Genomic DNA, 492,238 nt, shown 5'->3' on the forward strand with positions numbered 1-492,238 from the left:
TACGTCACTGACTGCCTCTCAAATTTTTATAGTTACATTCTCCTCTACCTGATCTCTAAATGCTGGAGTACACTAAAGGTCAGTTCTGGGTTCTCTTCTCTTCCCTAGTCACAGAATCTAAGTGATTACATTTATGATCACGCTTTTACATATAGGTTTGTCACCACTTACACAAGGATTGGGTTGTAAAGTCAGCTCATAAAGAAAAAACTCATTAAGTGTAACTATTCTTGGAAATTTCTTGAATCACACATAAACTACAGCAGTTGTGGTTTCATACAACTTGATTTTACATATGATTGTGGCCATATTTATGTGCCAAATTGAAGACCAATACTCCATTTCCTAAAAACTCAGTCAATTTGTTTCCCCTCCTGTGCTGAGATAAATTGTTTTCATTGAGCAACAGATGAAAAAAATACTTGAACTTTCACATTTCACGAAAAATACTTATTTTTAAAGAGCAGACACAACTGGAACAACAAGCTGCTCCTGCTATGAGAGAATTAGGGACCAACTCCATCAGAGGGTACAGCAGACTCTCAGCCCTCATCTCCTCCTTACTCCACATTTGCTTTTCTTGAATGTAAAGGAGCCACACAATTTAAAATATTTCTCACACTCTATGGTTGAATATGTATACCTCAATTAATAAGTTAAATGCTTGTTTGATATGATCCCATTGTACCATTTACATTTTGATGACTCCTAAATTTATTGTTCTACCCTGACCTTTTCCCCTGAGCTTCAGACTCATGGAATCAACTACCCACTTGGACTTAACCGCCACTTGAAATCTATGAGGCATCTTAACATACCCAAAACATAACAATTAATTTCCACCTTCCAGGCCTCATCCTCACACAAAATAGCTGTTCTTTCTTCAGTCCTTCCTAGCTCAGTAATCGGCATGTCACTTACCCCAGATTTTAAAACAAAAACCTAGGAGTGATTCCTTCCTTTCACTCACATGAAATTCATCAGGTGCACTTAGATCTGCCTCCAAAACATATCTCAAATTTACCCATTTACTTCCATCAGCTCAGATACCACCCTAGTCCAAGCCACCACTATCATTTCTACTTTGACTGACCTCCCTGTTTCCATTCTTACCCTTGTCTCACATCATTCTTCTGATTCAGGAATTATTTTGCTTGTTTGTTAACATCTTCTATCTCCACCAAAATGTAAGTTTCCTGAGGTGAGATTCGTGGAGTGTTGTTTACCAAACTATCCCTAAAAGTCTAGAACAGTGAGTGCCTGGCATAAGAAGATGTGGATAAATATTTTTTTAATCAAACAAATAACATCACACCGTAAGTCAGTAAACCCTCCCGACTTCTCACAGCCAGGAGGCCCCGCCCTCTCCCCGAGCCACTTCCGCTCGCCCTAGGCCTTCTGGGAGAGGAAGTCCTCTGCGCAGGCGCTGTGAGACCGCGGAGCTTTCTGGGTAAAGATGGATGCTCACGATCTGTTTCGCCGGCTCGGCGCGGGTGCCAAATTCGACTTGAGACGCTTCTCGGCGGACGCAGCTCGATTCCAGGTATTGTGGGCAGAAGCGCGAGTAACTGAGTAAGGAGTGGGAGCCGGAGAAATTGCCGAATGCTGGGGGAGTCCGCACTCGGAGACCCCGAGGCCTGGTTGCGGGGCATTTCCCCTCCTTTGGCGTTCAGCTTACCGCAGCCTTCTGAATGAACCGTTTACCTGTCCTAGACTTGGTTGGGTCTAGTCGGGAAACGTTTCACCTCCACTCTACCGCCCTGGCTGTTCTTCTGAGTTTATTCAAAGCACCGTTTAGAATCTTACTCTCAAAAGTTATCTTTTTCCAAAACTTATGGAAAAGAATTTGAAAAACAGCAACAACCCCAAACGGAGAGAACAGATTATTTCTTGGTGATCTTCCCGTTTGCTTTGGCTTGCGTGGGCATGGTTCTTTTTATTCCCGCTACTCCACGGCGTATTAAGTAATGAGACGAACGATTTGAAATGGGCGCTCTTACAGAGGGAAGTAGTGAGTGATAAATCGAGAGAAGTTGGGGCCCAGTTGTGGAAAATCTTGTATATCAACTTTGGTATTGGGACTAGAGACATTTTTGTGTGTGTGCCTCACCTGTGTTTCTTCTTTCTCTGACGGTATAGTGTAGTTGTTAAGAGTTTGAACTCTGGAACCAGATGATTCAAGTTCAAATCCTGGGCCTTCCAGTTACCAGTTTTGAGACCGTGGTGAAGTTACTTAACGTGTTAATGCCTCGATTTTTCTCATCTGTTTTGCTGTTTACCTTGTTAGGGTTGTTGAAGGAAGGAGGAATTTAATATATCTAAACATGCTTAGAAATCTGTCTGATTATGCAGTGTTATGATTATGCAGATTAAGCATAAGTGTTATGCTTATCAGTGTTAGTTGCTGTTATGATTATTATTATTACTGTTAGAAGGTCAGAAAAGGTATCATCTTGGATTCCATTTGCCCGAACTCTTGTCAGCTCAACAGATATTTGGTGAAAGACAAAAAAGATTGGGAGTCATTGTACCCACATCCTTACTGTCAATGCTGCTAGAGTGATAACAATGCCAAATCTGTCCATAGATTTCATTTAAAATTTTTTGGGTTTTAGATAGGAAAAAGGAAATATGACTTTGATTCCTCGGAGGTGCTGCAGGGACTGGACTTTTTTGGAAACAAAAAGTCTGTCCCAGGTGATTGTGGAGCATTAAGAACTCATCAGGAGCTACAAGATGAAGAGAAAAAAGAAGAGAGCCAAATTGAAAGGAAGAGGGAGCAAAACAGGAAAAAGAAGAAGAAGATGACTTCAGGTTAGGGCTTGATTTATGGTTTTTGTCTCTAATTTTTTTTTCATTTACAGAAATAGTAGAAGCTTATGGTTATATGTCAGACAATATATTGCTGTTTGTCATTTGATAGCATTTAAGTTGTTTCAAGGTATTTGTGATTACAAATATTGTTACAGTAAAGATACTTGTAAGCATATCTTTTTATACAGGTGCTGTAACTTCTGTAATTAGCATCCCCAAAGTGGATTCAGTGGGTCAAAGGGCACACACACTTCTTCCTTTGAACAGATAACTGCAAAATGACTTCCCACAGCCGTGACAATGCTGAATACTGTTGGTCTTTTTTTTTCCTCCCCATTCTAATGAGTGAAACGTTTTTATTTATATTTTCTTGATAACTGGTGAGATTGAGCATCTTCTCATAGGCTTTTCTGGATGTTTACCTTTCACGTTTTGTGGCTTGTTTGTACTCTCTGGCTATTTTTCACAAGGTGGTCTTTTTTTCTTGTACTCAACTGTGGGAATATTTGTCTTTTTCCTTGTTCATCTATTAAGTTTCCCAGCCATTTTACCTTTTTGGTAAAATAAATACTTACACATGATTTTTAAAAGTTATTCAATCAGTTTATGTTAGATGTTTTTGTAGAGATAGTCTATTGATATGTATTTATACCTCACTTAAAAAGCATGAATGATTGCATACTCTAGATGCTGTTTTGTTCTGAACCTTCCTTCCCTCTACCCCCTTTATAACAAGATATAACAGTATTATCTTGGAATTTGTTATGAATGAGTAGGAAATGTGCTGCCTTGTTTGTTTTAATATAGCATCTTATCCCATTATACATTCCATTATTGATTTAACAAGTTCCTGAGTGGTGGGCCTTTAACTTGTTTCTCCGCTTTTGCTTTTACAGTGTTGCAGTAAATGTTATTCTACTTTGGGTGTATGTGTGGGTATATCTGTCTGATAAATTCTTAAAAGTGGGATTTCGCAGTTAACAGATTTTAAATTCAGATATTTGGGAATTGTCCACCAGAAATGTGGTATCATTAGGAAGTCTACTGCTTTGTTCATTGAACCATAGCATAGTATCCCGTTATATGTTGTAGGGATGTTCCATAATTGATTTGACAAGTTTCTGTCTTAGGAACATTTACTTTGTTTCCACACTTTTGGTGACAGTGTTGCAGTAAAAGTCATTTTACTTTCCTGGCTACAAGCAAGTTTAATAAAGCTTTCCATCAAGATGAATTCTAAAAAGACCTGACACCAGCTTAGGAAAAAGATTCAAATATTTGGCAACCAGAGACACACAGATATGTCCTGTAAGCATTTAGTAGCAAGTGTGGATAGACATAAAGAGTTTTAATTGGACAATTCAAGGTCTTGTGGATTAGTAATAATTCAGGTCTGTTAATGCCAACTGTCTCCTCATAAAAGTGAGCATAATTTTTTATATTTTTTAAAAATCATTCCAATTGGTGATGCCCACCAGCAGTGTATGAGTTTTCTTTTTCTATTTTTATAGTTTACCTCCTCATGTAGTATTGCACTTTTTTCTATTATACTGTTCATCTGTTTCTTCTTAATTTGTTAGAGAAATTAGCTCTAGTCTAGCATACTGTGTTTACACTTATTTTTTAGTTTATCCTGTCATAATCTTATTTATTTTTGCCATTTTATGTGTTAACTGTATCTTTTCCTTTGTAATTTGCTTTTGCTTTTGTGTCCTAAGCATTAAACTTAATTTTTTTTTTTAATTCTCCCATACTTTCTTATTTGTAGTTTCATTTTGTTATATTGAAATCTCTGGCCCTCTGGGATTTTATTTGGTGTAAGGAGTGAATAAGGAACAAATTTAATTTTTTTTTCAGATGTCTAGCCGATTGTCTTAATATATTGATAATCCATCTTCTCCCCATTGGATTTAGATACAGCTTTTATTGTAACTTATTTCCCATATATATTTGGGTCTTTGGGTTCTGTTCTATTTCATTTACTTCTGATTCTGTATTCATAGACCAGTACAAGCTTGTTTCAATTAACGTGGCCTTATGTTATAAATGGGCTTCCCTGGTGGCTTAGACAGTAAAGAATCTGCCTGCAAATTCAGGAGACCCGGGTTCAATCCCTGGGTTGAGAAGATCCCCTGGAGAAGGGAATGGCAACCCACACCAGTATTCTTGCCTGGAAAGTCCCATGGACAAAGGAGCCTGGGGGACCAGAGTCGTACACAGCTGAGCGACTAATACTGTGTTATAAATCCCAACAGAGTAGTGCGGCATACCATGTTTATTGATTGAGCAACTGGATACTTTCTCCCTAAAGTGAGCTATAGGATCAGTGCAAATCCAATTAAAATTCTAGTAGGCTTTTTTGGTAGAAATGGAAAAGAATTAAAAATAATAATAATAAACATACACTTACCATGTGATCCACCTGTTCTGCTCCTAGAATTTACCCAACAGAAAGGAAAACCTGTGTTCTCACAAAGACTTGTATACTTGTGTTCATAGCAGCTTTGTTTGTAATAGCCAAAACTATGAAATGACCCAAATGTCCTTGGACAGTGGAGGATAGACAGATTGCATATCCAATACAGTAGGATACTCCCTGTAAATAAAAGGTTTAAAATTATCGACACATGCTCCAACATAGATTGGATGGATGAATCTCAGGATAACTATACTAAGTGAAAGAAGCCAGACTAAATTTAGTACGTACTATATGATTCCATTTATATAAGATTCCAGGAAAAAAATTAATCAACGAGAGAAAAAGGTAGTTGCCTAGGAATGGAGTAATGCACTATAAGGGGCTACAAGGAATTTTGGGAACTGATGAAAATGGCCTTAAATGTGTTGATGGTTTAACAGGTGTATTGTTGCTGTTTAGCCACTCAGTTGTGTCCAGCTCTTTTGCAACCGCATGGACTGTAGTCCGCCAGGCTCCTCTTGTCCAGGGGATTTCCCAGGCAAGAATACTGGAGTGGTTGCCATTTCCTTTGCCAGGGGATCTTTGCAGGTCAGGGACCAAACCCATGTCTACTGCATTGCAGGTGGATTCTTTACCACTGAGCCACCAGGGAAGTATGCAAATTGCATACTTTAAATATATGCAGTTTATTGTGTCTGTTGTGCCTCAGTGAAGTTGAAAAAATTTTCAAAAAATTCCAGAAGTAGTCTTTACTAATTAATATTCTTAGAATTTTTTAGCTATTCTTACATATTTATTTTCCCAGGTAAACTTCAAAGTCAGCTAGGCCAGTTACCAAAACTGTCTAGTTGTATCAACTGTTACATTTTCTTTCAGTGTGAAGGTGTGGCCTATTTGTGCCACCTAAGAATGTTGCAGTTAAAATCTTTTAATTTTTTAAAAAAATATATTTTAGAAATTACTTCTCAGGAAGAAGTTTCTACTATACAGTGGATATCATCTGTGGAAGCAAAGATTGAAGATAAAAATGTTAAAAGAGAAAATAAACTAACTTCAAGAAAGTTAGAGCAGCTAAGAAAAGAAAAGGTGAGAAAAATATTTTTGCCCTAATAGTTTTTCTGGCCTTGTGCCTTTTTCACTGTGCTTGGGTTTTTCTGTTCATCAAAGTGAGTATGATTTTGTTAAGATAGAAGGTTATTTATAGTAGTCTAGATTTCACTTTAATGAAAATTTAAAGTAGCCTTTGTGCTGTGGCTGAAATTTTTAAAGTTTAAAATTCTTGAAAGTATCTTGAAATCTTGAAACTTAAACAGGGTCAAATTTGATAATGTGTTTAGAATTAAGTTTTTTAAATTTCTCATTTCCCTTTGATAAACATAAAATTGGCCCACTTTATCCTTTATGTTAAACTCCCTGGTTTTGAAGAATTTCACGTGACAGGGATTTGAGAGTTGGAATTCTTAAGAAACCTGTTTGGTAACTTGGGATCAGGAGGAGGGGAATTCAGAAGGGACAACAAATACGCCGTTGTTGAGTTTGCTGCACTCCCACCGTATTGCAGATGGAGTACCGTTCAGCTCCTTTGGTAATCCCGCATCCAGAATTTGGCTGTCTGGATCAGAGAGTGGGAAAAACCAAAAAAATAAAAAAATCAACATCACTTGACTTTTTTAGTGGCATTCAGTCTTAATAAATAGAGTTTAGGGTAGATTGTTAAAAAGCATTGGCTCTTGTGCCAAGTGCCATATAAAGCAAATAGATTGATTCAGTGCCTGTCTTCTAGCAGTTTCTATAAGATTGTGACTGTGACAGTAGCACATGTATATGAATAATGTTATTCATGGCATTGACACATTAAGTGTGGAAAGTGTGGATAGATAGGTTTCATCGTTAGGAAGGTCATCCTTCTGTGAAAGGGTGGAAATTGTTCGTAGTATCTGTCTCTTTTAGGGCCTGGAATTTAACTAGATGGCTTCATATGCTACTAAAGCTTATTTGAGAAACTTATTACTGCTTTACAACTTCTGACAATGTATTTTACCAAATCCCTTTGTTTTACTTTTCAGCTAAACTTCTTCCGGAATAAACATAAAATTCATGTCCAAGGAACTGATCTTCCTGACCCAATTGCTACATTTCAGCAACTTGACCAGGAATATAAAATCAATTCTCGACTGCTTCAGAACATTCTGGATGCAGGCTTCCAGATCCCTACACCAATCCAAATGCAAGCCATTCCAGTTATGCTGCATGTGAGTGTGAAGGCCTTGAAGTGTGTGTGTGTGTGTGTGTGTATTCATTCTCTTTCCTCTGTCTTTGAGATCTTCCCATCTGCCTTATTTCCCCTTGTTGAAATCCTTGCCATCCTCTAAACTCCATCTCTAATGCCTGTGCCTCCATACAGTTTGTCTTGATCACTACTGCTTTATGTGATCTTTTTCATTTACCAACAAACACTCTTTCCCCTAACACCCAATTCTCCATGTGTTTTCTTTTTCTTGCAACATTTATCTTACACTTTATACTACTGTGTCTTTGCACTAACTAACATTTTCCATTTAACGAAAAGCATTCATCTTCTGAGGATAGGGACTATGTTCTGTTTATTCATCAGTGATTTGGTTTATAATATCTAAGAAGTATTTCAGAGGTACTGAATTATTGTATATAACTTGACTTTGTTTTTAATCCCAGTGCTTTAAAAGTTTTTTGTCACGCCATGCAGCTTGTGGGATCTTAGTTCCCCAACCAGGTATTGAACCCAGGCCCTCAGCAGTGAAAGCAGAGAGTCCTAACCACTGAACTGCCAGGGAATTCCCATATCCCAGTACTTTTTATTATTGAACTATATTTAAATACTAAAAAAATACATAGATGTCAAGTGCACAGTTTAGTGAATTTCAGCAATTTCATACCCTTTCCCTTCGGTCCCCACCCGACCCTCACCCAGAGGTGAGCACTCTTCTGCTTCCTTGTGTTGTTTAATCTCTCAGTCCTGTCCAACTCTTTGCAGCCCCATGGACTGTAGCCCACCAGGCCCCTCTGTCCGTGGGATTTCTCAGACAAGAATACTGGATTGGGTTGCCATTTCCTTCTCCAGGGGATCTTCTCGACTTAGGGATCAAACCCACGTCTCCTACATTCCAGGTGGATTCTTTACCGCTAGCCACCAGGGAAGCCCTGTTCTGGTTCTTACCGCCATGTATTATAGAATTATTATATAAGTGGAATCATTCATTATGTATTCTTTTATCTCTGGTTTCTTTCTTTCACTCTATGTACCTTTTTTGAGATCCTCCATGTTGCATATATCAATTTGTTACTGATATATGATAGGCTGAGTAGTATTTTCTTATATGAGTATACCATTATTTGTTTATGCAGTGTTGACAGAAGTATGAGTTAACTTAGATTTTTGAAATTAAGTTTTTCTGAGTTTCTTTTTGTAGTGGTGAGAGCTGCTTTTTTGTCACCACATAACCAAGACGGCCTCCCAGTTCTAGTAGCCAAAGGGTATGAGTTACCTCCTATCTCATCCATATTAATCCTTTTCATTTTCTTTGGGAACTGAAATAAGAATATATTTGAAGGATGTTTTTGACTGACGTTATAGCAAATTTGCTTTTAATTTTCATTAAAATGTTGTATGTGTAGTGATCTTAGCTGAAAGCTTTAAAAAGCACAGTGACTTTTTGAAGATTGTCACCTATAAATGATTGTCATTGGTGTTATCACCACTTTTTATTTTACTTTTAGTTCTTTAGTTATTTATTAAAATTTTCCATGAGGATGGAGCAATGCAGATGTCAGGACCAAAAGTTGGTTTTCTGATTTTGTTTTGATAAAGAGGTTTAGGGAAAAGGAAAATAGAAATAATGGGAATATGGTTGTGAATTACCTGGATTTTAGTTATCTGTTTTCTTTACCCAGTTCAAATTAACTTTAGTGATAATGCTCAGAAACTCCATTGGGGTGGTGGTAGCAGAGGTGGGTGATGTTAGAAAAGCAAATACGTGCAAAACAGAAAAAGAGACACAGATGTACAGAACAGACTTTGGGACTCTGTGGGAGAAGGCGAGGGTGGGATGTTCAGAGAGAATAGCACTGAAACAAGTAAACTATCAAGGGTGAAACAGATCACCAGCCCAGGTTGGATGCATGAGACAAGTGCTCAGGGCTGGTGCACTGGGAAGACCCAGAGGGATCGGATGGGGAGGGAGGTGGGAGGGGGGATCGGGATGGGGAACACATGTAAATCCATGGCTGATTCATGTCAATGTATGGCAAAAACCACTACAATACTGTAAAGTAATTAGCCTCCAACTAAAAAAATAAAATGAAAAAAAAAAAAACTAAAAAGAAAAGAAAAACAAATATTGGAGAAGTTAGAGGAATGATGGGAATGTGAGTGTCTGGACTTATTATATATGATTTTATTTTTATGGCTGGTAGCGTTATTTGACTGGCACTGAAAAATGTATGTACTCTTCCTTGTACTTAATATACTCTGTTTTTAGGGTCGAGAACTGCTGGCTTCTGCTCCTACTGGATCTGGAAAGACTTTGGCTTTTAGCATTCCTATTTTAATGCACCTGAAACAACCCACAAATAAAGGCTTCAGAGCCCTGGTTATATCACCAACACGAGAACTTGCCAGCCAGGTATAACCTGTAGTTTCTGAAGAGAATATGTTTGTGTTTGCCAGTCATCTTTCTTATTAGAGGGTAATAGAAAGGTCCAGAAGAGTAAGGCCCGTGTCTTTATCATGGTCAAGTATTGTGTACAAAGCACACTTCTTGGTATCTTACTGCATAAAGTCTTACAGTTTCCTAAAATATGATGATCTTAGCATTTATACTTTGGTATATGCTCTAAGATCCTTGTAGTTGGAAGGCTACTGTAACATATGTGTGTTAGTCACTTAGTTAAGTCCAACTCGGCAAGTCCGTGGTCTGTAGTCCACCAGGCTCCCCTGTCCATGGATTCTCCAGGCAAGAATCCTGGAGTGGGTTGCCATTCCCTTTTCCAGGGGGTCTTCCCGATCCAGGGATCGAACCTGGGTCATATACATTGCAGGCAGATTCTTCACTGTCTGAACCGCCAGGGAAGTGGTCTGTAATATACAGTTCCTCTTTAAAACTTTTTCTTCTCACCTATAAAAAGGAAACCTCATCTCAGTTTTTGAGAAAGTAAAACTATACTGTGATCCATTCGACTCTCTCAGTGTGAGAGTGGGATGTAAATACATGTAAATACATGCCATGTATGAAACTGTTTTGAAACTGTACTCTATTCTTAAAAATAATACAGAGTTCAAGAGTTTTGATTTTTTTCTCTTGGAACTGGTTTACTAGATCTGAAGAAACTATGAATCTTATTTGGCATTGGAGTTCCAAAATGCCAAGATTCCAGGTTACTTTCAGGTATTCATGGATTGATACTAGATTTATTTTATAAATACTAAAAAAGTGAGTATACATCTTATCCAAGTATTTCAGCAGCTGATGTTTTTATCATTTCTGTTTTAGATTCACCGAGAGTTAGTAAAACTATCCGAGGGAACAGGATTCAGGATACACATGATCCACAAAGCAGCAGTTGCAGCCAAGAAATTTGGACCTAAATCATCTAAGAAATTTGGTAAGGGATTACCAGGTGGCACCAATTGTAAAGAATCCACCTGCCAGTGCAGGAGACTCGGGCTCGATCCCTGGGTTGGGAAGATCCCCTGGAGGAGGAAATGGCAACTGACTCTAGTATTCTTGTCTGGAAAATTCCATGGACAAGTCCCTGGGGTCAGCGAGCCTGACACAACTGAGCATGCATGCCAGAGGATGGAAGTTGTAAATTCAGTTCAGTTCATGCTTGAAATGTAAGGGATTTGGAAATTACAAATATCCGAATTGCCACCTAAAAATTCTTAAAAGTGTAGTTAGTTTGATTTTTAGAAAAGCTGAAAGAGATCTCCTCTCACTCAGTAGTTACATAAATAGATACCAGGGGTTCTCTACCTCACCCTCCACCCCAAGGATATTTGGCAGTATATGGAGATACTTTGTCACAGCTGGGGAGAGGTGCTACTGTTAGAGGGATAGAAGCCAGTGACGCTGTTACACGTGCTGCGATGCACAGAATAGCCTCCTACAGCGAGGAGTTGTCTGAATCAAATGTAGTACTGAGGCTGAGAATCCCTGCTTTATTCTATTGATGGTTAACCTGCCATGGGAATATTCTGCAGATCAGACTGGCTTACATCTCTACTCTTAATGTCCACCAGAGAAACTTTTACTTGGCTTTTATCTTGAGCTTCTGAATAAAGTTCCATTTAAGGAAAGTATTTTCCTGAAAAACAAATGAATGTTTGAAAAGCAGAGTGTTGGATTATTGTATTCCTGCCTCTTAGAGACCAAGAAGGCAGGTCAAATAAACGGAGAGTAAGGACTTAGTAGTTTGTGCTATGATGTATTAAAAAAATATGTACATTAGTTTGTTGTGTTATTGGTATAGTGCATATCAGCACTTCTCCCCACTTGAGGTTATTAACTGAAATACAGGGGGCTTAATCCTCTAGTTTAAGACGGATGAATGTTGTTTTGCAATTTGTACCATTTGTTTTTCCTTACAGATATCCTTGTGACTACTCCAAATCGACTAATCTATTTATTAAAACAAGATCCTCCAGGAATAGACTTAACAAAGTATGTTACTTTAATAATGTCTTTTATGTGTGTTTTTCATTAACTTGATTATATTTTGTCTTCAACTATAATATAATACTTGTATTATTGCCCTTTGGAGCTTGCTATCTGCCAGCTTTCAGTCAGTGTTGGTGCTGAGAAAAAAGTAACTATCTGGTCTGGAATAAAGTTAACAGATTGTGATAAGCAATTAGTACAGAGTTCCCCTAGAAATTGTCACATCTTTCAGCAGTGGTGATGGAACTCCATCACCAATGCCAGTGGAACTTCTGTCATTGTCAGTGGAACTTCATATCCTTTGGGGTAATGGAATAGGTACATTAATTTATGTTGATCTTCTTTTACCTTTTTATTGCTTATTTTTCTTGTACCTTTTTCTGGTACAGTATGTGGATCTGAGAAGCATCATTGTGGTTTGACTTCTTCATGTGTCCCCGCAGTTTAGTGACATGTCCTGGATCTTTCAGTTCAATAAACCACAAATTTTTGTTGTTATTTCTTAGTGTTGAATGGCTGGTAGTAGATGAATCAGATAAACTGTTTGAAGATGGCAAAACTGGGTTCAGAGACCAGCTGGCTTCCATTTTCTTGGCCTGTACATCCCACAAGGTGAAGAGAGCTATGTTCAGTGCAACTTTTGCCTATGATGTTGAACAGTGGTGCAAACTGAACTTGGACAACGTCATTACTGTATCCATTGGAGCAAGGTAATTCCTCTTCCATTATCACACTGATTAAAAAAAAGTCATTATTTTACACTAAAGGAGACAGGTTGTGTGGCCTAAGATTAATAAAAAGAGTTTTACTGAAAGAAACATATTCTTTAAAGTCAAGTTTGATTAAGGATATTCTATGTTAGAATAATCTAAAGGGACATTCTCATATCGTCATGCGGATATTACTATCATCATGCATTTAGTTGATTTTTCCCTTCCATAAAGTATTACCATGAGTTCTGTGGCCACCCAGAGGATTTAATCTCTTTGATGGCTTAACTCAGTTGGGCTGAGAGAAGGAAGCTGATGTTACTGAGCCACTTGATTTGTAATTCCTTTTTAAAAATATTTTGGGGTGCATTTATGCTAAATGATAGAAAAAAAGTTTTATGAAATTATAATACTGCCCCTTGATATACTGTAGTGCAACCCATGAAATGGAATGGAGCTTCCCTGGTGCCTCAGCAGTAAGGCAGGAGACCTGTGTTCAGTTGCTGGGTTGGGAAGATTCCCTGGAGAAGGGAGTAGCAACCCAGTATTGTTGCCAGGAGAATAGAAATAGTAAAAGTGAAGATAATAGCTATAGAAGAAGTGCTTATAATACCATGTTAAGTAAAAAGCCAAATGAAGTGATAAAGAATATCCTATCTACTTCCAACTTAAAACTCCTGTGTATAAAAAGAAAAATAGAACAGGTTCACCATAAATATAATTTTGAAGGAAGATAACAGAACGGAAAAAGTATTTATACATAGTGTAGTATATTACACTGGCTTATACAGTGTTAATAAAACCTTTAGATACCTCACTCCCAACTGTCTGTCTATAAATAAGCCTTTGCTAACATTATGAAAAAAATTTAGCCATATGAAGCAACCTTTAAAATGTTCTCATTTTACCCAGTAATTTTACTTTTAGAAAGATTTTGTAAGGAATTGGAAACATGAAAATATATGACTGGAACACAATAAAATATCAAAGTTTATTGTAAAATGGTAGAATTGTGGGCAGCTTATTGTTTATGTCCTTATTTTTTAAATTGAAATAACATTTTAATAATCGGAACAGAACATTTAAAGACTTAAATAGACATTTCTCTGAAGAAGGCATCCAGATATCCAGTAGGCACATGAGAAGATGCTCAACATTACTAATTATTAGAGAAATGCAAATGAAAGCTACAATGAGGTACCACCTCACACCAGTCAGAATGGCCATCATCAAAAAGGCTACAAAGAATAAGTGCTGGAGAGGGTGTGGAGAAAAGGGAGCCCTCCTGCACTGTTGGTGGGAATGCAGATTGGTACAGCCACTACTGAGAACAGTGTGGAGTTCCTTAAAAACTAAAATTAGAGTTGCCATATGATACATCAGTCTTACTCCTGGGCATATATCCAGAGGAAACTAATTTGAAAAGATACATGCACCCCAGTGTTCATAGCAGCACTATTTATAAAAGCCAAGATGTGGAAATAGCCTAAATGTCCACTGACAGAGAAACGGATAGAGATGTGATGTGTGTGTGTGTATATACACACACATGGAATGCTACTCAGCCATAAAAAAGAATGAAATAATGCCATTTGCAGCAACATGGATGGACCTAGAGATTATACTAAGTGAAGTAAGTCAGAGTAATAAATATGATATCGCTTATGTGTAGAATCTAAAAATGATACAAGTGAACTTATTTACAAAACAGAAACAGACTTATGGACATAGAAAACAAAGTTACGAATACCAAAGAGGAAATTAGGGGGGAGGGATAAAGTAGGAGTTTGGGATTAGCAGATGCAAACTTCTAAAGGGAAAATACATAAACCACATATAATTACCTATAATGGAAAAGAATTTGAAAAAGTGTGTGTGTGTGTATGTGTATATGTATATATATATGAAACTGAATCACCAGAGACTTTGGCTTAAAGCTCAACATTCAGAAAACTAAGATCATGGCATCTGGTCCCATCACTTCATGGAAAATAGATGGGGAGACAGTGGAAACAGTGTCAGACTTTATTTTTTTGGGCTCCAAAATCACTGCAGATGGTGATTGCAGCCATGAAATTAAAAGATGCTTACTCCTTGGAAGGAAAGTTACGACCAACCTAGATAGCATATTAAAAAGCAGAGACATTACTTTGCCAACAAAGGTCCATCTGGTCAAGGTTATGGTTTTTCCAGTGGTCATGTATGGATGTGAGAGTTGGACTGTGAGGAAAGCTGAGTGCCGAAAAATTGATGCCTTTGAACCATCGTGTTGGAGAATACTCTTGAGAGTCCCTTGGACCGCAGGGAGATCCAACCAGTCCATCCTGAAGGAGATCAGTCCTGGGTGTTCATTGGAAGGACTGATGCCGAAGCTGAAACTCCAGTACTTTGGCCACCTCATGTGAAGAGCTGACTCATTGGAAAAGACCCTGATGCTGGGAGGGATTGGGGGCAGGATGAGAAGGGGACGACAGAGGATGAGATGGCTGGATGGCATCACCGACTCAATGGGCATAAGTTTGAGTAAACTCTGGGAGTTGGTGATGGACAGGGAGGCCTGGCGTGCTACGATTCATGGGGTCGCAAAGAGTTGGACACGAATGAGCGACTGAACTGAACCGAACTGAACTAAAATTTAAAAACTTTGGTATAACACAGGGAGTTCTATGACAACCAAGAGGGGTAGGATAGGGAGGGAGGGGACATATGTATACTTGAGTGATTCACGTTGTTAAATGGCCGAAACCAACACAACATTGTAAAGCAATTATTCTCTAGATAAAAGTAAATTTCAAAAAACTTTGTCTTTATAAATAATTAGGTACTTATATTGACAATGGAAAAAGTCATTCTGTTGGAGTTATGTGTAAATTTTTTCATTTATTTAAAATTTATGGGGAAAAACAAAGATTGGCTCTCACAAACTGCAAGGTATGTTTTTTTCCTCAGGAATTCTGCAGTAGAGACGGTAGAACAAGAGCTTCTCTTTGTTGGTTCAGAGACTGGAAAACTACTGGCCATGAGAGAACTTGTTAAAAAGGTATATTTGGGCTGCATTTTCAAATTTTGATGAAGTTCACCAAGCCTTCTATTACTAACGGGAGGCTGAGCACGTTTTCCTGCATCGTGTTTAGTAATCCAGTGGCAAATCAGTAAGAAGCACGTTGGAGCAACTCATCCCAAGTGGGAGAGGCTCACCTCTTAGAATAAAATTAAGTTTCTGTTCCCAGCTCAGGGTAGGCTAGGAAAAGACCTAACTGATGTCCTGAAAGCCTCCTTTTTCCACATCTGTGAACTGGCAGACCTTAAAGATACTGGGCATTCAGTTCCAGACCAACACAGTAAAGCCAATATCATAATTAAGTGAGTCACAGGAATTTGGGGGACTTCCCAGTGCATAGGAAAGTTGCATTTACACTATGCTGTAGTCAAGTGTGCAGTGGCATTGTCTGGAAAAAAGTAAACAATGTACACACCTTAATTAAAAATACTTCATTGCTAAACCTACTAACCATCACCTTCATTGTGCCATATTAGTAACATCAAAGAGGACTGATCACAGCTCACCAGGGCAAATATAATAATTATGAAAAAGTTGGAAATATTGCAAGAATTACCAAAATGTGCTGCAGAGACAAGAAGTAGGCAAATGGTGTTGGGGAAAAAATGGTGTCGATAGACTTGCTTGAACATAGGGTTAGCCACACACCTTTGATTTATGAAAAACCCATTATCTGCAAAGTGCAATAAAGTAAGAGTATGCCTACATATTGAAATCTCCCCCCACCACTCTGCTGCTTTCATGTAGAACTGGGGCCTTACATGAGTAGGACACTAGAGTGGGGTTTTTTGTTTAATTACTGAATTAATACAAATATAGTACTTAGAGTAGTGCTTGGCACATTGTGCTGTATTTGTTAGTTTTGCTAATAATGATATCACTTGGCAATAGGAAATGGAAGGTTTTCACAGATACTTACGTAAGATTATACTCCAGGGATTTTTAGCCGTGTATGAACTTGAGTTTTGTGAACCTTCTGAAATTGTGTGAATGTCTGGTTGCCTATTAGACAGCTTCATATCTTTCATTAGATTCTGAAAGGATGTGTGGACCATAATAACAAGGTCAAGTCCTAATGCTGACAGTTGAAAATATAGAAAGCTGGTTTGAGAGAGAAACAGGGTTTGATGATACAAAATGTAAAAATCATTTGCTTAGAGCTGGTAGTTATAACTTAAATTTTGTCTAACTTGATAAGATTATTTTGAGAGAACTGAGAACCAGGGACTAGGCTTTGGGGAATACCCACAGTCAGGATAAATAATGGATTAAAGTGACAATTATTATATTTTAAGAAGGAACAAAAATGTTCTGAGGCACAGAAGCAAACATGATTATTTCAAGGAGTGGACATCCATTGCTGTAGAAAGGTGAAGGAGGATTAATTAGACAGTGAACAAAATGGAGAGTACTGCTCACATTGAGTAGGAAAAGCCCATTGTAGAGAATGGATGCTGAGGAAGATGGAGGCAGACTTAGACCACAGGTCTGAGAAATCTGGCAATTTCTAAATTGAAATGAATTAAAATCTTATGAAATGATGCAGTTATACTCTTAGTTATGGGTTATGTGTGCTTTCTTTTAGGGTTTCAATCCACCTGTTCTTGTTTTTGTTCAGTCCATTGAAAGGGCTAAAGAACTTTTTCATGAGCTCATATATGAAGGTATTAACGTGGATGTTATTCATGCAGACAGAACACAGCAACAGGTAAAGTCAAATGTAAACTTTCAAAGCAACAAAGAACAACTAAGCACTGGCATTTATGAAGCACTTGTTTTTCATTCCCAGACTGGTACTAAAACATTTGTTGTATGTTCTGTTGACCAGAGAGATAACACAGTCCACAGCTTCAGAGCAGGAAAAATCTGGGTTCTTATTTGTACAGCCTTGCTGGCCAGAGGGATCGATTTTAAAGGTGTGAACTTGGTTATCAACTATGACTTTCCAACCAGCTCAGTGGAATATATTCACAGGATAGGTGAGTCATGTGTCCCCACCCCCACGCCCCACTCATCTGTCTTAGCACGTCTACCAGAGTCCCTTCAGCATGTTCATTTTCAGTACTGTAAAAGTCCAGTGACTTGTATATTTGAATCTTGAAAGTCCCATTCCCCTCAAAAATGAGTTTTTTTGTTTGTTTTTTAATGGTCTGATTTCTCTTAGGTCGAACTGGGAGAGCTGGGCATAAAGGAAAAGCTGTTACATTTTTCACTGAAGATGATAAACCATTATTAAGAAGGTAAATTAGGAGAAATAGCTTAGCATTAAGCTGGCAAAATTGGTTCATTATTCTTATACACAATTAATAGATAATTACAAAATGGCTGTGTCCCAAATTCTGTTATTTACATAATGGCTGTGTCCCAAATTCTGTTATGGTATTAGTCAACCAAATGTTAGCCATGAAAGAAAAATGATCAAAAGGCTTCGTTTTTGTCCTTCCATTGTTAGATTTTGGAAGTATTCACAAGAGAATATTCGTTTAAGTTTCAGACTCACAGAATTGTCCCAATAACATCACTTTATATTAATCACAAGGTTATATTAAGGTTTTTGGATTAGTGAATAGTTAAAGTTAATCCCTGAATCTCTTCCGTTACAGCCTAATCAAAATGATCTCTTAGCATGGTGCATTCTCCCATTACTCTTAGGAGCAGATGGAGTTTTATCTTTAGTCCCAGGTCACCTGTTGTAGAGGAAAAACTGTTTTAGTAACACACTCCAATATTATTCAGTTGTAGCCCCTTGAAGCTGGGTAACCTATGATAGATGCATTTTTAGAATCTCATCTTAATATAGCCCATCATCATAGATGTTAATGTAAAGGCTGAGTTATATTTCCTACACTTGGGCTGCCTACAGAAATGTTAGGCTGATGATAACTGACAGCAGTTCATATTTCTAACAGATGAAATCAAGCTGTGGATGGAGGTGGTTTGTACATTGACCTGTTTCTCGGTTGTGACAGATTTTGATTTGTGCCTTCTGAGCCTTGGCTCTGTCAACCTTGGTTTTGTTGTGAGCAGACTCTGATGTGATACATAGGGGACTATTCCAGCAGCCTTGATTCACCTGAGTTTCCTCAGCAACTCTAAGCATGTGACTCTGATGACCCGCCATGTCAGTGTGTGCACTTCAGTTTTCTTTTCCATCTGGGAAATGTGGATAATGATGATATTTACTACAAAAGCTTGTAAGGATTGAATAAGTGACTGTACATGAGAAGTTCAAGTCAGCCAAGCCCTGTGATTTAATAAATTAAAGTGTGACTCTGACTTCAATGTTTCCTCCAAGACTGGGCTGTGCTGGCTAGGGCTTGGGGCATGTTGCGTAGAAGCAGCTGCTATTAAAATTATTCAGCAGTATGTTGGTTTCAGTCCAGCAGACTGTTCTCTCAGTAGTCTGATATGATTGCTCCTGGTAATAATTGGTAATAATTTACCAGAATACTTCACTGGATTACTTTCTTGTTTGTGTACTCTTAGTTCCTCTTCTGTTGTGCAGAGGGTTTAAGTACATAAACAACAGTTTGACAAGATACAAATTTATGTTTACTGGTACCTTTTTCAGTGTTGCCAATGTCATCCAGCAGGCTGGATGTCCTGTCCCAGAATACATAAAAGGTTTCCAGAAACTACTAAGGTACAGTCTTAAATTTACTTGGGAGTTTTTCTCTCTTTGCATGTACATTCTTACTTTCACACTCGTACATTATAGTTCTATCAATGCTACTATTTTAGAACATTTTAAAGTAAAAACTTTCCTCTTAAATATTTGTGAATACGGTGTGTTCTTTCCCTGTCAGTTTTTCATCCTTGAAATTTTAAGTACTCAGATTTTTAAAATATTATTAAATGTGAGTGAAATATGCTTAGATTTTAATTCATAAAGCTAGTAAAAAGTAGTTAATTGGCCAGAATGAGACTCTAGTGCTTATTGGCAGAGACAATATGAGAGTGACACATATTTTAATCATAATCAGTGCCTTTTTAAAAATTGGTTGAATTATCATCTCTCTGGATTAATGCTCTGGATACTATTAGGTAAACTAGTATATTAAAGTGGATACAGTGTTGTCACTGTAAACCAGTAAATAGTTAAACAAATTTTGTGACCAAGAACCAAAACGAGTTTTAGTTTTAGCTCTCTAAAGTAAGTTGCACTTAATCAGTTCTTTCTTCTCTTTGTAACTTCCAGTAAACAAAAGAAAAAGATGATTAAGAAGCCCTTGGAAAGGGAGAGCATTAGTACAACTCCAAAATATTTTTTAGAAAAAGCTAAGGATAAACGGTAAGTATATGGTAAAAGTTAGTTTGACTCTGTCATATTCATATAACTTGGGCATTATTTTTCCTTAGGATAGATTTTTAGAAATAAAATTTGATAGGTCTACAGTCCATTATGGAGAAGGAAATGGCAACCCACTCCAGTATTCTTGCCTGGAAAATTCCATGGACAGAGGAGCCTGAGGGGCTACAGTCCATGGGATCACAAAGAGTCGGACATGACTGAAGTGACTTAAGACACATGCATGCACTGTCTCCACACAGCCTGCATCTGGACACACTACTGAGGCCACTTGTTAGGACTGTCAGCTCACATCAATGGAATCTTTCTTGAAGCTTTGTATTCTGGGCAGGATTTCAGTAGGATTTACACTGAAGCATGTTGAAACATCTCTGAAAAGTATGATTTGGGTAAATTATAAATTTATTTATATGTAAATTATAAACTTATGATTTACATATTTATATGAAATTATATGCAGATTTATTTATATTTCTTTTTTTTACAATGTACACAGGACTACCCTTTTTGCCTGTCACTACTGGGAAACCATGATCTCATAGGGGTAGACTGAAATATTCTCCATAGTACTATTCTTTCCACTGTTTAAGGAAAAATGACACTTTAAATTCTGTCAGTACCAGTTAAGATATAACATACATAAAATATGGGAATTTACCAAGTACTTACTGTCCATCTTTAGCCTTACTGCATATATCTGTATTATATATGTACTGCATACATAATATGTAGTAAGGTGTACAAAGGATGCAAAATGAGACCCCTTTCCTGAAGTTGGTGGCTCAGAGGATAAAGCATCTGCCTGCAATGCGGGAGACCTGGGTTCGATCCCTGGGTTGGGAAGATCCCCTGGAGAAGGAAATGACAACCCACTCCAGTATTCTTGCCTGGAGAATCCCATGGACAGAGGAGCCTGGCGGGCTACAGTTCATGGGGTCGCAAAGAGTCGGACACGACTGGGCGACTTCACTTTCACTTTCCTGAAGTTAGGGAAAGGAGATTAATATACATGAAAAAAATAGAAAATATTTTTAAGTAAAATAGAAGCTAGAGAAGGGAAAAATCATTATGAATTGGTCGTTTACAAAAAAATTTTACAGAAGCAGAATTATCTTCAGGGATAGGTAAAATTTAGGCACGTAGAAGGAACAAGGTGAACCCAGGTGAGAAGACTGGCCTGCACTTTCCTTCTGAGTGAAAGAGTCAGCCTGACATTTTGTATTAATTATGGGAAGTCATGTTCAACCCCAGTACATGGCATGTAAAGAGTGTCCCAAGGGTTTAGTGGTTTTAAGCTTTAGTAACTTGGGAGGAATAAATGTTACAACCTTACGAAAATACATCACTGGAAAGATTAATTTGTACCTAGTCAGTTTTGTGCCTTCTTGATGCATTTTTTATTTTTCGTCTTTGTGGCAACAGTTCCTGGGTGGATTGGTAGAGGATTAATAGACCAGTGCATTGCTACAGGAGGTTGCCCTGCTTTGTCACCTTATCTGTCTGACTAGACTTTTTCTTGCAATGAGCTGCTTCTGAATTGTTACATGTACATCAGAACCTCATTCGTGGGTGATCGTAAAGCTAGGATTGAAAGTGCAATCCTTTCAGGTACTGACTAGCAGCTGAGGAAAGTTTTTACAAAGACGGAAAATCAACTAGAACATAAGATTGTGGCTCTGTTGAACTGTAATAAATATTGATATTTTAAATTATATTTTAATTGTTAATTTTTTTATGCCTCAAAGTTATTAAAACTTATGGCTGCACTAAGACTTTGAGGACACTTGGTATAAATCTGTCCCTAGCCCCTGCTTAAGATGCTTTGGTTGTCTTATTTTCTTCACATTTAAAAACCATACTTCTTAACATAGCATACACACAAGAGCTGATCTGACACCAGCTTACCTTTCCACTACAGATGTTGCAATAATGATCCTACCCACACCTGTGGCCTCAGCTCTATGCTGATTACTCTTAAGTCCATATCGTCAGACCCTGCTTCCCAACTGAGTAATAAACCTAAATCCTGTTGCCTAGTGGACCTCACTTCAGGCACTGCAAACTCACCCTGGTGTAGTAGAGGGTGGAGGAGACTGGATTTGGAGCAAGAAGAACTGGCTCTAATATCACCTCTTCCTGTGTGAGTTTAAACAAATCACATCTTTAAGCCTCTTTCCTCCTATATATAATGGAAATGGGTATATAAATAATAACTCTGCCACTCACTGTTGGTGAAGGATTAAGTGAGTTGATTTGCATTACTCTTCTGTAGTATGCAAATGTTGTTTCTCAAAAGTTTTTTTGTTTTTCTCAAAAGTTTTTTCTTGTGTTAAGAGTTAGTTGATGGCATTCACCATTCGCCAAGCTCTAAAATCAGAATATCAGAGTTCAGTCCTAATATTATCAGTGTGTGATGATCTGCAAGTTACTCAACCACTCTACCTCATTTTCCACATCTGTATAATGAGGATACTAATAGAATCTTCTTCATAAGTTAGAAGATCTGAGTTGATACATATAAAGTATTTGTAACAATGTCTAGCACTTAATCAATGTGAACTCTTTATTGGGTCAGAATCTGTCTTTTATGCCATGTTGTAATGTAGTTTATTGTGGTATTTCTGTCTCACTTAGGCGGATATGTTTTTCTAAAGGGCAGACACAATTTTGTGTTCCTAATGTCTCACATACTTGATCGTGAAGGTTTCAGTAAATGTTTATTAAACTGGTAGAGTTTTGGAAAGTACATATATCTAAAATTTCTAATTCAGCTTTCCTTTCATTGTCACAGGAAAAAGGTCACTGGTCAGAACAGCAAGAAGAAAGAAGCTCCTGAGGACAAAAGTTAAAAACAGACTTTTAAAAGAACTGTATCACAAATGTGATTTTATAATTTCAGCATGAATTTTTTTTTCATGGAATATATTGTCTTATAATCACCCATACCAAACATTTGAAGTCAACCATAAGAACGTGGGACTAATGAAAAATGATCCTAAATTCTCAGTGTATCATGTCAAGTTTTAATTCATAGGTGATTTTTAAATGATTATACAATGGAAAAAACATTCATTGACATCTGTGTGGTTTGAATCCAGAGTGATACTTCTTATAGAAGAACCAAAGCTTATACTAAAAGTAACAACACCCAAATGTGGTGAGCTGGATTTTTCCCTTCAAGTATGAAGGAACGTGTTGCATATGCTGTGGAGAGGCATTTGGAACCACATTGCGAAGTAAAGTCTTGAGATTGAATTCCCCTTCCTACCCACTTTTTTTGGGGTGTGGTGGGAGGGAAATGGACAAGAGGCAACACAAGCTGTCTACCAAGAATAAACCTACTCATCTCTCTATTTCGCTGTTTCTAAATTTGTTGATGGCTTTTTGTAGTAGGAGCCATAACAACGAGATTCCTTTTTTCCTCCCATAAAGCAAATTCCCACTGGCTATCTATTTTACATGTGGTAATATAAATTTCCATGATACTCTCTCTGTACATCTCACAAGCTCCTCCCCTCTCCTCATGTCTGTAAGTCTATTCTCTATGTCTGTTTCTCCATTGCTGCCCTGCAAATAAATTCTTCAGTACCATTTTTCTAGATTCTGTATATGTGTTGATATATGATATTTATGTTTCTCTTTCTGACTTACTTTACTCTGTATGATAGGCTCTAGGTTCATCCACCTCATTAGAACTGACTCAAATGTGTGCCTTCTTATGGCTGAGTAATATTCCATTACTCAGAACTGGACATGGAACAAAAGGCTAGTTCCAAATAGGGAAAGGAGTATGTCAAGACTGTATATTGTCACCCTGCTTATTTAACTTATGCAGAGTACATCATGAGAAATGCTGGACTGGATGAAGCAGAGCTGGAATCAAGATTGCCGGGAGAAACATCAATAACCTCAGATACGCAGGTGACACCACCCTTATGGCAGAAAGTGAAGAACTAAAGAGTCTGTTGATGAAAGTGAAAGAGGAGAGTGAAAAAGTTGGCTTAAAGCTCAACATTCAGGAAACTAAGATCATGGCAACTGGTCCCATCACCTCATGGCAAATAGATGAGGAAACAATGGAAACAGTGTCAGACTTTATTTTTCTGGGCCCCAAAATCACTGCAGATGGTGATTGCAGCCATGAAATTAAAAGACTCCTTGGAAGGAAAGTTATGACCAACCTAGACAGCATATTAAAACGCAAAGACATTGCCAACAAAGGTCCGTCTAGTCAAAGCTATGGTTTTTCCAGTAGTCATGTATGGATGTGAGAGTTGGACTATAAAGAAAGCTGAGCACCAAAGAATTGATGGTTTTGAACTGTGGTGTTGGAGAAGACTCTTGAGGGTCCCTTGGACCACAAGGAGATCCAACCCATCCATCCTAAAGGAAATCAGTCCTGAATATTCATTGGAAGGACTGATGTTGAAGCTGAAACTCCAGTACTTTGGCCACCTGCTGTGAAGAACTGACTCATTTGAAAAGACCCATTGCTGGGAAAGATTGAGGGCAGGAGGGAATGACAGAGGATGAGATGGTTGGATGGCATCACCAACTCAATGGACACGAGTTTGAGTAAACTCTGGGAGCTGATGATGGACAGGGAGGCCTGGTGTGCTGCAGTCCATGGGGTTGCAGAGTTGGACACAACTGAGCGACTGAACTGAATATTCCATTATGTATATGTACCACAACTTTATCCGTTCACCTGTCGATGGACATTTAGGTTGCTTCCTTGTTCTAGCTATTGTAAATAGTGTTGCAGTGAACAACAGGATACGTGTCTTTTTCAATTTTGGTTTTCTCAGGGTATATGCCTAGGAGTGGGACTGCTGGGTCATATGGTGGTTTTATTCCTAGTTGTTTTTTTTTTTTAAGGAATCTCCATACTGTCTTCCATAGTGGCTGTATCAATTTATATTTCCACCAACAGTGCAAGAGCATTCCCTTTTCTCCACACGAGATTCCTTTTATGTGGCTGGTTATTCAAGTTCCCTAGGGTTTTAAATTCTTTGGTCTGTTAAATATCTTTTTACTTCATCAGTAACATAGCTCAGACCTTACCTGTCACAACGTTGTAGCTACCAGAATATGGTCAACTTCTACTTTTGTTACTTTGTTTTCTGTCATTTAACCATGTTCTTCGCTGTCTCTTTCCATTCAAGATGACTTTGCTAGAAAACTGATAAACATTTTATCCTGGTAAGGTAGAATGTCCCTGTCGCTTGATAACACCACTGCTACAATTCTCCTACAGCTTATCTTTCCTGAGGCTTTATGGTCCTTCATTCCAGTTGGTATGCAAGTCTATGCCAAGGGTAAAGGATTATGATTATAAAGTGCTACAGACTGTTGACTTATGCAGATTTTTTTCAATTGCCAGTTTTGTACAAGTGGGCCTTAGGAAGCATCACTGTGAACAAAGCTAGTGGAGGTAATGGAATTCCAGTTGAGCTATTTCAAATCCTAAAAGATGATGCTGTGAAAGTGCTGCACTCAATGTGCCAGCAAATTTGGAAAACTCAGCAGTGACCACAGGACTGGAAAAGGTCAGTTTTCATTCCAATCCCAAGGAATGCTCAAACTACCACACAATTGCACTCATCTCAGACGTTAGCAAAGTAGATGCTCAAAATTCTCCAAGTCAGGCTTCAACAGTATGTGAACCGTGAACTTCCAGATGTTCAAGCTAGATTTAGAAAAGGCAGAGGAACCAGATATCAAATTGCCAACATCTGTTGGATCATCAAAAAAGCAAGAGAGTTCCAGAAAACATCTGCTTTATTGACTATGCCAAAGCCTTTGACTGTTCATCACAACTAACTGTGGAAAATTGTTCAAGAGATAGGAATACCAGACCACCTGACCTGCCTCCTGAGAAATCTGTGCAGGTCAAGAAGCAACAGTTAGAACTGGACATGGAACAAGACTGGTTCCAAATCAGGAAAGGAGCACGTCAAGGCTGTATATTGTCACCCTGCTTATTTATATGCAGAGTACATGATGAGAAATGCTGGGCTGGAGGAAGCACAAGCTGGAATCAAGATTGCCAGGAGAAATATCAATAACCTCAGATATGCAGATGACACCACACTTACGGTAGAAACCAAAGAACTAAAGAGCCTCTTGATGAAAGTGAAAGAGGAGAGTGAAAAACTTGGCTTAAGACTCAACATTCAGAAAACTAAGATCATGGCATCTGGTCCCATCACTTCATGGCAAGTATATGAGAAAACAGTGACAGACTATTTTGGAGGGGCTTCAGAATCACTGCAGATGGTGACTGCAGCCATGAAATTAAAATACGCTTACTCCTTGGAAGGAAAGTTATGACCAACCTAGACAGCATATTAAAGAGCAGAGACATTACCGTGCTAACAAAGGTCCAGCTAGTCAAAGCTATGGTTTTTCCAGCAGTCATGTATGGATGTGACAGTTGGACTATAAAGAAAGCTGAGTGCTGAAGAATTGATGCTTTTGAACTGTGGTGTTGGAGAAGACTCTTGAGAGAGTCCCTTGGACTGCGAGGAGATCCAACCCGTCCATCCTAAAGGAAATCAGTCCTGAGTGTTCATTGGAAGGACTGATGCTGAAGCTGAAACTTCAATACTTTGGCCACCTGCTGTGAAGAACTGACTCATTTGAAAAGACCCTGATGCTGGGAAAGATTGATGGCGGGAGGAGAAGGGGACGACAGAGGATGAGATGGTTGGATGGCATCACCGACTCAATGAACACGAGTCTGAGTAAGCTCCGGGAGTTGGTGATGGACGGGGAGGCCTGGCGTGCTGCAGTCCATGGGGTCGCAAAGAGTTGGACACGACTGAGTGACTGAACTGAGTTTTGTACAGTGGAATAAAAAATTGACTTCATACATATGAGGTACTTGGAATGGCATCTGACATGAATGTTGGTTATTGTCATCAATACTATAATAAACTTTGCTCGGCAACATTTGAATTAAACATTTATTTCCTTTATTCAGTCGGACAAAAATTGTTCATCTTCAGAATTTATGTAAGTGGAGACCTATTGCTGCAAGGTCAAGAAATACTTCAACAAGCCTATGATGTTTTTGTTTGTTCTTGCAAACAGATCCTTGACTCACAATATATTCTGGAAGTGGATGTACTGGTGCCACCTACTTGCCAATTTTTTTTTTTTTATTACTGAAATCGAGGGTAATACCAACTATGTCTCAAGATTAGAAACATTTAGCACTGTGCCTGACATGTCATCATGTCACAAAAAAGTATTCTTTAAATAAACATTATGTGTTTGGTTAGGAATACAAAGCTTCATAACACAGTCCCTGCCCTAACAGTGTAGTGGTGGGGATAAAGTAAAGAAACAGTGTGGTAAATGCCATGTTAGATATAAGGCCACAGTGCTGAAGCATCACATGAGAGCACCTAACCTGAACTGGAAATGTCAGGCGAGGCTGACAGCCAGAGTCTTGTAGCACCCAGCATGCAAAAGAGAACAAAGTGTTCCCAGAAGAAACAGAAATTATGTCTTGTATGATCCTTGAAATACTCCCTTCATTTGACTTTCTTTTAAGTAGTTTCTCCTGTGTAATCACCCATCTTTTAAAGTGGCTACATAAGCCTACATCAACTTGATTTGTCAATGGATTTATATGGAGTTCGGTTGTATGTATCAGTTTATATCAAATGGACCATCTGCTACACAGTTCCATCTAAAGAAGGGGAGGAATGAAATTTGTGGACATGCGGGAAGAAACAAATAGCACACTGTAGTTGAAATGAGCAAGGACTTTGAGGTTAAACACTTGACTTGGATCCTGGTCCTGGTGTTTTGCAGCTGTGTGGTCTGAATTACAACTTCTTTTAACCTTGGTTTTCTTACCTGTGAAATGCCAATAGTAACTCTTAGGGACACTGAGGATTTGAAACAATACAGTAACGTTTCTAACCAGTGGTTTGTGCCCAATAAACGATAACTATTATTACAAACTGTTTCCCTGTAAAAGCCCTGAGGCAAGAATAAAAGATAAAGCTAACTATAATGTTACTTGTTCAGTGGCTAAGTGCCTCTGACTCTGCATTCCCAAGGACTGCAGCATGCCAGGCTCCCCTGTCCTCCAGTGTTTCCCAGAGTGTGCTCAGATTCATGTCCATTGAGTGGGTGATGCTGTCTAACGATCTCATCCTTGGCTGCCCCCGTCTCCCTTCGCCTTTACTCTTTCCCAGCACCAGAGCCTTTGGCAATGACTCAGCTCTTCACATCAGGGAGCCAAAGTATTGGAGCTTCAGCATCAGTCTTTCCAATGAATATTCAGGATTGATTTTCTTGGGGATTGGCTAGTTTGATCTCCTTACAGCCCAAGGGACTCTAAAGAGTCTTCTCCAGCACCACAATTCCAACTAATTACTTCCGTGCTCAGCCTTTATGGTCCAACTCTCACACCCATACATGACTATTGGAAAAACCATAGCTTTGACTACACGAACCTTTGTCAGCAAAGTGAATGAAGTCTCTGCTTTTTAATACACTGCCTAGGTTTGTCATAGATTTCCTTTCAAGGAGCAAGCGTCCTTTAGTTTCACGGCTGCCACCACCTTCTGCACTGTCTGCGGTGATTTTGGAGTCCAAGAAAATAAAATGTGGCGCTTTCCCCTTTTTCCCTTTCTATTTGCCATGAAGTGATGGGGCTGGATGTCCTGACTTTAATTGTTTTCATGTTGAGTTTTAAGCCAGCTTTTTCACTCCTCTTTCACCCTCATCAAGAGGCTCTTTAGTTTTTCTTCACTTTCTGTCAATCATTTGCGTTTCTGAGGTTGTCGATATTCCCCCCAACCCCCGCAATCTTGATTCCAACTTGTGATTCCTTCAACCCAACAAACCAGTTACTTGCTAATAAGCAAACGCTACCTCAAGGCTTCAAAAAGTTTACATTCAACTTTTACAGTAGTTTGACTAGGAAAAAAATCACAGTAAAAATATGCCCAGATAGGTTAGGTGCGATAAACCTTCCCATGCACCACCGTTTTGGCCCTGATGGTAAGTAAAAGAAAAACGCGGATTACCAGGTGACTAAACAGCTTCTGCTTTTAGGACAGGTACCAAAAAAAAATCTTCCAAGTTCCAGGGAAAAGGTAGAGCTCATCACTAATGGACGTTGTGATGCTATCAAAGGGGCATTCAGGCTCCATCTATCCTTTGTGTAAAAAGTAGCTATAAAAGAACACCGTGTACCCACCATCCAGTTTTTCAAACTGGACTCGCTCTATTCTTTCCATTAACCAAGATGATGGTTTTTCAAACGCAGGAACGACGACGACTCCCTGCCGCTCGGCCAGCTGTGCCTTACACAAAGCCTTCCCAAAGAACGAATCAGCTCCCCTGGAACCGCGCCCAGACCGCCCCGCCCATCTCCCCGAACCAGAATTACACCCGGAGTCCCCTCTTCGGCGGCCGGGTCACGTGACGGGGTGGCGCGGCCCCTCCCCCAGGCGCTGAGGGTCACGTGGGCCCGCGGCCCCGCCCCGTCGCCCCTGGCCGCGGCAAGGTGGGGCCCGGCGCTCGCCCCGGAAGTGGCTGTCGGGAGCTGACAGTTGCTGGGAAGGTGGCGGCGGCGGGCCCGGAGCAAGATGGCGCTGCGGCCGGGAAGCGGAGCTGGCGGCGGCGGGGCCGCGGGAGCCGGCGCGGGGGCCGCCGGGGGAGGCAGGTGGGTGTGAGGAGCTGGGCCAGGACGCGCCCCGCCGACGCAGGGGCCCCGTACCGGCCACGGGTGGTCGGCGGTTATGGCGGTTTTCGCCCGCGCCGACCCCTGTTCCCTCGAAATTAGGGCTGCGGGAGAAGGGTCGTCCTCCGGTAACCTAGGCCGGAGGGGCGGATGGAGCCTGGGCGCCGGACTCCTGTCCTCTACGCTCGGGGGCTCTGGCAGGAGGCTAGGGTCCCTTTGGCGCGGCTGGCAGCCGGCCGGGTGGGTCAAGGAGGGACCCCGACGCCTCGCTTCTAGCCCGGCTGGATCTGAAGCTGCCAGACTTCCCTTTCCCAGGGCTTCACCAGGGGCCCGGAAAGATCTTTTTCACAGAGCTGGACAGGTGTTTCCAAGATATATGTGTGTATGTGTCCGCACACTGTTCGCCTTTCACCGTCTCGTCCTTCCTTAACATACCAGAAACAGGAAAACCTGAAGACCTTTGCATTTGTTAAAGAGCTCTTGTAGAGGTAATTCTTAACACCTGTCTCCTCAATAAACACCAATTCACTGTTGAACAGCACGTAGGCAGTTATAAGGACAAAGCTTCCAGACTTTTACTTAATCCTTAAACAAATTTGCTTTCTCTGTCATATTTCAGCTGCTAATCGCCAGTGTTTCTTATATCCAGAACGATAAAAGAAATGAATGAGTGCAACCTGGCAAGTTTACCGTTTAAGGAAATGCTTGATTCTGGGACGTTTTCATCCCATTTCTGTTAATGACCTAGTCTGACTTTGTTTTGCTAGCCAACCCGAGGTTCATACACATTTGGAGATAAATTTAGTTTTTTATCTTCAGCATCCCAAATTATTTTTGGAAAACCAAGTGTTAGTTTTTTGATATGCAGGGTTTTAATTTTGGAGTCATGAATACCACAGTGTGAAGCCTTTAAAGTCATCACCTCCTGCAGGTGCTTGTAATATATATATATATATGTATATATATATATGCCAGGAAAAAAAAAAAGCAGTTGCTGTTAAATAAACCACCTGTGTGCGACTCCATCTTTCATTTTCTCTACACGTCTTTAGATTTAAGACTGCTTTTCCCCCCCTTCTGTTTTCAGATTTTCACTGTTGCATTAGTTTTTCAGCATATTTGTTAATTTTTTTTAGCATAATTCATTACTGGCTGGAGAAGACAAATATGTAAATCTCTTTTCTGAACGTCAGGACTGTTTCTAAAATGTTTGTGAGTGGCATTAATTTAATCAAGTATATGATAAATCATGGCACCAAGTTCTAGGGAAATAAAAAAGAATTTGGCATTTTACACACAGATTTGGGGTTTTTTTGTTGTCATTTTGTTTTTCATTTGGGATTTTTGTTTTTTTCAGAGAAGATGAAGGCATCTTCGGTGTAGAAAGTTGAGTGGATCATTTCCTTTAGTCGGTAGTTTAACATGAGTACAATTCTTTTTTCCTAAATATGGCCTGAATTGTGATAGAAGTTAGAACTTTAAAATTTTTGTTTCCTATTTAAAATTTGGTTGTAGTAATGTTGTGTTATTAAACTAGAGACTATATGAGAGAGTAACTCAATTTTATATTGAAAAATGTGTGGTAAGTATTACTGTATTGGAGATTTTCTGAGGCTGAGAAACTATGCTTAATTTTAAAAGTGTACGGCTTTTAGAGACCAGTGGTGAGGGCTGAAGAAGCTAATGTTATGGTTGCAACCTAAGTATATTTTAGGGAAAAAGAAAAAGAACCAGGCAGTCTCTGTCAGCTTTTAATAGAGGAAATCCATTAACCATAATTTACTATATTTCTTAGGTACTTGTCTGTTTGCTAAGAGGCTAAGCAAAAAGCACTGGTATTTTCCAACTTTATTGATGTTATCCTACTTTTGACTGGTATCCTGAATGGGCTACTTGGAATAAATTGTAGAGTTGTATAAAGGGCAAAATTTACCCAAGAGATGAGAAGTAAAAGAGCATTTTTAAAGTCAAGTATATTAGGGGAAAAAAAGTTGAAAAATCTTGGTTAGTCTGTATGCTTCTGGGATATCATTTGTAAGCCTATCCATTTCCTGCTTTTGTAAGCTCCTTAAGGGCCCCCTCATCTTATCTTCAACTGCTGTAGCACATTCTACACACAGAAAACATTCTATAAATATTTGTGGATTCAAGCATCATTGGAGGCAAAGAAGAGCTGTTTCAGCTGGGCCTCATTTTGAGGAAGAGGAAAGGGTCAAGAGATTGTCACGGCGATGGGAAGGCCTAGTGAACAGAGAGTCTTATGAGTAGTACATAGGTCAGTAGGTAGTTTGGGTTGTTGTATAATTATTGGAGTAAGTCATGTTTGTCAGTAATACTCTTATTTTTATTAATTTTTGTTAAAATGTAGTTGCTTTACAGTGTTATGTCAGTTTCTACTTGTACAGCAAAGTGAATCAGCTATACGTATACATGTGTCCCCTCTTTCTTGGATTTCTTTCCTATTTAGGTCACCACAGAGCACTGAATAGGGTTCCCTGAATCATACAGTAGGTTCTATAGTTATATATATAGTATCAGTAGTGTATATATGTCAATCCCTGTCTCTCAGTTCCTCCCACCCCTTCCCTTCTCCCCCTTGGTGTTCATACCTGTGTTCTCTATGCCAGGATCTCTATTTCTGTTTTGCAGATAAGTTCATCTGTATCATTTTTCTAGATTCCACATGTATGCATTAATATATGGTATTTGTTTTTCTCTTTTTGACTTACTTTATGCTGTGTGACAGTCTCTGGGTCCATCCCAGGTCTCTATAAATGACCCAGTTCTCTTCCTTTTTATTGCTGAGTGATAGTCCATTGTATGTATGTACTACATCTTCTTTATCTAGTAATAGCCTTCATTTAGTTTTTGTAGATGTTTTCAAAGTAACCTTTATAGGTCTATAATCTTTGTAATCTTTAAAACTGATTTGAAGTCTCAACATGTTGACTTCTTAAATGCATTGCTCATCAGTTTATAAATCTTAGTGTATGATTAACTTTAAAAAAAAAAACAGTCCTACCAACTTTCAACTTGCAGTTTAAACATTTTATCCAGTTAACACATTACTTAGCTAATACATTTTGTGTGCCGTTCAGAAGAGCTGTTCACTCTTCGTTCAAGCCTCTCTTTGGGTGCAGGCCCACTTGTCAGCAGAATTTGTGGGTGTTCCAGATCCTCTACAAGGCTGTAAATGACACGTAACCAGGTAGATGTCCAACTAGAAATTTGTAAACCACCTTACCAAAAAAGTTGTTGATCAAAGTATTTTAAAGTTAGAAGACTCTGCAGTTTGGGTTTTAGCCCTTCTCCTGGGTCGAGGGGGGTGTCATGCAATAAAAAAATGCAAAGACACCTAAATTTGGCATACTATTCCTGGATCTCACTATGTGCCTATAAAGACTCTCAGAAATCCCCTTCAGATTCTTATCTTCCAGATTTAAGGACTTTTCCCACTCGGATTTTTTCTTCCTCTGTATTTGTCCCATTTTCTTTCTGGTCTCAGAGAAAGAAGTCCTTCATCCTTTTGCTGTGTTAATCCTTTCCTCTCAAAGACCTTGTTTCTCAGTCTCTTTATCTTTTGTGTCCTAAATCTTTATCTCTGAAGGTCCTGTCTCCTGTAATGAAACTGTTCACTCAAAGATCATCATTTTTTAAAACAGTATTATTTATTTATTAACCCCCATTCTTATCAACTTCTCGATAGCATTAGACACTGGTGACTCCTTCCTTAAATGTGGTTCTACCCCAGTTATAACTTTCAGTTATAGTCAGTTTCCTTCGTTGTCAGTGACCATTCCCTACACAGTTTTCACTAAGAATTCTCCAAGGTTGTCTTTTGTTGTCTTCTCACTATGTATATACATCCCTTTGACTCCTTCATCCACAACCAGACCTTAATTTTTTTTCTCTTTTTACCTTTATTTAAAGGAGCCTAGGGGACTTCCTACTTAATCACTCGTGGCCCAGTGATTAAGACTATGTACTTACACTTCAGGGGGCCTGGATTTGATCCCTAGTCAGAGAACTAAGATCCCACATGCCACAAAGTGTGGCCAAAGAATAAATAAATAAAAGAGCCTAGCTAGGTTGATGCAGACCCTTCTCTTGATCCGGATCTCTGGTGGCCTGTTAGATTGCTCCTCTTGGACACCTTCCTAGCACCTTACTCCTCACACCGCTGACATTGGGTTCCTGTCTGCAGTGAACAGCATCTTCGTCCTTGTAGTCACTCAGGCCCCGAATTTCAGAGGCATCTTCAGTTCTTTCAGCTTCTTCAATACTGTTGTCCACCCAGGTAGTTGCTAAGTCCTGTTGATTCTTCCTTTTAAATAACTTTCATTCACCTCTTCTTTTCCATTCCTACTACGCTGGTTATTGCCCTTTTCTTATTAAGATTATTTTAAGTTTCTTTAGCTGATTCTTGTTACTTCAAGTCTTCCTCTGCATGCCTCATTGCCAGAGAAACGTACAGCACATTTCTGATCATTTCCCTGCTGAGAACCTCTGACATCAGGGAAATGTACATCCAAATCACAGTGAGGTAGTCCTTCACACTCATTAGGATAGCTATCATTATAAACAAACAAAAATCCAGAAAATAAGTGTTGGTGGAGGATGTGGAAAAATTGGAACTCTGGTCCTTTGGGAATGTAAAATGGCACAGCTTCTGTGGATAACAGGCAGTTTTTCAAAAAGTAACCAGAGAATTACTATATGACCCAGCAACTCCACTTCTAGGTAGAGACCCAAAAGAATTGAAAGAGGGACTCTCAAGAAATACTTGTACATCAATGTTCATAACAGCATTATTCACAACAGCCAACCCAGCTGTCCATCAACAGATGAGTTGGATAAGCAAAATGTGGTAAGTACGAACAATGGAATATTATCCAGCCATAAAAGGGAATGAAATTCTGACACATATCACAACTTGATGAACCTTGAAAATGTTATGCTAAGTGAAACAAGCCAGATGCAGAAGGACCAATATTGTATGATTCTATCTAAGGTAGCTAGAATAGACATACTCATCAAACCAAAAAGTAGAATAGTGGTTACCAGGGGTTGAGAGGGGAGAAAGTAATGGGGAGTTATTGTTTAATGACTACAGAATTTCTGTTTATGATGGTGAAAAAGTTGTGGAAATGGATCTTGGTGGTGGTTGTACAACATCATAATGCCACTGAACTTCACACTTAATGGTTAAAATGGTAAAATTTTATATTATGTATATTTTACCACAATTTTTAAAAATCTGACTTTATGTACTATTCAGAATCAAACATTTTAAAGGCCTTCTCCAGTCTGCTTTCTTTTCCAATCCTGTGTCTTGTGTTGAGCCTAAATCATTTTGCTGAACACGCCTAGAGCTTCAGCCTCTGAGCTTCTGTTCAAACTATTGCTGTATAGCGTGCCTTTCTTTTAAGATACAGCTCAAGAGGTACCTCCAGAAACCTTCTGAAGGTTTCACCCATCAAATTAGTCTGTTTTCTTCTCATTTCTGTTAGTATTCTGGCCCTCTCACAGCCCTTAGTACGGTCTGTCCTATGTTAAAATTTACTTGCCTGCGTCTGTGTCTTCAGCAAGCCTGAGCTCATTCAGGCCTTTCACGTAATTGGCACCCAATAAGTGTTCACTGAATTGAATCTAAGCCAGCCCTCTCATTTTATGGATGGAGGGATCGGAATCCAGGGGAGTCGCACAGTGACGGAACCAGGGTCAGTTTCAAAGTCTTCCCTCTTCTGGTTCAAAATTCTCCCCCTTGGCTGACCTGCTGACTGTCATGCATACTGTGGATGCTCAACCTGTTTTGATGGTGGATAATTCAATATTTTATTATACCATGGAACAGATACCAGGGCCCTGGCTACAGTTTTACTTATGTAAAATATTATATGTTTTATCTGAAATCTTTGCACTTTGAAGATCCTCATATATTTTTTAAAAATATTATTCATTTAGCTGCATCGGGTCTCGGTTGCGACATGCTGCTTCAGTAGTTGGGACAGACAGGCTTAGTTGCCCCTAGGCATGTGGGGTCTCGGTTCTGCAGCAGGGATCAAACCCGCATCCCCTGCATTGCAAGGCAGGTTCTCAGCCACTGGGCCTCCAGGGAAGTCCCAGTTCTGATGTATCTTTGTTCTGTTTTCAGCTTCATGTTTCCGGTTGCCAGTGGATTAAGACCCCCTCAAGGTATGTGAAAGTGTGTGTTGTGAGCTTTCATTTTTCACTATTTGTTTCTGAACCTGGGCACCAAATGAGTAAAAAAAAGTTCTGTTGCTGCCAAAGAGAGTAAAACTTTCTTGTTGTCTTGAACCTGATAGCTTACTCCTAAAATTTCTCAAAAATTGGGTAATCTGGGAAATAAGAAAAGTTATTCCTCATTTCTCCCAAACTTACTTAGTTATCAAATCAACAGGTTGTTATTTAACCTCAGAGATGAAGGAGACTTTTAAGACAAGAGTATTAAACAAGGGACAAAAATGAAATGAATTGTAGTTCTCTGAATGCCAACTTTCTCCTGTCTTCTAGATTGTTAGCTCTGTGGGGCAAGGGCTGTGTCTGCCTTATGCTCATGAGTATCTCCAGCACCCACATGCTGATAGAAAATAGTCAGGCCTTTATAGATGCTTATGGAATGAATAAATGAACCTCTTTAGTTGTTTTATCCCATGTTTTCTGTACATGAATTTGATCTTACTATAATCATGTACATAAGTGATCACATATTCTGCTTCTGTTTAAACTATTTTAAGTCTCAGTTGTGTTTCTAGCAGTTTGTCTGCTAGGTATACTCCTTCCGTTTTAGTTTCAGACACGGGCCCACCAGTATCTATTCTAGCTTTGTCTTCAAGCATACAGTAGTGAAGGGGTATAATCTCAGCTCATGTTGCTGTACCACTGGGACAGAACATTGACAGAAGAATATGGTTGTCTGTCTTCTCACTTCTCCCACTCCTGTATACCCACTTCCTCTCCACAGTCCAAGCCTCTCTGGAAACTGGCCCTTCTCACAAAGCCAGTGTTGACCGGTTATGGTAGGCCTGCTACAGAAACAGAGACTCCCAGGTCACCAGTAGAGATCAGTGATAAAGAGCAGCTCAGTAGCAGGTAGTCAGTGTCTCCATTCATAATCAGTGATAGAGGCTGAGTTTCAGGTAAATTTTTCCAAGGGTCAGTTGTATTCTTTTCACTGGACTCACGCTTATTCATTATTTAAGCTCTCTGTAATTAGATGTGTCCTAGATTTGGATCAAGTGGTAGGAGGTATGCTGTTGTTTAGGAAGACATCACAGCATTTTGTGTTTATTTTTGTGGCTCATTTTGCATTTTTATAAACTTTCAAGTAAAAATCTACATATGAAGCAGAGGAACAGGACAAGGATAGAGCCCAGAAGGTTGCCTGATATTTTTTTCTTCTAGAATTTGCAGCTGTTTTCGAGGTTTTTTTTTTTTTTTACAGAGTGTGTTAGAGTGGACTTTTTGATCTTTTGAAGACTTTAAATTACACATGGGTTATTTCTGAAAGTCTGTACAAGGAACTGACAAGAAGAGTGGCCACCAAGGTGAATGGGAGACAGGAGAGAAATAAGACTTGTTTTTCAACTGTATGTACTTCTGTGCCTTTAAATGTTATGCCATATCTTTGACTTACCTGTTCAGGACTTAAATAAAATTATGAAAATAAAACTGTAGGTCCAAAGGCATCAGAGGGGTAACATCCTCCTGTGCTATATCCAGTCTCTGCATTCTCATTGTCTGTGATGCCTCAAGGCCTTCGCATTTGGCGTTCCTTGTCTAGAATGCTCCTCCCTGGTAACCGTGTGGCTCACTCCCTACTCTTCCAAGTCTTTGCTTAAATGCCATCCATTTGGTGAAACTTTTCTGACTGTGAAATAGCAACCACTTTTCTCCCTGACTTTCTTACCCCTTACCCTCACCTGATGTCCACTTATTTTTTTTTTTTTTTATCTACCCCAGTTACATGAGAGTAAAGACCTGGCTTTGTCCAATGCTACATAGCTAGAATGGTATCTGACATGGAGTAGGGCTTCAAATATTTGAATAAATGATTAATATAAATGAATAATGCCACTGATCAGTGTTACCTCAAATGTAATATGCATGCTTCTGATATTAAACTAAATATCCTTGAAGGTACACACAACCCACTAGATAAACATGGTAGACTTTACCAGACCTTTAATTTGTTTTAATCAAAATTTGATTCTTTTAATCTTTATACTAGAACTAGCATGGATGTGATCTGTAGTACAGTGTAAAATTAGGATGAAATCTGTGTTCAGGTTATGTAGGGATTTTGTTTTATTCTCTGTTGCATACCAAGTATTTAGAACGGTGCCTAAAATATAGTAGACATTTAGTATTTATTAAATCCCTGGAGGAATGTACTTTTCATTCTCCTTTTGGGATTATTACTTTGGAAAAATTTGGGAGGTACTATACTATAAATCATATTTTCATCCATTATATACTTTGCATGCCGATAGCTGTTTTGTGGTATTAACTATGTAAGGAAAGAAAAGAGAAGTACCATTTCTTTAAGCATATTAGGTATTAAACAGTCTTGTGAATGTGAAATCAAGGTACAGAAAGAAGTTAAGCAAGTTTGCCCAAGGTCCCAAACCTAGCAAGTGATATTTTTAGTCGGCTTCAAGAGTTCATGCTCTTAACCTACTTTTGTATTAAAAGTGGCTTAATTAGTGTTAACTCTTAACTAGTTATTTGCTGCTGCATGGAAAACTACCCCAAAACTTAAACAGTTTACTATTAAAATAGTAAACCACACTGTGTCTGGGAGTCAGGTATCTGGGAGTAAGCTCCCTGGGTGGTTTTGGCTCAGGACCAAGGAGATTGCAGTAAAGATGTCAGCTAGGACTGTAGTCATCTAAAGGTTTGATGGGGCTGGAAGATCTATTTCTGAGATGGCTCATTCACATAGATGGCAAATTTGTGCTGCCTTTTGGCAGTAGGTTTCAGTTCTTGCCACATGGATTCTCCATCCTCCCAAGGACTGCTTGAGTATTCTCGTGATGTGGCAGTGGCTTTCCCAACAGCTGATCCTAGAGAACAAGGATGAAGCTGTACAGTTACTGAGAACAAGCCTGGTTTCCACAGTGTCCCATTGGTTATACTGGTCAACCCTATTCAGTGTGGGAGGGAAGGACAAGGACATGAATGCCAAGAGACAGAGATCCCGGGGGGTCATCTTGAAGGCCAGATAGGTCATATTGTGTGTTTTTTAAGTATGCGCAAAAATTCTGTACAACAAGTATTATTATCTTCATTTTACAGATGAAGTTTTGTTAGCTTGCCCAAGACCACAAAGCTAAGTAATTCAAAGCAAGTCTGTCTCACGCCAGAGCCTGTGCCTCTTCCTCTTTACTCTGCCACCTCTCAACAAACAAGTCCATTAGGTACTTAGGGTTTTAAGAAAGTAGACTAAAAAAACAAAGAAAGTAAACTGTAAATAAAACACATTGACCTTAACGATACCTTTGTTTTTCAGCAGGGCTGATGCCGATGCAGCAGCAAGGATTTCCTATGGTCTCGGTCATGCAGCCTAACATGCAAGGCATGATAGGGATGAATTACAGCTCTCAGATGTCCCAGGGACCTATTGCTATGCAGGTACTTGCCTCTTTTTAGCCAGTGTTTACAAAATTATTGTCAATTGTCTACATACCAAGCTACATACTCAGAGCTTAATGTTATATTTAGAAATAAGTGTGGTCTGCATCTTAGGTGGCTTCCTTGAAATAAAGTGAGTATATGCCCCTGCCAGCCCACGCCTCCACGGGAGACCCTCGCTGGCTCCCAGGCAGGTCTGGCTCAGCCTGTGGGTCACTGCTCCTTTCCCCTGGGTCCTGGTGTGCACAAGGTTTTGTTCGTGCCCTCCAAGAACCTCTGTTTCGCCGAGTCCTGTGGAGGTTCTGTAATCAAATCCCACTGTCCAGAGTCAGATTCCTTGGGGGTTCCCTGTCCCTTTGCTGGATCCTCAGGTTGGAAAGTCTGATGTGGGGCCTAGAAGCTTTGCAACAGTACGGTACCTTCTTTGGCATCATTGTTCTCCAGTTTGTGGGTCGCCCACCTGGCAGGTATGGGATTTGATTTTCACGTGATTGCACCCCTCCTACTTGCGGCTTTTCCTTTGTCCTCGGCCACGGGGTGTTCTTTTTTGGTGGGTTACAACATCCTCCTGTCAACGGTGGTTCAGCAGCTAGGTGTGTTTTTGGTGCTCTTGCAGGAGAAGATGAGCACATGTCCTTCTACTCTATTGTTTTGATTACAGGAGAGGGCTTTTTTTTTTGTCATGTGTTATTTAATTAACATTTTTAATTGATTATGTTTTTAAACAATTCTTAAAGGAGTCTTTTCTTGTTAAGTAAATAGAAAACCTCATTTGTTATAAACAGAGGATAACCAAAAAATAAATATGGTGAATCAAGACAGTATTACCAAATTCTAGCTAGATGCTATTACTCATTGGAGTTGATAAACTTCATGTTTACTTTCTCTTCATTTAGAAAAAAAGGAAATTATGTCTACAATTTACCTGTAAATGGCTCGACCAAAAAAAAAGTAAAGATGTATAGAAACAGAGCAAAATGTTAATTTTATACTGTTCTTTCAAATTTTCTGTTTTCAATTTAAAAAAAACGAAGTGTTAGGTGAAAGTAACACTTAAGATGAGACATAAATGGGAATCTGATTGAGAGTTGCGACGGAATTAAAGAGAATTTTCCTGCTGTCATGCTGAACATGTGTTCCTGTATAAACTGGTCATGATCACAGATAGTGTAGATTAAAGGAAATAATTCTGGTTTGTAAATGATTCTGTTTTGTTTTGGTTTAGAATCGGTGAGTGGAATTGATAATATCATGATATAATTAGTGCACCCTAAGAAATGGGCTTTATCCATATCCATTTAGATTTCCATATCTTTGTAAATTATCTTCTTCAGCCATGGTATCCATTTAAACCAAGGAAACTGAATCCGGAAGTCAAATCTTTGGTGAAGTTCAAAGTGTTAATATTATTTTTTAAAAAGGGAGAAGGAGAAAGAAAAAAGGGGGAAAAAATCATTCACAAATAAACCAGAGTGAAAGAATTTTGTATTACTAATATTTTAAGTGCCATATATATCATTTTTACCTAATATTTTCTATTTCTGCATGTTTTATATATATATTTGTACAAGAGCACATGTATATAACTTATAAATAATGTTGAGTTAATCAGAATTTAAGTTTAAACCATTGTCACATTGAAGTCATTTAAGCAAATAAAGTTTCTATGTTTGTAAAGATTTAGGAAAACTTTCAAATCATTTTTTTTTTAAATTTTATTTGCTTTTGTAAAATTTTTGTCTGTGCTGGGTTTTCGTTGCTGCGTGCGGGCTTTTCCCAGTTACGTCTGGTGGGGGCTCTTCTCCAGTTGCGGTGCATGGGCTTCTCACTACAGTGGCTTCTCTTGTTGCAGAGCACGGGCTCTACACACGTGTGCTCAGTAGTTGGGGCACAGGGGCTTAGTTGCCCCATGGCATGTGGGATCTTCTTGGACCATGGATTAAATCTGTGTCCTCTGCATTGGCAGGTGTAGTCTTAACCTCTGCACCATCTGGGGAAATCCCCAAATCATTCTTTATTCATCTCCAGTAGGAAGAAAATAGGAATAAATTAAGCTTTTGTAGGGTTTAAGTTCAAGTTACTCAGCTTTCACTAGGTTATGCTGCAGAAACAAAAATCCCTAAGTCTCAGTGACTTACAGAAACAGATGTCTCATTTGAGATACATGTCCGTTGATGAGTTGGCTCTGACTCAGCTCCGTGTTCTTTATCATGAGACCTTTACCTAGGACATCCCTGACTCCTGGCATAAATGAAGAGATGACCAAACCCTGTGATGTCTTTTAAAGCTTTCTCTCAAAGGTAGGAGTTACCAGTCACTTCTGCTTACAAAGGTAACGTGGCCCAAACAAGAATCAGTGGGGACTCTACCAGGAGGAATGCACACCACATAGGGATGTGCCAACTTCTTATAGTAAGGGCAGCAAGTCATTGTAAACAGTCCACCCAAGAATACCGTGTGTTTCTCATTAAGATTTTGTAAGCTTCCTGTTGAAATCTTAACAATTGATACAATTTTAAAATCAATTTCACACTAAATATTGTTTTCTGACTTGCCTGTGTGTGCTCAGTTGTGACCCCATGACTATGGCTCTCCATTCTTTCTGTCCATGAAATTTCTCCAGGCAAGAATACTGGAGTAGGCTGCCATTTCCTTCTCCAGGGGATCTTCATGTGTCCAGGAATTGAACATGCACCTCCTGAATTGGCAGGTGGATTCTTTACCAGTGCACCACCTGGGAAGCCCCTTCTGACTTATGTAATTATCTGAAAAATGTGTTAAAGAGTTTGAAATAACCAAAAACAGTAAGGATCTCTAATACACAGAGCAACAGTAAATAAGTGAACTACTAGGTTTGATACCACTGAAATAATTTCCCTCAGTATCAGGAGCTTCTAAATGATTCTAAAGTAGAGAGACTTCCCTGGTGGTCCAGTGGTTAAGAATCCACCTGCCAATACAGGGAACATGGGTTTAATCCCTGCTCCAGGAATATCCCGCAAAGAGGAGTGGACCTTACTTGCTGCAACTAGAGACAGCCCGCGTGCAACAAAGACGACCCAATGTGGCCTAAGTAAATAAATGTAAAAAATTAATGAAGAATCCAAAATCTTTTTCCTTAACCTTTAGTCTTGTTGGCAGGTATTATGTGCTACTTGGAAGCTGTTCACTATTCTTAAAGGAGAAACTCACAGAAATCTTACCTTTTCCCTCCAAACTTCATAGCCTTAACCAACCACAGATGTGTATGAAGAATACCTCTTATTCTTTGCTGCTGCTAAGTCGCTTCAGTCGTGTCCTACTCTGTACGACCCCATAGACGGCAGCCCACCAGGCTCCCCTGTCCGTGGGATTCTCCAGGCCAGAACACTGGAGTGGGTTGCCATTTCCTTCTCCAATGCATGAAAGTGAAAAGTGAAATTGAAGTCGCTCAGTTGTGTCCTACTCCTAGCGACCCCATGGACTGCAGCCTACCAGTCTCCTCCATCCATGGGATTTTCCAGGCAAGAGGACTGGAGTAGGTTGCCATTGCCTTCTCCGTCTTATTCTTTAGTCATCCCTTAAATCTTTGAAGGATACACAGGTAAAAGTCAAAGATGAAAATTAGTCTTGGTTGCCTCATAGCCCTCTACTCCCCAGGACTCATAAAAAGAACACACTTAACAAGATTTTGAATACGTTTTGAGGTTAATATTCAAATTATTTCCAGTGTAGAGGTAAGAATGAAATATATGATGAACAATTTGTGAGCCAGTAAACCATTTTTAGTTAAATTTTAATTTTGAGGTAAAATATGTACATGTGTATATAAGAAATAATACAGAGTCCCCCAGTGGTAACTACTTGGAGAATGACAGTATACTATCACAGCTGGGTGTTGGCATTGATAGTATCAAGATGTAGAACATTCCCAGCACCCCAGGGATCGCCTCATGTTGCCATTTTGTAACCAAATTCATCTCCCTCCCACTTCATGCACCCCAGCCCTGGTCGATCACTAATATATATGTTCCCCATTTCTGTAATTATATGATTTCAGCTTTACCTAAATTGAATCCGTAATCTTTTGAGATTGGCTTTTTTTGCTCTGCATAATTCTCTTTAAATTCATCCAAGTTGCTATATGCATCAGTATTTCCCTTCATTTTTATTATTGAGTAATATTCCATTATTGGATATACTATTGTCTGCTTAACCATTCACCCACTGAAGGACATCTGGACTCTTTTTACTTTTTAGCTGTGATAGAGATTTTTGAACATAAGGCTTCATTTCTCTGGGATTAATGCCCAGATGGCATGGTATTTGGAAGTTTAGTTTTTAAAGAAATTGTTAAACTATTTTCTAGAGTGGTTGTACTCTTTTACATTCTCACAGGCAATATAGGAGTGATCCAGTTTCTCTGCATCCTTGCTAGCATTTGGTGTTATTTTGTGTTTTAGCCATTTGATAGGTGTGTTGTGATATCTCATGATTTTAATTTGCATTTACCTTGTGACTAATGTCAAAAGAAAATTCAGGGAGCTTTACTTGATATGGATATTTTATTGGGCAAGGAACAAATTATTTCTGAACAGGGAGACCTCAAACCACAAGTGATTCCAGCAGTTCGTTATAAACATGAATGAATTCATTGTTTTCTACTGTGATTAGTTTCTAGAAATTTACTTTCCTTTTCATTGCTAAGCTTACTTTTTTGTAGCTTATTAGCTAGAATACTGTGAGGTCACATTGACATGAAGAAAGGTTTTGTTTAAGGTCAGGCAGCATTTCAGGGAAATCAGAACAGTGTTACAATTTAGTTATGTGACTGTGAGCCTGTGGTCTAGAGATACATTCAGAGTGCAGCCTCCATTATTGGTTTTTCTTTAATGATGCTAGACATATTTTCATGTGCTTACTTGCTGTCCTTATATTCTCTTCAAAGAAGTGTCTGTTCCTATCCGGTCCATTTTCTTGTTGGATTTTTGTTGTTGTTGTTGTTTTACTGTGAGAAGTTAAAGCTTACGCAGTCCAGGGCCCTTTAAGGAGGAGGTGAACTTTCTCCCTCTTGGTTTCCTTAAGCCTTGTGCAGCTGTGTATCTTGCCTAAGAGCTGGCCTTTCTTTAGGAGCTAAGGATCACACAGCACAATGTCTTATTGGTGGAAATGCTTTTCTTAGACTCTATGTTAATAATTAAAATTGTAACAAATCTTGCCTGGGAGCCTATTTCTCAGCAACAATATGTCTCGCCCAGAAACACCTTGCCTGGAACAGGTTCCTTCTGGCTAAACTGGTACTGAAGTTATCTCAAGGATGTATGCCTTGGGAAAGGGTCTAATGGAACTTGTACAGCCTTGAAGTCTTGTTTTCATCTATTCTCAGCAGCCAGTTGAAAAGTATGTAAAGCACTGTTTCAACTAGTGAGGCAGGTACTCTGCTACCCGCTTCTAGTGTCTTTTGGTGGAGGCTTACTGTATCCTTTCACTATAATAAAACTTTGTTACACAAAGCTCTTGAGTGACTGAGACTGTGTCTTTTGGGTCCCAGAGTGTAATTTTCTCCTTCACAGATCACAAATACTGACACCATTCACCATAAGCTATCAACTGTTGAGTGTCAAGAGACCTTTATATATTCTGCATAACTAGTCCTTTGTTGGATGTGTGGTTTGCAGATATTTTCTGTCAGTTTTTGTCTTGTTTTTTAGTCTGTTCAGGCTACTGTAGCAAAATATGAGAGATTGGATAGCTTATAAACAACAGAAATTTATTTTTCCCAGTTCTAGAGGCTGGAAGTCTGAGGTCAGAGTGGCAGCATAGCCGACCATGGCACTTAGGCATATTTATCTGGGTGTTTTTCTAGGTTCTCTGTTCCAGTCCATTGATGATAGCTGTGTAATATGCTTCCTCCCATGTTTTCTCCAACATTGTTACAGTAAAATACACATAAAGTTTACCATGTTAACTATTTTTAAGTGTACAGTTTAGTGGTATTAAATATATTCACATTGTTATGCAGCCATTACCACCATCCATTCTTGTAACTCTTTTCATTTTGTAAATCTAAAACTATACTTATTGTACGATAACTCCCCATTCTTCCCTCCCTCCAACCCCATGCATCCACCCTTATACTTTAGGTCTTTGTGATTTTGACTACTCTAAGTACCTCATGTAAGTAGAAGCATACAGTCTTTGTCTTTTTGTGACTGGTTTATTTTCACTAATATAATGCTTCAGCAATACGTGAACGAAGAACTTCCAGATGTTCAAGCTGGTTTTAGAAAAGGCGCAGGAACCAGAGATCAAATTGCCAATATCCGCTGGATCATCGAAAAAGCAAGAGAGTTCCAGAAAAACATCTATTTCTGCTTTATTGACTACGCCAAAGCCTTCGACTGTGTGGCTCGCAATAAACTGTGGATAATTCTGAAAGAGATGGGAATACCAGACCACCTGACCTGCCTCTTAAGAAACCTGTATGCAGGTCAGGAAGCAACAGTTAGAACTGGACATGGAACAACAGACTGGTTCCAAATAGGAAAAGGAGTACGTCAAGGCAGTATATTGTCACCCTGCTTATTTAACTTATATGCAGAGTACATCGTGAGAAAAGTTGGGCTGGAAGAAGCACAAGCTGGAGTCAAGATTGCCGGGAGAAATATCAATAACCTCAGAGATGCAGATGACACCACCCTTATGGCAGAAAGTGAAGAGGAACTAAAAAGCTTCTTGATGAAAGTGAAAGAGGAGAGTGAAAAAGCTGGCTTAAAGCTCAACATTCAGAAAACTAAGATCATGGCATCCGGTCCCATCACTTCATGGGAAATAGCTGGGGAGACAGTGGAAACAGTGTCAGACTTTATTATTTTGGGCTCCAAAATCACTGCAGATGGTGATTACAGCTATGAAATTAAAAGACGCTTACTCCTTGGAAGGAAAGTTGTGACCAACCTGGACAGCATATTAAAAAGCAGAGACTTTACTTTGTCAACAAAGGTCTGTCTGGTCAAGGCTATGGTTTTTCCAGTGGTCATGTGTGGATGTGAGAGTTGGACTGTGAAGAAAGCTGAGCGCCGAAAAATTGCAGCTTTTGAACTGTGGTGTTGGAGAAGACGCCTGACAGTCCCTTGGACAGCAAGGAGATCCAACCAGTCCATCCTAAAGGAGATCAGTCCTGGGTGATCATTGGAAGGACTGATGCTGAAGCTGAAACTCCAGTACTTTGGCCACCTCATGTGAAGAGCTGACTCATTGGAAAAGACCCTGATGCTGGGAAAGATTGAGGGCAGGAGGAGGAGGGGACGACAGAGGATGAGATGGCTGGATGGCATCACCGACTCGATGGGCATGAGTTTGAGTCAACTCCGGGAGTTGATGATGGACAGGGAGGCCTGGCGTGCTGCAATTCATGGGGTCGCAAAGAGTCAGACATGACTGAGCAACTGAACTGAATGCTCAAGGTTTATCTGTGTTGTAACATATTGCAGAATTTGCTTCGTTTTTAAGGCTAACGTCCATTGTGTACACATACCACATTTTGCTTATCCTTTCATTGGTCTGTGGACACTTGGGTTGCTTCTATGTTTTAGCTATTGTGAATGAAGTTGCTATGAATATGGATGTACCAGTATCTCTTCTAGACTCTGTTCTCAATTCTTTGGGGTATATACTCAGAAATGGAATTGCTGAGTCATATGGTAATTCTATTTTGATTTTTTGAGGAACCTCCATACTATTTTCCACAGAAGCCATACCATTTTATTCCCACCAACAATACAAAAGAGTTTCAGTTTTTCCACATCCTTGCAACACTTGTTTTTTGTTGTTGTTTTTAATTATTTGACTGTGGAGTTTTATAAAAAAGTTGACTGGAAAGCACAGAAATTTCCAATATACCTCCTTCCCTCCTCCAGTATACAGTTTCCTCAACATCCTATATTAGCGTGGTACATTTGTTGTAATTAGTGAAGTTGGTGAGCCAATATTGATACATTTTGATGAACTAAAGTTCATAGTCTACATTAGGATTCAATCTTTTAAGTTGCATATCCTGTGTTTTTCCATAGGATCCATGGTAATGAGTGTGAGGTGAAATCTCATAGTTTTGACTTGCATTTCCCATGATTAGTGATGTTGAGTATCTTTTCATGGGCTTCTTGGCCGTTTGAAAATCTTTGGAGAAATGTCTGTTCAAATTCTTTGCCCATTTTTGAATTGAGTTTTTTGTTGTTGAGTTTTAGGAGTTTTCTGTTTATTTTGGACATGAATCCCTTATCATATATGTGATTTGCAAATATTAACTCCCATTCTGTGGGTTACCTTTTTACTGTGTGGGTTGTGTCTCTTAATGTACACATTTTAAAAATTTTCTTGAAGTCCAAGTTGTCTATTCATTCTTTTGTTAACTGTGCCTGAAATCAAGAAATCATTGTGAAATCCAGTGTTATGAAGTTTCTGTTCTATGTTTTCTACTAAGAGTTTTATTGTTATCCCATCCTCGTTGCCCCCCCCCCCCAAAAAAAGTTTTATTGTTGTAGGTCTTACATTTTGGTTCTTGATCCATTTGGAGTTAATTTTTGTATATGGTGTTGGCTAAGGGCCCAGTTTTGTTGATGACCACCATTTGTTGGGAAAGACTGTCGTTTACCCAGAGAATGGTCATAGCACCTTAATCAAAAATCATTTGACCCATATGTACAAGAGTTTATTTCTGACTTTCTGTTCTTTTCCACTGGTCTATATGCCTTACTTTATGCCAGTGAAAGTGGAGTGCAAGCCGCTCAGTTGTGTCTGACTCTTCGCGAGCCCATGGATTCTACAGACCATGGAATTTTCCAGGTAGAATACTGGAGTGGGTAGTTCTGCAGGGGGTTTTCCCATCCCAGGGATCAAACCCAGGTCTGCATTGCAGGCGGATTCTTCACCAGCTGAGCCGCCAGGGAAGCCCGCTTTATGGCAGTGCCATTACTGTTTTGAAGCTGTAGCTTGGCAGGAGGTTTCCAAATCAGGAAGCTTGAGTCCTCCAGGTTTGTTGTTCTTTTCCAAGATTGTTTGGCTATTCGGGGTCCCTTGAGATTGTGTATGAATTTTAGGATGGGTTTTTTATTGCTGCAAAAATCTCATTGGAATTTTTATCGGGATTTCTTTTGTAGATTGCTTTGGGCAATATTAACATTTTAACAATATTAAGTCTTCCAATCCATGAAATATGGATTATGTTTCTATTTATTTATGACTTCTTTAATTTCTTTCAGCACCATTTTGTATTTTTCATCAGTATCATTCCATAACTGGGATAAATCTTTGGAGAAAACCATTGTTAAATGAAAAAAGTCAAATATAGAAGGACATAAAATCTTAAAACCTAGAGAATAGAGATTATGACATTCATGAATTGTATAAACATATACAGAAATAAAAGGAAACAAGTGAATTTGTGACAGTGATAATCTCTGGGGAAATAGAGGAAGAAAATTATAACTGTATTATTAAAGTTTTTTTTTTCAAGTGTTCACATAGCTGCTGGGGCTTCCCAGGTGGCATAGTGGTAAAGAATCTGCCTGCCAGTGCAGGAAACATAAGAGACATGAATTTGATCCCTAGGTTGGAAAGATCCCCTAGAGAAAGAAATGGCAACCAACTCCAGTATTCTTGCCTGGAAAATTCCAGAGGAGCTGGCGGGCTACTGTCTGTGGGGTCGCAGAGAGTCAGACATGACCGAGTGCACACACACACACACAGCTGCTATGTAGTATTATGTTGCATGAAAATATGTATATATTCTTCTGTTGATGGACATTTAAGTTGCTCCCAATTTTTTCCTGTTTTGAGTTTATTGATTTTTTTTTAATTTATTTATTTTAATTGGAGGCTAATTACTTTACAGTATTGTAGTGGTTTTGCCATACATTGACATGAATCAGCCATGGGTGTACATGTGTTCCCCATCCTGAACCCCCCTCCCACCTCACTCCCCATCCCATCCCTCAGGGTCATCCCAGTGCACCAGCCCGGAGCACCCTGTCTCATGCATCGAACCTGGACTGGCGATCTATTCCTTATATGATAATACACATGTTGCAATGCTATTCTCTCAAATCATCCCACCCTCACCTTCTCCCACAGAGTCCAAAAGACTGTTCTATACATCTGTGTCTTTTCTGCTGTCTCACATATAGGGTCATCGTTACCATCTTTCTAAATTCCATGTATATGCGTTAGTATACTGTATTGATGTTTTTCTTTCTGACTTAACTTCACTCTGTATAAGTGTTCATTATGTATTCTGGATTCTAACCTTTGTGGTTATTTGTGCTGTCAGTATGTCCTTCTAGACTTTGGCTTGTTTATTAACTTTGTTAATGGTGTCATGTTTTGTAGAAGTTAAGTCTGATGGATAAATCATTTATTTTATGGTTTGAGCTTTTTGTGTCTCATCTAAGACATAATCCAACCCAGAGGTAATACTGATTTTCTCCTGTATTTTCTAATTAAAAAATTAAAAATTTTAAATATAGGTCTTTAACCTACCTGGAACTGTTCTTTGGGTATCAGTATGATGCTGAAGGGCCTAATTTTATTATTTTCTATTTGAATAGATGGTTGTCCCCCAAATCATTTATCAGTAGCCCATTCTGCACCTGTTGATTTCTAAGATTACTCCTGTAATGCCTAATTTCTTCATATGCTTTGATTTAGTTTTTAAACTCTTTCGTTTGTCTCATTACTATATGTGTCTATACCTGCATCAGTAAATGTCTTACTGTCTTAAGTGTTCTAACCCAAGATAAGCCTTTATCTGGTGGAGTGGAGCCTCTGTTGTTGTTTTAAAGAATTATGGCTATTCATGGCCACACCACATCCCCTTCAGTATGAATTTTTGAGGTCAGTTGGTCAAATTCCATGTAAAACCTGTAGGGATTTTGATCGAAATTAACATTTTCACTCATTTAGTCTTGCTGTCGCATCTCTCCACTTGCTCAGGTCTTCAGTAGCCTTGAGTATCTTTCAACTTGGGGGTTAACTTATTTATGTTTTAGTCTTTTTAATAGTTTATTGAACGTATCTCAGATTTCTAAGTGGGTTTTTTTTTTCTTTTTGCTGTGTTATTCATTCACTGTATAGATAAGGATGGTATCTCTTAACCTTTCAGTTTATCTAGATTTCAAAATAAAGCATAAAATTAGGCTGTATGACATGTATAAAGTTACTTTTAAGGAGTAGGAGAAACACACAATGCCATTTAGGAAGTTTGAATTTTCTCGAAGAACAGAATTGTGTAACTAGAAAGGCAATGCGGATAATAACATCTTTTTTCATTCTTTATTATTATTGTGGAATATCTCATTTTGTCTTTCAGCCTGTTTGATTTGAGTGATTTCTTCTGTGGTCTATGTTATTGAACATAACTAAGAACAAGTTTTGATTTGGGTAAACTAAGTCAAAATTTAAAAAGAAATTTTAATCCCTTACCACAAAAAAGAAATGGTAATGATGTGACATGACAGAGGTGTTAGTTAATGCTATGGTGGTAATCATTTTGCGATACATAAACAAGTGTATCAAATAAGCATGTTACCCACCTTAAACTTATACAATATTACATGTCAGATTATCTCAGTGAAACTGGAAAAAAACCAAGGAACTGATTACATTACACTGAGAGAAGGAGACATATAATACTAGGACCATGGCACTAATTTTTAACAGCGAGAGAACCACACTGTTATTAAAAACGAGTGTGCCTGGCCGCCACCATCCAGAACTTAGAGAGTGTTAACTTGTAACACAAGTTACAGTGTCACTTGTAACTTCAGTTGTAAAGTGCTGGAAACCATAAACTTGCCAGGTTGCTAGTATTCATTGAACAGGTATGTGTCTGAGCATATGAATAGACAGAAAAAAACATTTAAAACAATTTTAAGTCTGAATTTGGTTTTGGTTGTTGGTAACTGGACAGGCAGCATAGCATAGTAATGGAGAAAATGGATTTTGGAACCAGAAGCTGCCTGGTTCTAATCCTGGCTCTGTCATTGCCAGTAATGAGTTAGATACTTAACTATTTTCTACTTCAGTTTCCTCATCTGTAAAATGATAATAATAGGAGCACCTACTGCATAGGTTTATTGTAAGGGTTCAATTAATTGATACATGTAAAGCACTTAGAAAAGTCCCTGGAACTGAGTACAGACTTCATAAGTATTTGTTCTTATTGAGGTCATCTTAGTAATCATTATTAGAATTATCTCTAATTCTGATGATCTTACATATATTGAGAATTATGTATACAAATGACTAGTTCTATGGCTGACATACAGCAGGAACACAATAAAGTGATATCTGTATTACAACTATTGTGTTTTTTTTCTTATCTAGTTGTTTAATTCTGTATTTGAAGAATCTTGTTTCAGAAAAAAATGAAATCATTACTGTTTTTGAAAGTATTCTATTCTGTCATCAGTATTACTTCTAATGTTAAAGATAATTATTTTATAATAGCTGCTGTTTGTTTACTCATAATGTGCTAAACAGTGTTCCAGGTACTTTACACATATTGTATTACTTCTGGACCTTAAAACAGTCTTCCACGGTCTCAGTAAAGGTTCAGAACAAGAAGGTATTTTGGAAAAGTTCAAAAGAAATACTTTTTTTTTTTTTTAATTTGAGGGAAATACATGATTTCTATTAAAGGAAAATCAGACAAAATATACTTTTAAGGCAAAAAGCCTTACAAACCTGGAGGTAAAGAGGGCATTTCATTTTGATAGATTTAATTCGTCAGAAAGATATTAGTTTGTATGCACCTAATAACCTGGCCCCAAAATGTGTAAGATAGAAACTAATGGAAAAATAAGGAGAAACAGACAAGTTCACAATCAGTAAAGATACACATTTAAACAAGGTTCTTAACAAACTTGATTAGTGGATAATAGGATACTGTGTCCAACAATTGCAAGACACTTTTTTTGGCCACACAGTGTGGCATGCAGGACCCTAGTTCCCTGACCAGGGATCGAACTCATGCCCCTGCTTTGGGAGCATGGAGCGTTAATCACTGGACCACCAAGGAAGTCCGCAAAACTACCTTCTTTTTAAGCAAACATGGAATATTGAAATTGAAATATGCTGGGCCATAGCAAATCTCAAGCAACTCAAACGATTGAAATCTTACAAGGTAGGAGTCTCTAAGACTCCTGTGTTGGGAAACCATTTGAGATTTGTAGGCAGAAATTTAAGATGGGGCTTTCCTGGCGGCTCAGCAGCAAAGAATCCACCTACCAGTGCAGGCGATGTGGATTCAGTCCCTAGTCTGGGAAGACCCCACATGCCTCGGAGCACCCAGGTCCAGGTGCCACAGCTACTGCGCCTTGCTCTGGAGCCTGGGAGCTGCAGATACTGTGCTCCACAACGGGAGAAGCCACCTCGGCGAGAAGTGTGTGCACTGCCTCTAGAGAGTAGCCCCTGCTCGCCACAACTAGAGAAAAGCCCTCACAGCAGCAAAGACCCAGCACAGCCAAAAATAAACATTTTTTAAAAAGACTTTAAGGTGACTCTTCAAGGTTTTTCTCTCCAGTAAGATTAAGTGGTTTGGGTATAAGGATAAGAGAAAGTGATTAGTTGACTAACAAGAATGAAGTCCCAGGTGACCATACCAAGGAAGCCAGAGGTAGGGGAGCTAAAGAAGTTTACAGGGATGTTTAATATTGAATCCTGGAGTCTAAGCTGAGCAGGAAGAGAAGTGAGGATATGATGAGCATGATGGGGATGGTGGGAAAGTGGAAAGATTAATGGATGGGAGGGAAGTATTAATGAAATGAATTGCTGGAGAGCGTGAACTGGAAGAGTAGAAAGTGGTGGTCAATTATTGGCATGCTTAAAATCAAGATTTTGGAGATGATGCAGCTGCTGGGCCAGATGAGCAGAGCAGTGACCACGGAATGGGAAACTAGAGTGGTATGTTGAACATGATTGTGACGAGAGACCTGAAACGCCAATGTTAGAGTCACCCACATGATTACTGACTGTAACCAGGAGCAGCTTGAGAGTAGAATGGACCATAGCAAGGTTTTGAAGTTGAAGAGTGAGGGAGTAGATGGCATAAACAGGGTAGGAGAGTAAATGATGAAGTCTGATTGCAAGAAATTAGAATATGTTCAGGTTTTTGAAGGAAAAGAGAAAAGGGGCTTAGAACCAAGGAGAATATTGTCCATTTACAGGAAATGTTGGAAGAAAAGTAGCAATCTCCAAGTGAGAGGGCTTCCAGGGACAGCCAAGTTTCAAGTTAGGGAACTGAAGGGGAACCTTTCAGGGAGAAGGTTGAAGAATAGAGACATTTTCACTCGGTAAAAATTAGCCGTTACCGTCATTTACATCGTCACCATCATCACTATTCATATTAAGTTTTGTGTTTAGCTCTTGTGCAGTGCTGTTCTTCTAGACACTTCAGTAAACTTTATACTATTATATTGATATGTCATTTAGTATTCATTAAATTTATTTTTTTCTGTAAGAGTTTGGATACCAAGGGTATAAAATGAATATCAAAATATTCATTATCCTATCACACATATTGGAAATACGTGTTTAATTTCATTTGTGGAATAACTGCCATATGCCAGCTCTTACCTATTGCTAGAAATAAAAAGACATGTAAGATATGACACCTCAAAGATTATGGATCAGTGAGCTCACCAGATATAACGTGTGTGTGTGTGCGCTCTTTCTTAGACATCCAGTCTGAAAGATTTTATACACACATCCTCAGACTGTTAGCAGTGATGGTCGTCTCGAAGACAAGAAGGCAGTGGAAGAGGCAAGATATTAAGGGGAGCTTTTCATTTCTAGCCTGTGTCCTTTGACTCTTCTTTTAAAATTAATCGATGCAGGACTTCCCTTGTGGTCCAGTGGTTAAGAATCTGCCTGCCAAAGCGGGGGACACAGGTTCCATCTTCCCTGGTCCAGGAAGATTCCGTGTGGCGCTGGGCAGTTGAGCCCGTCGGCATGACTGCTGAGGCCCAAGCACCCTAGAGCCTGTGCTCTGCGAGGGAAGCTCCCACGGTGAGGAGCGCACGCACCACCGACTGAAGGAGCCCTGCTTGCCTCAACTCGAGAAAGTCCTCACACAGCAATGAAGACCCAGAGCAATCACAAATAAATAAGATTTAAAAACAGAAGAAGCTGTGCTTTATTAAAAATGCATTTATATAGTTTGTTAATTAAAAATAAGAAGAGTTATAGAAGCTACAGTTTTTCTTTGTAGTAGTTAAAAGAAAAAGTTGTGGGGACTTCCCTGGCGATCCAGTGGTTAAGACACCATGCTTCCACTGCAGGGGGCACAGGTTCCATCCCTGGCCAGGGAACTGATCCCACATGCTGTGTAGCACAGCCAAAAAAAAAAAAGCGGAGAAATTGTATTTTTTAAGCCTAAGTCTTTGTCTGTTGTTTCTAGGCAGGGATCCCAATGGGACCAATACCAGCAGGAGGAATGCCTTACCTGGGGCAAGCACCATTCCTGGGAATGCGTCCTCCAGGCCCACAGTACACTCCAGACATGCAGAAGCAGTTTGCCGAGGAGCAGCAGTAAGAAACCTCAGGATGCAAGGATAAAGATGCATGATAGCAATTAAGTTTAAAATGGTCAAATAATGTGTAGTGCAGATTTGAAGAGGAAACAATCACAGTGCCCTTAAAGCTCTTTAAAATGCTCTTATTATGTAAAAGTTGAAAGCCAGAAGGGACCTTAGAGATCCTAGAATTCAATCCACTGACGTTACATATGGGGAAGATGAAGTCCAAAGAAATAAGCAACTTGTCAGCCCAGGCTACACAGTTACTGGAAAAATCTGGACCCAAGTGCAGGCCTCCTGATTGCCAGAGCCATTGCTCTTTCTCATGTACGATACTGCCTCCCCAAGTAGAAGTTCCTTTTTTGTATGCAGAGCAAGGAGTGTGTTTACTTTGTCTACCTCCCTGCTTGTTTATATATACTTTGAATGTAGAATGTTGTCTCCTACCGTTGCAAATTAGACAAGAAATAAGTTCACGTCTATAATTTAGACTTATTTCATATATTTGGAAATTAATATAGTGGAGACAGGATTATCTTTAGAAAATTAGATATCAATCATCAGTGAAGTTTTTAGTTCTAGAAATGCAAGATGACATTGCTGAAACTGTTAGTATAAGAAGCGTGAATCTAAAAAAAAAAAAAAAAAAAGAAGCGTGAATCTAACAATAATCCCCGAAGCTGGCTCTTTACTGGTGGTTTTTCCTTCAGAAAACGATTTGAACAGCAGCAAAAGCTCTTAGAAGAAGAAAGAAAAAGACGCCAGTTTGAAGAGCAGAAGCAAAAGCTCAGACTTCTGAGTAGCGTGAAACCCAAGGTAACGTACTCCACCCCACAGCACAGCCCCTGCGCGCGCCCCTTCTCACTCATTCAGTGGGTTTTGTCACCGGGACACCAGCCCAGGCTGTAGGTGTGTTTGATTGATTTTCCTTTTGTCTTAAGCCCAAAAGTGAAGGACTTTTCTTTTTCTGTGAAGAAACTTTATTGTTGAAGGGAATGAGATGTCAGTCATTATCTTCTCCACCCGTGTGTACTCCCTTTGGAGTGCTTATAACCTTTTCTTGGGAAGCATTAACACTGGAGACTTAATGTCGAACACCTATACCCTAAAGCAGGGGTCCCCAGCCTTTGGGATCTAATTCCTGATGATCTGAAGTGGAGCTGATGTACTAGAAATAAATTGCATAATAAGTGTCACTTGCTTGAATTATCTTAAAACAATCTCCGCCTTCCCCATCACCCCACCCCTCACACCTCCCGTCCCCTTCCCCGTCTGTGGAGAAATTGTCTTCCACAAACCGGCCCCTGGTGCCAAAAAGGTTGGGGACCCCTGCCCTAAAGTATTTTTAAATGGACCTCTTAATAATATTCTATGGAATATTGTTTTATTTTGCTGTGTGTCAATGTCTTTCTGACTTGGAGAATTCACTGCCTGACGTATGTGGTAAAAGTATTGGAAATAGTTGAATATCCACAGTTCTCTTTCAGCTTGTGTGGATTTAGGACAAAGTGTGGGGGTAAGTGAAGAAATACATATACATTTATTGTCTCTCAGACAGGAGAGAAGAGTAGAGATGATGCTTTGGAAGCCATAAAAGGAAACTTAGATGGGTTTTCCAGAGATGCTAAAATGCACCCTACTCCAGCATCACACCCTAAGAAACCAGGTAGTTTTAATTTTAATTTTCTTTTGATGGAAGATGATTGAAGTCCCTGTGGTTTTGATTGACCGGTGTGTGTGTGTGGAGAGTGAGTGTTAAATTCTTCCTTCAAGCTAAGTACAGATTTAGATGTTTTAAAATTTATAGTGGATTAAGAGCTCTGGTCTCGATGAATGTCTTGGGAGGGAAAAATCTCTTGTTTTCTAGTAAATGTCAGTATGTCAATTTTACTTGTAAATCTTCTGTATGAATGAGTATGTTAACATTAGTAAAGTTCATTCAGTCAAAACAAATGTAGTAAATGAGTTTACTATTGCATTCTTATTATTTTAAACTAATTTTACTTTTTATGAACTAGTGAACTAGTTTAGGTTTTACTCAATGTGATTAAACTTAGAAATTTTATCAATGATTCTTTTAAAAAGTCATGGATTTAATAATTTTCTTGTGAAATTTTAGTTTTTTCTTTGTAGAAATGAAAATACATTTCTTTGTAGTTTTTATTTTTATTTCATTATGTTTTCTATTCCTTTGATTTTGTCATCCTCAAACAAGCAAAGGAAAAGTGCCTGATAAAGCAGAGTGAAGGAAATTCGCGGAGGGCGGGATTGCACGGGTGTTAAACATGTAGCAGTTGAAATGAATCTTATCTTCACATAGCTGTTACCACATCCTTTTTTAAAATTTGATATTTTGACATTTTATTCTCAGCTAATTTCAAGATTAACATACCATTAATGGGTGAATAGTTTTCATAAATAATTCAGCTAAATACTATTTTTTCCTAGCATATATCACATTGACAAATTTTATCTTAAACCTTTATAGTGTCTTTTATAGGTGATATCAGGAAGAAATAATCTAATGTTGGCACAGTAATGAGTTCTTGACTTTCTGGGACAGCTTTGCCTCTCTCCATTAATTTCACTTGTTAGATTATATACTCAGGTTATCATTACAAAAAATGTGCCCCAAAGTAAAATATATACTGAGATTGAAAAGGGAATGGATATTAGTGATGAGAATGAGTTCAGAAAGGAAAAGCATACCTCAAGGTGAAAATTATAAGCTGAATAAGCTAGTCAGTAAATCACTGAAGTCTAGTCATTGGAATGGTAAAACTGGACCCAGCGTGGAGCGTAGAAAAAGGAGAAGAAAGCAGAGAAGGGATGGTCATTGTCAGGTCACATACTGTTCTAGCCATATAGAATGCCTCATTTGGGCAACCAAGTATAGTTTAACAACCTCACAGGTTAAATAATAAATTGGGGTTTGGATGTTCAGTTAATCTCTTGAGTTCATTCAGCATGCATGCAGTTAGCTGTTTCTAGTTAACTGCTTCATGCTTAGCTAGAAAAATATTTTTTTCTGAAGCAAACCCAAGGAATTACCAGAGCTTCTCCAGCTAGAATCTTAAACCTAGGCCTAAAGCACCTAAAGAGTTTCTGGCCTTTTTCCACCAAAGACATCTTTTAATTTTCACCATAGACTGTTTATCTTAAAGTAGTGGATATACAAACTGTATCACATAATTTTTATACTTATTAATCATATATATATATATATATATATATAGATAGCTATGAGTTTTTAAGCCAAAATATATACCACATAGAATTAAAATAATTCCAGTCAAATGCAAAGAAATATTGGTATAGCCTAAAAAAAAAAATTGGTTTAGCCCAAATAGGATCCATCTAAAAATATTCATAGTAGCTCTCAGTTTTCCATTATTGCTGTTTTCTACTAGTAATGGTCAGAGAACCGAAACTGAGAACTGAAGTACACACTCTCAGACATTCTCAGTAACCATTATTGGGAGGGTTGGGATTCATTATGACATGCCTTTTTTTCTTTTTTATTCATTTTTTTATAGTTATGTTGCATTTTTCATAGAACTTTAAGGCTTCCAAGTTTTATTTCATGGATCCAAAAGAGAAACACATAGTGTCCCCATTTTTCAAATGAGGGCTTTATTAAAAAAAAAAGACTGCTCTTTGTGACATTAGACTTTAGTATTAATAAATTTTATAGCAATTCAAAGTTTGCAGTGTGAAGAAGCAACAGTAATAGTATTGTGAATGAGCCTTGCATTAAACCTAATCCCTGTAGAGAGGTTTATTACATAAGTGAATCTCATATTTGACAGTAAAAAGCCATGGTGGCGTTTGTATCTTTTAGAGGCAGAGTTCTTTTGAACATAGCTCTTAGCTAGGGTTTATTTTTTTAAATTGGCTGCTAAGTTGTTTGACTTAACGCTTGATGGTGTCTTAATTTTGGTGCTTCTCACAAGAAAGTATCACTTTGGTAATGTGTTTGATGTTCTTGTTGCCCCTGTAATTTTCATTCCCTGTTCATTCCCTATATAGTAGCTTTCATCCTCATATGAAATATGAACTATGCTAACTCTATCAATTAGGCATGATTTATCAAAAATTATAAGTATGTGTCATGCATTGTTTTTTACTGGCCTAATGAAGTTTAGTCATCAACATATACCTCTAAAATGTATTCAGCAGCATATAGGTAGATTTTCTTATCTCTATTAGTTTGAGAAAATATTATCCAGATAAACAGATGAGTTGAGTTTCAAAAGTAATCACCACTTTGATGTAAATTACTCGTGGTCTCAAGGAAAAAAAATTAGTGCTAATCTAATGAAGGAAAGAAACTTTGAATTTTACAGTTTTCTGCTTTTGAACCAAGTGCAAAATAGTTATAAAACCTCATTTTTAAAAAGACCAAAAAGTTTTTTATAGATAGACATCAAAGTGTTTTGCGTTCATTGTATGATTCCGTTTGACAGTTGTTACATGTTATTTCTTAGTCACCGCCACTGTTCATGTTTCAGTATATTCTTTTGGAGCTGTACTGCATCTCAGTTTCTTTTCCCCTGTTAATTTTCATTTCTGTGTGTTTCATTGCCATTTTCCGTTTTGCAGATTATCCCACATCATCTCATTCTACTAAAACTGTCTCCCCGTCACCTGCCTTTCTTGATGAAGAAGAGTTCAGTGACTTTATGCAGGGGCCTGTAGAAGTTCCCTCATGTGGGCCTCCGTCCACTCCCCAGCCTTTCCAGTCTTTCCATCCCACCACCCCATCTGGCCAGGTGCATGCACAGAAGGCTGGCGCACGGCCTCTCCCTCCAGCTCAGAGTCCGCTGTCTGGTGCCTTACACGGCGTCCCTGGGCAAATCCCTTGTCTCTTTACTGCTTCGGCCTCACACAGTGTGCAGGAAACAGGTAACTCCTAAGCTCTTAATGAGAGTATTTTGAAAAATCTAGGAAAATTTATTTCACTTACATAAGTAGAATAATACAGTGATGTTGGCAAAGAAACATGGGCCTGAATATGTGAGTACTATTGAAATTCACCAAAATAAGACTCTAGATAAGAATCTAGTTTTTTTTTTTTTAAATCTGGGGACCTCACATTCTGAAAAAGTGATTTGAAACTTCTATTGCTAAATTTGGGACCTATTTTTTATTATTATTTTTTAAATTACGATAGTAAGCTAACAGATTTACAGGAGACTTGGAAGTATAGAAAAAAGTTACATACATTTCCGCTAAATATTACAATTATTTTTAAGTAAATTTTTTGTTAAAGTTTTAGTATCAAGCTCTCAAAAATTAATAGAATGAATAGACAGAAAAATAGAGGTATATAGTAGACCTGAAAAGCACTGTGAACCAATTCAACAATTAAGATTTATACGGTTTTCATACAACAGCAGGATACAAACTCTGCTCGTATTTCCTGAACTGTAAATCAGGAGACATTGGAACATATCCAGGAATATAAAGCAAGGTGAAAAAAAACAAGGTGCAAAAATTTCATGGTCTAAAGGTATTGAAAGGATACAGAGTCTGTTCTCTTATCACTGTGAAATTATATTAGAAATCGATATCAAAAGTTATTTGAAAATAACCCACGTATTTTCAAGTGCACTGTGACATTTACCAAAACTTAGCCTTTGAAAGCCTCAATCAAGTTAAAGACTGAAAAAACACAGAGACTGATTGCGGAGAAGAAACATTTAAATGAGAAATTAATATCAAAATGAGAATATCAAAGATTACTTAAAAAACCCCATGGGCCTTAGGAAACATCACTACGAACAAAGCTAGTGGAGGTGATGGAATTCCAGTTGAGCTATTTCAAATCCTGAAAGATGATGCTGTGAAAGTGCTGCACTCAATATGCCAGCAAATTTGGAAAACTCAGCAGTGGCCACAGGACTGGAAAAGGTCAGTTTTCATTCCAATCCCAAAGAAAGGCAATGCCTAAGAATGCTCAAACTACCTCCATTGCACTTATCTTACACACTTATAAAGTAATGCTTAAAATTCTCCAAGCCAGGCTTCAGCAATACGTGAACTGTGAACTTCCAGATGTTCAAGCTGGTTTTAGAAAAGGCAGAGGAACCAAATTGCCAACATCTGCTGGATCATCGAAAAAGCAAGAGAGTTCCAGAAAAACATCTATTTCTGCTTTATTGACTATGCCAAAGCCTTTGACTGTGTGGATCACAATAAACTGTAGATAATTCTGAAAGAGATGGGCATACCAGGCCACTGACCTGCCTCTTGAGAAACCTGTATGCAGGTCAGGAAGCAACAGTTAGAACTGGACATGGCAGGATGGCTGCTATCCAAAAGTCTACAAACAATAAATGCTGGAGAGGGTGTGGAGAAAAGGGAACCCTCTTACACTGTTGGTGGGAATGCAAACTAGTACAGCCACTATGGAGAACAGTGTGGAGATTCCTTAAAAAACTGGAAATAGAACTGCCATATGACCCAGCAATCCCACTTCTGGGCATACACACTGAGGAAACCAGATCTGAAAGAGACACGTGCATCCCAATGTTCATCGCAGCACTGTTTATAATAGCCAGGACATGGAAGCAACCTAGATGCCCATCAGCAGATGAATGGATAAGGAAGCTGTGGTACATATACACCATGGAATATTACTCAGCCATTAAAAAAATTCATTTGAATCAGTTCTAATGAGGTGGATGAAACTGGAGCCCATTATACAGAGTGAAGTAAGCCAGAAAGATAAAGAACATTACAGCATACTAACACATATATATGGAATTTAGAAAGATGGTAATGATAACCCAATATGCAAAACAGAAAAAGAGACACAGATGTACAGAACAGACTTTTGGACTCTGTGGGAGAAGGCGAGAGTGGGATGTTCTGAGAGAATAGCGTTGAAACAAGTATACTATCAAGGGTGAAACAGATCGCCAGCCCAGGTTGGATGCATGAGACAAGTGCTCAGGGCTGGTGCACTGGGAAGACCCAAGGGTGGGATGGGGAGGGAGGTGGAGGGGGATGGGTATGGGGAACCATGTAAATCCATGGCTGATTCAATAGTCAATATATGAGCAAAAACCACTAACATATTGTAAAGTAATTAGCCTCCAACTAATAAAAATAAATGGAAAAAAAAAAAAAAAGAACTGGACATGGAACAATAGCCTGGTTCCAAATAGGAAAAGGAGTACGTCAAGGCTATATATTGTCACGCTGCTTTTTTAACTTATATGCAGAGTACATCATGAGAAACGCTGGGCTGGAGGAAGCACAAGCTGGAATCAAGATTGCTGGGAGAAATATCAATAACCTCAGATATGCAGATGACACCACCCTTATGGCAGAAAGTGAAGAAGAACTAAAGAGCCTCTTGATGAAAGTGAAAGAGGAGAGTGAAAAAGTTGGCTTAAAGCTCAACGTTCAGAAAACTAAAATCATGGCATCTGGTCCCATCACTTCATGGAAAATAGATGGGAGAAGAGTGGCTGACTTTATTTTTCTGGGCTCCAAAATCACTGCAGATGGTGATTGCAGCCATGAAATTAAAAGACACTTACTCCTTGGAAGGAAAGTTATGACCAACCTAGACAGCACATTAAAAAGCAGAGACATTACTTTGCCAGCAAAGATCCGTCTAGTCAAGGTTTTGGTTTTTCCAGTGGTCATGTATGGATGTGAGAGTTGGACTATAAAGAAAGCTGAGCACCAAAGAATTGATGCTTTTGAACTGTGGTGTTGGAGAAGACTCTTTGAGAGTCCCTTGGACTGCAAGGAGATCCAACCAGTCCATCCTGAAGGAGATCAGTCCTGGGTGTTCATTGGAAGGACTGATGTTGAAGCTGAAACTCCATTACTTTGGCCACCTGATGCGAAGAGCTGACTCATTGGAAAAGACCCTGATGCTGGGAAAGATTGAGGGCAGGAGGAGAAGGGGACGACAGAGGATGAAATGGTTGGATGGCATCACCAACTCGATGGACATGGGTTTGGGTGAACTCCGGGAGTCGGTGATGGACAGGGAGGCCTGGTGTACTGTGGTTCATGGGGTCACAGAGTCGGACACGACTGAGTAACTGAACTATATTTAGAAATTAAATGCCCACTTTTAAATGATAGGTTTATCTAAGAAGTTAGAATCCATTTAAGCCACCTTAGAATTTTAAGAACAAACTGATTTCTTCAGAAGGTGACTCTTGTTTGGGGAAGTACCTACGATCATTTTCTTAAGAGTGATGAGCCAGGAAAAGCTGCTTTAGAAAGTGCTCTCTGGTTCAGTGATAAAGCCCATGGGGGTTCAGAAGCCCAGGGTCTCCATTTACTATCAGTTTGTCCTTGGACAAATCTTGGAACGTTTCTGTACCTCGGTTTTAATAACATGTGTGGACGAGGGGTGAAGTGGGCAGTTACTCTGTCTTGAGATTTAGAATAGTGCTGAGAGGGCTCTTAGCTGACATGTTCTTGTCCACACTTTCTCAATTGACAGATGCAGAAATAGGCAATAGTCTATAGAAGTGTCTGTATCTTGCGTAGGTCACCAAATTTCTAAAGTAATACATCTTCCACTATGCTATTCTACCTACTGTCTCACAGAATTCCTGAGAATCGAAGAAGGTAATGATGGTAAAGTTCTCTAAAATCACTGAAGTATCTCAGGTCCTGGACAAACGTGTGGGCTTGAAATATTTCAAAATTTACATTATATGTGGCAGGGCCTTCCCTTTAGAATCTGGGGGTGGAAATAGATGGTTGAAAAATTAGAAGCTTGCAATAATATACAAATAATCCTTCATGCTGTTTGTTTAGGCTCTTCCTTGGAGGAGAAGCTCCTAGTATCTTGTGATTTAAGTACATCTGGGCAGGAACAAATTAAATTAAATACCTCTGAAGTTGGGCACAAAGCCCTAGGCCGAGGTTCCAGAAAGAACCGTCCCAGTTTAATGGCCAATAATGGGGGTGCTGTAGATGGACGTGTAAGTGGTACCACTACCGCAGAGGCAGAAAAGACTTCAGACCAAAACCTGTCCATTGAAGAGAGTGGTGAGCTCATGAAATTTTCAGCAAAAAGTTCATTTAACCAAATGTCGCTCAAACGCTAACACCTTAAGCCTTAATCTTAAAATGAATGCTGCTTGATTTTGCTAATTGAAATTTTGCTTAAAATATATGTAATGCATTCTTTTCTGTAATTAACCCCTACGATTTTGCTCTGAATTCTTTCAAGACACTGTTAACTCCTTTTGAAAAAATTTTTGATAACCAGTTTTTTAATCAAAAGCATTCCTGGTTTAAAATTTCTTCTTTTACTTTATAAAAACTTTTTCCCCTCCTAACCTTTCTGTTCTTCCTTAAGGTTGAAAAGTTAAAATTTAACTGGAAAAGTCACCAATGAAAATATAGTTTTGCTTCTTTGAAATAAACCATACACACTGCTGCCTGAAGATCCACATTTTTGTAAACTCAACTTGCAGAGATGAATGTGGACAACCCGGGAGGCAAACATTTGGAGGCTGTTTAAAGGACAAAGTGAAAAACAAAAAATTTAAATAAAAATGTTTTACATCTGAGGCAGCAGTGTCATATTCGAGATTTTAAAACATAAGACTTTGCAAAGAAACGTTATTAAAAGCTGCAAGTGAAGCTTGGGCGATTTTTTTCTTGTACACGTAATTTTTAAACCATTGCCTGTCATGTTTTTGCCTTTAATTTGTAATATATGTGAATGGCACAAGCCTCATATGATCCAGAGTATTGATTTGGTACATTTAGGGTTTTTTGTTTTGTTTGTTTTATGTTTTTAGTTTATGCCTTAGGACATGGTTAATGTACAAGAGTTGCTTAGAAACCAAATTTTAGTTGAATTGGTGACTTTTTTTTAGTGTCTCCAGCCAGCGCTCTTCTCATAAAAAGCCATGACTCAGTGTGATTTCCGCTTTTGTTGCATGGACCATTACATACATTAGGTGATGTTCTTTATCTCCTAGGTGTAGGGGTATTTCCGTCACAGGATCCTGTTCAGCCCAGAATGCCTCCTTGGATTTACAATGAGAGTTTGGTTCCAGGTAAAAAGAGCTTTTTTGCCCAAGATTCCTATCTAGATATTTTACTTCAAATGTTGTAATGTAGTTGTAAGTGTTTACTATTTAGTGGCTATAGAATATGCAGAAGAAATTACAACTATTTTTTCTGAAAGAGTACAGAAAATTAAATACAGCTAGTGTTTATGACTGCCTCATATATGAAATAACTACATAAATGAAGGAAAAGTCTTTTGCTGTAAGGTTTTAATGACCATCATATAACTTTTGTTTCTAAAAGGTTGTCTTAGATTTACTATGTCTTAAAAGACACTATCAAAATATAGCATCACCAACTCAGTGGACATGGATTAGAGCAAACTCTGGGAGATAGTGAAGAACAGGGAATCCTGGCGTGCTGCAGTCCACAAGGTCGCAAAGAGTCAGACATGACTTAGCAACTGAAGCTTTTAAACACATGCATAATTTCCTAGCCAAAATATGTGTTCGTGGACTTCCCTGGTGATCCAGGGGTTAAGAATCTGCCTGCCAATGCAGGGGACATGGGTTCCATCCCTGGTCTGGGAGGATCCCACATGCCGCGGAGCAGCTAAGCCTGTGAGCCACAGCTGCTGAAGCCCGCATGCCCTAGAGCCCATGTTCCTCAGCAGCAGCAGCCACCGCAGTAAGAAACCCGCATGCAGGAGTGAAAACCTGGCAGAGCCAAATAAATCAAATTTAAAAAGCATATGTTCATGTGGTACGCCTGCTGACCTTTAATCCGTATGTAATGCTATATGTAAAATTTCTTTTTAAACATTTTTCTCTGTCTACCTTAACCCTACTTTCATCCATCAACTCCTCTAACTAGGGTCGCCAGATTCAGCAAATTTGCATACAGAACATCCAGTTAAATTTGAATTTTATATAAACAGCAAATGATTGTTTAGAATAAGTATACCCCATGCAATATTGGCATCCTGTATTTTATACAGCAACCCTACCCCTAACAGCTTCTCCCATTTTGTCTTTTGGAAAGTCCGTTTTATTGTGAAAGCCTCCCCAGTGAACCCTTCCTTTTTTCAAACACTTACTCTCCTCTCTCACTTCAACTGTAACTGTGTCTTCCTCTGAAGGCTCTTTTCCCAAACACCTTACCCAATGATGTTTTCTCTAATAGCCTCTGATTCACTGGGACAAAAGAAAGGTGATATGGGTATAATTTGTGCTTCCCAGTGCTATTAATATTTGCAGATTAGTTCCACCATCATTACAACTTCTTTTTTAAAATCCAAAGCATCTGCTTATACCACCTCTGTCTTACTGCTGTTACTGTCTCCTAGTGAGAAGACTCCCTCTTACCTTTAACCCAACATCTTCATCTGTAGAACCAAGCTCCAGCCTCTCTTCTAAGCTCCAGACCCTAATTGTCTGCTGGACATTTCCACTTGAATATCTTTATAGCAACTCAAGCCCTTGATGTGGCTTCAGTTCTGTTAAAGCAGTTTGACTTAGGATTATTCATGTATAAGCATCAATGACAACAAAAAAGGTGAATTATTTGCAATATGTTTACATTTGTAATCTGGTCTTTCCTTTAATAGATGCCTATAAGAAAATTTTAGAAACCACAATGACTCCAACTGGAATAGACACTGCTAAACTTTATCCCATCCTGATGTCATCTGGACTTCCCAGGGAAACTCTTGGACAGATATGGGCCTTAGCTAATCGAACCACACCTGGAAAACTGACTAAAGAAGAACTTTATACCGTTCTTGCCATGATAGCAGTAACACAGGTAGACATTCTTTTGAAGGTTAGGTTTATACTTTCAATATAAACTGAGAGAATATAAATCCTTTTTTCTACAACTTATAGAACTCTTTGGACATTAAAATTTAGGTTATTTTCAGGATGGAGTTCTTCAGAATGTACAGTTTATATGATATGCATGCTAGCACAATACTCTCTTGTTTAAAGACTTTAATATATTAAAATTCTCTGACCTAACTGTAATCCTTTTGAGATTGAAAGTTAGTAATAGATGAAGTTACTCTCTCTGTCCTTTGAAGTCCTTGTCTAAAATTCCTTAAAGTGTATTCAGTCTGGCAGCCGTTTTTCTCATATTACAAAATCATTGTAAAGGATTTGATTAGAGTGAATTAACCAAACTTGTCAGAGAGTGAAAATGTCAGAATGAGTGTGTGTTGGCCATTTCTTTGCTAAATATTAGATTTACATTAACCTTATAACTTATTTTCTTGTGTCAAATTCCTGAGTTTGGGGAGAGTCAAGAGTAGAACACCCCAGGCCACAGATTTTACATTTAGGTCTCTGTGTCAGATTTGAGCTGTATGTCATTTGCAGTTTCCTGAATTGTTCCCATTTTCCTCGTGTTCTGTGTAGAGGGGTGTTCCTGCCATGAGTCCCGATGCTTTAAATCAGTTTCCAGCGGCTCCTGTTCCAACGTTAAGTGGCTTTCCTGTGACTTTGCCAGCTGCTGTGAGTCAGCCCACAGGGATGCCATCCGGCCCTGGAGGCTCCATGCCCCTCACCCTCGGGCAGCCAGTCATGGGCATTAACCTTGTTGGGCCAGTCGGGGGAGCTGCAGCCCAGACTTCCAGCGGCTTCATGTCAGCTTACCCTGCAAATCAGGTAGATGCAGAGGCTGTGTGTATTCCAAGTTATCTCTGAAAGTGAATCTGAGCAAGTGTGTTTTCCAAGAAATGTAGAAAAGATTGCTGGATTATGATGGACACTGGCAGTGGAAATTAAGCATTGTTAAAATTGTTAAAACAATACAACATTGAATTTTTCATTATTTAAAAAGCAAAAGAATTTCTGAAGCCTTCAGATACTTGAATTTTGGCTAAAAATGTGTAGTTCTTTATCATATATATTTTAAACATCAAGTTTAATAAAGCTAGTTAAATCCTTAAGCTGTTTTTTTGAAAAAGCTGCTAAGCCTGATTAAGATGTTTCAGTTTATTTTTCATTTCTCAGTTTAGCAAAAAAAATTTTTAAACATATATTTAGTGTTAGTAAAAATGTGGGATAAAGGATTTTTTGGTACAGCCTTTTTGGAAGGCACGTTTGGCAATAGCTATCAAAATTCTAAATATTCATGTCTTCTGACCCAGCAGTCATGCTATTAGGAATCCATCTCATAGAGCTAGTAACTCAAATGAGCAAAAATATATAAGAATACTTGTTGTAGCATTGTTTGTTAGAGTGAAAATTACGAATAGCTGCATATCTATCAATCAGAAGAAAAATGTTAAATAAGTTTTGGCTTATCTATACAGTGGTAAACTATTGGATTATTCAGATAAATGTGGTGGATGCACATATACTGCATGAAAAAGATGTCCATGTTAAATAATTTCATTTACGTGCAAAACAACATAGTACAAGCTTGTTTTTCAATAAAACAAATGAACTGTTAACAGTGTTCACTTCCTAGAGCATGGGATTACGAGTCAGTGTTCACAGTTTATACGTGTATGTGATAGATTAAAACAGGCTTGTATCACTGTATCATATACAAATGTGATTAAACTGTTTCGTAAAGATGGCAGTTTCTCGATCTATTAAATGTGATTCAGCTATTTAAAAATTATATAAATTAAGTTTAAACCAGCCTTTTACCATTTTTACAAGAGTGTTTATAAGTACTAAGCAGCATTCCTGCCTTAAGCAGTTGAGCAGATGTTATGTCTAAAGGGTATTTTTCTGAAATTAGATATTTGTACTGAAATGGGAGCATTTTAAAAGGTTGTCTTTGAGGTTGATGGTTAAAGATTTGTTATTTAGCTTTTTATTATTGGATGTTTTCTGTTTCAATGTCCTCTGTAAACCTAGGTGGTCAAACCAGAAGATGACGACTTTCAGGATTTTCAAGATGCTTCCAAGTCGGGGTCACTTGATGACTCATTCAGTGATTTCCAAGAGTTGCCAGCTTCTTCAAAATCAAGTAATTCTCAGCATGGAAGCAGGTAGAAAAGAGTTGCATATCGCTAATATACTATTTAATAATTGAGAAAGAGGCAGTCCACAATAAGAAGCCTAAGTATAAATAAAAGAATTAAGACTCCTTAGTCTCATGATTCCTAGATGATCCCCACTTTTATTCATACTTTTGTTCTCCAAACTTCTCTCCCCCTCGTCCACCTCCAAGTTCTCCCGTTCCTCCCAGTATAACACCTACTTGACAGTATTTCTTTTTACTTGTGCTAAACCTGATTTATTACAACTGAGTGTATTTGTGCAAGGATGACTTTGTATTCTTATATTAGATTCAGGTCTTCAGCTGCTGAAATGCTTTATAGACAGGGTACATATTTTAACATGTTGCAATGTAGTATATATTATTGCTAATCTATACTATATACTAATACAGTATTGCATACTATCCACAGAAATCATTTAGAAATTGAAATGAATATATATTTCAAAATGAAATATGAGTAGACATGAAATATAAAAATTCATGTCTCTCTTATGTTTAAGTTGAAATCAATGGCTTTTAGGCCTTGAGACTTCTGTTTGCATGAAAATGTTAGTTGCTCAATTGTGTCTGACTCTTTGTGACCCCGTAGACTGTAGCCTGCCATGCTCCAGGCAAGAATACTGGAGTGGGTAGCCATTCACTTCTTCAGGGGATCTTTCTGACCCAGGGATCGAACCCAGGTCTCCTGCATTGTAGGCAGATTCTTTACCATCTGAGCCACAGTTGCGTAAATGTTTTTCTGATGTTTTACGTACTAGTTTAACTTTTAGGCATAGTAACTGATTCAGGATGTGGTCGACACCTTTCCATCTTTTTTTAAGACTTTTTTTGTTTGTTTGTTATAGACCATTCTTAAAGTCTTTATTCCGTTTGTTAAAACATTTCTTCTGTTTTATGCCTTTGTTTTTCGGCCACAAGGCACATAGGATCTTGGCTCCCTGACCAGGAATTGAGCCCCACCTCCTGCATTGGAGGGCAAAGTCTTAAACCACTGACAGGCCAAGGAGGTCCCTCCATTATTTTTTAAAAATTCATTTACTTATTTTTGGCTTTGCTGGATCTTCATTGCTTCATGTGGGCTTTCTCTAGTTGCAGTGCTTGAGCTTCTTGTGGTGGTGGCTTCTCTTGTGGAGCACGGGCTCTCGGGCACATGGGCTTCAGTAGTTGTGATGCATGGGCTTAGTTGCCCAGAGACATAGGGTCTTGGTTTCCTGACAAGGGATCGAACCCATGTCCTCTGCATTGGCAGGCAGATTCTTAACCACTGGACCACCAGGGAAGTCCCTCCATCATCTTTTAAAAGTATTCATTAATAAATACTTCTTCCACCGAGTAGCACATATGAGGCTTTGAGTAAGCAGTGTGAATTTCTTTGGTTGTTTGGGAACTTGTTTTTGTCAGGATACATATTCCCTTTCTCTTATATTCCTGTTTGTGCAATTTCACTTATCTTTTCTGTTTTAACCAATTGATTATCTCTTAGCACTTCCTGCAGACACTAAAAGAAGAACTTAGGGATAGGCATTGTAGAGAATTACAAATTAGGGAAAGAATTATTTTCCTAATTTTAAAACTACATCAAACACTTGTAAATGACACGTAGAAGAAACATATGAGTGATGTGACTGTAAAGTACTGGGAGTTCCAAGCCACACACGTATTATTAACGTGGTAAACACATAATCCTTCTTTCTCAGGTCTCTTCCTGTGCACAAATTGATATATATATATATATATATATATATATATATATATATATATATTTAATATATATGTATTTGGCTCTGCCAGATCTTAGTTGTGACACGTGGAATCTTTAGTTGTAACTTTTGGGATCTAGTTCCCTGACCAGGGATCAAACCCGGGCCCTCTGCATTGGGAACTTGGAATCCTAGCCACTGGACCACCAGAGAAATCCCACAGATTTGATCTGTTCTGCTCTTGTCTAACATGTCTGAACACCCAAGGCATCTCAAATTACCTGCATAAAACAATTCATTATAAAGCTAAATAAAAATGTGTTAAATCACATATCCAGTCACCTCATCAGAAACATGTTGTTTTTGACCCCCTCCTCGCTCCTGCTCAGTGTGGGAAAGGCCCTGTGTGATCTGGCTTCTGCCAGCCGTCTTGACTGTTGCTGTTTCCCCACAGCGTATCTCCAGCCACACCTGAACCGCCGAACTAACCATGCTCTCTCAAGCTTCTGGCCTCTTACATCCTGTTTTCTTCCATCTGAAGCTCCCTCTAAAGTTAATTCTAGTTCCATGTCAAAAATCGGTTTAATACAGGAAGGTTTTACAAACCCTTCTTCGTCAGTCCCCACCTCCAAGATGAGTTCAGGGTGTCTCCTCCTCTATTGCCATGGCAGCTTGTGAATATCTGTTCCCTAACTGCCATTACTGGTTTACCTGACTGTTCCCCCTCCCTCAGCTGTAGGTGCCTGACGACAGGATTTCATGTGTCTGTGTGTATTACTTAGCCCACTATATGTAGTTCATAAAGGTTTGTTGGATGAATATATTGTAGTATGGAGGTTACAAACTGAATTTATCTAATTGATGATTCATTCCTCTGGGAGAAAACTCTTCAGCAGATGAAATTTGAGCATAGAAAGTTTTAAGATGGTACCCTGACTTGAACTGTTTAGTAGGGTATTAGCAGTTTTGTGTGGCATTATCTCCATGTAATAGTTTACTGTCATGTATAGTCATACTTTGCAGGTTTTTCTTCTTCAATTCTGGCTTGACTACTACTATGCTTTTCTTGCATGAAAACATTTGTTTATGTCTAAGAATTCACACTCAGTGTTTGTTTATTCATTCAGACACATTTACATAGCATCTGCTGTGTGCCAGACATTGGGATAGTCACTGGAAATACCGAAGCAAAAGGCACAGTTCCTGCTCTAAAGATGCTTAGCTTTATCTGGGTATTTATATTGTCTAATAAAACTCTCTTAGAATTGCTCCTTCAGTCGTGTGTATGTTCATGTGTAATGAATTCCCTATCTTAACGATGATCTGTATTCCATATTGTGAATTATTTTAAAAGGATATTTGTTAAGTAATGAATAAATAGTTAAGCCTAGGTAAGACCACTTTGGGCAGTATTTATAACCAAAAAATAGGCATTGTTGGTCTGAGCAGATGAAAAGGCAAATAGTGTTAGAAATAGGCTGGAGCGGAGAGTATCGTTAGTCTGTGGGGGAAAAAATGACATTAGTTAAGAGCAGGCACTGGTTATGGACTGCCTTATGATCTGTGACATAATCTGTAAAGCGTTTTAGAAATAAGTGGCATGGTGAAAGTGATTCTTGCTACTGTGTATGGGATAAATGCAGCTTCCATGGTAATCCTGTTGTGAGATGATGAGAGATGCTCTCAGTTTAGAGTTACAGGTTTTGAGAAGGGTTTATCTGAGAAATTGGTTGGACTCAATGTTGAACTGGATGTCAGAGTCCTGGAGAGCTGGCACGAAAGGGCATCTGGAAGGGAAAAACATCATTCATTTATCCATTTGGAAAATACTTGCCGTGTGCCAGGCACTGGGGAACCCACATATGGTAAAACAAAGCAGACATGAGGTGCTGATGCTAGAATAGTTCAGAAGGATTAAGGCACATTGGGGTTTTCAGTTGGCTTATTTTCTTTTGCTTTTAATTTTTATTTATTTTAAAAATGTATATATCTTTGGCTGCGATGGGTCTTGGTTGCTGTGCATGGCCTTCTCTGTTTGTGGCGAGTGGGGTCTACTCACTGGGTTCGGAGTGCAGCCTTCTTACTGCTATGGCTTCTCGTTGAGGAGCACAGACTCAGTAATTGTGGTGCAGAGGCTTAGTTGCCTGATGGCATGTGGGGTCTTCCCAGATCAGGAACTGAACCCGTGTCCCCTGCATTGGCAGGGGCAGGCAGATTCTTAACCCCTGGACCACCAGGGAAGTCCTTCTTTTGCTTTTGAAATGGGTTTATTTAGCATGGTGAGCACCTAGGTAAAATCATCTACCACAGCTGCCTGGAGTAACTGTAAAACCTAAATGATAACTAGAGAAAAAGCAGAAAACTGTGGCGACTAAATCATTTAAAGTCTCATCTTTCAATAGAATGCAGGTTCTTAAATTTTAAAAAAATAGGCTGCTCTCACTGAGTGCCTTTTGTTAGTATTAAACAATACTAATAACCATTTCCATGTTTGGAACATGAAACATGTTACATGACTGGCATAAACACTTTCATGATGATTACAGATTTGGCTGGATCAAATATGTAGCAGGTGTCTGGTAGTGGAATGAAATGACAGTATTTGGTAGCACTAACTCCTCCAGCACTGTGGGTGCCCATTAGCACACCTGTGTATGAGCTGGGTTTTCACCTTGCTTGTAGGCCACTGATAAGAAGATTTAAATGACTGTGGAAAGATTTTTGCTCCAGGGCAAAGAACTCAATAGAAATCCATTTATATAACTTGCCATGTATGGTGGTATTGAATGACACAAAATAGTAGTGGAATGTAGTCATTCATATGTAAAGGTGGTTCTTCCAGGGAGCTGCCAGGGTCTGATAAGGAAAATAAAAAAAGCAAAGCTTTTGTAGTCTGTCTTTAAGCCATCCAAGAATTACCCACACAGATACTACTCATTATACTGTTTTTCCATTCAGCAGGGAAATGTGTCCACAGGCAAAAGTATCTTTATCTAATTTTGAAGTGATTGTTGTTTTGCTGCAAAGATAGCTTCTGGAACTTCTTGATGTGATCCTTGTAATAATGCAGATTGAATTTATTAACTCTTACTGCTGCTTATCAGAGGTGGGAACTCCTGCCAGTAAGCTATGTAGTGTGATCAAGAGGGACAGTTTGCATCTTGGTTGAACAGCATTTCAGAAATAGATTTTTATCTTAACTATTCCGCCTCTGCATTCTGAACCCATTTGAGAGAATAATTTACATGAAGGTTAACATAATTTAAACTACTGGGTTTACATACTTGGAGCAGTTCACTTTCTCAGATTTATGGATCTAAATCTAAAATTGCAGGTGGTCATTGTTGTATAATAATTATTTCTAATGCCACTCCAGTGGGTTTTTTCTTTAATTAATTAATTACTTTTTGGGCTATGCTGGGTCTTCCTTGCTGCACACGGGCTTTGTCTAGTAGCGGAGAGCGGAGGGGACCCTTGGTCGCAGCGCACAGGCTTCTTACCGCGGTGGCGTCTCGTTGCAGAGCGCAGGCTCCAGGAGTGCGGGCTTCAGCAGTTGCAGCACTCAGGCTCTAGAGCGCGGGCCCAGGAGTTGAGGCACACAAGCTTTGCTGCCTTGCGGCATGTGTGGAACCTGTGTCCCCTGCATTGGCAGGCGGATTCTTAACCACTGGACCACCAGAGAGTCCCATTCCAGTGGATCTGATGGCTTAAAGATGATTTAGATGGTCAGCATGGATCTGACCCCTCTTCACATAATCAAGGAAAGAATTACTGCTTGAATGCTGTTTCAGTCTATTTTTTTCAAGGAAAAAAAAAAGTCTTTGGTCATATGTGGTGTACATATATAGTTTCTTTAAAGCAGGGAGCCACAAGTTCTTACTAGGTATCTGTGTACCATTTTAACTCTAAGTTCTTCCTTGATGACATGATAGGGAGACAATGTTCTAGTCATTAAGAAATATTTCTTTTTCCCTTTTAGTGCCCCTTCTTTGTTGATGCCTCTTCCTGGAACTAAAGCATCAGCTTCAACAGATAAATATGCTGTGTTTAAAGGAATTGCAGCTGACAAGTCCTCTGAAAATACTGTTCCCTTTGGAGGTAAAAGCAGTTCACAGATTCATGAACCTGTGAATGTAAATCTTAGTTTTTAGTGGTGACCTTTTATGATAAATGTCCTTGAGTTGTGATCTCAAGGTTCCTAACCTTAATTGAGCTTCTGTCTTTTCATCATAGAGCCTGGTGATAAATATAGTGCTTTCAGAGAGCTCGAACAGACAGCAGAGAGTAAATCTTTGGGTAAGTTTTTGATTCCTTAAATGGATGAATTATTTCATTGTTTAATATGAGATTTTTACGACTCTTTCAGTAACATCCCAAACGTTCTTTTATTTTACTGTTTGTGGCTGTGTTTTTGTTTTGTTTTGTGGCTCTGGAAATTACAAGAAAGCAAAATGTGGTTCAGTTATTGGAAATCATTTTCTAAAAATTAGGGCAGACCCCAAATTGATGCAATTTCCTTTGAAGACAGTGCATTCCCTTTCACTGGAAGCCTTCAAGTCATGTTAGGCTCCTGTGGCCACTTTCAGTTATTTTAACATTCGATAAGACTGGAGCTGTTGGCAGTGCGGCAATCTGTGGACTGTGCAAAAGACAGCAGCAACCAGTCTATATGTCTCAAGGTTTTCAAAATTAGCTGTCATTTAATGAAAAGAGTGAGAGGGGTTTGTGTGCCTATGTGGTTCCCATCTCTAATAGAAGGACTTAAATAGAGTGGAAGGGAATTTAGAGTGATAATTTGAGAGCCATATATGTAAAGACTGAAAGTTTTATTTGTGGCAAAATGATAGAAACTTCATGTGTAGGATTTAGATAATCTATAGGTCAAATGATATCCTTCAAAGCTTAACCCACGCATGCTGTGAAATTCATATCCTCTACTGAGGAGTTCTTCCTGGGGACAGTACCACATTCTACCGTTTTGTATTGGACACTCAAACTTGGAACATCTTTCCACAGTCGTTTGTCCTAATTATCTCTCCAAGTAACGGGGTGGGTTCGGGGAGGTGAAGGGAATTACAAGAAGGATAAGGTGTACATGTGAAATTTAAACTATCGATAGAAAGTATACTGCTTAAATATCTCAAAAATTTTCAATATTTTACAGCTCTTAGGTTCTAGAACTGTTTCCTTGGGTTTCATTCAAGCCTTTAGAATGTAATAGCTTTCTTCCTCGGTGCTAGTATTAGGTACTAGGAGTCCAAAGATAAACCCCAGAGGAACCGTAGGTTTGTTGATGTGGCATTTACTCCTAGTGTTGCTGTCATCAACTCATGGGCCAAGGCAAGTTTGGAGTACAGAGCCGTGGGTTAACATCACGGTTCTCTCTATACTGTGGTGTTAGGGTTGTGTGATGTCTGTCGTTCCTGGGGAACGCCGCGGGCCCCACTGCTTTCTCAGTACCTTCCTGACAGACTCCCAGACGGCTGTCGTCATGCTTGCGTTCCCGTCTTATCTTTAAGGCTCTCCATGTAGTGGTGCCAACTTTGTTCATTTTGGGAGAATATATTTTAATTCTACTCTTGTTAAGAATACATTGGACTGCAAAAATTTGAAGTAAAACAGGAAGATGATTGTGTGACGTTTAATTAACCCTCCTTGAAGGTCATCTGACTCTCATGGAATGAAACTTTGTTGGCTTATAATACTTTTGCAGTTGACTAGGGCTCTTGTGTTAAAGGCGAACTTTGTAGAAAACTGATTAGGTGGATTGATTTTTTAAAATACTTAATACAGAAGGTAGTAACACAAAGGGTTGAAGGTAGTAACACAAAGGGTTAAAATATTATTATCAGTCAGGTAATCAGTTTTGTGTAGAATTTAGCAATTTTATGTCAGTAGTTCTTTGTCATTCGATTATATAACCACTAAAAAAAAAGTTGGACTGGCTTCATTACTGCAGAGGTGTAGTTTCTTAAGGCCAAATGACTGAGTTTAATAATATTTCCTTTTTACCACCCCTATAGTTTAAACCATAAACTTAAAGTAGGTGCAGAAAATACACTATATAGAGAAGTGACACTTTTTGTTTAAATTTTAGCAAAAAATGATATCTTTTGAAATGTCTTTAGCGCCTAGAAAGTAGTGGTTAGGGAAACTTAATGAGGATTCAGAAGTGGACTGAAAAGGTAGCCACGAAGTCATATGCTTTATGCACCTCCTGATAAGTAGGCGTCCAATGACTGTGACTGATTCATTTGCCCAAAAATCTCCTGTGTTTTTGAACATGTAAACCCACCCATGTTTATTTCTTTTTAACCCTTTCACCCAGCTTACATTTCTAGTGGAAACATTTACAATTCATCAGTAAGTTTAGTTTGCTGTGGTGATTTCTTTTACAAAATAACCAAGCAAAACTTGTCAGTTTCACAAATATTTTAAAGCAGCACGTCAAAAATTTAGGCTGTGACAAAACTGGCTGCTTGTTACCTTTTTATTTTACAGAAATAAATATTATCAGTGATACACTTGCCTAAAATTGTAGGGCAGTTTTTTAAGTTTTATATCTGCTGCTCCTGTCAGTTTGTGAAATTGACTTTAGTTTTATTAATGGTATGTATGAAAACATAAACTACAGAAACTCTGAATGCTCTTCCTCTCTTTCTAAAATTTCCCTAGTAATAGTAAACAGATTTCTCTGTGTTGATAAATTATGCTGGTGGATTGGTTAAGTATCTCAGATTAGGAGAAAAAATAAGCTTCCATTATTTTCCATGCTTTTTTTCATATGATATATCAAAGTATATATCATGTTACAAGCACAGAATATTTAAAGCCTGTATTATTTTCATGATAATTTTCAGAACTATATTTTGATTTTATATACATTTTTCTAGTTTATATGCTTCTTTATCTCATTTTTAGGGAAAAATATGATTTTAAAAAACAAGTGATGTTACTATAGCTATATTTATAATTGGTTTACCTCTGGTTTTCATTACCTGGTATAACCTGATGGATGTTACGGGAGATCTTCAGGTGCTATTAGAAAATGGAAATTGTTTGAACGTCCTGATGTCACGCCTGAGTGATTACATGCTCTCCTGTGCTTTATTGCTCAGTCGTGTCCGACTCTTTGTGACCCCAGGGACTGTAGCCCACCAGGCTCCTCTGTCCATGAGGATTCTTCAGGCAAGCATACTGGAGTGGGTTGCCATGTCCTCCTCCAGGGGATCTTCCCAACCCAGGGATTGAACCCAGGTCTCCTGCACTGCAGGTGGAGTCTTTACCATCTGAGCCACCAGGGAAGCCCGAGTGATAACATGACTGTGATAATAAAGAATAGAAACCCTACTAAGAACCATGACCCAGATTTTTACCAGTATCTTAACTGTATCTGTTTAATTATTTCTGAGAAATACCTTAGTACCTATTTTCTCTAACTAAAAAAATAAATTCTGTCAGTAACTCTATCTCCAGAGTAGCCCAGTATAAAATAAAGTTTAAATCCAACCCTCAAAATTTTTAATAACAGAATTGGTGTTCAGATCCCTTTGAATTTTAATAAGAACAAGAGCTGATTGGTACCGTGAGATGGCTGATTTCAAGAAAAGCCCAAGTACTCATAGATTTTTTTTTTTTGTAAGATTCAGTTTATTTGTTGCATGGCGTGGGGAGAAGCTATCAATACCTTATAATATGCCCTGAGAAAAAATGCTTTGCAAGTAAATAGATGCCTTTTCAACCTTTTCGGGGAATATTCTAGTCCAGTCACCAAATTTCCTTCAAATTAATGCCTCTGTATACTTCAGCAAAACCACATAGTTATCTAACCATAAGCTTTATGTGCCTAACTGAGTAGAGTCTTGTACATCCTAAATATTTGACGCAAGATTCTTTGTAATATTTCATAGGTACCGTGATTTTTTTCCCCCTGATTGATCACTGTGTTACACATTTTATCTTTGAAGGGCCATGATTTTAATATACCCCTCTTCAGTAACCTCCAGCTCCCATTTCTTATTCTCCTGGAGGCTTGGCTGGGTAGCCATAGTGAGGAAACATCCTGAGAGCAATGCTTTTGGCCAGTTGAAGGCCCTGGTACAGACTTAACACACTGAAATGAGAAAATGAAAATGATATGATACGTGTGTTCAGTTTGATTTTTATTTATTTCTCTATCACTAGCCTTCAGTGTGGATACAAAAGGGATACATGGTGTAGGGTACTATCAAACTAATGATTAAATAATGTGAAGCCCGTGAGACAAACATCTGTAATGTGCTTGTTCTTAACATATTTTGCATCGTGTGCCTTTCAGCTCGGCATTCTTCTGTATTTGATTGTTTTTTCTTTCAGGAGAAAACTTTGCAGAATTCAGATCTGCAGGGGCTGACGATGGCTTCACTGATTTTAAAACCGCCGATAGTATCTCACCACTAGAGCCACCAGCAAAAGACAAGCCTTTTCCAGCCACCTTCCCCTCAGGAGCTACCCAACAGAAACCACAAACACAAGTGAAAAATCCTCTGAACTTAGCAGATCTAGATATGTTTTCCTCAGTTACTTGCAGCAGTGAGAAACCATTGCCCTTTTCAGCTGCATTCAGCGTATCCAAATCCGTTTCCACACGACCCCAGCCAGCAGGGTCTGCGGCACCCAGTACAGCATTGGTGTCAACTAAGACTGCTAGTTTGGCTGATGATTTTGGAGAATTCAACCTTTTCGGGGAATATTCTAGTCCAGCCTCTGTTGGGGAACAGGATGACTTTGCAGATTTTATGGCCTTCAGTAATAGTTCTGTTTCGTCAGAGCAAAAGGCAGATGACAAATATGAGGCCCTTAAAGAGGAAGCTAGTCCTGGTCCTCTGACCAGCAGCACAGGCATCGCAGGGAAGAGTGGACAAAACTCTGCTGCCTCATCCACGAAATACGACGTCTTCAAACAGCTCTCTCTGGAGGGATCTGGACTAGGTGGTGAAGAGCTGAAAGACAGCACTTCTTCGGGCAAGAGCGATGATGATTTTGCTGACTTCCACTCCAGTAAATTTTCCTCCATGAACTCGGACAAATCCCTGGGAGAGAAAGCGGTGGCTTTCAGACACACCAAAGAAGACTCTGCTTCGGTGAAGTCCCTCGATCTCCCTTCCATCGGGGGCAGCAGTGTCGGCAAGGAGGACTCAGAAGACGCACTCTCTGTTCAGTTTGACATGAAACTGGCTGATGTGGGAGGAGAGCTTAAGCATGTCATGTCTGATAGCTCTTTGGATTTACCGACAGTTAGTGGCCAGCATCCTCCTGCCGCAGGTGAGGAATTGGTGAGATTGCTCTGGTGATGGTGACGCAGATGTCAGAGGTGGTTCTGTGGGTGTTCATTTACAGAAGAGGAAGGCTCTGGCTCTTAACCTTTATGAATGTCTGATAATTAACCTCTTCATTGCCGGTCCCCTTAAAGCAGTGTTGCTTTTGATTCTCTGGCTACTCGGATATGTGGTTACCGTGAATACAGTGAAACTTGGATAGCTAAAATAGTTTGACGTTTGAAACCTGACACCAGCTTGGTGTTCGAGGCACATCAAAATCCACTGCTAAACGAGCCACACATTGCCAGAAATGTTATAAAGACGTTGGCGGTGTCAGTCATGTCCCTCTGTTTCTGTGAGTGAGGTCAGGGTTTCCTCCTTTTTTCTTCTCCGGGGTATGTTTGTCAGCTGCCCATAGAGTATCCTTTTTGGTTTGCAGAAACCAACTCGTGTTAGGCCAAGTAAGTAAAAATGTCTAGCCAGTGATCCTGCAGTTTGCCACATCCCTACCAGAGAAGAAGAGGGCAAGAACTTGTTTGTGGGCACCCTGCGTGCCAGGGCCTGGCAAGGAGAAGGGCACCAGGTGTTAGTGGAATTCAGGTAAGGTTTTCAGTGCTAATGCTGTGACTATAAGTATTAAATTGTAACAGACCTTAGACGGTAGGATGGGGTAACTACTAACTTCCTCAGAAAACGTTTGAGAACATCTTAGAAGGGAACCCTGTTTAAATTCCATGTGGATTTACGTGTAGCAGTTGATTCTCTAGTCCAACTTCCTGTCAGAAAAGCTAGATTCCCAAGTGTCCTAGTCTTTATTTTGTTTTGTTCTTTGATGTATATATAGAAAGATACACCTATTTTGTGGCCTTTAATAATGAGAAATATCTCAGCATTACTGTATTATTCCAGAAAAATGCATACATGTGTGAAGGGTTCATTGTTGTTTAACCAGAGAGAGACACACAAGACACTTCCAAGTTTACAGATTCAGGCAGAAGTTGTAAAGTATGACGGCTTTTGCATACATCAAATTGGTCAAGTCAGAAAACAAAATTACATCCATCCTTTGGCTATTGAGAGGTTGGAAATGGTCTTAAACAGGGTGCTGAATCGGGAGCAAGGTATTGGAGGAGTGCTGTGTTCCACGGGCTCTTTGCTGAGGCCTTTGCCAAGTGCAGTGGGCTGTCTGCAGGGCAACTTGTGCCCCTGCCTGTCTACTTGTTTTTTTAATGTACTTTTCTTCAGATGTTTTTCTTTTCTTTTTTCTTTTTTGCTGCTCTTTGTTTGCTGGAGAGATTCTGTTTCTCTTTTTTGTATGAGCTGCTTAAGTTACAGCAGTCGGTTGCAAAGCGCTTTGTTTTCTGAACAATAATAGTGACTTTTTATTTTAAAATCTCATAACATGTACACTAGCCTTTTGGACTCTGAAGTTATGAATTAGAAGCTATTTTTCTGAAAGTGAGTCTCTATTCTTTCACAGTGCCAAACTAGATGTCGTTATGAGATGAGTCTAATCTGGGCTTGGGATGTCTTTTTTTTTTTTATTTCCCATTTTGGGAGGGGAGATTGGTTTCGTGACTGAGCTTGTTCTGATTGACCTGTTAAAATAATCTTCTGTGCTCATGTCCTTTTATGTATGTTTGGAACATTCCCAGCTTGGAACCTGTAATGTTCAAGCCAAGTTTCTTCAATTTGAGGATATTCTTAAAAGCGGATTGTTCTCTCCTTTTGATCTGTAAACCTCCTGTCCAAAAGGAGCAGTATCCCTTTAGAGTGGTTGTAAAAGGGGTTGATGTCTGACCAATGAGCTGTATTGTTCTTGACCAGAACTGCTGCGTGAATGTATTGGAGAAGGTAAATGACAGACTTCTCCAGTGCAGTTTGGTTTTACATTATCCTCATCTTGACCACAGTAGCTCTTGCTCTCTCAGATTGTGGATTAAAAGGTACATTTTGTTGGAGAAATAAGAAGTGAGCGGACGAAGAGAGAATGAGACCTAGTAGTTTATCTCTGGACCTTAATCCTGTTTGGAAACCCTAACTTAACTCTGAAGGGGATACTGTCTCTTTTAACTCCTGCTATGATTCTTTGTATGGAAGGTAGATAATACTAATAACATTGCCTGATTTCTCTGCGTATTATTACATTTAACCCTTTGAGCCCTTGCTGCATATAATTTCAACTAGGCTGCTTTTGTCCCCACCCCCCACCCCACCCCCAACTAAATTGAATCTCTCAGCACTAAAGCAGCTTGATGTGCAGTCATTGAGATCATCTGGTTTCTCTGGCAGCAAGAGCTGACCCTCTTTATGACACTGTCAAAGGGTTAGCAAGATTTCTGTAGCTCCCTACTTACCTACCTGTAAAGTAGCTCTTCTTTGACATTGAAAATCTTTGTATTTTAATCAGCGCCTTATTATTATTTTTTGGCTGCTTTTCTGATGTCTTTTTTTTTCAATTGGGACATTTTCTGTGTGAATGTGCCTTTTTGAACTTGCTTTGGTATATTCCTCTGCAAATACTGATCTGCATGCTTATTCTGATGACTTTTTTTCCAGCTCCTCTGTATCACTCTCTTTTGTGATCTGTAAGTCCTACGTTAATAAATAATTCTTTGGCATATTTTGAAAGTGTGGGGATGTGTGTAATTTATACTTCTCCAGGGTTAGACCAAAGTAAAATACCTGGTCCATGTCAAATTTAAACCCTCCTGTGGTTAGAGGGTTTTTTCCTTTTTGTTTATTTTGTTTCCTCAAACACCTTTTTCCTAAGAAAGTATTGGTACATTTTAGCCTTCTCTTATTATAATTCCACTGATATAACTATTTAACATGGCACTGGATTAAAATATAACTTAAAACATTTAAAAAGTATAAACCTTACATTATTACATGTTAGAAATTTTATTCCTTACCTCTAGTGACAAAACTGAGTAGATTTATTGCTTTGTAAACATCTTGGTGGCTGCCTCAACTAGGAGTTAAACTGAGAAGAGAAAGGAAAGACCTCAGTTTAGTGTTGGGGAAAGAGGGCCACATCTGTCAATAACTGCTGCTGCAGCTGCTAAGTACTTCAGTCGTGTCTGACTCTGTGCGACCCCATAGACGGCAGCCCACCAGGGTCCTCCGTCCCTGGGATTCTCCAGGCAAGAACACTGGAGGGGGTTGCCATTTCCTTCTCCAGTGAATGAAAGTGAAAAGGGAAAGTGAAGTCGCTCAGTCATGTCTGACTCTTCGTGACCCCATGGACTGCAGCCTACCAGGCTCCTCCGTCCATGGGATTTTCCAGGCAAGAGTACTGGAGTGGTTTGCCATTGCCTTCTCTGAGTATCTATAAATTAAATTATCAAATGATATTGAGATGGACTTCTGAACAGAGTATATGTGAACCAAATTTAGATTGATGATCTCTGCAACAGAAAGTGTTCTTGTTAATACTAGGGAGTCTCCAGGACTGGATTTGATTTGAGTTTGAAGTTGGGTACTTCATCCTCTAACTGTAGAGTGCATTACCTTTCCAGCTTCAGAATGTATTATGAAGCCACCTTCCTTTGGTCTTTTTTAACTTAGTCCATGAGGCGAGTTCTTAGCTCTTTGCATTTTTAAGAAAAGAATTTCTTTTTTTGGAAAGACCCATGAAAGTCAGCCACAAGAGTAAGCCAAATTTGGTTGTTTTCTTTTTTTTACCATTTTGGAGTATAATAGTAGGGAAAAACTTTGGGGAAAACGAGTTATTTGCATGGTTTTATTTTTTTTTTCTTATGTTTTGACTCTTCCTTTTAAAAAATTGAGTCAGAAAGGAAATTAAACCATTGAAGATGAAGATTTTGAATAGAATCTCTGAGATTACTTTCAGTACCTGAAGTATGCCATGTGGGGGGGGAGGCACGGAGATTGCATATTGAGACTAAGAAAATGTGGGTCTACACTTCAAAATATCATGTTTTCCAGAGCATAATGCTTTAGCAAGTTGAATAATACTTGGTTTGCAAAACCTTGTGTAATCATATTATGTTTTAATTATAATATGTGCTAACTAATTTGGAAGAAAGATTTTGGTGTAGTTTCTATCTAGCAATATCTGTTGCCTTTTGTTTAGAATTTTCTTGTGCCGGTCTTTTGGCTTTGGTGAAGGAATTCTTTTGTCAGTGGAGTTTAGTGGTATAATGGTCCATCTGGGGCTGCTTTAACTCCTTTCTCCTTTAAATCAGGCTGTAGAAAATGAACATAACTGTGCATAAAACATAATCACATTCATAAATGGAGCCAATTAATAAAAGTAACACTACTTTTTAGGGAGAAAGTTTTTATAATACATATAACAATATAAACTCACAAAGATTTGAAGGACTGTATTCTCTTCTGTAAGTTCCAGCAAACCAAAAAATACTATTTTGTTTACCCCCATGCCAGGTAAAGTGAGATATGATTAGTGCTTGACTTCACACCTCGGTATCTGAGAAATTATTCAGGTGTATTTATATTTTACAATTGCTCTGTTTTTCTCATTAAAATCCCTACTGATTTTTTTAAAAGTAGCTGATGAACATGGTGATAATTTTGTCAATATCAAAGAAGCTGGGCTAAATCCTAAAGTAACTGAAAAAAATCAAGCCATTTTATTTTTAAAGAGCTTCCAGCTTCGTTTTTCCATCAGTTGAATGAATGCTATTCGTAAGTTGTTTTGGAAAATGTTGGCCCATTGGCTGTATAGGGTCACTGTATATGGGGTGATATACTTAAGAGGTTCTCCTGGGTGCTGCTCTCTCCCTTGCGTGGCCAAAAGGCTCCAGTTGTAATTGCCATCTTCTGTGCTCATTTAATGTTTTTTTAATGATGACCATGTTCCACTGTTTGTCTTGGCACTGTTCCATGGACTTCTGCCTCCTCCAACTGAAAATATCCATAGGATTACCTTTTTTTTTTTTTTAATTGAACTTAAAACACCGACCCAGAAGCCTGCAGGTGCTTACTGATAGCCTGACAGCGCTTGAACCTTAGATTTACATGGGTCCGTACAGATGAAGAATGGTAGGTTTCTATGCAGGTTAGAAAATACTGGAAGGCGATTATACAGCAGCATTTTATGGATCACTTTCATTCCTGTTTTCTTTAACAACACCATCTGGGTGTGTGATACTTAAGACAATACAGTCAGACCAGGTTCTACAAGTAACAGAGAATGTGAATATGACTGATCTCAGAAGGAAGAGTAAGACCAGAAATGGACAGAAGTTTAAGTGTATAAATATTTCATGATTTGCTTTGGTAAAATGGAGTTTGGACTAAATCAGTATTGGAAATTCCTTACTCCAATCAATGAACATTTTTATTGCTGGTTAAACACTGAGGAGTGGCGGAATTTGCACATATCTCTCTCTTTTTTTTTTTTTTCTTTTTCTAAATGCTTTTCTCAGAAGCTAATAACTCTTAATCACCTGGGCACATGCTTACAGCTTTAGAAAAGATCCATGGAAAACAGTGAGGCCTTCTGCATTCTATAGTGGCAGCTCACATTCTTTGTTCCAGGAAATACCTTGTTCTCATGTACAACATCCGTTCAGATGGGATTTGAATAGAGGTTATGGGAGAGACTGATGGGGTTACTTGCCAACATAAGCAGGAAATCCATGTCTTGATTTGAGACCCATGATGGAAAGCAGATTGTGTAGTTTATTCCTCTGGCTTGGTAATAGGACATTGCTGGTTGCAAACAAATACGTATATTAAAGCACACAATTTGGTGCATTATCTGTGTGCAGTTGCAGTTCAATCCAGCACAGCCGAAGAGTTTTCCAGTAGAATTGAAAATACAGTAGTGATTCTCTATTCCTTTTATTGCATCCATTCTGTTTTCTTTTCCTTTTTCTCTTGCAGTTTTCAGAATTCAGCTGTCAAATTGAAAACTCACCTACAGTAACTTCAGTGGTTACAATATCACTCATGTTGTAGGTTTTGCAGAATCTTTAATGTTTTTAAGACCAACATACAGTAATACATATCATTTGATTGCTTAGAAAACAGAACTGTTAATGTGGGAAACGAAGAATTTTCTTGGTTTAACCTATGCTTAGTGAACTGATTTACCACATTTAAAAAAAATGGTTTACTAATATTCACCATGCCAGGAAATACAACTCATTTTTATATTGCTTATAAAGTGCTATGGTTTAGGAATTCAGTGTTCTCATGTTCCTTATGTAATAGCAGCACTTCCTTTTGTGTCCAAATGAATTACACTTTAGTAACTTATTTTTTTTTTACACTGTCTAGCCAGTAAATAAGCAAAAGTAAAATTTAAAAATCAGCCTTGAGGTTTAACTTTCATATATCCTGTATAATTACTCTTCATTATTTTTTAGAATACAAAATATTTCCATTTTAGTCTTTTGTTTGGTCATTTCTGTGAGTTGTTCCAAAAGGCAAAATGTTGTGTTTATCATTCATAATAAAAATAAGATTTGTTGAAGACCTTAAGTATTACACAAAATACTTGAAAGCTCTTCAACTAAGGTATTCCCTTAGTGTTTATAATGCCTTTTACCTGATTATATTACAATAATTTCTGTTTTTTTTTTTTAACTTTTTTTTTCTTGTTGCATAATTACACAAAAGGATCTTTTTTATTACCATAGCAACTTAGTTGTGGTTGAACAAGAGCTTAACTTTTTATTAAATGTATCTTTGGTCTCTATGAAAATAGCTACCAATTTAGTAGATGAGATTCTAGGAGTAGTTCATAACATAGCTTCTTCAAAGAGCTTTCTGGTAGGATCTAATAAAATTTTATGTTGTGACACATTCTTCTGAATGAACCCTTTGCAGACTCACTCATCTTGTGTTTAACTGCATCTGCCTTCTGATTGAATTTCACTTAATTTGAGTCAGGGAACCCTCTGATCCCTTTCAGTAGTGGGCAAAACAAACACTACAGCCAGAGACTAAGAAGGCATTCTGTCTAAAGTCTTGTTTCATTCATTCTGAACTGTACGTTTTCACCTAAATCTTTCTTCCCCCTCCTGTTTATATTAAGTTAGTGCCCTTTTCCTAATAGGACTGAGAGAGAAACTTGGGGTGCACTGTTAGAGGAGCAATGTCAGGAATCCCTTCCCTCTCATACACCAGGCAGCATCACTGTGTAAGAGAAACGAAGAGGCCCAGTGTTGGCTCACCTGTTAACTGAGCTATTAGAATCTGGGTCACAGAACTTTTCAAGCGTTTTCCTCATAAGCCCTGCTTTTGGTTGTTGGAGAGGGAGTCTTGCATTTGGCCTTCTCACCTGGTAGACAGTGACCAAAATGAGACCAAATGCATCTTAGACAGATTGAATGGACCCTAGTGCTGGAAAGGTGGCTTCTCCACACCAATGTGACTCAGCCCCAGCTGGTTTGGCTTCAAGAAAATGGGCAAGAAATTTTCCCTACTAAGACAACCAAAGTGATGGGTTGACTTGTCGCATTTTACTTTGAAACGATTCTATTTAAGCCCTAAGGCAGGCAGCTAAATTTCACATTGAGGCTGGTGGCAACTGTGCTGTATCATAATTGCTATTCTGCTCACTAGGCTCTGTGAGACTGCCCTGGTGGCTCAGACAGTAAAGCGTCTGCCTACCATGCAGGAGACCCGGGTTCAATCCCCGGGTCGGGAAGATCCCCTGGAGAAGGAAATGGCAACCCACTCCACTATTCTCGCCTGGTGAATTCCATGCCGGAGGAGCCTGGTGGGCTACAAGTCCAAGGGGTCGCAAAGAGTTGGACATGACTGAGCGACTTCACTTTCACTAGGCTCTGGGCTGGTCCCTTTACACACGCCATCATTAATGTCACAGCACAGCCCTGCCACGTGCCTGGTCTTTTTCTTTTTTTGCATATAAACAAGCCAAAGTTGAGATATTAAATAGCTCGCCTAGGGTCACACAAGTGGTAGGTGGCGCAGCTGAGAGTTGAATGCAGGTCTGTCTGAACTAAAAACCTATATTCTTTTTGCTGTTTGGTGCCACCTCTTAAATTATTTAAATATATATTAAGCATGTAAAATGAGTCTTCTGCCCCAGCGTTTCTTTCTTTTCCTTTTTTAATGAGGCGGTTACACATAGCTGAAAGAGAAACAAGAGCCCAAGAGGACCCAGACCTTTGATTCTGTTTGTTTAGAGACAAAAGTTAGCTTAGATTGATTTTTTTTTTCCCCTCATACTCCATAGCTTAGATTGATTTTTTTCCCCTCATACTCCATCACAGCAGTATGACGTCCATAGTGACCAAAATAACAACTGGGTAAGTAACTACTTAATTAAAATCTCATATTTGGCCTTGCCTAGACAGAAACCCCTAGTAATTGATTAAAAGTTAGCTATAACATTTTTTTTTAACTTTAGTTTCAAGATAGTCAATTTTTAATTAGTGTGTCATATACATGTCATGTGAGCATGTTATAAATGAACATGTTCTGGTGAAGTCAAAATGTAAGAGACTTGTTTGGGTAGGGAGTATTGTAAATACATTTTCAAGTTTACAAGTGAATGGACATTTTGTTAAATGACCCTATCCTTCTATCAAACAGTATATACATTGGTGGACGAACCTCCTGTCTTTTTTTTTTTAGAAACTGTCGTATCGGAGGAAAAGGACTCCTTATTACTAAATATAAGTGCCAGCTCGAGGCTAATGTGGGTTTTTAAAGATCAGATTTTACAGCCCAGCTCCTTTAATTTTAGTACAAGCTCTAAATTTAGTCAATTCCAATATCACATGAAACTAATCAAAGACTCTAGATATTTTGCTTCGGCAGAGTTTAGGGCATTTTGCCTACATGGTGAGCTTGCCTCTAATTGTGGGGTCTTATTTCCCTTTCAGATATAGAGGACTTAAAATATGCTGCTTTTGGAACCTACAGTAGCAATTTTGCAGTGAGCACACTTACGAGCTATGACTGGTCAGACAGGGATGATGCCTCTCAGGGCAGAAAACTGTCCCCATTTGTCCTCTCAGCAGGAAGCGGAGCCTCGTCAGCCGCCTCAGTTCTTCAAAAGAAAGAGACTTCATTCGGCAGTTCCGAAAACCTCACCGTGACATCTCTCTCCAAAGTCACAACCTTCGCCAGCGAGGATCCCCTTCCAGAGACCACCTTTCCAGCTTTCGCCAATTTTAAGGACGTGATCCCACAGGCCAGCGAGCCAAAGGAATATGAAAGCGGGGACTTCAGGGATTTCGCCAGACAGGACCTGCCTGTAGGCGAGCGGAGCCAAGAGGCCGCATGCCTGAGCCCGGCCTCCACCAGCACTTCTCACGACACCCCCAAGGAATGCGCAGATGACTTCGGAGAGTTTCAGAGTGAGAAGCCCAAAATCAGCAAATTTGACTTTTTAGTGGCCAATTCACAAGGCAAAATGAAATCCAGCGAAGAAATGATCAAAAGTGAGCTAGCAACCTTTGACCTTTCTGTTCAAGGTGAGTAGCTTTCAACACAGATTTTACATCATGGTTTCTTCCACTGCGTTTAAGTGTTAGTTCTTTCTTAGAATAAGAAGTTGGTCCCTAGGTTAGCAGGAAATCTGTTTTCCAGTGTTTAAAATGAGAGTCTGTGACAAAGGACTATTAAAGGGTTTCCCTGAGACTGAACTGAAACCAGTATTCATCAGATGACAGCTTTGGGGGTTAAAATTAAGTGCAGCACATGGTCAGTTTGTTGGCTTGTTTTGGGGAGAAGTGTGCTGTGTTAGAAGAGCCAGAGAAATGGTTTGACGCCGTGTGGGCCAGTGAGTTCTGCTCTTGATCCCTGGGTCCAGTTTGCAGACCTGTTTTGATTGACCCACACTGAAGGATTTCTAATGTGTGAAGCAATTGCCGGTGCATAAAAACCGTGACACTTCACAACCTGGATTTCTGGCTTTTCTTGGAAAGGCATAATATCTGACAGTCCTAGGCCTGCTTTCCCACGTCTTGATGACCAGCAGGAGCTGAGTCACATCATCCCCTCCAGCAGACGATGTGATTCCTACCACGTTTCCCTCCAGCTAACCTGCTTCAGTCACTTCCTCTGCCCGCCTGCCCTTTGAAGGCATTTGAGTTTGCCCCTTTGGTTTTAATCTCACCCTGACAGAAGGGCTCATTGATTTCTGTTCATTGAGAAGGATGGAGGAAGTCAGTACCAATCCACAGGTGATGATTGGAAAAGCAGCCACACTCTTGCACACTGATAGTTAGAAAGACCCTAGTCCTCCAGACTCCAGTGATCCCACACTCAGAATTATGGAAGTATTGTGACAGATTAAAGAAGCGTAATGGAGAAAATTAAAGGCAGGGGACTCAGGCATGAGAGAACAAGGGAAAGGGTTCAACGTGTCGCTTGCCGGACAGGCCAGATGAGAAGTGATTCTGACCCCCTCCTGACACCAGGATCTAGAGAGGAGCGTTGTGTTAGCAGGAAGAGCCTCTGCTTGGATTAAGCTGAGTAATCAGCACCTTTGTGCCATCCATCTCCCCCAGGATCACACAAGAGGAGCCTAAGCCTTGGTGATAAAGAAATAAGCCGCTCTTCTCCTTCTCCGGCTTTGGAGCAGCCTTTCAGGGACCGCTCCAACACGCTGAGTGAGAAGCCTGCCCTGCCCGTCATCCGTGACAAGTACAAAGACCTGACGGGAGAGGTGGAGGTGAGCGGGCTCCTTGTCCCCGGGGGCTGAGCACCCAGGGCCCCGAGAGAAATCCTTGCCTCAGTCACCTGGGGGAACGCAGGGCAGACCATCCCAAGGCCTCGGGCATGAGATGTGTCACTAAAGCGAGAGCACAGTGATCTTAGCCCTGGGTGAAGATTCCTCCTAGATGTGACATCACTGCGAGTAGTTAGTGACCCTAAAAGTGGAATTATTCCTGAGACCTCACAAGGAGGGAAGTGTTTCTTCAGGGAATTCTTTTTGAGCATGTGGACTTTATCATCTTAGTGGTAAAACCTCAAAAGGCGGTGCTGGGGGTGGGGGCATGGAGGACTTCCTGGAAGCCCAGTGGTTAAGACTTTACCATTCAGCGCAGGGGATATGGATTCAGTTGCTGGTCAGGGAGCTAAGATTGCACATGACTCATGGCCAAAAAACCAAGACATTAAAAAAAAAAAAGAAAAAATCAGAAGCAATATTGTAGGTAATTTAAAAATTGGCCCACATTAAAAAAAAAGAGAGGGCAGATGTGCTGGATCCTCTCACGGTTAACGTTCGTCCCATGCTGCTTCCTCCTCCAGCCAACACTCTTAGCATCCTCCTCCCCATCCTTGTCAGACCCGCGCTCACTCACACATATAGCTTCCTGACTGTGGAGCAGGAAGCTGTGGTTTGATACTGGCTCTCGTGTGAGACTCCTATGTGGTACATACCTTTAAAGAAGCTTTCACTGTTAATGGAACGAATGAGGCAGCGTTTACGAAGGGAATCCACTAAAAACCATTTCCCTCTGATTTACAAGAAGTGTGTTTAGAAGTTATAGTTATCAGGAACTATCAATAAAAATCATCATTAGTGGGTTCAGAAGATCAACTGCACTTGGATTAGTGGTTTTCATAGACACGGAAGTAAGTCTTCAGGACTCTGACCTGACAGAAGTCACAAGTAGGACTCCAGGCTTGCCCGCTTGACGCAGTTCTTTTTATAAATTTCACAGGAGAATGAGAGGTATGCCTATGAATGGCAGCGGTGTCTGGGGAGTGCTCTGGAGGTGAGTCTGTCTCTTCCATGTGTTCACACGTCCGCATATGCCTCTTGTGTCATCTTGCCTTCTGGGTTCCTTTGGATGGACTCGGGGCGAGCTCTGCCTCAATGGCCTTGCTCTCGGGGGACCTGTGTGGAAAGTCACACGTCTTCAGTGAGGCTTCTTTCCCACCTATTGTGGCAGACACCGCTCACTTGACTTACGGTGCCCTCTCTGTCACTGAGTTAAAGATGTAACAAAATGATACCATTATCTCTGCCCAAGTTAAAATAATATTTAAGCTTAAGAACCTTTGTCTTTCCACTTCCAAAAAAACGGAGGCTTGGTTCGTCAATGTCAGAATTAAATTCTCAGATCTGTTTCAGCATAGTCATCTACATACATCAATCAGTCATGTGTTTTCACACTTCCCAGCTTTCCGTTGGGTTTTCTACTAATAGTAAGCTGCTTTGTAATGACTTTTCCTGGTTATGTAAGGTGATGTGATTTCATTTCTTTGTAGGTCATTAAGAAGGCCAATGATACCTTAAATGGAATCAGTAGTAGCTCTGTATGCACAGAAGTAATTCAGTCAGCTCAAGGCATGGAATACTTATTAGGTATGTGCTTTCGTATTTTACTTCTTCAAAATCATGACACTTTGGAGGCTTTTCAGTTGTCCCTATGTCAAGTAGGTTAATCTAGATCTCTCAAGCCTCATAGGACTTCACTAAGTAGCTTCTGCTTTTATAGATAAGACACTTAAATCCTACCCAGGAACAACTATTTGACTTAAGGTCTCTGTGGCCAGGTTTCCCAGTCCTTGTTATATACAATGTAAAGTCACATGTTAATGGTTTATCAAAGAGTCTGAACTAGACGAGGCATTAAAATTAAATCATTGGTTTAAAAAAGAAAATTGAATTATTGGGGCCCCAATCAGTTCTACCATGCTCTGTTGAATTCTGCCTTTCTACCCCTTACCAGCCTCACAGATTCCTTAACTTCCTGGCCGGCTTCAGCTCTCACACATCCCAGTCCAACGTGAAATCTCAGTCCCTGTCCTCCTCAGTGGTCGTCTCCTGCTCAGGGTTTGCCTGTAGCCAGAACCACAGGCACTAGACTGTCCCTAACCTTCAGACCTTTGCTCAGATGTCACCTTCTAAGGTCTTATTGCCCCTCTTACTCAAAACCGTGTTCCCTCTCCCCACCCTGTCACTTGCTGTCCGTCTCCCCACTTGGTTTTCTCCCTAGTCCTGTTACATTTACTATCTTAAATGTTTTACTTTCTATTATTTGTGTCTATTATCTGTCTGTCTCCACTAAAATCCACCTCCACGAAGGGGGAGATTTGGGTGTGTTTTGCTGCCAGCTGGGTTTCCGGCACCTCACCTAGTGCTGGGCACACAGTGGTCACTCGCGTACACTCTCTGGGTGAGTGCCTCTGAAGGGCTGTGAGCTCTCCTTATTCCTGCCTCCTGGTCTTGTTCCTCTTTCCTGCTCAGACAGGCATAATTCTGCTTCATAAACAAATGCTCATCAGCTCATGGGGTGCCTGTCTTTCCCTCTAGTAGTTTCCTGGTATGAAAGATTGACTCAGAAGCCCCCTCACTTGGCTCAGAGTGGGCCGCAATTCCTAACCTTCCCCTGGGGAAGGAAAGAAGGAAGGACAAGCTGCAGTGGTGTGTATAGGCTGAGCGCGTACCACTGAAGACCCCCTGGCATTCTTCTAGTTCTCTCTGGAACAGGCTGGGGGAGGGGTTTGGTTATGCCTGGCAGCTGTCCTTAGTCTTTGGAGACCTTGGCATCTCTCATCCTTGCTGGAAGAATTCAGCCGTAATTCAGAGACCACAGGAAAAGAAACATCCTGTGTCGTTAAGTGTATAAAAGATACACATGAAGCCACAAACTTTGTAAATCTTTGGGCATTCAGAAGAGTGAAGTATTTCCTAATTACAGGCAGACCTGGGAGATATTGGGGCTTCCCTGATAGCTCAGTTGGTAAAGAATCGGCCTGCAATGCAGGAGACGCCAGTTCGATTCCTGGGTCAGGAAGATTCCCTGGAGAAGGGACAGGCTACACACTCCAGTATTCTTGAGCTTCCCTTGTGGCTCAGCTGGTAAAGAATCCACCTGCAGTGTGGGAGACCTGGGTTTGATCCCTAGGTTGGGAAGATTCCCCTGGAGAAGGGAACGGCTACCCACTCCAGCATTCTGGCCTGGAGAATTCCACGGACTGTAAAGTCCATGGGGTCGCAAAGAGTTGGACACAACTGAGCGACTTTCACTTTCACTTCACTGGGAGATATTGCAGGTTTGATTCCAGACCACTGCAGTAAAGCTTATAGCTCAGTGAAGCGAGTTGCATGAATATTTTGGTTCCCCAGTTCATAGAAAAGTTACATTTACCTTATGACTGTAGTCCATTAAGTGTGCAGTAGCATTATGTCTGAAAAACCTTAAATTAAAAATATTGATAAAAAAAGGCTAGCCATCACCTATCTGAGTCTTTAGCAAGCCATAATTTTTGCTGGTAGAGGCTCTTGCCTTGAAGTTGATGGCTGCTGGCAGATCAGGGTGGTAGTTGCTGAAAGTTGAGGTGGCTGTGGCCATTTCTTAAAATAAGGCAATGAAGTTTGCTTCACCAATGGACTCTCTCATTGATGAACAATTTCTCTATATAGTATGCAATACTGTTTGATAGCATTTTACCCACAGGAGAACTTTTTTCAGAATTGGTGTCAATCTTCTTGAAATCTGCGTTGCTTTATCAGCTAAGTTTATATAATATTCTAAGTTCTTTGCTGTCATTTTAACAGTCATCACCAGGAGTGGATTCCACCCCAAGAAACCACTTTCTTTGCTCATTGTTAAAGATTTATCATGAGATTGTAGCAAATTAGTCACATCTAAAGGGTCCACTTCTAATTCTAATTCCCTTGCTACTCCCATCATGTCTGTGGTTACTTCCTCCACTGAAGTCTTGGAGGAAGACTTCATGAGGATTAGAATCAAATTCTTCCAAATTCCTCTTGTTGATATTGTGACCTCTTCCCATGAATCCTAGATGTTCTTAATGACATCTAGAATGGTGAATCCTTTCCAAGAGGTTTTCAATTTACTTTCCCCAGATCTACCAGAGGAATTACTATCTGTGGCAGCTATAACCTCTCAAAATGTATTTCCTAAAGACTAAGACTTGAAAATCGAAATTATTACTTGACCCATGAGCTGCAGGATGGATGTTCTATTACTAGCAGGCATGAAAACATTAATCTTGTTGTATGTCTTTATCAGAGATCTTGGGTGACCAGATGTATTGTCACTGAGCAGTCATATTTTAATCTTTTTCTTTTTTTCTTTTTCCTGAGCAGTAGGCCTCAACAGTGAGCTTACAATATTCTGTAAACCATGTTGTGAACAGATGTGTTATCATCCAGGCTTTGTTGTTCCACTTATAAAGAGATCACAGGCAAAGTAGATGTAGCGTAATTCTTCAGGCCCCTAAGGATTTCTGAAATAGTAAATGAGCATTGGCTTCAGCTTAAAGTCCCCAACTGCATTAGCTCCTAACAGGAAAGTCAGCCTGTTCTTGAAAGCTTTGAAGGCAGGCATTGACTTCTCCTCTCTAGCTATGAAGGTTTCTGGATGGCATCTTCTTCCAATAAGAAAGTGATTTCGTCTACATTGAAAATCTGTTGGTTAGTATAGCCACCTTCGTTAATTATCTGAGCTAGATCTTCTGGGTAACTTGCTGCAGCTTCTGTATCAACACTTGCTGCTTTACCTTGCCCCTTTATGTTATGGAGATGGCTTCTTTCCTTAAGCTTCATGAGCAACCTCTGCTGGCTTTAAACTTTTCTTCTGCAGGTTCCTTACGTCTCAGCCCTCATAGAACTGAAGAGTCAGGGCCTTGTTTGGGATGAGGCTTTGGCTTAAGGGAATGTTGTAGCTGGTGTGATCATCTCTCGAGAGCACTCAGACTTTCTGCGTATCAGCAACATAAGGCTGTTTTCCTTTCTTATCATTTGTGTGTTCCCTAGAGTAGCCCTTTTGATTTCTTTCAAGAACTTTTCCTTTCTTTCGAAAGTTGGTTAGGTGGCACAAGAGACCTAGCTTCTGGCCTATCTTGGCTTTCAACATGCCTTCCTCACTAAGCTTAATCATTTCTAGTTTTTGGTTTGAAGTGAGAGACATAAGACTCCTCTTGGCCTTGAACACTTAGAGGCTATCATTGGGTTGTTAATTGACCTAATTTCAATGTTGTTGTGTCTCAGGGAATAGGGAGGCCGGAGGAGGAGATGGGTGGGTGGAGCAGGTCAGTGGAGCAGTCAGAACATCTGCTGCGTGTTTCATGGTGCCCCCAGACAACTACAGCAGTGACATCATAGATCACAGATCACCATAGCGAATATGATGATAATGGGAACGTTTGAACTACTGTGAGAATTACCAAATGTGACAGAGAAGCAAAGTGAACAGATGCTGTCAGGAAAATGGTGCTTATCGACCTGCTTGATGCACAGTTACCACAAACTTTCAGTTTGTAAAAAAAAAATTCATGTATTTGTATCTAGAAGCCACAACAGAGGGAAGTGCAGTAAAGCAAGGTGTGCCTTTGCGTTATAGTGATCCTGACATTGTGATTCTTTGAAACTGTTAATGTCCCCATTTTCAGTGAGTATAACTGTATTTCCCGAATTCAAACAGATGGACTCCTAAAGAAGCCAGAAAAAAAATAGCTAACATTTGGTTAATGTCTGCTGTTCTAAGCCTTTTACAGTTTTAACCAGTTTAACCTCTTCAACCACCCTTTGAGGAGGTACTGTTATCCCAGTGTTACAGATGAGGAAACTGCAGTCCTGAGAGGTTTGCTTTCTGCCTGAGGTTACACAGCTAGTAAGTGGCAGAGCTTGGGCTTGAATCCACGAGGTGTAGTCTAGAGTCTGTGCTCTTACCAGGGAGTTTGTCCTGCAGCGTTAACAGCTGATGGTTCCTGGGCTTCCCTGGAGATCCAGTGGTTAAGACGCCACGCTTCCCAACCTAGATGTCTGTCGGCAGATGAATGCATAAGAAAGCTGTGGTACATATACACAGTGGAATATTCAGCAATTAAAAAGAATGCATTTGAATCAGTTCTAATGAGGTGAATGAAACTGGAGCCTACTATACAGAGTGAAGTAAGTCAGAAAGAAAAACACCAATACAGTATATTAATGCATATATGTGGAATTTAGAAAGATGGTAATGATGACCCTATATGTGAGATAGCAAAAGAGACACAGGTATAAAGAACAGACTTTTGGACTCTGTGGGAGAAGGCGAGGGTGGGATGATCTGAGAGAATAGCATTGAAACATGTATGTTACCATGTGTGAAACAGATCACCAGTCCAGTCGATGCATGAGACAGGGTGCACGGGGCTGGTGCACTGGGATGACCCTGAGGGGTGGGATGGGGAGGGAGGTGAGAGGGGGGTTCAGGATGTACACCCATGTACACACATGTACACCCATGGCTGATTCATGTCAATGTATGGCAAAAACCACTATAATATTGTAAAGTAATTAGCCGCCAATTAAATAAATTAATTTTTTAAAAAATAAATAAATGAATACAAAGACTCCACGCTTCCAATGCAGGGGGCGCAGGTTCAATCCCTGGTAAAGGAAGTAAGATCCCACATGCCGGGGGTTGTGGGCCAAAAAAAAGTTGATTGATCCCAAGGAATAATAAGCTCACATCTGTCCCGATGCAGCCCCTTCTCACCTAGGATGTCAGCCAGCAAGAAGGCCACTGTGTCTTGTCGATCTCTTTCTCTTGACTCCAGCACCTAACCCTGTCCTCTCTCACCCTGTCAGGTGTTGTGGAGGTGTACAGGGTGACGAAACGTGTGGAGCTGGGGATAAAAGCCACTGCGGTGTGCAGCGAGAAACTCCAGCAGTTGCTAAAGGACATTGATAAAGTATGGAATAACCTAATTGGCTTCATGTCACTTGCCACACTCACGGTAAGCCCACGAGACAATTCAGCAGTTGCTTTCCTTGCAAAAACCTAAACCATAAAGCTGACTGTATGTTCCTTTGATTGGAGGATTACAGTCCCTACTGGACCCGGTTATGTTATAAAGGAAGGAGATCTTAATGACATTTGTGCTGTTAGTTGAATAGCACCAGGTTGGTTTCCAGGCCCGTTGTACCTAAATGAGAGTGTAGGAAAATATTCTCTATCTATATCCTTAAGTCACTGTTTTGCAAAGCATTGATTTGAGTTTCTCCCTTTGTGTTTCTAGTTTTTTCCCCATTAGTGTCCTTTTAAAAAAAATGTTAATATTAATTCAAAAAGGTACATGCACCTCAATGTTCCTACCAGCACTATTTACAGCAGCTAAGACACAGAAGCAACCTAAGTGTCCATCAACAGATAAATGGATGAAGAAGATGGAATACTACTTAGCTGTGAAATTTAACCATCTGCAGCAATGTGGGTGGACTGAAAGGGCATTATGCTAAGTGAAAGAAGTCAGAGAAAGACTGAGACAGAATAACGTCACTTATATGTGGAATCAAAAAAAAAAATACAATGAACTAGTGAATATCCCACAAAAGAAGCAGACTCACAGATATAGAGAACAAACTAGTGGTTACCAGTGAGGAGAGGGAAGCAGGGAGGGGCAACATAGGAGTAGGGGATTAATAGGTACAAACTACTATGTATAAAATAAATAAGCTCCTAGGATATATGGTACAGCATAGGGAATATAGGCAATATTTTATAGTAACTATAACTGGAATATAACCTTTAAAATTGTGAATCACTGTTATATAGATGAAACTAATATAATATTCTACATCAGCTATACTGCAAAAAAAATTTTTTTTAGACCAAGTAAAACAGAAGACTGTATGAGACATCTTGTTGCTATCCTGTGGTTCATTGAGCCATTTTACTTTCTTAAGGTCTTAATTTGTTTTCATTTTTTCCCACTGTGAATAGTTTTACTCTGAATATCGTTAAACAAATGACTGTTTCCCCTTTTGATGGTACAGTTTCTGCCAGTGGACTTAAGAAATCAGAGTGCATGGTTGCACATGCATGCCTGCCTGCGTATAGCCGTTGTTCCGTGTGTTATATGGATTTCCAGGTAGCTTAGAGGCCAGTTGACAGCAGTACATAAAAGTATACATTTCCTTACATTGTATTCTAGCTTTGTCCATTTCTTAGTTTAAAAAGTGTGTAAGCAGTTCCCTGAAAGTGCTTTTTAAATTTCTTTCATTTCCCAAGGGACCATCCAAGTGTCTCAAATGATTATTTACTATTTTTATTTCCATTGTGTGTAAGCTGATCATCTCTCTCTTTTGACCATTTGGCCATATATTCAGTGAAATATTGTTATTGACCATACACATTTCATATTTGTAATAGATTTTTTTTTTATTATTATTTTTTTCCAGTGGGTTTTGTCATACATTGATATGAATCAGCCATGGATTTACATGTATTCCCAATCCCTATCCCCCCTCCCACCTCCCTCTCCACCCGATTCCTCTGGGTCTTCCCAGTGCACCAGGCCTGAGCGCTTGTCTCATGCATCCCATCTGGGCTGGGGATCTGTTTCACCATAGATAGTATACATGTTGTTCTTTTGAAATATCCCACCCTCACATTCTCCCACAGAGTTCAAAAGTCTGTTCTGTATTTCTGTGTCTCTTTTTCTGTTTTGCATATAGGGTTATCGTTATCACCTTTCTAAATTCCATATATATGTTTTAGTATGCTGTAATGTTCTTTATCTTTCTGGCTTACTTCACTCTGTATAATGGGCTCCAGCTTCATCCATCTCATTAGGACTGGTTCAAATGAATTCTTTTCAATGGCTGAGTAATATTCCATGGTGTATATGTACCACAGCTTCCTTATCCATTCATCTGCTGCTGGGCATCTAGGTTGCTTCCATGTCCTGGCTATTATAAACAGTGCTGCGATGAACATTGGGGTGCACGTGTCTCTTTCAGATCTGGTTTCCTCAGTGTGTATGCCCAGAAGTGGGATTGCTGGGTCATATGGCAGTTCTATTTCCAGTTTTTTAAGAAATCTCCACACTGTTTTCCATATCGGCTGTACTAGTTTGCATTCCCACCAACAGTGTAAGAGGGTTCCCTTTTCTCCACACCCTCTCCAGCATTTATTGCTTGTAGACTTTTGGATAGCAGCCATCCTGACTGGCGTGTAATGGTACCTCATTGTGGTTTTGATTTGCATTTCTCTGATAATGAGTGATGTTGAGCATCTTTCATGTGTTTGTTAGCCATCTGTATGTCTTCTTTGGAGAAATGTCTGTTTAGTTCTTTGGCCCATTTTTTGATTGGGTCATTTATTTTTCTGGAATTGAGCTGCAGGAGTTGCTTGTATATTTTTGAGATTAATCCTTTGTCTGTTTCTTCATTTGCTATTATTTTCTCCCAATCTGAGGGCTGTCTTTTCACCTTACTTATAGTTTCCTTTGTAGTGCAAAAGCTTTTAAGTTTCATTAGGTCCCATTTGTTTAGTTTTGCTTTTATTTCCAATATTCTGGGAGGTGGGTCATAGAGGATCTTGCTGTGATTTATGTCGGAGAGTGTTTTGCCTATGTTCTCCTCTAGGAGTTTTATAGTTTCTGGTCTTACATTTAGATCTTTAATCCATTTTGAGTTTATTTTTGTGTATGGTGTTAGAAAGTGTTCTAGTTTCATTCTTTTACAAGTGGTTGACCAGTTTTCCCAGCACCACTTGTTAAAGAGGTTGTCTTTTTTCCATTGTATATCCTTGCCTCCTTTGTCAAAGATAAGGTGTCCATAGGTTCGTGGATTTATCTCTGGGCTTTCTATTGTTCCATTGATCTATATTTCTGTCTTTGTGCCAGTACCATACTGTCTTGATGACTGTGGCTTTGTAGTAGAGTCTGAAGTCAGGCAGGTTGATTCCTCCAGTTCCATTCTTCTTTCCAAGATTATTTTTGGCTATTCGAGGTTTTTTGTATTCCATACAAATTGTGAAATTCTTTGGTCTAGTTCTGTGAAAAATACCGTTGGTAGCTTGATAGGGATTGCATTGAATCTATAGACTGCTTTGGGTAGAATAGCCATTTTGACAATATTGATTCTTCCAATCCATGAACACGGTATGTTTCTCCATCTATTTGTGTCCTCTTTGATTTCTTTCATCAGTGTTTTATAGTTTTCTATGTATAGGTCTTTTGTTTCTTTAGGTAGATATACTCCTAAGTATTTTATTCTTTTTGTTGCAATGGTGAATGGTATTGTTTCCTTAATTTCTCTTTCTGTTTTTTCATTGTTAGTATATAGGAAAGCAAGGGATTTCTGTGTGTTAATTTTATATCCTGCAACTTTACTATATTCATTGATTAGCTCTAGTAATTTTCTGGTAGAGTCTTTAGGGTTTTCTATATAGAGGATCATGTCATCTGCAAACAGTGAGAGTTTTACTTCTTTTCCTATCTGGATTCCTTTTACTTCATATTTGTAATAGATTTATTCACACATACGCATATGTGCATAAGATGATATCAGTTAATTTTTGCCTCTTCTGTTTCTTCCACCTTTTTTTTTTTAATATTTCACTGGGCAAAGCTATTTTATTTTTATATATTCATGCAAATTCAGTTTGTCTCAGATAATATCCTTTATTTCACAATAGTCAAATTTATCTTCCTTCCACAGCTGGAATAAATGCGTAATTCCATTTTCTTTCCTTCTTTCCTCACACTGAACCAGGTGCCCCATTTCTAGGAGCAACCAGCTCTCTTTGTGCCGCGCTGCTGGGCGGGAGGACTCCACGTAGCCCAGCAGCCCGTCTGTCATCAGCGGCACATCCTCGCCATTGTTACGTTGCTTCTGGTTTGTAATATTAAGTTCCAAAAGCATTTGAATCATTTCGGAAATCTCTCATTTTATTCCCTTGGGCCATTTTTTGATTTATAACTTAAAATCATACTGTTTGGATAATTATTTTTTAAAAATACTATTGTGGCCAATACAATAAGAATTGAAGTATGCATATTTGAAAAGAAGAGATAGAATTGTTTATTTGATGATAAGAAATGCCTCCAGAAAACTGAATTCAAGAGGTTAAATTTAATGAGTTTGGCAAAACTTCACCACATTCTCATATGTTAACAATAGGAATAAAATATAATAAAAATGGAAACCTCTTTTTTTTAATGTGGTAAATCATTCAGGCCCTTACCACTTCTGACTGCATAGCTGCAGTTACCGGCTCATTTTTTAATCCACAGTCAGTGTGTTCTAGACACCACTATCAGACAGGTCTTTCTAAAATGCTAATCTGATTGTGGCATTTATATCCCATTTGAAATCCTGCAGTGACTCTCCGTGGTCTTCAGGGTCAAGTTTAAACTCCTTAGCTCAGTGTGTAAGGTCTTTTCCATCACTTGGGCTGCCCTGGCCTGTCTTTCTCTGTTAGGTCGCTTTTCCCTCGGGACTCTGCGTCATCTCCCCAGCAGTCATCCCAAGAGGCCTTCAGTCTGCGCTGGATGCCCCCTTCCTGTGTGTCCATGGCACCTTCTGGTCAGGGAGGCACTTCCCATGCTTCTTGGTAATTGTGTCTCCTTATTTCTTGTCCACTAGCTTCTCAGCTCCTTAAGATCAGGACTGTGTCCCTTTTTTCTTCCTGTTGGCTTAACTGAGATGTAGTTGATCTGGGGCTTCCCTGGCACTTCCAGTGCAGTGGACGTGGGTTCAATCCCTTGTCAGGGAACCGAGATCCCGTATGCACAGTTCAGCCAGAAATGAAAAATATAGTTGATTTTACAGTATTGTGTTAGTTTCAGGTATGTAGCATAGTGATTCGTTTTGTTTTTGTTTTTTTTTACACTTTATATTCCATTTTAGGTTATTACCCAACATTGGGTATCCTTCCCTGTGCTATACAGTAAATCCTGTCACTTAACTATTTTATGTAGCTCTCAGTGGTTTGTGTCTGTTAGTTTCCTGTTCCTCTGATTTGTCCATCCCCCCTCCCTCTTTCCTCTGGTAACCATAAGTTTGTTTTCTATGTCTTTGGGTCCATTTTGTGTGTACATTCATTCATATTTTTTAGATTCCATATGTAAGTGATATCATGTATAAAGTATATGTCCTTATGTAGCGATTAGTGGGACTTCATATCTTTTGTTTTATATTTTGAACCTTACCTTTATTTTCAAACAAGATAAGCATTTTAAACCTCATTATTTTAATAACTGGTTTAAATTTTTTTAATAGATGGGTAAGGAAAATAAAGGGAAAATGAAGGCAGGAAATGTTAAATAAAGCCAGGGATGAAGTTGTGTGCAAAAATGTGTGCTTTTAAAGTGTTGGCGTTTGCTAGTGGTGAGCTGTACCATTGACCCTTTCCAGGCACTGATGTACAGAAGACATGATCAGTTCCGTGACTCACTGTGTTCATAACAGAAAAATAAACCCGCTACTCAGGAAGCGTAACTATTCCTGGTACTCATACCTGAAAGAAACTTCTTTTGTGGGTTCTCGTAGAGAGGAAACTAACATCATCTACATTATCTTCAAAAATCATCCTTTCAGTAAAGGAAATAATAGGTTTCATTGAGTAGTTGCTTAGGAAATCTTTCCTTTTAGATCAAATGGCTTAGCTGCAGTAAGTGAAAGTCATTCCAAGTGGGGAGCAAAATAGATGAAATGGTAAAGGAGAAAAAAAAAGTGTGGCAGTCCTTACTGACAGTGGCCTCAAGTCTTTGTTCAGTAAAGAAAATATATAAATCAGTGCGAAATACACCAGCTTCCAGTAAAGTCAGAGCAAAAACATGAAGTGATTCATAAAAGAGGAGCCACAGCTAATCAGTAGACAATAATTCAAGTTAAAACAAGGTGTGTGTTTTTTTACCTCCTAATAAACCCAGTTTGGGATTCAGTTTATTTATTTGAGCCATAAGCATGTTGATGTGGTAAAATTGGACTGCTTCTTAGAGAATTTATTAGGAATTAATTCATTAAGAAGTTGGTGCCACCCAATGGGAAAGGTGTCTGGCAGCGCGCTTTCCCTCCCACCTGGGGATGCATGGAGGACAAGGACCAGGACCACATGTTCTCATCTGTCTGCCCTGAGCACGTGCCAGGCACTGTGTCAATACCCAGTAAACGCTGAATGAATGAAAAGATTTACACACCTCCAGAGCAGTTGATTAAGTAATTCCACTTTTTGGAAAACTCCCTAAGGTAGAGGGTTCTACATACAAACTCACAAAAAGAAACAGCTCAAATGTACAAGTTGTTCTTTGTAAAAGTGAAAAATTGAAAATAACCTAAAAATCCAAGTCTGGAGAATGTAATTGTGTGAATCTTCATAGTAGGATGTTACATAGCCATTTTTTACAGGATTGCAAAGTTTGAAATAACACAGAACTATTATTACAGTGCTGGAAGGGAATATGCCAGAATGGTAATAGGTTTGTGTGTGGGTCATAAAACCCTGGCGGTTTTTGTTTGTTTTTTTTTTTGCTGTGCTGGGTTATATTTGTGGCACCCGGAATCTTTGATCTTTGTTGCAGCATGCGAGATCCAGTTCCCTGACAGGGATCAAACCCTGGCCCCCTGAATTAGTAGCTCAGAGTCTTAGCCCTTGGACCACCAGGAAGTCCCAACCCTGGCGTTTTAAAAAAGTATTTCCAAACTCCAGTCACAAATGAAGTTGATTGGCTAGTGATGCACGTGGGTGCCCGTGAGGCTGTGAGATGGAGAGGGATGTCATAAAATCCAGTGTGTCTCCTTTGCGCTGTTAGCATCAAAGTTCATCAGAGCCACTGTATTCAGTCTCACAAAGGTCTCACCTCAACACCCATTTGTTCCATGTTTTTATAACAGCAAGATCTACAGCCACACATTAGGAATGTGTGGGTCTGGGTGTCTCCTAATTCACCCATCTTCTGCTCCTAACTCTCTACTCCTGTGGACCATAATAAGTCTAAACATCGTCAGCATCATTAGCCAACATTTACTGAGTGCTTACTGTGTACCAGACCCTATTCATGACTCTTTACATGGATATAATGAATACAGCAGTCTTGAGGGTAGATGATAATATTCTCCCCTGATTAAATGAAGATACTGAAGCACAGAGATATTGATGAGACCTGGACTCAGTTTGAAAGAGTCCTAAGCCTGCTTTTTCAACCACAGTGCTCTCTTGCCTCCTTGAAATGGGCAAATTGGACGGGTGAAAGCAGAAAGGCAAAAGCCTTCTTGTGGAAGATGAGTTGTTCCTTAGCTTCGGGGTTAAAGAGATGAAACACCAGAAGTCTGTTTTGGCAGTGACTTGATGTAAACAGTCAAGTTATTTCCTGTGTACTTTTTCCCCGGTTAATATCTCAGGACTGCAGAGGAGCTTAAAGGAGTGCCCCTGCCACTTAGATTTTAAGCTTCTTTGTTTTGATGGCAGTTGGTTTCTCATTGTAAGTGACGCTGAAGACCAGACTGCCGTACAAATCTCTCTTCTGGTACTGCTGGAAAAAGGTGGCTGCGATTGCAGGACTTGTTTTTTGTTTTTTTGCTGTGAATTCTTTAAAGAAAGATATCACAAAAGACCAAGTGTGTTAAGCAGGTTCATTATGTATTAGCCCTTTTCCGTTTGTAGCAAAGGATATTTGGGGAGAATCTTAGCCTTGATTACCGCTCTGAGGGAGCTGCTGTCGGGGTGACTTGGAAGCCAGTTTCATCCTTGTACATCTTGCTCATGAGAAAGGCTTGCCTTCAAGATTCTGATTGCCCCTCCTGGGTTTCTTTAATTTTTTTCTTTTTTCCTTCTTTAATAAAATATATACTTAGTAAAATGCAAAATCTTAGTTATACCACTCAGTGGTTTTGACAGATGCATGGCACACATAACCCATGCCTGGTCGAGATCCAAGATAGCCCATCTTCCCAGAAGCTTTCCTTACGCTCCGTTGTTGTCTTCGCCCCACTCAGAGATAAGCCATGTTCTGATTTTTTACATGAAGGATGAGTTTTGCCCAGACCTATTTGAAGGAGCCATAGACTTTGGTTTTGTGATTTTGTGAATTAGTCACCCGCCTAGCCCGGGAGTGTTGCCTTCTCACTTACGGTGGCTCTAAATCCCTCCACATGGCGAAAGAGGAGGTGAAGGGGAAGAGTGGCCAGGCATTCATGCCCTCGCCTTCAGACTCCCACTAGGAACATCCGTTTCTAGCATCCATGTCTGGATCTGGATGCGTGAGTGAGTTTACCTGGCTTTATTTTAGGCCCCAGGAGGATGGCTGTCTGCCACCAGACGGCACAGAAGTACACGCACATCGTGGCTGTGCTGAGTATGTTTCCACAGTCAGCCGTGCTCTTCCAGTTACAATTGCTTTTTCCACTAGGTTAGCTGTGAAAAGTAATCATTCCCCACTCATATTTCTCCTGACTATATACACCATGTCATTTGCTCTTGATAACTGGTAGGTCTTTGGTCCTTAAAACTTCCCTGAGAGACTTCCCTGGAGGTCCCAGTGCTCTGTGCTTTATTTAATGAGCTGAATCACTACAGCCAGGTTCTTTGGTTCCAATAACACTGATACAGTAGTTACTATTTCTTTTGCACCTAGAACCTGCTGGACATTGTGCTGTATTCCTTCTCATTCAATCCTGGTAATAATCCCATCAAGTCAGCATAATCTCCAGTTTTCCAAGTGCAGAAATGGGAGCTCAGAAAAGATGAAACTTGCCTGAAACTCACAAACCTGGGATTTGAATGTAAATCATTGCCTAAAACCACTTTTCCTACTGTGTTAGTCCCAGCTTCCAAAGTATTAAAAAATGACTCGTTTCTTCCCACAAAGACTCTATGGGACTCTCTGCATCAAAAGGAAACTGCATTACTTTTGCCAGGTGAAAAAGTTCTGGGTGCAGCAGTGATGCTTGGGCTAAGGGAAGCAGAGCACAAGTCTCAACCTCCAAATTGCGGCTCCTTGTTATTTCTTTAAGCGGGAAGTTACGCTAGCGGCAGAGTTTTACATGTCCCTTTCTGTTTAATGCTCCCGTAATCCATGGACTAAAACTCCCTCTTGTGGCGAAAGCGTACTTCTGAGCACTGATTGAAGAAACTTTTCTCAGAGAAAAATCCTCTATTGTAGTGAGGTGACCACTTTCTTTTTTTTTGGTTGCTGTGGCTCTTTGTGCTGCACGAGGGCTTTTCTCTAGTTGCTGAGAGCGGGGGCTCCGCTCTAGTTGTGGTGCGTGGGCTTCTCAGTATGCTGGCGGAGAAGCCCACCATTCTCTTGCTGCTGAGCACAGGCTCTGAAACGCTCGGGCTTCAGTAGTTGCAGCACGCAGCTTGGTAGTTGTGACACATGGGCTTATTTGCTCTGCAGCATGTGGAGTCTTCCTGGATCAGGGATCGAACCCATGTCCCCTGCACTGGCAGGTGGATTCCTATCCACTGTGCCACGGGGACGTCTGATGAGTGAATTATTGAGGTTTTATCTCATGGTTGTGGATTGAAGTTCAGTAGGTTTGTAACCAAGACTTCAGTCCTGGAAAACAAAACTAATCTATTTTGCCATATGAAATCTATGAGAAGAGACAGGACTGTTAGTCTCCTGACCTCTAGTCAACTGAAAGTCACCCAGTCTCTGTGATTCCACTGTTACCCTCAGTCTAATAAAATTCTTGCCTGCTTCCTTTTAATGTGAAATAAGCAATGAATTTCAGAGTACTTCCTGTTGCTGTGGTAGGTCAGGCGAACAGTTTATTTTTTTTTCAATAATGATAGCATTTTTATCATCTTGCCAATCTGCATAGTGTTTTATTTTTTTATTTTTTTTTTTTGCATAGTGTTTTAGAGACAGAATTTTCATCATGTCTCCACAAGATTATCTTTATTTGACTGAAGGTGGACATGGTAGACAGGTTAACGCCTCCCCACACCCAAGATGTTCATGTTCTAAGCCCTAGAACCTGTGAATGTTTTACCTTAGGTGGTAGAAGGGACTTTGCAGATGTGATTACATTAAGGGTCTTTGAATGGGAAACTTAGCCTGGATTATCTCGGCAGGCCCAGAGGCATGACAAGGATCCTTATAAGAGGAAGACAAGAGGACTTTGCTGGTGGTCCCCTTCTCCTCCTGCCTTCAGTCTTTCCTAGCATCAGGGTCTTTTCCAATGAGTTAACTCTTTGCATCAGGTGGCCAAAGTATTGGAGTTTCAGAATCAGTCCTTCCAGTGAATATTCATGGTTGATTTTCTTTAGGATTGACTTGTTTGTTCTCCTTGCTGTCCAAGGGACTCTGAAGAGTCTTCTCTAACACCACAGTTTGAAAACATCAGTTCTTCAGCACTCAGCCTTCTTTATGATCCAACTCTCACATCCATACATGACCACTGGAAAAACCTTGCTTTGACTATACGGACCTTACTGGCAAAATGGTATCTCTCCATTTTAATATGCTGTCTAGGCTTGTCATAGCTTTTCTTCCATTAACAAGCATCTTTTGATTTTGTGGCTGTAAATCTATGTCACAATCAAAAGAGAGACTGGCGGATGCTGCACTCTTGGCTTTGCAGGTGGAACGGTGATCCACAGAGTGTGCAGGCAGTCTCTAGACACTGGAAAAGACGAAGATGTGTGTCCTCCCCTAGAATTCCCATAAGAAAGGCAGTCTTGCCAACTCATTTTAGACTTCTGACCTCCAGAACTATAAGAGAATAGATTTTATTTCAGTCAGATTAAGTTTGGTGGTAACAAACACCACCACCACCCTCTCTAGCAGTGTGAAGCAACAGAGCTTCATTCCCGGCTCCTGTCCCATCTCTGTCCCAGGTTGGAGGGGCTCTATGCCATGTCCTCCTCACTCCAGCATCTGGGCTGAGAGAGCTTCACCAAGTGGAACATAGCTGGTCGCCAGGAGAGGATCAAGGGAACAGGACAAATAGGACATTGGTCTTAAAGACTTCCTTCCAAAAGTGAGCATATTACTTATCCTCAGCCTCTTAACACCATGACAAGTCACACAGCCGTGTCTAATTCAGTGGGACAGAGAAGGAGAATAAGGCTGTTGGTAAGGAATGCTAATTGCTACCAAACTCTTCTTCCTTAATAGTGATTTTCTTGGATACCGTTTTAGTAGTTTATTATTGGCTAAAGATTCAGGATTATATCAATGTATCCCAACCTGCCTCTGGGACTTGTCAGTGCATACAGGTCAAGTATAATATCGCTGGTTTTTAATCTTTGCTAAATACACGACACTCTTGCCAATTAAAGTAGATGACACGCAATTCAAGGTGGCCTGTAGAGGGCTTGCCTCCTTTCAGAATTAGAGCTTTTGATTGCTGTCACACTGTTACTGCAGACTACAGTAATCCCCTTGCTAACAGATGTGTATTTATAAAGGTTAATTTTGTCATTTGAAAGATTAATTTGACTACAAAGTAATTTATGCAGAGCCTTATGATTTTCGCTAGAGTTTACAATATGGCCTTTTCATTTGCTTCTTTTATTCCTTTGGTAAACATATATTAAAGGGCTTTTATTAACTTTTTTTTTTTTTTTTTCAGGATTTAGTTTCCTTCGGTTCTAATTATTTCTCAAACAGGCCTTCTTCAGTAACATGATAAATGTCTATAATGTAGATTACAGACATGCCACTGTGTTTTCAACCAGTTCAAAGAGCATGTTAGATTTTATTTATCAAAGTGAATAATTGTGATAATCATTTAGAGTATTCGATCCTTTCCAACGCCCTTTTTGTGTATCTGTGAGGATCCTTACACCAGTGGAAGGAGAGAGGGAGGGCATGTGAAATTGTTGCCGTCTTACAAAGGACAGAATTGGACGACAGACAAGGGACAGTGCCACCTGCTTCTCGGTTTGACCAAATAGGTCATGATCGCACTAAGAAAGAAAAAGAGTTATCCTCTGACTTGGCCAAAGTGGAGTAGGTTCATACAGTTGAACCTTCCACCTCCCTTTCTCTTCTTTGAGACCTGTCTATCATACTTCCCTCCCTAAGTGTGATCTGAATGGATTTAACTCAGGTTAGTTTGAGATGTTTGTGGAACCTGGCACATTCGAAAGGAATGGGGAACTATCATATATAATCTACACATTTTCCTGGTGAGAGAAGCCCTTTTTTTTCTCCTGGGAAAAAATAATATAGTTATGCAAATACAAAGACAGTATGGTGACTCCTCCGTGGTTCAGCCTAAAGAAACTATGGAACATGTAGCCATTACTTTATCATCAAATTTGCCGTTATCCTGGTCATCTCAGTATTCTTGAAGAAAAACCAAAGCCAACTCGCCAGGCTCCAGATCCATCACTACCTGGACTAAGCCCTTGTCTCTCTTTCACTGAAGCCACCCCTTGCATGATCACTCCGGACTGTTATCAAGCATCCAGCTGCAGAGCCTGGGCAGTCTAAACTCAGACGTGTTTCTGAGCCCAGCTTGGTGACTTAAGACCTTTCTCACTCTTGATTTGTTTCTGGTTCTCAAGACAGGACAGATGACCCTTTTACTTTGTTCCTATTGCCTCGCTTCATCCTCACTTCCTTTCCCATGTGACAAAGCATGTTCCTTAGCATTTGAGATTATTCCTGTCTGTCCAAGGACAATCAACTGTCCTGGTTTGCTCAGGACCAAGGGATTTCCTCAGAGCTAAGATGGGAACAGTCATTTTTTAGAAGTCATTTATTTATTTTTGGCTGTGCTGGGTCTTCGTTGCAGCGAGTGGGGGCTACTCTCTCTTGTCTGGGTGGCGTCTCTTGTCGCGGAGCACGGGCTCCGCGGGGTGCAGGCCTCAGTAGTTGTGGCACATGGGCCTCATTGCCTTTTGGCCTGTGGGATCTTCCCAGACCAGGAATTGAATCCATGTCCCCCGCGTTGCAGGTGGATTCTTATCCACTGGACCACCAGGAAGTCCATACAATGGGGAGAGTCTTGCACAGACCAGGAAGTTGGTCACCCTAGCCCACCGTTTTCTTACGTGGAAATACTATATGATGGTGCTGCACACGTCTCTTCCCACCCCTGTGTTCAGTGACACTGCACTGGTAGCTCAGAATCAGCTGTGGAGGAGTACTTATACCATGGAAATCCACAGATGCTTCAAACCAGGGCTTGACATGTTGATTTTCTAGATTTAAAGTGATAACAGAGAAAATATTAATGTAGGTTAAACTTTACAAGTATGCTCTTTGTGTAGCCCTTATGTTGTGAGTAGAACCAAAAGTTGGGTAAAGATTCTGCAGCATTCAAAAACTATTATCTGATTCAGCAAAGAAGTCACTCACGTATTTGACAGACACGTGAAGTTCCAAAGTGTGTCTGAGTGGTGACACTCTAGCTCCTGTCCTTCACATCAGACATGACCATTTACATCAGAGGTAACACTCTTCCAGGAGAGCAGGCAGAGATTGACTGTTGCTCTAAGAGTTGGGCAAAAACCCAAGAACGCATTTTGTGAGAATAAGATAGTAAGGGGGCGGGCGGGTGGGGGAAGAACTTCCCTGGCAGTCCAGTGGTTAAGACTCTACTCTTTCACTGTCAGGGCAACTAAGAGCCCACGTGCTGTGTGGTGCAGTTAAAAAAAAAAAAAGATACTATATGAAATTTGCAATAAAAGGATGGTATATTTTATTATTTGTAAAATGTGTGCTACACATTCTTCATATCAGTAGAGTTTATAATAAGCTTACATACGTGTGTGGGTTTGTGTGTATGTATATATTTACGTGCATGCATACCTCTTCCTCTTTGGAAAGACAGTTCTTAATTGAGCAGGGAAGGAGGCAGTTTTGTCCCCAAATTAGCCAGGGATTCTGCTAAACATCCTGCCTGCAGAGGACAGGCCCCGCAGCAAAGATTTAACCAGCTTAAAATGTCAGTAGTGCCAAGTTTCTGCTCTAGGGCATATATAAGAAATATAAATTAGTTCAGGTATACCTAACTTTCACCCATTAACAATCCAAAATCTTGTTTTCTTGATTAGATTTTTATATTGAAATATAATTGATTTATAATATATTGATTTCTGCTGTACAGCAGAGTGGCTCACTTATATATATATATACATTCTTGTTTAATATTCTTTTCCATTATGGTTTCTCATAGGATATTGAATATAGTTCTCTGGGCTGTACAGAAAGACCCTGTTTATCCGTTCTAGGTATAAAAACTTACGTCTGCTAACCTCAGCCTCCCACTCTGTCACTTCCTCAGTCCCCCCTCTCCTGGCAACCGCCAGACTATTCTGTCTGTGTTTCTGTTTCATAGAGAGGCTCATCTGTGTCATATTTTAGATTCCACATGTAAGTGATATCATATGGTATTTGTCTCTTTCCTTTATGATTTCACTGAGTACAATAGTCTCTAGGTCCATCCATGTTGCTACAGTGGGCATTATTTTGTTTTTTTAGTGTTCTTTTTTATTGCCTTGTATATATGTGCCACATCTTCTTTACCCATTCATCTGTCAGTGGGGGTTTCCATGTCTTGGCTATTCCACATAGCGCTGCTATGAACGTAGGGGTGCATGTATCTTCCAGTTATAGTTTTGTCTGGGTGTAAGGCCAGGAGTGGGATTGCTGGGTCATATGGCAGCTCTCTTTTCAGCTTTTTGAGGAACACCCACACTGTTCTCCATAGTGGCCACACCAGTTTACATTCCTGCCAATGGCGCAGGAAGCTTCACTTCTCTTCACAGTGTCTCCAGTGTTTGTTATTTGTAGACTTTTTAATAATGGGCATTCTGACTGGTGGGAGGTGGGACTTCACTGTGGTTTTGATTTGCATTTATCTAATAACTAGTGATGTTGAGCATCTTTTCATGTGCCTGCTGGCCATCTGTATATCTTGTTTAAAGAAGTGTCTATTTAGGTCCTCTGCCCATTTTTTGATTTGGTTGATTTGTTGTTGAGTTGTGTGAGCTGTTGATATATTTTGGATATTAAGCCCCTGTCAGTCACATTGTTTGCAAATATTTTCTCCCATTCTGGCTTTTTGTTTCATTTTTCTGCTTTGTCTTTTTGGTTGTTTTTGTCTTGTTTTATTATTCAGTGTATTTCATAATTGCAGAATAACTTAGACACAATGAAATGCTCCTATCTTAAATGTATGGTTGGGTCAGGTTTGACAAATGCACATGACCATGTAGCCCACACCCGATCGATACATGGAGTGCTTTGTCACCCGCTGAAGTTCCCTTTGCCCCTTCCCAGTCCTCTGATCTGAGTCCCAAAACAATCATCTATTTTCTATAACTTTCCATTATCCTAGATTTGCCTGTTCTGGAACCTAATATAAATGAAATTATGCACTGTATATGTTCTTACTGTATATGTTCAGCTTCTTTTACATTGCGTGTTGTAAAAATTCATCTGTGTTGTGTGTATCAGTTTGATCCCCTTTTATCATTGTATTTCATTGTATTAATATGCTGTGTTCTTTTAAAATCCATTTTCTTGTTTATCAATACAAGCTGTTTCCAGTTTGGGCTAATATGAATAGAGCTGCTATGAACATTTGTCATACAAGATTTTTGTTAACGTGTTTGCATTTCTCTTAAATAAATAGGAATTAAAAGCTTCATATGATAGATATGTATTATAACTTCTAAGATATTAACAGCTTTAATCTTTAGTCTACACATTCCATATTTCATACTTTTTTTTGGTAAGGAATAAAAATAACGCATATAAAGAGCCTAGCTTCCTACTTAGGATAGGTAGGGGCTTGACTTATTAGCTGTTATTATCTTGGGTTGGCATACGAGGTCGTTCGGGTTTTCCTATAACATTTTATGGAAAAACTCTTAATGAACTTTTTTGGCCAGGGCAATATTTACTCTCTCTAGCCAGTAATGTCCAGTTCCCTCTTTCTGGAGCGCTAGACCTGTACATCCATCTGCCTGCTCATGTAGCGTCAGAGCTCCGCTGTCCCGCAGGCAGCTTTGGCTTGGCTTGTACCAACCTGGACTCTTCTCCCCCATCTCCACCCCCGAACTCGTTCTCCTCTCACACGCCTCGTTAGGGTGGATCCTATCAGATGCCCAGTCCTCCAGGCCTGTTGATTCTGTGGCCTTAACAGCTCCCCGTGTGTCCATTTCTCTCCACTGCTGCTCCCTCCGTTCTGACCTTCAGGACCTGTCTCCCCGTTCTGACCTTCAGGACCTGTCTCCTGGCTCACTACAGCAGCCTCGGAATGAGACCCAGTCCCCCAGCTCATCGCCTGCACTGCAGCCAGAGGGGTCTGTCCCGAGCGCAGACCGCATCCTGTCAGCATCCAGTGACAACCCTTAAGGCTTTCAAGGATGAAGTCTCAGCCCCTCATATTCCTTTCAAGGCCTTCGTGCTTCAGCTTCCTCTCCTCCCTCTGTCCACAAGCTCGGCTCCCACCCCTAGGTTTCTCCTCCTACCCTCTCTGCTTAGAGGCCTTAGAGGCCCATGCTGCTTATTCTACATAAATACCGCCCCCCATCCTGCCCCACCCCTCCCCCAGCAGACCCCCCTCAGGACTCAGCCCCGATGACTCTAAGTTCTCGGACGTGTTCTCTGCCACCCCACTCCTTTCCCCTTGAGTTGGGTCAGTGCCCCAGCCCCTCCACGCTCTGCTCTGGCCCTCAGTTCTTACCCCTAGTCTGGCTCTCATCACACAGTGTTGCCCAATACCCACCTCGCCCCAACCCTGAACTGAGCTCTGAGGGTAGGGACTGTTTTTCACGCATCCTGACATCCCCAGGGAAATGGAATGATCGTGCTGGCGGAGGTAGAGCGCTCACTGAACTTGCTGCTGGACCTGCTGGGAGGCGGGGTCAGAGAGCCGAGCAGAGCAGCGTGGGAAACTGCTGTCTCCTTACCCGTTTGTCTTGTCCTCGCAGCCTGATGAAAATTCACTGGATTTTTCCTCTTGTATGCTCCGGCCTGGGATTAAAAACGCTCAGGAGCTGGCTTGCGGGGTGTGCCTCTTGAACGTGGACTCCAGGAGCCGGGTAAGTCACCACCTCCCCCCACACCACTTCCAAGGCAGAGCACGTCCCCGACAGGACCCGGGGCACAACCCCACCTGGCCCAGTTCTCCACGTGGTCTGTGACCAGAGGCGGGGAGCTGATCAGGTCCCGAAGTGGGACCACAGAAGCAGAGACTTCCTCCCAGGGGCGGTGCGGGGAGCTGTTGCAGGAGTGGATCAGGTCTTGCCTCTCTGTGGAGCGGGCTCGTTTGCCTTCTGCCTGCAGCCCCGTGTGCATGCAAGGTGGCACGGGGGAAAGGGTCGACCTGTAAGGACTTGTCTGCAGGCCAGAGGCCCTGTGCTGGGAATGTTGTTGACCTTATGGTTTCAACATTATTTCAGAAAGAAGAGAAGCCTGCAGAAGAGCGTCCTAAAAAAGTATGAACCACTTACTCGTTACCTTAGTGTCTCCCATCTTAATTTTGAATGTGGAGGGCAAATTCAATGATTCCACTGTCATCCTGAGCTGTTCCAATCACGGATGCTTTGCTGAGTCCTTTCCATTCCCACAGTGTCTGATTCAGTCAACTAACGTGTCCACACGGGTCACTTCCGTCTTGTGTGCATGCTTTGTGGCTCAGTATCGGCTTCTGGTGTGGGGGTTATTTTCCTCTGGGAAGAACAGGGTAACAGAAAGGGCAGCTTCTGGAAGACCAGGTCATCGTGACGCAGGAGGAGGTTAGAGAGCTTCAGCACTTGGCTGTTAGCAGACGGAAACAAATTTGGGGAGCCAGGGAGGTTAGAGTTTTGTTTATTTGTAGACGTTTAGAAAACACCCCAGGTGTAAAGTAATTAGCCTCCAACTAATAAAAATAAATGGGGAAAAAAAAAAAAAGAAAACACCCCAGGAAGTGGTTGAGGTTAGGCCTGCCTGGCTGTAATTTACCTGCAAGCATTATTCATTTGGAAAGCATTCTTCGGTGTTTGGTATCTTTTTTACAAGACCTGTACCTATTTGGACATTCTAATGATGTCAGTTCTGCTCTCAGCTCCCAGTGACATTAGACCCATTTTAATCTGAGTTTTCTCTATGATAGGGCTATATGAGCCTCCAAGACCTCAGGGATGGCATGTAACAGTCAAATGCCAGCCTCAGGGAAGGGCTTCCTTCTTCACAAAGAGATCAAAATGATCGGCGCTTGGCTATTTTCGTTCCCGTTTCATGACCCCTGCCAACCCCCCACAGCCTCTGTGTGCCTTTTCTAGGAAAGATTTGGCCTCCTTTTGCTGAAACTGGGTTTAACAGTAAAGATTTTTTTTTTTATGCCTTTAATTAGCAGCACAAAACTTTTCTCGCTTGAATTCCTGTAGCCACCTGCTCAGCTTTCGTGTGTGTGCCAGTCTGGCCTCAGCCTCTGTGTCCTGGAGCTGGGTCCCTGCCGGCTGCCGGTCAGCACCCGGGCGTGGAGGGAGCCTCACCACTCCCCCTCCGTGTCTGTTTCTTCCTGGCAGGCGTTCAACTCGGAAACCGACAGCTTCAAGCTGGCGTACGGGGGACACCAGTATCACGCCAGCTGTGCCAACTTCTGGATCAACTGTGTGGAGCCGAAACCTCCCGGCCTGATCCTGCCTGATTTGCTCTGAGAGCTCCTGACAGCGCCTCTGTGACGGACCCAGCTGGGTTGGTTTTTTCCACCACACCCCCCAGGGTGACCGGGACCAATAAAGGGAATGTGAGTGCTGTGGAGCCCCACCCCCCCATCAGGAGGAAAGCCTCAAGAGGTGGGGGGAGGGCTGTGCAGCGTCTGTCTTTCCCACAGACGACCTTTGCCCCCAAGTTCCCAGGGCCAGTCTTTGGAATTTCAGGCCAAACCGCCCTACCCAAACTGCACGTGGCACTGGAAGTTTGCTAATTTATCTCTAGTTCTCTTAAGATGTTTTAAAATATGGACCACAATTGCCTTTATCTAAGGAATAATTTGCTGCTGCAGCATTGAAACTGTGAAGAATTGACATTTGAAGAAAAATAAATTCTTGCTCTAGGACTGGAGTCAGAAGGATTTTGAGCCAGTGTTTGTGTATCTGGAACACTTTCTGTTCTGTGAAGTAGAATGCATTTAGCCACATTTTGAGTGTTAATATCTAGGATGAATAGAAAGGGAGAAATTGTGATTAAACAGATGTTCTTTTATAGAAAAATTTCTGCTCTCCAGTGGACAACAAAAATTTCTGCTTCAGCCTCCACTGGGTGAGGGCTGATTTACCAACTTTAGTGTCGCGACAGAACCAGTTCTCCACTCTGTTGGTGCATTTGTAAGCCTATCAGCTTTCAAGAAAACTTTCAAAGCACACCTGGGGACTTTGCCGTGGAGAACGTTCATTTGGACCAAGACCTGAATCTTGGTCTCTCTGGATGAATATCATTGCCCTTGGGGGTCTTCACTGAAAGCCTTGTGTCCCTCACACACAGACTGTGAACGTGGTATTTTTTTTCAAACAAGGTTTGGAAAGGCAGCTGAATGAAATCTCTTTGCAAAGGCCTCTGTCCAGATTTCCAAAAACGCCTGCACAGGGACCAGTCCGTTTCTCTGTGAGAGACCTAGAAATTGGACTGTGAGAGACCGGGGTTGGACAGTGGAGCTCATGGCCCAGCAAGGAGAAGAGTAAGGTGTGTCTTTGTGGTGGAGGCACGTGACTTAGAAGCAATGGCAGGAAATTGTTCAGAACCAGCACTGAATTTTAGGAGGAAAAGGCTCATGCTGTCTGTTGTGTGGTGTGTTTTTTTTTTTGCCTCACTGTGTAGCTTGTGGGATCGCAGCTTCCCTACCAGGGATTGAACATGAGTCTTCAGCAGTGAAAGCATGGAGTCCACACCACTGGGTCACCGGGAACTCCGTCATGCTCTCTGGTATAGGGAATTTTCTTTGCCACTTAAACTGAATGCATAAAATCAGGGGGGAAAAAGTCAAGTAGTAAGGACTGTGTTGTTCCTGGGAAGAACACATCAATCTAGGACACACATTTTGGTTGTGAATTACATGCTTATGAAGCAATTTTGAACCTTGTGTGGTTCACTTTGTGTGGCTTAAGCTCTCTGACATAGACTTAGTTTTTGTTTGTAAACTGGAAAAGTTGGTTTTGTCTGTATAATTGCTGCTTCACATAATTAATTAGATCATTTTTCCTGCCACAGGACAAAACTTGGGGCAATTCGATTTTGCTCCATCTTACATCTTTTACTTCCACCCTCCCCAAGAAAGGTAGAGAACGTTTTCATTCCCGAGCTGTTGAGGCTTCTGCTTTGCCTGGCTGCATGCCAGGATGCACAGACAAGTGTTGATGAGGTAAATCTGTTTTTTCTCATCTGTTGCGGATGATACCGTCTCCAGCTGCAAATAACCAGAACAGCTGTCTGAGTTGTGACCTTTGCCCGCCACAGGGCCAGTGGGTGTTAGTGACGACACTAGTGGGCCGGTTTCTAGTAAACTTTGCCTGGGGCCCCCGGGCTCCGCTTCAGCCTGAGCAGCGCCTCGCGTCTCGACATGGCACCACAATTCAAGCAGCCTTCTCGTTGGTCTTATACATTCCATGATAGACCATGGTCACCAAGCTACCTTTGCAACAAGAAACGTCTCCCAGTTTGACAGAATTTCCATGGCAGAGACATTTTTGGAAATGCTATGTGGACTATTATTCTGTCACAGTGGTCCATATTGATGACAGTGCTCACCTGTTAACTAGATAGGTTTCCATTTCTAGATGTATTCCAGAACGCCTCAGATAAAACTCGTAAGTATAGTTACTGCTGACCTTAGCAAGTACGATAGGTTTAGTCACTTCATGGGAGGTGCCAGAGGAAAAATACAGCAGGCATCAACGAAAAGCCTTTGCTGCAAAGAGTATTCACTACTTTCAGTATCTTGTTTAGTATTGGAAATGCTTTATTAGATCTGCCAATAAAGATGTGGGGAGTGTGGAATACTGTCGCGTTGATTTTCTTTACGCAGGTTTATTAAAATGAGTCAACACTGCATTCAGCTTCACCTCAATGCTTGTTAGCCGAGAGCCCAGTGTCCTTGGAAACAGTAACCAAGGTTACTCACTTCCATACAATGCACTGTGCAGGCCGCTGCTCCCCCTGCTTGAGTGGCAATTAGCAAGCTCTGTTCTGGTGGTTTGTTTTGCCTTTAAATGTCTAAGGCTCACTGTGCGGTTTTTGTCTGGACATGCTTGAGACAGCAGCAGCAGAGGGTGTACCAGGGTATTATCTATGCTTTGTTTTTCCTGCGGCTCCTGGTTAGCAGTTCATACAGGTTGCTTATTTTCAATTATCTGAACATATTTGGTGTGCATCTACGTAATTTATTTACAGGTGCCTTCTAGTTGCTTTTTATTTAATGACTAGTGTGTTCTTAAGCTTAGAAAAAATGATAGGGCCTTTATAAGGATCACTACAAAAATTCCCCTCACACCTTGGAGGCCGCACACCTTCCTTTGTGACTTTTAGCTAATAAACTCTGACATTTAGATTAGAAAGGTGTTAGACTGCCTAAGTGTTAAGAATTCTCTGAGCTGCGTCCCAGCATTGGTGTTTGCCAGGATTTCTGCAGAGAAATTTTCTTAATTATAAAGAACATCTGTCACCAGGTGTATTCCTCCTATGTACAGAGGTAATTTTTGGATGTTTCTCCAGAGACCACCAGACCTAGAGTGCCTTCATATTGTCGGAGCCCAGCCTCCACAACCGCAGATTGTTTTGTCTTCTGATTGATTTTTGATCATCTGCTGCCAAGGCATTTATGGGTTGCTCTGATTTCCTACAGAAACTATTAATTTCATTTTAATTTTCCCATGCAGACAATAATGGCACATGTTTTTAAAGTGGGCAAATTTTAAAATTAGAATGCAGAGGGAGACCACTGCCACAAACCAGGTAAAATCTGAAGAATATGATTTATATAAATATGCAGCTACTGGCATTATATGTAGGGCTTCTTGCCACACAAACCCAAAAGCTAGGAAATTTTTCTATGGATAAGCAGGCTACAGCCTACCTGGCAAATGAAGTAAAAGCAAGCTGTTGCTGGGACAAGTGGCTCTCCTAGAAAAGGAAGGGGCAACCTGGGAACTCCCAGCGGCTTCCCGGGGGCATGGAATAGAGACACTAGCAGAAACATGTACCTATTCCCTGTTGTCTTGTCAGACTTAACGAGGAGCAGTGACATTTCCAAGTTTCAACAAAGGAAGCCATTGTGTTAGTTTATCATTGTGCTGAGGTTTGGTTTAGGGCATTTTTGTGTAAGTCAGTAGGCAGGCAAAGGGGCATACCTTTTGTTAAAAAACACTTTCTTTCATGGAGGACTCACCGCATTGGTGCCCTCCGGTTACCAAGAGATGCTGTTTCTCTACTGTCCCAGCATGGTGAATGATGTTAATATCCGCCCATCTGCAAGGATGGGAAATGCTGACATGACTCAAGGGGATGTCTGTTTTAAGTAGCGTTCATAATTATCACAGGAGCCATACCCTTAATGGTTACTCAAGAGCTGTCTTTTGTCCATCAACACACACACACACACACACACACACACACCCTGAAATTCTCATTAGTAAAAATTCCAATATGTTAAGCAGATGTATTTATTAAAAATAATGCTAATATACTCCTGGGGCACATTGATTCCAAGAGGGTGTTTGCAGCAGATTGCATTATAATTATTTAACAGCTAAATAATAAAGGCTCTTTTTTTTTTTTAAACTTACAGAGTCACTAAAGAATAGAAGGAAAGGAAAGAGTAGGGCTGACCCAGTGGAGACTGACGCTGGTATCAGTGTTCCCTAAGCATTTGTTTGGTCGGCAGCCTGGGCAAAGCCTGTATCTAAAGGGTTAATGGGGGTCCAAAGTGATTTTTGCACTGAGCTCCTCCCATGATGCCAAGAGGCAGGGGGTTGAGAGCACAGCAGAACCAAACAGTTTATTAAACTGTTGAAACTGTTAAAAATGATTAAAAGCCGGTTCAAGATTTTCATAAACGCTATTCCAAAATGTTAGTTTTAAAAATGTTAGTAGCAATGTGAGCATTCCCCGTGTCTTCCTCCCCTCCGCTCCCTCTCTCAGAATAAAACATGAACACCCAGTGTAAAAAAAAACACTTCAGGGAGGAGCATTTGTCCACCACTTGGAAAGAAAGGGGAGGAGGGGAGCAGACGGCGTGCAGCAGGTGCTGGTACTGCTCGAGGGGCGGCTGCTGCGGGCTCTGGTGGCTCAGATCCCCCAGTAAGGCATCAGGTGTCGGGACTCCTTCTCGTAAACGTCTGGCACTATGCCGTAAGGTGTCTGTACCATTTTAACTGTCGACTTTCCAAAGAGCTGGCGCTCGTAGTCTATCAGCTGCCTCCAGAAGCCAACGTTGGGCCTGATGACGGGCCTCCGGGCTTTGACCCAGCTGTAGGCCTCCAGCAGGCACACGTTGTGAAATTTCATCAGGTACGCGATGCAGAGCGTGGCCGAGCGGCTGACCCCCGCAGCACAGTGCACCAGGGTGGCCCCGTGTTTCCGGCTCACGCTGTGGATCTTGTCGGCCACGGTGTCAAAGTACAGTCCAATGGGGGCGTGAGGCATGTCAGCCAGAGGCACTTTAACGTATTCAAACTGGGGCCAGTTGAAATTGGGGATCTCGATGGTAGCGTTCACAATGCAGGTGATGCCGCGCGCCTGGAGGAGGTGCCGGTTGGAGGCTACGCTGCCTCTGCCCAGGAAGAGCGAGGAGGTGATCTGCGCGATGCCTCCTAGGTCTCCCTCGGAAATCATCCGGGGGGCCATGAGAGTCCGGGGGAGCGTGCTGTGACCTCTGGAGCTCATGAAGACGCCAGCAATCACACTTGCATCATTGGAAGCAAGACCGGAGTGTGTTGTTTTCCTCCACCAAGGAATCGGAAGTTACAGTCGCCTTCCTGCAAGATACAGGTATCCATCAGTACTCTAAATGCTACTGATTCATCGCAGCCTTCTACAGTGTCTGCGGAATGGGATGGTGAGAGGATTGGAGATGGTCATTTTCTATAATAGCATGTTCTTCCCAGGATGGAGACAAATCATTTTCATTGATTAACAGGAAAGGTAGTCAAAGATGCCAACGTGCAAAATCAATGTAAAATTCAGTACACTGGTGATTTTTTTTTTTAAAGGCACTAAAGAGAAAGTCTTTCTATTTTAGGGAATGTTAAAGACAGAAACAAGTGCAGCTAATCCCTGAATAACAGCTTTGTGGGGTCCTGCTCTTTACTGAGGGGAGTGGTGTTAGGTGGTAATTAGGAAGAGATCAGAATTTCCGATCCCACCTAAGGCTGTGCTCTATCATATATTCCTGCCTACCTCCCACGGCTATGATGGCCATATTTTCATAAGCCTAACTCTAGACATAGAGATCTTACAAAGGTGTAAAAATGATACTGCTTTAGGTATTATATTCCAATGAATGGGCTTTGTGGACTAAAGAGATACTGAATTGGATCAGTTATAGAAAAGCCCGGAACATTGATCACCTTAGCTCTTTATAATTTAAAAGAGCTAACTCTATCATATTTATTATTTGTGACATCTGAATACCTGTACTATGACATTTCCATGGAAACAATCACAGGTAACTTCAAGGCCATGGTAGCAAAAATTCACTCATCTAAGTTAATGAACATTTTAGCTGACCTGACCCTGGATGTGGCCAAATACACTTTCCTCAGCCCAAGATTTTTCTAATCTCCGAGATGTATCGCCTCCCCCTGGCTTAAGATGTGTGTTGGAAATAAAGTTTAACAGAATGTCTATGCAGTCTTTCACACCACTTTAGTCTGTGCCCTGAGAAGTGTGCGTATCCCCCACCCAGGGACCCGTAGGGCTGCCCAGCGTGATTCCAGTCAGAAGAGCATCCCCGGTCCACAGACAGAGGTGGTGCTGGGGCTACTCACTTGTGAGGTGTCTGGTTCCTCTGGAGTCCTGGGTCTGGAAAGTCTTAAGTGAGGGAGTGCTGATCACACTGGATACAAATCAGATCTGTAGAAAGACAAGGAGGTGGGAATGTGGTCAATCAGGAACATCAAAAGAAATCCTCCAGGTTTTTTTTTTACTATGAAACTGGGTTTGACTGGAATAAAGCTAGGAAGTGGAAAGCATGTTAAATACATCTCCATGTGTATTTAAAGAATGTGCCAGTGAGCCCTATCAACCTGGGACTTCCCTGGTGGTCCAGTGTCTCAGACGCTGTGATCCCAATGCAGGGGACCTGGGTTCGATCCCCAGTCAGGGAACTTGATCCCACATGCTGCAACTTAAAGAATTGAGTTCATATGCTCATGTGCCGCAGCTGAGACCCAACACAGCCAGGTAAACATTTTGAAGAAGAAAAACTATCAACCCAAGTCTCAGCTTTTTGTTGATATTTTTCACACCACGGGTTATGTGTCGTTAAGTGCACTTTTGGCCATGGTAAAGATGAAGTTTTGAGAGGAGGATTCAGAGACAGCACATTGAAACGTAAGGCTCTGCTCACGGGGCCTGCAAGAAATGCACACGAAGCTCAAGTCTCTTCCCTGTGCCAGCAGCCAAGCCGGCAGTGTGGGGCTGGGTGCAGCAGCCAAGCCGGGTGCCAGGAGCCAGCCAGCTCCACAAGGAGCAGTGCTGCAGAGGTGGCCTCAGCCGTGAACGTCAGCCCCAGAGGTGCTGGTGCTGGAGAGCGATCTGAAATTGCTTTCATTTTGTTTTCTTGTCCATGTTGGCCCTCTGACTTACTCATTTATGCAACCATCTGAACACCAATCAGCATTATTAAAAATGTAATCCTCCCCGAGTCACATGCAAATCAATGAAGTGAGAACACCACACACAAAAATAAACTCAAAATGGCTTAAAGACCTAAATAGAAGACATGACACCATAAAACTCCTAGAACACAGGGAAAACAGTCTCTGACATAAACAGTACCAATGTTTTCTTAGGTCAGTCTCCCAAGGCAATAGAAATAAAAGCAAAAATAAACAAATGGGACCTAATCAAACTTACAAGCTTTTGCACAGCAAGGGAAACCATAAAACGAGAAGACAGCCTACAGACTGGGAGAAAACATTTGCAAATGATGCAACAGACAAGGGCTTAATTTTCAAAATATATAAACAGCTCATACAACTCGTAACAAAACAAACCCAACCCAAAAATGGGCAGAAGACTTTAATACCAGATACCACACGGCATACGGATGACCAACAGGCACATGAAGAGATGCTTATTGCTAATTATTAGAGAAATGCAAATCAAAACTACAATGAGGTACCACCTCACACCAGTCAGAATGTACATAATTTAAAAGTTTACAAATAAATGCAGAAGGGGGTGTGGAGAAAAGGGAGCCCTCCTACACTGCTGGGGGGATGTAAACTGGTATGGTCCCGACGGAGAACAGTAGGGAGGTTCCTCAAAGCACTAGGCTGAGTTACCGTGTGCGCTTAGTCACTCAGTCCTGTCCGACTCTGTGACCCCACAGACTGTAGCCCGCCAGGCGCCTCTGTCCATGGGGTTTTTCAGGCAAGAATACGGGAGTGGGTTGCCGTTTCCTCCTCCGGGGGATCTTCCCCACCCAGGGATCAAATCCAGGTCTCCTGTGTATCTTCTTTACCTGCTGAGCTATCAGGGAAGCCCAAGAGTTACCACCTGGTGTGTGGTTCAGTCACTAAGGCATGTCTGACTCCAGCAATCCCACTCCTGGACATATATCCAGACAAAACTAATTTGAAAAGATACGTACACCCCAGTGTTCACAGCACTGTTAACAATAGCCAAAACATGGGAGACAACCAAGGCTGTTGAATGGATAAAGATGTGGTAAACACGCTATGGAATATTACTCAACCATAAAAAAGAAATAACAAAATAATGCCATTTGCAGCCATGTGGATGGACCTAGATATCATCACATTAAGTGAAGTCAGAAAAACAGATACCATATGGTATAACTCATATGTGGAATCTAAAATAGGACACAAATATATCTACAAAACAGAAACAGACTCAGATACAGAGAACAGACTTGTCACAAAGGCCGGGGTGTGGGGGAGGGAAGGACTGAGAGTTTAGGATTAGCAGATGCAAGCTATCAATATTATATATAGGCTGGATAAACAACGTGGTGCTACTGCATATGCACAAGGAACTATATTCCTGTGATAAACCATAATGGAGAAGAATATGCGTATAATGGAAAAGAGTTTGTTCCCCTCCTATTTGTCCCTCTGCCTTTCCCAGGTAACCATCACATGATTTTTTTTTTTTTTATAGCTCTGTGGAGCTATAACTGACATACAATTTGATGTAAAATGATGAGTTTTGACACACGTACTCAAGACACCATGACCTCAAAATAATAAACATACCCATCACCCCCCAGAATGTCCTCATGCTCCTTTATAATTCCTCCCTCCCTCACCCTCCAGCCCCAGTCCCAAGCAACCACTGATGCACTTTCTGTCACTATAGTTTACATTTTCTAGACTTATACAGTGGACTCATTCCATATAGGGATTTTCTGTTTGGCCTGGCTTTCACTCAGCATAATTATTTTCACATTCACCCATGAAACTGTCTATTAATAGGTCATTCCTTTCTTTTTATTGCTGAGTAGTATTCCATTGTGCAGACATAGTTCTTTCATCTATTGACACTAATTTTAGACTAGCACAAGTGAAGTTGATGTCAGCATTAACAAACAGGTATTTGTGTGGATATACACCTTCCTTTCTCCTGGTTAACTACCTAGGAATGGAAAGAGAAAGTCTCTCAGTTGTGTCCGAGGCTTTTTGCGACCCCATGGACGGTATAGCCCACGGAATTCTCCATGCCAGAATACTGGAGTGGGTAGCCTTTCCCTTCTCCAGGGGATATTCCCAACCCGGGGATTGAACCCAGGTCTCCCGCGTTGCAGGCGGATTCTTTACCAGCTGAGGCACCAGGGAGTGGAAGGGCTGAGTCATATGACATGTGCATATTTTACATTTTAAAACAGTTTCTAAACAATAATTATAGCTTGCAACCTGTCGGGCAGGCTACCGTAATCCACCCCAAAGACCTCAGAGGGTGAGCACCATCTTCGCCATTCCCCTCTGCTGCGTGCCAGAGCACCCGTGTGTGCGCTGCCCTGGACGCTGCGGCTGCCACCCACCCAGGGGACACTCCTTGCCCACCTACTCTGAGGGCAAACACGACTAGGCCGGCTCCAGCCCCGGGCACTGCTCAGCTATCAACACACCCAGTCTCTCTGTGAGGCCTGTCTGCTTGTCTGGGAGCTTCGACCTAAGGGGCGCTTCTGCTTCGGCACGCACTGGGGACGGGAGCAGAGGTCGGCAGACACCGTCTTTTGTTCTCCCTCGGTCTCACTCCAACTCTCTGGTATCTTCTAGAAAGAGACTTGTATACTCATCTGGTACCCCAATTTCTGTGACTGTGGCCCAGGGAACACCTCTAGATCGCCTGGCTCTGGTGGACAGTGGGACTTAATGCCAGTGGTCACACAAGCCTGTGAATTTACTCACTTTAAAAGCTGGTGACTGAGACCTTTCCTGATAGAACTCTTGACAGTTTGGGGCCCACCTGCAACTACTGAGAGTCACTAAAAATAGGCTACTCAGACAATCACAAAGATTTTAGAGACAACCAAAACGTCACTCCTCCAAAACTGGGAGAGGTGGCTGTTTTATCCAATGGCCAGAAAGGAAGGGCTACGTAGCAGAGGGCTACGTTCCAAATGAAAGAACAAGATAAAACCTCAGAAAATGTGCTTACAGAAATGGAGATAAATGATTTACCTCTTAAAGAGTTCAAAATCATGGTCATAATGATGCTCACTTGAGAAAAGAATGAATGAACTTCAACAAAGAGAAAATATAAGAAAGTACCAAGAAGAAATCACAGTTGAAGGATACAATAATTTAACTGAAAAATACACTCGAGGAGTTCAACAGCAGACTAGATGACATTAAAAAGGATTAATGAACTCAAACACAGGGCAGTGAAACTCAAGCCAACAGAGCAGTAAAAAGAAAAGAGAATGGAAAAAGTGAAGACTGCTTAAGGGACTTGTGCGATAACATCAAGCAGACAAACATTGACATTACGGGAGTCCCGGGCTTCCCTGGCGGCTCAGACAGTTAAGAATCTGCCTGCAATGTGGGAGACCTGGGTTCAATCCCTGGGCTGCAAAGATCCCCTGGAGGAGGGCATAGCAACCCACTCCAGTATTCTGGCCTGGAGAATCCCCACGGACAGAGGAGCCTGGTGGGCCATAGTCCATGGGGTAGCAAGGAGCTGGACACGACAGGGCAAATAAGCACAGCATGAGAAGAAAGAAAAAGTGCTGAAAAATTCCCTAACCTAGGAACAAAAACACATTCAGATCCAGGAAGCTTGGAAAGTTCCAAACAAACCTCAAAGGGACCCATACCAAGACATATTATAATTAAACTGTTAAAAGTGAAAACACAAGAAAACCTTAATAAAAGCAGAAGAAAACAACGAGGTACATACAAGGGAACCACCAGAAGACTACCAGCAAGTTTTTCAGCAGAAACTTTCCAGGTCAGAAGGGAGTGGCATGATACATTCAAGATGTTGAAAGAAAACACTTCCAGACAAGAACACTCAGCAAAATTGTCATTCAGAATTTAAAGAACAAGCTTTCCAGACTAGCAAAAACTAAACCGGCCTTACAAGAATTAAGGCAACTTTCTTAAGCTGAAAAATAAAGGCCACTAAGCAGTAGTGGGGAAATATATGAAAATATAAATCTCACTGGTAGAGGTTAATATAGTACAATTTAGAAAAATAAAACATAAAGGTAGTATGGATGAGTTACTCATGAAGCCAGTATGAAGAATAAAAAAATACACTAGCAAAAATATAATAGTTAAGGGATATACAAGATAAAATGGTTTAAAACGTAACAAAAAAAAAATGGGGGGAATGGAGTAAAATGTAGAGTTTTAGAATGACTGAAACTTAGACTGTTAATAAGTTATGTGTAACCCTCACGGTAATCATAAAGCAAAAACCTGTTCATGGGAGATTCACAAAAGATCTGAGAAATAAAGAATCTAAACATACCCCTAAAGAAAATCATCAGGACTTCCCTGGTGGTCCAGGGGTTAAGAATCCACCTGCCAACGCAGGAGACATGGCTTCAAGCCTGCTCCAGGAAGATCCCACACGCCACGGGCCAGCTATGCCCGTGGGCCACAACTACTGAGCCCACCCAGCAACTACTGACGCCTGAGCGCCAGAGAGCTGGTGCTCCACACGAAGAGCCGCCACAACGAGAAGCCGCACGCTCAACTGAGAGCAGCCCCTGCTCCACAGCCAGAGAGAGCCCTCCGGCAGCAATGGAGGCCCAGTGCAGCCATAAATAAATAGATAAAATCATCAAACCACAAAGAAGGACAGCAAGAGAACAGAGAAACTACAGAACAGTCAGAAAACAATTAACCAAATAGCAGTAAGAACATACTTATCAATAATTACTTTAAATGTAAATGGACTAAATTCTACAATCAAAAGATAGAAAGTGGCTGAATGGATTTTTTTTTTTTTTAAACAGACACGCTGCCTACCTCTGATGTAAGGATACACACTGAAAGTGAGGCTGGGAAAAGATATTCCACACAAATGGAAACCAAAAGAAAGCTGGGGTAGCTATACTTAGACAAAACAAGACTTTAAAATAAAGAGATAACGAAGAGCATTACATAATGATAAAGGGGGGGTGTCAACAAAAGGATAAAACATTTGTAAATATTTCTGCACTCAGTATAGGAGTATCTAAATATATAAAGCAATATTAACAGACCTCAAGGGAGAAATAGACAGTAATGTAATAATACGGGACTTTATACTCCATTTTCATCAATAAACAGATCATCCAGACAGAATATCAGTAAGGACACATCAGCTTTAAACAAACCCATTAGACCAGGTAACCTTAACACATATATACAGAACATTTCATCCAAAAGCAGCAGAATACATATTTTTGTCAAGTGCACATGCAACAATCTCCAAGACAGATCATGTATTTAGGCCACAAAACAACTCTTAATAAACTTAAGACTGAAATCACATCAAGCATCTTTTCCAGTCTGAAACTAGAAATCATCACAAGAAGAAAACTGGAAAATTCACAAATAAGTGGAGAATACACAACATGTTACTGAACAACCAATGGGTCATAGAAGAAAACAAAAGAGAAATAAAAGCATACCCGTGACAAGTGAAAGTGGAAATACAGCATACTAAAACTTAGGGGAGACAGCAAAAGCAGTCCTAAGAAGTTCGTAACGATAAATGCCTGCACGTCAAGAAACAAGATCTCAGAGAGTCGAACTTGACACTTCAAGGGACTAGAAAAAGAACAAAGTCCCAAGTTTGTAAAAGGAAAGAAGTAACAAAGACCAGAGTGGAAATAAACAGAGACTATGGAAGATAAGAGGGACTTCCTTGGTGGCTGAGTGACTAAGACTCCGAGCTCCCTCCTGCTGCAGGGGGCTTGGCTGTGATCCCTGGTCAGGGAACTTGATCCCACATGCGATCCCACAGGCAGCAACAGGGGTCCAGATGCTGCCACGAAGACCAAAGATCGGGTGCTGCAACTAAGCCCCAAAGCAACCAAATACACATTTTTAAAAAGACAATAGAAAAGATCAAAAAAAAAAAAAAACAAAACCAAAAAAGACAATAGAAAAGATCAATGAAACTAAGAGGCCACTCCTTGAATAGAAAAACAAAATTGGCAAATCTTTAGCTAGACTCACACAAAGGACTCAAAATCAGACATGAAGGAATAAGTTTCACAACTGATACACAACAGAAATACAGAGGATCATTAAGAGACTACTAGTCATTATACACTAAGGCTGAGTCATGAAGAAATAAAAAAGCTGAACAGAGCAGTAACGAGGAAGAAGACTGAATCCCTAATCGACACCCCCCCCCACACACACACAACCCCGTGCCACCAATGAACAAAAGTTTAAGATACAGACAGCTTTTCCGGTAAATTCTACCAAACATCTACAGAATATGTACCAATCCTCAAACGCTTCTAAAACACAGAAGAGGAGCAAACACTTCCAAACTCATCCTACAAGGCCAGCATAACATTAAGACCAAAACCAAATAAGGACACCACAAGAAAGTTACAGACCAGTATCTCTGATAAACCTAATATGAAAACTCCTCAACAAAATATCAGCAAACTATATGGCTGAATACATTAAAAGGATCATACACAATGATCTGGTGGAATTTATCCCAGGAATTCAAGGATGGTACAACATCTGCAAATCGATCAGTGTGACACACAATAGTAAAAGGATAGAACCATAAAACTCTGAGAAGAAAACCTCGGAGGTAAGCTCCTTGACGTTGGTCTTCGTAGTTATTTTTTGGATTTGGCAACAAAAGCAAAAATAAACAAGGCGGACAACAAAGTAAAAAGCTCTTGCACAGCACAGGAAACTAAACAAACAAAAATGCAGCATATGGAATGGGAGAAAACCTTTGCAAATGATATGACCAATAAGGGGTTACGATCCAAATTATAAAAAGTGCATGCAGTGCTCGCTTCGGCAGCACATATACTAAAAATTGGAACGATGCAGAGAAGATTAGCATGGCCCCTGCGCAAGGATGACACGCAAATTCGTGAAGCGTTCCATATTTTTAAAAAAAAAAAAGTGCATGCAATTCAACAGAAAAAAAAAATCAAATTTTAAAATGGGCAGAGGGTTGAGTAGACATTTTCCCACAGAAGAAATACAGATGCTCAGCAGGTACATGAAAAGGTTCAACATCACTAATTATCAGGGAAATACAAACCAAAATCTCACTTCACACTTTTTATAATGGCTGTTATCAAAAAGACAAGAAATAACAAGTATTGGCAAGGATGTGGAGAAAAAGAAACCCCTGTGCACTATTTATGCAAATGTAAGTTGGTGCAACCACTACAGAAAACCATATGGAGGGTCCCTAGAAAGTTAAAAACAGGATTACCACATGAACTAGCAATTCCATTTCTGGGTATTTATCCAACAAAAATAAAAACACTAACTCAAGAAGATAGATGCATCCCCATGTTCACTGCCAAGACATGGAAACAATCTGATGTGTCCATGCATGGCTGAATGGATAAAGAAAACGCGGTATTATATACAAATACCATGGAATATTAATGAACCATAAAGAAAGAGGAGATCTTGCCATTTACAACAACATAGATGGATCTTGGGGGCATTATGCTAAGTGAAGTCAGTCAAATTTATTGCAGAGCAGCAGTTACACATGGAATCTTAGAAAAAAAGAGCTCAAAGCCACAGAGAACAGATTGCTGGTTCTCAGAAGTGGGGATTAAATGGATGAAGAGGGTGAAGAGAGACAAACTTCCGGTTTTACAGTCAGTCTTGGGGATGTGACATATAGCATGGTGACCATCATCAGGGTGTACTACATATTTGAAAGCTGCTAAAAGAATAATCTTAGAAGTTCTTGCCACAAGGAAACTTTGTTCCCTATGGTGACAGACTTACCGTGGTGACCCCTGTGCAGTATGTACAGACATGGAATCGTTACGTGGTCTACCTGAAGCTGACGTGACGTTCTGCAGAGGTTCTCACACGTGGCGAGCATCAGAATCACCTGGAGGGCTTGCTGAAACAGCCTGCCAAGCCCCGGCCCCAGAGTCCCTGACCTAGTGGTTCTGGACAGGGGGCCCGAGAGCTGGCATTTACTTCCCAGGTGAGGCCACAGCTGCTGCTCGGGGACACTGGGCACCCCCGCAGAGGTGATGCGGCGGTGCGCTGCCCCGACTCCCCTTCCAGACTGCGGCACTCAGAGTGCCGCTGCTGACCCCTCAGCATCTCCCCAGAAACGGCCCTTGCTCGCTCCAAGGGAGTGCCTCCCCCAAGCTAACCAGCCCTCGTGTGGGGCCCACATCGGCCAACCAGCGACACAGGGGTCGTGTGTAGGTGAAATCACATCAAGAAGACAAACAAGGAAGCAGTTGTGTGAGGAAACGAGTGTGGACGTGAGTCTTAGATGTACATGGAAACGGGCAGAACTTGGGGAGAACAGCCCGTCCTGCAGCAGAGCGCAGTCTCATGCAGCTTCCAAGTCTCTCCCTGGCAGAATCCTAATAGTTTAAAAAGCAAAGTCACCACGTGACTATAAACACACCAAGGAAGGCTTCTGAACTGCCGGTGATAACTCCATCCTCAATGTGGAAGATGCTGATCAAATTTCCAACCAGGTCATCCAGTTACTGTCTGATTAAGAGGGACTCATGTCCTGCTGTCTCCCAAATAATCACCCTGTTTGGGAAGCCACTTGCCCTCCTGAGGCTGGGGTCCCAGGCTCACTGGCCCTTTCAGCAGAAAGGTCTTCATCAAGGGCCGTGGGTAAGGGATGGGTGGGCTGAAAGCCTAGCTCACTCAGTTAGCTCCTCCTTCGCTGGGCAGTGAGAGGGTAGTTGGTGCTGCAGGGAAAAGCAAGCAGATTGTGAATCCTCAGGGCAGAATCCAAGCGAGACAGACAGGATGCTCCCTCCCCGCTGCTGCGAGTCAGCCTCATGCCAAAAACCTGCTTAAAATGCCAAAGCTGAGTCCAAGGTTCAGAAAAACAACTTCTGCCAGAGATCACTCAGAGGGCACGGGTATTCAGATGCTCCCCCGACCGAGCCTCCCAAGCCCTTCTCGCTGAAGAGCCCAAGGTTCGGAAACGGTGAGGTGATTTCAGCTGGGAGGGCACAAGGCGCAGGGCTCTTCACAAGAAAAGACCCCAGGTGTCTGGGCTCCTGGCTCAAGCCCACAGACCGCTTCCCGGTGCCCGCGGGGGTGGCTGCGGTCTCCTCGCCTGCCCTTCCAGCGCCCCACACCACCAGTGCCTTCGGGGCATGAGAGGGGCCTCAGCTCAGCCTAAGCAGACCAAAGGCTCCATGCAGAAAAGACTGACCCAGACAGGCAGAGCTGCTCCAGCTTCTCCTCCTGCCCAGGAGACGGAAACAGGGCCACAGACAGCGCACCCTCCAGGTCCCAGAGAGCCCTCCTGATGGCAGAGGCGGGGACCCCCGCAAGGAGCAGGCCCTGGGAAGGCAGAGCAAGAAGCCCTGGTCTGCTTCATGTCTAAGATGAGCAGATTCTGATCAAAATGAATAAAAGAAAACATGGGTGTGACATCACAGGTGTGTCAAAATCAACTCAGTGAATGTGTGCAGGGAGAACAGGATATCTACTGGGAGAGTACCAGACTGACCACGTTTGCAGGATCAGGGAGTCCAAGGTGCCCGCTGAGGGGCAGCACCGCTCCCACTGCAGCGCCCGGGTCTCTGGGACAAGGATGACCAGAGAGAACGCCGAAGAATGTCCACGTCGCTGTCCATGGTGTTCAACTCATTCACTGATGTTCACAGCGCTCAGCTAGCTGCATCTACTTCTGAGAGGGAACAATGCTTTCTGGGCCAGGAGAGTGGGGGTGAGGGGAAGGACAAAAAGGAGGAGCTGCCCTAAACCAACCCCAGAGAGTTGTTTTTTCTTAACAAGTTATAAGAAATGTCAGGGATGATGCTGCTCTCTGAATAATGAACATCAAAGGGCTAAGTGCTAAACAAAATGCAGAATTAGTGTCTGCCTAGGGGGCCGGTAATCTCAGTAAAGCATAAGCTGGTAACAACTGCCTGGTCCCTGTACTGGAGCACTCCTGGAGGTGGACGCCAGGATCTAAACCTGGAGCGGGTGCAGACTGGCGACCTGGAGTCAGTATTCACAGTACCCATCCCACTGCCACAGAGCTACCTTTAAAAAAAAATCAGGACAAGAAGACCTCTAGAATCAGGATCTATCTACAGCTTTTTCTTCTTCTTTTGAACAAACAGAAAAAAATGGCCACAATAGTGCCAGTGGTGACCCTTTAAAATGATCTAAGATATTTTTAGCTTTAGGAATTTCAGAGGTTTGTAATATATACTGGAGGCCTATACTTTTTATTTTTTTAATACATGAAAAGCCTCTGTAATCACATTTTCTTCTCCCATTAAATGTCTACTTTCAAAAAAAACAAACAAACCCTTAAAGTCATCAACCCCTGGAGAAGGAAATGGCAACCCACTCCAGTATTCTTGCCTGGGAAATCCCATGGATGGAGGAGCTTGGTGACCTACAATCCACAGGTTCGCAAAGAGTCGGACACGACCGAGCTACTTCACTTCACTTCAAAGTCATCAAAATAGAGGCATTAGCCTACATTGCTGTAAGTAAATAAATACTACTTTTCTCATTATATTTCATTATTAAATCAGAAATGTGTTCCATTGGGGGGACTTCCCTAGTGGTCCAGGGGCTAAGACTCTGTGCTCTGATGCAGGGGGCCTGGGTTTGATCCCTGGTCGGAGATCTAGATCCCCCTTGCCACAGCTGAGAGTTCGCATGCCACAACTAAAGATCCCATGTGTGATAACGAAGACCTGGTGGAGCCAAATAAATATAAATATTCAAAAAACATTAAATAAAAGAAGTGTGTTCCACTGGGGCGGGGGGGAGGGGAGTGAACTCTTACAAATAAAAATCACAGTGTGGCAAAATTTAAGGGGAAAAAATTTTTTCTGATAAAACATTGAGAATAAAATTCAAATAAATACTGAGCTGCATTCATGTTAAAATGAAATAAAAGATATTCACAAATTGTTCTCACTTATCTGGAGAGCTAAATTTGGAAAGCTAATTTGCCAAAACATCTTAGATTGGGAAGAGGGGTTGTTTTTGCTTTTCCTGCCATATAATTTAACTGATGCGATGGCTGGGAAGAGGACAGATATACATAACACACAGAGAAGTAAGGAATCTGAGGATCAGCATTTTGATAGTTTGGCCACAGATATTCCCCTAGAGTGTAGCTATAGGGCAACTGCCTGTGTAGTCGTGGCCTGGCTGACATCTCGATATCCTCCAGTGGACCACCAACCAGCCCGTGAACCGAGCCTAACAAAAGCTTATCATTTTAAGACACTAGCCAGCTGCTGGGTAAGGAACAGACCACAGTCCAAAGGAAGACATAAGCAGTCCACTCAATGAGAGCAGGGAAAAAGCATGCCGATGGTGACAGAGACACACAGACTTAAGAAGTTTAGCTCCACCGATTAACTCACAGATTCTCATGTTGGAAACAGAATAAGAAGAGACTATAAATACCTACCTATAAAAGGTGAAAGTATGCATGTATGTGGACCAGGGACAACCTGTTCCCATTTGGAACTGAGTTTTTTAATCTGGTCCTCATCCCCCTGGATGTTTAAGCTATTTGTCACTCATTCACACAACAGTATTTACTGAGTTCATGCCACGTGTTCCACACTATTCCAAGTGCTGTTGGGGACTGTGGCAGAATGCATTTGCCAAAAATGGCCACATAACACCCTGCATCCCATGTGACCAACTCAACCAAAATAGTACAGTGGAAATGACGCTTCTGAGGCTAGATCGTGAACAAGCCACACACGTCTCCTCGGTCTCCTAAGACGTGCTCTGGGAACCCAGCTGCCATGCTGTGAGGCAGCGCAAAGAAGCCAGAGTCACCATGTGGAGAGGTCACTTGTGGGAGTTCCAGCCAGCGGCCGAGCGGACATTCCAGCTGACAGCCAGGATCGACTACTAAAGATGTGAGTCAAGACACTTCAGTGATTCTCGGGACTTTCCTGGAGGTCTAGTGGCCAAGACTTCACACTCCCAATGCACGGGGCCTGGGTTCCATCTCTGGTCAGGAAACTAGATCCCACATGCTACAGCCAAGACCCAGCAAAGCCAAAGAAATAAATAAAAAAAAATTTTTTTTAAAAGACACCCCAGTGAATCTAGCTCCCAATCATCAAGTCACCTCCAGACACTGTGGAGCAAAGACAAGTTGTCCTCACTACATGAGGTTCAAATTCTTGACCTACATGAATCTGTGAGCAAAATAAAAATGACTTTTACACCAGAGTTTTGGAAAGGTGTGTTATGCACCAAGAGTCACCAGACCAGGGATATAAGGGAACAAGAGACATCACCCTGTGCAAGGATTTTATCATCTTCAAGAGCTGACACAAGATACACACATAAAACAGGTGAGTATCAATAAGAGATAGGCTAACATTAAGTGAATTTAATGAGTGGTGCAAACAGTGGATGCTGCAGCAATGCAGAGAAGGCACAGGGTCAAGACAAAGTAAAACAGTCAGTGGTGCTGAAAGCCTGAGCTGTTTCTCGGGCAAGTGTCTCAGAGATTACACCATCAGGCTTTTTCTCCAACCCATTTAAAGCAGGCGCCGTTCCGTTCTTGCTTTGCAAGAAGTCTCCGTATTTGGAGATTCCAAATGAAGAACACCAGCCCTTTTCTATAGCCCATCAGTGCTCACAAAATGTGGTCCAGGGCCCAGGAGCCATCAACCTGGAGCGTGAATGCAGAATCTCGGGCCCCATCCCACACCTGCGGAATCCGATTCTGCAGCTTAACAAGATCCCAGGTAAGCTGTACACACACTCAAGGGCCAGAAGCACAGGTCTCATCAACCTGACTCCATGGACTTGCTGAGGCAAACTCGAGCGCGTTTTGTGGAAGCCACATGCGCACGCTCAGCCTCTCGGGATCAGTATCACTGTGCTGCCACGGTTCCCAGATGAGGAATCAGAGGTGAACGGACGCCAAGAGGCTTCCCCAGACTCTGCACAGAGAGTGAGTACCCCCACTGGAACCAGAGCCCCTTCTCCATGAGTGGTTCATCTGTTGATGAGTCATACAATCTGACCACAACAGACTGACTGACCTAAAGATTACCAAAATGTACATCTCACCAGGGAAGAAAGCAAAAACTACAGAAAGACAGAAATTATGGGATGTAAGGTCGGTCTGATTGTGCTTTATCTATAACATGGATATTCATCTAAAATATCCCAAACCGCTAAGTGGTATGAGACGGTCTTTGGGTGTGAAAAATCTGATCAACTTGAACCAAGAAAATGGGTGCAATATTTCCACAATCACATTTAAGCTTGCTTGGTAATAACTGGAAACCAATTTATGCCACAGCCTATACAAATAATACTTTTAAATCTTCAAAGAGTAAGGGGTAAAAAGTAAACATGAATCATAGATTCCTGGTTAACTGGTAAACTCTGATTTCCAAAGGTTAGAACATCTGCACCCACAGTGTTCAGCTAGGCTGTTCAGTGGCTGAGTTGTGTCCAACTCTTTGCCTGTCAGGCTCCTCTGTCCACAGGGATTCTCCAGGCAAGAATGTTGGAGTGGGTTGCCATGCCCTCCTCCAGGGGATCTTCCAGGTCTCCCAGATTGTAGGTGGATTCTTTACTGTCTGAGCCACCAGGAAAGCCTGACCCACAGTATTGAAAAGAGAAAAACCACAACCAGCAACTACACCCAAGGTAAGTATAAGTTTGCCTCAAAATTCCTTGAAAAGCAGAATCATGAAATCTCAGGTCCATTCACAAATACGATTTCAGCACTTAGAAGTTCATTATTAATTTAAAGAAGACAAAAATGAATTTAAAAATTAGAACAAAGTTCATAGGACTAAGAGCTCAAGAGGGAAGAGTTGAGCACTCTGATCATCTCACCATTTGACGTCTCACTGGATATATCAACATCTTTAAAACTCAGGCTGTGAGCCTCAACTTTCTCCCCACAGGGAGTTCTTTTTCATACTCCTGGCCAAATTCCACATTTTTAGTACTTTTTTTTTTTTTTGCTGTATTTTTAAAATTTATTCATTCAACAATTATATTTTTTAATATATGCCAAGAACTATTACCATGTTATCCTTACCCAAAGGCTTTCACAAACATTTACTGAGCAGCTACTTTGTGATATTGGTGTTTGTTAACCACCAAACCCTTTGATAGCCTATACAGTTCTCCAGAGCCAAGGACTGGTTCCAAAACTCCCCATAGACACCAAAATTCCTTAGGCACCTAGTACCTAAGCCATCAACTCCATAATAAATTACTGATATTTGAACTCTTATAACTTAAGTTTTTAAGATTCATGGATAAAAAAGTAAAATTTTTAAAGAAAATTAATTTTCAATTGTTTATTTTACTGCTGTTTTCCTTGATACTCCTGCCACAAAATAAAAAGCATTGTTGACTTGATTGGGTTACCAGTTTACCTTGAAAAGTGATTTCTAAACTCAAGGCAGTATCTTCGCTCCTTCTCATGAGTATCAAAACGGCTAACGTTAATCATGAAGTATTAGCCTTTTAGCTAGGTTTTCGGATCTGAGATAATTTCCCCCTCAAATGAATAACCAAGCAAGCTTTCTACTTTGGTTTTTAAAAATAATAAAGGGGAGAAGGAGATAATTCCTGCCTCCATCCTCCCATCTCAAAGAGCTTGGGAGTTAAAAATGTTTTCTTTTACACAAACCTCTGCCTACCCAGGACAAAGCCACCAAGCATGCCAAGGCAAACCCTGAGATTCCCAAATCTTCAGCAGATCGTAATCAGGAAAACCAAGATTTGACAAAATTCTTCCTTCGCTTCCACTGTTTCTGCAAAGGCCATCCACGTTCTAGCTTTTAAACAAACAAAAAAAAACCCGCTGCAGGAGTACCGGCTGTTCACTAATGAATGAAACTGCCCTAACGCAGAACCTGGGGCTCACGGCTTCCAAAGGATGGTCTTAGAGGTTAAGCAAAACACATGAGTAGTCACTCCCTCGCAAACGACAGAAAACGAAGACGTCTCTTTCGACTTGTAAAGATAGTCGTATCTCCCTCTCTCCTCTTCCATTACCAGTCTTGTTCCTTTCTCCATCAGACAACCCTCCTTGTCAGTATAGAGGGATGATGGTCAGAATCTTTCGCAGACAACGATTACTAGACTAGTTCCCTGGAACCCAAGGGATCACCGTTAAAGCATCAGAGTCCACGCCAAGCCCTGACAATAACAAACCAAAGCCTGTGTGTGATCCTAATCACCTCCATCATTTCTCTCTCTTTCCAGCCAGGGCTGAGACTCAGACCAGAAAAACTTTTCCCTTTCAGGGAGGTAAGAAGCTTCCAGGTCTGTTTCCTCAGGCCCCTTCTTTCCTCCACTGCTTCTTCAGGACATCTCTATAGCTTGAGTCGCTAAGGAAGGTTCCAAAGGCCCAGCGGCCCAGTCCCAGCCACACACAAGATGGCAGCCAAGCACCTACCACATTTTTAGTACTTTTATACCAAATTAACTTCATTTGTAAACTACTGATGAATTAACCTCCCATTTTTCTTTATAAACCAAAAGTGAAAGTCGCTCAGTAGTGTCCGACTCTTTGCGACTATACAGTCCATGGGATTCTCCAGGCCAGATGACTGGAGTGGGTAGCCTTTCCCTTCTCCAGGGAATCTTCCCAACCCAGGGATCAAACCCAGGTCTCCTGCCTTGCAGACGGATTCTTTACCAGCTGAGCCACTAGGGAAGCTGCATCTATGAGAGTTCCTGAGCTGAACAAGATAACCAGGTTAGGTCTCTCGCATTAGCTGGAGGGAGGGAACCTGATAATGCCACATACACCCCTATATCCCTGCCAAAGGACAGCAGGCTTCCCGAATTCTGAGAGTAACTGTGTGTCTGAGCCTTTCTGGAGCAAAGGGAGAAATCAAATGTTTAGTTAAACAGGAGTCAAAGAACACAGTGTCCTGAAGTTATTCCCTTGGCTTATCCTGTCTCCTAAAGAAATAATCTTGGGCTTCCCTTCTGGCTCCATGATAAAGAATCCTCCTGCCAGTGCAGGAGACATGGGTTCAATCCCTGGTCCAGGAAGATGCCACATGACGCAGAGCAACAAAGCCCAAGCGCCACAACCACGGAGCCTGTGCCCCCTGGAGCCCGTGCTCTGCCACCGAAACAGAGGAAGCCCACGCACAGCAACCAAGACCCTGTGCAGCCAGAGCTAAACAAAAAATAGTCTTATACAAAAAGATAATACACACAGTTCTTTGCAGATTATACTACTAACTACTAGTCACATGCTAAATGAGAATCCAATGGCCTATGAGCCTCATTCTGTGTGCATGCTCAGTCGTGTCTGATTCTTGGTGACCCCATGAACTGTAGCCTGCCAGGCTCCTCTGTCCATGGGATTATCCCAGCAATACTGGAGTGGGTTGCCGTCTCCTTCTCCAGGGCATCTTCCCAACCCAGGGATCGAACCTGCGTCTCTTGCATTGCCAGGCTGATTCTTTACCACTAGCGCCACCTGGGAAGCCCCCCGAACCTAAACTCTACTCTTGTTCAAATCAGGGGCCAGCAAACTGTAGCAGGCGGGCCATGTCTGGTCAGCCATCTCTTTCTCTACCGCCCATGAGCTAAGAATGGTTAATACATTTCTAAACCGTGAACAGAGAACTCAAAAGAACCGCATTCCATGGCCCACAAAAACTGTATGAGATTAAAACTTCAGTGTTCATGAGTCAAGTTTTTACTGGAGCACAGCCACACTCATTCGTTACCTATTAACTACGGCTTTTTTGCATCACAAGGTAAGTTTAAAACAGCAAGTTAAATAGTTGCAACAGAAACTGTATGACCCGCAAGCCTAAAATACGTACTATCTGACCCTTCATAGAAAAAAAAAAACTGCCTACCCCTGAAATTATGTTATAAAGCCATCACAGTAGATGGCAAAGAAATCTTTTTCCAAGTGGCCCTAAGGAGCCTGCATGAGAATCCTGCAGGAGACTCATGGGCTGCTGGCTGGAAGGCTCCTGTGGTGCTCTATCCGCTAGGTCACTGTTTACTAGTCAACAGAAGCAACACCCTCTTGTTATAGAGTTTTTTCCTACCACTCCACAAACTCGAAGACCTAAGGAGTCAAAAAGACCTGCCACGGTCCACTGACGATGGAACTGTTCTGGGACAAGGCACCAGTGGGCCCATCAGCTGCATGTGAATTTCAAAAGGGCCCTTCTGTCCACGGAGGCCTCCAGATGGTAGCGGAAAGCTGACCAAACTGGATGGGAGGTCACTCTCTTAAACATAAGGGCAGGAATGGGAAGTGATGAGGTGAGCGGGGAGGGCCCTGACCTCAGCACCAGAGTTCCTCCTCCTCCCTGCAACAGGGGAACACGCAGTTCCTCTGTAAATTACATCCTTTGGAAAAGGGTATCAAAAAACACAAATAAGATATCTCCTCCATCACTAAAGACTAAGAGGTTCTGACTCTACTTTTCATCTTCCCCCTATGGTATCTTTTCTTAAAAAATTCTAATTTATATATAAGTAGTTTTTTAAAATTATGGTTATTTTAGAGAATCTCCGGGGGGAGGGAAACCCTTTATTTAGTATATGAGTGAAAAAGTATGCATGATTTGTAAAGACTGAAAATGGACCAACTTAGCCATTTCCCAAGATGCCTTACAGAAGAAATAAAAAAGTACTACAAATCTTACATTCTTGTGTGTGTGTGTGCTTAGTCACTCAGTTGTGTCTGACTCTTTGTGATCCCATGGACTGGGATACTTTCCCAGGAAAATACTGGAGTGGGTTGCCATTTCCTCCTCCAGGGGATCTTCCTGACCCAGGGATCAAACCCAGGTCTCCTGCACGGCAGGCGGAGTCTTTACTGCTGAGCCATCGGGGAAGCCCTGTTTTCTTTCTTTTTTTTCCAGATGCTAGTTTATCAGTTAATTTCATGGTGACAGTTGAAGGGTGTTTTCTAAACCCACAAAACTGTAAGTCTGCCCCTAGGGCAGAAACAGACTGTTAGCAGATAATACCAGGTAAGCTAGATGCTCCACACACACCTGGACTTAATAATTTAATAACTGTCCTGCCATGACCTCCCTATCCTTCCTCTTTCTCTCCCCTCCTCTCTCTCTCACACACACACCAGTTTTAAATCCAGCTAGCAACACCAAACACAAGTGATCCAAGTTAACCCAGCAACTGGTTACTCAGAGAGCAGGAACTATCAAACCCAGCTGTGAACTACCACTACCGTCCAGTACAAAGGGAGACCTCGAGAAACGGACGTTTCAAAGATGGTAAAAGCATCTCTTCTCGTAGCAAAGCAGCTGTGGTTCCTTTGGTATTGCCAGGGCACTCCCGCATTGGTGCCTCTCCGCACGTGTACACAAGCATGTGAGTACCAAGCCTCCCTCAGACGGTATTTTCACAAGGACTAGCCTGGGCTCCTGCGCACGTCACACGCTAAGCCTGCAGGTTCAGGGCCGGGCGCCAAGCAAGTCCTCTCCAGCACGACGCACCTCACCACCGCAAGGCATCTCGTGGCCCAAGCGCTAAGTCTTCCAAAACCTTTAGAAGACTACTAGACACCTCAATTTCTAATGCTTCCTTTTGCAATATTTAAATTGCCCTATAACTACACATCTATCTGAGAAAAAAAGATCTTTAGAAGGATTCTATTGTGTATTTCTCAGCCACACAGAGTGGAAAACCATCTCTGGCACTGGGTGTTATGTGAGTTCAAATCATACAATTAAACGCAAGTATATAAAAATACAGTGGTGCAGGAAGGGCCAGGGATCAAATCAAACCACCTCTGTGACACTTATTCATTCAATCAGGAAATATCCAAACATACTGTGGTTAAACAGCAAGCACAGTGGGTTATAAATTCAAGGCTGACACCACTGGAGGAATGTAAATTGGTACAACCACTTTGGAAAATTGGCCTCACCTAGTAAAGCTGAGGATGCACGCGTCTGACACAGCAGTACTCAAACTGCCCTGCACAGAAATAACCCAGATGTCCATCAACAGCAGATGACAAACAGATACCTATGGGGGAGTTATACAAACATGAACCAATTACAGTCACAGGTGACAACACGGACGAATCTTAAAAAACTGTAATGCAGCAAGAATTTAAACCAAAAAATCATATATGTGTGTACATACATATATGAATGTATATATACACACACTTACATATATACATATATACGACATTGACTGCCACCCCCAACAAAAGGATTTACAAGAATACCTACTTTGAGTCTACTTGCATAAAGATGACAACCAGGCAAAATGAAACTGTATTGTCTAGAGATGAATATTTAGGTGATAGGACCTCCCTAGCAATACAGTGGATAAGAATATCCACCTGCCAACACACAGGACCCAGTTCAAACCCTGGTCTGGAAGATTCTACATGCCTCAGGGCAACTAAGCTCGTGTGCCATAACTACCAAAGCCTGCGTACCGTGAGTCCAAGTTCTGAAACGAGAAGCCGCAACAAGAAGCTTGCACAACGCAACGAAGAAGGCAGCCCCTGCTGGCTGCAGCTAAGGAAAGACTACACAGGGACAAAGGCCCAGAGCAGCCAAAAATGAAATAAACTAATTAAAATACACATATATTCAGGTGATAAAAACTATACAAAAGAAAGGAAATGATTCTCACAAAAATGAAGCTAGTTACTGGCTAGGTTACCTCTAGAGCGAGGAGAGAGGTAGTCACTGGAAGAGTGTAGTTCCTGACCTGCAAGATGGTTACAGCTGTGTTTTCCTTAAAATAATTAAGTTATCCATTTATGTTTTATACCCTTTTGTGTGTTACTATTCACAACTTAAGAAAGGTTGAATAAATACAGTGTTGGTTTTCAGGAATTCAGAAGCCTTACAATTCTGGCCAATCTGGGGACAGACTCCTTCTGCTTGGAATATCACTACTGCCCTGTCAGTTTCATGAGGTCAGCGACCTTATTTGCCTTCTACCCCAGTATTCAGCACTTAACTTTTCATATAGCAGAAGTCTCAATAAATGTCTAACACATAAACCCATAAACTCTTTTTTTTTTTTTTTTGGCCATGCCCAACAACTTGTGAAATCTTAGTTCCTTGATCAGGGACTGGACCCAGGACTCGGCAGGAAAATTGCAGGGTCCTAACTACTGGACCACCAGGAAGCCATAGACTCTGACATGAATTTTGTTTTAGTTCAAATATCTTCTGAAATTACTGATTTGAACGGTTTTCACGGAAAACATTAACGTTTTCCTTTCTCTGTCTTCACCCCAGTGAGGCTTTCATAAATAACTAAAGCTATCATCTTAAACACTCGCTAAGTTTACACCCAGGACTGTTGCTTCAGCAACTCCCTTCGCCTTCCACTCCCTTTTACGCCTCCTCATAAGCAAAGACAAATACATGAAGTTTTTTTTTTTAATGGCAAAGTTTTCCTTTGCAACCAAGAGTAGCACCAAGGATCTTAATGATTTAACTGTTTTGAAGTTCATTTGCCTATTGTCTGGAGAAAATACTACCAGTGCTATCAGGGTTAGTAAAACTTAACAACCAGCTGGACTAAAAACACATAGCTACCTGTTCTAGACAGAAACCAAGTATCTATAAACAGGACAGTTTTAAAGTTAATACTTACAAATAATAAAATAAAATAGTTAAAAATGTCACTCAGAAAAAAAAAATAGAAAAGCTAGAAGCTTTCATACTATGCAAACCAGAAAAAAGAATCATTCTGTACAAACATTCAAGAAAATGCTTAGCAAAGTCTGAAAGAACACACATAAACCAATAAAAATATACACAGCGATTACTTTGGGGACAGATGCTGGAAAGAAAGTTTTAATCTTATCTGTAAAGTTTTAATTTTTTAGAACAGAATGTTTAATTCTTGTGGTATTGGGAAAAAGTCTTTGTAACCCACCTTGCCTTAAGATAAAATCCCAATCGCAAAAGAATCTAGCACAGATTCCTCCTTAAGAACCAATATTTTAAAATGCTAAAGTTTTAAAGGATTTCTTGGACTTACACACCTGGCCAGTTGTTTTTTGGTTTTTTTTGTTTTTTAAATAATAAGAATATACATTTATACCATTGTATTAAAGAATATTGCAGTAATCATACGTACATTCAACCACTGTGAGAGTTCAACTGAGACCTCAGCATAGACACGTTGGACACTGACGTTTAAAAACCTTGGAATGAAGGAAACTGTCTCCCGTTTTATGGGGGGAAAGCCAAAAATATCAAGCATCTACCTCTCCTCCCCCAAGCGTCAGAAGATGAGTCAGAGCTGGAGGCAGGAATAGGGCCCATGTGTCAAGCCACCGGTGCAGGGCGCCTTCCTGCCTCCACCAGGCAACCCTCTGCCCCCACCCAGGTCAGGGTCCCTGCCTCAGCCTGCACCTGGTGTGAAGGCTCAGGGGTCCCTAGTGAAGAAGAGGCAGCTATTCCTTCTGAGGGGTGCCTCCTTCCCTGCATTTGTAAAGGCAACCCGAGAATGGCGGCCTTTAGGAGTCCACAACAAGGAACAATCACGGAACACCAAATGCAGCTCAAGAAAAGCGGAGCTTCTAGACACGTTCAGGTAACTTTGGAAAGAATACAGCACCTTTGTTCCTCTGGCTGTAAAGAGCAGGAAACACGGAGAGCAGCTATGACTTGTCTGGTATCACTTCACTTTGTGACACCGCTGAGTCCCAAGCCTGGAGATGCTGACAGTTCCAGCCTCTGTGGCTTTTAACTGCTCTGTACAATCTCAGGGAGTCTGTTCCAACATTCCATGACACTTCTGACTAAGAATCCCTCATGGACTAGGAATTCCAGGAACTCTGGTCTATATTCCTTTCAGATGAGTAAAGAATCAGGACTTGACTTTTTGCCTCCATGTTCACATCTGTAAAATAGGATGGTACTGCTTTTTACCTACCTCCCTCATAAAACTACACAGAACAGCTAGTTCACACATGCTAAATGCCCTGAGGTCTTCCTGGATGAAAAGAACAAGGTACTTAAAAAAAAAAAAAATTCCTACACAGTAGAACTGCATTTTAAAGTCCCACCTCCTTCCCTTGCCTCTGGGATGCCCAGTTACCATAACACTAGCTGGTACCATAGGCAACATCCACCTAAATAAAATATAGTTATACAATCCAGCGAAGGCAGCTACATACAACATGCAACTAACTCCTCTCCCACACAAACAAGAACTCAACTTCGCTTTGGAGCAAGGGTACTTAAGAGAAATAAAAAGATAACGCTTTAACGCTGGCACTGCGCACACCAATCCACCACCGTAGAGAAACCCTCAAGTTGAATACTCGGCATTGCTCAAAGTCAAGTTGCTTCTATCACTGCACCAGAAACCTTCGGAAGAGGCAAGAAGCCGCTGACGCTCCCGAGGCTCGGAGCGGGCGAACGGTGGCGGCGGGGCGAGGAGGCAGAGAGAGGCCATGGCTGGACCGGGGAGCAGAGGGGTCAGGGAGGGGGAGGGGAGCAGAGAGGATGCTCGCGAGGAGCCGAGGGCCGGGACCCGGGCCCAGGCGCCGCCGCAGCAGGAGAGCAGCCCGGGTGGGCGGCCGGGGTGGGGGGTGCTCCGAGCGCCCGCGAGGCGGGGCCGGGCGGGGAGAAGGGGTCGCGGCGGAGGGCGCCGGGCCTCTCCTCTCCCCGCCGACCAGAAGATGCGAGAAGCGCCCAGGAGCAGGTGGGGTACGCAGGCACAAAGTTTCTGGAGAACCGGCTCGCGCGGGCCCATGGCCGTCCGCTCCGGCCAGGGCCCCCGGGGCCCGCTCGGCGCCAAGTCCCGCCCGCCCGCTGTCCCCCGCCCGAGCCCGCGGGCCCCGTACCGGCTCGCCCAGGCTCGCGGCCAGCGCTCTTCTCTGCTGCGCGGCTCCCGGCGTCTGCGGGCTGGCCGCCGCGCGCCCCTCCTTCTCTCCTCCGCCCGCGCCTGGGGCGGGCCGCGCGCACGCTCGCTGCGCCCCACCGCCCTCTCCCGGGGGCGGGGCGGGCGCTCGGGGCGGGGGCGGGGCCTCGGCGCTCGGGGCGGGGCCTCGGCGCTCGGGGCGGGAGCGGGGCCTCCGCGCGAGAGGCGCGCGGCGGGCGCCGGGCCCGCAGACCCCGGGGCGCGCGGAGCCTCAGGCGGCGCGCGTGCGCACTGTGCGCTCCGCCGCGGAGTCTGGCATCCCGCGCGCGCATCCCTGGTACCCTGGCAGACCTCTGCTCAGAGGACCCCAGCGGTGTCCCCGTCTGTGTCACAACATACGACCCTGCTGTTTCCCCACTTGAGCGTCTTCCTCAAACTAGGTTTCGGCGAGGGCCCAGGGATGGCGAACTAGGGTACTTTGTGGATGTGAGAGAGTTAAAGGCAAGAAAACGATACAAATATAAAAGGTGTTAAGATTGCAGTTAGTGACTAATCTCCTACCCCCACATTCCATCCTGCAAGGGGGAGCCCGGAGTTGGGACCAAAGAGTGAAGAGAAAATAAATCTCATGGCAACTGTTGGCTGAATTTTGCTTGGGCAGGTATGGGCAGTTTCCAGCGACTGTGGGAGGCTATGTTGTCAGAGACTCAGGGGCTATGTGCTGTGCTGAGCTTAGCCGCTCAGTCGTGTCCGACTCTTTGCGACCCCGTGGACTGTAGCCCGCCAGGCTCCTCTGTCCATGGGGATTCTCTAGGCGAGAATACTGGAGTGGGTTGCCTTGCCCTCCTCCAGGGGATCTTCCCAACCCAGGGATCCAATCCTGGTCTCCCGCATTGCAGGCGATTCTTTGCCGTCTGACCCACCAGGGAAGCCCAGAAGTGGCTATAGATGTGGCCACCTTCTGCCTGCCCCAAGACCACCAACCCACTGTCATGAACCACAGGTACCACCTGAGTTTCAAAAGACCAAGTCCACAAGTTGTGCCTCCAAGGCAGGGCTGAGGGTCTCTGGAGCGCAGGCTGAATGCATTAATTCATTGAGGGCTTATTTTACTGTGTCACTCTTGAGGGTCTTTTTTTTTTTTTTTTTAATGTAGGTTTGTCCATCTATAACTTGAGTAGATGCAAAGCGGATATTCAATACAACCCTGCCCTGGCAGGTGAGGGGAGTTATAAAAAACTTCCTCGAGGCTGGGCAGTGAGTCAGGCTCCTAAGAGTCCCGACTCCACACCCAGCCCTTTACTCACCAGCTCCAGCTCCTCACGGGTGTAAATCGTTGGCATCAGAGTTGCTGAACAGTCAAACGAGTAATCATAGTTTTGGGAGGAGGGATGGGTGAGGGAAGTGAACACAGCGCTTTGGGTTTACATCCCACTCTCCTAACCTCCTGCCTCTTCAACCACAAGCTCTGAGGCTTTTTGGTGCTCTTTCTGATCTCCAACCAGATTCCGAGTCATTCCGTGGGTGCAGGAATATCCAAAAGTTCTGTCTGCTTTCCAGACAAAAATACAACGTCAAAGCCATTTTAGTGATCATCTTAAGGGAGCTAAAAAGGCCTAGAATGGAAAGATGTCTAGTTTTCCCGTCATAAAGAGAGAAAGCCTTAAAATTAAGCAAAATTAATCTTTCCAAGAGAGAACAATGCAGAATCTGATTCAGGATAACACATTAGGAGTTCAAATCTTGCCTGGGGAAGGCATCTTCCCAGTACCAAATTGTGCCACCATCAACTCATCTAGTGATTTATTTTTGACATGCCAATACCAAAATAGCATAATCTCTAATAGAAGCGATTGTATGCTGCTTTCCTCTGTTTCTCCCCCCCCCCCACCCCCCCCAGTCTTTCCTTCAGTCAATTCGGTGACTCAGCAGCATGGATGGATACATCCCTCTTCAGATTCAAGCTTGTTTATTACACAGAAGGCAGGCTTCCAGAACAACTCCTTGGTGACAAGGAGCTGGGCATTTTCACACATTGTAGAACTAAGCCTGCCATGAAGAATCAAATCCTCATCAGGGAAGAGGAGGGAGGAGGGCTAAAATAAAGTTTGTGCTGAGTGTAATGTATGTGTAAAGATCTAGAGATTAAGGAAAGTAGGAAGAAGTGCTAAACTCAGAAAGATCATTTAGTGACTGTACATATATGCCTGTGGGTAGGGAGGTGCTTTAGCCCTTTACAGAACGTGGAAATGTGGGCTTACAGAGGCCTCGACAAAAAAATGCAGTTGAAGGTGTTGTCTTCCGGACCAGCACTGTCGGATAGAACTTTGGGGGCTGGAGATGACCCATACTGCACTGTCCATCATGGCAGCTGCTAGCCTCACGTGGCTTTTGAGCTCTTGAAATATGCCTAGTGTGACTGAAGAACAGAATTTTAAATTGTAATTAATTTTAATCAATTTAAATGTAAATAGCCTCACGAGGCCAGTGGCTTCCTTACTGGGCAGCGCTTTACTAGACTATATATAGGTACATTTATAGGTGTCAATTATTTTAGATGTAGGAACGTCTTAGAGATCGTCTGCTGTAAAAATCTGACCTGTCTGTGCCCAGGGAAGGGGTGGATGCTCCTGACTACATCTAAATAAGCAGTGCTTTAGAGCAGTGTAGCTTCTGTGCAAAATAAGAGCTGATCTGATTAGACCCAGTAAATAGAGGGTGGAAACTTCTACTCTGCTTGGCTTCTGATGTCTGCCTTTCCAAAAATATTCTCCTTAATTGCTTGGGCAATGACTGCTCCTAAGACTAATCAGACCTTTATGAGTCCCTCAAATAGTTGCATCTTCCATTTGAATTGCTTCTTCTGGTTAACAAATTGGCAACAGATTTGACGTATCTGTCACAATTGGAAGATAGCTGTGTTCAGGGCTTCCCAGTCTATAGAATCTTGATTTCAGGGTATCATCAGGTCCCAGGGCTCTGGCATGCCAGCTTACTAATGCCTGTAATTCCAGAGTCTATGCCATTAATAGCTATAAAAATGCAAATCCCCCAGGGAAGTAAAGCTTGATGTTATTGTCCTTTCACACATTTAAGAGGTACAGTGGACACCTGGTATCTGGGAGAAAACTGTATAAATGTGGAAAATATTTAAAAACAAAAAAAACCCAAAAACTAGAGGGATAGAAATAAAAAAACATATTTCATTTACTATAGAAACTTGCCTAATGCTTGTGCTATTTTGTAAGATGTAAGATAGTGCCTTATATGGCTATCATAAGGATTAACTAGATATTATTCATTGCAAAATACTATAAACTTCTATTTGTAGAGTCTTACTAGTTCTCATGTAATTTGTTTTTCCATCGATAAAAAAAAGTCACATTACAAAAACCAAAATACCCAGGAGAGATAGAGAGGAAGAAAGCATCACCTCTAATTTTACTACTTAACGAAACAACTATTAGCATCTTTTTCTGATTTTTTTTTCTTCCATGCCTCATTTTTTAGTTTTCTTACAGTGTACCTACAATTTTGTAACCTGAGTTCAAGTTTCTTGAGCTAGGCATTATATAAGGAAATATTATTGCAACATGTCTAGGATAACTAGGTCATTTAGTATCTGTCTGTCTCTGAAACGTTCTGCCCTTAATTCAACCCTAGGGCTGGGGCAATGATGCACTGTGATGAAGATTCCAATATAAACAACATCCATGAAAAAAATGCATCTGTGCCTATTTTAACATTTGATCTGTGTCCTTCAGATCTTAGTGTCCCTCTGTGAGACTTTATTGTGGTGTGAATTTACCATTTACCATGGAAAATCAAAGGCTTGTTCATACCTGGCTGGAGTTAAATGAAAATATTAAAAGCTCAATGGGAAGGGAAGGGAGGTGTCAGGTGTATTATATACTTTATCTAATTTATCTTCATCAAACACAGTTGGGTAGGTTTTATCAACCATAGTTCAGAAATGAGGGGTTAAAAAAGGTTGCCCAAGGTTGTATTATTATTAAGTAGCAGTACAAAGATTAGCACTTTATGCCAGACAGGTAAACAAGAAAGCATATGCACCCTTCATTTAAAAAGGAAAATAGAGGGATTTGATTTTTTTTTTTTTTAACTAGAACATATTCATGTCTTTCTTGAGGGGAAAAAATTGTTTCAAAGGAAACCTTCAAAGAAAAGGGAAATGAAAAAATAAAATACCTTCTCCCCCACCAAAAGTTAGTAACCTCTGGTAGTAACAATACCAGAAATGGTAAGAGATAACTTTAAGGACTTACTAGGTAATTAATGCCACTTTGCATAATCTCCTACAACACCAAAGAGAAAAAACCTGATCCTACTGAAAGGGAGTTAATGACCATATCAGCCCAGCAGTGGAAGGCCAGCCCCTTCTAGTTATAAATTGTGACAATATTCTGATGTCAAACCTGACTATGCAAATTAAAAAAAGGGAAACTGAAGGGGTGGGGGTGTAGCAGAGGTTCCCAGATTGGTTAGAAGGCAACATCTAACCTACTGTGTTGCTCATCTGCTCTCTGCTTTGCCAAATAGTAGCAAATCTGTGTTACAGGAAATTGTAAGCCTCAAATAAGACTTCACCCTCCCAAAATGTATACATTGTTGCAAACATAACCTCTGCAGTTCTGTCTCCAGAACCCTGGAGCAATGTCTGACTACAATCTGGATGCTAATCAGGGATATCTTCCTTCACCAGAGGGCTTCTAAACTCCCAGCCCCTGCATCCGCCCCCTCTTGCCACATCTGCTGGCAATCCAAGGCTCGGCTTCCCCCCACCCCCCTCCTTGTTTCCATGGAGATGAAACAGTTTACTTTCCCCCCCAACCCTAAGCCATGGTTATTTTTAACTGTAAAACTCTGAGCCAGGTCACAGCTGGGATCTGGAAGATGCAATGACGTCTATAGCCACCCTTCTCTCCCACCAACGCCTTCTTTTCTGCAGTTGCTGGGGGTGGAGACACTCCTGGGAGATTTTGCTCTCAAAAGCGTTTTGCTTTACATCATTGAAGCTAAACCTGTGCTCACTGAGATCTGACAGGTGTCTTGAATCTGAAACTATGCACACCCAGAACAAGGCAAAGATCTTAGCGGGGGGTGGGGGCAGCCAGGTAAGATGGACATTGCTGTCACCTACCTGTGGCTAGAGCTTAGATAAATGCCCTCTGGTTAAAAAAAAAAAAAAAAATTTATATATATATTTATATATATAAATATATATATCTCAAGATGTCATCCTCTAGGCAAAAAAATAAAGTAGGGCTCTGGCTCCTGCCCCCAGTCCAGTGGCTTTTCTGCTGCAGCTTGACTTTGCTTAAAAAGAGGCTCCCAACAGGATACTGTGTGGGAAAACTGTTCCACCTCTCAAAGGCAAATCAAATTCCCATGGGGTAAAGGTTGGCCCACTGCGGTGCTCTCTTCCTCTCCTGAAAGTTCCTATCAGTTCACCCATCTCCGAGGCCCCTGGTACTTGGGAGCTGGTGTCTTCATGGCACTTCTGAACTTTTCACCCCTTTGCAATGATTTTGGGGAAAAGCAATCAAATTACCCTGAAAATGGCCTTTTTCATCTTAGACAACATCCTAAGGTTTGAAACTGAAAGAAGAACATCAGATACTTAGTCCCAACTCAGTTTTCTGATAGGGTATATTGTTTGGGAACATTAAACTCCACAGTGCAGGTCCCAGTATTTATTTCTTAAAATAACGTTTTATGTTGTGATAATGGGGGGCGGGTGGGGAATTCAAATATTTATCTATTGTTTAATGAGAAAAGTGGATTAGGTTAGCCAATAATACAGATACGGGGAGTGTACTTGGAAGAAAAGCTCTCTGGGGAGGAGAGAGGTACCTTGGAAGTGTTATGAGTTGGCACTTAGCTGTCAGTTCACAATGGTGATGACAGAATTTCAGCATTTTTTGCTTTAATAAAATGCCAGTTTCTTAAAACAATTGTGAGGCCTTCTCCGTTCCACACTTCCTGAGATGTTACTTCTGATCAACATAACTCTGGACCAAGGCAAGATTAATCACCAACTACCTGAAAGCTGTCATGTAAGACCTCCAGGGAGACCAGAGAAAGCTGAAAAACAGTGTGGCTTGATTAAGAACATGAGACTAATTCAATCAAATGGTTTATCTGCTGCCACAGAAATCCATCCCCTGTGTGCGATAGTAGAATATAAGTGCTTCGGACTTAATTACCCAGCCCAGAAAGACAAAAAACAAATCTGGGCTGGTATAGGTTAACTACAGCTTTCAAAGACAAGGGGACATGGTGATAGTCAGGACTGTATCTATTAAATCAAAATTTTTGTAGCTTTCAGTTTGGGGTATTAAACATTTTAATGGTCATTTTCTACATTCTTAACTTCCTTATTCCTACTCTTAACAGGGAAGGGGGCCCAGTACACAATGCATACCAAGCAAGTAACTCATAGTGACAAAGGAATTTTAATGTCAGATGCAAGACATTTATCCTTCAAGTACCTGTGTCTCTTGCCTTGTAAGTCTGGTCAGTCGAATCCAAGGGCAGTTTATCTCTGTGCATCTCAACTGGTAGAAGCCAAAGCAACAAGGCAAACAATGAATAGACAAAGAACTCCCTCTATTAGATTAAAAAACCGGCTTTCCAAGTTTCAGGGAAATGATTTACCTGTCCCCACCCTCTAGCCCTCAGAAGCAGCATACAACGCCAATAAGGACTCCGTGGATAGGAGACTTAGGTTCCAAGATACTTCCAAGCTACTCTTCACTACCATTCCCTCTCCCAAAACAGGTGTCCGTGTCAGCACGACCACTGCTATCCTGTCCAGGGTGCTCTGGCTCTCCTTGCACCCCGAGATCATTATCACTTACATTTCATGCAGAGGGCTGGTTATTGTGTCCGATTGAAGGGAAATTATTACAGCTGGGCTACCTCTTCTGCACAGGCCACAGACGTGGTAGTATCCCACTGTAACAGAGGCGGTCCTTTCTCGCCGGTCTGGGAGAGGTTACTCACATCCAGCTGAACACACTGGAAAGGAAAGGAAAGCTTCTTCTTGAATGGAACTAACCTTCAGAAATTCAGATTAAAAAGCCAGGTACATGTTAAGGTACAGGAAAGCTTTTTGTGTTAGTAACAGTGTAATACGGTTATCTACAAAGTGTTAGTCGCTCAGTCGTGTACAACTCTTTGCGACCCCATGGACTGTAGCCTGCCAGGCTTCTCTGTCCATGGGATTCTCCAGACAAGAATACTGGAGTGGGTTGCCATTCCCTTCTCCAGGGAGGCATCTACAAAGACATTCTTAAAAATGAATGGGCGAGGGACTTCCCTGATGGTCCAATGGCTAAGATTCCATGCTCTCAGGGCAAGGGGTCTGGGTTCAACCCCTGGTCAGGGAATTAGATCCCAAGTGCTGCAACTGAAGACCCTATCTATGTGCCACAAGCAAGATCTGGCACAGCCAAATTAATAAATTTTAAAAAAAGAATGGGCAATATTCCAGAATGCTGTTTAGAACACAGTACAGCTCTCTTGCTTGGAAACCAGTCAAGGTGTTTCAGTTACAAACAAGTTAGCTTTCCAAAGCTTCTCTTTGTCTAAGTTTGGTTTTCTGACTCATCATGCTGGAAACTTTAGTTATTATGTATCTACATTTTTTCCTAAAGTTTGAATGACTTATCAAGTAGAACTTTGTTATTGATGAATGTCACTGGTCTTCCCTTTCCCATAACCACAAGCTGATAATCTCATTACTCAAAACTGGGAAGTTTGTTCTTATCATTTAGCAGTGACTGGTTAACCAAGTCCAGATTTAAAACGGGGGCTTGGGGTTAGGGGAGTTGTAAACAATAAAAGGATGAAAACTGGAACCCAAGAAGAGATAAATCAGTTGGTTTCAGTAGAGACTGTTAAGGTCTCTGAGCACAAGAAGGGGTCACTGAACAGAAAGAAAAAGTTTCAACAGAAATCCTTTAAATTGTAATAAAAATCCCTCACAGTTAAAAGGTCTTTATTCATTGTTCACTGCTGTTGTTTTAAACTTTCCTTCTTCTGAGATGATCTGGACCAAGAAAGACCTATATCAATGTAGTTGGCTTATGGCCAATCCCATCTAGCAGATAAGGGGAAGGATGGAATATTCTTTGAAAAATTCTTGCTAGCTCTGGATTTTTAGTAAGAAGGGCCTTCCTTTGGTGACAAGAAGGAAAGAAGGAAATAATGTAGTAAGCTAGTTAGTGACATCTAATATCAGCAAATGCTTTTCTATTATAAATGCAAAAGGATAGTGACTCCTTTCAAGTACTCCTCACCCAAAATTATGGCTTGATTTGAGAAACCCCCTAGAATTCTAAGTCTTAAATTCTGCAAAACTGGGTTTACCAAAACCATAATAATCCAGTCTTTTGAAATTACAGCCTTATTTTTGTCACTATTTTCAACCATGCCATTTTCATCAAATCTGATTCCCTCATCAGTTTTTCAGACTTCAACTGGATCCAAGGTTTCCGTCAGACTGTCCCGCCATCCTCCCACTCCTAGCCACCACAGCTGCCCCTTGTGTCTCTGCCAACTAAATCTCTGGGCACCATTCTCCTTACTCCCATGGCTGCCTCCACATCCCCATCCACCCACGATGTCTGCAACAGTCTCCCTCTTCCATCTGCCATTTTATTACTCTCATCTCCATCTTACTGCCTCAAAAACTCACCTCTCCCAGGAAGCCTTCCTTAATCAAGAATAAGGACCTTAGACTACAGTGGACATCACCCGATACTGATATCTAATGCACTTTTACAACAATACTTAAAAGAAGCTGGACTTCCCTGGGGGTCCAGTCGTTAGGAATCTGCCTGCCAATGCAGGGGACACGAGTTCGATCCCTGCTCTGGAAGGACTCCACATGTCAAAGGGCAACTAAGCCCGTGAGCCACAACTCCTGAGCCTACATGTTCTAGAGCCCATATGCCACAAGAGAAGTCACAGAAATGAGAAGCCCAAGCACCACAACTAGAGAAAGCCCATGTGCAGCAACGAAGACCCGGTGCAGCCAAAAATAATAAATATATATTTTTAAAGTCTTAGCATTAAAAAAAAAAAAGAGGCAATCCCTTTATAATCAACTTTCGGTGATGGTGGTGATATACTATGTTTTCTAATGATAGGACTATTTCAAGAAAACAAAAAAATAAAAAAAGAAAACCACAAGCCACCCTTTTTAAATACTTAAGTCCTTTATTCTAATTGCCTCAGATGCTAAGAGTTTCCTTTTCATTTGTAAACCCTAAATGAAGTCTATTAGCAAACCACATGCATATATACATCAGCCAAGAAGTTTGTGCTGGTATTTCCAACCAAGTATATGATACTTGAATTAGGTATTTTGAATGATGAAAGAACTGAAGATCAGTCAGCTATCGGAGGTAATCTGTGATGATTCTGTTTGCTTCCAATAGAATAGGGACAACCCTCCGAGTTTGGCTTCCTACTGTGCAGACGTATTTAAGGACCAACTTTCAGATGTGGCAGTCACTCACCCTCATATCTAGTGAGTTCCACACATGAAAAGGCTTTCCTTTTATTTTAAAAGTAGCTCTTCTTGTAGGCTAGCCTTTCACCGTTGAGAAACTAGGGTTCAGGTCTCATCCAAGCAATGCTGAAATTAACTGCATCATCTCCATCCTCGGGGACCTGGTATCCTGGGAAGCCCCCGGTGACAACAAGGGTGAGCCCAGGACACACGTGTTAGCACAGACAGCTCAGCGTGATGAGGTGGGCATCCAACACCCTAAGTGTGCTTTAGTTACCAGAATATTTGACACACCCACAAATTAAGTAGCAAAACATTTTAATCAATTCTAAAAATAACAGAGACATTTTATATCCATTGCTACCTCCTCAAAAGTCTTCTGCAGATTAGACAGTCAGACTGCAGATTACAGAGCCAGACATTCAAGTTCCAAGTACAGTTTGGGACAAGATCATCATGGGGAGGTTTTCCTCCTTTCTACTCAAAAACATAAGTTGTCAGCTTAAAAAGAAACCCTCAAACAGAAAGAGAAAACTTTCTCTCACTATAACCTCTTTATTTTAAATCTGTCTGTAATGTTTGAAGGCAAAACATAATCAGAAAACCAACCTCCCAAGCAGGTACAAGAATCTGAGCTGCACTCCTGGGATTACAGACTGGTTTAGTTCTATTTCTACTAACACTGTGATGTGAGGTACTATGGTTCTTGTTTTAGTTATAAGAGGTGTTAGGAATGAATGCCCACACACAATTAACAATAGCTTATCTAGCACATAATTCTGCAGCACAATACCAACAACAAGAGTATTTTAAAGCAGGGTGGAGAAGAAAGTAGACATTAATAAAACTGAAGATTTCCTTTGTTCTTCCCCTCTTTTCACAACGACACTTCAGTTCAAAAACAAGGCTCCAGAAAGGCCGTGAGGTCCTTTGGCCCGCCCACACTCCTGGGGAGCCTCAGGCTTTGGTGATGTATCCTTCTCGGATGAGGAAATCATAGATTTTCCGGGTTTTGTTCACGTCTATCTTGATGAGTGCTCTTGCCTGTGCCAGTCTTAAGCCTCCTTGCTTGTTACATTCGTTCAATAAAGCAGATTTGTATTCTAAATAGGCTCCCGGGACCAACCTCACCATCTGACAGAGCTGCAAGACATGGCAAATTTAATCAACATTAACATCTGTCAGTCTTAAATTTTAATCCAGTAGGTATAGCCATAATAAAGTGTAAAGAGTGACATCAACCTCCAACTATTTACAGGAGCTGCTGGTGGCTAGACCACATTCCATTCTGTCTTTTCTTTGGTGAGAATAGTCTCAAGAGACAGAAAAAGGCTGAGGGTGATGCCGGGAGAGCTGCGGCACCTGTCAGCCGGCTCCCCGGGGTTGTCACGGGTACAAATCTGTGTCCTGAGGACTGGCCTGGGGCAGAGTCCCGGCACCGTCCGGCTCAGCCTGTCAGGGAAGAGTTGCAGGGCCCGGGGTAGGGGTGCTGACACTTGGGTTCCCAAGTGTGAATCACATTATTTCTGGTACCAGCATAAGCCCGTAGTCTCTACTTTTGTGATTACACTTCCTACTTTGGAAGGAAAGGAGATCTAGAGATCTTGCTAAGAGGTTACTGCTAAAGATGCAAAAAGGTGGTTTAATTCTAGTTCACCTACCATTTATCCAGCAATGAACAGTCTGAGGTCACCATTTTGTGGGTAAGGATAAAAAACTGCTTGAAACTCTGGGTCATTCCATACTTGAATCAGAATGGCAATCCTTCCTCAGCAATACCTGGACATAACATACACTCCCTTCTCCTCCCACGCTCATCTTCACTGTTCCTACTGGGTAAAGTCAAAGTCTAATACTAGCCTCTATTCCATTCTGTCTGACCTGAATTTCTGATATGGAGTGGCAGATGAGGACGCCGATCTTGGGAACTATAAAAAGAGCACACAGGAACAAAGGAGGAATTCCTCTTTGGAATGGACTTAAGAGTTGTCGCACATTCTTTAGAAAATGCTTGATGATGACTCATTTGAGGCTGGACTTAAAAGTTTAGAAACAGCTAACAGTCATAAGAAGTCACATCCAGTGATTAAGTGATTACGGTGGAAAAGAAAAGTAGGTCATGGCTTTTTTAATCAAAGTTAATGTGTGACTACAGATGATGATGGATTCCTCTTTTGTGCTTATACACATACCACGGAGACAATTCAAAAATCTTTTTAAGTAATGGTCATATTGTTGGAATAAGAGTAGAACTTCTGAAAGTGTCCACTCTTATAGGAAATAACCACTTCCATATACAAGTTATTTTAAGTTTGTAAAAAATTAAATTCAGTAAATAAAGTACTTAGTACAGTATCTGGTACATGATAAATGCTCAATAAATGATAGTTGGTATTATTTAGATTTATGTATCATATGCTCTTCTGTCAGCAGATGAACGGTGGCAGGGTGATGAGGAAATGAGTCCCTGAGACCTGCTAAGTCCACCGAGACCTTGAGGATGACTAGAGCTGTGTATGCACATGTGTGATGTGAGCAGAGCCAGAGGGGCTTGATCCTGTAATGTGTTTTTCACGACAACTCAGTGAATAACTGGCCCCTACTCTCTCCTCTAACCAGTTCCCCTTCTTTTTGTTACCTCCTTTTCTTTCTCATTCAACTTCTCTGTGCCAGGGAGGCCAGTGAGGTTCAAGGGCGGTGCACTTCGTCTACCTATAGATACAGACAGAAGAAGGCATGTATTTTGTAAGAGACAGTACCTCAGGAGTAAAAAGTGTAACAAGTTCACCATGGTCAGGCCATGGTTAGGTACAAAACTACTACACATCAGGTACCCCAAAGTTCACTTGAAAATAAAAACAGTAAGTCAAGGACTTCCCTAGTGGTGCCATGGATAATGATGTGCCTGCCAATGCAGGGGACACAGGTTCGCTCCCTGGCTGGGCAAGATTCCATGTGCTGCAGAGCAACTAAGCCCATGTCCTTGACAACTACTGAGTCTGTATGCTGCAACTACTGAAGCCCTTGCGCCTAAAGCCTGTGCTCTGCAACAAGAGACGCCACCATGAGGAGAAGCCCACGCACTGCAATGAAGAGTAGCCCCTACTTGCTGCAACTAGGAAAGCAAGCCCACACAAGAGCAACAAAGACCCAGCACAGCCAAAGATAAAGAAAGATTAAAGAAAAGAATTTAAAAAAAAAAAAGGTAAATCAAGTGCCCTTTGCCTTGATAAAATGCACATATAATCACACACACCTCACAGTCAAATAAGATTATTCTTCCTAACCCAGCAGAAGATTCTAAAATCTACAGTCCAGATGTCATCCAGTTAAGAAAGGTCACATGCTGCCTGTCTTGACAGCTGATGAATGGAAATAACAACTCTGCAGGAGAGACATTCCCTAACACTGGCCATTCTGCCAGCAGTGCAGGCAAACATGGTAATTACCCAGGTACCATTCACCTTGAGATCAAAGACAGAGAGTCAGGCCAGCAGAAGGCCCTTCATTATGTATTATTTGAGGGAATATCTGTTCCTCCCAAAGTAGCCCTGTTTACCTGAAAGACCCACAGAGAGGAACAATGAGCCAGTATATGGCAAAGCAGAGACTGAGGTGAACTCACATACCTTGCGAAAGAGACCCAAGCAGGAGGTCACTGCCCAGGATGGGAAGCCTGATGTGCACAACTCTGGGGATTTGTTTTGAATGTACACTTGAGTGAATGGGCTGTGTTAAGCAAAAGAAAATGTAGAATACTACGTTACACTTCATGGGGGCAGGGTGCTGCTTAGGTGGTGGAGAGCAGGGGGAGAGGCTGTCACAGGCTTCCCTTTAACATTAACAGAGGGAATGGGAGCTGCTCCACAGTCCCAGGCTGAGCTTGACCCTAAATGACCTGAAATGGAGATTACGATCACTCAATGCCTCACCAGTTCCGAGAGGCTACATTATGATCAGTGATTCAGGTTTCCAGCTCTGCACTGCCTTAGGAGCAACTCAGAGTGTGAAAAGGAGCAAAGGGTCATCTCAACCTAAAGACTGGGGCTGAGGGGGACTGATGCCCGCCAAAGAAGCAATCAACAGTGAGCGCAAATGGTTCAGAAAACACAAATACCAAAGAAGCCAGGTCAAGTACGTTCATTCACTTTAATTAGTCAACATTAAATTTTCTTATTTCTTATTTAGACTGGGGGAGGATTTGGATGTGAGAAACTTATAAAACTTAACTTGTCTTGGCTATTCCCTAAAAGACTCTTTTCTCCTCTAAATATTAAAAAATAATTACTTGAAACACAGGAATAAATGGAAAAAAAAAAATCACCCCTGCAGTGGCCTTCTCTGAGCCCTTGTCTGGGTCTTGAATCAGAGATTTTTTGAATGGGATCACAAGGTCTATTTTTCCCAGTTTCAAAAAATGGTAAAACTACAAATGGGTTACCTTTTTGCCAAATCCAGTCTGTAAACAGTGGAGTGGTCTGTATGTTCTGATCAGGGCAAGTGGCTAATCTACATATGGAGCAGGGATGAATGATAACCAAGAAAATAGGCAAACGAACACCATGATCTCAGATCAGCGTTCTACAACTAATACCACCCCACACCACCATTTATTAATTACCAAGCAGCAAGGATTATCAGATATCATATGGCTTAATCTTGCCCTGTAAACTGACCTCAAAATAGGACATGCTGGAAGAGATAAGAAACAGAAATACTTTTAACTCTCCAACTTATAAAGAAAGTCTTACTTTTCTGGCAAGTAACATACCTCCTTGCTCATATAGGATACAAAGCCTTTAATTTATCCCCTATGAGACAATCTTGAAGTCTGTGGTATATAAAATCATAGTAAACGAACTGCCTGTGAACACTGGTAAAATAGAAAAAACACCTGTCTGAGGTCCTTTCCTCCCCTGTCTTTGTAATGTAAACCCGAGGAAAGCTCCTGTTTGGCCATGAAGATTCTAACAACTTGCTGATGTTTATGAATCTGTATAACAATCACCATTCCCCTGCCTAAGCACCTGGCTCCCACAAAGGCGGGAGGGTTTGTTGGGTCACTGTAATTCCCAGGATGAAAACGCCACAATTGTGACTTGCTCCAGCCTGAAAAATAGTTACCTGAATTCGAAGTCATGGGAACAGAAGGACTCAGGCCAGAATCACTACAAAAAAGAAGAGGAATTTAAACTTATGTCACATCAAGAAAGCAATTTCCAAAAGCCCATGAGAGACTGGGTAACATTTATCAGGTCAGCTACTTTGAAGAGAAGTAATGAGACAGACTAGACTATGCTTTTACAGGCTATCCCCACTGTACACAACTCAAGAAAGGAAATCTGTTCCAGGGAAGGAAACTGCCTCGATTTGTTAAGAAGAGGTCCTGGTGTGGCACATCACAGAGACCATTCATGAGCAAAAAGCAGGAAATTTGATCCTCCAATGAAAATCACACTAGTAGATACAGAAGAAGAAAGAAGGTGTGGCAAGAGAATACACTAATCTTAAAAAATAAGGTCAAAGTAGCAAAGTAGGATTCTAGGAGGCCAATTACATTTCTCAAAACTGTTGGTACTGTACTGTTTGAGACAGCCTGCTGAAGTTTTCTGAATTCTTCTAGCTACCTAATTATTACAGCTCTGCCATTTAGGGTAGGGCACCCACAGGGCTATCTGAAAATACAGGTAAAGGCCAAAAGCCCCATGAGGTTGTCCCCCAGACTAATTCCTCACATGTCAGCCTGCCGGCGGAGCCACTGCTGGCAGGCACTGCTGTCCTGGATGTACTGGAGGACCTCAGAGAGCATGGTGCGTTTGAGGCGTTCCTCTTCTCGAGTCTTCTTGAGGTGATCATAGGTTCTGGCACCTGTAGATGTTAAAAAAGTGACAACAATGACAAGGTAGCAGAACTAACCAAAGGGCTTCCTAACTCATCAACAAACAGTTCATCTTTTTTAACTTTTAATTTCTGTGGCCTTGCTGTGAGGCTTGGGGGATCTTAGTTCCCCAACCAAGGATCAAACCTAGGCCCAGAGCAGTGAAATCGCAGAGCCCTAACCACTGGACCCCAGGGGATTCCCAGTCATTTTTTAATTTCCTTTGAAAAACTGCTTCCATTATTTTTCTAAGAGCAAAGTGATTTCCCCTAGTTTGAAATCTCTTTTTTGATAAGAAATGAAAATGTGTTTATTCCTTTTCTACCTTTAAGAAATTTGAGAGAGGGAATTCCCAAAACAGAAAAGTACAAAGAAAGTTGGAGTTGCTCATATTTCCATCCCCTAAAAGTAACTTCTAATACTGTCATATTTACTTCCTGCTTTATTTTTCTCTATCCATATATTTTTCCAAGTCACACAAATTCTATACACATACACTGTTCCTTAAAAACCAGTTAGGATTACAAATAAAAATAAATCCTCATTGACTATTACTATTCTTTTCACCTCTTTCCTGGAGACAACCAACATCAGGCAACCCAAATCTGGTATCAGAGTCTTCATATGCATCTTGCTAACAGCTGCATAGTGTTTTCTACACTATTAATGTATGTAAGATCCAAAATATCAAACCAGTGGGTTTCAAGCCAAGTTCCACAGAGGCCTAGGTTACTATGAAAATATCTCAGGGATTACTGTGAACATACCGGTGGTCCTGAGCTCCACACATGGTCTGAATCATCAGACTTCAACCTAAGGAGTTCCACTTTTCCTTATGGATTAGTGCTCCACATAAAATTTCATTTTGTAAACAGTTTCCAATGTTAGAAATAAAGAGCCATTTTACTAGGCTAAACTTGAGCAAAGGGTGAACGGGTGATAGCTTTCAACCAAACAGGAAGGCGGGAATGCTGAAGACCATCACCAAAACAACAACAAAATGACAGAAACTGCCATTTATTGAGGACTTGGTGCGTCAGGTACTATACTATGTTTTCACACATTATCTCTCATTTGATCTTCACATGAACTCTAAAAGACTTGGAAAATTGAAACAAATAGAATTACAGATTTGGTAAAAGAGCCAGAATCCAAACCCAAGCTGTCCAAGCCTAGACTTCAGCTCTTAACTGCCAACACAACTGCCTTCTCTTACAACCTGGCTCTACTACAACTAGTTACTTAATCACTTTCATCCTTAGTTTCTCTATTAAATGAGAATAACAATACCCATCTCTTAAGTTGAAAGTGAAAGTGAAGTTGCTCAGTCGTGTCCGACTCTTTTCGACCCCATGGACTGTAGCCTACCAGGCTCCTCCGTCCATGGGATTTTCCAGGCAAGAGTACTGCAGTGGGATGCCATTCCTTTCTCCAGGGGATCTTCCCAACCCAGGGATCGAACCCAGGTCTCCAACATTGTAGGCAGACGCTTTACCATCTGAGCCACCAGAGAAGTCCCTCTCTTAAGCTGGTGAAGTATAAAGGGTACAGTCCAACGCATGGTGAATGGTTAGGTGCCATGAATATAATCATCTCTACCTCAAGTAACTGGGATGCAAGTGCCTAGAACCAACTGAAGTGTGCTTCATGGGAATGATCATATGATGCATCACTAAATTTAAAAAGGCTGAGGCTAAACGTTGGAATACAAAATATTTTTTTTTTAGAGGCCACAATAGAATCCTAAATCTAAAGTAGCAACTCTGTCATACTTTTTATTTCACCTCAGATAATCCATATAATGGTATTTAGAAGGATTAAATAGATGAAACTTTTGGGAAAGATCAAAAACTCATTCTGAAATGTGGAAGCTTATTTATATGTTTGGAAGGCACATGCCCTGATTTAGTGTGGAGCATAAGCATACTTACTACAAAAATTGGTAATGCCTGCCGTCCTGTATTCCTGGAGCCTTTTGATTTCCCTTCGGAGTTCAAATTCCACTGTTTATCCCCCCAAAAAAGACAGAGAAAAATCGGAAAAACAAAATCAACATCAATGAGCACTTTTACTGCTAAATATTTTCAGTAATCCTGCCTTCTATAAAAGACTGGGCAATTCCATCTGGGGAATCCTAATTGTTGCTAATATCTCATTAGAAATTTTACTTAAGAGCTGACAAAAATGTACTCCAGTGGTCTTTTGGCTTCTGTCTCCAATTGCAGAAAGCAGCTGGAATTGTTTCTTAGAAAACTTCATAGTGACCTGGCTGAATTCATTTAGCTACAGTAGTAATGAATATAATTTCTCAAACCACCAAGTTTCCCTGCTCTATTTATTCCTTGTTAAAAGTTCTAGCCACAAAGCCAAATTTTGGCATGAAACCTGTCTCTGGTATTACATGACACAGACCTTTTTGCAAGGGAAGGACAAAATTCTGTGCTCAAGTTCCCGATGGTTTCTTTACAGCTTTTCTCTTACAGGGACAAAAGAGCAGTGTGTTTTCCATAAACCAAGATTTCTGCCTCCTCTGAGCACACAGATCAGGTTGCACTGCTCGGATTATTATGTGATGGAATGTTCAAATCTGGGTGCTTTGCAAAAGCGGATGACAGAAGAACCTGGACAATCCACGGGGTGTAGTCCCCTGGAGTGACACATAAACCAGCGATGGTACAAACTGGGACAGGAAGTAAAGATCAGACACCCAGGATAAATCACACAAAGAATGCCAACTAAACAGGGTGTCTGTGAGGACAACCAACCCAGTTCAGATAAATGCCTGCAATGTCATGCAAGAAATATCTGCACAAAGAGAACAGGATACAAACCTTCATGAAGTACCTTCCTGAACTAAATTTGGGAGTCAAAATCAAATACCTGAATCTCATGATGAAAGGCATAGACTCAGCCCCTCAGTTCAGACTTTTATAGTCCAGGCCTTACTGCGTTAACAACTTCAATTTTTTATAGTGAGAAATCAAATGATAACTATATAGATCTCTCTCAGAGAAAAAAGGCAGGAAAATTATGTAAGTGCTATATATTATTTCCATGAGTCACCCAACTCTGTCCCCACCTAGAAACTAGTTTTAATACTAAAATAATTATGAACAAAATAATGTGATTTGCCTCAAAATAATCCAGTTGAGGATGGGAAAGGAATGGGTGATAAAGATGACACTGGATCAGCCACTGGATGGTTAACTGCTAAAGCTGGGTGATGGATACATGTATATCATAGTATAATGAACCCCCATGTATTTGCAAACTCCCATATTAAAAATGGGGGAAAAAGCTACTAAACTACTGTTTATCTAAAGGGGGGTGGAGAGCCACTACTATTTTTAAGCTTTCTTCTCCATTCCCAAAGTTTCAAATTTATCTCATAGCAATAAAGGGGAAGAAACAATTAAAAAAAAATCCACTTATTTGTTTACAGAATTTCACATAAAACACCATTATCATTCCTATTTATATAAACACACACACACAGAGAAACATACAGTCAAGGTTAAAAAACCACCTACATGCATGGCTTTCAATGAACTTGTCATGCTCCACCGGCCCCACTATCCTTGCAAATCGCCTCATTGTTTCATAAAGATCTTGGACTTCCTTGGGATATCGTCGTTCCATTACTACAGAGAAAGTAAAGAATATAAAGGTCTCTTAAGTTTTCTGTATTTTTTTTTAACAAGTAGTAAAATGGAAGAATATTATTCCTAACCTCACATGATTAATTTACCCATGACAGGAAGCAAACCAGAAAGCTAGGGAATGCAGCACACTAATCATGATGCTAACAGAACCAGAGGGACTATGTCTCAGGGACGCTGTCATGGCCGGAGAGCACCTGCACTCTGGTGACCCCCACACCTCGCTCTCAATCTGCACAGGGGCAGGAAGTTCTGGCAGTAACAGGAAGGACGATTAAAGGCAGATCATACATTCTTAGGAACAATACAGGGCAAAATCTCCGGTACTGACTTCTGCAGAACAAGGGACATGTAGACATGCTAATTCATCTAGAAGAGGTAGATCAGTCTGGCAAAAGTGTGTGATCTCTCCCATGTCCCACTAAAAATCCTCTCTGTAACTCCATATCCTCAAGTGAGGCATTTATTTCTTCACTCTCTACATGGGTCATTTTGCCTTTCTCTAAACTTAATTAAGTACCACAACTTAATATACTGTGAATGAAGTTATATTTTAATAACTATCATGGAAGCAAATGGTCATATATGCCACCTGGGATACCGTTCCAGGTAGCCAGAATCAGCCCCTTTGAGGATCACTACAGACCAAATCTCTAATAAAAAGAGCTATCAGCAAAAAGAGGGGTAGGAGAACCCACCAACAATAATTGGTAGGTTGGAATGATCAGGAATTCTCGAATTGCTACTCAGTCATTTCAATAAGAGTAACTAGGCTAGCTCTGTCCACTCTCAGGCTAAAAATACAGGCTGTTACTTATGATAGTTACTTAAATTGTCGTATTTTCAGATGAATCTCTTCCTTAGCAGGAAAATTCTTGGCCACAAATTCTAGGGGCTGATTTGATGGGCAGCCACAGATTCATTTTATTCACCACCAAAAAACCCTACTTCTACAGGGATAATACAAAAATTTGGAGCAATTTCATTTGATGAAAAAAAACTGCTATGCCTACGATATTAAGGTCACACGTACAGTCAGTACAAAGGCAACTGAAAACCTCTCAGACCACATTGCACATGCCATGCCTTTCTTGGAAGCACAGAGCTTCCCCTCAGCTCTATCTGTAAAAATACAGTTAAAGAATAAAGAGGCTAAGCTGACCTCTGTCCACCAGCTGGGAAGAGAATTTATGCAAGAGTCAAGGTCTACTACATAGAGGTTAAAATCCAAAAGCCCAGCAATTGCAGACATAGGAACACACTACCAGAACATGACCAATTATTGTCGACAGAAAGGGCAAGGGAGAGCGGACCTGGAGTTATTTTTGCAAACCCACAGCTCTCGATTAGGACGAGGCTAAACAAGCAATAATGTACACTGGCAGAAGGAATGTAAATTGATATAACTATCTTTCAGGAAACAATCTAGCAGCATGTGTTAAGCATTTTTAATAATCATATTCTTTGACCTAGTAATTCCGCTTCTCGGAATCTATCTTAAAAAAATTCTAAATGCAGACAAAGCTTTATTCACAAACAAGTTTACCTTTGTGCTATTTGTAATGATTTTTTTTTAACTTTTTATTTTTTTCCATTTATTTTTATTAGTTGGAGGAGTAATGATTTTTAAAAAACTGAAAATAAGCTAAATATTCAATAATAAAGACAGGTTAAGCACATCATTATATATTTACAACTTATATTATATGTAATAGGACCCAGATAATCACGATGGTGTGATCACTCATCTAGAGTCAGACATCCTGGAATGTGAAGTCAAGTGGGCCTTAAAAGCATCACTACGAACAAAGCTAGTGGAGGTGATGGGATTCCAGTTGAGCTATTTCAAATCCTGAAAGATGATGCTGTGAAAGTGCTGAACTCAATATGCCAGCAAATTTCGAAAACTCAGCAGTGGCCACAGGACTGGAAAAGGTCAGTTTTCATTCCAATCCCAAAGAATGCTCAAACTACCGCACAATTGCACTCATCTCACACGCTAGTAAAGTTAATGCTTAAAATTCCCTAAGCGAGACTTCAGCAATATGTGAACCGTGAACTTCCAGATGTTCAAGCTGGTTTTAGAAAAGGCAGAGGAACCAGAGATCAAATTGCCAACATCTACTGGATCATCGAAAAAGCAAGAGAGTTCCAGAAAAACATCTATTTCTGCTTTATTGACTATGCCAAAGCCTTTGTGTGGATCACAATAAACTGTGGAAAATTCTGAAAGAGATGGGAATACCAGACCACCTGACCCACCTCTTGAGAAATCTATATGCAGGTCAGGAAGCAACAGTTAGAACTGGACATGGAACAACAGACTGGTTCCAAATAGAAAAAAGGAGTACGTCAAGGCTGTATATTGTCACCCTGCTTATTTAACATATATGCAGAGTACATCATGAGAAACGCTGGGCTGGAAGAAGCACAAGCTGGAATCAAGACTGCCGGGAGAAATATCAATAACCTCAGATATGCAGATGACATCACCCTTATGGCAGAAAGTGAAGAGGAACTAAAAGCCTCTTGATGAAAGTGAAAGAGGAGAGTGAAAAAGTTGGTTTAAAGCTCAACATTCAGAAAACTAAGATCATGGCATCTGGTCCCATCACTTCATGGGAAATAGGTGGGCAAACAGTGGAAACAGTGTCAGACTTTATTTTTTTGGGCTCCGAAATCACTGCAGATGGTGATTGCAGTCATGAAATTAAAATACGCTTACTCCTTGGAAGGAAATTTATGAACAACCTAGAGAGCATATTAAAAAGCAGAGACATTACTTTGCCAACAAAGGTCCATCTAGTCAAGGCTATGGTTTTTCCAGTGGTCATGTGTGGATGTGAGAGCTGGACTGTGAAGAAAGCTGAGCGCCAAAGAATTGATGCTTTTGAACTGTGGTGTTGGAGAAGACTCTTGAGAGTCCCTTGCACTGCAAGGGACCAGTCCATCCTGAAGGAGATCAGTCCTGGGTGTTCACTGGAAGGACTGATGCTGAAGCTGAAACTCCAATACTCTGGCCACCTCATGCGAAGAGTTGACTCATTGGAAAAGACCCTGATGCTGGGAGGGATTGGGGGTAGGAGGAGAAAGGGATGACAGAGGATGAGATGGCTGAATGGCATCACCGACTCGACTGACATGAGTTTGGGTGAACTCCGGGAGCTGGTGATGGACAGGGAGGCCTGGCGTGCTGCGATTCATGGGGTTGCAAAGAGTCGGACACGACTGAGCAACTTAACTGAACTGAACTGCTGGACATCAAAAATTTTTAAAGCTTCCTAGTGATGCTAATATGCAACTTGGATTAAGAACTACTGCCATAAATGATTTAAAACTATTCAATAATGATGGGAAAAATTTTAAATTAAAGAAAAATGCTAATACTTACACTGAAACTTCCTAAGGTTGATTAATCCATGGTCTCTTATAATTCTAGAATGAAAAACATAATTATCTATGATAATTAATTTCACATTTAACTATGTCTTCCACAAGCAGCTTTCATGAGACAGCATGAACACTACGTGGGGGAATATCAATGTCCAAAGGAGCCACTCCCCTCAAAGATCTGCAGCTCAGTGAGGCACTAGCACAGTTTTAGGCTCTCAAGTACCATGTATCTTTCCTCTCCTTGGGCAATGAAGAATCTCAATAACTATTTGCTGGATGAATCAATGAGCACCCACAAATACTGAAAAACACGTGTCTAACACGTGTCTGTAACTTAGATGAAACAGAAGGGAACCTGTGTCCATGGTCTAAAAATTATCTATTCAGCTTTAGGGAAATGATAAGTGAGAATAACCATTTAAGGGAAATCTGTTAACCATGAAGGGTGCCATGATCACACACTCAATGTTTACAACTGTACATTCACAGAATGCCTTGAAGCTATTTGAAATAAATCTTGTGAATGTTTAATGGAAGGGCATCATAAAACACAAGATCTAATAGAGACCTCGACAACTGAGTTTTACAATACTGTCTAGTTCTAATTGCATGTTTTAAGAAGAACAAAATCTAGGTAAACCATGCAGAGTTCCATGTCTGGAACCTTCGATTTCTATTGCCTAGCAATGAACCTTCTCTCAAGAATAGCTGAATAATCTTCAGCGCTCACTGGAAGCTAACTCCAGATATGCAGAGAGTAAGTTTTATTTCAGATCATGTCTCGGTCCCTCCAGAGTGTCTCATAAGTCCTATTTCTTTTTCTCATTGTGATGCCGCCGTGTCTCTGGTTAGTAACATGCCTACACATATATACACAGACACCTGTGAGTACCCTTCTCTGAACTGTTAAAAGTCTCTGTAATCCAACAGAGATCTGGGATCCATAACTTCTCAGTCTGAATGTAAGGTTTTTGTTCTGTTGCAAAGAGAAGGAATAATCAAGAGTGCCTAAAACTTGCTCATGATTCCTTTGAAATCCTTTTAGATAAAAGATTTCTCATAAAAATTCAGCAGTCAGAATGGAGCGTTAGAAAAAGCATAACAACTTAATAATACCTTGAATTTTTCTTGTTGGTTTTCTCCTTAAAAGAACATACCCATATTATTCATTGGTCATAATATTAAGGAAGGGGTAAAGAAGGAGGAGGTAAAAAAGCAAAAAAAAGGAGAGGTAATATTAACTTTTAACAGATGGAAAAGTTGAGAATCAAGGAAGTTAAGGGTATTCCTCAAGGTCATAAGATAAGCCACAAGTGGAACTTGTTTTTATGGGCTATATGTGGTCAAAAGTCCAAAGGCAAAAGAAGGCAGGATGGTCTCCCAGACTTACTTTTTTCGTCTTTGTCGCTCCTTTAACCTGGAATGATAGATATCCACTACAGCCATCTTCAGAGCTATAAACAAACAAACACTTACATATAAATATAGCCAAGGCAAGAAGAAATCTATTGCCCAAACTGTTCTAAACTTTTAACCTCGTATTGCTAACTACTTCATATTCACTGGTGTAAGAAATCTGTCTCTTGGAAACAAAAAAATATCCTAGAATACTGAATTTCTGAACCAGTAAATTACAGTGAAATTATTTTTCCTAAGTATATGTTTACAAGGGATGACCCTATGGATAACAAATTCTGCTTTCTTCTAAACATCTACTTTGACCATGCCTTGCTATGTATATTAACTTTCACATAACAGTTCAACAAGGAGTCTGAACTTTGGTAAAACATGGGCTAGAAATTACGCATATTAGAGTTTCACATTAGGAGAAAGAAATACTGAAATCTAACAAGCTGGGCTATAAGCTGATGCACTATAGCTGTATACAACTTCAGTCACCAGAAAGTGACCAGGAATACTTTATCCAGGCCATCCTCCCTTGGGTCTGAGATAAAAATAACAAATTCTAGCTGGATGATCTGAAGAGATAACTGAATGCAGTATTTTTTAAACTTCAGTTATTAAAAAAAAATAGAAAAGTATTAGGTATCCCAGATTTGTTGTCATTCGTTTCTAACAAGTTCAAAAATTTAAACAACATTGCTTCATTTTTCCTCCTCACCACCCACAAACTAAAAATAATTCAATAATATCAGGTCCAAGATTTAAGGCAATGGATTTCAAATCTTTTTTTTTAGGTTGCAGAACTCTTTCTCTATGTGAATTCTTTCTTGGTTTATACGTGTTCCTTATAGAAGCATAGATATCACAGAATGCCCAGACCCTGCCAGTGTTTCCTAATATACCTGGTATTAGGTGTAATGACAGGTCCTAGAACGCTGTTCTGGGGGAGACAGGCCTTACGTAAGTCTGTGGTGGAAGTGGCAAGAGGAATGGGGAGGAGACGATCTGCTTTTGACATGCACCACAACCAAGTACAAGCTTTAGCGTGGACTCTACCTTCCTTCTTAGGAGAAAGAGAATTAGGAAGTCAACAGTTCAAGGCAGGAGAAGCAAATAGAACAAATAAGAAGCAAACAGGTAAAGAGCTAACATACACTGAGTATTTATCACATTCCAGGCTCTTTAGGTGCCTCATCTCATTTATCCACTGAATAACAAGATGAGTTCAGTAGGAAACAAACTACCAGAAAATCCAGTGGGGAGGTTAGTGCTAATTTTGACAAAACAGTTCTGTAATTTTTCTAATATACTAACATATCATGTTGTTTCCTAAGATTTGTGTGGGAAAGAATTAAAACAGAAAAAAAAAAAACAACAACTGAAGAGACTGTGTTACAAAAACCTCTATAAATAAATCCTGCTGATAAACGGTTCTGGTGCCTGATCAATTCAGTAGTGGAAGCTTGTACAACCAGCTCTGGAGAACAAAGCGAGAGAGGGAACACAGAGCAAAATGCGAGGAGAACTGGAATTCTCCCAGGGAAAAAATTTCACAGTTGAAGCTCTCTCTTGTCTTGATGAAGCACACTCGCATCGCAACAACTGATTATAAGGTCTTAACTGCATGAAAAACCCAGGGAGGACACAGCACAGCAGGCAGAACAGAAGTGAGAGGGAGACACTGAATGAAGGACAGTCGCAGGTTCACACCCTTCTTAAAGTGACTGGAGAGTTGAGTAAAGCAGGCACACAAAGACCCAGAGCTCCTTAAAAACAACCAACCCAAACCACCCATCACCTCTCCACTGCTGCCAGGCCTCTGAAATCCCAGTCTGGGGGGATGACTAGTCTCCGTGTGATTACACTGGGGACTGATAGCAAAGTCTCCAAATGGCTGCCTTAAAATACTGCAAGAAGTGGGCAGAAGTCAGAGGCAGCTCCTTCCCACTGCAGTGTATTTCTAACATTGTTCAAAATAGCTGGCAACATGTTTCTGTTTTCCTGACAGAAGGCACTTACTGCTTTCTTGGCAAGAAAAGCAACTCAGAGGCCTTAACTGTGAGGAAACCAATCAAAACCCCTACTGCAAGCACACAAGCACAAACCTGGGAATCAGGTATTCCCAGAATGAAGCTCCTTAAAAGTCACTCCCCTGCCCCTGAAGCTTTTGGCCGAGATGGACACAATCAGGGCTATGAAAAAAGGATGGCTATGTGACCTCATAGTCAAAGTCAGCATCCAGGAAGCCTTAGGCAAGTTGCTTCACTCCTTTGTGCATTTCTCTGAAGGTAGAATGGGAAAATGACTATTTCTACTTCTCAGGAATGTGATTAAGTCATAATTATAAAAAATGTGAAATCTAAAAAGAAAAAAAAAGGTTGAAGGTGGTAGATACAGTAAGTCTAGTAGTATTAAGAGCACAGATGTATTAAGCACAGTAGTATTAAGAGCTTGAGATGGCTCTGCCACTTGCAGGTTATAACTTGACCTTGATATTTCCACTCCTCAATTTCCCCACCTATAAAATGGGCAGAGTAACGCCCAACCCAAAGAGTTTTGTGAGGATTAAATGAGTTCACACGTGTTAAGAACTTAAACGGTACCTGGCAAACAGAGAGTGCTGTATGTATTAATTATTATTATTTACAGCCTTTAACAGTTAGAAGATCAGAGGTCCAGCCTGGTCACTGTGCCTACTCACCTACCTACTGGCAGTTTCTTTCCCTTGATGGTGATTTGGCTGCTTTGTGCTTAGGACTGTTTAGACATAAATACCATTAAGACTGAAAATTGCTGTTTAGTTGCTCCGTCATGTCCAACTCTTTTGCGACCCCATGGACAGTCAGCCCACTAGCCTCCTCTGTCCATGGGATTTCCCAGGCAAGAATACTGGAGCAGGTTGCCATTTATTGCTCCAGGGGATCTTCCCGATCCAAGGATTGAACCCGCATCCTCTGCACTGGCAGGTGGATTCTTTCCCACTGAGCCACCTGGGAGGACCAAAGGCTGACAACACGGACCAAAGAAAGAAAGTCGGGGGCATGGGGGGGGAACACACCCATATCTGACCAAGACATTTTGCTGAAATTAGCTTTCCAAATAAAGGGAGAGTAAACTTCTCTGGTGTGCAACCCTGAGAAGTGCTGAGAACACAGACCCAACACAGAGAAAGGCGCTCATGACAGACAACTCCTGCTTGCCCGGCTAGCAATGATTAGAAGATGCTGTGCTAAGGCTTACCACCTGGAAAACTCTGAGAAAGACACCAGTCTACAAATTTAGGAGAGATTTTCCCAATAAAAGCAGATGGGAAGCAACGCTCCCTGAGGAAAAGGGAAATGCGCTGGGTGTCAGCACTGACGTCTCACAACATACCGTGACACAGGGGGCACTGATATGGGTCTTCTGCATCTCCCTCTCTAGACCAATAATTTCAATTAAGTATGAGGAGGTTTCATTTAGCGATCCCAAAACTTCCTTATTGTCTTCCTCAGACATTACTTCACATGCAGTATCTTTTGGGGGCCCATTCTGAAAGATGTTTGGTATGGCTGGAATGTAATCATCTATTCCTCCATTGTGTCCTAGGCCTCTACAATGGACCATTTAAACCTCCTTTATTAGACAAATTCCATGAATCATAGCAAAAGCCTTGGGAAAGAAAAAGAGCTTGGTGGCATGACCCAACCTTCTAGATGCCTGGGAACAGGATACAAAACCCAGCCAAACAATTTACTTCCGTCTAGTAGTTGTGAGTAAGGAAACGTAAAAGGAATGTTATAAATGCTCAGTAATATTAAGAGTGTAATAGTATAATGGGATGGTAATAACATCAATCTGAATTACGAACCCTCTTCCATTGGAGACATTCACCCTGACTAGTCAGTGTCATCCTTCTTTGTTGGCCTGGGACAAAGAAATAGCAAGCAGGATTCCAAGTGACTTAGAAGAAAGCCCGAGGTTGAATCACTGTCCTGATCTGCAGAAAACCGGTGCCCCCCTCTCTGCTTTGGGTGTGCATAAAAAGCTCCTTCTCATTTCTCCCTACTCTCCTTAGGCTCCTAGTCCCCCTCACTTGAGTGTTCTGGGAGAAACCGCTCAGCTCAAGGGCAACATGCCCCACTGGACAGTGGGGTCGCACTGCCAGAGGAGGAATATGAGAATTTAGAGCCATCGACAAAGCATCCCTTTGATTTCCAGTCCTGCCAACCCTCTCGATGGCGTCATCACCTTTCAAAAAGCACCCATCTAAACATCTTATAGTTCACTACTAGACAGGAAGGGAAAGTGGAGGCAGAGATTATTATAATTTTAATTAAAACTACTTATGTATAACAATAACTGAAGCTTCAGTTGTAGTTCCAATGAATTAGAATCAAGTAACTTAAAAGGTTGCAGAATCTAGACAAAGAACACAAATAACTAAAGTATGCTATAGGTTTGAAATGCTAACTAAAATAAAACTTGCTAATCAATTTCTTCTTTATTTTTTTTCCCTTTTGCCCCACTTAATTATAGAAAGGACCATAACTGCATCAGAAGAAACTGCAAATCCTGCTTTCACAAAGAATGCAGAGTAAAATGAAATACCAACTATCACTATAGTTTTCTTAATAATGTTGAGGCTTAAGAATGAAGACCTTGGACTAAGACCTAGAGACATGATTCAGCAAGTCCTTTATATAGTTGAGACATTACTGACATTAGAGATTTTGACTTTCAGAAGTTCAGTACCTCTGAATAATATCTTGAAAAATACTTATAAACTGCTTTTTTGCATTCTGGATAAGAATGATACAAGCCAGGAAATAATCCCATTTTAATTAAAGCTGGCATATATGAGGAGAAATCCTGAATGGCAGTCTGCACACTACCTTCAAAGGGGACCCCACCACGAGGTGAGAACAGACAGTAACGCGAGTGACCAGGGCTGACAAGCGGAGACTGATACGGACGACGGATTAAGCACAATGGCTCTAGTGAACCTAAAGTAGTCTGCCTTCAAGCTTTCCTCTTTTAGTTCAATCTGCGTCACTTTGACTTTTCCTTAAAGTTGTGTGGGAGAAAAGGAGAGAAATGAAATTTTGCAAAGAAAACTGTTCAAGAAGTATGTACAGAAAAAATTCTAAAGGTAAAATTTTTATGAGGACTCTTTCTTGGTCTCAGATCTGGTGTAACAAATACCTAGACAGCTCTTCTATGGAGGGAAGGGTAAAATTTCCCCTTCAAGGGACAAAGGACCAGTTAATGCAACCTGAAAACTCCATTTATAAATCAACAAGGAGTCTAACTTGTCATTCCTACCTGGCATATACAGTTAAGAGAAATAACAAAGATGTTGTTTAGGAAATATAGAATCCAAGGGTTTACCTACTACATACATCACCCTTAATTCTGGACTGAAATGAAAGAGAAGATTTGAGATTATTTTAAATACACAATTCACTGAAAATGGAAAGAAAGGAAAAAAAAGAAATTCCAGTAAAAGTTTAACCATCCACTTTCAAGAGCCTTACTGACATTAACCATTTACTTATAATGAAAGAGTTAGTAAATCAGGCTAATCTTAAGAATTCAGAAGTGCTAAAAATCCAACAGTTCTGAGAAAGAAGAAATTTTCAGTCTTGGTCTAAAAACTCTTGAACTTCCATTCTTTTCCCCTGCTATGGGAAATCTGGGGTAACAAATTACAATGAACGTTTAGTATCAGTAGTTGCTGTTGAAGTCCCAGGTTTTCACCCTGATTCCTTTTCTTTTAAGGACGCAGTGAGGACCATTTAAACAATTACCTCAGCATAGGCTTGTCTCAATTAAAAGCAAGCTCATATAGTCCAAGGGATGGGATATTCCCAACTACCATTATATGATCAACATTCTCACCATCGTCACAAATGATCTTCTCATTATGGTCAAATCCCGGCAACAGGATACGTTCAGCATCTTAACCACTATACTTTCAGTCTCATAAGGGGCAGGAGACTATCTTATTCATTCTTACATTCCTAGCAGCCAGCACAGTCTCATTACAGGTTGCAATCAATAGAAACACTTATTGAAATGAAATGTTACCGTGTAAAATGTCCGAGTCATCTTCAACAAAATCAATATCTCTCAAGTCCCACTCTGCATAATTGTCAAACTCCTGTTTGGGGAAAAAAATTCCCACCTCAGATCCATCAGCTTTGAATAATGCCTTTATAGGAGCCATGCTTTAAAAGCAAACAGCAAATATACAAACACCTGTTAAAAAGCACTGAATGGGGTACAAGGCCAGGATAACTGCCATTAAGTCATAAACCATGGGAAAAATCTGAGAGGTCTTCAGGCAATATTGACAGCAAAAAAATGAGAAAGCTATGAGTCTAGGAATAAATATTTGGTTCTAAAAGTAGTCTGTTCATAAAGTGTAAATCAAGAAAATCTCACTCTGACTAGCCCTTCAAGTATTTAGGTAAGAAAATTGTGTGCATCAATTCATCTGCCTCACTAACCTTCTGAGGGCTCTATTTATTCCAGAATATTGGTTATACAGCTCAGTGGGTAGATATGTTCACATTCTGTTCAAGGAGTACATCTGCAGGGGTAGTGTCTGTGAGGGAGTTCTACAACAGCAGCTGCCAAGAACAAAATGCTGACCTGGGTGTGGCCAGCAAAATTGTTTGTAGTTTGCTAAACTTTAATTACCTCCAGGAGTGCAATAATTATGGATGAGGCAATAAACCAAGAGACGTGTGACTACACTCACATGGCTTTACGGCTGCAAGAACATGTAGCTTTCTACACACTTATCATTCTTTATACACTTGTGAATATAGTACAGAAGACTGCAATCTACAGCCTACAGGCCAAATTCAGCCCACTGCCTATTTTTGTAAATAAAGTTTTACTGGTGCACCAGCATGCTCATTTGCTTGCTATTATCTATGCTGCTTTTTGTATAATTATGGCAAAGTTTAGTTTCAACAGAGACTTTATGGTCTACAAAATCTAAAATATTTACTATCTGGATCTTAATAGAAAGTTTCCCAATCCCCTGATATAATACAACCTTGGAACTCTCTAGGTGTGGAATGAGAATCAGACTATAGAAACCCTATTCTTAGAAAGGAAATGGTACTTAAGAAATAAGTTCTTGGTCTGAAGAACTTCTACCTTTCTAAAAAAAAAAAGTTTACAAATGAGAAGAGGCACTCAGATGGAGAAAATGGCACTGCTTAAGCCCCTACAAATTACAGTGTTCTGAAAAGCTTTTTAGTGGTATGGAACCTACAGGTAACAGACATGGCCTCATTCGAAACAAAAGGAAGTCTCTCCTACCTCGATGAAATCTGCTCGAGCTGGCATGTATCCTGCCATGTCCCGAGAAAGCAAGGAGTCAAAGGCAGGTCGGGGAGGGTCATCTGCAGCTGAAAGAATGTTGAGTTTTTCTTAATAACTTAATAAAATACTGGCATAAAAAAAGCAACACAAAAAAAGTTCTCATTTAGATTCTGAAATATTTTTATTTGGAGAAAGACAGTGTCTGAGAAAATAAATAAAATTCAAAAGATTTTTATAAAGTAAAGTAAAAAAGTAAAGTTTTATGGAAACAAACTGATTTCTTAAAAAAGAAATTAAGGGGACTTCCCTGGTGGTCTAGTGGTTAAGACTGCACTTCCACTGCAAGGGACATGAGTTTGATTCCTGGTTGGGGAACTAAGACCCCACATGCTACAAAGGGCAGGGAAAAGAAAAAAAAAAAATGAAACTAAGACTTAAGGAATCCTCTAAGTAAATATGGAAAATTCCCTCTGCTTTTTACTTCCCTAATATAAAAGAAAATCAAAGATCTTTTCTTTAGCATTATAGAACTTAAGTATTTACCCTGTCTGCTTCAGCTCCCTTCTCAATCTCAATTTACAAATCCCATCCAATTGACAGGCAAAAATCCCACTGGATTTGGAGTGAGCTGGAATTGAGTCACCAGTCCTGTGATATTCCTGTGATCTTGCACAAATTATTTAACCTCTCTGAATTTCAGGTTCCTTGTATGCAAGACCAAAGCACTTGCTCTTCCTGTCTCACTGCGTTGCCATGAGGAAGAAATGGTCTCAGGCATTTGAGAACAAAGTGCTAGCATCCAAAGAGCTACACAAACAGGAGATAGCCCCAGGTTTTGAGTTAGTCAGCTATGAAACTGTCTCCAGAAAGTATGAGGAAAGAGCCACGGGAAAGAAAAATAATCATATCTCATTATTTGTGCCCTGGGAGTCATTCAGAAAAGATGTCCATTTATAATTCATCATGGGTTTGGTTATGTTTTGTTAGACCCATGAGTCCCTAAGTCACATGAGATTAAAAAAAAAAAAAAGTTTGCTATAACTGCCACAACCAAGTGAACAAAAATAACAAATTACTTCTTGGACTTAATACTGGGATGGTTAATTATAATGAGTTCAATACTGGACTCTCTTACTGATACAGGGAGGTACTTACAGTGAAATGGAATGGCTGTGTCAGCAGTTTTTGCCTCCTCTGCTTGCTTCAGGTTCAGGAGGGTAGATGCAAACAGAGGGTTATTGATGAAATGCTTCATATAGTGCTTCTCACACTCCTCCTTGGTCTTGGTGCACATCTGATTGGCTACATCCTGCCTAGAGTGTGGAAAGTGAGAAAAGGAAGAGTTTTCATTTATACATAATGGTCAACGTATGGTTTGTTCTTTCCATATTTTAAGTCCCACTGATATAATGTGTGGAACATGATACCTCCAAACTGATATCAGTGGGACTTAAAATATGGAAAGAATTTCCCTGTGAGCTAGGCTCTATCGAAAGAATTGCTATAATTAATAATAAGCCACTTCAGAACATTTATATTTGCATATTTTATAGTTTAAAAAACACTTCATGTGAACAAACATTTCTTTACTAGAGCTCTCATGACAGACCAAGCTCTAAGCTGGAAATATGTACAACATAATTTAAATCAATGCTAGTATTAACTGCGTAGTGTATTTACTATCTCAGTTTCACAGATGAAAAAAATGAGGCCCAAAAAGGTTAACAAACTTGCTTAAGAACACAAAGCACGGAAGTGTCAAAGCCACTTAATCTGTACTGAAGAGCCCTGACTCCCGGCCAAGATGATGCAGAGGCGAGATCTCTCAAAGGCCCCTCTCAGCCTCTCTCTTCCACGACGCTTCACTTGCATCATGCCTCCTAAGGCACGTGTCTCCACTTCACATGCCTCCTAAGGCATCACTATGCTCTGATTTATGTACTTCAACCAACTGTACATATATGCTGATTCCCTACCAGACTACAAGCTTCCTGAAGGCAGGATATATGTCATAATTCTTGGCTCCAGCAACCTCACCACCAAGCATAGTGCCTTACCCATACAGGAGAGAGAAACAATGGTCTTTTTGTGGTCTTTGCTAAGGAAGGGGTACAAAGAGGAATAGCCCCTTTTAGACAAAAAGTGAAAAACTAGGCCAAAGAAGACTAGCAAGAAAATGATCACTTTTTCTATCTTCTTTGGTATTCCCATAGTAAACAAAATTTTATGATGCTTAATAAATATAAGCAAAATGTGAATGGAATTCAAATCTCATTCTTCAAGGCCCTGGACATAGGGAGGCAGCATAGGATATTTTATCAACATCTGATAGAGGATATACTCTAGGAAATTAGGGCAGGGAAGAGCTATTTAAGGGTCCTCCGGTAACATTAATAAACTATGTGGTCATAAGAAGTCATTTTTTAACTCCCTCAGCTTCAGATTCTTCATGAACAAATATATTTAAGAATGCCTCTGTTATCTAGTTCATAAAAAGAAATCATCAGTTTGAAAGTACTCCAAAAAGGTAAAAATGAAAGCAGCAGTGTCACCTCATAAGGCAACTGAACGCTGTTCAATTCTGCCATGCTAGGACTGAGCAAGTATCTACAAGCTAAAACCAGAAAATGCAAATAGGTAGCCTATCAGATCTGAATCTCAGGCGAGCTATGGCCATTTATCTAAAGTCTGACTCACTTAAATGACAAGGCCATCTACAGCCAAGAAAAGTTCATAAAATCAGAAAGGAAGAATAACTAACATAGTCTACACTTCCCCACTATTCAGAGAGGAATAATCAACCTTCCGTGGTGTTGATATGTCCAAAGTGGTCTTTTAGAGCTGGCCAGTCACAGATCACTAAACATCCTGTAGCCCTGTGAGGCATTTCAGCCTTGGAAAAACACATGTAGAAGGGAAAAGGATTTGTCTCTAAGTCATGGGTCAAGAGAAAAGCAACATATGGCCCCTAACTCCTTTTTCTGAGGTTCCTCCTTTTAATTCAACAGCACTGTCTTTTTGGAGACTGCTACAGCAGGACAACCCTTCCTCACAAGCTCTTACCAATTTCCAAAGCCACAGTCCATCACAGCTTCTAAAAGAGCCATTTCTTCTTGAGCAGTCCAGCTGGGATCAAGAACAGGAAAATCTGAGGTCTGAGGAAGAAAAAGTTCTGCCTAAGAACAGATAGAGAAATAGAGAACCCAGCAATCCCAAATGTAATCCTAGTTAAGTCCAATGCTGTCATTCTCATGGTGTTTGAGAGACGCCCGAAGAACGTTATCATTAGTTGTTCGCAATCCCCACCTCTAGTTCTACCATTAGGATCTCCAATAAATATTATCAACCACAAATGCCATTTAGCTCATGTAGAAATATGTTTCTTAAACTTAGCACAAAGGTAGATATAAGTATAATAGTGTGTTCCCATTTAGCTAAGAGAGGAATAAAAATGTGTGTATTTTTATCTATTAAAATGCAAGATTAAATCATAAATAAATCATATTTATTATCATATAAATCATAAATAATAATAGAACCAAAGCTACCTATTGGGGAGGGAGGGAGAAGACGGGAGGGATAGGACAAGGATAAAAGCTGGTCCTCTCTGGATATTCCTTTTCTGTAGACCTGACTTTGAAAACATAAATACTGTACACTAAGTATTAAATTTTAATATCACAAAAATCAAAAGTAAAATGTAACAAATTAACCTATGGATTAATTTTAAGGCATAATCACACAGAAAGAAGCAATCCCAGGTGACTTTAAAACATAATAATTTGACTATATATTTATCGTAGAATATACTTTATAAAGTAAAACGAACTGCCAAAAAAAATTAAGTAGTGATTGACAACTATTGTTTTCACGTAGTGTTGGTAGAGCTATTCTGAGATTATTATATGTTGATGTAGTGTGGGATAAAGCTGTTAAGTAACTGTACTGGTGTCACTGGACAGTGGGATTTGGGGCTTGGGGGAAAGAAAAGATAGGCGATCTATGAGGTTATATAAAACCATGTGGTCCTGTATTTGAAATGAAAGTTTTAGTATGAACTCATGATGTATTTTGTCTTAAAATAAAAATTTCCAATATAGAGCACAAACTAGTGATTACCAGTATGTATGTGGGGGGTAAAATATAGGGATGAAGGAGTGGGAGGTACAAACTATTGGGTGTAAGATAGGCTACAAGGATGTATTGTACAACACAGGGAACATAGCCAATATTTTGTAATAACTGTAAATGAAGTGTAACCTTTAAAAACTGTATAAGACATTAAAAAAAAAAAAAACCTATTCAATAAAAAAATCTAGAAAAAATGACTAATCCAACAACAATGAATACTTCTAGTGCCCTGTGTGTGGTCTCTAAGGACAATTTTCCACTAAAGGAACCAGGGCTCTTTCAAGAAAAGGCTCATTTTAGTTTTGGGGAGGAAATGTACAAGATGAGATTGGAACATTTTATTATACTGGAAAGCAAAGAAACTCTCAAAGAATATGAGGGTCATGTCAAAAGGATTCAGAGGTCAACTTGTAGAGGCTCCCACTAACTAAAAATGGAACATTTTGAACATTAAAAAGAATAACAATTGCAAAGGTTTATAACATGCCAAACATCCTCAATGTCTAGAGGATTCCAGAGAAGGAACTCATACTTTCAAAACTGGTAAACAAAGGGAAATAATTTATCCTGCCTTTCTGTACGAACTTTACCTTAGTGTGATTACATAGATAATGCAAGGATGTTTCTTTTTATAGAATTATTTTAACTAAATTAAAAGAAGTGATAGAATTAAAAGATAACTATGCATTTTGCAATCCTAGATGAACAAATCTAGACAATGATCGTGAATGAATCTGATATATCCAATATATGTTACTACTAATTTGTAGGAAACACAGAAGTCAGAGGAACATGTTAACTGGCAAAATCTAGACTGTGCTAACATCTATAAGACAAACAACTCAGGTTTTTAAACAATCAAACTGTATGAAACAAGAGAAAGAGTGAGGGAGGGGTAGGAAGGAGAGAAAGAACCCATAGGACAAATACATGAGGTAACCAACCTAGAACAGTTAGGAAAAAAAAAAAAACAACAACAAACGTCACACAAGAGCCTGGGCTTCCCTGGTGGCTCAGGGTGAAGGATCTGACTACAGTGCAGGAGACGCACAGGAGACATGGGTTCACTCCCTGGGTGGGGAAGACCCCCAGGAGAAGAAAATGGTAGTATTCTTATCTGGGAAATCCTACAGACAGAGGAGCCTGGCAGGCTATAGTCCATGGGGTTGCAAAGAGTTGAACTGAGTAGTTCCTATACACGCGCGCACACGCAGGCACGCACACGTGCACACACACACACAAAGATCTTTAGGAATTCTCCTAGTGGTCCAGTGGCTAGGACTCTGCTCTCAACATAGGGGGTGCAATTTTGAACTCTGGTCAAGGAGCTGGCAGGCTGCAACTAAGAGTTCGCATGCCACAATGAGAGAAGATCCCCACAACTAAGACCCGGCACGGCCAAATAAATAAATAAATAGAAGAGCGATCCTTCAATCACACAGGTGTTTAGAAATTGTTCTATCTTCTGTTAATGACACACACACACAAAAAACCCTCTGTGATCTGTCAAATTATATTACTAATAAGCAATACATTTTATCTGAGCACTTACTAGGAATATGCCTCACGTGAGTACTATGAGATCCAAACGAGAAACTTCAGAGCCTGTATCTGTATTAAATTCAAAATAATCACTCAATCTGGAAAGTACCATGCTGTTGCTGCTGCTGCTAAGTCGCTTCAGTCATGTCCAACTCAGACGGCAGCCCACCAGACTCCCCCGTCCCTGGGATTCTCCAGGCAAGTACATGGAGTGGGTTGCTATTTCCTTCTCCGATGCATGAAAGTGAAAAGGGAAAGTGAAGTCGCCCAGTCATGTCCGACTCCTAGTGACCCCATGGACTGCAGCCTACCAGGCTCCTCTGTCCACGGGGAAGTACCATGCTGCTAAGTCACTTCAGTCGTGTCTGACTCTGTGCAACCCCATAGACGGCAGCCCACCAGGGTCCCCCGTCCCTGGGATTCTCCAGGCAAGAACACTGGAGTGGGTTGCCACTGCCTTCTCCAATGTGTGAAAGTGAAAAGTGAAAGTGAAATTGCTCAGTCGTGTCCGACTCTTAGCGACCCCATGGACCGATGCCTACCAGGCTCCTCCATCCGTGGGATTTTCCAGGCAAGAATACTGGAGTGGGGTGCCATTGCCTTCTCCGGGAAAGTACCATAAATACAGGCAAATAGAACAACTCATAGTTGGAAAGCCTGTATTTCTGAAAGTGCGTTTTCTAATATTAATTAGCCCTCACCAACCTTACTATAAGATAAACCAGAAAGACTTTCTACACCAAAACTAAATGGGCATATAAGGCAGTTTTTCTTAAAGTTGAAACAGTGTTTTTCAATCTCTGAACCCAATCTTGGCCCTACTGAACAAGAATCTCTAATAGCAAGGTCTAGGAATCTATAATATTAAGAAGCCCCCAGGTGATTCTTATGCACTGAAGTTTAAGAATCACTGGTATAAAGGGTGTGGCAAAACACGGTGCCTCGACTTGCGCAAGGTTCTAAGAATTATAAGACAAAAACAGGCAAAGTGCTCAGAAATCCTGATTAATGCACCACCCACCACAGCATGAGTAACTTCCAAAAATACAGCACTGTGAGATGGCAAAAGTACTGAAAGCCATTTAAAGTTTTTTGAGGCTTCATATAAGGGGAAAAAAAAAAAATCAAGGTTTTAGTGACTTCATGTAGAGAAAACCAAAACGTGGTCATCATTCCTATGGAAGGAGATTCATCTTTTCCTTATCTGGGAGTAAAGACTAGAAGAACAAAAAGAGCATTAGTAATCTCCAAAAGCGCTATAAAGAACAGAATTCTGAAATGTGTTTGTATGGGTGTAGAATATGTGAGAAAAGAATGATGTAATCTGAAGAGTTAGAGGGACTTGGAGCGAAACTTCGTGCCGTCAGCATTAGGCAGAAGGCATGGTGCCCAGGATAGTTAAAGCGAGTTCATGGTCAGTCTTCCTGCAGAGGATAATCTCAATCTACTCAAAGTACACTGAATCACAATTCAAATAAATAAATACGCATTCTGCTTCTTAGCATTCTTGTGTGAATTTGGGATGAATAAAGGTAACTTTTGAAGATGGGATAACCTTAGTGAAATGAACTCAGAGCCACAGCACCACATTCTTCCTCCAACCCTGCATTCATTTTGCAATTAACAGAAGGGAAACAAAAGAGAAAAGAATTCATATTTCATATATTCCATATCATATGTTGTCAGAGAAATGCAGGTTAAAATGAGACAGCACCATATACCTATCAGAATGGCCAAAACCCAGAACACTGACAACACCAAATGCTGACAAGGGTGTGGAGCAACAGGAACTCTCTTCCACTGGTGGTGGGAACGCAAAATGGCACAGCCACTTTGGGCAGTTTGACAGTTTCTTACAAAACGAAACATACTCATACCATATGATCCAGCAACCATTTTCTTGGTATTTACCCAAAGGAACTGAAAACTCAGGTCAGAAGAAAAACCTGTATGTGGGTATCTATAGTTGCTTTATTCTTAATTGCCAAAAACTGGAAGCAACCAAGATATCCTTCAGTAGGTGGATGAATAAATAAACTGTGGTACATCTAGACAACAGACTATTATTCAGGGCTAAAAAAGAAACAAGCTATCAAGCCATGAAAAGACATGCAGGAAACTTATACATGTATTACTTAGTGAAAGAAGCCAATCTGAAAAGGGTACACTCTATGACATTTTGGATCCCAACTCTATGACATTTTGGAAAAGGCAAAACCATGGAGGTCATCAAAAGATCCATGGTTGCCAGGAGTTAGGGGGAGGGGTGGATGACGAGGCAGAACACAGAAGACTTTTAGGACCATGAAACTACTCTGTACTATACTCTATACTATAATGGTAGATATATGTCATTCTGTATTTCCACAAATCTACAGAATGTGTTAACATGCAGTGAACCCTAATATAAACTATGGACTTTGGGTGATAATGAGGATCAATGTAGGTTCCTCAGTGATAATTTATGTACAATTCTGGTGGGGGATGCTGATAATAGGGGAGGCTATGCATTTGTGGGGGCAGAGGATACAGGTGAAATTTCTGTACTTTGTACTCAATTTTGCTGTGAACTGATCTAAAAATCAAAGCCTAATATTAAAAAATATATTCCAAACCTTATAATTAGTGAAGAAACTAGTTAGAAGACTGAAGGTGTTGAGAGAGAGGTAGGGGAAGGCCGGACAGTTAGCTGCCAAGAACTCTTACTAAGGAGAATTTCTTTGACTAATTCATTATGGACCAGGACCTGACTCTCAGCATTATGGGCCCAGAAATTCACTCAAGGCTTCACAAATAAGAGTTGGAGATGCTGAGTTACCCTTTTCAAACTGCTAAAAGACAGAAGTAGACAGGCTACAGCACTGTGGCAGACAGAATTCTCAAGGTGGCCCCCACTCCCCAAAGATTCTTATCCCCTGATTAGTCAAACACTAACTAAATATTCCTGTGAAGGGACTATGCTGACCAGGTACTAATTAACTGACTGGAAAATAGGCGATTAAGCAGGTGAATCCACTGTAATCACATAGGTCTTAAGAGACAGAGAAGAGTCAGAGAGATCCAGCACAGAAGTCATGAACCAGGAGAGGTCAGAGAGGCCAAGTGTTTCATCAATAACCTTCAAGGCCTCCCTGCTGTTGGTGGCTTTGAATATGTACAAAGGGGGTCAGGAAACTCTAAAGGCTGAGAGCAAGTCCCGGCCAACAATCAAGAAGGAAACAATATCATATCTCATACAACCTCCAGGCAGTGAATTCTGTCAACAACTTGAATGAGAATGGGAAGGGACTGAAAGTGGATTCTCCCCTAGGGTCTCCAGACAAAAATCCAGACAGACCAACACTTTAATTTCAGCCTTACGGAATCTGGAGCAAACCAATGAACATAATTGGTGTTTTGACCAACAGAACTGTGAGATGATAAATTCCTGTTGTCTTAAGCTGTTTCATTTTTGATAAGTTGTTATGACAGCAAGAGAAAACTACACAAGTATCAATCGATTAATCCATGATGTGAAACTACTGTCAAGAAGATGCCCAACCAGCATTCCTTCCTTTAAGAAAAACCAACAAAGGAGGCCAAATGTAAGAAAACTACTTGGTGAACCAGGAGATAGGCTCTGATAACAGACAAAGGTACTGTATACATGCCTGCCAAGCATACCAGATATTTACTTTGGCTTAGTAAAGTGCCCACTCCTCCAGCTAGATACTGGAATGAATGTTGTCACTTCAGTCGTGTCTGACTCTATGCGACCCTGCCAGCTGTCCATGGGATTCTCTAAGCAAGAATACTGGAGTGGGTTCCCATTTCCTTCTCCAAGATACTGGAAGGACACTACTAATATCCATCCGTCCCTCATTCCTTCTTTACAGGTGTCAAAAAAATCAATCAAATTATAGCCAAGTCTTACTCTGGCCTATGAGTCAATCTATCTCTTCAAAGTGATTTTATGTATTACTATATCATTGATCCTATATTCAATTTACAACTTAACTCTCCGAGGGTAACTAATTTCTCCAAAGCTGAGAAGGTGGAGCGCCAGACATAAATCTCACCACTGACCACACGAACCACATAAAAATACCATTAGCCAAACACAGCAACAATACATTTACTATGTTTATAAACAAACCTAGAAAGCAGCACACCTCTGATCCTTACATAGTAAATCTCAAAGAATACTTCCTTTAAATTCCTTCTAAATTAAACCAAAAATCTAAGTATGTAAAATGATTTTCAGACTTGAATGCTTTAGTAGATCCATAAAATCCTAAAAAGCTTATTGGGCAATGATTACCTAATTCAGACGTGGGGAAAAGAAAAGGCAGATACTTGCAGATGAAGAAAGAATAATATCCAGTATAAAATTTGAAAATGAAGGGAAATTCATACAACTTCATTACCATTATTTCATAAGTATGATCACTTTGATGTTTCTTGTACTCAAATCCTCGCGTGAAACACTGCAAAAGAAACGAAAATTAAGTTACCAAAAAGTTACATTTTGAAATGCTTTCTTAAAGGATAGATGATGACTGGTGGGTATTTTACTCTTCAATGAGTTTTTAAGAATTCATTTACTCTTGTTTGCAGCCACAACTCAAAGGTTAGGTTCATGATCACAGCTTTTCAAAGGCCCTCATAGAGAAAAAACAACAATCTGGGAAAAAAGACTTATTCCTAGGACAACTCCTCCTTTTAGAAAAGCATAAGCCCTGGAAGCAGACTGTCTAAATTTGAATCCTTGCTCTTAGTGTATTTCAGCAATTCTAAGATATATTTTGTCATATTTTAAAACTCTGAAATGTGGATTCATCTTACAGTGAAAAGTATATTACAACTTCCATCAGCCATTTTTACACTTTAACATCTCTGAAACTGGGATGTTTCTTTTAATCAATAGCATTCTGGATCTGATAAAATATGGTATTTGCTGTGTGACCCTGAAGCAATTATTTAACCTCTCTTTGGCCGAGTTTCCTTTGTAAAATAGGAGTACTAATCATTACTTACTTCCTAGGGCTGCAGTGATGATTTAAAAGTTAATTCATGCAAAGTACTCAAAACAGAGCCTGGCACAGAGTAAGCACTTATCAGTACTGCTATTACTATCATCAGCGACAGAACACTCTGTTCCTTTGTCACCTGCCCAAACATCACTCTTTAATAAGATAAAAAACAGTGTCACAGGGGCTATCAAAAGGAATAATCCTCCAATTCTACTTCCTGTAGTCCCAATACTTGAAATCTACTGGCAAAAACAGCATTAGGTTGATAAGGAGGAAGTGGAATATTCAACAGACTATCTCATCCATCGTGCTCTGTTCTCCAATTTTTCACTGGTAAAATGTGTAATTAAAGACTGACGGAAAAAATAGATTTAACAGGGTACGGTCCTTCTGAGCAACTGAAAGTCATCACTGAATTTACTATGCCTATAAAACTAGGCAAGCCTCCCCCTGAGTTACCTGTAAGCAGAGGAAAAAAGGAGGTGGACCACATTCTGCACACTTGATATAAGGCTCCATGAGGTAGGAGGAGCAGCCTCGGCAAGGTGGCTTATCAGAGGGATCATCTAGAACATAAAGAAAAATTACTAGCTTTAAAACACCATATGACTATCTTCAGCACTAGAAGCTAGAAATCTGCAAATGATTACACAAGGTAATACACTGTGCTGAAAAGTTCATGGAGACAAGATGAGCTCATTCCAAATAAGAAAACACAAAAATGCTCTGGAGAAGGAAATGGCAACCCACTCCAGTACTCTTGCCCGGAAAATCCCATGGACGGAGGAGCAAGGTAAGCTACAGTCCATGGGGTTGCGAAGAATCAGACAAGACTGAGTGACTTCACTTTCACGTCACCATTGAGGAAGGCTTTCTTATCTCTCCTTACTATTCTTGGGAACTCTGTATTCAAATGGGTATATCCTTCCTTTTCTCCTTTGTTTTTCGCTTATCTTCTTTACACATCTAATTGTAAGGTCTCATCAACCATTTTGCCTTTTTGCATTTCTTTTCCTTGGGGATGGTCTTGATCCCTGTCTCCTCTACTATGTCAGGAACCTCCATCCATAGTTCTTCAGGCACTTTGTCTATCAGATCTAGTCCCTTAAATCTATTTCCCACTTCCACTGTGTAATTGTAAGGGATTTGATTTAGGTCATACCTGAATGGTATAGTTTTCAATTTTTTTTCTGTTTTACATATAATACAAGCATACGTTTTGTTCTACCTGAGTTTTCTTCAAATTTTAAAATTTTACTGATTAAATAAACTGATTATACACCTATATAATGTTTTCAATTATGAAAATATACCTTTTTATTCAACTAAATTGAATAGTTGTTCTAAAACTTTTGATTTCAAAAGTAGTTATACTTTGTAGTGTCAACTTGAAGATAATTTCCAAATTATCTTAAGGTAGCTTAAACCAAGGATTCAATTAATTAATGGATAATCATTGGATCCCTAATTAATTTGTTAGAATACTGAAACATCCAAACCATTGATTAATACTTGTAACTTAAAGTTTATGTATTTTTACCTATTTTCCTATGTTACAGAAAAGCTATATCTTTGGGTGATGTTATTGAGTGTTCATTTTTGCCACTCTAAGGAAGTGTAAAAGGGATGTGTAGTTATCAAAAACTTCATTTTGCATTTATTTTCACAAACTGTGCTAATCTGTTAAATGCTTGCATAAGAGGACAGCTCTCCCTATTATTCACTCTGCAGTCCACTGTTTTCTATGCAAAATAGAAATTACTTTTGTTAAAAATGTTTAATTAATGTATAATGTACATTTTTTGTTAAAATGTATAATGCGAAATAGAAGTTATTTACTTTTGTTAAAAATGTATAATAAATGTATACTTAAGACAAAAAAAAAAAAAAAAGAAAACACAAAAATGATGTTCCTTTTTATTTCAGGCAGCTTTGTTCCTTCCTACAGTACCTACTATTTCAAGCATTTAAGCAGATATGGCACCTGCAGAGAAACAAACACAAGTTTTAACTGGAAGTCTCATAATGCCCACAATTTATTTTCCCATGGGAAAATAATGTCACATACCTACCTAACACATATACAGTTACAGATAAAGCCCATCTGACAAAAATGTTAATAACTGCTGTATCTGGGTAATGGGCTACAAGTAATCACTGTACTATTGTTTCACGTTCTTTACAAGTTTGAAATTTTTCATAATAAAAAGCTGGGGGCAAAAACTCTAATTATACATCTTGAGATGTACTAATTTATACTTGAGTTGGGAGTTAAACCTAGGACAGCTCCTTCCCTTTCTCCCACAGTAAGCAGAGAACAGAGCAGACTTCCTCCAGTTCCAATGACAGTACTGTCTCTGAAATACCAAGGCAAGGAGTACAACCCAAACTCTCTAAAGTTATAAAAACCCATACATGTGTGTCCCTGGCTGCCCCAAACTGCCACTCTCCAGTCAGGGCAATATAGCACAGTTGTTCTCTTGTGATCCACAGGAATCTAAGAACACAGGCTTTGAAGGTAGAGAAGGGATTTAATCTGTTTGGCCTGGGGCAAACGTTTCTCACATTCTGTAATATAATGTTTCTTCCTAAAATCCAAGAAACACTCTTCAAGGCACCTTTCCCTCCTTTAAGTGGTGATTATTATTCTTTTCTTTTGTTTCTAAATGTAGACCTGTAGAAAGGTGACAGAGGAAAGAAAGGTAATCTTTCTGGCCATAGATAGCTTCAAAGTAAATATTTGGAACAGAAACTACCCCATTTCTCCCATTTAAAACAAAAATAATTTTATATTAAATGTCAATTTTTATCAAATTACCTTCTTCCTCACATCCTTTTAATGATACATTTTTCTTTCCTCAAATTTTCTTCAACAATAACAAAAAAATTGACCAATGACTGACCTAAATAGCTTTTAAACTCTTGTGTCAAGAAGTAATTTTAGAAAAAATAATCCAACTTATAGTTTTAAAAATTTTAGACAATAAAAGAATGTCACCCTCTATTAACATTCTGATTTCCAGCCTTTCTTCCTTGTATGTGTGTGTATATTTAACAAACGTGAGATACCACATGTTTTTATAGCTTGTTTTTTTCCCACTTGACAATATATTCTCAACGTCTATCATGACAGTACACATAGATCTCCCTTATTCTTTTCAATGGATGAATAATATTCCAGTATATCAATTAGCTAACCTAGTGGTTTTCAACTGCCTCCTAGGAAAGCACTGTATAAATCTGAGGAGATGCTTTCTTGTTGCCGTAATGACTAGGGAGCACTACTGCACTTAGCAGGCAGGGACCAGGGATGCTAGACATCCTACAGCACTCAAGATATTACTACACACCACAGAACTGGCCTGTCTACTGCACAACTTTCAAATGTCCCACCAGATGTTCAAGTAGGTGAAAACTTATTCATAATTACATGACCTGAAACCTAATTACACATAAGACAAAATGTTTTTGTTAGCTCTAATATGTATTGAATTTTCCAGGAAGGCAGCTGCATTACTTCAAGGGGAGATTTTATCTTGTTGTGTTCAGAATTTTACTAAGACTTAACTCAAGTTGTGGTATTTCTGAATCACCAATGCAGCACGCATGCATCACTGTGCACTTGTAGTTGTAATATGCACAGTGATTCAACATATGAATACAAGCATCTGATGACTAAGGCATTATGTCTTCCACTGTAATGACTAAACATATTGAGATAGGTATTATTTTCTTATAAATTACGTTATTATATATTACTTCTTTTATTTATCCTTTATAGTATAGTTAGGGCATTATTTTTATTTCTTTGAAATCATGGGTATAGATATGTTATCTATGCATTTCATTTCCAAATAGGAAAAGAGGCATTAAAAACATAAAAATCAAACACGGAGTCTCCTAAGATTGAGAATCACTAGTCTAACCAGTTCCCTACTGTTGGGCATTTATGTTATTTCCAATTTTTCACTATTATAAAAAATGCTGAAGTCAATGTTCCTGTACATTAGGTTGGTGCAAAAGTAGCTACAGTTTTGCACTATTGAACCTTGCCATTTGATATTGGAATAATTTCTAAGTAAATGTGGTTACGTTATACAACATTTTAATGCACACTTCTTGCTTTTTTTTTTTTTGATAATGACTTAATACTTGCTATTTATTTTAGACTATAGAAATAATAGACAAAAAGCAAATTCAAGTGATTTTTTTATTCAAGTTCAAAATGGGTCGTAAAGCAGCAGAGACAATGCACATCAACAACACATTTGGCCCAGGAACTGCTAATGAACATAGAGTGCAGTGGTGGTTCAAGAAGTTCTGCAAAGGAAACGAGAGCCTTGAAGATGAGGAGCACAGTGGCTGGCTATCAGAAGTCAACAACCAATTGAGAGCCATCATCGAAGCTGATCCTCTTACAACTATACAAGAAGTTGCTGAAGAACTCAGTGTCGACCACTGTATGGTCATTTGACATTTGAAGCAAATTGAAAAGGTGAAAAAGCTTGATAAGTGTGTGCCTCATGAACTGACTGAAATTTAAAAAAAAAAAAAATCATTCTGAAGTGTCGTCTTCTCTTACTCCACACAACAACGAACCATTTCTTGATTAGACTGTGACATGCAACAAAAAGCGGACTGTATACAACAACCAGCAACAACCAGCTCAGTGGCTGGACCAAGAAGTTCCAAAGCACTTCCCAAAGCCAAACTCCCACCCAAAAAAGGTCATGGTCACTGTTTGGTGGCCTGCTGCCAGTCTGATCTACTATAGCTTTTTGAATCTCAGCAAAACCATTACATCTGAGAAGTATGCTCAGTTTACTGATGAAATGCACCAAAAACTAAAATGCCTGGTACTGGTCAACAGAAAGGACCCAATTCTTCTTCATGACAACGCGTGACCGCATGTCGCACAACCAAGGCTTCAAAAGTTGGACGAATTGGGCTACGAAGTTATCTGCCATATTCACCTGACCTCCTGCCAACTGACTACCACTTCTTCAAGAATCTTGACAACTTTTTGCAGGGAAAATGTTTTCATAACCAGCAGGAGGCAGAAAATGCTTTCCAAGAGTTTGCTGAATCCCGAAACATGGATTTTTACGTTGTAAGAATAAATAAACTTATTTCTTGTTGGCAAAAATATGTTGATTTCAATGCTTCCTATTCTGATTAATAAAGATAACTTTGAGCCTAACTATGATTTAAAATTCATGGTCCAAAACTGCAATTATGTTTGCACCAACCTAATATATAACATTTCACATTTTGTTCCTGAGGATTTCTATTTTCCTATAGCTACAACCGTTGAGTATGCAGAAAGTTTCTGATACATATAGCCAAACTATCCCTCACAAAGGATTCCAGAACTTTGCTGTAACCTAGGAGGAGGGAAAGACTTTTTTTTAACAATCATTCAAAATCCAGAGGCAATAAAAGAGTAATAAATTTGACTACATAGATAAACAAAAATCTCTTTTTTGGCAAAAAAAAAAATAACTAAATATAGAAAGCAAATAAACTAGAAGAAAATACTTGTAAACATATCATAGACAAAGGGCTAACATCCTAACATAGAAAGAACCTTTAAAAACTGAGAGAAAGGAACTTCCCAGGTGGCACAGTTGATAAGAATCTGCCTGCCAATGCAGAGGTCATGGGTTCAATCCCTGGGCCAGGAAGATTCCACATGCCACAACTACTGGGCCCACGTGCTGCAACTACTGGAAACCCAGGTACTCCCAGAGCCTGTGCTCTGCAACAAAAGAACCACAGCAATGAGAAGTCTGCACACCACAACAAATAGTCATCTCCACTTGCTGCAACTAGAGAAAACTTAAGAAAAGCAATAAACACCTAGCTCAGCCAAAATAATTAATTAAAAAAAAATTGAGAGGAAAAAAAAAGAACCAAAAATCCTATTGTGAAAGTCATGAAGATGTAATTACGAAAAAGAGAGATGAATATGGACCTTAAACATGAAAAGACATTCAACTTCACTCATAATAAGAGCAATCAGCAGAAAGTTCTCACCCATCAGACTGGCAAAAATTCAAAAGCTTGATAGTATAGTTTCTCAACAAGCTGTAGAGAAATAGGCATCTTCATATATTGCCTATGGAAATGCAAAATGGCATAACTCCTATATAAGGGAATTTAGCACTATCTGGTGATTGCAGCCATGAAATTAAAAGATGCTTACTCCTTGGAAGGAAAGCTATGACCAACCTAGATAGCATATTAAAAAGCAGAGACATTACTTTGCCAACAAAGGTCCGTCTAGTCAAGGCTATGGTTTTTCCAGTGGTCATGTATGGATATGAGAGTTGGACTGTGAAGAAAGCTGAACACCGAAAAATTGATGCTTTTGAACTGTGGTGCTGGAGAAAATTCTTGAGTCCCTTGGACTGCAAGGAGATCCAATCAGTCCATTGGAAAGGAGATCAGTCCTGGGTGTTCACTGGAAGGACTGATGCTGAAGCTGAAACTCCAGTACTTTGGCCACCTCATGCAAAGAGTTGACTAATTGGAAAAGACCCTGATGCTGGGAGGGATTGGGGGCAGGAGGAGAAGGGGACGACAGAGGATGAGATGGCTAGATGGCATCACTGACTCAGTGGACATGAGTCTGAGTAAACTCCGGGAGTTGGTGATGGACAGGGAGGCCTGGCACGCTGCAATTCATGGGGTCGCAAAGAGTCGGACATGACTGAGCGACTGAACTGAAATGTCCATTTATCTTTGGACACAGGAATTCCACTTCTAAAAATCTACCTGAATATACACCTCCAACAATACCAGGTTACGCATTAGAATATTAATTGTAACTGCAAAAAACTATATTGATGTCCAAGCACTGGACAGAAGTTGATCAAACTATGGTATATCCACATAATGTAGTAGTATGCAACTATAAAAAAAAAAACTCCACAAAGTAATATAGTATTTCCAGGATACTATTAAATGGGGGCGGGGGAAGATGCAAAGATACATAGTATGCTATCTTTACAGTAAGAAATTAGGAAAAACAAAATATATTCATTTCATGAACCCCAGTGCTCACTGAAGCACTATTTACAACAGACAGGACATGGAAACAACCCAAATGTCCATGGACAGATGAATGGATAAAGAAGTTGCAGTACATATATACAACGGAATACTACTCAGCCATAAAAAGGAACAAATGAGTCAGTTCTAATGAGGCAGGTGAAACTAAGAGCCTGTTACAAAGAGTGAAGTAAGTCAGAAATGGAAAAACAAATACTGTATATTAACGCATATACATGGAATCTAGAAAAATGGTACCGATGAACCTATTTGCAGGGCAAGAATAGAGACTCAGACACAAACAACAGACTTATGGATGCAGGAGAGGGTGGGATGAATTGAGAATGTAGCACTGAAATATATACATTACCATATGTAAAACAGATAGCTAATGGGAAGTTGCTATTCAACACAGGGAGCTCAAACTCGTGCTCTGTTGACAACCTAGAGGGGTGTGATGGGGTGGGAGGAAGGTTCAAGAGGGAGGGGACATATGTATACCTATGGCTGAATCATGCTGATGTATGGCAGAAACCAACACTACATTGTAAAGCAATTATCCTCCAATTAAAAATAAATTTAAAAAATATATATATACATGTCTGTCTTTGTGAAAAGAAATAAAGGACAGATAAACTAGAAAACAATGAAGCTGGAAACCTATGAAGGGCTGAATGAGAGGGAATGGAATGGAGTGGAAGAGAAACATAAGGAGTAACAATTATATACATATATAAATCTCCACAGTTTTGACTTTTGGAAGTATATTTATGTTCTACAAATTAAAAATTAAATCAGTAAATATAGGAAAGAAAAACTAAAAGCAAAACAAACAGATAAACCCAAAAGTATTTCAAAAGAATACTGTAGCCACAATGAGCACGGGGAAAAAAAAGAACCAATCCAAGCAATTTATGAATATTTAACAGACCTTCAGTACTGGGTGATGCAGAGAATTTTAAACAAATCCTGAATTTGTTGAAGTATGTCTGCTTTATGTTGTGGTACCCACAAAGCAATTCTGAAATAATTCTGGATGTATTAAAAGACTGAGCAAATGTGCTGATGTTTTGGGAGCCAGGGTTTTCACTAATGAAAGGACACAAAATAAGGAAAAAACCTATAAAGATAAACTGGAGGTATCAATGTGAACTCATGATTTCTTAAAAAGTGTTATCTATAGGTATATACATGTATTTGTGAATATATATATTGGTATATATGTTTATAGCATATACACACATATATCTCTGAGCTCTGTGGGCCAAAAAAGCCAAGATGACAACACACTCTAGCAGCAATAAGCAATGACCAGATCGTAGTTTCTAATGTCATTCCTCTCTAAAAGGACCAAGGACTCCTCAGAGAAGTGGCTAATTCCAGGGCTGGGTGATGGGAGGTAAGATGCACCTGGAATGCGGAGCCATACCAAAAAGTAAGGAGATGCTCAACAAAGTGATGGAGGGTGGGGGCAAGTCACAAGGCTGCAAGAGACACCTTGAAGGGACTCGCAGCAGTCAAATTAGGACAATCTGAGAACCAAAATAACTAAGTATGAAAATAAATTATAAATCATTGAGAAAGCAGCAATTCATGCATCCATACTTAAACAAATAAGTGAAACAAGAGGTCTCTTGACAACAATAAAATGCTAACTAATAAATATATAGAGAGTGCTGGAGTACTGGGGTCTGGGGAAAAAATCACTTTGTAACCATCATAGTAAATGCAAAAATCATCAATGGATGCTAACTAGGGAGAAATTCTGATGAGGAACAAAATATTTTATGGTCTGAGAAAGTGTCTCCTTACGGGTTGCTTATTATACGTAAGAGAAAAAAACAATTATACGGTGAAGAACTTAAATGCACACCTTGACTGGGTTTTCAAAATTAATATCACTAATGAGGGACACAGCAAGACCAGACAAACCCAAAATGAGACACCTCTATTTTTAAAAAGGGAGGAAAAGGCCTGATTCCCCAAAAGTATCAGTCACTAAAGACAAAGGCTGTGAAAATGTTTCAGTTTAAAGGAGTTAAACTTAATGCAAGACATGACCTCTGACTGTATCCTGTATGGGAAGGAAGGAAGAAAAACACCATAAAGGACATTACTGAGTCAGCTGACAAAACTGGAATACAGATGGTGGGTTAGAGAAAAATATTTTATCAACGTTATCTTACAAAAGTTGGTAACTCTACTGAGGTTAGAACAGAATATCTCTAGTCTTAAGAAATAAACACTAAACTAATTGAGGGTAAAGGCCACGACGTATGTCCCTTAGCCTCAAATGATTCTGGGGAAAAAAATGGAGTATGTCTACTTATATACACATATTTACATAAGTAAATGTATGTATTTATAGAGATAATATATGCAAATAAGGTAAAAGGTTTACAAAAGGTGTATGGGGATTCTTTGTACTATCCTTCCAACTTTCCTTTGAGTTTGAAATTATTACCAAATCAAATTTTTAAAGTTTAGTTTACAAATTATTTTAAAAATTTAAAAATTATTTTTAAAAGGTAGACTGGTTTCAGGTTACACTCCCAGCATGGGGATAATTCATTTAGGTTTTCTTTGTATATAAAATGAGATTTAAACTAGATGTGCCTGAAAACTCCACTCTGTCCTAAATTTATATAGGGAGTGTGATGAGTAAGCAAATTAGATTTCCCCTTAAGAAATCGCTTAAGAGTCTACACTCCAAATGTGCCTCTCTAATTCGTCTCATTGGGACGCTACTAACATCTAACAGTGTATTTCTATTTCTGCCAAATCTCTTATCTTCAGAATCAGAGAAAAAGTAATATTTTTTTTCCTCCACAGTTATGGCTGCCTGGATTTATTTCAAACATACTCCATAGTTCTCTGCACTATTATTACACTGTAGCTTACTCTGAGAATACAAGTTCTGCTAAAAACAGAGGGCAGGAGCATTTCCTTTATTCCACCATTGACATTATTTCTTACCAAAGCACCTGAAATATATTATTGGTTCTAAAGCTAAATTCCAACTGCTTTTTTCAGTTGAACTATGGGTTAATCATACTATGCATGGTCCATCTGAGCTTAGTTTTCTTATAAGACCTAGGGTGATATGTTTGTGTCAAGTGTTCAGTGGGCAATCAGTAGTATTGGTTGATTTTATTTTGATTTGATATTCTTATTCTTTTAGGATCATATTCAAATGGCTCTGTTTAACTTCAAAGTACTTATTTTTCTTCTTTGATCAACTTCCACTTTAGTTTACTGTGAATATTAACCTGGGACTTGTTCCCACAGTACTTACTGCTAAAGGAACCCAATCGGTCCATTCTCCAGTTGGCAAAGACTCTGCTGCTTTGATCTTCTTTAATCTGAGTTGCTTCAGGGAGATTTCAGAACCTGCCAACACATACACCAAAGCTGATGACCACTCCCTGTGAAGAAACAGAAGTGGCACCTGGATAAGGAAATAATTCAAAGGGACAAGATAAAGAGAAAATAACGCAATGTACTCAATTGTACACATCCTAGTTTTGTTAAGGCTAAGCAAATTATTTTATCTCTATAAGCTCGTTTCCTCCTCTGTAAAACGAATATGCTACAATCATACCTACCTCCTAGAGCTGTTGAGGGTAAATATCAAAAGCCACATAAATAATATACCATAGTGCCTAGCCCATACTCAGTCCTCTATAAAGGCTACACAGTTCTAATAAACAACTGATTTTCTCTGCCTGGCATCACTTCTCTCCTTAGCCCTCCATCCTTTGGAAAACTGACTCTCCCACATCTCATAAGGCTTTGGTGGGATTGTGTATCACAATACTCTATCCTCCACCTCCACAGCAGCTAAAGCAATCCAATCTGGTCTTACAGAAACCTGAATATTGAGTAAGATACACAAGGACAGAGGGTAGTTGGAGCTCAGTCATTCACTAGCCAAAGAATCTGGTCCATGAGATCTGGCTCTTTGAGGCCATCCCCAAGGGTGGCCTAACTGTTTAAGCTTTTTTTCTTTTTTCTCATTTCTCTATCTTTCCAATAATACTTTAATCTGAATGAACTTCTATTACTAGAAAAGTTAGGAATCCAATCTATTACAACATACATTTTGTTCACTATAATTTATTATTTGAACGAACTTTTTCCCCCCTATATTTATTTATTTGATTGTGTTAGGTCTTAGTTGAGGCCTGCAGGATCTAGATCCCTGACTAGGGATCGAACCTGGGCTCCCTGTATTGGGAGCGCAGTCTTAGCCATTGGACTTCTAGGGAAGTAGGTATGTACAATATACCAAGTCACCTTTTTGAAGACATAAATGAACTCCTATCTCACCCTAAGCCAAAAAAAATCCCCCCTTTCTAATCTCCCATAGCCTTTTATCTCTTTCTCTCTCTCTTTCCTTCAGCATTGTTTACATTCTTCTTTGTGAGAATTACTTCTGAATGCATATTTTTCCCACTCCTAAACTAACGAAAGCAGGGACCACATCAAATACAAATTTGTTTGTCTTCAAGTACTTGGTACATAGTGCCAAGCAGAAAGAATTCAATAAACACAAATGTAATGGACAAATGAGGGCTTCTCAGGTGGCTCAATGGTAAAGAATCTGCCTGCTAATGTCAGAGATATGGGTTCGAGTCTGCCACGACTGAGTAACTAAACAACAACAATGGACAAATAAATATTAGTTCTACAAAAAGGTTAGTTTATCTTTAGTTCTCCGACAGTGACTTTTTTCACCTGACAGTTTTAGCTTAGAATAAGTCATCATTAAGTGTATACAACGCTCAGATAACGCTGTCAATGAACTTGTCTCCTTCAGGATGAGTCGGAGTAGTTCTCCCTCTGCTCCAAATCCGAAAAAATGAGTTTGAAGAAACACGAGTTCAGTAAGAGGTATTATGCACTCAGTAACAAAATAATGGCAGTTGCTCAGTCATGTCCTACTCTGCGGCCCCATGGCCTGTAGCCCATCAGGTTCCTCTGTCCATGGGATTTTCCAGGCAGGAATACTGGAGTGGGTTGCCATTCCCTTCCACGGGACCTTCCCCACCCAGGGACTGAACCCGGATCTCCTGCACTGCAGGTACTTTACCGTCTGGGCCACAAACAGCGAACATTTATTGAAGTTTTCTCATAAGCTAGACACTGTGGCACCACTGTGTGTGGATTATCTGTGAATCCTTACAATCTTCTGAGGCATGGAACTTCTTCGTGTTTTTTTTTTTTTTGGCATGGAACTTTTTCAAGGAGGGAAAGAAGCCCTGAAAGATTATTCGCACAATGTCTTACAGTTAGTTAACAGCAGCGTCACTTCAACAGAGATTAATAGAGATGGGGAACTAAAGGAGGTACATAGCCTCATAAATGCTCCATGTTGTAAGCACAAGATTGCAGTAAGCAGAATATTCTTTCTCCACTCCGTTCTTCTCACTGGAGACATTACTGACGCTAACATCCATGAAAGGGTGGATGCTACCTCCAAGTTAACATTTGCCAAAGTTCAAGTAGTTACTGGGAGGAGGAGGAAAGGGGCGTGAAGAGCCTTTCCTCCTCGGTGTGGTACTGAGGACAGGGGCAGGCTTGGAAGAGATTCGCAGACAAGATTCGAAGCCTCACTTGGTCCCCATTAACTATGTGACCTCGGGCGTCATTTTACTGGAGACTCAGACGACCTCAGCTCTATACACACAAAATATCTACTTGGAAGGCCTATCTGAAAACAAGGGGTCACGTCAGCCCTTTGTTGAGAACGGGATTTCGCACTCCACCACAGCAGCGACAGGAATGCCGAGGCGGAGACCCAGCGGGCCGTTTAGGGGGCGGGGCGCGCCGGGCTCGAGGCGGGGCGCGGCCCCAGGCCTCAGTCCCGGTCCGTGTCGCCCTCCCCCATCGCGCCGCGAAGCCCGCGCCTCACGCCCGCCCGCCTGCCCTCTCGCCCCCGAAGCCGCCAGGGCCCGCAGCCCGCAGCCCTCCCGCAACCTGGCCGCCCCTCGCAGTCCCTGCCTCCCACCTCGTCCCGCGAGTGGGACTCACGGCCCGCGGCCAACCGCCCCGCAGCGCATCGTGCCTCACCTCAGCGCGTCCCCCCTCCTCCGTGCCGAGGAAACGCCAGCCGTGCGCGCGCCCGAGCTTTGCGTGCGCGCTCCCCGCGGGCAGCGCAGGCGCGGGCGGGCCGCGCGCCCGCCGCCTCCGCCCAGGCCCCGCCCCGGCCGTCGAAGCCCCGTCGCGGGTGGCGCGCCTGCCACCACCCCTGGCTCGGCCCCGCTCCCGGGCTCTCGCCGCGCCCCCGCCGCGGCCTCTTGCAGAGAGGCCTTAGAGGCTGGGACTCTGAGCCGCTTGCCCGAGTTCTGAGTGGGACCAGTAATTACCCTTTCCCGAGGGCGTGTTGCTGGTCGCCGCAGGCCGGCCGGTGGCTGGTGCCGCCGTTTTATCTGCTCCAAAGTGCGCTGAGCCGGAGCGGGCCAGTACTGCCCCGCTTTTGTGTTTTCTGACATTCCCACTCCCACCCTTGTTACAGCCTCGAAGGAGATCGAGGCTAAGCGCCTGGGCCCAAGGACGGCGAGCGGGGGTGGCCTCTCGAAGCCGGGTCTTGCAGTGCCGCTCGTGGATTAATCAGACTGCCTGAATGGTTTAAGGGTACACTGGGTACGTTTGATTCAGATGCTCCTGGAACGTCGAAATTATCATCTTTGGAAAGAACCATCCCCTCTTTGGGCTTCAGGGGCCCAGATTGAGGCGCGATGATGAGAGGATGTGGTGGTCCATTCTGATGTCAATCTTGAGGGCTAGGTATGTCCCGACATCTCTTGTTACTACTACTAATTATTGTAATAGCTGCCATTTGTTGGGTATTTAGTGCATGCCAGGTATTGTACAAAGGAGGTTGCAAACATGGTCTCATTTAATCTTCAGAAACAACCTTGTGGGGTAGACGCTCATTGTTACCATCCCCATTTTCCAGCTGAAAACCTTTAGAAGCTGCCTTGTGAATAACTTGGGATCACATGCTAGATCACGTATGGAAAGGGGATTCAAACAGTTGCTGGGCTTAACCATTATGCTACTACATCTGTTTAAGTCTTTCATTCATAAATTTGCCGAACCTCTTATAGAATTCATTTACACTTTCTGCCAGCGTGGCCTCTTTATTCTTTTTTTTTTTTTTAGTATCTGAGTCATACAAGTTCATTCTAAAAAAAAAAAAAAGAATATTTGCATGAGCAAAAATAATGTGAAAACCAGCTTCCCCCATGTAATTTAACATTTTGCTATACACTGTTTTAGATATTTTTTGACATATCATTATTGACATGATATGCTTCATGTCAATAAATATAGAATAGTTTTACATATGTTGTATCCTGAAAATCTGTTTATTCATTCATTAATCAAATATTTAATGAGAAGACACTGTTGTACATGCTGGGAATTCAGCAGTGAATAAAAATTTCTGCCTCATATAATAATGGGGGAGATTGACAATAAGCAACACATAAACTATATTACTGTGTAATAGCTAATGCCCAATAATGTGGCAGGTTTTTTAAAAAATCAAGACAAAGGGATAAGAGTGATGGGATGATGCTGTATTAGATGGGGCAAACAAGAAAGGCCTCTACATCACAAGCTGAAATCTAATAATTAATGAGGGAGGTAGCTGTGTGGATTTCTAGAGAGAAACTGTTCTAGGAGAAAAGAAATGGCAATTAAAATAGCCCAGATTGCTTGGCATGTTGGAGAAGAAGCTAGAAATTAGAGAAAGAAATTGTGAAATAGGCAGAAGACAGATCATGTATCTGGTAAGCCACCGTTGGACTTTGGATTTTATTAGAATGTGACAGAATACCATGGAAGGGTTGAGAACAAAGGAATCATCGAATTTGTTTTAATTGCAGCCTTGGATTAGTGAAAATGAAAGTTGCTCAGTCCCGTCTGAGTCCTTGCGACCTCTTGGGATTCTCTAGGGCAGAATACTGCAGTGGGTAACCTTTCCCTTCTCCAGGGGATCTTCCCAACCCAGGGATTGAATCCAGGTCTCCTACGTTGCAGGCGGATTGTTTATCAGATTTGTTTTAAAAAGAATCACTGGCAGTTATGTGGCAAATAGATAGTAGAAGCATTAAAATTGCCCTTTCAATCATCCATTTTTAACAGTGTACTGGTGTTTCACCAACATCTTTACAACCACTCTCACCTCCACAAACAGAAACTGGCATCAAACATTTAGGACTTATCTTCATGTTTTTTTCTCCTAAACTGAAAGTTTTTGATACTGGCTAGGGCGTATATCCAGATCTGGACGTCATCATTGTCAACAAACTGAATATGAGTCATCAGTGTTGTACTGTTGTGGATAAACAGTCCCACATGATGCAGGGATCTATTCATTAGAAACACAGCATTCAAGCACCTGGAAATTACCCTTCCTCTTCAATTGATGTTAGGCCCCCATTAGAATTCTAAGCCCCAATTTAGTCATTGTGCTTAAGAAAGATGTGGAGAAATTAAAAATGCATAGTGAGGGGAAGGATAACAGGGATGAAAGCAGTGCTTTTCTCAGTTTCTGCCTTCAGCATTGCAGTGGCATCAGTTATAACATGAGGAACACAAATTTAGAGGAGAAATGAAAGATTCTGTTTCAGATCTGCTTTGCAACCTGCATATGGAAATGATATAAATAAGTTTGAAGCTAAGAGGAGAGACCAGGGCTAAAGTGGTTTAACTGTATTAGAACTGTTTCTTTGGATATAGGTTTTCTTTGTAAGCTCAGTACCCAGAAGAACCTCCTGGACAAATATTTGCAAAATGAGCAGGTAAAAGCAAAGGCATGTGTGAAGTCCTCAGGCAAAAGAAAGATTGTGTAAGGTAAAAAGAGGAAATGTCTAGTTTATGCTTTCACCAGAGGGCCAGGCACCTGAACATGACCTCTGTCTGAGTAGGGTGATAAGTCCCTATTTGCTCGGAACAGTCCTGGTTTAAACCTATTGTCCCCGTATAATTAGTGAGGTTGCATTTCACTCTTAGAAGTGTCTCTGTTTGTACAGTAAATTATATGGTCACTCTTTGAAGAAGACCCTTCAGGGTCCAACGTCTTTCTCTTTCTTTGTCATTTTTGCCCCCATCTTACTCTTCATTCTCCCACCAGGTAGAAGTACCTCCTTTTGCCCCTAGGCACTACTTCCAAGTTTCCTTTGCTAAGGTACCTTCACTTCAACTTAGACTTCACTTCCTCAGGTACATCTCTTCTGACCTCCCCAAGTCTGGATCTAGTACCCCTCTTACATGCGTCCCAGTGCACCGTCTGTTTAACCTGTCCTGGGAGAGAGAGCTCAGTACCTTGTTGCCCCCTCACTAAGCATTGTCTGCCAACGAACCTGAAAAAAACAACTCTTGTCCTCTTGAAGACAGAAAGTTACATTAACAATATTAAGACCAGTCCCTGTTGAACTAATATTTTTAAAGAGTGACCTTCAGGACAGACTAATAGCACCTTCTCCAAGCCCTTCCATTCTTCACTAACTGAGGAGGTTGACTTTTGAACTCAAATCCCAACAAGGAAAATTCCATCCTCCCATCAGGCTCTGTAACGTGGCTACCATCGATTGAGTCCAAAATCTGCCGAAAACTCCTCTCCCTCCACTTAATCACAGTGGTTAGAATCCGAAGTGCAGTTTCTGAGCCTTCCTCCCTACGAAAATGATGATCTGTCATTTCTAGTTACCTTGTCGTGAGTGCTGAAAGACTGGAAACTTGATCTCTTTTATTTATTTTTCCTGTATCTTAGGTGGCTGTTTGTACTGTGCTATACAAATAGATAAAAACAGAACATCTAAAAATCTAGCCATGCTTTCCCCATTTCAACTTCCTTCCCTTTAAACTCAGATAACCCTGGTCAATGTAAATTAGCCAGAGATTTAGTTCTGGGAGCAGAGCTCTGTGCCAAATACAAGGTCTCTTAAAGACAAGGAGTTTCCTGTGATGCACTCAGTAGAGACGGCTCCACTCCACCAAAGGCCTGAGCCCAGGGATTGCAGCTCCTTAGCGCTCAGCTCTTTGAGTCCACACACTAGGAGCCTAGCGTGCTGCAGTCCGTGGGGTCACAAAGAGTTGGACACGACTTCACAACTGAACAACAACAACAACAAAAAACTGACTCCGCCACGGCCCAGCTCAGGGCTGGTCCAGCCTCTTCGGCCTCTGTTGCTGCCCCTTCCATTCAGGAGTGTTTCAATCCTCTTGTTTTCATTTGCTCCGTCCCTCCATATCTTTCTCCTTTTGTGGCCACCCTAGTCAAAGGAGTTAGGGAATAATAGTATTCCTTCTAGAAGGTTCCTAGATTGCTTTTTTTGGTTTTTTTAAATTAATTGATTTTTAAATTATTTATTTCTTTGTGGCTGCGCTGGGTTTTGGTTGCTTTGGGTGGGTTTTCTGTAGCTGCAGAGAGTGGAGGATTCTGTTTGTTGCAGTGCACAGGCTTCTCACTGCGGTGACTTCTGTGGTTATGGAGTACAGGCTCTAGGGCTCAAGGGCTTCAATAGCTGCGGCACACGGGCTTGTTTCACAGCATGTGGGATCTACCAGGACCAGGGATTGAACCTGCATCCCTTGCCTTGACAGGCGGATTCTTAACCATTGGACCACTGGGGAAGTCCCTTTTTTTTTTTTAAATTTACTTTTATTGAAGTATAGTTAAATTACAGTGTTTTCTCCTGTCAGGGATGGAACCAGGGCCCTGGCAGTGAGAGTGCCAAGTCCTAAGCCTTGGACTGGCAGGCAGTTCCCTCCCTGTCTTCTTTTTGATCTCTGCAACGCATAGGATGTCTGTCTCTTGGAACAGCAGGTCTGGGGTAGGATCTAAAAAGTTAGGTGAATCAGGAATGTCTTATTGCTGAATGACTCCTGTTTACCTGGAAAATTTTAAATGCCTACTAGGCAGCCTAGCTGCATGCCTTTCAGCCTGATGGACAAGGCCTCCGACTTTTGGCTTTCCAAACAGACTCCTAAAGTGTTCTGTGTAATTTGATGACAGGCAGTCTATACTCTTTTGCAACAAACAGGTAAATGTTTGAAACATGAATTGTTAGAAACCAATTAATATAATTGAAAAGGTATGTAGTTTGAAAGAAGGCTTCAGGAAAAGAAGCCTTTCCTGAATTTGAATCCTGTTCCACCTTTGACAACCTTCAAGCATTTAGGCAAATTATTACCTTTCTGTGCCTCTTTTCTCCTCATACATAAAAAGAAAATAATACCTAATTTATAAGACTTTTATGAGGATAAGATGGTGTATGTATAGTACCTATTTCATGGTGGGGGTCAAATAAATTATAATTGTGGTTTTAATTTTAATTCCAAAAGTGCTCCATTGTATGACCTTGGGACTTGCTTAGAAATTATTTTAGGCTATGTTGGCTAGTGGTCAGCATTGGAATATTTTTGTTATTTGAATCAAAGAACTATCTACTGGAAACCTGTAGGTTTCTTAAACACTGAGCAATTAAACAGAATTTTCTTTTGCTGCCTGCTTCTTTTTCTTTTAAAACAATTTAGTAATGAGTTTGACTTTTTTAAGCCTTTCCCTTCTCCAGGGGAGCTGCCTAACCTAGGGATCCAACCCAGGTCTCCTGCATTGCAGGCAGATTCTTTACCAGCTGAGCCACAAGGGAAGCCCAAGAATAGCAGATCTTCCCAACCCAGGAATCAAACCAGGGTCTCCTGCATTACAGGCAGATTCTTTACCAATTGAGCTATCAGGGAAGCCCTTTTTTAAAAGTTATTATTCATTTGCTTTGGCTGCACTGAGTCTTTGTTGTTGCACATAGGCTTTCTCTACTTGTGGAGAGCAGGGGCTACTCTCTAGTTGCGGTGTGCTGGCTTCTCATTGTGGTGGCTTCTTTGGTTGCAGAGCATGAGCTCTAGAGCTCGCAGGCTTCAATAGTTGTGTCACCTAGGCTGAGTAGTTGCGGCTCTCAGGCTCTAGAGTAAAGGCTCCATAGTTGTTGTGCATGGGCTTAGTTGCCCCGAGGCATATGGAATCTTCCTGGACCAGGGGTCGAACCTGTGTCCCCTGCTTTGGCAGGTGGATTCTTAACCACTGGGCCACCAAGGAAGTCTCGCTGCCTTCTTCTTTAGCATCTTCTTCACTATACAAAAGTAAAGAAGGTGTACGTTATTTTGCAGGTCATAGGGCAAATGTATAGTTGCAATCAAGGATAGACAATCCAGGCTTACCTCAAATGTAGGACACACTCAGGAGCTCTGTCTCATTTAATTGATGTAAATAGTGAACAGACTTATGCATTATAAGCAATTAACTATAAAAATGTTCTAGAGAGTACTACTGTAATCAAATAAAACTCACAAGGTTAATCTGATGCATATTTAATGATATATATAATTGTTATTGTGCTGCGTGATAATTAAACCTTAAATGTTAAGCTGTTTACATAAATGATCTAACCAGTTGTTTTTATGCAGCCAAACACGTCTTTTAGTGTTTGCTCACTTTATTAATTTTCTGGCATCTATAATCATGCCAAGGACAGCAGTTTCCCCTGAAGCACTTTACTGTTAAATCATGCGCTCGTACACACACATACTCTTCAAAATGACACAGCAGTATTGTCTCCCGACCTGACACTAAAAATAGCTACTTTGCAAGGTTCTTTGTGGGCTTCTCTGGTGGCACTAGTGGTAAAGAACCTGCCTGCCAATGCAGGAGACCCAAGAGATGTGAGTTCAATCCCCGGGTCAGGAAGATCCCCTGGAGTAGGAAATGGCAACCCATTCCAGGATTCTTGCCTGGAAAATTCCATGAACAGAGGAGCCTGATGGGCTACAGTCTGTGGGGTCATAAGGAGTCAGACACGACTTAGCACACACACAGTGCAAGGTTCTTTGTATATGCTTTCTCATTTCAGTCCTTAAAAATCTCTTAAGTGAGGTGTTGTTACTCCCATTTTCAGTGGTGCAGAAATTGATGCTCAGAGAATGGAAGCAGGCAGCGTAGTAGTGGTTCAGACTTCTGTTACCAGCCTCTAGATTTTATACAAGCTCAGAAGGTGATGCATCCCAGCAGAGATATGTCTATTTTTTTTTTTTAGGAAAGAATGGCTCTTTAGAAATATGGAATATGTACATACGTCCAAAGGGAGAAGAAGTCAGCCTTCAAGAGGGAGGGATTAGTTAATAATGGAAGAACTGGAACCTGTTGAAGCTGATTTTCTTCTGTCCATTCAAGGAAGAGAGTCTTAGCCAACAAATTTTAAGCTTTTATATATATATATATATATTTATATATATATATATATATAGGCCTCCCAGGTGGCGCTAGTGATAAAGAACCCAGCTACCAATGCAGGAGACTTAAGAGACACAGATTTGATCCCTGGGTGGGAAAGATCCCCTGGAGGAGGGCATGGCAACCCACTCCAGTATTCTTGCCTGGAGAAGCACATGGACAGAGGAGCCTGGTGGACTACAGTCCTTGGAGTTGCAGAAGAGTGACTGAGCGACTAAACACACACACACACACACACAATAAAACAGGCTCTGCCCTCGAAAAGAAGCTCGGTGTCCAGTGGAGAGATGGGCAGCAGATAGTTACAACACAAAGTAATATGTGCTGTAACAGTGATATGCTAGTACCCTGAGGGCTCCAAGAAGAGATCGGCCAATCCTAGGGAGAATTAAGGGCTAGGTGTCTGGGAAGTGATGAGTTAAGTCTTAGAGAAGAATGGGAAGGAAATTCCAAACAGATCAGATTATCCAAAGAAGCATGAGATAGCACGATCAGTTTGGTCTGTGACTGGAGTACAGAGAGCAAGAAAGGAGAGCTATTGACTGTGAAGTCGCAAGGTAGACAGGGGTCAGACCAGAGCAGGCTTCGGGTCTTGCTCCAGAGGCTGTGGTGAGCCAATAGGGTATTTTGAGTTGGGGAGTGGTAATAACTAGTCTGGTTTTAGAGCTAGCTCTCTGGCAGTGATATGGACTAAAAGGTGGCAAAAGGAAAGACCAGGAATTTCAGAAGTCCAAGTAAGAGATGATGAGGACTTGAACTAACATGGTTGGAATGGGGATGAGGAAAAGTAAATGGATTTAAGGTGTTTAAGAAGTAACTGAGGGGAATTGCATGGTGGTTCCGTGACTAGGTCTTTGTGCTCTCAGCTGCCATGGGCCCAAGTCTGATCCCTGGTTGGGAAACTAAAATCCTACAGGTCGAGTGTTGTGTCTAAAACAGTAATAATTAATAATAATAGTGTGGGGTGGGGAGGCGTAAGTAAGTTGGTAGGGTTAAAGATGACTCTCAAATGTCCAGCTTGAGTCACTGGGTAGATGATGGCACTGCTCATCAAGAGAGGGACCACAGGGCAAGCAGACACAAAGGGGGAAGGGCAGGTTTGTTCTGTAGACTCTGAGTTTGAGGCGTTTGCAGGTTGTACAGGTGATGTTCAGTAGGCAGATTCAGAAGTTAAACGAGAGGACTTCCCTGGTAGTCCAGAGGTTAAGTGTCCGTCTCCCAGTACAGGGAACGTGGGTTCAATCCCTGGTCCGGAAAGAGTCCTCAAGCCTCAGAGCAACTAAGCGTATGTGCCACAACTACTGTGCCAGTGCCCCAGAGCCCACAAGCTGCAGCTGCTGAAGCCCTTGTGCCGAGAGCCTGCGCTCCGCAGCGGGAGAAGCCACTGCAGTGAGAAGTCTGCGACTGCAGCTAGCATGTAGTCCCCGCCCGCTGCAATTTGAGAAAGCCCACGCACAGGAACGAAGACCCAGTGCAACCAAAAATAAATTAAAAATAAGAAGCTAAAGGAGAGATCTGGGTCAGAGACACCGATTAGGAAATCAGCACAGATTTGGGGATTTTGAAGTCATGGGAGAGGATGAGATTGTCTGAGCTCATTGAATAGAAAAAGAGAAAAGAAAGGTGAAGAGTAGAAACTTGAATGACAATGACAGGAAAGACACAGAGGAAGAGCCCATAGTCTAGAAAGGGAGAAGTAGATTGAAGAGAGAGGAGTGATAGTAAAGATGGGCAGTGGGAGGCAGTCAGAAGAGCATTAAGACCCTCTAGGCTCTAGGGACTTCCCTGGTGGTCCAGTGGTTAAGAATCCACCTTGCAATGAAGGGGACATGGATTTGATCCCTAGTTAGGGAACTTAGACCCCACATGCCTCGGGGCAACTAAGGCCAAGCCGCAACTATAAAGTCCATGCACTGCCATGAAAGATCCCACATGACACAACTAAGACCCAACCCAGTCAAATTAATTAGTTAATTATTAATTTTAAAAAGACCATGTAGGCTCTAAATAACTGAAAATATAGTGCTTCCCATGTAATTTAAAATTAAAATATTAGGACACAGTGCTTTCACCGCCATGGCCCAGAGTTCAATCCCTGGTCAGGAAACAGATCCTGCAAGCCACGTGACATGGCCTAAATAAATAAATCTGTAAAAAAAAATGTATAAGCTTTAGGGACTTCCCTGGTGGTCCAGTGGCTAAGACTCTGTGCTCCCAATGCAGGGGCCCACATTTGATCCCTGATCAGGGAACTAGATCCCACATGACACAGGTAAAAATCCCAAATGCCACAACTAAGACCAGGCACAGCTAATAAATAAAGAAACAAATATTTTAAAATAGTATAAGCTATAAAATAGGTGTAAGGGAAGTCCAACAAAGTTCTGATTTTTCTATGGTGACCTCTTTGATTATCCTCACTGTGTTTATTTCATTGCCCTTGATCTGCTAGTGCCCTAAGTACATGTTTATACGCCTACTCAGTAATCTAACAATATAGCACTGAGAATACTTCAAAGTGGATTAGTCAATGATGCCAAGTACCACAGAGAAGTCAAAGATAAATGTTAAAACGTGCCCACTGGAACAAAAAGAAAAAGTACCAATTATTCCAGCATGTGAATAGACTCTCATACTAGTGGAAGAGGACAGTCTAGAAGTAAACCAAAATACACACAGGAATTAGTATATGCTAAAGATGGACTACTCAATAAATGGCGTAGACAACTGGACAACCATCGGGGGTAAAAATAAATGTCAGTTTCTCTATTTCACACCAGGATAAACTCCAAATGGATTAAATATTTAAATAAAAATTTAAAATTGTAAAAGAAAATATGAGAAAATTCCTTTATAACTTACTGTGGGGAAGGAAAATCTTTCTAACTATGACCCAGAATGCAGAAGGCATAAAAGGAGAGGTTAATAATTTAACCACACAACACTCAAAATTTCTGCAGAGCGACATAACACTTTAAAGCAATGTCAAAACATATATAGAAGATGGAAAAGAATGTTTGCAACTCATATCATAAAGAATAATCCCCCTAATATAAGGAAATAGATAAGAGATCAGCCACCCAAGAGAAATATCAATGAAGATATAAATAGACGGGGCTTATGTATTGTGATTAAGAGCATAGAGATTAAGGTCAATGACTTATATTGGAATCCCAGCTGTCTCCACTTACTGGCTCTGTGACCTTGGGCAAGTCTCAGATCATCAGTTTTCTATAAAATGCAGGTAATAATTGTAGCTACTTAAGAGGTTTAAGTGAGATGAAGGCCAGACTAGTGACTCATGGTGATAGAAGGAAGGACACAGGGGAGATTGGGGTTCTAAATTTCTGGTATCTGGGATCCTTGAAATAAAGAGATTCAGGGAAGAGAAACCATTCAATTCCCATGTGTCTCTTCTTCCATTAAGGGCAGTTATTAATATTTACTAAGCCCCTCTAAGTGTTAGACACAGCCCTAGGCCTAAGGATAGAAGGTAAATGCAAGCAAGACAGACCTGGTCTTGGTCCTCAGTGTAGGTTACTTCTGTAAGAGAGATGTCAATCAAATGCCACAGAAATACATCATTACAAACAGATGCATACCATGAAGGAAATGGGGAACTGGTGATTCAGTGGCTAAGACTCTGTGCTCCCAATGCAGGGGGCACGTTCAGTTCCAGGTCAGGAAGCTAGATCCCACAGGCTGCAATGATAAGATCCTGCATGTCGCAGCTATGGCCTGCACAGCCCCCCAAAAAGCAGGAGGGGGGCAGATATTAAGAGAACCGGGTGGAGTTTGGGAGATCAAGGAGGGCTCTATTTTTTTTTTTTTTGGCTGCATTGCAAAACTTTTGAATCTTAGTATTTTGAATCTTAGTATCCCGACCAGAGATTGAACTGCAGTGAAAGCGTGGAGTCCTAACCACTGGACCACCAGGGAAGTCCCAAGGGGGACTCTATTAACGAGATTCCATCTATCCATGAAATTAAAAGATGCTTGCTCCTTGGCAGAAGAGCTATGACAAACCTAGACAGTGTTTTAAAAAGCAGAGACGTCACCTTGCTAACAAAGGTCCATCTAGTCAAAGCTATGGTTTTTCCAGTAGTCATGTATGGATGTGAGAGTTGGACCATAAGGAAGCCTGAGTGCTGAAAAATTGATGCTTTTGAACTGTGGTGTTGGGGAAGACTCTTGAGAGCCCCTTGGACTGCAAGGAGATCAAACCAGTCAATCCTGAAGGAAATCAACCCTGAATAGTCATTGAAAGGACCGATGCTGAAACTGAAGATCCAGTACTTTGGCCACCTGATGTGAAGAGCCGACTCATTGGAAAAGATCCTGATGCTGGGAAAGATTGAGGGTAGAAGGAGAAGTGGGCAACAGAGGATGAGATTGTTGGATGGCATCACTAGTTTGAGCAAACTCTTGGAGACAGTGGAGGACAGGGAAACCTGGCATGCTGCAGTCCATGGGGTTGCAGAGAGTCAGACACGACTTAGCCGCTGAACAATCAAGCCAGTGTCTGAAATTTGAGTAGGTGTTCAATAGGCAAATAGTAAAAAGGGGAAGGTGAGATGAGGGAGTGGAAGCAGTGTTCTAGGCAGAGGGGACAGTGGGGACCCTAAGGGAAGGAAGAAGGCAACTCGTCCACTGTGGCTGAAGCTGGAGTAAAGGAATGAGTGAGGGGAGATGAGACTGGACAAGGGGGCAGACTGGACAATGGATGGCCTTGACAGTCTCTTAAAATGTAATCTTTCTTATTGTGGCTTGGTTGATTAACATGGGCAGTCAACAGTGTTAAGGATTTGGAGTTTTATCCTGAGAGCAGTGGAAAGTCCCTGGATGTTTTTAGCTGAAGACCAAAGATCTAATTTGCATTGCAGATTGTTTACTCTGGCTGCAGGATGGGGAGCCAGACTTTAACTGTGTTAAAGTTGAAGAGACAGGTGAGAGTGGCCTCTGAAAGGCTGTGGTGGTTCAGACCCAGGAGGTGCTCCCTAGTCCACCTGTTCCCTAGTGTTACTTTAGCAGAAGACCAGCTTTTATTCTTACATAGTAGATGTGTATTGTGTGTTACCTATTATTATTATCTTCAGTGAGAGATGTGCCCAGTCACTCAGTCATACCCGACTCTTTGAGGCCCCATGGACTGTAGCCTGCCAGCCTTCTCTGCCCATGGAATTTTCCAGGGAATACCGGAGTGGGGTGCTATTTTCTACTGCAAGGAATCTTCTCAACCCAGGGGTGGAATCTGCGTCTCTTGCATTGGCAGGCGGATTCTTTACCACTAGAACCACCTGGGAAGCTGTCTGTTAGAGGTAAAAGTCTTAAAATTAATCCACTAGGAAGAACAAGCACATTGGAGTGATTTCATGGGAAGTATAGGTATGAGAAGCAGGTGATTTTCTTTTAGATCAGAAGAGAGCTGGAAGGGTAAACAGTGGTGATTCCACAACAGAGAGGAGAGAAGGCCAGAGAGAATTCTCTAATGTGATGTTGCTTTGGCACATGGGCTGTCTATTCTGTCATAGCTCATCTTCCCCATGCTTAGACAAATAAAAATGTTAGGCAAAGGTGCTTTATGGCTCACTTTGGGAGCTCAGTGCTTTTTAGTGTGAAATAGGCCCAGGAGTTTAGATATTGCTACAGGTTGCATTTCTTTTCAATACTATGGAGTCATTATAAATGCCTCGGAAAGCAATATCTGAATAAATCACTCTGGAATTGAACCTGTGTGTTACTTAGCTGGTTTAATTTCAGAATAAGACAATGGCAGATACTAGTAGTTTTTTGAGAGCTGCCCTTTTCTCTGTGTGCTGTGAAGAACTGAATAGAGTTGAGGCAGGCTGACGATCCAGCTGCCTTATTTTGTCACAGATGTGCTGGCAAAGCAGAGTCCTTCAAGGTGGGCATTCTTGAGGTCCTTCCAAGGAATATGTTCAGTTTTGTGGGATTTCAAAACATAAGCATCAATAGCTTTTAAAAAAAATTTTTAATTAAAAAAATGTGTTTTATATTGGAGTATAGCTGGTTAACACTGTTGCGATGGTTTCAGGTGGACGGCGAAGGGACTCAGCCACACATACACATGTATCCACTCTCTCCCAAACTCCCCTCCCATCCGGGCTGCCACAGAACATTGAGCAGACTTCCCTGTGCTACACAGGAGGTTCTTGTTGGTTATCCATTTTAAATATAGCAATGTGCACACGTCCATCCCAAACTCCCTAACTATCCCTTCCTCCCATCCTTCCCCCTAGTAACTGTAAGTCTGTTATCTAAGTCTGTGAGCTTGTTTCTGCTTTGTAAATAAGTTCATTTGTTTCATTTCTTTAGATTCCACATATAAAGGATGTCACATGACCTGATATTTCCCTCTCTCTGTCTGACTTCATTCACTCAGTATGACAATGTCTAGGTCATCCATGTTGCTGCAAACCAATAGCTTTTTAAATGCAGAAGTAAAAATGAAAACAGAATCTTGGAGCCAGATGGGATTCCCAGAGCTCCAGAGCCTGACACGTATTTATTTATTAATATGTGTAACTCTGCATGGAGGATTGTTTTAAATTAGAAATGGACTTTTGATTATGCCATGTTTCACAGACAGAGGATTAGTATCCCAAAATATAGCCAGAAATACAGGACTTCTATGACTCAATTAAAAAAAACAACAACACAACAGAAGAAAAAGGAGAGGATATAAGCAAGCAAGAGAAAACCTGAGGGCAAGTAAATATATAGAAAGATGCTCAACCTCACTGTTAAGCAGACAGATGCACATAGGAGCAATAATAAAGAGACTACAGTCATCCATTGGCAAAAATTTTTAAGTCTGAGATTTCCAAATTAGGGAGGAAGTGGAACTAACATCCATACATGACTACTGGAAAAACCATAGCTTTGACTATATGGGTCTTTGTCTGCAAAGTGATGTCTCTGCTTTTTAACATGCTGTCTAGGTTTGTCATAGCTTTTCTTACAAGGAGCAAGTGACTTTTAAAATTTCATGGCTGTGGTCACCATCCGCAGTGATTTTGGAGCCCAGGAAAACAAAATCTGTCACTGTTTCTGCTTTTTCCCCTCTGTTTGTATTGAAGTAATGGGATTGGATACTATGATCTTAGTTTTTTGAATGTTCAGTTTTAAGCCAGATTTTTCACTCCCCTCTTTCACCCTCATCAAGAGGCTTTTAGATCCTCTTCACTTTCTGCCATTAGAGTGGTATCATTTGCATATCTGAGGTTGTATAATCATTTATACACACTGCTTTTTTCAGAGGATGATATTAGCAACTTGAACCACTGGATGGCACAAATTTATGAGTCTGGTGAAAGTGTGTGTGTGTGTTGTGTTGTGTTAGTCGCTCAGTCATGTCGAACTCAGCAACCCCACGGACTGAAGCTCACCAGGCTCCTCTGTCCATGGAATTCTCCAGGCAAGAATACTGGAGTGGGTAGTACAGACCAAGGTATAGCATGTAAGGGAGGGTCAGCCTGTGAAAAGTCTTCTGGAGACTGAAACTCATGTACTATAGACATGGAATCAAATTCCCTAGCAGTGCAGATTAAGAGAAACTTTTAATATTAGGTGACACAGAAAAGGAAAAAGAAAAGTGCTGGAAGAAGGAGCAGGGAAAGAAAGATATAAAGAGACAAAGGAGCATGAGATAAAAGACTGTGAGTCTAGGAAATTTCCTGGTGTTCTGGCGACTAAGACTCCATGCTCCCAGTACAGGGGACCCAGGTTCAATCCCTGGTCAGGGAACTAGATCCCACATGCTGAAACTAAGAGTTCACATGCCACAACTAAAGATCCCATGTGCTGCAACTAAGACCCGGCACAGCCAAATAAATGAATAAAAATAAATATTTTAAAGAATATATATATATATTTTTTTTTAAAAGATTGTAAGTCTAGAAAGATGAATTCAAGTGTTAAACCAACAATTGCAGGTTGGGCCCTCGTTGGTTTGCATCCATCTGGTGACCAATAGCAACTTTGATGTAAAAGTAAAGGTTACCTCATTTTCTTCTATTAATAAAAAGTCAGTTATGCTACCCTCAGCTATCCATTTAGTGGTGTGGCTTTGTCAACAATTTCTTTGAATGTGTACTATGATCATGGTGCTTTGTCGGATACGAGGTAATACAGAGACACACAAGTTAACACGGGGTTTCCCAGGTGGCTCAGTGGTAAAAATCCTCCTGGCAATGCAGGAGATGAGGGTTCGATCCCTGGGTTGAGAAGATCCCCTGGAGAAGGAAATGGCTACCCACTCCAGTATTCTTGCCTGGAGAATCCCATGGGCAGAGAAGCCTGGCTGGGTACAGTGCTTAGGGTTGCAGAAGAGTCGGACTTAGTGACTAAACAAAAAGAGCAACAAGTTAATACAAACACAATAGGCTTCAAATAGAAGAACTGGGAAGTGTGCATCAAAGGATAAAGAGCAGCCCAAGGCAGCACGATGGCCATGGTGTGACCTTGGAAAGGAATCCTCTCTGAGAATGCAGGGGAAGGATGGAGGCAGGAGAGGAGTGTCCGGGAGGAGGAACCATGAGACCATCAACCTGAACAGGTCAAAACAAAGAAGGGTTTCTGGCCATTAGTCATGAGTCCATACAGCGGGGACTACTCTGGCGGCTCAGTGGTTAAGACTCAGCGCTTCCACTGCAGGGGACATGGTTCCATACCTGGTTGGGGAACCAAGATCTGACATGCCACGTGGTGTGGCCAAGAAAAAAGGTGCATATATTAATAGCAACTCTTCCTTGGAAAATGGCTAGTTTTGTAGATTTTTTTTTAAACAGATTTATTATTTGGGGGGCACCACGCTGCACAATATGTAGGATCTTAGTTCCCCAGCCAGGGGTTGAACCTATGCCCCTTACAGTGGCATCTCAGAGTCTCAACCACTGAACCACCAAGGAAGTCCTGGAAAATGGCTAGTTTGGGGCATGACCTAAGAAAAGTGCTTTAGATCAGAATCTACTGGACTGTGCTTAAGAAGTTTCCAAAATAAGAGAAAGGTCTTGGGAGGGGGGGAAATGTACAGGGCTAGAACCCCCTTATGTCCCTCTCTGATAAGTAACCCCTTGGACTAGCCTTGGGGTGCAGAGAAAGAGGAGTGCTAGTGGCCTGCTCAGGCCTGTCAGAGGTCCAAAGATTCCTAGATCACTGATTTTTGAAATCACAGGTATATCTTTATAAATGAAGAAATGGAAAAACCAAGGTATACAATTGTATATTTTAAGTGCTTATATTGAATAAAGTCATGCACACATGCAGAAATACAACTATTTACTTGACGTCCTTTAGCAGTGGCAGCAAAAGTTAAATTGGAGATGTCTGTGAATGTGTTTTCTCTGCCAGAAGCAACTGCCATCATTAGGCTTATCAAAAAGTGCTGAGGGGTTTCCCCGGTGGTCTAGTGGCTGATTCTGCATTCCCAATGCAAGGGGCCCAGGTTTGATCCCCAGTCAGGAAACTAGATCCCACATGCCACAACTAAAGAGGCCACATGCCTCAACTAAGACCCAGCATAGCCAAAAAGTAAAAACAAACAAACAAAAAAACATTGGGATGACTCAGATTCTTAAAAAAGGTGGAATGACTTTAAGGCCTGTCTAGCCTATGACTTGAAAAAAACACAACACTTGTACTAACTGGAAATATGGTAGTAATAGTCACTTCCAGAGGAGTAATTGGCTCCCCATAGAAATGGCATTTTATCAAGTTGCGTTTATAGCCAAGCCTGTCATGGTGACAAGGAAGACTTGTGCCCCACTGTGAAGCGATCTGCAGAATACAGGTCACATCCCAAGGTCCGCCTGAGTATTCTCCCTTCCCTTCCTCTCTCTCCCCTATCTTTTGGTTTTCAAAGATCCCCAGTGGTAAGAGAATAGGAGACTGAAAATTGGTAACTGATTAGGCAGTCAGAAAATCCTCAGAGGAAAAAAAAAAAGAAAATCTTCAGAGGGACCTTTCTTTGTCTGGGGAAACAAGTCCCCAAAGCAGTGTAAACAATTTTGATTCCATCAGTGAATCTCTATAAAGAAAAGTCACTATACATGTTTCCTACATTATATTCTGACAGAAGAGCTAATGAGCATAGACTTTGCTGCAAGTTTTATCACCTGTTTCTGGATGAAAGCACTTTCTGTGGTGGATAAGCCTGGGAAGGTGGAGAAGACTGTAGGCATCAGCCCTCGACCAAAAGCTTGAAGCATGGAATGCTTTTGATCATCCTCCCCAGTGGTCTTGGGAAGGAGCAAGCTTCTTCCCCCACCCTACTTCCTGGTTAGACTGAGCCACAGATGGCAGGATAAACTGGAGGTGGTGATGTGCACCAGTGGAGGGCAATACTCATCTATTCCAATGCCAGCCCCTGTGCCCTATCCTCTCTCCCAGATTATTTTCAGAGAATGCTCTATGGAACTTTAGGGCATCTGCAGGATCTCTGGGCTTCCCCCAATGGCCCCAGTGGTAAATAATCTGCCTGCAGTGCTGGAGATACAGGGGAGTGCAGGTTTAAACCCTGAATCGGAAAGATCCCCTGGAGGAGGAAATGTATTTCTTCCAGTATTCTTTTTTAATTTTTCACGCCAATATTCCTGCCTGGAGAATCCCCATGGACAGAGGAGCCTGGCGGGCTACAATCCAGAAGGTCACAAAGAATCAGACGTGGCTGAGCAGACAAGCACAGGATCTCTAGGGCTTCCTTGAAAACTAGCGTCTTCCCAGCTTGGTTCCATCTCTTCAAGGCTCAGCTTGAGTATCAGATCAGGGCTTAAGGCTAGATACTATACCTTTTTGGACAGTACTGGAAGTGAAAAAAGAAGGGTATGATTTGTATGTGTTTTTATTTTTTATTTTTACCAAAGAACTAAGAAAAATTTACCTAGGTGCAGGTACATTTCACTAAAATGAAATGGAATGGTTTCAGACTCTTGAAAAGAAGCAGGACAAAAAAATAAATAGTAGGGGACTTCCCTGGTTGTCCAGTGGTTAAGGCTCCATGCTTCCACTGCTGGGTGCATGGGTTCGATCTCTAGTTGGGGAACTAAGATCCCACACACTGCACAGTGCAGCCGAAAAATAAAACTCAAAAAAATATTTAAAAAATAGTAAAATAAAAGGAAAAGAAGCAGGACAACACCCTTCTTATCCCTTCTGCCAGTTCTCTTTTCACCTAAACTCTGTTTTAAGGTCAGCTGTCTTGTACCATCATAAAAAAAGCATTTACCAAAATGCAGTTTTTAGAGCACGAATTTGACTTTTGTAATTTTGAATTTGTAAGGTTAGTCATTGCAAAAATTCATTGTTAGGTAATACACAGCTATCTTAACATTGAAAGTATTGATACGTTAGGTGACAGTTTTTTAGAAAATCTCTTGAATAGAACAATTTTTAATGGTAAAATAAATAGAATATCCTTTGCTGTACAAAATAGATTGTTTATGTTGCGTTTTATTGTCAAAACTCATACGCACTGTAGCCCACAGTTGTGAGTTTCATGAATACTTAAATTACAATGTATAAGTGAAAATCGAATTTCATAGTAAATTCTATAAACTGAGCCTTTTTATTTTGGCTACATTGAGGCACACATGCTCTTTGGCATGGCACACAGCTTGTCTCAAGTTGTGGCTCCTGGACTCAGAGATCAGGCTCAGTAGTTGTGGTGTGGCGGGCTCCCTGGTTTTGGGACACAGGCTTAGTTGCCCTGAGGCATGTAGAATCTTACTTAGTTCCTCAGCCAAGGATTGAACTGGCGTCCCCTGCATTGGAAGGTGGATTCTTAACCACTGGAGCACCAGGGACGTTCCATATAAACTGAGCCTTTCTTGAACTATCTCTTAGCTGAAGTAAGGGAAAGGAAGATACAACAGGTAAGAAATACAATAAATGTTGCGTTAAGTATTTATTTTTTAAAAAATCAGCCTTTTCACTTTCTCACTAAACTCTTAGTGAGGTCAGGCTTGACTCTGAGCCATGCCTCTGTGAGAAAGAACATCATAATTGCATTGCTCTGGATTGCTTGTGAATGTCTGCAGCTCACCCTGATGGTAGAGTATAATTCCACATCAGGAATTCTGCATTATCGAGAGATCTTGTCTGAGTCCTATTTGTATGCCCTTGGGGATGAGTCATGAGGAGGCCCTTTGGAATGCTCGGGGTCACGTTCCCTTCCCCAGCCTGTGGAGAGCTGGGGCAGAGGTTTAAAGCCCAGTGAATGCCGGAGGGAAAACAGGAGCCCCACCCTCAGCTGGCTGAGAGCCGGGGCAAGTGAGGTCAGCTGAGGTCACTCTGCCACACCGGGGGCTGCTCTGCTCAGTTCCTCGGAGATTGTGTTTAAACCTTTTGTCAGAGAGAGCAATGTGTCCATTCATATAGCGCTTAGAGGGAAGACCTGTTGTTTTCATTTGATGAGATGAAAAAATACCCATTTTTCGTTTGAGTTCCAAGTGAATTTCAAAGGCTTGTGGCTGAGTCAGTAGCAAAGACATTAGAGTAACTCTGACTGTAAGTCCGGGCTTTCTCCTCACTGACCTGGCATTGCTGTCTGATCGTAATGTTCCTGCTGAAGATAGGAGGGTAAAATTGGCAAGAATCTGCCCATATTGATTTAATAGTAGGGAGAAGACAGCGTACTATCCTTCTTCCAACATGTGAGGCAGAGCAGAACTTTTCAGAAGTATGTCTGGTGAACCACGGTGATCTCTACAGCTTTCTTGGGACTTGATGAACTGGGAGCATCTTGTCCAACCTGTGGATTGAAATCAAATATGAAAAATAAAGGACACAAATAGGTATTTCTTTATGGACCAACAAAGAGATGGCTTAGTACAGAACCCCATAAAATTCCAAGGACACATCATTTTGCCTCTGTTACCCATTAATCTTAGGGAAAGTTATTGTGCTTAAACTGAGAAAGTATCACCAAGGTGCACTTATGTATGAGAAGCTAGTTTTTGGAATCTGTAACCTCCTAGCAAACAGCCCAGCCACCCTTTGCTTGACCTATTTGCCTTGAGTGGAAAGGGCCCTGGATGTGCAGCTATTTTGGACCCCAGATGCACAGGAATTCTACTTCATTCCTGGAATCCAGCCCGAACAATCTCACTGTGTTTGAGAAGAGGCAGAGACCTGAGTCAACATGACTTAGTGACTAAACCACCACTACAGAGATCTGGGGCAATGTGTACCCAGATATTTATTTTTTTGTAATTAAAAAATATTTATTTTTAATATAATATTTAATTTATTTTTGAATTTAGTTTTGGCTGCACTGGGTCTTCATTGCTGTGCACGGGCTCTTTCTAGCTGCAATGCACAGGCTTCTCTTGTTGCGGAAGAGAAGCGGCCCTAGAGCACAGCCTCAGTAGTTGTGCACAGGCTTAGTTGCCCCGTGGCGAGTGGAAACCTCCTGGACCAAGGATTGAACCTGTGCCCCCTGCATTGGCAGGTGGATTCTTTACCACTAGACCACCAGGGAAGCCCATGGACCAAGTATTTTTTACTAATCCCATTACGCTCTTATTATACCTGATCCATTCCCCATCTGATTTTATATGTGTTTTCTAAATTCTTAACTGTTTAGAACATAGACTGTAAACCTCTTGAACAGAGGAAACTTGGCACATAGAAGCTTTTTAGTAAAATTTCTTTTAAAGTTATTTTATTATTCTTATTGTTATTTTATTTATTTTTTGGCTGTGCTGTGTGGCATTTTGGGTCTTAGTTCCTTGGCCAGGGATTGAACTCACGCCCCTCCCCAAATTGGAAGCTTGGAATCCCAACCACTGGACCACCAGGGAGGTCCCTGGATTATTGATATTTTCGGTTAACATGGAATTAAAAGAGTGGTAGCATGTGTCCCACCCTGGACTAGATAATCTTTGAGACTCATTTTCAGTGCTGTAATTCTACAAAAACAGCCACCCTCTTTAATGTAAAAAGTATTGGAGACCTCGTCTCTTTGCTTCATTATGTTTTTGTAGATGTAGAGAGGGCACCCATCAATTTCTTATATTCAGAAGCTGTATCCAGCCTTTGGAGACATAAATTGTGGGCTCTGTAGCTGTTAGCAATTTCAGGGATGATTTTTTTAAATAAAAAGCACAACTATAAAAAGTACAAAATTGGATACAAGGCCTGTGTGCAGGTCCCATGGGTCCTGAATTTAAGCTTCATTAATTTCATAGTAAATCTACCTCTACTTTAAAAGTCTATCATAAGATTCCTGGTCCCACTCTAGCCATTCTGATTCATTATATCTGATCCCCAGAAGTAGGTATTTTCAGTAAGTACCCTATTGCATTATAGCAATATTGTACCTGCCCATTTCCTGACACATAAAAGAATTACCCACATTTGCTTCACAACTAAAGCAGCTCCCTGTCTCCCAGAATTTATACATGAACCCCATTTTCTCCAGGCAAATGGCAATAGCCATACAGAAAGCACTTTCCTTTTTGGGCTGAGAGTCAGGCTGGGATTCAGCTGTCCCAGGTTGCTGGTCTTCCTTCCTTGGCCTTCTCCACAACCGCTGGCACTGGCATAGCTTTCTGACTTGTTGACATTGACTCTGAAGGGGGAAGATGACTGGTATTAACTTCAGGTGGCCGGTATGCATCTGATTATCTTCCAAACCTCACATCAGACGATTTAAAGAAAATCATCTCTCTCTCTCTCTCTCTATCTCTCTATCTCTCTCTCTCTTTTTTTTTTTTTTGCCATGTCACACAGCTTTTGAAATCTTAGTTCCCTGACCAAGGATGGAATCCAGCCCCTGGCAGTGAAAGTGCAGAATCCTAACCATTAGACCACCAGAGAATTACCAAGAATCATCCCTTCTAAAGAAAAGCAAATATTCATTCCTATTGGCTGTATCCCCCCTAGAGAATGTCCAAGTACAACAGAGGAAAGGAATTTGCATTTAGTGAGCGCCTCCTGTATACCAGGGGGCTTTCCAGGTAGCTCAGGTAAAGAATCCACCTGCCAAGCAGGAGACTCAGGTTCAGTCCCTGGGTCGGGAAGATCCCCTGGAGGAGGGAATCGCTACCCACTCCAGTATCCTTGCCTGGAGAATTCCACGGACAGAGGAGCCTGGTGGGCTACAGTCCATAGGGTTGCAAAAGAGTCAGACACGACTTAGAGGCTAAACAGCAACCTATATGCCAAAAACCTTTCTCACAGAATCTCACTGAAACTTCTTAACCATCATAAGAGGCAAATATCATTAGTCCCATTTTAAAGATGAGGCAACTGAGGTTGGAGAAGGCAAACAACTTTCTCCAAGCCACTCAGCTAGTGAGTGTTGAGTGGCAGGTGTGTCCACACTCCGAAGTCTGTGCTTTTGTCATTATGCCCGCCTGCCTCCGGGACAGAGGGAGGTCCTTATAGATCAGGTCATCAGCAAACTTACAGGGCATGGGACCTCAAAAATGACGAACACGGTGATGGCGATTCCACTGACAAACAAGGTGACTGCAATCAGAACTTTGACCACGATGCTCCATTTCCTCCTCCTCTCTAGGTTCTCATCTGTGTCTAAAAGGGGAGAGCAGTGGGCAGGGAGAAGCGAGAACTGAAGAGAGGAAAGAGACTAACCCTTTGACTTGCAGGACTCCTGGTTCACAAGACCAAGAGGGGCCCAGCCTGCTTCAGAGGCAGAAACTGAATTTCCAGTCCAGACTCAGAGTCAGGAGTTGGGGGTAGGCAGCATGGCCTCTGCCCTCATCTCCTTTTCAGTCTCTTCCCAGAGTCGCCTTTACTAGAATTTGGAATTTTTCCATGATCAAGTAGGATTGATTCTTTTTTAAAATTTTCAATTGGAGGATAATTGCTTTACAAGTGGTGTGTTGGTTTCTGCTGTACAACATGAATAAGCTATACACACACACACACACACACACACACACATCCCCACACTCTTCACCTCCCTCCCACTCCCCTCATCCCACCTCTCTAGTGTCATCACAGAGCACCAAGCTGAACTCCCTGTGTTATAAGCAACTTCCACTAGGTATCAATTTTATAATGGTAATGTATATATGTCAATGCTACTCCCCCAATTCATCCCCCCATCCTTCCTCTGCTGGGTCCAGAGGTCCATTCTCTGTGTCTCTATTCCTACTCTGCAAACAGGTTCATCAGTACCATTTTTCTAGATTCCATGATATTTGCATTAATACACGATATTTGTTTTTCTCTTTCTGACTTGCTTCACTCTGTGTAACAGGTCTAGGTTCATCCACCTCACTACGACTGACTCTTAATTCATTCCTTTTTATGGCTGAGTAACATCCCATTGTATATATGTACTACAGCTTCTTTATTTCCATTCATCCGTTGATGGACATCTAGGTTGCTTCCATGTCCTAGCTATTGTAAACAGTGCTGCTATGAACATTGAGGTCCCTGTGTCTTTTTGAATTACGGTTTATCACGGTGTGTGCCCAGGAGTGAGCTTGCTGGGAGGACTGATTCTTGCGCTGCTTTCATGGGAAGTAAAGCTACATGAGGGAGTCTGTCTCTAGCCACCCTCTCAGGACCTCTGCCCTTGTACCCCAGCACACATACCACGTGGGATTAGCAAATCAACTTTTCTGTGTTCTTTTCAATTTAGTGGGGCATAGTAGGATTAGGGGGCTTTCCTGATAGCTCAGTTGGTAAAGAGACCCAAGTTGCAATTCAGGAGATCCTGGTTGTATTCCTAGGTTGGGAAGATCCCCTGGAGAAGGGATAGGCTACCCACTCCAGTATTCTGGCCTAGAGAATTCCATGGACTGTATAGTCCATGGGGGTCACAAAGATTTGGACACGACTGACTGACTTTCAGTGAACTGCCATCATTTTGGGGTCATAAGCCAAATTTGGGGACAAATGGCTCATAAGCATCTTTGTTATTATTAATCTCATATTTACATTTCTCCTGTTGGAACTGGGAAGTAACCCACCTGGAATCCTACAGAATTTGAGTCCTGGCCAATTTAGGGAGGGCTATTCGTTAAAACAACGCAGATAAAAACATGCTTCTTAGTTGTTGTCATCACTGTAATGATTGATTAGAGTTTAAACATTGTCTCTCTGTTCACACATTGGATCTTACCCACCACACCAGAACCCTGTATGTTGTCCCCAAATCTGGCAACAAGGTGAACTCACTTGTGTGGAGGTGAAGGATTATTAAAAGTATCAAACTACAGACATTTCTGGGACCTTCTTAACAGAGAAGCTGATTTTTTTCCCATGAGAAATGGAGTGATATTCTCATGCAAACTGTATGTAGCTTTTCTACTTCCAGGAAAATTCTAGGAGACCCAGGCTAGTGCTGGGGCTGAGAAATTTTCTGTCTCTTCTTGTCTCACCTCTACACATTCTGTACCTTGATTCAGAGGACTAGAAAAACCATCAATCTTTGTAGTTTTCTCTCCTTTTTTTCCAGGAGTTATGGAGGTAGTAGTGGAGGGATAAGTTTCTGATGAAGCCCCCATCACTGGATAGACCTTACACTGAGAGACCCCTGGTAAAAAAGCTGTAAAACAAGAAAGAAACAATGAAGGGACACCTGAGAAAACTTTATCCTGCCTTTGATTTCACCTGACAAAACCCTGAGTTTACCCAGCTGATATAAAACTTCCAACTGTGGCTCTGTTGATCTGTACATAGGTTCAAGGCGTGGGCCTTGCTAACACGAAAGAATGAGTGAGGATATAGTAATAAGAGATATGGATTAAATCCCCTGATGCTTTTAACTAATCAGAATGAAGGAGTGGACCATGTTTTCTTGGCTTATCACTCATACAGCCATAATAATAATAAGGATGGGAAGATATGGCACTGTTGAAAGTCCCTTCTTTAAAAAAGATCACTTCAAAGTCCAAGGAAGGACTGAAGTAGTATCGTTCGCCTTAATGACTATGGCAGGTCTGTCTAGTGAGTGAAGTCTAAGTCAATGACTTTGAGAGAGAATTGGAGAAAGAGGAGGAACTGAAAGAAGGGGAGACCACTCAGCCTCACGCACCCCTCAATTTCATTCTTTCAGCATATATTTAAAAATGATGATCTAGGGACTTCCCTGGTGGTCCAGTGGTTCAGAATCCATCTTGCAATACAGGGGGATGTGGGTTTGATCCCTGGATGGGAAACTAAGATCCCACATGCTGCACAGCTACTAAGCCCATTCGGGTGTGATGAGAGTCCGTGTGTGTGATGCAATGGAGATCTTGAGTGCCGCAACGAAGACCTGGTGCAGCCACATCAATAACCATTAAAGAAATGAATATCTCGTTGTGCCAGGGTCTGCTTCCATACTGTGGACATAGCAGCTGAAGACACTCTAGCCTGGGACTAGCAAAGGGGAAGGAGGGCTGAGGGAGGACATGGAGGAGCAGACAGTAAGTACAGTGAGTCCTGTGTCGTTGGTTAGAAGGGGATGAGTGCTATGGAAAGAAAAAGTAGAGCGCCACGTGGGGGGGTGCAGGTGGGCAGTGGTTGGGCAACCTGCCGGAGTTTCATTGAGAAGATGAGGACTGAACAAAGATGTGAAGGAGGTGAGGGGAGTAGCGAAACAGATGCTGGGGAACTTAGGCAGAGGAAACAGTCACAGGCCCAGGCCAGAGTGTGTCCCGCCTGTTACAGTTTTAGAGGAAAAGCACATAAGCCAGTGAGACTGGAGTGAGTGACAGTTTGTAGGGGATGAAGGAGTTTCTGAAGCAAACAGATCCACATCACTGGGCCTTGCAGGCCAGTTTGAGGACTTCAGTTTTCATTCTGCTTGGAATGGTGATCCATTGCAAGTCTTTTTGCAGAGAAGTGACCGGATGGATGGCTTTGTTTTTAAAGAATCAGTGGGCTGCTGAGTTGGAAATGGACAGTAGAGGAGCGCCTGATAGAAGCAGAGCAACCTGCTAAGAGACTCTTGCAGAATCCAAGTGAGAGATGACAGGGACTCAGACAGCTGTGGAAAAGATGGAATGCGGATGGATGCTGGCTGTGGTCTGCAGCCACCTTCACATGCCTCCAGAATTGATCTAACCCAATTCAGATAGTGGTTCCTATTCTATTTTTAATGGTCTCCTGTCATTGCCTATTACGTTAAGGTCTGTATATCCTACTTGACTTTTCTGAACTGCTCTCCCAGGTCTTTAGTCTATGTGAAAATGACAGTTCTTTACTTCAGAGACCAGTGGGCACAGTACCAGGTACTGTACACGAATTGCAGGGGAATTAGTCCTATTATTATTTAATCAGGAAGACTGTTGGCAAAGATAACCAGAAACAAAGAGTCAACAGGCTCAAAAGGGAAAACGAGAGAATTATGTAGAATTTTTTTTCCATCATAGCGCCAGTCAGTTCTGTGGAGTGATAACTGATGTGTTTCCGGGTCGGATGAGATGAAGGTAAATAAGTCTCACTTTGGACAAGTAACAGAAGTTCTCTCTGAGTTTTCGTTTCCTTCTCTGCAGGATGGTTATAGCAAAATAATTCTTGGTCTGTTTCACAGGAGTGCTGTGAAGATAGGTAACAAAAACGAGGAAGCAGGTGTGAAAAACACCTGGCAAACTGAGTGATGTTATGATTGAAAGGGGAGGAAAGGGGAATCCCTGGCTGTCCAGTGATTAGGGTTGTGCACTTTTATTGCTGAGGGCTGGGGGTTCGATCCCAGGTCAGGGAACAGCAATCCCACAAGCAGTGTAGTGTGGCCAGAAGATAAACAAACAGACAACCAACATTTAAAAAAAGAAAGAGGAGGCAAAACCTAGAGATCTTCCCTGAATAGAAGAACTGTGCCCACTAGCCACAGGGATCATGGTACTTCAGTGTGGCTTTTCTTCTACCTCCTGGGAGGCACTGTTTCAAAACCTACTTAATAGGCTTCATCGATCAGTGTATTTCCAGTTCTTCCCAGCTTGTCAATTAATGTCCAGGGCTTCCCTATCCCTAGCGGCCCGGTGGTTAAGAATCCACCTTCCAACGAAGGGGACAAGGATTCAATCCTTGGTCCGGGAAGATTCCACAGGCCGAGGGGCGTAACTGACCCCGTGCACCGAAACTATTGAGCCTGCACTCTAGAGCCTGTGCTCCGCAACAGAAGGTGCTGTAAGGAGAAGCCCGCACACAGCCCCTGGAGAGCAGCCCCCCGCGCACTGCGGCGAGGGAAAGACGGCAAGCGGCAACAAAAACCCAGCGCGGCCAAAAACAAAGAGTTCTAAGTTAATGTCTAAATTAATGTTCATCCCAGTTGGCATCTCCTCTCTTTTAGGCCTCCTTCTGCTAGGCATTTGTAAACACAAACACTCCATTCCCAGTGCTGATGCAATTGCAACATTAGCTTTTCTTTGGTTAAGGATATTTGAGCAAGAATTCCCTCACTTTTAGAAGCTCTACAAAAATCCAGATTGATGAAATGGATAACTTAGGAGATGATGCTTTCCTTTATTACAAAATAATTTGTTTTAAATAGGAAGCATTAGGTACTTTATATTTAAATGGAAATCTTAGAGATTATTCTGCAATAATACTAACAGCTTGAAAAGGCTATTTAAGAGGCCTTACATATTGCTGGGGGCTTACATACCTAGAAATTAGACCATCTAGTCAAATCTCTCATTTGTAGCTATGGAAACTGAGCATTGGAGAAATTAAGTAACTTGTCAAAGGTGATAATATCAGAATAAACACTTGTTTGATGTCACTTCTCTTGTATCTCACAGTGTTACATGGGGTGGACAGACGGCAGGAATCAGTTAATACTAATCAAATGCCAAAGAGCTTAATCCATGCCCCAAAATTACATTTAAAAGATTTACATAGACTTGCCTAAAGAAGAGGCTAATCCATGTCCTTGAGGCTTTAGCTCCACTTAGGGGGCTTCCCTGGTGGCTCAGATGGTAAAGAATCCTCAATGAAGGAGACCCGGGTTCAATCCCTGCGTGGGGAAGGTCCCTTGGAGAAGAAAATGGCAACCCAGTCCAGTGTTCTTGCCTGGAGAATTCCATGGACAGAGGAACCTGGCGGCTACAGCCCATGGGTCACAAAGAGTCGGACACAACTGAGTAACACTTCCACTTTCAAGCTCCACCTGCCTCCAAGGATGTCAATTCAAAGTGGGTGCCTACCTCCATCCCAGCTTCTAACCTCACCTTTGCCCGTCACAAGGAATCCAGCCTGAACCTTGGCTGCGGGGGTTAGGTGACAGCTTGGGGGGGCCGTGCTGTTTCTGCAGGGAACAGTCATGACTCTCAGGTTCTTCAGAATGTGCTTGACCTTTTGCCTTTTTCCTGAATGTACAAGGTTAACTTTCACTTTGCTCCCAGAACCAAGACACTGCAAGGTAGCCACAGTCTGGTTTTGGACGAATGTGGGCCTTTTGGCTTCTGCCTGAGCTTCTGAAAAGGGAAAAACAAGAAAGGAAAATGAAGCCAGTTCTTAATCTGAATGGTGCCCCTCCAACCTACTTCCATTCATGACCCACTACTGTACTTTCTTCTCTTTTTCCATCAGATCTTCCTCAGCATGTGTCTGTGGTACTAAATATATAAGCGCTGCCTTTCCCCCTTCCCGCCATGGGTCCCATGAAGACAAGTAAGTGCAGAGAGATGCGCCTAAGTTGTTTTCTCTAACACAGGGGGCCTGAGATCTGCTTCCTCTTTCTTCACCCCATCTCTTTGATTTATGTTGCTATGTCTTAGTTTGTAAGAGTTTATCTTTTTTAACAGAAGCTGATTATTTATTTATGTGGCGAAGCACATGTGATCTTAGTTCCCCAACCAGAGATTGAACCCGCGCCCCCTGCCTTGGAAACACAGAGTCTTAACCACTGGACCACCGGGGAAGTCTCCATAACAGTTAATTTAAAAACGGGTTTTCAGGGACCTCCCCGATGATCCAGTGATCAGGACTCCACACTTCCACTTCAGGGGCACAGTTTCCATCCCTGGTCTGACATCCCTGCATGCAGCATAGCCAGAAAAGAAAAAAACAAAGGTTTCCAGAAAGCCTCTCGGGATCGATAGCTTTAGAATAGAGTGTTTGAGAGCTGGGCTCAGAATGGAGGAGACAAGCATCTTTTGAAGGTCAAAAAGTTCCTGGGGTGGCAAAGTGATTCTTCGGGAAGGGCCCATTGCCTACCTCGAATTAGCTCAGCTCTGATGCTTCTCACATCCTTTGGGAAGAGATTGGGCAGTGGTCCCACTTGGCAGCTGCTATCCCTGAGTTCTGGGGGAGGGGGAAAAAAGATAAGGATTGACTGGGTCCTTTCTCTTTGGAATTCTGGGCACTGGAGAGGGAGATAAAAAGAGAATGTGGTTTCTTCTCATAAAACTTGAAGTTGGGGAGATCAGACATTTCCCCAAAAGAACTTTGCTGCACCTTGCAGCATGCAGGTTTCCCAACCAAACTGTGTCCCCCTGCATGGAAGTTCAGAGTCTTAACCTCTGGACTGCCAGGGAATTCCCAGAACTTTAAGATTTATGCAAGTGGGAGGTAGCGAAGTATAAATAAAACTAAATACCAGTTTATTATCCTTAGGGGGGAAAAAAGATAAAGAGTTAACTAAGTTAATGAAAGATGAACCAACCCATTCCTTCAAACCCTGCTTATTATCACTTCCCCTTCCTGTCCCATCTACCTTCTTGTATTAAAACTGTTGAAAGTTTATTTATTAAGTGTAACATTGGACAATGTATTTCTCTAGCTTCACATAGAACCATAGGTCACAGTTATGCTTTTTGGCACATAAATCACAGGGATCTTCATTTGTTAAATTTGTTGCTGCCGCACCTCATGCTGTTTGGCCTTAGCTCTGATGAGCTAATTTTAGAGAGGAACCATTTATGACACTTTGAAAAATCATGTTTTAAATAAACAGTTATCAAAGAGCAGTTGCTGCTGCTGCTGTTTAGTCGCTTCAGCCGTGTCTGGGTCTTTGCAACCCCATGAACTGTAGCCCACCAGGCTTCTCTGTCCATGGGATTTCCCAGGCAAGAATACAGGAGTGGGTTGGCATTTCCCTCTCCAGGGGATCTTCCTGACCCAGGGATGGAACCCGAGTCTTCTGCATTGGCAGGCAGATTATTAATAATCTGAGCCACCAGGGAAGCCCATCAAAGAGCGGTGAGTGGTACCCTCACGTTACCTTTACTTTCAGCTTTTCCCACCCAAGATCATCCCCATCTATTAGGACATAATGCTTTAGAAAAGGAAGACATCTGGACATCCCTGGTGGTCCAGTGGATGAGAATCCACTTGCCAAAGCAGGGGACACAGGGTTGATCCCTGATCCAGGAAGATTCCACACACTGAGGGGCAACTAAGCCCCACATCTCCTGAGCCCACACTCTTGAGCCCGTGAGCCACAACTCCTGACTCATGTGCTACAACTACTGAAGTCCGCATGCTCTAGAGCCCGTGCTCTGCAACAAGAGAAGTCACTGCGATGAGAAGCCTGTGTCACCACAACTAGAGAAAACCCACACACAGCAGTGAAGACCCAGTGCAGCCAATAAATAAATAAATAATTTTTAAAAGGAAGACATTTTATGAGGGGTTATGAATTTGGGAGTCTTAGTGAAGCTGTGACAACACCTTCCAGCAAAGAAAGCTCTCTAACAGTGAAAGGAATTTTAATGTTAGTTACATGAACAAAATAAAAAATCATCACATTCTCTGAAGACTTCCTCCCATGAAACAGACAGCTGTCTTTCTGACTTTAATATGTTCTATTTAGAGGCTATCTGGGGTGACTGGAAAGCCTCACGTTCTGAGTTTTGCCTGTATCTTTATCTGACAGAATAGACCCCCAAATACTCTCTAGGCCCCTCTCAGGATTTCTCAGGACAGTCGGCCAGAAGAGTACTTACCTTTCTTGGTAGCATCATAGGATGTAATGATCAGGCTGAAAACCAAGATGGTGTCCATGTTAGCTTGAGCACATTCTCCCTGTAGAGATTGTATGTGGCTGGTCTGACACCACCACTCACAGCCTTGTCTCTAAATGTTTTCACTGCCCTAGAAATAAGTTTGACCCTGGGCGAGTCTGGTTCCACCCTAATTGATCTGCCACATTTTCTCAGGACCCAGGAATAGAGTTTATTGGAGAGACAACCAAGTTTGCTTGTTAATGATTGATTCAGAATATCTTCACCTGACTTCACTGCTGGTGGGGACATAAGGAACTATAATTAACTAGAGGTTTCCCCTGGAGAAAGGGCATAAATGGAGGTGATATGCTTGACACGATATGCTTTACAAATACTCGCAGGGAGACACGTAGACATTCGCATGCATGCTCACTGACACGGGCACATAGATTTGCACACCAACATAGAGAGGTGCTGAGATTTCTATTAAGGAAAATGATTTCTAGAGTAGCGCAGACAGCTAGGACTGATTCAGTGAGTTACACTGGAGAGGGTGCAGGACTGGGAATCAACAGAAGTGGGTTCCAGGTGTGCTCCTGTAGTTAAATGTATCAATGTGAGAAAGTTGCTTGACTTCTCTGAATTACAGTTTTCTCCTCTGTAAACGGAGCGTTCCAACCCAGTCATCTCTAGAATTCATTCACTATTATACACATAAACTGACCTGAGCACAGATGTACCTGTCTAGTTGTGCACATTTTCACACTTCTGAAAAGTGAAGTGAGGGAATTCCCTGGTGGTCCAGTGGTTAAGAATCTGCCTTGCCATGCAGGGGACATGGGTTCGCTCCCTGGTGGGGGAACTCAGATCCCACATGCGATGGGGCAGCTAAGTCTGTACACCTCAATCAGAGAGAAGCCTGCACACCTCAAGGCAGAACCCATGTGCCACAGCGAAAAGATCTCATGTGGCGCAACCAAGACCCAATGCAGCCAAAAAGAAACAAACAAACATTTACCAGATAAAAAAGTGACGTGACTGTAGGTGGACCTCATTCATATGACTCTTGGGATGAGAAGGGAGAAGAGCTAAACTGCACTAGAAGAGTGATACTGTGTGCAGTTTGGGAAGGCTTTCCTAAACATAACTGTTGTAGATTTTTTGAAAATTGTATTTTTTGATAAAGAGTATATATCTAGCGTAGGGAGCTTCCCTGGTGGCTCAGATGGTAAAGAATCTGCCTACAATGCAAGAGGCCCAGGTTCAATCCCTCGGTTGGGAAGATCCCCCGGAAAAGGGAATGACAACCCACTCCATTATTCTTGCCCAGAGAAGGTGGACAGAGGAGCCTGGCGGGCTACAGTCCATGGTGTTACCAAGAGTCAGACATGGCAGCTACCATCACTGTCAACAGCATAACAGTTCATCTCGTGTAATACTTTGTAGACCTTGTGGCAACACAGCTAGGGGGATGATAAAGCAGAAATGAAGATCTCCTCAGACCCTCTGCCTGAGTCCAGAGGCTTGCAGTTGCTCTACCCACTGGGAGTGCACTTACTCAAGTGACTATGCATAAGTTGGTTCTAGAGGGTGATGCTCTGATGATATAAAGGGAGCTTGATTCAAGGGATTTTCCATAAGGGAGTTCATAAGGTCTAAGTCAAATCATAATTTAAGTACTATTCTGTTTCCTGACATTTTAATTCAGGTTGAAATCTGGCTAAGTGGAGCATGAAGGAAAATCTTGGTGGGAAAACAGAAAGGACAGAGGTGTCCCTGAAAGACGTGTTTCCTGAAACGTGGAAGGAGGGGAAGAAGTGCTGAGCATGCAGCCACAGTGCCTTTCTTTTCATTCCTTCATGCCACACATCTTTATTATGTGCCTACTATGTGCCAGACACCTTTCTCGCAGTGAGCCAGCCAAATCTGCGTACATGTGAAATGCTGCTGCTGCTAAGTCGCTTCAGTCGTGTCTGACTCTATGCGACTCCATAGATGGCAGCCCACCAGGCTCCCCCGTCCCTGGGATTCTCCAGGCAAGAACACTGGAGTGGGTTGCCATTTCCTTCTCCAATGCATGAAAGTGAAAAGTGAAAGTGAAGCTGCTCAGTCGTGTCCGACTAGCAGCGACCCCAGGGACTACAGCCTACCAGGCTCCTCTGTCCGTGGGATTTTCCAGGCAAGAGTACTGGAGTGGGGTGCCATTGCCTTCTGCATGTGAAATGATGAGAAGCAGACAATAAACAGTTGAAAATAAAATAGCGCGTGCATGTTTGCATGCTCATTCCTGTCCAACTGTTTGTGACCCCATGGGTTCTCTGTTCAAGGGGGACTCTGCATCCCCATGCCAGGCTCCTCCGCCCATGGGTTTATCCAGGCAAGAATACTGGAGTGGGTTGCCGTTTCCTACTCCAGGGGATCTTCCCGACTCAGAGATCGAACCCATGTCTCCTGCGCCTCCTGCATTGGTGGTGGATTCTTTACCACTGAGCCCTCTGGGAAGCCCCAAATAGGGTAGGGGGCTAATAATAAGCAATACACAAATACATATACAAGATAATTAAAGATTGTGATAATCATCATGAAGCAACAGGGTGGTGAGGTGGGGAACTGACAGAGGCCACTTTATTATTAAGCTACTTTTAAAAAAGTAAGTTAATTTTATTTATTTATTTTTGGCTGCGCTGGATCTCCGTTGCCGTGCTTTCTCTAGCTGTGGTGAGTCGGGGGCAGCTTTTGGTTGTGGTGCACGAGCCTCTCATTGCAGTGGCTTCTCTTGTTTCGGAGCATGGACTCTGGAGCGTGTGGGCTCAGTAGTTGTGGCACTTGGGCTTAGTTGCTCCATGACTGGTGTAATCTTCCCGGACCAGGAATCACACCTGTGTCCCCTTCATTGGCAAGCAGATTCTTTACCCCTGGACCACCAGGGAAGTCATTATTATTATATTATTAGGCTGTGCTGCATGACTTGCAGGATCTTAGTTCCCCAACCAGGGATTGAACCTGGTCCCTCAGTAGTAAAAGTTCAGCCTGGACCCTGGACCACCAGGGAATTCCTAGAAGCCACTTAAAGTAGGGGAGTCAAAGAAGACTTCTCTGAGGAGGTGGCATCTGAGCTAAGGAAACCAGGAGAGTGGATGTCCTAGAAGGCGAGAAAGGAGGGTATTTCAAGGAAGGAATTGTGAATTGGTCAAATGCTGAGCAGAGTGTATAAGGAGGATAGAATGTTCACTGGGTTTAACAATTTTGTTAACAGCGGTTCTAGCGGAGTTGGTGGACGTAGGCGGGGGTTAAGAGTGAATTGGAGGTGAAGAAGCGTAGGTCATCTTTGAAAGACATCTGCCTATGGAAGGGCACGAAGTGAAGCAAGCCAAGTGGAGAGAACCTCAGCGCCTCAGATCATCTTCAGTGGTCCAGAGCAGCACCGTCTCCGTTGCCAGATTCTCCTGGCAGGGCAGGTGGGTAGAGAGTTACAAAGGGGTTCCGTTGCTTTTCCTCAGTTTCATGGTTTTTGCTCACTAGTTCATTAACGCGATTGCATGGTTCTCTGCTCCCTTCTGGTAGCAGACAATTTTCCCTGCTGTCTGTCGCTCTGTCTGAAATTTTCTGTCCATTAGCATCTGGGTAGCCTGTTTCAGTCCCGCTACCTTGAAGCAGGTGTAGGAAAGGCTGTGAGGGCTATTCTCATTCTCTGTCACTAGGTGGCAGAAGAGCTCACTCTTTGCAAAAACAAAGCTTGTGCTAGGAGATCACCAACGCAATGGACATGAATTTGAGCAAACTCCAGGAGGTTGTGGAGGACAGAGGAGCCTGGCGTGCCGCAGTCCACGAGGTCTCAAAGAGTTGGACATGACTTATGGACTGAACAACAACAAGCCAGGACAAAGAGAAGAAGAGTTTTCTTTTCTTTTCTTTTTTTGGCCATGCTGCGAAGCACGTGGGATCTTGGTTCCCCAACCAGGCACTGCACCCGTGCCCCCTACAGTGGAGGCAAAGAGACAGGGAACTTCCCCTACAGTGGAGGTGAGGAGCCCTAAATACCGGACCAGGGAACTCCCCGGTAGAGTTTTGTTTTATTGACTGTCAGACCCTTCCCAGAAGTCAGCCAGCAGGTTGGAGCCGAGTTATTGTGGGGTACAGAGAAGCCGGAGAGCTTCATTAATGAGTCAGAATATCCAGTAGTGGAGAAACAGACCCAGAACTGTTTCTATACGACTAGATTTTTTTCCCCCCTTCTACTCAACATTTTGAGTGGTTTTCTAAATGTTTGCAGTATCTATAGAGGGGGCAATCTCCTTCCTGATCTCACTTTCCCCACCACAAAACTTCCAAGTTTAGGAGGAAAACAAGTTGTAAGATAGTGAGGTTCATGGAGTGTGAAGATGAGAGATGCGACTCTGAAGACAGCAGGAAACTAGAGTTGATGGGGTGAGTCTGGATGGGCATCTGGAGCACTTGACCAGAAGACGGGAGGCTCACCTGGGTTCCAGATTAGGCTTTGTAATCGACTGAGTCACTTTGAGTAAGACACTCACCTTTTCTGACTTCTGTTTCAGTTTCTTGAATGAGATAGATGGTTGGACAAGATGTTTTCAAAGGGCTCTTCTAGCTTGAAAATGATCTCAGTGCCACATTCTGCTACTCTATCTTTTAAGGGTGTGTATTTTTTATTTGTTTGGGTTTATGTTTAATTCGTTTATTGTGGAATATAGCATGCCTATAGAGGAGTATATAGAACATAAGCATATTTTTAAAAATTATTTATTATTTATTTAAATAATATGTCTTATTTGTAGTTCTTGGGGTCTTCAGTTGTGGAATGTGGGATCTAGTTCCCTGACCAGGGATTGAACCCAGGACCCCTGCGTTGAGCATGCAGAGTCTTAGCCACTGGACTATCAGAGAAATCCCAACACAAGCGTATTTTTAGTAATAATAATATGAACGTATGTAACCATCACCCAGAGTAAGAAATTGAACATGGCCTATAGCTTCCCTGGTAGCTCAGACAGTAAAGAATCTGCCTGCAATGCAGGAGACCCGGTTCATTCCCTGGGTCAGGAAGATCCCCTGGAGAAGAGAATGGCAACCCACTCCAATTTCTTGTCTGGAGAATTCTGTGGACAGAGGGGCCTGGCAGGTTACAGTCCACGGGGTTGCAAAAGAGTCGGACCTGACTGAGTGACTATCACTTTCACTTTCACAGTAGCTGAGAAGCTCTTGATTTGTCTATCCCTCTGGTCACACTCCTTTCCCTTCTCCCAATCATCAGTTTCCCAGACTTTTTAAAAAATAGTAAACTATCTATAACTAATATTTACTAATTTTAATAACTAAAAAATTACTTTTTAGTGCTCTTGTACTTTTTACCTGCTCTTGTACTTACATACTTTTTAACTGCTATTGTACTTACGTAAATGGATAGATCACACCCTATGTAATTTAAAGTAAACTTTTTATTACATATAACACAAAGTGGATCCGCTTCTCTTTGTGTTGTCTCCCAGTCACCACCCATCATCAGGAGTAACCGTGATTCAGATTTTTACCACCACAAGTGAATTTTGCCTATTTTTGAAGAAACACACTCTTTTGTGTCTGGCTTTTTTTTGCTCAACATTATGGGTGTGAAATTCTTCCATATTGTTTCTTGCAGCAGTAGTTTGTTCATTCTCATTGCTTTATAATATTTTACTGTATGAAGGTATCATAATTTATTTTTTAAATTTTTATTGGAGTATATAGTTGCTTTGCAATGTTGTATCAGTTTCTGCTGTATAGCAAAGTGAATCAGCCACATGTATAGACATATCCCCTCCTCTTTGGATTGCACCATAGCTTATTTATCCATTCTACTGCTGAGAGATGTTGGGTTGTTTCCAGTTTGGGACCAGAAGAGAAAATGTTCCTGGGACATATTTGAAAGTTTCTCCAGAGTATAAATCCATAACTGGAAGCTGGGTATGGTCAGCTTCACTAATTAATGGCAAACTGTTTTCTAAGAGGTTGTCCCCATTTACACTCCCACTGACGGTATATGAAAGTTCCTTTTGTCCTACAGGGGCCAAATTGCCTTTTTAGTGTGGTACAACCACAGGACTTTGCAGGGCCTGGCGAACGCTCACATTGCCAGCCTTTCAGTTCGTTCTCAGACACTCAGGCCAGAGCCACTTCTCCTACTTACTTGCTCCCTCCAAGTATGGGTAAAAGGTTCTGATCACATGCTCTGTTCCTCTGGGAATATTGGCCCTGGGCTGGGGTTGGGTAGTGAACTTAATACCGTAATCATTCCTGAATCCATTGAGCATCCATAGGATATTCTGTTCTTGTACTGAACGTTAGTGGGACATGGAGAGGGGAACGGAGAGAAAGGGGGAAGTAATAGTTTTAGCCTGCCTCCAAGTTTTGTGTTAGAAACTTTACATTTTGGCTATAACATTTAATCCAAAACACAACCTTACAGGGTAGGTGTTCTATCTCAGTTATATAGACAAGGAAACTGAGGCCCAGAAAGGGGGTCATTTGCTCTAGGTTATGGAGCTAATTAAGTGATGGAGTCAGGATGTAAAACCTGGTTTACCTGATTAAAGAGCTCAGCTCTTTACAGTGCAGAACACAGGGAAGGCAGCCTCCCTGCTTTGCTGTTGGCTAAGATTGCCAATACCAAGAACCAGTACTTCTCAGGACTGCTTGTCTGTATTCACCCCCAGAACTATACTAGCCAATCAATATGGCCATCTCATTCATTGATTTAAATTACATTTTATTTTCACTCATTTTTGGTTTCCACTTCTTTCTTTTCATTTCCATTAAGAAATTTGGGCATATCAGTGAAGCAGGTCCACTGATAAACCTGCTGGTCTAGTATGTTAACTAGAGGTGAGATTTAAAAAGGCAGGGATACTGAAATCTTCTATTCCAAGTTATAAGAGAGGGAAACTTTAAGACTGAAGGGATGGGACTTCCCTGGTGGCTCAGTGGTAAAGAATCCACCTTCTAGTGCAGTAGACATGGGTTCAATCCCTGGTCTGGGAGGATCCCACATGTGGCAGAAAACTGAGTCCATGTCCCACAACTATTGAAGCCTGAACCCCCTAGAGCCCATGGGCCTCAACAAGAGAAGCCATCACAATAAGATCTCACGCCACAGCTAGAGAAAAGCAAGAAAGACCCAGCACATCCAAAAATAAATAAAAATTTAAAAATTATTTTAAAGAAGACTGAAGGGATGAAAAGGATGAAAGGAAGTTGAGTGATGGTTCAGTTTTCCTTGAAAGTAAAGGCTCTTCAAAAATTATTAGCGTTGTGTTTTATTATTTATCATGTTTCATACATAATAGTAGGTGCTTCCCAGGTGGTGCTAGCAGTTAAGAACCCGCACACCAGTGCAGGAGACCTAAGAGACACAGGTTCAATCCCTGGGTTGGGAAGATCCCTTGGAGGAGAGCATGGCAATCCTCTCCAGTATTCTTGCCTGGAGAATCCCATGGACAGAGGAGCCTAGCAGGTTACAGTCCATGGGGTCACACAGAATTGGACATGACTGAGGCGACTTAGTATGCACGCACATATAATAGTAGTGGTGGGGAGTGAGGGTATTTATTTGGGATAGACAGGTGAGGTCTAAACATGTAGCAGGAGAAAGCTAAGTCAGACTCAGGAGAGACAGAGATGCTGGAGAAACTGAAGAGTCAGTAAGGCAGGACCAGGAGGAAGCTCTCCGGGAGCACTCTCATGGGCTTGCAGTAGAGTGAGGTCGGAGATGAGAAGGTCTAAAGCTGATTACTGTGAAATGTCAGAATCCCAAGAAAAGGCAAGATGTAAACAGGTTAGCTTCCCTGCCTTCAGATAAAGGTCCACTTTAAGATTTCTCTAGGTATTTAATAATGAAGTACATAGGACTTAGAAAGGGCTTTAAAAAAAAAAATGATACTGGGGACTTCCCTGATGGTCCACTGGTTCAGAATCTGTCTTCCAATGCAGGGGACACATGTTTGAATGATTCCTGGTCAGGGAACTAGGATTCCACATGCTCCGGGGCTACTAAGCCCTTGTGCCACAACTAGAGAAAGCCCACGCACTGCAAAGAAGACCCAGCAGAGCCCAAAGAAAAGATACTGGAGGTGTCACGCAAGAGGCAGTCAAGTTTTGGTGACTGCCAATTATAGATAGGACAGCTAGCCCTTGAAAGTGTCTGCGATTGGATAATAAGAAGGGAGGAGAAGCTGAAATGCCTTGTGAAAACCCAAGCGTCCATGTGAAAACATCGTGCGGAGCCTCTGTGGCGAACGCTGTCTTTCTCGTTGTGTAATCTTGCCTTTCATCATCAGGACCAGACTTATAAAGTGGCCTTCCCTGCGGACGGTTTCTGACCTTTTGGTGTGAAGTTCCCTCAGGCTCTTAACCCTGGACAAACCTGCACGGCTGACCAGAGTCGAAGAACACAGTGTTCTGATCAGGCCTTCTTGTCTTCTTTTTTCTCTTATCTTACGACTAGAGCCTCAGTTCTGGTCAAGGCACTGACTCTCTTGAAGTCTGTCCATCTGTGAAGTATCCTTCTGGAGGTTTTTGCCTCCCAGACGTGACCTGAAGACGGACAAGCAGACGTTGGAAGCCGAGAGGTCGCTGAGGTACAGAGCCAGTCTTTGTTTTCAGTCAGTGAGGTATGAATAGCCCTACCTAGCTATTGAGGGCAATACCAAAGTGTAAGAAATGCTCTCTGCTTTTAAGATGATTAAAATTCAGCTGGAGAGCTGAAACCAGCATACCCACAAAGAATTTTTAGCCCAGTAAATGCTGAACCATGTGGTGGTGACCAGATTGCTAGTAGAATTCAAAGGAAGGATCATCAGTAGGAGCTGAAGAAATAAAAGAGATCTTCTTTGAGAAAATGGGACTCCCACAGACTATAGAAAAATTCAGAAAATTAGGAAAGAGGCAGGACAAGCTTGCCAGCATAAGCAAAAGTAAAGATAAGAAAGGCAAGAGCTGGAAGCCAGATTAGTGTAAGTGTTCTGTATTGGGGGCCAGTGGGAAATAACATCGTATTATATCCCCTATGTTGTGCTGTTGTTTAGTTGCTGAGTCGTGTCCGATTCCTATGTGACGCCATGGACTGCAGCCTGCCAGGCTCCTCTGTTTATGGGATTTCCCAGGCAAGAATACTGTTCTAAAGGTCTATCACTGACTCTGCCATTTAAGGAATTTGGAACCGTGGCCAGACAGCCACCAGGAGACGGTGCTGTTTGAGGGTCCATCTACCTTTTAAAAAATGATAAATATTTTATATTTATTTTTATTTTTGGCTGTGCTGGCTCTTGGTTGCTGCTCGTGGGCTTTCTCTAGGCGCAGTGAGTGGGGAGCTACTCTTCGTTGCAGTGCATGGGCGTCTCATTGCGGTGGGGCTTGTGGGCTCAGCAGTTGTGGTGCGTGGGCTTAGTAGCTCTGCAGCATGTGGGATCTTCCCGGACCAAGGATTGAACCTGCATCCCCTGCATTGGCAGGCAGATTCTTAACTGATGGACCACCAGGGAAGTCCTGTGGGTCCATTTTCTATTCAGGCACATTCTTTCCTACCTTGGTTCAACTTTGGCCTGACCTGCCAGACTTTTCTGTCTAGTTTGTGCATATGTAGGACATTCTGTTCTTCATTGGAGACACTGACAGCAGAGAGGGAACAATAATGATAAATCCTAAACTATTGTTCTTTAACTCCAGGGTGAATAATTACTGCCTAAAAAAAAGTCTGAAGTGGGGCTGGTAATCTGTATTTTGAACAAGCACCGACTGATTCTGTTTCAGGTGGCCAGTGGAACATCATACTTTGAGAAACACTACTGCAAACTGAGGTAGAATTGACAATGAAGCGCCAAAATATCCTGGAGTGACACACATACTGCTTATGTATTTCTGGACTTAGTTTTGAGAATTTATCCCCTTTTATGTACCGGTCTTCTAAAACTTACATGGTTATCAATTAAAGAGCAAGATCAAGACACTCTGTTTTGGTGTTTCATTTTGTCTTCCCAACTAGATTGGGATATCTTAAAGACAGATATGCCCTCAGGCTTTTCTTATTTCCCCCAAAGTAGGGTGACAGACCATTTTTAAGGTTGAAATGCTCAGGGGAAATCTCTGATACCTTAATCTAACCTTCTTAAAAAACCTTGAAGCCATTTGGTATTTGGAAACTTGTATTAGTTTTTTTTAGGGCTGCCATGATAGAGTATCACAGACTGGGTGACTTAAACCATAGAAGTTTATTTCTTCACAGTTCTAGAGGCTGTAAGTCCAAGATTAAAATGTCAGCAGAGTTGGTTTCTTTTTAGGCTTCTCTCTTTGGCTTGTAGTTGACCATCTTCTCTAGCAAAACAGCCACATCTGGTAAAGGCTTCATCAGTTGTGATTCACAGATGGTCTTCCCTCATTGTGTATCTGTGTCCTAATCTCCTCTTCCTGTAGGGCCCTAGTCATTTGGAATTAGGGCCCACCTAATGACTTTATTTCAGTTCAGTTTCCTCTTTAAAGAGCCAGTCTCCAACTATACTCATATTCTGAGGTGCTGAGGGTTCAGACTCATGTCAATTTAGATCACAGTTCAGTCTGTTACAGCCATTATGGCACCTAGAAATGGGCCACTCTCTCCCTCTCTCACACCTGTTAGTCTTGTATAGTAAGTTCTCTCCACCCTCTAATGCTCCTCCACCACTTCTTACAGACATAAGCTTGTGTGGCAAGTACCCATGGAACAGCGCTAAAGAGCCTATAGCGGAGATGGGCAGGTTGCAGCATGCACCACACAAAACAACACTTCGGAGTTGAAATTCCAGGTGAGCAGTCTTAAAGACACAGCTCTCTGCCTACTCTTGGTCCAATTGTCATTTGATGATGATAATTAGATTACTATATCCTATCTAAATAGTCTTGGTGTATCTTAACTCATCCTTCATTTTCTTTCATGGTAGCTTGCTCATTAGGCCTCTCCTTGGCTAGTACTTTACAGAGCTCAGTTACCTCAAATGTTTAATGAGGTCAAAAGCAAGACCTGTAAGGGCTTGCTGAAGGTTCACATAAACACAGTTCCTGAGCACAACCCCTGGTTCTGCAGTATTCCTAAGGCTGATAAACAGCAACATCTCTAAGAAAGAATCTATTATAAGTAGTAGGAACTAGGAAAGGTAGATGAAAAATAAGACAAATAACCTCAAGATTTTTAGTTCTTTGTAAAGTCACTTCCTTCATGGCAGCTTCATAGGGAAGAGACAAAGTTTCCTATTTCCAGGCTTTTTTTTTTTTTTTTTCAGTCAATCAAGTCAAACCTCTTGTTAAATGGTGAGGCCGTGCTCAGTTATCTCTATATTCTGATTCTCCTCTCTTTGTTCAACTGACAGGTGCATCTAATGACAGTTATTGTGAAGCTTGGGTGACTGCTCTATATAAAGTTCACATTTTCCTTCTGAATGTGTTTCCAGTGTCTATTCTCTTCAAGTAGGTTGGTAAACTCTGGGAGAAGTCACCACCTAAAGGTATGACGACGGCTTCTAGAATACTCTTCCCTGTTGACCAACCTTCCTATCTTCCTGCTTCTGCATCCCTCCAAGAACTTCTGACCTCAGGTTGTGTATTTCTACCCTGTTCACTCCTTGCCCCCTGGCTCAGGACTTCTTCCCACCAAACTGTCATCCTTTGTACCATTCTTGGCCTTTAGCACAAGCTTGTTGGAAGTTCAGAAGAGTACCCTGGGTAGGATTGGAAAGAGTTAAACTCAGTTTCTTCTGAAGTGCAATTTTCTCTAATTTGCTTTTTCTCCTGCTCTATAGTTTTATTATATGTTTGGATTCTTTCCAGTTACTATTAATTTTCAACACAGAATCACCATGAATGTCTTGCTGTAAAATAACTGGCAAAACTAGAGAAATCGGCTATCTTCTCAAAGACCTGGTTAACCACCGTGGAGATGGGGAGGCACGCTCCTTTCCAAGAAGCCGGGAGTTGATTGCCTTCCAGGCTCGGGGCAGGCGCAGCAGCCTGTCCTTTGGCACTCTGTCCTTCTTACTGAGCTTCCTTCATCGAGGCTTCCCCTCAAGTGCTTCAGGATTCAGCACCTCAGACTCCTTTGGGGCGGGCCACCCAGCGAGGCCGGTTATGTTGTCTCAGAACAGGGCTTGGTTTGCCAGCACTAACTGGGAAACCAGCCTGTGTGATCCTGGGCAGTTCATGAATGCGATACCCTCCGCGATAATCCTCCTTGGGACACGGGGATTGAACAGGGTAAGGTCCTCACATGGCCTGCGCACCGCCCGCCTCGCTCAGTCCTGCTCGATCCAGGGCTCCCTTCCCGCGCCGCGAGCCGGATGGCCCCCCGCGCCACTCCCCCATTCCCGGGTTCGCCGGGAGGGGGAGCCGGCCGGGCCGTCGGCTCGGCACCGCCCCCGGAGAAAGGGCCGGCGGCCACCCGGGACCCGCCCGCCCTCTAGCCGCTGGGCCCCGAATGGCAGAGCGGCGCTCGGACCATCCGTATCGCCTCACGTCGCCCCGCCCCGCGCCGTCCTCCCATTGGCTGTCGCCGGGCCCTCGGGGCCCGCGCCTCTCTGCGTGGCCGGCCAGACCGCGCCGCCGCGGGGAGCGGGGTCGGAGGTGAACGGCCTCGAGTAACCCCGGACGTAGTCACCTCATGGGGCTCGCCGGCTGAGGTGGGAGCGGGGGCGGGGCGGGGCGGGGCGGGAGCCCTGAAGCCCCGCCCCTCCCCGTGTGCCGGGCCGGCCTGGTGCTGCGCGCCTGTCAGCCATCGCCGGAGCTACCGGCGTCTCCTCCCGCCCAGAGCTGCCTCCGCGCAGGGGTCCGGGACCGCCGGACCCGCGGGACACAGCCGCCGCCGCCGCCTTGAGGTGAGGAGGGGAAGGCCGCCTCGCAGCCTGCGATTCGGGACCGGGAGAGGCCGGGGCCCGGGGAGGGGCGGCGGCTGCGAAGGGCCGCCTCCCATCTTCCGCCGCACGCGGCCCGGGCTCCATCCCGCCCGGACCCGGTGCTTGGTAGCCCGGCTCTCCCCGCAGTTCTTCTGGGGCTTCGCGTTTTCCTCTGGGGAAGACGTGGAGGGATCTGGGGCGGGGGGGTCTCCGGGCGTCGGAGCTCTGACCCCGGAACCGGGAGACGTACAGCCCAGGGCCTCTAGGAAGGGGCTGGTGTGTCTGTCTGGAGCGGGTCCCCCCAATCCTCCCGCGCCAGCCCCGGCGTGGTCTGATCCCTTCCAGACCCCAGTCTCCAGTGCGACCCTGCGCTGCGGAGAGGAAGGAGATCCACGTGGGAGGGGGATGTTGAGGACTGGGTCCTGTTGCCCTGAAAGTCTGCTTCTCTCTTGCAGAGAGAGAGAGAGAGGTTGTGGGGTGCAGAGACCCCGGGCTGCTTTCTGCTTTTGCTGTCTTTGTATCGTGGTGGGAGCCAGGGGCCGGGCGAGGTGTCCCTTGCCAGTTTCTGCTCCCAGAGTTTTATTCAGTATTTTCTGTAAGGGACGTAGTAAAAGGTACATGCCTGCTCTTACTGTCTCCCTCACGTTTATGGTACTGATCACGGGAAGCTGTCGGAGGTAAGACGTCGCCAGGTGGTGTGAGGCTAATGTATTTCAGAGGAAAACGTGCAGGGAGATCCTGCCTGGGTCAGCGCCAACCGTACTTCTGGAATTGGACGCGGGAAAGTGGACGCTGGTGGACACTAGGAATCAGCTCTAAACACTAGGGACTCCAAGTAGGCTTTGTGAGTTTTATAGAAGCAAGTAAGAATAAGCTAACAACTGTACAGGTTTCGGAAATACTTTAATTTCAGGTGTTTTTGTTTTGGGGTTTAAGAATGAAATCTCGGAATTTCTGATTCCATTTCTCCTTAAGCAGTGTTTCAGTAATTTCTCAGTGTGCGGAATAAACCTGATAACGTGGTCTTCAGTCTCAGAAGTTGGTCCCCCTCGATTCTCTCTTTTCTTTCTTTTTTTTTTTTTTTCTTTTTCTTTCGTTTTTTTTATCCCCTTGTCCACAGTGCAGATTGAGAAGTGTGCTTACTTTGTTTTATGGTTTCTTCTTTCTGGGGGGCACGGATAGGAATTCTCTTCTTTGTCTCTTCTTGGTGGAGATGTCTTGCATGTCTGTGAGGAGAAGGCTTTCCACGTGCCTTTTTATTTGATAGGCACTTTTGCCTGGGAAATCCCATGGACAGAGGAGCCTAACTGGCTACAGTCCATGGGGTCAAAAAGAGTCAGAGCCACTTAGCCACTAAACCTTTAAGAAAAGCACTGTGGTTTAATAGGGCAGGACAGCAGCTTGCAGTGTCTGGAGAGACACTGCTTGCTGTAAAGTAGCAACTCACTTCTCTTGCCTCAGTTTCCTCATTTTTAACAACAGGAGGAACTGTTGTGAATTTCAGGATAATTAGCAAACATTGTAAAATGACATAAGAAAGATGTCAAAGTATTAGTTTATGAAATCACCTGAGTTTATTTGTGTTTCACAAGTTTTGTTTGGAATTAACCAGTGCAGAGCAGAAATACATCTCCTTTAAGATGTCATGGTTTTTAAAGTGGGAGGAAACGTTGAGAAATGGTGACATTTGGTTTAGTTATCTTAATAGTTCAGAAGACAAGATTATGTCAATGAACTAGTATTGTGAAAGCCAGCCTTAGAACTCTCATCCCATCCTTGCCTTTTCAAAGTGCCATGGACACATTCAGGTGTAGATGACTATGTAATGTTTGATTTCCTTTTCAGTCAATGACTAGGAAGTTTTTTTGTCTGTCACACAGACTGGCTAACAGGTTTGGGGTTAGTGTTTTCCTTTCTTAAAAAAAATTTTTTTTTTGGATAGCTAATATCCTAAAAGTATTGGTTGAAGAAAGAAGTAAGTTAAAATAAAAATTATTGGAATAATATGTTGGAATTTAATATTTTTAATTGGAGGAGTCTTTTTACAATTCAGAAAAAGCTTTTTATATCATTATCTAAAATTGTTCTTAAAGATTAATAATAATAGCAGGTATGCACCAAGTGTCTTTCCAAGCCCTTAAAACAGTAAGATTATGAAGAAGTAAATGAACACCAAAGACTCATTGGCCATAAAAAATTTCTTTTAACTATTGAGGCAGATGGTGATTACGGCCATGAAATTAAAAGACGCTTGCTCCTTGGAAGGAAAGTTATGGCTAACCTAGGTAGCATATTAAAAAGCAGAGACATTACTTTGCCAACAAAGGTCCGTCTGGTCAAGGCTATGGTTTTTCCAGTGGTCATGTGTGGATGTGAGAGTTGGACTGTGAAGAAAGCTGAGCGCCGAAGAATTGATGCTTTGGAACTGTGGTGTTGGAGAAGACTCTTGAGAGTCCCTTGCACTGCAAGGAGATCCAATCAGTCCATCCTAAAGGAGACCAGTCCTGGGTGTTCATTGGAAGGACTGATGCTGAAGCTGAAACTCCAGTACTTTGGCTACCTCATGCGAAGAGTTGACTCATTGGAAAAGACCCTGATGCTGGGATGGATTGGGGGCAGGAGGAGAAGGGGACGACAGAGGATGAGATGGCTGGATGGCATCACCAACTTGATGCACATGAGTTTGGGTGAACTCCGGGAGTTGGTGATGGACAGAGAGGCCTGGTGTGCTGTGATTCATGGGGTCGCAAAGAGTCGGACGCGACTGAACTAAACTGAACTGAGCATTTTTAAAGGAAATCTTTATTGATCTTCCACTGTAACAGATTGTTGCTTAGCTAGTTTTTTGTTTCACTGATTTTAAAGTTCAGTGAATATCCACTACTTGGCTCTAATGGGTTATGTGAGATGATATTTACATAGAGGAAACTATGACAAATAGTGGTCAGAGGTCATTTCACTTATACAAAGAATAAATCTCATTAATAGGGCATAGGTTTTTATGAGTTCAACAAGTCAATCTTACTATGTATGCTCTCATGATACACAGTTCTCTTACCAATTTGTTATTTATTCAAGCCATCATAAAGCCGTTTAGTCTCAGGATGTTGAAGGAAGCAAGTGAAAAGAAACTTCAGCAACAAGGGATGTTAGCACCTTACCCAAAGGTTGGTGGTCCCAGTTGGTTTAGCCTTTCATGGATGTTATTTGGGACTTAGGTTTATTCCATCCTTTCACGTTGCTGCACTCACCTTCCTTTGTATAAGGAACCACAGGAGTATTTACCATTACATGGCATCAGAAACTGAAGTTGCATGGCAGTAGTAATTACAAAGTAGTCGTCCCAGATAGAGTAAGTCTGAATAATGATTTTCTTTTTTGGAAATGATAACATGAAGTTTGAAAATTCTGAATGAATTCGTGGAGTAAAGTTTGAAAAGCAGACTTAGTTTTGGACAAATTTTTTCAGGAAGTGTAAGGTTTTGTTTATGAATATTTGACTATCTCCTATGATAGAATCGGAGAAGACAATGGCACCCCACTCCAGTACTCTTGCCTGGAAAATCCCATGGATGGAGGATCTGGTAGGCTATGGTCCATGGGGTCGCTAAGAGTCAAACACGACTGAGCAACTTCACTTTCACTTTTCACTTTCACGCACTGGAGAAGGAAATGACAACCCACTCCAGGGTTCTTGCCTGGAGAACCCCAGGGACGGAGGAGCCTGGTGGGCTGCCGTCTATGGGGTCACACAGAGTCGGACATGACTGAAGTGACTTAGCAGTAGCAGTATGATAGAATGGGCTTCCCATGAGGTGCCAGTGGTAAAGAACCCACCTGCCAACGCAGGAGACATAAGAGACTTGAGTTGGATCCCTGGGTCAGGAAGATCCCCTGGAGGAGGGCATACCAACCCATTTCAGTATTTTTGCCTGGGGAATCCCATGGACAGAAGAGCCTGGTGGGCTACAGTCCATAGGGTCACCAAGAGTCTGGCATGACTGTAGCGACTTAGCACACACGTATGATAGAAATAAGAGAGTACTCTAATGGGGTTCCTAAAAATCATCCTTTGTTTTTGTAGACCACTCAAACCTGTTCTTAAGTCATAAGTTGGCACATGTGTACGTGTATGTATATACACACATGCCGAGTTGGGGGGATAGTAGGTTGATAGGAGCTTGATTAGTTTTTAAGTTTACTAGAAGTAATATCAGCAAATTGGCACCAAGAGGATAGATAGCTGGGTTGTTTGTGTTTTGTGCTTCAGCATTTAGTGGTATTCCTGAGCCTGGCAAGGCAAACTGTTGAATTTCCCTTTGATTCCATCTTATAAAAATCTGAGAACTGAATGGAACTTTTAGTATTAAAATATACCTTAGGAATTTTCTAGTTCAACTTGATAGTTAATATGAAAATATTTTATCCAATACTCCTGTTGGAAACTTCCAGCTCTAGGCAGTTCATCGTCTGATTGGTGCATCAACAGGCAACTAATTTTTGAGAGTTGTTCATTATTTTCAGCCTAAAACTGTCTCCCTAAAACCTTGAAAATGTTGTATGTCCAAGAGGATTAGAACTTTTGGGTTTAACGTGTAAAGTTCACCAGCTCCACATTTCTGCCTGATAATGTAAAATACAATGCCTAACACATCCAGAACACTTGGGGTCAGGCCAAAAAAAAAAAAAAAAATCAAGCAACAGTTCTTCAAGGAAGAAATTGTTTTTTTCCTTGAATCCTGGCTGCTCTCTGGAAGGTAGCTGACACCTGAATCATGGTTTCAGTTTAGTTCAGTCGCTCAGTCGTGTCCCATTCTTTGTGACCCCATGAACTACAGCACGCCAGGCCTCCCTGTCCATCACCAACTCCCGGAGTTTACCCAAACTCAAGTCCATTGAGTCGGTGATGCCATCCAACCATCTCATCCTCTGTCGTCCCCTTTTCCTCCTGCCTTCAATCTTTCCCAGCATCAGGGTTTTTTCAAATGAGTCAGCTCATCGCATCAGGTGGCCAAAGTATTGGAGTTTCAGCTTCAACATCAGTCCTTCCAATGAACACTCAGGGCTGATCTCCTTTAGGATGGACTGGTTGGATCTCCTGCAGGCCAAGGGACTCTCAAGAGTCTTCTCCAGCACCACAGTTCAAAAGCATCAATTCTTCGGCACTCAGCTTTATTTATAGTCCAACTCTTACATCATGGTTTCAGCTTTTTCTAAATGCTGCTCTATGAAATAAGATTATGGGGAGGAATTGATTCATAGTCTGAGAGATTTTTGAATTCACAAAATGGCTTTTTACCTGGAGGCCTCTAAATGTTTCAAGGGAATACTGTTTGAAATCTGAACTCGTGATTCACACTTCCTAGTTTCGTCATACCTCATATTCATTTGAATTTCTATGGAACACTTAGCCTACAAAAGCCTAGTGTTTACACAGCATTGTAAAGTGTTAGGGTAGTAGGTTTCAGACAATTGGAAGAGATAATAAGTTTTCCAGCTTCATTGAGGAGATAACAAAGTCAGTTACACAGTAACACGTATTAATAAATGAATGGAAAACTTCCCTGGTGGTCCAGTGGTTAAGAATTTGCCTAGCAATGCAGTCTTGGAAGAGGGCATGACAGCCCACTCCAGTATTCTTGCCTGGAGAATCCCATGCACAGAGGAGCCTGGTGGGCTACAGCCCATGGGGTTGCAGAGTTGGACATGACTGGATACGACTGAAGCGACTTAGCACGTATGCATACCAGTGCAGGGAACCTGGGTTCAATCCCTGGACTGGGAAGATTCCACATGCTGCGGAGCAACTAAGCCTGTGCGCCCCAACTACTGAGCCTGCGTTCTAGAGCTTGTGCTCTGCAACAAAAGAAGCCGCCACAACAGGAATCCTAGGCATCGCAACTAGAGAGTAGCCCCCGCTCGCCACAACTAGAGAAAGCCCCTGAGCAGCAGCGAAGACCCAGCACAGCCACAAATAAATAGAGTGAGTGACACACCAGTTGTCTTCTTAAATGCTCAGGCAGATATGAGATAAGGAGTTAGAGTAGCATGGATACTAATGGATAAAGCTTTTTATTAAACATTTAAACTTTTTGTTGCTAGTAAATATTACATTCACATAATTCAAAATTGTAAGTGTACGAAAGCATATACAGTGACATTCTCTCTCCTGACTCTGTCTTGCAGCCATTCAGTTCTCCTTACCAGAGATAAGCAGTGTTATTTATTTCTTATTATAACTTTTAATGGTAATTATCAGATATGTTAATTTAAGTAATTTAAGTAAGTTAAGTAAATTAAGTAAGTTAATTTAATTTAATTATTTCTTAATAATAACTAGAGATTTTATTCGTATTAAAACAGATGCTCTTGTATTCTCTTCCTACTCTATCAACTTAAAAAAATATATATTATTTCTTTGTTTATTCGGCTGCAGCAGGTCTTCCTCGTGGCATGTGGAATGTGGAATCTTTAGTTGCGACATGCGAACTCTTTAGGGATCTAGTTCCCAGACCAGGGCTGGAGCTTGGGCCCCCTGCAGTGGGAGTAAGGAGTCTTAGCCACTCAACCACCAGGGAAGTCCCCTACTCTGCCAACGTTTTAATACGAACTGTACATACTTTGGCTTCCCTGGTAGCTCAGTGGCAAAGAACCCACTTGGCAGTGCAGGGTATGTGTGTTTGATTGCTGGGTCAGGAAGATCCCCTGGAGAAGGAAATGACAGCCCACTCCAGTACTCTTGCCTGGGAAATCCCGTGGATGGAGGAACCTGGCAGGTTACCACCCATGGGGTTGCAAAAGAGTCAGACACAGACTTAGCAACTAGACAACAACAACAAATACATTCTTTATATACCATCCTTCATCTTTGATGTCTTCACTTAACATTACATGGTGAGCTGTTTACCTTTTTATTTTCGTCAGAGTAATATGTACATATAGTGAGGTTTTTTGGCTGCACGGGGTCTTTGTCGCTGCGCTGGGGCTTTCTCTAGTTGTGGTGAGTGGGCTTCTCTTATTGCGGCGTGCTGGCATTAGGCTGGCGGGCTTCAGTAGTTGTAGCACACAGGCTCAGAAGTTGAGGCTCGGAGGCTCTAGAGTGTGGGCTTCGTTCCTCTGTAGCATGTAGGATCTTTTCGACCAGGGATTGAACCCATGTCCCCTGTGTTGACGGACAGACGCTCAACCACTGGACCACCAGGGATGTCCCCCACCATATTTTTTCATTGTAAAAATCCTTATTCACTTTTGTAATTTTTTTTTCACTTTTGTAATTAATATATAGCTCATGAGGTGATTTTTCTTCACTTTTTCTTGTGGTAAAATACATATAACATTTACCATCTTAACCATTAAAAAATGTACAGTTTTGCATTATGATGTTTAATACATTCATAATGCTATGCAACTATCACTGCCAGCCATCTCTAGAACTTTTCTCATCTTGTAACACTGAACTGCTATACCCTTTGAACCGTAACTCCCTGTTTTCCTCTTCCCCAGCCCCCATCAACCACCATTCTACTCTTGGTCTGTAATTTTGACAAGGACCTCATATAAGTGGAATCATACAGTATTTGTCTTTTTGTGACTGACTAATTTCACCTAGCATAATGTCCTCAAGGCTTATTTACATCTTAGCATATTGCTCTTTAAGGTTGAATAATATTTTATTGTATGTATATGTTACATTTTGCTTATCCATTTATCCATCAATGCATGCTTGCTTTTTTCCAAGTTTTAGTTATTCTGAATAATGCTGTTATGAACATGGGTGTACAGATATCCCTTTGAGATCCTGCTTTCAGTTCTTTTGAGTATATACCCAGAGTGGAATTGGTGGGTCATATGGTAATTCTATTTTTAATTTTTTGAGGAACCATCATGCTGTTTTCCATAGTACTACCAGTTTGCACCCCATAGCACCCCAAGGGTTCTGATTTCTTCACATCCTTACCAATACTTGTTTTCTTTGTTTTTGATAGTGGCCATCCTAATTACTGTGGAGTGCCGCCTTATTTTAGTTTTGATTTGTGTTTCTCTAATGATTAGTAAGGACTTCCCTGGTGGCTCAATGGTAAAGAATCCTCCTGCCAATGCACAAGATGTAGGTTTGATCCCTGGGTTGGGAAGATCCCCTGGAGAAGGAAATGGCAACCCACTCCAATATTCTTGCCTGGGAAGTCCATGGGCAGAGGAGCCTGGTGGGCTCATGGGATCACAAAAGAGTTGGACATGCCTTAGCAACTAAACAACAACAACAACAACAAATGATTAGTAATGTTGAGCATATTGACGTGCTTATTGGACATTCATAGGTCCTCTTTGGAGAAATGTTTATTCAAATCTTTTGTCCAGTTTTGAATTGGGTTGTTTTTTGTTGTTGAGTTTTAGGAGTTCTCTATAACATTCTGGACATTTATTACTTATCAGGTATATGATTTGCAAATGTTTTCTCCCATTCTTTGGATTGCATTTTTACTCTTGTTGATAGTCTTTGGATGAACAGACTTCTTTTAATTTTCAAGAAATCCAGTTTGTCTGTGTTTTTCCTTTGTTACCTATACTCTTGATGTCACAGCCAAGAAATCTTTGCCAAATCCAATGATATGAAGTTTTTGTCCTGTGTTTTCTTCTAAGCATTTTGTTGTTTTAAGTCTTACATTAGGTCTTTGATCCATTTGAGTTCATTTTGGTCTGTGGTGTTAGGTAAGTGTCTGGTTTTTGTTTGCATGTGGAGATCCAGTTTTCTCAGCACCATTTGTTGAAAAGGCTGTCCTTTCCCCATTAAATAGTCTTGGCACCCTTGTCAAATATCATTTGACCCTATAAACAAGGGTTTCTTTCTGGGATCTCCCTTGTATTCCATTGGTCTTCACGTCTGTTGTTTATGCCAGTATCACATGGCTTTGACCACTGTAGCTTTGAAGCAGTTCTTGAAATCAGGAAGTATAAGTTCTCCAGTTTGTTCTTTTTCAAGATTTTGTTTTGGGGTGGGGGACTATTCAAGAACCCTCGAGATTCCATATGAATTTTAGGGTAGGTTTTTCCTGTTTCTACAGCAAGTGTCATTGGGATTTTGATAGGAATTGCACTGAATTTGGGCAGTATTGATATTTTAACAAAATTCAGTCTTTCAATCCATGAACATGGCATGTGTTTCCCATTTATGTCTTTAATTTCTTTCAGCAATGTATAAAACTATAAAAACTATAAAAGTTTTCATTGTACAAGTCTTTTACCTCTTTGGTTTAGTTAATTCCTATATATTTTATTCTTTTAAATGCTATTGTGAATGGAAGCTTGTTCACTGTTAGTATGTAGAAATACAACTGACTTTTGTGTGTTGACTTTGTGTTCTGCCACTTTGCTGAATTCATCTGTTACCTCTAACAGTTTTTGTTTTTCTATTTTGGTGTGTGTAAAATCTTTAGAGATTTTACATCTAAGATCATACCACCTCCAGAGGTAATTGTATTTATTCCTTTCCAATTTGATTGTCTTTTCCTTTTCCTTTTTTCTTACCTAATTGCTCTGGCTAGAATTTCTGTGGTGAAAAAGTGTGTTGTAAAAGTGGACATCCTCTGTATGTCTCAGAGGAAAGCTTTTAGTCTTTTACCACTGAGTATAATATTTTCTGTGGGGTTTTCATATATGACTTTTTTTGTGTGAGATTTCCTTCTATTCCTGGAATGTTTTTTATCATGAATGTGTATTGAATTTCATCAGATGCCTTTTCTGTATTAATTGAGATGATCATGTGGGTTTTTTCCCTTCATTCTGATACTGTGGTGTATTACATTGATTAACTTATGTATGTTGAATCATCTTTGCATTCTTGGAATCCAGTGGAATCCTTGCATCCCAGTTGGAAATGGTATATAATAAGTCTTTTAATATGCTGCTGAATTCTGTTTGCTAGTTTTTTGTCAAAGATATTTAAAGTAACTGTAGCCTCATAGAATGAGTTAGGAAGTGTTCTCTTCAGTGTTTTGAAGAAGTTTGAGAAGAATTGATATCAGTTCATCTTTAATTGTTTGGTAGAATTCACCAGGGGAGGTCCAGGATCCAGGACTTTTCTTCATTGGGAGATTTTTTATTACTATTCTCCTTACCAGTTATAGGTCTATTCAGAGTTCGTATTTCTTTGTAATTTAGTTTTGTTTCTAAGAATTTATCCATTTCATCTAGATTATCCAACATGTTGGTATACAGTTGATGAGTCTTTTCTCTTGCTGCTTTCAAGATTCTCTATGTCTTTTGACTTTTAAAAGTTTGGTTATAAAGCATGCCTATTGGTCTTTCGAGTTTGTCTCATTTGGAGTTTGTTAAACTTCTTCAACATTTACATTCCTGTCTTTCATCAAATTTGGCAAATTTTCAGCCATTATTTCTTCAAATATTCTCTCTGCCCTTTTCTCACTTCTCCTTCTGAGATCTCACAGTGCATATGTTGGTCTCTTGATGGTGTCCCACAGAGCCCTTAGTCTCTGTTTGCTTTTGGTCTATCTGTTTTCTTTCCATTCCTCCAACTTGATAATTTATATGTCCTATCTTAAGAGTTTGCAGATTCTTTCTTCTGCTTGCTCAAGTTTGCGTTAGTGAATTTTTCATTTCAGTTATTGTACTTTTCAGGTCCAGAATTTCTTTTTGGTTCCTTCTTAGGTTTTCTATTTCTTTATTCTTATTTCCATTTTATTCAGAGATTGTTTTCTTGACTTTGTCCCCATCTTCCTTTAGTTCTTCGAGCATCTTTAGACAGTTGCTTTAATATTGCCATCAGGTGTTTTTTAGGAATAATTTCTGTTGATTTAGTTGTTTTTTTTTAATGGTCATACTTTCCTCATGCTTTGTATGCCTTGTGATCTTTTGTTGAAAACTGGATATTTGATTTTAATAATGTGATAATTTTGGAAATCAGATTCTCTTTCTTCCTAGAATTTGATTTTTTTTTAATTGTCAATTTTTGTTTTTTTGATCATTGTAGACAGTCTCCATGCGGAAGGTCAACCTGAGATATAGATGTTAGGTCTCTTCACATCTTTCCTGAGTCTTCCCCTCAGCATATTCAGTCACTTTCTATTTTTTCCCTGTATATGAAGTAGTTTTTGAATGTGCTAGTGTTTAGTGTCTGGCTCTCCAAAGCGGGAAAATGAAGGGTACATAAAAGAGCAGTGGCTCGCTCTCTCTTTTTTTGAATATTTATTTCTTTATTTGTCTGTGTTGGGTCTTAGTTGCAGAATGTAGGATCCTTTGTTGGGGCTTGAGGGCTTAGTTGCCCCATGGCATGTGGAATCCTAAGTTCCCTATCCAGGGATAAAACCCACGTTCCCTGAGTTGCAGTGTGGACTCTCAACCACTGGACCACCAGGGAAGTTCCAGGCGCTGGTTATTTAAGTCCCCTGGAAGTCTCTTCAGCTGGAGGATGAGGGGTTTGCAACAGTGGGAGGAGGTGTAACAGCTGTAGCTGTCTGCCTCTTTATCTACACGTATTTGATCAGAAACAGCAGTGAGTGATGAGAGCACAGATCCCCAATATTTGAAGGACAGGGTTATTTCTGTCCACCTTGGCTTCCATAGTGTGAAGAGCGTGTGCACAGTGGGGTGGTGCTGCCATATGACTTGAGGTGGTAGATGGAGAGCTGCTGCTATACCCAGAAGTAAAATTGACCATCAATGAGTGATAATCGCTCAGTCGTGTCTGACTCTTTGCGACCCCATGGACTATACCCCGCCAGGCTCCTCTGTCTGTGGAATTCTCCAGGCGAGAATACTGGAGTGGGTTGCCATTTCCTTTTCTAGGGATCTCCCCTACCCAGGGATCAAACCCAGGTCTCCTACATTGCAGGCAGATTCTTTACTGTCTGAGCCACCAGGGAAGCCCATATGAAGAAGTGGCACTCTCAAAAGTAAGAACAGAACAAAATAGAGGGAAGGCTAAAACTGATGTAATAAGTCAATAAACTTCCTGAAACTGAAAGGCATAATGGTCAGGTTAAGAAGGTCCATCAAAGGTCTACTACAACAAAAACAGACAGGCACCAAGCAACATCACTAAAATTTTTAAAAAATGAAGACAAAGAGAAGATTCCATAATCCAGAGAGAAAAAAAAGGTCACATACAAAGGAGCAAGAATCAGAATGCCACGGAAATCCCTTGGACAGAGGAGCCTGGTGGGCTACATAAGTCCGTGGGGTCGCAAAGTGTTGGACGTTGCTGAGCGACTAACACTTTCATACTTTCTTCTTCATATTTTGGACCTTCTGAATAGATTCTCTAGTACTTATCTTTTTTCTCTTATTGTTCATTCTTTTTTCTTTTTATTCTGATTTATGAAAGATATTTCTTTATCTTCTAACTTTTGTACTGAGTTTTCATTGCTGTAGTTGTATTTTTAACTTACAAGAACTCTTTCTTGTTCTTTAAATGTTTGCTTTAAAAATATCCTATGTGTTTCATGTAAGTAATGTCTATGGAATTTAGAAAGATGGTAACGATAACCCTATATGCAAAACAGAAAAAGAGACAGATGTACAGAACAGACTTTTGGACCCTGTGGGAGAAGGCAAGGGTAGGATGTTTAGAGAGAACAGCATCGAAACATGTATATTATCAAGGGTGAAACAGATCACCAGCCCAGGTTGGATGCATGAGACAAGTGCTTGGGGCTGGTGCACTGGGAAGACCCAGAGGGATCGGGTGGAGAGGGAGGAAGGAGGGCGGATCAGGATGGGGAATACATGTAAATCCATGGCTGATTCATGTCAATGTATGGCAAAAACCACTACAATATTGTAAAGTAATTAGCCTCCAACTAATAGATAAATGGAAAAAAATATCCTATGTGTTTCATGTAAGTAATATCTTAGTTCTCTCAGGATAATGATAGTCCTTTAAAATTAAATTTTTTACTTTTGTTTTGAATTTTGAAGTGATTTTTAGACTTACAGGAAAGTTGCAAATAGCATACATAAGATTCCTGAATACCCTCCACCAAGCTTCCTTCAGTGATAATATCTTATATAATTACAGTACTTTTGTCAAAATTAAGAAGTTAACATTGGTTCAGTAATATTAAACTGTAGACTTCATTTAGATTTCTCCAGTTTATTGTTCCAGGATCTAATCCAAGAAACTGCATTGCATTTAGTCGTGATGTCTCTTTAGTCTCCCTTGATTTATGATAGTTTGTTAGTCTTTCTTTTCTTTTTCTTTTTTAAATGATCTTGACAGTTTTGAAGAGAACTGTTCAAGTATTTTGTCCTTTAATTCAAATTTGCCTGATGTTTTCTCATGATTATTCTAGGGTTATGAGTTTGTAGAAAAAATACCACAGGAGTTAGGTTGCCTTCCTGCCTCCCCTCCCCTAATTAAAATTTTTTTTGTATTGCATAATCTCTTCAAGTTGCATTGTTTTCTACAGGTAGTCATTATTTAAAAAAGAATTCTTTCGTATTTTTCTCAGACATCTAGTAATCCTTAATTGACTGCTAAACTTTAAGAGAGGGTATTGAAAAACTAATCCAAGATTATGAAAATGTGAATGAGGTTCATTGACTGTTTATTTCACTGTAGGGTGATCTGACTGGGCATTTTAATTTGGGATCTCTAATTTTCTTTGTTGTTGTTCTACTTGAGGCTTTTTTTTCTTTTTCTTTCATTCATCTGGTTAGATTCTGCATAGAATGATCCTTCAGTTTCCCTCTTGGAGGGTGAAAATTGGGGAGAGAAGACTGGGAAGTCTTACTCGATGTGTTTACTTAATCTCTCCATTTTCAATATGGTATCCTCCCTTTTACTGTTGCCAGCATCCCTCAGCCTAGAAACTCTCCATTTTACTCTCTAGAGAATAAATCTTCAGTCTCTTCTTCAGGATGGCAGAGCAGGAGGCACCTGGGTTTACAGTTGGGGAGAAAATCTAAGGATCTGAAGCTTCTGAAATAGAATTTCATCCTCTTTATAGTTCCATTTTTCACTTCCACTTCCTGAACATTTTAGAGATTCTATGATGTAAATTATACTGATTCTATGTTTACTACAATGGCTCGTAATTTCGTTTTCTTGGGTCTGTGTAGTCATTTATCATTCTTCCATCTCTCTTTCAAGAAAATTATCTTGCTGTTGTCTCCCCTGACTTTTTTGGGGGGAGGAAGGAAGGGGTGACTTTCTTTGCCTTATGCTTTTAAAATTTTTTCTTTCCTTTTGTTTTAATGGGATTTTCAGGCAGGAGCAAAAGTGGATATGCATTCAACTTACCATCTTTATCCAGAAGTTTGACAAGTCTTCTTTAAAGATTTCTTGAAAGGTGCAGAAATTTGCACCAGCTTCCTCCTTGATAAATATTCTAAATCCCTAGACTGAGAAATGAAGACTAGGACAGATAAGTACACCGTATTATTTTCTCTATTATATCCTAAAGAGATACGTTGCTGTTTACCAAAAACAAACAAAACAAAATAAACACCCCTGCCCCTGACCAAAAAAACAAACAACAACCCCAAAGTCTCCAGCTGGCTCTTGAAGGAAATGGCCTCAAATTCTTGCAGCCATTCAGATGTGCTGCATGCTAAGTCATTTCAGTCGTGTCCGACTCTCTGTGACCCCCTGGATTGTAGCCCATCAGGCTCCTCTGTCCATGGGATTCTCCAGGCAAGAATACTGCGTTAGTTGCCATTTCCTACTCTAGGGCATCTGCCCTACTCAGGGGTTGAACCCGTGTCTCTTGTGTCTCCTGCATTGGCAGGTGGGTTCTTTACCACAAACACTGCCTGGGAGGGGCATTCAGATGTAGTATTTCTCATAAATCATATTCTACCCAGGTCTTTATTCAGTGGTTTCTTCTACATGGAATTCATTCCTTTGTCTCCCTCCTTGATTTTCTTCTTAGTTAATCCTTGCTTGTGCCTTCCCACTCCAGGAAGTCTTCTTTGATCCCTGCCCTCATCATTATCATCTCCAGATTTGTGTTTCCACACCTAGCAACTATTATACTACTGTAATTGTTTATTTAGGTGCCCACAGCCACTTAGCCAGGGACCAAATCTTATTTATCTTTGAATATTTTGTCATTTATCTCACTAGTCAGAACACAGTGCTTGTCATTTTAAAATTCAAAATTTGCAGGAAAATAAAATATGGCTTAAAAAAAATCGTATAGTGACTTCCGTGGTGGCCCAGCGGTTAAGAATCTGCCTTGCAATGCAGAGGACACAAGTTCGATCCCCGGTTGGGGAGCTAAGACCCCATATGCTGCAGAGCAGCTAAGCCTGAGCGCTACATACTGAGCCTGCACTCAGGAGTCCATGAGCTGCAGCTGCTGAAGCCTGTGCACCACGACTGAAGCGTCTGAGTGCTGCAACTAAGGCCTGATGCAGCCAAATCAGTAAATTAGTTAATTAAAAAAGAGCTGTATAACCTTCATGGATATTGAATTAATGCCAAAATCCTTCTGTGTGCCAAGTCGTGTCTGACTCTTTGTAACCCATGGACTACAGCCCATCAGGCTCCTCTGTCCTTGGGATTTTCCAGGCAAGAATACTGGAGTGAAGAGTTCATCAATAGAATGATAAAAATGGCCAGGAAAATTCAGTAATTATTTTTGATTAAAATTTCAGTGAAGTTCAGTTCAGTTCAGTCACTCAGTCGTGTCCGACTTTTTGCGACCCCATGAATCGCAGCACACCAGGCCTCCCTGTCCATCACCAACTCCCGGAGTTTACTCAAACCCATGCCCATCGAGTTGGTGATGCCATCCAGCCATCTCATCCTCTGTCGTCCCCTTCTCCTCCTGCCCCCAATCCATCCCAGCATCAGGGTCTTTTCCAGTGAATCAACTCTTTGCATGAGGTGGCCCAAGTACTGGAGTTTCAGCTTCAGCATCAGTCCTTCCAATGAACACCCAGGACTGGTCTCCTTCAGGATGGACTGGTTGGATCTCCTTGCAGTCCAAGGGACTCTCAAGAGTCTTCTCCAACACCATAGTTCCAAAGCATCAATTTTTCAGCGCTCAGCTTTCTTCACAGTCCAACTCTCATATCCATACATGACCATTGGAAAAACCATAGCCTTGACCATATGGACCTTTGTTGGCAAAGTAATGTCTCTGCTTTTTAATATGCTATCCAGGTTGGTCATAACTTTCCTTCCAAGGAGTAAGCGTCTTTTAATTTCATGGCTGCAGTCACCATCTGCAGTGAAGTTACTATGGCTTAAAAGGGCAAGGATATGCTGTGTTAGCTTGGATACTTTTATCAGTCACTGTGAAAACTAATTGCTGCCTCTATATTAGAATTGCTGGGAAAATACAGTGTCATTTGAGTTCAAGAACATTTTTCGTAAGTTTGGCGAAGTCTCTTCTATTTTATTTAGAGAAATGTCTAAATAAATAAGTGCATTAGCTATAGTTAGCTTTACCTCATTTTTTTCAGTGACGTAGGGTACAGTTTGGGAGCCTTCTGCAAATATTTTCAGGTCCCCAAATAAAAGTTCAAGAATATCGACAGGTGATCTTTGAAAGACAAGGGTAATACTGTAATTACTGTGGGCACCAAGGTTGGTCACATCTGTGGATGCTGAATCTTGGATTTGAAGGAACTGCATGTATGGAAACTGCATATACAGAAGGCCCCCTCCAAGTGATGCCTGACTTTTTGACTGTGTGGAGGGTTGGCGCCCCTAACCCTTGCTGTTGTTCAAGGGTCAACTATATGTATTTTTAAATAAAAGAAAATTTGACCTTGCTAACATTTGATATAATGAAGTGTTCATTTGGCTTAGTAGAATGTTCTACAGCTCTATTTGGGGAAAGGCCTTATTTTAGAGGTGATAAGACAGCAGCTGTATGAGCCTTCTTGAGGGTGCAACTCCATTCTTTGACCACTTAGAGAAAAAAGTCTAAGCCTATTTCATGGCAAGGCTTTAGGGTTCCCAAACTTGTATGCAAGCAAAATTTGGGTGAGCATGAATTTTTGTCAGAAAAGGGTTCATAGCTTTTATCAGATTTCTTGTAGTGTATTGACTTAGGAAACTTTAAGAGCCATTGGTTTAGGTACTTAACCCACTGTGTTTGCTAGAGAGGATAAAGTGGAGGGGGCAGTTTGAAGATTAATTGTGACTTTCAGTTCAGTTCAGTCGCTCAGTCATGTCCAACTCTTTGCGACCCCATGAACCGCAGCACGCCAGGCCTCCCTGTCCATCACCAACTCCCGGAGTCCACCCAAACCCATGTCCATCAAGTTGGTGATGCCATCCAGCCATCTCATCCTCTGTCGTCCCCTTCTCCTCCTGCCCTCAATCCTTCTCAGCATCAGGGTCTTTTCCAGTGAGTCAGCTCTTTGCATCAGGTGGCCAAAGTATTGGAGTTTCAGCTTCAACATCAGTCCCTCCAATGAACACCCAGGACTGATCTCCTTTAGGATGGACTGGTTGGATCTGCTTGCAGTCCAAGGGACTCTCAAGAGTCTTCTCCAACACCACAGTTCAAAAGCATCAATTCTTCAGCACTCAGCTTTTTTTATAGTCCAACTCTCACATCCATACATGACCACTGGAAAAACCATAGCCTTGACTAGACGGACTTTGTTGGTAAAGCAATGTCTCTGCTTTTTAATATGCTGTCTAGGTTGGTCATAACTTTCCTTCCAAGGAATAGGCATCTTTTAATTTCATGGTTGCAATCACCATCTGCAATGATTTTGGAGCCCAGAAAAATAAAGTCAGCCACTGTTTCCCCATCTATTTGCCAAATTGTGACTTTAAAATTTAACTTTTGGGGGAATTCCCTGGAGGTCCAGTGGTTAGGACGCAGGGTTTTCACTGAGGACGTGGGTTCAATCCCTGGCCAGGGAAACAAGGTCTTGCAAGCCAGGGGGTGTAGCAAAAAAAAAAAAAAAGAAAAGGACTTAACTTTTTGGACACAACCATAATAAGATGTTGTTAACATTATGAAATATATGCAATTGATACAAAAATTTACAAAGCAATATTTATCCTTTCAGTATGGTGCACTGTTAACCATTTCTTTTTAAAAAATGCTTAATTTTTCTTTATCTTTTAATATATATTGTTTGGCTGCATCGGGTCTTAGTTGTGGCATGCAGGATCTTTTGTTGTGTCTTGCGGACCCATGGGGCACAGATTCTATGGTTGCAGAGCGTAGTCTCCTTAGTTGTGGAGTTGCAGTGCATGGGCTTAGTTGCTCCTTGGCATGTGGGGTCTTAGTTCCCTGACCAGGGATCGAAGGTAGATTACTAACCACTGGACCACCAGGGAAGTCCCAACATTTTCTGTTTACTTGAGTTTTAAAATGTTGGTTGTAACTCACTACATTAATGTCTTAGTATTCTGATTATTGGTTAACTCATATTTGAAACACAGTGGTCCAGTGCATCATCGTTTGTAAAAGCCTTTCCTGTATTCTCAGTCCTCACAGCAGTCCCATGAGGTACATGTGACTTCTTTTTATTTTCACAGATGAGGTGACTCGGAGACATTTAATGAGTTGTTCCGGTGCACTGCCAGTATGTGGTAGGGTCAGAGTGTCATCTTGGCCCTTGGTTTTGACTCCTTTGTTTACATTCCATTCACACTTACATACTTTTTCCTGCATCTTTTCACTGCCTTCTTTCCCATAATTGTAGGGAATAACACTAGCTCAGATTACACAATCGGGTACACCCTAACTCAGCACTTGGCATACCTGCACTGTCCCCAGTCCTGTTGCTTGTCATTTGGGGTCCTCTCTTTGAGCTTCTGGACTTTCCTCTCTGTATAAAGAGGTTCTTTCCTTCTTTTTTCTTCTGTACTCTAGAGCAATGATTTTCAAGCCTAGGTTTGTTTACTTTATAATTTTTTAAATTGATTTTTGGCTGTGCTGGATCTTCACTGCTGTGCAAGGGCTTTCTCTAGTGATGGAGAGTGGGGGCTACTCTCTAATTGCAGTGCACAGACGTCTCATTGCAGTGGCTTCTCTTGTTGCAGGAGCAGAGGATTCAGGGCATGCAGGCTTTATTTATATATAATATATATTATTTATATATATAAATAATATATATAATATATTATATTCATTGGCTTCTCATTGCAGTGACTTCTTTGTTGCAGGAACAGAGGATTCAGGGCATGCAGGCTTTATATATATATAATATATATTATTTAATATATATATAATATATGTTATATTATTTTATATTATATATTATTAATAATATAATAATCAATAATATCATGTATAATTATATATATTAATTATTATGTAATATATAATAATATAATTGTTATAACAATATATATTATAACATTAATTACAACAATATATTATATTAAAACAATATAATTGTTATATTATAACAATATAATATATAATATATATAAATAATGTATATAAATATATAATATAAATATTATTTATATATTTTTATAAATATTTTATAAATATTTATATTATGAATAAATATTATAAATATATAAATATATTATAATATATTAATATCTAAGTATATTAATGTATATATATAGGTTTGTTTTTTAAATAATTTTTTAAATTGAAGTATAGTTGATGGTCAGTATTACATACAATGTTATATATAGGTACACAATATAGAGCCAACAGTTTTTAGAGGTTATACTTCCTTTAAAGTTACTATAATACTGGTTATAGCCCCTGTGTTACCCAATGTATCCTTGTCGCTTATTTTGTGCATAGTGTTTGTACCTCTTAATCCCATACCCCTTTATAGTTCCTCCCCGCCTTCACTCTCCCTACCGGTAATCACTAGTCTTTTCTCTGTAAGTGTGAATCTGCCTTTTTGTTGTTGTTGTTATATTCACTTCCTAGTTTGTTGTATTTTTTAGATTCCACATGTAAGTGGTATCATACAATATCTGCCATTCTCTGCCTGACTTATTTCACGTAATACCCTCCAAATCCATTTGTGTTGTTGCAAATGGCAAAATTTCATTTTTTATGGCTAATATCCCATTGTATAAATACTCCCCATCTTCTTGACCCATTTATTTGTTTTAAATAAAACTCCACAGGTGATCGTTACATGTCAAAGTTGAGAATTTCTACCCCGAATACATTATAATTGTTGGGCAAAGAAGGAAACTGAGTATTTGGGAAATAGCTAGAGATTCTTGGCGCCCTTAGTTTCAGTCAGTTCAGTTCAGTCACTCAGCCGTGTCCGACTCTTTGCGACCCCATGAATCGCAGCACGCCAGGCCTCTCTGTCCATCACCAACTCCTGGAGTTTACTCAAACTCATGTTCATCGAGTCGGTGATGCCATCCAGCCATCTCATCCCTTAGTTTAGGGACTTAATAATTAGATATCTGTCCTCTCCTTGGCTCCCAACCTTTGTGGAAACATAATCAGAGCCTGAGTGAATTGTTGAGAATCTAGTGGTTCTCTTGTCCCCACTGCCTCCTTTTTGATGAAATATTGGAAGTCATTGCCGGAGCCTGCCGGCAAACGAACTGGTCAAGAACGCAATTACCAGAGTACCTAGGAAAAAGAAGACTCAGAAAGAGAAAGATGGGGTTGAGAGGGACGGTGTCCGCTTGCGTCTGACTCCGCCAACTTTATTGAAGAATACCACACCTATATATATGCTAACAGGAGTTACTAAGAATAGATCGAGGGTTTTGCATACGTGCAGAGCTACAGATGTTTTAAATTCCCACACTTAAAATCAGTAAAGCATTAATTACCCTAGCGCCCAACATGATTAAGATCATTAGAACATTAGATAGAAAACAGGCTTCATCAATAGAACATTAGATGAAAACAGGTTTCAGGCGTGATGAGCTTATCAGCACCAGAAAAACAGGCAAAAAGGTCACCGGTGTGTTTTTTTCCTGAAGGAGACAAATGCCAGTCTATACTTTAACAAGAAGGGGTGGCAGGACAAAGAGAGACCTTTTGATCTCTCTTAGGGCCGTAAGGGGCCTGTACATTCAGGCCGGCTCCCTGCAGTCATAGGGTCAGAATGTGTCCATCGAGACACACAATTGGAAAAGTCACCTTGTGGAATGGTAAGCTTGGATTATTGTTTAATATTTTTCATGAATAATAAAGTCTTTGAATGCATAATGCTTTTGATTTACAGATTTAAACAGTCAACTGAACTTTGAACTTCAAGGTAATAAATAGTATATTTGACCAGAAAAATTATACTTTGAGTGTTTTGTACTAAGATGAACAAAACAGCAATTGATAAAATTTGAGTTTCTTAAACAACAACACTTCAAATCTCTCTCTTTCTCTCTTTAGTTCTTTTTGGAAGTGGATATCTGCTCAGACAATAAGAATTATAAGAGGTCAGTTACAAATCATTCTCTTTAATGTGTACAGTGTGATAAAAGTTTTATGTTCATGTGCTGAAATATGGAATTGTAGACTATTATGTTAAAAGTTGCCTTCCACAAAAGAATATAAGCAGATTGAGAGGGGGTAGCGTGAAAGCGCATGAGACCGCCGTGGTAGAAATCCACCACCTTTTCTCCTCTATTCTGGCTGGAATCAGTGGAAATGGGACGGGCAATGGAGTAGCTTCTAGAGTGTCTGGCAGCTACTCAGTGATTTTCCATACACGACTTCTCTTTTCTGTGGTTTGTAGGCTTGTCGCCCGGGAATACCACTCAAGTATTGAGTTGCTGGTTGGTGGACGAGCTTTTAACCTATTGACTCTTAGCTGCTTTCAGTCTCTGGAACCTATAGGGAAGGCTGTCTTCATGTCCAAAGCTTGGAAAGAACAATTTGAAGTTGACCATATGGAGCCTTTCATTTGTTTAGTCCTTTCTTTTTCTTCTCCCTTGGAATCAGAGAGTTGGTCCTTTCTCAATAGGATGTTGTGTGTGTGTTCAGTTATCTAATTTTGCTTAGATTATAAACTAGAATCTGTCCCTGAGTGCCTTACTTATTTCTCTTGTGAAGAAGGCAACTGTCATTTTCTGTGTTAGTTGAGATGGAATTTAGAAATTTTTTTTTATCTAGTATTTTTAAGCTTGATTAGTCACTGCTCTAAAAATATGAAAGAAGCAGCCTTTTTGCTGCTGTACCTGTTGGTGTTATTCAGAGTGGTAAATCTGTTACAGTTTTTCCCTCCCTCCCTTTCTCCTTCTCTCCCTTTCCCCCTTATATCTTTTTTTTTTTTTCTCTTTTTAATGACTTGGCTTTTTTGAAAACCAAGCATTCTGGAAATGAGCCTCTTTATAAAATTTGGAGATATTAAATTAAAAAAAAAAGAAACCTAATATTCTAAAGGAGAAATGTATAGGGAATTTATTTATTTTAATTTTGGCCATACTGCACAGCATGAGAGATCTTAGTTCCCAGACCAGGGATCGAACCTGGGCTTCTTGCAGTGGAAGATGGAGTTGTTTAACTACTGGACTGCCAGGGAAGTCCTCTGTATAGTGAATTGAGACATCAAGTTTTTCCTGTCACATGATGCTTTTATATTAATATTTGATTCTGGTTTTTAAAATGAAAAATTAAGTAATCCTCAACTCACTTTTAGGATTGTCTATAGGTATTTTTTTAGCACTCCTGCCAAATTTTTATTATTGTTCCGTTCTTCTGGCACAGTGGTTTTCCAGTTTCAGGACTGGTTACAAGATGGATTGCTGTGCCCCGACTCGCAGGCTCAGGTACGGTCGGCTGGTCCGTGGCGGAGCCCGGTGATGTGGTTGCTGCAACCTCTGTCGTGGCCCAGCAGCCACACTGGAGAACCACTGCTCTGTTCGCAGATCCTGTTTTGTTTTTGTCAATGAATAAGCTCTGATTCATAACTTACACAAAGCAGCTAATGGTGCATGTGTGGTTTTAACATATTTAGTGATGATCCTCGAATAGTTTAAAATCTTGATGTTTTATTATCTAATGTCAAAGAACACTACTGTTACCTTTTATACATCAAAGTGGTTTGTAGCATATGAAGTTATTAATAATAAATTTATTATTGTAACTTTCTTAGAGCATCTCAGTATCAGAACTGGGAATCATTCCTCTCAATTAGAATTGTTGGTCAGGCAATAAGCTGTTCAATACCAATTTGGTGTGTTCAGTTCAGTTCAGTTCAGTCGCTCAGTCATGTCCGACTCTTTGCGACCCCTTGAATCGCAGCACGCCAGGCCTCCCTGGTGTGTAGTTTTGACTTTTTTAAATAGGATTTCTGAAATGACAGAGTAAATATTTCATTTATTTTTGGCTTTTATTATTGTTCTCATCTTTGAGCTATGTTTTGATCTTTGTTAATTAGTTTGTTAGCAGTTGGTAACATCTACTCTTGACTGGTAAGGCCCTGTATCTAGAAAACTTATACTTAATTGAGATAACACTTCTTTAATTTTAATTATAAGTTTTAAATTTGACAGTAGATTCACTTTCTCCCTATCAGTTTCAGCAGTCAGCACATTAGAGCCCAAAACAGACATTTTGGGGTGAATTTTTAACAGATGCAATTTTAAGAAAAAACTCATGGGAACAAGTAAAGATTTTTTTAAATTAAGAAATGCTCATTTGGAGTTTGCTTTCAAGCAAACTATATGTGTGTGTGTGTGTGTGTAGTGTGTAGTATATATACACATTTAGTTTTCTCTATATATGTATGTTCATTTAGAAATATATTTCACTTATATATAATAAATATGTATAATTTGTTATATGTTATTTCACTTATGTCTAATAAATATATACAGTTACATAAAATTCATAGCCTCTCACAGTGTAGTATTTGGAACCAGGTTATAGTTGTATACTTTACTTTAAACACCAAGTTTCAGAGGACCATTGCTGTTCCCACACCCTCACCCATGTTCTCTCTAGTAAGTGTCAGCGTTAGTCGCTCAGTCGTGTCCGACTCTTTGCGACCTCATGGTCTATAGCCCACCAGGCTTCTCTGTCCATGGATTTCTCCAGGTAAGAATACTGGAGTGGGTAGACATTCACTTCTCCAGGGGATTGTCCCAACCCAGGGATCAGACCCGGGACTCCTGCATTGCAGGCGGATTCTTTACCCTTTGAGTCACCAGGGAAGCCCCAATACTAACAGCTGAAATCACAATATCACAGCAAGGAGCTTTCACCTACTTGCAAAGATTTCTCCATTGGTCATTATTATTTCCTGGACATGACCAAATTTATAGACATTGGGAATGGCTTATAGTTTTTAGAGAGAACGTTCTTCGAGGAAAAGGGAACTGATTTTAATTTTTTTAGGTGTAGTTCCTATGATCTGAATTTTCTTTTAGAAAGCAAAATTCTTGGGACTTCCCTGGTGGTCCATGGTTAGGACTCTGTGCTGTCAACGCAGGAGGCTCCATCCCTGGCCCAGGGAACTAGGATCCCACATGCTGTGTAGTGTAGGCCAAAATTTAAAAAAAAGAGAGAATTAAGAAAAAAATGAAAGCAAAATCTTTGAAAAAGAATAGCCAAGAATACTAGATCTCAGACTCCGCCTTGCTTCCAGGTGCCAGCTGTGATGTATCGGGTCTAACTTGTGACTTTCCTCAGATGTAGGTTATTATCCTGTTTTTATTACTTTATTTACTTTATTATAACCTGTTTTTCTTCCTTATGCTTCATCTTCTCCATAGCTCTGAGAACTCATTTTGAAGGAACAATGGATGAACCTTCTTCCTTGGCCAAACCTCTGGAGCTGAACCAGCACTCCCGATTCATAATTGGCTCCGTGTCTGAAGATAACTCGGAGGATGAGATTAGCAGCCTGGTCAAGCTTGACCTGCTGGAGGAGAAGGAAGGCTCTCTGTCACCAGCCTCAGTCAGCTCAGACACGCTCTCCGACTTGGGGGTCTCGAGCCTCCAGGATGGTTTGGCCTTACACATGAGGTAAGTCAGAGAAGCTGAATGCTTTTCTTATGGAACCTGTCCTATTAGTTTCACTGATCTTGTTCTAGAAAGAGCAAGAATATTTTGAGTCAAGATTATTTCACCTTTTTCTACATGACTGGACTGAAAGTTTTGATGAGTAAGTGAGAGATGATATATTTTTCCTGGGGTACAGGTTTTTGAAAGCATCTTTTCCTAAATGTTTCCTCTCACTGTTCTCTTGTTCTTCTTACAAGGGGTCTTTTAGGAGACTCAGCAAGTGAGGCTGAGGAACTTCAGTCTTATTACTTTGACTAACATTGTTGTAACTGTCCAGTGAGTGATAGGACTTTAGCAGGGATGGGCAAAGTGGTAATAATCTTTCCTGAACTGCTTTATCATGTCAGGAAGTTATATTCTTTTTTTTTTTTTTTAATTTATGTTGGCTGTGCAGAGCACGGGCTGTAGGGCACAGTCGCAAACTGTTGCGGTGTGGTGCACAGGCTTACTTGTCCTTTGGCATGTGGGATCTTCGTTCCTTGACCAGGGATCGAACCCGGGTCCTCTGCATTGCAAGGTGGATTCTTAACCACTGGACCACCAGTGAAGTCCCAAGGCCAATCTTTATTGAGGAACAAGGGGTTGTTGCAGAGCTCTCCTTTTCCTCTAGAAACGCAGTTCTCTGCATGTAATTGAGAATGTCCATAAGTAGTACTGCTATATTATTCTTATTTATAGATGTTTGCTTGTACAGCCAACATGTGAACTTGTGTTCATTTGCTTTGCATTTCTTGGATTACAGGGTCTGAATTAGTGGTTCTTGGTTTTCGCTGTACATAAGAATCCCTTGGGGAATCTTGAGAAATGAGCCCATCCCCAGAGATTCTGATTCACTTGATACTGGCTTGGCGTAGAGTTGGGGCATTTTTTAAATGTTATTTGAGTGATGATAACATGCACCCAGGGTTGAGATTATTGGTAAGCTTAGACAAACATAAGTTAGGGTGACTGTTGCTGCTGTTATTATCTTGTGCTTCTATTATTAATGGCTTGTAAAAGAAGTCAGCTCCTTTTTATACACTTAAGAATCAGAATCTGTAGTAAAATCCTATGCTGGGTCTGGCTGAATGTGATTGTCCTGTCTTATGGTTTTCTCTGGGGATTTGGGTTCCTTGCTTCTGAAAGAGGAAGTAGTGAGTACCAGTGGTCACCCATGTTTGGCTACATGGAGGTCCAAAGAAAAGAGTTAGGAGAGTTAATTATGTTTTACTTCACAGATTCCCAAAACTGCAGTGAACCAGAGAGAGAATTTAGACTAATGCCTTTTGTACTGAGGACTGAAGAGGGAAAAGAACTTGCCTAAAGATAAATAGCTAGAAACTGGAATTCAAAGTTAGATGCCCTGATTTCATATAAGTAACTTGTCTCCTCCTCTTCCACTTCCCTGACCATGCAAGTGTTCTAATTATATAGTTCCCACAAAGCTGGTTTTTAGGAGCTAGTGAATAAAGCATTATATCTAATCTCTGGGCTAAAAATAAAGAGGAATAGAAGTCAGTATTTAGTGGCAGGGAAGAGGTCAGGTCTTTATCTTTATGTAAATATTTTTTCGTATTTAATTTTCACTTAATGATTGGCCTGAAGGCTAATACTGGTGGATAGTATCTTCCTCCCAGAGGTCATTTGTAGATGTGTAGGGGTTGTGACTCATGGGTTACTTGCATTTGGAAGACAGAACCAAAGATTCTAAACCTTCTGCAGTGTACTGGATAATCACACATAACACACTGAGGATGGTTCTCATAATGTCATATTACTCCTGTTGAGAAACACTGGGAGAAATCTAGATCTTTAAAAACCCACAGCATCTTGAGAAATTTGTCCAGTTTGAGGCCAAGTGAAGCAGAATATCCATTTATTGGGTTAGGAAATTCTGAGTTTGGCAATGGTGAGATAAATACCATTGTAAGATATTCAGCTGATGATATTACAAGGCAGTTTATGGTTGCCAAATCATTCCCAAAGTTGATGATTCTTATTGTAAAGTCTGTGTAGTCAATGATATGAGTGCCTGAGGATTTCTTTGCGTGTTCTGCCATTGCAAAACTCATGCCTATAGCTCGTTGAGGAACTGTGAATTAAAGTGTGATCAGCAGCCTGGGAAGGAGACAGTGCCAGTTCTTACTTGCTTCTGGGATAGCTACTGTTCCAAATAGAGCACAAGTTCTCCGTTGATTTATTTAAGTCACTTGGGGGAAACTTAAGTTGATCCAGATTTACTTTGTATATCAGAAAGACTCTGTTCTGACATCTGCCACCAATTAAGTGCGTGATCACAGGTAATTTGTGTTAACTCTTTGGACTCATATTCCTAAGCTGTGAAAATGATGACGTTGATTCAGATACTCCTTTTCACCCTTTGAACCGGAAGTTAAATAGAGACTGGCTGAGTTTATGATTAGCTCCTAGAATGAGTAGCCTAATCCTTCACAGGTGATATAGATTAAAGAGGCAGGTACATTCTCAGAAGACACTAACTGGAGGTCGTCTAAAGCCCAGTGAAAAAAAAAAAAAGAAAAAGAAAAAAAAAGAAAAAAAAGAGAAAAAAAAAAAAAAAAGCCCAGTGAAATAACTGCCATAGTACAGAATGACAGTGGGCCCCTCTTTCAAGTTAGGGCTTGATTTTAGGTGCTCAATGAGAAGGCTAGTGGGCATGATAAATGGGTAGGCAGGAAAAGGAAATAGACTTTCCCAGAGTTGGAGATGATTTGCATCACATATTCTCTAGTGAAAGATTGGATAAATCACTCTCTAAGCTTACGACCCAGACATTTGAAAACAATACCCTTAGAAAGTAATTATAGCTTGGTGGGTCTACATAGACCTCGTTGTAGGTAACTGTGCTTTGACTGTTTGTTTTTAGAGAAGATGGGCTAGGGTATGTGACCTGTATATCAACTAGGTTGCTCTATTTCTGAACCTCATTAGTAATATTTAATTGGACATTTGAGGAGAAAGACCATTAAAGACTGAACGTAGGCATCTCAATTTTGATACCTAATGTGTGGTTTGGTGGCGTTTAACAGAGGCTTCTGGTTGTATGGATATTGACATATTCTCTGCTCTTTGTGAAATGCTACTTGAGGTCAGACTGTTCTGCCTACTTATAATGCTGTGCAAATCCAGATTACTCCACTTATCACACTATCAACCAAACAGTGGTTGCAGTCAGTTTTGTCGACTAGTATACTGGTTGAAGTCCAGTTGGCAGAAGATAAGCCCCACAGTTGCATCTTTTACCTCTTTAAGGTACTGTGATTTCTTTCCTTCTTTTTTTCCAAAAAAATATTTCTTTCTTTATTATTTATTTGTGCCAGATCTTGTTTGTAGCATGCGGGACCTTTCAGTTGCAGTGCATGGGATCTCCAGTTGTCACATGTGGAATCTTGTTCCCTCACCCAAGGATAGAACCAGGGCCCCCAACATTGGGAGCGCGGAGTCTTAGCCCCCGGGCCACCAGGGAAGTGCCGGTACTGGGATTTCTTTAAACCTTTTTTATCCTGTAATTCATGTGTTTGAAACGCCATCTTAATTGTCTCTTAAACGTCTTAAAATGTTTATTCCAAATATCAAATGGCCAACATTTTATCTATATGAATCAAACCTAATATGTCCTGTTGCCGGGGTTTAAGACAGTAGTTCGTGCTGTGGAAGAAGGGGAGAGTCATTAAATTCACTCAGGAAGGGCTCCTTGAAGGTGAGGTATATATTCTTTATCACTTTGTGGCCTAGAAAGGAAAGAACTTTACCAGTATCTTAGAAAATTTAGAAGTCACACATGGGATTGCTTGTAACAGGTTTGACTCTTCAGAAGCACTAGCTACAGAGTTTTGAAGCTTTTTTTTTTTTTTAATTATTTATTTTTGGCTGCGTAGGGTCTCAGTTGTGGCATGCAGGCTTAGTTGGCCTGTGGCATGTGGGATCTTAGTTCCCCTACCAGGGTTCAAACCTGTATCTTCACGTGCTTGACTATTACATGTCAGACTCTGACATGCTTTACGTGGAGTGTCAACTTAATCTCCGTGAGCCAAATAATGTTACCTTTATTACCCACCGTTTAGGATGGGGAATTGAGACACAGGTTAAGTAACATGCCGGAGGCCACACAGCGCATTGTGTATGGAATTCAGTCAGAGCTCATGCCGTCAGCCACTAGACCTAACTCGAACCTTGGGTGTAATGAATATGTTGGTGTTCTCTTTGAGCAGTTTTCCTTTGATTAAATGTCAGCCTTATTTAAAAGAGACAGAAGTTGGAAATATATATACGGATATCCATGTATATGTATTTGATATTTATTTATTTTTGGCTGCACTGGATCTTTGTTCTGTGCACAGGCTTTCTCTAGTTGCGGTGAGCAGGGGCTCCTCTCTGCTGGGCTGCACCAACTTCTCATTAGAGTGACTTCTTCTGTTGACGAGCACGTGTTCTAGAGCGCCGGCTCAGTAGTTGTAGTACACTCCATGACACGTGGGGTCTTAGTTCCTGGACCAGGGATTGAACATCTGTCCCTGCCTTGCAAGGCAGATTCTTAACCCCTGGACAGCCAGGGATGTCCTAGAAAAAAATATTTTTAAAGAATGCTTTATCAAGGAAGCAATAAGAAAAATTAAAAGCAAAATACAAGAAAGCAAAAATAAAGCCTTGTTTATCCATCACCCAGAGATAACTCCTGCTCATACCCTGTTGTATAGTCTTCTGAATCCTTATCTGTGCACATGGGCATATTGCATTTCTCACTACTGAACTGAGATCATCCGGTACACACTGCTTTACAATCTCTGTTTTTGTTAAAAGTTTCCACTTTTGTATTTCGATATATTTTCATCTCATCTAATATGTACGTCATATTAAAGTTTCTTCAGTCGACTTCAAAATCCTGGTTCATCCAAAACTGGTACCCAGTCTTGGACCATGCATGTGTGTGTGTGTGCACGCACTATCTCTTCAGTTGTGTCTGACTTTTTTGTGACCCTATGGACTGTAGCCTACCAGGCTCCTCTGTCCATGGATTTTTCAGGCAAGAATATTGGAGTGGGTTGCCATGCCCTCCTCCAGGAGGGGATCTTCTTGACCCAGGGATTGAATCAGTGTCTCTGCATTGATGGGCGGGCTCTTTACCACTAGCGCCACCTGGGAAGCCCCTACCACCATACCCTGTATATTGTATTCCTTAAATTTCTTAATCTGTCCTGTTACCCTCCCTGCTTTTTGGTGACAGTGACTAGTGATTTGTTGAAAAAGAAGGTAGCAAATTATCAGAATATATTATAACATTAGGATCTCTTAGGTGCTTCAGTGGGCACATGCCCCTTAATTGGTGGTCTTCTGCAAGACTTCCTGGCTTCAGCCCTCTTCTTCTTTTTTTTTAACTTTTTATTTTATATTGAAGTATAGCTGTTTAACAATGTTGTGATAGTTTCGGGTGAACAACAAAGGGACTCAGCCATAACATACACGAACCCTTCCTCCCCCAAACTCCCCTTCCTTCCAGGCTTCCACGTAACATTGAGTAGAGTCCCCTGTGCCCTACCAACAGTAGGTCCTTGTTGGTTATCCATTTTGAATATTGCAGTGTGTACATGTTGATGCCAAACTCCCTAAATAGCCCCACCCCCGTTTTTCTGCCGTGGGTGCTATAAACCCCTGTTCTCCCTATACCACATCCTCTCCCTTGGTCTGTCTTAATTAACGGCATATCCATTTCTTTGGTCTTCCAAGCTATCCCTCACTCCTAATTACATACTCTCTTTTCATACTGTCCCCTAATAATTCTTTTTTAAAAATTTTATTTATTGTTTAATTGAAGGATAATTGCTTTACAGAATTTTGTTGTTTTCCTTCAAACAGCCCCTAATAATTCTTGAATCCATCCCCTTCTTTCCATTGTTACTGCCATTGCTCTTGTTCTTATTTCTTATGGCAACAGCATTTTAGCTTTTCTTCAGTCTCTTTTCCACCTTCAGTAGAAGTGCCACATGGTCATTGCGATCTTTCTGATATAAACTGATCATCTTGCAGCACTATTCACTGGGTTCCTGTTACATATTAGTTTCTAGCCACACATTGTGCCGGGGTCCTGATGTTATTTGTAATACGACAGCTATAATCATTATTATGGTGGGCTATTATGTCTCAGAGATGTTTGAACTAGGTTTTAAAGGATGAACATAAACCAGCCAAGCTAACAGATAGGTTTGTGTATAGTAGGAAGGGTAGAGATGGTGGGGTTGACAATGTGTGTAAAGGTACCAGATTGTGAAAACATCTAGCATGTTCAGGCAGTTATAAGACATTGAATAGTACTGGAATATAAGGGGGACAGGGTGGTTGGTGCAATGAAAGAAGAGGTTGGTAAGATAGAGGTCAGATCATTAAGGCTCGTGTATGTCACACTAAGATATACGTAAAATGGATCACAGTATAGAGGTTTGGCTATGTAGTAGAATCACCTGCAGAGCTTTAAAGAAATAGGGACTCCTGAGCCCTGTCCCAGACTAATTAAATTATAGTGTCTGGTCTTCTGCTACTCTCCAGTGAGTCTGATCTGGAACCTGAGCTGAGAACTACTTTCTCACAGTTTAGAGCAATACCGGGGGTATAGTATATGCTTAATAAATGTTTGTTGCATTGAAATTAAAGTTGTGCAAGTACATTAGATCATTATGAGGAAGAGGAGATAGGTAGAAGGGAAATGTATCTTAAGGAACTGTCTACCTTTTGATGGGAGGAGGAGGAAAAAGGAGACAAGGAAATGATTAGTGAGGTAGAAGGAGAACCACGGGAAAGATAATTAAAGGTAGAAGACATAGCATGAAGTGGTGAATGGTGATGGAAGCTGGAGAGAAAGCACCCGGGAGTGAGTTGGAGAGCTTGAGGTGAACAGCTTTAGTAGATGGCAAGAGATTAAGGAGTGAAGAAATGATGAAAGAGCAGGAATTTCAACAGTTCAACTCTTATGAAGTTGATGGCAAGGAAGAGAAGACAGTAGGTACTCAAGGGCATCATAGGATCTGCTCGCTTGCCTGCTCTCCCACAGGTGTCCTCCCACTTCCCTTCCCACTGCTCTCCCCTCTCCCTCTCTTTCTTTCTCCTGCCCCAGCCCTCTCTCAGGTTTTCTTGTTGGAATGCTCTTCCCCTGACTGTTGAAATTCCTTTTATACTTTGGAGACTTCAATTTTCAAGGTTCTTCTCAAATGCTGCCTGGGTTGTGAAATTCTTCTTGTTCTTTCTCCTATTTTGATTTCTCTTCTGGTAATTTGGCCTTCCAGTTTCTATACATGTCAGTTGAGTTTGATTGCATTGTTCTTCTGTATTCTTGATGTTTTTTGGCCTAATTGCTCTCTGTTGCTGAAAGAAGAATATTAATTAATCTCACTGCCAGAATCCTATAAATCAGTAAGGAAAATATGTTTCAATGTCTTTTGAAGACATTTCAACCCAATAGAAATATAGGGAAAACACTTGAACTTCAGAAGTTCTGAAGACTTCTTCTTCAGAAGATACCCGGCTGGCAAATAAGCCTATGAAAAGGTGTTTAATATTACTGGTCATCTGGGATTTGCAAATTAAAAATTACAGTGAATTAATGGCCATCCCAAAAGGCCAAGATTAAGACTGACAATGTCAAGTGTTAGCAAGGGTGTGAGATACATGTATGTATGTGAAAGTCTCATACATAGCTTATGGGAATAAAAGTTGGTACAACCACTTTAGAAAAGTATTTGGGTAGTATCTTTTACAGTAAACATACATATATCTATCAATAAGCAAAGCCATTCCTGGCGATTTGTCCTTAAAGAAATGAGTGCATTTGTCCACCAGAAACCCAGTACAAGTATAATCAAAATTCATAAATAACACAAATGTCCATCAGTTGAATAAATATATAAATCATGCGATAGTCACACAATGGAATGTTTCAGTGAAACCAAAGTACTGCTCTGCCACATCATGGATGAATTTCATCAGCATGTTATTGATCAAATACACGCAGTAGGACAGTATACATATGAAGTGCAGAAGCAGGCAAAACTGATTGATGGTGACGGAGTTCAGAATAGTGTTTACATTGGGGAAGACGTTGACTGGGAAGAAAGCACACTGGAGCCTTCTGAGACTCTGAGTGGTTGGTTATGTGTGTATACGGGGTAAAATTAATTGAATGCATAATTAAAACTTTTGCACTTTATTGTATGAAGTTACATTTCAAAAGTAAATAAAACAGGCAGGACTTCCAGCTGTAACTGAGTGAGATGAACAAATCCTTAACACCAAAAAGCAGCTATAAAGCTTGACAAAACAGTTTCAGCCTTCAAATCAACTGTAAGGCATACAACAGTCTGAGAAAAGTTTATGTTTGAAAAGCTACTGAAATTCCATAAGAACAGTAGGTGTCTGTGGTGTTCTTGCCAGGAGTGTTCCTATTCCCCGCTCTCGGCTTGTTTGGCATGGAGGTTTTGCTGCTGTGGGTGTGCCCTGAGGATGGGTGGTGGTGTTGCTGCAGTTGAAGGGGGCATGTTCCTTTTGAGTAGTAGATGGTACCCTGCTCCCCGTGACGATCCCTGCAGCAGACGAGAGAGGGGGGCTGCCGACTCTCCTAGCTTGAGGTGTGTTTGTGGCTGGGGTAAGCATATTGCTGGCTGAGGCTGCTTGTCTGCACAAAGTAGATGTGACGAGGCTCAGCAGAAAGCGGAAGCCAGGACGTAACGTGAAAATGCCCTGAACTTTGAATGCACTACTCTGTTGCACACACAGACACATGGACAGAACGCAAAAGCCTCACTGGCTTCAGGTGTTTGCGTGTAACCGCTGCCTCAACACTGACTGACTAAGTTTTACAAGTAGAGAAGTAGCCTCTTAGAAAGGAGGCTCAGACATAAAAACATGCACAAGAAGAAGAAAGTGAACTGAGACATTAATGACTACATTTTTGAGAGAGGCAGATCTCACAGAGTTAGCCCAGGCAAATTATTAAACCAAGAAAGAAAAATCAATGAGCAAACATTGGTAATAGCAGCAGTCTTCATGGGTGAAAGAAATCAGAATCCAGAGTTGCTACAATAAATTATTTAGTATGTTAAAAATCATGAGACATGAAATGGGAAAGTGTAGGCCATATTTAGGGAAAAAAAGTCAACACAAACTGTCTCTGAGCATTTAGATGCTGGATTAGCAGACAGTCTTCAAAGCAACTATCATAAATGTATTCAAAGAACTAAAGGAAAACATGTTTAAAGAATTTGTTAAAAGTATGACAACAATGAATCAATAAATAATATTTTCAATAAGGAGAGAGAAATAAGAAGCAAATGTCACCAGAGGATGTACAGATGGCAAATAAAGATGTGAAAAGATGTTTTAAATCACTAGCTATTAGGGAAGTACAAATTAAGACAGTAAGATACTAGTATACAACTGTCAGAGTGCCTAAAATAAAAATAACTGACAACCCCAAATGTTTGCAAGAATATGGAATAATTCGATCTTTTGTGGGTAGTTGGTGGGAATGTAAATGAATGTAAATTGTTTCCAGCCAGTCTGGAAAATAATTTGGAAATTTCTTATAAAACTAAATATTTGCCATATGATCCAATAATTTCACTCCTAATTACCTATGAGAAATGAAAGCATATGTTCCCTTAAAAACTTGTATGTGAATGTTCACAGCAACATTATTCATAATAGCTACAGAGTGGAAACAACCCAATATCCATCAATTGATAAATAGATAAACAAAATGTGGTATGTCCACCCAGTGGAAAATTATTTCTATAAAGCGAAATGATGTATGGATACATGTTACAACATGAAAGCATTATGCTAAGTGAGAGAAGCCATACATGATATCATCCCATTTATATATCCAGAATAGGCAAATCTATAAAGATGGAAAGTAGATTAGTCATTGCTTAGGACTGGGGAGTGGTTTGAGGGAAATAGGGACTGACTGATGCTGCGTACAGGGCTTCTCTTGAGGGTGATGAAAATGTTGTGAAATGGACTCTGATGATGGTTCACAACTCTGTGACCATAATAAAAACCATTGAATCATACACCTTAAATGGCTGAAATATATGGTATGTGAATTCTATCTCAATAAAGTTAAGAATTTTTAAATAGGTGGAAGATCCATATAGAAAAATTAGTTGCATTTCTATGTACTAGCTAGCAATGAGCAAGCAAAAAGAAATAAACTGAAATAATTTTATTCAGAATGGCATCAAAAAGAATAAAATACTTAGGAATCAATTTAACAAAAAAGCATAAGACTTGTACCTTAAAATTATGTTACATTGCTGAGAGAAATTAAAGTCTGCTGCTACTGCTGTTGAGTGACTAAGTCGCATCCGATCCTTTCTCAGCCCCATGGACTGTAGCCCGCCAGGCTTCTCTGTCCATGGGATTTCCCATGGAGTGAGTTGCCATTTCCTTCTCCAGGGGATCTTTCCAGCCCAGGGACTGAACCTATGTCTCCTGCTTGGCAGGTGAATTCTTTACCCCGGAGCCACCTGGGAAGCCCAATTGAAGTCTGAGTATACACATACCTTTTTAAAATTCTGCTCATTTTATTGTGCTATGTAGATAATTTCGTTTTACAATGTGAAGGTTTGTGGCAACCCTGCGTTGTCAGATGATGATTAGCAATTTTTAGCAATAAATTTTTTAAAAATTAAGGTATGTACATTTTTTCTGTGGACATGATACTATTATTGCATACTTAATGACTACAATATGGAGTAAACATACTTTTTCTGTGCACTGGGAAACCAAAAAATTATTGTGACTATCTTTATTGCAGTATTCACTTTATTGTGGTGGTCTGGAACCAAATTCGCAGTATCTCTGAGGTCTGCCTGTAAATGAAGAGGCAGTTCATGTTTGGGGATTGGAAAACTCAGTATTGTCAAAATGATGATTTTCCCCTAAACTGATCTATAAACTCACAGTTCAGGCAAAATCCCAGCAGGCTCTTTTTTTCTTTCTAGACTTTGACAAATTTGTCTTAAAATTTACATGGAAACCCAAAGGACCTGGAATAGACAAAACAGTTAATGGAAAAGGAGAGCAAAAATTGGAAGACTTACACTACTTGATTTCAAAAACCTACTATAAAGCCGTAGTTATCAAGGCTTTGTGGCATTGCTACAGGGAGAGGCATATAGATCAGTGAAACAGAACTTAGAGTCCACAGCTAACTCTTTTATTTTATTTGTTTATTTGGCTGCATCGGGTCTTAGTTGTCGCACACAGAATCTTTGTTGCGTCATTCGGGGTCTTTCATTATGGCTTACGGACTCTCTCGTTGCACGTGTGGGCTCCAGGGCACGTGGGTATCAGTGGTTGTGATACTTGGACTCTCTAGTTGTGTCATGGGTGCTCTGGAGTGCGGGCTCAGTAGTTGCAGCGAGTGAGCTTAGTTGCTTTGTGGCTTGTGGATCTTAGTCCCCTAACCAGGGATCGACCCTGAGTCCTCTGCCTTGCAAGATGGATGCTAACCACTAGACCACCAGGGAAGTTCCACAGCTAAATCTTTATACATATATATGGCCAGTTAGTCTTCTTGTTTTTTCAATATTCATCTATCTGGCTTTGCCATCTTAGTTGTGGTATGTGTGGTCTTCCATCTGCATTGCCGGGCTCTTTGGTTGCAGCATTCGAACTCTTAGCTGTGGCGTGTGAGATCTAGTACCCTGTGTGTGTATGTGCTCAGTCGTGTCAGACTCTGCGACCACCTGAACTGTAGCCCACCAGGCTCCTCTGTCAGTGGAATTTCCCAGGTGAGAATACTGGAGTGGGTTGCCATTTCCTAGTTCCCTGACCAGGGATCAAACCCAGGCCCCCCCTGCATTGGGAGTGTAGAGTCTCAGCCCCTGGAGCAGGAGGGAAGTCCCTTACAGCAGACTGATTTTCCAAAGAGGTACATCCCTGATTCAAGATTTCTTTGCTTGGGAAAGCCCCACTGTAAAAACACTGTCTCCCAGCGCGTGCTGCAGTATAACTCAGACTGCCTTGCAGCAGAGCCAGCTAAATGCATCACTGTCTGCCGGATAAACTGCTACGTCATCCTTGGTGCTTGGCATGCTTCAGTGCTGGGGTCAGTGTGGGCTTCTAGTTGGATTTGGTGCCAGGTATGTGTCTACCTTGGACACTCTCTTTTCATGTTAGATTAAAAATGAGGGTGCCTTGAATTTGGAGGAACGAACATGGCCTTTTATTTCTTGTATTCTCACATTACAGGAAGATGGTGAGCGGCATCTGTAAAAGATGGGAAACACTAGCTTTGTTTTGGAGCTGGGTGTGCCGTTAGCATTTGGCTGTTTTAGAAAGATTCCTTTGGTGAAGGGAAGCACGCTTGATTCCTGAGAGTGCCTCTTTAGTATATTTTCTGATGTAATCAAGAGCAAAATAGCCTGCTTTTTTCTATATGCCATGCTTTGCATTTTGAATGTTGAACTTAACATAACAAAGGCAGAGAGTGATTCTCTTCTGGAAAGTGCCTGCATATGGAGACACTTAGATGTGTGTAAAAATTAAGCTGCTTCTACATCTGTGGTCACTGTAATTGTTCTGAACCAAAGGCTTCAGTGTTCTGTTTTTTGAGACTTGTTATCCTGAAGAGAGATCAAGATAGGAGGATTCCTCTGCATCTGCGTCTTTAAAGGAAAAAGTAAACTTATTGACTTTATCAGATGTTAGCACAGTATAAGAGGAGTAATGTAGAGTCCAGAAACCAATCCAGGACTTCCTTTTTTTTTTTTTTTTTTTTTAATTATGACCAGTGGTCATATTGAGCAAGTGGCCTGATTGAGTCTTTTCACCTTGGGTCACCTGAATGTTCTAACATAAAGGTTTGTCTTAATAATTTATCTTCTATTTGATTTTTATCTGTGTTCCAGATCATTTGTGTACTTCTGTTTTGAAGGGTTTTCATGGAATGTTAATAGATTCTCAGCATAGTTACATCAGATAAGAGTTAACCATTTGTATTCAACATTTTGGTGAGAAGGAATTTTTCTGTGGTGCCTGAATCAGGTTACATGTGACTCTGGTGAATTAACACCATTCCTGAGGACTTGGCTCAGGAAATCATGATCTTTTCTGCGATGACAAGGGAGCAGTATTTTCAGTATCTACTTAATTAAAAGCTAGAACAGGATACCATTTCCCTTTCAGTCACCATTTGTTTATTTAAGTGATTTGTTGTCCCTCTATGGCAAATGAGCATAACAATAGATGTGTCCCAGTGGCTTTTTAGGCAGGATTTTTCTTCCCTGCTTAAACGCTGGGTTAGACTTCTGTGTCTAAAATACTTGTCTGGTCCCCTTTACGTTTCTGTGATTCTTATCCACGTCCTCTCTATATCCTGTTTGTGCCAGCACCAGTCTTATTTTCAAATTTTAGTGAATAAAATCTTAGATTTTTTGTTGTTTTTAAAAAAGGGGTGTGTGTGTGTGTGTGTGTGTACGTACACACCACTACTCTGGCCTAAAAATTAGAGTTGTGACTCCCATTTTATTCCAAGTTCCTCAGTGGTGGTGTGTCTCGTCCTTCCGACCAGCTTGCTTTCCCTCTTGACTTGCTCTCCCCCCATCTTGGAGTCTGAAACTCAGTCGTACTTGTTGTGATTGGGTCTCAGAAATCACCTGTTCTTTCCTCCTCCCTCTGGATTTCCTGACCCCATTATTTTCTTGGCGTAGTTGTCCTCGTAAGTTTGGTTTTCTTTTTTTGCCCTGAGTCTTCCCTGTCACGTGCTCCTGGCAGCCTGGAGGGGCCTGGAGCCTCTCTCTAGTGACCGTCAGAAGAAAGTGAGCGTTGTTAAAGTACTTTTGCTGCAGCTAAGGCAGAAGCTGCTGAGATCTACTTTAGAGTTATACCCGCTTTTATATTTCTCCCCCTCTCCTCTCTGGCCCCTTGGGAAATCAGCTGATTCTGTGTGGGAGCCCAGTGTAATGGGGGGGAGGGTGCAAACAGGAGGGGAAGTATGAAGATTGGGGACAAAGTAGACAAAAAGACTGTGGTTTGAGGCCATGAGGAATACTCTGCTCTGACTGAAGCAGGGCCAAGAAGTAGGCAGAAGGCACGGTCTCTTTTGTCCTCCTGGGTTTTAAGCACCTGCAGCGGGAGGACGAACTCCGGCTTGTGTTACAAGGCCGACAGCCGAAGAGAAAAACCTCTGTTCCTTTGTCATCTTGATATGGAGGGTTCTGCGGAGGAGAATAAAGAGATGAGATATTACATGCTTCAAAGGTAAGTATTAGAGGGCCCTGTCTAGGCAATATGTGTCTTCAGAAAGCAGTAAAGGTGTTGACAGCTAAGCCCTGAAATTTATGGGCAATCTGATTTGATGATTTTTTTTTATGGGTCTGTAGGAAACTTTTTTTTTTCTTAAAGAAATGAATTAAAAATCTCATGTGTGCTCCTGAATTCCTGAACCTTTATTTTACACTCAGAATTTGAACCAAAGATACCCGAGACCACGTGTGACATTGTAGCTACGTTGAAAACAAGCACCCTTGTGCAGACCTGCTGCAAGCTGCTCTCTGGTTAAGGGATCTCAGTCTGTGCCAAGTGTGGTCACTGGGCTTGGCTGGACTTTCAAGCGTGAAGTCGTTTCATCTATTTTGAAGGAAAATAGCAACCCTGGATAGTCTGTAGCATCCCGTCAAAGGTAGTTTTGCAGAGAACTTTTTAGACTGTGTCTCTGGGGCCAGGAAAGGTGCCCTCTGCTGTTGTCCTGGCGTCGTGTGAGAGTGGGCAGCTAGCCTGGAGTCGTTGAGGGTGGCAAGGTGTCCTGCCTTGAATCCTTCTTCTTCCTGCTGTTAGAACTCAGCCTGAGGAGGAAGTGAATCAGGCCTGCTTGGCCTTCTTCAGACTTCTCTTTTTTATTTATTTATTTGACCACATCGGGTCTTAGTAGCAGCACATGGGATCTCCGTTTAGAGCATGGTCTCTCTAGTTGCGGCGTGCGGGTTCAGTAGTTGCAGCCACGTCAGCAGTTGCAACTCGCAGACTCTCTAGTTGTGGCTCGAGGGCTCTGGAGGACCGGGGCTCACTAGTTGCAGTGCGCAGGCTTAGATGCTCTGTGGCATGTGGTATCTCAGCTCCTCAACCAGGCACCGGACCTGCATCCAGTGCGTTGGAAGGCGCGTTCTTAACCACTGGGCCACCACGGAAGTCCCTTCTTTCAGACCTCTTGCAGGTCTGTCCCTTTCCAGTAGAGGGTCGACATGAAAGGCCTGAATGATTTGCTTGATGGCAGTCATTAAATGTCTCTCTAGTATCTCATGTGTGTGTTTGTGTACTTGTTTTATTTTTGCATTCTGGAGTTTTTATTTAGAAAAAAATTACCTGAAAATTGAAGAGACCTTGGCAAATATAGAAACCAATGAAAAACACCAATTTGGCAAAGGTTGTCTTTAATCATCCTTTTTTCCTTTTTCCTTGGCTTATTCCACCTGTTGCAGGATGAAGCAAGCACTGTTTTAATTGGAGGCTAATTACTTTATAATATTGTATTGGTTTTGCCATACATTGACATGAATCAGCCATGGGTGTACATGTGTCCCCCATCCTGAACCCCCCTCCCACCTCCCTCCCCATCCCATCCCTCAGGGTCATCCTAGTGCACCAGCCCGGAGTACCCTGTGTCTTGCATCGAACCTGGACTGGCGATCTGTTTCACATATGATAGTATACATGTTTCAATGCTATTCTCTCAAATCATCCCACCCTCACCTTCTCCCACAGAGTCCAAAAGACTGTTCTTTACATCTGTGTCTCTTTTGCTGTCTCGCATATAGGGTCATCATTGCCATCTTTGTAAATTCCATATATATGTGTTAGTATACTGTATTGGTATTTTTCTTTCTGACTTACTTCACTCTGTATAATAGGCTCCAGTTTCATCCACCTCATTAGAACTGATTCAAATGCATTCTTTTCAATGGCTGAGTAACATTCCATTGTGTATATGTACCACAGCTTTCTTATCCATTCGTCTGCTGATGGACATTTAGGTTGCTTCCATGTCCTGGCTATTGTAAACAGTACTGTGATGAACACTGGGGTACATGTGTCTCTTTCAATTCTGGTTTCCTCAGTCACACATATATTTACATATATATTTGTTACACACATCCGTACACACACAAAGTTTTATTCTGTTTTTCTGTGGTTAAGTACAGTAGGCCATCTGTCCATTTTTTTCAAGGGGACGTTCTTCCTGGAGCAGTCTGTCCTCCAGTTTTAACAGTCAGCTTAAGAGAATTCCCTTCTCTTTTCTTCTGTGCTATTTCTTGCATTCTTTGTCTCTCTTTTTCTTGGCTTACTTTTATCTTTTTGGAAGACAACATTCTATAAAAGCTTCCTGAGAAAAGGTAGGTGAGAAGTAAAGATTTTGAGTTCTTCCGTATCTTTCCATTTTATCAGCTTGTTTTTAGCATGGTGCCTAACTTCTGATTATGGCTATATGAAGGATCCCATCATTAAAAGTAATATATATTTCTGTTTTTTTCCCTTCTTTAATTATAAGTGACCCTCAGAACATTCCTTTGCTCTCTAAACTATTGATTAGACCATATGATAGGTCCCTTCACCACCTTAATTTTATCAATAAACACTTTGCTTCCCTTATTGTCTTATTCTTAGACAGTTCCTTATCCTAGGCTTATACCTCCTCCGTCTTTTTCTCCCTAAGAAACTGAAAGCTGATCTCTAGGGACTGTGTGTGTGTCTGTGGGTATGTATGTTTTGCAACTCCTTTCTTCTTGTTTATTTTTAACTGAACTGGGTCATGTTGCTGCATGCAGATTTTCTCTAGTTGCGGCAAGTGGGGGCTGTTCTGGCTTCTCATTGCAGTAGCTTCTCTTGTTGCAGAGCATAGACTCTAGAGTGTGCAGGCTCAGTAGTTACCACTTGTAGCTTAGTTGCCTCATGTCATGTGGGATCTTTGTTCCCCGACCAGGGGTCTGACCTGTATCCCCTGCTTTGGCAGGCGGATTCTTAACCCACTGGGCCACCTGGGAAGTCCCAATACCATGCATTTTTTTTGTGTGTGTGTGCCATGCATATTTTATCAAAGAAAAAGTGAAGCTTAGCAAGGTTATTTGGTGAAGATCTGAAATTTAAATGCAGGCTTACACTGTTTCCACTGCTATATAATTTAAAGCACCATTAATTGTTAGAGGCACCATTATTGTATGTACCACGAGAAAAAGAAATTCTGCCAGTTAAATAAAGCACACCATCAGTTGTAAGATACATAGCAATTTCAGAGATTTTAAAAAGCTAAAAAAAAAAAGTGTGTTATCTTAAGGTCAGTGAAATTTGTTTTTTTATGCTGCATCATAAATAAATTGTTTTTGGAGTTGTTGATTTCAAAATATCTATGGAATATCCAACTAAAACATTTGAAAGTGAAGTCTCTCAGTTGTGTCCGGCTTGTAGCGACCCCATGGACTGCAGCCTACCAGGCTCCTCCATCCATGGGATTTTCCAGGCAAGAGTACTGGAGTGGGCTGCCATAGGCAGTTAAAAATGTAGAATTATAGCTAGTAAGAAAGATGGAAGCTAGAGATAACAGAGGTGAAGGTCCTCTGTGTGTCAGAATCATAATGCAGAAGCAGGCTGGCTAACTGTTTATTTTTTAGTTTTAACAGTCTCTCTGAGTTTATTAATATTATTTATGCCATCTCTTTTAGTCTATTCTTTGCCTGTCTCTCTGTGATGGCGTCTGTTGGTAAACCTTAATATTGCCTTTTATTATTTAGGAGCACTTTTTACCCTCCCCCTTAAATTTCCACAAGCAATGGTCATTTTCTTTTTCTCTCTTCTGTTTACAAACCGTGTGGTCTGCCAGCATGTAGTTTCCACAAGGGTGCAATAGGAAGTACACTTTTAAGTCTGGGTAGTGAAAAGCAGGTCTCCAGGGGAGATAGATGATGTGAAGAAATCTCATCTATAGACTTTGGTGATTTCTCTGTTTTTACAGATCCAGCATGTCTGGCTTGCACCTAGTCAAGCAAGGTCGAGACCGGAAGAAAATGGACTCACAGCGAGATTTCACTGTGGCCTCTCCAGCGGAATTTGTTACTCGTTTTGGTGGGAATAAAGTGATTGAGAAGGTAAGTTACAACCTGCTCAATTATTTTTTCAAAAGCCCATGAGATTTAATGCCTCGATTTGTAGTCTGCTGCTGCTGCTGCTGCTAAGTCACTTCAGTCGTGTCTAACTCTGTGCGACCCCATAGACAGCAGCCCACCAGGTTCCCCCATCCCTGGGATTCTCCAGGCAAGTACACTGGAGTGGATTGCCATTTCCTTCTCCAATGCATGAAAGTGAAAAGTGAAAGTGAAGTCGCTCAGTCGTGTTTGACTCTTAGCGACCCCATGGACTGCAGCCTACCAGACTCCTCTGCCCATGGGATTTTCCAGGCACGAGTACTGGAGTGGGTTGCCATCGCCTTCTCTGTGATTTGTAGTCTAGATTTGCTTAAAACTCACATGTGGATTGAATTTCTGAGACTGTGTCGAATTATCCTTTCTGCCTCCCTAGCTTTCTTAAATAATTAAATGATTAAATAACTTCACTATTTTCTGTAATATGTATTTACCACTGATAATTTAATCATAACTAAGTAAAAAGGTGAAGCAATGCCCATAAGTTGCTTTTAGAAAGACTTCGAGGTTTTCCTAGAGTTGGGCTACACTGATCTGAGAGGGTATGAGAAATTGATTAGCTTGTGGGGTGGTGATGAGATCAGTGTCATCGCATTGGGATTTATAGCTAAGGGAGTGGAGAGAGTTTCAGAACAGAAGGCTTAAACAAGTTTGATACACTGTAACATGGATCCCAGCAGAAATTTGAGATATTTAGAGGGTATATACCACATGAAATACTTAAAATGATTATAAGTATTTTGAAATGTGAGCAAATCTGAGTCACTTTTTCACATCATGTCAGAGCTGAGAGATTGACTTGGTTGCAGTAGCTTACAGAGATTAAAAGTTTAAAGGGTGCAGACCTATATTCCCAATCCTAAAATTACTGCTTTAGCGGCGTACTCCCGTTAGTCTTCCAATGAGGATAGATTACGTGTCTCCTCACCTCTGTTATCCTGAGGGTCATGATTGCATTCGAGGAGGTGAAAGATTTGTTTAACAGAGAAGTCTCAGGGTCACTGATCCTTTACTCTTTTTCTTGTGACTATTCTTTCCGGGGCAGTTCCTCTACAGTTCTAAGGCATTTGGAGTCAGCATTCTGGAGAGAGGTGTAGGGGTTCTTATACATGTTCAGGGCAGTGTGCCTTATTTCATTTCAACAGAGAATAGTGCATGACACTACACTGTTAAAAACTTTGCCCAGCTTTGTTTGATATCCATCTTCCCCCTAAAGTTTGTTTCTTCTCTTTGCTAATAATAGGAATGGTAGAATAATTCACAGACTCACAAGATTTTTTTTTAAGTAGTCTTCTTTATTTTTTCAAACTTTTTGTTTTGTGTTGGGGTGTAGCCAATTAACCATGTTCTGACAGTTTCAGGTGAACAGGGAAGGGACTCAGCCATGCTTATACATGTATCCGTTCTCCCTCAAGCCCCGCTTCCTTCCAGGCTGCCGCAGAACATTGAGCAGAGGCCCCTGTGCTGTGGGGTAGGTCCTTGTTGATTATCCATTTAAAATACAGCAGTGTGTCCATGTCCATCCCAAATTCCCCAACTGTCTCTTCCCCCCTGGCAACCATAAGTTTGTTCTCTAAGTGGTGAGTCTCTTTCAACTTAGAAGATTTGAGTAACTGACTTTCCCCTTCAGGAAATGAACTAAGAAAGGAGCAAGTTTTAGCTGGCACATACTTTGGACTTTCCAGGTGACTCAGTGGTAAAGAATCCACTGCACTGCACGAGAGACAGGTTTGATCCCTGGATTGGGAAGATCCCCTGGAGAGGGAAATGGCAACTCACCCCAATATTTCTTGCCTGGGAAATCCCATGGGCAATGGAGGCTTGTGGGCTACAGTCCGTGGGGTTGTAAGAGTCGTACACAACTTAGCAACTAAACAACAACAACAGCATTGAAGTATTTGCTTTGCTAACATCTTAAAATATCCCTTGACCATGCAGGAGTTGGTTCTTAATTGCCTAGACCAGCAATACAGATTCCTAATTGAAACTCTGGCTTTTCAGAGAAAGATTTACAAAAATGTTTTTCTTGTGTTTTCCTCCATCTTTGCCTGCCTTTTCTACTTTTCTTTGCAATTCCCATCCCCCAACTCTGCCAGGTTCTCATTGCCAACAATGGCATTGCAGCTGTGAAATGCATGAGGTCCATCCGCCGGTGGTCTTATGAGATGTTTCGAAATGAACGTGCAATCCGATTTGTTGTCATGGTCACACCTGAAGACCTGAAAGCCAATGCAGGTAAGTTATTAAACATTAAGAAAGCATCATCCTCAAACGTAAAACAATGAATGGCACAACCTTTAAGGAAGAGGATGTTAACTTGGGGGATTCCTAAACCCAAGGACTTGTCTTTTAAAAAGTATCAATAATAGGCACAGACCAGGATTGTACTCTACATAGCCTCAACATAAACTCCTCTTTCTAAGTAAAAATAGGTGTTAATTTAACCAAAGTGTTGATTTGGGTTTTCAGTGTTATTTACTAGGTCACATTCTTATAGCTTGTTTAAGTAGAAAGGCTTGGAAGGAAGTGCCATTTCCCTTATGAACTACATTGAATTTTAGAGAATTTCAGTATTAAGATTCTTTTTCCCCCGTCCTCCTGGGTATAGAGACCTCTTAGGACCCAAGTAAGTTTTACTCTGTAGGTTCTTCTGCATATTCTCTCTGCTTAGATGACCCTCCATCTGAGAGTGGTAGGTTATTGTAGACTGTTGGTTGGTAGAGTTGAAAGATTGTAGCTAGTACTTCTGCTTCATACTTTAATAAAAAATAGTTTCATTTATGTATTTATTTTGGCTGCACTGGGTCATTTCCTTGCTGCATGGGCTTTTCTTTAGTTGTGGCAAGCTGGGGCTCCTCTGTGCTGTGGTGTGTGGGCTTCTCGTTGCAATGGCTGCTCTTGCTGTAGAGCATGGGCTCTATGGTGTGTAGGTGCCGGAGCTGTAGTTCTCGGTCTCTAGAGTACACAGATTTAGTGGCGCATGGACTTAGTCACTCTGTGTCATGTGGTATCTTCCTGAACCAGGCATCCAACCTGTGTCTTTAAAGAGTTGTCTTTTAAAACTCATTTTGGTCTTTATATGTACTCTCTGTATTGAGACAATGATATTAAGACTATTCCTAAGCAGTAAGGGTTATTATATTATCTTTAGAAAAAGAGAAGGCACCAGTTGATTGGAAAGCAGATGTTATTCATTCATTTAGATCGATCCTTCAGCATCTTTGAGCTGCAGTCTTGTATCTGTACAAGGAAAGTCATGTCTGTTTCACTGGATAGTTGTAAAGAAGAAATTGTCTATAATAAATGTAAGCTACCTTGCATGATTTCTTTTTCCTTATTTCTATTTGGTGCTCCTATTAATTCATCTATTTATTCACACAGTGAGCATGGAGACCCACAGTTTAATAAGCTGTGATCTTGCTCTAGGAAACAAATAATTTCAATACAGTGAGGTAAGTGCTGTAATAGGAATATGTACAGGGTGCTATGAGAACACAAAGATGAGACATCTTAACTCTGGTCCTGGCTCTTGGGTTAAGAGTTAAGAGGAGTTAACAGAGGTAAGAGAGCTTTCTGGAGGTGCTTATATCTCCCCGAGAATGAGTAAGAGTTAGTGAAGCAGTTAGGGGGAAGACAAGGGTGTTACAGGCAGAAAGAACATATATGCAAATATTTGAAGGTGTGACACAGGGGTTATCTGGAAACTGCAGATGGCTTGTTAAAGTACAAGACATGATCTACTGTTTGTCAAGGATGGTCTTGTTTTTTATCCTTAAAAGCATGAGCTTTATCTTTTTAGGTATGTGTATGTGTGTCTCTGTGTCTGCATGTATATTTGACATTAAAGATTTGCATTTTAATTGAAGTGGTTGTTTTTCACAATTCAAATGTGGAAGAGCATAATGAACTCCTTCTCATCTATCTGTTACCCAAAATCAACTTCTTTCAGCTATATTTAAACCTCCTCTCTCCTCCAAGCATAATTTCTAAAGCAAATATTTATTGCATCTGTAAATATTTCAATGTGTATCTTATCTAAAATTTAGATACCTTTAACATATATGTGTAAATAATTGGATGATTCAGGTAGCAACTTGAAAGATCTGTTTGTGGCAGGTAATACTGGAGGATGTGATAACTGGCAAGATTTTAAACTCTCAGTTTGGCTTCATGTGATATGTGGGGTTTAATTCTTGAATCTTGGCTGAACTCCTTACACTTAACCTGTTCACCCCAAAAATATTGGGCAATTGCACCTCATTCCTATAGTCATTTGTTACATACTCTTATTTGGAATAAGCATGATGAGCACCCCTCCACTCAGCTCTGTTCATACAATCACAGATAACTGTGCCAAAAACCAACAGCAGAAGAAATATGAAGAGGCCATCCCAGCATTAAGAGATATTCCTATTAGTTGAAGTAAACCAAATGTTCTCTCTTGCAACCAAACCATTTTCCACTAAAAACTGAATTGTATGTAAACAACCAATGTCAAACATCCACTATAAATTTTTGACATAAAATTTAGACCATCATAATTTTAATATCCAGTACTGAAATGTAAAATAATAACATAAGTTGAACTTCTCTTAGATTAAGTTCTATTAATATTTTAAATATTATCAAATAGTAGTTACTAGTGGACAGAATAAATAAAATACTGGATTACCATATGGCAAGTATCCCTCCAAAAAAAGTAGCAGTGGACATTTATTATCTCACAGTTTCTATAGCTGGGTCTGTGACTTCAGGTTGTCACTAGGCTGGCGTCAGTGTTCACGTGGGGCTGCCGTCTCATCCGAGGCTCAGCTCGGGATGGATCTGCATTCAAGCTCACATGGTTGGTTGTTGGCAGCACTCCGTTTTCTGTGGGCTGTCGGACTGAGGGCCTGAATGTGTCGCTGGTTGTCGGCTAGAGACTGCTCTTGGCTCCTTGCCATGTGGGCCATCCCCAAAGGACTTCCTGCTTCCTCCAAGCCAGCAAGGAAAAGTCTCCCAGTGAGATGGGCTCCATTCTTTTTCAAAATATTGTATTCATTTATTTTTATTTTTGGCCGTGCTGGGTCTTCGTTGCCGTGTAGCCTTTTCTCTCGCTACTCTGATCAGGGCTACTCTTCTTGCAGCACACAGTCTTCTCACTGTGTGGCTTCTCGTTGCAGAGCACAGGCTCTGGAGCTCGTGGGCTTCAGTAGTTGCAATTCCCAGGCTTTAGATCACAAGCTTAATAATCGCGGCACACAGGCTTAGTTGCTCTGCAGCTTGTGGGATCTTTTCAAGGGACACGGGTTCCTTCCCTGGTCTGGGATGATCCCATGTGCCGTGGAGCAGCTAAGCCCGTGCTCCGCACCTGCGGAGCCAGAGAGCCTCAGCTCCTGAAGCCCGCACGCCTGGAACCTTTGCTGTGCAGCGAAAGAAGCCACCTCAGTGAGAAGCCTGCACACTGCAGTGAAGAGTCACCCCAGTGCCTGTGCCTGGGGAAAGCCCACGTGCAGCAATAGAGCCCTATCACAGCAACCAACCGCCCCCCAAAAAAATCTGTTTAAAAAATAGGGTGGAGATGGACCTTGAGCAGATTATTTAACTGCTCCAAGACATAATTCCCTTTAAACTGGATGCTCATAATACCTATTATAGAAAGGATTATGGAGTATTAAATGAAGTAATGTATATAAAGAGCTTAATACAGTCTTTACATTGCAGCTGCTCTGCCACAGTTACTGCCAGAAAAGGAAGAAACATCAGGTGACAGATTTGAAAGGGGATACTGTGCCCCCTCCCAAAAAAAAATAAGGAAGGAAAGAAGTTAGCTTTTTAAGTATCTTTCATATATGTAGTATCCTCAACATTTCAGATAAACAAATGTTTTTCAAGCACTTGACAGACTCCTGTAACTCACCTTTCCTGTTTAGCAAGTCTGCAAACCCTCCAGTCTCTCCTTGGTTTCCTCATTTTGTCCCGGCTTTATACCAGGAAAGGGGCCTTCTCAGAATATAGTGCAAGTTAAAGATGAAAGGTGTGATAGAACTTTTTCTCCAAGTAGAATAATGGGCCTCTCAGTGACACATCGTCCTTAATATAGAGGTCATGATGACTCTTCAAAAAGCTCACACAGTGAAATGTTCGAGAACTGCTGCTTAGTGTCAGAGCTTCCTCACTATGAGATATCACATTTTAGTGCCTGTGACTTAACAAAGAGCCTCCAAATGAATGGTTCTGGAAGTTATCCCACGAATGTAGTTTGTCCCATGATTACATATGATGGTACCTGTCTTTTGTGTAGTTTTTTCTCTGATGTTACATTTCTGAAAGTAAATTTAATTATTGTTAATGTGCTTGTGTTTCCAGAATACATCAAGATGGCAGATCACTATGTGCCCGTGCCAGGAGGCCCCAACAACAACAACTATGCAAATGTGGAGTTAATTCTTGACATTGCTAAAAGGATCCCGGTACAAGTAAGACATGCCAGCATCTCCTTGAAAACCAAATTCAGCCTTTAAAAAAAAAATTTTTTTTTATTGGAGTATGTTTGATTTAAAATGTTATGTTTCTGTACAGCAAAGTGAATCAGTTATCCATAGACATATATCCACTATTATTTTTATGTTTTGGAGAATAAAACATATTCTCAGTTTTATGTCAGTTGCTTCATTTGCAAATATCTTCTCCTGTTCTGAAAATTGTCCTTCACCTTGCTTATGGTTTCCTTTGCTGTGCAGAAGCTTTTACGTTTGATTAGGTCCCATTTGTTAATTTTTGTTTCTATTTTCATTACTCTAGAAGGTGGACCAAAAAAGATCCTGCTGCGCTTTATGTCAAAGAGTGTTCTGTGTTTTTCTCTAAGAGTTTTATAGTGTCTGGCCTTTTGTTCAGGTCTTCCACTGTTTTTTAGATTCTTTCCCCATATAGGTCATTATAGATTATTGAGAAGCGTTCCTTGTGCCAAATTCAACCATTTTACAATTAGGCACAAGGGGATAGCCAGTGAAGAAATTTTAATTTTATATAAAGCACCTTTTCTGAACCTTGATAAGAGCCTTTATATGGGATATACAGAGAGGGAAAAGAAAGATGAGAAGAGTGGAATGAGTCACCATAAAGTAAACATAATCTAAACAAGAGGTTTATAAGGGTCTTTCAGAGATTATTCTATCCATTTCACCTTCAAACCTCCCAGTAAGTGAAGGTTACCAATTTCCAATGAAATACTCTTAGTCCAGAATACGGTAGTGTAGAAGGAGGTTTTTTAATTCTCTTTCACATTGTTATAGAGAGTTTAGGGTAAGTGTCTTAAAGCCCAAAGAGGAAAAAAACTTGAGATTTGTATGGCATTATAACCACTAGATACGGTGGAGTTGGGTGGCCAAAGTAATGCAATCTACAAAAGAAAACCAGCATTTCTAGAAGAGGCTCTGTAGTGTAGTTGAAAGGCTGTGAACTGACTTTCCTGAAGATTAACAGTACCAGCTGGATCTTAACATCAGTTTCAACTTGTTTTTTATATCTTCAGAGGTTTTACCACAGTCGACTGCTTATTGTTGTTCTGTAAAAAGTTGGCCAAGAATCAGGCATAAAAGCTGAATTAAGCATTAGGCTGCTGTGGCACTATTGTACCTCATGAAGTACGGCCAGTCTTGGTTAGAAAGGAATACAGTTGAATCGTGTTCTTTTTACTGTGAATTTTAAGAATGAATCATATTGTGTTCCCTTGTAGGCAGTTTGGGCCGGCTGGGGTCATGCTTCTGAGAATCCCAAGCTCCCAGAACTTCTTTTGAAAAATGGCATTGCCTTCATGGGTAAGCCTTTCTGACATACTGTTCCTGTTTTTCTGTTTCTCTCTGTCATTTTGGTCCATATTTCCCCTCTCTATTTTGCTTTTCTTCTGTTTAACATGTACTAGGCTTTTATTTTTCATCACGTACTGGGCTTTTATTTTTCATCAGTCGGTAACTCTGAGAGTAACCTTCTTCATTTTCTTTTTCTCCTACCATTATCACTTCTTACATTTTGTATCTTGATTGTGTTTTCTGTCCCTGGGTTCTTTTCTATGAGATATGGAGGAGGCTCTGCTATCCAGAACACTGGCCTTTAAAAACTTTGTCATTAACCTTAAGAAAACATGTGGAGAAAGGACCTATTTTTATGTAGAAAAGATGATTGAATACTTAGGATACCCTGGCAGTGTGCCCTTAAATATGAATCAGTACCTTCACATTTAAGCATATAGGTTATATTCCTGTAAGTGAGGGTTATTTCTTCTGACTTCTCTGCTCTCCTACAGAGAGAGAAAAATCAAGGTTATATGGCGGTAAGTGTTTCTGTCTTTGTCTCAATGATGATTATGCTTTGTAAAACCTATTAATGATAAATCTTCCTTTTGGGTTTCCCTAAGTCCAAGGAGAGTATACTAATTTAGACTTGAACCCCAAAACTTTATTGTCCTTATTTCAGGATAATCATTAAAAAAAGAGAAGACTTTGTTAATCTGGTAGAGTTGGATCATGAAGGATGATTTGTCAGTGATTTAATTCAGCATATATTTACATATATTGAATTCTCTCTGTGTGTAAAAATTTGCTACATTAGGTTCTGTAAAGGCTCATACAAAGATGAGCCAAAACATAGCAGTCCGTGTAATCAAGTTTCTGATATGGATGATATGCGATGTGGGGGATACAAGACAAATACAAAAATAATTATACGAAAGACAAAATACTTGGGAAAGAAATGAGGCCAAAATGTTACAGTCAGGATTCTTTTCTTGTTTTATTTTTAGGTCCTCCAAGCCAAGCCATGTGGGCTTTGGGGGATAAGATTGCATCTTCCATAGTGGCTCAAACTGCTGGTATCCCAACTCTTCCATGGAGTGGCAGTGGTAAGAAATTTTATTTCTTGTTTGTATCTTAAAGTGCAGAAAAGCTCAGTAGGATATTTGGGACTGTGGCTGGGGGCTTAAGCCTGCTTTAAAATGTATTAAATATTTGACAAGAAATAGAATTCAAGTTGATTGATTGGTAGCTTGTATCTCCTGGCTTAATTGCTGTATCTGTGATTCTATCATGTCATAAGCATATGCGTGTTGTCAGGCCCGAGAGCCTCTTCCATCTTTGTCAAGGGGAGTGCTAACCTTCTCTCCTTTCATACAACATTCTATCATGTGTTAAGAATGTAAATTTTGTACAGAGATGCTAAACAGTAATGTAAATGATCTTGGGACTTAATTTGGAAAAACTCTGAGAAAACTCATCTGGTTCTGTGGATTCAGATCTATGCTAGGATAGATCTTCCTAGTCTAGGATCTTCCTCAGAGATGGTCTTCTTAGGTGGAATAGGCCTTTGAACCTGCCTGGGAGATGACTGAAATCACTAAGAAAAAGCCAAAACCCACTTACTAAGATATTTGCCTGCGAGTATTTTCTTTCTTTCTTTTTGTTTATTCAGTCTTTATATTTTGAAAATTTTTATATTGGCATATAGTTGATTAACAATGTTGTGTTAGTTTCAGGTGTACAACAAAGTGATTCAGTTATATGGATCCATGTATGTGTTCTTTTTGGCCAGTATTTTCTTAATGTGAGCCCATAATCTGTTGACAGTTTTTTTGCCTATTTAATACCATTCAACCACTCATTTGCCCTGAAAACTGAGGTCAATAATCAACCTTTCTTCCAAGCATGCAGAAGCCTGAATTTTTTCTAAAAATGATTTATTCTTGACAGATCCCTTAAAGAGTGCCATGTGGATTACTAGAGCTGACAGTATTATGAACTTCTGTTTCTCGGTCCTCAAGCATAGGGAGCAGACACACACTAAAACCTCTTACAGATGGGAACTACTGTTGTCTTGAGTCTGAACAGATTTGAACTCTTGTTACTCTGGCTCTCCAGGGGGATTGCAATATCCTTTGCAGACCTGCTGGGTCAAACAGTTTAAAATAAAAGGTTGAGTTTGTTCTAGTTTGAATGGAGAGGCTGTACCATTCCCCCTGTGGCTGAGTACAGGGACAGTCAGGAAGCTTGGAGTTGTGACTCTGCTGAGGCCAATAAAACCGCCATTTCCATTTCCAAGGGCTCATAAAGATTGAATTATTTCTCAGACCTCTGGCCCTGGAGCAGGCCTGAACACACAAATCGAAGATACTTTGCTTGCTGAGTTTCTGTGAGAAGTCTGGCCTGCTTTTTTTGTTTGTCTTGTATGCAGGTCCTTTTTTTTTTTTTTTTTTTTAAGTTGCTGCCTATTATCTCTCTTGACTTTTTCCAGCATCAGAACCCAAGTGGCCGGATCTTGATATTAGGTAAATCCTGCTAACTCCAAGGACTGATCAGGGTTTTATGGTATTCTTCTTTCTCATATCTACCCTCAAGTTTGAATAAATATGAAAACATTTTAAAGAAGGTATAAAGAAGAAAATCGACAAGAACAGAAAGTCTTGTAGCCGCTTTTAAGTCACTGTTATCTATTGTAGGTCTTTGTGTGGACTGGCACGAAAATGATTTTTCAAAACGAATTTTAAACGTTCCTCAGGAACTATATGAAAAAGGTTATGTGAAGGATGTGGATGATGGGCTGAAGGTAGGTTACTAACTCTGGGGCGTGATCATTTTCAACAGACCAATTATAGTCCCAAATATGGGGATTTGGAGCCTGGTTTATGATGTATACCCATGATAGTGTTAGGGTTATAAGACCAGGAGATGTAGTTTATGTAATAGAATGAGGAAGTGACCTACGTTTCACAAAAACAATTTAAATTTGCTTTGAAGCAAGCCACTCACCTGGACAGAACACTTCTTAGGTGGTTAAATCACAACTTTAAGGAGGTCCTGATTCTTTCTCCACTGTGTGTGTGTGTGTGTGTGTGTGTGTGTGTGTGTGTGTGTGTGTGATCAAAATGTCAGCTTTAATATGAACAGAGATGGTGATGAAGATGTCTTAGCTGTGCAGCGACAGTCAGATTCGTAAAGTGAACGTCAGTTAAGCAGGCTCACTCGCTGGTTACTGGCAGTGTGAGTAATCACAGAGACGGCTTTTGCCATCGGGTTTATTGTATGACTGAGAGCTGAGAAAGAACATGTGTTCTGTGTAGTGGGCTGATCTCAAAGGGGAAAAGGCTGCGCTATACACGCTCAGCTTCTCCTTCTGAACTGACAGATCAGAGGTTCATTCTTTTTCCTTTGGAGAGGAGTGAGGGAGGGAGCTGATAGAGGCTGAAACTGTTCTTCTAATTATTGTCTGTCCATGTAGAAACATGCACCGAAGCAAAAAGAGATCTTTTCTTCAACATTATTTTTTCTTTCCTTCACAGTCCCCTCCAGTTATTTCTCCTTTCACTTTTTACCTAGTTGGAAGAGTCAGTTATGCCACCAGGGAGATGATCAAAGAGCTATATTTTAGAAAAGCACGCTCCTCATGTTTGACTCATCTGTAATAAATCCAAGAGGAACACTGAATGTTCAACTGATTTTGCTCTGTTGCTTGCATTTCAAGTTAAGCATCCTGTAACCTCCTTAAAAGAAAGAATTAATATTTCTAATTGAATTGCTGCTGTGTATTCTATTTGCTATAATTTGCAAAAGAGTAGAAACCCTTTGTAGGGTATTAACTATATTGCTTATCAGTTAAAATTCCTTTTTTTCCTGGTTATAATTATAAACATAAAATTTTTGCCAGGCTTTTTTGGTTCATAGATTCATTTAATGACAGTCTTTATTAATAGATTCCCATAACTATTATGATAATTATAAAATTACAGTCTTACTGTATGTATTATTTTTATAATCCAAGATTTCTTCTTCCTATATATAAGAATTTTCCTCATGACAGTAAAATTTTTCTAAGATACTTTAAATGGATGACCTGTGTCTAGAACTTAGGTATGTATTTTAAAGGCCTGCCTTGTTCTTATATCATGTGGGCTATCCTCTTTTTCAGTCTTTCCCACATTTGTGCCTGCTTCTTCAATCATTTATCACCCAGTAACTGAGTTCATGCTGATTTTGCTTGTAAGCATAGAAGTTAAGAGAATTTAGAAGAAATGGGACTATGACTGAAGGATTTTCATCCCTAGAACTACTGACAAAAATTAAAATTTGAAATGGTCTTTTTCTGGTGACACATTTTTTAGATGTTTTTATAATGTAAACTGTAAAGGACTAGAATGTTTCAACAAAGGAATGACTCAGTTATTTTAACTTATGGTTAACTTTTCTCCAATCTGCTTTTTGCCTTAGCTACAATATGGATATCTTCCATATTATTACATGTAAAGGCTACCTCAGACCTTTTAATAATAGCATAGCAGTCTAATAAATACGTATATCTTGACTTAATTGGCTCCTTACTTAATGGGTATATAATTAAATATTTAAAAAGTTTTGGGATCATCATCTTATAAAATACTGTAAATATGACAAGCGCATTTAGAGCATTTGTTTAAAATTAGTTTTCTGACTATTAATGTTTTGGTATCTTATTATTTTTATCTTTTATAAAAAGTCGAGTGAGAAAAAATTTCTCGATATGTGAGAATCCTGATTTGTTGAGTCTTCTCTGTTGTCAGAAGATCAGAAGCTGTGCTGAGGTGGTCAGCTTATATTAAGTGAACTGCCTGTGGTTTTTTTGTCTTTTTTAAAAATAAAAGTTATGGAACAAAGAAAATGTACACTTTAGTAAATTTTTAAGAAATAAAATAAAAATTATGGGTGATGTACAAATTCTTGCATATTATAAGAAATTCTAACAATACAGTAATATATACAGTAAAAAGTGAAAATTTATATCTACTCATCTTCCCTGTATAAATCACCAGTGGTGGATAGTCTAGACTTGTTTTTTGTACTTACATATATAAGTGTATGAATGTATACATAATTTTATATATATATATACACACATGTATATGTATATTTTTTACTTTGTTTTTGACCTATATGGGATTATTTTAGATTGAACAATACAAAATTGCCAATATAGAACCATTTTTTACCTACCAAAAAATACAGTTTCTTTTGGGACTTTTCTGGCGGTCCGGTGGTTAAGAATCTGCCTTGCAATGCAGGGGACTTCGTTTTGATCCCTGGTCAGGAACTAAGGGCCCACGTGCCACAGAGCAGCTGACCCCGCACACCACAGCTCGGGAGTAACTAAGCCCGCACACCACAGCCAGAGAGTCCGTGGGCTACAGAGACAGACCCCATGGGCCACATCTGAGACCCATCGCTGCTGAATAAATGAAGAAGTATTTTTTTAAAAAAGACAAACACAGTTTCTTTTGGATCAACCCAGTACTACAAATACTATTCTGGTACTTTTTTTCTCATCTAATACCATTTCTTCAGGATCTTTCTATTTTTTTTTACTGTATATATTAATAGACCTACCAGATGACAGCATTTTTTTAAAGGGAGAAAATGCCAGTTTTCTCCTTCTCTACTAATACCATTCTCACTTCAATTTCTTTCTTTCTTCTTGAAGGCAGCGGAGGAAGTTGGATATCCAGTAATGATCAAGGCCTCAGAAGGAGGAGGAGGGAAGGGAATCAGAAAAGTCAACAATGCAGATGATTTCCCTAACCTCTTCAGACAGGTGGAGTACAAGTTGTCATTCTTTATTTGAACAAATATGTATATCAGAGATATGTGATTTAATTCACACTATAATTTGGATGTCTAGAAAATATTTAAACTTTTTGTCTGTAACTAATCGAATCATTCCCTTTAGCCTCTACCTACTTAGTAGCAGGGGGAAAAAATATCAGTGAAATGTCCAATTCAGTCTAAGGTTTTATTCATTTAGCTAATTCAAGCAGTAATTATTCTCTCTTATATAAAACTGCTCAGTTTCTCAGATAGCTCTTCCCTATATGATTTGTGTGGCTCATAGGCCTTCCGAGTAACAAGGAAGACTCAGTACCTTCCTAATTTTTTTTGCCCTGCTTGTGCTGACATTTTAGATAAAGTATGTGGGATGGTTAATTCCTGATCTGGATGCTCTTGGCTTGGCCTCACTCAGGCTCTCTGAAATTAAGTAATGCTAAAAATTCTCCAAGCTAGGTTTCAACAGTACATAAACTGAGAACTTCCAGATGTTCAAGCTGGATTTAGAGAAGGCAGAGGAACCAGAAATCAAATTGCCAACATCCACTGGATCATAGAAAAAGCAAGAAAGTTCCAGAAAAACATCTACTTTTGCTTCATTGACTGTACCAAAGCCTTTGACTGTGTGGATCACAACAAACTGGAAAATTCTTCAAGAGATGGGAATACCAGACCACCTCACCTGCCTCCTCAGAGGCATCTTGTGAAATGCTGGGTTGGATGAGGCACAAGCTGGAATCAAGATTGCAGGGAGAAATATCAACCTCAGATATGCAGATGACACCACCCTTATGGCAAAAAGTGAAAGGCATAAAGAGCCTCTTGAAGGTGAAAGAGTGAGTGAAAAAGCTGGCTTAAAACTCCACATTCAAAAAACTAAGATCATGGCATCTGGTCCCGTCACTTTATGGCAAATAGATGGGGAAACAGTGGAAACAGTGACAGACTTTATTTTCTTGGGCTCCAAAATCACTGCAGATGGTGATTGCAGTCATGAAATTAAAAGACGCTTGCTCCTTGGAAGAAAAGCTATGACCAACCTAGACAGCATATTAAAAAGCAGAGACATTACTTTACTGACAAAGGTCCGTCTGGTCAAAGCTATGTTTTTTCCAGTAGTCATATATATAGATGGGAGATTTGGACCATAAAGAAAGCTGAGTGCTGAAGAATTGATGCTTTTGAACTGTGGTGTTGGAAAAGACTCTGTAGAATCCCTTGGACAGTAAGAAGATCAAACCAGTCAATCCTAAAGGAAATCAGTCCCGAGTATTCATTGGAAGGATTGATGCTGAAGCTCCAATACTTTGGCCACCTGATGCAAAGAACTGACTCATTAGAAAAGACCCTGATGCTAGGAAAGATTGAGGGCAGGAGGAGATGGGGGTGACAGAAGATGAGATGGTTGGATGGCATCACCAGCTTAACAGACATGAGTTTGAGTAGGCTTCGGGAGTTGGTGATGGACAGGGAAGCCTGGTGTGCTACAGTCCGTGGGGTCGCAAAGAGTTGGACAGATCTGAGCAACTGAACTGAACTGAAAATTAATTCAATAGAGGGGTTTAATGGCATCTTAGATGCAATTGAAGAAAGAATTAGTAACTGGAAGACAAGTCAGAAGAAAGCTCAGACTGAAGCATGAAGAGACAAAAAGGATGAAAAATACAGAAAAGAGCTTGTGAGATTATTTGCAAAGATGTCCATGATAACTCTTCTCATCCCTATATACACTTCCTTTATAGTATGATTTCGCCTTCTTCCCATAAAGAAATAGTGACTTTTATTCCTTCCACCCTTTGAATTTTGGTTGACCTTGTGACTTCTGTTGACCAATAGAATACAGTAGAAATGGTGACTAATTTCAAAACCAAAGCTGCAAGAGGTTTCTGGTTTCTGCCCTTGGCCTTTTGGAATGAGCCTCCAGGCTCGCTTGTGAAGAGCATAGTCTAGGCTTCTGGAAAAAGAGAGGCCACAGAAAGCAGAGATGAATTGTCTCATCTGAGGCTTCCTAGACCTGACAGTTTCATCTACACCTTGGAGACATGTACATGAGTTCATATTAAACCATCCAAGCCTAGTTAAGTTGCTAGATGGCTAACTCCCTGAGTGGCTGCAAGTCAAGATCAGCAGAGGAACTGCCCAACTGAGCCCAGCTCAAATTGCTGTAAGCAAGCAAAATGGTTAGTGCCCTAAGTCACTGAAATTTTGGTGGTTTGATAGGCGTCAATGGATAGCTGACCTAGAAACTGAAACCTAATGGTGTAATGCTGACCTGGCAAAAAAAGTAAACTATGTGGCATTTGCTTTGAGACTGGCTCATATGTGAAGGCTGGAAAAGATGGTAAGGAGCTTGGTAATGAAGCCTAGAAGAATGATAAACAAACTTTTAGTGCAGGATGGAACGGAAATGAGGGGAAAGGTCACCCATGTTCTGTAATGATGAAACAGTTACCTGAGACTGTATTGGAAAGTAGAGACTGTATTGAACTTGTAGATCTACTTAAAGAGATCTGTTTAGATAAAGTGCTAAAAGTATCTGTTTGATGCTTATGATTTCTTTTTAACTATAAAAAAGAGGTGAACTCAAAAAGGTGTTCCAAACCTGTTGAGTTTAAAAATAGAACTGTTTCTCATTACCGATCTCTCAGACTGGCAAAAAATTTTCAAAGTAAAAAATGACTTCAGAGTAGAGGCCAAATCCAGAGTGCCTGGGAGATCCTTTAAGACCTCAGAAATAATTTAAGAGCTAGGAAAAAAAAGGGCTTCTAAGAATTTTAAAGATGTTGTCCCACAGCAGCCTGACATGCCTGAGGTATAGAGAGGTCTGTGCAGAAAAGTTATGGATATGTTTTTGGGGCAAGAAGTGAATTTTCAATATGATTCATAGGAAACTCATAAATTTTTCAAGATACTTACACTGACGAATGTACCAAAGGGACTGCAAGGAACAGAGACAGTTCAAACTTTAAAGAGGCCTCAGAACTTTCAATTTTCTATGAATAGGAAGCAGACTGGGAAAGTTGTTCAGTTGTAAGCATTAGTCGTTTCTTGTAGTAAGGGAGATTTTTCAGGGCCCCGGTGGGCTGCTAAGAACAGAGGGGAGCCATGGTTTAGAAAGCCACTCCCAGGGATCAGAATTGGACCACAGAGAAAAGCAAAACAAGCTCCATGCCTGTGGAGTAAGGAAACCTGACGACATCTACCCATCTGGACTTCAGAATTATTGTGGACCAGTGACTATTAATGTACCTCCTATTGTTTCTTCTTTGAACTGGAGTATTTTTTTATCCCCATCTCATCATTAAATGTTGGAAGTGTTGGGAAAAGATAATTTGTCTTTTTAGTTCCCAGATCTTTGCACTAATAGGAGGAGCTGCACCCAAGAAGTCTCTTTTGCTTGTGGACATGACTCATGACTCATGGAAAATGGACCTCGGGCCTGATGCCATGATTGGATGACTTTGGGGGTCTTGGGAGGGGGTGAGTCTGTTTTGCATGTGGGAGGTATGTGAATTACTGTGGCCAGAGGGCAGACCATAGTAGCTTGTTTGCAGAGATGGCTGTGATAACTCTTCCCATCCTTGTATGTATATCCCTTGGCAGTGTGACTTTGGCTTTTCTCCCATTAAGAGATGGCATCTCTTTTCCCACCCCAAAAGCAGAGATATGACTTTGCCAACAAAGGTTTGTCTAGTCAAAGCTATGGTTTTTCCAGTAGTCATGTATGGATGTGAGAGTTGGAATATAAAGAAAGCGGAGCGCTGAAGAATTGATGCTTTTGAACTGTGGTGTTGGAGAGTCCCTTGGACTGCAAGGAGATCCAACCAGTCAATCCTAAAGGAAGTCAACCCTGAATATTCATTGGAAGGACTGATGCTGAAGCTGAAACTCCAATACTTTGGCCACCTGATGTGAAGAACTGACTCATTTGAGAAGACCCTAATGCTGGGAAGGATTGAAGGCAGGAGGAGAAGGGGATGACAGAGGATGAAATGGTTGGATGGCATCACCGACTCAATGGACATGAGTTTGAGTAAGCTCCGGGAGTTGGTTGTGGACAGGGAAGCCTGGTGTGCTGCAGTCGTGGGGTCACAAAGAGTTGGTCACAACTGAGCGACTGAACTAAACTGAACTGAATCTTAGCTGGCCTTGTGGCTTGCTTAGACCATTAGAATGTGGCCAAAGTGGTATTGTGTAAGTTCTGGAGGCTAGTGCTTGTGAAGCCTTGCAGTTTCTGTCTTCACCCACTTCTTAGAGCGCTGCATTGAAGAAGTCCTGGTTTAGCCTACTGGAGGGCGAGAGGTCCCATGCAGTAGAGATGAGCTGTTGCAGTTGAGGCTCCATAGACCCAGCAGCCAACAGCTGACACAAACCGTCAGGCATTTGAATGAGACCATTCAGCCCTACTCAAGTCACCAAATGATGATATGCAGACTGAGTGGCCACAGGCACAGCCAGAACTGCCTGGATGAACACAGCTTCACAAGCAAAGAAAACGGTTGGTGTCCTGAGCAAGCCACTGAGTTTGAGGTGACTTGTTACGTAATAGAACAGAGCATAAGAGATGTGGCACATGGAGGACAGTGAAATCATCTAGCATTACATACCTGGAGTCTCAGAGGGGGAGAGAGAGCAAACGGAGCAGAGGCAGTGTTTGAAGAAATCCCCGAGCGGAAGCATGATTGTCTTCAGTCATGTCCGACTCTTTGTTGACCCTTTGGGCTGTAGCCTGCCACACTCCTCCGGCCATGGGATTTTTCAGGCAAGAACACTGGAGTGGGTTGCTATTTCCTCCTCCAGGGCTCTTCCCAATAGAGGGATCAAACCCATGTCTTTGGCATTGCAGGTGGATTCTTTACCTGCTGAGCCACTGGGGAAGAGACAATGGCTAAGAATGTTTCTGAACTAGTGAACTAATGGCTCAGAATTTCCTGAAAAGATACCAATCATAGACTCAAAAACCACGATGAGCCCTGCAAGGATAAGTGCAGAGAAAACCACATCTAAGCTTATCAGAGTAAATCTGCCACCTCACTCCCCTAAAAAGAGAGAGAAAAAAAGAAAATCTTAAACCAGCTGCAAAAAACAGATTACTTTCAAAGGAGTGACAGTAAGATTGTTAGCTCTCATCTCAGTAGAAATCAGAAAACATTGGGGTATCTTTAAAGTGCTAAAAGAAAATAATTGCTAGTATAGAATTCTGTATCTAAGGGCAATACGCTTCAAAACTGAAGATGAAAGTTCTTTGACTACAACAGTACTGTATATTATGTAATGTGAACCAGGAAAGTTTTTCATCTGGAGCAAGTTGTACATTTGGCTGTTTGGAATTCATGGTAATACTTTGCCGTTTTGTGGAATTTGTGTGCATGTTTTCATAATATTTTGTCCTTTGCCCTTGTAACATGTGTTTATGTATCTATCAGTTAATAGTTATATAATTGAGAATACAGTACCTTAAGACGAGATGAGAGTATGAACTATATACATATATATATATATATTTTTTTTTTTTTTCTAACAGGGTCCCTGACACTCCCAGGCATTTATTTGCCTGTTGAAGTGGAAGCAGCTTATCAAAATAGAAAAGTACTTACCCCTTAAGAATTTGTTCTATTTTATTGTCTAATATAGGTTCAAGCTGAAGTTCCTGGATCTCCTATCTTTGTGATGAGACTAGCCAAACAGTCTCGTCATCTGGAGGTGCAGATCTTAGCGGATCAGTATGGCAACGCCATCTCTCTGTTCGGTCGTGATTGCTCTGTGCAGCGCCGGCATCAGAAGATTATTGAAGAAGCTCCTGCTGCTATTGCTACTCCAGCAGTATTTGAACATATGGAACAGGTATGTGTGTGAAAAGCTCTAAGTTTTGTTTTCTTGCACAGAACTGCTCATTTAATTCATACGCCCATCTGAGAATAGTGGAATATCAGGCAATTATTCTGGATAATTGATAAGATTGTATCCTTCAAGAGGGAGAGGACGTAGGTATATCTCTGGCCGATTCATGTTGATGTATGACAGAAATCAACACAATATTGTAAAGAAATTATCATCCAATTAAAAATACACTTTAAAAAGTATCCTTTACCTAGAGGAAAAATAAAAATTCTGCTTTTCTCCCTCTAGTAGAGATGCCAGTGAACACTGCAAACTCTAAATTAGTTAATGCTTTTGACAAAAAATTTCAGTGTACAATTTGAGAAGGGATAAAGAAATATTTTGGAATTTTTAGTCTTATTCTTTGGTTCTTTAACAAGCGCGTGATAAGCTGGTTGTTAAGCTGGTAGTTCCATTTTCTAAATTGATTATCCCTCCGTCTACAGATGGATTTATTCAAGTCCGTTATCTCTTAAAAGGTCCTCTAAGTAGCTTTCAAGTTTACATATTCTGTTTTATTGTATGAAAAAAAGAATCTCTCAGCAGTTTTATAGGGTCCCTTGGAATTAGCTATAGTTTAGAAATCTGAACATGGTCTTTTTTGGAACTCAATCTTCTTCTTATTGGAGATACGTTTTCCATCTCTTTTTTTTTTCTCCTGGATTCCCAAGAAGCTAAATATATGGTTGTCTGTGTTTTTACATTTCATCTCTACGTGTGTGTGTTTATGTGTTTATTGAGATTATTCTTTAACTACTGTAGTAAAGTGACCTCCAAAATACAATGGCTTACGGAGTTCCCTGGTGGCTTAGTAGTTAGCGTCCTGGGCTTTCACTGCCGTGGCCAGGTTCAATCCCTGGTTGGCAAACAGAGATCCTGCAAGCCATTCAGTGTAGCCAAAGATAAAAAACAAGTATAAAAACCCCAAAATACACTTCAGTTCAGCTCAGTTGTGTCCGACTCTTTGCGACCCCATGAACCGCAGCCCACCAGGCTTCCCTGTCCATCACCAACTCCTGAAGTTTTCCCAGACTCATGTCCATTGAGTCGGTGATGCCATCCAACCAGCTCATCCTCTGTCTTTCCCTTCTCCTCCTGCGTTCAGTCTTTCCCAGCATCAGGGTCTTTGCAAGTGAGTCAGCTCTTCACATCAGGTGGCCAAAAGTATTGGAGTTTCAGCTTCAACCTCAGTCCTACCAATGAACACCCAGGACTGATCTCCTTTAGGATGGACTGGTTGGATCTCCTTTAGGATGGACTGGTTGGATCTCCTTGCAGTCCAAGGGACTCTAAAGAGTCTTCTTCAACACCACAGTTCAAAAGCATCAATTCTTCGACGTTCAGCTTTCTTTATAGTCCAACTCTCACATCCATACGTGACTGCTGGAAAAACCATAGCCTTGACTAGATGGATCTTTGTTGTCAAAGTAATGTCTCTACTTTTTAATATGCTGTATATGTTGTTCATAACTTTCCTTCCAAGGAGCAAGCGTCTTTTAATTTCATGACTGCAATCACCATCTGCAGTGATTCTGGAACCCAGAAAAATGAAGTCAGCCACTGTTTCCACTGTTTCCCCATCTATTTGCCATGAAGTGATGGGACCGGATTTCATGATCTTAGTCTTCTGAATGTTGATCTTTAAGCCAGCTTTTTCATTCTCCTCTTTCACTTTTGTCAAGAGGCTCTTTAGTTCATCTTTGCTTTCTGCCATAAGGGTGGTGTCGTCTGTATATCTGAGGTTATTGATGTTTTTCCCGGTAATCTTGATTCCAGCTTGTGCTTCTTCCAGCCCAGAGTTTCTCATGATGTACTCTGCATATAAGTTGAATAAGCAGGGTGACAATATACAGCCTTGACATACTCCTTTTCCTCTTTGGAACCAGTCTGTTGTTCCGTGTCCAGTTCTAACTGTTGCTTCCTGACCTGCATACAGGTTTCTTAAGAGGCAGGTCAGGTGGCCTGGTATTCCCATCTCTTTAAGAATTTTCCACAGTTTATTGTGATCCAAACAGTCAAAGGCTTTGGCATAGTCAATAAAGCAGAAGTAGATGTTTTTCTGGAACTCTTGCTTTTTCGATGATCCGGCGGATGTTGGCAACTTGATCTCTGGTTCCTCTGCCTTTTTAAGCAAGTGTAAATTCTGTTTCTCTCTTTCATCATAGTTCAGAGGTGAGCTGGTCCCAGGGACCCTAGTTTATTGCTTTGCCATTTGGTGGTTTATTCACTCAATCGTGTCCAACTCTTGCAACCCCATGGACTGTAGCCCGCTAGGCTCCTCTGACCAGGGTATTTCCCAGACAAGGATACTGGAGTGTGTTGCAATTTCCTTCTCCCCGGGTATCTTCCCAACCCCGGTATCAAACCCAGGTCTCCTGCATTGTAGGCGTATTCTTTACTGACTAAGCCACCAGGGAAGGCCATTTCCTAGAAGAGAACAGCAAACTATAGCTAGCAGGCCAAATCCAGCCTGTCACCTGTTTTGTCAAGAAAATTTTATTGTAACACAGCTTGCTAATTTATTTATCTATTATCTATGGCTGCTTTATCTCTGCAGTGACAAAACTGAGTCGTTGCGACAGAGACTATATGGCCCACAAAGCTGAACATAATTATCATCTGGCTTTTATTGAAAGTTTGCCAACCCTTGTTTTAAGGTGTCATCATCTTCATTATTTGAGCTGGCCTACAAGAACGTGTTCAACTTGTAGCATGTTGGCAGGGGGAAGAGAGGACTTGGAAGGCAAGCGTGTATACCTGTGGTCAATTCATGCTGATGTATGGCAAAAACCATCACAGTGTTGTAAAGTAATTATCCTTCAATTAAGATAAATAAATTAATTAAAAAAAATAAGATCTAGAAGTCACACATCTTACTTCTGCTCACTTTTCACCGGATGAAATTCAGTTACACAATGACACCTAGCTGCATTGGATGTTAGGGGTTGTAATTACTAGTTGAGCCGCCTTTTGCTCAGCTGAAATTCAGAAGATTCTATTGCTAAATGGATGACGCAAAGAAAAGTTACTGGAAGGCGTTTAACCTCTGTATCTCAGTCTGCTCCTCTGGCTACCCATTATCCTTTCACACCCTTTTTCTTACTCTTAGAACTTACTTAGCCTTTCCCCGTAGAAGACAGCCCAAGGTCCCATCCAGTTAACTGTGTTCAACCCAAAGTCCAGGCTCTCTGGATGGTGTGCACTCCTCTGTTATATGTGCATGTAGCTCTTTATGGACCAGTAATCGCAAATCACCTTGTGACACCTCCTTTTGCCATATATAGTTCGGAGTAGGAACAGGATGCCTCCCGTTTAGAAAAAAAAAGAATGAAAAACAGACAATAATCACTAGTCCACAGCAGTTACCACGTTCTTGTAGGTAGGGATTGTGGTCATTTGCTGTCATGCGGTGGAGTAATTCCTCAGTGAGCCCTCTGACTGCCCTTGGTTCTGCTCTCTGAAAGTAACTTCTTTGCCCATCTTTAAGGCCTTGTTCTCTAGGATGTTCTTCCTTGTTCACCTCTCTCTGTGGTTGAGCTTTGGTGATCATGCCTTCTTTAGCAGAACTTTCCCAGTTCACTTCCTATTAGTGCAGGATTCGGGCCACAAAAGATTACTGAGATTATCAGTCATGGGTTTGGAAAGCCAAGTTTTTGGTATGTTTAGCAATATGATTCCTTCACAACTGAGTAAGTTTCTGGACTCTTTGCTTCTAGTCAGCTTCAGGTAGGAGTAATCATACCCAAGGTTTCTCTGGACATAATTTTTCCTCTTTATTTACTGCCTTCTGTATTCAGCTCTTTTTCTCTCCTCCATTCAGTAAGACTACCTTGAGGCCGGCTGAAACTACAGCAGCCGCCCTTGATCTCATCTTTGACAGCGTGTTGCTTCAAGGCAAAATTCTCATCTTTGGTTTAGGGGTACAAAGCCTTTTGGTTTTTTCACATTCTGAGTTTTTCTAGCCATTTTTCCTAGGGCTTAGTTGGTATTTTGTTTGCATTCCAAGTTATTTTAGGAGACAGTTTACCAAATGTGTGTGTGTTTGCCTCGCTGTGTGGCTTGCGATATCTTAGTTCTCCAACCAGGGATCAAACTCATGCCCTCTGCAGTGGACATGTGGAGTCTTAACCACTGTACTGCCAGGGAAGTCCCTCCAAATGTTTTCTTATGCCTCACAAGGAGCCCACCAGTTTTCCATTTTGCAGTATCTGTTTCCTTGAGAACTACTACCCTATTTTTAACTCAGTATCACATACTTTAGTTTTTTTCAACAGCAACATCCTTCCTGAATTTAGTAGTTTCTGTATTGATTAGGGTACAGGTTAAGCTATTGTAGTAACGAAATCTAAAAAATACAACCGCATAATAGGTTAGAAATTTATTTTTCCTTTTCATTCATAACCTGAGGTGATTAGGACCATTCTGCTCCACCAGACCATTTTGGGATTCAGGTTCTTTCTCTTTGGTTTTGTCACTCTTTGTATGTTCTCACCTGCATGATGAAATAGGCTTGCACTGTCATGACCACATTCCAGTCCGTAGAAAGGAAAGAGCTGAGAATAGAGGGTAAGCAATTCCTTTTCAAAACATGAATCAGGGATTACCCTTTACTCACCCATTCTGACATTGCATTTGTTAAAACTTAGTCACTTGCTGTCAGAGTGGAAAATCTAGGCTCTGTCTGGACACCCATGTCTCTAGGAAGAATACTGGAAATACTGGACAGAGGGTACAATGAAGACTCTGCCATGGTGCTTTATCTCGCCTGCATGAGGTGGGATTACCTGTGACCCCAAGTGGAAAACACTGTTTTCACTCAACTTTGAACTGAATTTGTCATCCATGTGTAGGAATCTTGTGTAATAATCAAAGAGGGTGAAATTTATTCTCATATGGCCACAAGCCTTTGATGGTTCTTATAAACACTGGCTCTTTGAGAGGGAGAAGCTTCAGATGAGCAGTGGGCCATCTGCTGGACCAGGTGAGGTACTTAGATTGGCTTCTCTTTTTTCTTTGAGTGTGCGGTGAAACTTGCCAGGATGGTTGGTTATGTGAGTGCGGGAACTGTGGAATACCTCTACAGCCAGGATGGCAGCTTCTACTTTCTGGAACTGAACCCTCGGCTCCAGGTGGAGCACCCCTGTACAGAGATGGTGGCCGACGTCAACCTCCCTGCCGCGCAGCTCCAGGTGAGTCACCCTGCTCTCAGAAGTTTGGAATGAGAGATGCCCGCCAAACTGGCTCAACCAGCCTGTGTTAAGAGAAGAGTGCCTCCTATCCAAGTCTCGTGTGATGCTCCTCTCTTAACGCTGAATGGCTTGGGATGTGTGGATGGGTTTTCCTGGTATGGAACAATTCTGGAGTATTACTTTTTAGCCCGACACATCTGATATAAAATGTCATATTTTTGCAAGACTCTTTACAAATGATATGCTGTACTCAGGTGTTTTAATTCTGGGAAACCTTACTTTTTAATTGTCCTCTACTCCTTTTTCTTCCCTGGAGAAGGAAATGGCAACCCATTCCAGTATTCTTGCCTGGAAAATCCTATGGGGCAGAGGCGCCTGGAGGGCTACAGTCCATCAGGTCATTTTTTTGAACTTCCCTGGTGGCTTAGTGGTAAAGAATCCGCCTGCCAATGCAGGAGAGGTGGGTTTGATCTCTGGTTCGGGAAGATCCCCTAGAGAAGGAAATGGCAACCCACTCCAGTATTCTTGCCTGGGAAATCCCATGGGGCAGAGGAGTCTGATGGGCTACAGTCCATGGGGTCGCAAAAGAGTTGGATATGACTTAGTGACTAAATAGCAGCTCCTTTTTCCTAGTGTAATTCCACTTCAGAGGCTGAGGTTTTTCCTGGCAAGAGTGTGGCACAACACATTTATTTTTATAATGTTTAAAATAGCGCTGTTAATATTATTTTCTCCATTCTGCCCAGGAAACAGATGCTGTGGGAAGCAGTAATAGCTAATGATGAAGTTTGATTTGATTTGTAAATGCATATTCTTTGTCCACAATGGGAACCCCTTTTGGTCCCCAGTGGTCCCTATTAAGGAACCCAGTAAATGAAGATTTATGTATATAAATCTACCTTTTCCATTGATTTATGGGGATAATTTGGAGGTAATTATGACATAGTTAGGACTTTTTAGCTGTCTGAACTTCTTGGAGAGCCACTGACATTGACTCTTCCCTTGGATATTTTCATTCTGATTAAAAATGTCATATTTTTGAAAGACATTTTACAGATAAGGGTGATGGAGAAATGACGATTAGAGGGAATCTCATGTCTATTGCATTAGGGATTTGGGGACTTTTTAAAAAGTGGGAAGTAATTAACACCTTCTGTGTGTTTTGTTTCAAATAATTTAGAATTGCTTATTCAGTGATGTAGAATGTAGACAATAAAAACAAAGTGTTTTAGGTGGTGGCTACTCAAGTGAAAAGTCTTCTCCGTCATCTGATAGCCTCCATGTTTTAAGGGAAGTAACTGTGAAAGATGAGTGACTGTGTTTTATTACCTTTCAGATTGCCATGGGGATCCCTCTGTACAGAATCAAGGATATCCGTATGATGTACGGGGTTTCTCCCTGGGGCGATGCTCCCATTGATTTTGAAAATTCGGCTCACGTTCCTTGCCCGAGGGGCCATGTTATTGCTGCTCGTATCACTAGTGAAAATCCAGATGAGGTAACCCATCACTTAAAAGGTTTACACTTTTTTTTCCCCCACTGTGAACTTTAATATTAAGATGCTATCTGAGGGCATATCTAAAGTACCTTGGGACCTCCCCTGGAGAGGGGAATTTATAGAGGCTTCATGGGAGCAGACAAGTAAGTGATCACTGTTGCCCTGGTCATTGAGTCCTGCCTGTGTCACCGCCGAGTCCTCAGTGGGTCTGTAGCGCTGGACACTGGCCCGGAAGCCTGAATGGTTTTCCTGTGCCATTTCCACTCATGTGTCTATGTGGTTACATAGAACCCGACCATGAGTTTATGAACGTTCTCTTTCTTATAAATATAATATCATCTCTTATTCTTCACTCCCTAACAGGGTTTTAAGCCCAGCTCAGGAACAGTTCAAGAGCTGAATTTTCGCAGCAATAAGAATGTTTGGGGTTATTTCAGTGTTGCTGCTGCAGGCGGGCTTCATGAATTTGCTGATTCTCAGTTTGGTCACTGCTTTTCCTGGGGAGAAAACCGAGAGGAAGCAATTTCGTGAGTATAATAGCATGTGGTTGCATTTCAAAAAATAAACCTGTGGTAATCTTCAGTGAAGTGTGAGCATGAGAAAGGGAATCATGTATTGCTATAGAAGCAGTAATGTGGATAATCTTCTTGTAAGAAATATATCTTCAATTGTAGTTGCATTAATGTTGTATTAAATTTATGCAGTGTTTGGCAGATGTTTCTCTGTCTGTTACTCTGAGCCTTGTCAAATAACTTTTTGTTTTCATGTGTTTTTGATCAACTTATAAAATTGATTACTCTAAAGATGTCATATTTTTCTATAAAAATAGTATTGTTATTTGGGGCAGAAGTAGATTTTTGACTAAGACCTTGACATCTTATATCATGGATAAGATCCATTATTTGTCATCAAAATAAAGGTATAGCTATAAATGTCCTATAGTCATTTAAAATAATAAAGTTAAGCTGCTTATTACATGAAAAGGGCTTAAGGGAACTGTCCACATCACTTTATATGAGGGACCTCAATGTGCTATGAAATATATGTACAACTTACAATATAGCTAGTATATTATAGCTATTAGTTAATAGTCTATTGAGCGTAAACATTTAATATTTAACTTAACATTAAGTTTTGCTTGCCTGAAAAGTAGGGCCCTAAGAGGTGATTTTGACAGGTTAGATATTTTAGAATGTCTATCCAAAATTGATTTACCTGTTTTATATTTTTTAATTGTCGATTGACTTTCACCAAGGATTTAATACTATTCCTTTGACTTTTAACCTGTACACCCAGATTATGTAATTAGTAAACACTTATTAATAATGTTGGTTTTTAATAGTGTTTTCAGAAGTTGGGAAATCTCAGTTTTTCTGTATTTTGTGCTCTACAAAGCAGTGCTCCCACAAAAAACATCTGGTATAAAGTTGCCTTTTGCATCCTGCTTTGCCAAAGTGAAGAAAATAAACCTAATGTTTTGAATAAACTAGAGTATAAACCTAATGTTATGAAGAAACTAGAGCTTGCAAACCGGTGGTTTTCTGGCTAGTCACAGCCACTGATGTGTTTTGATTGGCTTATAGAGTATTGTTTAAAAAGTGGGAGATTGAAATAAATGCATGCATTTCTTCTGTCTCTTGAAAAAAATGGGGTGACAATGACATTGGTTTTATATTCCACTTGGCCAAAGTTAACTGAGGCTTTGTGTGACTGCTTCTCTTAGAGGAAACACGAACTCTCTAGTTCACACAGTCCCCCGTCCAGCCTGCCTCATTCGTTTACATCCCCAGAGTGGCCGCTATTGATATTTAGGTTTCCAGTCTTGATTGGCAGGCCACCAAGCCTTCTCTCCAGGACACATCTTATGACTTGCTCCAAAAGTCTTGCTTCTTACTTCCCAACCTGCTCTGGACATCCATCTGCAGTGTAAAGCTGCCGGGCTAACGTTGAGCATATGAAAATTACGGTCTCTGCAATAAGTGTGCTTTCTTTTTTTAATATTTTATTTGTTTGTTTGGCTGTATTGGGTCTTAATTGTGGCACTTGGGGTCTTTATTGTGGCACAGAACTCTGTAGTTGGGGCACGTGGGCTCCAGAGCACACGGGCTGTGTTGCTCTGCAGCATGTGGGATCTTAGTTCCCGGGCCAGGGATCGAACCCATGGCCCTTGCATTGCAAGGTGGATTCTTACCCACTGAACCAGCAGGGACGTCCTGAAGCACGCTCTTGACCCCGTGCCAGAGTTCACTCTTCAGCTCAAAGTTTGTTTCTTCTTTCTTCATGACATTAGGCTTATATTCTTTAGCTTGGTGTTCACTGATCTTCTCTAGACTAGTTCCAGCCCATGTTTCCCTTATTATTTCCAATGGACTATAATCTAAATACCACGAGAACAGAACTGTGTGTGTCTTATTGCTGAGGTGTCCCCTGAATGTAGTAAGTGTTCCATCGATGCTGAATGAGTGGACTTGCCCCTCATCCTTGTCCTCATTACTGTCTGCTTCAGTTGTAACATTCCCTGGACACAACCCCTCCTTATTTCCTTTTTCCCTTTGTTTCTACTGTTCCCTCTCTCCATTCATTCATTTACTCCATTCAACAAATACTTGCTGAATATCTTAATGGTTTCTTGCAATGTAATGAGGACCACCGTAGGGTCTGTGCCATCATGGAACTTGATGATCCAGGGTAAGAGAGGCAAGTAAGCCATTGAACAAAATGTAGGAGGTGCTGTCTCTGATAGTGAGATTACGTGAGGGTGTTACAGGAGCGTGGAGCTGAGTCAGCTACGTCCATCCAGAATGGGTCAGGGAAGGTTTCCCAAAAGGAAGGGATGTCTAGATGCATATCTGAAATGTGTAGAGGAGTAAGCCAGGCCAAGATAGGGCATAGAGAGGAGGATGGAGGTGGGAAACTGAGAACTCCTGGGCCACCTGGAAGAATATTTCTGTCATAGTCATAATCTTAGCTTTACTTTTATCCATTTCAGACCCCGTATCCTTTTTTTCCTTAACTGAGGAGTAGTTGATTTACTGTGTTGTCTTAGCTTCAGGTGCGCAGCAACGTGATTCCGTTTTTATATATTTTTTCAGATCATTTTCCATATAGGTGATTAGTTGACTGTAGTTCCCTGTGCTGTGCAATAGATCAACATTGCTTGTCTGTTTTAGGTGTAGTAGTTTGTGTCCATTAATCTCAGGCCCCTAATCTACCCCTCCCCACTCCCATTCCCCTTGGGTAACCATAAGTTTGCTTTCTATGTCAGATCTTACATTCTTTATGAAACCAAAGGGAGGCGGGTCTTCTCCCTTCTTAGAACCCCTTGGCGCTTTGCTTTTATCTCTCTACTGGTATTTATGATATTCTGCCATAAATGTTTAAAGTGATTACTGTCTCCCTTAAGAGCTTAGTATGTGTCTTGAGTCTGTGGGATGCATAATAAATGTCAAAGTAAGGACCTGCCCTGTTCGGGATAATACAGAGCAGAAATATACTGGGAAAAAGCTCACAGTATTGAAATCTTGTTAAAATGTGGTTATTTAACACTTAATTGGGAAGTAAGCAAAGTAATGAGCAAGTCATTCTATAGTTGGCTAAAACACAGCTTAAAAAATAAGAAACACTCTTACGTGCAGTGTCAGGCTGACGCCCAACTTTCTCTTTCCTGGTTACCTTCATTGTATGGAAACCTTTAAGTTAAGGTCTTAGTGTTTGTAAAAATTCATTGAACAGTGTACTTAAAATAAGTATATTTTATTGTATATAAATCTTATTTAGATAAAATAAAAAGGGCTTAAGAAGGGGAGAATTATGCCCTAATTCTAGTTAACCATCAATCAATGAATGGAATGATGGAAACAGTGAAAACAAAGGGTGGTTTGCATATAATTTGTTCTGTGTTCTGTATAACGAAGTGTCTATGATCTGCTGATGCTCAGATGGTCAGATTAGTCAGACTCACAAGTTTGCTAACTTCTTGAAAATTCTGTCTGGAACGAGCACATGTGTGTCTGCACCCTCATTTGTTCTTGGGACTGTGTGTTTCTCTCCCCTCCCTCCTAAGACTCCAAAGGGATGAAATAGTTCTTGAAAATAGTTGAAAAACAGTAAAACATTTGTTGCTGAAAGAGATCTGCTTCTGTCCTTCTCCCAGAAACATGGTGGTGGCTTTGAAGGAGCTATCTATCCGGGGCGACTTTCGAACCACAGTCGAATACCTGATCAAATTGTTGGAGACTGAAAGCTTTCAGTTGAACAGAATCGACACTGGCTGGCTGGACAGACTGATAGCAGAAAAAGTACAGGTGGGTATTTCTCCACTTACACAAGCAGCTTCTGGGATTGGGTTTTTACAGGCTTGTGATGAGATCAGTCCATGCCTTTAGACAAAATTTATTTGATTCTAATACAAATGGTTCTAGGTCTGTGTGGAAAAGTCTAGGAGTCAGTGTGCTTTTAACACTGTAAGTAAGCGTTCTTGTGCCTTGTTATGCAGTCATTGTATAAGTTGTTGTATTACTTCCAAGGATATAGTTTTGAAGAGAGGCGTGCAGAGATTGGAATCAGTATTTTCTTTCTTCATTTGATATTAAATGTGGTTGAGTTCTATCTGTCTACCAAGTACTGATGAGAGGGCTTCATTTTAGTCAACAGAGGTACCCTTTGTTCCTGAACTGCTGGACTAATATAAACTACTCAAGATTTTGTATAAAATTGTTGGATTCACGTGTATTACCTGGAGGTAGTTTACACACCATTTTTCTTTAAGATTATCAGTAGCCAAATCTTTGCACTTTTTTTGAATTTATTTGTGACAGAAGCTTGTTTTTGAGCTTCTCTTCAATTGACTCAGTGAAAATCTTAGGAGGGTGGGAGGAAAGGTAGTTTTCATCTCTATTCAAATTCTAAAAATGTTTTTTGTCTCAAAAATCAGTTGGATAATGAGGATGGAGATTCTCAGTGGTCGCTGATTCTTCAAGCACATTTGAGCCTGATTTAAATTGAGGGGCCATGGTGCCAAGTGACTGAGTTTGCTTTTGATTTGCCGCCTTTTCGTCCCTTTCAGGCAGAGCGACCTGACACCATGCTGGGAGTTGTCTGTGGGGCTCTCCACGTGGCAGACGTGAGCCTGCGGAATAGCATCTCCAACTTCCTTCACTCCTTAGAGAGGTAGGCTTGGCATTCCGTGTTCCGTGCAGGCTAAGTCACGGTCCTGAGCATGGGCCTGACGTTCAGAGACCCATTTATTCTCTCTGTTGCTGGCAGCTTGTGAGTGCTACTTGTTCACTGACTGTGGGGGCAGGGAGGAGAAGGGATGTAGGAGTTGATGGCAAATGGTTTGGGGGCTCTAAGTGTAGATTCTAGAAATTGGTTTATACCATGGTTAGAATTGGTTGCTTTGTAAAAACTGAAATCTTTCTATACAAGCATCCAATCTCTCTGAGCCCTGGTGATAAAAATCTGGTGTTTTTCTCTAGTAAGGCACCCTGGATACTTCATATATTACCTGCAACACCTTTCAGGAATCAATAATTGAGGCTGATATTCATGATGACCTCACAAGTCTTTCAAGTATAGGATCAGACTTGTGTGGCTAAACTTATTTCCAGCACTGGTTCTGGAAACTCAGGTTCTACCTCCGAGTCCCTGGAGGAATTGTCCACAAGGCTAATCGTTTACAGCACTTTATCACAGGCATTTAAATTCAACTGAGATTTCATTTATTCAAGTCTTACCATGAAGCTCTCTCACTGTGTTACACTGATGCTCAGTATAAACAAGTGATATATTCACATGGTTCAAAATTCAAAAGGCAGTAAAAAAATATATAGTGATGAGTCTCCTCCTTACCTCTGTTTCCTGATCATCTAGTTTCCTTCCCTATAATCAGCCTATGTTTCTGTTTTTATTTTCTGTTATCTTTCAGCTATATGGCAGATACATGTAAGCATATATATGTAATATTTGTTCCTTCCTACCTCCATTTTTTTTTAATCACAAGTGATAGTGTACTGTGAAACTATCCTGTACAATTTCACTTGCTTTTTTTTTATTTAAGAGTGTGTTTTAGAGAGTGTTTCATATCAGTGCATAAAAGACTTTATCTTTTTAATGGCTGCATAATATTCATTTATGTGGCTTTTTCAAAATTTATGTCTCTGTCCCTTACTGGTGGTCCTTTAGCTTGTTTTCAGTCTTGATATTCCAGGAAATGCTGTAACCAATCACCTTTGAGAGCCCTTGTAAGCTTTTAGAACTTTCTAGAAGTAGCTCCCACGTTGCTGTCTTTCAGGGGCCAAGTCCTCTCTGCACATACACTTCTGAATACAGTAGACGTTGAACTCATCTACGAGGGAGTCAAGTACGTACTGAAGGTATGCCGAACCTCATAAGGTCTGTGCTATCTCTTTTGCCTCTGTCTTTGTCAGCTTGCTTCCTTTAGGTCAGGTGATGGAGGGAAAATTTGGTTTATTGCAGGGCTGGGCATGAGTGAAATTACAGTCATTATTAGTGTCAGTAGCCTGTGTCAAAGCAGTATTTGATGAGTCTCTGAAAATATTTTCGCTGTTGTTCAACTTCACATGTGCAACCAAGAGATGAAGGAGACAGAGAACCGTCAGAGCAGGGAGATGTATCTAAGGTCCCCCTCGCCCACAGCACTAGTGCTCAGATGCCAGTGCCATGAAAATAGAGCATGGTGCTCTTTCCTCTCCAGTAGAGCTTCCCTTAACTATTTATTTATTTATTTTATTTGGCTGCTTTGGGTTTTAGTTGGAGCGTGCAGGATCTTTAACTGAGTCATGAAAGCTCTTAGTTGTGGCATATGGGATCTAATTCCCTGACCAAGGATTGAGCCTGGGCCTCCCTCACTGGGAGCTTGGAGCCTCAGCCACTGGACTACCAGGGAAGTCCCATCTGATGGAGCTTGCGCACCTCGATCTCTGAGATACTGAAATTTTGTCTGGCACTCTCCCTGGAAGGAACACACTGACTTGTCTCTTTGGTTTCTCATTTCTTACAGGTGACTCGACAGTCCCCAAACTCCTACGTGGTGATCATGAACGGCTCGTGTGTGGAAGTAGACGTGCATCGGCTGAGCGACGGTGGACTGCTCCTGTCCTATGACGGCAGCAGTTACACCACGTACATGAAGGAGGAGGTGGATAGGTGAGTGGCTCTTTGGGCTCCGTTTGCTGGTCATTGTACCAGCCTTTTCTCTCGGTAGGGCGTGTTTAACTCTTGGGGTTTGTCAAGGTCTTTTTGGGGAGTCTGTTCTAAAAAATAGAACATTTACCTAATACAAATTTCAAGAGTATTAGAAGTCTTTAAAATTAAAAATAATATCTCTCCACCACTGTAGTGTGGGCAGACAATGAAAACTAAATTCCCTTTTTTATAGGCTACTACTGTTAACAGTTTCTTATATGTCTTTACTGAAATTTTGTATGCGTATATAAGTTATATATATGTACATACTGTGTTTTTCTTTTAAACATATTCACAAATAAAAGTAACCTTTAGTTCTGCATCTTATTTTTTCCTTTAACATATTGTACTCTATTCAACACCAGTCTTTGTGGTGTTGTGATAATTAAATGAATTAACACATGGAAAGGGTGTAGACCATTGCTTGGAACTTAGTAAGAGTTTGAAACATCTTAGCTATTACATCATCAGCACCTTCATGTTTTTTTTCTTCCTGCTCAATGGAGATGTCTATCCTTTTTAATGGTCAGATAATCTTCCATTATATGGATGTACCATAATTAATTTAACTTGACTATTATTGAAGGGAATTTTGGTTATTTGGCATTGTAAACAAAGATGCAATAAATGTCCTGTGTATATGTGTACAATGAAGTTTTCAGGTTTTTTTAAGATTGACAATTTAAGATGCTTTATTAACTTAGATAACTCCCACTTATCTCCTAGGTATCGCATCACAATTGGCAATAAAACTTGTGTGTTTGAGAAGGAAAACGACCCTTCAGTGCTGCGCTCACCCTCTGCTGGGAAGTTAATCCAGTACATTGTGGAGGATGGAGGCCATGTGTTTGCTGGCCAGTGCTATGCCGAGATCGAGGTCAGGGTGGTCGTTGGGCTTCCGGGTCATGGGAGGGAAGGTGGGCAAAGAGTTGGCTGGGATGGACTAGGACTCAAGGGTAACAGAAAGGAAGTAAAAAATAGAAAGGAAAGAGTATCTGTTTGATTAGGGTTATGAACCTTAGCATTTTGTTTATTTAAAAAAATATTTTCTTTTTTTGTGTGTGTGTGTGTAATAAAGTTTTATTAAAGTATAAAGGAGATAGAGAAAGCTTCTGACATAGGCATCAGAAGGGGGCAAAAGAGTACCCCCTTTGCTAGTGTTAGCAATGGAGTTATATACTCTCCAATGAATCCAAAGAATGTCTGGAGGTTGTAAAGACCTCACCAGACCTACTCCCATAATTTACATTTTAAGATAACAGAGTTGGCTAGAAGGTTTAATCCAAAGATTGTCCTCAGGCAGGATACATCCTTGTAAAGACCAGACCTACTCCCATAATTTATGTTTTAAGATAACAGAATTAGCCAGAGGGTTTAATCCAAAGACTGTCCTCAGGCAGGATACATTATTGTTATATAATCCTAAGGAACGTAGAGGAAAAAAAGTAAAAAAGTTTGTCCTTTCTTCCTCCTTGAATATCCCAGACCTCTCTCTCCTTGGGGACCCCTAGACTTCTTATCAACCTGCCTAGGAAATGACTCTCATTCCCCCCTTTTCTTTTAGGAGAATTATGTTGCCTAGGGAAAAGGGGCGTCTTTCTCATTCCATAACTGCTTCCGAGCTGACAAGGGGCGTTGTCCCTAAATTGGTGAGGCAACATATTCTCCTAATCCTCATAGTGAGGATGTCTGATCCAGGGGCTCCAAGTAATAGTTGGAGGAGGCTGTGGCACTCATAGGAGCTCGGACAACTATTTGTAAATTAAAAGCTTTTAGACGGTTAGAAAACCCCATTATACAGTTACAGATGTAAGGCAAAATAGTCATTAAACCAAGTTAAAATCAAAATGAAAAGTCACATTATGTCCATAGTTACATCAGTCCATCTTAAGGTTGTTAGATGTCATCAGTTTAAGAAGAGGCATCACATGCGATTGTTGAAGGTATTTGCAGACTTGGAGAAAGTCTTTTCCTTGAAGTGGAGATGTCCACCACGGGAAGCCTTCCACTGATGAAGAGGGGAGTGCTCCACAGACCCAGCACTTAGACCGATTGTGGAATGCTGCATAGGAGTGAGCCCAGGACAGGAAGGCATTATCTTGAGGATCAAACGGCAGACTCAGGATTTCTGGAGTCAGCAGAAGTAGGCTCACATAGATTATCAGGCCCATCATTTGGCTCGTCCAGACAATCCCATTACGGAAGCCGATCGGGAAGAAAGTGGGCCAGGGGCTTCAGTAAGCACGGAGTAAGTTGCCTCAGTATCTTGTCCTGAAGGATCCCGGACGAGCCCCCAAGATGAAAGGTTGTTGCTGAACGATAAGACGCGGGATTCTTGGCCTCCGGAGGAGACGAATTCAATCCGAGGCCAGAGACGAGGCTGGATCGCTCAGAGCTTTTGTGTAATAAAGTTTTATTAAAGTATAAAGAAGATAGAGAAAACTTCTGACATAGGCATCAGAAGGGGGCAAAAGAGTACCCCTAAAAAAATATTTTCTTGGCCGTGCCTTATGGCATGTGGCGTCTCAGTTCCCCCACCAGAGATGGAACCTGCGCCCCTTGCATTTGAAGCACACAGGCCTAACCACTGGACTACCAGGGAAGTCCATGAACCTTAGGATTTTCAAAACACATTAAAAGCTCATAGTTTTCCTTGGATAGATGAGGAACCTCTAGCTCTAAAGAATAGATCCTAGGCAGTGGCACTTACTGAGTGCTGGGTATTATGCCAAGTACTGGTTATGCAGAAAGATATGATAGGTGGAATGGGGCTTTGAAACAGACTTGTAGTGAAATACGAATTTTGAGAAGGCTGCACAAAGTGCAGAGGGCCACGTGCCCCAAGTCAGTATGGGGCTGGATGGGCAGTGAGAGAAGAATTCCTGAAAGCGGGGACTTTGATCTTGGCATTGGAAGATAGACAGTGATAGACCAGATGAGGCAGGCCAGGCAACGCTGTTTAAAGGTGAAGGAACAGCATGTACAAATGCACAGAAGTGAGAGCGTGTGGTGTATAGAGGGAACTACAGGTCCATATTGACATCGCTTGAGAACAGACTAAGGTTTAACGGGAAATGGCAGGCAGAGATGCTGAATGAGTCGTCAGAATTTGAGATCAGGTTAAAAAACCTTATAAAACATACTGAGAAGTTTAGACTCTCCTCAAGGCCGTTGGGGTCACTGAAGGATATGACACAGAAAAGTGATGGAATGAGATTTGGGCTCTAGAATGATTGCTTCTAGTGGCCTTATTGGAGGTGCATAACATATAAAGATGTCTATGGGGAGGTTGTTTTTTTTTTTCTTAATGTTTTTTTAAAATTTATTTGACTGCACCAAGTCTTCGTTGCGACACGCATACTCTTAGCTGTGGCATGTGGGATCTGTTTCCTTGACCTGGCCCAAACCTGGGCCCCCTGTACGGGAAGTGCAGAGTCCTCGCCCCTGGACCACCAGGGAAGTCCCTGTTGGGAGATGTCTGAATTCCTCTAAACCAGAAATGATAAGGGCCCAAACCAAAGAGTTGGCAAGACATGAAGATTTTTGAGAGAGGTTTAGACAATGCATTCGACCTGGCTTGGTAACTGGCAGATAAGGGAGATAAAGGAGTGGGAATGATCCTTAGGTTTTGGTCTGGATATCATAGATAGAGTAAGTACCTGGATCCACAGGTGTGAGGAAGATAAATTGTTCATCATTTCTCAGTATAAGACAAGTCAAAACCAACCATGGCAAAAATGGATTTAAATATTAGAAACGGGAACTATCAGTAGTTGTCATTAATCCCTAAAGCTAGGTCCTGAGAAATTTTAGTTTTCCTTGCAGGTGATGAAGATGGTAATGACCTTAACAGCCGCAGAGTCTGGCTGTATCCATTACGTCAAGCGGCCTGGAGCAGCTCTTGACCCGGGCTGTGTAATAGCCAAAATGCAACTGGACAACCCCAGCAAGGTCCAGCAGGTAAATAGGTGGATAGACACTTTTAATACTGCTCTCCAAGAGCTGGGTACACAGTAGGGGTGGTTTGGAGAGGCAAGTGATCTCAAACCTTGGTTTTCCAGTTTTTCCTTCAGCTTTTTACCCCTCATTTTATGCCTTATGCCTTTGTATTTGTGCCTTTGGTATCATGCATCTAGAATTTATGAGTTACTATGATATTAAGAATCTGTGCTTTTTCTCGTGATGCTTCTCACATTGACTTCTCTCCCTGTCGCTGGGTGTGGTAAAGGGAAGTCTTCCTTTTTTTATTAATTGCTTTGACTGCATCGGGTCTGAGTTGCGGCATGCGGGCTCTTTGTTTCTGTGTGAGGGTTTCTCTCTAGCTGTGGCACACGGGCTCAGCAGTTGTTTTGCACAGGCTTAGTTGCCCCGCCACTTGTGGGATCTTAATTCCGCCTGGGTGGCTGACTGTTAACCACTGGACCACCAGGGAAGTCCCTAAAGGGAAGTCTTGATTTTACATGATGAATCTAAGTTGCAGTGGTGTGTCTGAAGGTAGTGGATGACTTGATCTCTCATTGGGGTTGACAGGCTGAGCTTCACACAGGCAGTCTGCCACAGATCCAGAGCACAGCGCTCAGAGGCGAGAAGCTCCATCGAGTGTTCCACTATGTCCTGGATAATCTGGTCAACGTGATGAACGGATACTGCCTTCCAGATCCTTTCTTTAGCAGCAGGGTATGAGTCACTTTTCGTAGGTGGGGTGGGGTAGGGAAGCAGGTGTACATCTTGGAGAATGGGTGTTCTCCAGCATAGTTTAAAATTCATACAGGGAATTTTTTTAAGAGGGAGGAAGGGAAAGCTGTTTGACCAAAATTCTGCCGGTATTAGTTGTAGGATTTGAAGTCTTTATATCCTTACTTCTTATCTCTGTCATTGACTTCACATTTAATTGGGATTTAAACCAGTGAACAATGACAATGTTAGTTGTTTATATTATAATTTCAAAGTAAGTACTGGCATACCTTGGGGATACTGCAGGTTTGGTTCCAGACCACTTCAATAAAGCGAATATTACAAGAAAGAAAATCACATGAATTTTTTGCTTTCCTAGTGCATAGAAAGGCTATGTTTACATATTGATAAAGAACCTGCCTGCCAATACAGGAGACATGAGATGTGGGTTCGATCCCTGGGTTGGGACGATCCCCTGGGGGAGGAAGTGGCAACCCACTCCAGTATTCTTGCCTGGAGAATCCCATGGGCAGAGGAACCTGGTGGGCTACAGCCCATGGGTCGCAAAGAGTCGGATATGACTGAAGTGACTTAGCAGGCACATAGTCTATTAAGTGTGTAATAGCATTACATCTAAAAAATGTACATATCTAAATTTAAAAATGTTTTCTTGTTAAAAAAGGCAAATCATCTCCTGAGCCTTTAAGGAGTTGTAATGGTTTTGCTGGTGGAGTGTTTGAAATACTGCAAGAATTACCAAAATGTGACACAGAGACATGAAGTGAGCAAAGCCGTTGGAAAAATGGTGCCAATAGACTTGCTCGACACAGGGTTTTACATGAAATCTTCAGTTTGTAAAAAAAAAAAAAAACCCACAATATTTGCAACGTGTAATAAAGCAGTGCACAATAAAGTGTGGTATGCCTGTATTGTGTGGTAGTGAATTCAGACATATAATTTTGTTTGGGGGATTATGTTAATTTTGTCCAGATCCTGTTTTATTATTTCCTTCTTCTCAGGTGAAAGACTGGGTTGAACGGTTGATGAAGACCCTCAGAGACCCCTCCTTGCCTCTCCTAGAATTGCAGGATATCATGACCAGTGTCTCTGGTCGTATCCCACCCAATGTGGAGAAGTCTATCAAGAAGGAGATGGCTCAGTATGCCAGCAACATCACATCCGTCCTCTGTCAGTTTCCCAGCCAGCAGGTACTTACAGACTAACGCTGTCGTTGTCTGCTGGATGCCCACACTAGAGTTCTTGCAGGAGGAGTCCTTCCTGTTTGGATCCTCCTCACTGTCTGGGTGTTGTACTTCTAAAGTTTTAAGCATTGTGCCCTTTGCAAATCTGCCTCATGATGCAAGCCCAGTAAGTTAAGTGTTGGGTGTGAAATGTAAGGTATCTGTGGTTAAGAGAAAAGCATATTGGTTGTGTACCCCATAGAGTTCTGTCCCTGGGGCTGCACCCTGATTAGAAGTATTTTTGTGATTCTAAAGCAGGCGGATATTTGTAGCTCTTTCATCAGAGACTTCCTCACTACCTCGACAGCATGCTTATTACTCTTTGCCTCTGGTCCAGACTTACATGTAGGGGTAAAGCCAGACAAGTGGGGCATTAAGCGTGTCTTGTCTGTCAGGACCTCTGGTAAGGACGCTAGTTTTTGTGATGCACTTGTTAGTTCATCTGGCAAAGGGGGAAAGAAATAGAAGTTGCTTTCTTATTTATCATGAATGAACCCCTAAACTATGCCTAGTAGCATTCAGCTGTGCTCAACATGCGAAAGATAGAAATTGTCACGTTCCAATGACGGTAATTCCAGTGGAGACACAGATGGAGGGAGCTGACACGTGGGCACAGTTGGGGGGGTGGTATGAGTCGGGAGAGCACCGCTGCCGTGTACACACTACCGTGTGGGAAGTAGATAGCTGGTGGGAAGCTGCTGCACATCTCAGGGAGCCCAGCTCGGCGCTCTGTGATGACCTAGACAGCAGAATGGGGGCAGGGGTGGGAGGGAAGCTCAAGAGGGCGGGGATATGTTTACCTGTAGCCAATTCACTTTGTTGTACAGTAAAAATTAACACAACATTGCAGCAGTTATACTCCAATTGAAACAAACAACAACAGGATTCCTCGTGTTGATGCTATTATGCAGGCTAATGTTTTGGGTCCCTCTGTTGAGTCGGGCTTCATTTTTCTCCTTTCTTATACTTTAGATTGCCAACATCCTAGATAGCCACGCAGCCACACTGAACCGGAAATCTGAACGGGAAGTCTTCTTCATGAACACTCAGAGCATCGTCCAGCTGGTGCAGAGGTAGGTACATGGAACTCCAGCGTCCCAGACCTGCCCGTCCCCACACCTTCCTTCCTTCTCAGTAATCACAAAGAGGTTTACCTTCAGTTCACCTTAGAGAACTTAGAAAGCACCTCGTGTCTTAGAAAATACCTATGTCAACTAAATATCTTAGAGTCCTGAGCTAACTCTACTTAGCGTTTCTGATGACTTCTTTCTATTCGGCATCTTTCCATCAATTATTAAGGCATGAATCTCACTGTTTTCTTTTTTCCTTACAATTTCCCTTGAAATTTTTCTTCTGGCATAGGTCCCTCTTTGACATTGACTCTTATTAGCTCATGGGATCAACTATTGGGCTAAAGGTATCTTCACAGGACTTTTTCAACTTTAAGATATTCATAAAATTTTCAGATTTCCCTTAGCCATTTCAAGGGTGTGGTGATCATTTCTGCTTAGCAATGGGGGACTGAACCAGCGTGTTGTTGGGTAGGGCTATCAAGTGGTTTTGGTCTTGTTTTCTCTCTCTCTCTTTTTTGTCTCCGTTTCTTTATAAGAAAAAAAGTCTTGTCTGTGGCCACGTTTCTTTTAGACTTTTATGTTACTTATTTATTATTTTTGGCGGTGCTGTGCTGTCGTCACTGTGCACAGACTCTCTCTAACTGTCGTGAGCAAGGGCTTTTCTCTAGCTGCGGGCGACACGAGCTGCTTACGGCGGTGGATTCTCCTGCGGAGCTCGGGCTGTCAGGCGTGTGGGCTCAGTAGTTGTGGCGCACAAGCTTAGCTGCCCCATGGCACGTGGGTTCCTCCCAGAGCAGGGATCGAACCTGCGTCGCCTGCAGTGGCAGGCAGATTCTCAGCCACGGGACCACCAGGGAAGCCGGCTTGAGTTTAAATTGACCTGGTTAATTGATTCTAGACTGGCTCCTGTCCTGTCCTATATACACAGGGAAAGCCGTTCTGTAGGAAGCCTAGTAAGTCCTGAGCCTTGGGTTTATTATTTCATGGTTGGTTATTTAACGGTGTTAGCCTGTCAGGATTTTCTTCTAGACTTGAATTTATCTTATTTATTTATACCTTCCTCTGTTTGCCTAGGTACCGCAGTGGCATCCGAGGACACATGAAGGCTGTGGTGATGGACCTGCTGCGGCAGTACCTGCGAGTAGAGACACAGTTCCAGAACGGTAAGCTCCTTCCCGAGGCTCTGTACCCGAGACCGCCTCCTTCCCGAGGCTCTGTACCCGAGACCGCCTCCTTCCCGAGGCTCTGTACCCGAGACCGCCTCCTTCCCGAGGCTCTGTACCCGAGACCGCCTCCTTCCCGAGGCTCTGTACCCGAGACCGTCTCCTTCCTGAGGCTCTGTACCTGAGAACGTCTCCTTCCAGGGCTGAGCGACAGCTGAGCCAGTCCATCCTGTCACCAGCACTTGACATGGACAGCCCTGTTCCTCCTTTCACCAGTCCGTTAAAAACTAAACTGCTCTGTCCCACTAGCACCAAAGAAAGAACAACAAAACACAACTTGATGAGACTGTAAATCGGTGTGCTTCTGCGAGAGGGCTGAGAGAATTTCTCTAGTAGAGATTAGCATTCCCCATTGGCCTCTTCTTGACCTTGTATAGTGAGGGTTACTTGAGTCAGACCAGGCTGAAATTGAGAAAGCCTATCTGAAGAGCTTGCCTCTCAGCAGCTCATCCATGGAATGAACCACAGGCATCTGAAAAAGGCTCAGATTTTCCAGTGCTTTTCAGTGTATCGTTTAGGTGGAATTTATCCATCATTCTCTATAGCGTCACTAAATGACTTACTAAGTCTCAAACACCATGGCTAAGATTTTAAAGCTACATACTGTGGACACTGCTTTCTGCCACAAGATGGCAGTGAAACACCATATGATTTGAAAGATTGCCTCTTGCTGCTCTTTGCTCTGTTTTGCTCACTTTTCCATCCTTAAAGGATGACTCTGCCACTCATGACAAGCAGAAATACTCAAGTAAATATTGCAAACTGGATCTGGCAGTGTGTAAAATAATCCGTCACAACCCAGTTGTCTTTATCCCACTAGTGTAAGCTTGATTAATATGTGAATCATTTATCATGTAATGCATAAAAAGAGGAAAAAACATGGCCATCATCTTAAGATATGGATGATAAAAGCATTTGACAAAATTGACTATCCATTCATGATAAGTCCTTGGCCAACTGAGAATGAAATGGTACTCTTTATCATGTAAAGTTCTCCTACCAAAAAATCTATAGGATACATCATACATAGTGGTAAAATGTTGAAAGCAATCTCTTTAAGATTAAGACAAGAATGCCTGCCATCATTACTGCTCTTCAGCATCTTACTGGATATCCCAGCTGCTTTTGTAAGGCAAGAAAAAGAACAAAAAATTATGAGGAGTGGAGTAAAGGTGTATGGATAGGAGTACAGAAATAAATCAGCCACTATTATATATGACATGAGGTCTACTCGGAAAGCCTCAAAGTATCCACATGTTTATTATTAGGATTATTTAAAATCTAGCAAAGTTGCTGGATACAAAAGTCAGTATATGGGGCTTCCCTGGTAGGTCGGTGGTAAAGAATCTGCCTGCCAACGTGGGAGACAAGGTTCGATCCCTGGTCTGGAAAGATCTCATGTGCCACAGAGTAACGAAGCTCATGCGCCGTGACCACTTAGCCCACCCACGGCAACTCCTGAAGCCCACCCACCCTAGAGCCCGTGCTCTCCACAAGAGAAGCCACCACAGTGAAAAGCCTACACACCACAGCTAGAGAGTAGCACCTGCTCTCTGCAGCTAGAGAAAAAAGCTTGAGCCACAGCAAAGACCCAGCACAGCCAAAATAAATTAATTAATTAAATAAATTTAAAAAGTCAGTATACAAAATTAAAATTTTATGGTATAATAGCTGTTTAGAAAAATATTCCATTTGAAATAGCAACCCAAAATATGAAATTCTGAGGAATAAGTCTAACAAAAAAATGTGCAACCTTTTTTGGGGAAAGTTGTAATCAGTAGAAATAATAAAGAAGATCTAGATAAATATCATGGCCTTGGATTGGAATATATATATTTGCAAAGTGTTAATTCTCCCTGAGTTCATCTGTAGATTCATTGACTTTCCAATAAAAATCTTACTAGTGTATTTCTATGGAATTTGTCAGGCTAGTTCTATAATTCACCTGAAAGAAAGGTAACCAAGATTCTTCTAAAGAAATACACTGTGGAGATATTTGTCCAGTTAAATATCAAGATTTGAGATAAAACCATATTAATGAAGAGATGGTGAAGAGATTAATGAAGATATTGGTGTTAGGACAGATTAATAGAACAATGGAACATTGGCTCTCTTAACCCAGAGGCAGATATATGAAAAATTACTTTACAACAGGGCAGGTGTTGTAAGTCATGGGAAAGGATAGTTTGCTACTGGGTAATGGATAATTCATTTGCCACCACCCCCAGCCTCCAAAAAAAGATTCCTAGCCTAGACAAGATGCCCCCAAATCGATTCCAGATTAATTTAAAACTTAAACACATGCTAAAGGGGCAAAGCTACTCAGTTTTTAGGAGAATATCGTTATGACCTCAGGACCAAGAAGATTTTGTCACATACAACCAGAGGGAACAAACTATAAAGGAGAAGGATAAATAGCTTGACCTCACTTAAGAGACTGAACTGAACTGAAGAACTTCTGTTCATGAAATGATCCCATAAAAAGACTTTGAAAATACAAGCCATAAAGTGGAGGAAGATATTTACAAATCATAACAACTGAGAAAGGATTAGAATCTATAGAGCACTGCCTCGAGTCAATAAGTAAAAGACGACCTAATAGAAAAATATGCAAAAGATAAAAAAAAGATAATTTGCAGAAGAGGAAGCAAAAATGATCACACCCAAATGATTAATGAAAAGATGTTAGATCTTTTACTAATTAGATAGCTATGAACCAAAACCACAGTAAGATTGGCAAAAATTTAAAATTCACATCATCTTCCACCACTTCTGCAAGTAAAAGTGCAAATTGTTACAACCACTTTGGAAAACAGCTCATCAGTACATAATGGAGTTGAACTTATTTATATTCTTCAACCAACCAATTCCACTCTTAGATGATATGCTCTAGATAAACTGTTACACATGTTTATTAAGGAGACATATACAGGACTGTTGGTGGCAAAAAAGACTGGAAGCAACCCAAATATACACAAGTTGAATAGACAATTGAATTCTAGTATATTCCTACAATGGATTAGTCTATAGCAGTGAAAATGGAACAAAGATGAATCTCCAAAACATAATGGTGAGGGAAATAAACAAGTTACAGAAGGATCCAAACACAATGATTCCATTGTTATCAAGTTGAAAACAGGTAAAGTGAATATATACATACATGGATACATATATATATATATACACACACACACATTTGTGATAAATGTAAAGAAGAGCAAAAGAATGATTAACATAAAATTCAGTTTAGTGGTTATCTTTGAGGAGGAGCACATAGAACCTTCAAAGATACTAAAAATGTTCTGTTAGATGGTAGTTAATTGGGTGTTTATTCTTCTGAATGTATATTTCACAATTAAAAGTTTTTCTAAAAGAGGCACTTGGTATCATTGCTTTCTTTCTGCTTAGTGTCTCCACTGCCTCTCCCCTGGGTAAATGTTCTTCATATTTCCCCTGGCCCTAGTAATTTCCATTACCAAGATACATTTCTGTTGTCACTTTAAGTCTTAGGAGAAATATGAATTTATATAGGATAACCAACAGCTTCCATTTTGTCCCAATTGGATCTTTAATGAAATTGGCAGCTCTCTAAATATTGAAGTTCACTGTTTTTCAAATATATTTAGTTTGATTTTGAAAAAAGTCTTATGTCAGTCACTAATATTTAAAACAGATAAGGGACCTTCCCTTGTGGTCCAGCAGTTAAGGCTTTGCTTTTCAATGCAGAGCGTGTGGGTTTGATCCCGGTTTGGGGAGCTAAGATTCACATACCTCAGGTCCAAAAAAACCCAAAACATTAAATAGAAGCAATATTGTAACAAATTCAATAAAGACTTTAAAAATGGTCCACATCAAAATAATCTTAAAAAAACAACAACAACAGATACAAGCGGAGTTGCCTTGGTTGATTGTGCTTTACGTTCTAGGAATCCATGGCAGTGCAGTTTGAATGCCACTGTTCCCGTTTGTAACTTAACATGCAGTCTCAACTAAGTGATAATCCTTTAGTATTTCCATGATTTCATAAAAACTCTGACCCTTGAGACTATTCAGATGCTCATTCTCCTTTACTTGTAAATTTAATTCTGAGGTAAGCTGTTTTCTAAAGAACTGAATATTACTTACATCCCATGTTAGAAGTCACTAAGGTACACCTGAGGCTTATGCTTCTGTTACAAAACATAGCCCTGTAAGTGAGAACTAACCTGCCCCTGGTGGCCTTGTGAAAGGCCAGTGAAAATATGCATAACTGTACTCTCCCTACGGACCTTTTATCTTCATTCAGGGTTCTCCCTGATCTGTGCCTTAGTTTGGATTTGGAATTCCTAGGCATTGCTTAACTACTTTGTGGAAAATGTTGATTCCAGAGGAAGCAGCCATCCTTCTTGTGGATACTGATAAGTTTGGGTGTTTTAGTTTTGAACTAAAACCATGCCTTCTAGTTGGGGTGAAACAGTTTCAGTGAGTCAAGCATGGAACCAGAATCTCTAGCTGGGGTTTAATGGTGTTGACATTTCTTTTTAAGTAGCCGAACCCTCTCTTCTAAGGAAACCATGTTGTTCAGGTCGTGTGCTCAGTCTTGTCAAACTCTTTGCAGCCCCATGGATGTAGCCCACCAGGGTCCTGTGTCCAGGGAATTCTCCAGGCAAGAATACTGGAGTGGGTAGCCATTTCCTACTTCGGAGGATCTTCCCAACCCAGGGATCAAACCCATGTCTCTTGAGGATTGTCTCTTGTGGATTCTTTACCACTAGTGCCACCTGGGAAGCCCAAGGAAATCATTGCAGGAAGCTAAATAAGAGAGTTTAGAGTAAGGCTGGTGGGGGGGGGCGGTGGATCTCAGGCCCTAAGACACACCTTCCCCACCTGTCAAATTTTTTAAATGAAAATAAGACTTAGAGAGGTAAAGTGATTTGCCCAGGAGCCCATCACAATTTGATAACAGAGCTAAGCTTTGAGCCCAGGGCTTTTATACCAGATTAACTGACTCCTAGCCCAGAGTTGTTCTTAATAAACCACACTGCCAATTTTATCGAAATCTAAGAAAATTCTCAAGATGTTTCTTCTCACTGCTTATTAATTTTCTAAATAGCATGTAAATGTGAACGTGCATACGTGGTGGTGACCACTTCTTTTTGCTGCTTGTAGGTCACTATGACAAATGTGTGTTCGCCCTCCGGGAGGAGAACAAAAGTGATATGAACACTGTACTGAACTACATCTTCTCTCATGCTCAAGTCACCAAGAAGAATCTTCTGGTCACCATGCTTATCGTGAGTACCATTTTTTAGAACCTGTAAGGATGGTTGATGATGTGAAAAAAAGTGTTTCTCCCTGTGATGGCTATGGTCAGAGGAACAGCTCCTGTCTTATGTGATTCTGGGATGAGTGGGGCTTGGGTTGTGGGTTAATAGTTTCTCACGCCCATCTTTGTCCTTGACCTGAAGGAACCTGCTCTAGTTGGGAAAGAATTGTTCTGCCAGTTATTCATATCATTTTTTTAAATTAATTTATTTTTTAATTGAAGGATAATCACTTTATAGAATTTTGTTGTTTTCTGTCAAACCTCAACATGAATCAGCCATAGGTATATATATATATATCCCCTCCCTTTTGAACCTCCCTCCTGTCTCCCTCCCCACCCCACCCTTCTAGGTTGATAGAGTCCCTGTTTGAGTTTCCTGAGACACACAGCAAATTCCTGTTGGCTATCTATTTTACATATGGTATTGTAAGTTTCCATGTTACTCTTTACACACATCTCACCCTCTCCTCTGCTCTCCCCATGTCCATAAGTCTATTCTCTATGTCTGTTTCTCCACTGCTGCCTTGTAAATAAATTCTTCAGTACCATTTTTCTAGATTCTGTATATATGCGTTAGAATATGATATTTTTCTTTCTGACTTACTTCACTCTGTATAATAGGCTCTAGGTTCATCCACCTCATTAGAACTGATTCAAACGCATTCCTTTTTATGGCTGAGTAATATTACATCGTGTATATGTACCACAACTTTATTCATTCATCTATCGATGGACATCTAGGTTGCTTCCATGTTCTAGCTATTGTAAATAGTGCTGCAATGAACAGTGGAATACATGTGTCTTTTTCAGTTTTGGTTTCCTCAGGGGATATGCCTAGGAGTGGGATTGCTGGGTCATATGGTGGTTTTATTCCTAGTTTTGTAAGGAATCTCCATACCGTCTTCCATAGTGGCTGTATCAATTTACATTCCCACCAGTGGTGCAAGAACATTCCCTTTTCTCCACCCCTTCTCCAGCACTTATTGTTTGTAGACTTTTTGATGATGGCCATTCTGACTGGTGTGAGGTGGTATCTCATTGTGGTTTTGATTTGCATTTCGCTAATAATGAGTGATGTTGAGCATCTTTTCATGTGTTTGTTAGCCATCTGTATGTCTTCTTTGAGGAAATGTCTGTTTAGGTCTTCTTCCCACTTTTTGATTGGGCTGTTTGTTTTTCTCGTATTGAGTTTTATGAGCTGCTTGTATATTTTGGAAATTAATCCTTTGTCAGTTGTTTCAGTTGCTATTATTTTCTCCCATTCTGAGGGTTGTCTTTTCACCTTGCTTATAGTTTGCTTTGCTGTGCAAAAGCTTTTAAGTTTAATCAGGTCCCACTTGTTTACTTTTGCTTTTATTTCCGTTACTCTAGAAGGTGGGTCATAGAGAATCTGCTTTGATTTATGTCATTGGGTGTTCTGCCTGTGTTTTCCTCTAAGAGTTTTATAGTTTCTGATCTTACATTTAGGTCTTTAATCCATTTTGAATTTATCTTTGTGTGTGGTGTTAAGAAATGTTCTAGTTTCATTCTTTTACATGTAGCTGTCCAGTTTTCCGAGCACCATTTATTGAAGAGGCTTATTCATATCATCTTACTCAAGAACTCAAAGCCCTTGACTTTACTTAAAGTTGCCTCATGTTTCCCCATTCCTGTTGTCACTCATGACAGGAGCTTTAAAATGGATTCTTATCTAGCCATTATTGTTGTTTAGTTGCTAAGTCATGTCTGACCCTTTTATGACCTCAGGGATTGTAGCCCACCAGGCTCTTCTGTCCATGGGATTTCCCAGGCAAGAATACTAGAGTGGGTTGCCATTTCCTTCTCCAGTTGGAAGGAGGATTCTTTACCACTGAGCCACCAAGGGAAGCCCTATCTAGCCAGTGTACTGTCCCATTATAACTTTTGTTTGTTCTATGAATGTCAGCAATGGCTCTCATATCCAAAACTTAATAACAAAAAACAACTGTTAGAAGTCTAGTACTGTTCCTCCCTGACTCAAAAAACACTTAAGTTTATTCCTCATCTTCTTTGATCCCCCTTTCTATCTTATTTATATGGACGTCTAAGCTCAGATTGTTGTATTGGTAGTAGATACATGCTTTTGTCTCCATAACTCAGTAATTTGAGGATTAGTAGAAAGAGGCAATGAGAAGTGAGACTAGTAAACATGAGTGGGACTGATGTACATTTGACCAGTGGGTAGAATTTTTGTGGGCTTAAGGATTTTTAAAGATGATTTGTAAGTTCTCCACTCGCCAGTTTTTCTGGCTCATTCTAGGAATCAGAGGACAATAGGACTAGTCTTCAAAACCTCCCCCCACCAGTCCCATTCCACAAACAATTTCCCACTCCATGAACAATTAATTGCCTTGCTGCTACATATTTGTGTTTTGGGGAGATTATATTACCTTTTTGCTCCTGTGGTTTTCTTTCTTGCCTTTTTGTGGGATTGGCATTCTTGGAACCTTAATTCCATCCTTTCTTCTTGGAGGAAAAAAAACTATACATCTTCTGCTATATTTTATTTCATGGTTCAGAGTGAAAGGAAACTATCTACTTCACATCTCTGGTTAACAATAGTGCCACTCTCTCAGTTATCTGCCTAGGTGGTTAACTCTGGAGGATATAACATTTTTTAGAAATAGCCACTTTAAAAAATATGTAATCATAGGGAGAGTTCATTACCTTTGCTACCCTAGAATGGCTAGACGGTGGGGAAACCAGCAGATGCATTTGAAAGGAAAAAAAAATATCAGCACAATGTAATATTTCAGCTTCTCCAAGTGATGGGTTTCAGCAAAGGAGATATTACCTTTGGCAACCTGCTGATTTTCTTTCTCTCAATTGGAAGGAGGAAGAAACCTCTGACTAATTAGATTTTTTTCTTAAATTTTAATAAAAAGGATTGCTAATTCTCCTTTGGTTAAAGCCAAGACTTTTCTGGCAGGAAAAGGCAATGATGAGGATGTGGAAGAATCTGTCAGTTTGGACCTAAAAATGGGGTAGAATTTGCCCTGTTAGGAAGCTAATTGTAGTGAGTTTTCATGTTATTATGATTACCTTTTTAAGGACTTAACAGTTTTTCTGCACTAAAAATAGACCAAAGCCCAGAAACCTTGGAGCAGCAGAAGAGTAATGATTGTCCAAGACTGTCGCTGGGTTTCTTAAATTCTAATTTGTAAGATATAGGGGCTCGGCTCGCTCCTTTTGCGGAGTGATTGTAAGTAACGCTTGCCTTAAGAATCTCATTATTGGAACACGGAGCCATATTTCCTCAGAGAATTCTGGAGTAGCTTTGAGCCGGGGCTGTTCATTTCTCAAGTAATCACGCTGGTGTGATGGAGAGAGAAAATGGCAGCTGTTCGGAGCTCAGGCCTTCAATTTTCTTCAGAGTCCAGTCACTCAAGTGTGTAATTACACGGGGGGTGCTGCAGAGGCGTTGGGCGCTGTCAGGGAGCTGGTTGAGGCTGTGCTTTCTGCTTTTGCCAGTCAGGACAGGCAGGAGCCAATGGGACTCTGGCTTGCTGCTAGTTCTTTTCTTCCCCCACCTTGTCATCCTGATTCCTTCTTACCTGCGTGGATGGTACCCAAACTTTCTTTCCAACAGGCCGAGCTCTTTGGAGAAAAGAGTCGTTTGTTTAGTGTTTTGATTTAGATGAATAGGAAGAAGAGGAGGAGGAGGGGGAGGAGGGGTGGAGAGGGGGAGGGGGAGGAGGGTGCAGGGAGGAGGGAGAGGGAAGGGGAGGGGGAAGGAGGAGGAAGGTTGAAGATGTGAACCAGAAAGATGGATTCTTCCTTTTCTTTCTTTTGGCATTTCACATTTGTCTTTAAAAAAATACAACAAAAGAAAACTTGGTAAACATCTGTAGGCTTTTATATCATTAAATTGCTTTTGAAATATCAGTTATTTTGACCTCGTCCCAGAAATTTGGAAAACAAGAAGTTAATTGCTGTCACTGAGCTGAGGATCGGCTAGCAGTGACTTGGGGAGCAGGGACGAAGGCTGGAACAGGGCTGCTTTCCAATCTGCCTTCTTTTGGGGGGGTGTCCGGTCCCCCACCCCACATCTACATTAGTGGAGGGGAGTGGCTGGTAAAAGCCATTTCAGCTGTTCGGATTACTCTCTCTGATGGCTATCACCTGGCTATGGCAGCGTTCCATTCCCCCAGCTTGCATTCTCTGCTGGATCCCCTTTCTTTGCTTACCTTGGCTTCCTGATCGATGGTTATACGCCCAGCCTTCCCATCTTTGCTTTCTAGAAGTAGGGCTGTCGATGGTGTGCTTTGCTGAACTAGATGATGATGTCTGGGCCTTCTGAACCTAGAGGGTGGGAATCAAGAAGGTCAAGCTTCTGAGAATCAGTGTTGCAGAATGTGTGCCGCTCCGAGGAAGCCACCCTGCCTTCCAGGTGGTGGCATCACTTGCCTCATTGTCTCACTAGCAAATTTCGTCCAATCTTTCGCTGTATCTGGAGAGCAAAATATCAAGTAAAATGTAAAGAGTCTTGTCCAGTTTTCTCCATGTGGAGGAACATTGTGCCACATTGAAAACAAAGGAAGTTTATTTTTTGAAAGCTCTTATTTCTTAATTTTATAGGAAAACGCTTAGGACATTGTTTATGTTTGCTCAGAGATGTTTGAGGGACTCTTTAAGCAAATTTTGTGCTGATGAAAAGGATCAACCTCTTCACAGCTCTAGATGTATGACTATGTGTCTTGTACCCACCTTGATTCTGAGTAGTCTTCCCTCACTACTTCTGTCTTATTTCTGGTGTGGTCCACATGAATGTGTTACGGCCCATGCTTTGCTAGGAGTAGTGGCATGCCTATGAGCCTCTGATTTGGTTTAGACTGTGCTGTGCTTAATCGCTAAGTCATATCTGACTCTTGGCGACCCCAAAGACTGTAGCCCGCCAGGCTCCTCTGTCCACAGGGATTCTCCAGGTAAGAATACTGGAGTGGGTTGCCATGCCCTCTTCCAGGGCATCGTCCCAACCAAGGGATCAAAGCCAGATCTCCTGCATTGCAGGCGGATTCTCTACCAACTGAACCACCAGGGAAGCCCAGAGCATTTAAACACCCTTCCATCCTTCTCAACATAACAGCAAATAATTTTTTCTGATATATAATAAAGGAGAAAGTCTTTCTCAGTAAACCCAGGTTTACTGAATAAGGGTGATATTAGCATTTCTTGTTAAACCTGCCCCACAGCATTTTTGAGCTGGTGAGAAGTTGCTGAATGGCACAGGGACCCCAGCCTGGTGCTCTGTGATGACCTAGAGGGGTTAGCATGGAGGAGGGGAGGGAGACTTAAGAGGGAGGGGATATACATATAATTATGACTGAATTGTGTTGTTGTATGGCAGAAACCAAAGCAACATTGTAAAGCAGTGTTCCTCCAATTAAAGAATTTTAAAAACATCTAGCTGTGACCAGAAGAAGTTGCCAGTCCATTTTTGGTTTGGGGATTATTGCCTCACCCATCTGGACAGTAGTTAATGCGTCGAGAACATTACCCATTACATCACATTCTTCTCGTTTTGAATTGCCTTCAGATCTTAGGATGTGAGGATCAGGTTGGCTGTGTGGAGCTCTCCTGGAAGTCAGCTGCATAATTTTGGCAAAAGTTTTGACATTTAAGCATGCTTGTTATATTTCTGCAAATCTGAGCTATTCCTTGCGATTAGCTGCCACCCAGGTTAAGCTTGAAAACAAGAAACAAGTGTGTGCTACCACCCTTAACCATTACTAAATAATTTTCATCTTGGCTTGCAGATTTATGCAGGTAAGCCCCAAACCAGGAGGTAGGCTCGTTAAATGAACCTGCCTCTCTACATTGAGGAAACACATGCTGGCACCATCACCCTTTAGCGTTAACTGTCACAGAATGTTCAGCAGAGTCAGATGGGGATGCTGGGCTGTCCAGTGGCCCACAGGACACCTGTCTCTAGGCCAGGGGCCCGTAAACTTCCTCTTGGAGGTTTATGTCTTAGGATGGGTGGTTCTGGTAACAGAGTCACCTTCCATCCCTCATGGTTTCTTTCAGGACCTGAACTCTGTGTGGAGGCTAAGGACAGGAGAGGATTGAGAAGATTGCTCTCCAAGACAATCTTCTATTGCCAGTCTTTTCCTAAGTTCTAGTGATGACGATGGAGAAAATAATACACGAGTGCAAAATTTTCAAGTCACAATAATTTTTTTATTTTTAATTTTTTCTCTTTTATTTTTTAAATTATGAAAGTATGATAACACATTTACAAGAGACTTGGAATATACAGAACAAAGTCACATATAGTTCTGCTATATGTTACAATTATTTTTTTTAAGTAGATAAATTAAGCTTTTCAGTTGGAGTTTCAATATCAAACTCTCAAAAATGAATAGAATGAACATACAGAAAAGTAGAAGGATATAGTAGTCAAGGCATGATAAATTAATGGAAGTAGTGGTTTATTCATACTGTGTTTGATATTTCATATTCCAGAAAGGTCTGGTTTCTGCACTTTATCACTGGGAGCCCAGGAAGATTGTCAGTTGGTGATCGTGAATGAATAATTACTTCCCTATTATTTTTTTCTAACCTCCATAGTTCACTTTTCTTACAGAAAGCAAGCTTCTCTACCCCTGTTCTTACCCCCCTCTCTCATAGTAGAAAGAAGAAATGAAAAGGTTTTAAGTAGTTTTGTGTGTGTGTGCTTTAGTTAGAATGTGATCTGTAGTTATACAAGCTGGTAACTCCATTTTTATTTGATTATTTTAATGTAATCTGGAAAGGTAAACCTGGATTTCCTTTGAGGGAAACCAGTCCATATCAAGTCCGATATAGGTTGAGTAGGTGGCTGGTGTTTCTATTTTGTTGCGCTGACTTTTATTGTTGGCTTGTGCTTGTTTTTGTTGTATTGAGAGTTTAGCCTGGCTTTTTGCAGAGTGGGCTTCCCTGGTGGATAGCTGAGTCTGTTACCCAGGACATTGCTCAGGTTTTGGGATCTTTCAGAGGGTAGTTCTGAAGACTGGAGTAAGTACCTCAGGAAGGATTATCTTTCTTAGGTAAACAGGGATTTAGGTAGGAAAAGCTTATCTTGTTTTCCTTACCCACTGTTATCTCTTTCCTTCTGTTTTGTTATAGTCTTTTTGCTGGTGATTTTATTAATTTTGTTTGTTTCTTGGCCTCACTGTGCAGCTTGCAGGATCCCAGTTCCCCAGAAAAGAAAAGAAAGTGAAGTCACTCAGTCGTGTCCGACCTTTGTGACCCCATGGACTGTAGCCTATCAGGCTTCTCCATTCATGGGACTTTCCAGGCAAGAATAGTGGAGTGGGTTGCCATTTCTTTCTGCAGAGGATCTTCCCGACCCATGGATCGAACCCAGGTCTCCCGCACTGTGGCAGCCGCTTTACCCTCTGAGCCACCAGTGAAGCCAGGAGTCAAATCTGGGCCCTCAGCAATGAAAGCACGGAGTCCTAACCATTAGGCTGCCAGGGGGTTCCATTGCTGGTGATTTTGTATATTCCCTTGAAATTCTGTTATGCTCCTGAGTTCTCAGTAAAAGATGAGACTTCGTTATATTTTCTCCCTGCTCTTTCTTTTGTGCCCTGGGATGGGAAGAACAGGTCCTTCAGTCTGTGACCATATGCTCAACCAAGCCCTGAATTTACAGTCACTTCTTCTTCCACCCAGATGAGTGCATCAGTTCAGTTCAGTTGCTCAGTCGTGTCCGACTCTTTGCGACCCCACGGACTGCAACACGCCAGGCTTCCCTGTCCATCACCAACTCCCGGTGCTTACGCAAAGTCATGTTCGTTGAGTCGGTGATGTCATCCAACCATCTCATCTTCTATTGTCCCTTTCTCCTCCCGCCTTCGATTTTTCCCAGCTTCAGGGTCTTCTCCAGTGAGTCAGTTCTTCACGTCAGGTGGCCAAAGTATTGGAGTTTCAGTTTTAGCATCAATCCTTCCAATGAGTATTCAGGACTGATTTCCTTTAGGATGGACTGGTTGGATTTCCTTGCAGTCCAGGCGACTCTCAAGAGTCTTCTCCAATACCACAGTTCAAAAACATTAATTCTGCAGTGCTTAGCTTTCTTTTTAGTCCAGCTCTCACATCCATGGGTGACTACTGGAAAAACCATAGCTTTGACTAGACGGACCTTTGTTGGCGTGGGTGAAAACAATACTTGTACTTCCTTAACTGTAAATACCATCACGTGGTTTACTGCTCTGGAGCAGACCTCTGGCCGTGGACTGGGGAACCAGAAAATATTTCCTGCTTTAAAATGTTTGAGAGACTGTCTTTCCAGCGTGTTAGCGTTGAGGACTCCAAAACTGTTTACCCTGTGATGTGGAAGGTGGTAGGGATTGCAGAAACAGTGCCTGGGGAAGTGTGTGTCTGCCCCAGAGCCCCACACTTGTACCTGTACTGCTGTGGTGAAGGACTATAAGGAGGGTCCCTGAGATGGGGAAGGTTAAAGATGAAACGGAGATTCCTTAAGAAAAAGGCAATAATTGAGAAAGGGGAAAGGTTAAAGGCAGCAACAGGAAGCCATTTAGGATCTGGCTGTCATTCATGTCCTGTTTGATAGTGGGGTGAGGGAGAATATATAAAAAAAAGACTAACATATAAAGGCACTTATTTCAAACTCCAAGTAGAGGGAGCTATGTGATGTGGTGTTACAAACTACTGTTACTGATTGCTCTGTAAATTTCAAGAATGATGGGCATTTATAAAAACTGCATCTGCAGTTTTTTTTTCAGTTTAGATGAAAATTACATGGACAGTGGGTGAATTTAGGGAATAAATTGATACTGCACTGGAGAAGAAATACGTTTTCTCAAAATATGATAGAGATTTTTTTTCTTAAAATTTTTTAATTTTTTGGAGACTAAGGACCCAGTCCTGAATTACACCATGGATCACATAGTAGGAGCTTGGTTTTCCCCTCTAATGCATCTAAGGATTCACCATGTTTAGATATCATGGAATGGTTCTTGGTACAGCAGGAGGATACATGATTTGGGGTATAGAATTGTCAGCGTGTGTTTGTAAATGAATAATTTGTGCTTATGTTTCTGTTCTGTGCCCTCCTGGGATGCTGAACATTTGGTTTGTGAAATGAAAACCACCAGGAGTGGTTCCTTTTGCCTTATTCTTCCTTCTTTCCAAAAGTAGAAGAGGGACCAAGAAAGCTTTTAGGCCTTGTATTATTTAAAACCTCTTCAAACTTTGAGACATCATCTGTTATTTTTTTACCCAGAATCCCTTGTTACTTTTTAGTGGTCTCTGATCACTTCTTCTGCGTGTTTGAAGTATAGTGTTGGTTCATAAAGAAATGCATTAGGAATTTTGAGTCTGATTTGCTGAGGGCCTTGGGCTTCTCCTTGGCAGCAGCTTCCTCTGGGATCTCTTTATCACACTGTTTAGGATAAAGGTAACAGGATGTTTGCATCTTAGGAATCCAGCTCTCTTTACTTTGTTTTTATTTCCTTGTCCCAATTCAAAGTTCTCACCACCTCAGTTCTTGTTTTTTAAGCTTCTTATTTTGTACTGTGGTATAGCCAATTTAGGGCTTCCCAAGTGGCACTAGTGGTAAAGAACCCACCTGCCAACACAGGAGACATAAGAGATGTGGGTTCGATCCCTGGGTTGAGAAGATCCCCTGGAGGAGGGAATGGAAACCCACACCAGTATTCTTGCCTGGAGAATCCCATGGACAGAGGAGCCTGGTGGGCTCCAGTCCATGGGGGCTGCAGGGTCGAACACAGCTGAAGTGACTTAGCAGCAGCAGAGTAGCCAATTTAACAATGTTTTGATAGTTTCAGGTGAACAAGGAAGGGACTTGGCCACACATATACAAGTCTCCATTCTCCCCCAAACCCCCCTCCCATCCAGGCTGCCACATAACATTGAGCAGAGTTCCATGTTTAGTTCTTTTTAACATGGATGTGTATGTTCTTTGTCACATTAACAATTAGGATCAGCTGTGTGGCCGGGACCCCACCCTCACTGATGAGCTGCTGAATATCCTCACAGAGCTAACTCAACTCAGCAAGACCACCAACGCAAAGGTGGCGCTGCGAGCGCGCCAGGTAAGGACATGAGTTGGTTGTCCGGAGGGAGGGATGGTCTTCACAGATTGGGCAGTCCGTTCATGAGCTCTTCCCCAGCACCTTCCAAAGGTCATGCAATTTCCCACATATGTCTCATTGCCTTCAGAACAAATGTTTTCATGTGCTGTATGTTTTTTTAAAGAGAGTGGAAAAGATTAACCTCAAATTTCTTTAAAATAGGAGCCCACCCCCATCATAAAGTCCCGTTATCATTATAAGTGAGGTAGAGGAAAGGAAACTGAAGGAAGACAATAGGTGTAATATTTCTTACTTTACAAAGGGAGCTTAGAAGCAGGTGAAACTTTTAAGTCTATAGCAAAGCATCAAGTGTGGAAAGCAGAAAGATGATGAAATGAATCTTCAGTGCTGGCAATCAGCGTGACCCCAGAGCAGTCCAGTTAGTTTCACCCCGTAGTCTGCATTTCCACCCCAGAAGGTTTCAGCAGGGAAGCCAGGGTTTGGCACTCCCTTTGTGTTTGTGTTCCAGTGCGCGGGCATCGACAAGGAAGCAGCATTTGAAGCTGTTCAGTGACCTTCTGCTTTCTCTACAATTGCATCCATGTCACTGAATTACTCAAAGTTATTGAACCTCTGAGCGACCTGCTGAGGGTATTCAGGTCCCACCATGTCCCTCTTTGTCTGCAGCACTGCTTTCGTTCTCTCTGCCCCTCACACGTGTGGGTGTCACATTCTGACGCCCTCTCCTCTACCGAGTACCTGGGGCTGTCGGAGCAGCTTTTCCTAGTCTGTCTTTCCCCTTTAGAGTTACAAGAGGCTAGCTCTGCAGCGTCCCCCTTCCCTACAGCTGCTCCCTGCCAGGCCTGATTCCCAATTAGCAGCTAGTTGTGCAGTCCCCAGCACCACTGATGGAGCTTGATGGAGGTGGTTTGCTCTCCCTTCCCTCCCCCAACCCCCCACTGGAGATCGCTCACCACGCAAATCATGGCGAGAGTCACCTGAGACGCAGTACTTGGTGGCCCTGGCTTTCTGTTACAGGGCCCGGAAGTGCTGGTACTCAGCCTCTGTTTTATCTTTGATGCCTGCACACCCAGATTTATATTTATTGCTTTTGTACAGAGCTGCCTAATGGGAGCCTAGAATGATCACTCCCTCCGGAACTCAGCGCCTCTTATTTTGCTCTCACTCTAGGTTCTTATTGCTTCCCATTTGCCATCATATGAGCTTCGCCACAACCAAGTTGAGTCTATCTTCCTATCAGCCATTGACATGTACGGACATCAGTTTTGCATCGAGAACCTGCAGGTATACATACATTACAACCCTTTTCTACCCCTCTACACTGCTGTCCCGTTCATTCCCAAGCAGAGTTTAATTAAGTAATCAGTTCAGTCAATTATGATTTTCTGTGTAATAAAGTTTCATCTGTTGACTTTATAAGATGATTTGTACTTTTTTTTTTTCCCCATAAAAATGCTGTTAGAATTGTGGCTTAGCTTAAAAGTTTTATAGGCTGGCCTTGATGGAAGTGTCCTATTGAGGTCTTCACCTCTTGTGCTTTTATCTAGAAAGTGTTCTAGGACACAATGAAGTGGTAGTGCTGGTTGATTTCTGATATTTGAAATCAGATGTATAAATAAGTTAAACAGGGAAAAGCTACTTAAATAATCATGTAATTTTATTTTAATGCTTACTGTTAGGCTTTGTACAGAGCCAGTTTTATGAAAGAATATTGGCTAATTTTGCTGCTAATTCAAAGAACCTTGACTGTTGTTTTTTAAACATCATTTCCTCAGGAATGATTTTGTATTTTTCTACTTGGAAATAATGATATTATCATACCTAGCCAAGGGAATCTTCCGGCTTTCTCTCATATTTCCTTCTGGGGAAACTAAGGAAGTGGGGAAGGAGTTGGGGGTGGGGAAGATATTTTTGTTTATTTGGTTCATAGTTGAAATAGAGAGTTCAAATCTATGGTTTACCATAGTGGAGTACTGAGACAATATATTAAATGTTAAGTTCAGCTATATGTCAGAAAGGATAATAATAGCCATAAACATTTAATAGCATATAATTAATGCACTGTTAATACATGTCTAAGAATTTTACATATACTGTCTAACACGACAGCTCTTGAGGATAGGTATTATTATTTTCCCCATTTTGTATCTGAGGAAGCCAAGGCAGAGAGAAGGTAAGTTCATGCAAAGAGAAGATAAGTTTACAAGTTTGCAGACAAAATGCTTAAAGTTTCACTAATGCTTCTAATGCTAAATATTGTCCATCGGAATTGTTCTCTTATGGATGTAATGTTTGAAGCTTGTCTTTGTACCTTCCAGAAACTCATCTTGTCTGAAACGTCAATTTTTGATGTCCTACCAAACTTCTTCTATCACAGCAACCAGGTCGTGAGGATGGCAGCTCTGGAGGTGGGTTCTCATAGTAACATGACATCACCTTTTTCTCAGCTTCTGGCCGACTCCTTTTGCCTGCTTGGCTATTGTTATCAGTCCTTCTTCTTTGGCCGTAACCGTTGGTTCTCAAGAGTAGAGTCTTTTCCTCTGAAATAAATGCTGGACTTCGGTCTTGCTCTTAGTCACGTCTGTCAGCTGATCACCAGTTTCTGGGTTCCAGTCATAGCTACCAGCATTTTTCAGTTCTACTTTCCAGGTACTTGAATCCTTCCATTTCATAGTGATGAGGATGCCCTGTAATACCATAAGTGAAAAAATATGTGGCTGATCAGAACAGTACCATTTTGTGATTTGGGCCAAGTAAAATGGATTCTAGTCATATTCTGAATTGTCAAGCAGTTCTTATGAACTTATGAACTATTTCAGCATGAGAAGGAAAGTTTAATGAACTGTGCTTTAGGTGCTTTATTTTTCTCATTTAATCTTCCAAATACTTCATGAAGTAGAAGAAAGTAAGACTGAGAGGTTAAGTGACGTGTCTATATTCACATGGATAATAAGTGGAAGAGTTTGCATTTGAACCCAGCTCATTCTGACTCACGGACTTTGCTGTGTCCACTGTAGCATACCTGTCTCATTAAGCACAAAAATTGCAGCCCCCAAATACTGCTGTAAAGTTTGCCAAAAGATGTTTTTTGGAGGTGAGGAAAAGGAGTGTCTTAGATGATTTTTATGTGATGTGACACTACAGTCTTCTGCATGCTCCTTTGGGTTACTTTTTATTTGTATTCTGTGGGGAGACTGTCATGAATCCCACTCAGTAAATACCAAAATTGGAAAACATCTAAGTGTTCTACAATGCTTTTATGCTATTTAATGCAAAGTTTCCTTGTATACCTCACATGCTGATAGGATTCCACGTTCCATCATGTGTGCACGGCAAATTGGCTGTGAAGTTCATGAGGTTGAACTGACAGGTTTTCCTGAGAAACAGCTTGTTGCTGTTTCTTTGAGTCAAGTTAGTGTATTTGAGATATTATATGTCAAATTATGCCTTCAGATTTTGCCTAGGATTTGGGCAATATGAACAATGTAAAATTGATTTGGGCCAGTGGGGAAACAGAAGAAAGATACAAGATAGTGAATGAGTGAGACTGTACTTCAGTTGTTCCTGTTTTGTATCTTCACGCCTCAGGTGGCCCAGAATCAGCACCTCTCATTTTTCTCCCTGTTTGCTTTCATCTTTTTTTTTACAAAAAATATTATTTATTTGGCTGCATCAGGTCTTCATTGTGGCACGTGGGATCTTGATTGTGGTGCTTGGGCTCCTCTCCAGGTGCAGCGTGCAGGCTCCAGAGGACGTGGACTCTGCAGTTGTGGCACATGGGATTGTTGCCCTGGGGGGCATGTGGGGTCTTCCTGGACCAGGGATCAAACCCATGTCCCCTGCATTAGAAAGTGGATTCTTAATCGTAAACCATCAGGGAAGTCCCTGATTTTATCTTCTGTTGAAATCATCATGGTTCTGTATGCTCTTCTGCTAATGATCAAAGTTTCTCTCGAGTTTAGGTTTGTGTAAAGGGCTTTCAGCACACCTAGAGGTGTCCAGCGGAGGCAGGCTGGTTTCCTTTCCATTTATAGTCATGGGTATAGTTGTAAGACTCTAGCCTTATTGATTAAAGCAAGGTATGTATGTATGTATTCAGCACTGGGACTTCTGTCAGCATAGACCACCTTCTTCTGCACCATACGTCTCTTTTCAGGACTCCTTTCCCTGGGCTAACTGCTTCTGAGTTTCTGTTTTTCAAGTGTATTTACTGAGGATTATTTTTTAACCAGGTGTATGTTCGAAGGGCTTATATAGCCTATGAACTTAATAGCGTACAACACCGGCAGCTGAAGGACAACACCTGCGTGGTGGAATTCCAGTTCATGCTGCCCACATCGCATCCAAACAGGTGAGTCTGAGCTGGTGCGTGCACCTGAGCCAACCAGAGCGCTATCCAGAGAGTGTGGGGGTGGGGAGTGGGTAATGTGTGTGACCGTTCTCTGTGGTGATTTTTTTAGCTAGAAATGTAGAGCAGACAATGAATACACTTAAACCATGAGAGAAGAGCCTCTTGGCAGCTATTTCTTTTTTTTTTTACTTTTTGATCTTTGACCTGGAGAGGAGGCAGTATGGTCTAATTGAGATACAAGGTTAAGATTATTCCATTCATTTTTACTTGTGTTCTGTCACGGAGGAGGCATAGTTCTTTCTTTTTTTAAGTTAGAAAGAATTTACTGGCATTTTAATTTCTGGAGTTTTGCCAGAAAATCACATTTATAGCAGTTTAAGTCAACAGGATGTAAAAATATTTTGGGTGGAATGCCTTTTTTCCCTTTATGTTTGCTGTGGTTTGAACCTGAACCAGTTTCATGATCTCTCCAAAAACACACATGTAAATTTAGCAGTTGAAATTTAGTTTTTAAAAAGCACACTTCAGAAAGCAAACTTAAATTCAAGTAAATTACTCACATAAGCTATGTTAATTCCATTAATTTTACCTTCTTACGCCCTTAAAAAAATGTACATATGGAAATTTGTTTCCAGTTCTAACAATAATACCAAAATATTGCTTTGGTTTTAAGATGGAAATACTTTATCTAATAATCTCATTTCTTTTTTAAGTATTCCCAGGCAGTGAAAAACCTAGGAATTTCATCCCCACCTCTAGTCATCTCCCTTCCGTACTTTCATTCTCCTCAGTAATACCACAGGAAATATAAATAACCACAGCCAATCTTAAGCTGCACCCCCTCCGTTTCTTCTTTATGGCCTTTGGTTCTTCACTCTGTATTACAAAGTACCTTGTCTTTGGGGATCCTTAGTTACAGGCAACAGAAATGGTTCTGTTCTGAATTGCCACTTCACCCAAAGCAATAGCAACTCTTCTAGAGACAAAGAGGTGTGCGCGGAGACTTGCGGCCACTGAATGCCAGTGTTGATCCAGTAGAGGTCAGCAGCCGAGCAGCAGCGTCTTCAGAAAAAAGTACTTGTCTTCTTTGTCTCAGGAGGTCCTTTCACTCCTCTCCCTCGAAAATACCTTATGGCTGGCAGAGAAAAGCGTATATCCTTGATTTAGCAAGCATCTCTCGGTACATTTTCGCCTCCATGGATTTCAGAATCTCATTTTCCAGAAACGAATGGCTGTCCTTCAGCGAGCGGGCAAGGTACTCATGGCACACACGGGCTCAGCGCTCGGGCTTCTTTCTTCTCCTGCATCCCTTGAATAATTGTAGAGCACTACACGCTATACTTCCCACCCTCTGTAATTCTCAGGACTTTGGCTTTTTCTTCCTGCTTTGGGCAGTGATCTGTAGTCGGGCTGCAGCACTGCTTCTCATCTTCTTCCCTCCTCATTGCTCCCCTTGTCTTTCGGAATTGCTCTCCCTGTCCTACTTTCTTTATTTGAGGATCTGTGTCCAGTTTGGTGAGGGAAAGTCGGTTGGAAAATTGAGAGGAATGCCTCTGAACTGTTAAGAAATCTTATTCACCTTTCCTTCTCAGGGGTGTGGCTCTGATATGATTATTCTTGATATGGTTTCAAGATGTGTATACCTGTCCCTCCCAACATCCAAGGGGTACTCATTCTTCTGGAGACCTGAACAGTATCTCGCTGTAGTCTTGCTGTCTTTCTAAAGTCTTCCTTGGTTGTGTGTATACAGAATAATAAACTTAAACAACAGAAGCCGTATTGTAACTGCTTCAATAAAGACTTAAAAAAATAGAAGGAAAGATAAAATAATCTTTGTGAAAACCAGAGAAAATGCCCAGATTGCTTTAATGCTGTTTTAGATCTAAAGTCCTTTTGTTAGTTTAGTAATATGAAATTTATTGTTGTTTAGTGGCTAAGTAGTGTCCGACCCTTTTGTGACCCCATGGACTGTAGCCCACCAGGCCCCTCTGTCTATGGGATTTCCCAGGCACGAATACTGGAGTGGGTGGCCATTTCCTTCTCCAGGGCATATTCCCAACCTAGGGATTGAACCTGTGTCTCCTGCATTGCCAGGATTTAGAGTCTGTCCCACCAGGGAAGCCCATAAAATGAATTATCAGCTTTTAATTACAGAATACTGTATTCAATTTTTAGAATATAGTTTATTCAGTTATTACGAATTTGCTTGAATTTAGTTTTGTAAGGTCTTTCCTTTTCTTACAAATGTTTCTGTTAACAATTTGCAGTTATGACTTTATCCTGACATCAGTTGGTATACTGTAATTCAGTTCTGACATTTACCACCTGGTGTTAAATGCCACACGTTAAGGGTTCAGGTCTTCACAAAATTGCCCCTACTTCAGAATGTGGCCACAAGTAGGTTTCCCCGGCTGCCCAGAGTTCTGACCAACTGGCTATTATTTTGGGAGTACCCATGACTCCTTCGAGTTTAGTAATTCACTAGAACAACTTATAGAACTCAGCAAAGTACTGTACATATAATCAGAGTTTTATTATAAAAGATACAGATCCAGATCAACTCAATGAAGAGATACATAGAGTGAGGTCTGAGTGGGTCCTAAACACAGAGTTTTCCCCTTCTTTCCCTGTATAGTCCGGTTATGTAGTCCTCCCAGCATATCAATTTGTTCACCAACCAAGAAGTTCTATTAAACTTCCGGGTCCAGCGTTTCTATCAGGATTTCATTACGATGGCACCATTGATTGAATCATTGGTCACTTGATTAAACTCACTCTTCAGCTCCTGTCCACTCCCCAGAGGTCCAGGTGACCCTCTAGTCATATGGTTGGTTTTTCTAGTGAGCAGACCCTGTCCTGAGTTATCTCATCTCTTCACATAAACTAGGTGTGATCCACGGAACTCATGAATAATGAAGGCACTTCTATTACTTGAGAAATTCCAAGGATTTAGAGTCTGTCCCCCAGGAACTGGGGACAAAGGCCAAGTTCTTTATTATTTCATAGACCTACCACCCTTATGAAAGAAATCTAGAGTATCTCAGTTTTAGCTATTTTTGAGCCAAGTTCCAACTTTTTTCCCTAACCTCAGGACTTTTGTTATTTTCTATTCTTGTTATCAACAGCAGGCAATAAGCATTATTATTTCTAATTCTACAGAAGTCAATTACAAGAGACTGTCTACCAGTGTTCATTCCACTCTCAGTTCAATAAAATTCAAGGACACGATTATGTCCACTAACCTCTAGATTAGTGATTCTCAGAATCAGCAGCTAAGTATTTTAAAAAATAAACCTACTGGTTTCCTGGCTCTCAAGATTCTGATTCATTTCGAACCACAGTCCAGGGTATCGCTTTTTGAAAAAGCTTCTCTGATAATTCTGTTGAACATCTGCAGTTGAGAATCAGTACTACTAGACTTTCCTTGGTGACTCAGCTGGTAAAGAATCAGCCTGCAATTCGGGAGACTTGGGTTCTATCCCTGGGTTTGGAAGATCCCCTGGAGAAGGGAATGGCTACCCACTCTAGTATTCTGGCCTGGAGAATTCCATGGACCATATAGTACATGGGGTTACAAAGAGTCGGACACGACTGAGCAACTTTGACTTTCATTTTCACCACTAGACCGGCACTGTCCAATAGAAATATATTGGACATATATTGCAAGCCATATATATAATTTTAAATTTTCTATTGGGCATATCTAAAAAGAAACAGATAAAATAATTACTTTTTTTTTTTTGCTGCACCACACTGCATGGCTTGTGGGATCTTAGTTCCCTGACCAGAGATTGAACCTGGGCCCTCAGCAGTGAGAGAGCAGAGTTCTAACTACTGGACTGCCAGGAAATGCTCAGATAAAGTTACTTTAACATTTTATTTAATCCATTGTATCCAAAGTTTCATTTTAATATGTAATAGAAAGTTATTAACCAGATATTTTCCATTCTTCTTACTAACTCTTTGGAATTTAGAGTGTATTCTCTGCTTCCAACACGTCTCAGTACAGACTAGCCATATTTCCGGCACTTCCTAACCACATAGTCAGCTCAACTGATCAAGAATTAATTAGGACAGTCACACTGGGTGCTCTTTGTTTTATGTTAGTGCTAGTGCCCCAGAAGAATTTTTTTTTACAAACTTTTATGTTTCTTATTATGTAAATGGTTACAGGAACCATTCACTTCTGACACTGTAGATGTACTACAGTATTTTATACGTGCTTTAAAAATTATTCATTGAGAACAGAGAACAGGCATATGAATATACACATTTTACATATCTAATGCTAAATAGGATTTTATACTTTCTGAGTATTATGTTTGGGAGGTAACAAACCAAAAATTCTTGGGGAAAAAAATACATACATTCTTAAACCAGTTCTTTGCATTTTCTTTCCTGATCCTTGGTCTTCCCATTCCTAGCCAGTCATTCCTTTGAAATAGAGCAAAACCTATCCAGCAAGTCCTTGGGAGTATCTTTCTACGCTGTATTTTCAAAGCAAGACTACAGTCTCTTGTTGTGTACGGGGGCATCTTGTGGAATCCCGTTCCTGTAGTTTGTTTTTGACTAGTGATTTCGCCCCGGTGGGTTGGGATGAAACATGGCTCTCTGTCTGCAGACTGACAACAGCAGGGTATTTTTTCAGGAAAATGCCCTAGAGGCCACTTGGATTGAAGACCATGTCCCGTTTGTACATGTTTTGATTTTTTAGAGAAGTAGACAAAACACAAGTAGCCACCCTGGCAGATAAGTGGAGCGGGCTCTGAGAAGAGAGAAGACACCCTCCCTCTTTTTTTTCTTTTTTTTTTTTTAGCACACTTGAGCAATTAGCATGTAGCGGACATGTTTGGTGCCTTTTTGCTTAAATTTATTGAGGTACTTTGTATTGCTTGACGTTTTTGTTTTTTTTTTTTTTTTTTTTTTTTTGTTTCAAAGTAGTTTATTTAGGGGTTCCATTTTCATTCCTCAATAGATTTTATGTATTTTTCATATGCTTCTTCACTCATTAGTTCATCTAGTTCTGAAGGGTTACTGAATGTCATCTTGATCAGCCAACCATCTTCATAACAAGACTTGTTGACAAGTCCTGGATTTTCTGCTAGAGCTGTATTAATTTCAGTTACTTCTCCTGATAGAGGGGAATAGAGTTCACTAGCAGCTTTCACACTTTCCAAAGCACCAAACTCCTCTTGTTTGTTCAACTTTGTCCCAACTTCAGGCAGACTACAGTAAACAACATCTCCCAAAGCTTCCTGTGCAAAATTGCTGATTCCCACTGTTCCAACACCGTTTTCTGTTGTTACCCATTCGTGTTTTTCTGTGAATTTCCGCACCGACAGCAGAGCAGGGCCGGTGCGCAGTGCCCGGACTGCACCCGCCCGCAGTCCCCATGGCCGCGGCGAGCAGGGCGCGCTGGGTGCCGAGATGGCGCGCAGGCTGCCGACCGCGGCCCGCACGCTCCGCACCGCTTGCAGCGCCATGTTCGCACTTGACGTTTTTTAATACTTAAATTTTTTTAAAAATTTATTGTGGAAAGAACATTTAACATGAGATCTACCTTCTTAAATTTTTAAGTATATAGTATATTATTGACTTTAGGTACAGTGTGGCACAGCATTAACTCTCTGGCTTATATCTGGAGTGAAACTTGTTTGATGTTTAATTACTCTGTGTTTCAGTATAATTTGACTGTGTTTTTTTTTTTTTTTTTCTGATACACCTCTGAGTGTTAGGAAAGGCATCAGATGACTAAAAAGTCATTTAAAAGAAATATCATTTCTTATATCTGTGACCTTTCTTATCATCCTTCTTGCTAGGTAGGCTTCAGCTAAGGTATATTATCTTCTTCTTGATCTTCCATGCAAGAGTTCCAATTTTTTTGGGGGGGGGGGAACTGTAGTTGGAACTTATTTAGCATCGTCAGGTCTTACTCACCAGAGTATCCAGATATTAGACCTTTACCGAGGGAAACTCCTGGCCCAGATATACCCTATTCTTGTTAAATTCCCTTCTTAAATTCCTGACTTAAGCATAGTAGGAAACCAGTGTATATGGAACACCTAAATATATGAGAAATGTGTGTATTTTCTACTCTCTTTATCTTCTTAGCAAGTAAGGACTATGTCCTATTGTATGTGAATTTTTTTTTTTGAGGGGAGGTAATTTTGTATCTCTCTCTCTTTTTTTTTTTTTAAAGGTAATATGTAGCCAGTTAGCAATAGTCCTTCAGAGAGAAATGAGTGGGTTTCTTTTAGTCATTTTCTTGGTGCAGGCGAAGTCATGATAGCTGGTCCACACTGAGAGAACATTTTATTACCATGCAGACTTTTAGGACTTAATTCTTTTTCGTCCAAGATTCCATCAGACCAGCTCTTCATTGAGTTCAACCAGTATTCTGCATGGATTAATCCTAGAACTCAAACTGCTATCATGTAGTATTCCCTTTTCTCTGTCTTTTTCCAGGGAGGCCCAGAGTTTAGATTCACAGGTGTGTGTGTGTGTATTTTTTCTTATTCTGAATCCCTAGTTTTATCATTCTCTTGTGCTGGTGATAGAAAAGCTTGTTACACTAAGGCCTCATCCTAAATGTATTTTTGATGACTCATCAAATCGTTTGACATTCACAATTTTATTTAGCTTTGGACGTATTAAGCAACTCATAATAATCTGGAAACAAATAGGTTCTTTAGGCAGCATGTGTATTTCATCTTCTAAAATATAACTATACTTATGCAAACATATGTAAAGCATATTATCCCATAAACTCTGTAGCTATGCATATGGCTGTGCATATTATGACAGTCTGGGAGTATGAAATTTAAAACTCCAAATGATTTTCATAAGTAATACCTATTAGTGAACACAGTTTGTTTTTTAAAACTTTTCATCTGTGATTCAGATAAGAAGCATCACAGTTGAATCAGAAGATGGAAGTACAATTTGTTGTGTATTTCTGTACATATATAATGGGTGAAGACTGATTTCTTAGACGGAAATCAATGTTTTAAGTTAACTTGAATTGCACTGCACTTCTGCTATTTGCTCCTTGTGAACTTGGCCCCCTATGATAGAATATTTTCAAACACTTTCCACTTCTCTTGTCTCACATCCAGAAGAGATCGTCTGTGTTCTCCCCTGATAGCACTTTTCGGTCACGACTGGATTTAGGCTCTTGACGCCTTCAGTTTCACTGTAGGTGGGTGGCCTCCGGACCTTCTTTTCATGAAGGAGGTTGTGAGGAAGTTTAGAAGTCAAAAGCCCCTACCATGGGACTCATCAGTGACCCATTGCCATTCTTGAGAATCCTGGTAATCTTTGACACCCAGAGATTAGAACCCTTCTTTGGCTTGTACTGAGACACTCAGAAGTCATCCAATTTGTAGCATTTTTTAGCAGTGGGAGTGCTTGGTGGTAGTTGGCAGGCCAGAATGAGCTATAGATAAATAAAACCCCTACAGCTCTTGCTTCCTTCATTCAAGGGTGTCTGCTGATAAGATGCAAGCATCTGGCAGAAGGAAAGATTCTCAGCAGGTTTAAGTGCTTACCATCATGCTTTCTGGTATCCGTGGCTCAGTTTCTGGTCTCTGCTGTGTTATTTTGGCACTCTAGACTCGTAAGATTGGAGAGTCAGGTTTAAAACTCTCAATATATCGTTAAGGGAGTCCAAGGTCCCTTCTTCTCAAGGAGGGCTAGCTGATTTCAGGGGGAGAGAAAAGCGGACTCCTGGGCACCTGTAAATCCTGTAGTTTCGTGCTGTGGATTTGTAGCTAATTATACAGCAGGCGATAGTAATGTATTGTAGCTCTTTTGGCACACTCGTTTCAGAAAGAGCAGAACCTTCCAGCAGAGCAAAGAAGGGCTTGGAAGGAGGCTGCAGATGAATGAAGCAATGATCATTTTACTGTAAACGAAAGCTCTGCCATGGGATTGGGGCATCTGAGCAGCAAGGAGGTGGTCAGGGAGACGCCAGCAGAAATACATGGTTCGGATGTGTTTTACAGCTCCTGATTCGGACTCTTCTGCAGAAACATAGTCACGCAAGGAGACCACCACTGGTCACAGCCAGTCAAATTGCTCTTTCTCCTATGGTACTGCTGTTAGCAACCACTAGTAGGTTATTCAGCCGACCTCTTCCGATTCTGCTTTGCTGCCTGATTTCAAAAGATTTTCCTTATCCTGGCTCTGAGTCACAGCTTGATATAATACTGCTTGTTTGCATGCATCCCCATCATTTTCCTATAGGGTCTCCTTTTTTTTCCCCTACAAGTTAGAAGGCAGAAGAATCGGAAACATTTTTATATGATAAAAGATTTATGTAGGGCCAGCTCGAATTCAGCAAAATGAAATTCAGCTGGAAGGGATGGTAAAAGGCTCTGAGAACTTGTGACTGCCAGAGAATCAGTGTTCCTTAAATAAAGAGGATTCAGCCAGCCAGCAGCAACTCTGACTTTGCATTCATATTGAAGCAGGCTCTCCAGCCACCCTAGGCAAGCAGATCAATAAAATCAGAGGTGACTTAATGCTGGGGACCTCAGCAGTCAAAGGATTTGTCTTGTCCTTCTTTAAATTTAGTCTATATCGATGTGGAATGCTAGCCTCCGGAGCTGAGGTGAGAAAATGCCAGGTCTGGTTTCTGGTTTATGACACTTTATTTAGCAGTGTCCTTGGAAAACATCCCCTTTGATTTCTCAGTTACCACATCTGTAAAATGGAGCTAATCTCCTGGAAGGAAAATGATTCTAATATTTTTCAAAACATGGTGAATGAAGATTCATTGTCTTAAGTTCTCTGAAGACCTAAACAGCAAATATCTTACAAATGAATTTATACTTTTTTTTTTTTTCGTATTTGAGGATGCAATTGATTGCCCTAACAGAGATTGAGCAGTTTGTTTATTTTTGCATGATGAGTATGCAGTGAAATGGGGCAGATTTTATTTTATTTTCAGCTATATAAATGGAATATTTGACTCATACACGATCTCTGTGTTGGTTGTTGATTTCTGTGCAGACCACCGATCGAGCTTTCTGGTATATCACAATAGTGTGCAGCGTGCCCCATCGGTCATTTTCTTAAATTGATCAAATAGCCCCTTTATAGAGTAATAAAATATATAAATGATTGTTATGGACACGGCTAAGTATTTACTTTGTAGTAGAGAGTTTAACCTTCCCTGCTTATCTCCCCAACAGCCCCACAGCTTCTTATTCTACCGAAGGGGATAAACTGATTCTAAACTTACCTCCTACATGATCGATTTGAGGCCGGTCCTTTAAAGACTGGAGATGTTGGGAGTTTTGTTCTTACCCCATACTGCGTAGATGGTGCCCAATTCTATAACAAAGCAGCAGGGGGCTCCCTGTGCGAGCTAGCGGATTGCTGATAGAGAAGGGCTGTCTTTTTGTTGGTGGAGTTCTTTTCAATTCAGGCCCTTTTCTGCTGGAAACTTGGCCCTCATCCTGGGAAGGACTCCCTAAGGGATTCGAGTGGAGCCACAGAAGCAGTAAGACCGTTTTATTAGTGTAAGAAATTGGTTAACAGTTGAGAGAGATTACCCTGGTTTCTGAATCCCTGAACTCTGGATGCGAAGGAGCCTGAGATGCTTTGTTTGTAGGGTCCTTCTCTCTGAACTGAAGTTTATCGTTTAGAGCCTGTGCAGGTGGCCTTTTTCTTAAGAATCCTTTATATCTTAAAAGGAAGACTTTCCTATATTCTTATTAGCATTTACTATTAGTTTTCTGCTTCTGCTCTAGAACCCACGAGTGCTTGTTGTTTGCTGATGAGGACCAGGTGCATGATATCGAAGGACCTCTTGTAAAATGAAACCCGTTCCCCCAAAGAAAAACTGAAAGAATCCAAAGAGCAAAGGTGCAGGGTTTTGCAGTCAGAGGTTGCTCTTGCTGCCTTAGGAGTCTGCTCTGTGATACAGGTTTGATGCAGAGAGCATCACTACTCACAAATCACGCGAGGTATACAGTTTGTGTGCCGTGATATGTCACCGCTCTTTATTTATATGGCCAGCTCAGTCTATTCTGCTCCTTTCACTGCCGTGGAGAGTGCATCATTTTCCTCCCTCTCTCCTCCTTCCCACATATCATCAGCACCACCCACTCTGTTCTGCCCATTAAGTCCTCTGTGTGCCAGAAAACCCCAACAATGATTAAATGCTGATAAAAGAGCGTTAGAAGGTTAAGATATCAACCAATCAACCCCCTTACAGGACTCCTAAATTGTGGGTGGTGAGTGTAACTTTTCCCTTTTACCATTGAAAATAAGGGCTTTTATTTGGGTTGTTTTGGTTTGTTTGTTTCAGTTGAGGAAATGACTGATATCAAATTAAAGGGGGAGAAAAGCATTGGTGGTAAAGACCAAAGAGAATGCAAGAGACTTGCTTCACAGTTTCCATTCTTATCCTAATGTTCCTCTCATGCTTCAGAAGCATTCTCTATCAGGAAATTCTAGGGCTTGCCAAATTTAGGTAAGCTTGTTTTCATGGAAGGCCCAGAGATTTTAAATGTTTAAATGTCATGATTGCCCTAAATTCATTTCATTTAAAAAAATGTTAATTCATTTTTAACAGTTTATACTAGTCTAATCAGGGAATCGTTAGTCATCACCTTCCTGCATAATTTTAGCTTTAGGCTCCATTAGCACAGAATACCTGTCTTTCCTATACCACCCCCACCCCCACCCCCACCGCTCTACAGGAGTGGGGTGAAAGAGAACTAGAAAAAGTACTTGGGAACCCAGATTCCTGGTGTCTTTTCTCTAGAGGAGAGTTTTTAGGTTCCTCACACATCCTAGAAGATCAGTTAACGTAGGGAGGGCTGTGGCGTCAGCTTCTCTGAACCTCCTTATGGCATTTTTAGTAAAACAGGAACAAGTAAGATGCTCTCAGAATCTTGTCAAGAATTATACCTCATGTTGAAGCTTAAGATAATATACCATATCATACAGCTTCAATTAATTTTCATGAGCCTGTCTTTTATCTTTATTCTGCATTATTTTTTGGTAATAGAGCTATAGAAAAAATATAGTAAATACACTTTGACCCTTTCCATCAACAGCTGCTATGGTAAGGTAGGTCAGCCTCTTTGGAGGCACCCAGCAGGTGGAAGCGTAATGAGCACTTAATTATGTCTGCTGAAGGCCAGAGCCACCAAATTGGGACTCCTCAGGACTGGTCTGTATCTGCTCTGACAGTTCTTTTATTGTGGCTTTCCCTAACCTATTGGTAACTAACTGTGGTTGTTTAATTACAGAGGGAACATCCCCACGCTAAACAGGTACCGTATATTTAGTTTTTTCCAATTAAAAGCATCTTTTTTTGTAACTTAGTGAAACCAGGAGAAAAAAATAACACTTCACTTGACAAGCTAATATGTTATCTTTCTGCTGGGAGGTCCTGTGCTCCCCTTTGGACATACTAAACTATACTTTCTGTTTGGAAAACATGTCTTCAGCTTTTCTCCAGCCATTCAAAAAGCAACACTCAAAAAGTATGGAACAGCTCCTGTCTAGCTGTGGACGATAGGGGAATGAATCACCTGTCTGATGTTCAGCTTTGCTGTAAACATCTTCTGCTAAGCTCTCCGTCTAGTTTGGGGCTTTCAGAGGAGAAACCCTTATGGTCACTCCTATCCTGGCAAACTGTTCCTCAGTTTTTCAGTTTTTTAGTTTCTCTAATTTGTATCTCCTTTTTGAGGAATGCACAGGCAGAAATAGCTGATCTCATGTTTTATCAGTTTGTTAGCTGTTTTTCTAAAGTATTAACGTTGTCATGCAAGTCAAGTTTTATGTCAGACCTGTAATGAGATTAACACTGGAAGAGTGTATCTAAAGTTTTGATGTGTGTATCCCTGTGAAGATGTTTCCAGACTGATATAACACAGAGTGGTACTTTTAATATGTTGAGTTCCTTCTGCTCCTGAACCCAGCAAGGCAACACAATGCAAGTTTGAGAGGATAGAAATTCTGATTGGAATCCCCCAAGTGCTAAAGCTGGTGCTGAGCTCTTTGTAGATGACCAGCTGTACACTGAAAGATGTATAGACTTGTGTTTATTTTGTGCCTCTCCCTTTAAATATTAAGTCATCACAACTGGTTATAGCTTTTATAGCCTCCAGTTTGGATGGGGAGAGGAAAGGGAGTGCTTCTGTTTGGTCCTCTGTCTGCTCTTGGAGGGTAGGCTTGCTTCATTCCTGCCTGCCTTTAGCTGTCCTGGCCCAAGAGCATAGTACCAGGGGAAACCGGAAATGCCATGGGGTTTCGGTTGAGCGATAAAGATGCTTAACCCCATGCTTGCCGCAAACACAACCTGTTAGCAACTTCAGGAGTTCCGTTTAAGGATTATCTGGACTCTCTTTCCTGTCTTAACACCAGGCAGGTAGAAAAGATACAATGCCTCACAAACTTGCTCCTTTACTAAATACATTTGGTGATCCTAGAAAAGAGGATGATAGCCTTTCTGAGTTCATCCAGCTCTGAATCCTGTTTCTAGTGAGCGCCATGTATAAGACTTGCTTGCCATGTGCTTCGTCTGTCTGTCTCATTCATGGTATCAATGGTTTCCTCTCCCACTCTACCTCCTAGTCCCTGGTACCGTCAGAAGATGAAGTACTTTTTCATGGTCATCTGCCGAGGGATTAAAAACCTGGAGTGTCAGTCTCTATAGTCTGTGTGAGCAACAGTCCCATTTATAAAAATATTTATAAAAAATTCCATTGCCGTTTATATTTGCAACAGAGTACAATATGTACCCAGATCGCGAGTTCACCTTGCTGGCTGTCTTGCACCCTGCAATACTGCAGGTGGTGCACTTGGAGGAGATTTTTGAGCAGCTCCCCAAAGTTCGGGTGCCGCTGCCATGCCTGGAACTTGCTTCAGCTCAGTATGCCGGTAACATGTGTCGGGCAAGTCCTGGAGGCATCCTTTAGCGTGGTCCCTCCTGAGAGGCTGTCCTGATTGGCTGGGCATCACTACAGTGTACAGCAGTATCTGTCAGTACAGACTGCTGAGGCACATCAAGGAATATCCAGACTCGTTATATTTTTAGATTGAACAAATCCACTCCCTTTGAGCATCTCCATTGACACCTGTTGTCCTGCTTACACATACTTTGAGACGCATGCTCTGCCCTTGTGTACTCTGCTGGGATGAATTAAGGGCTTTTACTGACAGTATGTTTACTTTGGTGTGAAAATGTTTAAATATAAAAAAGGAAATTCGGCAAAACTGTTTCTCTTTCAAAAAGGGAGGAGCTATGATCCTTATGACTACTCTTCCCATCAGCCTAGTAAAGGAAAAGGTAGAGACCTCAGTAAAGTTCCTTTTATAGACTGCGACTTGCTTCTCTCTGATGAAACATGGTTTTCTGTTTTTGTTTTTTTTAATAATGATTCACTAAACCATTCCTGATGACTTAGAGTTGTTGTTGTACATGTGGATATCTATCTGTGAATCCTTAATCTATTACAGTTCCTAGAGAAAAATACCTCCAGTGTTGCCTAGCTACCACTCACTTGGCTGGCTTACTTCCTTTTAAAAGAGAGGATGTTTTAGGGAAGGGGAGATGCAGGATGGTTTTTCACCCCTATGTGCTCTTCATTCATTAGACATGTCATGATGTCAGTGTGTGAAAACCGCCATATTAGTCCTTAGGTTTTTAAGTGGAGAAATTTATGGGGTGGTAAAAATATTGTTTGTGTGGAGGGAAAATCCCAAGGCAAGGGTTAATGTGAGTCTAGTAACATGGGCTTCTCCATAGTGGGTCAAAAACCAAACCTGCTCTCTGCCACCTGACCCTGTCTCACCTCTCTCCCAGCTCCTTTTCTCTGTTGTGGCTCTCCCAGTCCATGCTCCTACCCTCCTTGTCTAATGCACTCGATTCAATTACCATTTAGAATGTCCTTCTCCTCCAACCTCAACCACTACGGCATGACTCACGTAGCCAGTGTCAGCGACGTGCTGCTGGACAACGCGTTCACTCCGCCATGTCAGCGGATGGGCGGGATGGTCTCTTTTCGGACCTTTGAAGATTTTGTCAGGTAAGGCATCTCAGATTTCTGCGGAGTGAATAGAGGCTCCTGGATTAGCCACGAGCCAGCTAAGAAGATGTAGCCCTCGCTGTTACATGCCCCGGGAGAGGTATCTGTCCTTCCTTTCCACCCTCCCATGCAGACCCTTACAAGCCTGTACTTGTTATATGGGTCTGGTCAGAAAAAAAGGAACAAACAAAAACCATCTTTTCCTCAATAGCTAGTAGAAGAAGCTGTTTGCTCTGTGATGAGTGAAATGTCAGGAGAAATTAAACACAACACTAGAGTGAGCCCCACCAGAGACGATACATCTTTTGATTAAATGCATTCAGCATCTATCTCTTGATGTATACTGATGCATTACCCTAGGGGGAGGGGTAATTACATTGGTCTGTCACTGCTCTAGTCCCAGGCTCTTTCTGTTACTTTAAGACCGATGATGACAGCAATGCTCGTAGCTTACATATGAAAAACAAACAAACGAAAAAAACACAACAGAAAAGCTTGAGATTGTTCTTTTTTAAAAACAGAAAATATATATGGTTTATTAAAGTTGAAACCATCCATCCTCCTAATTTCTGCCATGTGGTAGAAATTCTACACGTCCTGTCTAGCCACTGGTGATTCTGTTCAGTTGACTGCTGAGCACGGGGTAGGACAGATGGTTCCTTTAGACAGAGCTGGCCGTGGCAGCGTTCATCTTCCTGCCACTTCAGGTTTCTGCCCCTTTTCATGGTGGGTGTTTCTTTGGTATTTGGTATTTTTTAGGATCTTTGATGAAGTGATGGGCTGCTTCTGTGATTCCCCACCCCAAAGCCCGACATTCCCTGAGGCAGGTCACACATCTCTGTATGACGAAGACAAGGTATGGTTGTCCCCTTTGGGAGAATGCTTTGCCTCTTCAGATACAGAACTTGTACTGTATACTCTCTCTCTCTCAAACATTTATTTATTTAAATTTTTTATCTATTTGGCTGCAGCGGGTCTTAGTTGTGGCACATGGGCTTAGTTGCTCTGAGGCCTATAGGATCTTAGTTCCCCGACCAGGGATCAAACCCACATTCCCTGCATTGCAAGATGGATTCTAAACCACTGAACCACCAGGGAAGTCCCCTGTGTACTCTTTTTATTATTATTATTATTTAATTGTGTATACCTCATTTAAGTATTTTTGGAAACAGGTAGAACATAAATTCTAACCTAAAAATAGAAATAACTGTATTAAGCATGGAATCCATAGTGTAGAACAAGCTCAGCTCTATCCTCTACAGCTGCCTCTGGGTCTCTGAATATTGCTTCAAAGACTTGAGCTTCGGTTGCTTTAACTCTTAGTCATGGATGGCTTGTGTATTTGCAGAGCAGTGCTTTTGTATCTTCAATGAACGGTGGGCTTCAGATCGCAGAAGGAAATGGGCATTTTGTTTAAAATTTTGTTCTTTTATTAAACTCTTCTTTCCATTTCTTAGTAAACACTTGGTCCTGGTTTTTCCCTACCAGGTTATTTCCCTGTAATGGTTTGATGCTTCTCCTGTTTGACAAATGTTAGGAAATATATTACCTGGGAATATGTTCAGATGGCTTCTTTTCCTCCTTTTCCTTTATATTACATGAAGAAATGTTGCAAATGGTTTCATTCCCATTTTATTGGTGAAAAAGTTGAGACAGAGTGGTCTTCAAGTCCATAGCAAGTTAAGATTTGAGGCCACCTCTAATTAATGCCTTTGCTGCCTTATTGTTTAAAAGTTAGGTGTCTTTAATCTCCATTTGGGTGTTGGGCAGTGGTTTCATTTTGCTTTTTCATACAAGTGGGCAACCCAAAAATATTCTGGGGGGCGGGGCGTGTCTCTTTTCCTAGTATCCTACCAAGTACTTTTCTCTGCCCCCGTATTAGCTAGCCTCCTGAGTGCATTTTGTTGTATTCTTGGGTTACAGGTCCCCAGGGATGAACCAATTCACATTTTGAATGTGGCTATCAAAACAGACTGCGACATCGAGGATGACAGTCTAGCAGCTATGTTCCGAGAGTTTACCCAGCAAAATGTAAGTCTTCATGTGGGTAGATGCTGGTGATGGCCCCTTTCCTGCAGCCTGTGTGACATATCCATCCTTTTCTCACTTGCTACTTTTAAGGCCTGATCACTGATAATGGCTGTGTCTTTGACATAGTTCTGCCTCTAGGGGTAAAATTCCAAAGTGATTTAATAGTGTGAAATATGTATCTTTTTTATGTCAAGAAGTATAACACTTAAATATTCAAAATGTTTTAAGGGAGAGAAGTTTTATTGCTGGATCTTTTCCAGAGCTCCAGTCTTGAACTTCACCTGCTGAATTTCCTTTGATGACTTAACCACACATGTCTAGCTAGGCCCAATCTCCCCCCATGCTCCCTCTATGTCTTTCCCTCCCAGCTTTGAAAATATCAGTGATAATTCCATCCTCCTTTCAATTTTATGTCACTTGGATATTTTGTGTTGACATCGAGGTCTGAATTCCCATCATTTTCCTTCACATCTTCTGATTGTCTCATTGCCCACCAAAAAACTAAACAGGAACAAAAATAACCTCAAGTAACCAAACCCTTTGCCCCCAGTCATTCAGAAATCATTGACTTCTTTCTCTTCTTTGCGGTTCCCTTATTCTACCCTTCCCTCCCTGCCCATTCCTTCCTTCCTTCGCTTCCAGCCCCCTTCATTTCAGTTTTTTAATTCTCACTACCATCTCTCTAGTTTAGACCCCTCCTCCCCTCACTCCTGAGACACTGTGACAGGTTTCCCTCTGATCCTCACACGTCCCGTCCTGATAGTCTCCATTCTGCTGACTAGCACAAAGGTAAATGTTCACGGTGCCCCCTTGCACTCAACACTGATTCTCCCTAACCTTCTGGACACCTCCTTGCCTTACTGTTTAACATTAGCCTATTAATGAAGACCCACAGTCTAGCCTTTGCTGCTCCCTGAAGAGACCCAGGTCTTTGTCTCATCTACTTTGTCTGCCTGCTCTCTTCAACTGCCCCTTATCTGGAATGTTTTCTTCTTTCTTTCCTTCTTCCTTCCCTCCTTCCTGTCTCCCCCTACCCCTTTCTTTCTAAATCCTGCTTGTTTTAAGAGCTGTCTCCAATTTTCCCTGTTTTATGAGGACTTCTCTGTGTAGCCTTAACTAAGATGTGTTTTCTTCTCTTGGATTTCTAGTTGGTCGGTATAAATTGATTAATAATAATACTTTTAATTTCTAAACACCATCTGTGTAAATTTTTTAACTTATTAGCACCTTACCACAATCCCATGGGGTTAGATTAATCAGGAATTAGTCCAAATATACATGTGGGGAGAAACTCAAGGTCAGAGAGCTTAAGGCCATTTAATCACCAGCTGGTAGGTGATGGAGAAAAAAACTAGAATTTAAGCCTTTGGTACCAGCTCTAAGGGGCACAGATCTAGGTTCTTTAGTAAATAATACACTCAGATGCTTGTAGTCTGATGTTCAAAATGATAGTCTGTGCTGTATGATAGATGCCAATGTACCCTTCCTCAGCAGCCCTTCATTACAAGGCTAGTGTGTGCTCTTTGAATGGAAAGCATCTAGCCCGTAGTGCTTGTCATAAAGAACTCAATAGATTTTTTTCTTTTTTGGCCACACCTGGTGGCATATGCGATCTTAGTTCCCCGACCAGGGATTGAACCCACATCCACTGCATTGGAAACATGGCATCTTAACCACCGGACCACCAGTGATGTCCGATAGATTTTTAAAAATTCAACAGTGTAAACAGTGCCATAGGTGTTCACATCCTATCACGCTAATGGTCAATACCTAGGAAAAGATGGTAGTTTTGTGCTTAACGTGTGTCCTAGCATTTTCCCCATGATGCCTTCACAGCACGTGAACTGGAATGTGGGGCTGAGGTGAGGAAAGGTCCTTCCAGAGAAGTCAAAGTCGGGGGCCATGCCTGGGAATTTTTCTCTGGAAGAGAAATCTACCTTCTGTCTTGCCGTTGTCCGGTGCGTGATCGCATAAAATTAACCTGAGACCAGTGACCAAGGAGACGGGAGAGTCCTAGCATTGTGCTTGGCTGCTGGTGTCAGTGCTTGATGAAGTGATCTGTGAGCTTCTTCCCAGGCTTTGAGCACTAATTCCCCACATTTGGTTGTTTCAGCCTCCACTTAGGCTTTTTATTACACTCAGATCAAAGGGTTATATGTCAGCACACATTGATTTAAAGAGGCAGTTTCTCCATTTTCACTATGTTTATTTGTAACATTAAGTGATGATAAGAAATTTTCTTTTTTCCTTGGCTGGCCTTGTAAACTGAGGCACAGAGAAACCCAGAGTCTTTGCCTATGGCTGTCCAGTAGGGAAGGGTAGACTGTGTCGACAGTCCAAGCCTGGAGAAGCTATGCGTCACGTACCGTGCTTATCCAGGAATATTAAACATTTTCACCTACTTGTTTTGAAAAAATGTAAAAAGAAAAGGAAACACAGTTTAAAAAAAAAGCTGAAGTGATAACTAGTTTTGTTTTTCACTTCATGATCATGCTTCTAGCAGTTTAGAAAAAGTTTTTTTTTTTAAAGCACACATTAAACTATCAAATAGGTTGATCCAAATTGTCCAAATAATCTTCTAGTCCCAGCATGTCTTTTTTTCTCTCATAGAAATTAGGATCATATATTTGTAAATGACTTGTGGAGGAGATTGAAGCAGTCAGTGTAAATGGAGTTTCTCCAGGTGCTGACGCCTAATCGCTGGGTAATAGCTGTGGACTTGCTGTGAGCCCCGCATTATTACAATGTAATCAGAATCCTGTTGCTCTGCTGTTATTGTTAGCCACTTGTGGAATTTTTAAAGCAATAACAATTTTGATTTTAAATCATGGCATTATTAAAGTTATTTTCTTCCCTTGCCGGAACATAGCTATTGATGCTTATCTTCGAAGGAGTTGGCTGTAGTGGAATTCTTTGTTGGTGTCAGAAGAAATGTTTCTATTCCTTGGCATACAGAATCAGAACCACCACTGCCCCACCCCACCTTTTTAACCCTCCCTCTTCTCTTCTCCCTTCGCTTCTCCCTCCGTCCCTTCCTCCCTTTTTTCCTTCCTTCCTCCCTTTCTTTCTTATTGTAGTATCAACACTTGGTTATTTACACTAGTGAGTATGATGCCCATACCAATCATTTTTAAATGTAGTTAAACCAAAACTTATTTATATTTGATCTAGGAATTTATTATTTGGAAATTAATTTTTTCTACTTTTGTTTATGCTGTTGATTAGTTTTCTTACTAAAAATTGCCATAATAAAAATGGAAAAATAAGAGGAAATGGCCCAGGGATGTGCTTATTTATAGGGGGAAGCCAGTTTGGATTTAAAATATATATAGAATATATATATAGAAAGTTAAGAATTGGTTTATGAATATATGTCTCAGTTAGAGTTAAGCAAAGTATACGAGCAAAGTACAGTCCGGATGTGAGTTGTGAAAGTCAGCATAGTTTTTGTATTGGTGTTATTCATGCATGTTTTCAGGTTCTCCAACAAGTGGGATTGCTTTTCTGCTTGTTGCCGGGTAGCCCCTCTTTATTAGGGACCTTTAAGAGCGTGTCTTACTTAGTTCATTCATCTGTTTCTTTGTCTCTACCTTTTGAGATGAGTGAGCAGGACAGAATACAGGAAGGCTTAGAGCCCAAGGCCCAAAACTCACAGAAGGATCTGTTTTGAAACTGCTAGTCTCGTTGACTTCTTTTTTTTTTTAATTTTTTTTTTAACCATGGCGTTTTTGTTTGTCATTTTATTTATTTTTAATTGAAGGATAATTACAGTATTGGTTTCTTTCATACATCAACATAGATCAGCCATAGGTACACATATGTCCCCTCCCTCTTGAGCCTCCCTCCCACCTCCCACCCCAGCCCATATTTTTATTTTTTTATTTTGTTTTATTTATCTTATTTTTATTTATTTATTTTGTGAGGCATGTAGGGTTTCCCTGGTGGCACAGACTAAAGAGGCTGCCTGCAATGCAGGAGACCCGAGTTTAATCCCTGGGTTGCAAAGATCCCCTGAAGAAGGGAACGGCAACCCACTCCAGTATTCTTGCCTGGAGAAAAACCATGGACAGAGGAACCTGGCAGGCTGTAGTCCTTGGGTTTGCAAAGAGGCAAACACAGCTGAGCGTCTTACACACACACACGAGGCATGTGGGATCTTAGGACCCCAACAAGGGATCAGACCCGTGCCCCTGTTTTGGGAGTGTGGACTCTTAACCACTGACCTCCAAGGAAGTCCCTGTTGACTTCTAATATACTGCTTGCCTATGCCAAGCAGAAATATGAATAATCACTGAATTTAAATGCCTGTTAAACTTTGTTTTCAACAACTTTTAAACAGAATCCTTTAAAAAATGCCTCCATATAAAATAAGGAGGAAATGTTTTAGAATTGATAAGGTTAGAACTTGTTAACAGGTTGAATTCCAGAAATGCTGTATCAAATGGTAGGTGATGTCTATAATCTAAATAACAGTTTAGGACTTAAGTTTTCTGTTTTGTGGAAGTTTCTTATTTTTCCTCTACCTGATTTCATTTAGCTTCTGTATCAGTATTGTTCTTCACATTTAAATACATGCCCAACAGTACAATTTCTGTAAGCAGAAAGTGTGTTACTGTCTACCTTGATATGTATGAGTCCTTAGAGAATTTAGATGACCCCATATGACCCTTTCTCCTTCACAGAGTTCTCTTCCCATTTCATCCAGATCAATATATAAAACCTATTCTGTAAGACTCATTCCCAGGAGCCAGGTTGAGACTGATTTATTTGCAAGTTTGAAGGTACTAAGTCAAGATATAGATATCCAAAAAGAATGCTTAGCCAAATCAGGGCCTTCTGAGGACTGAATAGGCTAACATTTAGGATGAATGCTGGTCTCATGTATCTTCTGTTTTTACATGTTTGTTTGTAGAAAGCTACCCTGGTTGAACATGGGATCCGACGCCTTACTTTCTTGGTTGCACAAAAGGTATTGCCATGTGAATTATGTATCTGTGTCATATTTCTTATGCTGCTGCTAGAACTTTAAAAGTGAAAAATGGAATTATAATCATACACTTACTTGTAGAATTTATGTAAAGGAATAACTGTTTCAGTATAAATTTAATCAAGAAAAGCATTACTTTGTCATCTCCTTTTACTCAGTTCTTTTTAAATTTTATTTCTAATTGCCTTCTGCTTTTTTTCCCTTCCATTCTGTCTTTCATTTGAAAGGATTTCAGGAAACAGGTCAACTATGAAGTGGATCAGAGATTTCATGTAAGTAAGAGAAACCATGATGAAAGATCACTTACTGTTTGTCTGTTGGCTGCTGGTTATTTTTAGAAGGGCTGGTCTGATATTTGGTCCCTCTACTTTGAAAAAGCATAAGAATGATGATATTCAGGTCTTGTACAGAGTATTCAGACTAAAGGGTTCCCCCCACTTTTTTTCCTGTATAATGAATTCTCAGTGTATCTCTGAGAAATAGTTAAAGAGTGAGCACATGCATTTATCCAAGTGAATAAGGTAGAAGCAGGCTCTAACTAGTAATTTCTTCTGTGCACACAGTGAATCAGTAATCAAAGACTGCCACCCGTACTTGAGGTCTTGACTTCTACCAAAGATGGATTCAGATTCTATTATTGAGATCTGCCAATTCTGAAGAACAATCATTTATTATTTAAAATGCCTTAACAGAGCCCAAGTTAGTGTTTTTGTCTTATGTTAATTCTATGAGAAGGAAATAAATAAAAATTAAGTTGCTGGTTCTCCCATGTAACCAAATTAACTATTAATATTTATGAGTTTGAAATTTTTATTGAAAAATGTGAATAAAGAGAACTCACTAAATAGCCTGCTATCTGAACCATGGTGTATTTATGTATGAGCATACTGAGTATCATTATAGCAGAGAGGTCAAAAATCCAGTTTGCAGTCAAGATGTCATTGTCTCAAAGGGCTGAATGTAGTTAAAATATTTCTTTAAAAATTGCTCCTGCTATGGTGAAGTAAGATTCCAAAGGATATTTACAAAGTCTTAATGTTTCTGATGAGAATTATATTTTGTTTTTAGCAATCAAGATAATTAAGTTAGTTTTCAAGCCCTGCTCACTTGTAGTAATGAAGGTAACATTTGGGATGCTGGAAAGGACTTCCTAAACTCAAAGACCTGTGTGTGGGTGGCTTTTATTGCCCCTTTGTTGTTAGGTCTCTAACACTTGACATTCTGTGTTCCTTTTCACAGTTCACCTTGTTGGTCTAGTCTATAGAGAAACAAGAGAGCCTCTCCTGCAGGCTAAAGAGCTAGGATTTTCTGAAACGCTTTAGGAAATGTTGTGGACTCCACAATTCCCCTGTGTTATTGATGTCAGGAAATCAAGCAGAGTGCAGATATATATCAATCAATAACTGTCTTCAATAGAAGACAGGAGGCAGTGGAGAAGTATGAGGAGCTTAAAGAGAACCCCGGGGCTTTAGGAAGAAAAATCAGGAGCTTAGAGAATAAAATTGATACTTGGGGATAGAGTATGAGAATCTGTGAATAAATACTGTGGCTGGTAGATGCTGATCAGAACTCAGGCAGACATGCCAGAGCCAGGCCCTGGATTTAGAAAAAGTATCGGGCTAGGTTCTTAAGCACTAATCTGATTTGTTCTTTCATCACTGACTTTGGAATATATATTATTCTGAGGAGTAATACTGAATTTGTACCTTAGAGTCTTCATGTCTATTGCACACTAACTGGTTTTCTATAATCAGCATTCTATGATCAAACCCTCCACTGAAATTTTTTTTAAAGGCCAAAGCAATGAATTGTCACGGACATTTTTTTGGACACTTTCTTACCGTTGAATCTACATCCTGTCCTAGAATACATCTAACAGCTTTAAAACATTTTTTTTCCTCCCTGCTCTCTTAATATTTCCAGATTTCAGTTGAATAGAGACATGTATAAGCAAAAACTGTTTGGAAATGAGCCCAGCAGGTGGTCTTCCCTATCATTCATTGTCCAGTTTCCATTTATAGTGGCATGAAGTGGGAAATCAGTTAAATTGTCAAGTGGCTTGATCTGTCATAAGTGTAGGAAACGTTGCTTTAGGATGCAGAGAACATGAAGTTTCAGGTATGGACTGGATCTGCCCTAAAGAATTGTGTGGCAGAGAAGTTGGGGTGTTTTTATGTTCGGCCCCTGAGACATGATTAGCAATTACTCAGGGGGCAAGGGTGACTATTACTGAACTCTGGCCAGGATCTGCCGTAGCCAGGAAGCCCTGGCGGGAGTTGTACAAATCCGGGGCTCTCCATCATGGTGCTGCTCCGAGGTCCTCCGCTGGTGGTGGCTTGAGGACGTTTGGCCTCTGTCATGTCATCCGACGTGCACTTGCCCTCTAGTTAGTGTAGTGTGAAAAAGAGGAAGCTTTCCGGGAGCATTAGTGATGAATCCCTTGATCTCTCTGGCTTCCTGGTAATCCACTGTTATGCATGCAGCCTCCCCTGCTCTACACTGTGCAATCCTTATATTATTGAGTAGAAGAGGAGACACGTGCGGGAGGGGGCAAGGAGAGGAGGAAGGTTACCACGATTGGTTCAAGAACAACACTGGCTGGCGTGGAAGGAGGCAGCCATGCTGTTCCATAGCCGTCGTCTCTTGGGCTGCTTCAGAACCAGAACACTGCTGGGTGGAGGGTTCCTAGAGAGTGTGGATGCTGCTGCTGCTGCTAAGTCGCTTCAGTCGTGTCCGACTCTGTGCGACCCCATAGACGGCAGCCCACCAGGCTCCCCCATCCCTGGGATTCTCCAGGCAAGAATACTGGAGTGGGTTGCCATTTCCTTCTCCAATGCATAAAAGTGAAAGTGAAGTCACTTAGTCGTGTCCGACTCCTAGTGACCCTGTGGACTGCAGCCTACCAGGCTCCTCCGTCCATGGGATTTTCCAGACAAGAGTACTGGAGTGGGTTGCCGTTGCCTTCTCCCAGAGAATGTGGATACTAGGTGTTTATTCACATGGCAGCAAAGGCCAGAATTATTTCCAATATTGTTTCGTCAACACCGTCCCCGGAGATCTGTCCACCAGAATGTCTGCTGAGTGTCTTGGCTCTACAGGGAGACCATTCTTCTGAGCAGGCAGTAGTCACCAACATTAAGGAGTCTTGGTGTTTGAGTCTGTTTCCATAACCATCTAATTAAAGCAGATGCCCATAATGGGACTTTGCATTATCAGTGCTTAACATTGATATTTGAATAGAAAGTTTGAGGAAAAGCAAGTCTATCCTTATAAATATCTTCTTCATATTAAAAAGAAAAATTGAGGCCTTGAAAGCAAAAGATGACTCTCTGAATTTCTATATTAAGTTGCTTTTCTCCAGTTTTATGTAGTATTAAGTCTCTGTTCATTTCATGCACATTCAGATCTAGAATTCCAAAAAGTGTGGCAGAAGATGCTATTTAATTGGAACATAAGTAGTATACTTTAAGAAGCTTTGCGTATTTTTTTTCCAGTGAAGTTTTATTAAGGATGCTAAAATGCGTGTTTCTCAGATCTTTTCTTATACTTGGCTGCCCAGACAGAGCATTAGGTCCAGAAACCATGATGAGATTCCAAATCAGATTTCCACCTGTAGTTTCTTTTTGTTTCTTGTTTGTAAGATTTCATGAGATTTTTTAAAATTCTGCTGTAAATCACCTAGGAGATAATTGCAGTTTTACTGATTTTTATGTGAGTGACTCCCACTTTAAATATTTTGGATTGTTTTCGCCTGAAGGATGAGCCCACTATCAAAAACAGTTATCATGGTTAGTAGTTCATTTCTTTTAAAAAAAATTGATATGCCAATGATATCTCAATAAAGCTAGAAAAAAATTGGCAGTTCTGTTTGCTAGTGGATCAACTATTAGTTTTTCAGAAGGTTTGGTTTGAGTTTTTGTTTTAATTACAGTCTATATAATTAGTTCTCAGCATGTTGAGGTAAAAGAGAATTGCACCAGCAAGCTTCCAATTTCTTCATCTCATTAGGTTTTTAACACGATTATTAGTATCATAATCAGCTATGATGTTTTCTGTTGCAGGTTTTCACATTCTCTGATTTGCAGGGTGTCTTGATTGGCTAATTTAGGCAAATTATTTTGATTGTCTTGATGATGGTTGGCTGATTAGAACACAGCAGGGGTATAATTTCTTCCTGAGAAATGTTACATTCTTTTGTTTTTTGGTACCAGAACACTAAGAGGGTTTTTCTTTGTGTACATTCAATTATGATATTTGCCCATAACACTAGTAGAATGCCTAGAAAGCAATTACATTAGTGACGGAGTAAGCTTGAATGCCGTTAGTGGAAAAATTGGCTGTATGAGGATGTGGTAGGATGAAGGAATTTACTAAAACTATAATCAGACTTTGGGATTTCTTCTTTTCTGTGTTTTCTGTGACTTTTGAGTGGGGTGGCGGCGGGGGGAGGCAATTTTCTACAAAAGTTTTTCCCTGTCTTAGAGAATTGCTCATTAATCCTGGTTTACCATTGCATGGAAATTCCTGCCATCTCCTATTCTGAATGTTTTGTGCTTAGTGAGGACTTCACTGTGGATCGAAAAATTTATTCAAAAGTTTAAAAACATTTGTTCACGTCATCTCATCTTTTGTGTAAGTGGTATACTAAGTAACTGTTTTAGGTAACTAATTAAAGTTAAGGAGGAATTGAAGAGTATGTGATTAAAAGATTGTATCATTACTTTCCTTGACTTTTCTTTCAGAAAAATCTCATGGAAGGACTTTGTTATCCTTCTTTTTTGACTCATGTTACTTTTTAGCTAATGCTCTGAAAGCCATACCTCTTGAGAATAAAACCAAAACTAGACTGTATAAAGCCCCGAGCATGAAATCTACTGACAATTCAGCTCAACATCTTCCTGCTTAACCTTGAAGTCATCCCCATGCTCTTCACTGTCGTTCAGGGGAATTAGAGAATTATTTAGGACAAAACATCATCAGTAAAAGATCAGTGCTGTGTAAAATCCACTTTCAAAGGTCTTTTGAAGACCCATGCCTAGACAAGTGGTTTGCTGGCCTTGCTAAACAAGCTCCTAGAAGCTGTTTTTCAGTTAAAATGCCAAGGAAAATGTAAAAAGATTTATTAACTGAGCAAGTTATAGTTGAAGTGTAAGACCTGTGGGAAGTATTCAAGTTTTCCATAAATTTAAGAACCATGAATTTTGCTTTTTTTTATTTTTATTTTTTGCTTTTTTTCCTTAAAGCCTTAATTTCTGGGGTTTTTGGTTTTTGTCTCAAAAACAAGCGTGGTTCTTGAAAGAGAAGTCCTCTAAATAAGGAATTTGGATTAAAAAGAAGAATAGATAGGTAACATCTTATACTTGCTAGGTAGAAATGAAATGGCCTGAGCTCTAGTGTTAGACCCAAGTTCACCTTACAGGGTCATAATAACTGGGATTGACATATATACAACAACGATACTATGTATAAAACGGATGACTAATGAGAACCTACTCTACAGCACAGGGAACTCTCCTCAGTGCTCTGTGGTGAACTACATGGGAAGGAGTTCCAAAAAAGAGGGGATATATGTATACGTACAACTGATTCACTTTGCCATACAGTAGAAACTAACACAATATTGCATAGCAACTATACAGCAATAAAAACTTATTTAAAAAAAAACACAAAAAACAGTACTCTTCCAGAGAGGTTGTTGAGAGCATTTGACGGTCAACACACGAGAGCGCCTGCCACCTGCAAGGCTTTCAGCTCATGTTTCCTTTATGGTTCCTGAAGTTCATTGAGGGGTATTTAGGCAGCTAGTTCTGGTCTCTCTGCCTTGTACTGATACGTGTTTGATTACATTGCACTCATAATGAAGAAGATGCCTTAATGAAACCTCCTATGGAGGCAAATAGTAATGACTTGATTCCAACACTTGCCAGTAGAGCTTCCCATCCGAGAAACAGGGGTATTTGGTGTTAATAAGTTAAATTTCAGAAACTAATGGACTCTGCTAATTGAATTCATCTTTGTTAATTAATAAGGTTCTAGTAAATTGGTTGCTTTCTTGGGTAATGCCCTGCAAAAGAGCAGTAAGACCTAATGATTGCATGTTCACTAGTTCCACCCTATTCTTTCCTAGACATAGAGGGCTACTGACCAAAGTAACATCTCACACTTTTCTTTGTCTTGAAATGTTATTGTTTAAACCTTTGAAATTATCGACTTGAGAGTGAATGAGGGGGAAAAAAGTGTGGATTGGGGATGCTATGTTCTCTGGTGAGTTTACACTTTAAGAGTTTCTTAAGGAGAAACTTGGGAAATCAATCTAGTAACTACTATTGCAGTGCTGCAGTGTAAGGATGCGTTGGTCTCGTGTGCTAGTTTCTGCCATGGGCAACAGCCAAGAAGACGTTTTCCACTTGGGAGATGAAAAAATTACCATTTTTCACCCTAGAAGAGGGTAGCTATTAGTTGGGTTAGTATTGTGGTGGTTCTCAAATTTGTAAGTGGGGTCAAAGTGAAGGATACCCAGAGGATCATTCATTTTCTCCAGACTAAGCTTAGGTAAGGATCGTGTTTTCTAGGCAACTGTCTTCTAGATGCCTGACTGTTTCTCTACCACGTGTTTATCCCCAAGAGTCGTGTCTATGAAGGACTGACACATTTTTCCTCCTTCTTTAACACAGAGAGAATTTCCTAAATTTTTCACATTCCGAGCAAGGGATAAGGTAAGGACTGATTTTTTTTCCTCTTTTTTTAAAAAAATCTTTGTTTTTTCCTTAAAAGCCCAAGAATAGTGTATCTGTGCCATATGTTCTTTCTCTAATTGAACTTATACTTCCCTTTGTCTTACATATGTCTCTGAACTAAACAAGGTTCCCTTCCAAAAGAGTTTGGTTCAGGAAACACTGTAATGTCCTGACCTACCAAAGACAGAGATAACTTTCAAAATCATCCATTGGGATAATCCTAATGATGTAATATGAAAGGACTACTATAGTTAGTTGGATTATTTTCGTCACCCATGGACAGTTCATTTATCAAGGCTTGTTTATGTGCATTTTTCAATTTTAAAATATAGAATTTCAGACCACATTGGTTTCCTCTTATTACCAGCTTATGTGTTTGGTTTTCTCTCTCCATTTACTGTATGAACATGTACTCTAAACATGTCTGGCTTCATCAAAACATACAGTAAATGTAAATACAACTTGAAAAAGAGAAATATGAATAATTATGCACGGATACAGGCTATTCCATAGCCAAATACCTATTTTTCAATATTATATGACATTTGTTTTCCTGTGTCCTTTTTCACTCTGCCAGAAATGGTAGGAGTATGAGACACGGATCCTGCTCATATGTGTTTTAGATGAGTTGGATAAAACTAAAACACTGGTATGTGAAATAGATAGTAATGTGAAGTAGTTTGGTTAATTGTTAAAAAAAATGAACTATGAAGGCTTTAAATACTAGAGGAGTTCTGAGGGAATAGATGGGGTTTGTTTGTTTGTTTTTAATGGAGAGCATCACCAGTTGTAAAAGTATAGATGATAAAGCTTACAAAGTAAGCAGGGACTCTAGTGCCTAATCTTACATCAGTTGTTGGAGTTTCCTTGTATGTAGCTCCTCTTTTTTCCCGTTTGGTTCATTGGCACAACGATGTGGCTTATGTTTCTTTTTTAAGCATCTCTTTTATACCATAATATAATTCTGTAACTGCCTCTTGTAAGCTGTTCTTTCCTCCAATTCTTGTATTCAGTTTGAGGAAGATCGTATCTATCGTCACCTGGAGCCTGCCCTAGCTTTCCAGTTAGAGCTGAACCGGATGAGAAATTTTGACCTTACTGCCATCCCATGTGCCAATCACAAGATGCACTTGTATCTCGGGGCAGCCAAGGTGGAAGTGGGTACAGAAGTGACAGACTACAGGTTCTTTGTTCGTGCAATCATCAGGCATTCTGATCTGGTCACCAAGGTGGGTGCTGTACTTTCTTCTCTTTTTATCTTGGGCGGGGGCACTTATGCCATTCAGCTTGCAGTGTGTTAGTTCCCTGACCAGGGATCAAACCTGTGCCCACTGCAGTGGAAGCACAGAGTCTTAACCACTGGGCCATGGAAAGTTATCTCTGAGGGAAGGGACAGAGACACAGCCATGATTCAAAATCAGGTTTTCCTCTTGCATCAAGATTCTTGTTCTCTTTCATCCTATTGTCCAATAATCACCAGAAGTCTAAGAGTCAGTTCTCTCACAGAGGTAAATATTCCATGGAATAAAGGGCTTTTTTTCCCCTTTCATTTGATTTTTCTTGGTAGTGGAAGCATGATAATACTTGCTTGATAAAAGGAAAAGCATGCAAACAGAAAAACCACAGGGAAGTGTGGGTGATGATAGAGGATAAAATGAAAAGTTAGAGATGACTCCATGGTAAACCTGTCTAAAAGTGGGGCTGGTTTCTGTACATAGCTGATGTGTGACTTGTTCCTGCATCCCATAGCCATAACCTTTCTGCAACTTTTCCTCTCTAAACAGATTTCCTTTCTACGCTGCTCTGTCTGGCAGTTGTGACCCTACTAGGGTTGCAGCTCTGGGGGTGCCCAGGATCTCCACTTGTTGTAAGAAAATGGTACCGAACAGGCAGGAGGAAGGGTTGGTGGGAACTCTTTATCTGACCCTTGCTAGCCCCTGCTGCCTGTGGTCTTTGGGTTGACCCCAGGAAGAAAGATAAATAACATCTACATAACAGCCTTATGACTTGTTGGGTTGGCCAAAACCCAAACAAACTTTTTGGCCAAGCCTATAAAACACATTGATGTTGATGGCGATTTTCTTTCCTGCATAGGAAGCTTCCTTTGAGTATCTACAAAATGAAGGGGAGCGACTCCTCCTGGAAGCCATGGATGAGTTGGAAGTCGCCTTTAACAATACAAATGTCCGAACTGACTGCAACCACATCTTCCTCAACTTTGTTCCTACAGTCATCATGGACCCATCAAAGGTACATTTCTCTGTCGCTTCACACCCAGCACCCACCAGCACAGCAGACAGAGTCATTCTTATTTGTTTGCACTTGGACCTGGAAACAGGTACTTTCTTGGTCAGCTGACTGAACCCTTGCTCTTTGAAGTTTACAGAATGCTTATAGGACTGGGTTTCTGAGATGATATCAAAAATTTGATGTAACCATTGAAATCATACCTCAAAACTGAAGGTGTCTCTTTGTTCTGCTATGAAGCTTTACTTCTCCACTACCTGCCTTTGAGTTTCTGCTGAAAAGCATGTGATGGTGTCTGACCCCCTTGCTGTAGTGATCTCGGAGTAAATAACCTTTAAACACAGTGATTTAAAAATTTTAAAAGCAATCATAATTTACCATGAGACTTAGCTGTGAGTAGAAATTTCATAATCATACATTTTAATTTATGTTTTTAATTTATAATTATGTTTAATTTACATTAATACATACATTTTAATGTAATCATTAAATATTAACTCATAGTTTTGTTTGCTTTCATGGATATAGTTTAAAAGCGTTTCTAGTCCATTGTATTGCAGGATATATAAGCCACTAAAAATCTTGTGATATAATTTGTATATAATTAAATACATCCATTTAAGTATAAGGTTTAAAACACTGAAGGTGGTTTGATGTTATCTTGATGGTCACTTGTAAGCAGTACAAAAATATAAAACTTCTACCTCTTCATCCATTGGCAACTGGATATTTTATGATATTTACCACAATAGCAGTCCTATTTTGTTTAATTCCCTAACATTTCTCATCTGGTATAACTAACTTTGCTATCATTGGGCATTTTGGCAAAATTACTGCCTCTTTTTACTGGTCGTCTGCTGGCCTTTGAGCAGTAATACACCTTCCCAAAGTGTCTAACCTATTTCTCTTTAGTATTTTTCCACAGAGGAAAATTCGGTGGATATGGAATTCCACACATAACAATGTATGGTTTCTTCCCCGAGGCTCTATTCTAAAATGCATTTCATATAATTTAAGGAAGGAAAGCAAGGTGACTCTCTACTTGACCTTTTATCCCAGGTGTAATAAAGATGGTTGCTCTCTTGTTTCCACTCCCTCTAACCTTTTTATGATATTGTGGAATTTGAATAGGAGAACCAGTATATTTGAATAGGAGACCTCTTTCTCAAGAGCCATTGTAGGCATGGACTTTTGCTTTTTGAACTTAATGTTCAAAAGACCCGAGAAATCATTTTCTACTTTTTTTTTCTTCTAAACTCAAACTACTGATTAGTTGCCTTGTCTGCCAGGAAAGCCGAGGTCAGGGCTACTTACTGAGTTTCATAAAATCTCATCATTCGGTTTAAGCAAAGGTTCTTTTGAGCGTCCTGGGATTGATGAAACTAGGAGAGTTAAAATGTGCCCTGGACACTCTATCACTATGTATATTTGTAGATATGACTTAGCATTCCTCTATGAGTTTTTGCTATCAACCTCTCTGTTTCTACTCCAAATGCTCATATGCCCTGACTCTGTCTTTCTAATCATAGATAGCTGTCAATTTCCTGTATTTAGAAATTGTTGACTTTTGTTCCCTCAAAAAAAGAATGGATAGTTATCTCTTGGTTAACAAGACAAGTGTGGGAATAGAGATGTTAACTCCTTGAAACTCGTTTTAACCTGCAATTCTTTGGAACAGAAATAAACTACAAGAGTGGCACATACTTCCAAAGAGCCACAAATGAAGGATGGAATGAGATTTTTTTTAAAAATTCTCTAAGATGTTGAGAAAGCATTTTAGAGAGATAACTTCATTTAAGAAAACATTGTTTAAAAAAAAAAAAAAAGAAAGAAAACATTGTTTTGAGTAGTATGTCTTAGCTGCCTGTAACCATATTAGGAATAAAAAAATTCTTTTTTGCTTTAGTATGTCAATAAGGAAAAATCACATCTAAGGCCACTTGGTTAAAATAACTCACCAAACCCTGAAAATGAGGGCCACTAAGCTGCCTTGGTATAAAGGTTAGAAAAATGAGGGAACATTTGCCCCATCTCTTTAAATCCTAGTTGGACTTAGCAGTGACCTAGCTTCAGAGCTCTGTTTAGAGAGAACATTCTAGCACCACCTACAAATTGCCTTTTTTAATTTGTGCAATTTACCAAGAAACATATATTATAAAGTTTAATAAAATTGTATGGAAAAAAGCTCATGGTGGTAATTGCTATGTTGATTTAAGGTCCTGAAAGTGCAATGAAACATAGTTACCATGCATATAAATGCTACTTAATAGCTGTTTAACTAGAGATTTTATTCTTATTTGGGGCCTTCTCTTAAATCCCATGGCTTCTAATTTTAGATATTGCAGATCTTTGGCATAGAATATGAATACAATTGGGAAAGAGGAAGGGAGTTGCACAAATTTGGGTGTTGTGAGCCAGAGAAAACCACTCAAATGCCAGGCCAGCGTGAAACTCCCTGATTTGTTCTAAGTAAGAGTAGGGTTGGGGAGAAACTGTGTGTCTTTTTGGAAGGAATACATGGAGGACACATCTCCAGGAACCAGAATCTGTTCCCTTTCCTCCCATCCTAAAGATAGGCAGACCTGAATCAGATCCTAGTTACAAGGTGCTTAAGTTTTGTGCTTGGTGATGTGTCTGTGTCAGATTGAGGAGTCCGTGCGGAGCATGGTGATGCGCTATGGAAGTCGGCTGTGGAAACTGCGTGTCCTCCAGGCAGAACTGAAAATCAACATTCGCCTGACACCAACTGGAAAAGCAATCCCCATCCGCCTCTTCCTGACGAACGAGTCTGGCTATTACCTGGACATCAGCCTGTACAAGGAAGTGACTGATTCCAGGACAGCACAGGTACAGTAGTTAAGCAGGCTCCTCAAAATTTTGACTTGGTTCCCCCAGAGAGAAGCCACTTGTCCTTGTTACAGAAAGACCAGAATTCACAGATCCCATTGTCCCACCTAGCAGGGGTTATCCTCACTCAGCTTAAATGGTTGCATGAACTTGAAACACTTCATTTGCCTTATAAGCAGCACCTCTGTCGTAATCCTGGATGTTTTGAAACCCTTAACCTTTGGTCATGAGTTGGGGAGCCCTAACAGGTGCCAAGTGAACCTGACTCCAGAGTAATTGTACAATGTAGGGTTCTTGGGCTACTTGAACAATTTTGTCTTTTCTGATCTGATTTGTCCCTGTTCCTGTTTTCAGCCTAGTTAGACCACTCATTGGCAAGGAAAGGAAGGAGAATTGTTGAAATATGAAATATCTCAAAGAAAGAAATTTCAACATAATATAATAATATCTTGAGCAAGATCAAGCAGAGATTTTATCTTATTTACCCTTTGTTCCACTTACACACATTATCTTGCCTTCAGAGAATTCAGAGTATCATATATCTATAAAAAAGCAAAGTGGCAAACTTTAACCTATTTTTTCAGGTAGAAGAATTGAGAAAGTGAAAATGAAAAGTGACTTTCAAAGTAGATTGGTTCTATGATAACAGAGAATTCCCTTTTAATCTGTTTGATCACCTTAGTTTCTCAATCTTTGGGCCATTTACTATGGTACAGGATTTAGCTTCATTCACCACTATTCACGTCTTTTTAAGAACTGGGATGTTAATTTTAGGTCTCTGGCCCGAACTTGGCAAGTGCCTTTCTTCTTGTTAAAGGATGAACTTTCCTCTTTGTATGTGTACAGAAGATCTCGGTCTATTCTCTGTATTGGGTGATGAAGAGATTATGTGTCTCTTGTTTTTATCTACGTCCTTTTAAGTCTGGGAACAGCCGTAAGAAAAGGCTTTTTTGCCAGGATTTTGAAGACAAATTTTAAAACTCTGGGTTTGGACAGTTGTCTGAGCGACCTTTCATTTCGTGCTTTGATTCCCACGTAGATGGCCAGAGAAATCTATCCTGTGAGAAGTGAACAGTTAACACAGGAAGTGCGCGCAAGAGTGCAAGGGGTGAGCAAGAGAAGGAGTATTCAATAATTTTCGCGGCATTTGATGTTTTTCAGGACAACCTTAAAGACATTTTCAGTCAAAGCTTTCCATGGGCAGTGATGTTTTTAATTAACTTCTACAATGGCTTCAAGGCAGTTCTATTCTTGTGAAAAATAAGATGGCCACTTGAGATTTTAATGTTTTTGATAAATATGTTTGTTCTTCATAACTACTCCCCCTGTCCTTTCTTTTATTAGAAAGCTCTGAGATTTCCCTCATGCTGGCCAGTGGTGACACAGGGGCATGAGAGTTATTCAGGGTTTAGTAGAAGGAAATGGCAACCCACTGCAGTATTCTTGCCTGGAAAATCCCATGGACAGAGGAGTCTCACAGGCCATGGGATCCTCACAAAGAGTCGGGCACGACTAAGTGACTTACGTTTGGCACAACAAGTATTTGAAAAAATAAGTGAGCTGCCTTTTGCCTGAGGGAGCTCCCTTCTTGCCATGGGTCCTGTGTATCTAGGAAGCCCTAAGGGAAGGGGTGTCCCTCAGATTGCAGTGGCCCCTGCCAAGTGTGAATGCAGGAGCACACGGCTGGAGGAGGGAACTAAAGAGAGAAAGAGCTTCCCACTCGGTTCTCGCACTCCATAAGCCTCCTTGATGCTTATCAGCAATTTAGTTTTTTCCTTTCTGTGCTCTAGTGAGTCATTACACGAATCTGAAATGACATAGGACTGTGCGTATCATTCAGTCGTTTGTTCGTTAATTTAACATTTATTGACCACTTATGCTGTATCAAACAGTAGGGATACAAAAGTAAAAAGTGATATTTCTTCTCAAGAAATTTACCCATGATGGAAGAAGACAGATAATTAGTTTCTCTGTTGTATGATTTGATTTGTGCCATCAAAAAATAAGTCTATGGTTCTAAGGGAGCAGACTGTATGGGATCAGAGCTTTTTTTCCCAGGAGAAGCCCTTTTGTTGGCCTCTGGTAAAAGGTATATGATAAATAAAATATGTACATATGTTCATGAATTTGTAAAGTATATACTTTTATCAATTTTTAATGACTATGGCCATGATAGCAGAAAATGGAATTGACATAGGTAACATAGATAACTATCTAATATAATACATCTAATATATTTAATATGTATCTGTTATAACAGTTATGTTATCTATCATTCAGAGACTTTCAGGGCCATCCATTATTATCAACCTCTTGTTCAAGAATAATTTTTCATTCTTTCTGTCAACAAAGAGCAAGGTTGACTGGCTTGAGTTTCATTTTATTTCACTTTCCTTGTATAGTCTTTGTGGTATTAGCTATCCTGAGCACTGATGTCAGGCAGAGTAGGGAGATTTGAGTAATCCATTACATAAGTCCATTGACTTCCAATGTTCAGTGTAAGAGAGAAATATACATTTCAAAATCATCTTTATTGAGATAGAACTTAGATGTAATAAAAGGCACTCATTTTATGTGTACAGTTTAATTCATCCTGAAATTGTACATACCTGTGATCACCATCACAGTCATGATAGAGACCACTTGACACCCTCAAAAATTCTCTTATTCTCCTTTGCAGTCAAAGGTAAGGGCACCCTCCTCAGCCCTAGGCACCCACCAGTCTGCTTTCTAATTTTATAGAGTAATTTTTGCCTGTCCTGGAATACCAGATAAATGAAGTTAGACAATATGTACTGTTTTGTGTCTGGCTTCTTTGGGTAAGCGTAGTGTTTTTGAGAATCATCCGTGTTTTATGGATCATGGATGTGCTCCTTTTTATTGCTGAGTAGTGATATACCAAAATTTTAATATTCATTAACCTGTTGATGGGCATCCGAGGTTTTATTTTTCAGTTTGGGCTATTGTGAGTAAAGCTGCTGTGAAAATTCATTTCCAAATATCTGTGTAGATTTGTTTTCCTTTGAGTAAATCTATGAGTACAATTATTGGGGCATAGTAAGTTTAATTTAACCATGTTAAATTCCCACCAGCAGTGAGAGTACCCAGAGAGCTTTCTCCAGCTTGCTTTCTCAGCCCACACAGTTATGTTGCTTGAATGACCAGCCTGACTTTATCCCAGACCTCGCAAAACTGTCCCAGTTGGTCTTGTCTTTCCTAATAGACAGGACTGTATTGGATTGGCCAAAAAGTTTGTTTGGATTTTCCATAGGATCTTATATAAAAACCCGAGCAAACTTTTTGGCCAACTTAATAGTTTCAAGAACCTATTGCTTTTGCTCTTTTTTTCCCCCCTTATTTTGACGTGGGTTATCTCCTCTTAAGTCCAGTTTTTACATACTTACACCCTAGCCTCACTTAACACTTTGAATCTCTTGAAACATTTCTATTTCTGCCTCCCACATTACTAAGACATTGCTAATTCTACCTCCCACCTGGGGACTTTCATCATTAGCTCTGTGGAAGAGGATTGGGAGCTCGATTCTGTGGGTCTTTAAGCAGTCCACAACAGATTTTGTCCAGAATAGGACCTGACTGACAAGTAAGTAGAACACGCTTGTTCCTCTTGATCTAAAGGGCTAATGATTTACTTACTTGAACTGTACCCAGGATTTAGGAGAATACCTCATTCTCTCCTGGTGCCTGTTTAGCAGGCCTGCAAATCTGTTCATTAATGGTAGACTTAAGCTTGTATTATTTTAGGCCCGAAGAGATAGGTGGGTATACACACATACCCTCACTTCCCAGTCTCCATTTGCATTCACTGCACTGGGAATCTATGTTTTATGTATTCATGCATAAAGTGCCTAGCTTAGTGTCATACAACCTCTGGGCACTCAATAAATATTAATTGAATTGAAATAATGGCATCCCTTATAAATATTCATAAGCAAATAAAACTATCTAAATATATGAAATATGAGGTACTCTTCTAGAAATATTTGAGTTAAAATGATTAAAAACTGGTGTGATTTTATTATGTGACAATATAGATATTGCAGGGTCTATTCACTAGTTGTAGATGCAGTATACTGGGGGAAATATATCTGTATATGTATTATATTTAATAAAATGTATATCCTTTTTACTAAAGGCTCTGTCTTAGGAGCTCACAAGAATCAGCTAGCTAGATGGATGGGTAAAATCTACTTGTGTCAAATCTTTGAAGCCTTTGTGTAGCTAATTGTACCTATGAAGTACCTTCTGAGCCTGTGGACTATGAAGTGTAGGTGACCCAGTAGAGCCTTGACCTTCTATCTTTGAAGAAAGAGCAGAGTTCTCTTTGGTGCATAGCTGTTCCTCAACTTAAATACCAGGACTGCGTAGTTGGTTAGTTGACCTTCGTTTCTGAATATGGGATTCAAGTCATTTTGACAGGCAAGTATTATCAGTCTGTCTCTGAAACATGAAATTTACTCTGGTGCTTTCTCGTTGATTTCCACTAATTCAAAAGTGAGAGGAGGAGTGTGTGATTTGTGGTTGGTGTCATACTATTTTTTGGAGTTGGTTAATCTGCAGAGGCGAGAGTACCATGTACCCAATGTTAAGAGGTGTATCTTAGCTATTCAACTCACCAAAAATGTGTTTTAAGAAATAATATTTGTGAAAAAAAGTCACTTTAGGCAACTCATGTGATTTTTTTTTTTCCTCTTGTCTTTTAATTCCCCATGCCATCCTCTTTTTCTTGCAGATCATGTTTCAGGCATATGGAGACAAACAGGGACCATTACATGGAATGTTAATCAACACTCCGTACGTGACCAAAGACCTGCTTCAATCCAAGAGGTTCCAGGCACAGTCCTTAGGGACAACATACATATATGATATCCCAGAGATGTTTCGGCAGGTAAAGGTGGCTACCTGGGGGTGGGGGCTCTGACGTGTGCCAGAGAGGCAAGGTTTTTCCTGAATTTTCATCAGATACAGCTCACACTGAAATAGGCAATAAGTGTCTTGACCCTGTTCTCACTTCTCTCTCTTCTGGGGTTGTGACTGCCAGCTCAGATGGTAGATGGTTCTTTGTGGATGCCCAGGAAGAATGGCGAGGATAGAGGCCTCTGCTGAGTAGGAAAGAGTAAATGGAGACTCCGCACCTCTGATAGTTGTACATGATATGACCTGCGTGAGGGGCTACATTCAGGTGTCTACTTCCAAAGCCTGTATTCAAGTCAAAGAGAGATTTGAAATGCTGGTTCTCATTTCCCAAGATAACCCAGGTCTCTAACTGATAGCCTAGGTTAATATGATGAGAATCAGTATGTAACATATACAAATGGATATAGAGTTCATGGTACACAGTTTAAAGTATCAGTTCTTTTGTGGGAGATTTATTACAGTGGACTAAAAACTAGTGTGAGAAAATATGACATTATGAATCCCATCCTCCATATGAAAATAAATTCCTTTGATCTGTATGGTGAATCATGTCTAGGCTGCAGATTTTTCTTCCATCAATAGAAGGCAAGAAAAGTATATCACCAGCAGAAAATGCAACAGATAAAGAAGAAGGTATCAAAAGAATACTGAATTTGTCCTTAAAAAAAAAAAATCTATGAATATAGAATTTTCCCAAGTCTCCTAGTCAAAAATACCAGCGTTACCACATTTGAATTTTAATAAAGTAATATATGTGGTCTTAGTAAATAGTCTTTGTAATTCCTGTATTATTCAGAAATACGAGAAATTTCCATTATGTAGCCATTTGCTTACAAGGTCTCTATCTTGACACATAGCTGTCTTCATTCAGTATTACTAGTATTGTCAGCCTATAAGTTGAGTGTTGATTCTGTTCCCTAGTGCTGGCGCCATAAAAAGAAATCACTTTCTATGTAATTTATCCTATAGAATAGACATAAGCACAGTGATTTGGACTTGTAGGTATGAATGAGTCATCTTGGTTTTAAATGTTGCTCTGAGTCAAGCAGAGAAACAACCAAACTAGTTCCCACTTCATGCCCCATTCGTTTTGCTAGTATGAAATTTGAAATGGACATCAGAATGGTTTAAAAATGATGTGTGTCTCTGTTTTCTCATATTTGAGCAGACTTGATCTGTACATGTACAAACAATCAATCCACCTCTAGTGGGCTAATTCCCATGTATGGGCCTGTAGCTTTGAAAATATACTAGAGCAGGCATCCCCTGAACCTCTAGTAGAAACTCTATTCTTGTGTTCTTGGGTTTGCTTTGTATTAGCTGAGTATCAGTCACTTTCCTGGTTATTCTTCTATGGCCAAGTTTCTCTAGGATTTTTCTTCCTTTTTTAAAGAGGTATTGTTGCTACTTTAGTTTTTTATTTTAATTTTCCCAGGACATTGTTAGGTCCATTGTGTTTGTTAATGGTCTCATACTAATTCATGATCCCTCAGTAGTTTAATGTTATTGGCAAAGCATCTGATTTGCGGCATGTAAAAAACATTATGTGAAAAATAATTAGGAGTCTATTTTAACGGAGAATGAGAACTCTAGAATTTGGTCTAGCATTTAGATGCTCAGTAGAATGCTTGGAAAAGAAAGAGCAAAACTAAATTGACCATGTTTTAATATTTATTTTGTTCATGTTGAAATGCTGATTGTTACTGATGAGTCAAACTTTTCTCCTCCTTTAGTCCCTGATCAAACTCTGGGAATCTATGTCCTCTCAAGCATTCCTTCCACCGCCCCCTCTGCCTTCAGACATACTGACTTACACTGAGCTTGTGTTGGATGATCAAGGTCAACTGGTTCACATGAACAGGCTTCCAGGAGGAAATGAGGCAAGTCCTGGAGATTCCCCTCCCCACTTTCTTATCTCTGTGCCCACTAGTATCAGCTTTCTATGGGGGGTGGTCATTAAATAGTATTAAATAAGATCTGAGTGGCAGAGGCAGCATTGGTAGAAGTAGTCTAGTCTTATTGATAGAAGTCGTAGTCCTATTGGTAGAACTCTTTAACCAGAGAACACAGACTGGACAGCAAGGATTATCCTTAATTTTTTAGGTGTGATAATAAGATTACATTTTTTTAAACGGTATTACAATATTGCTTTATAAAAAAGAGTATTGTGCTCGCTTCGGCAGCACATATACTAAAATTGGAACGATACAGAGAAGATTAGCATGGCCCCTGCGCAAGGATGACACGCAAATTCGTGAAGCGTTCCATATTTAAAAAAAAAAAAAAAACAATTAAAAAAAAAAGAGTATTGTCTTCTGTTAGAGATATCTACTAAAGTAGTTACCGATAAAATGATCTAATATCTAGGAGCTTCTTCAGAATTATGTGGGGATGGGAATGTGGAGTGCAGATGAAACAGGATTGGTCATGAGTTGTTAACTGAAGCTTGGTGGTAGATACACAGGAATAGATTAGTTTCTCTGTTTTTGTACACGTTTGAAATTTTGAGATTTTTCTATGATAAAAGCCTTTAAATATTTCTTGATGTTTTTTCTTATTTGGATCCTTACTGGTGTATGGTTTTTAGTATGTTTTTTGTGCTCAGGTAATTTGATCTAGTGCTGTTGTGAGCATGGGGAATTTTTTCTTCGTAAAAGGGCTCCATCAGAACCAGAAGTTTAAACATCAAAGGAGGTAACAGAGAACCCGTGACTCATGCGTTTTTAGCTTTCGATTCCTTTTTCCTCTATAACACTGTTAATAATGATGTATAGTCATATTCTGCCCCATGCATTGAGATTCTTCCTGATTCTAACTGTGCTTCTAAAGTACAGTTATAACAACAAGGATAACAGTAGTAATAAGCCTAAAATGAGATATGTTATTTTAACCTTAGAAATCATCCCTGGATAAAACTGGTCCCTTAGAAGGAGTAATCTCTACCTGAGTGTTCACCATAAACAGACTGGGTAGACCTTCGGAGATAAATGCAATTATTTCCCGTTTTATTCAATATCTTTTTTTCAAAAAATTTTGCTAAACGTACAAGGTGCATGACTATTTATTAAGTATACCGGAGCTGCCAAATTTAGATTGTTTGATATTAAGATGGACACAAGCATTGGACCCAGTGGAGGATGTCAGACTTGCAGGAGTTCTAATCTAATGCCTCAACAGATAGCAAAAGTGAGAGGCTAGGGAGGAAGGATGTATTGAATTTTGACAAGAGTAGGTATATGTGTACTTGTTAACACACAGTTGCAGCAGAGGTTTATGCCACTGTGTGTAGCATCTGCTTAGTGAAGCCTTCAGCAGAAAGAAAATCCTCATTGTGCTAGACTTAAATTCTGATTCATTGAACAGTATCGTCTTCAGGAATGGAAGGCACCCTTGTGAACATGGGACTGAGAGAAAAACGCTTTTAACTACTGTAATTAAAACACAAAATGAGATTTTTGGCCACGTGAAAGCTAGCCACAGCACCGGATAAAACCTCTTGCCACGATCTTTCTGTCCTGCTTTCTCTCTGCTCTCATTCTGCGTTTGAGCGAGTAGAGACTGGGGGAATAGTGAAGTCCCAGAGGGACAGAGCTCTGTTCTTGCTGAAATTACAAGCACAGAGCTGCCTGGGCATGAACATGTAGTGTTTACTCTGCCAGTATGAATACAAATAGTCTTATTATACGGACTCTGTACCCAAAGACACCCACCCACCCACACACACACACGCACACACACACGCATAAAAAAAAAATTTAAAGGTTTTTTTTTTTTAACCCTTTAAAGACTCAACAAACCTGGGTGGAAAAGGGATGTCTTAACGGCACAGGACTATGGTTGTGAGCAGCAGACCATGTGTTTCCCTTTGCTCAGTGGTTTAATAATGATCTTGAAATCTAGAAATCTAATTGTATTAAAATTTTTTTTCTTTTTGCTTTTCGTCAGTTTTGCCTTTCATCTTGTCCCACTCTTCTCCCTCCTCAGTTGCCTGTTTTCTTTGTCCTCTTTTCCTTTCCATCAAATGACTGAGTAGGATTGAAGCTGAGCATCAGCTTGCTGTTTGAGCCCTTGAACTCTGGAGCAGTTAGTGACTACTGCCCAGCATGGCTGGTGAAGTCAGTCAGTGGCCAGCGCTAGATTATAGGGCCCCCACATGACAGGAATGAGGTCGGGGTTATTAGTATCAGACTCTGTTACCGAGAGCTGGAACGTACAATGGAGCATGTCCACTGAGAGACTGACCAGTCTGAAGATGGAATTTCAGCAGTCAGAACTCAGAGGGACAGCCTTGCCCAAGAGATGAGCGGGTGGCAGGGGGATATATTTCCTTGTGCCGAGCCCAGTTTTATCAGGGCAAGTTGACTTTCAGCAATTGCCATTTAATTTTCTTTGGCCAAGAGACAACTTTGTCATGAGTCTGGCACTCTACATATTACCCCAAGAATGATGTGAGGGGAAGGAAAAGAGCTCATGCTGATGAGGAAGCAAATCGGTCTGATCTCAAAGAGAATGGGCATCTGAACGGAGCCTTGAGAAATAGTTTTATTAAAGACAGAGATAAAAAAATGACCTGTTAATGTTCCAGGAGCCAAGGTGCGATGTAAAAGCATCGATGCTACATAGACATTAAATCATCATAATTGGTGTTCTCCAGAGGTGGCGGCTCCACCAGGTCATCATGGTGGGTGATACCTTGAAGGACTGGAGTTTCTGGGTTTCAAAGCCAGCCCACGGATATAAGGCATACAAGTAAAACAAGAGATTCCTGCAGAGTTTCCCCATGAATTGAGATGCTTCTCCCCATAATCAAAGGCAGAAAGCCTGCACTTACCAGACCATCGGCTAGGTGGGTAGCCAGTCTTTCTCCCCTATTTTTTTTTTTCCAGGACAGTAAATAGGTAAAAATGGTGATGGGACCAGAACTTGGAACAATTCAGTTCCATTTAGTTTTAGGGAACTTGTTTGCCATTTGAGGAAGAATATTGGCTGTTTCAGCAGAGATGTGACCTGCATTTTGAACACTGTGGCTGTGTAAAAGCAAGAGAGAGAGAGCTTTTCTGAGGTGGTGTTAGCTGCTGTCTCTTTTCTATTTTCCTAGTTGTCCCTTTCCCATCGAGAGATGTAACTGAAGGAATGCCACCTTATGCATGATGAAAGCTATAGGAGAATACATTTTTCTCATTGTCAGATTTTGAATGGCATTGCGTTTAGTATGAATTTAGAGTAGGAATAAAAAAGATGTAGACCAAATCTGTGAATTGTGTTCCTTGCAAATAGCTCCAAAGATGAGTTGTCTAGGATTTTTTTTTTTTTGTTCTAATAGTTTCAAGTAAAGAAGAAAATTGAGGAAAATGTGATTGCAACATAGACTAAACTGATTTCACGCTTCTGTGATGGGCACTGTATGTAAATACCCAGCTGGATGAATATGTGCTGTTGAACCTGGATACAAAAGACGTGCAGCTAACCAACAGTTGCACTTTCACCACTTCTCAATTTGGGGGGAATTGTTTTCTTTTTCCTGCCAGTTTGCTAATCTGTTTTGATCATTTAGTGGAAGCTGTAATTGCAGGTGGGAACATTTTGAGTAACAGTTCACAATCTAAGGCAGCTGCTTTTCGCACCAAATCCTGTTATTAAAAAGCTCAGGCTAAGATCAAGCCAACGGCTGATAACCGACTTGACGGAGAACAACTTAACTTTGCCCAGAAGGACAAAGAAAGCACTGGCCTTCTTGAAACTGAGTTCTTACTTATTCTGAAATGTTATTAGCATCCTTTTATTAAATTTCCTTAAACTGCTCTGTGAACTACATGATGAATCTCCAAACCAGGCAATGATGAAAGATACAATAGACAGGTACCTTTTATAGCAAAATTAGTGTGGATAGAAATGAGGGCCCTGTTATCCTTACTGTTTCAGAACACAGGCTTTTTAACAATATTAATCCATCCATTCCCTCTCATTAGTCCTGTCATAATGAAAAACAGTGATAAGAAGATGATGCTGTGTCTAGAAGCAGTTATAATAATTAGGTTTAGGATGTGTACTCTGAAAAGGATTGGTAGTTAGAGACTGGAATTCTTGCCTGGCACTTCATTATTTCCTTAAACTTTTTTCTGGGGGTTAAGTGTGTTTCAAATTGAATGCAATTTAATGGTCACCTCCACATACAGACTACCAGGCTTAAAACTGTAGTGGCTCCAAGACTTCGTTTTTTCAGACGGGCACTAGGTGTCAGGGTTTTTCCTTCTCAGCAGTCTAGCATTCAGATGGGCCTCCTGAATTGTCCTGCGTTGGGAGGCAAATCTAGTGATAGCCTTCTCTTTTTTTCAGTTGGTCTGGTAGGCTTTACCTCATTTTCCTAGAATGTGCCATTGCATTTTTAACCCTTTGGGTGGAGATCTGTTGAATCTTATATTATGACTGCACATTTTCACGGGAAACATTTTTTTTAGGGGATGATTGAAGAGGGAAAAAAGTAGTATAAATTAAAGTTGAAAGGCTCGCTGCCATTCTGACTGGTATCTTGGTTTCAGCTCTGCTTTATATTCTGAGGAATGAAATGGTGGCGATTAGGAATTCAGTTCTAAAACTGCTCAGCCCAGCCCACATTTAGTTGTCATGTAATTGTTGGCAAAGCATTGTTGTCCAGTTCTACCAAAGTATAAGCATCTCTTTGATTTTTTTTACTACAAAATATTGCAAGCCTATGGAAAAATTGGAAGAGAGATATGATAAATATCCCTGCATGTATTGACTAGCTTAAACAAATTTTACCATTTTGACCCTGCGCCTCACTGATTTTTTGCCATAGTCCTTTGAAATAGCTCATTTGAGTATAAAAACAAAAATAAAACATAGGAGTTGGGTAAGGAAGTTGGTAAGCTTATCTAAGTCTGAAAGATTGGAAGAAATTAATTAGTAGATCCATTTTGACAGTTCTTAGGCTGGACCTCTTAACCCAAAGGACCTCTTATTTTAGAAAAAACACCATAACCCTCTATCTTAATTCACTTGGTTGACATTTTCCATACCCTCAAAGGAATTGCTTGGGCTTCCCTCGACTCTGCTCCTAGTGAACCCATTATCCTTTGAAACTGACTAGAAAGAGCATTTGTGGGCTTGAGTATGGAAAGCGTTGACCATTTCTCATGCAAACAAAACCCAAATATTTTTCTAGTTTAACATTAGGCCTTTGCATATTGTTTTACTCGATTAAACCTCAGAATAGCTTCAGAATGGGAAGCTGATTTGAGTGTATTTTACTGTGCTTTTGTCTTATTCCTTTGAAATCAGTTTACCTTTTCATGCTGGGTGTGGAAATTGAGTCCATATCAGTCTTTTAGATATGTGTTGGAAAAGAGGCATGTTTGTATTGTAGCATGCTGAAGGTGAGCTGTGAAATAGACCTGAGAAAAGCAGATCTGAAAAACAGGATCATGGTCTGTGCACTGATTGTTCAAGTTATAAAAAGAGACTAATGGTCCTTGCCACCAATCCGTCCCTGAAGATGGAAGTGTGTTTGTAAGTGCTTTGAGATCCTCAGCAGAAAACTATCACATTCCACTGATGACATATAAACATTCATACTTTGCACTTACCTTTTTTTCATCAAGGACTTTAAAAAACCAATTTTGAATCCTTTTAGCCTAGCAAGATAGGAATTTCAAGTATGGAAAAAGACATGAAATACATGGTAAGATAGCTTTATTTAAAATTATTGTGTACATTTCTTCTTTTAGCCTCTAAGTGAACATGTTCAGTTATAATTCTTTGAAATGATCTTCAGGACCAAAGTTGAGTCCCTCATGAGAAAAATAGGCTAATTTTGAAAGCTAGGTCTTCCTGCCATGGAATTACTTCTAATGAATTCCTAACTCTTTGGGGATGTGTATAGTTTTCTTCAAATTCCCTCCTAATGCCTGTTTTTGGAGGTGGAGATTTCTCACTGATTCTGACTCATTTCACTAGTAGCAAACCAAGGCCCAATGAACCTGACTAACTTGGGAAATCCTGATGTAGCCCTTGGCCAACCAAAGTGGCACTTGCGGAGAGGGCCCCTCAGTGCCTTTCCAAAAGTAAGTCCTGGGACTTCCCTGGTGGTCCAGTGGCTAAGATTTTTACCCTCCAGTGCCAGGGGCATGGGTTTGATCCCTGCTTGGGGAGTTGAGATCCCACATGCCTCGTGGCCAGAAAAACAACAAAAAAAAACCCATAAAAGCAATATTGTAACAAATTCAATAAAGACTTTTTAAAAAATGGTCCACAGCAAAGAAAATCTTAAAAAAAAAAAAAGCAAATCCTAAAGATAGCCTTTAAACAAAAGGATGTACTTGCTAGCATTTTCATACATCTTAATTTTTAAGACTTTATGGAAAAAGGCTGTGATATAGCACCGTACGACAAGTAATTTTACAGTTCCAACTCAAGGCAGTAATGAGCATCAGGACAGCCACAGATGACGCCCGAGGGTGAGGTGTGGGGTGGCGCTCCAGAGCTCAGCATGCGTTTAGACGGTTTCTAGGTGAGGCTTCCTCAACTGTTGTGGGCCAGCTTGGTTGACTTCCCTGTCACACCAGTTTCTCCGGGGCCCCGTTTCTCAACACCACTGACTTGTATGTGCTCCTTTGCCTGTATGTTTTAAAATGAGTATGTGTATTAAAACATTTTGTGTGTATGTATTAAAATCAGTGTGGTTTCATGTACATATATAGTACAGGAAAAAATGATTCCCCTGTTTAAAATGATTACTTCTAATCTTTGGTAACATTTCTGAAGAATTAGCCCTCTGAGAAGAAAGTTTTTTTGCTCCCAAAATGATATTTTTCTTGTCCTTTCATCGCTTTTGAGGGTTGAGGTAAGTTTGTTCAGCCATTTTTGAATTATCCAAGCATGAAAAAAAAGAGTTTTTCAGCTGTTAAGGAAATTGTTTTCAGCTCTTTTATGTGATCATATGACACTAGGCAATGGAACATGATATCCAGCAGATAATACAATATGGAAAGGCATTGACATTATTTTCACCATGGTTTTTCTGAATGGCACAGATTAAGTCAAATATTATAATTCCCTATGGTTTAAAAATGCACCTTTTAAGACCTATACAGTATTTTCTAATATTTCATGAGGTATTTTTTTCTCATGAGGTTCTGAGTCTAAATTGCAATTATTTTTTGGTAGTATCAGTTAAAAGTGAAGATTTAATACTCTACCCAACATACAAAAGCAAGGAGGAAAGGTAGCATTTTGTTATCTGTCTGAAAAGGAACTCAAGTTCAGCTTCCTTCTCTCTGGATCTTCATTTTTTTACCTTCATGATGCAGAGGCTGCCTACATCTGTTTTGGCTCTCGTGTTCTAGGATTCTTTGTATATCTGCCCAAGGACCTTGTTGGATGGTCATCTTCCTGGCATTAGCGACAGAAGCACAAAAGTCACTGGAGGCTTTGCCAGAAACACTCAACTTTTAGATTGTCAGCATGGAAAATAAAGGTTCAGTGTCTCAGCCACAATCTAACCTGTATCTAAATCCATATAGAAAGATATTATTATAGCTGAACTCAAAAGTGTGGAGATACAAGAAATGCAGGCGAGGCAAAGACATTCCCTTTCTGCTTCCCACGGCATAGCTAGACTTGATGAATGCTTCTTACATCCCTGAAAACAAATTCCTGTCCTGTTCTGCCCCTTAGTTTTCCCTTCAGATTTCTTTATTGAGCTTAACATTGTTGTTTTACTTTGTGACAACAGCAGCTTTGGAAAGCACAGGTGGGCACGTGTGCATATGTACACTTGCACATGCTATTCACACTGATAGTACAATTAATGTGGATGTCAATTTGGGTGTTAATTTTGGGTCATGATTAGTGTTGACACTTTGTGTCAGACTAATGGCATTTATGGGCACCATCAGAATAAATGTTAATGTTATCATGTTTTTATTATCTGTTATAGTAACATTAAACCAAGGTCCTCCCAGGAGAAAAAAATACATATATGGATAGATAGATAATGCCTTTCTGTATCGCTGGTGTTACTCAGCGAGAAAATGACATCTCAGGGCAGAATCCTAATCACTGTTTGGAGCATCAGAAATAATGATCACCTCTGATCGGAGGTTGTGAATAATTCATTCGGTTTGATTTTCACGTCCTGTCCAGTGATACTTTTCAAACCAAATGTGTTTCTACAGGAAAATAATGGTCCCACTTCTTATGGAAATACTGTGGCACAAATCATTTTACCCACATAAAAACAGTTAAATAAGACTGTTCTCTTCTGCCTGCCTTCTCCTCCCCAGCCCCCTCCTCTCTCCTCGGTGCGTGTTTATTCCAGGATCCGACTGTGGCCAAAGAAATATTTTCTTCTTTAGAACTTATATAAAGAAAACAAATATTTATTTCTGCTTATCCTCACTTTATTCGCTGTAACCCTTTTGATCCTCTTCCCTTTCTCACTTTAAGGTAATTAGTTTAGGTGGATAATCCTGCACCTAAGAAATCTGCTAATTGGAACGCTCTGTTATCAAAAATAATCTGAAACTAGATGTTTTTTAAAATAATGAATTATGGCTATCCTAATGAAACTCTAATTGGCCGTAAGTGCCTAGAAGCATTGGGTGCGTCTGTGCCTGGGTGACACAGTGGTCAGAGAAGTCTGTGCACTGCCAGGGCCCCAAAGCCTGAGTCTGAGACTCCTGAGGCCGCACACCCACCCACTCTCCCCATCGTGTCTCAGGCTACGTCTTCTCCTTTTGTTGTTTCCTTAGCTGTCCGTCCTGGAGTGTCCATTTCACTAGGTTTCATTGCATAGAAACATTGGAGGGGGAGAGGGGCTGAAAACAAGGGAATTGAGAGATGGAGTTTCCTTCAGTTGTTAATATACAAGGCAGCTTGGCTTTAGGTGAAATCAGTGAATGTCATATTCCTGATCACATTATCATACTTGTGTATGCTTTTATATGACAGTTACAGAATTTTCAATATAATATATTCCATTGTGTGTATAATATAGACCCTGTCCATATAAAGTAATTTGACTGAGAAACTTAACGGTGTCCTAATTAAACGGGAGGCAAATATGACTGTCTTCTGAAGTAATGACCCAATCCTCTGAGACAAAGCTATTCTTAGATAGAATATTTTGATTCATTTCTCCTGAATGTTGTGACCCTTTCCCCCGCCCCCCCCCCCATGCCGCCTCTAAATCGAACAAGAGCGGAGGGAAGCGCTTTTCAACCTAGTTTTCATCATCAGACAGAAAGTATTTTGCATTCAGAAACCATTTCCAGTATCAAATTCAATTCTGTCAAGTGATTAGTTGAGTTGGGTAGAGAATAATTTAAACACACGAAGCTGGGACGGCCGTGGTGCTTCTGCACTGGAGGACAGCGGTTGCTGGGCTCAGGTTGCAAGCCCCTTTCCGGCGACTGCGCGTGGCAGTGTGGGTTATTGTGTTACACGGCTCCGCAGCTGACACAGACCTGCGTCTGTTGACACCGTGTGTTCCTCCCCAGGACCGCTGGAAGAAACGGGAGCGGGCGAACTGATACCCTGCCTGCCTATCAGTGGCAAACGTCCTTTTATGTACATATGCTTACAAAGCTCTTTAGCCCCCTTCAAGATGAAAGGCTCTGTATAAATATGAGCTTTCGATTTTAGTACATGTTTGTAATACATGGGGTACAGTCCTAAATATGTATTTAGCTGATAGGCACTGTTCTTGTCTATTGTACAAATATTGACGTTAAAAGTATAAATATGTATTTAACCATCAGACCAGAAAAACACTGAAGCAGTTACTTCTCAGGTAGAGATATTAATATTGTATAAACCTATATATGCATATGTTTACATTATACCACATCAGTGCAGAGCATTTCTTTAAAAAAAAAAAGTCGATGAGAGCCCAACAGAGTTCTTGATGTTCTGCTTCCTTTAAGGTGAGTCCTGATTTTAAATTTTCATGTGTTTATTCCCTTCTTTCTAATTTTATATAAATGTGATCTGTTGTAGTGTAAGTAAAACCTGGAGTCAGTTCCTCTCAAGCCTGAGAAATCTATTAGGTTGGTGAGATTTTTTTTTTTTCTCCGCTATGAAAATGTTCAAATGCACACTGAAATAGAGTTAATATATAAGCTCCCATGTACCTATTACCCAGTGAAGAAATATTTTGTAGTTTTATTTTTTTCTTTATTTTTTTTTGTACCCTACAACATACGGGACCTTAGTTCCCCAACCAGGGATTGAACCTGTGTCCCCTGCATTGGGAGTGCAGAGTCTTAGCCACTGGACCACCAGGGAAGTCCCATCTCCCTCTTTCAATTTATAAAATTTTTAAGTTATCAAGGCATAAGCATATTTGAAGAAATTTGGAAAATGGAAAAAAATTCAAAGTCCCATCATCCTAAATTACCATCCCATTGTGCTGTTTTCTTTATTTCTATTCCTTCTACTCCCCAACATGCTTTGCTTTCAGAGATAGAGAGTGTGTGTATATGTATGTGTCTGTGTGTTGTAACACTGTGTGCTTACAATATGCCAGGTAAGATTCTAAGATTTAACATGTATTTGTCTTCACAGCAGACTGGGTTTTTATTACCCCATTTTACTGATGAGGAAATTCAGGTATATAGAGATTAATATCTTACCTAAGGTTATGTGGCTAGAAAACTGACTGAACTTCTATTCTGTCAGAGTCAGATTCCATTAGATTCAGACTCCTTGCATCTGGTTTCTGAATCTGTGTTCTTAACCACTACCCCGCTTTTCCTCTCAGTTACTAGAGTATACATGCAATTTTGTTATCCTTAGTTGTTGTTAAGTCACTCAGTCATGTCTGATTCTTTGAGGTCCCATGGACTGCAGCACGCCAGGCTTCCCTGTCGTTTACTGTCTCCCAGAGTTTGCCCAAACTTAAATCCATTGAGTTGATGATGCCATCCAACCATTTCATCCTCTGCTGCCCCCTTCTCCTGCTGCCCTCAGTCTTCCCCAGCATCAGGGTCTTTTCCAGTGAGTCGACTCTTTGCATCAGGTGTCCAAAGTATTAGAGCTTCAGCTTCAGCATCAGTCCTTCCAGTGACTATTCAGGGTTGATTTCCTTTAGGATTGACTGGTTTGATCTCCTTGCTGTCTTCTTAAAATTAAGCATTACATCATGGGTATTTTAAAGATACTATTCGTAATTTTATAAGGCTGTTCAGAACACTAGCAATAACCCCACTAGTCAATATATTCCCTTGAGAAAAGTTTTTATCATGACATTTGTTTTTTCCATTTTATCTTAATGTTAGATTTACAGAAATGTTATAAAAATCATAGAGTTCCCATTTTTAATCTTCACCCAGCTTCCCCTAACATTAACCTCTTATATAACCATGGTATAATTTAAAAAACTAAGAAATTAACATTGGTACAATACTGTTAAATAAAATATCGACTTTGTTTTGGGTTTCACCAGTTTTTTTTTTTTTTTTTTTACTAATGTCCTTTTTCTGTTCCAGGATCCAACCCATACATTGCATTTAGTTGTCAGTGATGTTTATGTTTGTGTCACAATTGATGTTTATCTTTCCGTATTGTTTCAGCTAAGTGCAGTGGCACCAGTCTGGAACATAGTTCCTTAATTTCTCTAGTAAAGGTAAATGTGACTCATACCTTGAAGAGTAAGTTATTCATTCTAGGTATAAGGACAAGTTATTTCATTCCTCCGTGCCTTGGTTTTCTTATGGTAATCATAATGGTTTTTTAAGTTAATAATGATAATAGCTACTATTTGAAGACTTTATATGCCCGGCTCGGTACTAATTTAATATGATGTTCCTCTCAACAGTCCCTCCAGAAGGATACTGTTATCCCCACTTTATAATTAGAAAAATTGAGGCTACACAAGGTTATGTGACTTGTCCGAAGCTCTACAACTTATCCAAGGCTATACAACTGAACCAAGACAGACTTTACGGTTTAATCTCTTAACTATTATCAGTATTTGTTAGCATTTATAATATCATTTGACTTCCCTGGTGGCTCAGATGGTAAAGCGTCTGCCTACAATGTGGGAGACCCGGGTTCGATCCCTGGGTCGGGAAGATCCTCTGGAGAAGGAAATGGCAACCCACTCCAGTACTCTTGCCTGGAAAATCCCATGGATGGAGGAGCCTGGTAGGCTACAGTTCATGGGGTTGCAATGAGTTGGACACGACTGAGCGACTTCACTTTCACTTTCTATAGTGTCATACAGCATAAGTGTTCAGATGATGGTAGCAATTATTCTTATTATTTTTAAAAAATAAAACATTTTAATCATATTTTAGTACTGTTTCTCTATGATCCCTAGAGATAAATTGTGGATGATGTTCTAGGCTCTTCGTGTTGAGTATTTTCCAGCTATCATTTTAAAAATGAAATGACTGTGGAACTAGCAAATATTTATTACTTCCGTATTATGTGTAGGAATGTGTAGGAGTCCTGCTATGTGATGAAGCAGATGATATGACAATTCAAGCTGACAGACTAAAAGCAGTCCTAATCGATATATGAATAATTATCAAATGAATTCTCTACATGAAGTTCTTAGTAGGAGATCTGGGAAGAGAGGAATCACCTTAGACTAGGGGAAGCTTTCTGAGGAAATGGAATTTGAGTGAACTTTTATGGAATGGGTAAAATTTGGATAGGTTGAGAGGAAAGACAAAGGAAAACTTCATATGGTAAAATTAATATTCTAGATTACTGCTTCTAATAGTTTTTCATCAAACCCATAGGTAATATTAATTTTGTACATGGGGACTTTGAATCTTAATGAAGTTAAGTGAATTTCCCAGGGTCACAGTTAATAAATGGCAGGACTTAGATGTGGATCCAAATTTGTTTGATTCCCCAGCCCTACCTTCAACATTATGTATCCCATCATTTGGTTAGCAGTAAAATCTAATTTTTAATATGAGTTAAATTTAAATGTATGTAAATATATGTGTAAATATATTTAAATTTAGATATTTAAATTAGATTTAAATTTTAAAAATTGAGCAACAGATGCTTCCTTACATACTTATCCATTGTGCTTATTCAACACTCAATCAAAAAGGAATCTGACTGCGCCGAGACTCAGACAGCACTCTCTGTCCTGTACTGGTGCTGTTTAAGTGGGGAGGGGCCAGTCGATGAGGAACACACTTTGGGAAGACATTGATAAAGAGTAGCCTGTTCTTGCTGCTGCTGTATTGACACCTAATTAGAAGTCAATATTGTCAGCATAATGACCTGGCCAATTGCTGAACTGACTGCCTAAGTGACATAGAGTCCCCAGGTAATAGCCAAAGATAAGAGTGTTATTTGCTTGCCCAGTGCCACTCGGAACATAGTGTTTGCATTAGGATGCAAATGCTCAAGTAGATTCTTCCAGGCTTGTATCTAAGTGGCTCTGGCCTAGGTAGCAGAGGTTAATATATCATAAAATTTGGTGTAAAACCCAACCTCCCCAATTACAAATGTGTTCACAGGAAATAGCTTTTCCTTCTGAAAAGCAAAAGAAGTGTTGGGTTTTAGAGGGCCACATGAGAAGGCAGTTAAAATATTTTTCTCCACACAGGCATTATATTGATCAGTTTCTTAAAAAAAAAAACAACCAAAATTAACCTGATATTTGGAGTTTCTCTGTGCTATTTTTTTGGATGATCTGTTTCTTCTTCCTCTTCTCTGTCTTTAATGAGCAGATGGTGTAATCCTGCCTTACTTCCGAAGGTGATTGGATTTTTATCCATTTTGATTTGTATTTGGCCAATGGTATATATTAAATAGCTTATATTTATCTGTGGATGTTTCGTATATATATTTCTTAATGCTGAGAATCACAAATAGCTGTGTGGAAAGCTTCAACCAGCCTGATTACAGCGGATGTGCAATTGGATTGAAGAATGTGTACTCAAGAGCTTATGATCACTGGCCCGGTTGAGTCTGGGTGATGCATGTGGCTTTCCAGGGATGCCGCTATTTACATCTGTTAATGGCCCTTCTTGATGGCCGGCTCCCCAATGAGGTGACACACAGCAGCCCGGGGATGAGGGCCCAAGACTGCGAATGTGGCTGGGCTCCATTAGGCAGGACCAGGAACGCTCACTGGTAGGCTTTGTGTTTGGGGGCAAGTGGTGGGGGTGGGAAGCAGGGCAGACAGAAAGAATCAGTGGGGAGAAAAAAGAATGGAAAACATTACTTATCCTGGCATAGGGAAGCAGACAGGCAGACGTGAAAAACTGCAGCCATAACTGAGGTATGAGTGAATAGAAAAGAAATGGAACTAGCGAATAAACAAGTAGAAGGATTGACTAGTTCTCATATGGAAGGGGATTAAAAGAGGAGAGGGCTGTGAGGGTTTGGGAAGAGACATGTCATCCCCGCCTATTAGGTCAGTTTCATTTATTTGTGTGACTGGACAGATGCTACTGAACAGTGAGCAGAGATTTACCTATATTAGTGCAGCAAGAGGTCGGTTACTTGCATACTTGCATCCTTTGGTGCTCTGGTGTTGGGAGAAAGCAACAAGAGATGCTCAGAGGAGGCAATGTTGAGATACAGCAGTTCCTGCAGAAATAGAAGATACCTGAAGCAAACTAGTAAAGAATGCTGCCATTATTCGTATCAAATACTTGTTATTTAGTCGTTAAGTCATGTCCGATTTGTTTTGCAACCCTAGAGACTATAGCCCTCCAGGCTCCTCTGTCCATGGGATTTCTCAGGCAAGAATACTAGAGTGGATTGCCATTTCCTTTTCCAGGGGATCTTCCTGACCTAGGGATCAAACCCACATCTCCTGCATTGCAGGCGGATTCTTTACCGCTGAGCCGCAAGGGTAGCCCTATCAAATACTAGAGGACAATAAAAGGGCCCAGGCTTGTAAAAGTTGTACAGTCATGAGAGGTAATCCTCTTCCTGCTTTCCTACATGTTAAAGGTTTCTTGGAAAGAATCTCACAAAATAAGGTAATAAGTTAGGGAATCCTGGCTTAATTCCCAGGGCCACAGGATTCTTCCATACATATGCTGAGTGTATTTAGACTTTGGTTTTTCCATCTTCTTTGAGCAAACCCAAAGAAGAAATTGAGACAGCTGTGAAGTACATACATAGTAAACCAGCTGTTCTCAACATAATCTTAGGGAAGTATGCTAGAATATTTGCTCTAGTTTCCCACAGGGAGCTTGGCTCTTTAGCATTGCATATCTTTACACAAAAGTTGTGTCTGCATTCAATCTGATATCTTCAAAGAACTTGGAACAAAGTTCTGCATATAAGAAGCTTGTATTGATTTGTTTGTCTGTTTATGCCTTTGCAGATTGGCATGGTAGCTTGGAAAATGACCCTTAAGAGTCCAGAATATCCAGATGGCCGAGATATCATTGTTATTGGCAATGACATCACTTATCGAATTGGGTCCTTTGGACCCCAAGAGGATTGGCTGTTTCTCAGAGCTTCTGAACTTGCCAGGGCAGAGGGCATCCCACGCATCTATGTAGCAGCCAACAGTGGAGCAAGAATTGGACTGGCAGAGGAAATTCGTCATATGTTTCACGTGGCCTGGGTAGATCCTGAGGATCCTTACAAGGTACAGATTAAGAAAAGATAATACTTCCGATTACTTTACAGATATGTGTGTGTGTGTGTGTACAAAGGTTGGGGAGAAGTAGAGGTTTAAGTTCAAAAGTTAGCAACTGCACTGGAAATAAATTCTCTCTCAATATGTTCACCTAGTCTCCTCCAGCTTGGAAATAGAACACCATTTCTTGGGTTGCACTAGATGGAAATAGTAGGTGTGCATTTAATGTGAGACAAGTTAAGCCAGAATAGTATTGTTACTAATTTTGTTATTAAATTATTCCACCTTGTCTTCTAAGACATATGGTCAGTTATCAGCAAATTCTCTCAGATCCTCAGCTTCTCTGATTGTTCTCCAACCTTCTTGCCCTACTTGAAACCTGCCTGTCCTCCGAAGACTCTTATTCCCTCTTACATGGTGACTGGTTTCTCTTTCCCTTGTGCCACAGAGCCTGGAGAGAGACTTTGATGAAGAGTCCCTCCTCCTGTCTAAGGCCAATCCCACTATGTTTGGTCCTCTCCCCTCTTGCCAACTTAAGGATGTAGATCAAAGCACCTCCCCCTTCTCTCTTGTTTTTCCTTTCTATTAGAAGAAGACACATGTCTGTGTCTTTAGCACATAGACATTGACCCCTCCAGTCACCAACCCTACCTCATTTTTTCCTTCCATTTATAGCAAGACTTCTTTTCTTTTTAAGGTTTATTTGTCTTTCGGCTGCACTGGCCTGCATGCAGGCTTTCTCTAGTAGCGGCAAGTGGGGGCTCCTCCCCAGTCACCAGGCAAGGCCTTTTCATTGTGATGGCTTCTCCTGTTGCAGAGCATGTGCTCTAGAGTCCATGGACTTCAGTAGTTGCAGCGTGGGCTCGTTAGTTGTGGCTCACCGGCTTACTTGTCCTGTTTATCATATGGAATCTTCCCGGATCAGGGATCAAACTGGCGTATCCTGCATTGGCAGGTGGATTCCTTACTACTGAGCCACCAAAGGAACTCCACAGCAAGACTCCTTAAAGAGTTTCTCTTCTTGCTGTCTCCAGATCCCTTTCTCCCTCCCATCCCCTCTGGAACCCATCTCTGTTTCTCCTGCACCCACACCGTTCCACCGGAGCTGCTTATGTCAAGGTTGCCATTGATTCCATATTGTTAAACTCTCTTGTGAACCTCACGCAGCATTTCAGCAGCATTCCATGCAGTTGGTTATTCCTTCATCCTTGAAATACTTTCTTCTCTTGGTTTCCAGGACCCCATAATCTCCTTTTTACCCTTCTAACCACTCTTTCTCAGTTTCCTTTGCTGCCTTTTACATTTTAAGAGTGTCAGGGGATGATGGAAATATTCTATATTTTGATTGTAATGGCAAATATGCACAAGTGTATACATTTGTCAGAATTCATCAAACTACAACACTTAAAACTGATGGATTTTGTTGCCTGTAAATTATGCTTCAGTAAAATTCATTTCAAAAGTGTATGAGAATTGTTGATGACCACTCTTAAGTACTTGGGCTTCCCTGGCAGCTCAGCTGGTAAAGAACCTGCCTGCAATGCAGGAGACCCTAGTTCAATTACTGGGTTGGGAAGATCTGCTGGAGAAGGGATAGGCTACCCACTGCAGTATTCTTGGGCTTCCCTTGTGGCTCAGCTAGTAAAGAATCTGCCTGCAATGTAGGAGCCCTGCGTTTGATCCCCGCATTGGGAAGATCCCCTGGAGAAGGGAATGGCTACCCACTCCAGTCTTCTGGCCTGGAGAATTCCATGGACTATGTAGTCCATGGGGTCACAAAGAGTAGGACACGACTGAGTGACTTTCACTTTCATTATTAAGTACAGGGTTTCTTTTGGGGTGATAGAAATATCCTGGAATTAGATAGTGGTGGTGGTTGCACAACATCTGAATATACTAGAAACTACTGAATTGTACACTGTACAATGGCCATTTTATGTTAATGTGAATTTTATCTCAGATTTCTCAAATTATTTTTTAAAATGTGAGTGGAGATAGATATCAGGGTCACGAAGGCTGTGGCAGAACCAAGTCCAGGATCTCCCAGCCTCGACCCCATCAGGGCCCAGAGTCACCTCACCTGGTGCTTTGGCAAGATAGCTTTTATAGAAGGTGAGGTAGAAAGAAAAAAAGTGTTTTAAGACTTAGTCCCTGGACCCTCTCCTCTTTTCTCTATTCACCTACCCTTGGTCATCTCACTCAGTCCTCAAGATTTAAATTCCATCTATAAACTGATGAACTTCTAAATTGGTATCCTACCCCTGAACTTCAGATTCATCTGTCTGGACTCAATCTCTCTACCTGCACATCTGCCTCACCGCAGATTCTAGTCATCCTCCTTGCATTTGTTCTTCCTACAGTCTTCTCTAGCTCAGTAAATGAAACTTCTATTCTTCTGTTTATGTAACAGATCTTAGAATAATGCTTGGCCTGTCTTTCTCACATCGCACATCGTCCCTGTCAGTGAATCACGTGTACATCCAAACCTGCAAGATATACCCGGAACGCAACCCCCTCTGACCACTTCCGCTGCTGCACAGGGGTCTAGGCCCCTGTCATCTCTTACTGCGTTTATTGCGGTCGCGTCTCATTGACCTTCCTGCTTCTGGCCTTGCCCCTGCCCCTACCCAAAGTCTAGTCTCAACAGAAAGTGGAGGGCTTCCCTGGTGGCTCGGTGGTAAAGAATCTGCCTGCCAGTGCAGGAGACACAGGTTCAATCCCTGGTCCGGGAAGATCCCACATGCGGCAGCGCAGCTCAGCCCGTGCACCATGACTATTGCGCCTGTGCTCTAGAGCCCGGGAGCTGCAACCACTGCAGCCCGCACGCCCCAGAGCCCCTGCTCCACAAGAGAAGCCATGCAATGAGAAGGCCATGCGCCGCAGCTGAAGAGTAGCCCCTGCTTGCTGCAACCAGAGAAAAGCCAGCGTGGCAACGAAGACCCAGCACGACCAAAAATAAAAACGGAAAGGAAGGAAAGTGGAATGATCCAGTTAAATGTAAATCAGATCGCGACTCCAAACTTTGCTGTGATTAAGACCCTTTAAAGGCTTCCCAGCTAACTCACGTGAGGGCCAGAAACCCTGCAGTTGCCGGCAAGTCCCTCCTAGGTTGGCCCCCAGGGCCCCCCGCTCTCGTCCGCTCCCGCCTCGTCCTACACCGTGGTTCCTCCACCCCCTCGCTCTGTCTTGAGCCTGCTGGGCACACTTGGCACTTTCACGCTTGTGGTTCCTTCTGCCTGGAGTGCTTTTCCGCCAGATACCCCCATATCTCACTGCCACAGCTCTTCAGGTATTGGCTCAAATGACATTTTCAGCAAAGCCTTCCCTGGCTGTTCTTCTAGAAGGTCAACTCTCCCAGCTGTCCTGTCTCCTCCGTCTATTTTATTTTTTTCCCCTCAAACGTTATTCCCATTAACATCGTATATTTAACTTACTTATTTTGTGTACTTTCTGTATCTCCTACTAGAAGATAAGTTGTGTAACGCCAGAAACTTTTCCCCTTTTCGTCCCTTCCTGTTTTTCCCGTGCCTTCCATGTAACAGGCGCCCAATAAATGTTGGTGACGGACACACTGCTGACACTCCGTGCTTCCTCAGCAAGAGTCAGGCAGGATCGGTGGCAAATTCAAATTCATGTCTCTGACATGTTGTGCTCGTTGTGGGACAAATTCAGTTAAACAGCGGACATAGTTTCTCATAGTATTTTAAGTGTTTGTCTCTGCTTGCTTTTTTTTTGTTTTTTGGTCTGAGTGACTCATTCACTTAAGGTGAATACGTGTATTAAGTAACTCTGTGTGTGAGTGTGCATATGTATGTATAAAAATAAGCCAATTATGAAATGTTAGTATGATTTTTTTTAATGTACGTAGGGATTATTTTAAAACAAGTTTTTTTTTGCTTTTTTATTTAAAAAATAAAATGTTTATTTAAAAAAACAAAAGGTACAAGCTTAGTGTTTACTGATCATTAGCACTGCATAGACATCTGATTTTAAGATCGAATACTCCAGTTTTGTGATGCTGTCAATTATCCTTGACCCATCTATATTTTGATGGTACGATGGTACCATTGTGAGAAAATGATGAATAGTAATTCATATAAAGCTTTAATTTTGTGTTGATATTTTTAATGGAGATATCACCTAAGATTAGAGAATGACCCTTTAACCTTGATGAAAAGGAAATGAGTGGAATGTATCAGTACCTAAAGTTGCAGCTGTAAGATACCTAATTTCAAGGATACAATGATACAGAAACAGACACCTCCATCTTTCAAAGGAGCATTCTCAATGCTAGTATTCTATGAGACAGTAACTCTAAGCCATGATTTGGCGATTTAAAGCTAGCTTAGAACAAGCTGCATCATATGGGCTTTGCTGGGTCTTCGGGTCATGTGGTGATGGCAAATAATGGATTAAAAACTATCTGTGCTTCCCACAGGGATACAAATATTTATATCTGACCCCTCAAGATTACAAGAGAGTCAGTGCTCTCAACTCTGTCCATTGTGAACATGTGGAAGATGAAGGAGAATCCAGGTAGGTATTATCTATCAGAATAAGTTGGCTGTGGATTCAAAACAGGAGAATATGATCATTTTTTTCTCACTGTCCTGCTGATCATGACCTTGAGCAATGAAGATTGCTTGTTGCATAACCTAGAAGCCTTAGGTATCTCCGCTCTACCACTTAACTAGCTAAAAGGCAAAGTTATTCATTGAGGCTTTAGAATTGTTTATTATATTCATTTGAAAAGTTGGAACATACAAACAATTATGAAGAAAAAGTAAAAACCAGCTATAGTCCTACCAAGAGATCACCATTATTAATATATATTATATACTTTCTGTCATATGTATATACATCTTTTTTCCTACATAATTGGGGTCATAATAGAAAAGGTCTTTTGTAATTCTTGCCACTAAAAATTATTTGGGGGGGAACTTTTTATATTCTTACAATATTATTTGAGAATATGATATTTAATGGCTTCATATAAATCTTTATAATTAATGTATCATATTTGAGCATTCAGACAATTCTAATTTTTACTGCTATACCCTGAACTGATCATTCTTTTATGTAAACTTTGAGGAATAGCTCTGGTTATTTACTTTGTGTTAATTTCTAAAAGTAGAATTAGTAGTCAAAAAGTATATCCATTTAAAAAAAATTTTTTTTTAATAATTTCAAATTGTCCTCTCAAGAGCTGCATTCCCATGAGCAGTATATGTAGTGCTTGTTCACCCTGTTTAATTGTTCTCCACCCTTGCCAACATTGATTATTGTCAATAAAATAGGATGAAAATGGCAATTGTTATTTTAACTGGTATTTTTTGATCACCAGTGAGGTTGAACATTTTTATAATCTATCTGAAAGTATTTTCCAGAATGTTAATCAGTTGCTCCAGGATCTTATTGAATAATTCATACTTTCTTCACTTTTATAATAATCTTAACTCAATTACCAGGCTTTATATTCTGTTTTTTGTTCTATTTATTCTTGGACTAATGCCACACAGTTTTAACTGTTGTAATGGCCTAGGGTTCCTCACATTCTTAATTTTTCCCCAAAATTTTATTAATTATTTTTGTCTTTTTACATATAGGCTCATTTTTTTTTAATTCCCCCAAACCTCCCATAATGATTTTGATCTGAGTTGCATTAGGTTTATAAATTAATTTAGGAAGATCTGAGTGCTTCATAATATTAATTCTTCCCAACAAGATATATGGTGTGTTTTTCTAATTATTTAAGTGTATATTTGAAGTTTTATAGTTTTCTTCACATAGGTTATGCCAGAAGGTCCCAGTCTTTTTTGGTTCACAGCACCCGTATTGTCTCCGTAATTTTTTCATAGCAGCTTTAGGCAAAAAGATATAGCTGGTATTTCTGATTATTGAGTAGTCAGACCCAGAGAGCTTCATAAGTATTTATGCTGTGAACAACATGGGTTTGAATTTCTTGAGTCCACTTCTACATGGACATTTTCAACAGTAAATGCAACAGTACTATACCATCTGTGGTTGGTTGAATCTGTTTATAGACATGGAAGAACCATGTGTTAATAATCAAGCACCAACTATAAGTGATACTTGAATTTTCACCTACTGAGGGTTGATGCCCCTAACTATGGTTATTGTTCAAGAGTCAACTGTATAATACATATCACAACAGAAAATTTTTTTATTTCATTCTTAAATTATTGCAGTTACTTACTTATGGGATATTTGCATCTGTACGACGTTGCAGATCTTAGAATCAGCTTGGACATAGCCACCCTCACATCTTGTTCTGCACTGATTTTTGTGTAGAACTCCCTCCACCCCGCACCACCTTCAAAACTGAAAACCCAGCTTTGCAAAGATTGTCAGAAGGAATATAGCACTACCTAGTGTTAAACCATGAACTGCTTGAAACTAGTAGTTCACATGGGAGCCAACAGATATCACATAGTATTTCTCTCAAAAATTTGAAATGTCCTTCAGTGCCCCTGAGGGTTCACTGTGGCACCCATCCCAGGATTTCTTGGTGTACAGTGTAGGTATTGTGGGATTTTGCCATTTTTTAAATAACTCTATATGTTTTGCACTTTTTTCTTGCTACTCTGAACAGGATTCCCACCCCACCCCCACCATTGTATTTTTTAACTCTTTGTTACTGGTATGTCAGAAGACTTGATTTTTGTATATTGCTTTTGTTAAAATAAGTCAGTTTTCTTCTCTGAGCTTTAGTTTCCTCATCTGTATGAAGAAGAATCAAGTGAGCTTATGTATGTGAAGCCCTTATGGGCACAGTACTGAGCACATAGTAAGCAATCACAGATCCTGGCTGTTATTATCTATGATAATGGAGATGATATTCCTTATCACACTGTACTGTTGTGAGGATCAAAAATGACACACATAAATCTTTTGTAATTGTATTACGTTGCACAAAGGTTTTTATTAAAGTAACATCAAAATGTGGTACTACCTTTTTTGTTTTTTGGCCGTGTGATGTGACATGCAGCATCTAGTTCCCTGACTGTGCTCCTTGCAGTGAAAACACAGAGTCTTAACCACTGGATCTCCAGGGAAGTCCCTGGTACTACTTTAAAGAATGATAGTCTTAAAGGTAGAAGACTTAGATCATAGAGCAGAAAATGGGAAATTTTTTATTCTCTTTCATGTGATGCAATAGGAAAAGATGTCATTTAACAAATCATAAACACCTGTGAAACAGTATGCACTCCTTAGGAGGGAAAAGATCTGCTTTGCAAGGAAGGCTGGCTGGGCCCATGAGTATGTGTGACTATATGGCATGTGGGCCTTATAAAAAGAACACATAACCCCCTCCCCCACCACCAAATTACTGTGACTCATTACCCATTAACGCAGATTAACTTTACCTGTAACATAAGTCTGGAATCTAGAGTCTAGATACAAAGCCAAAGGAGTAACTGGGAGAAGGAATTACTGGGAATCCAGGAAGCAGAAACACAAAGCCACAGAACAACAGCGAGGGCAAAGAAAAGGAATTGGTGGAAGGCTGGAAGTAAAGGAACAGAGAAATATGGGGGCAAAAAAAAAAAAAAATAGTTTAAGAGCCACTATGAGACATTTATTTATTATTTCAGTTTCTAAGACTGTGCCCAGTGCCAAACCTTCTGGGCACACGTGGAACAATAAATAACATATGCCCATCTCTATGTCCCACTTTGTATTTTTCCTTTATTAGCTGCATTCCCCATCTCCCATTTCGCATTATCAGCTATCACTTCTAATCTCCCACTGAGAAGACCCGTGAGTGGTTCCCCTTGGATCCACAGGCTGCTTTCTGGACAACTTGCCCAGCATTTCACTTTTGCACACATTCCCCCTGCCCCTCCAGAGGACTGTGTCAGGAACTCTCATATATACACTGGGTACTTTCCAAGGAGCAGGGATAGAGTGCACTGTGTTGACCTTCCCTTCATGCTTGTTTGGAAAGAGAAAGGATTTGGAACTTGAGAAACTGTTCTCACTGTGCCTCTGGATTTTTTTTTTTTTTAAAATTCCTAGGTAACATTCATCTAAAATGCGTGATTTAATGGCTGTGGCTGATTGTAGAGACGTGTCCTAGAAAGGAAGAGGTCTTCTGACACTGGAGCGCCATCTATGTGTCAAACCCTCTCATTGCTGCTTAATTTAACTCGACTCAGCTCTCAGAAGTGGATGCACTCTAATTCCCATCTTACCCAAGTTACCTTATCCCTAGAGTCACACTGATGTGTGTGTCAGAGCAGGGATTTAAACCTGTCTACTTAGTTTCAGGTTTTGCTCTTTCCGCTATACCATATTGCTTCCAGACAAAATAGGCACCAAGCTAAGAAGGAAAGATATATGAATGAAGAGTATAAAAAATGTACAGAGCTCTGGTGTTAAATATAAGAGTTCAGTATGCTTTAACAGCCTATCAGTGGTGGTTATTCTGTTAATGGATTGTTGTTACCGTGTTTAACCTGTCTAATTTGGCATGGCTCTGTCCACCAGGTACAAGATAACTGACATCATTGGGAAGGAAGAAGGACTTGGAGCAGAGAACCTTCGAGGTTCTGGAATGATTGCTGGGGAATCCTCGTTGGCCTACGACGAGATCATCACCATCAGCCTGGTAAATCTTGGCCGAGGGTGAGATTTTTGGAGAGCTGGCTGTGACTAGGATTTGCTTTTTCCACCGTCACTGCTGTTCAGCCTCAAATGAGAGCATTTCTTTAAAAAAAAAAAAAATTTGATTTATTGGCAGTGCTGGGTCGTTGTGGCTGAGTGTGCTTTTTACTTGCAGCGGGTGGGAGCCACTCTCTAATTGCGGTGCAGGATTCTTCTTATGGTGGCTTCTCTTGTTGTGGACCACGGGTTCCAGGGTGTGCGGGCTTCAGTATTTGCAGTACCCTGGGCTCTGGAGCACAGACTTAGTTGCCCCATGGCATGTGGGATCTTCCCAGACCAGGGATCGAACCTGTGTCTCCTGCACTGGCAGGCGGATTCCTATCTCTGTGCCACCAGGGAAGCCCCAGGAGCATTTCTTTAAAATTGTAAATCTGCAATTTGATTTTAATTGTGCATAGTAGTAGGACAATAGGATAATGTACATAATTGGATTCCCCAGATAAAACTAACTTGTGTTAGCCTTTAGTTTAACTTCTTATTTCTCAAATATTCTACACAGTATTAACAGCTTAAATTTCTTTTCCTCTTAACTAGTTTCCTTTTTCATACCTCTAGTGTGGATGCTACACGTCTGTGGGGCAGGCAAACGTGTAAGAGAAGTAAAGGGTCTGAGACCCTTTAACTGTTACTTGAATCATTGAGTGAATTCTGTACCTTCTTGGCTTTAACCAGGAAATTGTGTTTTTGTATTGTTATTTAATCAAACAGTTTTCCTATCTTAAAAAAAAAAGCAAACTTCTGTTAATGTGAATTTTTTGTACCTATACCTTAATTCTTACAGCTTGGGAGGGAACATAAATATGTGACATGTCGAATTTATTCTTTTTTTAAGGTTACATGCAGGGCCATTGGGATTGGGGCTTACCTTGTCCGACTGGGACAGAGAACCATCCAGGTCGAAAATTCTCACTTAATCCTGACAGGAGCTGGGGCCCTCAACAAAGTAAGTTTCTAGGGTTTGGAAGAAGTGTGTGAAGCTTTTCAAAGACTGTTGTGAATTCTTAATTCTAGGTCTTGATTGGTGGGGGAAGATATTCAGCCCACGCCTTCCTCAGTCTCTCCCTTCTCCTCTCTCTGTTTTCTCTGCCTATTCATTCATTTGACATAATGAGTGTTATGAGTACCTACTGTGTGCCTGACACTATTCCAAGCCCTGTGGATATGTTAAGAAACAAACCATATATATCTCCTGCTGCAAAGAGTTTATATTCTGATGTCTTTCTAGAAAGATCACATTTCATTGACTGCTTCTGTTCTGTCCTCCCTCCCTTTTTCTCATCTGTGAGCAAGCAATGTGAGATCTATACCTATGAAACATCCTCTGAACATGGCAAGGGTATCAGGTTTTAATATTTTGAGAAATTTGTGAAAGTACCTCTGAAAAGGAGCACTTAAGATGTGGTGCCTTATAGGTAAGTAAGTACTTGGTAAATGTTGAATGGGAAGTAGGCAGGTGGATGCATGGATGGATTGCTAAGAAAAGAGTATGACATGGACATTTACTTTCCCCAAAGAAATGCTTGTGCCTTTTCAATCCAAGTTCATAGTGGCTTTTCCACAAAGGGAAAAAAATAGATAGTTTTCACTCTTACAGTGACCTCAGTACCTAAGAATACCTGCATATTACAAAGGACCATGTAGTTCCCCCTTCTTTGCAGGCATAGGAAAATTATTTTCTCTCCAAAGCTAGGAATATGTAATAGTCTAAGGCTGGCTGACTGACCTCATACAACTCACATAACCTCTCATCTTTCTTTATCTGTCAAAGATGGGTAATAATTTCCACCTTTAAATGATGCTGTAAACATCAAATGAGACAACATAGGTAAAAGCACCTAGAACTTGGCGCAAAGCACTGGCCTGCACTGCAGTTCCAGTTACCTTTTCCTCTCTCTTAACTTGGTTTGAGGATTGAACTTGGGGAATTACACATGTGCTAAGTCGTGTATTAGACTTGCACAAACTTTTTTTTTAGGATCCAGCCTTGACTTCCACGTGGAAGGATTGGAGTTAAGTGTCCTAGCCTATCATCCCCAGTTAGAGCAAGCTGACACTGCCGCCAGCCCAGTTAACTTTGGGGGACGACAGAAATGAGAATGGTGTGAGGTGATAAGCTTGCTCTCTGCATCCATGTGAACTCCGTATCCTTCTCTGGGTTTGCCTTTCTCTCCAAGGAAAGCAGAGCAGTGCTCACAGTGGCCGACCTGGATGTCCTGCTCTTTCTTTAGAGAGTAGCCTGGAAATAAAGATTGTGAACTGTCTCTACTGAAGGAGATTATTGCTCTGAATGAAACTGGCTGAGAGTCTTAACGTTTTAAAAAAAGTTGTTCTTCTGGATCCTTTTTCTTAGAATGAGATATTGATGCATGCTGAAGAGAACTGTAGGTACCATTATCTGTGAGGATCCAATGTAACGAAGACACCTACATTTCTATAATGTTCCTCTACCTGAACAAAGAGCTAATTTCTGAAAAGGGTCTTGTCACACTGAGTTTCTTATTTTTTCCCTGATACTGAAAGACTCTTCCAAAAGGCAAAGGTGTTGTCACTGTTGTCGTGTTGTTCTCACTGCTGCTGGGGGGTTTGTTTGTTTTTTCCTGAAAGCTTGGTAGTTGAATTTCAATCATGCTGCAAAGAAAGCATTAGGGATTTTGTTTTGTTTTCTTAAAATCTGGTTGAATTGCTGTGATCAAATTCATTATATTCATCTTCCTCTTAGCCTGCAGGGCTGCTGGTTAAAGAAGAAGGCTAGTTGTAGGGAAGAGATAGTGAGGCTGCAGCTGTAACTTCCCCTACAATGCTCATTTCCAGAAGGATATGATCTTTTGTATGAGTGATCAGTTAGAGGGGTTACCTAACCCTGCCCTGACTGCTTCGCTATCCTCTTACATGGAGCCATGGAGCTGGCAGACCCCCGATTTCGTGCAAATTCATTAAAATGTCCTGTCTGCCCCTGTGCCTCTCAGGTATGAAGAAGGGGACTAGACAGGAGCCAGGCTCTCCGGCGGCCCCCTCCGCCTTCCTGCGTGTGCACATCGTGTCTTTGTGTGCACCGCTACCGCCCTGCACGCCTGCCTTTTCTTCTGTAGGAATCTGCGTCTCGCATCCGCTGGGCGTGTGTCCAGGTCACTCTGAGTGCATGTCTTTTCCTGCCTGAGCGCCAGTCTCTCTCTTTGTGTCTGTGTGCTTCCCTGAGTCTCCATGTGTGAGAAAGTCTTTGTGTGTGTCTGGAGCCCCGTAGAGCCTTCCCACGCCCTGACCATCTAGCCTGTCATACGCGTGTACCTGTGTAAATGTAGGTGGTGGACGCGAGCCTTTAGACTGTAAACATTTGACCCCTACCTTTCTGAGTCTTCATCCTTTATGTTAAACATTAGAGCGAAGAGCCAGAAGGGGGGGTGCATGCAGAGGTTGTAGGGAAAAAAAAATCTGTGTGTGCAAGTGCCGATCCCGTTGACCCCTTTGAAAATTGAAATAATGATAATGCGCGTCTCCTGACTGCATCAAAGTATCAGCACATCAAAAGCCAGGAGGCATGAAATGCAAATGATAAAGTGAAAGCAGATGGATTGTGCATGATCGCCCGATGCCCAATGAATTTTAAAAGGTGCTGGATTGTTGGGGGGGCTGGGGGTGGGGGTGGTACTGAAATAAACACGTTATCCCTGCGATTTTTTTTTTTGTTCTTGACGCGCACTCCTGACAGTATTTTTTTCACACTTGAGTGAACACCCACTTCATCTCTCTCTCTCCTCTTCTCTCTTTCTCTCTCTCTCCTTTCTAACTCCACCTCCCCCCCACCCCCCCACCTCTTACACGTCTCAGGTCATGTCGCTGCAGCTCCGGTGGAAATAATAAGATATAAACCACGAGGTTGTTATTTGCATAGAAATAGCATGGAGCCCCAGGCAGCAAGGGAGAAGGACACAGGGATCATTTGTCTAAAATTTTAATGAAAACTTTTGCTGAGGCAGAGATTTTTTTAAAAACTTTCTTTCTCCCCACTCTTCTCCTCCCCCTCCCCACCCACCTGCACCCCGTCTCTGCTTTGACTGAACACAGTTGGGTGTGAAGAGAAAGAGTTGACACTCCACATATCACACTTCTGTAACGCAGCCACATGTAAATTGTTTGTTCCTTTAATAGAAAGGAAGCTGGAAAGACACGCATTCCCAACTTAATACACTGCGTGTCTACGTCAAGCTTTTATGGCTGCACTCCATCTCAGCATCCACGTGGTGTTGCCCGTCGTTAGCCAACCCGGTTTTAATTAGTTTAGCCCTTCCTACCTCTCTCTTCCAAAGACTCTTACTTTTAAAGGATTTCTTTTTGTAGCAGGCAGTGGTCACCTGCTCATAAAACATGATCATCCCCACGGTTTCCTGTTTCTTCCTTTCAGTGATTTCACTGTTCACTTACACATCTTTTTAGGGGCTCCATCCTCTGCCACTCTGTCTTTTGTTTTCCACAACCAGAAAGTGCTCCCCACATGTGTACTTTGGCCCCCTGTCCTTGTGATCTGAGTATTTGTATATCCTCGTTCCTTGAATGCCTTGTTCTTTGCTGCCTGTAGTTCTGTGTGAAATATTCAGAATATTACACAGGTGAGGAGAGATACAGGAACCAGTTTTCTTAAGCATTGCAGAAGCAGAGTTGACATTTGAACTCAAGGCGATGGGCTGGTGATAGGGGCAGCCTGAATAACTTTGTTTGAAACTTAAGAACATCTGTGTGGCTCCTTGTTGCTTTCTGGGTGGGCTGGTGGCATGAGGCCCATTTTACAGATAGGACGACAGGAACAGTAGAAGGCAGAGTAACTTCATTCCACCGACAGACTAGAACCAGCCGCAGAACATGAGCCTTCACGTCCCTGAGTTTCATTCAAGGTGCGCTCAGTTCCCTGGCTCAGTGTCCACAAGGCCTGAGAAGAGAAAGTAGTCTGGTCGTTTTACTTGTTTATTTTACTTTAAGCTGCACTGGGTCTTCATTGCTGCCTGGGCCCTCTCTAGTTGCAGCAAACAGGGGCTGCTCCTCGTTGTGGGGCTTGAGCTTCTCGCGGTGGCTTCTCTTGCTGCTCAGCACTGGCTGTAGGCAGGGGGCTTCAGTAATTGCAGTGCGCGGGCTCAGTAGTTGTGGCTTAGTTACTCCTTGGCATGTGGGACCTTTCCCGACCAGGGATCGAACCTGTGTTCCCTGCATTGGCAGGCGGACTCTCAGCCACCAGCCCATCAGGGACGTCCCAGTGGTTATTTTACTTTTTGTCCAAATGTCATGAGTGATAACATAAGAGAAGCTCCTAAGGGCCTGCTCTTTCATGTCACCCAAGGGAGGGGGTCATGGGTTCCCAGTTCTTCAAACAGTAGGTGGTGGGTGGGCAGATCCTTCAAAATACCTCACTGAGCGGTAAGGACGGACTTGATGGACGTGACAGGCTACCTGCCAGAAGGGCGTCAGGCTGGCTTGGCAAAGGCAGCAGCTTGTGTGCTTGGGAAACTGGAAAAAAAGACCCTTAATGGGCTGTGACAATTTGTAGAGTCATAAACTCCTAAGTCGAGGCGACATGGGACGTTTGCAGTGACTTTCAGATCCACTTCCTCTCCTTCCACTCCCTGCTCTATGTGCACTGTAACGTCAGGTGGTCAGTAGGCCGGGAGGACCGAGAAATATAAGGGATATAGACTAGAGCCTGCCAGTTCTCAATCCACTGCCCAGACGTGGTGAAAGCTCTCTCTTTATACCAAGAAATCAGAATTGCAGTTTATGACTTGTTCTCTAGACAACAACTGTCTCTGGAGGTAAGGCATGTGCCAATGGTCTGATAGATGGATTATAGATTCATTCAAGAGGTGATGTATGATTTTCTTGTGCTAAGGCATTTTAAAGCTTCTGCATTAAGGGGGGAAAATATCCAATCATCTCATTCCCTTTAGAGAGACCAGGTCCCTAGTACCACTGTATCTGCCAAGAAAAAGTAAATTATATGGTGAGTGTGGCTAGGGCTATGTGTTAGGCCTGTAGTGGGGCTAATTCTGCTAATCTTGCTTTTGAAACTTGGTATCAGGCCCTCTCTGGATCTCAGTTTCCAAATACATACTTTTGTGTGTCTCTACAACGTGAAATGTGACTCTTGGGGGTACAGTATCAGAGCCCCTCCCAGGGGCTTATAGCACTAGGAACCTGCACTGCATTCTCCGTCCTTGCCCATGACTCTCCGATGTGTGAGTCAGCCATAGAGGCTCGAGAAAGGAAGGGGTGGTTCTTCAGCTCTGGCTGCCTTGTAACTGTCACGTAACTTAAAGAGGCAGACTGGGGACTTCCCTGGAGGTCCAGTGGTTAAGACTCAGAGCTCCCAATGCAGGGAGCACAGGTTCCATCCCTGGTCAGGGAACTAACATCCCACAAGCCTCACGGTGAAACCAAAAAAAACTAAATAGACTGGCCAGGTTTGAGTCCAGGCTTTGCCAACTCTGAGCGGAGTGACCTTGAACAATCTACGTAACCCTTCCAGGTCCCAGTTGTGTTAACCATAAAACAGGGATTGTAACAGGCTCTTGTGAGGATTAAATGAGTTAATATAGGTAATTCACTGGTACTGTTGTCGTCTTCCTAAGATGCATTTAGGGACCTGTCTCAGTGCAACTCTTTATCTAAGACGTGGAAGTGAAATACAAACACAACGTTCGCTCTACTTTCTGACCCTTGGAAGGCAAAGATTCCTTTAAGAAAATGTTAGATGTCAGTCCTCACTGTGGCAGTACATCCACATATTGACTTTCCCCATAGATGTTATCTAAAGACAATCACACACTTTGGAAAGCCATTAACGTAAGAGGCACCATGTTCGGTCCTGATAGGGTAGTATACGTGTCAGTCATCTGTCTGCGCGGGTCCCTAAGGACTTGTTGGTACAATAGCCCATAATCACTCTAAGGATCAGTCCAGCAATTTGCATTTTTAAAAGTCCCTAACTACCTATTTTCACAACAGACAGGCCCTGTTCTCTGGAGCTCCAGATGGGATCACTCTCCTTTCTAAAGAGGGCATGTGAGCTTCCTCTCGGAGTCAGCCTCTCTTCAGCATGAGGAATGAGCTCTCAGAAAAGGTTGCCCATCCCCTTGGTTTTCAAGCCCTTCCCCCTGCGCACACATAAAATAGGGGCACACACCCGACCCCATCTGGGGGGTTGTTTAGTTTCTCATCCGATGTTCCTCGGGTCTGGTAGGAAACTGTACCAGGTATGTTTGACTCCATGAGTGTGCTGAGGCAGTCAGTCAGCAGTCTGAGCCCCGATCTGTGGTGGAATTGTCATTCAGGGATCCACTGCCTCTGACCCTCTAAGAGAGCCCGCGTGGGCATGGTGGCTTAGAGACTCAGGATGGGAGAGCCCACACAAGCATCAGACTAGAGCTTCTAGACAAAACCAGAGCTCTGAGGCTCTGCCTGGGCATTGAGACTGGGGAACGATCATGATCGACAGCCTATTATAAATGTGCTAAAACTTCTTGAAGTTCCAGAGCCTTTGATGTTAGTCACTCAGTTATGTCCAACTCTTTGTGACCCCCATGGACTGTAGCCCTCCAGGCTCCTCTGTCCATGGGATTCTCCAGGCAAGAATACTGGAGTGGGTTGCCATGCCCTCCTCCAAGGGATCTTCCCAACCCAGGGATTGAACCTGTGTCTATTATGTTTCCTGCATTGGCAGATGGGTTTTTTTTACCACTAGCACCACCTGGGAAGCCCATCAGAGCCTTTAGATTTTTTAAAAATTGTTTATTTATTAATTTGGCTGCGTGGGATCTTGGTTGGAGCACGAAAGATCTTGGTTGCGGAGTTCGGACCCTCTAAGCTGTGCGCGAGCTTAGTTAAGCGCCTCGGCACGTGAGATCTCAGTTCCCCAACTAGGGATGGACCCCACTGCATTGCAAGGCAGGTGCTTAACCATCACCAGGGAAGTCCTTCAGACTTTTTTTTTTTCCCTAAGAAAAAACAAATAAATTCTTTTTTTATTACTCCTCTCCTTGCCATGTACTAGGTAAAGCAACTAGCCCAAAGCAGCTTTGGGCTCTTATCTCTTTGGACCTCACTTTCCTCTATGTAAAATACATTTCCTACCTTAAGGTGAAGGCCAGAGGGTCTCTGAATCCTAAATTCTCTTTAATTTCTAGTACTGTCTTATGCTATGAAGGTGTGTCTTGCCTTGTAGACAGGGAACTGTGTTAGGTTCGGGCAGGGAGAGAATAGATTGGGGCACTGGTGGGGAATCTAAAAAAGTAACTACATGTGAGAGAATTCTGTGTTAGTGTGATTACATACTGCTGCTGCTAAGTCGCTTCAGTCGTGTCCGACTCTGTGCGACCCCATAGACGGCAGCCCACCAGGCTCCCCCGTCCCTGGGATTCTCCAGGCAAGAACACTGGAGTGGGTTGCCATTTCCTTTTCCAGTGCATGAAAGTGAAAAGTGAAAGTGAAGTCGCTCAGTCGTGTCCGACTCTTAGCGACCCCATGGACTGCAGCCTACCAGGCTCCTCTGTCCATGGGATTTTCCAGGCAAGAGTACTGGAGTGGGGTGCTATTGCCTTTTCCAGTTATTACATACTAGTGATATATAAAATTACTATGTATTAGCAAGGTTAGGAATGGGAGTTGTAGAGCATAACAGTTAAAAAAATTTTTTTCCCATATTACAGAAGAATAAGTGCCATGTGGTGATGGTGGTGATGTTGTTCATGTTGAGAACAAGTGGTCATACAATTATTGCTGGAAGAGGAAGGATCCTCCAAAGTCCCACTGTCCGACTGTTGTTTGAATTTCTGCTGTAACTCCATTACCAAATTGTCATTCAGTGATGCTTGAAAAACTCAACTGAAGGGCAACTCAATTCTCTTTAAGCCAATCCCTTTCATCTGTATGAAGTTCTTCCTAGTCTGTTTCTCTATACAAGCTAATTCCTCTTAAATAGTAGTTCAAAATTAACAAAGTGATTCCCAGTTTGATGGTCTGGCCTATTGTAGAACTGAACAGAACCAAACTCTTTCCCATGTATTTTTGCTTTCAAAGTCCAGTCTTGTCTCAAGAACAAACGTAGTAAAGATGATAATGCTCTTCAAAGATAGAAAATAACATTCTGGCCAGCTGAAAATATGAAATAAGTTTTAATTACTGGAGGAACAGCTAAAACTCACCACTCTGAAGTAGTACTCTCTAGAACCATAGGGGTCTGCCGCATGCTGTCCACCCAGGCTTTTATACCTCCCATCACCCACCTTGTTGAAAGCCAAGGTCCTGATACAGGACTGGAAGATAGGGTCTTTTTTTTTTTTGCTGCACTGGGTCTTCGTTGCCGCACGTGGGGTTTCTCAGTTGTGGAGAGTGGGGGCCCCTCTCCAGTTGCGGTGCGCGGACTCATCGCGGTGGCTGCTCTTGTCACCGAGCACTGGCTCTCTGCACATGGGCTTCAGTGGTTGAGCCTCTTGCTCTTAGTTTCTCCTCGTAGCGTGTGGATCTTCCCAGACCAGGGATCGAACCTGTGTCCCTGCATTGGCAGTGGATTTGCAACCCCTGGGCCACTGGGAAAGTCCAAAGATAGGTCTTTCTGAGAGCTATATATTTAGATACTAGTTAAAATTGATAGTTTAGTGGGACTCGTTTCAGGAATCGGTAGGGTGATGTAGACTAAGGGACTCTGAGGCCCTCCGGGCACACAAACCAAACCAGATACTAGTTTCTCACCCGCTCAGCTCGGGGAGCAGTCTCTGGCTCACGCATACATGTGACCTGCTCTCTATGTGTGCCCTCTCTCCAGAGCATGCTCTCCAGCCCCCAGGATGCTCCCTGAGTCTTGGAATCAAGAGATGCCTCCACTTCATAGGTTCTGGGGTGTGTCGGGTCTGTACATGTTCTGCCTCTCATAAAACATCATCCCTGAACTCAAGCTAAGTGCCCCCCAAGGACTGGTGCCCTCAGCAGAGCAGCTCAGCATCTTCATCTTCCCAGTCATTTAGACGTTATGCCGCCTTGTGCTGAATTTTCTTCGCTTTTCTTTCCAGCCATGTTCATTGCTCTTTCTTTGCAAATTAGTGTTCAGTCGAAGCTCTGCTGTTGCGTCTCTCCCTCTCCTCTCCCCTTAACCTTTCTTCTCCCCCCCCAACCCCAGCCTGAAACCCAAGTAAATTAGCTTCTCACCCCTGCCCCCCAGTTTAAAAAAAAAAAATTCCCATACTCCTCCAGCAATGTCTGTTCTTGGATTTGCAGTCAGCAGCCATCTCCAATAACCATCCGGCTGTCAGCTCTGCAGCTCCCCACTACCTCCCACCTCCCCCATCACTCACCAGAGGAAAAAGAGAGCCAGGGCCAGAGCTTGAAATATATCATGCAATAGTGTATCATGAATTTGTTGTGAATCACAGCGGTGAAGCAGGTTTATTTATTTCTGAGACCTTAAATCAATACAAAGTAGGTCTCTTAGTTCTGAAGCTGGGATGGAGTGTGAAAAAATGAGCCCATTGTACTCTTAAAACTTTGGGGAAAGGAGATGACAGCTATATAATTCCATTTACCAGGCACTAGGGGCTTTAATGTGAAGGTGACAGGGAGCTCTTTGTGCATTTAGAGCACCATATCTTCTAAATAAAAGATCTGTAGACTTGATAGTGGAGCATAGCTCCGAGTTTAATAATCTCCAAGCATTAGACCGAGCCAATATGTTCCCAAGTCAGAGAGGTCCCCCCCAAACACTCATAAATTAAAAGTGCAAGAACTGCACACGTTGGTAGATTAGAAATGCAAGGACTTCAGTCTTCCGGGGCGAAGACAGACCTGGTCCCTGGCTGTGCACAGACTGCTGTGTGAATATGATAAAGACGCAGGAAACGAGACTGTTTAGAAACCTGATTCCTGACTGTTCATCATTCTCAGGAATGTCCCCTGTGCATGGATCCAGATCTGGCTGTGTCCCTTCTCATTCAGAGTGGCCGCCTTCACACAGTCTAATCAGCTAACGTCCACCGTCAGGAGTGTTGAATTATGAAAGGAGAAGCTTTAAGAGCAGTTTAGGTTGGTACAAATTACCATGCCCAGGCTTCGAGTTTTTCTGGTTGATTCTTGACTGGGTCCTAATATTTTTAATGTCTCAGAGTCTGGAATTTAAGCCCTTTAAAATAGTTTGCACATAAGAGAAAGTGAGAAATCAGTGTTTATTTAGGAAAGGAGCTCATCCAAATTTAACCAAGAGCGTAAGATGCAAATATGGGAACTCAAGACCGTTGAAACATATCATCAACTTATGGGTATCTTCATTTTCTATCTAACCCTTTGATAAAATGTCTTCTCAACAGATAAAGCAGGTTTATGCAGCTCAACAGAGCAACCCTAATGTAATATGACTTTATAGTATATAGAGTTACTAGCTTAATTCTAACCCAGGTAGAGAATTTTGAAAGAAAAACCCAGTATCTCCACTGGGGAAAACTAAAAGGAGAGGAAAATCAAACCACTCATTTTGCTTAAGGAAGCCCCAACACATATTAGCACTAATAGGAAAGACTTCTTTTGCTTATAGTAGTTCAGCTTGCTGAAAATGCCAGCGAGAGCTGAGTTTTTATAGAGTCGTGAGAATGATGGCAGTTGACCGGCATTTACTGTGTGCCTGTTGTGTTAAAACTAACAGGTTTTTCATGTGTTCCAAGAGGAAAACGTTAAATTGCCACCCACCAGTTGTAGATGAGAAAACACAAACAGAAAGCCTGAAGAGATGACAGGTCGGTGTTACTCCCCAAGAAGCCGGGTCACAGCAGGCACCAAACTCTGCGCCTCTCCACTGGTGGGCAGAGGCAGTCACACAGCCAGCTGCCTTCTAGTACCAACCTCATGTCCCATATCTACTCAGAAAACCCCCTGGGAGGTGACTGGAAAATAAATAAATAAATATATATATATACATACATATATACACACACACATGTATACATATAAAGAGTTCTCACAACTCAATAATAGGAAACAACCCAGTAACTTTTTAAATGGGTAAGAAATTTGAAGAGACATTTCACCAAAGGTATAAGGATGGGTAAATAAGCACATAAAAAGATATTATCATTAGCATATTAAAAGATATTTATCATTAGTCATTAGGGAGACACAAATTAAAACCACAGTTAGACACCACTAATATAAATTTAAGTTGACATACTAAATGTTGAGACACAAGGATCCGTGTTGGTCAGGGGTGGGAGAAGGGAATTGATTACAAAGGAAATGAGAACAGTTTGGGGGCTGATGAAAACTTTGGGGGCAGTTGTGGGTGGTGGTTATACGCCTATGTGATGGCAGATTTCATAGAATCGTACACCTATAAATGGACAATTTTACTATATGTGAATTATATGTCAATAGGCCAGACTTTTACATTTTTTCCTGTATTTAGAGGTAATTTATTGTCAGTATGCTCAAGTCTGCAGCTAAATGAGCAGTTGATGGATCCCTGAGATGAGTGATTTTATCTGGCATCAGTTTTGACTCTGGAAGTCTATGTCTTTTTCTTATACGTTTGACAAGTAAACTGTCATGAGGTTCCTCTCTACCCCAGTTCTTCCTTCTGCCATCTACCTCATTCCTCTATTCTCCCTGTATCTCAGTTTCTTTTTGCATAAATATATTTTCTTTTTTAAAACATTTACTTATTTTTGACTGCACTGGGTCTCTGTTGCTACACGCGACCTCTCTCTAGCTGTGGTGTGCTGGCTTGTCATCGCGGTGGCTTCTCTTGTTACAAAGCCCTGACTCTAGAGCGCGGGCTTCAGTCATTGTGGCATGTGGGACCCTAGTTCCTGGGCGAAGGATCTAGTCTGTGTTCCCTGCATTGGCAGGCAGATTCTTAACCATGGGGCCACCAGGAAGTCCCCTAAATATCCTTTCTACTGCTGGTAGCACAGTCCCTTTCTCCAGTTTATCCATCAGCAAACCTGACCACTTTGTAATTTTGCTGCTTATGAAGAGATTTTTGGGCTTCCCAGCTGGCGCAGGGGTAAAGAATCTACCTGCCAATGCAGGAGACACCAGAGTCCCCTGGAGAAGGAAATGGCAACCCACTCCAGTATTCTTGCCAGGAAAATTCCACGGACAGTCCATTGGGGCCGCAAAGAGTTGGACAAGACTGAGCACGTGCGCGTGTGCACACACACACACACACATACAGATTTTGGGTCTTACACACACACACACACAGAGATTTGGGGTCTTACACACACACACACACACAGATTTTGGGTCTTGCAGTGGATGGTGTTGAATCCAGCCATGGCTCACATCAGAGGCGCGCGCACACACACACACACACACAGATTTTGGTGTCTTGCAGTGGATGGTGTTGAATCCAGCCATGGCTCACATCAGAGGCTTCCCCATCCCCCGCCACCAGTATGTCACTGTGTCCCTTCTCTAGTCCCAGCCTGCCAGTTGTCAACCAGCTCTCCGGTTTGCCAGTGATAATAATGGCAACAAAGCAGGAGAGGAATTTGCAACCTTGGGTCTCTGTATTAAGGGACTATATTTTGGAACCCCCAAATATTCTTGGTCTCATAGGCACTGGTCCTGTCTCCCGAGAGGTTTAATTCCATTCACCCTTGGATGTATTCCTGGAGAAACATTTACACAGTAACATGTGCTGCACCACTTAAAATTGTTAATTGGAGATTGAATTACTTGTCAGCTTTTAAAAATGTAGTCTTCTCAGGTCAAGGAGGAGGGTGTTAGCACCAGGAGTAGATGAGCTATTACATTTTTTTCTTCCCCTTCCTCTTTTCACTCCCCCTCCCTTCTCTTCTCTCTCATCCTTTCTCCTTTCCTTTGTCCCTATTTTAATACTTCTTCCTTCTTCCCACTTTTTCTTTCTCATCTCTCTCTCCCTTTCTGCCTTAACCAAACCTTTATCAATATCCCGACAGATCCCAGAGTGACTTTAATGTCTAAAATCATGGAGGAAATCCAGTGATGACAATTGCTTAGGAAATTTACAAAACCCCTCCTGAAATCCTCTTGAGAGTGGAAATACCCTAATGAGAAAGAGGATGGCAGCAAGGACTCCACGTGCATAGCTGAATTCTTAGATCCACCAGGAATGTTTAAAGGGGAAAACGTTGGGTAAAGTGGGAGAAAACAGCAGCAGAATTTTCATTTTTTTATGCATCGATATGCATCATTATTTTACACATCTGCAGCACGCAATTGCAAATATTTGCTTCTGAGTCTGAGGGGCCCTGATATAATATGTATATATCAGGACAAAAGCAATTTTTTTGAAAAAAAATTGAGCTAAAGTTGCATCTATGAAACTCGGAAAGCTCAAAGCCTGTGTGCTGACGAATATCCTGACAAGTAAATACTACACTCATTTAGTATTACACAGTGATTTCATTTGCACAAAACCTCACAATACTCTGCCACTTCACTCAAACGTCTGGAGCACTGGGGAAGGGAAGAAACGAGTTTATCTTGATCTCCAAAAAGGGATTTAAGGGCGAGAGCAGGCGGTATATTAGACTGTTTTCATTGCCTGTCAGCTGGGGTAAACCTGAGCTGTCTGCAGCGTCTCTAGATAAGCGGCAGCAGCAGCAGTGGTGCAGGCCTCTGTGTGTGTGTGACTGCGTTCATCTGTGCTGCCTGTGCATCTCAAACATTCCTAAAGGCTCTCTAGCATCTTTCACGGAGCCTCTAACATTGGTGTTGTGCTAATCACTGGCTAGAGGCAGTGCCCTCAATTCCCAGGTCTGCCAGCTGGAATGACTGAGTGCTAGATGAGGCTTAGTGTTATGTGGAGAGTGAACGGAGATCCTCTTTCAGGCTGAGCCCTCCTTCAGCTCCGTAGGCGTTGGCACTCTTCAGCAGGGGACCAGAGATGGTGCCTGTTCCTAGTATTTCATGGCACTGCCTCTCCACTTAGACTTGGGAGCAGGTGGCAAAGTAGGGCCTCAGCAGCGCCCCCTGTTTTGAGTGGTTCCTGTGTTTAAGTGGTTACTGATGCTGTTGGCAGATAAACCAAGAGTTTGTATCATGCAGCATAAAATGTGCAAGGAATAATTTCGGAAATGGAATGTGGCAAGCAGCATGACCTATACACGAATGGGTGTGTCCAGGTTGAATAAAACTGTATGAATGATGCTCACCTACTTCACGAAAATGTTATGTTGATGAGGGTTGTGTACCCCAGGTTTTGCCATAGAAGGCTGGTAGGGCAACAGATTGAAGACCATAGCAGTGGTTCTGTCTAGGTGGGTTCTTTTCTCTGCCTTCCTGATGCTCATCAGGGTTAACGTAACTGTTCCAGTGCCATCATTTCAGAGTTGAGCAGAATGGGTTTTGTCTTTGCCCAGATTCAGCTTCTGCAGTTGGAGCTTTTGTTGTGAAGTATTCTAAAATCATTAAAACCACTTGAGTCAGCCACGACCCCTGTAAATCAGGAGCTGTTGTGTGCGCCCTCATTCTCCTGGTACATGCTGCAAACATATGGTCGTTGAAGATGAACTGGAGGCTCCTGCTTTCTCTTCCCCAGTTGTTGAGTAGCCATGATTGTTAGCATTTGTTTGTGGTTAGTGAAGCAGGCTTCATTTTTTGTGTGTCCTTCCCCTCTGCACCTGCCCCCACCCCCTGCTGCCCACCTCCTGCGATAAGGCTGACCAGAGAGAGCTCTTCGGATACTCTGTCTGCCATATAATTTTTATCCTTAGTTCCCAAATGTAATGAATCCTCTCAGATGGCAAACATTTCTTTAGCCCAGGATAATGTTCTTGGCTGTAGTAAGCCCTGGTTTTCCTCCTCAGAGGAGAAGAAATGTAGAAATACTGCTTGCTGCCTTTTCAGAACAATGCCAAGATGTCAGAACCTGAGTTTCCACTAGTAAAGGGAAGACATGCTAAGTGATTAACTCTTACTCCTTCCAGATCTGACTCCCATTAGATGTAAGAATATGGGGTGGAATGGGTGGACAAGGAAGCCTCCAGGAGGATCCCAGTTCTGGAGGCTCTCTTCCTCTTTGAAATGAGGGGGCAAAGATGTCTGAGGAAGGTATATTTGAACAGCTAAGCATCTCTTGGTCGGTTTCAGTCCCTTTTTCTGAGATTGGTTCTCGATGGGTCCATTACTGATTTGGCAGAGGCGTGAGGTTCTAAGTGGTTGGACGTTATCAAGTCCTAGAGACAGGGTTTCATGGGAAAGAAAATAGCATTTCTGAGTACAAAATAGCCCTAGCTATTTTCTTGCTTCCAGGCAGCAAGGCATTGTGGGCCCCTGACATACTCTCTGGGTATCAGATATTCAGGGTCAGTGCAGTGTCTCCTTTTTATTTCTTTTCCCCCTTTCCAATTTTATTTTAATAATTAAAAATACTGCTGATCACACCGAACGACTTCTGGCAGAGAGGCAGTCTGTCCCAGAAGGACCAGCTGTGGGCCATCGGGTTTATGATGTCCATAAAACCAGAGCCAGATCGGAGCGCGGCCTCCCTGAGTGACAGGGCTTCTGCCTCCACCAGGGTCCCCCGTCATCTGACTGCTCTGGACATTTGCTGGGGGTTGGGTTTATTTATTTATATTTTTTGCTCTATCTTGTTTCCTGATGCATGTGCGAGTGTGCATGTGTGCACACATTTAACGATAGAAAGGAAACAGGTATGTAATGCCCTCTGCCTGTTAGAAAGACTAAAGCCATAAAAATAACAAACGGCGTGTATTTGCTAGAATGTCAAAGTTATGAGTTTATTTTGTAATGATGTGCTCCTGCCTTCATGAGGTAAACTGGCCGTGGCGGAGGTGTTATTAGTAATATGGACGCAGTGGAGCAGAAAGCCGAGTGACCGAGAGATCAGTGTATCAGTCAGGGAGAGGGCAAATGGAAAGAGACAGCAGGAGAATGAGAAAAGAGCCGCAGCGCCTCGGCTGAGATGAAAGAGACTGGGCGGAGGACGGGAGCCCAGTGGTCAGATTCGGCCTCCCCACTTCCGGGGGCTCCTTCAAAGGCGCGGCGGGGCACGTCGCTCAGCTCAGAAGCTGAGCAAAGGCTTGTCTCTGTGCTTCCCTAGTGAGGAAAGCAGAAATCTGAGAGCCATTTTGCCTCCCATATTCCTTTCAGAAGAGTCTCTTCCACCTTTCCTCTTGCTGTGTGGTTGCTAAGTGAGTGTCTGATTCTTTTGTGACCCCATGGACTGTAGCCCTCCAGGCTCCTCTGTCTGTGGAATTTTCCAGGCAAGAATGCTGGAGTGGATTGTGATTTCCTTCTCGAGGGGCTCTTCCCCACCCAGGGATCGAACCCGAGTCTGCTGCATTGTCAGGCGGATTCTTTACCAGTGAGCCCCCTGGGAAGCCAGCCCCTCTCCCCTTTGGAGCTGAAGCTAAATGGAACCCAGGCCAGCTGGGTCCCAGAGAGGTGATGGCTCTGGCTGCCCGCTTCTTCAGCCTTTGGCAGGTCTTGATCCCAGGGCTGACCCAGCCTGTAGGGGAGCTGCTCACAGCTCCAAACAGGAAGGGGCAAAATGGGAATATACAGGTAGAATTCGCTGCTCTCTCCCTTATTAGGTTCTCCCCCAGAGGCTGGAAATGAATAAAAGTAAGGAAGAAATTTTGTGTTGTGGTTATTTTCCAGAGGAGGAGGAGGAGAAAGGGAAAAGAAAAGGTAACATACCGTAAGCGGCTCCACAACTGTTAAGAGCTCTCCAGGGCTACTGTAGATGACTGGCAATTACTATACACTCAGCAGTTTGCAGGAGTCCATGATCAGGCTGCCAAGCTTCCATCTGCTGGGTCAGAAAACCTCCCTCCCCAAAAGAAATTATTAACCAATCTTCAAGGGGAAAGAAACCCTACAATTTCTGAGTCAAAAAATGTTCTCTCTCTCTTTTTTTTTTCTCTTCTTTTATTTTTTATTTTTTAAAGGAAACTTTATGGTTTCCAATCGCAGGTGCTTTTCACTCTCACAAGAGTTAAACTCCTCTTGTGGATAGACCAGGGAATTAGGACCCTGAAGTCCCTGGAACCTGGGGAGAAAAGGACCCAGGAGAAGCGGGTTTGGCCATAAATCACTGCCCTGTGCCCAGCACACAAAGAGGACTTTAGGCTCAAGGCTTCTTGTATGTGTCATGAGTCGCTTCAGGATTTCACGTGAAACATCAAGTGTAAAGGGGAAAAGTAACCCTTGGAAAAAACGAGGAGTCCAAAGCTCTCAGTGCTCCTGTTTAACTGAGACTCGTCGCTTGAGGTTGTCAGAAGCAGGCACTCCCCCTTCTGTGTCTGTGGGCAGCAGCGCGGCGTGGCCTGCGTCTCAGGGCTCCAGCTTTACCCACCGCTGCGGTCTCCCCTCAGGGTTCAGCCTGCCACCACGCCTCTGTGGCAGCTGACAGAGAGGGGCTTGCTGGTGTTTACATTGCCACAGAATATGTGATTGTCTGAAACGCCCTGTGTGTCTTCTGAGTATTCTTTTTAGGACAAAGGTCCAGACAGTCCCTCAACACAGCCCACGGAGGCCGGACTCTCTGTCTTGCAGAAAAAAGAATCCATTTTAGTGGCAGTTATGAGGCAGACCTTGCCTTTCTCTCTGACGGGATGAACGTCTTCTCTCTGGCCTGTTTCTCTAGGTCCTCGGGAGGGAAGTATACACCTCGAACAACCAGCTGGGGGGCATCCAGATCATGCACAACAATGGGGTGACGCACAGCACCGTCTGTGATGACTTTGAGGGGGTGTTCACCGTCCTGCACTGGCTGTCTTACATGCCGAAGGTGAGTCCTCCCCACTTGCTGCCGGCACCCAAAAGCCTGAAGGACCCAGCTTTTTTGCCACAGCTCACTGCCTCAGCGTGTGAGACTTGTTTATGGGAGAAGGATTTTTTTTCTTACAAAATATTCTCTAGAAGCTGTTGATTTCTTTTTTTTTTTTCCTTATAGCCATCTTTTGCCTCCTACCTTTCTTTAAAACGCCTTTGGGTTTCAGGGGGCAGGCCCCCTTCTGATGATTTCCAGCCATGAGTCCTGTCTGGGCTCAGACCCCAGCTTCTCACGGCTTCTTCCTCATTGTGGGGCTTTCCCCTTTGTCATCGGCGTCCACCCCTCTGGGGGACTTCCCAGAGAGCCCTGGTGCACTGAAATCAAGAGTCCAATCGCCCCACTTTCTAGCAGGCTCCCACGTGAGACTTGCGAGCTGTACCTGTTCCTCAGGGCCTGGCTCCCGATGGGGCTGCTGCCAGCTGCTGGATGGGACTGGCGGGCGTGCTTCCGTGTGTGGGTCCTGCTTGCTTTGTCCGTCACGGTTGTTCCTGAGTTAAGAGTTGTTCACTGACCGCTGTGCTCTCCCCTCCCATCGCCTTCTAGAGTGTATACAGTTCAGTTCCTCTCCTGAATTCCAAGGATCCGATAGACAGAGTCATCGAGTTTGTGCCCACGAAGGCGCCGTATGACCCTCGGTGGATGCTGGCAGGCCGGCCTCACCCAAGTATGTGTATGTTAGAGGGTCTGTGGCACCCTGGCCCTCAGGCTTCCAGTCTTCCTTTCCATCACCAACCAATTCCTGCACGATAGCACATGACAAAGAAAACATAGACCCTGAAGTGCCTGGGCATGAGGGAAATCTGGAAAAACAGCAGCTCTCTGAAGGAAAAGGTAGAAAATCCATCAAGAACAAATGGAAAATGAATGAAATCAGCTGCTGAGTCAGTTCTAAGCCCTGTGGTCATTAGTACGTTTCTTTTTATTCTGTTATTGGAGCCCTTATTACTTAATGGCCTCAAAAAACTTTAAAACAGTTAAATATAAGCCATAAAGTCTAAGAGTTATAGGACCAGCATCTTTGACCATCTAGTCTGTGTACACAGAGATGTATAATTTATTTTATCGCCATTTTTGAAACTTTATTTATTCAGCTCTGTTGGGTCCTAGCTGTGGTGCGCAGGATCGCTCGTTGCAGTAAGTGGACTCTCTCAGTTTTGGTGCACGGGCTTAGTTGCTCTGCAGCATGTGGGATCTTCCCAGACCAGGGATTGAACCCAGGTCCCCTGCATTAGCAGGCAGATTTCATACCCACTATACCACCAGGGAAGTTGCTGCCTTCCCTGGTTGGAAGACAGAACTTTTAAGTTGATAACTATATTGGGTTAGAACAAGCCCTCCCCCCATGTTTATCTAATATATCCCTCTGTCTTGGGGCTAATTTTACCAAACTTAAAAAGCAACAACAGGGGAAAAAAAGAGGTAACTTCACCTAAGACAAATGTACATTCTTGTTTGTCAGTTCACTTGGCAATTTTAACAAACCTTTTGTAGCAGGAAGTTCTTTTGTGAAGCCCTAAATCCTCTTGCTACATTTTGAATCTACATTTTTAGGCTTTTTGAGAAAATGTTTGTTCTTTTTTGCATGTTTCTTGCAACTGTTCCCTCCCCCACCCCACCCCCACAAAGGGCTGTATTTAAAAGAACGGAATGCAGAAGATAATTCCTTAAATTTAAAAGTCGTTGTGATTTTGCTGAAAGAGAAAGAGGTATTCAGGGACTGCCCTGGCAGTCCAGTGGTTAAGACTTTGCGCTTCCAGTGCAGGGCGCATGAGTTTGATCCCTCATTGGTGAACTAAGATCCCACATACTATGTGTGCAGCCAAAGAGTTAAAAAAGAAAAAAGAATTCTTCATAAGGAAAGCTTAGTAATTCTTTATGGGCACCCCCTGTAAAGCCAGGTGGGACTGTAAAGCACTTCCATCTACACCATCTTATTTGGACTTCCTGTTTCTCAGAGATAAAATGAGATGATCGTTTTACAAGTTCAGAGAAGTTAAGTGATTTGGGCAAGGTCACTTAGGAGTTAGGCTTCATTCGGAAACCTAACTGTAGATAGAAAATCACCAGAGTAGGGTTGACTTTAATTTAAAACCTTACCTGTTGTCTTCAATGCCCTTTCTTGTTAGTCTTAATAAAATTAAATAGTTTTTCTGCATAGACAAATCACCATAATAATCTTTGCCCTACCTCATTTTTATTTCAAAACTTACGATAACAGCCATGGACCTAAGATATCTATCAGTCATAAAATGCAGGACTTTTCTGGGAGAAATCAGAACAAGACCTAGAGAGTGTTCTCCTGGGAATAATGGGGAGCCATGTTAGGTGGCTTCTAAGTTCTACCGATGAATCGAACATGACCTGCTCTTTGAGGGGACCCAGTAAAGCCCACCTATAATACCTGTAGCCCTCCAATGACTCCCCTCCATCAACCAACATATTAGGCAGGAGGGGTTTTAAAGAAAAAAATATTTCCGCTTTGAAATGAAGTCTGTAGTTCCAAATCATTATTATTGAAGTAAGAATCATAAAATGATCCAGGCGTACAAAGTTAAAATTTCAATATCCTGGGCTTCCCTGGTGGCTCAGTGGTAAAGAATCCGCCTTCCACTGCAGGGGACATGGGTTCAATCCCTGGTCTGCGAAGATCCCACGTGCCTTGGAGCAGCCAAGCCCGTGCTCCACAGCTGTTGAGCCTGAGCTCTAGGGCCCCGGGAGTGGCAGCTAATGAAGCCCGCGTGTCCTAGAGCCCATGCTCTGCAACCAGAGAAAGGCCCACGCAGCAGTGAAGACCCAGCACTGCCAAAAATAAATAAACGAATTAAATTATTTTTTAACGAAACTTCGATAACCTTAGAGGCACTTAGAAGTTTGGTTTAGAACCCTCATCAAAGTCTGAGCCCTTTTTCAGGGGTTGAACAGGTGTGTGTGCACATGTAGATGGGCATTATCCTGGCTATTATTAATGAGAACCACAGAATAAAGTGAATTTGTGATAAAACTTAAGTTTTCTGGTTTTTGGATAATATTTTTTCATCAACTCCCTAGTAATTCATCCTGCTGTCTCTGTGCAGCTAACACTCGCTCCCAAATCGAGTGACTTCAGATTTTAATTTAGTAGAAGCGTTAAAGAAAGCAGATGATTCCTTGTGATAAGTTAAAGCAGATATCTTCTAGGTGAAAAGTTAAAGTCATTTATTAGAGGAGATAGTGCCACGATATTCTTCAAACTGACGCCCAACACGAGCCCAGAATCTAAACGATCGGCTTTGGGCTCACGATAGAGAGATAATTTTGAAATGGATGATCACATTTTACACGGGGGCCATAGAGGCAAGGAATGTAGAACACAGTAATTACAAGTTTAGTCTTGATAAAACACTCTCCATCCTGTTTAAGTCAGCAGAGGTTAGCTTGCTTGGATCTCCACTTTTAATTGGTTTTGGACTTGGGTTTTTAGGGGGCGGAGGGCCACGTTCAAATTAGAAGACTCACTGAGAAATGGTGAGCTGAGAGGGCAGCTAGGAAACAGCTGAGGCTGTTTGCAGAGGCTTTGATGGGTCCTTGGTCAAACATGGATACCTGTGGAACAGAAGTTGTTTCTCTTAAAGTAAGATGTTGAAAGTCATGTGTCTTGCCAGTGAAGTAGTTCCATGCACAAGGGAGGTTAATGACATTAAGTGTAGGTATCAGAACCTCCTATTTCTGATACCTTTTAAGAGTATATGGGCATGGCCCTTTCTTTTAGTAAGATTATCCTTTGTCAGCAGTAAATAAAGCAAGTGTATCTTGTTGCTTTTCTAGCAGAGAAGCTCTTCCCCAAATTGGGGTCCTCATCTGATCATTAATATTGATACTTATTTGCCTATCTTCATCTTTCCATTGAAAGAAAATCAGTGGAATCAAATTTTAAGATATTACCTGTAATAATTTAATCCTGTTTCCCCCCTTTCAAATGCAGAGCATGACTATTACATGAATACAGTTTGTGCTATAATGATATAATAACAGCAAACAAAAGAAAATCAGTGGAACCAAACAAAATTGTAAGCTAAGTTTTAAAGTAGAAATAGACATTTGGAAACATCTTTAATGACTTGGCTGCCTTCTGACAAATGTTTGTAGTGTTTTGCAAAAGAAGCCAGGTTATTTATTTAAAAGCACGCAAACTCTGCTAGCTGAACCCCATCGTTTAACAATAAATGATGCTTTCGCTGATAAATGATTCTTTTTATTCAGACTAGCAAATGAAATAGGAGATGAGGTCTGTAGGCAGATGAACATTGAGCTGCCTAATGTTTCTATCTACTATAATATGTTTAAAAACAACAATGGACTCCCCCAAATAACTCCTCAGATCCAACCTTCCATTCACCAGTTCTGGTGTATTTTGAATGAACTGATCGTCTTTGTTTTCTGTTTCCTTGCTTTCCCTTCTGTAGCCCAGAAAGGTCAGTGGTTGAGTGGATTTTTTGACTATGGCTCTTTCTCAGAGATCATGCAACCGTGGGCACAGACTGTGGTGGTTGGCAGAGCCAGGTAAGACCTCTTTTGTTTTGGAAGCAACTGAAAACAAGGTGAGATGGTTAGATAGCATCACCCACTCAGTGGACATGAATTTGAGCACACTCCAGAAGGTAGTGAAGGACCGAGGAGCCTGGTGAGCTACGGTCCATGGGGTTGCAGAAAGTTGGACAGGAGTTAGTGACTGAACAACAACAAAAACAAAGGGCTATGTGGGTTTTTTACCATTAATGCTCTCTTTGGCTAAAAGTCCTAGGAATACTGTATTGTAGTCATGCCCGGGGCAGCCTGACTGGAGCCCTGGTTCCCAGTGGTCATTCAGCATGTAACTCCAATGACGCGTTTAATCTGAAGTCTGGTTTTGACAACATTTCCTTTTCATAATGCCAAAAGCAAAGCTCTCTGGGGGCCGTAAAGCCCAACCACAATAGCCATAGCTCACCAGCGACACCACCCCCCTACCCCAGCTCCAAAGAACATTTTCTTTTCAGAGTAGGTTCCCATTGAATCAGACTCACCTACTTCTCTATGTGACCCCCCTGAAAGATCGGTGTAACCGGAAGAAGTTCCTTCAGGGCATCGAGATTATTCTAGTAACAAATGCACTAGACTGGCTTATCATCAGATTTGAATTACAAAAAAAAAAAAAGAGTTGACCTGAAACAGGAGTAAAATAAGCTGGAATAGTTTGCAGGAATACCTCTATTTTTCAAGTGGGAAATCGAAGTTTCTATTAAATTTTTAATACCCACTCTAAGAAGCGCTTCATTCAACAGCGAGCCCTGCACGGAATAATCTGTGCCGCTCGCTGTAACGAGCACCTGCCAAGGCTGATCTTAATCTGGCCCCGCGCCGCAGAGACACGCCGCCCCGGGGACCCACATCTGGAGCTCACCTGCCTCTCGGGGGCAATCAGTTTTCCTTATCTTGGTGAAAAGTGGCACCTGCTCCAGATTCTCAAGCACGCCACGTCGGGGGGAGATTTAGATTCCAGCCTCGAAAATAATTCTAGGCTTTGTGGTTGTCTCTGCCCAGCCGGTCAGCACACCTCGTGCTGCCAGTGACACGGAGCCATCAGATGGCAAATCCCACAGACGGGCTCTTTCCCTGTGGGTCTGAGTAAGAGTCAGCCTGGAGTCGGCCCTGACCACGGCTCCCTCCCAGGGACTAGTTCCCATTTTCTTCTGGCGTCCCAGACTTCTGCCTTGCCAGGGGCTTCCAAGTCCCAAGGAGGATTATTCTTTGTGCCTAGAGAAGTCCCACTGGGGAGAGAGCCCCTCTACTTGGGACCTATTGGTTTGTTATAGGGAGTCTTTGAAGGACACTGGGACCAACTTTTTGAAAAGCATCTCTCAACTATACGCTGCTTCAGTTTTCCCCTCTGTAAAAAACATGCCTGATTTTAAGCCTCAGATAAACCAAACCTTTGTTAATGTCTATAAGATCCTCCCGTGGGAAACAAGAGAATAATGCTTTCCACTTATGATGGGAAGAACAGGGCTTGTTCCACGAGCAAGATCAGTCAGACTTGGCTTCGGTTAAGTCTGCCGTTGTTTATTGCAACACCCACCCTGACTCTCTTTCTTTCCATCTGATGAGTTCTGGGCTTCTTACTCCAAACCACATACACATGCTCACAAGTATATAAAACACAAATGGAGCCAGCTTCTTTCTAAAGCAATGGTATTTCGAGAAATAAATATAAATGTATTCTTCTGGGATTGTTACTGTAAGTGCTGCCAAAACTCATCTTTGGTATGTATGTTTGGAATATGTGTGCTATTGGCTGTAAATTGTCTTTTATTATTCCATGGCACCTTGTCCAGGGACACACTATAAAACAAGATGTAGCATCTTCATGTGCTAGCCTGATAAAATTTATATGAAGTATAATAGAAAACAGAAGTTGTTCTGAGCTGTTTTCAAGTTCAATAAATAACTGTAATACTCGGATAAAGATGTTCTTTATTAGGTCACATGGGCCCTAATATATAAGTTATAAGTTACCGATTTAGGGTGGCTTTTGCAATTACAAGTTTCCAGTTGGATTGTTAATCATTGTGAACAGAAATATTTCTAAACCCTCCTGTGTACCTTCCGCTCGTTGTCTGGTTGTCTAGAGGGCTTTTGATTCTGATTCAGTGCAGGCAAGTGACAAGGGGGTGGGTGGTCCCCACTCTGGCCCCTGTCAGGCCTCTTGTGATGACAGGAATCCATCTCCAGTAGCCAGTGTGACAATCGAAGACCATCCTCCACGGAAAAGTTTGTTATGGAGATGCTGTGGGGAATGAAAGCCTGTAACCCGCTCCAGCCCCAACCCCAAGGAATGCAGCTCAGACAGTGAAGATTGAATCACATTTTCCAGAGTGAGGACTCACTCTGTACCTTGCATACTCGCTTGCGCTCACCCACTCTCTCTCTGCCTTCCTGATTTTTACTAGGAAATCTTTATGAGGACCACGTGTGGGAGGGTGTCATAGAGTACAGATGCAGAGGCTTTGAGCCCTTGAAGAGCTTTTTTTAAATTAACAGAGCATGGAGATTAAATATATTCTTCCAATATAGATCACCTGTTCCACCAAGGTTATTTCTGAAGGTTATCCCTGACCCCTTGCTCTTTGCAATGGAAGAGGAAGTTGAGGGCTTGTTTAACCACCTCCCGACACTTGGTGCATATCTTTCATCATCCCACAACACATCTGCAAACTCCCCATCCACACGCCCAGTGGTGAGAACTACTCTCCCATCATGTCTTACCTGGAACCCCATTATTAGTAGTCCATAGAAAACTACAAGTCTGTTACAGAGAAGTTTCAGGTTACCACCACCTGTCCAACCATTCCCCTCCATCTTTACCAAAGACCTGCTGTGAACTGAGAAATTTCACCTGACTACCACAATGATTGAATATGTGTGTGTGTGTGTGCAAGTGCACATATGTGCACACATGCCCTTGTGCACAAGATCTCATACACGTACTAGGCTGTTGAGTCTCAATGCAGAGGCTTCTCTGGTACAACCCTTGGTTCAAATTTATCCTGTGCTGGGGAATAGGAGTGACTCTGAGGGCACTTTTCTTCCCATTTACCATATTTACCAAATCTGTAAAGTAATATCTTACCCCCGGAAGAGTCCGATTTCCCCCTGACTCTATATTTGTTTCCACTTCCCCCTCCACCAAGGTGTTGATGTAGGATTGGAAAATAAATGATTAGCGCTAATGATGACGTCCACCGGGTCCTCACATGGGTCATTTTTTATCAGGCTAGGAGGAATACCCGTGGGAGTAGTTGCCGTAGAAACCCGAACAGTGGAGCTGAGTATCCCGGCTGATCCTGCAAACCTGGATTCTGAAGCCAAGGTAGGTCACCTCCAGGACTCTTGAGTGCCCATGCTTGGTGCTCTGTTTGCCCCGCTGCAGAGCCGTGGATGTACTGGGAGCATTGCGAACCACCAGTTTTAGAGGCCAGACAGCAGCCTTGAATGAGTCTAGACCATCATGTGCTTACTTTTAAGATGACTTGGAATGCAGCACAAGCTAAATTCTTAGGTCTTTACAGTGGTCTTACGGATGCTAGAAAAAGCAGTCTCCTTTCGTGGGGAACGTGGTCTTGCAGGAAGACAGCTGAGATGATGCTGTGCGCTCACTGGTCCCAGGTTCTCTGAGCACACACGTAGTAGAGATGCTCCTGGAATTGATAAGGACGCCTGCCCTCAATACCAGATGTGAATGCCGCAGTCCATCCTTTCTGAAAGGATGGATTAGGTTTTCACAGCCTGACTTGGGGTCGGGGGAGGGCCAAGAGGAGGTTATGCAGTGGGGGTCCCCTTGGGTGCTGCTGACTAAGCAGAGGACAGGGAAGCTGGACCAGGCACAGAGGTGACCACACGTGGAGACTCTGACCAGGGGGCTTGATGGAGTTGTGTAGTCAAGTCACTTCAGGTGGCCCTGGGAAGCATTGAATGAGAATGCCTCAGGTCACATCCTTCCCTTGGAAGCAGTAAGGTTCCCCCCTTGGGACTAAGGAGGGTCGGGTAGTAGAATCAAGGCTGAAAAAGAGGCATAATTAACAAAGTCCAAGAGCCAGGATCCTTCTTTTTTATTTCAAGGATGCTGATCTTGATGGACAACTTTGGTTTAATTATTTTTTTTTAGTTTCTAACAGTAAAATCCTCCCCTCTTGAAGAGATTCCCCCTTCCAGCTGTGTCATTATTTGTGTCTTTCTCTTTGGCTTTTCCCAACAGATTATCCAGCAGGCTGGCCAGGTTTGGTTCCCAGACTCCGCGTTTAAGACGTATCAGGCCATCAAGGACTTCAACCGTGAAGGGCTGCCTCTGATGGTCTTTGCCAACTGGAGAGGCTTCTCCGGTGGGATGAAAGGTGACTGGCCCTGGGGTGGAGGGTGACCAATGCCCCTGAACCCTGCAGCAGAGGGTGGGGAGGGTTTATATCACACAGAGCCTCTGGGTGTCCTGAGCACATCACCCTAGGCTTTGGGGGGTTACGCGCCCTCTGAGATACCTTCCGAGTTGTAACTTGAATGGGAAAATTCAGTTTTAACTGCTCCATACAAAATTTCAGAACCATCTACTAGGGTTATCTAGGTGAACCACCATTGGAGGTTTAGTGAGCAATGGACTTTATGATGGTCCTGAGTTGTGCTGAGTCCCTATGCCTTTTTTGTGGCCATTCTCTTTGTTGGTGTTACTCTTTAATGCTCTACCCCGACTAAGATAGATACTGAAATTAGCCTTCACCAGGAGAAAATGAACAAATTCGATACCAGAGGGTGTTGTCGGTGGCAATCTGTGTGGTGTGTTTTATGATGATCCGACAGCAGCCCCGGGCCTGTGACTCCAGTGTATTAGACCGTGATTAGGAAGGCCCTGCTCTGTGCCCGAACTGCCATTACCGAGACTCCTCCTCCGTGTGCCAAGCCACCGTGGACGGTTCTGGCAAATGTGCTCTCCCTCCCAGCATCGCGAAGCTTTCTCTCCAGTGGCCAGAGGTTCACAGCCGTGTGGGAGCCAGAGAGGACTGACTCAGGGCAAGCTCGAGAGTGGATTAGGGGAGGAGAGGGAGGGAGGAGCCGATCCTGTGAAGTGAATAGCGTGATCCGAGGGAAGGCAGAGAATATGTGAGAGAACGAACCCAATAAAGCACCCAGAGTAGCTTGGGGCTGGAACATCTCTTGCCTTTAAGGGAAGAAAAGCCTGGAGAGGTTGTGCTGTTACAGGTCATCAGCTGTGTGTGGAGGGAGTGAGAGCCTTCTGCCGACAACTTTCCCTTCCTCGGCCAGGAAAACCCCTGCACTGATGGCCAGCCTCCCTACCCAAACGTAGACGGCCAGGACAATTTTTGTGGGGGTTTTTTGTTTATTTTATTTTAGTTGAAAAGTCCCCTTTGTCCACATTTACCAGAGAACTACCCCATTTTGCACTTTCTTTGGGGAGACTTGGACTATACATGCAAATTAGTGTTTGTATACGTTCCTATTCAAGGTGAATTATTTTTTGACCAAGATAATAAATCAGTGGAACTACCATGAGATACTGAGAGTCTAGGTTAAACAAGTCAATCCTACACATTTTTATTGAGTTCCTACGTGCAGGGAGCTATGCTACTTCAGAGAAAACAAAAATAAGTCAGGAAACACATTGCCTGAAGGAGTCAAGAAAAATGTCCTATGCAGAAAGTTAAACCCATGATGTATAAACAAAATATCGCAGTGTTCAAAGGAGAGTGATACTGTATGGGGGGTGGGTAGCTGAAATCCCTTTCATTTATTTTTTTGTTTCTTTTTACTTCTGTGGCCATGACGCATGGCATGTGGGATCTCAGTCCCCTGACCAGGGATCATATCCACGCCCCCTGCTTTGGAAGCACAGGGTCTTAGCCATTGGACTGCCAGGGAAGTCTCTGAAATCCCTTTCCTGAATGTATGTTTGAGATTCATCAGATTGTCCTTGATCCCAGATCCCTTGGCTGTAAGATTTACATTAAAAGGTGCTTCCCAGGTGGCACTGGTGGTAAAAAACCCACCTGCCGATGCAGGAGACACAAGAGATGCAGGTTTGATCCCTGGGTTGGGAAGATCCCCTGGACTGGGAAATGGCAACCCATTCCAGTATTCTTGCCTGGAAAATCCCATGGACAAAGGACCCTGGCAGGCTTCAGTCCATGGGGTTGCAAAGAGTTGGACACAACTGAGCAAAAAAAACCCAAAAACTTTAAGACTTAGAAGAGAATGCAAGTGCTATTCCTCCTTAGCTATCTCTTTTCTAGGAAACCATGAAAAATTCACTCATCTTGACATTACTTAGGAGTAAGTCAGCCTGGCTACTTTGTCCCAACAAATTTAGGGCTCAGAAGATTGCTATGTGCCGCTTGTAGGGGAAGCTTAATTCTGCTGCACTTTTGGCTCCGGCCCAGATTGGCTGCTCGCCCTGTAACCATAAGAGCAACAACAATTAAGATTCATTGAGCTCTTCTCACCAGCAACCGCACTCACCATTTTACATGCATTATCTTACATAATCGTCACAACAAGCCCCTCTAAGGGGTGAGTTATATTATTATCCACAATTTACATAAATTGAGACTTAGGTTAAGTAAATTTCCTAAGATCGTTTAGCTAAAAAATGAGAACACAGATCCATTTTACTTCCTGCAGCACAGTTTAGAGCCACTAGCCAGAACAAGACCTACTATGCTATCCCAAGAATAGACTGTCTGGGTTCCTGAGAAAGTATAGTTGTCCACCTACCTCCCCTCTGCTTTGGGATGATTGTGACAAGAAACTGCAAGAACTCAGGAAATGAGTTACGGTTTTCTAATTGTAAAATATGCATAACATAATGTTTGTCATATTAACCATTTGTAAGTGTATAATTTGTTGGCATTAAATACACTCGCAATGTTGTGTAACTGTCACTCCTCTCTATACCCCAAACTTTCTCATCATCCCTGACATAAGTCTATACCCATTGAATAGTAACTCCCCATCCCCACCCCATCCCTAATCAAAAATGAATTATTAGCCTGACATGGAACAAGATCAGCTGTGTTTTCTGAATCTGTGGTGCTGCTGCTTTCATTTACACATCGCTTAAGACAAATAAGCTTTGGGGAAGACAGAGAACAGTGTGGAAGTGAGGGGGGAGGAACAGCCTCCCCCCCCATATTTACATACAGGTCAGGATGTTTCCTACATATTATCTCATGTAAAGGGACCAAAGCTGAGAATCATTCCATATCCCTTGGGGAGATGTTTGCAGTTTGGGTTTCAATACTGGCTGGGGATTATGCAGGGAGGGAAAATAAACAATTATGCCATCCCTGAGTGCACACAAACACACAGCCAGGAGCCGACTGCACTGTGGGTAAAATGACTCCAAAATTGTGTGTAATGAGTAGGAAAAGATTAGAGACAGCTCTTGCTATGCTGAAAATTGACATTAGTGGAGGGGAAAAAAAAAAAAACTCTTTACTAGTCGGCCTAGGAGGTCTAATTCGAGCAGTAAAAATATAAATAAATAAATAAAAGCATGTCAAGATGGTATTGGTGCTTTTTTTCCCAATGAGTTCTATCTGGCCGGAAGGCTATTCAGCATAATGCAAAATTAAATTATAAAAACTGGCTGAATATTTAGATGGAAGAGCCATTTGGAAGCAGTTTATTTAGACGAACCGGCAATGACCCACAACAGGGAGACATCAAGCGTGAAATTTACTAGAAATTAGCACCAGGGTCCCAGCCTCAGCATGAATAGCTTGATAGGATGCAAATCCCAGTGATATTAAGCTGCCTCACTGCTGGTGCTACAGGGTCACTCTCAGTCGGCTTTTCATGTTATACTTATTATTTTTTCCCAGGACAGGTTATAAATAACAATAAAAAAAAACATTTATTGAAAACTTTAACTGGAATGAAAGTCTATTTTAAAGTCTCTGATTACTCGGATGTTGAAATACCGCGTCAGCGGGCCATAATGAACTCATAAGCAACTTGATGTGTCTGTGGCCCGTGTACGCCTGATGTTTACCTTCAGCTCCTGAGATAATCTCGCCCCAAGCCAATGAGATCTGTCTTGGGTTTTGAGAGAGTGGGGCGCTGCAGAAACACCCTACCCCCTGCTCCCTTGTTTGGCACATGTGGCCGCCACGGAGTGTCCATGTTGGGTAACAGTGAAGGCCCCAGACAGGGTTGGTGCCTGGGTGCCCAGAACACCCTGGGAAGGCTGTGTGATCACCGTTGACGCAGATGGGTTTTGCTCAGAACACTTAGAAATCCGCAGGCTCCCGCCTCTCCGAGGACGAACCTATCAGTATTTTCCATTCCCGTTGCATTTCTCAGCCCCGAGAATTGACAGTCAGCATATGCATCGCTTTACAGTTCCCCAGACTGATGTCTAGCCGAAACCCTCGGGGATCCCCCTTCCCCTGCTGCTTCTCGCTCTGAAATATGAAGAGATTTCAAACAAATGTGATTCAGATTGTTGCTAAGTGCTTCAACCTGCCTTGCAGAAATGTCTGGTTTGGGGCAGCTGGGACCCAGTACAAGCATGTTGTGTGTAGAGTTTGCACGTGTGTTTATTATATTCTAACAGCCTTTGCTGCTTTCTGCGTGTTTTGATGGTTTGGACTGGCGGGGGTGGGGGTGAGGGGGACTGTTGATGGTCCAGGTTAGATGGGGGCATTGTTTTCCATCCCGAACTTGTCAGGTGCGGTGAAGCTTGATGCTTCTTTTCTGCTCACAGTCTTGGAGGCCTGAAGTTAATTGTTTGGCAGTCAGATCCAGGCCCTGCACAGAGCTGCTAGTACAAGTTCTGATATCTCTGAACATAACCAAAAGTCCAGGCAAAATTCAGCAATACTCATGTATTCATGTCTCTCTTGGGACTTTCATTTGACTCGGCTATTACATCAGATGCAGGAAAGCAGATTATTTTGGTCTCACGCTCTTTTCTCGAGGTAACAGTGGTGGGCTAAGAATGTAGCAGTAAAGGGGCTTCCCTGGTGGTCCAGTGGTTAAGACTCCGTCTCCCAAAGCAGGCGGCGTGGGTTCCATACCTGGTTGGGCAGCTAAGATCCTACATGCCTCGTGGCCAAAAAACCAAAACATAAAATAGAAGCAATATTGTAACACATTCATTAAAAACTCAAAAAATAGTCCACATCAAAAAATCTTTTTAAAAAATCTTAAAAGAATGTAGTAGTAGAATGTGGACTTATGAGAGCCAGAAAGATCTGGGTTCAAAGTCTCAACTCTGCCTCTTACTTACTTAAGCCTCAGTTTACTCACCTGTCACTTGGGTACAAGAAGAAGAGTTTTCTGATGATTGATTTATATGTGTGTGTATATGCAGTCATGCTCCCTGGTATACAGTAAGCTAGCTGTGAAGATAAAAAGAGGGACCAAAGTCCATTTCACAAAAATAAAATGCACACATACTCAACTTTATCCCAAACAATTTGCTTATACACAAAATCAAGGTTTTTTAAATTATACATGGGAAGTACATTTTCAATAAAGTCCTCTCCTTTTTTGGGAGCTGGGTCTGTTCTTCGTAGCACAGAGCTGGATTTTGATGTAGACATATCTTTAACGGAGCCAACTTCTCCAGTGGGCCAGTGGTTAATAGTTTGCTTTCCCCCGCAAAAGGGCGCAGGTTCGCTCCCTGTTTGTGGAACTAAGATCCCATATGCCTCACAGGCCGAAAACCAGAACGTAAACAACAGAAGCCATATTGTACCAAATTCAGTGAAGACTTAAAAAACCCAAACCCAACAGAAGTGAGCGAAGAGGCTCGAAACGCGGTGATTTACCTCTTGACTTACTTTTTTGTTTTTCACATGGAATGACTGTTTTGCGCCGTTTCCTGTCGTTCCACCTTGTCATTTCATCTCCGCTTCCCATTTCTTCTCTGCGCCTGGTACCACTCAGGGCCACTCCTTTCTGTCTCTCAGTTTCTGAGACTGTACTCTTGGCAGCACTGAAAAATGTACTGCTAATTACACAATTATTTTATTATGTAGCTCTGGTTGAAATATCCACTAAAGAATTAATTTAGTTAAAATAATTTGAACTGAGCAATTATTTTCATAACCACGGAATTAGCGTAAAGCGCTTAAAGTCCTTTATTCCCTGCTCTTCACGCAGCAGTTGTGTAATTAGCAGTAAATTTTTGGGGTCTTTGCTTTCCTCCCAAAGGAATAAATGTCTTTGTTCTGATCACATACAGAGTTTATGACCATTCACATTCCACATAGAGTTGGGAGTTTTTCCTGGGGCAACTTCTGAATTTGGGGGATTCCTTCACAGACCAGCCAGCCAGGTTGGAGCAATGGAGGCGTACTTCCCTCCACAGTTTCCTTGGAGAGAACTGTGCTCACTGATGATTCACATAGAGAGAGGGCCATTTTTACTTCGGAGAAGGTAGCAGTTTAATTTGCCAGTAACTACAATGAAAGTAATTTCTCTTTGCTCTTAAGTTCCTGAAAAAATCCTTCTTTACTTTGGCTCTCTAGACTGATTTATTCCAAATTGAGATCCTCTCTTTGATAGGAAAGTTTGAACTCAGTTGAACCTGCTATTTGGTGTTTCAAAGGATCCATTGTGGTTCCACTGAAATACTCATTAAACATCTGGAATCATAAACCTAAAACTTTAGCAGTGTTTAGACTTCAGTGAGCTAGGAAATGGGGAAAAGCCATAAATTATTGGGAAATAAATAACTGATCCCGCTTTCCAAGGACTGACTCTATTTTCACACCAGGGGTCCGTTTTCTTCAGGCTGCTCCTGGCCTTGGCTGGGGGGTGGAGGGGAGGGGTGTTACAGAGCATGCTCTTTTGCAGAATAAAGAGGTGGTTCCTCTTTTCCTGTGGTTGTGTGATATTTCTAATAAACACATACACATTTAAAAATTTTTTCTCTCATTGATACCCTGATAAAAATGCAGCTGATAAAGAATTATTTTTTTCTTTCTCACCATATTTTTTTGCAAAGCATGCATGTACTCATTCATTTATTCAGCAGACACTTTACTGAGCACCATGTTCCAGGCACCGGCCAGGACCCTGGGGATGCACAGATGAAAGATGCAGTTTTTTGAAGATAAAATATTTGAAGGATCCAGTTTCATTAGCTGTGCATTCAGAGGGCTTATCATATGCTAAGTATCATGAGAAGAATTGAAAAGAGCTTGAATAGTTCCTTCAGAAAACTTAATGTAGTGAGAGAGATCACATATTGACATGAAAAATACTCAACACTGGTAGAGCGAGTGTGAATTAATGTGGTGAAACCTGAGTACAGAAATTCAGGGAAGATGTAAAATGGAGATGCAGTCCATAGGGCCTGCACCCTGTATCTCGTGAAAGACAGTACACTTTTTTTTTTTTAAGATTTATTTATTTTAGTTTTGGCTGTGCTGGGTCTCCGTTACTGCGAGGTCTTTCTCTAGTTGCGACAAGCAGGGGCTCCTCTTCGTTGTGGTGTGTGGGAGTCTCGTTGCGCTGACTTCTCTTGTTGTGGAGCGCAGGCTCAGCAGTTGGGGCACACAGGCATAGTCGCCCTGTGGCGTGTGGGATCTTCCTGGACCAGGGTCGAACCTGTGTCCCCTGCATTGGCAGGCGGATTCTTAACCACTAGACCACCAGGGGAACCCAGGCAGTGCACAGCTGGCGTGCTTTTGAAGATCGCCTGGGGTCTTAAATAGGACACAGCTGGGGACACCAGCCTCTTTAGTCTCCAGGACCTGGGGTGGCTGCACCCCAAGACCGGTCACCTCTGGTCACGAGCAGCCTTATTTATTTCTCTGTGTACCGTGATGGGAACGGTGTTTGGAAGCACCGCTTCATGGCCTCTGATTTGTCTCTTTCTCCCCAGATATGTACGACCAAGTGCTGAAGTTTGGCGCTTACATTGTGGATGGCTTACGGGAGTGCTCGCAGCCCGTGATGGTCTACATCCCTCCACAGGCTGAGCTCCGAGGTGGCTCCTGGGTGGTCATTGACCCCACCATCAACCCGCGGCACATGGAGATGTACGCGGACCGAGAGAGCAGGTAGCGATTCTTCCTCGCTTCTTCTCGCTGCGTGTGGGGAGCCTCTAGCTGTTGGGTTTCCTCTTGGAGAGCCTGTCTAACCAAGGGGCCTTTATCTGCCTCAGACTGTCCCCAGAGGGCTCCAGGGTCACAAAGCCAGGCTTTCTAGGTGGCCTCCGCCAGCCCGAGAATGGAACCAGGCTGGAGTCAGACTCTCCCAGTGTAACCCCCCACCCTAGATCCTTTTACAGTGAAATTCTCTACCCGGGCACCTCCAGACTTGAGAGACACTCTCCTGTTGGTTGTTCAGATAGACCTATTCAGTATCTTTGTTTCTTTTTTTTTTTTAAGATTTTTTTTTTTTCTTAATATGGACCATTTTTAAAGTCTCCTTTGAATTTGTGACAGTATTGCTTCTGTTTCATGTTTTGGTTTTTTTGGTCACGAGATGTGTGGAATCCTGGCTCCCTGACTAGGAATCGAACCCACACTGCCTGCTTTGGAAGGCGGACTCTCAACCACTGGACTGCCAGGGAAGTCCCTCACTATCTCTTTCTTAGGTGTGTGGCAGAGGTAGCGTACAGCGAGGTGGGGCAGAGGGACAGAGTTGTTAGTCTGGAGTCCTGGAGTCTTCACCAGACCCTGCCACAGGCTAGAGGGGACCTTGGAGCGGTCCTCACTCTCCCTGAGCTGCTTCCCCTTGTCTGTGGGACGAGCTGGATGGCCATCGAGGTGCTTCGTGGCCCCCACATTCTGTGGTTCCAAGCAAAGCTTCTCCCCCACGGCCAGTGCCTCGCTCGAGGCTTGGAGAGCACAGTGTTCGCAGCACGCAGAGCACTGCAAGTAAAAATCCCAAGCTTCCGTTAGGCATTGGCGCCTGAAGCAAAATGGACCAAATCCAACTTCCTTTCATAATCTGTTTTCAGCCCTTTCATAAATCTTGCATCATATTTCTGTGACATTTTCCATGCCAGTCCCTATAGCCAATCATTTGTTAGAACACGTATGTCTCCCTTTTCCCCAAAATTTCAGCCTCTTACTTCAAAAGCTGCCTGAGAATCCAGTGGTTTTATTGTCAAATCGCTATGCTAACGTTCTATACTTAAGAACTGACTTTTAAGTCCCAGCTTAGCCGCTGATCTTGTATCAGATTGGAGACGATTCCTCTGCAGAATTTAGAACAAGACTGTCTGGTTTCAGGTCCAGCTCTACCACTGGTTATCCTTGGACAAGTCTATTAACATCCCCTACCTTAGATTCCTCCTCTGTGAAATGGGGATGATAGTACCTTACCTCAGAGTGGACATAGACTGGGCATGAGACTGTCATGAAGATTTGTATGCCAGCAGTTACCAGCAGTGCCATGCACTGAGTAAGCATTGGCTGTGTGTGTGTGTGTCTGTGTCTGTGTGTGTGTGTGTGTGTGTACACCCACATATCCACCAGTGAATGTGTTAGTCGCTCAGTCGTGTGGGACTCTTTGTGACCCCATGGACTGTAGCCTGCCAGGCTCCTCTGTCCATGGAATTTTCTAGGCAAGAATACTGGCATGGGTTACCATTTCCTACTCCAGGGAATGTTCCCCACCCAGGGATCGAACCCACATCTCTTGCATTGCTGCATTGGCAGATTCTTTATCATTGATGCCACCTAGGGAGTCACTATCTGTGTGTATATATATATATATATTTTTTTTTTAATAAAACCTTCTACATTTAAAAAATTATGTGTATATATGTATGTATAAAATAATATACATATGTATGTAATTTTTTTAATGTGTAGAAGGTTTTCTTAGAAGAAAGGTGTTTAGGGTGAACTTCCTGGTAATGGAACATCATCAGTAGGTACTAGAAGTGACCCTGAAGCCCTTCACTTTGCCATTTCCATGGCGTCAGGCTGACCGTTTCCTCTCCCGCTTAGCCTGGCCCCGTGAGCCCGAGTACAAACAGCAGGCTGCCGTGCGTTTGTGGGACTGGTCGGCACCCACTCCCCTCGTTGCACAGCATGCGTGATGGAGATTGTTCAACTGTCAGTGCGCCTACATCAACCTTTTTTTTCTTCTTTTTCTGGAGAATGTGACTTCTTTTACCATTATCAGCTGTAGATGGTGGAACCTGTATTCTTCTCCCTTTGAGATGGAAGTAGACTGATGTCATAATGAGAATTGTTTTATTTGCTTTCTGCCAGGCCTCTCTCGCAGCCCACTTAGACGTTTCTCTGGTACCTGCCCCTCTCCCCGGGGTTACCTCTGTGAACTGTGGGTGGGCAGAACCATAACGAAGCTGTTTCCTGGTTCCACAGATTGTAACCGGCCTCTTTCTGTTGTCTCCTTTCGTTAAGGTGTCTGTATTTCTGTTTTGTCTCCTTTCTTTTCTCTCTGATCCAGGGGATCCGTCCTGGAGCCAGAAGGGACAGTAGAAATCAAATTCCGCAGAAAGGATCTGGTGAAAACCATGCGTCGGGTGGACCCAGTCTACATCCACTTGGCTGAGCGATTGGGTATGTCTGCTTGTCCTCCTGGCAAGTCAATGAGCCATTCAACTGATTTGTAATGAGTGCGTTCATAGGCCAGGGGAGGAGGTACTGAAGCATTTGATCAAATTCATGATAATCTTTATTTACTGTCCTCTCTATGGTAAGAACCCTGGTGGAATGAAACAGTGTGTGTAATGGGAGGGGAAGTGGGCCCTAAAGAGGCAAAAGTCACCTGATTTTCCTTCTGACATTTCCTTGTACTCCAAGCAGCCCATCTTTCAGGCTTGTGGATGTCCTTGTCCAGAAGGGTCAGTGGGGCACTGCTGTTGGCGGCAGGCTGGCCAGGCAGGAAGCATGGTCAGCCTACGTACCCTGTTCCTGCTCGTCTCTTTGGACGAGCCCGCCTCATTGCTGGGGGGTGTAAGAGTCCGTGTCATGGGATGGGAAAGCCACAGCCCTGGCCCAGCGGCATGCTAGGGCCATCCTGAGCTGGGGAAGTGGAAGCTGAGAGTGTGCCCTGTGCATGGACCAGGCAGCAGTGCCCGTGAGCATCTGTGCTCCGTGCATCCAGCCATTACCGTGTTGCTCTCTTGTTCCCGGGGCTTTTGGAAGGCTCTTGGGGTTTGAACATTGGACTAAACCGTGGGAGCCCTGTGTTGAGTCCAGAGCCTGAAAGAGTTTCCGAGTCTCTTAAAACACTGATTTTCTGCCCAGGTCTCCCACTAAGATCTTTGCTATGTTAGTAAAAGATCATGACTTGAGGTTCTTTTGTTTGTTGGTTTGGTTTGATTTTGTTTTTTTCTAAAGGAAAAGAGAGATTGTTTTTAAAAGGTAGTGAAATCCAGTGAATGGAAGACGTAAAACAAGAGATGCTAGCTCTTTATGTTCCAAGTAATAGTTTAATTAGTAAAGTACCACTGGTGAACCCTTAACATCCTCACCATCTAGAGACACAGAAGCTTCTGGTGTGTGCCCGGCCTCACTCTGGAGCCTGCACACCCGGTCATCTGGAGCCCTGAGCCATGCATCCGACTCTGTGCAACCCCACGGGTGGTGGCCCTCCAGGCTCCTCTGTCCATGGGGCTTTCCAGAGTGTTTGCTGTACACAGCGACTCGGGCTACCGTGAACCCTGTTCGTGTCCATCGTTTGCCGTTAGGAAACAGCTGCCAGTGACTCACTGAGCGCAGCCTGATCCTTTTATAGGACATGCACTCAGACAACAAGGAATTGGCCAAGTTGTTTCTAAATCTATTGCCACCCAGAATTGTTGAGGTGGTTTTTTTTTTCCCTCTTTCTTCTCCAAACAGGATAATTACTTCTGACCAACCCCATACACTTTAATTAAAGTAACTGCAGCTCAAGTGCAAGTTCCTCAGAACTGTACACAGAGAGAGCTCTAACAGCTTCAGCCACTGATAAGCATCTCGCTCAGATGCTCATAATTGCTCCCAGCGTCCAGCGATCGTTGCTGCAGTTTTTACCCCTCATTCCGTACAAAGGCAGCAACGCCACAATTGCAGGACACTGAGAATTGCATAATTTTCTCTCTCTCTCTCTTTTTGTCTTTTTTCCTTTTTCTTTTTCCTTTTTTTTTTTTGCTGGTTTTCTTTCTGGCCAATTTAAAATTTGTCAAAGTCGATCTTCTTCTGGATCACTGCCCTTTGATATTTCGCGCACTCCATTTGCCACAAACAAGCCGCAGGGCCGCAGTTCATGCTGACTCCAGCAGAAGCAGAGAGAGCCCCATTTATCTTACACTGCCTGCTGAATTCCTCCTCATTAACTGGGGGTTCACTGCCTCTTCTTAACCCCCCAATGGCTGTTATCATCTCTTCAGAGTAACTGGGTGGTAGGCAGAGGGATCCTCTCCGACATCTGTTTGCAGAGTGGCTAGAGGGTGAGGGGTGTGGGGCTGAAGCTTCTTTCTCTGGGAGGCAAGTGACATCGCTCCCACCTTCACCCAGCACCTTTCAACTTTTGAAACGTGGGAAGGGGAAAAGGAGGAGCTTCCCAAATGATGGCCATTTAATCATTTGTTACAAATCATCTCATTATCAATTTCCGATCCACGTTGAAGAAAACCATATTTATTTAACCTTGACCAAAATGGCACAAGAGAAAGACTCCTCAGTGAGCTAAAGATGAAGCAGGCTCTGGCCTGGGGCAGCCTGGGACATGAGCAGTGGAGCTGGAGGAAAGATGAGAGAAAGTGAAAGTGTTAGTTGCTGAGTTCTGTCTGACTCTCTGCGACCCCATGGACTGTAGCCCACTAGGCTCCCCTGTCCATGGAATTCTCCAGGCAAGAATACTGGAGCGGATTGCCATTTCCTTCTCCAGGGGATCTTTCCCACCCAGGGATCAAACCCGCATCTCCTGTGTCTCTTGCTTGTACATGTGGAATGAAATAAGTGTGTACAAGTCCTGGGTGTGTTGCTTGAGGAAGGTTGTTGAACTTCTCTGAGCATCCGTCCTTCATCCCGAGAGTGGGGGCCACTCCCCCTTCCTGGCCAGTGTCAAGATCGGATGAACGTGCACTTGCTCTGAATCTGCAAAGCACCTTCCAAACATGGGCGTTGGCATCTCTTCCTCTCCATCCTGGTCGTCAGAAGCAGCAGCAAGTGCCCTGTTTGGAGTCGAGCACTCTGTGTGACTTCAGCCCACTTTGGGAGCAAGTGGCATAGGGAAGGAAATGTGAAAGCAGCAGCAGCAGCAGTCTCGTCTCTCAGGCGTTCTCGGTCGGATAGGGAGGCCATGGACATTGAGGCGTGTTAGTGACAGGACAGATCAGCGGCGGTGTAACGGGAGGAAGACCGCAAAGCCAGCTCCTCTGGGGCTCACATCAGCTTCTGACTCCATTCTTTGGGCCTAGAAGCAGACTGCCAAAAAGCCTTTTTTTCTTTTACAAAATGAGTGAAAATAACTTAATTTTCCAGACTGGGAGGTTGAGGGAGAAGGAAACATTAAGTAAATCATCCAAGATACAAAATAAATACATGCTGGTGCCCAGAAGGGAATTTCTGGTTCCCTGTGTGTGCCGCTCTTCTCAGGATTTCCTCCAACTTTCCTTGAATACTGAGCCTGATCAAAGTTAAACAAGAGTGCTTTCCCTTTGTGATCTGAAGCCAGCTCCCCTGAGAGGAACCTACTATGCAGGAGGAATCCTGTGGGAATAGATGTCCTGTGTTCCCCGTCTCTTCCCAAATCGGCCTCTGCCCGGGGGAGCGTGCCGTCCAGTCACTTAGACCTGTGCACGGTGACTGATTGTGCTCAAAATCGTAAGTAGTATTTACTCATTAATAACACTTAATGAGTAAATAATTTAATTTTGAACAGCTGACTTCAGGGAAGCCTGGCATGCTGCAGTCCATGGGGTTGCAAAGAGTCAAGACACGATTTAGCAACCGAACAGTAACTTCATCTCTGTCAGAATTTTTATTTTTAAGAAAATGACCTTTTGTTATCTTATCCAGTTAGTTTAGGTAGCGGTGGTGAATTACTAGTGTACATATCTCTGGTTACGACAGAGAATATGAAATTAGTGTGTAGATTGTCCCCTGATGAAGGAAAAGGGGACAATTGCCCCAGCAAAACACATGATGTCGGCCTAGATACCGAAACCTTGCACTGCCAGGCGGGCTCTGCCCCCGAGCTCTCGGACCTGGGGCTTGGCAGAGTCAGTGCCGAGGGGGGGCATGTCCTCCCATCTGGTCACCTTGAGGAGATGAAGCTCCGTCTCTGGAAGCAGCACGCAGCCCACCAAGGCCACCCCGTGTTGCTCTGACATCCTGCTACCTCGGGACAGGCCGGGTGGCCGCGGAGCGCATCGGCCTTCACAGCCTGGCCCCTTGATGCCGCAATGCACAGTCTTCCTGGATCCTCGCCCTCCTGTGCTCAGAGGGAAGTGACAAATCAATTTAGGTGGAGAGAGAGCCCTCCGGTCCAAGTGCAAAGTCACTATACGCTCCCTGCCGCCCCTGTCCTCAGCGCAAAGAACACCCGGGCCAAGGGGCTGCTTGGTGGAGCTTCTTTCTTCTCCAGACACACGTCTTGGCCGTGGCCCTGTTCCCAGACAGCCGGGCAGCCTGCCATGCTGCATGCCGGCGCTGCCCACGAGGACGGAGCGTGCGCTGGGAGTGGTGGTCTGATGCAGGCAGAGGCAGCCCCGGCAAGCTGGCCCCTGCCCAGATCTGCAGGCACATCTACCCTTCACCCCACGCCTTCCAGCCTGAGGCACCCTGGGCAGAGGGAGTAGCTGCGGGTGAGGATCCACGTGTCTGAAGATCCTCAGGACTGCCTCCCTCCGGAGCTCCCCCTTTAGCCACCAGGATGACAGGAAACGGACGCTTCCTTGGGTCAGGGGGACTCAGTCGAGCTGCTGTTTCTGGCAGAGGTGATGGGTCACTGTGCTCCGCGTGCTTTTCCATCTCGTGTCCTCTTCGAGATGCTGTAAGCGGAGAGGAGCCTGGATGTCTTGTTGAGGCAGGAAACGGCGTCCCTGCCTGGAAAGCTGAGCACAGGAAAGAAAGAAGCCCGACCCATCAGCCTGGGGAGCGGCCTCTGGCCCCATCTCTGTGGTACGTGGTGTGTCCCCCTGGGGGCATCAGGCCCCCAAGCCCCGGTATCCGTGATAGGAAGACTGCTGAAGGTTAAATCATGAAGGCACCTCCCCTCTTAAGGAAGTGAAGGTGAAAATTTTAGTCCTTCAGTCGTGTCTGACTCTTTGCGACCCCATGGACTGTAGCCCGGCAAGCTCCTCTGTCCATGGAATTCTCTAGGCAAGAATACTGGAGTGGGTTGCCATTCTCTTCTCCAGGGGATCTTCCTGACCCAGGGATCAAGCTCAGGTCTCCTGCATTGCAAGCAGATTTCTTTACCATCTGAGCCACCAGGGAAACCCCCGTTAAGAAGGCCCAGCTTAAACCCACCTCATCGCGCTTATTCAGAAGCTCTTTGGCCTCATACAGTTCAGTGCAATAGTGACAGCTTCTGGGAAGAAGGGCCCCTTTTGGTGTGATCTGTTAATCGGATTTTGTTGAAGCCTCTGGACTTGCCTCTTCCCAGGAAGGAGTAAGTCACAAGTTCATCAGGCTGGAGGGACCCGGCAGGCCCTTTGTTAGACTGAACCTAAGCTTCTGCCTGCCCAAGGTTGTTGTCAGAACTTGTCAGAGGGACCCTCTTCCTCTCTGGGTCCCCGGTGACTCAGATCCCTGTCCTTCCACCTTAGGGAGAGCAACTTGGAGAAAGAAAACAGACTGCCAGGCTTCCTGCCACTAGAACTCAGAGAATTCTGTGCTGTTTCCTGACCCTTCTGTGTGGGATGTGTGCAGGGCGGCACAGGGGACAAGGCTGCAGGGGAAGTAATATATTTAGTATATATTTTTTATTCCCACCTGAAAATCTCTGGGTTGACTATAAGGATTCTTAAAAATATGAACAGTAGAGGACTAACACTAACAAGGAACCCTAGGGTTAAATGTCCCTTGAGAGGGTTGCTGTTAAAATCAATATGCAAATACAGTTGTATTTAGATAGGTATAGCTCCCTTTGAAGAAACGCAGATATATGAAAATGGGATTGAAGAAAAAAAAAAAAAAACAGATACATTGGGAGAAATTATTCCCATTACAAAAGGATTATTTGCTTTACCAAAGGAGTCACTGCAGGGTTCCTTCTAAATAGCTCCCTTAAGGCATTTAAAACAGGATCTGATTTACACAGTTTTTCAAGAATGCTTTTGTGTAAAGAAAGGCGCACCTGTTATGGGTACAGAAATAGTTTTGCAGGGTTTTTTTTTTTTTTTTTTTTTTTTTTTTGCATCCTATCTTACTATCTTTGTAGAGAAATTTCTTTCAGCGTAGAAAATGGGGTTACATAGATCTTTTTAAACAGCTACTTATGTTTGTACGTCTGAATCTTAATAAGATTCCAGTCTTTTTTTATGCTGATTTTTCAGTCTCCAGGTTGAAGAATGGGTGTGTGTTCTCTGAGCTGAGATATTCAGGAGCTTAGTGGGGAGGGTGATCTAGTCCTTTTTCTCTAGCATTATAAGTATTTAACCAATCAAAGCAAATTGCCTTCTTCCGAGGAGGAAGAAGGGCCCATAAAAGTTAAAATTGGGTTTAAATTTACATAGGCTTCTTGATAGAACTTAAAAAAAAGTTAAGAATTAAAAGAACACACACTTCAATATCACATTCTTTTATAAAACATTTTTCCTATTTGCCCGATTAGGATGGTTGTTCCATAAATGAGAGACAGCTCAAAAAAGGAGAGAGATTTCTGCAAGGTCACCCAGTGCCTTTGGCTGAGCAGAGGAGTTTCAGCCTACCACTCTTGACTTTTGTTCTGAGCTTTGAAGGTCTCACCCTCCCCCCCAAATCTTGCTCCATAGGATGGTCTGCTCATGCCTAGGGTAAGGTCAGCCATCTCCTGCCTTCCGCAGGGTCAAGGCTGGGTAAAAACACCTCTGCTGCTGAAATCAGGGTTCTCCTCAGAAACTTCTCTTCAGCTTTGACCCCATGGAGGAGAGAGTGTCCTGGCCCCAGGGGGGCACCTGATGGGCTGCCGTCCTGTGGACACTTGCAAGTCAGTTTAACTTGTTTCATTTCAGAAGTATTGACTCTGAAGCCAGACTGCCTAGGTGCAAATCCAACCCCACCATTTCCTGCCTTTGTGGCCCTGGACTTCACTTCTGTATGTGCTTCAGTTTCCCCATCTATAAAATCACAGCGATCTTTTGTCATGAAGATGAAAGGAGATGAGCAGTACTTACACATGAGTGTATGGGAGTATCTCAATAATGTTAGCCCTCATTAGATCACACTAATAATACCTCTTCTTGCATTTAACTCTTTAAACATTTTTTAAAAATACTTATTCATTTATTTATTTGGCTCGCCAGGTCTTAGCTAGGGCCCACGGAATCTTTGATTTTTGTGGCAGCATGTGGAATCTTTAGCTGCGGCATGAGGGCTCTAGTTCCCTGACCAGGGACCAAACCCAGGCCCCACGCATTGAGAGCGCAGAGTCTTAGCCACTGGACCGCCAGGGAGTCCCTCTTTAAACATTTTTCATTGTAAGGCTGGATTTCTGGGTTTTCGTGGGGACTCTGTTTGAGGGGAAGGAAGGACATGGGAGTGACCTACCTCTCTTTTCCCATTTCAGCCTTGTCCTAAAGTAGGATTCTAGAAAGAATGACTTTCCTCTCTGAGGCATATTCTTAAACACACGCACACATGCCGGCTTGCTTCCCTAAAAACCCCGAGGCCCTGCAATCTGGCTAGAAAAGAAAGAAAACCATTCCAAGATATTTAATTGTACAGGGAGCTTACAGGATTGATCGAGAGCTTAGCTTTTTACAATAGTCCAGTGAATAAGAAATGCTCCTGACAAACGATCAATGATAGGATAATCACTCTTTATCCCCCTCCTCATTCTTACCTCCTTTCTTCCAGGAGAACAGGGTTCAGAAGTCAAAAATCTTTATAGACGCCGCTTTTAAATTAAGCAGAAAATAGACATTGACATATTTGTTAATCTCCCCTAAATCATTACCGGGACTGGCTGCCTTGCTCTACAAGGAGAGGGGCCTTCGTGTGCTGCACGAGGGTGTGTAACCAGCTGAAGAGCAGCCTTTTATTTGTAGAAAATAAAATTGAGAAAACCTTTTATTCCCCCTCTTTAAGTACACTCATCTTTCTCTTGGGCATTTAAAAATGCATACCTTCTCTACTAATGTCTTTGCCTTGCTTTGCTGCTTTTGGAGAGGTAGGTCTTGAACTATAATCAGAGGCATCACCGAAGGAATCAGACCCTGCAGGCTTTGAGCGGGGGTACTCTGGGATCCTCCTAGTCTCCAGAGGGCCAGGCTGTCGGAGGGTTTATTTCATTTTTCTTTCAGAGCTCTAGAATAGCTTGACTGGGTAGATGAGAATTTTGTTAAGTCCGGGAACTAGCCTGTGTCCCTCCAGCTGGTAAAGGGACCAGTTATCCCTCCAAGGCCTCGTTCCCAGAATGGCCTGTTCCTAAGCCCAGAAGTCCTCCCACTCTGCACCCAACGCTGAGCTGTGCTCCTAACTCCGCCTAACACTGGACCAGACTCTCCAGCCAGTTGCCCTCCTGTGGCCACTGCTTAGCCACTTTCAGTACTATTTAACATACAGACTTCCGAGACAGCCAGAGCCAAGTGTAAGTCCTGACTTCTCTACCTAAGAGCTGGGTGCCGTTGGGCAAGTCACTGTCACATTTCAGATCTTGGTATCCTCATACCCTGTCTGTAAGGTTGGGTTAGCATAAGGATTAGAGACGGTCTGCCTGAAACAACTTGGAAGGTGTTCAGTAACGCTGAGGTGGTCTGCTGGCAGGCGTGGTGTTAGCTGCTGACCAGACCCGGGTCTGAGCTGTGGTTCCTCATGAGCTGTGTGAGCCGCCAATCATGAAGTGCAGCGCTGGCACATGGGAAATGCTCCATAGATGGTGTGCGTTACACACGGGGCACATATCTGTACGGATGTCGTTGGCCCAGAGGGGGAACGCTGTGAGGGTCTGGAAGGCCCTGTTCAGCCACGTGCACGGCCCTGCCGTCCCTGGGCCCCCGGCAGGACTGTGATCTTCCCTGCTGGTCTCGTAGTGCCGCAGGGATATTGTGAGTTCAGTTGTGTGGTCCCCAAATCGTGTCCTGCTCTTCAGAGCCATGGACTGTAGCCCACCAGGCTCCTCTGTGGGATTTTGCAGGCAAGAGTACTGGAGTGGGTTACCATTTCCTTCCTCAGGGGATCTTCCCGACCCAGGCATCTAGCCCCTGTCCCCTGCATTGGCAGGCAGATTCCTGGCTGCTGAGCCACAGTTCGAGACCACCACGATAAAGTGACTGTTGCAATAGTGAGTCCCATGACTTCTTTGGCTTCCCGATTCATAGAAGAGCTATGCTTGTACTATACTGTTGTCTGCTAAGTGTGCAATAGCATTATACTATCTTATAAAACTATGTACACACCCTAATTTAAAAATACTTCAGTGCTAAAAAGCAGTCACCATTTATCTGAGCACCTTCAGTGAATCATAATCTTTTTGCTGGTGGAGGGTCTTGCCTTAATGTTGATGGCCGCGGACTGATCAGAGCGGTGGCTGCTGCAGGCTGGGGCAGCTGTGGCCGTTTCTTAAAATAAGACAGAAGTCAGGTCTGCTGCATCGACTGACTCTTCCTTTCACCAACGACTTCCCTGTAGCGTGCACTCCTGCTTGAGAGCATTATTTGATTTCACCATAACAAATACAATTGCAGGTATACCTCGCTTTATTGCATTTTCAAACTTTTTCATTATTATTATATTCCTCATGGTGATCTGTGATCAGTGACCTTTGATATTATGTTTTGATGTTTTTGTACTTGTTTTGGCATTTTTTATCCATAAAGTATTCTCTAGGTATGTATGCCTGTAACAGGGGGTGATATCCTAGCCACTCACATACAGAGTGGGGTTTATTGGCCATGTTGTCTTGATCTGGTTGTGGAATGGGACAGAGGTGGCACCTCAGCTTTATCAGGCAGGATGCTGCCATCCTCTGATTTAGCCTTTTTTAAAGTTTTAAGGGATACCATTGCCAAAACACGTGTCCACATAAGCCAGGAACACACACAACACAATGTGCATAAGCTTCAGGAGCCCAGCTGCTGCACGCGGGGCCTGGTTTGGCCCCGTCTAGCTCTGTGGCCTCAGTAAGTTACATAAATAAGCAATGCCTCGGTTTCCTCACCTGTAAGATGAGGATAATAGGAATGCCAACCTCATATGGTCGTTGTAAGGATTAAACAGGTCAATGGATGAAAAGCACTTAGTGTCCTGTATATATTAGCTTTGGTTAACTGTACGCACTAGGGGGCCAAGATAAACTTTTTTTTTTTTTTAGTGGCACTTATTTTTCTAATTTTTTCCATTTGATAAAATTTTATAGAAAAGTTACAAGAATGGTACCGTGAACTTCTGATGTCCTGTTCTCAGATTCACCTCCTGTTGCCATCTTGTCTGACTTGCTTTACCATTTTCACATGCACGTGTTGCCTCGCTCACTCTCCCCACACACGTACACGTTTTCTTTCAACCGTCTGAGATCATTTGTAGACATCATGCTCCTTTGTCCATACATATTCAGCGTGTGTTTCTAAGAACACAGACTTTCTCTTACATAAGCAAAATACATTTATTAAAATCAGAAGCTATAACACTGATACAGTACTACTGTCTAATCCATGATTCATATTAAAGTTTTACCAGCTGTCCTAATAATTTCCTTTATAGCCTTATAGCTTTTTTTTGCGGGGGGGGGAGGGTGTCCAGATCTGAGATCTAATCTCAGAGCACGTGTTGCAATTTATCATCCAGGATTTTGTCTCCTTTAATCTGGGATAGTTCTTGGGCCTTTCTTTGTCTTTCATGATCTTGACATTGTTTAGAAAGTCCAGGTCACTTTCTGTAGCATGTTCCACAGTTTGGGTCTGTCTTACATTTCCCTGGGGTTAGATTCAGATTATGCATTTTTGGCAGGAATATTGCAAAAGTGATGTCATGTCCTCCTCAGGACGTTTCCTCAGGAGGCACGTGATGTCAGCTTGTCCCGCTCTCGGCGCTGGTCAGCTTTGATTACTTGTTTAAGGTTTTGTTCACTGTAGCGTTGTCATCTTCCCCCTTTGTAATTAGTAAGTAATTTGTAAGGAGATACTTTGAGACTATGTAAATATCCTGTTCCTCGTCAAATGCTCACGCACAGTTTTAGTATCTATTGATAATTCTTGGCAGAATCAATGACTGTGATGGCTGTAAAATGGTGATTTTCTAACTCTGCCATTCCTTCTCTATTAGTCGTTGGTCTGGGGAGAGGGAGGGCTTTCTTTTCCCTTCTCTTCCATTTAGTTACGTGTGTCAGGGTGACTTACAGGTTCTTATTTAATTCCATAAATATTCAGCCCGATGCTCAAATTGTCCCAGATTTAGCCTGCCGGAACACCTTCACACTGGCTCTTGTGTCTTTTTTTTTTTTTTTTTTAAGAAGTTCTTTATTTTCTTTTGGCCACACAGCATGTGACATCTTGGTTCCTTTATCAAGGATCAAACTTGGCGCCCCCTGCAGCAGAGGCACAGAATCGTAACCACTGGACCACCAGGGAAGTCCCTCCTGTGTCCTTGTGGCATGCCCGGTCAGCTTTCCCACTTTTTGTGACAGTACATTCCAGGTTCATCTTAATATTTCTCCTGCCCCAGCCCTGGAGTCAACCATTTCCCCAAGGAGTCTCTTGGTTCTTTTTATTGGAAAAGACAAGATCTTTGCTTCCCTATCAAGGGTATTATACCTGTGACCATCTCATCTCAGAAGAAGCTGGTCAGCTCTCCTCCCAGGAATTCTCCAGACTGGTCCAACTGGAATGAATGGGCCTCCATCTCATCTCACAGTGGGGGGCCCGCTGTTGTCATGCCATGTACCTGCTTTGGAAAGAAGGCTGCTGAAGGGTCAGGGGCCCAGTGTGATCCGTCAGTGTCAGAGCCCAAGGAAGGATCGCCCTCCCCACTTCTCATCACAGCTTCAAAGTAGTGATGGGTTTAAAAAAAAAAAAAAGTGGACTTGGGTATCCAAAAACTTCATAAAACCGAAGCTAGGTACTAGAGTTCCACCCCTGTTCTATTAACATGTGTTTATGGATGATACTTACAGCTCGCTCGGCAGCCCAAGGCTGTTTATGGCTTGTGATTCACAGTGAAAAGCGAGGCCCATTCCAGACAGACATGCTTGAAATAGACCCTTCTCTTCTGCATGCCATCACCTGTGGTCATGCAGTTGTTTGTCAGCTTTGGTGACCACGCACTTGAGGTTGTCGCCAACACCAGGGGCTGTCACCTATTACTCCTTCAGCTAGACTTATGCCTCCTTGCTAGGCAGGCAGCTAAATTTTTGGTATTGATTGCACGTCTCATTCTGAGTGTCATTAGGGAAAAAAGTACAACAGAGCAGCTCCTCTCTTGGGATACTGGTGAGTGGGGGCGGGAGGCTCCTTGTTATAAGGAATTCCACGGTCTCATCTATTGAGTGAGGGTGCTATGTGCTTTTAAGTTTGCTGATCCAGATGGGGTTTGTGGACTGTCTTTTATTTATTAGGCTATGCCGGGTGGGTCTTAGCTGCGGCATGTGGGATCTAGTTCCCTGACCAGGGATCAAACCTGGGCCCCCTGCATTGGGAGCACAGGGTCTCAGCCACTGGACCACCAGGGAAGTCCCCTGCCTTTCTCTTTTCTCCTCCTCTCCTTTTAGCCTAAGAACTAGAGTGTCTTTGTCACAGTCAGGGGTTGGCTCTGGCCATAAATCCAAGCAGGAGACAAGGAGGCGTGCTAATCCATCGAGCCGGCATGAGACATGTGCTTCAGGCTCTCACTGGGGTGGATTCTAACTGATTTCATGTTAAGAGTATCCACATGTGAGTTTAGAGCTGTGAAGCCAGGCAGCTCCCAGCTTTGAGGAGACGGCAGGTCCTCGGGGTGGGCAGGTGACCGGACGTGGTGGGGGAATCACTGCTGGCCAGTGTGTGGAGGTGGAGGGTGTCCCAGCTGGTCCACGCTCGGGGCGGGGCGGGGCGGCCCTTCTGGGGCTGCTCACGGGGCACTCAGTGTCCTTTGTGGGGACCAGGGGCCCACTGTCAGTGAGGTGGGGAGCGGCCTCCAGGAGATGGTTGGCACCTGCTTGGGGAGTGGGCCCCCCAGAGGCTGCTTGTAGGACTGTCACCCCCACCGGGAAGGGCCCCACGGCAGGTCTGGTGTCCGCGGGGTCCAGTTATCAGCAGAGGCAGTGAAGACAGCGGAGAGCCGGGCCTCCGAGCCCCCGAGACCACTGCCGCTCCCGAGGAGGGCCCTTGGCCCCCCACCCCTGACAGTCTGTCTCCTCGCAGGCACCCCCGAGCTCAGTGCGGCCGAGCGGAAGGAGCTGGAGAGCAAGCTGAAGGAGCGGGAGGAGTTCCTCCTTCCCATCTACCACCAGGTGGCCGTGCAGTTTGCGGACTTGCACGACACCCCGGGCCGCATGCAGGAGAAGGGAGTCATTAACGTGAGTAGGCGACCGCCGCTTCTGAGCCCGGCTTGTCAGAGACGCACACGCGCACCCGGGCTCCCTCATCGGGAGCTGTCGGCTGTACGTGGAGGAGACCGTGTTCTCTTCTGGAGAGGAGACCTCTTCCCTCCGCTATGCCCGTTATCATCCTAAAACTGTTCATGATTTAGGTTCCCGGGCACTCCTCAGGAGGCAGGCTCCATTTTACTGGTGGGAAACTGAGCCCCATGCAGTCCCCTGGGGACAGCCACCCCACCGGTCCTGGAGTGGGTTGCCATGCCCTCCTCCAGGGATCTTCCCAACCCAGGGATCGAACCCAGGTCTCCTGCATTGTAGGCAGATTCTTTACCATCTGGGCCAGCAAGGAAACCCAAAACCTGCATGCAAAGTTGAGCTCTCTGCTCAAAACCAGTTCCACACTCTGGCTATCTGGGAATTCGAGACACCCCCCTCCCCCGGAACGTCTCCAGCACGTGCAGGCCTGCCGCCAGCCAGGCCATCCCTGCATGGTGCTGGGGTCAGGGGCGCGTTGGGCGGTGGCTCTGAACTGGGCAGATGTCTACAGGGGCTGGGAGCTCACGGCCGGCTCTCAGGTCTCCGAGGCACTCGCTGGAGAGTAGGGTTTGCGCCCGTGGAGTGCCTCCGGCCTGGGCACTGAGCTGGGGTGACTGAGCTCACTGTTGTCCCGGGGTAGGACATCCTGGATTGGAAGACTTCACGCACCTTCTTCTACTGGCGGCTGAGGCGTCTGTTGCTGGAGGACCTGGTCAAGAAGAAAATCCACAACGCCAACCCCGAGCTGACCGATGGCCAGATCCAGGCCATGTTAAGGCGCTGGTTTGTGGAGGTGGAGGGAACCGTGAAGGTAGGTGGGCACCCCCGGAGGAACTTTCATGCCCTTCCTCACCCCCCACCCCCAGCACTGTCCGGCTTGGCATCTGAGAGTCTCTGGGCCTTGGGAGGGGGAGGGGGGTACGGGCCTCAGCCTGTGTCCTCCCCGCTGTAACCCGTCTTGTCAGCTTGTGAGACGGGCGATCAGGCGTTCCTTGCAGCTCATTCAGCAAACCTTCCTGAAGGCTTCCCATCAGTATATACTGGCCAGGGAGAGAAGCAGACATTGCTCCCGTCCTTGCTGAGCCCACCACCAAGGCAGGGCGGCTGAGCCATCAAGAGGTCATGGACAGGAGTGGCCAACGTCAACCACGGCAGACCTGGGGCTTCGCAAAGCGCAGAGCCTAACTCACTCTGTGGGAAGATTTCTGGAAGCGATGTCTCAGCAGAGACCTGGGAGCAGAGTAGGAGGAAGCAGAGGGAAGGCCGGGCTGGGGCACGGGGGAGCGTTTCAGGCAGCAGGAGCTGCGTGCGCCAAGCCTGGTGGCGGGAGCGCCGTGCGTGGGACACCGCGGGCTCTTCAGGATGGCCCAAGCTGGGGCGGGGCGGGGGAGTGCGCGGTGCGGGGAGGCGGGGCTCTGTCCTCGGCTCTGCGGGAGCCGCTGAGTGTCTCACGGGCAGAAGGGGCTGCTGTGATGGGTGCTACCCCTCAGGGGCGGCACTGAGGGGGCAGGAGCCGGACAGCAGGGGACCCTGACGCGGGCACTAAGGCTGCCGCTGAAGGTCTTCGGATCTCAGGTCCACCCTGCAGGGAACGGCGGGCCAGGCATCTCCCGGGGGTGACCGCACGGGGTAGGGCGGGCACAGCGCCCACTGAGGCCGCATCCCCGGTGATCCTGCCCCGGGGCTGAGTTCAGGACCCTGTGTCCCCAGCGATCCTCTCAGGGGCTGCAGCCGGGCCAGCCAGGAACCATGGAACTGCCTCTGGAACCGTGGGCTGCATAAGACCATCCACGGGAGGATGGGCAGGAAAAGTTGGAACTTTTATTTCTGTTTATTCTTACTAAGTAAAAGCAATCAACCTTTATTCATAGTGAGTATCTGGATTGAATCATAAACATCATATATACATTTTATCAGGATATGGGTAGTTATGTGCTGGAAATACACTTCTCTCTTCCTGGTAGCCGCGTGACGGAAGACAGGTGGTAATTGCCAGCTTAGAGCACTGATGCGGGCTGTTGGAGGGCTGCGTGGAGGGCCGGGTGGCAGGCACGCTGGCCTCCTCCCAGGAAGTGGCACCTAAGTTCTCCGCTGACTGTTCCCAGGAAGCAATTCCAAAGCCTACTGTCAGTTTTAAAGTCAGTGGGTCGGGGTGATTCTAAGATTTCCCTCTGTGTTAAGTCCCCCCGTTTCTTTACGACTGAAAAGCTGCCTTGGATAAATATTTCAGCTGTGCAGCCGGGGAGCACAGCCTTCTGTGACTTGTGGTTCAGGTTCAGGTCAGTCCGTGGCATCATAATTGAGTGAGATGATTTTGTCAGTGGCCACTGGCAGCTTCGCGCGGAAGTTGGCATTGAAAGTCACGCAAGTGTAAAATAAGAGGTTGTTCTGCAGTTCGGAGTGGCCGGCCAGGTAAATGGAGTGTGCACGGGCTGCCGGGAGAGGGCCTTCCTCTTGCGTGAGTCACTGACAGACGCGCATGGCCTGGTTTGGGGGTGCCCTCGCCTCCCGCCCCCCGGGAACGCCTGTTGGGGAAGCAGGTCGCGCCTCCCTTGTCGATGGAGGGAACAGTCGCCTGTGTGCACACGCTCCTGGCTGAAGGTCAAGTGCAGAAGACACCCCGACTCAGGAGGGGAGACCAGAGGCTCCAGGACCCAAATGTACCGCTCCCCCCATCTACAGAAGTCAGTGTTCCTTGGAGCCCTCAGGGCAGGGGGACAGAGAGAGGAAGGGCGGGTGATCTCTCTGTGTGGCTTTGAAACCTCCTTCTGGATTCTGCGGGCTCAGCAGAACTCGGGTTAGTGGGAGGCAGGTGATAAAATCTGCGGCGCCCTTGAGAGCAGAGAGTGTCGCCCTGTTGAAAAGCCGTGTGGCTGCCTCGGAGGGGCCATGCCTGCTCGGTGCTTGGGAATAAGGGGGCACCTAAAAACCCGCACCTTCCCTCGGTTCTTCAAACGGGGGTGGGTGTGGTGTGCTGTGGCCACGCCAGGTCTGGAGCCTGGCTTGGCCCCGCTGATCCTTACTGTGGTTACAGGTCAGAAAGGACGCTTAGTGTGGGCGTCTGTGGGCCATGCTGTGTGTTCCTTCTCATAGAAATTTCTTTGTTTTAAATCTTAGTCCTGAAAAAAGAGATTCTGGGATAGCAAGTCTGAAGACACCGTGATGTGTTATAACTGAGGAGCAGAATTCTTTTGTCTCCCTTAGAGGGAGGACTCTGTTAGCATGAGTTACGGGACTCTGTCTGAATCCACAGGGGCAGTCCCACTGTAGGAAATAGTAGGGTTTATGGTTCGTAGTTTGACTGCAGGCAGAAGAGAAGCATCGCCACAGTTCCCTGAGAAAATAAGAGCTTAGGTTCAAGCTGGCTGTCAGAACAAGGCACAAGTATGTCTCACGGGCACGTTTCCTCTGCTGACTCTCAGATCCACAGTTGAAGGTGTGTGGTTTTTCAGACAGGCTGACTTCCCACCCACCCAGTAGCTCCCCCCATACAAGCTCCAGTAGAAGAAATTGAGAAGGATGTGTTTTCTGAAATCTTAACACTTTTTGGATCCCGCTTTGCCATTTGCTGGCTCAGACGCACTTAACCCTCCCTTTCCTCACGTGTAAAATAGGGATGTTGTTTGCTTCACAAGGTTCGGGGCATTTTTAACGACGTTGTAAGACTGTCTGGTGCTCGGCTTCCTCCTCCCCCTCAGCGTGGCATGTTAGCAGGCGGGCTCAGTGACCGCGTAGCTCAGAATGGTGGTGGGAGCCGCGCGCCCCGATCGCTCTCAGGCCGTTCTCTGACTTCTTGTTGTTGCCGAGTCGCTCAGTCGTGTCCGACTCTTTGTGACCCCATGGACTGTAGCCCGCCAGGCTCCTCTGTCCGTGGCATTTCCCAGGCGGGAACACTGGAGTGGGTTGCCAGTTCTTTCTCCAGGGGGTCGTCCCGACTCAGGGAACAAACCTGAGTCCCCTGCATTGGCAGGCGGATTCTTCACCTCTGAGCCACCAGAGAAGCCCCTGACTTGGCCCGAATCTGTCCACGGAGCTCCCTTACGAGCCAGGAAGCTACAAATCCATTCTTCTTCTGGGTTCCCAAATGAGACGAAATGGCCAGTGGAGGCCCTCGTGAAGTCGGTAGAGGAAGAAGCACCACTGATAGGGTCATCTGATTTCCACTGTCCCCAGGCTTCCCGCTGAACAAGTCTCAGGCATCAAACTTCCGATTTAGAGCCAGGAAGGGAGGAGGTAAGGTAGACCCTGGGCAGCAGGAACGGGGTTGGGGCAGCTCTCCAGAAATGAGGTCCAGCAGGCCACCCCAGCCCACGGGGCTACTGCTGCTATACTCCAAAGCCTCAGGAAAAAAAAACAAACGCTTTGCAGAGACGTCTCCAGGCTGCTCATAAGGTGAGTTATCTGCGGGGCCTGGGCTTCGGGCTCACTTCCATCAGCCCGCGACCCGCTCACCCCCAGGCCCTGCTCCACCACCGAGTAAGGAGGCCTTAACAGCAATCCGATACATTAGGAATGAAACTTTCCCAACAGGTCATTTAGATTTTGTAAGATAGACTAATTACTACACACAATTAGTGAGCCGAGTCTTGCCAGAGATACTGACCCACGGATGCACCGCCGGATAAAGGGCCGCTGAACACGCACTGTAAGGCCATGCTGCTCCGACCTTCAATCACTGATGCTTGACTGGTGTTTTAAAACTTTCCGGTTGGGATGAGTGCAGACAGGTAACAAACGGGCCCAGGCCTGTCATGAGATGAGCAGCCCAGCATGCCGCAGGTGCTTGAAACCCACAGTGGGAGTCATCAGCCACGTTTTCATAATTTCAAGGAGGCAGATGATGACAGAGTGTCGGCCCGTCCTGGGTGGCGTGACGAGCCTCGCTGCTGTTCCGGGAGGGCAAACGAGCACCTGCAGGCTCCCTGGCCCTGGGTGTGGGGAGCGTGCTCCCAACAGCAGAGCAAACCCTCCCAGGTCTGTTATAAAAAGAACCCGTGGGGCTGCAGTGCCTGCGTTTGTTGATTCTCGCTAAAAACGCTGTTGACCAGGATCGCGACCCCGTGGCCACTGTGTGCTCAGCGCTACAGTTGACACCTGACCAGGGTTGGACTTGGGGGTCGTTGTCCACTCATATTTTGAGTGACCAGCAAACCATTCATATAAGGGGGCCTGCATTTTCCAGACCTTGGGATGTGTTGCTTTAATTCCATCTGGGGACTTTTCCAGTGTTTGAACACCTAGCGTGCTCTGGCTGCAGGAGGGGACGGGAGAGCCGTGTTCTCTGGAGGGCAGCGGGCCTGCCAGTGCAGCGTTTGAGCATCGTTAGAAGCAGGCATCTCGTTAGCTAATACATTACACCAATCAAGGAGAGTTATCTTAAGCCACAATTAATCTGCTCCCTGGCATATGTTGATAGGAAAGCATCATGCTGTTTCTTAATTAAAAGCAAACGGATTAAAAATGATTAATAAGAGTATTAAATATTCTCCTAAACTAAAGGCTTTGGAATTCTTGGGTAAATCTAGGTTTCCCCACCCCCACCCCATTCTGAAACCCAAGAAGCATGCATTGTTTTCTTTTTTCCTCCCCCTAAATCCTCGTAAGTAAGGGCATGTGCAGAAGTCCAAATTACCAAGGTGGAGATGGGCACGTTGGCACGCCATACGTGAGTGGGGTGGACAGGGCCTGGCACGCGATGCTAAGACCACTGAGCCTCGGGGACCATCGCCACCCCCACCCTTGTTGATAGAGAGTGGTGTGGTGCCTCCTTTTTCCCAGAACAAAATACTCGCCTGCCGTTCAGCCTTGGGGTGCCAGCATCCTGCCCAAGCATGGAGTGGGGGGACGACACCCCCCCCCCCGCCAGCCTTGCCCTGTCCTGGCCGCCCGCCCGGACCAGGGGAACTGACCCTTTTACCAGTGATTGATTACAAACAGGGATGGGCAAATTTGGGGCCAGCAAAGGAAATGGACGAAAGAACTAGAAACGGCACCTCGCTGATCCTTAATCCTGGGGCTCCTTAATCGTTCCATTGTGAAGGACTCCTTGAGACTCGTTAGAAACGTGGAAGTCAGTTACAAGGTATATAATAAACAACCAGCTCCCATGGACTCACCGGCCAAGGCAGAGATGGGGACGGGAGAGTCTGGAAAGAGACCCTTATTTTTAAAGGCCGGGAGTGGAGCCTTAGGAAGCAGCACGGCTCCTGGCCTCCCGCATGCCACCTCTAGCGGGTGTGGTGGGGATGCGCCCTCTGCACTTGGCAGGCCCCCGGCGTCCCAGCCGCGGTGTAGGCGCCTCTGTGGGTATCCAGGCTTCCTGGGCCACCTCCCGAGCTCCCTAATGCACCCACCTATTAAATTACAGCGCCAAACTCATTGTCATTCTGACTTTGACTCGGTTAGTGATAACAGAGGAGGATAGCGCACCTTTAAATGACGAGCTTTGTGTTTAATTACCCAAACAAAATGACATAAATATGAATGAGCCCTAATGGCAGTACTTGGTTTTCCGGAAACCATTAACAAAACGATTCCTAAATGATTTGTAAAGAAAATGAGAGGAGACGAGAGCCAGGAGAAGGCGATTAGGTTTCTAACACACTCCTGAATTATTATGGAATCAACTACCTGGGAAATGTTCGGCTAAATGATCTGACGGGGAGGTGAGAGGTGGTGTGTTGAGACTTTCAGGGCGATGGACGTCCTGACCCTTTGGGAAAAACCGGGGTGTACGTTTCTGACCCGGCGGCAGCACGCCCCTCGCCTCTGGCCGCCTCGGCCTCTGTCGCCAGCCAGGACCAGAGTCTTATGCTTAGGAATCGTGTCTCAGCTCCTCAAAAAGCACAAGTCATTCAGCATTTATTTATCTGTTTGTTTATTTGGCTGCCCTGGGTCTTAGCTGCAGCACTTGGGATCCTGACTTTGGCATTCGAACTCTTAGTTGTGGCGTATGGGATCTAGTTCCCCAATCAGGGATAGAACCTGGGCCCCCTGCATCGGGAGCGCAGAGTCTTAGCCAGCAGGACATCCCGCCCGTGTTTCACGCCCATTCAGCTCTTGGCTAAACAGTCAGGGACAAAAGAGCGGCATCAGCGTCCGTGTGAGCACAGACGCCTCTGGGCAGTGCCCAGGTGGGTTCTCCAAGCGTGCGTGTCACATCAGAAAGCTGGCTGCGGGGTGAGGGCAGCTCCTGTCCTGAGGCCTGTTTCCGCCGCCTCCTACAAAGCCAGCAGTCACAGAGGAACTGGGGGTGACTCTTTTACGCTGAGGACACTTCTGCAGTGGCCCTCCCAGATGTAGATCTGTCGGGGTGTCCGGCCTGGGCTGGGCCCTGGCGTCTGACCGGGCGTCATCTGTTCGCAGGCCTATGTTTGGGACAACAACAAGGATCTGGTGGAGTGGCTGGAGAAACAGCTGACAGAGGAAGACGGCGTCCGCTCAGTGATCGAGGAGAACATCAAGTACATCAGCAGAGACTACGTCCTCAAGCAGATCCGCAGGTGAGACCCCAGGGAGGGGGCCCCTCGGCAGCAGTGGGCTCACTTCTGGGGAGCTAGCGACGTCTGCACGAACGGTGGGCTGACAATGCCTTGCGGTCTTTGCGGCCCCTTCAGTTTGAGGCGCTGATCAGATGAGAACAGAGTCCTGGAGCACCGGGCTCGCTCAGCGCCTGCTCCCCAGGGGCACTTAGCTCACCGTGCCCAACTGTTAGCTCCAGATGCAGATCCTAAAAACTGGATGAACCGCTGGGGAGGGAAGCCCATTGCATCCTGGTTTCCTAGGAAACTACCTCCTCCCCTCCCCCAGCCAAGAGGGAGCTGTGTTCTAGAGGCTTCTGCCTCCTCCACGGGCTGGGTGGCAGAGACTGCAGGGGACATTCTTCTGAACTTTTCATTTGGACTACATTTCACTTACAGAAAAACTGCAGAACTAAACACAGTACAGAGAACAAAAAACCCAGACGTGCTTGCTATTTACATTTTGCCTCATTTGCTATATCATTTTTGTTTTTTTTTTTAACTTGTTTTATTTTATATTGGAGTACAGCCACTTAACGACGTTGTGATAGTTTCAGGAGAACAGCAAAGGGACTCAGCCGTACATACACATGTATCCATGGTCCCCCCAGACCCCTTCCCTTCCACGCTGCACATAACATGGAGCAGAGTTCCGTGCTATGAGGAGGTCCCTGCTGGTTATTCATTTTCAGTAAAGCATGTATACATGTCCATCCCAAACTCCCTAACTATCCCTTCTTCCCATTCTTGATTTGCTGTATCATTTGTGTGTGTTTTATATATAAAAAGAGCAGCACACTCTTATGTGTATTTCTTTCTTTTTCGGAACCATTTAAAGATAAGTTACATCTATTATGGCCTGTCATGGCCCTTTACCCCCAGTACTTCAGTATGCCTTTGCCATCAGGGCTATGCCCTGACATAACCATGGTAAAATGATTAGTTTTCATAAGTTGAACACCACGGCTTTTTATCTAAACCACCCTTTGTAGACCCCTGCTCGTTTTGAGTTTGCCCGATGTCTGCTCGTGATTAGATTCAGGCTGTGCATTCGCAGCCCGGATGTCACGTCCATGATGGTACCTGAGGGCGCGTGATGTCACCTGCCAGTCCCCACGTTGGCTTCCGTCACCTGGTCGAGCTGTTGCTCGACTCCCCCACTGTCCAACTCCTGATCTTTCTCCTCGAACCTACTAACCAGCCTGTGGAGAGACACTTAGAGGCCAGGCAGATTCCTGCTCATCAGAGCTGCTTGCATGTAGCACTCGGGGGTGAGTCATGCCTGATCCAGTCTTTACAGCGAGGTTGCAGAATGACAACGTTCCCACTCCTGCACGTGCTCCACAGTCACCTGTGACCACCCTGATTCTCCCGCAGCAAAAGGCCTCTCTCCGCCTCCATTTATTCTATATTCATTATTGGTATAGACCAGTGAGTGTCTTCTGTCTTTTCAATGACTTTAACTCATTTTTGATGCCCCACGTGTCCCAGGTTTAGCTAGTGGGAGCAGCTTCATGCAGGGCCCACTATCTTTGTGACGTGCCCCCATCTCGGTTTTGGCTCAAGTTACTTCCGCACTTTTTGACATAGTGGAGCGTTGGCAGTTCATCTGGTACCGACCGTGCTGTGGGGGGCCTGTCTCGAGTAGGAAGACAGGACAAGGTGAGGCAGGGGCTGCCGGATCCACGGTGGGCCCTGGGAGCGGGTTCTTGGCAGTTCTAAACGCCACTGACCCAGGCACGGCTGTCTCTCTCCGTCTCACCACCCCCAATTTCCCCTTCCAGCTTGGTCCAGGCCAACCCAGAGGTCGCCATGGATTCCATCGTCCATATGACGCAGCACATCTCACCCACCCAGCGGGCAGAAGTCGTTCGGATCCTCTCGACGATGGACTCGCCGTCCACGTAGGAAGAACTGCCTGCCCACCCCCGCCCTGCCTCTGAAGCCGAGGGCCAGAGCGGCCCGTCACACCCGAAACCACCGCGATGAGCAGGCACAGGAGACCAGCGCTGGAGTCAAGTGGCTTTTTGCTTCCCCTCGATGTGTTCCGGTTCCGCATGACACGTTGGGCCGCGGGCCACAGCACCCCGTTCAGTATTTATTACCCTGGCTGTGGCCGCAGCCCCCTCTCCCCACCCCGAACCTAAAAGGCAATGACGGGTACAGCACGTACCACGAGGTCTTCCTACACCCAAGCAGGGTCGTCCTGGCCGCCCCGGCCCGCGCTCGGAGGCAGGGTGGTCGGCAGGCGGCAGCGCGCGCTCGCCCCTGGCCCCGTGAGCCTGCGGCCACTGGCGCAGAGGAGGGCCGGGAGCAGGAGCGGGAAGGGGGATCCTCACGCTGCTGTGTCTCCACCCCGCACCTGGCTGGGCACACGCCGTCTCCTCGCACTGAGGCGCTGCGTAGGAAGGAAAATCAGAATGTGAGGTCTGCGGGTCCGTGGAACTCAAAGGCGGCAAAACCGTGATCCGAGAAGCAGAGAAAGCAGAGAGACCAAGAATGTTGCTGGTTTCGGGGCCCCTGCCTGGGTCCCCTTCTCTGAGAACAGCCTCGGGGAGGTTGACCTGCCGCGGCCCCAGGGGCCACCGCGTGGCCAGCTGAGATGCCCGGGGCCCCACTGGCGGCGTCGTGGTCCAAGCTGGCAGAGGGGGAGCCGGGGAGCTCCTCTCCTGTCCCTGACGGAAACCAGGCATTGAGCCGCGGCGAAGGCGGGCCGGCCAGCCTCTCTGTAGGACGCGGAAGGCTGGCAGCATCCAGCCTGGCGCCGACAGTCACGGGGTGAGGAGTACCTTCAGGGCCAGCCTCTGTTCCTGGCTCCTCCCTTCCAGCAGCAGATGCTCCTGCTCTCTCCGGGTCTCCTCTCCCCTTTGAACACACAGGCAGCGCGTGCAGCCGCTGACATCGGAGCCCTTGGCTCCAGGAACTGGCCTTCCCCGCCGTGGGGGGGCTTCCAGGGAACACAGGACCCATGTGACCTTAAGCTTATCTACGACCCCTCATGGTGCTGCTGTCTTCCGGGCTCACAGGCCCCTCCCCGGCCAGCGGCAGGGGCCTGCTCATGGGCGATGGAGAGTTTATTCTCAACCACCAGTTTATTCAAGGAAAGAGCTTCCCGATTCCCCCGCTGGTGTTCCTACAGCAAGAGTGGCAGGTGAGCAGGGCTGGGCTAGCATCCGGTTCCTGCAGCGCAGCTAATTGCATTTGTCGCTGGTGACCAAGGAGGAACTCGCTAAGACGTCTGAGAAGCAGGGGTATGAACGCTTTCGTACCTGCTCCAGTTTTGAGCCTTAACCCTCCAGTTCACGCACAATTTGAGAGCCCCTCTCCCCATCCCCGGGAACCGCCTGTGCAGAAGGGCCCCGTGGGGCTGGGCGTGTGGCCGTCTGGCCCTGGAGCCTCAGCCCAGGGACTCTGCTGCGGGGTTCAGCGCCATCCTGGCCCGGAAGGGCAGGAGACAGTGGGGACGATGTTCGGTCCAGGAAGAATGTCCACCGTGGCTGGTGTCTGCTTACCCAGCAAGAATTGGATCCATCTTTGACCAGATTATCCCTCTACACTTTTCTACAATAAATAAAATGCCACACGCCTACAGGTGGTGTGAGGTCCTGTGCGTGCCCTGGCGTTTCTTCAGGGGCTGGGTGGGTGACGCGCGTTTCCTCTCCACCACCAAACTGTGACACGTTAAATGTCGCTCCCGCATCCCCAGAGGCCCCCCTTTAGGTCTTTACCTGGACAGGGCTCTTGTCTAAGGACGCGTCAGGAAGAGACAGCCCGTTTCACACGTGAAGCTGCCATTACACACTCGAGGCTGCCATTACACACTCGAGGCTGCCATTTCACATACAAGGCCCCCACCGCACATGCGAGGCCGCCAAGGCAGGAGCCTGGCCCTCCAAGCCCTGCCTGGGCTGAGCTCGCTGCCGCGTCCGTCCCCCGTCACGAAGCGGCCTTCGCTGACTCACTGAGGAGTCAGTGGACGCAGAGCCTGATGAGCACGGCGCTTCAGTCAGATGTATCCTTTCCCCTTTCTGTTGAAATAATCCTCCCCGCTGGTAGACCAGTCACCGGGCGTCACGTCGGCCCAGCATCTTGCTCTGGTTCCGGGGAGCCTCGTCGGGCGAGCCCCCCGCGGAGCGTGACCCAGGGGCGCCGTTCCCAGCCTGGGCGGGTTTCGGGTCCACGTACCCTCGACGGGCTGGGCGGTTTCACAGGTCTTGACGTGAACACGAAGATCTGAACCTCTGAGTTGACACAATCTGTGGTGTTTTCTGGGTCAAGTGACTAGCAAACCATTTTCAGAGATCACTTCAGGCCCTCTCAGGGAGCAGTTTTAGCTTCCCCGAATGATCTGGCCACTTTATGCCTTTGGAACATTAACTTGGGGCACGAAGAGGCGGCAGGGGCAGGGAGCTCACGCTTGTGCCCTCAGCCCTCTGCCTCAGTTTCTCTGAAGCAGGAACAACATCTGCAGAGAAAGGCATGGCCAGAGAGCAGGAGGGGCCCTGGCCTTCGTTGACTTAAACAGTGCGGTGTCCACCTCTCTTGAGGATGTGCAGCAAAGCAAAGGGGGGCTTTTTCAAAAATGAGATAAAAATGAGCTTAAAAGCTATCAGTCTGAACCACCCCAAGCTAGATGTTCTAGAAAGGAGAGAGAAGGGAGGTTCAGGGCCCTGGGGAGGCCGCTGCTCTCCTGGGCGGGGTGTGCTGGTCCCCACAGAGGCCTGGGCCCTCCTCCCGCCTCCTGATCAGCTCCGAGTGTGGACCCGGCGCCGTCCCTGGGCCCAGCCAGCCCCGGCCCGTGGTTCCCGGGAAGGTCACAAGAGGAATGGGAAGATCGCGCCGCTGCCTCCGGGAACCTGCCTGATACCTACAGCGCCTTTGTCTGCTGGGGACTGACATTTCCTTCATCCGTGTTTTAATAAACAAAAATGTAAAACATCCAATGGTATTACTTTGGGATAATAAGGAACAGACTAAAGAGCCAGGGTTCTGCTATCTAACGTGGGCCCACCCCTTTTTCCCCAAACGGAAAACAACAATGCAGCAACAAGTGATGACCCCCACAGGGAGGATGCGCCCCACACCCCCGACGCGCCCCACGTCTCTGACGTGCAAGGCTCAGCGCCAGGCTGTGGTGAGAGGCCCGGAGAAGTGCTGAGCAGGAGGTGAACCTTCACACCAGTGCTGGCTCCCTGGACTTCCCTGGTGGTCCACTGGCCAAGACTCCGAGCTCCCAATGCAGGGAACCTGGGTTTGATCCCTGGTCAAGGAACTAGATCCCACATGCAGAAACTAAAGAGTTCACATGTCCCAACTAAAGATCCTGCATGCTGTAGAAGACCCCACGTGCCACAGCTAAGACCTGGTGCAGCCAAATAAATGATAAATAAATTTAAACAAAAATGCTGGCTCCTCAGCTTGGGCACAAGAAGGGTAAAACTCAGGCCTGCCCTGATCCACATGCTGAGGCTGAAAGTGCTACGGGCCACACGAGTGTGCAGACAATGAAGGGCGGAAGCCTCCGGGCGGGGGGATGGACGCTCCAGCTGGGACACCGTGGCTGGCGCCCCAGTCAGGTACCAGCATTTGCAGTTACTCCAGAGACAGCAGGGGTGTTGGGAGGGGCACAGCAGTTGTCTGGGGAGGACAGGGAGACCTTGACCGTGTTGGGCCAGGAAACGGTGTTCCTGGAGAGTGGACACCTCTGATGGTTTGGGGGCATGGGAAGACTGGGTATAAAGGTTTAGAAATCAGTCTCATTGAAATGACAAGAGCACAACCTTGGGCCCCAAGAAATCTGGCTCCAAGCTCAGCTCCACGTGCTTGTGTCCCTGAGCTGCAGGGGTCACCCAGGATGAGCCCACTGGGTGGGTCTCAGGATAGTAAGATAGCAAGCCCAGGCCACGCCAGGAAGCACAGAAATATTAACGGACATAAAATTATATTGGACATTAAAATACAATGCCCACTATTTTCAATACTCTAGAAATTTTACATGTGTCTCAGTTGGTTGCCAAAAGCTCACCATGCTGTTTTTTCTGATAACTAAGATTTACCTACCCAGGAAGGGGTACTGGCTACCTCGTGCTGGTCAAAAGCTCCAATGGGCGGCTAATAATAATAAATAATGGGGACAGAAGATCTTCATAAATGCGGTATTTCAGTAAGCAAAATCTCCCAAAACATGGGATTCCCTGTGGTTGATAGAGCAGCAGAACACTCAGGGAGCCTCAACTCAGAGGACTGAGGTCCACCCAGTGGGCTCAGCCCATTAGCAGCTCCTAGGAGACGAGATAGACGGCAGCTCAGAGGAGGTCGAATGAGGGGCCTGATCCCAAACATGCTGATTCTGTGACTGGCCTTTTGGGGTGAAGAGAGAAACAAAGACATCCAGGCCCTGAATTAGGAGAAAAGCCGACAGCATTCTTGCCCACACGAACAAGTACTTCCATAGCCATGGGAGGACACAGCAAGATGAATGCAGACTCTCTTCTAAGAGAGCCTTCACCCCTGAAGATACGGAAGTAACACATTATGTCAGATACAAAATGGGAAATACGATGTGATTCCACTGATACGAAGTATCCTAGAATTATCGAATTCAGAGACACAGAAAGAAGAAGAGGGGTTACCAGGGACTGTAGGGAGGAGGAAATAGGGAGTCATTGTTTAATGGGTGTAGGGTTTCAGTTTGGGATGATGAAAAAGTTTTGGAGATGGACAGTGTTGACGGTTGCAAAACAAAGTGAATGTACTTAATGCTACTGAACTGTGCTTTTAAAAACTGTTAAAATGGTAGCTTATGTTATGTATATTTTACCACAAATTCTGGAGTTGTAAAGTATAATAACAAATGAAAAATTAACTAGAGGGACTAAATAGTAGACTCAGGAAGACAGAAGGAAGAATCTGAACTTGAAGATAGAGCAGTAGAAAGTATCCAATGTGAAGCACAGAATGAAGAGAGAATGAAAAATGAACAGAGCCTGAGAAATCCATACAGCAAGATCAGGTACAACAACTGATGTGTAACAGGCATGCCGTGAGGAGAGAAGAGAAAAGGGAAGGGAAAATACATGAAGAAATCTTCAGAACCTTCCTAATGGGATGGAAAACGACAGGCAAATCCAAGGAGGCTAAACACAAAAAGACCTATACCTAGACCCTTCATAGCCAACCTGCTGAAAGACAAACTCTTGAAAGAAGCTAGAGAAAAACAACTCACCATGTACAGAGGAACAACAAATCAAAAATAACAAACGACAAATAACAGGAATGGAAGCCAGAGGCAATGAGCTGACATATTCAAAGTACTGCAGGAATTTAAATAGTCAATCAAGAATCCCGGATCCATCAAAACAAAGATGAAATAAAGACATTCCCCTCACTGCCACCACCACCAAAAAAGGGGAAGAACGCATTGCTAGAAACGTTGCTTTATAAGAATTAAAGGTGGGCTTCCCTAGTGGTTCAGCGGTGAGGAATCCGCTGTCAGTGCAGGAGACACAGGTTCGATCCCTCGTCCAGGAAGACCCCACATCCCACGAAGCAACTAAGCCTGTGCGCCCCAGCGGCCGACCCTGTGCTCTAGAGTCTGGGAGCCAAAACTGTTGAGCCCCTGCGCCCACAACTACTGAAGCCCAAGGGTCGTGGAGCCCGAGGTCCGCAACCAGAGAAGCCACCGCAATGAGAAGCCTCAGCACCATAGCCAAGAGTGGCCCCCGCTCACCACAACTAGAGGAAGCCTGTGAGGCAAGAGAGCCAGCACAGCTGAATCAAATACAAGTGAATGTTTTTAAGAGAGAATTACAGGCCATCATTCAGGTCATTTCAGGTGGTAATTTGAATCCACACAAAGAAAAGAAGAGAGGTACTTGAAAAGGTAAATACATGAGTAAACTGTGTGTGTTCTCTTTTAACTTTGTAAACAAGGCATCAGTTCAGTCGCTCAGTCGTGTCCGACTCTGTGACCCCATGGACTGCAGCACGCCAGGCCTCCCTGTCCATCACCAACTCCCGGAGTCCACCCAAACCCATGTCCCTCGAGTCGGTGATGCCATCCAACCATCTCATCTTCTGTCGTCCCCTTCTCCTCCCACCTTCAATCTTTCCCAGCATCAGGGTCTTTTCAAATGAGTCAGCTCTTCACATCAGGTGGCCAAAGTATTGCAGTTTCAGCTTCAGAATCAGTCCTTCCAATGAGCATTCAGGACTGATCTCCTTTAGGATGGACTGATTGGATCTCCTTGCAGTCCAAGGGACTCTCAAGAGTCTTCTCCAGCACCACAGTTCAAAAGCATCAATTCTTCAACTTTATGATCCAACTCTCACATCCATTCATGACTACTGGAAAAACCATAGCCTTGACTAGACAACCTTTGTTGGCATACAGTTACATAAAACAGTAATTATATTGCTCTATTCTGGGGGTCTACAGCATATGAAAATGTAATAAATATGATAGACAGAGGGAAGGGGAAGAAATACCAAGCTATATAAAAACCAAAGTTCTATATTTTACCAGAAGTTAGTATTTATCCCCAACAGCTTACAATGTACCCCCTAGAACAACCATTAAGAAAATAAACTTACATAGTAAATGCACATCATATGTCTCTTAGTTAATATGCAAAATATATAAAGAACTTCTACAATTCAACAACAGAAAAACCCAAATAACTTGATTTTAAAATGGGCATACAGCTTGAATAGACATTTCCCTTAGGATTATATATAAATGGCCAAAAAGCACATGAAAAGAAGCTCAGCACCTCAGCATTACTAATCATTAGAGAAATGCAAATCGATCACAATGAGGTATCACCTTACACCACTGAGATAGCTTCTATGAAAAAAAATATATATATATTGTTGGCGAGGATGTGGAGAAATAAATTAGAACCCTTTGCACTGTTGGTGAGATTATAAAAAGGTACAACCACTACAGAAAACAATATGGCAATTCCTCAAAAAAAATAGAATTACCATATGATCCAACAATCCCAATTCTAGGTATATATACAATATAATTGAAAGCAGAGGACATTATGCTTTGTGAAAGAAGCCAGTCACAAGAAAAGACAAACACTGTATGATTTCATTTATATGAGATGTCTAAAGTAGCCAAAATTCATGAAAAAGAATGCACAATGGTGGTTACCAGGGGCTGAGGGAGAGGAAAATGGGGAGTTATTGCTTGATGGGTGTAGAATCTCAGCTTCTGAATATACCTGGCATTACTAAACTGGACACTTTAAAACAGTTAAGGACTTCCCTGCAGGCAGTGCTTCCACTGCAGGGAGCAGAGGTCCGATCCCTGGTCGAACTAAGCTCCCACATGCCACACAGTGTGGCCAAAAAAATTAATTAAAAATTTTTTTAAAATAAGATAATAAATGTTAAGTATTTTATGATAATTTTTAAAAATGCATATAGCAAAAGCAATAATAATGTAATTAAAATAGCATAATATTTAACACAAAAGAAGACATAAGGGAGGAGAAAAATGGACGAAAAATAACTACATGAAATTTGAAAGGACTGAACACGCCAGTCAAGAGACAGGGACTGCTGGACTTGCGGGCGGTGGTCCACGGGGCTGCAAAGAGTCGGACAAGACCGAGCGATGGACACTTTCACCCGACAGGTTAACGCTTTAACCATTACGATTTTTCCTCTTTGTCTCAGTGATGTTTATGTTTTTTCCATTGTTAATGTAGCCAGTCCATCCTGTTTATATGATACAGGGTCTTCTCTACTTTTAACCTTATTTGTCTTTGAATCTAAAGTATGTATGTTTCTTGTGGACCATGTAGAGTTTAGTTATTTTGTATCCAGTCTGACAGTCCCTGTCTTTTGATTGGGGTGTTTAGTCTTTTCAAACTTAATGTAGTTATTGGTAAGTTTTCTGTCCATTTTTTCCTCAAATGCATACACGCTAAAACAGAGTCCCAAAATATATAGCAAAAATTAACAGAGGTAAATGAAAAAATAGACAATTCAACAATAACAGATTCCTGTATCAATAACTTCCATCCTAAGAAATTGGGGGGAAATGGAGAACAAACTGAACCCAAAGTAAGCAGAATGAACAAAAAATAAAGATCAGAGTGATAACTAATGAGACAGGAAAAAAGAGAGACGTTAATAAAATCAAAAGCGAATGCTTTGAAAAGATTTTTTAAATTGACAAACAAGAAGAGAGAAGACAAAATTTCCAGATTCAGAAATGAAACAGGAGATATTGCTAGTGACCCTATGGAAATTAAGATGATTATAAAGGAATTGTATAAGCCATTCTCTGTCAACAAATTAGACAACTTAAATGAACAAAGTCCTAGAAAGACACAATTTACCAAAACTGACTTAATAAGCAAAGTTTGACCACCTTTGTTTATAGACCTATAACAGGTTAAAAAAACAAACAAACAACTAAATTAGTAATTAAAAATCTCACAAAGAAAAGCTCAGTCTTAGAAGGTCTCACTGGTAAATTTGCTATCTAATATTTTAGAGAAGAAATACCAATCTTTCACAAATGTTTTTAAAAAAAGAAGATAGAACATTTTCCAATTCATTCTAGAGGCCAGTATTACCCTGAATCAAAGCCAACAAAGGCATCACAAGAGAGGGGAACTACAGACAAATATGTCTCATGATGTAAGACACAAAAAATATGTCTCACGATGTTAAGACACAAAAATTCTTAGCAAATATTAGCTAGTTGAATCCAGCAACATATTTTAAAAAAAAATTATACACCACAGCCAGGTGAGATCTGTCCCAGGAGTGCAAAGTGTGTGTCTCAGGAGTGCAAACATACAAATGAATTGACGTAATACACCATATTAAAAGTACAAAGGACAAAAACCACATGACCATCTCAACAGATGCAGAAAAAGCATTTCATAAAATCCAACACCCATTCCAGATAAAAATTGTCTACAAACTGAAGAGAAAGGGATTTCCTCAACCTGATAAAGGACATCTATTAAAAAGGAAAAAAAAAAAACCCTCAACTGATGTCAAACTTAATGACGAAAGACTAAATGTTTTTATTCCTAAGATCAGGAACAAGGCAAAAATGTCAACTCTTGACACTTCTATTCAGCATAGTTTTAGAGGTTCTGGCCAGTGAAACAGGCTAAATAAATGAAAATTTAAGTCTTACATATTGGAAAGAAATATTAAAACTGTCTTTTTTCACAGATGAAATGATCCTCTGAGGAATCTATTTTTAAAAACTAGAACTAATAAACAAATTCAATGAAGTCACAGGGAACAAGATCACTAAACAACCACCAGAAAAGTGAATGGCATTTCTATATACTAGCTAGGAACAATTCAAAAATGAAATTAAGGAAACATTTCATTGACAGTATCTTTGAAAACAATAAAATACTTAGGAATAAATCTGGCAAAAAAACTGCAAGGTTCGTACACTGAAAATTATAAAACACTGCTGAGAAACACTGAATACAAGTAAATGAGATATTCCATGTTCATGAATTGGAAGACAACTTTGCTACGATGGCATGTCTCCCTAAATTGATCTATAGACTCAATGTAATCCCTATCAAAATCCCAGCAAGCATTGTTAGAGAAGTTAACAAATTTATCCCAAAATGTATATGGAAATACAATAGACACAGAATAGCCAAAAGATTTTGGTAAAAATGTGAACTTAAACTACCCAATTATAAAAAACTTTCACTGGTATAAAAACAGGCAAATAGAATGGAACAAAATTAGGAGTCTGGAAATAAATCCTCACATTATGGTTAATTGATTTTCTACAAATGAGTTAAGGCAATTCAACAAGGGGAAAAATAATCTTTTCAACAAATGATTCTGGGATAATTAGATATGCACATGCAAAATTTTATTTTTAGACCCTCACATCATATGCAAAAATTAACTCAGAATGGATTATAGGCCTAAATGTAAGAGTGAAAACTGTAAAACTTCTGGAGGATAACATAGAAAAATCTTTGGGGCCTTGGGTCCAGTAAAGATTTCTTAGATCTGACACCAAAAACAATCCATAAAAGAAAAAAACTGATAAATTAGAACATCAAAATTGTTAAATGTTTGTGATTCAAAAGACAGCATTAAGAACATGCAAAGGCTAGCTACAGACTGGGAAAAATATTTGCAAATCATTTTCTGATAGGGGATCTGTATGCAGAATATATAAAGAATTCTTATGATGCAATAAGATGAGCAACTCAATTAAAATGAGCAAAAGACCTGAATAGACACTTCACCAAAGAAGGTAAATATATGAATAAAAAGCAGAGACGTTACTTTGCTGACAAAGGTCCGTATAGTCAAAGCTATGGTTTTTACCAGTAATCATGTACACGTGTGAGAGCTGGACCTTAAAGAAGGCTGAGCATCGAAGAGTTGATGCTTTCAAACTGTGGTGTTGGAGGAGACTCTTGAGAGTCCCTTGGACAGCAAGGAGATCAAACCAGTCCATCCTAAAGGAAATCAGTCCTGAATATTCATTGGAAGACTGATGCTGAAGTTCCAATACTTTGGCCACCTGATGCGAAGAACTGAGTGATTAGAAAGGCTTTGATGCTGGGAAAGACTGAAGGCAGGAGGAGCAGGGGACGGCCTAGGATGAGATGGTTAAACAGCGTCACCGACTCAATGGACGTGAATCTGAGCAAACATGGGGCGATGGTAAAGGGCAGGGAAGCCGGGTGTGCTGCCGTCCATGGGGTGGCAAAGAGTCAGACACGACTTGGCAACTGAACCCAAACAACAATAAACACATGAAAAGCAATTCAGCAGTCACTAGGGAAATAGAAATTGAAGCCACAGTGAGAGCCCACGGCTCACTAGAACGGCTATATTCATAACGCAGACGATAGCGAGTGTGGCTGTGGAGCGACTGGAACTCTCACACGGCTGGTGGGAGTATAAAGTGGCACAGTCACCGTGGAAAACAGTTTGGCAGTTTCTCAAAAAGTTACACGTAAACTCACCACATGACCCAGCAGTTCCACACCTAGGTATCCAGCCAAGAGAAATGAAAACACGTTACACAAAGACTTGTGATTGTTTATGTGGTTTTACACCTAACGGCCCAAGTCTGGAAACAACCCGAATGGTCATCAGTAGGCAAAGAGGTCAGCAAAATGTGGTGCCCGTCTGTGATAAAAAGAATCAAACTACCCACATATGCCCTGATGTGGATGCACCTTAAGCTCAGTGAAAGAAGCCGGACACAAAGACTGCATAGTGTGTGATCCTATTTATACGAAACATTCAGAAAAGACAAATCTATAGCTACAGAAGGCAGTGCAGTCATTGCCTCAGGCAGGGAAGCGACTAAGGATCGACTGCAAAGCAGCACAGAGTTGTTTGCTAGGGTGACGAAATGTTCTAAAACGGATAGAGTGTGTTGATAGTAGCACAACTTGCCAAACCTACTAAAAATCCCCCAGTTGCACCTTTATCATGAGTGGATTTTATGGCATGTAAATTACACCTCAATATCAAAGCTGCAAAAAAACTGTATCCCGCAAGGGTCTGGGGTGCACTAACCTTACTTACCACCAACACCCAACAGTCTGTCCTACTGCCTCTGCTGTTTTTACGAACTCCTCCTCCCGACGCTGAGACTTCCCAGGGAGCCGTTTACAGTCAGCATCACCTGTGCACTGACAGTCTTCCTGTTCGTTTTCCCACAGGACTCAGATCCTCCACGTGCAGAGCTGTGCCCTCGAGCAAGGCTTGTTGAGAGAGAAACAAGCCCACCTGCATGTGAAGTGCCTTCTGACGGCCCTGGTGATCTCTCAAACAAAAGTCTGGTGATCTCAAAACAAAGTGTAAACTTCAATTCGGCAGCTAAGCATAGAGACCAACCCTGGCGTCTAAGTTAATCGAGTTACAGAAAGATCTTTTTAGGATCATTTTGCAGCTATGACCCATTTTATTACTACTTTTCCTCCGAACCTGTTTTGGTCTGCCACCCTCTTATCTCGCCCTGCGTCTGAGAAGGCTTTGCAGGGACCTGGGGAGGGGCTCCTAGTCTGCAGGCAGCACTGGCCGCTGCAACACCTGGTACTCCTGCGCACGCTTCCCGAGAAGCAGGCAGAGTCCTGCGCTTTGTGACCTCGAATCCCAGCAGAGCCCCGGGTGATGCTCTTGCCCACGGCCGCAGCCCTGCTCCTGGCCCAGACTGAGCTGATTGACTTGGCACCTCACGGGCATGTAAACTGTATTATGTTACAGGTACTCCCCCCGGTCCAGACGCTGGCTGAGTGGTGGGGAGCCCTGAAGAGGGGGATTCAGATGAGGCTGGCCGTCGAGGAGCCCCTCCGGCGTCAGAGGCAGCGGTGAGGGGACTTCACACCTAACGCTGGTCACAAGCGCAGAGCAGGTGCAGCCACTGCCTGCGTGGGGCTCAGGGTCTCAGACCCCCGCGAGCAGCCCTGCCTGGAGGGAAGGTGCCCCGGAAGCTGACCCGCTAGCCCTGGGGCTACAGACACCGTCTCCACCGCCTTACACACGCACACACCAACAAAAGTCAAGCCCCCAAACCACTTCTAGGCACACGCCGGGAGCCAGAAACCTCTCAACTCCAGCCTTGCGTCTGAGTCCCGACCCTAAAATATCTGCATATTAAACGACCAAGGACAGTTAAGCTTTCAAAGGGAGAAGATCAAAGTGCTGTCATCTTTGAATTTAATCCTTTTGTTGCATCAATGGTCTTAAGAGGGATGAGAGAGATCAAAATAAAAATGGAAACAAACTATATCTTTGTGGCTGTTGTGTTTTAGTCTTTTTTTCCCTCAATTTGGGCCACAAAATAGGTCAGCTCCATTACTGATCAGCCTTCCCACAAATATTTAAAACAAATTGAATTGCACACCCAATACCCATCACAATTACACCAGGCACAATAACTAAATTAGCAATTCAACAAAATAATTGGAACCGCGATTCTCTCTATCCCACCAGTCTCCCTCGAGGGTTTAGCCGATCTATGGGGGAAAACTCAGCTTTCCTAATTCTGGAGCTAATTAGAGACACACTTGTAAATGAAGTTGTTTGTCTTAAAGTTGAAATTCTCTTCTGGGGGTGGGGGAGAGGGAAGGAGAGGGGAGGAAAGTCCTTTCCATCTGGAGCAAGTGGATAAACAGGTATCAGACACACGCCTGGGTTCTCAGTAGCAGCCCCGTCTGCAGTTAATAAAGCATCACCATTGCGCCGTCACTTACCTGGTCAGGAACGACTGCAGTAACAGCCGGCCTGGCCAAGAGGGGCGCACCTTTTAAAGGCCCTGGAGACAGTTCCTGGGGTGGGGCTACACGGTGCTACACAAGGTAAGGGTCAGTGAGGGCGCCAGCTCCCCCTCACACCTCCCCACTGGGGCCCGAAGAACCAAAGGCTCAACTCCCAGGAAGCCAAGGGGAGGCTCCCATGCCAAGTAACCGCCCCCGCGCCCCCCAACCACGGAGGGGGCGCCAGGACCAGGGCCCAGGGCCCGCGAGGTCGCGCCGCCCACCGGCCAGGGCTGATGCTCTGCCTCGGCCCGCTTGCTCAGGCCGCTCCTGGAGAAGCAATCTCCAGGTTTCAATTAAGCTGTCCTTGGCCTCTTTTTGTTCCTTCAGGAAGGAACATCTCGGCTTAATTATATAACCCAGAACTAGGCCTCACGTCCCTCCTTTCTCACCCGCCTCCACGAGCATCAGGCTGTGACCTTAAAACTCAGCCTCTCCGCGGGGCTGCGCCAGCTCCGGGCAGGGCGGCCGGGGACCCCTGCCTCCCCTTCCCCGGCCTGCACCCCTGGGAACGAAGGCCTCACCTCACCTGCGAGGTCGGCAGATGAAACGGTGGCCCCGGGGGGCCCAAAAAGCCTCGCTCCGAGACGCGCCCGCAGCATTCCAGCGTCCGGACCACCAGAGCGCTGTTAAGTGAATTCAAGAAGCACCTGCTCCCGCCGCTCATCTCCCCGAACAATATGAAATCCAAGTTATCACACCGAAAGTGCCCCGTATTAGTCTTGCATTTAGCTCCTGGAACAAAGTGCCCTGCGCTACAACCTTAAAGGACACGAGAGTCAAACTGGAGAATAATTTTCTGGCCTCAGGGAGCTGGCTCCCGGCCTAAAACCCTCAGGAGGAGAGGGGGCAGGTTCGTTCCCAAGCTCCCCAGCTGTCCCGCGGCCACCAAGGAGGGAGACCCCTGCTTCGCCAGACCCTGGGTCACCCTCCCGGGCCTGCAGCAGGGCCTCCAGACAGCAGCGGCTCTTGGTGCCCCGTCTGTGACCACTTCCCCTGGCTTCAGCTTTGGCGTCTGTTCGGACTCGTGAAGGGTCTCCCAGGTGGGCCAGTGGTAAAGAACCCGCCTGCCCCTGCAGGTGACTTAAGAGCCGCTGGTTCAATCCCTGGGTTGGGAAGATCCCCTGGAGAAGGTCATGCAACCCATTCCAGGATTCTTGCCTGGAGAATCCCACAGACAGAGGAGCCTGGTGGGCTGCAGTCCATGGGGTCGCACAGAGTCGGACACGACTGAAGCGGCTTAGCACACGGCACGTGAAAGGTCGGGAAATACCCGTATAGACCTGATCTCCCCCCAGTCACATGGCAAGGCCTCAAAGGCCACGCGTGGCGAGTGACCACTGACGGTTCTCCCATCCTCCCAGGAGGCGCAGCTGGATGGCTGTGGTCTAGACGCTCTGGGTGCTCTCAGGGTTGGAAGAGGCTCCCCAGGACTCCGCAGAAGCGAGCAGAAGGCAAACCGGCCACAAGGAAGCAGGAGCCACACCGCCCTTGCCGGGGAGGCGGAAGCCGGCGAGTCGCGGCACTTGGTGAGCAGCATCAGCTTCACACGCACACCGACGCCCGGGCGCCCTGGGCCCGCGCTTTCAGAGGCGCAGGCAGATGTTAGCGCCCCAAGCGCCAGTGCCCATGAGCCCCGGGGCAGCTGCCCTCCTGCCAGGCTGAGCTCTCACCTTGGAGGACCGGAGCCCCGGGAAAGTGACGCTGGCCTGGAAAAGGGCCGGAGCTCCACCATTAACAGAAGCAAATCCAGCACAGCTAAGGGGTCCAATCAGACTGAAGGTAGAGGTTGCAGGACTCACTGGACAGAGAAGGGGGAACAGAGTCCCCACTGGGGACCAGGTCACCTGTCCAGACAGCCCTCCGCCACCGTAAACCTCCCCCAGAGCCTGGCAGACAGCAAGAAGTCAACACCTACGTGGATGCATGGAGGGAAAAGCATTCCTGCATCCGTGCTAGACCCAAGGCACCAAGACGCCTTTCCATGGAAACAGCTGCCTGAGGACGAGGCGTCCTCAGGACCCAGGGTGGCTGACCCTCATATAGTGAGGAGGGCCCCCTGCCCCACCCCAGGCCCAGAGGTCAACAGACTTCCTCCAGGTTGCACCCTGGCAGGTTTGATTTCTGATCCAAGGTTCTTCCCACTCCACCACCTTCTGTTTATAATCTGTCCTTGATACAGAAGGTCACACCAGCCCCTTCCAGGACGAACTCTGTGCCCCCAAGCCTATGTGAGAACCGGGGCACACACCCCTCAGCACCCAGGGAGGGGAGATCAGGCGGCAGAAGCAGCCAGCACCACGGGGCGGGGAGCCTGCCGGCCCAGGGCACCCCGGCTCACTTCCAGCCCCGCCATAAAGAGGCAGATGTGGCGGGCGGAGGCTGGGCAGGAATCTTTATGTGTTACCGGTCCTGCTGGGTACCTTAGATTCCTTTTCTTCCCTATCAGTAATCTAGGATTGGTTTTTTTTTTTTCCTCTCTCTCCATTCTTTTAAATTTTCTTTCCTGAGAATTCAGTGTCCTTGACCTCAACAAATGAACTGAGAACCTTGGACCAGGGAAATAAACCGAGCAAACTTCTCAGGAATATAAATGCCGCTGAGGTGACGACTTTATTGGCAGACCCCACATGATGGGCAAGAAGGGGCCGGTAAAGGAAATCCATAGACAGACAAGAAAAACAAAAGTTAGATAAGGCATACTCACTCGGCATTTACACCATCCCTCTCCTCTCCAGACAAGGAGCAGGTAATGAGGGCTTCATCAACACAGCTGTTGAACAAATTGAATATATGCAAGTCAGCAGGGTGATATGGATCCCCAGGACTTAAGGATTAGTTAATGAACTTAACAAATTACTGGCAATTATTTTTGAAATGTTATGAAGAAAGAGAAAGGAAAAAAAAGAGAAAGTGAGACAGATAAGATTTAAACAGAAAGAATGACCAAGGCAAGTTCAACTTAATTCCTGGCACAACTGCCCCCCCCCAGTACAAACACACCCACACACGAATTAAAAACACAAACTCAGAGGCAGAACACAAAGTTCATTCACTTTAGACAAGGCTCAATGCTTGTACATGCCTTTCTCGAACGCCAAGTGCAGCCCATAGGATGTCAGGAGACGGGAGCCATCCGCTCTGGCACCGAACACCCACACTTCTGTAGCTGGAACCTCAGGCTGCCCCCGACACCCTTCGCCTCTGAGGGGTCGCTGCGTCACCTGTGAGCCTGGCCCAGGGAGGCAAGGATCTTGGTGTCTCACGTGCACGGTGACCGCACCATGGTGGGGAAGGTTCGGATCCACTGAGCCTCAGTCAGCTCCTTGTGGATGAAATGCTAAGAGGCAAAGAGGCAGTAATCCCGGACGAGTCTTATGTGGAGACCCGGAAACTCAACCACTGAAAGGAAGCGACTTTCCTAAACTGGAGACGCAGAATTTGTTGCTTAACTTGTCAGAACTGACGTTCTCGGGTGTTCTGTGGGCTCTCGGGGTTCCCGAACAATGCTCAACAAGCGTTCTTGGCCGGTGACCACGGAGAGTCTGGCTACACCCTTAAGGCAGTGTGGGGAGGAACACAAATGCACGCAAGGCGAGGAAAACACACCAGAGACCCCCAGGATGAAAGCAGCAAGAGCAGGAAGCCAGTGGAGGGGGGGCAGCATGTGTGCGATCCTGCAGCCAGAAAACAGACACCGGGCCAGGGAGGGAGAGGCTAGTGTCACTTCCTATTTATCCACCATCTTTCACTGGAGCATCTCAGAGCTCATGACAGGCCGCAGCTCTTTAATCCTCCCCGAGGAGGATTTCAAGGGCTCCCTGGGGAGCAAGAAATAAACCCCAGGATCAGAGTCCAGGGCCAACCTCCTCTCTGCCTCTCAACACCCTTCACTGCAGACGGCCCAGCCTACAGCAGGTGAGAAGCGGGTGGGCCCTAGAACAAGCCTCTGTCAGAGCCTTCAAAGTATTTGGACTCATTCACTTGGTTCATTTTACTCCCAAAGATCCATGCCAAGAAAAACAGTAATTTCAAAAGACAACAAAGAAGCTTTATGCAAGAATAGTCTCCTGAAACAGTATTCATAATAGCAAACAATTGTAACAGTTTAAGTGTTCAACAAGAGGGGGATTTGGTTTAGTAGGCAAAGACTAATGGAATTATTAGTTAGCAATTAAAATACTTCAGTGAGATCTTTAGAAACGTGGCAACAACCTTCTCTTGTACTACTACTATTAAAATGCAGAATGCAGCCTATGGGTGGTTCTCAGTGGGTGGAGTATGTATATTAGGTGGAGGGGGACGCAGGCACCGGCATTGTGTTTTTGCTGTTTTTAAAAGGATAACATTTCAAACAGTCCGGAAGGACAGACTAGTCTTCCACCTGCACTGCTCCCTGGAACGCACCCCCCCCCCCATCCTGAGCGGAGGCCACTGGGTACCACAGCATCTACATACAGACGAGGGTGATGAAGGAACACAGGTTAACAACGAGAAGGGGATCTTTTTGAGTGGAGGGATAATTTCTGTTGTTGTTCAGTCACTAAGTCATGTCTTGCGACCCCTTGGACTGTAGCACGCCAGGCTTCCCTGTCCTTCAGTATCTCCTGGAGTTTGCTCAAACTCATGTCCATTGAGTCGGTGATGCCATCCA

At 42.0% G+C, this 492,238-nt stretch overlaps 7 protein-coding genes and 4 non-coding genes across 41 annotated transcripts; 5 read left to right on the plus strand and 6 right to left on the minus strand.

Annotated features, from left to right (window-relative positions):
* The first annotated feature begins 1,436 nt into the window (after positions 1-1,436).
* DDX52 (DExD-box helicase 52) lies at positions 1,437-23,361 on the plus strand. 2 transcript variants are annotated; one of them, XM_043481499.1, is made up of 16 exons: positions 1,437-1,543; positions 2,616-2,814; positions 6,189-6,319; positions 7,300-7,485; positions 9,751-9,894; positions 10,762-10,873; positions 11,859-11,931; positions 12,435-12,638; positions 15,588-15,678; positions 17,285-17,407; positions 17,528-17,678; positions 17,864-17,939; positions 19,271-19,342; positions 19,898-19,990; positions 21,927-22,148; positions 22,800-23,361. In XM_043481499.1, the coding sequence occupies exons 1-16, from the start codon at positions 1,457-1,459 to the stop codon at positions 22,855-22,857; spliced, it is 2,022 nt and encodes a 673-aa protein (XP_043337434.1). In that variant the 5' UTR covers positions 1,437-1,456; the 3' UTR covers positions 22,858-23,361. The 2 variants fall into 2 exon arrangements, with proteins under 2 accessions (XP_043337434.1, XP_043337440.1); XM_043481505.1 differs by lacking the exon at positions 21,927-22,148.
* A 6,165-nt stretch (positions 23,362-29,526) lies between these two features.
* Positions 29,527-116,636, plus strand: SYNRG (synergin gamma). Of its 15 annotated transcripts, XM_043481554.1 has the most exons (24): positions 29,627-29,699; positions 35,872-35,912; positions 37,183-37,285; positions 39,250-39,371; positions 54,805-54,935; positions 55,633-55,738; positions 56,477-56,588; positions 59,525-59,827; positions 63,719-63,952; positions 64,897-64,974; positions 66,534-66,730; positions 67,339-67,587; positions 68,794-68,927; positions 74,621-74,739; positions 74,875-74,937; positions 78,997-79,944; positions 88,793-89,386; positions 90,425-90,588; positions 91,586-91,639; positions 92,136-92,232; positions 97,474-97,622; positions 114,518-114,628; positions 114,989-115,024; positions 116,099-116,636. In XM_043481554.1, exons 4-24 carry the CDS (start codon positions 39,258-39,260, stop codon positions 116,228-116,230), a joined length of 4,125 nt encoding a protein of 1,374 aa, XP_043337489.1. In that variant the 5' UTR covers positions 29,627-29,699; positions 35,872-35,912; positions 37,183-37,285; positions 39,250-39,257; the 3' UTR covers positions 116,231-116,636. The 15 variants fall into 15 exon arrangements, with proteins under 15 accessions (XP_043337516.1, XP_043337524.1, XP_043337454.1 ...); XM_043481581.1 differs by lacking the exon at positions 37,183-37,285 and having other exon boundaries at positions 29,527-29,699; positions 88,928-89,386; XM_043481589.1 differs by lacking the exon at positions 37,183-37,285 and having other exon boundaries at positions 29,527-29,699; positions 88,931-89,386.
* A 3,574-nt stretch (positions 116,637-120,210) lies between these two features.
* On the minus strand, positions 120,211-146,383 carry DUSP14 (dual specificity phosphatase 14). 3 transcript variants are annotated; one of them, XM_043481650.1, is made up of 3 exons: positions 146,244-146,383; positions 122,552-122,636; positions 120,211-121,540 (listed from the first exon to the last, which is right to left on the minus strand). In XM_043481650.1, the coding sequence occupies exon 3, from the start codon at positions 121,446-121,448 to the stop codon at positions 120,852-120,854; it is 597 nt and encodes a 198-aa protein (XP_043337585.1). In that variant the 5' UTR covers positions 121,449-121,540; positions 122,552-122,636; positions 146,244-146,383; the 3' UTR covers positions 120,211-120,851. The 3 variants fall into 3 exon arrangements, with proteins under 3 accessions (XP_043337585.1, XP_043337594.1, XP_043337603.1); XM_043481659.1 differs by lacking the exon at positions 146,244-146,383 and adding an exon at positions 145,010-145,640; XM_043481668.1 differs by lacking the exon at positions 146,244-146,383 and adding an exon at positions 144,527-144,970.
* On the plus strand, positions 130,232-130,339 carry LOC122425066. The gene has a single exon (XR_006264673.1). It is a non-coding gene; the product is annotated as a U6 spliceosomal RNA (small nuclear RNA).
* Positions 146,384-156,102: 9,719 nt separating the features above from the next.
* TADA2A (transcriptional adaptor 2A) lies at positions 156,103-201,365 on the minus strand. 7 transcript variants are annotated; one of them, XM_043481703.1, is made up of 16 exons: positions 201,266-201,365; positions 198,489-198,618; positions 188,600-188,706; positions 187,535-187,594; positions 180,519-180,610; positions 178,611-178,768; positions 177,453-177,541; positions 176,205-176,277; positions 170,122-170,185; positions 168,730-168,773; positions 165,210-165,320; positions 163,611-163,682; positions 161,537-161,669; positions 160,926-160,969; positions 158,440-158,513; positions 156,103-156,944 (listed from the first exon to the last, which is right to left on the minus strand). In XM_043481703.1, the coding sequence occupies exons 2-16, from the start codon at positions 198,511-198,513 to the stop codon at positions 156,759-156,761; spliced, it is 1,332 nt and encodes a 443-aa protein (XP_043337638.1). In that variant the 5' UTR covers positions 198,514-198,618; positions 201,266-201,365; the 3' UTR covers positions 156,103-156,758. The 7 variants fall into 7 exon arrangements, with proteins under 7 accessions (XP_043337638.1, XP_043337611.1, XP_043337647.1 ...); XM_043481676.1 differs by having other exon boundaries at positions 198,489-198,641; positions 201,266-201,314; XM_043481712.1 differs by having other exon boundaries at positions 201,204-201,287.
* A 59-nt stretch (positions 201,366-201,424) lies between these two features.
* Positions 201,425-475,874, plus strand: ACACA (acetyl-CoA carboxylase alpha). 8 transcript variants are annotated; one of them, XM_043481750.1, is made up of 56 exons: positions 201,425-201,982; positions 266,541-266,587; positions 269,867-270,119; positions 288,151-288,283; positions 290,434-290,572; positions 294,686-294,795; positions 296,055-296,136; positions 297,117-297,215; positions 298,806-298,912; positions 301,814-301,924; positions 307,570-307,779; positions 312,834-313,004; positions 314,341-314,502; positions 314,866-315,029; positions 318,656-318,806; positions 319,568-319,671; positions 320,795-320,876; positions 321,524-321,669; positions 322,435-322,585; positions 325,534-325,668; positions 326,239-326,385; positions 327,402-327,590; positions 328,596-328,696; positions 329,771-329,859; positions 335,068-335,192; positions 345,190-345,303; positions 346,474-346,587; positions 347,622-347,711; positions 349,536-349,654; positions 360,919-360,942; positions 363,559-363,702; positions 364,462-364,558; positions 365,626-365,733; positions 370,646-370,702; positions 370,948-370,992; positions 377,395-377,436; positions 378,471-378,686; positions 379,552-379,707; positions 382,348-382,551; positions 387,302-387,457; positions 389,220-389,366; positions 404,816-405,085; positions 409,515-409,612; positions 413,588-413,708; positions 414,597-414,707; positions 432,381-432,524; positions 433,113-433,233; positions 437,012-437,108; positions 440,358-440,454; positions 441,340-441,475; positions 448,987-449,164; positions 451,533-451,645; positions 464,554-464,708; positions 465,406-465,576; positions 472,131-472,267; positions 474,070-475,874. In XM_043481750.1, exons 1-56 carry the CDS (start codon positions 201,945-201,947, stop codon positions 474,191-474,193), a joined length of 7,152 nt encoding a protein of 2,383 aa, XP_043337685.1. In that variant the 5' UTR covers positions 201,425-201,944; the 3' UTR covers positions 474,194-475,874. The 8 variants fall into 8 exon arrangements, with proteins under 8 accessions (XP_043337685.1, XP_043337703.1, XP_043337710.1 ...); XM_043481768.1 differs by lacking the exon at positions 201,425-201,982 and adding an exon at positions 240,723-240,993; XM_043481775.1 differs by lacking the exon at positions 201,425-201,982 and adding an exon at positions 243,132-243,192.
* On the minus strand, positions 222,995-232,421 carry C1H17orf78 (chromosome 1 C17orf78 homolog). The gene is made up of 4 exons (XM_043482165.1): positions 232,364-232,421; positions 230,634-230,720; positions 229,646-229,891; positions 222,995-223,083 (listed from the first exon to the last, which is right to left on the minus strand). The coding sequence occupies exons 1-4, from the start codon at positions 232,419-232,421 to the stop codon at positions 222,995-222,997; spliced, it is 480 nt and encodes a 159-aa protein (XP_043338100.1).
* On the minus strand, positions 297,362-297,489 carry LOC122425726. Its single transcript, XR_006264982.1, has one exon. It is a non-coding gene; the product is annotated as a U6atac minor spliceosomal RNA (small nuclear RNA).
* On the minus strand, positions 354,571-355,144 carry LOC122449970 (glycine cleavage system H protein, mitochondrial). The gene has a single exon (XM_043482100.1). The coding sequence runs from the start codon at positions 355,135-355,137 to the stop codon at positions 354,616-354,618; it is 522 nt and encodes a 173-aa protein (XP_043338035.1). The 5' UTR covers positions 355,138-355,144; the 3' UTR covers positions 354,571-354,615.
* LOC122424969 lies at positions 389,654-389,760 on the plus strand. The gene has a single exon (XR_006264636.1). It is a non-coding gene; the product is annotated as a U6 spliceosomal RNA (small nuclear RNA).
* Positions 399,717-399,789, minus strand: TRNAG-CCC. The gene has a single exon. It is a non-coding gene; the product is annotated as a tRNA-Gly (tRNA).
* Positions 475,875-492,238: the final 16,364 nt, after the last annotated feature.

Source organism: Cervus canadensis, chromosome 1, assembly GCF_019320065.1.
Source record: "Cervus canadensis isolate Bull #8, Minnesota chromosome 1, ASM1932006v1, whole genome shotgun sequence".
Taxonomy (NCBI): domain Eukaryota; kingdom Metazoa; phylum Chordata; class Mammalia; order Artiodactyla; family Cervidae; genus Cervus; species Cervus canadensis.

Excerpts from the sequence above, each read along its gene's own strand:
- DDX52 (XM_043481499.1), top strand. The coding sequence starts at position 1,457 with ATGGATGCTCACGATCTGTTTCGCCGGCTCGGCGCGGGTGCCAAATTC. Across the intron at positions 7,486-9,750 it reads CCATTCCAGTTATGCTGCAT|GGTCGAGAACTGCTGGCTTC; the intron begins GTGAGTGTGAAG and ends CTCTGTTTTTAG. Across the intron at positions 17,679-17,863 it reads GGAATATATTCACAGGATAG|GTCGAACTGGGAGAGCTGGG; the intron begins GTGAGTCATGTG and ends GATTTCTCTTAG.
- SYNRG (XM_043481519.1), top strand. The coding sequence starts at position 29,623 with ATGGCGCTGCGGCCGGGAAGCGGAGCTGGCGGCGGCGGGGCCGCGGGA. Across the intron at positions 55,739-56,476 it reads TGAGTAGCGTGAAACCCAAG|ACAGGAGAGAAGAGTAGAGA; the intron begins GTAACGTACTCC and ends ATTGTCTCTCAG. Across the intron at positions 79,945-88,792 it reads CCAGCATCCTCCTGCCGCAG|ATATAGAGGACTTAAAATAT; the intron begins GTGAGGAATTGG and ends TTTCCCTTTCAG.
- DUSP14 (XM_043481650.1), bottom strand. The coding sequence starts at position 121,448 with ATGAGCTCCAGAGGTCACAGCACGCTCCCCCGGACTCTCATGGCCCCC.
- TADA2A (XM_043481703.1), bottom strand. The coding sequence starts at position 198,513 with ATGGACCGATTGGGTTCCTTTAGCA. Across the intron at positions 178,769-180,518 it reads GACTGTGGCTTTGGAAATTG|GCAGGATGTAGCCAATCAGA; the intron begins GTAAGAGCTTGT and ends TCCACACTCTAG. Across the intron at positions 158,514-160,925 it reads TCCCATGACTTCGAATTCAG|GTAGACGAAGTGCACCGCCC; the intron begins GTAACTATTTTT and ends CTGTATCTATAG.
- ACACA (XM_043481750.1), top strand. The coding sequence starts at position 201,945 with ATGTGGTGGTCCATTCTGATGTCAATCTTGAGGGCTAG. Across the intron at positions 325,669-326,238 it reads ACCCCAGCAAGGTCCAGCAG|GCTGAGCTTCACACAGGCAG; the intron begins GTAAATAGGTGG and ends TGGGGTTGACAG. Across the intron at positions 433,234-437,011 it reads GGCAGGCCGGCCTCACCCAA|CCCAGAAAGGTCAGTGGTTG; the intron begins GTATGTGTATGT and ends TCCCTTCTGTAG.
- C1H17orf78 (XM_043482165.1), bottom strand. The coding sequence starts at position 232,421 with ATGGACACCATCTTGGTTTTCAGCCTGATCATTACATCCTATGATGCT. Across the intron at positions 230,721-232,363 it reads CTATGATGCTACCAAGAAAG|AACTCAGGGATAGCAGCTGC; the intron begins GTAAGTACTCTT and ends CCCCTCCCCCAG. Across the intron at positions 223,084-229,645 it reads ATTCCTTGTGACGGGCAAAG|AGTCAATGTCAACAAGTCAG; the intron begins GTGAGGTTAGAA and ends TTCCCCCTTCAG.
- LOC122449970 (XM_043482100.1), bottom strand. The coding sequence starts at position 355,137 with ATGGCGCTGCAAGCGGTGCGGAGCGTGCGGGCCGCGGTCGGCAGCCTG.